Source organism: Phascolarctos cinereus, unplaced genomic scaffold, assembly GCF_003287225.1.
Source record: "Phascolarctos cinereus isolate Bilbo 61053 unplaced genomic scaffold, phaCin_HiC Scaffold_726;HRSCAF=1367, whole genome shotgun sequence".
Classification (NCBI taxonomy): domain Eukaryota; kingdom Metazoa; phylum Chordata; class Mammalia; order Diprotodontia; family Phascolarctidae; genus Phascolarctos; species Phascolarctos cinereus.
Window position 1 is genome coordinate 76956812 of NW_027556098.1, and position 576716 is coordinate 77533527.

Consider the following 576716-nt stretch of genomic DNA (forward strand, 5'->3'; position numbering starts at 1 on the left):
GATGTTGTTGATCTTGTTGAGCTGAAACCTACTTTCCTATAACTTCAACTAAATCATCCTTTTTCTGACTTCTAGGATAAAGCTGAACACCATAAACAGCAACTTTCTATAAGAAAATCTTTCAGATATCAGATTCTTGGACTTGAGTTTGACTACTGGCTCTGCTGCTTATGATAGGTAATTTACTATCACAGTCTGGGAAACAGTACAATCATCTACAAAATGAGTTTATTGAACTAGGTAGCTTCTAAGAAGCCTCCTAACTCTAACTACTGCTCTCCTCTTGAAATGAAGTTTTTCTAAGCCGATTATTCTCAATTCCTTCAGTTGACCTTCATCTGAAAACAATATGCTTTTAAGTTCTCTCACTGCCTAACTTTTTCTCCTCTAGATCATCTCATTTTAACTATACTTCATCACAATGTAATACCCAGGATGGAACATGAGAATTTGCTGTAATCCAATCAGAGTAAAATAATGGAGAATCAATATCTTACTTTTTCTAGATGCTATATATCTATTAGTACACCCTAAGACACCATTAACTGACATCACACCATTGATGTATATTGAATTCTAATTGTTCTAGAACCTCTCCAAGATTTGTGCTATTTTTTATATGAACTCCTTTGTAGCTGTATTTAACCAATTTTATGTATTTTATATATATTTAGCTCTAAACATAGCACTTTGCAATTATCCTTATTACATTTAATCTTATTAGGCTGGACTATCTGTTCCAAGAGTGTCTAAGTCATATAGATCTATGTCTCCTCACTTCTACTTAAGAATATGATAAAGTCTGGGGTAGAGCTAAGATGGCAGAGTAAAAGCAGTAACTTAGTTGAGCTCTCCCCCAAACCCCTCCAAATACCTATAAAAATGCCTCTAAACAAATTATAGAGCAGCAGAACCCACAAAAACACAGAGTAAAACAAATTTGCAGCCCAAGACAGCCAAGATGGTTGATCTGAAAGGTATATCAGGCCAGGCTGGGAGAGGAACACAGTTCAACATAACAATGCAGGCCTCAGAGAACTGAATCATTGGCAGCTGTGGTGGTTTCCTGACTTCTCAATCCACAAAGGCCAAAGACAACTGAGGAGGTCAGTGGGAAAAGTCTGTGTCTGTGGTGTGAGAGAGAAGCATGGAGCCAGACCCAGTACCTGAGCTCAGCCCCTGTGGCAGTGGTTGCTTCAGGAGCTTCTGGCCCGCAGACTCAGGAGGAATCCTGTGGCTGATCAGAGGGGGATTGCAGGGATCTCTCTGCTGGTGTAGGACACTTGGATCTGGGTTACAGTTCTGGATGGTGGTCCATTGGCAAGGAGGAGCTATGGTGTGGTGGAGCTTGAAGTGGCAGTTAAGAGAAAATCCTCCTCACAGTTCCGAGACAGAAAAGAGTACTTGTGGTCACTGATAGACCAGAGCACAGGCCAAGAAAGTAGTAAACACCTTGCCCCTTATCGTACCACCTTGGAAGAACTGAAAATTTACAGGTCCCTAGAAGTATCTCTGAAAACAGCGGCACAAAATCCCCAAAGCTTGGAACAGTACATTCTCCATGCTGGAAGCAGACCCCTACCATAACAAAGAGTTAATATCTGAAGTAATTGACTGGGATCATGAGTAAGCAGGGCGAAAAGAGTCAGACCATGGAATCTTACTTTGGCGACAAAGAAGATCAAAACATAAAACCAGAAGAAGGCAAAAAAAAAAATCAAAGCTCCTACATCCAAAGCCTCCAAGAAAAATATGAATTGGTCCCAGGCCTTGGAAGAGTTCAAAAAGGATTTTGAGAAGCAAGTAAGAGAAGTAGAGGAAAAACTGAGAATGATGCAAGAAATTCATGTAAAACAACTCAACAGCTTACTAAAGGAGACACAAAAAATACTGCACAAAATAATACCTTAAGCCTTACCCAAATGGCAAAAGAGGTCCAAAAAGCCAATGAGGAGAATGCCACAAAAAGAAAAATTGGCCAAATGGAAAAAGAAGTTCAAAAGCTTACTAAAGAAAATACTTCCTTAAAAGTTAGAATGGAGCAATTGGAAGCTAGTGATTTCATGAGAAATCAAAACACTGTAAAACAAATCCAAAAGAATGAAAAAATAGAAAACAATGTGAAATATCTCATTGGAAAAACAACTGACCTGGAAAATAGATCCAGGAGAGAGAATTTAAAAATTATTGGACTATCTGAAAGCCATGATCAAAAATAAAAAAAGAGCCTAGACATCATCTTTCAAGGAATTATCAAGGAAAACTGCTCTGATATTTTAGAACCAGAAAGCAAAATAGAAATTGAACAAATCCACAGATCACCTCCTGAAAGAGATCCCTGAAGGAAAACTCTAGGAATATTATAGCCAATTTCCAGAGTTCCCAGGTCAAGGAGGAACTATTGCAAGTAGCCAGAAAGAAACAATTCAAGTATTGTGGAAACACAATCAGGATAACACAAGATTTAGTAGCTTCCACATTAAGGGACTGCAGGGGATGAAATATAGTAATCCAGAGGGCGAAGGACATAGGATTACAACCAAGAATCACCTACCCAGCAAAATTGAGGATAATCCTTCAGGGCAAAAAATAGTCATTCAGTGAAATAGGGGACTTTCAAGCATTCTTGATGAAAAGACCAGAGCTGAATAGGAAATTCGACTCCCAAATACAAAACTCAAGTGAAACATGAAGAGATAAACTGGAAAGAGAAATCATAGGAGACTTATTAAGGTTGAATTGTTTACATTCCTTCATGGAAAGATGATATTTGTGACTCATGAGACCTTTGTTGGTATTAGGGTACTTGGAGGGAAAAATTATATATATGTAGATAGATACATAGATACATAGAAAGATACATAGATAGATAGAGGGCACAGGCTAAGTTGAAGATGAAGGGGTGATATCTGGGTAACAAAATTAAGGGGTAAGAAAGGATTCTACTGGGGGAAGGAGAAAGGGAGATGTAGAATGGGGTAAATTACCTCTCATGAAACAGACAAGAAAAGGCTTTTACAGTGGAGGGGAAATGGGGAAGGTGAGAGGGAATGAGTGAATCTTATTCTCATAGGATTTGGCTTAAGGAGGGAATACTATACACACTCAATCAGGTATGGAAATCTATCTCACCCTACAGTAAAATGGGGGGGGGGAGAGGAGGGAGGTGGTAAAGGAGAGGGCAGATTGGGGGAGGGGGCAATCAGAAAGACATACTTCTGAGGTGGGACAGGGTCAAAAGACAAAATAGAATAAATGAGTATGGGATGGGATGAAGGGAAATATACTTAGTTTTTCAGAACATGACTACTATGGAAGTGCTTTGCTTGACTACATATGTATAACCTGTATTGAGTTGCCTCCCTTTTCAATGAAGGTGGATGGGGAGGGAGGAAAGGAGAAAATTTGGAACCCAAAGTTTTAAAAACATGTATTAAAAAATGTTTTCACATATAACTGGGAAATAAGAAATACTGCAAATAGAGTATAGAAATCTATCCTGCCATACAGGAAAATAGAAGGGGAAGGAGATAAGAGAATGGTGAAGAGTCAGAAGGGAAGGCAGATTAGAGGAAGAGGTATACAGAATGCATGCCATCTTGGGGTCGGGGGGGGAGGAGATGGGGAGAAAATTTGAAACACAAAATCTTGTGGTAATGAATGTTGCAAACTAAAAATAAATAAATGAATACATAAATAAACAAACAAACAAACAAATAAATAAATAGATAGATGAAAAATAAATAAATGAATGAGTGAATGAATGAATGAATGAATGAATGAATAAAGACTGTGAGTAGAAAGAAAATAGCCCCTTTAGCAGAAAGACAAAAGTTAGAGAAAAGAGGAAAATTTGGTGAACATATAAGTTCATTTGGTTTGAGGTATGTGGAGATTGAAATGCCTATGGCTGACCTGCACGACCTGGCAGTAACTAGGGGCCAATAGTAACAAACAAACAAACAAACAAACAAATAAATAAATGAATGAATAAAAGAATGAATGAATGTATGAATGAATAAATGAATAGATAGATAGATAGATAGATGAATGAATAAATGGATGGATGGATGAATGGATGGATGGATGGATGAATGAATAAATAAATAAATAAATAAGCACACAACACCACACACACACACACACATTACAGTCTTCTCAAGTTTTCATTTATGGTTTTTGACAATACAGTTCCAATTTGCCTTTCTAATCTTATTTCATATCACTCCACTTTATGCATTTTACTGTCTTGCAATAAGAAAACATGAAATATTCCCCAATACCAGTCTGCCACCTCCTGCCTCTGTGTTTTCAAATAGACTATCTCTCATGCCTGAAATATATGACTTCATCAGCTCTATCCTCAAGACTGAAACTGCCTTTTCCATGAAACTTTTCTATACCATTCACAATTCTGAAAAGATAGTTGGCAGAAAGGAATAAGCCCTTCTCTTCCTGATTTTAAGACTTGAGATAATAGGAGAATGTTGCAAGGGATACTGATTAAATGAAATAACATGTAAAGTCCTTTCAAAACCCACAAAGTGGCATGTGTGCATACGTATATGCCAACAATTACTCAAGAATATCCTCAAGAGTAATTATTAAATATACAATTATTAATGTCTATTGACAAGAACAGAGGTGGAAACAGTGATTTTAGTGGTATTCCTAATTCTCAGGTAAAGGAGATAACTTTCTCCACCAGTGCAATTAGGTTCTCTTTCTATAATTCTTAGTCTTAGAATATTGTTGAGATCACTGAGATATTAAGAAATTTGCCTAAGGTTACATAGCAAGTATGTGTCATAGATAATTTTTGAACCCATGTAACCTTAACTTCAAGCCTGGTTTTACAACCAATACAAAATGATGTTTCTCAATGTTTCTTGAATTTAATTGTCCTTCTTGAGAGAATTTTGAATTTAGTTTATTTTTATTATTAAAAATATATTTTCTCTCCTTACTACTCCCTCCATTAGAAAAGGGAAAGATAAGAATATTATTGAAAATAATGTATGTAGAAGCAAAACTAATTCCTGCTTTTCTGCTCTGGTCATGTAATACCCACACACTGACACAAAAGTATGTGTATATATGTATGTATGTAGATTTTATATATATATATATACACACATATTATATATATATATATATATATAATATGTGTGTATATATGTATATATATATGTGTGTGTGTGTGTATATATATATGTATATATATATATATATATATATATATATATATATATATATATATATTTGTTGTTTAGTCATATCTGACTCTTTGTGACACCATTTTAGGTTTTCTTAACAAAGATACTGGAGTGGTTTGTGTTTCTTTCTCTAGCTCATTTTACAGATGAAGAAACTGAGGCAAAGTTAAGTGACTTGCCCAGGGTCACACAGCTAGCAAGGGTCTAAAGTCAGTTTTCAACTCAGTAAGAGTAGTCTACCTGACTCCAGACCCAGCTCTCTATCTATTGCACCTCTCTGTCATGTATGTACACATGCATATATGCATATGTATGCACATATATATATATATATATACATACACACATATCTATCTATCTATATACATATATACACATACATGCACATATAGATATACACATATACATATATATATACATATATATACATACACATATATTCTTCACTCTTAATCCTATTTTGGGAGGTAATAAGAGGTAAGTTTCATGATGGATCCTCTGGAAACATAGTTAATCATCGTGTTAGTCAACTGTCAAGTCCTTCAAGATTATTTGCACTTACAATGTTGTTATTAAGATGTGATTTCTTTAATCTTCATTCTGCTCACTTCACTTCATATCAGCTTATACAAATTTTCTCCATTTTCTCTGAAACCATACCCTCCATTATTTTTATATTATAATAGTATTCCATTACATTCACATACCATAATTTATTTAGTTATTCCTCAATTAATGAGTACCCTCTTAAATTCTACTTGTTTGTCACCATAAAAGAGCTGTCATAAATAAATAAACATCTACACATGGCTCCTTTTTCTCATTCTTTATACACTTTGGTGTGCAGATCTTAGTAATGGGTTTTCTGAGTCAAAGGGTATGCTTAGTTCAATTACTGGGAGTGGGGCATAATTTCAAGTTGTTTTCCAGAATGGCCAGACTAATAACCACTTCCACTATCAATTTGTTATTGTACCTGGTTTCCAACAGCTCTTTCAATGTTTGTCATTTTCCTTCTGGTCTATGAGTTATAGTGTAGCTTGTTGTATTTATTCATGATCATATCACATCATCACACCACTTGAGCTTTATCTGGGACCTATTTTTCCCTAGTAGAAGGCTCCAAGCAGTCTCCTCCTAGCTAGAACTTGTCCCAAGTTTCCAAATGCTTTTGTCTGTCTCCCTCTTCCCTATGCCAATATATGCTGGAGGGGGAGAGGAGTGGAGAGGGGAGATGATTCACTGTGAATTTTCCTTAGCTTGCATGATCAGAAACCAGTATAATGTGTTTTCTAGGCATTTATGGAATAGCTTTTTGGGGGCAACTAAGCTGAATAAAGCATTATTCCACTCTGCCATCTTGGCTAGTCTCAATTATCTTTAGATGTGTGATCATTCTTTTAGCTATTTCCCCACCTCCACTCCAAACATTCACCCCACTGGAGTATGTATTATAGTACATACTCAATTTTATTTTCTTGTTCATTACATATTATTAGGTCACATGATCAATTTCTCCAGATTTTTTTCATTTTTCATTTTAGCTTTTTTTGCTGACAAAAATCAAACTTAGACCATAAGTTCACCTAATTATTTACTTTCTGAATGATGAAATTAACAAGAGCAAGTCAAGTCAATAATTTATCAGTTGTTATTCTTTTAGCCAGTAAGCACTATTAAATATCTGGATAGCTGAAGCTTTCATAATAATATCATTTAATTGTTATATCCCATAATTTTCCAAAATTGTAATCTGTATATAATTATGTTTAATTTGGGAGATTAAAATGATCAGGAATCCTTCATTCATTTTGTCTTTCTGGCCAAGCAGCCTGAAACATACTGTCACTATAATATTATTTATTCTTTCTACTTTCTTTAATTATCAAATAAATCCTTTTTATGCTTTTCCATTCATGCATTTTTACACAGGTGACTATCTCTAAGTACATAATATCCTTCTACTGTCCCAATATCCTGATCTGTTTCTTCTGTTGAAAAGGTATCTGAGATATCTGGAAGCTCAAGACTTTCCTGGCTACATTTCAGCCATAAATTTCATTCCATCATATCTTGATAACATGATAGCATTTAATTTCTCTCCCTAAGATCTAGAGTTCCTTCGCTATCTATGTTCTGTGCATTCCCACATACATATCCAAAGTCACAAGTATTATTTCTATCTTTCTTTCCAGTTATTTTATTCTATGAATTACTGGACATCTCTACTGATATTCTTACTACAACATACCTATATACGTATAACGACAGTGAAGAGCGCATTTTAATGTTTTGAGCTCAAATATAACTTACTAAATCATTTGTGTTGCATTGCCAAAGATGTCATGACTTTGGTATAACATGTGCAGTGGGTTTTATTGTTTATTTCTCATTGCACTTGTGAATGAAGAACATAAGTCCCACTGATTGTTGTTGTTCAGTGTTTTCACTGTAACTATATTTCCTAACCATTTTCAGTTTGTGACTTAGTATGTTATCAAATGATATACACAAACATAGAAGACAACATACATACATACATACATACACACACACACACACACACACACACACATATATATATATATATATTCAATTTTACATCATGATTTAAAGGAAGTGAGTTAAAATGTTGGATATTTCATTTTCTGCTCAATTAGTGAATTCCATCATTAGCAATGCTCTCAAGCCAAGTTGTTTCCATGGGATGTTAATAGAATTGAGGTTACTAATTGGACCTTTGATGAGATGCAGACCATTTTAGATTCCAACAAAAATGGATGTGGTGGGGGAGGGAAATTTCAGGTCAAGAATATAACTCCTAAGGGCAAATAAAAGTCTTCTCACTATTGCGGCATATACAAAACCTTCAAGATACCTTTAGCTATAATGCCACCATTAATAGACCTGCCCTTATGATTTACCTTTACCTATTTGATTTCAAAATTCTACAGCTTCATATTTATTAAAATTTACTGCCAAAGTGAGAATGACAATCTTTTTCCTCCATTCTCAGTGTGTGACCACAGTTTTACGAGACTATTTGCCCTCTGAGCTCAGCACGGAGTATGTTATAATTAGATGGGTATTACCATAGAGATAGTGTTAATGGAATTTTTCAGGAACAGTAAAAAAGAAACCTTCTAGGGTGTCTACATTAGATTTTATGTAAGTGAAACCTGTCTTAGGAGACCACTAAAGAAACCAGCAGGAGTTAGTTGCCTAATAGACATGATATTTAACTGAAGGTCATATAAAATGACACAATAAACCATAGGGGATACTGTTAAAGTAATTGTTTCAAAGAAGGCCTTGCTTATCAGTAGTCTAAGTATATGTTTCTAATATGAAAACAAAGACTGGATTAAGTGAAGATCTATCACTGTAAGAGAAATATATTTTAATTTTAATGTACACTTTTAAACTACATATCAGTAAACACTATGAAAACATACACTTTTCATCTATTTTTTTTAACTAGATATTCACTAAGTGTCTTTCTTTCTTTGTCTGGTTTATAATTTATTTTTTCAACCTTTTAGAAAATTACATAAAAAAGAAATATAACAGGATGCTATTACGGTATAAGAAATATTGAATACAAATAAGTCAGAGCTACTTGGGAATACTTGTACCAACCGATATTGAGTGAAATAAGCAAAACAGAGATCACTTTACAAAGTGATCACAGTTCATATGCAGGAAAACAATGATAAAAGATATCAGAATTCTGATGGATGCCTGGACTAACAGTGAAATATGTATGCCACTGCTTAGTAAAGAGGGCATGGAGAACATATCTTGTAAAAGAAGCATGGAAAGAGGTATACACTCTCTGATGTACCCAATGGGTTGCTTAGTTGAGCATACGTGTTTGTTACAAGGGAAGATTTTATGGTGGTAACAAAGAAGGCATTGGGAGATGTTAGTATAAAATAAAATGTAAAATAAATGCCAATAAATGTAAAATGTAAAATTTACAATGTAAAATGAAATGAATAAACCTTTAATATCAATGTTACAAGATTTGCAAATAAATACATAGTCATCTTTTAAATATTGTGTAGTCCTCTCAAGGACGTTAAAACAAGGATGATAAATTCTATTTTAACTGTGAAGAGTCAGCGTGGAGATAAAGCAACAAGCTCTAGGTTTTAGTCCTGGTTATACTACTTAAATAGCCTCATGATCTTGGATAAATCATTTAACCTTTGAAATTCAGAGGTTATGAAAATGGAGGAAACACAATATGGCCTGGCTAGCTCACAAAGTTGTTGTGAGGATCAAATGAGACTAGGAAAATGGAAATGCTTCATATGCTACAAAGCACTATGTCAGCATATGTCATTATTAATATCATGTTTCTATTTTTTGTCCTTCTGTATTTGATGGGCTTCAGAGAGATATAGTCTAAGGATGAGTTACTATCCTACTATTGTTACTTGTGTTTAGCATACTATTATGCAGGTGAAAAAATTAATTTTTGTTGCTGTTTCTTGAATTGAACTTTCTATGGATTAAGTTTACCTTCTATGACTCATGGGATTTTTAGAATGGTTCCACTAGCAGAGAAGATGATGTGGGTCCTATGTATTCTACCTCTTCCTAGGTGATTTTGATTTACTGTTCTAAATTTCTATATTTTGAGAGTTTTCCCACCCACATAGCTTAGAGGCTAAGAATATATATTAACATGACAAATTAAAATTTCTTCTTTTTTTAATTTTTGGGTGTTGACATTAAATTTGGTTGATTGTAGTGATAATTTTATCTCTGTTAATGTTCCATTTCTAGTACAGTTTATTTGTTGAATTCTCAACTGTACATTTAGGGTTTTTATTGTTTGCATAAGGATTTGGCATCTATTAGCTTATGAATGATACTTAGCATCTGGTATATCATTCTTGCCATCAGATGTTGCCTTTCTAAGTACATGGTAATTTTTACAACCTATGATGATGTATCTGTTTCTGTAAGCAAATCCACTTGATTCAGTCAATTATTCAATATGTGTTTGTCAAAAAAAATTGGTTAAATTAATTTGGATGTCACTAATTAAAGGATTTTGGTTTCTTCTTTATGTATCACCATTTCATTGACTTTGTCCAGAGTAAATAAAAAACTACTACATTTCATAAATGTAGTGGTATATACATGTACCTTATAGTTGTGCTGTGAAGTGGTTACCAATAGAATCATTTTCCTAAGTTTTATAACTTTTGTGTAATTCTAAAACAAGTATTATTATTGTTATTCTACTATTATCTTTTGTTGTTATCATTATCATTCAACATAAAGTAATACACTACAGTTGCAATGATAAAAATAATATTTCTAAAGAAGATGAAGGGAAAGGTAATGTTAAGAATCATCATGAATTTTTTTTTTACTCTCAGACAATTCTCCATATATTGTTATTCTGCACAATTACCCCCTCACTGTATCTAGTCAACTCCAGTATGGTGGGAATAGTGAGAAATCCTTGCTTTGCCTTGTAGTAAATTATTCCACAAAGATGGGACTAACAGAGTTTAGGATCACTCAAAATTTTTCCCATAATTACATTTATCCTAACATTTTTCTCTGAAAAGAGAAATGATATTCATGAGATTTTCCCACAATCTACTAACTTGGTAGTAATGAACAATCTCTGGCAATGTTTCTAGTTTTTCAAAACTATGAAATGAAATTATATGTATGACATCACACAAAGCAGTGTGTGCCTCCATATGCCTGTGGAATTTGAAAGTCAATCATATTGTCCAACCCCTAAACAACACATAAATTTCCTATGAAATATTCATGATAATAATATTTTGATACTACCAACACACAAAATCCAAACCCTATCAATTCTACCTGCATAATATGCTTCATATCTTCCTCTTTTCTCTAATCACAGAACAAATACTTTAATTTAGGCCTTAATCATCTCTTACTTAGGCTGTTCAAACTATCTTTCTTTTGTTCTCTAACTTTTAAGTCTCTTCTCTCTTCAGTCTATTCTCCATACAGCTGTCGAAATAGTATTTTTAAGGTCTGACTATGACAATCCTATGCATACAAATCTACAGTGGTTCTGTCTTACTTCTAGAATAAAATGCAAATTCAATAATCTTCCAAGTATCTGGCCCCAACAATTCTAATGCCTGACAATCCTCATATATGCCCCTTTGTCTCCTCTGACTTTGCAATTACTCTCAAACAGGAGACTTTATGTTTTCACAATAATTTCATGGAAAATTGAAAACGTGTTGGCAGAAAATGTATAGGCAAGCCTATTACACAATTACTGCAATAAATTCCTAATGGGAAAACAACATAAATAAAAATGATAGTTAAGACAATAAACTTTTTACAGAGAAGCAATAACCAAGCATGGGATGTAGCAAAAATTAAAGAATGAAATAATGAAAATTACATATAACTTTTAAAAGTTTTATACAAACTAAATCAATGCAGGTAAAATAAGAAGAAAAATATCTGGATAGAGGAAAAACATTTGCAATTAAATATCTATGATAAAACTCTAAAATCTGAAATATACAAGTAATGGACAAAAATTTTAAGATAAAGAACACCTCATCAATGCAAAAGTTGTCAAAGGTTATGAATGGTTTCCAAAATAAGAAAAATAAACAATCAAATACTCCTTGAAATAGTTTTAAAATCATTAATAATGAGAGAAATGAAAATTAATACATCTATAAAATATCACTTGCAAGGTATCAAATTAGCAAAGATGGTAAGAAATGAAAATATTAAATAATGAAGGGGTGCTAGAAAGAAGGACATACTATTTCAATTAATAGAGTATGAATTACTCCACCCATTCTAAAATTTAGAATTATGTGATCAGTTATAATTTACTAAATTCATCTGATTTGATACATCCATGGGTGTATACTTTATTGAAAGTAAGGACAAAAAATAGCAAGAAAATTCTTCCACATACAAAAAATATTCGTAGGGTCATTATTTATACGTGCTGAAATACAATGATTGTTGATGGCTAAATTTAACAAAGTTTTTTCAGTATCTATCTTTTCTTTCTGCCAACAAGGGATAAACTACAGAAGGAAAAGTTGAAAAGAACTTTCAAGAGCATTGACTCTTTCAGTTAATGTGGCTTAACTGTTCAGGGAATTTTTCTATTGGCAGGGAAGTTTTGTTAGATGTTTATATCGTTGTGTATGCTATACCCAAAAAAGATAGAGACATAGAGATATTGAGTTCTGTAGATATAGAGCTTTCTCTCTCTCTCTCTCTCTCTCTCTCTCTCTCTCTCTCTCTCTCTCTCTCTCTCTTTCTCTCTCTCTCTTTGTATATATATATATATGTATATGTATATATGTGTACATATGTGCATATATGTACACATATATACATATATACATACACATATATATATACATACACACACACATATGTGTGTGTGTGTGTGTGTGTGTGAGTGTGTGTGCGCGCGCGCGTCTGTGTGTGTATGTGTAGAAAATCACCTTTTGTGCTATTTAGGTATTGTTAATTTCTTAGTTTTTTAATCTTTATTGTAAATTCACTTCTTTAATCATCTATTTTTCTCTTTCATTTGGGGATGACAATAATGACAAAGTGTTTAACACAGCACTTTGTTTTTAAGTGACTTAGAAAGTGCTGGATGTTTCTACTTCCAGTACAATTAAATTACTGAGAAATCCCCTTTGGCCAAACTCTTGGGCACCCTTCAACTTGAGTGCATCAGATAAATAATTTCAAATTTGCCAAGAAAAACTGACACTCCTTTGTTCCTAAGGGACCAAGGAAATATGTCACTTCTGGATGTGACACAATGTAAAGAAGGGTACCACTAGATAATAGAGCAGATGCAACTGTCTCAGATATTTGTTTTTCTTGGTCCAAGTAACTAAATTAAATTCAGTTCAATGATATCTAGTGCCTATTTCATATGTAAACATTTGTTTTAAAAATTGGCAGTGATCCAGTTTGCATATCTGATAATTTTCTATAAATGGAAGGTCCCCAAAGGGCAAGATAAAAACTGTTCATTTGGCATCTTACGTTGGCTAATAAATTAAAGGCAATCAACAAATATTTATTTAGCTTTCACTATAGTTTGACAAAGTGCTGGTAACTCTGATATTTTTATTCCTGAAGTTTTACAAAAAGCACTTTACATAATTATTTCCTTGGATCCTTCACAATAGCCCTGTTTGGTAGTAGGATGATAACAAGGATGATTTTATTATGATCATTTTTACAAATGAGGAAACTAAAGCTTAGAAAGATTTAGGGACTGGAATGATATAGTACTAGTGAGTCTTATTAAGTGTCAGGTCTCCTCTGCCGATAAATCTAGCATCTTTTTCACTTTACTACAGTTCTGCAGGTAGTGTGCTAAACACAAATAACTTTTTATTTTCCTTTAAAAAAAAAAAGACCAGGACTCCTTTTCTTGCTCAGTGTGAAAATTCAGCAGTCACTCAAAGACTGGATACCAATAATCATTTTCACAGAAGCTTTGAGATAATCTGTTTGGTAAGTCTCTTAGGTAGCATTGAGGCTCACCAGACTGGTTGCTGGAATTGGTGCTGACATAACCACTTAGCTTTTTAGCCCTACTGCAGCTGACAGTTCCTAAGCTCAAGTGATCCACCAGATCATCCACCCTAATAACCAAGATTACAGGCCTTTTGCCACCATGCCAGAAAAATACAAAGCACTTTAATGAACATTCTCATCCCTTAAGTAGTTTATAATTTAGTAGGCAGTTGCATGTATATTTATGTTTTTGAAAAAATTATTAACTATAAACTTTGGTTCAAGAGCCAAGATGGCAGAGAAAGGAATAAGTCGCTCTCACCCTCCCTTAGTAATCTCCCAAAGCCCAAAAACTATAGTCCCAGGAAAGACTCTGGAATAGCTGAACCAGAAGAAAGATAGGGTGCAGCACTTCAGTAGCCCAGGTAGCTTGAGGGATTAAGAGGAAAGGCCCCTCTTGCCTGGGGGAGAGGGAGCAGTACAGAACTGGAGGCAACCCAGCAAGCTAGCAGAAAGCCCCACCTCAGCATACCAGGAGGAGATCCTAAACCCAGGTGGTGAAGCAGGCAAACACCAACACCTGAACTTCCAAGTGCCTCAGTAAGGGCAGGGAAACTGATGGAAACCAGCTTAGAAAACTAGCAGGTGCCCCAACATTCTACACCAACCAGGTCTCCCTGCGCCTCAAAAAAAACTAAGGGAAGCAATGCTCAAAAAGGCCCCAGGCTGAGAAACATCCTGCAACATCCAACTGAAAGGAACTGAAGAAAGCAAAAGGAAGGAAAGATCCAGGTGAGCAAGAAATTTCCAGGGGCCACACTACCCAATCCTACCCCTAGAGTTCAAGTGTTACTGATTCCAGCCCAACACCAGGTAAGCTGCAAGAACCCTACAACTTCCAACTGCCAACATTGGAGGCCCCAGCACACAAAGCCAGTGACCAGGCCCCAGGCTCCCAACACAAGAAGCTTAGGTCATGGCCCTCTTATCCCTGGTAAAAGAGACCTCAATCTCTTTAAAGGCCAGGAAATAAGAAAACACCATGAGCAGAAAGAAATGTACCATAGATTCATATTATGAGTACAGAAAGGATGAAGGCAGAAATTCAGAAGAGTACAACGTTGTCAACAAACCCACATCTGGAAACTTAAAAGGGAATATGAACTGGTCTAAAGCCCAAAAAGCCTTCTTAGAAGAGTTCAAGAAGGATTTTAAAAGTCAAGTGAAAGAAGTAGAAGAAAAAAAGGGGAAAAGAAATGAGAAGTATGCAAGAGAGAGTCAATAACTTGGAAAAGGAAGGACAAAAATTAGCTGTAGAAAACAAGTCCTTAAAAATACAATTGGCCAACCGAAAAACAAGTACACTGAAGAAAACAAGTCCCTAAAAAATGCAATTGGCCAAATGGGGAAGGAGGTACAAAGTGCAATACAAGAAAACAATTTGTTAAAAATTACAATTGGGAAAATGGAAGCTAGTGACTCTATGAGAGAGCAAGAATCAGTCAAACAAAAACAAAAGAATGAAAAAAAAGATGAAAACTTAAAATACCTCACTGGTAAAACAGCTGACCTGGAAAAACCTATTGCAGCAAAGTGAAAGAAAGGAGGGGCATGAGCATTGTTTGAACCTTATTCTCATCATATTTGGCTAAAGAAGGGAATAACATAATCATTTAGGTATAGAAATCTAACTTGCCCTATAGGCAATAGGAGGGAAAAGGAGAAAGAAAAGGGAGTGGGTAGAGAGGGAGGGGAAAAGTAGTAAGGGTAAAGAGGAAGAGAAGGGAGAGGGCTAATAGAAGGGAGAGATGACTGAGGGACTCAGTGGTCAAAAGGAAAACACTAGTGAGGAGGGAAAAGGAGAAAAGAGAAAGAAAAACATAAAAGGGGGGAAAGCGTGGAGAGAAAGACAGAGGTAGTAATCATAACTGTGAATGTGAATGGGATGAACTCTCCCACAAAATGAAAGCAGATAGCAGAATGTATTAAAAACCATAATTCTACAATATGTTGTTTACAGGAAACACATTTGAAACACAGCATAAAGTTAAAATGCTGGAGCAGAATATATTATGCTTCAGCTGAAGTAAAAAAAAAAAAGCAGGGGTAGCAATCCAGATCTAAGACAAAGCAAAAGCAAAAATAGATCTTACCAAAAGAGATAAGGAAAGAAACTACCTCCTGCTAAAAGGCACCATAGACAATGAAGTAATATCATTACTAAGCATATATGCACCAAATGCTGTATCATCCAAATTCTTAGAGAGAAGTTCAGGGAGTTAAAGAAAGAAATAAGCAGCAAAACTATTCTAGTGGGGGACCTCAACCTCTCCCTCTCTGAACTAGATAAATCTAACCAGAAAATAAACAAGAAAGAAGTTAAGGAGATGAATAGAATATTAGAAAAGTTAGGTATGATAGACCTCTGAAGAAAATTGAATGGAGATAAAAACCAATATACTTTTTTCTCAGTGGTACATGGCACATATACAAAAAATGATCACATACTAGGACAAAAAAAACTCACAATCCAATGCAGAAAGGCAGAAATATTAAATACACCCTTTTCAGATCTTGATGCAATAAAAATTATATGTACTAAAGGGCCATGGAAAGATATACTAAAAATAATTGGAAACTAAATAATCTAATCCTAAAAAAATGATTGGGTCAAACAACAAATCATAAAAACAATCATTAACTTCCATCAAGAGAATAACAATAATGAGACAACATACCAAAATTTATGGGATGAAGCAAAAGCAGTTCTTAGGGGAAGTTTTATATCTCTCAATTTTTACATGAAGAAAATAGAAAAAGAGGAGATCAATGAACTGGGCACACAACTAAAAAAGCTAGAAAAAAAATTAAAAATCATCAATTAAATACCAAATTAGAAATATTGAAAACCAAAGGAGAAATTAATAAAATAGAAATTAAGAAAACTATTGAACTTACAAATAAAACTAAGAGCTGGTTTTATGAAAAAAAGACAATAAAATAGTTAAACCTTTAGTTATTTTAATTTTTAAAAAAAGAAAGCAGAAAACTATATTACCAGTATCAAAAACGAAAAGGGTGAGTACACCAACAAGAAAGAGAAATTTAAAACAATAGTTAGGAACTATTTTGCCCAACTGTATACAATAAATTTGACAATGTGGGTGAAATAGATACATATATACAAAAATACAAATTGCCCAGATTAACAGAATAAGAAGTAAAATACTTAAATAATTTCATCTCAGAAAAATAAATTGAACAAGCCATTGATGAACTCCCTAAGAAAAAAAACTCCAGGGCCAGATGGATTTACATGTGAATTCTATCAAACATGTAAAGGACAATTAATTCCAATACTATATAGACTGTTGGAGAAAATAGGTGAAGTCATTTTTATGACACAAATATTGTGCTGATATCTAAACTGCAAAGAGCCAAAACAGAGAAAGAAAATTATAGACCAATTTCTCTAATGAATATAGATGCAAAAATTTTAAATAAAATATTAGCAAATAGATTACAGCAACTTATCACAAGAAAAATACACTATGACCAGGTTGGATTTATATCAGCAATGTAGGGCTGGTTCAGTATTAGGAAAACTATCAGCACAATTGATCATATCAATACCAAAACTAACAGAACCCACATGATCATCTCAATAGTTACAGAAAAAGCTTTTGACAAAATACAATATTCATTTCTATTAAAAATATTAGAGAGCATAGGAATAAATGGAGTCTTCCTTAAAATAATAAGTAGCATCTACCTAAAACCTTCAGAAAGCATCCTATATAATGGGAACAAGCTAGAAGCATTTCTCATAAGATCGGGGGTGAAACAAGGATGTCCATTATCACCACTGTTGTTAATTATTGTACTGGAAATGTTAGCCTTAGCAATTAGAGAAGAAAAAGAAATTGAAGATATTAGAATAATCAAAAAAGAAACAAAGCTATCACTCTTTTGAGATTACAGGATGATATGCTTAGAGAATCCTAGAGAATCAAATAAAATACTACTTGAAATAATGAACAACTTCAGCAAAGCTGCAAGCTATAAAATAAACCCATATTAATCAGCAGCATTTCTATATGTTTTCAGTAAGGCCCAACAGCAAGAGCTAGAAAAAGAAATTCCATTTAAACTTAATGCAGATGTATTTAGGAGTCTATCTACTGAAACAAACTCAGAAACTATACTAACAGAATTACAAAACACGTTTCACACAAATGAAGTCAGATCTAAATAACTGGAAAAATATCAGTCACTCATGGGTAGGGAGAGCTAATATAATAAAAATGATAATCCTACTTAAGCTAATTTACTTATTCAGTGTCATACCAATAAAACTACCAATAAACTATTTTATAGAGTTAGAAAAAATAATAAGAAGATTCATTTAGAAGAACAAAAAGTTCAGAATATCAAGGGAACTAACGAAAAGAAATGCAGGGGAAGGTGGCCTAGCCATTCCAGATCTTAAATTGTATTTTAAAGAAGAAATAATCAAAACTGCTTAGTATTGGTAGATCAGTGGAATAGATTAAGTATGCAAGACACAGCAGTGCATGACTATATTAATCTATTATTTGATAAACCCAAAGACCCCAGCTTCTGGGATAAGAACTTGCTCTCTGACAAAAACTGCTGAGAGAACTGGAAAAGAGTATGGCGGAAACTAGGCATAGATCAAAATCTCACACCATATGCCAAAATTAAGTCAAAATGCATCCAGTATTTTAAAGGCTGATACTGTAAGCAAACTGGGAGGGCAAGAAATAATTGACCTTTTCGATTTGTGGAGAACAGAAGAATTCATGACCAAATAGGAGCTAGAGAACATTACAAAATGCAAAATGAATGACTTTGATTACATTAAATTGAAAAGTTTTTTGCACAAACAAACCAATGAAACCAAGAGTAGAAGAAAGTAGAAAACTGGGAAAGAATTTTTACAACCAGTGTTTCTAATAAGGGCCTCCTTTCTAAAATATATAGAGAATTAAGTAAAATTTAAAGAATACAAGTCATTCCCCAATTGATAAATGGTCAAAGGGTATAAACAGGCAGTCTTCAGAAGAAGAAATTAAAGCCGTCTATACTCCTATAAAAAAATGCTCTGAATCACTATAGATTAGACAAATACAAATTGAAACAACTCTGAGGTACCACATCACACCTATCAGATCATCCAACATAACAAAACAGGAAAATGATAAATGTTCGAGAAGATGTGAGAAAATTGGTGCTGTTAACTGATTCAACCATTTTGGAGAGCAATTTGTATCTATGCCCAAAAGGCTATAAAAATGTGCATACCCTTTCACCCAGCAATAGCACTTCTAGGGCTATATCACAAAGAGATCATACAAATGGGAAAAGGACCAATGTGTACAAAAATATTTCTAGTAGCTCTTTTTGTGGTGGCAAAGAATTGGAAATTGAGAGGATGCCCATCAATTGATGAATGGCTGAATAAGTTGTGATATATGAATGCAGTGGAATACTATTGTGCTATGAGAAATGAAAAACAGGCAGACTTCAGAAAAACCTGGAAAGACTTGTATGATCTGGTGCTGAGGGAAGTGAGCAGACCCAGGAGAACATTGTACACAGTAACAGCCATGTTGCACAATGATGAATATTGATAAACTTAACTCCTCTCAGCAATATAAGGACCTACGACATCTCCAAAGGCCTCATGGTGGAAAATACTATCCATATCCAAAGAAAGAACTATGGAGTTTGAATGTAGATTGAAGCATCCTAACTGCTTTTTTTTCTGTTATGTTTTGTTTCCTCTTTCTGATGGTTCTTCCTGGTGCTTCTAATTTTTACTTACAACATCACAAATGTGAATATATTTTTATAGGAATGTGTATGTATAGCCTATATCAGATTGCTTGCCATCTTGGGATGGGAGGTGAAGAGAGAGGAGGAGAAAAATTAAAAACTCAAAAACTTACTGAGTTATTGTTGATAATTCAAAATGAATTAATTAAAAAAAAATAAAACAGAACCTGAAAAAAGAGACTAAAAATTTCCTAACAATACCAAATAGTTAATGACTGCTAAAGTAGAAGTTTAGTAGGACAAAAGGACAGTTCCATCAATCTCAAATGTGACAGAATACAGTTGCACCTAGTAATCACATACAGTGGCTAGTATTTTGGGGGAAATATTGTCAGAAACTGCAGAAGTGTATTTCATTCTCTGCTTTTTCAAGCACTGTCCATTAAATGATGTTTAGTAAAGGAAAAGTGCATGGTTTTAGAGAGTGCAACTCAACATTGACAGAAGTTGAGATCTACCCAAAAAAGGCCTTTGGGTTTGATTGAGCTATGTATTTCCACCTCATCCTGAAATTGCCTAAAAAGGGGAGGCAGGGTCCTATAGGCTTCCTAGAAGGGACTTTGAAAGATTATCTACCACAACTCTCAATTATTTATTCACTTATTTACTCATTTATTTATTTGTTTGTTTTGTAGATGAGGACACTGTGACCTAGAGTATTTAAATGATTTTCCCAATGTTAAACTGGTAGAAAGGAGAACACATATTTGAAACTAGATTTTCTCAGTCTAGATCTAGCATTATCTCCATTCTGCCACACTATAAGGTGATTTTTCCAGTGGAAGCATGAGGCTACTCTTGAGCTTTTCCTTAGTAGGATACTAAGGTACACTGTAACACCAAAGATGAGGAGGAAAGAATGGAAGAGAAGTTTCTTCTATGGCATTTGAAGTAATGTCATTTGGAGGAAATAAAAGAACAGCTTTGTAAATAGAAGGAAAGGATCATAGGATCATAAAGATTTAGAGATGGAAGGGACCTTAGAGATCATTAATTCCACATTTTCCTGATGAGGAAACTGGAGCCCAAAAAAGTTAAATGACTTGTCTAGGATCACATAATTACTCAGTGTCTAAAGCTGGATTTACGCTTAGATATTCCTAACTGAAAATGTCACTCAGTTTCCTATACCACTAAGCTACCCTCATCAATATAGTTATATTTGAAAGTTTTGAAGCAAAATAAAGCTCCTTGCCCAGAGGATTAAGTAATCAGAACAAAATAGCAAACAAATTTGATTTACTATTTTTCATGCACTGGGGCTTACAGCAAGAAGAATGGGCTTCTTTCCTCCATTATTCCACTTTCTAGATATTCATGGTATATAGACTAGGGTAATTTGAATATTATGGTCTACCTTTCATGTGAGATTGGGGAACAAAGGAAAAAATGGAGAGAGAATAGGGTATTTCCTCTGATCCTCTGTGGTCCCTAACCCTTCTAGTAAACAAATAGTGACATTACCATGAGTCCATGTGATAAAAAAGAGACCATACATATAATAATAAATCCTGTTGAGACTGCATAGAATTGGAGAAATAAACATACTTGTAAGATATAGGGGGAAATTATTATGATAGACCCTAAGGGTCCTTTTGTCTTTAAAATTTGGTACCAAGAGTAGCATTAAAATAAAGTTTTCTTTGGAGTGAAAGCAGTGACTTGCTTGCGTTCTCCCCCAAACCACTCCAAATACTCATAAAAAATGGCTCTGAACAAATTCTGAAGCAGCAGAACCCATAAAAAGACAGAGTGAAACAAATTCCCAACCCAAGATAACCTGGATGATTGATCAGAAAGGTGTATCACGTAGGGCTGGGAGTGGAGCGTAGCATGGTGTGGGCACGCAGGCCGCAGCAAACCTGAAGCAGGCCTCAGAGTACTGAATCGCAGGCAGCTGTAGCGGCTTCCAGACTTCTCAATCCACAAATGCCAAAGACAACTTAGAAGGTCAGTGGGAAAAGTCTATTTCTGTTGGTCCTGAGAGAGGAAGGCTGGGTCTCAGCTCCATTCCCCAAGAGCTTGGCCCTGGGGGTGGGGGCAGCTGCTTCCCCAGCTTCTGGCCCACAGACTGAGGAGGAATCAGAGAGGGATTGCAGGGATCTCTTTGCCAGTGCTGAGGCAGGAATCTCTTGCCTTGCCCATGCTTAGATCTGGGTAACAGTTCTGGGCAGTGGTGCTGGGGTGCGGAGGAAGGCTAGTGAAGTGGAGCTTGTAGTGGCTGTGTAGAGGAACCCTTCCTCACAGTTACAGGACAGAAAGGAATACTTGTGGTCACAGGTCAAGAAAGGAGTAAACACCTCACCCCTTATCATACCACCTTGGAAGAACTGAAAATTTACAAGTTCTTAAAAGTATCTCTGAAAACAGCTATACAAACCCCTGAAGCTTGGGACAGTACATTCTCCACATTGGAAGCAGACTCTTACCTTAACAAAGAGTTCAAAACTCAAGTAATTGGCCAGGACCATGAGCAAGCAGTGCAAAAAGAGTCAGACCATAGAACCTTTTTTGGTAACAAAGAAGATCAAAATATACAACCAGAAGAAGACAACAAAGTCAAAGCTCCTACATCCAAAGCCTCCAAGAAACATATGAATCAGTCCCAGGCCTTGGAAGAGCTCAAAAGGGATTTTGAGAAGCAAGTAAGGGAAGTAGAGGAAAAACTGGGAAGAGAAATGAGAGTGATGCAAGAAAATCATGAAAAACAAGTCAACAGCTTGCTTAAGGAGACCCAAAAAAATACTGAAGAAAATAACACCTTAAAAAATAGCCTAACCCAAATGACAAAAGGGGCCTAAAAAATCAATGAGGAGAAGAATTCCACAAAAAGAAAAATTGGCCAAATGGAAAAGGAAGTCCAAAAGCTTACTGAAGAAAATGCTTCCTCAAAAATTAGAATAGAGCAATTGGAAGCTAGTGACTTTATGAGAAATCAAGACACTGTAAAACAAATCCACAAGAATGAAAAATTAGAAAACAATATGAAATATCTCATTGGAAAAAAACTGACCTGGAAAATAGAACCAGGAGAGAGAATTTAAAAATTATTGGACTCTCTGAAAGCCATAATCAAAAAAAGAGCCTAGACATCATCTTTCAAGAAATTATCGAGGAAAACTGCCCTGATATATTAGAACCAGAGGGTAAACTAGAAATTGAAAGAATCCACAGATCTCTTCCTGAGATTCCCAGAGGAAAATTCCTAAGAATACTATAGCCAAATTCCAGAGTTCCCAGCTCAAGGAGAAAATACTACAAGCTGCCAGAAACAAACAAACAAAAAATAACAATTCAGGTATTGTGGCAACATAGTCAGGATAACACAAGATTTAGCAGCTTCTGCATTAAAGGACCACAGGGCATGGAATATAATATTCCAGAGGGCAAAGGAGATACGATTACAACCAAGAAGCACCTACCCAGCAGGGGAAAAAATGGTCACTCAGTGATATAGAGGACTTTCAATCATTCCTGATGAAAAGACTAGAGCTGAATAGAAAATTTGACTTTCAAATACAAGACTCAAGTGGAAATGAAGAGGTAAACAGGAAAGAGAAATCATAAAAGACTTATTAAGATTGAACTGTTTACATTCCTGCATGGAAAGTAATATTTATAACTTATGAGACCTTTGTCAATATTAGGGTAGTTGGAGGAAAAAGAATGTATGTATGTATATATAGATAGATAGATAGAGGGCACAGGGTGAGTTGAAGATTAAGGGATCTTATCTGGAGAATAAAATTAAGGGATGAGAGGGGATTATACTTGGACAAGAAGAAAGGGAGAGGTAGAATGGGGTAAATTATCTCACAAAAAAAAAACCAGAAAAGATAAGGCTCTTACAGTGGAGGGGAAATAGGGAAGGGTAAGAGGGAATGAGTGAATCTTATTCTCATAGGATTTGGCTTAAGGAGGGAATAACATACACATTCAATTGGATATGGAAATCTGTCCTATCCTACAAGAAAATAGGGGGAGAAGGGGACAAGAGAGCAGGTGGAAGATAGAGAGGAGGGCAGATTGGGAAAGGGGGTAATCAGAAGGAAATACTTCTGAGGAGGGCCAGGGTCAAAAGAAAGAATAGAATAAATGGGAGGGCAGGATAGGATTAAGGGAAATCGAGTTAGTTTTTCACAACATGTCTACTGTGGAAGCATTTTGCATAACTGCACATGTAAAATCTATATGGAGTTGCTTGCCTTTTCAATGAGGGTGGGTGGGGAGGGAGGAAGAGATAAAATCTGAAACATAAAGTTTTAAAAACACATGTTTAAGAAAAAATGTTTTCACATGCTACTGGGAAATAAGAAATACAGGAAATGGGGTAAAGAATTTTATCCTGCCCTACATGAAAATAGAAGGAGAAGGGGATAAAAGAAGGGGGGGGAAGAGATAGAAGAGGGGACAGACTAGGGGAGGGGATATTCAAAATGCATGCCATCTTGGGGTGGGGGGAGGGTGAGATGGGGTGAAAATTTGGAACTCTAAAACTTGTGGAAGTGAATGTTGAAAACTAAAAATAAATAAATTTATATTAAAACAAATTAATAAAACAGTTAACCTGATTCTAAAAATAAATAAAATTTTCTGAATAATGGAGAGACTCTGTTACTAAGGTAAATTATAAAATTGTAAACACAGCTAGATTTTTTCCCTTAACAAGCTTCAGAATTTGTTTAGAGCTATTTTTTATGAGTATTTGGAAGGGTTTAGGGGAGAGCTCAAGCAAGTCACTGCTTTTCACTCCACCATCTTGGCTCTGTCCCCAGTAGTTAAAATTTATATAGCACTTACTATGTGCCAGGCACTAATATTCAGTGGATCAGCTCACATGGAAGTAAGGAATAAAAAGTAATGTTCAGTTTCCTTGTAACCCAACCAACTGCCCCATCACGATATTTGCATATAGTGACCACTTCCACCTTCTAGAAAGGGAGCAAATATTAAACATTTGTTAGAACCTAGGGGAGGTTATTTATTGTCCATGGAGTGCTTCCTTTATATGAGGGTCATTTACCTGTAACACATGGCAGATAGTAGGAGTTAGCTAGAGGTAACTGGGAAATCCCCAGAACTTCAGAGGGTAGAACGTACATAGTTATGGGATAAAAGGATTCTTCTCAAAGGCAGCCTCAAGTCAGAAAACGTTTTGCATTTTTTAGTTTAAGTACTCCATTAAATGTATTACAAACTTTACAAAGGGGGGGGAAAGCTGCATTTCATAGAGAACCTATGTTTCATATACAATCCTCCTTTTCTGTTCTTTGTATATGGAAATTATTACAGTTGTTGATGTTCATAAAATTCATAATAATGGTGTGTACATAGGCTCAGAGAGTCATCTCAACTCATACTCACTGTAGTGGGTTGAAGTTCCATAGAAAGGCTGTACTGCTGCTGTTCAGAATTTTAGAAGTATTCCTGAGGGGCCATGGGTATCTCTCCAATGCTATGGCTCAGTAACTTTCATTCAGTATGCCCCTCTCATATAGTCCATTAGTTAACTCTCCCCCAATATCACTTAATCAATCCTTAGTGTCCTAATATCATTTTTGACCAGTTGATATCTCCTCAGTATTATTGTTAGGTAATTAATCTCACTTAGGTTTTTACAAAGATACATTAACTGAGAAGACTCTCTTTTAAGGGTAGAACAAATTATCATCCTTAACCCCTACCTCCAAACCTGTCTACACTTTCAGTCCTTTAGGATAATAATATGCATAAAAATATTCATCTCTAGGTTCAAAATAGTCAATAAATGAGCCACTCCCTTGCTTGAATGATGTTGTTTCAGAATCCAAGTCATTGCACTGCTGGGCTGGATGAAGCACGTCACTTCTTAAGGATGGACTTCTTTTGTGTCTGTAGCAGACTTTTCATTGGATTCCTGTCGCAGGAGCTCTGGCTGTTCTTCCAACCTTTCAAAGCTCACAAACTCAAAACATGCTCTGCTCCATCCCATACTCATTTACATATGATAAGGAGAAACTAAAGCACAACAAAACAGTGGTGCCACTTATTCACAGTTACATGGTAAGGGGTGAGAGAAGGCCCAAGGTCCTTCCCACCTAGAAGCTCAGAAGAGTTCTTCTAAATTTTCGCTGAAAAGCTATCAGGAAAGAAGATCAGACAAAACATCACTATACATACACAGACACACATTTCTGTGTGTGTGTGTGTGTGTGTGTGTGTGTCTGTGTGTGCATGTGTGTGTATATGTGTATATGTACATATGTGTGTGTGTGTATATATATGTATATATATACATATACATATATGTATATATGTATGTGTATATGTACATGTGTGTGTATATATGTATATATATACATATACATATATATGTATATATATATGTATGTGTATATATATATGTGCATGTATGTATATGTATATACTTGGGAGCCTGAAGGGAACAAATAAATGAACTGAATTCAAATCAACAGAGGCAGGCATAAAGAATAATACACTTTTTTTTTGGCTCAAAGAGAACTGAGAAATCATTGAGTCTAAGCCTCTTGCCTATGGGGAATTAAACTGAGGTCCATAGAGCTTATGTTCTACCCAAAGACACACAGATGAAATGAGAATCAGAAATCACACCTTCTTCCTCTTAATCTATCAAGTTTGTTTATTTGTTTGTTTGTTTGTTTTTTACCACTTTGTGACACCACAACGAAGCTTCTTTGAAGCAGATTCTGGTATGTTCAAATTTTTATTGTGTTTTGATGCCAAACAAATTTGACAGTAACAGCTCTCTTACATATTGATGTAAATCAATACGGTGGAAAAAAGTTTGATATACAGATATTTGCTTCTCACAGAACCATTCAAGAAAGTATTTATACCATAAAATAAGGTCAAATTACAGTTAAAACCAAAACCAAATGCTCTGAATGTTTTTATATGAGGAAATATAATAACTTGCTGATTTGACTCATGTTTAATCCATAATTATATCTTAAGTAACCTGTGCCTATCCAAAATAAAAGTACATTCTTTATGTATCAAGCAGATGCTGTTGAACCACCTTAAGAGAAAATATGCTTTGAGTTCTTCTTTTATCACTGATATAAGAATCATATTGACTCCCCCCACCCCAATCTTCATTATGATTAATACCACTCATCAATAAGATGACTGGCAGATATTTAGGCTTCAGTCCACACACATGGAATAGAACAACATAATTTATCTGTTTCAGATAAGGACTGATCTTGAAAATCTTTACTCCAGTGAATAAAATCTAACCAACTAGTTAATTGACCACAGACCCTGTAGATAAGTTTTTTTAAAAAATATAAATTAGCAATCCTAATTAAACTGAATTATATCATAATATAATACTATATTATTTGATGGTATTATTGTTACCCCCAAAATGGAAAGCTAGAAATAAATCTCTCTCTCTCTCTCTCTCTCTCTCTCTCTCTCTCTCTCTCTCTCTCTCTGTGTCTCTCTCTCTCTCTTTCTCACTGTCCCCCATATGGTATACTCACATATATTATATGCCTATACACATATATGTGTATATAGTGTGCAAATATATGTGTACATATGTGTAATATAATGTATTGCTCTATATAATGTGTACGCATACATACATGTTTTATATAGATATGTATATATAGGTATATGTATATATGTATACTGTAGCTTCTTTGAATTACTTTTTTCAGGGTTTTTTCCATGTAAAACAATGGAAATATAAAGAATAACTTTTTTAAAGAGAATCCTTTTGATCTTATACCTAGTATGAATCTAAATTGAATATTCACTATACGAATATATTGCAGCAGATGTCCTCATCTACCCAATTCTTTTAGCACAATTTGGCACATACATAATTTTAAAAGATCATGTATCTAGGTGAAACAGTTTATTTCCTACAAATTAATCCCCTTGGAACATTACACTGGTGATTCAAAAAATCTTTTTTTTTTCATAAAAAGGAGATGCTCTAGTAAACAGACAGTGGTATCTCTCCAAATGAAGGAATAGCATCTATTCTGTTCAATTTGGTGCAGGTTTATGTAGTGTTTAGCATTTGCTCTCTTACAGACTGTTTATGACAACATCCTCATCCTTTAATTTCACTCTCTAATCTTGACCCCACTTATTCTCCTATTTGAAGAGATTACTCTGTTTCATATAACTCCAAGAAAGGTAATGATTCTAACTTTTTTAGGTTAATTCATTGCCCCCACAGGCACACCAGCATGTAGGTTCTTATAGAGGGGAAAGAGAGAGATAATAGAATGGTTCATAGAGATGTAAATTTATATTCAGGGTAAGAGAAAGTACTCACTAATATTTGGGAGCAGGAGGGTTGGATCAGGAAAGACATCTTAAAGGGTTTAGTTCCAGAGTCAAATCTTGTAGGGGAATAAAAGCTACAAGATGAGAAAGAAGAACATTCTAGGAGTGATGGTTGCTTTTTGCAAAGACAGAGATAGAAGATGGAACATAATGTTCCTACAATTATATGCTCTCAGCCATCAGTTGATGATATTGTATTTACTGCTTATGAGGATACAGTTATGAAAACTGTAAGGAAACAGATGGGAACCAAGAAGACTCATCAGTCATCCTGCTGCTTGCATTACCAAGTGGACTGTGTACTGTCCTCTAGGTAGAGTGAATAGCATAAAATCTACAAACATAGGTTGAAGTATAGTTTCAGGCTTCATTCTGTGGCTGCTTATTTGATAACACAGGATGAAGACCCAAATATTGTTCTAAAAATCCAGACTATAATGTTCAGCTAAACATTGCATTAACTTCAGATATGAAAGGGTCATCTAGAAAAGCACAAGTTTTTTATGGTTGCACAGGTAATACTGAAGCAAAAAGGGGGATATGAAACAACCTTAGTAAAGCAAATATTTCCTTACTATGTTAGTGGAATTGTCAGAAAAGAAAAAGAAAAGCACAGAAGTAAATGAAGGGTGGCAAACGTCCTTGTGAGTGGCACCATGTTTGCCCTAAATTGCACCCTCTAGAATCAATTCAAACTAAATAAACATTTATTAAGTGTCTACTATGTGCCAGATATTGTGCTAAGTGCTGGGGACATAATTAATAAAAAGAAAAACTGTCTCTGCTCTCAAGAGCTCACGATCTAATGAGGGGGAAACAACACACAAAAAGAAGTAGGAAAGTGGAGGTGTGGTGGGAAGAAAACACCCGGGGATATTTGGTATGGGGCCCTTTTTTTTTTTTCCATGGAATTGAAACCAGGTAGAGCAGCAGATGTAAAGTATAGTTCTAGGGTGAGTAAACCTAGAAGTTGGCTAGGTTTCCAATTCTCCACAGAGGTTACAAAGTGTTCTCTACCACAGAGCTTATGTTTTAGGCTCAATTAGAATTGAGCCAGCCAGGGAAATTTGGTGAATTACAAATTCTAGGAATTTGGTTCAGAACTAACAATCTTTATTCCTGACCAAAAATATATGACGCTAGAAACCAAAGTATTTTTCCAAGGTCCTTTGGTCTGGACACAAATCAGGCTGGATTTCTATGCATGAGGGGGCAGTTGAGGTTGTATAACAAATCTGTAGTGGACCAAGTCAGAATGTCTGCATGATTTTTCTGTGTCTTCATTCAGTAGGAATATGTAGGAATAAAGGCAGCCCCACCCCAATATGGATCTAACTAACTGAAGCTAATTTGTAAAAAAAAAAAAGTAAAGGTTTTGTTTTGTTTTTAATCATTACCTTCTTAATTCTTTTTATTACTTCTATTGTTAATATTGTTATTATTCCATCAATATTTTAGCAAGAGAGATGGTTACAAACAACATAAATACAGTGGTAAACCATTTGCAAGATTAAGCATTACAACTACAAACGGAGGCTTAGAAAATTCATAGCCTGTTGACAGCTTCACAATGCTCCTCATTCAATCTGACTAGTAATTCACCTCTCACTTTATAATTTCGTGGTTACACCTAGGCCTAGCCTCCTCTTGAGCTACTTTTAACTGTAGAGGCCTAAGAGGATTATCTTGGGTAAATATTTTGGGCCTTGTTTTTTTTTTTTTAAGTCAGTGGTGTCCCTGAACATCTTTATATCTCTATCTCTATCTCTCTCTCTCATCCCCACCTGTCTCTTTCTCTCTCACACATACATCTGTGTACATAGATAGATAGATAGATAGATAGATAGATAGATAGATAGATGAGAATAAATGTCTCTATTGAGGGGCAAAACAAGTTGTGACTGTTGACTCAATGAATATGAAGATTAGTAATTTTTCCCCATAATTCCAAGGTATCCAGATAGTTGCACCAGTTCAATGTTTCATTGATCAATGCTTTTTATTTTCCACATTCCTTCCAACTGTGCACATTCCCGACCTGTACTCTTCTTTTCACCATCTTTACTAGGGTAGGATATAAAATATTTGAGTAGTTATAAATTGTATATCTCTTATTGTTGGTTATTTGGAGAACGTTTTCATATGTTAATCAATAGTTCATATTTCTGCTTCTGAAAATGTTCTAATCCTTTCATCACTTATCTAGAGAAGAATGATGGTGTTTTATGTTAGTATCAATTCTCAGTGGATAACGTTGATTTTGTTAATCATCATAGAATCACAGAATTTGAAATTGTGAAGGAATCTAAGAGGCCATCTAATCCAATCCAAACATAAAGGAATGAACACAATAACATATGAAACAAATGGTGATAGAGCATATAATTGAAAGCCTCAAAGGAAAAAGAACCTGGCACCTCTCTAGTTGAGTCAGTCTAATGAGGGGGGCAGTTGAGGTTGTGTAACAAATTTGTAGTGGACCAAGTCAGAATGTCTGCATGATTTTTCTGTGTCTTCATTCAGTAGGAATATGTAGGAATGAAGGCAGCAAACAGTAGGAGTAATCCAAGGCTGAGAATTGGCAGAGCATAATCAAAAACATGATAGGAACAAGAGATTCAAAAGAATAGGATGGTATAGATCTAAACCAGTTAAATAAGGTGTCACAATGAGGAAAAGAGGAGAAAATGGCTAGTTTAGAGAAGAAAACTGGGATAAAACTGAAGAGGTGAGAGTTAGAAGGTATGATGTAGAAGAAGAGCAGAGTGACAAGGGAAGACAGAGGGAGAGGTATAAAGCCAATTGATTATGATCAGATAAGGGAATATTGAAATCCTTGAACATGGAGGTGGTGGATTAGAGGATGAAAGCAAAATTAAGAGTGACATTATCTTTTTGTATGGCTGAGATAGAGTAGAGGAATAAGTAATGAGAAGGGGGTAGGTTGAGGAACTGAGTGCTTAGAGTGAGTTTATAAGAGTGAGTTTGTGTGTGTGTGTGTGCCCCTGTGCATGTTTATGTATAGATAGACACATATACACATACATAAATACATACATACATATATATACATACATATATACACACACACACACACACACATATATATATATATGTATATAAGTACGTATATATGTATGTATCAATCTAGATAGATGGATAGAGATTAGATATCCCCATACATATGGCCCCAAGAATGAGGGGAGGAGTTGGAGAGGAGGGTAAAATTGTGAGTCATGTATTGAACTCATTGTGGAAGGAAAAGGAGAGATATAGAGTTCAATAGAAAACTACATAATTTTGATTGGATACAAATTGGAAACATGATTTTGATTGGTAGATATAAATTGCATGTAGCTCAAAGAGGTCACTGAATGATGGAAGTAGGGGGAGAACCTGTAAATGGCAATGAGGAACAAGAAGTATTACAACTCTCCATTCTCAACCAGTGAGCTGATTGGTATAAGTGAAGGTGCAACCAGCACTGGACAGGTGTCTAGGGAAGCTCTGTCATAAGAATGACAGCCAGATTTCAGTATTATCCAGAATATGGAAGGAGAAAAAGAAGAGATTTGGGGTAAAGGGGAGTTTGTTGCCTATGGGATAAACATTCCATCAGGCATGGTGGAAAGGCATTTGGTTCTAACTTTGGGGTGGGAAAGTTGAGGTGGATAGGAATAAGAAACTGAGTGGTGAAGAATAGGGAATGAAATTTAAATGCTGACCTAAAAGGGTTCAGAATAACTGGGATATGTAAGGTATGATGAGATACATAACTGCTCATCATTGAGTAGTGTCAATGTTACACTTTCCACAGCAGGCTCAAGATTAGATAGGAGAAAATGGAGCATAAGATAGAAAGCATCTAACCATGGAAGTCACTTTCCTTAGAAAGCCGGGGATTCATCAGGAAACTTCACAGCAAGAAAAGGAAGTCCCACTACGCATGGATTCTTCCTAGTTCTTTAAGGGACAGATGCAGTGAGACATGGAAAGCCTAAAGTCAAAGGGCAGGTGGATCCTCTTTTTATTGTAGGTTTTCCAACTACCTGTTGGAGAGATCAATCTGGCAGCTGGTAGCCTTGTACTGGCACGATGGAAGTGACTCTATGGCTTTCTTTAGGGGGCAAATTCTAGGTCTAGCTCTTCTTACCTGAGGCTGTAGAGCAGGCAGAAAGTAGCGTTGGTCCATTCCAATAGTCTACTGGGAGCTCTCTCTACCCTGTCTCTTCCCACTCCAGTCTATCCTTCACTCAGATGTCAAAATTATCTTCCAAAAGTATAGGTCTGACCACATCACACATTACCCCCCTCAAAGAAATTCAATAAATCCCAATTCCTCTCTGTCACCTGTAGAATCAAACATAAATCCTCCGGTTGGTTTTTAAATCACCTTGAAATATGGACCATTTTTACTTTTTCAGTGTTTTTAAACCTTACTCCCCCTGCACATACTTCATGTTCCAGTGAAAGTGGCCTCCCTGCCATTCCTTGTGATGGGGTTATGGGAGCTGGACCCCTAAAAGGAAAAGACCACCTCTCTGAAAGCAACCTAGCCCCTAAACTTTCCCACAATTGCATTTCGCCTGAGGCACCTGGCTCTTCCCAGTCTACCTAGATATTCCACATCCTTTTAAGCTGCCCTTTCACTGTAGCTCTCTGACCACATAATTCCTTTCATTGTTTGCACCTGACCCACCTCAAACTATTTACTGCTCCTCAATCCCATCCAGATCTTCTCACAGTCTTTTTTGTATATAAGCATCAGTCCCATCCTCATCAAATTCACAGATTTACTAGGAATATTGCCTCCCATCCTGGTATTATAATAAAACCTATCTACTTTGACTGAAAGAAGGCCTGAATGGTTCAATTTTTCAAGGCAGATTCATCCTGTATCCTTCCATTGTGGTTCCCAGTACCCCAAAACACGATATTTGCCCATGAAAACTTTTTTATTCTTTGCATTTTTCATTCACTGTCCCCAATGCCTGTAATAGTCTCCTTCTACATTTCTGCCTCTTGGCTTCCCTGACTTTCTTCAGGACTAAGCATAAATATGTAACGCTCTGCAAGAGGACTTTCCATGTCTTCATATTGCACCTCCCACCACCATTTTTACCTGTAATTTATCTTATTTTTTTCTTATATACATGTAGTAATTTCAGTATTGTTTCCTCACCTAGAATGTGAGCAGGGTAGGGACTCTGCTTCATTTTCCTTGTTATCCCCAGAGTTCACACAGTCCCTGGAATGGGGACTCTCTTCTTCTTTAATTGTCTTTTCTTTTCTTTTTTTTCTCTTTCTCTTCTTTTCCAAAGATATCTTGGGGTTTCCAGGCTGGATTTCTTAAGGGTCATGCCTTATTAGGCAATAATAAGTCCTAGGCCAAACCCCAGTTGTTCATTGTTTGGGCCCTATTGACTTAGAGTGAATGTAAATAGGAATTGTTTCTGTTTTGGCCAGAAACCCTGAAGATCTTCCCCTCCCAGTTTGATTTTTTTTTTCTGGACTGAGTTAAAGAGGCCGTTCTTTGCCTCATTTTTTTTAACCTAGCATTAATCAATGAAAGGGGATTGTCTAAGTTCAACAGAGATCTGCTAAAGATCTTAGCTTAAAAAAGCCCAGGTTTTCCACTGCGTTTTGGGCTGTCTCCAGTCATCCTGATGTGTATTTGGCCACTGGACCTGATGGGGATGGTGGAATGATGGGGTTGGGATCCAAACCCCTAAAAGGAAAAGCCCTGGACTTTCCCATGTGGCCCAAGTCCTTTGTGTTTTCCTGGGGAAATTGGCCCTTCCCAGTTAATTAGCTGTCATTTCATTGTGGGCACCTTGCTCCTACCCTAGACCTCCACTCCTTGATCCTATCTAGACCTCACTCTCCCTTGAGGATATGGTTCAGGTCCTTGGTGTTCTATTACCTCACAGTCACCCCAGCTTACTGGCCACTCCCACCCAGATCCTCCCTAGACCCTTTCCCCCATTCACCTCAAACCACTTTGTCACTCCTAGATCCCTCCCAAAGTCTCTCTGTATATAGGATCTATCTTGGCTTCCATTAAGGTGCTCAGATTCTTAAAATCTAGCCAATGGCTGAGATCCACTCTAGCTTGCTTGTCAATATGAGCATCATAAATGTTCAGATTCCTTAAGAGTCTGGCCAATAGGGCAGACCTTTAATAATATTTGTCTTTGGCTGAAAGGCTTGGGTTGAATTTTTTCAGACAGGACTTGAGTGTTGCTATTTCAGGGTCCCAGTACCCCTAAACCTCAACAGACCCAGAGGAGGAAAGAGTCAGGCTGGTGATTTTGCATAGCCCTCCTTCACTTAAATCCAATTCACTTTTGTGTCATGGCACCACCTCCATAAAGTCATGGTCCTCTTCAAGAACAAAGAGAAAACAACTCTTTCTGTTCTTTTCTCTTTACTTTTTTTTCTTTTTTCTTCCTTCCTTTGTTTCTATTTGTATTTTCTCTCTTTGCTTTTTTGACTTTTCTTTCCTTTTTGTCTTCCTTCCTTCCCTTCTTTCTTTCCTCCTCCCCCTTTTTCCTGAATTCTTTCCCTTCCTGCCTTCCTCTCTCCTTCCTTCTTTCTTTCTTTCCATCCTCCCTAGTACTTTCAGCTTGGAAGTTCAGCTGCCACTCATGATCTGAACTCTACTGATGATTCTCAATGAAAGTCTTCTGCTCTCTTTCTGACCTGGGTCAGTTTGCCCCTCCCTGGGAAACCTGGTTTCTTCCTTCTTAATAAATAACAGTGTTTGATAATAAAGAACTTCTGGCTGCCTCATAAACACTTACTCTCCCAACAGAAAACCTCACAAGATCTCATTGTAAAACATGTAGGACAAAAGCAGCATAACAGGAAGTTAAATGACCCTTTTTTTTCACAACTGTCATTGAAGAAACTTTTAATGGTCCTGACCATTACACAAATTCATACAATGACATAATAGATAAAAGTAATTAAATATAATGGTGACGTTTTGGCAAGGAAAATATCCAAAGTTAATAATAATAATGATAATACTATCATAATATTTTATCCACAAAATTATATTTTATTTCTGGTATCTAAAGATATCCTATAATTTAACCACCCTTTTCATCATTCTTTGAATGGGATCAATTAAATGTGATTACTATTCTGTAATTATCTCTGCTTTATTGAAATGTGTATATTGATAGGGAAGATTAACACAGCTTATTTTTACCTGCTTTCTGGCTTTATTAGAGGAAAGAAAATGGCCCTAAATTTAAAAAGAAAAACTTTGCAATTGAGGGATTATTAAGCAATTTCACAGAATATTGAGTTCTAATATAGCATAAAACAGCCTGAAAGAAATATAGTCAATGGACACTATGGCACTAATTACTCTGTTTTAGTCAATCTTAAAGTAAATTTAATGGAATAAAATGACATTCAAGTAAAAGGTCTGAAATTCTTCCTTTTTATCCCCTGAACCATTAAGAACCCTTGCAATAAGAATTCTGACTGCATCAAAGTGAGTTAATTTAATGGACTGGGAAATTAACTCTATCAAATGACCCCCATTTGATAAGCATTTTGGAAAGGCAATAACCTTTATTTTTTACAAGGTTTCCTCATATGAAAACATATGTGACTTCTGGTTTCTTTGGAGATTTCCGAAGTGATAAGCAATGGTTCCTTGTTTTTCTTCATATAATTAATTGAAAGTATTTTCTTTTTTCTTTTTTTTTCTTTAAATCAGAATGTCTAATCTTTTGAGAAAGAGGGAGGAAGAGTGAAATCTTTCTGTTGTGGAAATAACTTGTTTTTCACTTGGGCTGTACAGTCTAACTATCTAGTGATGGGATGAAGAGAAAAAAGGTGACAAGAGAGAACTGGATGAGAAGGGACTGGGGGAAATGAATAGGTTAGAAAATTATTCTAGGAAGAGAGAACAGGGGCAGCTAGATGGTGTACTGGATAGAGCACAGGCCCTAAATTCAGGAGGACCTGCATTCAAATCCAGCCTCTGAAATATAATATTTATTAGCTGTGTAACCCTGGGCAAGTCACTTAACCCAACATTGTCTAACCACATAAAAAAAATGACAGAACACCACTGACAATGCTCACAAAACCAATTATGCAAATGAACCGAAGTGCTCTTGATACTCTGTGATTGATGACCATGATCCAAAGTTTTCAAAACACTGATCTAGGCTGTGCTTTCAGGTCAAACAAAGAGTTAATGATTGCTTTCCATTTCATTTTTCTTACAGTCCAGTGATAGAGTGAAACTGCAATAAACCCTCAAACAGAAAGAAAAAAAAGTGAGAGGAATACATGACCTTCAAGACACCTAATTAACCCAAGGACAACCTACACAATTCAACTTCATGACATTAGTTCATAAAACAATTGTTAGATGGAAATGGTAGATTGATAGGAGAAATAAAATTCATAATTCTTCACTTAAAGTGTTTTAAGTTTATGAATGGCTGATAGTTGTAATGTAGTACTTAAGCTTGTTTGGAATTAATGTGGATATAAAATATATTTAAAAATTCAACTGTAATGTAATTTTTGTTAAATGTGCTTTTTCAAGTGCTAATTATTGGAAGCTATTAGTACCGGATTGCTGAAAATGAAATATTACTTCCTGAGTATCTTTTCCTTCAATTAAGTATTTTACTTTTTCCCATAGGTCTTAATTGACAAAATGAAGCAAAATATTGATTCTGAGTAATAATAATCTGAAGACAAGCTACTGTTAATGACTGAGGAAAAATTGGAATGTAACTCCTCTACCTATAGACTCAGATGCTGACATACAGAAGTAACTACATTGATGGTACTAAGTTTTAGAGCATGGAGAAAACAGTGGAAATTGCCAAGATTATATTTTCACATTTTAAAAAATCAACACAGTTAATCAACAAAGCTGGAACAAACACTGGAAATTCATTGATTTCATTCATTTCCCATGTTTTCCTTCTATCCTTTAATGAGTACTGTTGTTATTGTTGCTATTATTATTATTATTATTATTATTATTATTATATTTCTCCTCTTCATCACAATCAACAATTTGATATACATTGAGTTTTAGCAAGGACTTTTCTTTTTCTTCACTTTCTAGCTTCTGGGAATTGTATGTCTTATTTATACATTTATATACCATTGTCCTTATTAAATTTTAAAATCTATGATAGAGATTAAGTCTTTTTTAAGCCTTTTGCTACTCTTTACCCAGTGCCTAATACTCCAACATAAAAGTTCTTGAACTTTTTGACTTAGGACCCTTTTTATACGTTAACACGCTAATTCCTCATTTCTAATGTTGCGTATCAGACTAGATCATTTCTAAGATCCTTGCTTCTTCTAAAATGTTAAAACTAATTGAAAACAATATGCATTTTAACAATAAAATTCATTAGGCATTTGTTTTATTTAGTTTAGTATGCTAAATAAATGATTTGTGCTTACATGCACATCTAGAAGCACCTAGGTGGTAGGGTGGGTGGAGCACTGGGCCTGGAGTCAGGAACACTGGAGTTCAAATCTGACCTCAGACACTAGCTATGTGGTTCTGTGAAAGTCTTTCACTAGTTTTTTTAGTTGTATGCCCAATTCATTAATCTCCTCTTTTTCTATTTTATTTCTGTAAGCATTTAGAGACATAAAACTTCCCCTAAGAACTGCTTTCGCTGCATCCCATAAGTTTTGGTATGTTGTCTCATTATTGTCATTCTCTTGAATGAAATTATTGATTGTTTCTATGATTTGTTGTTTGACCCAATCATTTTTTAGGATTGCATTACTCAATTTCCAATTATTTTTTAGTCTATCTTTCCATGGCCCTTTATTACATATAATTTTTATTGTGTCATAATCTGAAAAGGCTGCATTTAATATTTCTGCCTTTCTGCATTGGATTGTGAGGTTTTTATGTCCTAGTACATGGTCAATTTTTGTGTATGTGCCATGTACTGCTGAGAAAAAAAGTATATTCCTTTCTATCCCCATTCAGTTTTCTTCAGAGGTCTACCACACCTAACTTTTCCAATGTTCTATTCACCTCCTTAACTTCTTTCTTGTTTATTTTGTGGTTAGACTTATCTAGTGCAGAGAGGGGGAGGTTCAGGTCCCCCACTAGTATAGTTTTGCTGTCTATTTCTTCCTGTAACTCCCTGAACTTCTCCTGTAAGAATTTGGATGCTATACCATTTGGTGCATATATGTTTAGTAATGATATTACTTCATTGTCTATGGTGCCTTTTAGCAGGATGTAGTTTCCTTCCTTATCTCTTTTGATTAGATCTATTTTTGCTTTTGCTTTGTCTGAGATCAGGATTGCTACCCCTGCTTTTTTTACTTCAGCTGAGCATAATATATTCTGCTCCAGCCTTTTACCTTTACCCTGTATGTGTCACTCTTTTTCAAATGTGTTTCCTGTAAACAACATATTGTAGGATTATGGTTTTTAATCCATTCTGCAATCCATTTCCGTTTTATGGGAGAGTTCATCCCATTCACATTCACAGTTATGATTACTATCTGTGTCTTTTTCTCCATCCTTTTCCCCCTATTTATGCTTTTCTTTCTCCTTTTTCCTTTCCCCCTTCACTAGTGTTTTGCTTTTGACCCGCCTCCTTCAGTCCCTCCCCCTTTTATTATCCCTTTCCCTTTTCTTCCCCTTTACTCTTACTGCTTCTTCCCTCCCTTCTTTCCCCCTCCCTTTTCTTTCCCCCCTCCCTTTTCTTTCCCCTTTTCCCTCCTACTGCCTATAGGGCAAGTTAGATTTCTATACCTAACTGATTATGTTATGCCCTTCTTGAGCCAAATCTGATGAGAGTAAGGTTCAAACAATGCTCCCCCTCCCTTCTTTCCCTCTGCTAATAGGATTTTGTGTCTTTTCCTGTAATGTAATTTACCCTTGTCTGCCTCCTCCTTTCTCAGTACATTTTCTAAGATCAGATTGATCCACTTATTTGGATCCATTTAACCCACTTGATTAGATTTTTTTTTATCATTACATCAAAGTCAACTAATATCCACCCTCTTTATGTATACTCCTTTAACATGGTGTAATAACAATACAGTTCTCAAGGGTTGCAAGTGTCATATTCCCTTGTAGGGTTTAAACAGCCCCCTTATTAACAACATATTGTATCTTTCTGTCCCATTTACCTTTTTAGTCCTTCTTGAGTCCTGTACTTGAAGATCAAATTTTTTGTTGAGCTCTGGTCTTTTTATCAGGAAAGTTTGGAAGTCTCCTATTTCATTGAATATCCACTCTCCTCCTTGAAAAATGATGCTCATTTTTGCTGGGTAATTGATCCTTGGCTGCATTCCAAGCTCCTTTGCCTTAGGAATATCATGTTCCACCCTGTGGTCTTTTAATGTAGAAGCTGCAAGGTCCTGTGTAATCCTGACTGTGGTTCCATGATATTTAAATTTTCTTTCTGGCTGCTTGCAGCACCTTCTCTTTCATCTGGTAATTTTGGAATTTTGCTATTATATTCCTTGGCATTGTCAATTTGGGATCTCTTTCAGGTGGTGATTGGTGGATTCTTTCTCTGGTTATTTTCCCTTCTGGTTCTAGGACTTCAGGGCAGTTTTCCTTTATGATTTCCTGAAAGATACTGTCCAGGCTTTTTTTCATCATGATTTTCAGGTAGTCCAATAATTTTTAAATTGTCTCTCCTGATCGATTTTCCAGGTCGGTTGTTTTACTGATGAGGTATTTTACTTTTCATCTATTTTTTCACTTTTTTGTTTCTGTTTGACTGATTCTTGCTCTCTCATAGAGACATTAGTTTCCATTTGTCCAATTCTAGTTTTTAACAGATTGTTTTCTTCTGTTAGTTTTTGTACTTCCTTCTTCAATTTGCCGATTGTGTTTTTATGGAATTTTTTTCTTCAGTGTACTCTTCTGTTAGTTTTTGTCCTTCCTTCTTCAATTGGCCAATTGTGGTTTTTAGGGACTTTTTTCTTCAGTGTATTTTTTTTCCAATTGGCCAATTTATTTTTGAAGGACTCTTTTACCTCTCTCATTTGACTATTAAAATCCTTCTTGAGCTCTTCTAAGAAGGCTTTTTGGGCTTCAGACCAGTTCATATTCCCTTTTGTTGTTGCAGATGTGGGTTTGTTGACAATGTTGTCCTCTTCAGAATTTCTGTCTTGATCTTCACTCTTCTCATAATATGAATCTATGGTATGTTTCTTTTTACTCATGGTGTTTCTTTATTCCCTGGCCTTTAAAGAGATTGAGCTCTCCTGCTGGGGAACAGAGGGCACTGACCCAAGCTTCTTGTGTTGGGAGCCTAGGTCTTGGTCACTGGCTTTGTGTGCTGGGGCCTCTTATGTTGGCAATTGGAGGCTGTAGGTTTCTGGCAGCTTACCTCATGTTGGGCTGGAATCAGCAAGGCTGGAACTTTCAGGCAATTCTAGGTTGCCTGCTTTTCCTTTCCTTTAGCTTTCTTCAGCTCCTTTTAGATGGGTGCTGCAGGGTGTTTATCTGCCTGGGGCCCCTGCAGTGTTGTCTCCCTCATTTCTGCTAATGCACTGGGAGATTCCTTTGTGGTAGAGTGCCAAGGCACCTGGTGGTTTTCTGAGCTGGTTTCCACCAGTTCCCCACCCTCACTGAGGCACTTGGAGGTCCAGGTGTTGGTGTTTGCCTGTTCTACCACCTGGGCTTCAGGATTTCTTCACAATTGGAGGCTGCAGGGCTCTGACAGCTCACCTGGTGTTGGGTTGGAATCAGCAAGGCTGGGGCTTTAGGAAGCCTTTAGGTTGTTTTCTTCACCTCCTTTCTGAATGTAGCAGGGTGCTTATCAGCCTGGGGCCCCTTGTAATTCTCCCTCCCTTTTTTTTGCTGAGGCTCTGGGAGACCCGTTTGCTGGGCTGCTTCACTGCTGCTCCCCATCTTTCTTCTAGTTCAGCTGCTCCAGGGTTTTTTTCTGGGGTGATATTTTCTGGGTTTTTAGAGGTTGATAGGAGAGTGTGAGAGCAGCTACCTTTTCACTCTGCCATCTTGGCTCCCGGAAGTGGAAGTGTCGTGATTCTATGAAAGTCACTTAACCTGTTTGCTTCAATTTCCTCAGTTGTAAAATAGGTAATGTAAATAGGCTTTACCTCACAGGGTTGTTGTGAGACTCAAATGAGATAATATTTGTAAAGTGTTTATTACAATGCATGACACTCAATAGGTGTTAAATAAATGCTTATTTTCTTTTCCTTCTTTTACACAGAAAATGAGCCTTGATGGCCCAAGGAAAGACAAAACAAATATCTCTTCTCAGAAGGAGAACCAAGATTGAAGTTTTCACTTTGTTAATTATGGAAGAATTCTCAAGTATGTGTTTCTGAATGCAAATAGAATAATGGCTCTCATCTATGAAATGCTTTAAGGTTTATAAGCCATGTGATCCTGCATTCAGAAGAGCCTGATGAGCCTGTTTCCAAAAAGACACGATGATATATAATGGAAGTACCCAATTCAAAATTTGAAGCTCGTGAAGACATTCTTTAGCTAGTTCCAGTCTGTTGACCATGTGATGAGGATACAGATTTTTCATTGCCTCAATAGTTAGGCCAAGTACACTCAAAAAGTATTTTGATATAGACTCTTGGTCTCTCTTTTTCCTGTCCCATTACATTTGAATAAGAGAGACAACATTACAAGGAGAAACTCAGTCCCTCCCAGCTGAGGCAGACATATAACCCATGAACCCACTCTCTTTTTTCATCTTTGATTTTATTCTTTTCCCTATTAGGCGACAGAGATTCAAAATGGCTATAACTTCATGCATATTTAAAAGTCCAGAAACCAGAAGCATAAGACCATGCTGAAATTTTCTAGAAACCTAATGGTGAATATTAAAATCACAAGTACCTGAAACAAACCAGTAATAAAAGATAAGAGAATTCATCTAACCAGTGGCCAGGCCCCATCATGAGACAACTTAGTGGAGTACTATGCCATGTGGGAACTGTGTCTGTGCCCACTGTTCCCTGAAATGTAAGGGGTGTAATGGAGTGTGTATTTCCATATGTTTGAGAGAGATGTTTGTGCTTCTGGTCTTGCCATATCTTGAAAGCAAACATCCCTTTGTCAAATGAGACAATGTTTGTAAAGTACTTAGCCCAAAGGAAAGCGAGGTAGCCCTGTGCATAGATTGCTGGGCCTGAAGTCAGGAAGATTCATCTTCCTGAGTTCAAATCTGGCTTCTGACACTTGCTAGCTCTGTGACCCTGGGCAAGTCAAGTAACCCTGTTTGCCTTTGTTCCCTCATCTCGAAAAATGAGCTTGAGAAGGAAATGGCAAACCACTTGAGTATCTTTGCCAAGAAAACTCCAGATAGGATTAGGAGTAGTCAGAAAAGACTGAACTAAGGGCAGATAAATGGTGCAGTGGATAGAGCACTGGCCCTGGAGTCAAGAGGACTTGAGTTCAATTCTGGCCTCAGACACATGATACTCACTAGCTGTATGACCCTGGGCAAGTCACTTAACTCCAATTGCTTCACCAAAAAAAAAAAAATAAGAATAATAATAAGAAGACAACGGAATAACAACCACCACAAAAACTTAATATAGTATTTGGCCCTTAGCAGGCATTTAATAAATACTTGTTCCCCAGCTCCCTTTGTAAATGCTGACTATTTAAGCAATTGGTTAAATGGAATAAGAGTGTTGATTACTGGTAGTGAGCAGTGGAGGTTTGAGGTTCAGTGACACATGAAAATGGGTGCTACACTTGCTAGCATTAGAGAAAGATTTTATGACCTTTTGGAATAGTAGTAGAACCATGAATCATTCTGGCTTTGCTCTGGGAGAGGGAGTCCAGATTGATTGCCAGATTTAATCTGATCTTCACAACAACCCTGTGAGACAGGTGCTATTATTATTCCTGTTGTACAAATGAACATCTGAAAAAGGTTAAGTGACTTGCCCAGGGTCCACAGCTAGTGCCTGAGGCAATATTTCAACACTGATTTTCCTAATAATATACTATATTAAATATATACATATATATTACTGTAATACTGAATTCCTTAAGCCATGATGCCTCTCAGTAAAAAATGGATGTGCATTTCCCCTGCCAGATGAGGATTTCCGAGGAAGACATAAGAAAATCCCAATTTCTTAATATTTTAATCTATCTGATCAGATTGACAATTTTTTTGTAAATTATTCAGTGCTACCTTTAAACATACAAAAAAAGGGTGGGGGGAGCGTCCAAGTAAAGATATTTAACTTTCAAATGCATAGCACAGCTCACTGGGGATATGAAGAGAAAACAGGATTTGCATATTAAAATGTTTTTGTCTGCTGCTGATCATTAAATTCACAATAAAAGAAGAAAATTTAATATAAAAAGAGAGAAAGCAGGACTCTGAGGGAGGCTGCAGAAACTGAGACTGTGAAAGAAATGTTGGTAGAGATAGTGAGAAGATAACTTAACCCTGAATATGTCCATTTCAATTTAGAAGCAGTACAAAGGTAAATTAGTTAATGGGGTTTTAAGTGAAGGCATCCTTTTCATTTTACTGTGTGCAGCTAAAACGAAAACACTCACTCTGCCTTACACTGCTGAAGGAAACAGCAGTTTGAAATAAACCTGGGATATAAATTCCAAATTTTGAGAGTAAAGAGAACTTGGCTCAGCTGAAAGTTCATTTAACATACTAAAAAGACAGACATCTGAGAGACACTGTGGGGAAAAATGCTTGCTGTAGAGCCAGTAAGACATGAGGTCAAGACCTTTATCTGACCTGTACCAGACACGTGAATCTTGACAAATAACTGGATTTCTCAGTGCTCTAAAGCCAATGAAATGTCAAATATAAATACATATGGAAGACATTCAACCATACTTACGTATTCCTGTGGAGTGTGTTTGATTTAGAAAACTATTTATTTACATTATATTATATTTTTATATTCTATTCTAATGTATATACATATGTAAGTGATATATATTGCTGTAATATCTTTGCTAGTATTTTTTTCATCAACATTCATTAGATAAATTAGTCTGTAGATTTCTCTCTCTCTCTCTCTCTCTCTCTCTCTCTCTCTCTCTTTCTCTCTCTCTTTTTCTCTCTTTTTGATCTCCTTGGTTTATATATCAGAGGAATATTTGTGTCATAGAATGAATTTGGTAGGATTCCTTTTTAACCTGTTTTTTAAAAAGCTTACATAACATTAGAATGAATTGTTTTTTTTCAATGTTTCATAGAATTCACTAGTAAATATAGCTGGTCCTGTGCATTTTTATTTTCTTAGAGAGGTGATTAGTGGCTTCTTCAATTTCTTTTTCTAAGATACTTAAGAATTCTATTTCATCTTCTGTTAATCTGTGTGATTCATATTTTTTCATAAATTTTCATCCTTATATTGTCACTATTATTGGAATATAATTGAACAAAATAGCTACTAATAATTAAATTGATTTCCTCTTCAATGGTTGTGTATTCACCTTTTTCATTTTTGATACTGTAAGTTGTGGTTTTTTTTGTTTTCCTTTGTTGCAATCAATTATCTATTTTAATTTTTTCCCTAAACCATTCAATTTTATTTATTAATTTGTTTGGGAATTTAAATTTTATTTATTTATTACTTTTTATTGTATATATTTATTATTTTATTTATATAGTTATATATGTATATAATATGCAATCTGTGTTTATACATAATATATTTATGTATTTATTTATATAATTTATATATTTATTATTTTTTTTAATTTTAATTTTATTCATCTCTCCTTTGATTTCAAACTTTCTATTTGATGTTTAATGGGATATTTTAAATTTGTTCTTTTTCTACTTTTCTTTTCTTTACATTGCATGCTCAATATACTGATCTGCTCTTTCTTTTATTTATGTAAATATTTAGAAATATGTTTTCCCTAAAAATGGCTTTAGCTGCATCCCACAAAAATAAGACATTGTCTTATTTTCTTATTAACTTCAATGAAATTAATGATTGTTTCTATGATTTGTTCTTTGACCTACTCATTCTTTAGGATTAGGTTTAGTATTTAATTATGGTTCTTTGAACCATATATACATATATATATGGTTCAAAGAACCCTTTTTCATTACATTATGATATGAAAAAGGTATGTTAGATATTCTGTTTTCTGGTTTGATTTGTGTATGGTGCGTTAATACATGATCATTTTTTAAAAAATAAAGTTGCATGTGAAACTAAATTTTAAAAAAAGTGCAGTCCTATCTCTTGCCAATTTTCTGTAGAGATCTGCATTTATAACTTTTCTAAATTTCTATTCTTCTCTTTAACTCCTCTCTCATTTATTTTAAAATTAGATTTGTCTAGATCTGAGAGGGATAAATTGACCCACTCATGACCTACCAATATAGTTTTGCAGTCTATTTTCTCTTACTTCACTTAACTTTTCCTTCAAGAATTTGGATACTAGGCCATTTGGTGCATTTACGTTCAGTATTGAAATTACTTCATTGCCTATGGTACTATTTAGCAAAATGTAGTTTTCCTGATTATCTCTTTTAATTATTTCTATTTTTGCTTCTGCTTTGTCTGAGATTATGATTATTATCCCTGCCCTTTTTATTTCAGCTGAAACATAATAGATTCTGCTCTAGCCCCTTATTAAAATTGTGTTTGTGTCTTTGTGTTTCAAATGCTTCTTTTGTGGATATATTGTTGGATTCTGGTTTCTAATGCATTTTGCTACCCTCTTACATTTTATGAATAAGTTCATCACACTCTCATTCACAGTTATTATTGCTAATTGTATATTTCACTCTGTCCTATTCTTTTCTATTTATCCTTCTCTTTTTTACCCTGTCCCCTCTTCAAAAATGTGTTTAGTTTTCTATAACTGCCTCCTTTAATCTACCTTCTACTTTTCACACACCCCTTTCTCTTAGCCCCTTTACCTCTTACTTCCCTGCTGATTAAGATGAATTGCTATAACCAACGGGGAGTGCATATATATTGTTCCGTCTTTGAAAAGTAGGATAAGAGTGAGATTCAAGCATTACTCATTCCTCTCCATTTCCCTCTTTCTTGTAAAAACTCTTTCTTGTGAGCTTATTATGTGAGATAACTTTCCATGTTTTCTTCCTTTCCCTTCTCCCCTCTCCCAGGGCATTCTTCATTCTCACTCTTCATTATTTTTTTTTGAGAGCATCTAAATACAGTAGACTCATACTCATACTCTGTGTGGACTCCTTGTAACTTTTCTAATAATGATGATGTTCTTAGAAATTACATGTATCATCTTCCCATATAAGAATATGAATACTTTCTTATAAGCCCCTTGTGATTTTTCATCCATGTTTCCTTTTTTATGCTTCTCTTGAGTCTTGCATTTCAATGTCATTTTTTTAAATTCAGCTGTATTCTTTTCATTAGATGTTATGGAGGTGGGATCAATCAAATTTAGTGACTGACTGAATATGTGACTTGAAGGAGAAAGGTTAAAGATGATTCAAAAGTTTTAAAACTGTGTCACTGGAAAGATGGTGATAACATCAATACCTAGGAATGTTTGGATTAAAGTTTATAGGTTTCAAGCGGGGGGGAAAGTTCTATTTAGACATGTTGATTTTTCAAATACCTGTAGGAGAGATAACCAGTAATGGAATATGGAGACATTTCCAAAAAGTTGATAATCAAATATATGGACTCTTCTTAGATCATTGAGAAAGCGAGTATAGAGATCAAAAAGAAAAGGATCCTGGGTAGGTCAATCAATACAGAAACATATGGTAAATGCCTAATATGTTCTAGCGACTAACATGAAAAACTGATGATACAAAATATAATAGGAAAAAAAATGCAATTGTTTTCCTTAGGGAGTTTGCTTTTATTATGATGACAACTTACACAAACATGTTTGTATAAGACACATAAAGAGGGTAGAAAGTAATCTTAGATAGACAGGTGCTAGAAACCGGGAATGTGGTAGGGAGTAGCAAATGCCTCCTATGGCATTGATCCAAGTCTTGAAGGAATCCAAAGACTTTCAGAGTCAATGGTGAGGAGGAAGAACATTCTGAATATGGAGGACAATGAGTGCAAAGGTATAGAGATAGAAGATGGGGTGTCAGCACGTAGATCAAAATAACTGGACTGTTGAAGGTGTGGATTAGAGTAATAGACTAGAAAGATAGAAAAGGGTTAGGTTACAAAGAGTTTTAAAAGTCAAAAAGAGGAGATCATGTTTGATCATAGAAATAATAGACATTGGAGTTTATTTACTTGTGTGTTGATGTGTGCAGACTTGTGGTTTAGGAAAAATCACATTTTTTTCTTCTTTTTTTGTTTGGAAGATAGGTTGCAGTGGGGAGAAATGAGGCAAGAAGGCAATCAGAATATTATCACAATTTGTGTAGGCAACAAATGATGAAGGCTTCACTTAGGCTATTGATAGTGTGAGTAGATAGAAAGGGACATTCTCAAAAGATATTGAGGAGAAGAAAATGGCAACATTAGTTAAATGAAAAGATATTTAGGGAGAATAAGAGTAAGGAGTGAAAAATAACAGTTGGTTCATTTCCCATGCTAACTAGAAGAATGGTATTGTCCAGTAATACTAAATGTTGGAATGGAGTAGATTTAGGGGGAAAGATGATGAGTTTCATTTTGGGTATATTAACTTTAACATGCCTACAAGGCAAATTGAAATGCCCGGTAGTCAAGTGGTAATTTGGAACCAGAAGTAAGAAAATAGACTGTTGTTGGATATATAAAGTTAGAAGTCATTTGAAAGAAGATAATCAAAGTCACAGGAGCTGATGAGATCATCAAGTCATAAAATAAAGAGAGAAAAAAAGAAGAGAGTCTGACACTGAACCCCAGAGAATAACTAAAGTTACTGAGCATGAGCCAGATGAAGATCCAGCAAAGGAAACTGAGGAGCATTCAGAGAGGTAGAAAGAGAATCAAGAGACAGTAACATTGCAAAAAGAGAGGGGATGGAATACCCAGGAGTTACAAACAGTATTGCCTGTGATTGGAATAAATAATAATTAATACATAATTAAACTTAATATTTTTAACCACTATGCATCTTGGAGTTTGTCTCATTATTTGTGTTGTTGTTATTGTCATTGTTGTGTGGTTGTTTGTTTTTGTTTTCTTGGGGTTGATCTGTGGATTATTTTTTTCCCCCATTGGTACTTTGTTTTTTATGTTCAGAAGTTTTTGACTGTTGTTTGTATTATTTTTTGCAATAAGGAAATTCAGGTTTTCTGACTTATCATGGCTATTTTTGTTTGTTCGCTTTCTGTGAAACCTGTAATCCTTAATTTTTTTTCCTAGTCATCTGTCTTTCAGGTCAATGCCTTTTGTTTATATAGAGCTCATGTTTTCTTTTAATGTTATTGCTTTCTGCTTCTGGATTTTTTTTTTCACTATTGTGTATTTGAATTATGTTTCTTTAATAGGGATTTTTTTCTAATGTATAAATTTTAATGTGCAAATGTTTATGTTATGTGGGCCATAAATTCTGCTTTCATAGTATGTATTACTTGCTTAACATTTTGAGAATATCATGCTATGGTTTTATGCTCTATTAAGAATCCATAGGATTCTCTGCCTAATCAGCTTTTGATTATTTTTTTCCTTTGTCTTGTAATATTTTTTTCAGAGGTGTTTGGATGCATTTTAATTTCATACATGCCACCTTCACTTCTATTATTTGTATTTTCCCTAAAACTTTATCTGCTTTTGCTCAGAGTCTTGAACTGGGCTTTCCTCTTCTTGACATCTTTGAAAATTTCAGGGTTTTTTCCCCGTATATTTCTCTATCACTCTTTTCCTGACTCTTTCCCCTTTGATAGTGGATCCTCTGAGGGTGAGAATGAAAACCACATTACCCTCCTTGCCCACTAGCAAAGTTACTTTTTACTCAGCTTGGTTCCTGTCAAAATTAATTTCTTGGGGAACAAACCTGGCCACAGGCAGAATTTAGTACCCTTTCATTTATTATTTGAGCCCCTCCCTCCACATAAACACATTTGTAACCTGGCCCACTTCCCTCTATTCTTTACTTGTGTGGGTGAGCACTGATGAAGTGCAGCATGCTGCCAGTCCATAGAGATCAAGCTTCTGCTTTCCTATGCCATTACTCACTCTACACAGTATGTATGCATGTTAGGGAGGACAGCCTGATGAGTAATTTTGGGTTTTGCAATAGGTGGTGTGAAGGCAGTGACAAGGTAGGTGGGGTCTGATAGGGACCTGAGCAGCAACAACAGAACTACATGAAGGATCCTAAGGCAATGGGTTCCCTTGTCTATCCCTGACAGAGTGTGTGGGCTGTTGGAGGAATAGAGTTGAGTAAGTATTTTGGGGAGTAGAGATTAACTTTCTTTGTTGTTGATACCCCAGATTTTTACCTCTTTAAATCTCTTGAAGTCTTAGCTTATAAAGACAGCTGCAATTACATTATCTCTTATGTATACTTCTTATTCTGAAGAGCTTTGAGAGACGATAAGCAGAAAATAGCTAGTATACCATCTTTGTTGGGAAAATGACCCAGACTCTGGAAAACAGTATCAAATGTCTCAGAGTGCTCAAGAAGAATGAGGATTGAGAAAAGATCATTAACTTTTGCCTTTAAAAGATTACTGTAAACTTTTGGTTAGAGTAGTCTTTGTGGATAGCTCCTAGGAGGATAACTATAATCCCATAAAAGATTGAGGAATGGTTACACTGGTATGGAAAAAAAGGACAATATCACAGGTATCAAAGCTGAAAAGACCAGAAAGAGGATATTGTCAATAAAGTCTAAAACTACAGAGACTTCAGAAGGCATGTGGGCTCTCAAAATAATTTGGTTTAGTGGTTAAGAGATTGGTGTAAAACTTGCAGAAAGCAATTTCATTTTGTCGTTTGGGTCAGCTGTAAGAACACAAGAAGAGAAGTAAATCACAAGTGAGGAAATTTAGGCAATGGCTATAGCCAAAATTTTCTGGGAGTTTCATTATGAAAGAAAGACAGTAAAAACTGACATCAGGAAGAAATTTTTTGGGGGTAAATAAATGATATTTTAAAGATGAAGTAGATCCAGGCCTGCTTATAGAGGGTAAGAATCTATTGATAAGGAGGGGTTGAAGATGAGAAATTAAGAAGTGGCAAACTCCTACAAGATATAGGAAAAATAGAATTCAGAGCACAAGTGGAAGGTTTAGCTTTGGCAAGGACAAAGCATATGAGCTTACTTAGAGAGAGAGAATAGGAGAAAAGACAAGGAAATGATGAAATGGGGCTTTTACTTATAGAATAGGGAGGTCATTGTGGCCTCTTTTTATCAGTAAAGAGAAATAATTTAAAACTTTATGGTAATTTGTTTTTGGAATTACTTCATTTGAGAAAACCCAATAATGAGATTGGTAAGGGTGAACATTTACTAACTTCTTGGAATTGTTGATTCATGTTCCTACTGCTCACAGAGTCCTCCATCTTGACATAGATGAGAAAATTATCAAATCTTTAAAAACTGGTTTTCAGTATGCAGTAACCTAACATATACCCTTACTGAACACAAATACCTTTGTTTTTATCTCTTCCTACTCCCTTACTATTCTGTCAGTAATTAGGGTCATAGATTCCAGATACCAAATAGATTTCAAACAAACATGTTAAATTTGAGTTTAGTCAGGTTGGATGAGTCCAAGTAAATGTCAAGATCTAGACAATTTGAGTAACCTTTGTCCCTTTTCTGAAACAAATTTCTATTAAAATAAACTAAATAAACAAAAAAGGGTGAGAAGCCAGAGGCACTACATGTTTCATTTCCTTTAGGTGGTTTGCAGGCTTATTATGTTCATCCTTATTTGGTTTGATTTGATTTTGTATTTCAGAATAGAGATGTATCAGGGCTTTCATTTCATAACATATTCATTTATTAGTTCAGTGTCAACTGTGTTCAAGGCATTGAAAATGCTTACTGGTTTTAAATAAATAAGGATCCATTCTTTACTTACTTAACATTCTTTTTTTTTAATATGCCCAAGAACTATGAAAATATGAAATCTAATGGCAAATACAATTTATTTCCCTGAAAAAAAACTAAATCATTCCCTAAAATCATAGGTATAGAGCTGGAGAAAAATTTAGTGATCACCTAGTCCAATTTCATCATCCTTTCAGCTGAGAAAACTGAGTCCCAAGGAGATTAAATCACTTGCACATGGTCACAGAAGCAGAAGGTAGAAGAGTCAGAATTTTAATATGGGAACTCTAATTGCTAATCCATCATTCCCTCAACAGAAAAGTTTTATGAAGTCATTTTTGTGGGAGATAAAAGTGAAGACAAGTAAAAGGATACTGTTTTAGCAGTTATTTACTGAATAGTAGCCAATTTTCCACATTAGGATAAGCTATATGTTTCATACCCCACATTTTCTGTTCTGTACAAGTTGCATTGCAGGGGCCATTCATATAGGTAAATTATCAGCCCCTGAAAATAAAGCTTAACAATACTAATGATGATGCCACATAACTGTAGTTCATGTGTTCTCATTATTGTGTGTGTGTGTGTGCATGTGCAAACCCTATTAATAACTTCTTTTCCCCTTATGTAAGCTTGTTAAGCTATTTAAAGACCTCAAACATGTATATATCGTAGGTTTGTAGGACCCTTGTGAGACAAACTCTTGTCAGAATAAAATCATCCATTTGGGCTGATTTGATGAAAAGAGAAAAAGCAAATAAGCACCCTGGTCCAGCTGCTTCTCCCCTAAAAGTCATGATTATTTGAGTTTTATAAAGCCAAATCCCAGAGAGAGCTGGAAAAGTGCTTTCAAGAACTGCTGGTAAAAGAATATAGTCCCTGATTTAGCTTCTCCTCCTTAAAAACATCTTCATTTGCATTTTTCTTCTAAAACTCTAACTTAATTCGGTTTATGGGCACACACACACACACACACACACACACACACCCCACACACACACTGGATTTTAAGGCTCTATTTTGCTCCCAGCTTGCAACTAGTTTGAATTAGTCTTTTTCTTCAAAAATGAAATTTATATAATACTGTAGCCTAGTGGATATGATAGAAATTTGAGGACCAAAATTTTCAGAAGGTGATCCCTGGCTCTGTCAGAAGGAATACAAATATCCAGTTTCCTGAGTATCTGTGTGAGAGTTAAATGTGTAATTAAATCATAAGCAAGCTGAATACATGATTTCTTACAATGAGTACTTTTAATACTTCAAGGATCTATGATTCTTTGCCACGTATTGTTGTAGATAGTCTTTAGAACTCTGTTTGTTTGTTTGTGTGTGTGTGTGTAGGCTGGACCTGTGATTTCATTTCATGATTAGCAAACTTCTAGAAAGTGAACTCCCTCTGCTAATGTGTGTAAGCAAACCCTCTATAACTTGTACTTTTTAAATCTTCCTGGGATGTTGAGAAGCTAAGTGATATGTATATGTATTTGTGTGTATCTACATACAACTACAAAATTATAGATATAAATATATAGACATAGATATAAATACAGATAAGTATGGCTATATAGACACATCCATATCTATCTATCTGTAGTAAACACACACAAATATGTACATATATCACTTCTCAACATCCCAGGAACATTTATATGTCTGTATTCCAGTCTGGGCAGCTAGGTGGCACAATGGATAGAGTGCTAGGTCTGGAGTCAGAAAGACTCCTGAGTTCAAATCTAGCCTCAGACACTTACTAGCTGTGTGATCCTGGGCAAACACTTAACTCTATTTGCCTCAGTTCATCATATATAAAATGAACTAGAGAAGAAAATGGCAAATCACTTTAATATCTTTGCCAAGAAAACTCCAAAAAGAGCTCATAGTCAGACATTACTGAAACAACTGAATAATTCACCTAATAATGCATGATGAATGTATGTATGTATATATGTATGTATGTATGTGAATGTATCTGTCTCAGTCTCACTATCTGTCAGTCTTTCTCTCTGTCTCTGTCTCTCTGTCTTGTACTCACTCTCTCTTTCTCTATCCAAGCATCCCATTTTCAGTCTTTCTAGCTTGTTAGGACCTGCCAGAGTTTCTGATGAGCTACTGTCTTTGAAAGTCCAGTGTCACAACCTCATCATAATTTAGCTCTAGTAGAGGTAGCAAAAAAAAATACTGAAATATGTACTACAGATATTCTCTGCTTCCTCAGAGGCCAAGAATAATATCCTGTAAAAATCCCTTCTTGAATGAGCAAATACCTAATTATCTAAATTAATCAGATGGAACCCACAAAATTATGGTCATATTGAGTAATTTCTAGGTTGCTGTCTAGGACCACTTGGGCTAACACCTAAAAGTATTAAGCATGTTGATTATTCTTTTTCAGTATCTTCCAGTCAAACATTTTCCTCCTTCATACTTTTAGAAAAAAACTGATAAAAACTATTTCAAAATTGTTGGAAGATCATTGTATCTTCATTCCAGGGATCTCAGTTCTATTCCCAGTACTACTATAACTAGCTGAGACATTGTACAAATCACAATCTCTTTGAATCTCAGCCTTCTTACCTGTGAAATATGGGGTATTAGATTATGTGATCTTTACAATCCTCCCAACACAAAAATTCCGTGAGTATGATTCTTTGCTATGTTTCACTTAGCTGAAGGGGACATCATTCTTTTATACTGTAGAATTAACGTTTTATGTGAAATTGCTCAGTAAGAAGTCAAGTTATGAAACATTTCCATGCAATCAATCTGGTTTGAAAACCTGTATTTTAAAAATTAAATAGAAAATAAATTATTTCTCCATAGACAGGAGATCAGGGTTATCAACACATGGTGAGCTGTTAATATAGTTCACAGAAGGTTCCTTTAAAACATATTCCAGGTTTGATTTTGTAAAAGAATGACTAAAAGAAAATTAACTTAGTTCTCATATAATTTGCAATCTTGGGGAAATGAAAAATTTTCTATATAGTGCTGTATGGGGAATTTCAATGATTTAGAGAAATCAAGTTACCTTTGACAAGCTCGACTCCAGCTTACTCCATCATCATGTCTGTAGAGTTTATTTGGCAGCTGGTGATTGAGCCTAAATTTAGCTTAGTCCAGCAAGTTCAAGTTTTGCTGTTGTTGTTTTTTTTCCGTGCCCATTAAAAAGGTGCAAAAGAAATTCCTGGACCATAAAATCCAATTAAAACTGCTTTATAATTGAAGTTTGAAAACACAATGCAAAGATAAAATACAACTCCCCTTTTATAGTCACTGAGTCAAGAACTGAAGGAAGTGGCCTGCAAACAGTTGGAGCAAAGGCAACACTTCCCACTCACAGGCTAATCCTATTTAGTTAAAACCACCTGGTGTGTAAAAACATCAGGAAGGAGCTAAATTAATGGGTATGGAAGGGATAAGCTGTGGCCACAATAGTTATCATAGCCCTAAGTGTCACAGGAGTGCCCAAAACACCAAGTTTACATATCCGTTGACAGAGAGGCTAGATCTATTGTACTTTAATTTGAAAAATGGTCTCAAACAATAACCTATACAACCACTGATTTTTTTAAAAAGTATATAAATAATGTCAACTATGAGCTGGTAGCATGGTATTCCAAAACAAGGAAACAAGGCCTGTACTTGAGTTTGAGTTATAGATTTACCATTTGCTAGTTATGTGATCTTGAGAGATGCCTTTAGCCTCTGTAGGCTTCCATTTCCTCTGATTATTATCGTTATTATTATTATTAGGCATTTTCAGCACACATACATTACGGCTAGTAAAATAGGGACAATAGTACCTAACCTGCCCATTTCACAGGGATTCCTTTACCTCATTTTTATTAATATAATTTGTTTTTTGACATCACTTTAATATCTTATTGCATCTTTCTTTCCTTCCATAGCCAGTGAGCCATGCATTCCAATAAAGATTTTAAAAATGTAGAAGAGCTATTTATTCAAACTAACCATGGTATCAGTCATGTCTAACAATATGTACATTATTCCACAGTATAGTTCCCTACTTCTGTAATGAAGAGAAGAAAGTGCAATTTTATCAGTACCTTTCCAGGAACCAACTTGGTCTTTGTAATTACATAACATTCGGTTTTCATTTTTGTTGTCATTGTTCTCACCATCTCAATTGTGACTACTTCTATTTTTAATTTGTATATATTTTTCCTAGTTCTGTTTACTACATTTTCTTCAATTCATATAAGCCTTCCAATGCTACACTGAATTTTCCATCTTCATACTGTTTTATAGTCAGGTATACATATTTATACTCTAAAATTTACTTACCAATTCTCCCAATAGAAATCTACCTTGTTTCTGATTCTTTGCTTTCTAGTCTTTGCTATAAATATTGTGGCATATGACCTTTCTTTCTCAATTTGACCTTCTTGGGTTTTATGCTTAGCAGTACAATCTCTGAATCAAAGACTATAGACATTATAATAATTTTTAGCATAATTTCAAATTGCTTTCCAAAATGGTTGAACTCATTCATAGAATAACAAACAACGAATTACTAAGCCTTTCTTCCAGCAGCCTCTCCAACATTGATTATCTCTATCTTTGTTTTTCATCTTTGTCAATATGTTGGATATGAGATAAGATCTCAAATTGTTTTACATTTTTATTATTAATAGTGATTTGATTCTTTGTTAAGAATTTACAATTCTCCTTGCTAAAATTGTATGTTTGTTTTGAAATAAATGTATATTGAAGGATACCTATTGTTTTGTACATTTCTTTTAATTATTTATATGTCTTTGATATCAGACCTTTATCAGAGACAGTTGATACAAAGATTTTCCTCCTCCTAGTTAAATTAATTTGGTGGCATAAAATCTTTTATACTTAGTAGAATTGAACTTATGTCATTATGTCTATGCTTTGTTAAAAAAAAATTGCTGTAATTGTAGCTATGAAAGGTATCTGGCTTGTTATTTTCTAGTTAGGTTACATATATATTTTGACCTAACTGTGGTATAGGGTAAAGCAGTTTTTCTAGGCAAATTAATTATAGAAACATGGTTGCAAAGGATGTATTTAGCCTACTTAACGCAACTGTCTGCTTTTGTATTTTAGGAGCATACATTTGATTCTAAATAATTCATATGCTGAAAAGAAACTATTTTTTATCCCTTCTTCAAAGCAAGCCTTGAAAATATTTGCATTTGGCAGCTTTGTTAACCTATTTACTGTACAGTATGCACCTAGAACAAATAAAATGTCATTTCTTTTAAATTAGCCCATAATGCATATTTTTGTCTATCCAGACCAGCATTTCATTCAATTCTTCCAAGTTAGTGAATTGTACTCTAATGGCAATTGGTTTTGTTTTTTTGTTTCCCTAGTGACAAGTAGGCACTGACAGTGGAAGAGCTTAATATATGCTAATGAAATGTAATAATGACTGACTTAATGAATGATTACTGTTTAACTGAAAAGATAAAGTAACATTTGTCTTAAACCCTGAATATTTGCTTGAGCACAAGCTTAGATAAAATTGCTTAGGGAGAGCACAAATTTTCACTGACATAGTCTCAGTTAAATGGTATTTTTGGCTTTTGTGGTAAGATTTTCTTAAAGCAATTTCTGTTGTAAGCATCATGCTTAACTTTGCAGCTGAAATGAAGCATATACCACAAACAAAAGAATTTGCATGCTTACTAATGGAAAAAAGTTTCTAACAATGTGTCATGTAATAGAGGATTGGCTTTCAAATTAAGGTGGCAATCTGTGGAAAAAGCCAAGATCATGCCAATTTGCAAATCTTTTCTCTGCCTTTATAAAAGCCATCTCCTATGCCTTGTAGTGAATAATCCAAACTAAACTACTTGACATTTCCACTCAGGCCTAAGAACAAACTGGAAATGCTGAGTTGTCAGTAAAGCTTTGATGTAAATCACTAGTCACAGGAGACCACAAAAGAAGAACATGATATAACAGCACATCAAAGTAAAGCTTTCTTCTCTCTCTCTCTGTATATATAGATATAGATATACATAGGTATAGATATAGTTATAGAGATATAGATATAAATATAGATACATAGACATGTATGCATACATATATATTAAATACGTACATACATGTAACAGACTGCTTGAATTAATTATTTGAACTTATTATTGTATAACACAATTTTCCTTCAAAAAACTTTGAAATGATTAACACTGAAATATGATTGTTTTATTTTATCTTTTATCGTAGGATCATAGACTTAGAAGTGGAAGAGACCCTAGGGTTCATCTGGTCTGAGCTTCTCATTTTACAGATAGGGAAACTGAGGCACAGAGAGAGTTAAGTAACTTGTCCTAGGTCACAGAGGAAGTAAGTGGAAGAACTGTTATTTGAACTTACTTGCTTTGATTTCATGTTAAATGGTTCTTCTAATACAATGTGACTATAAAAATAGCACTAAATAGGAATATATTTTGTATTTCATTAAAATTTGTTGATAATATGACTATTTTTCCATAGAATAAGGAAAATATAGGTAAAAGAAAGGCCAACTATCAAAGCAATTTTCATGAAGCACTTCTTTCTCCAACAAATGGATTATCTACTTAATAAAATAGGCCTTAATGGACACTTATAGACATGAGAACAAACTAATGGTTTGAGAAAGAAAAAAAAAACAACTGCTGTTTATAGATTTTTTTTTAATATTTGCAAAGTACTTTGTAAATATTATCTCATTCTCCTACCCCGACAACCCTGAGAGTTTGATGCTTTTTATACATTTTACATTTTATCCATTTTACAAATGAGGAAAACAAGACAGATGTTAAATGACTTGTCCAGGATCTTGCAGCTAGTAGATGTCTCAGGCTGGATTTATACTCAGGCCTTCCTCACCGCATATCTAGTTCTCTATCCAATGCTCAGTCCAGCTGCCTAAACTTTTATACTTTCATCTTTATACCCAAACAGACTTCTACATTTTAATATTTTTTTTTCTTGCATATAACACTGAGCCTACATTAGGCACTTTAATAAATGCTTGTTTAATTGAATTATATAGAAAATCTTTCTTTTAAATCACTATATCTTGTCAAGTTGATGGGAGTGGGATACAGGTTGGAGGGGGAAGATCCTGGCCAAAGCATTTTCATTCTGTAATGTATACAGTTATCTCTTCTATTTTATGGGGGTTAGAGGCATGGTGCCTTGCAACCTGGAAAATCCAGGTAAAAATTTTTGGCCCTCTCTTCATACCAGAAAAGTCTGAATTTTTCTTTTTCTTTTATGGGGATCTTTATGGTATTATACACATTTTTGTTCATTTCTGTGTTTCTAAACTTTATTTTTTCTGTGTTACCTGCAGGCCTTCATGTGTCATCTGTGGTTTCCCAAAATTCCAAAAAAAATTCCCATTCAATTTCTTATGCTGACCCGTGTGAAACCACAAATGGGAAAGTCACTATGTGAAAGGGATAATTGTATATCCAAAGGAAGTGGTGTAATTTACAGAATGTGAATGTGAAATTTGAAAGGGAAATTAGAGTTCATAATCATTGTAACTCAGATATTAAGCCTTTACTAAGCCCTTTCCTTATAACTCTACCACATAGGTAATAGGTAATGAGAATATTGTACCCACTTTATAGGTTTCAAAACTGATAAGTGAATTCCCCAAGTCATATAACTTGTCATTATATATAACACATTTTATATATATACACATATAAAACACATTATATATATATATATATATACACATATATAACATCTATCCATATCTTTATCTTTCTATATTTATCTATATCTATCTATATGTTTATATACATATGTATATATATATATATATATATATACACACATATATGTATATACACACACACACACACACACACACATATATATATATATATATATATATATATATATATATAAGTTTTGAGACTCATACTCAAATCTTCTGATTGCAAGATTAGTGTTCTTTCTAGGACATTAACCTTCTAGTCTACTTTCTCATAGATTGGAAATTCTTCTTGGCAATATCCTTTGTCCTAACCCTTACTGGTCTTGGGCAAAGGAGTGAAATTGTTGAAGTTTACTGGTGGCAAAGGACACCTTTTCCCATCTAGTGCTAGTTAAGCAAGTGGTACAAAATAGTCTCTGGATCATTTTATGACTTGCTATGGAAAAGATAATACACACAATGCAAATTCTATTTTGAGTGAAATGATAGAGTAATATGGCTGAAAGACACTAAAGTTTCTGAAGAAGACCCCTTTTTACTTCCTAAATGAATTCTAAATTTACAAGTAGCTCACTATTTTTTCTTTTTTTTTTAACCTACCTTAATCATATAGGGAAGCTTTATTGAATCAACCAAGGTCATTTTCTCCATTTGAAAAGTCACCAATCAATTTAGAAAGGGTGGAGGTGAGTGAACAAAAGAGCCCTACTACATAGGAGGGGGATTGTGTGAAGAGATATGTTCATACCCTGTGAGCAACTTATTAAAATATCTAACCATTTCAGAAGTCAGCCTTCCAAGAGCAAACAAAGAGAGAACAATTCCAAACAAAGTTCTGAGTGGAGAATAACTTGGGGACAGAAGAGATAAAAAAAAAACTCTGTCTCTTCCCCATCCTTTGATCAGAGGAAGATACTGCAAACTTTGCAAAGTCTAGTAGATTTGGACTTCTCACTGGCATCCTAGCACTGCTTCTAGAATAGGAACAGATGATGATAGAGTGTACATTGGTAGCCTAGAATAAAATGGACACACTGAGGAAAGAGTTTCAGGACTAATAGAAGGCCTGCAGAAAACATGTATTAGGAGAACTTCATGGAGATCCCACAAAAAGGAGACAAGAATTTCCAACAACCAGGAAGTAAATTAACCTTGTTCCAAGGCTAAGCCCACTTTCCTTCTGGACTCTGCATGTACTCTTTGAAGAACATGTGTCTGGGGGAATTTGCCAACTGTACTAATTATGCTACCTTTATAAATGTTCCTAACTAAAATCCAGTTAACTTTGGCTGGCTAATTGATATTAACTGATAATCATAAGGAGAAGCACATGTGAGGAGGCTCGCTCATAAATCAAAGGAAAAACTCACAATTAGAAAACTATCACCGGCTCTTCAGTTTCTCCTAGAACTTTGAGGGGAGTAGTGGCTACCCTTTGGGGACCCAACCTGCAAATGTTATTAGGAGTGGGATAATAGCTCCAGCTACAGAAGAAAAAGGTTCTTAACAACAATTCTGCAATGCTATCTTTTTTTTTCCCTATGTGGTATAAAGGTTATTTAATTTTAATGTAGGAAGTACATGACCTCATGAAAGATATGTATTCTATGTGGGTTATATAAATATATTGATGCAACTTGTGAGTGGCATACCTTTGAAATCCGGTGTACCAGAGAGGAGTAGAGCCAGAAGACATTCCGTAACTTCCAGTAAGTTTTTTGGGGGTCAGAAAAAGAAGGCAAGCTGAAGAAGCACAAGAGTCTGGTTGTTTCTTCAGACCCTGAGATGGACATTTGGATTATAACTATATAGTATGTGTCCCTCTCCCCTCCCCATACAAGATGAAAGCTGCTATTCTGTTCTCTTTTAGGAGGGTAGCTAGCTTGAATCCTTTTCTCCAATTATTGGTTAATAAAAAGAAGAAAAAAGTAGCCACACAGAACAATTTAGATCATTTCATTGAAACTATTAAGCAGCATTTGAAAATATTCCTTTTTTTAATTAAGAAGTTATTTTGAACACTTCCATAGCTGCTAAACTAAACGTTTTCTTTAATGGATTTTTTTCAGCAAAATGCAGAAAGTAAATAGGAAGTAGACACATTTATTTAAGCAAATGGTAATCAGAGAAGTTATAAACATTAGAATGTACCAAAGAGTGCACAATCATGAATGAATGTTAGCTTTCACACACACACACACACACACACACACACACACACACACACACAATATCTATATATTACCTAATGGACATAACATTTTGAAAAGCTAGCTAGCCTTACATATCTTCAGCTTCTAAAATTTTCCTTTGTGTCCTTCCTAGAGTGCCCTATTTCCCAAAAAGTTTCTGAAATCACGCATCTTTCTCCTAAGATATCCTAGCACCAACTTTGCCCCTCCTGCAGGACCAGTGTTCTGTCAGCATTCTCTTCACTGATTTGGAGTGATATTTTCCTCCACAAAGAGAGCAGCACATAAAATGCCCCTCACTGGGTTGGAAGTCCAATTATATTCATAAGCAATTCAGTTGTACTCAGTCAGAGTAGCATGAGAAGTATTAATAGACAGATGAAAATAACATCAAGGAAGCACTTACAAGAACTTTAGTAAAGCTGTGTAATAATCTGGTTAACAACAGATTGGAGCTGTGAACATAGTAAATTCAAAGCCATCTTACTAAAAACAATTATGAAATACATTTATTTTTATCATATTTTCATTATGTATATTTTAAGGCATTTCTACTAATAGTCAAGTCAATAAAGTTATAATGGATAACACTATTAAAATTTAGCCTATGCTACCATGCCTGTTTTTAAAATGTATTTAACTAGTTTAAGACCATCTAATTTTCCCCATTATTTATATTTATATAGTGTTTTAAGGTTTGCTTAGGACTCTTATAGCTCCTAACTAATTTTATCCTCACAATAATCCTGCTAAGTAGATTTTTATCAACCTAGTTTTACAAATGATGAAACCAAAGCTAAAAATCACACAATTTTTAGCTGGAGATCATTGGAAAATTCAGCTCTTTTAAATCCTATTTCAATGCTCTTTCTTTTATATTATCTTATACTTGAAGATAATATTCTTTCTGTCTTTGAATATTACATGAGATTTGATCCTTCAGCATTTTCACCTTTCAGCCATCGTTTCTGTTTATTTTCCATATTTTGGCTACGGTTTTGGCAGTTCCTAAAAAATATGTTAATATACGTCTGTGCTATAAGGTTGAAGAAGGTGGGCATAACATCTCTGCCCAGGTGGAGTTCTTTACTCAAGTCTCAGAATATTCTTGGCTAATGTACAGAATGCTCAAACATATAAATACATGGAGATTTTATTGTGGTGTCCAGTTTCTTTCTGGGAACACAAGATTGCTTTGTCCAATTTTTAAGCTACTTAGTATGAAGTTTTACTTGTGGTCATGGGCAAGTCAATGTACCTCTCTGGACCTGAGTTTCCTCACCTGTAAAAGGAGGCAATTAGAGTGACAGTTTCTAAGGTTCCTCCTAGCTCTTACCCTGTGATGTACGATAAAATGAATTGTCATTTCCCAAGATTTCTTACAGTATAAAAGTTCTAGAATTAAAATCCAGGTTTCTGACTACATATTCAAGGCTTTTTCAAGGTGAAGTCAGGAAAAAAAAACATACAAAATAAAAAAATAAAATAAGTAGAACCAATTCCAATGAAAAAAAATCAAATTCTATGTGTAGCTTGGCACTTTGTCCTCTCCCAGAATAAGACTAGTTACATATTCCCCTCAGGATATACTTAGGGGTTGAAGTGTCTCTCCTACGGGGTTGAAGTGTCTCTCCTACTATTAGCTGGAGTCCTTTGGTACATGAGTCTTTTTCATTGCTACACCTGGGCTGGATCTCAAAGGTCATTCCTAAATCCTCAGGGTATAAATGCCACAATGGCCTCTGAAGGGCCAAGAAATCTGAGCATCCTCCTGACCTTTCGAACTAATAAGGATAGTAGCGAACTCTCTTAATCAACGTAAACATCAAACTGATCCCACTAACATGGAGAAATGGGTTTATAGCATCATAGATGTATAGCTGAAAGGAACCTCAGAGATCATTTAACTCAACCCCCTGGGGCCAGGCAAGTTAAGTAATTTGTCTGAAGTTGTATAATGAAAAGTTTATAACCTAAGATTTAAGAACTTAACAGAGTACAAAAGGAACCATGAATTCAGATGAAAAAACAATTATATCTTTTTATTTTCAATAATGATGGGTTTGTTTTGTAAGCTTGTATATTTTATTGCATGCATTTAAAAACCATTATTATGAGCAAGGGTTCATAGAGTCACCAGATTGCCAAAGGGTTCTTTCACACCTATACACTGTGGACATGAGCTCTGTAATGACTATACTATATGTTAGAACTTCCCTTCTTAACAGGGGAGCAAGACAATGGAGTTATACAACAACCAGACAATTAAGAGGATTTCCTAGGCACAGTTATTTGACACACCAGTGATCCTTTGCCAAGTGAACTCTAGGTGAACTTGAAGATGGCTGCTGAAGCCAGACTAGCCTTGAACACCTCAAGACAGCCTTGAGCAGCAGCTACAGCAGACTCAGGACTTTGCAAACACCTTATTCCCTGCCTTATTATATCTATAAATGTCTTCTCTCTTAACCCTACTGCCCTCCCAAAACCTCTAAAAACTATATTATATTGCTCCGTTTTCTTCTCTGCTTTGAGCGGCTGAAGAACTATCTACCTCTCATTTTCCTTGTAGGATCTTGTCTGTCCCACAAGTCTTTTTGCAGACAATAAACTAATTTAATTGGTATATTGGACTCTTTCATTTCAGATCTCTTCATGTGCCTTGGGGGTCATATGTTAACAACATTTGACCTGCACTTAGTGTATGACTTCTGTGATGGGTATCAAAGTATAGGCCTAGAGAGACTTAGAGAGACTCATTAACCAAAAAGGTATATCCCCTGGTAATGATTTTCTTTTATCAGTCATAGTATCTCACTACGATGATCACAAACTGTATACTGAGGGTTTAAGTTAGCTACAGTGGTGGAGCTTTTGTTAACCAATCAATAAAGTCAATAAATCAAAAGCATTTATTAATCAGCTACTATGTGCTAGGCACTCAGATAAGTTCTGGAAAAAAATACAGTGCTTACTCTCAAAGAGTTCATCATCTAATAGGGGTAGATAACACACGCACACAAAGATGTAAGAGCACACTATGTAAGCAAACATTTATTATTGTTATCAGGCAATTGTTTCTGTTTTGTCCAACTCTTTATGAGCCCAATTGGGGTTTTCTTGACAAAGATACTGGAGTGGTTTGCCAGTTCCTTCTGCAGTTCATTTTACAGATGAGGAAACAGGATTAAGTGACTTGCCCAGGGTCACATAGCTAGTAAGTGTCTTAGGCCAGATTTGAATTCATAAAGATGAGTCTTTCTGATTCCAAGCCCAACGTTCTATCCATTGTGCCACCAAGCATTTATTACACACCTACTATAAGTCAGATGCTATCCTACATACAGGGTTACAAGCACAGAATTGAAACACTATTTATCCTCAAAAAGTTTACAGTCTTATCAGGAGAGAAAACATTTACATTTGTAAACAAGATCTATATAAAATAAATACTAATTTATTAGGGAGTGACATTAATATCTCAGCTCATCTGGAAAGGTTTCATGTAGAATGAAGCACTTGAGCTGAACATTTAAGAAAACAAAGGATTCTAGGAGGTAACAGGGAGGCCAGAGATCATTCCCGGCCTGGGGCATAGTCGGTATGAAAACAAGGAGATAGTAATGGAACCTCACATGTGAGGAGCCAAAAGCAGTTCAGTATGGTATGGCCAAAGAATCCATGAAGAGAAATAATGTATAATAGGATTTTAAGGGAGAGATGAAACAGATTAATAAAAATTTTTTAAATGCCAAAGCAGAGGGAAAGATTCTTAAAATGCAGAAATTTCTGTCTTTTGTTACAATTTTAATTTTTTTCTAAATCATCAATAGGTTACAGCCTCTGAATAGTTCTAACTTATAAGTTCAGAAATAACTCTAATTGACTGCAGTTGGTTTTCTAAAGATGATCCTTCCTGATGGAAACCATACTGGTTATCTTTAAGCAAACAGTACATTCTGATTATTGGGCCCTTTTTAATAGGGTTCCAGGATTTCCTCAGAATCGATGTCAAATTTGCTGCTCTATGTCTTCCTTATTCATCCACTGACTTTTATTAAAAAAAAATTATCCTTCTCACTTTTCAAGTACTGGAAATATTTTTAGATTTCAGAGTGATTTGTTTTACCCAGTAAGTATAAAAGGGTGTTACTGTAATACTTAGAACTGGATTAAAAAACTATCAGCTTTTAAAATGATCATGAGTCCTTACTGCACATAGAAATGACTTATTGCTCTATAATACACACATATACACACACAGACACATTACATATCCCGTATTCATGGTAATAAGTGCTATGTGGGCATCAGTGCTTCTATGCTTATGTATCTCCTGCATACTTGATGAGCAACATATAGTGAGCAAATATAACACCTCCCAGGAAATCCCATGAAAGCAAATCCAAAAGAAATTTGAGCCAATCTCTTTATTCATGTGGGATATCTGCTGATTTACAAGCATGTTAGGTGGCAAAGCTAACAGGAAGAAAAACTGTGAAACAGACAGATCTTATCTTCAGTGCCTCAAGTTTCTTTGCTGAACAATTTGACAAGCTAGAAAAATGGACTGAATTTAAAAATGAATCTCAATAGGGACAAATGTAAGGTCTTAAACTTAGGTACAAAAATCAGCCTCAGAAATACAACTTGTGGCATAGCACTTTGCCTGAAGGAGGAATTTTGGGGGAAAGGAGATCAGATGTAGATTTGTGATGTAAATATATATATATATATACACACACACACACACATATATATATACACATATATATATATACATATACATACACATTTATGTACATATGTATGTATACATATATACACACATATACATGCAACCAATTTGGCTGTAACACTTATTTTGAAAATGGAAATTTGCTCCAACATTATTGAAGTATTAAGGAACAGTTATATGAGTAGAATATGAATTTCACCTATGCACAATTTCATTAGCTGAGAAACAGAAAACTACACCCAGCACAAAACACATAAACACACACAAACACACACACACACACACACACACACACACACACACACACCTTATACATCTATCAGTTATTTCAGTTCACCATGTGTATTATACTGCAAGGTTGGATAAAACCACTTCACAAATATTCGCAAGCTGCAACCTCTCTGAGGCCCACTTCAACAAGAAAACTTCAGGTATTTTTCAAGGTAAAGTGTTACATTTATTGTACATCTTTATGGTGTAGTAGGAGCAGTCAATGGGAAGAGGACTGGTCTGCACCCAGCTAGTTCACCTTCCATTCCCTACCTGCCAACCTTCTACCACCAGTCCCACTTTCTGAAGTTGTTGCCCACTAAGACTGCCCTCTCAAATGGTATACACAAATAAATGAATAAAGTGAAACCTTTCTAGCTCTTTATACCCTTTGAGAATGTTTAATGACATAGGCATTAGAACTCAGGGTCATGATGAGAAGGGAATAAGGTTTCATTTTAGGACATTAATATCTAAGGTTTTTGTTTTATTTTGTTTTAACAGAAATTAACAACAGAGAGAGATAAGCACACACACAGAGAAAAAGAGAGACAGAGATAGAGACAAGGAGACAGAGACAGAAACAGAGACAGAACAAGACAGACAGAGGTAGACAGAGACAAAGAGAGAGAAATAGAGACAAAAACAGAGGGACAGAGAGACAGACAGAGATAGATAAAGAGAGAGAAATAGAGACAGAGAGACAGGGACAGAGAGAGATAGAGACAGAGAAAACAGTTTTAAGCTAGGAGACTAAAATTCTTCAGGTAAAACAGCATACATCATTATTCATGTCCATTTTCCTTTCTCATTCCTTCCATTTTCTTGCACTCACTAAGTCCATTCTTGATGATACAACATTCCTAAACACCTTTGCAGCCCTGATTGCATTTTCCCTCTTAACTCCACTCCTTCCATTACTGGTCATGATGAGGAAGTTTGAATATTCCTTGCTCCCTATTCTCATTTCCAGATTCTTCCTCTATCACTCTCACTAAGTTATCTCTCCTCTTTGAGGGTTATTCAATTCATATTTGTCACTCAATTAATATTATGGTATCTACAGGATACTCACCTTCCTTCCTCAAGTAATTTGATTGCTGCCTAATAGATTTTTTTTTCTATTTCCCAGTTTCTACCTTCATATTGGGTGACGTCAAAATGCATATTTATACTCCTTCAAACACCCTAACTTCCCAATACCTAAAATTACTCGTTCCCCATGCCCTACTAATCTAAACCAAATCTATTATAATAAAAACATTCATACCCTTCACCTTACCATTTTTCAGAAGGGTGTTCCACTTCCCTGTTCATGAACTCTGAAATTCCTTTACCTGATTATAATATTTTGTTATTCTACTTTTCCCTCTGTCTAATAAGCCATAACCCTTTTTTTTTTCATCCTCACAGTGACCTCTAAGTTTGTTCCCAGGCCGTCTGCTGTTTACTGACTACACTCTCCTCTCTTCTTCATCTTGATCCCTTGGTGAAACAACTCAACTCTGTAGTACTTTCTGTACTGAAGTCCCTAGCTCCCTTATCCTACAACTAATCTTGCCCCCAGCAAGCTCCAAGTTGAATTATTCCTACCATCCACTAATAGTAGTACTCATGTAGTACTGAAAAAAGCTAGAGAAAATAATAAAGTCATGCTGATTGTGTCCTGTAAAAATTTGTCATATAACCTCAACTTGGCCCTCATTATAATATGATAATCTTTTTTTTAATCTTCCTAAGTGATTCAATATACCTCTCACCACAGTAGTCTGACCATTCTCATCCCTCCTCCAACCTCCTTGGTTCCCCATCTTCCCAATCCCTCAACTGAGAACCTTGCCTCCTGTTTCAGTGAAAAAAAATGATCATTGACTGAGAGTTCCCTCTTCTCATCACCATCTCACATCTCACACACTCCTATGATCTCCTAACTTCACCCTTGTTTCCCATGAAAAGATGGCCCTTATCTTTGCCAAGGTTAATCCTCCATATACCCTTGAATCAATTCCATCACATCTTGCAGACTGATTCCACTTTCATCCCTACTTTCTTACTAATTTTCAGCAACTCCCTATGTACTGTCTGCTTTACTGATATATACAAGTATATCTCTGTCTTTTCCATCCTCCAAAAAATCCTTACTTGATCCCTCAGTTCCTGCTAGCTATTATTTGACATGTATCCTCTCTTTTATGGCCAACCTTTTTGAGAAAACCATCTAGATTCAGCCCAATTCCTGTGCTCTCACTCTCCTTTTATCACTCTATGTTCTGACTTCTGACAATATCATTCAATCTTTTCTTCTCCCTCTAAATTTTTTGCTTGGTGGTCTCATCAGCTCTCATGATTTAATTGTCATCTCTATCCTGATGAATCTCAGTTCTATTTATCCTGCCGATCTCCCCACCGTCAATTTCCAGTTCACATCTTCAAATACCTACTGTCCATATTAACTTGGATGTGCCATAGACATTTTAAACTTAGTATGTGGAAAACTGAACTCAATATATTTTACCCCAAAATCTTCTTTGTAACTTTGCCATTACTGTAGAGGTCATCAGGCTTGCAAGTTAAGTGTTACTCTCAACTCTTCAATCTCTGTCAACCCCCTTCCTCCTCTGTTTATAGCTAACTGCCAAGTCTCCTCAATTCTATCTTCTTAGCTTCTACACATGACCCACTCTCTATATGACAATGCATACACCCCAATGTGGACCCTCATCACTTTATACCTGGACTATTATAATATCCTGCTGATTGGCTTCATTAGTTCAAGTGTCTCTTCACTCCAGTCTATCCATCACTGAGTTATCAAAATGGTCTTCCTAAAATACAGTCTGTCTATATCACTCCCTTATTATAAACTCCAGTGGCTCCCTAATCTCCCAGTATCAAATATTAAATCTCCTGTTTAGCTTTTAAAACCCTTCCCTTCTTACCTTTCTAGCTCTTTATACCCTATTCCCTTTCACATACTTCTCACTGATATGACAGGCTTCTTTGCTCTTTGCACAAAGCATATCATGTCTCTACTATATGCATTTTTACCAGCTCCCAGGAAAAGAATTTTTTCTTCACCTCTGCCTCTGTTCTTTCTTCAAATTTAAGCTAAAGTCTCATCTTCTGCATGAAGTTTTTTTTTCAGCCTTCTCTCTGAGAACATCGCTATTTTATATTTACCCAAGCCAACCTTTAAATAGTGAGGTTTTTTTAAAAGACAGGAACTGTTTTTTTGCTTTCTTTGTATGCCTAGTGCTTAACTTAGGCCTTGGAACACTAAAACTCTTATAATAGTAAATTATATAAAATACATGATAAATATATATGAAAAATAATAAAAAGTTTCATAATATCAAAAGTCGTGTTGTTGGTGATGCTGGTGGGAAGTGATATTTTTGGTGTTCTTGGTTTTTTGTTTATTTTTTGTTTTGTTTTGCTTTATTTCATTTTAATTGCATCAGCCCAGAGGTATGGATATTATTTAGGACAGAAAGGTTGGACTTTAACAGGGCTTATAAAGTGATAGCGATATGTTAATCAGGCTCCTGCTCTACCATGATGCCAACCCCACTAGAAGATTTAACAGTGGTTGAAATGAAGTAGAAGATCTAGAAGATTCTGATGGGTGTGCAAAGATTTTTCTGTTTGGAAAAAAAAATTCTCAAGGGGTATGATTCTGAAGGAATACTCTGAATGAAAGGAATCACAAGGAATCTGGCATCAATGGATATGTATGAGTATTAGCACATTGGGAAATCAGATGAAAACTAAATCACAGGTTTGTTCCTGAATCAGTGAAAAAGAGTTCTCAAATTCACACATTATCATTCTGTCAACACTTCAATTCTGAGTATTATATAAATATTAGTTTAATTAAACATCTCTGCCTCTATCAGAGGGGTTACCAAGTAAAAGTGTTGAAAGAACTCGCTCTCTGCTGTGAAATGTAAGAAATTCAAACACAAGTACCTATAATCAGAGCTAACCTTTTAGTTAATAAAAAATGAATTCACTTATAATTAGATAGCAAGAGTAAACAAGTATCTGTCTTCTCTCCACCTCTCTCCTGTCTCTGTTTCTGTCTCTATCCATATCTCTCTCTCTCTCTCTCTCTCTCTCTCTCTCTCTCTCTCTCTCTCTCTCTCTCTCTCTCTCTCTCTCTCCCTACTCCTCTGTTTTTGGCTTTCTAAAGAGTCCAAATTATTTACATTTTTGCAAAGGTATGTAAAAATACTTTATGATGATTATCTTTTCTGACATCAGTCAAGTTGTTCTTTTTTGAAGGGTGTTATGGATATACCAGGGGCACCCTAAAAGAGAAGAAAATTGAGAACAAAACTCTCCATAATCTCTACTAATCTTCTTAATATCCACCCCCAGTGGGTAAATGGAGTACGATGGTTTTGTTACAAAAATTAAGTATGCTGGCACAGTAAGGGAGATTAAAGGGCATCCTTTCCAAATTCTCATATAATATAAAACTTGCCCCTACATTTGTGATAAATAAATGAATACCCAGGCTCTGGTTGAAAATCTTCTGTTAGACCTTTAGCATTTTCATATAGCTAGTTCTTGTGAACTACCCTTACCTTAAATCTAAAAAGAAAGGAGAAGTGTAACAAAGATACAGTAGGTGTGGCTGATTCCATAAGTAAAAAATATGGGCACCACATTAATAAAATGAATTAACCCTGAAAAACTTTACTAGAGATCTCATTCAGAACTCCTGCCACATCCAACTTCATTCACTGTCACAGGTAGTAATGTACATATTTAGACTTATGATAGGAACCCAGACACAGAGATAGCCCATAATTTTAGTAACTCCAACTAATCACTGTATCTATGGGATAAGAACATTGTTTCTGCCCAAACATATGGTAGGAGGAGAGGACCTAGAGGAATTAGTAGGAAAAATATATGACACTTATGGGGCTGCTATCATAGCCATGCACTATAGGAGAACTTCATTCAGCTTGAAGGAAAGGAGCTTGGAAATATCAATTGTGAACAATTTTGTTTCCCTCCCCATTCCACACATCCACCACTCTCTGAGGCTGCTCAGGGAAGGGGCTGAACAAGTGGTGCTTATTTTCTGCAAATAGATGAGGCTGAAGGAGATAATACAGCCCAGTGTTAGAGACAACACAAGAAAAAAATTAATTACCAAAAAAAAAATCTAAAGAGAAAAATATGAATAAGAGACCAGTGCAAAAGTAGATAGACAAACAGAAAGGAACCTAAAAACAGAGGACAAACTTAGTAAAATCTCAAAGAGAATCTGAAACATCTTAAGTAATGATAATAGGGGTAAATGTAAATAGATACTGATGAAATGTTGTGGAGTATCCAGAGAGAAGTTGGGAAACAACAAGTGTCTTCACAATGATTCAAGAGAGTAACATAATTTATTTTAAAAAATAACTTAGGAATGAATTTTGGCCATAAATTAGAACTCTCAGGTCAGAAATTAGTGCTCTGAAAGCAAAATTAAACAACGCATTGAGCAAAAAGAAATTATATATATATATATATATATATATATATATATATATATATATATATATATGTATATATATATACATGTATATATATATACATATATATACATATATATACACACACACATACACATATATATACATATACACATATATTCATATATGAAACAATTATACATTGACATGAGTTTTATACAAATATCTTAATACAGATAAAAAAATAATACCCTGCTGAGAATTTTCTCAAAGGAATAGAAGCTGTTGGTAAGAACAATAGATTTATAATATATATGAATTTTATTCAGTCTGGAAGAAAGAGGAAACTTGGTAATATTTGAGATAAATGAAAAGCCTGAGAGACAGTTTCTGGGTAATTAATAATCAATTGGTTAATTAGGTTGACAAGTAATCAATAAATTCATTCTCTCAGTAAACAAAGACAAAACCTCAGAGATCACTGAATGCTTAAATACCTTTGGCAAAGTGGGTGTCCCTAACAGGCAAGATCAGCCCTAATTGGTGAACAATCAATGAGGGCATGAACATGTTAATAAGCACGTGGGCTAAAAGTCTTCAGCTCCCCCTGCTGACTTCATCAAGAGTATTAACTGCATCCTGTACTTCGAAAAAAATCCATCTGCACCCTGACCTCTCTCAAATTCAACAATTTTGGGGTGAGGTTTCAAGGGTGGGGCCTAATACTTTAAGGAATTTACCTAGATTATATTCTATTTACACTTTAATCAAAAGTAAGCTCTTGGTGAAGTAAGTGGTGCAGTGGATACAGCACCAGCCCTGGAGTCAGGAGGACCTGACTTCAAATCCAGCCTCAGACACATAACACTAGCTGGCTGTGTGACTAGGGGCAAATCACTTAACCCTGATTGCCACATTAAAAAAAAAAAGAAGTAAGCTCCTCTCCTAAATTGAGGTCCCACCCAAGATTGAGGGGAATATTCCTAGAGGATTAAGCCGATCTCATCATCAGCCCTGGCCTTCAGAGAGTGACTGACCTGACAACCACTGGTCCCTGAATAAGGAATAAAAAAGGGGAAAAAAACCCTCAATCCTAAATTGGTTATTAGCATAATAAAAACAATTATTTCTCTCATGCCCCCCTACTATTCCATACAAGTACAATGTTACCTGAAAATTGGAAAGATCTCAGTCTTAAATGTAGCCTTATTTTCTTTATGATATAGTCTTTTATGCAAAGAAATATGACTTCTCATCTCATTCTTCCTCTAAAGTGCCCACAATGCTTGTTGCTTTAAAATATCAATTCACCTCTCTTTCTCAATTCACTTCACTGCATGTCATTATTAGAATATAAGATACTACTCCTTTTTTTCTCTTCATTTTGCATGATGAAAGGGGCAGAAACTAATTATTTATATGAACATGAATGAAATCAGCTTCAAAAGAAATTCTAGAGTTACATCTAGAAAGATGAAAATTGTGTAGTTGCTGCCTAAGTAAACATCTAGGGAATCACCCTGAATTGTCAGCATGGGTACAACATGTAGGGCAAAGCTTCCAGCCCCAACAAAGGGAAAGAGAGAACTTAAAGGGAGTTGGGCATCAATGCATGGAGTATGAGAGGATGTAAAAAATAGGAAGGTATGCTATTACATATTTTTATCAATGATTTGCATTGAGGCATCAATTTCATGCTCGTTAAATAAGCATGTGACATAAAACTGGAAGCAATGCTAACACATTAAATTCAAATTGATTCCAAAACATCTCAACAATTTAGAATCCTGAGCCAAATTTAGCAAGATGGACTTTATTCATGATACATTATATTAAGTGGGCTCAAAAATCAACTTTACCAATACAAGATGGAGGGGGTGGCTTTACAGAGGTTGGTCTAAAAATGTTGAGCGTTTCAGAAGACTTAAAGCTCAACAAGAGGCAACATTGGGTCATGCTTATGAAGAAAGCTAATACAAGCTAGTGTCATCATACTCTACCTAGTTATTCACATCTGTTCTAAATAGTCACATCTGGAAAATTGTGATCAGTTCTGGGAGAAATATTTTTGGAAAGATATCTGTAAGTTAGAGAAGAGCCAGACAAAGCAACTATATGGCGAATGACTTGAAGACTTTGCCATGTAACAACTGGGTGAATGACATTTTGCCACAAGAAGAAAAGAATTGAAGGAATATTATAGTTACGTACCATAAGAAGAGCAATTAATTTTTTTTTCCCTGCTTTTTCTCTCCAAACAATACTAGGAATAATGAAGGCAGAAGCTGTTTTTTTTTTTTTAATATATTTATTTATTTGGAAAATTCAAGCTTGATGTCAGAAAAAAAAATAAACTTCCTAACAGACTTTTGCAAAAGTGGAATGGTCTTCTTTAAGAAATAATGAGTTCCCTGTCATAAGCTTATCTTCTCTTCCTTTTTGTCAAGGTTAGATCATTTTGTCAGATCTCTTATCTGCTAAAAATTAATCTTTGTTCAGTTAGAATTCAACCAGGTTGTCTCTAGGATCTTTTCCAGTTCTAAAATTCTATGATCGTAAAGAGAATTTCTAAATCTATAAGTATTTTTTTTGGACTCACAAGTAAAGTTCTGTGATCCATACCATCTTTAAATTCAGTGAATTGAACTTTATTATTATATTCTAATGTTCCCTTTAGCTTTGATTGATCTTTGCATGAATTAATGACAGGACTTGTCTTAGTGGGTGAGGTAAAAGTGAGTCATAATTGATAGTCATACACGTTACTTTGCCCCATTTCCATCATTGTTGCCCATCTCCATATCAATACTAAAGGGTATTTTTAAAAATTTAACCATTCCTTGGTTAATATAAATTATAATAAATGCTAATATTTCCTTCATCCTGTCCTTGATTAATCTGACTCCCTGAATCACACTATCCTGTAAAATGTAATCACTGATGTAATACTAATAGTCACCCAATAATAAACTCTGTAATCAATGTTACAAAAAAAAATCAGTTTCATAGCTTTGCAAGTTCTATGTTTAAAAAAAGTCAAGGAATAATGTGTCTCTGTGACTATTATATATAATTGGAGATTTATATTGTATTCAGTTCAACAATATTCAATTGAATTATATGTATATTCATTAGATATCCTTATAAATCATATATAACAAAATGTAAACCATATTTTTTTTATTGTTGTCAGAGTGAATGTACCCAGCATATGGATTTGCTACCAAATTGTTCTAAAAGCAGTGTCAATTTTTCAGTCTATAAATATTTATTAAATATTTACAATGTGTTAGGCACTATGATCAGCACTGAAGTACAATGAAATATAAAAACATAGCCCCAGCCCTCAAAGAATTCATATTGAAATGAGGGCAGAGGGAAGAGATTTCCTAAGATATATACATTTTAAGTGGAACATTAGCACTCTGGGTGGTGGAATTTAGTGAGGGAGAGAGAGGGAACTTAAGATCAGGGAAGGCCTTCTAAAGAAGATAGGAATCAGATGACTCTTGAAGAAGGTTAGGAAGTAGAAGTGATCAGAGAGAACAGGCCAGGTATGAGGCACAGCCAATGAAAATACATAGAGTTGGGAGACGAGAGTGTTATATTCAAGGAATAATAGCACAAAGGCCATTGTCTCTGAATTGTAGAGAAATGCAGAACAGATTAAAGAGTAAGAAGACTAGAAAAGAATGAAGGAAGCAGGTTAAGAAGGGTATTAAAATCCAAACAGGATTTTATACTTGATCCTGGAGGATCAATGGAGGTAAGGGAGATCTACTGGAGTTTATTCAGTAAAAAAAGTGACATAGTCAGACCTGTTCTTTATAAAATCACTTTGGCAGCTAAATGGAGGATGGATTGGAATGGGGAGAAACTGGGGATAGGGAAAACTACCAGGAGGCTATTCTGATAGTCCAGGAATTAGGTAATGAAGGCCTGGATATTACGACTGTGTGAATAGAGAAAAATGATTATATAAAAGAGGTAGAAATGCTAAGACTTAGAAATATATTTGATGCATAGGCTGACTAATTGATGACTAGTCAAGAATGACTCTGAGGTTATGGACCTGGGTAACATGACTCAGACAATACTGTTATACTTAGTAGTAATATGGAAGCTCAGAAGAGGGGAGGCTTTTTTTTTAAATGCACATGTAATTTTCACTTTGAATTTTAAAAAGTAAATCCATTATACAGTAGAAAGCATACTGGCCTTCAAGACTGAAGTGCATGGGTTAACATTCTACCTCTAATTCTTACTACCTATGTAATCTTGGTTAAATCACTTTAGCTACCAGAGTCCTAGTTGCTCATCCATAAAATGAAGGAGTTAGACTAGCTGGCCTCTGGGTTACCTTGCAGCTCCAGAAGTATGATTCCTCCAAAATATGCTTTGATGGAATCAATTTTGGCAATGTTTTAAGCTATCTAATTCTATCATATATGCCATTTTTATGACTTCATTCAAGTTATCTTGTCAGACCCCATCATTCCTTGTTCTCCTCATTCAGGCTGAGACTGTTACTTTACAGAATGGCACTACCATTAATGCGACTAGACCTTTGTCACCAAAACCAATATAATAGCCCCGTATATCTGATTTTTTTGTTTTGCTTTGTTTTTATTTTTTTGGTGAGGCAATTGGGGTTAAGTGACTTGCCCTAGGTCACACAGTTAGTAAGTGTTAAGTGTCTGAGGCCGCATTTGCACTCAGGGTTCTCCTGACTTCAAGGCCAGAGCTTTATCCACTGTACCACCTAGCTGCCCTGACATTTAAATTTATTTTATGTATTTTAGAATAATTCAGACTCCCTACCACAAAAAAATTAAAAATTAAAAAGTGATTATCTGATAACAATTAGATTTGCCATCTATTTTCTTTCTACTCCTCATTGACTACTTACCACCTCTGGTGAGAAATCAATGTCTGAATCATTTCCTCCTAGATCTAACCTACTTTCAGTTCACTTGGCTTTAACCTCCTGTGGCTGTGAATCATAAACAGAACTAATTTTACAACCAAGTTTGGTTGGTGTGAGCTACCACTGCCTCACCTTTGTTCTAAATTACATCCCTGAAATGCCTTGTTGAACCACATTTAGCTCCCCCTATGTTGCCTCAGTAGACAATGCCAATGGATCCCTTACCCTTGGTTGAGTCTTGCCAACTCCACTCATTCTGAGTAAATCCTTCTCAGTAGTGTCAAAACAAATGGTATAATCAAGCCACTTTCACTAACTTGGAAACACCAAGATTAAAATCAAATTAACAAACGTTGATTGAATATACATTAATTCAAATGCATTGATAAGCATACAGAGCCTCAGACAAGAGAAACAATAGGCCTGCTATACTCTCATCTGCTCTGACCCTATCTGGAATTCAGTTTGGAGTGCCTCAGATCAGTAAGGATATTAACAAGCTAGCACATGTTCAAGGAACTGATAAGCAAAATGAAGGGGACTCAAAAGCATATCTGCATGTCATATGCAGATCATATGAAGGATGTGAATACCTTGAGAATAGAAGAAAAAGAAAAATAAATGTAATAGCTTTTTTACACTTTTGTGTGGAAGGAGGATTCGAATTATTTTGATTGATCTCAGAGGGTAGAAAATTGACCAATGGGTAGAAGTTATAAAAAGGTGTATTTCAACTTCAATATAAGGAAAATATAACTTAATAAGGAGAGCTTTCCAAAAGAGGAATGGGATAGTATGATTTCTCATTCTAGAAGTCTTCAAATATAAATTGGATGGCCACTTGTCTGGGATATTATAAAGGAACTTCTTCAATAAAGTACCAGTTGGACTCAGGTGTCCTGAGATCTCATCCAGCTGAGACATTCATTTATTCTATTTTTAAGTAAGCATTTTGCCTCTTTTCCTATATTACCACTAACCCAAGGTTTAAATATACATTGAAGAAATGTTGAAGTTCAAAAGATGCCTAAAAAATAAAATAAGATCTATGTGAAAAATAAAAGATCTATATGAAAAGATTAAGGAACAGAAGGAGTAAAGTAATAATAGTCTTCTGGAATCTTACAAAGTCATTATTCTCAATTTTAGCTGACAATAGAATGCAAAATGTGGAATTCAAGAAGAATTTTTAAAAGTTTAATAGTTATTAACCATTAAAAAGCCTCTCCAAATGAATTTGTCAAACTTTTTTCTAATAGGTAATAGTTGCCTCTGTTGGGGAAGATTTAATTGTCTCTACATTACAGTATCTTGTGACAACTGCTGGTTTTAAGAAATTGCAAGAAGTCCAAACCACCAAATCAGGGTTATCCTGTAGATAAATGAACCTGTTGACTGAAAACTGAACATTTCACCTGCTGTGTCAGCTTTATGTAGATTCAGTTATCATGTGGTCCTTCCTAAAGGAGTTAATAACAAATAAATGACCTTCTGAAGTACCTTTATAGTTTTATGAACACAGAAAAATTGGTTCAAGACACAAATGAAGAAAATTATATAAAATAAACTGAATGAGTTTTAAAGTGTTGGAAATCTAGTAGGAGGCTTAAGTAGATCATGGAAGCTGAAGAGATTTATTTTCTGTTGACTAAAACCAGAAGTTGTCATGGCATAATGCAGAGACAATTAAATCATCCCAAAGACAACTCTATCTTATTTTTTAAATATTTGACATATCTATTTGGTAATCTTATTTAACATTTAACCACAGTCACTCTTTGGAATTCCATCTTTATATATAACTGGAATACATTTTTCAGTTTCCTGTTATCCAATTCTCAATTGAATCTGGGAATAAGGACTTAGTAAGATTCCTGGTGCAGGCAACTTTCTAAGACTATCAATTAGAGAGAAATTGTTAATCTGCATCCATAGAAGGAGGCTTGGAGAGGGATTTCCATATACAGATAAGTCCACATTTTTCCCAAAACAAAGCAAAAAAAAAATTTCATTTAGGAGTTTAAATTTTTCTGAGACTTCATTCAAAGACCAAAATGGTATCTGGAAATATTGGCACCCAGAGCACATCAGTATCTGTATGGACTGTATTTTATTTGGTGGTAAAACACCTGTAACAGATATATCTCCCTATTTTATGCTTCATTTGATATTACACAATAATCTTAATTTTAATAGTACTGTTGCACAAATAATCTCTGTTCCTACATATTTCAATGAATTTTAGATGATTTAGGTATATTACAAAGAGTCAGATTGCTGAAGAAGAGTCCTTACAGTAACATTGCGTTCTACCAAATGTTAACAAACAATACTCACTGTGGAATATCATATCCTTTATACCTTTCAGACATGAACCTATAGAAATGTGGCCTGCTGTTAAAAAATAATTTGTAAAATCTATTTCTCAAGCCATTAAAAAAGGCTTTAAAAAACTAAGATTATTTTCAGAAAGATTTTGTAGAGATGAAATATTGGGAATATGGATCAGCAGTTATTGGTATTTTCTTAATTAACATTTTTGGAAATCAAATAAAAATACAACTTCCCCCACACCAAAACCTCTAATATCCTCTCTTTCAAATATCTTGATAATTCCTCAATTTCCTAAAAACTGTATCATCTCTAGTATAGACCTATTCTCTTTTACATAATATAGTCCAACTGTTCTTCCTATACACATTTTATTTATTGCCATTTCTACTCCCATGAAGACTACCAAAATTGTAAAGGATTATTGAATTTATGTGTACCTTTCCCATTAATTAAGAATATATTTGTTACAGGAATCAATGTAGATATTTTCCATTTTTTGTTAAATACTGTGTTGTCTTCTTTACAATTTTATCCTTAAATGCTCTCACTATGATTTGGCTTTAGTGAGTTTACTCATCAAGTCTCCTATAAATGTATTTAAATATCAACTGCTTCTTGCTGTTTTATGATGTAACACTTCTCATAATTTCCAGTATCCTCTTTTAAATATTTTCAGATTATTTTATTGTTGCCTTTTGCTTTTTACGTCACATTAATTTCTGAATGCTTCTTTCTCCCCATGTTATATGCAGTAAACATTTCATTGTACTAAAAATTAAAAAAGAAAGAAAAATCATATTAGCCAATGTAACTAGAATGTTGACCTCATATGAAATATTTCACACTCATATTCCCATATTCATCTCGGTAACGAAAAGAAAAAAATATACTTTTTCAACTTTTCTTCAAACTGTTTCCTTTACTATGCATCATCCCAAACATTCTAGAAATCATCGTTACAGAGATAGATGAGTCTATGAAAGAATGCTTTAAATGAGTAATAAAGGATATAAAAATCAAAATAAACTTGAAGTTTTACTTCACATCCAGTTTCTTGTCAAAGATGGTAACAAATGGAAATATTCAATGTTGGAAGAACTGCTGTAGAAAGTTAGACATAGAATTACATTCTTTCATAGAGTTGTTAACAATTTTTATATTTTCTTTGGATGATTTGTTCATTTTTTTTGACAATTTATCTATTACAGAATGTCCCTTAGTCATACGTTTGTCTTGATCCCATATGTATCTTAGAAACTAAACTCCAATCCATGCTATTTGAGACAAAATTATTTTGTTTTTATGTTTTGTTTTGTTTTCCAATTAAATCCTTTTTATTCTGGTTTCATTGACTTTGTTCATGCCTTTTTTCCAAGTTCATACACACACACACACACACACACACATCTGCTCCTTAACTAGTTTAAACTGGGCCACACTCAACTGAAAACACGAGTTTTGTTTACTCTATAAACAGGACCCAGTTTGAATTAGATCTCTCCCCTCACCGGGGATGAGAATGTGTCCTTGGTCCCTTCATTAGGGTCTGGAGCAGCCTGGCTCATGAAAGAGTAATAAAACCATAGATAACTTGATCAAGGTACTCAAATTGCTAGAGGGGGCTCGAACCTCACGACCATGCTTCATTTTCAGCTGACCTCCTCATCTCAATGTAAAATAATAAGGAGTGGCTAAGGATTCTTAGCTTACCTCCTCATTAAATATCCACCAATCAGTTTCCATTTACTCATCACGGGAGTCAGAAGGGGAAATGGGAGATTTTAGATAACCAGAGACCCTGCCTTTTTGCCTTTGGTTACTGAGAGAAGCCACCATAAATTTTTTGATTCTTGCCTAGGCCAATTAATAAATTCATTTTTAATAGCTGGAAACTTTGTCTCTTAGGAATTTTAGTCATGACAATAACCAGATAGAGTGTTAGAAAAGCATGTACACACTATGATTTATTTGGCATAGAGAAATCCCAATGAAAATTTTTTTTCTAACTGATCCAAATCATATGTTTTTTCTTCATAATTTTTAAAAGTTACTTCTACCTCAAGTTACCTTAGTAGAAGCAAAGTGGTCAGAATGAGAGAGGAAGTAATAATTGCAGTGTGCTCAGTTCTGGTATAGTTCTATCCAAGGAGATATATTTTTTTTCAGCCAAAGACTAGGTTTATTAGAATACCAGTAAAGGTGGTCATGATTCTAAAAATCTGTGCTATCCACCAGGCTCTTTAGGAATCTGAGCACTTTGGTGGAGATAAGATAGATCTTTTATAGAAAAGACTTTGGGAAGGATCTGGGAGTGGCCAAGCAGTCTGGGGTGACTGGGAGGTAACAGAAGAGGACCCAGAAGGGCTGGGTGTCTTAGGTCAGTGTCTGAAGCCTGGCCTATGAGGAAGGTGTCTAGTTGGAATCAAGGGTGAGAAGTAGGCAGGAGCAATCTGGAGGTAACAGACAATGAAGGGCTGGGCTAGGTTAAATGTTACAAAGAATTGAGAGATTGGGCATAGGCCATAAAAAAGGCCCATTGAAAGGAATGCCAGAGACCTGGACATGTGGGATAGCCCAAAGAAAGTTCAGAGGAGGGGGGCTAGTTTCCAGAGCCCATACCTCGTCATTCCCACTTAAGGAGATACATTTTAAGAGGGCCATGGATAAGCTATACTATATTGGCAGGAGCCTAAACAAGATACTTGAGGTACACAAAGCCATACCATATGAGGCTTTCTTTCCTTTGTATGAAGGAAATAGAAATGTTTAATATGGCAGCAAGGAACAATTATTTCCATTTTCAAATATTTATCTTAAAAGTTGCTATAAAGAAGAAAGGAAATATTTGCTTCTGTTGGTCCTTAATGACAGAATTCAGATTGACTCATTAAGATGTCAAAAACTATTGGTGTAGGAGTCCTTTACTCTCTTCTGTGAGGTTCTGAACCATGTTCAAGTTTTGTTGAGACACCAATAATTCAACAGACAAACCTTTGCTCACCTTGGCTGGTTCTTTGATAGGCAAAGTGCCTTGGGTGATGTATCTTCTCTTCACTGGACTAGGCTGATCCTGCAACTGGCTCTACTGATAGCTTTTAATGATTCTAGTTGTTGAGGTTACCTCTGGTATCTCTCACAACTCTTTTAATGTCATAGGTTCATATTGAGCAATTCCATCTTTGGATACTCATTAATATAAAATCATGAGAGAAAATCACAACAGAAACAGAGAGATTAGCCATGTGCACAGAGACATATGGTGGCTGGATTGGATGTAAGGAAACCTTTCCCTCCCCTTACTTTGAAACAATCCTCAATCAAAAGCCAACCCATAAAAGAGTGAGAGATTGCCTACTGATATCTTTTATATGAACACTTATTGCCATCATTTCATCACCATATAGTATACCAGCAAATAAATATTCCATGAATACTCAGAAGTTGCAGTGATAATGTTCTGTTATACATGCCAAGAAGTGGGTGAACCAAACCTCCATGTTCTCATGTTCTCATGTTCTCTCTCTCTCTCTCTCTCTCTCTCTCTCTCTCTCTCTCCTCTCTCTCTCTCTCTCTCTCTCTTTCTCTCTCTTTCATTGGAGATTGACAATGCATATGGTGCTAACAGGCAGGGAAGACATATCTGAAGATGTTCTAAGGACTGGGCTTTCACTCATTATATGCGTAATCAAAATTATCTATTTTATATTTTATAATTCCCTCTATTCTTTGTTTAGCTAAGGATTTACCTTTCAGGCCTATTTGTGAAAGGCAATTGACTTGAATGTTTTCCTAGCAATTTTTTTCAAATAAGTAGTGTCTTCCTAGTTAATTTTGGGGTTTGTGTTCATAAAGGAATTTTTATTGAGTTCAATTATTTTTTTCTTCCTTGTTTTTCATTTTTGTTTTGTTGATCTCTATGACTATTTCTTAATTTAATAATTTTGATGGTTACTGCATTATAATATACAGTTTAATTTCCAGAATTGCTATCCAAATCCTGATCATGTGAATAATGAATCCACTGAAGCAGTTATATGTGTTAAATTTGTACTAGTAGAAGTTATAATTATTTAATATATTGTGATTGATGCTAGCTCAATGGAAATATGCAGTAGGAATTCAAAGATTGGAATTTTTTCAGTTGAGTGTCAATCAGGACCTAGCTAGACTCCTACTTCAAACATAATTTTTTGTCTGTTTATTTTCTATACTAGTTGATGTCTAAAGCCTCTTCTACATCTACATTCTATGAATCAATTTAGAGTATAGGGAGATAGAACCATTTGATCAACCATAGAAGGATCTAACTGGAAAAAAAATCATTTTCTACTTATAATGTCTGTTTTTGTCACATGAAAAGAGAATTTTAGCCCAAATCATTCTTTCTCTGCCTCTACACTCTCTAAATATCAGTTTTATATCATTGGGAAAACTGTATCAAAGTCACCTGTATTAAATATCCAAAGCAAACCACTATTAAAATAGTTTATATATGCATTTAATGGTATATTATGACAGTTTGTATGTTTTTCCTCCAGCTTTTGGCAGAAAACCAAAAGAAATATTTTACATATCAGTAGAACAGTATTTTGTCCTTACTGCTTTTATTATTATTATTACTTTTTTATCTCCTCCTCTCCTTCATCCTCCTCCTCCTCCTCCTTTTCTTCCTCCTCCTCCTACTTCTATTCTTCCTCCTGCTCCTCATCTTCCTCCTCTTCCTTCTCCTCTTCATATTAGTAGCAGAAGTAGTATTTAGCATTATTAGCATTAATAGCATTAGTATTATTTATCATCATCATCATCTCGAGAACAGTAGATTTAGGTTGAGCAAACACTTCTTACTCTCTCTCTCTCTACAACCCACTTCCCATCTTTTCAGACTATTTTTAGAATGAAAAATATCAAGGGGAAAGGGAGAAGGAGATTAAGGGTCATAGAGCAGAGGGGGAAAAAAGTACAGTTATGTTCAGAAATAAAAATTGAAATAGCTTCTTATTGTACCATGTATAAAGAGAAAAATAAAATAAGCAACTCTTTTAAGGCTCATGCACTATGCATATTATTTTTCTGCACAATAGAATTTAGTATAATGAGAGCACATTAAATGGCAATAAAGCTACTAAAATTGTCAACTGTGAGGTATTTTCTCAGGAAAAATAGTATTTCTTTCTGTCAATTATGACACATTTACTTTGGAAATTATTATACAATAAAAATAAATCTGGATTCCTTTACTTGGTCAGCACCTGCCTTGATTAATCAGACTACTGAGATTCTGCTGTGCACTGATCAACACTGATGAAATTTGACCGTATCATATAGTTTCATGACAACAGACATAATTGATGTTTATGGTTGGAATGTAGCCCATCAATCTGATAGGATTTAAGGCAATGATAAAGCCATCTGGCAGCTTTATCTTTTTAACAGTAGAGAGCAGATTTTTGCCCTTTTGTTTTACATAAAATATTTTTTAAATGTATTCTGTAAGGATATAAAAGAACAGAAGCTGGGGTTCACACTACAGATCCAGAAAGGAATGTAAATTAAATTGAAGAATACTTCAGACATGCAACCTACTCTACATAGGCCACAGCTGGCTGATGGAGAAAAAGATACAGGCAATTAGATTGGGAGTAGATGGCTGGGAATATAGCCAAAATACATGGTGTATGAGCAACAAAATATGTTTGATAAATACTTTGCAGGACACAAGAAAACAAAGAAAACAGAATAAAAGTGGATGTCTTAGATGTTTTATGAAAGCAAACATGGATCAAAAAACTTCTTAGTCAATCTTTTCCTTCTGTGATTGATTAATTTGCATTACCTAGGGCTAACTCCACCCTTTGAAGTATTTAGAGAAAATTGTTAAATTGAGTTCATAGGATCAAAGTATTGAGAACTAGAAAGGACCTTAGAAATCATCTTGGCCAGATATTGTTGATGTTTTTTGTGTCACTGACCTGAATAGTAGTGCGATAAAGCCTTTGGACCTCTTCTCAGAATAATATTTAATGACATATTAATCATTGAAGGAAATTATAAGTAAATATAAGAGTATGATTTTGTTTTCTTATCCATGTACACATGCCTCCCAATATTTATCCATGAATCTCTTAAAAGGTCTAAGTAAAGGATCCCTGATCTAGGCCAGCCCCTTCATTTTACAGTAAATTATAACATTTTAATTAAACGTTTTACATTGTTGTAAAGTTGAAATTTTATGGTATTTTTAGCAAAGCATCAATAAAATTCTCAAAATAATCTAAATTATGAATAACTAAAATATTATTTCTGTAAAATATATAAGTAATTAATTGATTTACCCAATGACTAAGGACTGAGTGAAAAGGAATGCTCTCCCAAGCTCACCCTTATATTTAAGAGATATATTACAAAATACAAAATATGAGAGAATAAGGAAAATTCATTTAATTTATCAAAATTTCACTATTTTATACAGATAAATGAAGAGAGAAAATATACATATCAAGGTATAAAAATAAAGAGAAAAGCATTCATTCATTCAGCAGGTATCCCTCTACTGAGAAGAAGTAATAGGCTTACATTTTCCCTAAGGACATATTTGGGTCAGGGATAAAAAAAATTGCAGCTGTCAGTGTGATAAAACACTGAATTGCATGATGAAAAAATACTTTGAGTTTTTGTCCCAGGAGACTTAAGAAAAACACCTGTGTACACTAAATAGTTTGGGCATGGTTGAGAAGAAGGCTGGACCTAGTTTGAAATTCCTTCTAGCATGACACTGTGCTCATATATATATTTGTGTGTTTATGTGTATGTATTTGTATGTATATATGTATATACATATATGTATATGTACACATGTACATACATACATACAAGTGTAATGCTAGAAGGAATTTCAAACTAGGTCCAGCCTTCTTCTCAATATGACTAATCTGTATGACATATACATACATGTAGTAAGCTAGCTAATTTGTCAGGTTCTAAAGTGTTTATAAATTCATGTTTTAAAATTACACTTTTGATAATTGGGAAAGATTTAATTTAATTCACAGGATTTTAAATTTATATCTAAATAGGACCTTAGAGGCCCTAAAGCTGAAACCTTTCATTTTATCAAAGCAGAAGCAACTTTTAGAGAGGTTAAGTGAATTGCCCAAGATTACATAGCTGGTTATTGACTCAATAGTATTTGATTTCAAGTTTTCCTGCCTCCAAGTCCAGTGTTCTAACCACCACACAAACTAGCTATATTCTGAGAGACCTTTCAATCTAGAAAATCCACACAAAATTTTTTGGCCTTCCTTTTGTACCAGAGAAGAAGTCTGAATTTTTTTTTTCTTTTATGGGGTGTTTGCAGTACCTCATTGTAAATTTGTGGTTGACATTATCCAATATTATACATATATTTTATGCATTTCTGAGTTTCTAAACTTTTTCTGTTTCATCTGCTGGCCTTTATGTGTCATCTGTGACTTCCACAAAACTCTCTCAAAATTCCCATTTAATTTCTTATGCTGACCTATGATATATTCAAACTGTGACAGGAAATGTCACAATGTGGAAGGGATGACTGTACTCACAAAAGTAACTAACATGGAAGTTTTATTAGTAAGCAGTTAGGTGTTTCTGTGGAGAAGTTGCCTTTTTTTTGCCTCAGGGTCTATATCTGTAAAATGCAGTTATTAATAAGACCACCTTCTAAGACTGTCATGAGGATAAAATGAGATAATATTTTTAAAGAGATTTGAAAATCTGAAAGTGTTATATAAATGCTTGCTATTATTATTATCATTATCATAGCCCTGCTGATCTCTCTCTTTTCCTTTTCCTAAGAAATAATATCCAAGGTGCACCTAGCCAGTATTTAGCATGTACCTCATGAAAAGTTTGAAGTGTTTGCAATAATACTTTGCCTAGGACTAAAACGTATTGAAATTTAATGGGTGATTTTTTTCATCAGTTAGTCACAAACCTAATCAATTTGATAAAACGTAATCATTTGGTTTGTGTAGGCAAAATAAATAGTTGCTTCACAGGGATGTCCTATTATTGTTGGCCAGTTGTTTTAACCTGTGACTCCTCCGTACTTGGCAGGAATTCATCAGGCATTATAGGCTTTTTTCATTTAAGACCCTCCTCCAACCTAAGAATGTTTTATTCAAGGACAAAGGATAATTCAAAACATGGAGTGCCACAATCATATGCGTAGAAGCTTAAGATTCAGACCTCTAAAAATGAATTTGGAATCCTTGAAGAATTTGACCAGTCATTGTAAGAGATTTGGACATTGCAAATGTTGAAAAGATAAGACTGCCGCATAGAAGTGAAGTCCCCAGAGAGACACCAATAGCATTTGATCTTAGCTAAAACACCAAGAAAAAAAATGATATTTTCTCAAATGAAAATGACAAATCTACAAAAGATTACATATTAATATAGCATCATGCTGACAGTTCTCCTCTATCTTTACTAACAAACTTGTTGAAATTAAACACCTAGAAGACCACTTTGAAAACATCTGTCTTTTGAAAATGCCAAGTGCATACCAGATGAAGGGATGGCTGAAAGCAGATGAAGCCTACTCTATCTCCATGCAAGGACATTTTAGTTACACCCACCAAACCCCAGTCCAATTTTGAAAAAAAAATGGTTTCTCTCTTTACCTCTATCTCAGTATTATTAAACATCTATAATTTATGAAGAATACTGTATAAGAAGTAAATATACTGGTATGTCATGATACTATATTCCTGTGTGTATATTTTGTTTAGTTGCAACATACATTTTCATAGGCACATTATGAAAAGTCAGAAGTATTTGTGGCAGTGAGATTAAATCACATCAGAGTTAATTGCTAATATAGTTACTGTGAGGCTGTTATTTTCAAGTCAAACAGTGTTATTGGTCCCAGGATATCCAGTAAAATACAATATTCTGAGGTCTCTTTTTAACATTGATTTTCCATTAGTCAGTCTATGAATGCTGGACCTGTGTTCTGGTCCTAGCTTCACTAAATATTAGCTGTGTAACCTTAGGCAATTCACTTAATTCTATGTAATTCTAAAGACATTTACCATGTGTCCATTGAGTCAGTACTGTATTGTGGCAAATAAAAATAAAAGCTAATTTGATCATGGGCTTCATTAAGGGAGATATTACTTTTCAGGAACAGGTTGCTGACAGTCCCATTTAGACTCTGACTTTATCAGGTCTCATTTGGAATGTTATACTCAATTCTGCAGGCCACATTTTAAAGACAATGATAAACCAAAGAGGGTAGGGCAACCTGGAAGTGAAGTGCCTTGAGTCCATGTCATAAAAGGACAATGTGGGCACATTTATCATGGAGAGGAGAAAACTCAAAGAGGGACATGAAAACTGCATTCAAGTATTTGAAGGGCTTGTTCCGTTTGACCCCAGAAAACAGAACCATGAGCAATAAATAGACATTACAATGAGGGGAAATAAGCCTCGATGCCAGAGTGAAAAAAATGTCTAATAATTAAACTTTCTAAAAATGAAATGGACTTCCTAGAGAGGTAATGTGTTTTCTCTCCTTGTAGGTCTCCAAGAAGGAGCTGAACTATTATATAATGGGTCAGTTAGAATGGGGATTCATTTTGTACATGGGTTGGACTAGATGGCACCAAAGTTCCTTCTAGCTCTCTAATTCTGTGATTCTTCATACTTTGACTTAAGTTCTGAGCTCAAGCAATGTATGCGTAGGTATGTGTATATATGTACATACACACATATATGCACATATGAACATGTATAATTATATAGCATAATTAAATATTTCCTAATTACATGTCAAAATATTGTTAATACATTTTTTTTTTAAAACTTTTGAGTCTAACCACCCCTCCCATCCACCTGTCTCTCATGTCTCTCTGACAAGGCAAATATTTGATATCAAATATACGTGTTAACTCAAGCAAAATATATTTCCACATTATCCAAGATGCAAAAGAAAACACAAACAAAATAAAACAACAAAAATGAAGATGGTCTAAAAAGCATGCTTCAATCAACATTCAGATTTAATCAGTTCTCTTTCTTAAGGTAAATAGCATCTTTAATCATGGGTCCTTTGGAATTGTCTTGGATCATTGTCTTGATCAGAGTAACTAAATCTTTCACACTTCATCATCTTTATAATATTGCTTCAGCTGTGTACAATGCTATCTTGTTCTGCTCACTTCATTTTGTATGAGTTCATATAAGTCTCTCAAGTTTTTCCAAACCCATTCTTCTCATTATTTCTTATAGCATAAAACTATTCTACCATGATCATAATACCACAACTTGTTCAGCCATTACCCAATCAATGGAAATCCCTTTGATTTCCAATTCTACTCCACCACAAATAAAGCTGCCATAAATATTTTTTGTACAAATAAGTCTTTTTCCTTTTCAGTGATCTCTTTGGGATACAGATCTAATAGTGACAATACTAGATCAAAGGTTATGTGCTGTTTTATGTGTATAGTTCTATATTGTTCACCAAAATTGTTGGACTAATTAACAGCTACACTAACAGTACATTAATGATCCATTTTTTTCACATCCTCTCCAATATTTGTAATTTTCCATTTCTGTCTTGTTAGTCAATCTGATAGGTATGAGGTGGTATCTCTGAGTTGTTTTGATTTGCATTTCTCTAAGTAGTAGTGTTGCAGAGCATTTTTTTAATCTATTGTTAGCTTTGATTTCTTCTATTAAAAAAGTCAGTTCATATCCTTTTACCATTTATCAATTAAGGAATGGTTCTTATTGTTATAATTACAGCTTAGTTTGTACATGTTTGAGAAAAGAGGCCTTTATCAGAGAAAATTGATGAAATTTTTTCCTCCAGTTTCCTGTTTTCCTTAGAATTTCCTCTGCATTAGTTTTATTGGTTCAAAAGCTTTTTAATTTCATCTAAATAAAATTATTTATTTTAATTTTCATAATCCTTTCTACCACTTTCTTGGTCATAAACTCTTCCTTCATCCATAGATCTGAAAGGTATGCTTTTCCATGCACCCCTAATTTACTCATTTTATCATCATTTGTGCACATTGACTGTACCTTAATATACAGTGTGAGGTGTCAGTCTATTCCTAATTTTTGCCAAACTGCTTTCCATTTTCACAGCATTTTTTTCAAATAATGAGTTCTTATGCCAAAAGTTGGATCTTTGGGTTTATCAAACACTAGATTGCTGTGGTCATTTATTACTGTGTCTTGTGTATCTAATCTGTTCCTCTGATCTACCACTCTATTTCTTAGCCAGTACCAGGCTGTCTTCATTATTACCACTTTGTAATATAGCTTTAAATCTGAAACTGTTGGGTGACCTTCCTTAACACTTTATTTCCATTAAATTCCTTGATATTCTTGACACTTTGTTCTTTCAGATGATTTTTACAGGTTTTTCTAGTGCTTTAAAATAATGCCAAGTTTGACTGGTATGCCACTGAATAATTAAATTAAGTAGAATTATCATTTTTTATTATATTGGCTTGGCCTACTGATAAGTAATTAATATTTCTCCACTTGTGTGGATATCTTTTTATTTGTGTGGAAAGTGTTTTGTAATTGTAGTCATCTAATCTCTGAGTTCATGTTGGCAGGTAGGATGCCAACTATTTTATATTGTCTGCATTTATTTTGAATGGATATTTTTTTCTACCTCTTGCTACTGGACTTTGTTGGTAATATATAGAAATGATGATGGCAGAGTCAAAATGGCAGAGGGAAGGCAGGAACTCACCTTAGTTCTCCCCCAAACCCATCCAAAGGCCTTTAAATAATGTCTTAAAATAAATTATGGAGTGGCAAACCCGCAAAAGGATGGGGTGAAACATTTTTCCAGTGCAAGACAACTTAAAATTTTGGCAGGAAAGGTCTGTCACTCTTGGTTAAGAGTAGAGCATAGTTCAGTGCAGGTTGCACAAGCAGAGATCAGGCCCCAGCAAATGAGAAGCAGGCCTTGGGAGTGAATGAATGAGTAGCTGCAGTGGCTGCTTCAGGAACTCTCAACGCACAGACATCAAGGGCATTAAACAACTGGTCAGAAATAGATTAAGGGGGTCTCTTTGCTGGCACTGGGATCAGGACTCTGTTGCTTTGACAATACTCAGATATGGGTGACAGTGCTGAGTGTAAGTCCCAGGGTGAAGAGAAGTACTAGCTCAATAGAACTTGCAGCCACAGTGGAGCAGGGTGCCTTGACACAGCTGTATGGCAGAAAAGAGTGCTTGTGGTCACTTACAGACTAGAGCACAGGCCAGGAGAGTAATAAATATGCCTCTCTTTAGATCATACCATCGTGGGAGAACAGAAAACTTACAGGACCTTAGAAATATCTCTGAAAACAGCTGCACAAAACCACTGAATCTCGGGATAATGTGCCATCCACCCTGGAAGCAGAGCCTTACTTTAACGAAAAGTTAAAAGTCAAGAAATAGGTCAGGAAAATGAGCAAACAACAGATTCTGACCATAGAAAGTTACTATGGTGATAAGGAAAAGCAAAACATACACTCAGAAGAAGACAGGAAAATAAAAGCTACTACATTCAAAGGACCCTCAAAAATATGAATTGGTCTCAGTCCATAGAAGAGTTCAAAAAGAATTTTGATAATCAAGTAAGAGAAGTAGAGGAAAAATTGGGAAGAGAAATGAGAGTGATGCAAGAAAATCATGAAAAATGAGAAAACAGGTTGGTAGGAGAGATATCAAAAAATATTAATTTTTTAACATCTTAAAAATAGAATAGGACAAATGGTAGAAGAGATACAAAAAATCAAGGAAGAGAAAAATGCCTTGAAAAGCATAATTGGACAAATGGAAAAAGAGGTATAAAAATTCATTCAAGAAAAGAACTTATTAAAAAATAAAGTTGACCAAATGGAAAAAAAGAGGTACAAAATCTCATTACAAAAAATAATTTCTTAAAAGTTAGATTCTAATAAGTGGAAACTAATGGCTTTCTAAGAAATCAAGGAACAATAAAGCAAAACCAAAAGAATGAAAAAAAGAAGACAATGTAAAATTATTAGAAAAACAACTGACCTGGAAAACAGATCTAGGAGAGACAATTTTAAAAATATCAGACTTCCTGAAAGCCATGATCAAAAACAGAGCCTAAACATCATTATCAAGAATTATCAAGGAAAACTGCCCTGATATTCCAGACCCAGAGGGTAAAATAAAAATTGAAAGAATCCCTTATCACCTTCTGAATGAGATCACAAAATAAAGACTGTGAGGAATATGACAGTCAAATTCCAGAGCTTCCAGGTCAAGGAAAAAATACTGCAAGCAGCCAGAAAGAAATAATTGAAGTTATCATGGAGCCACAGTCAGGACAACACAAAATTTAGCAGCTTCTACATTAAGGGACTGCAGGGCTTGGAATATGATGTTCCAGAGAGTAAAGGAGATAAGTTTACAAACAAAAATCATCTACCCAGCAAAACTGACTATAATCCTTCAGGGGAAAAAATGGAAATTCAATGAAATAGTGGACTTTTAAGTATTCTTGATAAAAAGACCAGAGCTGAATGGAAAATTTGACTTTCTATCTATCTATCTATCTATCTATCTATCTATCTATCTATCTATAAATAGATAGATGGATGGATAGATAAAAGGCACAAGGTGAGTTGAAGAAGAAGGGTTGTTGTCTACAAAATAAAATTAAGGGTGAGAGAGTATTATACTGGGAGGAGAAAGGGAGAGGTAGAATGGGGTAAACTATCTCACATAAAACAAACAATGAAAAGCTTTTACTGTGGAGGGAAAGTGGGGGAAGGTGAAAGGGAATAAGTGAATCTTATTCTCATCAGACTTCACCTAACGAGGGAATAACATACACACTCAGTTGGTTATGGAAATCTATCTTACCCTACACGAAAATAGGGGGTAAGGAGATAAGAGAGGGGGATGATAGAGGGGAGGGAAGACTGGGGGAGGAGGTAATCATAAGCAAACACTTTTGAGGAAGGACAGAGTCAAAAGAGAGAATAGAATAAACAGGGGGTCAGATAGGATGAAGGGAAATATAGTTAGTTTTTACAACATGACTACTATGGAAGTGTTTTTCATGACTACACGTGTATAACCTGTATTGAGTTGCCTGCCCTCTCAACGAGGGTGGGTGGGGAGGGAGAAAGGGAGAAAATTTGGAACCCAAGGCTTTAAAACAAATGTTAAAAAATTGTTTTTATATGCAACTGGGAAATAAGATATACATACAATGGGGTATAAAAATGTATCCTGCCCTACAGGAAAATAGAAGGGGAAGAGGATAAGAGAAGTGAGGTGGTGATAGATGAGAGGGCAGATTGGGGGAAAATGTATTCAGAATGCATATCATCTTAGGTAAGGGAAGCAGTAAAATGGGGCAAAAATTTGGAACTCAAAAACTTGTGGAAATGAATGTTGAAAACTAAAATAAATAAATCATAAAGAAAAAAAAATTATCAATGAAAAGTCCCTGATATTCCAGAACCAGAGTATAAAATAGAAATTGAAAGAATCCATTTATCATCTCCTGAATTAGATCCCAAAATAAAAACTGAGGAATATGAGAGACAAATTTTAGAGGTGCCAGGTCAAGGAGAAAACATTGCAAGCAGCTAGAAAAACAATTCAAGTATTATGGAGCCATAGTCAGTATTACACAAGATTTAGCAGCTTCTACATTAAAGGTTTGAAAGACTTGGACTATAATATTCTGAATGACAAAATATATTGGATTATAACACTTTTGAAAAAGGATAGGATGAAAGGAGAGAAAGAATAGAATAAATGGGGGGAATAGGATTTAGGGAAATATTGTTAGCAATCATAACTGAAAAAAATTTGAAACAATTTTCTCTGATAAAGGTTTCATCTCTCAAATACAGAGAAATGAGTCAAATTTATAAAAACAAAATTGACTTCAGAAAAACCTAGAAACATTTGTATGGCTGGGTGCTGAGTGAATTGAGCAGAACTAGGAGAATGTTGTACACAGTACCAGTCACATTGTGTGATGACTAACTTTAATAGACTTAGCTCTTCTAAGCCATTCAAGGATCTCAGACATCTCCAAAACCCTTATGATGTAAAATGTTATCCACATTCAGAGAAAAAAAAAACTATGGAGTTGGAATGCAGACCGAAGCATATTATTTGCTCTTTCTTCTTATTTATTGTTTTGTTTCTTCTTTCTTATGTTCCCTCCCATTGTTCAAATTCTTCTTTACAACATGACTAACGTGAAAATATGTTTAATGGGAATGTCTATGTAGAGACTATATCAGATCATATATCCTCTTGGGGAGAGAGGAGGAGAAGGAGGGGGTAATTTTTAAAACTCAAAAGGTTATGGAAGTGAATGTTGAAAACTAAAAATAAATTAATTAATAAAAAATAAAAATGAATGTTGGAATTTTTTTTTACATTTAATAGGGTAAAAAAAGAAATGATGATTCATGTGTGTTTACTTTATACACTGTAACTTAGCTGAAATTTTTAGTTCTTTCAACTATGGTGTTGTTGAGTCTCTAGGGTTTTCTAAGTATATTGTCATATCATTTGCTAATTAGTCATAGTTTCCTTTTCTTACTGCCCATTTTTGTTTCTTTAATTTCTTTTTTTTTTCTTGTTGTATTGGCACAGCTAGCAATTTTAGTACAATGTTGAATAATAGTGATGGTAACAGATATAACTGCTGCATTCCTGATCTTATTGGGAAGGCTTCAAGTTTGTCCCCATCATAGATAAAGCTTGCTCTTGGTTTAGGTATATAGTACATTTAAGAAAGCTCCACTGATTCTTATTCTTTCTTGTGTTTTTAATAAAAGTGGGTGTTGCATTCCATCAAAGTTTTTTTTTCTGTATATATTGAGAAAATCATACGAATTTTCTTATTTTTCTTATTGTTATGGTTAATGATGCTAATAGTTTTTCTAACATAGAACCAATCCTGAATTCTTTAGATAATCCTACCTGGTCATAATACGTGATATTTGTGATATGCTAATCTAACCTCCTTGCTAATATTTTATTAAATTTTTTGTCAATATTCTCTTTTAAAAAGAAATAGTAGTTTTCTTTCTCTATGTTTGCTCTCCCTGGTTTAAGAATCAAAACAATTTTTATGTCATAGAAGGAATTTGGCATAACGCCTTCATTACACATTTTTAAAAATCATTTACATAGAACTAGTATTAATTGTTCCTTGCTTTAATTTCATCTTTATTGGTGGTGTTTTTACTCTTTTAATTGTTGATATTAATTCATTTTCTTTCTTTTCTAAAATCAAACTAACCATTGGTTTATCCCTTTTCTTTTGTTTTTTCATAAAACCAGCCCATAGTTTTATTTTTTAGTTCATTTTTGTGTGTTTTTTTATTTGTTTTACTTTCAGTGTTATTAATCTCTCCTTTGATTTTAAAGATTTCCATTTTGGTGGTAAATTGGGGTGTTAATTTATTATTTTTTAGTTTGTTTTTTTGAAGTTGCATACCTAATTCATTGATCTGCTCTTTTTTATTGATATATACATTAAGACATACAAATTTTTACCTAAATCCTGCTGTGGCTTTATCTTAGAGATTTTAGAATGCTATTTCATTGTTGTTTTCCTGTGTAATTAAATTATTGATTATTTCTATGATTTCTTCTTTCATCCACTCATATTTTAGGGTTAGACTAATTAGGTTCTGATTTTTTTAATCTATAATTTCATGGCCCTTTATTAAAAGTAATTTTTATTGTGTTATGATCTGAAAAGGATATATTTAATACTTTTCTGCATTTGGTTGTTGGGCTTTTATGACTTAATACATGGTCAAGTTTGTGAAGATGCCATGTACAACTGGGAAAAAGCTATCCTATATTTTATTCCATTCAGTTTCATCCAGAGTCCTATCATATACAATTTTTCCAAAATTCTATTCACCTTTTTGATTTGTTTATTATTTATTTTATTGTTAGTTTCATCTCACTTTGAGAGGGTAAAGGTGATGTCTCCCAAACATATAGTTTCACTGGCTATTATTCCTGTAATTCATTTAACTTTTCCTCAAAGAATTTGGATGCTATGCTATTTGGTGCATGTGTACCTAGTATTGCTATCACTTCATTGTCTATGGTTCCTTTTAGTAACAAGTAGTTTCCTTGATTGTGCCATTTAATTAGGTCTTTGTTTTGTTTGGTTTTCCTTTGGCCAAGATCATAATTGCTATTTTTCCATTTTAAATTCTTTTGAAGCAATATAGACTCTGCTCCAGCACCTTATTTTCTCTGGGTATCTCTCAGTTTCACATATGTTTCTTTTTTATTAAATTTTATTAATTTATTTTGATTTATCAATAATCACTTCCACAGGTTTTTGAGTTGAAAATTTTTCTCCCCCTTCCTCCCCTAGACCCTCCCGAAGACTGACACAATCTGTTATAGGCTTTACATTTACATACCCATGATACATATTTTCACATTAGTGAAGTTGTAAGTAAAAATTAAAACCAATAGCAGGAACCATCAGAAAGATGAAACAAAACTGAACAGGAGGTAAAAATAAGTGATAGTGATTCAACTTCCATAGTTCTTTCTTTGGATGTGGACAGCATTTTCCATCCCGAGGCCTCTGGAGATGTCTTAGATGTTTGTAATGCTGAGAAGGGTTCAGTCATTGAATAAATGTGCTGTTATTGTGTACAAAGTCCTCTTGGTTCTGCTCACTTCACTCAGCATCAGACCATATAAGTCTTTCCAGGTTTTTCTGAAGTCAGCCTGTTCATCATTTTTATAGCACAATAGTATTCCATTACATTCATATACCACAACTTGCTCAGCCATTCCCCAATTGATGGGCATCCTCTAAATTTCCAATTCTTTGCCACCACAAAAAGAGCTGCTGAATACATGTGGGTCCTTTTCCCATTTGTTTGATCTCTTTGGGATATAGCCCTAGAAGTGCTATTGCTGGATCAAAGGGTATGCACATTTTTGTAGCCCTTTGGGCATAGTTCCAAATTGTTCTCCAAAATGGTTGGATCATTTCACAACTCCACCAACAATGTATTAGTGTTCCAATTTTCCCACATCTTCTCCAACATTTATCATTTTCCTGTTTTGTCATGTTGGCCAATCTGATAGGTGTGATGTGGTACCTCAGAGTTGTTTTGATTTGCATTTCTCTAATCAATAAGATTTAGAGCATTTTTTCATATGACTATAGATGGCTTTAATTTCTTCATCTGAGAACTGTCTGTTCATATCCTTTGACCATTTATCAATTGGGGAATGGCTTGTGTTCTTATAAATTTGTCTTAATTCTCTATATATTTTAGAAATGAGGCCTTTATCAGAGAGACTGGTTGTAAAAATTCTTTCCCAATTTTCTACCTTCCTTCTAATCTTAGTTGCATTGGCTTTGTTTGTGCAAAAACTTTTCAATTTAATGTAATCAAAATTATCCATTTTGCTTTTCATAATGTTCTCTATCTCCTGTTTGGTCATGAATTCTTCTGTTCTCCATAGATCTGATAGGTAAACTATTCCTTGTTCTCCCAGTTTACTTATGGTATCAGCCTTTATATCTAAGTCATGAACCCATTTTGACTTTATTTTGGTATATATGGTGTGAGATTTGGGTCTATGCCTAGTTTCTGCCATACTCTTTTCCAGTTTTCCCAGCAGTTTTTTTCAAAGAGTGGGTTCTTATCCCAGAAGCTGGGGTCTTTGGGTTTATCAAATAATAGATTACTATAGTCATTGACTACTGTGTCTTGCATATTTAACCTATTCCACTGATCCACCTCCCTATTTCTTAGCCAGTACCAAGCAGTTTTGATGATTGCTGCTTTATAATACAATTTAAGATCTGGAATTGCTAGGCCACCTTCCCCTGCATTTCTTTTCATTAGTTCCTTTGATATTCTGGACCTTTTGTTTTTCCAAATGAATCTTGTTATTATTTTTTCTAACTCTATAAAATAATTTTTTGGTAGTTTGATTGGTATGGCACTGAATAAGTAAATTAGCTTAGGTAGGATTGTCATTTTTATTATATTAGCTCGGCCTACCCATGAGCAACTGATGTTTTTCCAATTATTTAGATCTGATTTTATTTGTGTGAAAAGTGTTTTGTAATTGTGTTCATAGAGTTCCTGGGTTTGTTTCAGGAGGTAGACTCCTAAATATTTTATAATGTCTACAGTAAGTTTAAATGGGATTTCTCTTTCTATCTCTTGCTGTTGGGCTTTGTTGGTAATATATAGAAATGCTGATGATTTATGTGGGTTTATTTTATAGCCTGCAACTTTGCTAAAGTTGTTTATTATTTCAAGTAGTTTTTTACTTGATTCTCTAGGATTCTCTAAGTATATCATCATGTCATCTGCAAAGAGTGGTAGCTTTGTTTCTTCTTTGCCTATTCTAATGCCTTCAATTTCTTTTTCTTCTCTTATTGCTAAAGCTAAGTTTCCAGTACAATATTGAATAACAGTGGTGATAATGGACATCCTTGTTTCACCCCTGATCTTATTGGAAATGCTTCTAGCCTGTCCCCATTACATATAATGCTTGCTGAAGGTTTTAGATAGATGCTATTTATTATTTTAAGGAAGACTCCATTTATACCTATGCTTTCTAGTGTTTTTAATAGGAATGGGTGTTGTATTTTATCAAAAGCTTTTTCTGCATCTATTGAGATGATCATGTGGTTTCTGTTGGTTTTGTTGTTGATATGCTCAATTTGATAGTTTTCCTAATATTGAACCAACCCTGCATTCCTGGTATAAATCCTACCTGGTCATAGTGTATTATTCTTGTGATAAGTTGCTGCAATCTATTTGCTAGTATTTTGTTTAAAATTTTTGCATCTATATTCATTAGAGAAATTGGTCTATAATTTTCTTTCTCTATTTTGACTCTTCCTGGTTTAGGTATCAACACCATATTTGTATCATAAAAAGAATTTGGTAAGACTCCTTCTTCACCTATTTTCCCAAATAGTCTATATAGTATTGGAATTAATTGTTCTTTAAATGTTTGATAGAATTGCATGTAAATCCATCTGGCCCTGGAGATTTTTTCCTAGGGAGTTCATCAATGGCTTGTTCAATTTCTTTTTCTGAGATGGGGTTATTTAAGTATTTTACTTCCTCTTCGATTAATCTGGGCAATTTATATTTTTGTAAATATGTATCCATTTCACTAAGATTGTCAAATTTGTTGGCATATAGTTGGGCAAAATAATTCCTAATTATTGTTTTAATTTCCTCTTCCTTGGTGGTAGCTTTGCCCTTTTCATTCTTGATACTAGTAATTTGGTTTTCTTCTTTCTTTTTTTAATTAAATTAACCAAAGGTTTATCTATTTTTTGTTTTTTTCATAAAACCAGCTCTTAGTTTTATTTATTAGTTCAATAGTTTTCTTAATTTCAATTTTATTAATTTTTCCTTTGGTTTTCAATATTTCTAATTTGGTGTTTAGTTGAGGATTTTTAAGTTGTTCTTTTTCTAGTTTTTTTAGTTGTATGCCCAATTCATTAATCTCCTCTTTTTCTATTTTATTTATGTAAGCATTTAGAGATATAAAACTTCCCCTAAGAACTGCTTTCGCTGCATCCCATAGGTTTTGGTATGTTGTCTCATTATTGTCATTCTCTTGAATGAAATTATTGATTGTTTCTATGATTTGTTGTTTGACCCAATCATTTTTTAGGATTAGATTATTTAGTTTCCAATTATTTTTTAGTCTATCTTTCCATGGCCCTTTATTACATATAATTTTTTGCGTCATGATCTGAAAAGGATACATTTAATATTTCTGCCTTTCTGCATTGGATTGTGAGGTTTTTATGCCCTAGTACATGGTCAATTTTTGTGTATGTGCCATGTACTGCCAGAAAAAAGTATATTCCTTTCTATCCCCATTCAGTTTTCTCCAGAGGTCTATCATGCCTAACTTTTCTAATGTTCTATTCACCTCCTTACTTCTTTCTTGTTTATTTTGTGGTTAGACTTATATAGTGCAAGAGGGGAGGTTCAGGTCCCCCACTAGTATAGTTTTGCTGTCTATTTCTTCCTGTAACTCCCTGAACTTCTCCTGTGAGAATTTGGATGCTATACCATTTGGTACATATATGTTTAGTAATGATATTACTTCATTGTCTATGGTGCCTTTCAGCAGGATATAGTTTCCCTCCTTATCTCTTTTGATTAAATCTATTTTTTCTTTTACTTTGTCTGAGATGAGGATTGCTACCCCTGTTTTCTTTTTTTACTTCAGCTGAGGCATAATATATTCTGCTCCAGCCTTTTACCTTTACCTTGTATGTGTCACTCTTTTTGAAATGTATTTCCTGTAAACAACATATGGTAGGATTATGATTTTTAATCCATTCTGCAATCTGTTTTCATTTTATGGGCGAGTTCATCCCATTCACATTCACAGTTATGATTACTATCTATGTTTTTTCTCCATCCTTTTTCCCTCTATTTGTTCTTTTGTTTCTCCTTTTTCCCCTTCACTCGTGTTTTGCTTTTGACCACCGCCTCCTTCAGTGCCTCTCCCCTTTTATTATCTCTTTTCCTTTTCTTCCCCTTTACTCTTACTGCTTGTTCCCTCCCTTCTTTCCCCCCCTCCCTTTTCTTTCTCCTTTTCCCTCCTACTGCCTTTAGGGCAAGTTAGATTTCTTTACCTAACTGATTATGTTATTCCCTTCTTGAGCCAAATCTGATTAGAGTAATGATAAAAAAAAAATCTAATCAAGTGGGTTAAGTGGATCCAAAAGAGTAGATCAATGGATCTTAGAGAATGTACTGAGAAAGGAGGAGTCAGACAAGGGTAAATTGCATTACAGGAAAACACACAAAATCCTATTACACCAGAGGGAAAGAAGGGAGGGGGTAAGCATTGTTTGAACCTTACTTCTGGAAGATCATATTCTAAACCTTCTGCCCCTTTAAAGTCATACCTGATAGCTCTGCTATGTTCCTGACTACCTCCATGATACATCAATGTTTTTTTTTTCTGGATGTTTGATGTATTTTCTCTTTGACCTGGGAGCTTTGGAATTTGGATATTATATTCCTGGGACTTTTCATTTTGGGCTCTATCAGGTGGAAATTAGTGGATTATTTCCATTTGTATTTTACCCTCGAGCTCCAGATATTCATGCAGTTTTCCTTGACAATTTCTTGAAATGCAATATTAGACTTTTTCTTTGATCATGGATTTCAGGTAATCCAATAATTATTAAATGATCTTTTTTTTATCCAAGTCAGTTATTTTTTCAGTGAGATATTTCATATTTTCTTCTATTTTTCATTCTTTTGATTTTGTTTTTTTGCTTTTAATTTTTTTTATGTCTCATGACATCATTAGCTCTTATTTACACAATTGTAAATGTTAAGGAATCAGTTTCTTCAGTGAGATTTTGTATTTTTCTTTTCATTTGACCAACTCTATTTTTTTTAATTTGCTATTTTATTTTTCTCCAATTACATATATGAACAATTTTAATATTCATTTTAAAAACTTGGAGTTCCAAATTCTCTCCCTTCTTCCCTTCCCAGTCCCTCTTGCTGAGAAGGCAAGCATTTTAATATGGGCTATACAAGTTTAGTCATGCAAAACATTTACATAATAATCATGTTGTGAAAGACTATTTCCCTCTATCCTATTTCAAATCGCCCTTTTATTCTATTCTCTCTCTCCTTTCACCCTGTTCCTCATCAAAAGTCTTTTGTTTCTGGCTATCCCTTCCCCCAATCTGCCCTCCCATCTCTCCCCTTTGCCCTCTACTTTACTTTAGGGCAAGATAGAATTCTTTTTGAGTGAGGCAATCAGGATTAAGTGACTTGTCCAGGGTCACATAGCTAGTAAGTGTCAAGTGTCTGAGGCTGGATTTGAACTCAGATCCTCTGGACTCTAAGGCTGGAGCTGTAACCACTGTGCCGTATAACTGCCCCTGTAAGATAGACTTTTATATCCAATTGCATGTGTATGTTATTCTCTCTTTGAGCCAATTCTGATGACAGTAAGGTTCATTCACTTCCCCTCTTCTTCCGCCTCTTTCCCCTCCACTGTAAAAACTTTTGCTCACCTCTTTTATGTGAGATAATTTACCCCATTCTACCTCCCCTTTTATCTTTCTCTCAGTACATTCCTCTCTCACCTTTTGATTTTATTTTTAGATATCATCCCTTCATATTCAACTCACACCTGTGCCCTCTGTCTATATATATATATATATATATATATATATATATATATATATATTCCATCTAACTGCCCTAATAGTGAAGTTCTTATGAGTTTAATAAGTCCCTTATGATTTCCCTTTCCTGTTTACCTTTTCATGCTTCTCTTGAATCTTGTATTTGAAAGTCAAATTTTCTATTTAGCTCTGTTTTTTTTCCTCAAGAATGCTTGAAATTCCTCTATTACACTGAATACCCATTTTTTCTTTTCATGCATTATACTCAATTTTGCTGGGTAGATGATTCTTGGGTGTAAATCTAGCTCCTTTGCTCTCAGGAATATCATATTACAAGCCCTCTGATTCCTTAATATAGAAGCTGCTAAATCTTATTTTATCTTGAATTTACTTGAATTATTTTTTTTTCTGGTTGCTTTCTGTATTTTCTCCTTGACCTGGCAGTTCTGGAATGCGACTATCATATTCCTGGCAGTTTTCATTTTGGGATTTCATTCAGGAGGTGACAGGTGGATCCTTTTAATTTCTATTTTACCTTCCTGTTCTAACATATCAGGACAGTTTTCCCTGATAATTCTTTTTGTTTGTTTGTTTGTGTTTATGTTTGTGTTTTATATTTTTTTAATTTATACATATATATTCTCACTTTTCAAAATTTACTTCCACAAGATTTTGAGTTCCAGATTTTCACCCCATCTCACCCCTCCCCCTACCCCATTCTGAATATCCCTTCCCCTAGTCTGCCCTCTCTTCTCTCTCTTCCCTCCTTCTCTTATCCCCTTTCCCTTCTATTTTCCTGTAGGACAGGACAGACTTCTGTACCCCATTTCCTGTATTTCTTATTTCCCAGTGGCATGTGAAAATATTTTTTTAAACATATGTTTTTAAAACTTAAGGTTTCAAATCTTCTCCCTTCTTCCCTTCCCACCCACCCTCATTGAAAAGGCAAGCAACTCAATATAGGTTATACATGTGCAGTGACGCAAAACACTTCCATAGTAGACATGTTGTGAAAAACTAACTCTATTTCCCTTAATCCTATCCTGTCCTCCCATTTATTCTATTCTTTCTTTTGACCCTGTCCCTCCTCAGAAGTATTTGTTTCTGATTACCCTCTTTCCCAATCTGCCCTCCTCTCCATCATCCCCCTGCTCTCTTGTCCCCTTCTCCCCCTATTTTCCTGTAGGGTAAGACAGATTTCCATACCCAATTGAATATATATCTTATTTCCTCCTTAAGCCAAATCCTATGAGAATAAGATTCACTCATTCCCTCTCACCTTCCCCCATTTCCCCTCCACTGTAAGAGACTTTTCTTGTCTGTTTTTTTGTGAGATAATTTACCCCATTCTACCTCTCCCTTCTCCCAATATAATGCCCTCTCATCCCTTAATTTTATTCTCTAGATATGACCCCTTAATCTTCAACTCACCCTGTGCCCTTTGTCTATCTACCTATCTATCTATCTATCTATCTGTCTATACATACATATAATTCTTTTTCCTCCAACTACCCTAATACTGACAAAGGTCTCATGAGTTATAAATATCATCTTTCCATGCAGGAATGTAAACAGTTCAGCCTTAATAAGTCTCTTATGATTTCTCTTTCCTGTTTACCTCTTCATGTTCCACTTGAGTCTTGTATTGGAAAGTCAAATTTTCTATTCAGCTCTGGTCTTTTCATCAAGAATGCTTGAAAGTCCTCTATTTCACTGAATAACCATTCTTTCCCCTGAAGGATTATACTCAATTTTGCTGGGTAGGTGGTCTTGGTTGTAATCCTATCTCCTTTGACCTATGGAATGTTATATTCCATGCCCTGTGGTCCTTTAAGGTGAAGCTGCTAAATCTTGTGTTATCCTGATTGTGTTTCCACAATACTTGAATTGTTTCTTTCTGGCAGCTTGTAATATTTTCTCCTTGCCCTGGGGACTCTGGAATTTGGCTATAATATTCCTAGGAGTTTTCTTTGGGGATCTCTTTCAGGAGGAGATCTGTGGATTCTTTCAATTTCTATTTTGCCTTCTGGTTCTACTATATCAGGGCAGTTTTCCTTGATAATTTCTTCAAAGATAATATCTAGGCTCTTTTCTTTTTTGGTCATGCTTTCAGGAAATCCAATAATTTTTAAATTATCTCTTCTGGATCTGTTTTTTAGTCAGTTGTTTTCCCAATAAGATGTTTCACATTGTCTTCTTTCTTTCATTCTTTTGGTTTTATTTTATGATTTCTTGATATCTCATAAAGTCAGTAGTTTCCATTTCCTCCATCCTAATTTTTAAGGAATCATTTTCTTCAGTGAGCTTTTGGGACCTCCTTTCACCAGTCCTGCTTTTTTAAAGCATTATTCTCATCATTGGCTTTCTGGACCTCTTTTACCATTTGGCCTTGTCTGTTTTTTTTTTTTAAGGTGATATATTCCTCCGTATTTTTTGCTGCCTCTCCTACCAATCTGTTGTCTGATTTTTCATGATTTTTTTTTCATCACTCTCATTTCTCTTCCAATTTTTCCTCTATTTCTGTTACTTAATTTTAAAGATCCTTTTAAGGGGCAGCTAGTTGGCACAGTGTATAGAGCAGCAGCCCTGAAGTTAGGAGGACCTGAGTTCAAATCCGGCCTCAGACCAAACACTTGACATGTACTAGCTGTGTGACCTTGGGCAAGTCACTTAACTCCAATTGCCTTACTTTAAAAAAAAAAAGATCCTTTTACAGCTCTTCTATGGTGTGAGACCAATTCATATTTTTTTTCTTGGAGCCTTTGAATTTAGGAGCTTTGATTTTGTTGTCTTCTGAGTGTGTGTTTTGATCTTCCTTGTTACCAAAGTAAGTTTCTGTAGTCAGTTTTTTTCCTATTGTTTCCTCGCTTTCCCAGCCTATCACCTGGCTTTTTAACTCTGTTAAGATAGGGCTCTGCTTCTAGGATGGAAGGTGAACTGTCCCAAGATTCAGGGATTTTGTGCAGCTTTTTTCAGAGATAATTCTAGGTACCTCTAAATTTTCAGTTTTTCTAAGGTGGTATGATCTAAGGAGAGGTGTTTACCACTCTCCTCTCCTGTGCTCTGCTTTGTGAGTGACCACAAGCAATTTTTTTCTGCCCTGGACCTGTGAGGACCCTCCCACCCCACCCCACCCCTTACTCTTGCCACAAGCTCTGCTATGCTAGTGTTTCTCTTCACCCTGGGACTTCCACACAGGATTGTGACTTGGGTCCAAGTATGATAGGCACAGCCAGTAGACCCCTGTAGTCACCTTCTCACCAATTGTTTGATCTCATTACCATTTATGGACTGAGAGTTGTGGAAGTAGTCTCTTCCACTGCTGATTCAGTCACTTCCAAGGCCTGTTCCTGGTTTGCTGAGGCCAGGGCTGTGCTAACGCTGGCTGAACTAGGCTGTATTCCTCTCTCACCCAGGTCCAACAGACTTCACACTTACTTACTAAGTTGTCTTTGGAATCAGTGGGCTGAGAAGTCCAGAAACTACCATTGCTGCCAATGATTCATTTGCCCTGAGGACTGCTGAGTTTGCTTGCTCCTCTCTCACCCTAGTATAACAGACCTTTCCTGTTGACCTTCCATGTTGTCTTGGGCTGGAAATTTATTTTACTCTACCTTTTTGTGGGTTCTGCTGCTCTATAATTCCTTTAGAGTCATTTTTAAAGGTATTTGGTGGAATTTGGGAAAGAATACAATCAAGTCCCTATGTTTACTCCACTATCTTGGTTCTGCCACCCCATCCATTTTTAAGGAGTTATTTTTATTAGTGGATTTTTATATATTTCCCCCTCTTTGATTAGTTATCTCTTTTTCAAGGTGTTCTATTATTCAGTATTTTTTTATTCTCTTACCAAGATGTTAAATGTCTTTTCTATAATTTTCTTTCCTTGCTTTCATTTCTTTGCCCAAATCTTTCCACTACCACTTTTATTTAATTTTTAAAATAATTTTTAGTCTTCCATGAATTTTCATTAGGCTTGTTTCCAATTCATTTTTTTTCCCCTTTGGGAAGCTTTATTCGTAGCTTTTTTTTCCTTCACTGTCTTCTGAGGTTTTTTTTCTTCTTGATCTTCCTGTCACCATAGTAGCTTTTTTATCATCAGGTTCCTTTATTTTTTTTTATTTTCTCATTTTCCACTCTATTTCTTGATTTGGAGCCTTATATTAATGTTGGGCTCTATTTCAGTCATAGGAGGTAAAGGAGCACTGTCTCAAATTTCAGACTTTTTTGAACTTTTTTTAAAAGTGCTTCTAAGATAGTGTTATCTGGGGAGATATGTAGTCACTACTCTCCTACTCTACACTCTGGCCCTTAAACAAGAAGGGCCCCTGATCCCTGCTGATTACAATTGTACTACTCCTCAGGGCCTCTGATCCCTTGGGTCTGAAAGTGATACTACCCCTCAGGGATTCCACTCCCTCTTGTCAAAAAGTGCTTGTCCATGCTCTTGAACTATAACTCAGAATTCAGAATGGGCAATGGAACTATAAAAAAGCATTTGGTTTTACATCCAGTGCTAGCACAAGAGTCTTCAGTATTCTGTATCTAACAAATTGCCAGATCCCCTTAATCACTCTGGCTTGAGAGCTCCTGAAGCTGCTAATATTTCTGTCACCACCACCTAGTCTACCATTGGTGTTTCATTTATGTGGAATCTGAGTCAACCTCCTCCCTCATGTCACGGATCACTTTTTTGAACTCCTAAAGTGTCTTGGGTTGGAAGAATGTCTCACCTTGACCTTTTGTTGACTCTACTACTCCAGAATTCTATTTGAGGCATTATTTTTTAAAAAAATTTGGAAGAGAATTATGGAAGGGCTCAGATGAGCCCTTCTCTACTCTGTCATTTTGTTTCAAGACCTTGAAGTCCAACTAAAGGAAAGTTTATAAAGCATTAGAGGGTTGTGATGACAAATGCTTAACAATGTTGTTCTTTAAAAATAAGTATGGGGGCAGAGCCAAGATGGTGAAGTGAAAACAGTGACTTGCTTGAGCTCTCCCATAAACTCCTCCAAATACTTAAAAAAATGACTCTAAACAAATTCTAAAGCATCAGAACCCACAAAAAGACAGAGTAAAGCAAATTTCCAGCCCAAAACAACCTGGATGGTTGATCAGAAAGATATATCACACAAGACTGGAAGCAGAGCCCAGCGTGGCTTGGGCACCCAGGCCACAGCAAACCTGGAGCAGGCCTCAGAGGATTGAATCTTGGGCAGCTGTGGTGGTTTCCAGACCTCTCAACCCATGAATGCCAAAGGCAACTGAAAAGATCAGTGGGAAAACTCTGTTTCTTTAGTGCTGAGAGAGGAACACAGGGTCTCAGCTCCATTCCCCAAGAGTGTGGCCTTGGGGGGGGAGGGGAGGCGGGGCAGCTGCATCCTGAGCTTCCGGGCCACAGACTGAGGGGGAATCCAGTGGCTTATCAGAGGGGAATTGCAGGGATCTCTTTGCCAGTGCTGAGGCAGGAATCTCTTCCTTTGCATGTGCTTGGATCTGGGTCACAGCTCTGAACGGAAAACTTACAGGTCCCTACAAGTATCTCTGAAAAGAGTGGTATAAATGCCTGAAGCTTGGGACAGTATATTCTCCACATTGCAAGCAGACTCTTACCTTAACAAAGAACTTAAAATTCAAGTAATTGGCTGGGATCATGAGCAAGCAGCACAAAAAGAGTCAGACCATAGAATCTTACTTTGGTGAAAAAGAAGATCAAAATATACAACTAGAAGAAGACAACAAAGTCAAAGCTCCTACATCCAAAGCCTCCAAGAAAAATATGAAGTAGTCCCAGGCCTTGGAAGAGCTCAAAAGGGATTTTGAGAAGCAAGTAAGAGAAGTAGAGGAAAAACTGGGAAGAGAAATGAGAGGGATGCAAGAAAATCATGAAAAACAAGTCAACAGCTTGCTAAAGGAGACCCAAAAAATACTGAAGAAAATAAAACCTTAAAAAATAGCCTAACTCAAATGGCAAAAGAGGTCCACAAAGCCAATGAGGAGAAGAATGCCCTAAAAAGAAAAATTGGCCAAATGGAAAAGGAAGTCCAAAAGATTACTGAAGAAAATACTTCCTTAAAAATTAGAATAGAGCAATTGGAAGCTAGTGACTTTCTGATAAATCAAGACACTGTAAAACAAATTCAAAAGAACGAAAAAAAATACAAGACTATGTGGAATATCTCACTGGAAAAACAACTGACCTGGAAAATAGATCCAGAAGAGAGAATTTAAAAATTATTGGACTCTCTGAAAGACAGGATCAAAAAAGGAGCCTAGACATCATCTTTCAAGAAATTATCAAGGAAAACTGCACTGATATTTTAGAACCAGAAGGCAAAATAGAAATTGAAAGAATCAACCGATCTCCTGAAAGAGATCCCCAAAGGAAAACTCGTAGGAATATTGTAGCCAAATTCCAGAGTTCTCAGCTCAAGGAGAAAATATTACAAGCTGCCAGAAAGAGACAATTCAAGTATTTGGAAACACAATCAGGATAACACAAGATTTAGCAGCTTTCACCTTGAAGGACCACAGGGCATGGAATATAATATTCTGGAGGGCAAAGGAGATAGGATTACAACCAATAACCACCTACCCAGCAAAACTGAATATAATCCTTCAGGGTAAAAAATGGTAATTCAGTGAAATAGAAGACTTTCAAGCATTCTTGATGAAAAGACCAGAGCTGAATAGAAAATTTGATTTTCCAATACAAGACTCAAGAGGAACATGAAGAGGTAAAGAAGAAAGAGAAATCATAAGAGACTTGTTAAGGTTAAACTGTTTACATTCCTGGATGGAAAGGGGATATTTATAACTCATGAGACCTTTGCCAGTATTAGGGTAGTTGGAAAGAAAAAATTATATGTATGTATAGGTAGATAGATATATAGATAGATAGACAGACAGAGGGCACAGAGTGAGTTGAAGATTAAGGGGTCATATCTAGAGAATAAAATTAAGGGATGATAAAGGATTATACTAGGAGAAGAATAAAGGGAGAAGTAGAATGGGGCAAATTATCTCACCAAAAAAAAAAGAAAAGGCTCTTACAGTGAAGGGGAAATGGGGAAGGTGAGAGGGAATGAGTGAATCTTGTTCTCATAGGATTTGGCTTAAGGATGGAATAACATACATATTCAATTGGGTATGGAAATCTGTCTTACCCTATGGCAAAATAAGGGGAGAAGGGGACAAGAGAGCAGGGGGGCAGATTGGGAAAGGGGGGTAATCAAAAGCAAATACTTCTGAGGAGGGACAGGGTCAAAAGAAAGAATAGAATAAATGGGAGGGCAGTATAGGATTAAGGGAAAGAGTTAGTTTTTCACAACATGTCTACTATGGAAGTGTTTTGCATAACTGCACATGTGTAACCTATATTGAGTTGCTTTCCTTTTCAATGAGGGTGGGTAGGGAGGGAGTAAGGGAGAAAATTTGGAACCCAAAGTTTTAAAAATGTATGTTTAAAAAAATGTTTTCACATGCAACTGGGAAATAAGAAATACAGGAAATGTGGTACAGAAGTTTATCCTGCCGTAGAGGAAAATAGAAGGGGAAGGGGATAAGAGAAAGGTGGCAGGGGAGAGAAAGAAGAGAGGGAAGACTAGGGGAAGGGATATTCAGAATGCATGCATCTGGAGCTCTAAATCTTGTGGAAGTAAATGTTGAAAACTAAAAATAAATTTATATTTAAAAAAACAGAAAAAATTAAAAAATTAAAAAATAAAATTAAGTATGGATACACATCAGAGTTTAACCTGTTTTAAAAACAATTTCTTAAGTCTATACATTAAACAAAAACATAAAGCAAGCCTTAATTTTTACTGATTTCTGATTTATAAGACACAAATGCTCACACTGAAATTTTAACATTTAATAATTTAACAAGCTAGCTCTTCAGTCTGAGTTTATTCCAACACACCATTGCCTATATATTCCCTAAATTTGTAAACAACAATTTGGCATGGTAACAGTGAAAAGATCTTTGACCCTTGAGTCAAAGATCTGGGTTCAAATTCCACCTTTAGTATTTAATATCTATGTGACCTTAGGTAACTCATTTAAGTTCCTTTGGCCTCAGCTTCCTCATCTATAAAATAAGGATAGTAATAGCTACCTTGTTTAATGTCATAGAAGGCCCATAATGATTTAATAAGATAATCATTATTGAATTGAATTGAAAATTATATAGCACTGCATTTACATATATACATATATATATAAAATCATTTTTCTTGTTTCATATATACATCAAATTAAAATACATTCCTTATTTAGTAAGAATAATAAGTTAACAATCTGATTTTTGGCTTTGAAGTAAGAGAAAATAAAAGGGAGATGGTTTCAGTGTGTTTAAAAATTGGAGAAACAAAACACTAAGATGGTTCACAATAAAATTTTCAATTGGTAAACCTATTTAAAGATAGCAGGTTGGTTTCAGGCCATTCTGTAAAGAAATGGGAAGAAATCCAATTTATTCTCATCCTACTTCAAATTCTATAAAACTGTGTATTTCTCTCAGCCAGATATTTACCTTAGCATGATAAATTTCATCATCCAAATCCTTACTATCTAATTGTAAAATTGGGTACATTTATTATAGCACCAATTTCTCCTAATAAGTATAATAATGATGCATCAATTGGCATTTACTTTTCAACTAAACTAGTTAGTGTCACCAGAGAGGCTTGAGTCTTCAGGTGATTTATTAGATAGTATAGAAGTTAGGACCTACAAGAAAGGTGAGCTTAATAATATGGTCTTCATTAAACATGATACATCATTTAATATATTGTTTCTTACTTTATAGCTCTACTCATTGAAAGTTATCCACATAACAATATTTTGCAATTATAATTTTATCCTAATAAGTTTACAAAGAAATACAAAATCAATTTCTTATAGAATCAGAACAGGTCTTCTAATTTCTGACATTTTTATAGTACTGTGGCATAGGCAAATCAGAGCTTACCTCAAAGCTTGAAACAAAACAAAATAGCTTGTTTCAAGTCCTGCCTCTGGTAATAATGTTTGTGTGATCCAGGTTAAGTCACTTAACATCTCAGGGCCCACCTAGACAATTTGCTAATACTTTAAGTGGTGGAAAAGTTGCCAACCTGTGTTGATAGCGGGAATTTCCTCACTGGGAAGTTCCTTATGCCAATTAAATCACAGGTCAAGTCCATGTGTTTCTGTATGCTTTATTTAATTTAATCCTCATAATAACATTTAGAGGTAATTATTATAGGTATTATTATCAAATTTTACACATGAAGAAACTAAGACACAAAAAGTAAAATAAATCATTCATGGTCAAGTGTCAGAGGTGATTCAAATTCAGATCTTTTTTTGACTCTGCATCTAAAACTCTTTCTATCAAACAACACTGAACAACTTCTTCCTAAAGCATGAATCATTTCTATGTAAGCGTTAAAATATTTTAGGATAGTGATCATGGTCTTCTAATCTTTTTTCTCCATGATAAATATAATAAGTTTTATTATCTTTAGAGAGATACTTTAAACTTACAGCCTAAGGAAATTGGACCCTGCCATGGGTATCCTTGGGATTGGTAGAATTTCTTGAAATGAGATCACAAGAATATGCTCAAGGACATTGGGGAAAAAAACTGAGCCGAGTTATTTGGGCGTTAGAGTTATTCAAGAAATTCAAAGGAATAATAGTGAGAAAGTAGATTGGGACTTATAGTTAGAAAGAGATAAATTACCTAGTGAGCTCTCTGAATGGAGACATACTAGTGTGCCAATGTGATTCTGCTTCTAGTTCTCTGTTCAACTTATTCAAAAACTGAGCAGACATGTATATGGAAAAGACTGGAATTGAAATTAAGGAGAGAATAGTAAATGAGTAATTTTCTACATTTCCTGTGCCTGCAACTGGCAGGCATTTTCTATGAAAATTCTCAATTTATTTGACTTTTCATAATTTCTCAAATTTGTAGCAATTTAAAAGGTGTCAATCATGACATAAACTTAATATTATCTTTAACTGCTATGTGAAATGCCGTTTTTCTGAATGGTGAATGGGGGAGGAGAGAAGGGGACTGTAAGAGTAAAGGACAGTTATATACTTATGATATATGTAGTGATGAACAGAAAAATATGTGTGGAATGAGTTTTAAAATCATAGGATTGTAATACTAGCTTTAGAGTTCTCCAGTCTCACTAAAGGGGGAATTTCTAGATCTCTCCAGGGAGGTAAGCTAGAAATCAGAGAGATTTTGAAGATCCATCCTTCTCTTATGATCTTTTCTCATATCTTGTTTTTTTCAATTACATGTAAAAATAGTTTTAATTTATTTTCTTTAATTTTGAGTTCCACATTCTCTCCTCCTTTCTTCCCCCTCTCTTTTCCCCTTTCATTAAGAAGGAAGCAATTTTATATAGCTTATACATGTTCACTCATGTGAAACATATTTCCATATTGATCATGTTGCAAAACAAAATATGGAGCAAAAAAATGTTGTTTCCTTTTGTTTTGTTGTTAGTATGTTTCAATCTGCACTCAAACTCCATCAGTTCTTTCTCCAGAGATGGATACCACTTTTCACCATAAGTACTTTGGAATTGTCTTAAATCATATTACTGACAATAGCTAATATCATCATACGATGTTGCTGTTACTGTGTACACTCTTTTCCTGGCTCTGCTCACTTCACTTTGCATCAGTTCACTAACTCCAGGTTTTTCTGAAGACAGCTTGCTCATCATTTCTTATAGTATCATTGTAATCCTTCACAATCATTCACCACGATTTCATCAGCCATTCTCCAGTTATAAGAATCCCCACAATTTTCAATTATTTGCCACCACAAAAAGATTTGCTATAAATATGTTTGTATGCATAAATGCTTCTCCTGTTTTTTAATCTCTTTGAGATACAGCTCTAATAGTGATATTGTTGGGTCAACAGACAGGCACAGTTTTATAGCCCTTTGGGCATAGTTCCAAATTGCTCTCTAAAATTCTTCAATCAGTTCACAACTGTAACAGAGCATCATTGTCCCATATTTTCCCACATCCCCTCCAACATTTGTCATTTTCCTTTTCTGTCATTAGCTAATCAGATAGATAGTACCTCAGAGTTGTTTTAGTTGGAATTTTTCTAATTAATAATTATCTAGATCATTTTTCATATGAGTATAGATAACTGATTTCTGCTTTTGAAAAGCATCTTTCCAAATTCTTGAAAATTAGACACATATGGATTTTTTAATGATGCTTATATATACAGGCTATAGGTAAAGAGAAAAATAGTAACTGGTATATAGAAAACTTAAATTCTTTTAGGTTTTAGGATTGGAGAACCAAATTTAAGAAATTGTACTAGACTGTATTGTTTTGTTATTAATAGATTTTATCAGAATTATTTAGGAACCTCTAAAAGTTATATAGAACTGGAGAAGTAGAATCCCTTTCATAGTTGTCCTGAGAATGAAGCCTAATCAAGAATGTACAAGAGAAGATACCTAGAGACCATGAGACATTTAGGACTCAAAATGTGCTGAAAAAATGGACATTGACAGTGGGTTACTAGGATACAAGGAAACTTAATGTTAGTTTATATTGATAATTATTATTGTACTGCTTTGGTGTTTTGTTTTATGGTATTTATGTTTATGTATATATTTTCTTCACTACCTTGGCGACAGGTAAATCTCCCCTGTCAAAATTCATTATGAGGCCTAGTTAGATCTGCAACTTGATTTATATAATTCTGACTGTGAATATATAAAAAAAACTTTATAGATTTTGCTTATAGATAAGTGATCCAATGGGGGGGATTGGGTTGTGTATTCCTACATAAATAAAAAAGGGGAAGATTGAGGGAATTGGGAGGATTAGGACTGCAAGTAGTTAATTGTGGAATTTGAGTGAACCACACTGACTCCATCTTGTGACTCAATTCTTTAGATAGCTTAGTTTCTGTTCAATTATAGGTCTGGTCCAATGTCTATCTTGTGGGAAAAGTTATTCAGTTGTGGGAATTGGGAGAGAAACTTCCAAAGACCTAAATTATGCTGACCAGAAACTTAGGTCCAAAAATTGATGCAAAGGGTTTTCTTAAAATTATACAAAGCAATAAGTCTTATTTAAAAATTTGCCTAATAATGATCAATCACTTACGTTTCCATGGTCCTTTCATTTTTATATACTTTGGGGAAATGTGAAAGCCTTTTATTTCAGAATTAAAGGAATTGTACCTTTTTCTTTCCCCTTCCAAACTTGAAAAGTCCCTAACCTTTTCTCCAATGAGAAATCAGATTATCTAGTTTTATAGTATATGCTTTCAATTAATTGGATTTATTTTGTTTTTAATGAATAAAAATCTGTCTCCTCCTATATTTGGGTCCAGGCATAAGCTGTGTAGGTCTGGCACTACTTTTTTAGGCAATTGGCATGCATTGCTTAATAATATGATATGCTCAGAATATCAAACTTTTGTTTCCAGAGTCATTTCATTTTTCACCCACCACGCCTATAAACTATACCTAATTGAGTATGTATGTTATTTCTCCCTTCAGTCAATTCTTTTGAGAGTAAAGGTAAAGTGTTTCTTTACCACCACACCCATTTTTCCCTTCATGGTAAAAGCACTTTCATGCCTCTTTCATGTGAGATAATTTTCACATTTTATATCTCCTTTCCCCCTTCTTCCACCATAATTCTCTTTATCACCCCTTAATTTTTTAAGATAATCTCATCATAATTAACTCACACTCCTGCCTTCTGGCAATGTATACTTCTTTTAACTGCCTTAATAATAATAAAGTCTTAGGAGTTACAAGTGTAATCTTCACATGTAGGAATATAAGCAGTTTGACCTTAGTGTATCCCTTTTTATTTCCTTTTCTTGTTTACCTTTTCATGTTTCTCTTGAGTCTTGTATTTGAAATCCAAATTTTCTATTCTACTATGCTCATCAGGAATGCTTAGAAGTCCTCTCTTTAATTGAATCTCCATATTTTCAGCTGAAGGATTATATTAAGCTTCACCAGATAGATTATTTTGTTTTTAATCCTGGCTCCTTTGTCTTTTGGAATATCATATTCCTAGTGTTCTAATCCCTTAATTGAGAAGCTGCTAAATCATGTGTGGTCCTAACTGTGGCTCCATGATATTTTTTTTTCTTTCTTTCTGGCTTCTTACAATACATTCTCCTTGATCTTGAAACTTTGGATTTGGCTATAATAGTATTTGATGCTTTCATTTTGGGATCGCTTTCAGGAGATGGTTGGTAGATTCTTTACATTTCTATTGTACCCTTTGGTACTAGGATATCAGGGAAGTTGACTTTAGGAATTTCTTTGAATATGATATCTAGGCTCCTTTTTAAGTCATTGCTTTTAGGTAGTCCAATAATTCATTTTTTCTAATTAATTTATTTTGATTTATCAACCATCACTTCTATAAGCTTTTGAGTTTCAAATTTTTCTCCCTCTTCTTCCCCACCTCTCACCACAAGACAGCAGGCAATCTGATATAGGATATATACATACATACATATATGTGTGTGTGTGCGTGCATATATATATATATATATATATATATATATATATATATATATATATATATGCACGCACACACACACACACACACACACACACACACACACTCCTATTTAAAAGATTTTAACATTAGTGATGTTGTAAGTAAGAATTAGGACCAATAGGAGGAACCACCAGAAAGAGGAAACAAACAGAAGAAAAAAAATAGCAAATAGTATACTTCCATCTGCATTCAAACTCCATAGTTCTTTCTTTGGATGTGGATAGCATTTTCCATCATGAGGCCTTTGTAGATGTCTTAGATCCTTGTATTGCTGAGAAGGGTTAAATGTATCAATATTAGTCATCACACAATGTGGCTGTTACTGTGTACAGTGCTCTCCTGGTTCTGCTCACTTCACTCAGCATCAGACCATACAAGTCTGTCCAGGTTTTTCTAAAGCCTCCTTGTTCATCATTTCTTATAGCACAATAGTATTCCATTACATTCCTGCACCACAACTTGTTCAGCCATTTCCCAATTGATGGGCATCCTCTCAATTTCCAATTATTTGCCACCATAAAAAGAGTTGCTAGAAATATTTTTGTACATGTGGGTGCTTTCCCTATTTGTATGATGTCTTTGTGATGTAGCCTTAGAAGTTCTATTGCTGGATCAAAGGGCATGCCCTTTGGGCATAGTTCCAAATCGCTCTCCAAAATGGTTGGATTATTTCACAACTCCATCAACAATGTATTGGTGTTCCAATTTTCTCACATCTTCCCCAACATTCATCATTTTCCTGTTTCCTCATGGTAGGGCAATCTGATGGGTATGATTTGATACCTCAGAGTTGTTTTGATTTGCATTTCTGTAATCAATAGTGATTTAGAGCATTTTTTTATATGAGTATAAATGGCTTTAATTTCTTAATCTGAGAACTGCCTGTTCATATCCTTTGACAATTTATCATTGGAGAATGGATTGCATTCTTATAAATTTGATTTAATTCTCTATAAATTTTAGAGATGATGCCCTTATCAGAGACACTGGTTGTAAAAATTCTTTCCTAATTTTCTACTTTTCTTCTAATTTCGATTGCATTGGCTTTGTGCAAAAAACTTTTCAATGTAATGTAATCAAAGTTATCCATTTTTCATTTTGTAATGTTCTCTATCTCCTGTTTGTCACGAATGCTATTCTCCATGAATCTGATAGGTAAACTGTTCTTTGCTGTCCCAGTTTGCTTATAGTAGCAGCCTTTCTATCTAAATCATGGACCCCCATTTTGATTTTATTTTGGTATATGATGTGATATTTTGATCTATGCCTAGTTTCTGCCATACTCTTTTTCAGTTTTCCCAGTAGTATTTTTGTCAAAGAGTGAGTTCTTATCCCAGAAGCTGGGGTCTTTGGGTTTATCAAATAAGAGATTACTGTAGTCATTGACTACTGTGTCTTGCATACTTAATCTATTCCACTGGTCCACCACTCTACTTAGCCAGTACCAAGCAGTTTTGATGATTGCTGCTTTATAATACAATTTAAGATCTGGAATGGCTAGGCCACCTTCACCTGCATTTCTTTAATTAGTTCCCTTGATATTCTGGAACTTTGGTTCTTCCAAATGAATCTTCTTATTATTTTTCTAACTCTAAAAAATAATTTTTAGTAGTTTGATTGGTATGGCACTGAATAAGTAAATTAGCTAAGGTAGAATTGTGATTTTTATTATATTAACTCGGCCTATCCATGAGCAACTGATGTTGTTCCAATTATTTAGATCTGACTTTATTTGTGTGGAAAGTGTTTTGTAATTGTGTTCATATAGTTCCTCGGTTTGTTTTCACAGGTAGACTCTTAAATATTTTATAATGTCTACAATAACTTCAAATGGGATTTCTCTTTCTACCTCTTGCTGTTGGACTTTGTTGGTAACATGTAGAAATACCGGTGATTTATGTGGCTTTATTTTATAGCCTGCAAATTTGCTAAAGTTGTTTATTATTTCAAGTAGTTTTTCACTTGGTTCTCTAGGATTCTCTAAGTATATCATCATGTCATCTGCAAAGAGTGATGGCTTTGTTTCTTCTTTGCCTATTCTAATGCCTTCAATTTTTTTTTTCCTGTCTTATTGCTAATGTTTCCAGTACAATATTGAACAACAGTGGGGATAATGGACATCCTTGTTTCACCCTCCAATCTTGTTGGAAATTCATCTAGCTTGTCCCCATTACATATGATGCTTGATGAAAGGTTTAGGTAGATGCAATTTATTATTTTAAGGAATATTCCATTTATTCCTATGCTCTCTAGTGTGGTTGTTTTTTTTAAAATAGGAATGTGTATCATATTTTTTCAAAAACTTTTTTCTACATCTATTGAGATGATCATGTGGTTTCTGTTAGTTTTGGTATTGATATGATCAATTATGGTGATAGTTTTCCTAATATTAAACCATCCATGCATTCCTGGTATAAATCCTACCTGGTCATAGTATATTATTCTTGTGATAAATTGATGTAATCTATTTGTTAATATTTTATTTAACAATTTTACATCCAAATTCACTAGGAAAATTGGTCTATAATTTTCTTTCTCTGTTTTGACTTTTCCAGGTTTAGGTATCAGCACCATACTTGTATAATAAAAATAATTTCTTCTTCACCTATTTTCCCAAATAGTCTATATAGTATTGGAATTAATTGGTCATTAAATGTTTGATAGAATTTGCTTGTAAATCCATCTGGCCTTGGAGACTTTTTCCTTTGTAGTTCATCAATGGCTTGTTCAATTTCTTTTTCTGAGTTGAGGTTATTTAAATATTTTAAATCCTCTTCTGTTAATCTGGGTATTTCATATTTTTATAAATATTCATCCATCTCATTAAGATTGTCAAATTTATTGACACACAGTTGGGCAAAATAGTTCCTAATTATTGTTTTAATTTCCTCTTCCTTGGTGGTGGACTCACCCTTTTCATTTTTGATACTGGTAACTTGATTTTCTTCTTTGCTTTTTTTAATTAAATTAACCAGAGTTATATCCTTTTTCATAAAACCAGCTCTTAGTTTTTATTTATCAGTTCAATAGTTTTGTTCATTTCTATTTTACTAATTTATCCTTTGCTTTTAAGGTTTTTTTTTCCAATTTGGTGTTTAATTGAGGATTTTCAATTTATTCTTTCTTTAGTTTTTTTTTGTTTTAGTTGTATGCCCAATTCATTGATCTCCTCTTTCTATGTTATTCATGTAAGTACTATGAGATATAAAACTTCCCCTAACAACTGCTTTTGCTACATCCCATAAGTTTTGGTACGTTGTCTCATTATTGTCATTCTCTTGAATGAAGTTATTGATTGTTCCTATGATTTGTTGTTTGACCCAATCATTTTTTTAGGATGAGATTTAGTTTCCAATTATTTTTAGTTTTTCTGTGACCTTTTATTACATATGATTTTTTATTGCATCATGATCTGAAAAGAATGTATTTAACATTTCTGCCTTTCTGCATTGGATTATGAGAATTTTATGCTCTAGCACATGGTCAATTTTTATGTATGTGCCATATACCACTGAGAAAAAAGTATATTCCTTTCTATCCCCATCCAATTTTTTCGGGAGTTCTATCATACCTAACTTTTCTAATATTCTATTCACCTCCTTAACTTCTTTCTTGTTAATTTTGTGGTTAGACTTATCTTGTTCAGAGAGGAAGAGGTTGAGGTCCCCCACTAGCATAGTTTTGCTGTCTATTTCTTCCTGTAACTCCCCAAACTTCTCTTCTAAGAATTTGGATGCTATAGCATTTGGTCCATATATGTTTAGTAATGATATTACTTCATTGTCTATGGTGCTTTTTAGCAGGATGTAGTTTCCTTCCTTATCTCTTTTGATGAGATCTATTTTTCCTTTTGTTTTGTCTCAGTCAGGATTGCTACCCCTGCTTTTTTTTATATAGTTCAGCTGAAGCATGATATATTCTGCTCCAGCCTTATAACTTTACCCTGTGTTACTCTGTTTCAAATGTGTTTCCTAGAAACAACATATTGTAGAATTATGGTTTTTAATCCATTCTGCTATCTGGTTCTGTTTTATGGGACAGTTCATCCCATTCACATTCACACTTGTGATTACTATTTCTGTCTTTCTCTTCATCTTTTTCTCCACATTTAGGCTTTTCTTTCTCTTTTCTCCTTCTCTGTACTTACTAGTGTTTTGCTTTTGAACACCACTTCCCTCAGTCCTCTCTCCCTTCTATTAGCCCCCTTATTTTATAGAGTTAGAAAAAATAATAACAAGATTCATTTGGAAGAACCAAAGGTCCAGAATATCAAGGGAACTAATTAAAGAAATGCAAGGGAAGCTGGCTTAGCCATTCCAGATCTTAAATTGTATTACACAGCAGCAATCCTCAAAACTGCTTGGTTCTGGCTAAGAAATAGAGTGGTGGATCAATGAAGTAGATTAAGTATGCAAGACACAGTAGTCAATGACTAAAGCAATCTATTATTTGATAAACCCAAAGACCCCAGCTTCTGGGATAAGAACTCACTCTTTGATAAAAGCTACTGGACAATGTGGAAAGATCATGCACCTAGTGGCAGTAAAGAGTGCCCTGTAATCTCCTTGTCACCTGTTGTGGGACCTCCTTGGCATCTATTAGTAGAGAGCTCCCAAAGCTGCTGCTACCACTGATGAACTGCCTCCAAGGCCTGTTGCAGTGCCCAGGCAAAACTTCAGCTGTGCAATCTATGCTGGGCTCCAGGTCTGATCCCCACTCCACTAAGTCATACTTTTTGTGTCGATCTTCAAAATTACCTTTGGCAATGAGTCCCTGCCTTTACTCTGTCATCTTCACTCTGCCTTCTCAGTCACTAGAATTCCTTACATAGAACAATCTTTTTTTCTTTTTTTCTTTTTTCTTTTTTTCCATTTCCTTCCTTCCTTCCTTCCTTCCTTCCTTCCTTCCTTCCTTCCTTCCTTCCTTCCTTCCTTCCTTCCTTCCTTCCTTCCTTCCTTCCTTTCTTCCTTATCTTTTTTCTTTCTGTCTTTGCAAGTCAATTGTCCATTCTAGGAATGCACTTCCCTCCTCACCTCCCATCATTCAAATTTTAGCTCAAGTTTCACCTTCTACATGAAGCCCTTCCTAGTCATACCATTGCTAGAGTGTTTCCTCTGAGTTTACCTCCCTTTATGTTGTGTGTAGTTCCTCTACATTAGAATATGAACTCTTTAAGGGCAGAGAGCAAGTTTTTGCCATTCTTTGTAGCCACAGAACTTAGAACGTTGCCAGGCAGTTAATAAATGAGTGATAATTTTATGACAGCAGGTTGTTGCTGATCTCCTTAGCTGTTAATACAACATTGTAATCTCTAATTGTATGGTATTCACTTTATACATATTTTGTATACACATGTAAATGCATACCCCACCTCATAGAATAAAAAACTCCTTCTGGATAAAAACCCCTTGTGGATAGTGACTATTTTTAGTGGGCGTTTTTTTTTTTAATCTTAGTACCTGGCCATGTGCTTGGCACATAATAAAGGATTAATAAATGTTTATTGAACCATCTATTCTTACATTTGTGAAAAATTATTTTTGTCAGTTTTGATCTATGACTTCCTGTATGAAATTAGGTTTTCCCAATATCAGAATATACCCCATTTGAAGTCCTGGTACGACTAGACCACCTGGACTGTCTAGTTCCACCACTAGTGCACATTGATCATATTAACTTGCTTTTCAGAGTATGAAAGCAAAGCCAAATAACATTACTGTATATAATTCAGTTGCCAAAGTATATCATATATAAGAATGGATTTTGTGAATAAGATCTTTGTCAAAAATATATAAATCACAGAGGTTTAATCTTTTCCGTATGTCTATATAGGGCATGCATACACACATTCATGATATGTGCATATAAGCATATGCATATATGTACATGTATATGCACCTTTGTGTACCATATACACATATCCATGTAGATGTGTTTCTGCATACATGTATATATATGTAGATCCTTTAAAAGAGTTTCAGTTCAGAAGTTTCCTTTTCTGAAGAAAAAGTAGTGTGAAAATTATCATTGCAATTCCTTATAACCAAACACTTACCTTTAAGGAATTCTGATAGATTTCAGAAAGAAAACACCTGGCTATTGCCTGATTTAGCCTGAAGGATCTTTTTTTCTATGGAGAATATGGTTTAATTACCTGAAGAAAAGGATAACGGGAACCCAGCATCTAAACAAGAAATGAGCCTGAGCCTATACAAAACGAAACAGTTGGATAAAGAATAGGATGGTCAGTCACCAATTATTTATAAGAATTCAAGTATTGCTATAGTGTACATTTGAAAAAGCTCTTAATTTTCGCTCAGAAATAAGACATTATCAGGTTAAAATATACCGAAAGGGGAAAATTAATGGCATTTCTTTTAAAGATGACAGCTATCAATATCAGTGGATAGTCTGGCATTCTATTAGCCAGAATGGTTAGCTTGCTTTCTATAAACATGCAATATAAGGAAATGATCATTAGAAATACAATCTTAGACTTAAGGCACTGAAAAAGTCTGAATTCTGAATCTTGCTTTTTAGCAGGAATTATGTTCACCATAGCTATTTTTGAAAACTGGTTACTTCTTTGTTAAATGTCTAGTGGCTTAATTAACCAGTTTATCAGTTGAACCAAAATACTCTACCCTCAAACCATAGCACAGAACAAATAAATGTCTCACCTTTTTTTTTTTAGATGCTACTAGTTTCCTTTTGCAATGTAAATATTATCAACTGCTTTCAAGAATTAAAAATTTCTCCCTACAAGTGAAGAATAAAACCATTGTTCTGGCCTTTCATTAATGTCATCAGATAACAAAACCAGGGATTACGAATCTCCAGGTTGGGATGAAGCAAAGCAACCTCATTCCTTTAAGGTTACAGTTTTTGGCATGAGGAAGATTGTTGTACTGAATTGCATCATTTGTTATTCAGTAATTTTGAAATATTTGATAGCATGCAAAGTCCATCAAAGTTATTAATTTGATTTCCTTGAAAACTTAATTACAGTCCCAGAAAATAGTACTTAAGTACTAATCATTAATCTTATTTCTCTGCTAGGTCAAAGGATATGTGTAGGATTCAAAATACTATGTATTAATCAAAGAGCATTAAGCTCCAAAGAACTGAAGTAATAGAATAGGGAGTAAGTGTATATTGTGAGAACTTTGACACATGGAAAAGAAGTGGTTCTAATGAAATAAATCAAAATAAAATACTTATTTAAAAAATAATATGCCACGTCTGACCCCCAAAATGATAATGACAGATAGTGTCTATTACAAAGTGCATACCTTCATATTAGTGCTTATCCCTAAGGCAACACGGTTCACGTATATGGCTTATAAAGCAATTTGAGAAGAAACTATTACTTATGTGCTTGAAATTGACTCCTTAACTCCTTAATGGGAAAGAAAAAACCTGGAACCTGGTAAAATTTTAGATTGGCTTAGTAAAAGAATAGTTAGTGAACATCTGAGAAACAAAGAAAAATATGTAGATTTCAAAAAGATAGTATGGCTTCAACCCCAAATAAAACCAGAGTTAACTAATTCTTTAAAAAAATAATGTTACTGTTAAGAACTGTAGAGCTTATCTAGATTTTATGAAGGGAGAAAAAGTAAAAGTCACTCATGCTATACTTTTATTATAGTATTTCTTCCAATTATATGTAAATATCATTTTTAGCATTAATTTTAAAAAATTAGTTCCAAATTTCCCCCTTCCTTTCCCGTCTTACTAAAATATTAAGCAATTTGATATAGGTTTTATATGTGCAGTCAAGTAAAGCATATTTCCACATTAGACTTGTGAAAGAAAAAGAAGACCAAAGGGGAGGAAAAATAAGAAAACAAAAGTGAAAATAACATTCTTTGATCTGCATTAAGAGTCCATTGTTTATTTCTTTGGATATGGATAGCATTTTCCATCATAAGTCTTTTAGAATTGTCTTGGATCATTGCATTGCTAAGAAGAGGTTAAGTCATTCATAGCTGATCATCACACAATGTTGCTGTTACTATGTGCAGCATTGCATCAGTTCATACAAGTCTTTTTAAGTTTTTTTGTTTCTGTGGGTTTTTTTGTCTGAAATCAGACTGCTTATCATTTCTTATTGCACAATAGTATTCTATTACCTCCATATGCTCCAACTTGTTCAACCATTCCCCAATCTATGGGCAGCCCCTCAATTTCCAATTTTTGCCATCCCAAAAAGAGTTGCTATGAATATGTTTGTACATATAGGTCCTTTCCCCTTTTTTATGACCTTTTCGGTATACAGACTTAGTAGTGGTATTCCTGGATCAAAAGATATGCACAGTTTGGTTGCCCTTTAGACAGACTTCCAAACTGCTTTCCAGAATGGTTAGATCAGTTTGCAACTTCAACAATTGTGCATTAGCATCCCAATTTTCCCACGTCTTCTCCAGCATTTATCATTTTACTTTTTTTCATACTAGCCAATCTAATACATAAAAGGTAGTACTTTAGAGTTGTTTTAATCTGCATTTCTCTGATCAAAAGTGATTTAGAGCACTTCTTCATATGCCTATAGATAGCTTTGATTTCTTTATCTGAAAACTGCTTGTTTGTATCTTTTGGCCATTTTTCATTTGGGGAATGGCTTGCATTCTTACAGTTCTCTATATATTTGAGAAATGAGGCTTTATCAGCAACATTTGTCCTACAGATTGTTTATCAGCTTTTTAAAATTTCCTTTTAATCTTGGATGCATTGGTTTTGTTTCTGCAAATCCTTTTTAGTTTAATATAATCAAAATTCTCTATTTTACATTTTGTAATACTTTTTATATTATGTTTGATCATAAATTCTTCCATTCTTGATAGACATAACAGACTATTTATTGTTCTTTTAATTTGATTAGGGTATCACCCTTTATGTCTAAATCATGTACTCATTTATCTTTTGCCTATGCTATTGTAAAAAAATGGGGAGGTACAGGCTTAACACTTGTATAGTTAAGTGTATTTGGAACTGGTAGAGTAACATGACAAAATGTGCAGTCATTAATTGGTTGATGCCAATAAACAAGGGGGTCTCAAATGGAGTGCTCTAGGTTTTTATGCTTAGCCCTGTGCTATGTAATATATATTATTATTATTATTGCCTTAGGTAGATGTATAGATTTCATGTTTATCAAATTTCAAATAGTAACAAAACTATGAAAGATAACTAACACATTTGATGACTGTTGGGATCCAAAAAAAACTATTTACAGACCATGATATTGTACCAAATCTAATAAAATTAATTTTAGTAAGGAAAAATGTAAATTTTTATATTTGGGTTCAAAAAATCAAATTTATAAGTACAAAATTTTGTAGCACTACATAGCAGTTTATCTGAAAAAATAAACAAAGAAAAAAAAAACCTTAAAAACTAAGAAATAGGATTATGATAGCTAGGAAAGCCAGTGCATCCTTAGACTATTTTAGAAGAACATAATGTCTGAAACTAGGAATGTCATTGTCATAATGCATAATATGGACTATCATATACAATTTTGGTTATAGCAATTTTTAAAGGCCTTTTCAATGAGGGAGGAAGAATGGGACGGAGAGAATTAGGAACTCAAAATTATAAAAATTGAATGTTAAAATTTATTTTTACAGATAATTGGAAAAAATAAAATTTAAATATTTAATTTTAAAAAAGGAATTCTAGTGAGACCATTGTTTGAGACAACTGAGCAATAAACCATGGACAGAACATCATACTTAATTTAATGTCTGAAATTGTCTAAATTTCTTGCCCTTTACCTTCAATAGAATGCGAGCTCCTTAAGGGCAAGGGACTTTTATGTGTATTCCCAGAATTTAGAGCAAAATCTGGCTCATTGAAACAATTTGACTCATTGACATGACACTAATTCAATATTCATTTTTTTCCCCTTAGTCTTTTTTTCTTCTGAGATTTAGGATCTTAAATACTGAGATTTTTGTAGTGTGGCAAAACCAAACCAACACTATTCTGTTTGATGTAAGACCAGGATTCTAATTACTAATCTAGCACCAACTTTCCTGTCTCTTTGGACAAGTTACTTTATTGTCCCTAAATGGATTGCACTTTCTCAGTAAGTATGAGTTCTGCCCCTGGGAGTTTTTCTTGAAGAGTATGTACAATTCTTTGGTAGTGTACTAGGAACAATTTATGTTTCAAGCATGGATTGGACAAAAGAATGCTTTGATTTGCTTGGTCTCAATTTCTTTCTCATACAAATGATGGAGTATACAAGATCTCTTAGGTTTCTTTCAGCCTGGAAATGCTAAAATTGTAACTCTGCTGTGCTTTTGTTGGCATATTTCCCCTGAGGCAAGTGCTTTTTGCTTATGTTACTTCAGTTTTTTGCAAATGAGGAAGGCATTCTGTCTAAAAATTGTTCTGCCTAGAAAACACCAAAATGGACAAATCTTGGATAAGTCATTATCAGAAATGGGACCCCAAACAAGACTGACCTCTCTTTTGCTCTCAGAAAAAAGATCTTGTCTTCCAGTGACTTCATAGAAGAACAAGATGTCACATTACTATCATCTCTCCAAGTAAAGAACCTTCAAAAGGAAATAATTTGTGGTTCTTTTGTGGATAGCATCAGCAAAGGATTATGGAATATGGCAAGTTCATAAAGAGAATGGAAAGGAGATGGCTAGTTATGATTAAAAAGTCAAAGAAGAGACCATAACAAAATATTCAGCATAAGAAAGGCTGATGAAGAACAAAAAATAAAAATGGGCTCCTGAGAGCCTAACTAGGATTTTTTTAATAAATCACAAATGAAAAGAGTTCTACGTTCAATAATTTATGTAGTATTTTTATACGTATCTATTGAACTACATTTTTACAAGTTTCTGTATACTCCTCACTCAAAGTAAATATATATATACACATGTATATATATGTTTGTGTGTATGTGTGTATATTTTTTATGTATGCATGCATACACAAATATATGTATATGTATATATATACATGTGTAAGCATATTTGTATATGTATATGTGTAAATATTTCGGGGGGGAGGGAAATTTTATAGTGCACTAGCCCATAATATGAACTGGGAGTGTTTCATTTTACTAATGTGAAAAAGATTCCTACTATATTTGGACAGTAAAACCTGAGATTTTCAAGTGCTGCTTGAAGAATGGCATTAAATTTAGAGAATGGCAGGTGGCTGAGACCCCATGCAGTATTTAAGAATTTAGATTTAAGTTTCCATTTCCACAAATGGCATTTCATGCTGTGAAAGCAATTTTGTAGAAATACATGCTAATTTCAGTGGGACTTACAACGATATGCCTTACACAGCATCTGTAATAAAAAAGGGTATTACTATGTCATGTTTTGATTATCCATCAAATTGATTATGAGCAGATGTAGTTATCTACGTGCTGCCTACAACTACCCAGGTCAATGAAATCTTGACTTATGGGCAGGTAACACATTTAAAGCTCGGTGCTTGACAACATTGGCTATGTTTCCTCTCCCACAATCCTCTCTTTAGTGTCCTGTGGCCAGAGGGGACAGCATAGAAATGGCTTCCCAAGAGAAATCCAAGACTAGTAGTGGTAACATTTTACAATGAGAAATCAAAAGGTTTCTTTTCTTGGGCCCTAAGCACAACATTTATCATTTTGACTTCCTCAAAGCCACAGACACATAAGAGGGAAAGCACATCTTTCTTTTTTTATTTTTTTTATACTTTTCTACATGGTTTCAATGATTTTTCCCATTTTTATTCATTTTTGTGCATATATATGTATGTGTATATATGTATGTATATATTATACATATGTATGTATTTTGTGTATATATGTACATGTTTATCTATGTATGCATGTGTGTAAGTATATATGTATTTATGTATGGTCTCATGTCTTTCTCATCTTCCCTTATGCCAAATTTTTGAGGGGGTAGTTATGTTTGCCTAGTGACCTGGAGTCATTTGTGGAATTTAGATGGTGCATGTTGGCATCAGGAGAGAACATGGAAGCCCCCCTTCTTCCTTTCCATAATGGCTCAGTTTCACCTTTTGCTAATAAAGGGAGGGGAAGGGAAGGGAATAACATTTATATAGTGCCTTCTATATGCCAGTCACGATGCTAAGCACTTTACAACTATTATCTTATTTGATCCTCACAGCAACCCTGCAATGTAGATGCTGCTATATTAATTTCACGTTGGAGAAAATTGAGGCAAATAGAGATTAAGTTGCTTGACCAAAGCAACACAGTAAGTGTCTGAGGCTCAATTTGAATTCAGGGCTTCCCAACTCTAGGCCCTATCTTCTATACTTCTTAGCTTCCTCTAAGATAGTATCTTCAAGAGGGCAATACAAAAACCAAGGCCAGTCTAAGAGATAGGTTTTTCACAGAAATGAAAGTTTTAAGGGATTTCCATTACTTGCTCATCATAGGCAGCTATGGGGTACAGTGTAGAGAGTGATGCCTTGGAGTGAGGAAGAACTGAGTTCAGTTGCTGCCTCAGACACTTGTTAGCTGTGTGATCCTGGGCAATTTACTTAACCTTCCCTTAATGTCATTTGATAGCTTGATATAGATATGTAGATATAAATACAGATAGATACAGATATTTGTACACATATATGTATGTGTATATGTATGCATGAAGATATTTGAATGTATATTTATATATACTCTACACATGTGCATACATGTATGTATATGCACATGAATGAAGATGTATATATACACATAATGAGAATATACACACATATAGAAGCATAGATAGATAGATAGATAGATAGATAGATAGATAGATAGATAGATAGATAGACAGACAGACAGATAGATTAGCAACTCCCTCCCAGGATTATCTTAAAGATTAAATGAGTTAGCACAAGTAAAGCATTTATAAACCTTAAAGTGCTGCATAAATATTTGTTACCAACATTAATTTAGGCAATACACTTATAACAAAGTATGAAATCTATTCAACAAATGTGTTGGGGTTTTTTTGGTGTAGTTGATAGAGCACTGTATTTGGAATTAAGAATACTTGGGTTCAAATTTCACCTTAAACATGCACTATTTGACCTTGGGCAATTCACTTATCCTCTTCTTCTCTTTTTTTCTCATTTATAAAATAGAAGAAAAAAACTAGAACTCATTTCACAGGGTTTTTATTAGTGTTAAATATCACAGAATGTGCTTAAAGATCTTAGAAAACTTTAAAGTGCTACATTAGTATTATTATTCATCATTTCTAGTTCTTACCTCCTTCTTCTACTAAAGATCTATAAATTAAATGAAGGTGGGGATACTTTGTCTTATTTAAATTTTGAAACCTCTCTTACATCTAACAGCATTCTACACACAGTAGGCACTCAATAAAGGATTGGTCTACTGAAAATCCATGAAAAATTTGTCATCAAAGGATTAATGGTTCTCTGAAATAATGTTATTCAAAGATCCTCATGGGTCACATTAAGAATTAGTACTGAATTGAAGTTTCAGTCATTTGCTGTTGTGAAAAATATATACTATTAATTCTATACTTTGCAATATGAATGAAATTGAAAAGAAACAAATTGGTGATGCAAGGGTCTGACATTAGTTTGACCCTGATTAATATCCTATTTTATGTCTAACACAATAGAAAATCTTTCTTTGTAAATAAGCAGTTTCCTCAGTCTCCTCACCAAAATTACAAAATAGAATAGTACAAGTGTTGTATATTCTGATATTTATTATTGTTGGGTTTTATTTTGTTGTAATTGTTAATTATGATTTATATTACATGATCTTGCTAACTTTTGTCTTTCTTGTGCAAATAAAGACAACTACAAATTTACATGTCTGATCGAGAGGAGTGTCAGTAAGTACCAAGCTTCAAAGACCCAGACTAAGCATTTATAATTGTAAATAAAGCAAAAGAAATTGGCTCAAAACTGAGTACACAACCTTATTGATAAAGGGTCTAATTATTCACTTGTTATTAATGATTACTAATGAACAACAATGGAATAATCAATGTTCAGGCCTAGTACTTTACCAGACGTCATGTTAATTCCAACTGCAGCAGTTTAACACAGTATGGAGATAATTAATGTCATTTATTCAATGCCACCTTACCTTAAAGGAGGAACACCATTTTATTAGGAGTGGGGGCAGAAGGGAGTCAGGTGGGTATGGAAGGATACTCAATGTGACAATCAATATTTCTATTTAGTTCTTGCCTAACAACTACCAATACATCTTGTCTCAAAACATCCATAGAAATGTGAATGAATGTTTTAAATCTGAATTCTTGTAATATAAAGATAGAGACTGGACCTATCATTTCTTTGCTATAGACTAGTAGAAGCTTTTTTTTTTTCAATGCATAGCCTTAGAGAGTTTCCTAGAGCTCTGAGAGGTTATGTCATTTGCCTTGGGTAACTTACCTTCTATATGTGAGAAACATGACTTTCACCCAAGTCCTCTTGGTTTCAAGATTGGCCGTACTATACCATGACTTCCTTCCCTCAGAATAAATGTGTCCCTATCAGAGACAGCATAACACCATTCAATGTAATAGTCAAAAAACATTCATTAAGTAAATTCTGTGTCAAGGACTATGCTAACTACTGGAAATACAAAGAAAAACAAAAACTTGGTTCTAGCCCTAATGGACACATTCTAATGGAGAAGATAACATATAAAAATGTATACATACAAGATATATTCAGTATAAATGGAAGGTAATCTCAGAAGGATAGCACTGAAGGTGATAGATGTGTTGGTGATGAGGAAACTGGTAAAGGCCTCTTTCAGGGCATCAAAAAAAAAGGTGGAACTTGAAGTGATTCTTGATGGAAATCAATGAAGCCAAAGGGTAGAAGGGAGAACTTACTTCTTAAGAATATGGGTCTTCCAGTACAAAGGTATGGAGTTGAGAGATGAAGTATCATGTATTAGGAAATAAAAAGGTCAATGATAATGAATCCTTCCCCCAGGAGGGAAGTAAAGTGAAAAGAAGATGACTGAAAAGGTAGATTAGGACTTCATTGTTGATGACTTTAAAATCCAAATTAAATATTATATTGTTATATTATGTTATATTATATTATAGTATGTTATGTTATATTATATTATATTGTTATGTTATGTTATACACATGTATATATGCATAATATATATTGTATATACATATTATATATATATATATATATATATGTATATATAAAACATAATACACACACACCACACACACACACACACACACACACACACACACACACACACACACATATATATTTAACAAGGTTGAATCACACATTACCAGAGCTAGCTCAGTGTGTTTGGGAGGTTACCAAGTAAAGTGTGGGAAAGAAGAAGTATTAGACTGACTACTAAACTTAAGGTCTACAGAGCCATCACACTGATCTCATTGTCATATGCCTATGAAACCTGAATTGTATACCAGTATCGTGCTAGGAAACTGAATTGCTTCCATTTGAATTGTTTTAGGAAGATTCTGAAGATCACCTGGTAGGGTAAGATACCAGACACTAATGTTCTTTATCTAACTAAACTGCCAAACATTACTGCAGAGGGCACAACTGTAATATGCTGGCCATGTTGTTCAAATGCCAAATGTATGCTTGCCAAAAAGACTATTTTATGGAGAACTCACATAGGACAAGTGCTCACATGGTGGTCATAAAAAAGCAATACAAAGATATTCTCAAGGTCTCTGCTAAGAGCTTTGAGAATTGATTGTATGACATCAGAGACACTGGCACAAGAGCACCCAGCATGGCATGCCCTCATTAGAGAAGATGTTTTTGCTCTATGAGCAAAATAGAATTGAAATAGCTCAAAAGAAATATATATTCTTAGAAAGTACTCTACCAAGGTAAGTGAACTTATCCACAATATTCACAACATCTCCATTTGCTGTAATTGATAATTCCACAGACAGATGGTGTGGTGCCAGCTGGTGGAGCGCTTATGTTTGCTGGGGGCAAATTGTTAGGCCAAAATTAGCACAAGTAGCACAGAATTGGCTCCATACTTTGTTGCATCTCAGCTTCAGAGGCTGAATTGAGTGTACTATCATCTGCAAAAAGAAAATTGTGCACCAGTACTCCCACCACTTTGGTCTTGGCTTATAGTCTTTTCAAGTTGAAGAATTTCCAATTGGTGTGGTAGCTGACCTTCATGCTGTGTTCATCCTCATTGAAGGTGTTTGACAACATGGCTGAAAATATCATTCTAAAAACCATGGGACCGAGCACAGAGGCTTGTTTCATTCCATTGGTGACTGGAAAAGCACAAAAACATTCTCCATTTTTCAGAACCTGAGCAAGGATGCTATTGTGAAATTGACATACAATGCTGATGAACTTCTCCTGGCAACCAAAGTTTGACATAATTTTCCATAAGATCTCGTGACTGACAGTATGAAAGGCCTTGGTCAGATCTGCAAATGTGGTATACAGACCTGCATTCTTCTCCTGTCATTTCTCCTGGAATTGTAGGGCAGCAAACACCATATCAACCATTCTTCTGTCATTTCTGAAGCTACACTGGCTCTCAGGTAGATGGCCATCTTCCAGATGAAGGATCATCCTATTAAGGAGGACTCTGGTAAGAATCTTGCCAGCAATGAATATGAGACAGGACCCCTACCCCGTGATTGTCATAGGACAATCTATTTTCTTTACATATTTTTAGAAATAGCCAATGGAGGCATCCTTGAACTCCTGAGGGATATTCTCCTCTTTCCATATAACCTGGAAAATTTCATTCAGCTTTTGCATGAGCAATGGATTCCCCACCTTGCAAATCTCACCTGGAATAGCATCAGCACCACAGTTTGCCAGATGAAAAGAACCAGATGGCATTCAAAACCTCTTCTTCAGTTGGAACTTGCACTAGGGAAGGATTGACTTCAACCTGAGGTAAACTGAAAATGGCTTCATCACTGATTGATGATGATGTGTTGAGAACACTATGGAAGTGTTGATTCCATCTCTCTAGGATCATGTCCATATCACTAATCAATGTGGCTCCATCAGCATTGGGTAGTTGAGACAAACTATAAGTCTTTGTCCTATAAATAGCCTTTAGAGCATCATAAAAGTGCTTTGGATTGTGGCTATCAGAATAAAACTGAATTTCATCTGCTTTCTTACTGAGCCAAGAAAACATTTTTCTAACCTTTGCTCGTATTTGAGTTTTGATGGAAGTAAATGCTGACTTCTTAGAGATAGATGAACTATCAATTCTGGCAAACCCTGTGGAATTCTCATTTTTCATTTAGCAGCTTCTGAATTTCCCCATCATTTTTTATCAAACCTTCAGCAAACCATGGTGTTTGTGAATATTCTCACCCCGATGAACAAATGCCATTCTGTACACCAAATCTCTAAAAGCTGACCATTTATTTTCTGCTCCACTGCTGCCAACTGTGTATTGGCTCAACTTTCCCTCCAAGTTAAAAACAAATTGTTCCCACTCAGAGAAGAGCCCTAATCTGTTGACATTAATTCTTCTGGTAGCCATTTTGCCTTGGGGCCACCACATTTGTTGAATATGAATATTTAGCTTGGAAATGATAAGTCTATGATTAGTCCAGTACTCAGCACCACACATTGCCTTCATCATTCTCACATGCTATCTCTCTCTTCTCCTTACAATCACATAGTCTACTAAATGCCAATGTTTGCTAAGAGGGTGTATCCACAAATTTTTATTATGTTTAGGAAAATGGAAGACAGTGCTGGTGACAAGAAGGTCATGAGATGCACAAGTCTTCTGTTATCAGTGAACATTATTATTGCTGTTACCAACTCTATTCCTCCCTAGGACTCACTTCCAAGTCTAGTAGTCTGAACATACTCTTGCATTAAAGTCACCCAGAATTATTATCTTGTCCTCTTATGGCACATTGATGAGAAGGATATTGAGGTCTTCATAAAGTTTTCTCATGGACCTCATCAGAGTTCATCATGGTAGGAGCATAGCACTGATGATGGTGATATGGCATTTTCCTACAAGTGAAAGTCACATTGTCATAAGCCTGTCATTCACTCCTTTTGGTAGGCATACAAGCTTGTTGACTAGATTGGTTTTGATTGTAAAACCTATACCAGCTTTGCAGTGTTCCCCTTCACCGTGGCCACTCCAGAATTTATCCAGCTTCTATTTAAGTTAGCTGGCCTTCATTTGCCAGCCTTGCTCTGCTCAGGGCTGCTATTTGGATGTGATACCTGCTGTGTTCTCTCACAGCAAGAGCTATTTATCTTTCAGGTGTATTGGATTTTGTGTTGTCTATAAGTGTGCACATTCCATGTACTGATGGTGAGTGGAATCAGCAGAAGTTTTTGTACTTTTTTGTGTTTTGACCAAGGGATGGAATTCCCCATCTGTCACACTAATCAGTCCAAGGTTGGATAAGCAAACAATTTTTAGGGCAACTTTTCTAACCCCTTCCTCATACCAGGAGATGAGCAGTGCAATCTTTAGAAGGTTGCTCAGACACAGAGGGACCTGCAAAATCCCACTGCTGCTTCCATTGAGAAGACAATGCTGTGGCCTGGGTCACTTGTATGTAGGGTTGTAACTACAGCTCCCAGTGTCTCCACCCCTGCTGCTTCATAACTTGCATATCACCACAGGATTTTGAGATAAGTAAAAATGGCATAAGTGATGTCTTTTGATTTGTGCATTAATTGGATCTAAATTAGGCAGAGTTGCATAAAGTCATTGGCCTCACTCTTCCCTCCAGAGTCATTAGTCCAGTGGTAGGATAGAGTCAAGATGACTGGTGATGGCTTGAAATGCCAGTGGATGACCTTGGCATCTTTGAGGTCTAACCAAGCTTTAAGTATTCCATAGCACCTTCTTCAGCTGCCTTCATAACTGTTGGAACAAATTGTTCTCTTCTGCTCATTCCACCAGGGGAAGTTTTCACATGCTTGGGGTAGACACCCCTTAACCCACCAATGGGTTTGACACCACATGGTTACCCTCAAACCGGTTTGGCCTGTCTGCTGAAATGGTTTACCATAGTGTGGCCCATTGAGCATGCTATAGCTTCTTAGAACCACAGATGAGAGTTAGGTAGAACAGAGGGACACCCAAGGCGGAAAGCAGACCTGAACAGGGTGAGCTCAGTGGCCCTCACACAAGAGGTACTAGTTTTCCCTGAACATACCCTACACCCCATTTGACCCTGAAGGTAATAGAAAACCACTAAAGATTATTGAATAGAGGTAGGGAGAGGAAGATGACAAGTTCAGACCTGCCATTTTGAAATAGCCTTTTGACAAATGAATGGATGATGCATTGGGTTGGGAAAAAGGCAGAGAGACCAAGAGAAGCATTGCAGTAACCTACAGAGTGAAATAGTTGATGAAACGTGGAATATAGGATCAGGAATATACAGGAATATACAGGCTTAATGACTGACTGAAATTCACTAGCTGTGTGACTGCATACAAGTTACTTATCTTCTTGGAATCCCAGGCAATTAGATAGGTTTGAAACGTGATTTGATTGACAGACTTCCCATGCGGAGATACATCTGTTATTAGCAAACAAATACACAAGTACACAATAGAAAATTCTACTGCTTCCTATTTTTAGAAGTTTGTAAATTAAATTCCCTTATTCTTTTGAGAGGTGGTTTGAAAAAGTATTTTGTCTTCAATAAAATGGCATATTTTTATAGTGCTAATTCTATTATGGCATTGCATAATGTAGTAGAAAATTGAAAGACTTTTAATTATGGATGTGCTGCTAGCTGTGTGAACCTGGGCAAGTCAATTAATGCATCTGTGCCTCATTTTCTTCAACATAAAGTAAGAGAATTGGACAATGTGAGCTCCACCATCCTTTTGACCTTCCAAATTTTCTGATTCAAAATACAACTTCCAAGTGCGTTCAGTGAAAAGCACTCTCGATATGGAATCAGAAGAGTTGGGTTCAATCAACTCTACTAACTCTATGACCGTGGGCAAATCACTTCACTTCTCTGGAGCTCACTTTCCTCATCTATAAACTGAAAGGATTGTATCCTAGATGACATGTAATGTTCCTTTCATTTTCTAAATCTGAATCTGTGATATTAAACAAAGCAAAGCAAAAACACATAAGCTGGACTGAAATAAATTGGGGGTTTTGATTATACTACCAATTCTACACTTGTAGAAGGAATAGATTATTATTCCACTTTTAGAGTTTGGAGGACCATTAAAGATAAATATAATCCAGCCCTCTCATTTAATAGATGAGGAAATGAAAAACCCAGAGCAGTAAAATGATTTACCAAGGGCTATAAAACTAATTACTTGCAAATCTGAGATTAAAAGCCTTGTCTTTGGACTCCTGATTTGAAATTCTTACCACTCCATCACAAATTCTTCCTGATTCAATATATGTGTTTTATAATGGAGAAGCATTCTTGGTAAGAATCTCAGACAATAGCTAAAAATTCCAGCTCCTGGTTTTAGTTCTCCCAATGACCTGATGTTTGATCTATGGCAATTGATTCTCTTTTGTATCCTGTGGTTTTTTTTATTAAATAAAATAATAAGGGTAATCATATTTGCTGTTCCTAATTAATCCTAAGTGCACAGTATCTAAGAGTCTTAGTGCATTTCAAGCTATTAGACTTTAAAATTGCACTGAGTTTTAGAATATCCTGAATAGGGATATGAATTAAATTTTCCTGACTGTAAATGTACTGATTAGTATATTATCAGTGCATTCATAGAGTACACAAGGACAGTGATTAGTGTATTATATTTGATTGTTTTATGTTGCATCGTATTCTAATATTGCAAAACTGGGTAAAATTGTAATATCAGTGAAGTTTCTCTTTTCCTTTCTTTCCCCCTACACATCTTATCCCATCTCCATGTACTCATTACACTTACATTTAATATATTGACTACATGACCTTGTACTAGTTAGCCTCCATCATTCATTTTGCAGCTATCACATTTCCTTCCCTATTTAACCACCTTAAAATTCAATTTTACTTATCTCTTTAGGCCCCAAAGAAACAGGCAACAGTTAGTATATTATCTGCTGTATAGCATGTGACTTGATGCAATAATCTAAACTAATGTCACAAGTGAAATACTTTGGTTTTGTAGATATATGGCTCAACTTGGAAAGTTGTAATTGTAGTATTGGGACATGATCTTAAATTCTAGCTCTGCCACTGTTTTGCCTATATGACATATTTCTAGCCCACTAACTTCTATGGATTTCAGTTTCCCCACCTACATAGAACAAGACTGTAAAGGAACCCTTGCTTTGTTAGAATTAAGACACTTTCTGTGGAGTTGGTCTTTTACTTTACTGCTTCCATTGAAATATGTGTATTTTTCTTTTAAATACAGTGAAGTGTTAATTGATTCTTACTATTGGGGAATTGGTTGAAGATGGTAGACCACTGGTGGTAGGGGTGGGTTTTGTACTCCTATTGGAAGAAGTTTTCACCTCAGTAATCTACAAAATGTGCAAGAGAAATATTTCTGATTCTTTTATGGTCATTCTCTTATTGACTCTTCTGATACTTTCTTTCTTTGGAAAATCAGCAAGATTGTAGGTAATGTATTTCTCTTTCTCCTATCCTCTGACAAAATAATATCAGAGCTACAAACACATAGTAGTGGGAAATATGCTTTCCTAGGACAGCCTAAGATTGGACCCTGGATAGACTCTGGGCTGATACTGACCTGGTTTTTTCCTAGAGCAGAGGTCAGAAATTAGCAATCCTGAGAAACAGATGATTCCATGTGTGGAGGCTTCATCTTTTATTGTTGAATTTTTAAGTGGGAAGATGGCTGTCATGTGGGATGTGATTTGTTTAAGCTAAAAGAACTAGCTGTTAAAAAATACTTTGAAAGACCAAGTAAATTTTTGCATCACTTAATGCTTTGGTCCATCTATTAACAGCATAATGTTTCTTTAAAAAAAAATCATCCTGTAATTGAAAGGCTAAAGAAAGTCCATGTCAGAAGAGTTGTTCAGTACTGGCCTTAGTTAAGTATGAAATATAAGCTAATATCAGGTAGGCAGTCCTGCAAAGCTTCTCCGACATCTCAAATATGAGATATTTTATGTTTCCTATATTTTTATACATACACTCATTTGAATCCTTTAATGACTTGTTTTGTAAGGGGGAGGAAATAAATAACAATCATACACACAGACATACACACACACATGTGCATGTGTGTGTGTGTGTGTGTGTGTGTGTGTGTTTCTAGAAAGAATCATATTGCCTACAATTTGAGGAGATGGCAGGTGTGAACCCCACCTAAACCTTATTTAAGAGATTACTCTAGAGTAATTCCAGATTGGGCACAGAGTAAGGATGAAAAAATCTAAGCCTGAGCTTCTGGCCCACAGACTGAGGGGGAATCAAGTAGCTGATCATAGGGAGATTACAGGGATTTCTTTGCCAGTGCTAAGGCAGGAATCTCTTGCTTTGCCCATGCTTGGATCTAGGTCACATCTCTGAGTGGAGATCCTGGGGTGAGGAGGAGTGCTGGCATGGTGGAGCTTGTAGAGGCTGTGAAGAAGAAGCCCTCCTCACAGTTCCAGGACAGAAAGGAGTGTTTGTGGTCACTAATAGACCAGAGCACAAGCCAGGAAAGGAGTAAACACCTTGTCCACCTTGAAAGAACTGAAAATTTACAGGGCCGTAGCAGTATCTCTGAAAATAGCTGTACAAATCCCCGAAGCTTGGGACAGTACATTCTTCACATTGGAAGCAGAACCTTACCTTGACAAAGCATTTAAAACTCAAGTAATTGCCCGAGATCATGAGCAAGCAGCACAAAAAGAGTCAGACTATATTATCTTACTTTGGTGACAAAGAAGATCAAAACATACAACCGGAAGAAGACAACAAAGTCAAACCTCCTACATCCAAAGCCTCCAAGAAAAATATGAATCAGTCCCAGGCCTTGGAAAAGTTCAAGAGAGATTTTGAGAAGCAATTAAGAGAAGTAGAGGAAAAACTGGGAAGAGAAATGAGAGGGATGCAAGAAAATCATGAAAAACAAGTCAACAGCTTACTAAAGGAAACCCCCCCCAAAAAATGAAAAAAATACCTTAAAAAAACCAGCCTAACCCAAACAGCAAAAGAGGGCCAAAAAGCCAATGAGAAGTAAAATGCCCTAAAAAGAAAAATTGGCCAAATGGAAAAGGAAGTCCAAAAGATTACTGAAGAAAACACTTCCTTAAGAAATTGAATAGAGCAATTGGAAGTTAGTGACTTTATGAGAAATCAAGACACTTTAAAACAAATCCAAAAGAACGAAAAAAGTACAAGACGATGTGGAATATCTCATTGGAAAAACAACTGACCTGGAAAATAGATCCAGGAGAGAGAATTTAAAAATTATTGGACTATCTGAAAGCCAGGATCAAAAAAAGAGCCTAGACATCATCTTTCAGGTAATTATCAACGAAAACTGTCTGGATATTTTAGAACCAGAGGGCAAAATAGAAATTGAAAGAATCCACAGATCTCCTCCTGAAAGAGATTCCCAAAGGAAAACTCCTAGGAATACTGTAGCCAAATTCCAGAGTTCCCAGGTCAAGGAGAAAATATTACAAGCTGCCAGAAAGAAACAATTCAAGTATTGTGGAAACAATCAGAATAACACAAGATTTAGCAGCTTCTACATTAAAGGACCACAGGGCATGGAATATAATATTCCATAGGGCAAAGGAGATAGGACTACAACCAAGAATTACCTACCCAGCAAAACTGAATATAATCCTTCAGGGGAAAAAATGGTCACTCAGTAAAATAGAGGACTTTCAAGCATTCTTGATGAAAAGATCAGAGCTGAATAGAAAATTTGACTTTTAAATACAAGACTCAGGTGGAACATGAAGAGGTAAACAGGAAAGAGAAATCATAACAGACTTATTAAGGTTGAACTCTTTACATTCCTGCATGGAAAGATGATATTCATAACTCATGAAACCTTTGTCAGTATCAGGGTAGTTGGAGGGAAAAAATTATATGTATGTAGATAGATCAGTAGATAGAGGGCACAGAGTGAGTTGAATATTAAGGGGTCATATCTGGAGAATAAAATTAAGGGATGGAGAGGTAGAATGGGGTAAATTATCTCACAAAAAAAAAAGACACAAAGGAAAATGCTCTTACGGTGGAGGGGAGATGGGGAAGGTGAGAGGGAAGGAGTGAATCTTATTCTCATGGGATTTGGCTTAAGGAGGGAATAGCATACACATTCGATTGGATATGGAAATCTGTCTTACCCTACAGGAAAATAGGTGGAGCAGGGGACAAAAGAGCAGGGGGTTGATAGAGAGGAGGGCAGTTGGGAAAAGGGGTAATTAGAGGCAAATACTTCTGAGGAGGGACAGGGTCAAAAGAAAGAATAGAATACATGGGGGGGCAGGATAGGATTAAGGGAAATACAGTTAGTTTTTTACAACATGTCTACTATGGAAGTGTTTTGCATAACTGCACCTGTATAACCTAAAAATAAATAAATAAAAATAAAAAATCAAATTAAAATTTTCAAGCTACCAAAAAAAATTAAAAACTGAAACTCAAAATAATAGTTCATGAACTGATGTTAAGAACCCCTGTAAGCTATTTCTTCCAAGTAGCTTCTTCCTGAGCAGAAAAGTTTAGAGAACTGAGGTAGAACCCCAAATCATTAACTTGTCATTGCAGAATGTACTTATATACAAAAATGGCATAAAATGTTAAATTTAAAATTTACCAAATTTATAGTCTCCACTGGTGAACATGTAAAGGACTGCTAACTTTTTTTAAGTTAATGCATTAATCAAAAACTGGACAGTTAATATCTTATTCTGCCTGAGCATGTTCTGATTCAATACATCTGTTAGAGCATTATAATAGCTTTTTTGCGGCCAGTAGAAGTAGTTCACAAATTTAAGATATGGATTTTCTTGAATGAACAGACAATCCCCGAAGGTTATTAGAAATTGTTATGGTCCATGTCCTAGAAGCACATATTTTTGTTTAACATCTCATCTCAGAATATTATATTGTAGTAAAATTATCATGTAAATTCAGGGAAGAAGTGTCATATAATAGATAATGTGCTGAACTGGGCATCAAGAGACTAGTCTCAGTTCAACCACTAATACGCTATCTGAAGACAAATACATCACCATATAGATCTGAACTTCAGTTTCTTCATCTGCAAAATAAGGTGGTTTCAGTACACAATTGTCAAAGTCCCTAGTAACTCTAAATTTCTAATACTTGAAGTTTTTAGGTTGAAAATTAATCAACTAATAAGTATTTATTTGGCATCTACTATAACGAATTATAGACATATTGGATGAGGACATCCTTGATAAAGATGTATTAAGAGAACAAAAATAGCAAGAAAAACAACAATAAAAATAATAAAAAAGAAATTTTAGGACCCTTTCTTTGCCTATCATTCCAAATAATGTATTTAACCTTGGAATTAGTTGGTCTTTAAATGTTTGATAGAATTCACTTGTAAATCCATCTGGTCCTGGCGCTTTGTTTGTAGATCTATTTACATATTTTATTTCCTCTTTTGCTAATCTAAGAAGTTTATATTTTTGGGAACATTCTTACATTTCACTCAAAATGTTAAATTTATTGGATAATTTCAATTACATTAAATTAAATGTGTGATTTTCCCAAATAAAAAAAATATAGGCAAGATTAGAAGGAAAGCAGAAAATTGTGGGAAAGAATTTATAGACAATTTATCAGACAAAGGTCTCCTATCTAAATATATAAAGAACTTTGTCAAATCTGTAAGAATATGAGTCATTCCATAATTGATAAGTGTTCAAAGGTTATGAAAAGGCAGTTTTCCAATGAAGAAATCAAAACAATTCATGGTCATATAAAAATGTTATGAATTATTATTGATTAGAGAAATGCAGATTAAGACAACCTTAATATATCATTTTATACTTACCATATTGCCTAAAATGATAGAAGGGTAAAATGGCAAATGTTGAAAAGGATCTGGAAAAATTGAGACACTAATTTATTGTTGATGGAATTGTAAAATGATGCAGATATTTTGGAGAGGAATCAGGAATTATACCTAAAGAGTTATTTTTTAAATTAATTTATTTTGATTTAGCAACAATTACTTCCATAAGCTTTTGAGTTTCAAATTTTTTCCTCCCCCTTCCCATCTCCTTACCCAAGATAGCACACAATCTGATATAGGCTATGCATACACATTCCTGTTAAACATATTTTCATATTAATGATGTTGTAAGGAAGAATTAGAACCATTAGGAGGAACTACCAGAAAGAGGAAACAAAACACAAAAGAAGAAAAAAAATAGCAAGTAGTATGCTTCAATCTGCATTCAAACTCCATAGTTCTTTCTTTGATGTGGATAGCATTTTCCATTATGAGGTCTTTGGAGATGCCTTAGATCCTTGTATTGCTGAGGAGGGTTAAATATATCAATATTAGTCGTTGCACAACATGGCTGTTATTGTGTACAATGTTCTCCTGGTTCTGCTCACTTCACTCAGCATCAGATAATACAAGTCTTTCCAGGTTTTTCTGAAGTTTGCCTGTTCATCATTTCTTATAGCACAACAGTATTCCATTACATTCATATAGCACAACTTGTTCAGCCATTCCCTAATTGATGGGCATCCTCTCAATTTCCAATACTTTGCCACCACAAAAAGAGCTGCTATAAATATTTTTGTACATGTGGGTCCTTTTTGCATTTGTATGATATCTCTGGGATACAGTCCTAGAAGTTCTATTGCTGGATCAAAGGGTATGCACATTTTTATAGCCCTTTGGGCATAGTTCCAAATTGCTCTCCAAAAAGGTTGGATCATTTCACAAGTTCATCAACAATGCATTAGCGTTCCAATTTTCCCACATTTTCTCCAACATTTATCATTTTCCTATTTTGTCATAGTGGCCAATCTGACAGGTATGATGTATTACCTCAGAGTTGTTTTGATTTGCATTCTAATCAGTAGTGATTTAGAGAATCTTTTCATATGACTATAGGTGGCTTTAATTTCTTCGTCTGAGAACTGCCTGTTCATAACTTTAACCATCTATCAATTGGGGAATGACTTGTATTCTTATAAATTTGACTTAATTCTCTATATATTTTAGAGTTGAGGCCCTTATCAGAGACACTGGTTGTAAAAATTCTTTCCCAGTTTTCTACTTTACTTTAATCTTGGTTGCATTTGTCTTTGTTTGTGCAAAAACTTTTCAATTAGATGTAATAAAAGTTATCCATTTCACTTTCTCCTGTTTGGTCGTGAATTCTGTTCTCCATAAATCTAATAAGTAAACTATTCCTTGCTCTCCCAGGTTGCCTACAGTATCAGCCTTTATATCTAAATTATGAACCCATTTTGACTTTATTTTGGTATATGGTATGAGATTTTGATCAATGACTAGTTTCTGACATATTCTTTTCCAGTTTTCCCAGAAGTTTTTGTCTGTCAAAGTGGGTCATTGGGTTTATCAAATAATAGATTACTGTAGTCATTGACTACTGTGTCTTGCATACTTAACCTATTCCACTGATCCACCACTCTATTTCTTAGCCAATACCAAGCAGTTTTGATGATTTTTGCTTTATAATACAATTTAAGATCTGGAGTGGCTAGGCCACCTTCCTCTGCATTTCTTTTCATTAGTTCCCTCGATATTCTGGACCTTTTGTTCTTCCAAATGAATCTTCTTATTTTTTCTAACTCTATAAAATAATTTTTGGTAGTTTGATTAGTATGGAACTGAATAAATAAATTAGCTTAGGTGTAACTGTCATTTGTTTCATTTATGTGTGTGTGTGTGTGTGTGTGTGTGTGTGTGATATTAAACTACTTATACTCTTTGACCCAGCAATATCTCTCCTAGGTCTTCTCCAAAGGTGATTAGGGAAAAAGGGGAAAAAAACCTATATGTTCTGAAATGTTTATAGCAGCTCTTTTTGTGTTGGAAAACTGGAAATTATAGAAATGCCCATCAGTTGGGAAATGGCACAACAAGTTGTGGCATATGATTTTGATGAAATACTACTGTGTTATAAGAAATTATGAACGATTTTAGAAAAAACATGGGAAGACTTGCATGAAATAATGAAGAGTAAAATGAGCAGAACTAAGAGAATATTGTATATACTAACAGCAGTATTGTTTTAAGAATGACTTTGGGAGAATAAGTTATTTTGTTTATAATAAATACCCAAATTAGCTGTAAAGGACATATGAAGGAAAACTATATTTGCATCCATAAAAAGAACTGATTAGTATAAATATGTGGAGAATAAGTTCACACATACATACAAGTATATATAGATAGGTATAGATATAGATAGATATAGATATAGATATAGATATAGATATAGATATAGATATAGATATAGATATAGATAGATATATACATAGTATCTAATGATAACCATTTTTCTGAAGGGAAGAAAGGAAGAGAAAAGAAATTTATGTGATAATTTTTTTGTATGTTTGAAAAGATTAACAAGTTTTGCATAGTAGATTTGCAGTTTCATGCACAATAATTTTTTTTTATTTTACTACATTATGGAAATGTTTGTTTCATTCCATAAATTAAAAATAAAATAAAATAAATTTATTTGCATAAAATTGGGCAAGATAACTCCTTATAGTTGATTCGATTTTACATTTGTTGGTGATATATTCACTCTTTTAATTTTTAATATTAGTGATTTGCTTTTACTATCTTTTTGTTAATCATTTTGACCAATAGTTTATTTTATTGTTTTTCCCCATAAAACCAAATCTTAACTGTATTTATTAATTAATGGGTTTTATATATTTAATATTTATTGATTTCACCTTTATGTTTTAGAATTTCCAATTTAGTGTTTATTGGGAATTTTATTTTTTTTCTTTATCTATTTTTAATTGCATACTCAATGTATTGGTCTGCTCTTTCTCTGTTTTTATTGATATAAGCCTTCGGAGAAAAAAATTCAGTTCTAATTATTGCTTTTACTGTATCTCACAGGATTTGTTATGTTGTCTCATTATTTTCATTCTCTTTAATGCAATTATTGATTGTTTCAATGATTTGTTCTTTTACCCAATCATTCTTTAAGATTAGGTTGCTTTAATCTTCCATTACTTTTACATCTATGTTTTCTCAGTCACTCATTAAATATGTTTTATTTCATTGTGATCTGAGAGGGATGCTTTTAATATTTATGCCTTTCTGCTTTTAGCTATGAAATTTTTATGCCCTAATATAAGGTCAATCTTTGTAAAGGTACCATGAACTGCTGAGAAAAAGGTGCATTCTTTTCTATTATCATTCATTTTTCTCCAGTTACCTGTCACCTAGCTTGTCTAAAATTCCATTTACTTCTTTGACTTCTTTCTGATTTATTTGTTTCTGTTAGATTTATCTAGTTTTGAGAGAATATTAAAGTGCCCCACTATTATATTACTACTTTCTATTTCCACCTGTAATTCATTTAACTTTTCTTTTAACATTTACATGCTTTAGTACTTGGTTCATATGAGTTTAATATTGATATTCCATCATTGTCTATGGTACCTTTTTTTCCCAAAAAAAATGTAGTTATTCCATTTATCTCTTCTAATTAAATCTATTTTAGCTTTAGCTTTGTCTGAGATCATAACTGCTACCCTTGATTTTTTGTTAATTTTGCATCAGCTGATGCATAATAAATTCTGCTCCAGCATTTTATTTTAACTTTGTGCATATCACTTATTTTTAAATATGTTTCTTCTAAATAACATTTTTGGATTCTGATTTTTAATCCATTATGCTATTCATTTCTGTTTTTAGGGTGCATTCACCTGTTCACACCCAAAGTTATAATTACTATTTGTGTATTTCCCTTCATCCTATTTTTCCTCACTATTGTCCTTCTCAGCCTCTCTTTTTACCCTATCTTTCCTCACACCTCTAGTTTACTTCCCTAATCCACAGACTTTTAAAAAATCCCTTTCTTTTCCTCTCCACCCACCCTCCAAAATCTTAATCAACACTCCCTTCTAAAAGTCCCTCTCTTACCCTGGTCTCTTGTTTTTTTTTTTTTTTATTTCTTTACAAGTTTAGAAGACTTCTATATCTTTTTAGGTGTATATGTTTTTCCCATTTAACCCCAATCCAGTGAGAATAAGGTTCCAGCACGACCAGCCCTCCACTCCCACATGTTTCATCTCTATTAATTCTTCCTTTCATGTCCAATTTGTATGATAATTGCTTCATTTTACCTTTTCTTACCCAATTTTGTTTTTTTTTTTCTAGAATAACTCCATTATACTCAGCTCAGCCCCTACCTTTCTTTCAAAATATCCAAGTTATGATGACAGCCTTTGGAATGTTGATAACATTTTCATACATAAGAAGTAAACAGATCTTAATGAGTCCTTTATAATTGGTCTTCAATGTTTTCCTTATATTTCTTCTGGATTTTATATATGGAATTTTACATTGTGTTCTGGCCTTTTTGTCACAAATACCTGAAAGTCTTTCAGTCTATTAAATTGTTAAAAAAAAAAAAATGTCAGGGCAGCTAGGTGGCACAGTTGGATAGAGCACCAGCCCTGAAGTCAGGAGGACCTTAGTTCAAATGTGGCCTCAGACACATAACATTCACTAGCTGGGTGACTCTGGGCAAGTCATTTAACCCTAATTGCCTCACCAAAAAAAAAAAAAAAAGTCCATTTTTAAAAAATCTGGATTACATTCAGGTTTGCTGAGTAAGTTATTTTTGGTTTCAACCCCAGGTCTTTTGCTGTTTGAAATATAATTTTCCAAGATCTGTGGTCTTTTGGGGTAGAAGTTGCTAGATCTTGTGAATTCCAGATTGTGGCTCCACAGTATTTGATTAATTTTTTTTCCTTTCTGCTTTCAATATTTTCTCCTTAACCTGAGAGCTTTGAAACTTGGCTATGACATTCCTGTAAATTTTCCTCATGGCATCTCTTTCAGCTGGTTAATGGTGGATTTCTTATATATATATATATTTCTACTTTATCTTCTTCTGGGACTTCAGGGCAATCTTTCTTAATGTCTTGTAATATTGTATCAAAATTCTTTTGTGATAGTAACTTTCAGGTAGTCCAACAATTCTTATATTGTCTTTCCTTGATCTGTTTTCAAGATCAGGATTTTTTTTAATGATATTTCATGTTCTTTTCAATTTTTTCATTCCTTTGATTTTGTTTTATTTCTTGATGTTGTATAATGTCATTCACTTCCCCTTGCCCAATTTTAGTTTTCAAGGAGTTATTTTCTTGAGAACAGACATCTTTTTACAAATTACAATTTACAGCAAAACACATTTTTACAGTCACACAGTTGATTAACAGATACAGTGAATACATGTCCCCTACACTGAGCTTAATGTTTGTTAACTCTAAAGGACTACCTTGTTTGATATAGCAAAATGCCACCTCAAGGCTCTCTGCCAATGTGTGTCTCCCATGCACATGTGAAAATAATACAAGGTTCTTTGAATGATCTAAAAAAGTGCTAACATTTTTCAGTATTGTGATCTTGAATATCAGCTGAAGCCTGTTTCATATATAAATTTGCATATTCCCAGAGATGTTTGCCATTCATTTTCTTGGATAATATCCAGTGTAGAATCTAAATGCAAAAGAATTGTATGTAGATAGTGATTTTCTCCAGATATTGCTGTTTGTTGATGATATTATCTTGATTACATCAAAAGCTAACCGAGATATTGAGCTTCCTAAATGAAATCTCTGGTAAAATTATTCATAAGGAACAAATAAAAAAAATACCCACAAGTGAATAAAGAAGGTTATTGTTCAGATTATACTATGTTATTGGAGGAATAATCCATTGAGCTGGCCTATCAATTTATTCTGCATATCTTGTGTAGATAGATAGATAGATAGATATACATATAGATATAGATATGTGTATAGATATAGATATGTGTATAGATATAGATACAGATATATATATATATATATATATATATATATAGAACATTTTCATTGTTCCTTCCCACTCTTTTCCATTTTTGTATAGCTCTAATAATCAGGAATACTTTCCTTACTACTCAAAAAGTGGTATCTCTACAGTTTCAACCCATTGCTACTATTTATGCCCTCTAGGATCAGCAAGTTTAATTCTCTCAATAATAGCTCTTCTAATACTTAAAGAGAGATATTGCGTACTCTTCCTACACACATGTTCATGTACACATATATATGTGTGTATGTGTGTATACACAGACACAATTTTTTTTCTTTTTCTGACCTAAATTAATCAACAATTATTCAAAATATTTATTAAACACCTACTGTGTGCCAGGCATTCTTATAGGTTCTTGAGTTACAAATGCAATAGATGAAATAATTCTTACTTGAAAAAAAATTACATTCTAATAGGGAAGAAAAGGATATACATATGTGAAATCCTTCTTTGTCTGTTCGGAGAAATAAAACTTAAATATAAATTGGTGGTTAAGTCTAGGAGTATTTCTCCAAAATATGCCCTTTGTCCTTCTCCATAATAGGATCCATTCATTTACAGCAAACACTCAGAATATAACAAACATGAACTTATCTTCTTGGAGACAAACTATATTATAAAAATATAGGAAGCTAGTAAACAAGATTTAAGGGTAGTACTCCAGGCCACAGTGAAGCAGAAGGGGAAAAGGAAGTTGACAGAGAAAAAATAATCACCCTCTGTTTCCAGAGTAGTAGTAAACTTTATATAGGTAGATGACTCCTTAAGTCATTCAGTGAACCAAATAAGATTCTAACAATTTATAATGATATTAACTCTGAGGTAGCAGTGTCCCTTCCTAACTATCAGATAATCACTGACACTGATCCATATCTACACATCCCTTGACTTAGAATCTCTCCTATCTTTTTCTTTGAGGTTGTCCAACTCCCTGTGATCCATAATCCTCTTCTTTCAGCTAAGAAAAAAATATATAAATTCTATCAACCCACTTGCCAATATGGGACTTAATAAACTAATACTACAGAATAAATATAAAGAACAATTACAAATAAATACAAAGTTCTTAATTATATGGTGGTATGATAAAGCAAACACTAGCAGTTGAGGACATCAAGACACCATATATACAGTAGTACTTGAACAGTAGCATAAAAACAGCCAACACAAAGGCACAGAAACAGAACACTCTGTGTTATGTATGCAGAACAGAAAGAAGTCCAGTTTGGCTAAATCACACTGTGTAGGAGAGAAGTTATACCTAATGATAGTGGAAAGATGGTGGGAGCAAAGCTATGAAGTGCTTTAAAAGCTAAGTAAAGGAGTTTATTCTGGATTCCAGAGGCAATCACTTTTACAGAAATGTGGAAGATGGACAGAAATGGGAAGATTTTTGGCATAGGAAGTCAACTTGGGAGGCCATTGTGATAATCTTGCCAAGAGGTAATGAAAGCATAAACTAAAGTGGTAGTTATGCGAGGAAATAGAGAAATGGGGTACTAGAGGGGTTTGGAGGAAAAACTACAAGGGTTGTCAGCTACTTAGATGTGCGGAGTGAGGGAATGTGAGGAATCAAGTCTAACTCCAATGCTACATAACTAGGAGAAGATGGTTGTGCCTTTGGCAGAAATGGGCAGCCTTGGGAGTGGGATGGGTTTGAGCAGGAAAGATAATGAGATCTGTTTTGGACGTTTGGGTTGGAGATACCTTAGGGATATCTATTTTGGAATTTCCAATAAACAAAACCACCTTCATTTCTCATATGGCTACTACTCTGGTTTCCTTCCTCTAGATTAATGTGATACACAGGACTGGATATACTTTTCCTAATGTGGTGTAATCAGGGTAGAATATCATCAGGGATAACACTTCTCTAATCTTTATCACTTTACTTATCAATGTAGTCAAACATTACATTTGATTATTTGGCAACAGTATCGCCCTATTGACATCCTCAAAATTCACTAAAATCTCACAAAGTTGTTTTTGTGGTTTTGCTTTTATTTTTAAATGGTCTACTGCTGAATTGTATCTCCCCAAAGCTAATCCTTACATAATTTACTCCTTAATCTATGTGTAATACTTTACATTTTTCCATACAATATTTTATCTATTTTCTCTCATAATGACTTTCCAGTACTATTAATTTCTAAATTCCTAATTACCTGCTCTTCACCACCATCCAGATCAATTCTGAAAGTTCTAAAAGGAGAAACATTAAAACAGGCAGTTTAAGAAGACCAATTGTTAGAGACTGAGAGAGAGAGAGAGAGAGAGAGAGAGAGAGAGAGAGAGAGAGAATACAGAAAGACCATAAGGAGAGGCAGCCAATGGTCATGTGATTTGAAATAGATCAGAAACATGGTCCACTTCTAGATGAGTCATAACAGAAAAAAATCTGCGTTATTGAGGTGTCAATTTGATAAAAGCCTTTTAGGTAAGAAAAAAATGTTTTCTCAATGAAAACTTTGCCTCATTTTTCACTCAGAAAAAATTAGGACACTCACCAAGAGCTCTTTTTCCCTCCTCCTCCTCATCTCAAGGTGAGTCAGATGCCTTCCATTATTATCTCCCCTTTTCTCACATGATGGGGTGGCACTTCTCTTTGTCAAATTGAACTCTCCATGTACAAGTGATTTTTTTCATCCTATTTCCTTTAACAGACACCCTCCCCACATCTGTCATGCCCACATTCTCACTTATTTTATATCTCACTCTATCTAATGGCTCCTTACCTGCTGCCTGTAAACATGTCAATGTCTCCCTTCCCCCTAACTCAAAAAAAAACTCTCAATAGATTCATTCATCTCCAGTATCATTCCGTATCTCTCTTTTTTTTTTTTTTATGGCTAAACTCCTTAAGAAGAAGACTCTTAGTGCCTCTACTTCCTTTTTCTCATTCTCTTCTTAAGTCTCTACAATCTGGCTTCTCACCTCATAGTTCACATGAAAGTATTCTATTCAAATTTATCAGTGATCTCTTAAGTGCCAAATGTAAAGACTTTTTCTCAAACCTTACCTTCCTCTATCTCTCTGAAGGCTTTAACACTATCAAGCTCTTCTCCTTGATACTCTCTTTTCTCTAGGCTTCTGCTTCTTTTCTATCTAAACTATTTCACTTGGTAATCTAATAGATTCAATTTTCATCACTATGTAGATGATTCTCAAGTCTACTCAACAACCCCTAACCTCTCTTCTGACCACTGAACACACTTGTATCTCCAACTGCCTATTTTAGATCTCAAACTAGATGTCCCTTAGGTATCTTAAACTCACATGTACAAAACTGAACTCATTATATCTTACACTGAACCCCCCCCCACTATGTAACTCTCTTATTACTGCCAGGTATACAACCTTCTTCCCAGTCATACAAGTTTCAAACTTAGGTGTCACTCTCAGCAACTTTCTCTCTCTTACCACCACACTAATCCATTTCCAAATCCTGTGAATTTTGCCCAAATAACAGTCCTTTCTATATGCCCCCTTCTTTCTTCTAACATAGTCAGCAGCCTCTTGAAGGCCTTTTTCACCTAGATTATTGCAATTACCCTCTGATTGGTCTTACTGATGCAAGTCTCTGTTCATATTAGCCTATCCTCACATCCACTGTCAATTTCATCTTTCTAAAAGACTTGACTGGCCATGCCATGTAACTATTACCCCCTTCCTATTCAGTAAACTCCAGTGGACCCTTACTCTCTTTTTGGATTAAAAATCCTTCATAACCTATTCTCCTCCTACCTTTCCAGTCTTCTTACATCTTATCCTCTAACACCTTTTCATACCCTATGACCTCTGCTTATCAAATGATACTGCTCTCCTTCCTGTCCGTCACACAAGAAAAATATATATCTTGAATCCATGGATTTTAAAAAGCTATATCCTTTGTCTGGAATTTTCTCCATCATTTTGTCATTTTCCTGGCTTCTTCAAGTCCCATCTTACTCCAGCTACTTCTACAACTAGTATATGGAGAGTCTAGACTGGTGTCTTTCAATTTATGGACAAACAACAGATAGAGAATAATATGAAATACAAAAGGTATAATATTGGTCACACTAAATTAAAAAGATTTTGCACAAAGCCAATGCAACCAAGATTAGAACGAAAGCAGAATGGTGAAAAACAATTTTTATAACCAGTGTATCTGGTAAGGGCCTCATTTCTAAAATATATAGAAACTGAGTTATATTTAGAAGAACACAAGTCATTCCCCAATTGATAAGTGGTCAAAGGAAATGAACAGCCAGTTTTCAGACAGAAATCGAAGCTATTTATAGTCATATGAAAAAATGTCCTAAATCACTATTAATTAGAGAAATGCAAATTTACAGAACTCTTAAATATCACCTCACACCAGACAGATTGGCTAATATGACAGAAAAGGAAAATGATAAATATTGGAGATGTGGGAAAATTGGAACACTAATGCATTGTTGGTGAAGTTGTGAACTGATCCAACCATTGTGGAGAGCAATGTGGAACTATGCCCAAAGGGCAATCAAACTGTGCATACTCTTTGATCCAGCAATACAACTACTGCATCTGTATCCAAAAAATATCATTAAAAAGAGAAAAAGACCCATGTGTATAAAGATATTTATAGCAGCTCTTTTTTGGTGACAAAGAATTGGAAATTGAGAGGATGCCCATTAATTGGAGAATGGCTGAACAAGTTATTGTATATGAATACAATGGAATATTACTGTGCTATAAGAAATGATGAGCAGACAGACTTCAGAAAACCTGAAAAGACTTACATGAACTGATACTGAGTGAAGTAAGTAGAAGCAGGAAAACATTGTACACAACAAAAGCAACATAGTGTAATGATTAACCGTGATAGACTTAGCTCTTCTTTGCAATACAATGATCCAAGGCAATTCCAAAAGTCTTGTGATGGAAAATGTTAACCACATTCAGAGAAAGAACTATGGAGTCTGAATGCAGATTAAAGGATATTATTTTCACTTTTTTGCTTTTTTTTTTTGTTCTCATGATTTTTCCCTTTCGTTCTGATTCTTCTTTCACAATATGGCTAATGTGGAAATAAGTTTAACATGAATGTACATGTTTATATCACATTCCTTGCTGTCTTGGGGAGGGAGGAAGAGGGAAAGAGGGAGAAAGATTTGGGACTCAAAATCTTATAAAAATCAACTTTGAAAACTGTCTTTTCATGTAATTAGAAAAAAAGACTTTGGACAAAAAAAAGCTATTCTTACCATTGTTGATTACCTTCAATGTAGGTTGTATATATCTTATTTGTACACAGCTGTTGTCGTGTTGCTCTCCCATTAGACAGTAAACTCCTTGAGAATAGGGACTATCTTTTGTTTTCTTTGTATAACCAGCACTAAGCAGAGTGTTTAGGACACAGTAGGCACTTAAAATGTGCTTTATTTTTCCCCCTGACTAACTAATAGAAAAAGTCTGTATTTGTTATTTAAATTAAATGCAAAGGCTGATGGACTGAAATAATTAATAGAAAGAATTATTTCTATTTCAAAGGGAATTCACCATTAAAAAGGAAGTCACACTACAAAAGCAGTCACTTAGTTATAAAAATCAAAGTTGCCTTTGCTTCCTGGTTGACCTAAAACTAGAATTAATTTTAGGAGTTCTGAGCCAAGTGGTATTTTGTTCCTCCCAAGTTTCAAGTTTTGTTCTAAACTTAGAAACCTATAATTTTCAAGAGGGTGTTCATGTTGGGGGGAAAAATGATCTCTCTAAGAAGCAATTCTGAAGCAATTTTACTTGAGTAGTACTAGGACACATGATATTTGCAGTTAAGAGGCAAAGCTCAGCATTCTTGTTCCCAAACTAAAATGTTGGATTCCACACTTTTAACAACCAAGGTGATAATTACTACATTCCTTCCTCTTTTTAACAGATTTAATTTGACAGAACACAGTTAAGACAAGATAAACCAAAGTATATTTGAAGAAAAATATGCTGTATTATTTCAAAGCCAGTAGATAACTTTAAAATACCAGATTCCTTTTGCAGCCAATTAGTTTAATGTGGGTCAAAGAATCACGAGTTAGGAGGTCTGGATCTTGGTCCCAAGACTTCTACTTACTGTGACCTCCTATAGGTCACATAACCATTCTAGGACTCATTTACCTTATCTACAAAATGAAGAGGATGAATAGATAATCTCTAAGGACTCTTCTAAATTTAACAATCTAAGTATCTATTTGTGAGCATTTCAAAAAAATTGTCTCTAAATGGTTAATGAAGAAAAGAAAGAAAAAAATGAATTCATAATAAGCATTTAAGTTGTATTGAAAACTGACAAAATAAAGCAAGAAAAGAAAGGTTAATGTGAGATCATTTATTTCATCTGAGGGAGAGAAAGGTGTCAGTGACTTAATAATATCATTAGGTTACTATGAGGCGAATGGTGAATCACAGGATCAAAAAGTTGAAAGTGACCTCACTTGTCATGTGGTTTAATCTTCCACAATATTCAGTAATCTCTAGCTATCCTAACTGCAATATAGTTGTATTCTTAAGCAAAGAAGAGATCCCTGTATACAATTCAGCAGGCTCTTATGAAGTAGGTGGGCACTCTATGTTCTTCCTATGTACCCTGAACTTTGGCTCAGGATATAAAAATAGATATAAAACAGACTGTCAAGGAGCTTATGATCAGATTCCACAAATGACTATGATACAGGAGTCAAATAGGCTCAGAACCTCTCATATTTATCTTGACACTTCACTTAACACTTAACACTTAACACTTCACCTCCTATTTATCATAACACTTCCTTACCCTCCATATTCCTTTCCTTAACAAATGTTGATTCTAGCCTCACAGTAGCTCTCACATCTATCACCTTTTCTCAACTCTCATGGACACCACTCTGGTTCATTAACCTTATCACTTATTCCCTCGGCTATTAAAGTAACCTCCTACTTTTTTCCCTATTTCCAGTCTTTCTCTTTTAATCTATCCTCTACACAGTTGTAAATAAAAAAAAGGCTTGGCAGCTAGGTGGCACAGTCGATAGAGCACTGGCCCTTAAGTCAGGAGGACCTGAGTTCAAATCTGACCTCAGACCAATCACTTGACACATGCTAGCTGTGTGACCTTGGGCAAGTCACTTAACCCCAACTGCCTCACTAAAAAAAAAAAGAAGAAGAAAAAGAAAAAATAAAGCTTCCTAAAGCCTATGCTTAGCTATGTGACTTCCTTGTTCAAGAAACTTCAGTGGCTGCTAGGCACATAGCTCAAAGACATCATTAATAAGATGAAAATTCCCATATGCACTAAAATTTTTATAATAGCATTATAGCAATGAATTAGAATCAGAAAAAAAAATCACTTATTTGTAAAGGGATTAGAAAATTATGTTGTGTGGATATAAAATATTACCATGTTATAAGAAATGACACACACTATGAATACATAGGAGCATGAAAAAACTTATAAACTGCTTTAGAGCTAAATAAGGATTAAAAAAATTGCATTGTAAATGGAAAGAATGACAATTGAAAAAATGAAAACAATTGAAAGTGAATGTTGTAAAATTTTAAAGAATAAACCTGGCACCAAAGAGATAATGTAAGGAGATTCCTCGTTACCTCCCTCACACCTGGAGTTTTGCAATACTCTACTGATAATTCTATCTGCCTCAAGTCTCTTTCCAATCCAATTCATCCACCCTTCAGCCACCACAGTCATTTTCCCAAAGTATAGGTCTGATCATGCTATGCTCCTACTCAACTAATTTCAGTGGCTTCTTAACGCCTCTAGGATCAAATACAAAATGCTCTGTTTGTCATTCAAAGCCCCTCATAAGTTAGCCCCCTCCTATCTTTCCACTATTCTTACACCTTACTCTCCAACATGTACTCTTTGCCAGTGACACTGGCCTTCTGGCTGTTCCATTAATGAGACACTTCATCTTTCAGATCTGGGCACTTTTTCTGGCTATCTCCCATGACTACAGTGGTCTCCATCCTTGGCTCTGACTACTAATCATTTTGGTTTCCTAGAAATCCCAACTAAAATCATACCTTCTACAGGAAGCCTTCCTCTATCCCTCTTAATTCCAGTGACTTCTCTATGTTAATTATTTCCTATTTATCCTATATATAACCTGCCTGGTTTTCATGTTGTCTCTCCCAATATATTGTAAGTTTCTTGAGGGCAGGAATTTTCTTTTGCTTCTTTTTGTACCTGCAGAACTTAGCACAGTGCCTTGCAAATAGGGTGTGCTTAATAAATGTTTATTGGTTTGTTGAAATGTTATCCCCCTCCAAGCATTTTCTGTCTTCTTCCGTGTGTAAGTCATTTACCTATCCTTCCTCAAACTTCACAGAGAACTTAGTTTGAATACCTGTTTTGCACTTACTATAGTCTCTCCTGTATCATAGCCATTTGTGGAATCTGATCATAAGCTCCTTGAGAGTCTGTTTTGTATCTATTTTTATATCCTGAGCCAAAGTTCAGGGTACATAGGAAGAGCATAGAGAGCACACCTACTTCATAAAAGCCTGCTGAATTGTATACAGGGATCTCCTCTGCAACTTCCCTGACAGCTGGTCATACAACTTTTGCTTGAAGACTTATGATAGGGAGTGCCTTATCTCCCAAAGGTCCCCTCACCCCACACAAAGGAATCCACTCTCTCTCTCTTTCTCTCTCTCTCTCTTTCAACATATATATATATATATATATATATATATATATATACATATATATATATGTGTGTGTGTGTGTGTGTGTGTGTGTGTATACATATATGTGTACACACATATAGATAGAAATAGATATGCACACAGATGTATAAATATATGTATATGTGTATACACACACACACACACACGTCATAGATCTATGAGACATATGTTACACCTGTTTTATTACAAGAGAAATGAACATGCATGTGGGATTCCAGGTGCAAGGAGTTCACAATTTAAATAGAAGCTGGCATATTTATGAAATTGCAACAAAGGGCCAAGGAAGAATAAATAAACTTCTCCCAAATGGGAGCAGCATTGAAAGAGGGAAAGAGCAGTACAGGTAAGGAAAGTACTAATTTCCTCCAAAAAGGGAGTTGAAATCATGAATACCTGAGATGGCAGAAGTAGCATTCTTTTCCCTTGGGAACTGGGCAAAAGTACCATTCTTTCCCCTTGGAAATTGCTAGACTAAGAAGATATGATAGTTTGCTTTTCTACAAGGGCACCAGCTTCACAAACACTTTCTCACTCTCATGCAGACTGGCACTTGCCTTGATTCCCAAAGACACCCAGGCAGTCCAACTTGGAGTGCAAGCAACAAATTATGTCAGTGACGGGGAAGGGAAGTCTTCATCCTTGACATATCTAAGGCCTTCTGCATACTCCAGGTCCAGTGTTTCTGGAAAACATTGCAACTCAAGAAGACAAGTCTAAGGGGTGCCTTAACTCTTAACTTTTAAAATTCTATTTTTTTTTTAAGCTGAGATACTGAAATATGACTAGTAGTCTGTCAATCAGATGGAAATGCCCTCTAACCTGTGGGTGGCCAGAGCCAAACAAGCAGGCTAGAGACAGGAGAATCTGGAATCAAACAGAAGTTTAATTTCAAATTGATGGAAATATCTTGCAAGCAAGGACGCATGTGCTAGAGCCCCATCCCTAGTTGGGGGTGGGGGGAGAACGCATTTTAGTGTAGGCAGATCTTAATACTTATACCTATGGCTACACAGTAAGCTGTAGCCATGAAAAGGAGGGGTAACAGCAACAAACCTGTCTAAGTTTGATTCATAGCAGGACTTGATGACCAGAATATGGGTACTTGTCGGTGCTTGTCCGGTGGTTGTCCGAGCACAACGAACATCTGGTGCTGGTCAAAGCAATACAATAATTATGTGATTTTGACAGTGGTGAGGTCATCCTGAGGGTGAGCACAAAGGATTGTTGTTATGCCAAGCTCAGGACACAGCTTGCTTGCTGGGTCACAGCTTTGGAAAACAGGGTGTCTCCTAATATCTTGACAATTCGCTTCTTGACTTTGAAGAATTGTAAGGTAGCACAGCAATTTTTCCCAGGTACCAGACATTTCAACTCCATCCACAAATCCACATAGATCCTTATTCTTACCTATGCCCTATGCCTTAGCATTTGTTCATCCTAAGACCAGAGGGAGGGATTATTTGTGAAATAGATACTAAAGCTATTAATATCCCTATATTACAGATGAGAAAAGATGAAGCTGAAAGGGATCAAATAACTTGCTCAGCTAAGAGTAAGAAGCCTAGTGAACATCAGAGATGACATATGAATGCAAGTTTATATTGACTCCACATCTAGCTTTCTTCCTATTATTTCATGCTGCCTCTCTCTGATACCATGCAGCTCTGTCAAAAGTCATTCCTGATATCGAACCTCAATTTCCTTCTTTATAACTTTCATCCAGTGAACTTATTTCTTCCCTCTGGATACCACAAAATAAATATAATTCTTCCAGATATAAATCTAACATATATAGGATGTTCTGAAAGTCTCAGTGAAGTTTTAAATTAGATTAAAAGTTCACTAAGATTATACCCTGTGTTTGAAGGCAGCAATTACATCCCCTCAAAGTATGAATTTACTAGGTCAATTGCTTCAGTTGCTTTCCTCTCATGTCATCATGTCTAGATCCTTATACCCTTCTCTGGATATACTCTATTTGGCCAATAGTCTTCTAGATTTTTGTTGGGGCAGCTAGGTGGTGTAGTGGATTGAGCCCTGGCCCTGGATTCAGGAGGACCTGAGTTCAAATCGGGCCTGAGAAACATAAGACTTACTAGCTGTGTGATCCTGGACATCATCCCAATTGCCTCACCAGAAAAAAAAAAAAACAATAGATTTTTGTGTCATATCATGGAGGTTCTATAATAACTGGCTGAGGAATTTGGACTTTACAATGCAGGCAACAGGAAGCCACTGAATGTTTTTGAGCTGGAGAGTAATATGATTAAAACTGTCTATTAGTAATATTTTCCCTCTAGGAGCTGTGCAGATTAGGAGAGAGAGAGGAAGCATTCAATCCAGTTCAGTAGGAGGTTGTTATAATCATTCAGACAACATAGTAATGAAGCCTTGAACTCCAGTGGTGAAACTATGAGTGGAGATGTATTTGAGCAATATTATGGAGATAGAATTCAACCCTGGGGTATAATTCAACCAAACCTAGAGACTTGAACCCATTTGAAGCAGATAGGAGATTTCTTATTGCCTCCTGACTTATTTTTGCCTTCAATTCTTAAATATTTTTGTTCTCTGCTTTTTCATGCTGAAGATCAATCTTTTTGACAGAAAAAAAAATGGAAATGAAATGAGTTGAGGGATTCTGATTTCTCTTTGTCACCTGTGAATATTATGCAATTTGCTTCAAACACTGGATTGATATCTTCCTAGTTTTTCTTCTTATTCCAGATGTAGCTTTAAATAGAATCTTTGTATTAGTCTTAGGAATTTTTCACAAGTCCCAAAATCATTCTGGATTTAAGAATTCTTGACATTCTTATACTTTAGTGTACTGTTATGAATTCATTCTTGAATCTACAATTCTACTTACATTATTTTTTTAAACACTCCTTCTGAAGATAGGAATTAACTTGTTGGAGGATATTTACATCCTGAAATAACTTGTAGAGTAAAAAGAATCTAGCAGAAGTTTATTACGATAATCACCACCACTATTACTATGCACTACCATTACGATGACAATGATGATGACTTCAACTACAGCTCCTACCACCACTATGAAGAAGTACAAGAACAAAAAGAACAAGAATCGCAACAAGAAGAAAAACAAGAGCAACAACAAAAGGTGAATTTAAGAGTGCCTTTAAAGAGGAGGACTTCTGGGTCAGGTGATCAATATGATGAAGGTCTAGACATTTTCCCTGGTTCCCATAATCTCTCAAATCTCTTAAAAATAGGAATTATGCACCCAAAATAAATCAGTCCCTTCTCTCTTTGTGGTCTAAAGAACCAAGAACCCAAATTTGAACCTTGTCCCATTACACAGCCGATAGCAAAACTACACAAGTCAGGCTACTGGCTTAAAAAAATGAAAGCAACATGGAACCCCACTCTCATCCCTATTGTCACAAAGATTGAAACTGAACTAATTTGCTCAGACTGATAACCAAATAGCTAGCATTCTGTGTTACAACATAGCTACACAGGAGAGGTCAAGAACAGAGAGGACTGAGTAGACCCATGTCTAGGCTTGTAATAGAGCTCAACCTTTTAAAAATCCTCCTTTTTCCACAGCAGAAATTATTTACTGCATCTATATTTATATCTATATGCTATATATCTACATCTATATTATTTTCTTGTGGTTGGCTCAGAAAAGGCTATCTCTTTGGAGTAAGAAGGGGAGACAAACACATCTCAAAGCAGTAGAAGGCACCCTGGTGCAGTGGAAAGATGCAATCTTGATGACCTGGCTTCAAAGCCAATTTTTCACCACTTCTGACTGGTGATTTACAAATAAATATAAATAGCCAACCATAATAAAATGATTGATAAATGATAGATTTATATTAGATAAATGGCACCTAAATGATACATGAGAGATAAATTTAGATGATGCATAGGTAGAAAGATAGATAGATAGACAGAGGTATAGATATATAGGCATTATTTTATTGTAGTTGGTTCAAAGATGGCTATTATTATTTCTTGGAGGGAGGGGACAAACAAACATTAGGAGGGATTTTGTTGCAGTTGAAAGTTGTGTAGTCTGAGGACCTGAATTTAAATATCATTTCTGACACTTCTTATCTATGTAACCTTGGGCAAATCCTTTAATCTTTTGGAACAATCATTTTTTAATTATGTACTTAATATCTGCTAATTATTATGACTACAAAGAAAGGTAAAGACAATGAGTTTTTATCCTCAAGAATATTTTCAAGGAGTTCATTCTAATGGTGGAGATAACACATAAATATCTAATTACATGCTAGATTTATTTATATACTATACCATCTCTCATGTATCCATGCATCATTTAGTTATCTGCATTTTATTGTGGTTAGCTATGTATCTCTATCTTTTTCACTATTACTATCACACTCTATCTAAATGTATTTCTACATCTATATCATATCTTTTTTATATCTATATGCCATTATACATGTATGTATATTATAATGTTTGTCTAGGTATTCACATAAACACATGTGCATATGTGTGTGTATACATATATATATATATATATATATATATATATATATATATGTATACACACACATATATATATGTATAAATGTATACATGCTTGTGTGTGTGTGTGTCACACTAACCTAACTTTATAATGGTAAAATAGAAAAGCGCATCATTTCCTGGATTGATTCCAAATTGAACATTTTGGAATATCTGGAAAGGGAAAAAATCTTTGAATTTAGCTAAAATTTAATTTAGAAACAAGAAACAAAAATTCATGTTTATTTGTATTTATATATAAATCAGAAACTAATAGCTTATCTTAAAATATGTGTATATTATTTGACATTCTCAGTATAGATATTCTTCTCTGGTCTGAGGTACATAATTTATAGGTTTGGCTTTAATCACTGTATTTTATAAGACACCAGCTGAGTCTAGAGATGAGTCAGCTATGGAGTACCACATTAAAAGGCAATTGTCTAAGAATGAACCAACAAGCTTTCCTGTAATTAAGTTCTTCATTGTTTAGGTAAATGAGAATGGTTTCTGAATGCAAGAAAACATTATTGGGCATATCAGTGTAAGGTCCCATTGAATCTACATTAATACTTAGTGATAATATTATAGAAGCATGAGTACATTTATTGAAATTTTAAAGAATGTAAGCATGATATACCTCTGAGATTCTAAGGTCAGTGAAAGATTTACTTTTGAATGAAAGTTATTTTAAATTTAATTAAAATGTTAAAATTCAATTTTTCCTTTAGACTCTAGATGATTTTGTTTTATTTGATCAATATTAATTATCATTTATTAAATATACTGTGAAATACAAAACAAAACAAAAAAAAAACTTCCTTACCTATGGGTTAAACCCAGTTCAAGACTACCTCTCACAAATTCATAGGAATGAGATAGGGAAATTGTGCCAAACCTCCAGCTTCCAGGAGCCAAGGGGCAGAATAAGAACAACCAAGTCTCCCATGCCTTAGCAAAACTCTGGGAAGTGCTCCAAGGGGAACCAGGCAGAGAAATATCTTGCAACATCCATCTGAAAGGAGCTGAAGAAAGTGAAAGGAAGGAAAGGCCCAGGTGAGCAGGCAACCTCCAGAGGACAGACTACCCAATCCTATCCCTAGAGTTCCAGTGTTGCTGATTCCAGCCCAATACCAGCTGGAACCCTACAGCCTCCAACTGCCAGCATTGGAGGCCTCAGCACACAATGCCAGTGACCAAGTCCTGGGCTCCCAACACAAGAAGCTTGGGTCAGTGCCCCCTGTTACCTAGCAGGAGAGCTCAACGTCTTTAAAGGCTAGGAAATAAGCAAACACCATGAGCAAAAAGAAATGTACTGTATATTCTTATTACGAGAACAGTGAAGATCAAGGCAGAAATTCTGAAGAGGACAACATTGTTAACAAACGCACATCTTGAACCTCAAAAGGCAATATAAACTGATCCGAAGCCCAAAAAGTCTTCTTGGAAGAGCTCAAGAAGGAAATTGTGCCAATGGATGAAATCCCTCAGATTGGAATCCCCTTGGGGTAAAGAATTACGTCTTCTTTAGTTTCTATCTTCCTTGATGTATAGAACTGTACCTATCACATTGAAATGTTTGAAGAATGATTTAAATTTCGAAGAGATAGAAGAATAAAGCATTTACTAAACACTTATTATGTGCTAAGAACTAAATTTCATGCTAGAGATTTAAATAGAAAATTAAGACAGTCCTTGCTCTTAAGCAGCTCACACTTTAATGGTAGATACAAAAAATATAGAAGGTGTCACCTGAAAGTCAGATGGAAAGGTCTCATCATCCTTAGGGTGCTTTGGCAAAACAGATGGAAATATCTCTTTTCTAATCTCATTTCCACTGATACAGTTTCATCAATTTCTGGTGTGGAATGATTTGACAGTGCCAAGAAAGACTTTGGAGGCAAAACCTTTCATTTCTGGACCAGTGCTCAAATATTAAAAACTCATTTTATCCAACAAATTTTTAATGTCCTTTCCTTCTCTTTTGTGCTTGGAATTATAGTCCTGATGACATAAGAAATGGACAAAAGATACAGCAGTGTAAGAGGCAGAAAAGCTGGTAGTTTCCCAAGGACATGTTCAAAGATTACAACAGTATTCAAGAAGAAAATATTCAAACCTAGGAGAACAATATAGTTGTTCATGTTTACCACCCCAATCTGCCTCTGGGATTTTCCTTTCCCTGTCAGTTCCATTGAAGCCTTCCTAGACAGATAGTGCTTCCCTGTGTCAAACTTCAACTTCTCACCCAAGAGTATAGAGAATCTAAAGCCTTCCTGGGAAAAGATGCATTATGAAAAGCTCAAGATTGGTTGGCACAAGGAGTGGCAGCAGGAGGAACAGAAAAGAACAAGAAGTATAACCTATATCAGGGGTGGAGAACCTGCAGCCTCAAGACCACATATGATCCTCTAGGTCTTCAAGTGCGGCCTTTTGACTGAATCCAAACTTCATAGAAAAAATCCTTTATTAAGGAGATTTTTTTCTGTGAAGCTTGGATTCAGTCAAAGGGTTACACTTGAGGACCTAGAGGGCCAGTGTAGCCTCGAGGCCACAGGTTCTCCACCCCTGACCTAGATAGAGGCAAATTGGAAGAACCAGGGTTGCCAGTGGACATTCAGCCCAAGCAGCCATGAACAAAATTCTATTAGATGTGAAATCCTCATTCCAAGATATCCTCAGACCCACTCGATAACTCCAAAGTAGAAGAATATAGCCAATCATCACCAAAAAACCCAGGTTACCTGTTCATCTTGCTACCTACCCTGCCTCTGAACCCTTCTGAATAAAGCAACCCTCCTGGGAACAAGGGACCTAATCTCCAGACAGCGTGCCCCTCAAACTCCATCCTCCATCTAAAGGAAAATAGAAATTTTCTAGAATTAAAACAACAAATACAAAAAAAAATCCTTTACCCCACTGGTTAATGGGATAGAAAAATACAGATCATGATTTAATAAGTGCCATCCTTCCATTTGGATCTGTGGATCTTTATGAGGTATCTTTTGTTGTTGATGTTGCTGTCGTTGTTTTGCAACAATGGTATCCTTCCATTTGGATAAGTATATCTGCATTCAGTATCATTTTATTTTGTTTTTTGCCATGACAATGTAAAACTAAGAATCTAAGTAAAATGAATAAGATCTTTAAATCATTTTAAGAGTTTTAGAAATAATGAAACATTCAATTATATTTCTTTCAATGAAAGTTAGTTTTTTATTGAAAGGAAAAAAGGTTGTTTTACTAACAAAATAAATGTAAATATTTTTAAAATATTTATTCCACCTGCATCTCATTTTTTTTACTTTGCACTTTCGTGTACATTTGAGAATCTATGTAATACATTCAATCAATAAGAATTTGTAAGACACTTTCTAATACATTTACAAGGGGGGAAAGAACTGTGATTTCATTACTATGGGTTATTTCTGGATAAGGAAAATTTCTTTTATCCATGTTAGCATGTTCTCTGAAACTTCTGGTCAGGAAGTTTCCTAAGAATACTGATAAGTTAAGTGACTGGTCCAAGGTCACAGAGTCAGTATGTGTCAGAGATCAAACTTGAACACAAGTATTCCTGGTTCTGAAGCTAGATCTCTATTCATTATTTCATGTTGCTTTTCTGTATATACATATAATTTATAAATAAACAAAAAATATACATACATTGATGATGGCTTTTTTTCATTAGAGGTAATTCAATAACTTTGGAGACTACTGACTTAAGCAATTAGTGTTTTAGTAAATCCATGGAGACATTAATATAAATATTACCTCCAACAGTGTAGATCAAAATTCTTCCAGGTCTTCTGCCATTCTTGTCCATCTTTTCTTAGCAGTTCTCCAAAGAGTATCTACCTATATTGCCAAAGTTCTTCTGCTTGGTTTTAATTTAAGACTTCAGGTTACCTCCCTTCCATATGGGTTGTTCCATTTGTTTTCTCTCATGTTTTCTACATGAACAGCCAGGTCCCTTTCATGATCATAATTTTCTCACATACAAGCTATTTTGATTACATTTTACAACAAGTTGTATCAATCACGCATTTCTTTGGGTTAGTTGTAATTTGAATTTTATTATAATTGTGTGGTTCCATGATTCATAATCATAAAATAATTGCCAGGATAATACTGATGTTATATGCCTCCTTGGAGAAAGGTGACACGTCAATGACTGCTTGAGGTGATGGAGACATAAAGAGGATATTATATACATGTGATATGGGTCATGATTTAACTTGAGATCTAAGAGAGCTTCAGAAAAATACTTAGACACTTTTTTCAAGGTACCAAAATCCAGAAGTCAAGGTAAAAGTAAAAAATGGATTATAGACATGGAGATTAAGTCTGGGAAATTAGATGGCAAAGGAACCATGAAGGAATTGTTTTTGTATGACTCAGTAGTTCTCCCCGAAGTCTCGGTATTTTGTGGTTGCTGCATGCATTCTCTAGCTCTTCAACATATGGATATGTAAGTATATTTACTGGCTGTCTATTAAATCCCCTCCTAACTTATCTGTATCAGTAAAGTCATAGATTAAGGAAGTATGGGATGGGCTTTATGAAAAAATAAATTTGAGAGTTTCAAAAGTACTATTTCATTTTTGAAATGCAATTAAAAAAAAAAAGAAATACAATTGAGCCCAATGTCACCCTAGTACTCTGTTCTGAGCCCTGATCATTGTCCATCTGAAGTACCTTCTCAATTCCCAGAATGATTAAATTGATCAGCCAGGAAGTGGCTCAGTGAATAGAGTCAGGCCTAGATTCAGTAAAACTTGAGTTCTAATTTGACCTCAGGTGCTTCTTAGCTGTTTTACCCTGGGCAAGTCACTTAATCATATTTACCTCAGTCTCTTCATATGCAAAATGAGCTGGAGAAGGAAATGGCAAATCATTCCAGTATCTTTTCTAAGAAAACCCTAATTGGGGTCAGGAAGAGTAGCATATGACCGAAATGACTGAACAACATTTCCATCTGAAGTATGTTCTTAAAATATACCAAATAATTAAATGGGTCTGTCAGGAAAACTCTAATGTCATTTCTGAGCAAAAATTTTTTGCCATTCCCAATATTTTTTTTCCCATTATGGATGGTTACCTCATGGATAAGGAATTTTTCTTTGCTTGGCCTTACACTGGGTATCTTCCATATCACTTTTATGTAATTACTGATCTAGAAATAAAACTATGCCAATGAATATATAGAGAGAGGAGGAAATCAATTTAAACATTTGATCTAACATTTTATATGGTTAAAATAATCCTACAGTCAAAGCATTTTTGACCATACATTTTCATGTATTTTTTGAGAGACAGCATTGTTGTAGATAATAAACCAGGTCAGCTATGTGGCACAGTAGAGTGCTGAGCATGGAGTCAGAAACACTCATCTTCCTGAGTTCAAATGTGACTTCAAACACTTACTAGCTGTGTAACCCTGGGCAATTCCCTTAACCCTATTTGTTTCACCTTCCTCAGCTGTAAGATGCCCAGTATCTTCACCAAGAAAACACCAAAATGGGGTCACAAAGAGTTGTACATGACTGAAAAATAGCCTGACAACAAATGGATCAGTCTTTGAGTCAGAAAGACATGAATTCAAATCCTATCTCTGATGTATACTGTGGGACCAGAGAAGTCATTTAACCTCTTGATGCCCCACACACACTGTGAATTATGGAGGAGATGCATTATAAAGGGAGTTTCCCTACACAAATAATATTTTACATCCAGACTCTTCTCCTCTCAAATTCTGCCCTTAAGTAGAAGTGCAAACATTTCCACAATATACTATGCCAATGAAGAAGCAAGTTTTTAAGAGCCTTTATAGATTTTTAATCTGCTCTGGAGATGGAGGAGGGAAGGGATTTCTATTAATTTTACATAAAGAAGCTATGAATGGATGTATACCACGGAAAAAAGAAAATTACCATTTTCCTACTTCTCTTTTTAAATAAAATCTGTGTTGTGTGATTTTTAGCTAATACATTTTCTAAGTGTGATAATTGTAAATTTTATATTGTTTGATATCATATTTAAAATGATAGGACACTATTATGGAGTCACTTAAGCTAAATGGTCCTAATGCCCATAGAAATATATTGGCAAAAAGATACAGTTTGTACTTTTCCACTGTTAACTATGTGTGAGGTAGATGATGTTTTATGTTTTTGATAGGATGAACTTTTGATCTGCTGCAGGGGCCTTGAGTCATCTTCCTTATCTAGTTTAAAAAGTTAATGTTAGATCCTCTCACCTTTACTGAGATCAGTTTTTGGTTCCCCTTCTCCCCACCCCCCCAAAAAAATGAAACTTCTCCTTATTGGAGCTTATGGCTGATACTAGTGATCCCCTAAGAACTTTGCTACAACATTTTGGTGTGATTAGGAATGTCCACTCCTAAATCAGAGCTAATTATCTTTTCTCAACCAAGCCCATTTTTAGAGTATAAAATCTTGCCATCTGAACCTCAAGTTTGAGTGTATTTCTTCCCTGACATGTCTCCCTCCCCTTCATGCTTGTTGGATGAGTTTCTTGCATCTGTGGGCTGCTTTTATTACTATGTAGTATGTCAGTGTGTCTGTTTACTTGTATGATTTTGTTTGTCCTGCTTGCTGTGTCATATAACAATAGAATCAGTGATTGCAGTATTTTCCTGTGTATCAACTTTCCAGAAATCTCAAACCCAGATATTTCCTTTAACCTGTAATCATGAGGCCAAATAGAGTAATTGAAGATGAGGATGGAATTTGATTTCTAGAAAATGGAAAACAGAATTGAGTTCAAGTATATGGAAAGTATTAGTGGGGTCAAGTATACAAAAAGGAATTAAGAAACTGGGTAATAATATTTGCAATGTCTCTGCTAGTGTTTGGAGAGCCATTGTTAAGTACAGTGTTAGCAGTTCTGTACCTATCTAAGAGAATTTCCTCATCTATCATAGGATATTTTACATGTTGCAAAATGCAAGGCTCCTCAAGTTCTTTTTGAAAGGAAGGTGTGTTGCTTCTTGCCCAGTGTGCAGGTGCTATTTTGTATAGGAAAGCTGCCTGCATTATGCCTAAGTCAAAAAATGAGGAGGGAAAGTGACAAGTTAAGCAAAAGTACAGCTTGTGCTAATTGACTTGGTTACCGCTTCCTTGAAGTAAGAGAGAAACCATTACAGAAGGTTTTTGACCTCCTAACCCTTGGTACAAGCCTGCTAGATCTCTTCTTAAGAAATTAGGCAAAGAAATTCTAGTGCCAACTCCTAAGATTCTTGATGAAGTTGCCTGTGCTATCAAGTGCTATAAATTCCCTAAAAATATCTGTTGGACACTTTTAGCAGCCTCCTGGCACCAAGATAAGCTAAGCTAGAATAGGATTTTAGCGACTTTTTTAAACAGACTACCCTGATGAAATAGACAGTGACCCCATGAGGAAGACACTGCACACTCTCAGAGTCCATCCCAACCCCTCCTGGTGATAACACAGTCATCAATGCAGATGCTGATAGTCATTCTGAACATCAGTAGGAAGTTAAGTCCCTAAAAGTCACTGAACTCCAAACTCTGAGCAAAGTCCTAATGCAGAAGGGTGAAAAGTTATACCAATAGTTACATAAGTTGCTCTTTGCTACAGAAATTAGTAATATTTTTAGCTGTATTATGATAGTGATGATCCCCAAGTAGATGAAAGATGGGCAGGACCTAAAGAAACTGCCCTAGATAATGATGCCCATTCCCTGTTTCTTTGAGGAGCCTCTGAGAAGTATTGTGCCACCCTCCTCCTAATGATGGCTGCAGCTGACACTGTACAAGCTGCTTTCAACTGCCCTGATGTGGTGGAGAGACACAAGAAAGAGCAAGACATTGAGTATACTCCAATGAGGCTTTCGGGGGAAGAAGGAATGAACTTAGGAGAAGATTTAGGCAGAAAGGAACCAGGCATCCTTGGGGCCCAGGAGTGGAAGGCCAGAAGATGGAGCAGGGGAAGGCAGTTGTAATATCAGCCCTTTAGATTGGGGAAGCAAAGATATCCAGTCTACTCTATACTAATACCTCTGACAACTGGGTGTCCTTATCTGGATGATTTTGGGAAAGACAGTGAATAAATTGGCAGGCTTCATGTCAAGATATGAGCAGGAAAGGGACAGGAGCAAAAACATAATCCACCAGAGCAGCCAGGAAAGTGGAAACCAAGATGATGGAAGCTCTGACCCAAGCTCCAGGAATGTCAGGGACCACAGAAGAAAAATATAGCAACACACCTAAGACTTGAGGGCCCTGAGGGTTGATTTCCCCTCCATGGCCCTTATTATTAACAGGTTATCTACTAATAATCAAGAATGCATAGCCCTTTTGGAGACAAGGGCACAGTCTTATTACTGGGAATTCTGACATTCATCACAGAACACCCAAACCCCAGTGGCCACACTGTTGTGGGTAAATGCACTACAGTTAATTTAGAAATGGGTTCTGTCTTGGTTCCCAGGACACAATTGTTATCGTACTTAACATTCGTCTATCTTTTCCCATTATAGGCATGATTATCATGAGCTGAATGTCTCAATCACAGGACAAAGCCCAGGCCCTGACACTGAGAGTTGGGTATGCTCACTACCAACCAGTCCAACTCTCCCTGTGGTTGCAATTACTTTCAAAGACTCACAATCCACATTTACACTTTTGCTCATGGGTTATTTGAACAGTGCTGACCCATGGACTAGTATTTCCAGGACTTGGAAGAAGTCCTGGTAAAAGAGGGCCACTACATAAAGCCCTATGTGGATGACAATCTTATGCATGGTGCCAACGTATATAGACTAACAAAATAGACATGCCATGGTCAGACATCTGACTACCAGAGACGAGGCTATAGACCCCCATAAAATTCAGGGCTCTGTACAGTGGTAAGTTTTTAGGTAACATCTGGACACCCTGAGACAGAGACATACCAGCAGCTCCAGTCCAGGAAAAGTTACTTGCCTTGACAGCTCTGAATCAAAGGTACCTAAAACCTGGTTGGCATGTTTGGATTATCTGAGAATAAAAGTTGCTATTCCCTCCTCTCCCCACATGTAAGATCCTGTCTCAACTGGGCAACACACAGATGGACACTTTTGTCCCATTCTCTACAACTCCAACTTTATTTTATCTGCAAATCCAATATTTATTCTAACACACACATACACACACACACACACACACACACTGTGGACATGAACTGTGTAATGATTATATCATATGTTAGAACTTTCCTTCTTCAAAGGGCACAGGACAATGGAGTGACACAACAACCAGATAATAAAAAAGATTTCTGAATCTCAGAGCTGCTTGACATAGCACTGATTCTTTTCTTCAGTAATTTTTTTTTGGGTCTCCTTTAGCAAGCTGTTGACTTGTTTTTCATGATTTTCTTGCATCAATCTCATTTTTCTTCCCAGTTTTTCCTCTACTTCTCTTACTTGCTTCTCAAAATCCTGTTTGAGCTCTTCCATGGCCTGGGACCAATTCATATTTTTCTTGGAGGTTTTGGAGTTTTGATTTTGTTGCCTTCTTCTGGTTGCATGGTTTGATCTTCTTTGTTACCAATGAAAAATTCTATGGTCTAACTTTTGTTGTGCCTTTGTTCATGATCCCAGCTAATTACTTTAGTTTTAAACTCTTTATTAAGGTAGGGGTCTGTTTCCAGTGTGGAGACTGTACTGTCCCAAGCTTCAGGGATTTTGTGTAGCTGTTTTCAGAGATACTTCTAGGGACCTGTACATTTTCAGTTCTTCCAAGGTGGTACAATTAGGGGTGAGGTGTTTATTCCTTTCCTGGCCTGGAGTCTGGTCTATGAGTGATTACAAGCACTCTTTTCCACCTTGGAACTATGAAGAGGATTTCCACTCCGCACCACTACAAGCTCCACCATGCCAGCACTCCTCCTTGCCTCAAGACTGCCACCCAGAACTGTGACCCAGATCCAAGCACAGGCAAAGCAAGAGAATCTTGCACCAGCAGAGAAATCCCTGCAATCCACCTCTGATCAGCCACTCAATTCCCCCTCAGTCTGTGAGCTGGAAGCTCTGGAGGCAGCCACCACCCCAGGGCCAAGCTCGGGGACAAGGGCTGGGACCATGCTTCTTTCTCACTGCAGTCACAGACTTTTCCCATTGACCTTCTAAGTTGTCTTTGGCATTTGTGGGTTGAGAAGTCTGGAAACTGCCACAGATGCCCATGATTCAGTCCTCTGAAGGCTGCTCCAGGTTTGCTGAGGCCTATTTTACCTGCATGACCACACTGGTCTGCATTCCTCTCCCTGCCTGATGAGACATACCTTTCCAATCAACCATCCAGGTTTTCTTGAGCTGGAAATTTGTTTCATTCTGTCTTTTTGTGAGTTCCACTGCTTTAGAATTTGTTTAGTGCCATTCTTTTCAGGTACCTAGAGGGATTTCAGGGAGAGCTCAAGCAAGTCACTGCTTTTACTCCACCATCTTGGCTCTGCCCCTCCATTGATTCTTTTCAAAGTGAATTCTAGATGAACTTGAAGATGGCTTCATAGGCCAGACTAGTCTTGAATGGCTCAAGGTGGCCTTGAGCAGCAGTTGCAGACATGGGACTTTCCAAATGCCTTACACCCTGGCTTATCGTATCTATAGTTACATTTTTCCTTAAACTCTCCCTCCCCTTCCAAAAGCCTCCAGGAACTACATTATCTCACCTCTTTTCTCTCCTTTTTGAGCAGATGAAGAACTATTTCTACCTCATTGCTCCCTTGTAGGATATTCTCTCCCCTACAAGCCTTTTCTCAGACAAAAATACATTTAATTGGTGTATTAGACTTTGTTTCATTTCAGGTCCCTTTATGGGCCTGAGTTTCACTGGATGTTTATAGCTGAGGTAAATACAAACTGGCTGTGATATTAGGACTCAGGATCTCTTTTGGAACCTTCTTATTATTTCTGGACATAGTTTTGTGTGAATGAGAAAGATAATTAATTACCATGCTCTTCAAAAATAATTCCCGTGTATTTCATGCTGTTTGGGACTGGATTCTTAAACTTCCTAGAGGCCTCAGTGATTTAGTTCTATTTAATTCATTTAAACAATCAAAATAAATACCCTGGGCCAATCACAAAGAAAAAATCAAAACATTCCATACCCTCAAAGTGTTTACATTTTCCTGGGGAAAAAATTGTATTTTACTGGTTCTTGATCTTTATAAGTTCTACCATATCCTTAGTAGCCTGGATAAAATAAAAACAAATTTAAAAAAAATCCAACTGAGCTCCAAAGTCTGTCCTAGTTGTTTATTTGTTTTTTTTACATTTTTAATATTTTATTTTAGTCAAATATATGTAGAAACAATTTTAACATTCACCTTTTAAAATTTTTAATTTTAGGTTCTCTTCCTCCCTCCCTCCCCTCACCTCTCATTAAGAAGGCAAGTAATTTTATATAGGTTATACATGTGTAGTCACTCAGAACATATTTCCATATTAGTCATGTAAAAGACAACACAGACCAAAACGGGGGGGGGGGTAGTTTTAAAAAAATATATACTTCAATCAGAATTCAGACTCCATCAGTTCTTTCTCTGGAGATGGACAGCATTTTTCATCTTAAATTCTTCAGAGCTATCTTAGATCATTGCATTTCTGAGAATGGCGAAGTCATTTACAGCTGATCATTACACAATATTGGTGTTTCTGTGTACATTGTTCTCCTGGCTCTATTCATTTCACTTTGCATCAGTTCATATATGTCTTTCCAGGTTTTTCTAAGAACAGCCTTCTCGTCATTTCTTATAGCATAGTAGTATTCCATTACAATCATATACCACACTTCATCAGCCATTCCTCAATTGATGGGCATCCCTTCTGTTTCCAATTCTTTGCCAATCTAAAACTGTGTTGCTATAAATATTTTTGTACATATATGTCTTTTCCCTTTTTGTTTTTATCTCTTTGGGACACAGACCTAGTAGTGGTATTACTTTGTCAAAGGATATTCTGATTTTATAGACTTTTGGGCACAGTTTCAATCTGCTTTGCAGAATGGTTGGACTAGTTCACAACTCCACCAACAGTGCATTAGTGTCTCGATTTTCCCACATCCACTCCAATATTTGTCATTTTCCTTTTCTGTCATAATAGCCTATCTGATTGGTGTGATGTGGTATTTCAAAGTTGTTTTAATTTGCATTTCTCTAATCAGTAGTGATTTAGAGTATATTTTATATGCTATAGCTACCTTTGATTATTTAGTCTGAAAGCTGCCTGTTCATATACTTTGACAATTTATCAATTGGAGAACAGCTTTTATTTTTATAAATTTGACTCATTTGTCTATATATTTAAGAAGTGAAGTCTTTATCAGAGATACTGGCTGTAATTTTTTTTTCACTTATGAATATTATTTCCTTCCATCTTATTTTCTCCCAATTATCTCACTCTCTTTCTTTTTACCCTGCCCATTCTCAAGTGTTTTGCTTCTGACTCCTGCCTCCCCCAATTTGCTATCATCCACTCCCCCTTATCTTATCTTCTTCTTTTACTTTTCTTGGAGAGTAAGCTAGATTTATATATTCAACTGAGAGTGTATTAGGTTACTCTTCCAGTGCATCGTTTTTGTCATCCCTTAATTTTTTTTGCTTTTTTTTAATTTCTTTTTAAGAGATCATGGCATCATATTCAACTCACACCTATACTCTCTGTCTATATATGCTTCTTTTAACTATCCTATAATGAGAAAGTTCTTAGGATTTATAAGTAGCTTCCTATGTAGGAATGTTAATAGTTTAATCTTATAGAATTCCTTATGATTTCTCTTATGTTTGCCTTTTTATGCTTCTCTTGAGTCTTGTATTTGAAAGTTATTATTATCATTATCATCATCATCATCATCATCATTATTATTATTATTATTATTATTATTATTTGTATTCAGCTCTCCTCTTTTCATCAGGAACACTTGAAAGTTCTCTATTTCATTTAATATCCATTTTTTCCCATAAAGGATTATACTCATTTTTGGTGGGTAGGTGATTCTTGGTTGTAATCTTAGCTCCTTTGTCCTCCAGAATATCATTTTGCAAGCCCTTCAATCCTTTAATGATGAATCTTGCATTATCCTGCCTGTGGCTCCATGGTATTTAAGTTGTTTCTTTCTGGCTGCTTGCAATATTTTCTCCTTGACCTGGGAATTCTGGAATTTGGCTACAATATCTGTGGGAGTTTTTATTTTAAGATCTTCCAAGAGGTGATTGGTGGGTTCTTTCCATTACTATTTTAAACTCTGGTTAAAGAATATCAGGACAGTTTTTCTTGATGATTTCTTCAAAGATAATGTCTTGGATCTTTTTTTTTTCATGATTTTCAATTAGTCAAAACATTCTTAAATTATATCCCCTTGATCTATTTTTCAGGTCAGTTTATTTTCCAATGAAATATTTCATATATTATTCTATTTTTCATTCTTTTTGAAAAAATTTTAATTGCCTCTTGATGTCTTCCTGAGTTGGTAATTTCTATACGCCCAATTGCACTTTCTAAGGAACTATTTTCTTCAATATGCTTTTGTGTCTCTTTTTCTATTTGGTCAATTCTTATTTTTATGGCATTTTTCCATTCATTGGATTGAGCTCTTCCAAAGCCTGGGATTGATTCATATTTTTCTTGGAGGCTTTGGATGTAGGAGTTCTGACTTTGTTGTCTTTTTCTGGTTGTATATTTTGATCTTCTTTGTCACCAAAGTAAGATAATATAGTCTGACTCTTTTTGTATTGCCTGCTCATGATTCTGGCCAATTACTTGAGTTTTAAATTCATTGTTAAGGTAAGAGTCTGCTTCCAATGTGGAGAATGTACTGTCCCAAGCTTCAGGGGTTTATACAGCTGTTTTCAGAGATACTTGTAGGGACCCGTAAATTTTCAGTTCTTGCAAGGTGGTATGATAAGGGGCGAGGTGTTTACTCCTTTCCTGGCCTGTGCTGTGGTCTATTAGTGACTACAAGCACTTCTTTCTCCTGGAACTGTGAGGAAGGTTTCTTGCCCATGCCACTATAAGCTCCACCATGCCAGCTCTCCTCCTTACCCCAGGACCCCATCCAGAACTGTGACCCAGATCCAAGCACAGGCAAAGCAAGAGATTCCTGCCTCACCACCAGCACAGAGATCCCTGCAATCACCCTCTGATCAGCCACTCCATTCTCCCTCAGTCTGTGCGCCAGAAGCTCAGGAAGCAGCTGCCCACCCCAGGGCCAAGCTTTTGGGGAATGGAGCTGAGACCCTGCATTCCTTTCTCAGCACTGACAGAAACAGACTTTTCCCACTGATGTTCTAAGTTTTCTTTTGCGCTCCTGGTTTGAGAAGTCTGGAAACTGCCACAGCTGCCTGCAATTCAGTCCTCTGAGGCCTGTTCCAGGTTTGCTGCTGCCTGCGCCCCCACACTGCACTGTACTCTGCTTCCAGCTTGGGGAGATATACCTTTCTGATCAATCATCCAGGTTGTCTTGGGCTAGAAATTTGTTTCACTCTGTCTTTTTGTGGGTTAAGCTGCCTTAGAATTTGTTTAGAGCCATTTTTACAGGTATTTGGAAAGGTTTGGGGGAGAGCTCAAGCAAGTTGCTTATGTCACTCCACCATCTTGGCTCCACCACCCCAAAACCTAATTTCTAAAGTGTTTTAAAAGGAATTTTCATCTCAATAATCCTGTGTAATACCTGTTTATGATTCTCTTTCCCTCTCCCTCCCCTACCGTAGGAAAAGATAACCACTCCCAACTATACTATTTCATAGAAAGGAATACACTAGATTGTCTATAAACATTCTATCATTGGTAGTAATTTATATGTGAGTTATGTGTTCAGTGACTAATGGACACAGATGGACGAAATGTCAATTGAAACTTAACATTTGTGGTATAAATAAATTGTATCATATAATGGTATACCACATAAATAAATTAAATATAAATTATAAAAATGAATCAATTATAAATAAATAAAAAGAGAGGATAAATGTATGGAACCTTGTCTTGGAAAGGCAAACAAAGAATTTGGTTTTATTATGAAAGCAAATGCAATAAGAAATATCATTAGAGGAGATATTTGGTATTTTTTTTTATTATTGTAGAGCTTATAGGTGGAACAGTGGATAGAGTGCCAGGCCTCGTGTCAGGATGATCAGCTTCAAATTCTGGCTTAGACATTTGCCAGGTGTCTGACTTTGGCCAAGTCCTTCAACCTCTATTTACCTTATTTTCCTAAGTAATAAAATGGGAATAATAATAGCACGTTATTGTGAAGATGAAATGATGGATTAATTGTACAGAGCTTTGCAGAGTCTCTGGCACAAAGCAGGTACTATCTAAATGTTAGATATTATTGTTATTATTATTTTTATTGTAAAAAAGCTAGAGGCAGGATTAAAATAATTAAAAATATTGTATAATCACCCCAAGCTACATAATCAAATAATTAATTAACAGAAACAATATAAAATGGTGGAAGGAAAGGAATTCACATTTAAAAACAAAATTTTCATGCAGAAATTTTATTGATATAAATCAATAATGAAGAAACAAAAATTTGCTACAAACCACATTAGTCATAAAATACTTGACCTGCTTGTCAAGAGGAGAGAAATGTTAGTGAAGGGTTTGTATTATAAACCCATTTACAAAATGTTGCATAAAAGGTGGTAGAAACTTATGAATATATCACACCATAAAACAAGCAGCAAGCTGTGGAAGGAAAACAGCAGCTTAAGAAAGTTTGGCAAATGTTCACAATCGGTAGTTATCCTAAAAATATTAAAGGATGAAATTAGGAAGGATACCGAAAAAAAAAAAGATCAGTAAGTTATGCAGGGATTTTTGTAAGAATTTTTCTCTTAAAATACCAAGGACAAGGGAGAAACTATATTTAGACCACAGTATCACAGCCTTGTTTTAAAAAAAAAATAGGAAATGGAAATAGTACTAATGTGGACAAGAGAAGAATCTCAACTGGACCAAGAATACAAAAAGGAGATCCCTACTGTACGCAAAACAATTTTGAGGGTATTGAGGCATCAATTCTCAAGATACCCGAAAGAGGGTGAATTGTCCTGGGAAAAAATAAGTGACCTGATTATCAGAAAATGGAAACTTTTTTTAAAAGGAACCAAGAGAATGCTAAAATAACTATGGATCCATTTATCTACTTTCCCATTCATACAGAGCAACTTAGGCACACATTAAGTGAACTCTCGGTGAGAATATAACAATGCAGACAATAAGCTTTCACAAGAAATATTCCACAGCAGACCATATCTTTACCATTATACAATTATCTGATATACAAAATAAAAGATTTCACTGTGCACATATTTAATAGTTAACATTAATATAGTGTTGTAAGGTTTTCAATATTCTTATATACATATATGTATCAATTAATAAAACATATTAATATAAATTGTAATAGTATAATACAATGTGTGTACATAAATGTGTATAACATGTCTGTGTGTATGTGTGTGTATGTATGTATGTTTGTATGTGGTGTAGGATGTGTTCAGGGAAGACTAGTAACTCTGATATGAGGGCTGCTGAGCTCTTTTCAGAGCTGCTTTCTATCTTTGGTGTCCACCTGAGTCACTCAGCTCTCACCTGTGGCTCTAAGAAGTTGTAACATGCTCAGTGGCCACACCTTTCAGCAGAAAGGCTAAACCAGGTTGATGGTAATGTAGGGGTCTCAAAATTTTCCATGAATTAAGAGAATGTCTGCTCCAAGCATATGAAGACTTCCCTTGGTAGAACGGACAAATGAGAACAATTTGTTCCAATGGCCACAAAAGTAGCTGAAGCAAGTACTGTGGAGTGCCTAGAGCTTGGTTACACATCAAAGATACCAAGGTCATCCACCACATCCCAACCCATTATTATATATCTTGACTTTGTCTTGCCACTGGACTTTGATTACTCTGGAAGACAGAGTGCAGCCAGCTACTTCACACAACTCTGCCTCACTTAAATCCATTTTATGCATGAATCTAAATAAATTACCCATAGAATTTTACAACTTTCATCAGTCTCAAAGCCCTATAGTGAAATGCTAGTGACAAACAAGCAAGTATAGATATGATGGAAGTTGTAGTCACAATACTGCACATAGGTGGCCCAGATCATAGGGTCATCTTTTCAATGGAAGCAGCAGTGGAATTTGGCAGCCCCCAGGGTGTCTGAGCAGCTTTTTAAAGTAATGTAACTGCTCAGGGTGTGAGGAAAGGCCTAGAAAAGGTGCCCTAAAAATTGTTTGCTTCACCCACTTTGTGATTGAAACACACACAAAAAGTACAAAAATTTTTGTAAAGATGATTCCACTCACCATCAGTACATAGAATATGTGCACACTTAAGGATAACATGAAACCCAGTATATCATAAAGACAAACAGCTCTTTTTGCCAGAGAACTCAGCATTCATCACATCCAAATAGCATCCCTGAGGGGAAAAAATGGGTGGCAAATGAGGGCCAGCTTACTGAGTTGCAGCTGGATACACATTTTTTCTAAAGTGGCAACAGTGGAGGATATTGACATGAAGCTGTTGTAGGTTGTGCAATCAAAACTATTCTAGTCAATAAACTTGTATGCTTACCAAAGGGAATGAATGACAGGCTCATGAAAATGTGTTTGCCACTTGCAGGAAAGCACCATACCACCATCATCAGTGTGTATGCTCTCACCATGACAAACCCTAATGAGATAAGAGAAAAAAAATATGAAGACCTGGAGATCCTCATCATCAATGTGTTGAAAGAGGGCACGCTTATAACTTTGGGTGACTGTAATGCCAGAGTAGGCACAGAATATTAGTAGTGAATCTTTGGGAGGAATTGAGTCAGAAACAGCAGCAGCAGCAGCAATGGTCACTTACTATTAAAGCCTTCTAAAGACTCATGACCTTCTTATCAACAACACTGTCTTTCATTTGCCTAAACATAATAAAACTTCATGCATGAATCCTCACAGCAAACATTAACATTTAATAAGCTATGTCATCATAAGGAAAAGAGACAGGCAGGATGTGAAGGTGATAAAGGCAATGTGTGGTACAGAGTGCTGGACTGATCATAGACTTATCCTTTCCAAGCTAAATATTTGCATTCAACAAAAGCAGTGGCCCCAAAGCAAAATGCCTGCCAGAAGAATTTGTCTACAGATTAGAGCACTTCTCTGAGCAGGAACAATTTGTTGCTAACTTGGAGGGGAAGTTGGGCCAACATATAGTTGGCAACAGTAGAGCAATAAAGGAGTGGGCAGCTTTCAGAGATTTGGTTTACAATGCTGTATTTACTCATCTGGGCCAGAACACTCACAAACATCAAGAATGGTTTGATAAAAAAAAAAAAAGATAGGGAAATTCAGAAGCTCTTAAACGAAAAACAAGAACTCCATAGGGCTTACCAGCAGGGTAGTGTATCAGTCTCTACAAAGGTAGAATTTAACTTCATTAAAAGCAAAGTCCAGGTAAAACCTAGAGAAATGCATGATTCTTGGCTCAGTAAGAAGGTAGATGAAATTCATTTTTATGCTCATAGTGACAATCCAAAGTTCTTTTATGATGTCATGAAGGCTTTTTATGGGCCTAAGACCTATAGTGCATCACAACTACTCAGTGCTGATGAAACTGATGGAATAGTCATAAGGACTTGAACCTAGAGAGATGGGCTGAACTCTTCTATACTGTTCTCATCAGACCATCATCAATCAGTGCTCAAGCCATTGATTGCATATTTAGGTTGAAATCAATCCCTCTCGAGTTGAGTTCTCAACTAAATAAGATGTTTTGAATGTCATTCAGCACCTCTTCTGTGGCAAAGTATCTTGTTCTGATGCTATTCCAGCTGAGATTTACAAGGCAGGAAGTCTACTGCTCATATAAAAACTGACTGAAATGTTTCATGTTATGTGGTAAGAGGACATTATCCCTTAGGAGTTCATGGATGCCTTCATTAACAATCTCTATAAAGCTAGAGGAAATAGATTATCCTGAGACAATCACCAGGGGATCTCTCTCTTAGTCATTGCTGGAAAGATTCTTGCCAGAGTCCTTCTTAATAGGCTGATCCTTCACCTGGAAGATGGTCAGCTACTTGAGAGGCACTGTAGGTTCAGAAAAAAGACAAGGAAGGGTTGATATGATGCTTGCTGCCCAACAACTACTGGAGAAATTTCAGTAGCAGGACAGAGGTCTGTATACAATGTCATACAATGTTCATTGATCTGACCAAGGTCAATCATGACAGCTTATGAAAAATTAGGCCAAAATTTGGTTACCTGGAAAAGTTCATCAATATTGTGCATCAGTTTCATGACAGCATGCTTGCCTGTGTTCTAGATAATGGATGTTGTTTTCACACTTTCCCAATCACTGATGAAGTGAACAAGACAACTTATTCCCATGTTTTCTTTTTCTTAGCATGATACTGTCAGTCACGTTGTCAGAACCTTCAATGAAACGAAAAAGCCATCAAAGTCAGTTACTGCTCTGATGGTAAATTATTTGACTTGAAGAGGGTACAAACCAAGACTAAAGTGGAGGGAGAGTTGATGCAAGATTATTTGTTCACAGATGATTGTGCACTCAATGAAGCCTAGGAAGCAGAGATGCAACAAAGCATGGATTGATACTCTGATGTTTGTGCTAGTTTTGGCCTGACAACACCAAGAAAACACAGCCATCCTTACATGGAACCACTGTTACAGCAAATGGAGGAGTTTTGAACTCAATGGATAAATTCACTTAATTTGGAAGTATACTTTTCATGGATGTCTACATAGATGATTTTTGTTGATGCATGTATTGCTAGACCTAGCTTAGTGTTTGAGAGGCTTCAAAGGAAAGTATAGGAAAGAAGAGGTATTAGACTGCCTACAAAACTGCAGTTCTATAGAGCTGTTGTGCTGACCTCATTGGTGTATACCCATGAAACCTGAAAGCAGAATTGATCAGACAGAAAAGGAAGTCCAAAAACTCATTGAAGAAAATACTTTCTTAAAAATTAGAAGGGAGCAATTGGAAGCCAGTGACTTTATGAGAAATCAAGACATTGTAAAACAAAACCAAAAGAATAAAAAAATAGAAGACAATATGAAATATCTCATAGGAAAAACAACTGACCTGGAAAATAGATTCAGGAGAGAGAATTTAAAAATTATTAGACTATGTGAAAGTCATGATCAAAAAAAGAGCCTAGACATCATCTTTCAAAAAATTATGAAGGAAAACTGCCCTGATATTCTAAAACCAGAGGGTAAAATAGAAATTGAAAGAATCCACTATCACCTCCTGAAAGAGATCCCAAAGGAAAATTCCTAGGAATATTGTAGCCAAATTCCAGAGTTCCCAGGTCAAGGAGAAAATATTACAATCAGTCAAAAAGAACTAATTCCAGTATTGTGGAAACACAATCAGGATAACACAAGATTTAGCAGCTTCTGCATTAAGGGACCACATGGTTTCGAATATAATATTCCAGAGGGCAAAGGAGATAGGATTACAGCCAAGAATCACCTACCCAGCAAAACTGAGTATAGTCCTGGAGGGGGAAAAATGGATATTTAGTGAAATAGAGGACTTACAAGCATCTTGATGAAAAGACCAGAGCTGAATAGAAAATTTCACTTTCAAATACAAGACTCAAGAGAAGCATAAAGAGGTAAACAGGAAAGAGAAATCATAAGAGACTTATTAAGGTTGAACTGTTCACATTCCAGCATGGAAAGGCAATATTGTAACTCATGAGACCTTTGTCAGTATTAGGGTAGTTGGAGGGAAAAAATTATATGTAGATAGATAGATAGATAGATAGATAGATAGATAGATAGATAGATAGATAGATGGCACAAGGTGAGTTGAAGATGAGTGGGCAATATCTGGATAAGAAAAAATTAAAGGGTGAGAGAGGATTATATTGGGAGAAAGAGAAAGGAAGAGGTAGAATGGGGTAAGTTATCTCGCATAAAACAGACAAGAAAAGGCTTTTACAGTGGAGGAGAAGTAGGGGAACATGAGAAGGAATGAGTGAATCTTATTCTCATTGGATTTGGCTTAAGGAGGAAATAACATACACACTCAATTGTATATGAAAGTGATCTTACCCTGCAGTAAAATAGGGGGGAAAGGGATAAGAGAGCAGTGGATGACAGAGGGGAGGGCAGATTGGGGGATGGGGTAATCAGAAGCAAACACTTGTGAAGAGGGACAGGGTCAAAAGAGAGAACAGAATAAATGAGGGGCAGGATAGGATGAAGGAAAATATAATTAGTTTTACACAGCATGACTACTAAGGAAGTGTTTTGCATGACTACACAAGTATAACCTATATCGAATTGCTTTCCTTCTCAATGAGGGTGGGTGGGGAGGGAGGAAGGGAGAAAATTTGGAACCCAAAGTTTTAAAAACAAGTATTAAAATTATTTTCATGTGCAACTGAGAAACAAGATATATAGGCAATGGGGTATAGAAATCTATCATACCCTATAGGAATATAGAAGGGGAATTGGATAAGAGAAGGGAGTAGATAGAAGGGAGGGTAGGTTAGGGGAAGGCATATTCAGAACGCATGCTGTCTTAGGGTGGGAGGAGGGATTAGATGGGGAGAAAATTTGTAACTCAAAATCTTGTGGAAGTGAATGTTGAAAACTAAAAATAAATAAATAAATAAATAAGTAAACACACATATACATATACGTATATATGTGTGTATGTGTATATATATATATGTTATATATATATAGTTTTATATATATTGTTTATATACGTATTGTGTGTATATATATATTTGTTTGTTTGTTTGTTTGTTTGACTACTTTGAATGGTGATCGACACAAATATTTAATAAATGATTCTTGCCTGCCTATTGCCTGAATGACCTCTAAGAGTGTTGAATAGGATAGGATTATTGTTGTTTTTTTATCTGATTGCTATGACACTAAATATTACTAATGTTCATAATTTCATACAAAGATTATATTTACTGCAATTTTTGTTTTAGCTGAAGGCATTTTTAAAATTTTTATTAAAGTTTGTATTACAGAAAAACCACTTGCATCTTCTGTGCAACTAGATTTGGAAAAGAAAACTATTATTTTCCTCATTTTCTTAAAGGAAAGTTTAATTTCCTTTGTTGCTATAATCAGCGATATAAAAAGTTATGGAGCTTGAGATAGGTATAAAATCATAAAGCTGGAAAACACTGGCGTTCACCTGTCTTATCTCCATTTTACAAATGGCACACTGGAGGTTTGGAGCAATTAATAAATGTGTTGCCAAATGTCACGTGGCCAGTGAGTAGCTAGACTGGGTGGATAAATTTGTAATAGGTCTCCCTAATACCTTCTTCTCAAGGGGAGGCTGATTTTGATTAGATAGCACATTGTCAGGATGTCTAGAGAAACCACAGTATTCTCTAGTCTTCTACTTACAACTCAGTCTCATAAAGAAGGATGCTCCTATCCTATCAGCTTATCTGTGGAACCTGCTCTTTTCCTGACATAAATACTCTGGTTGATCCTGAAGACCTACAATTCCACTATAGTGGAGGTTGAGACAATTACAGTCAAACTGTGGAGAGCGGGCAACAACAAAACTGCAACTAGACAAATTTGGACTTTGGTGAGGAGGGCAAGCGCTTTTAGCAGCTGCAGAGAAGAAGCTTGCTTCAAAAATAGAGCTGTCTAACATAGCACCCTGCTTGTGAATGCATGGGTACTGAGATTCACAGCAGCTGCACTGTGGGCACTCAGCTCCCTTTGGGAGCTAATCTTCTAAAGTCTTGATATTATTTTGATTTTTATCTCAGAACTGGCAACAAAGGCCTCTATTGCTGGCCTGGTGAAATACCTGGGGAGGAACGCTCTGCTTCCCTCATGGCCAATTTGGTGCCTGCTGTTTCATTCCTAAGATGTCAAAGCCATTTTTCAACTTTCTCAATCTTTATTCTACTCTACATTGGAACGTTTTCCAATAAAACAAGACATGCAGTGATTTAAATTCATTTGTATCGGGAAAATGAATTTTTCATAACAAGTACCTATGCTTTTATCCATATTAGTGGTTCCTTCATTTCTCTCTCTATAGTACACATAGGTCATTTATTTTGACTTTTTTATTACATTATAGTGCATTTATGGAGGACACTCAATCAAAGTGGCAGGAGAATTTTAATTAGACATTTTTAAAACAAAAAGCACAGTAAACATATTGAATAAAATTTATATGATAATTTTTGCTTAATAATGAACCATAAAGATAGATATACTGAATTAAAATCTATACTTCTGCAACCAGGAAAAAATCATATTATTTCCAAGTTGTATTTTTTAATTTTTAAAATTGTGACCCAAATCCATGTTAACAGGTTATTTTGTTGTTTGTATTTGCTTTGGATGTCGTTGTCATTGTTGTTGTTGCTGTTTGTGATGATGATGGTGATTTGACCTCATAGTCTATATTTCAGTCGAATCAGTCTGCTTATTGTTCTCCATATAACAACCCATCTCCCAAATCCATGCCATTGTGTAACTTTTTAGTATATCTAGAAATCTCTCCTTTTTGAATTCAGGATCTTGGAATTCTTAGTTTTCTTCAAGGTTCTGCTAAATGCCTTTTCCTACATGAGGTATTTCTTGCCTTCTGTCTTCCCAGAAATATTTTGTATTTACTCAGACATGTAAATTATATTTATACAAGAAGATAAGCGATAAAAGGGACAGAGCATGGGACATGGTGTCAGGAAAAACTAACTTCAAAACAAGACTCAGACAAATTACTATCTGTGTGACAAGGGGCAAGTAACCTAACCACATTCTGTTGCAGGTTCCTCATCTATAAAGTGATGGCAATAATTTATTTTTTCTTAAGGTTGATGTGAAGACCAAATGAACCAATTATTACTATTTTAATAGTATTTTATTTTCAATTATGTGCAAAGACAATTTGAACATTATTTTTTTTAAACTTTGAGTTCCAATTTTTCTCCTTCCCTCCCTTCAACCTCTCTAAAAAGGTAAGAATTTTAAATAGTTTGTATAAGTGTGAGCATGTAAAACATGTTTCCATATTATTCATGCTGTGAAAGAAGTAACAGGCCAAAAGGAAAAACAAAGATAAAGAAAGTGAAAATAGTATCTTTTGATCTGCATTCAGACTCTATCAGTTTTTTCTTTGGATGCACATAGAATTTTCTATCATGACTGCTTTAGAATTGTCTCAGATCAATGTATTCTTGAAAAGAACTGAGTTATTTTTTAAATTTTATTAATTTATTTTGATTTATCAACAATCATTTCCATATGCTTTTGAGTTGAAAATTTTTCTCCCCCTTCCTCCCCCTCACCCTCCCCAAGATGGCACACAATCTAATATAGGCTTTACATTTACACTCCTATTAAACACATTTGCACATTAGTGACACTGTGAGTAAAAATTAAAACCAATAGGAGGAATCATCAGAAAGATAAAACAAAACTCAACAGAAGGCAAAAATAAGTGATACCAATTCAACTTCCATAGTTTTTCTTTGGATGTGGACAGCATTTTCCATCCCAAGGCCTCTGGATATGTCTTACATCCTTGTAATGCTGAAAGGGTTCAGTTTAACAATATCAGTCATCACATAAAGTGGCTGTTATTGTGTACAAAGTCCTCTTGGCTCTGCTCACTTCACTCAGCATCAGACCACATAAGTCTTTCCAGGTTTTTCTGAAGGCAGCCTGTTCATCATTTCTTAGAGCACAATGGTATTCCATTACATTCATATACCACAACTTGCTCAGCCATTCCCCAATTGATGGGCATCCTCTCGATTTCCAATTCTTTGCCACCAGAAAAAGAGCTGCTATGAATATTTTTGTATGTGTGGGTCCTTTTCCCATTTGTTTCATCTCTGTGGGATATAGCCCTAGAAGTTCTATTGCTGGATCAAAGGGTATGCACATTTTTGTAGCCATTTGGGCATACTTCCATATTGTTCTCCAAAATGGTTGCATCATTTCACAATTCCACCAACAATGCATTAGTGTTCCAATTTTCCCACATCTTCACCAACATTTATCATTTTCCTGTTTTGTCATGTTGGCCAATCTGATAGGTGTGATGTGGTACCTCAGAGTTGTTTTGATTTGCATTTCTCTAATCAATAATGATTTAGAGCATTTTTCATATGACTATAGATGGCTTTAATTTCTTCATCTGAGAACTGTCTGTTCATATCCTTTGACCATTTATCAATTGGGGAATGGCTTGTGTTCTTATAAATTTGTCTTAATTCTCTATATATTTTAAAATGAGGCCTTTATCAGAGAGACTGTTTGTAAAAATTATTTCCCAATTTTCTACCTTCCTTCTAATTTAGTTGCATTGGCTTTGTTTGTGCAAAAACTTTTCAATTTAATGTAATCAAAATATCCATTTTGCTTTTCATAATGTTCTCTATCTCTGTTTGGTCAAATTCTTCTGTTCTCCATAGATCTGATAGGTAAACTATTCCTTGTTCTCCCAGTTTACTTATGGTATCAGCCTTTATATCTAAGTCATGAACCATTTTGACTTTATTTTGGTATATGGTGTGAGATTTGGGTCTATGCCTAGTTTCTGCCATACTCTTTTCCAGTTTTCCCAGCAGTTTTTTTCAAAGAGTGGGTTCTTATCCCAGAAGCTGGGGTCTTTGGGTTTATCAAATAATAGATTACTATAGTCATTGACTACTGTGTCTTGCATATTTAACCTATTCCACTGATCCACCTCCCTATTTCTTAGCCAGTACCAAGCAGTTTTGATGATTGCTGCTTTATAATACAATTTAAGATCTGGAATTGCTAGGCCACCTTCCCCTGCATTTCTTTTCATTAGTTCCTTTGATATTCTGGACCTTTGTTTTTCCAAATGAATCTTGTTATTATTTTTTCTAACTCTATAAAATAATTTTTGGTAGTTTGATTGGTATGGCACTGAATAAGTAAATTAGCTTAGGTAGGATTGTCATTTTTATTATATTAGCTCGGCCTACCCATGAGCAACTGATGTTTTTCCAATTATTTAGATCTGATTTTATTTGTGTGAAAAGTGTTTTGTAATTGTGTTCATAGAGTTCCTGGGTTTGTTTCAGGAGGTAGACTCCTAAATATTTTATAATGTCTACAGTAAGTTTAAATGGGATTTCTCTTTGTATCTCTTGCTGTTGGGCTTTGTTGGTAATATATAGAAATGCTGATGATTTATGTGGGTTTATTTCATAGCCTGCAACTTTGCTAAAGTTGTTTATTATTTCAAGTAGTTTTTTACATGATTCTCTAGGATTCTCTAAGTATTTCATCATGTCATCTGCAAAGAGTGATAGTTTTGTTCCTTCTTTGCCTATTCTAATGCCTTCACTTTATTTTTCTTCTCTTATTGCTAAAGCTAATGTTTCCAGTACAATATTGAATAACAGTGGTGAAAATGGACACCTTGTTTCACCCCCGATTTTATTGGAAATGCTTCTACTTTGTCCCCATTACATATTATGCTGGCTAAGAGTTTTAAATAGATGCTATTTATTATTTTAAGGAAGACTCCATTTATACCTATGCTTTCTAGTGTTTTTAATAGGAATGGGTGCTGTATTTTATCAAAAAAGCTTTTTCTGCATCTATTGAGATGATCATGTGGTTTCTGTTGGTTTTGGTGTTGATATGCTCAATGATGCTGATAGTTTTCCTAATATTGAACCAACCCTGCATTCCTGGTATAAATCCTACCTGGTCATAGTGTATTATTCTTGTGATAAGTTGCTGCAATCTATTTGCTAGTATTTTGTTTAAAATTTTTGCATCTATATTCATTAGAGAAATTGGTCTATAATTTTCTTTCTCTATTTTGACTCTTCCTGGTTTAGGTATCAACACCATATTTGTATCATAAAAAGAATTTGGTAAGACTCCTTCTTCACCTATTTTCCCAAATAGTCTATATAGTATTGGAATTAATTGTTCTTTAAATGTTTCATAGAATTTGCATGTAAATCCATCTGCCCTGGAGATTTTTCCCTGGGAGTTCATCAATGGCTTGTTCAATTTCTTTTTCTGAGATGGGGTTATTTAAGTATTTTACTTCCTCTTTTGTTAATCTGGGCAATTTATATTTTTTAAATATGTATCCATTTCACTAAGATTGTCAAATTTGTTGGCATATAGTTGGGCAAAATAATTCCTAATTATTGTTTTAATTTCCTTTTCCTTGGTGGTAGCTTTGCCCTTTTCATTCTTGATACTAGTAATTTGGTTTTCTTCTTTTTTTTTAATTAAATTAACCAAAGTTTTATCTATTTTATTGGTTTTTCATAAAACCAGCTCTTAGTTTTATTAGTTCAATAGTTTTCTTAATTTCAATTTTTAATTTTTCCTTTGGTTTTCAATATTTCTAATTTGGTGTTTAGTTGAGGATTTTTAATTTGTTCTTTTTCTAGTTTTTTTAGTTGTATGCCCAATTCATTGATCTCCTCTTTTTCTATTTTATTTATGTAAGCATTTAGAGATATAAAACTTCCCCTAAGAACTGCTTTTGCTGCATCCCATAAGTTTTGGTATGTTGTCTCATTATTGTCATTCTCTTGAATGAAATTATTGATTGTTTCTATGATTTGTTGTTTGACCCAATCATTTTTTAGGATTAGATTATTTAGTTTCCAATTATTTTTTAGTCTATCTTTCCATGGCCCTTTATTACATATAATTTTTATTGCATCATGATCTGAAAAGGATGCATTTAATATTTCTGCCTTTCTGCATTGGATTGTGAGTACATGGTCAATTTTTGTGTATGTGCCATGTACTACTGAGAAAAAAGTATATTCCTTTCTATCCCCATTCAGTTTTCTCCAGAGGTCTATCATACCTAACTTTTCTAATGTTCTATTCACCTCCTTAACTTCTTTCTTGTTTATTTTGTGGTTAGATTATCTAGTGCAGAGAGGGGGAGGTTCAGGTCCCCACTAGTATAGTTTTGCTGTCTATTTCTTCCTGTAACTCCCTGAACTTCTCCTCTAAGAATTTGGATGCTATACCATTTGGTGCATATATGTTTAGTAATGATATTACTTCATTGTCTATGGTGCCTTTTAGCAGGATGTAGTTTCCTTCCTTATCTCTTTTGATTAGATCTATTTTTGCTTTTGCTTTGTCTGAGATCAGGATTGCTACCCCTGCTTTTTTTACTTCAGCTGAAGCATAATATATTCTGCTCCAGCCTTTTACCTTTACCCTGTATGTGTCACTCTTTTTCAAATGTGTTTCCTGTAAACAACATATTGTAGGATTATGGTTTTTAATCCATTCTGCAATCCATTTCTGTTTTATGGGAGAGTTCATCCCATTCACATTCACAGTTATGATTACTATCTGTGTCTTTTCTCCATCCTTTTCCCCCCATTTATGCTTTTCTTTCTCCTTTTCCTTTCCCCCTTCACTAGTGTTTTGCTTTTGACCACTGCCTCCTTCAGTCCTCCTCCCTTTTATTATCCCTTTCCCTTTTCTTCCCCTTTACTCTTACTGCTTCTTCCCTCCCTTCTTTCCCCTCCCTTTTCTTTCCCCTTTTCCCTCCTACTGCCTATAGGGCAAGTTAGATTTCTATACCTAACTGATTATGTTATGCCCTTCTTGAGCCAAATCTGATGAGAGTAAGGTTCAAACAATGCTCCCCCCCCTTCTTTCCCTCTGCTGTAATAGGATTTTGTGTCTTTTCCTGTAATGTAATTTACCCTTGTCTGCCTCCTCCTTTCTCAGTACATTTTCTAAGATCAGATTGATCCACTTATTTGGATCCATTTAACCCACTTGATTAGATTTTTTTTTTATCATTACATCAAAGTCAACTAATATCCACCCTCTTTATGTATACTCCTTTAACATGGTGTAATAACAATACAGTTCTCAAGGGTTGCAAGTCATATTCCCTTGTAGGGGTAAACAGCCCTTATTAACAACATATTGTATTTCTGTCCTTTACCTTTTTATGTCTCTTGAGTCCTGTACTTGAAGATCAAATTTTTGTTGAGCTCTGGTCTTTTTATCAGGAAAGTTTGGAAGTCCCTATTTCATTGAATATCCATCTCCTCCCTTGAAAATGATGCTCATTTTTGCTGGGTAGTTGATCCTTGGCTGCATCCAAGCTCCTTTGCCTTAAGGAATATCATGTTCCACCCTGGTCTTTTAATGTAGAAGCTGCAAGGTCCTGTGTAATCCTGACTGTGGTTCCATGATATTTAAATTGTTTCTTTCTGGCTGCTTGCAGCACCTTCTCTTTCACTGGTAATTTTGGAATTTGCTATATATTCCTTGGTGTTTTCAATTTGGGATCTCTTTCAGGTGGTGATGGATTCTTTCTATGTTATTTTCCTTCTGGTTCTAGGACTCAGGGCAGTTTTCCTTTATGATTTCCTGAAAGATACTGTCCAGGCTCTTTTTTTCATCATGATTTTCAGGTAGTCCAATAATTTTTAAATTGTCTCTCCTGGATTGATTTTCCAGGTCGTTGTTTTACCAATGAGGTATTTTACATTTTCATCTTTTTTTTTCATTTTTTGTTTTGTTTGACTGATTCTTCCATTCTCATAGAGTTATTAGCTTCCATTTGCCCAATTCTAATTTTTAACAAATTGTTTTGTTCTATTTGACTTGGCCAATTGTATTTTTTAAGGACTTGTTTTCTACACTTAATTTTTGTCCTTCATTTTCCAAGCTATTGACTCTCTCTTGTATACCTCTCATTTTTTTCCCATTTTTTCTTCTACCTCTCTCATTTGACTTTTGAAATCCTTCTTGAGCTCTTCTAAGAAGGCTTTTTGGGCTTCAGACCAGTTCATATTCCCTTTTGAGTTTCCACATGTGGGTTTACTGACAATGCTGTCCTTGTCAGAATTTCTGCCTTGATCTTTACTCTTCCCATAATAAGAATCTATTGTACATTTCTTTTTGCTCATGGTGTTTGCTTATTTCTTGGCATCTAAAGACATTGAGCTCTCCTGCTAAGGAGCTTGGGGCACCGACCCAAGCTTCTTGTGTTGCGAGCCTAAGGCCTGGTCATTGGCTTTGTGTGCTGGGGCCTCCAATGCTGGCAGATGGTGTTGGGCTAGAATCAGCAACACTGAAACACTAGGGGTAGGATTGGATAGTGTTGCTCCTGGAGATTTCCTGCTCACTGGGGCCTTTCCTTCCTTTTGCTTTCTTCAGCTCCTTTCAGATGGATGTTGTATGGTGTTTATCTGCCTGGGGCCCCTTGGAGCGCTGCTTCTCTTAGTTTTGCTGATGCACTGGGAGATTCAGTTGCTGTAGAATGCCTAGGTACCTGGTGGTTTTCCAAGCTGATTTCCACTGATTTCCCCTGCCCTCAGTGAGGCACTTTGGGGTCCAGGTGTTGGTGTTTGTCTGCTCCACCACCTGGGCTTTAGGATCTCCTCCTGCTATGCTGAGGTGGGACTTTCTACTAACTTGCTGGTATGCCTCCTGTTCTGTACTGCTCCCCTTTCCCCAGGGTAAGACAGGCCTTTCCCGATAACTCCTCAAGCTACCTGGGCTACTGGACTGCTGCATCCCATCTTTCTTCTGATTCAGCTGTTCCAGGATGGTTTCCTGTGGTGATATTTTCTGGCTTTCAGAGGTTAATAACGGAGGATAAGACCAACTCACCTCTTACTCTGCCATCTTGGTTCCCAGAAGCCCATATATTTATAAGTCTACCAACTCATCATTCTTTACACCACAGTTCAATCTTATTCTGCCTAGTTATTTTAAATAGTCTAAAATAACATTGGTTAATATGGCTGACATATAGTGTAGTTTCCCTGTTTTTCTCCTTTAATTAAATCTATTTTAGCTTTAATTTGGCCTAAGATCATGATTACTACCCCTTCTTTTTTTTTTTCTAATAAATCACACTCCTGATCTTTAACTCTTAGAGTTCTTATTTAATTAAATTAATTTATTTGAGAATTGACTCAATAAATGATTATGTAATTATATGAAATTGAAATCATGTGGGGAGTGACAGGAATAAGTATTTAGTAAGTGCTCACTGTGTGTTAAATATTTTACAATTATTATTTCATTTGATTGTTACAACAACTCTGTGAGGTAGGTGTTATTTTTATCTCTATTTTAGAGATAAAATAGTCTGAGTCAGGTTTAAATGATTTATTCTGGTTCATACAGCTAGTAAGTGTCTGAGGCCACATTTGAACTTAGGTTTTCCTGACTCTAGGTCCAGTACTCTATCCATGGTGCCATCTGGCTACACATATGATTATATCACACAATTTAGCCCTTGATGAAAAGCATGTCCTTTAACTGTTTATTTTATCTCCCAAACCAGATTATAAGTTTCTGGAAGACAGGGCGTATGATTTACATGCATTTGTTTTCCCCAAAGCTTCTACCTGCCACTGTATTGGGCACATTGTAGTTGATATTCTTCACACACTTATTGTAGTATTGAGTCTTCCTTATTTATCATTGTGTGGTATATCTTATTTTTTTTTTTAAAAAAAGCACTTTCTTTGTTTCAGTAACTGCTGATTTATCCATCTAGGAACTTGTCCTCAATCTATTTAGCCTACAACCTGAATATCTGCACAAATTCCCTTACATTGTTCCTTGGACCAGTTTTGGATTCTTCTTCCAAACCTCAGTAACTTTTGGTCACTGACAAGGATGAGCCTTATAAAAATATAGCATTTAGATCAAGATAGGATCTTGTTGGATGATATTTTTCTGAATAATGTTCATATTTCCCTTCTGGTTACTGATAGGTAACCAGGAACTGGCCCATATCTGGGATTTCCCTGGCAGGAGATCTAGACTTCAAGCAGAGCCTGGTTGCAAACTACAGGGGCCAAACTACAATAATAAAATATACATATATTCCTTATTTTCATGTTATAGAGTTTGACTTCCTTGAGGAAAGCATTTACCTTTTTTTCTCTTGTAATAGTGATGGTCTAAAAGGTAAATGAAGAAGCTGAAGATGAATGTACTTCATTTGCTCACTAAGATTGATTTGAGCAGAAAATCTGAATGTAAATACATTTTCCTCCACCTGAAGATGAGAGGCACATAGGTAGTGTTGGGCCTAATGTCAGGAAGATTCATCCTCCTGTGTACAAATCTGGCCTCAGATACTTATTAGCTGTGATCCTGAGCAAGTGACATAACTTTGTTTACCTCAGTTTTCTCATCTGTAAAATGATCTGGAGAAGAAATGGCAAACCACTTCAGGATCATTGTCAAGAATACCCCAAATGGGGTCACAAAATATTGGATGTGACTGAACAACAATAAAATGTCTAAAGGGTGTGTGTGTGTGTGTGTGTGTGTGTGTGTGTGTGTGTGTGTGTGTGTATGGGCGCACACACACACACACACATACCTACGTAAATACATGCGTACACACATATATATGCATATGCATGCATATTGTCTAACACACACAAGTTCAACATAAAAATCTTGGCATTATTTAGTCGAAGAGTATAATCTTCCCTAATTGTGTATGTGAAGCCATCCAACTCCTCAAGAATTGTAATGTGATGCCATGAGCAGGTTGAACTTTGAAAGACTCTTTCACTTACCTTGGGAAGCAAAAAGTGTAAAGTTCACAGAGAAAAGTTTCCTGAAAGAGATTATAATTGACCTGGTGGTTATTTTGTTTATTTGCCTGGATCCTGAACAATGATAGAGGCCTCTTAGGAAGGAAGTGAATGGACATGTTCATCTTGGGCTCAGGACACTTGGTCTTACTGCACATTGCTTTACAATGTGCATTAGCTACTAGTTTTCTGGTATAAACAAGTGAATTGACCTATTAGGGTATACACAGTATACTTCTATATACATTTCTTTTGAAAAAATGCCAGTTGCTTGTCCACAGATTATTATATAATTTTATTTTCCTTCTCAATAATGTGAGCGTTGCTGCTATTGCTATTACTATTGTCATTGTTTGCTAAAAAATCATTCACTCAAATAATGGCTATATTGTTGCTTCTGGATTTTCTCTGCAACAAAAACATATAAAAAGGGATTAAAAAGATTCAGCCCTTTGCAAATGTTGAAGTTTCTGTTGTTAATTTTACTTGTGATGCCTAAAGTCTTACGAATGATTCATAAGACAAGGAGCAAATCAATAACTCTTCAAGGAAGGCTGAGTTTATGGGAAAATTCAGGCTACAGAAATAATGTGTTCTTTCTTAGTTTCCAATTCATTCAAGCAAGAGCATGCCTTCCTGCTACCCTGAATTTCCAAGAAAGATACACGGTTTGAATGATCCTTAACAGAGAGCACTCCGCAATTCGCTTCTCAGCTATAGCAAATCTATTGAAATTCTTCGTGTGTGTGATTAATGTCCAAGTATTTCAGAAGAGCCTCAGTTCCATAGACCATTGTGGCACAATGGATAGCCATTATGAAGTTAATAAGAGAAATCACAAAGAGACAGCCTAATGATAAAGTTTGACATGAAAGAACATCTGTCCTAAAGATATTAGCAATAGCTAAGGCATAGCATTTGTTCTGCCATCAATTTGAGTGAAGAGTGAAGAGGAGGAATGAAGAACTTTTATCATTTCAGAGGATTAAGTTAGCCTTAGTCCTCATACCTTATGCCTGATACCCAATCTGAATGATCTCCAGGCCAGTCAACTCTTCATTGCCCAATTCTTTATACTACATTGGATTTCTTCATCATAGCCATAGGAATCTCATCAATAATCTAAAAGATCAAATCAGCATTGGCACTGACAACTCTTCAGTATCTTCTGCCACTGGGATCCCTCCACATGAAGAGTAGAACAAAGACTTCCTCACAAACCTTCCATTGAAGGAGGGCACCAAGCCCAGTCATCTCTTCGTTTTCTACTTATCTGTTCTTTGGGCTTCTTCATCATGCCCCCATAGTGGTGTACCTTTCTCTCCTCAGCTTCTTTTTGTGTTTTGTCTTCTCACATTAAATTGTAAGCTCTTTAAGGGCAGGGACTTTCTTTTTTCATATTTTTTTTTAATCTCCATGGCTTAGCACAATGCTTGGCATATAGTAGGCACATAATAAATGTTTCTTGACTGACTTATGAAAATTCAACTATACTTGCTGACTCATGGAATATAACATGGTAAAAAAGAAACCTGAAATTCCCACTATTGAAAAAGAGGCTATGTTAGTCAATAGAGATAAAAATCAATTTTACAAAAAATTTTGTTTTGCATCTATCATGTTCTTTGCACAGTGAAAGGTACTGGTGATATGGAAATTAATATGAATATGTCCCTGACTTCAAATAGCTAATATTCTATCAAGAGAGACAATATACATACATATAAGTTTATACAAATTGTATTACATATAATGTGTATTCATAAATGTATATATATATGTATATATATGGCTATCTATCTAGATGACAGATATTCATATTGCCATATTATCATATGACTTCCTATCTATAGTAAATCTATTGAAATCAGAGTACAAATCATAACACAAAGGTCTCCGTGTGAGTATATGTGTATGTATGGGGTATGATTAATGTCTAAAGGTTTCAGAAAGTCATTAGTTCAACGTAAGAGCATTATGACACAGACAATGGGTAGCATCTATAATGTTAGTAATATAAAGCATAGGTAAAATGCTAATCTAGTAATACAGTTTTACATGAAAGATGATAAACTAAAGCTGTTAACAAGAGCTAGAGAACCATCAAAGCTGTCAATAGTTGCAGGAAAAAAAAAGCTTTGAAATACTACTGATTAATGAAATGGAAATTAAAACAGCACTAAAATAAGAGCCATTTACCCCTTGATAAATGGTCAAAGGATATTAAACAGGCATTTTTCAGAAGAACTCAAAGCTATTAATATTCTTATGAGAAAATATTCCAAAGTATTACTGATTAGAGAATGGGAAACTAGAATAACTCTGAGATACGATTTATCAGATTGGCTAACATTACAGAAAAGGAAACTGAAAAATTTTAGAGAGGATGTAGAAAAATTGGGATGTTAATGCACCATTGATGAAGTTGTGAACTAGTGCAACCATTCTGGAAAGCAATTTGGAACTACACCCAAAGTACTATGCAACTGTGCATACCCTTTAAATAAGAAATACCACTACTAAGTAGATATCTCAAAGAACTCATGGAAAAATGAAAAGGAGCCATTTATATACTAAAATATTTATAGCAGGTTTTTTTGTTGTGGTAAAGAATTGTAAATTGACGGATGCCCATCAATTTGGGAATGGCTGAACAAGTTATGGCATATGATTGTGATGGAATACTATCGGAAATGATATAAGAAATGATGAGTAGGGTGGTTTCAGAAAGGAAAATTTACATGAACTGATGTAATGAAATGAGAATGAAAATACATTGTATCCAGTAACATCAATATTGTAAAGATGATTTCCTGTGAACAACTTAGCTAACTTGATCAATTCAATAATCCAAGAAAATTCCAAAGGACCTTTGATGAAAAATGCTATCCAACTCCAGAGAGGGAGAGAACTGATGAACTTTGAGTGAAGATTAAAACATGCTTTTCTCTCTTTCTTTCTTTTTCTTGTTTTTGGGTTTTTTTTCAGTGCATGTTTTCTTTTCTTTTCTTTTCTTTTCTTTTCTTTTCTTTTCTTTTCTTTTCTTTTCTTTTCTTTTCTTTTCTTCTTTGTTTTTCAGGCAATTGGAGTTAAGTAACTTGCCCAGGGTCACACAGCTAGTAAGTGTCAAGTGTTTGATCTGAGGCCGGATTTGATCTCAGGGACTCCTGACTTCAGGGCTGATACTCTATCCACTGTGCCACCTAGCTGCCCCATATATTTTCTTTTGTAACATGGTCAATATAGAAATATATTTTTCATGAAATCACACATAAAATCAATATCATATTGCTTACCTTCTCAATGGGTGGGGGAGGAATAGGAGGGAGGAAGAGAAATTGGAACTCAAATTTAAAAAATATAGTTTATATATAATTTAGAAATATTAAATGAAATAATAATAATTTTAAAACCTTTTTAAAAACCTAGGGAAGGGCACTTGCTTTTGTGTCAATTTGAAGGTGGCAGTGGTGAATCGTATCTAGATATGGATACACAGTGAGACAAAAAGAGGGGGTGAGATGAAAGAGAGAGAGAGAAAAAGAGAGAGAGAAAGGGAGAGAGAGAGAGAGAGAGAAAAAAAAAGAGAGAGAGAGGGAGAGAGAGAGAGAGAGAGAGAGAGAGAGAGAGAGAGAGAGAGAGAGAGAGAGAGAGAGAGAGAGAGATTTTAATGGGCCTAGTAGTGGGGACAGTGGAGAGAAAAGAGGTTGAAAAGTGGCATCATATCAGAGGGGATGTTTGCATTGAGCTTTGAAAGAAATCAGGCATCATAAAAGGCATTTGATTGTGAACTCCTTGAGAACAGGAACTGTCTTTTGCCTTTTTTAGAACCCAAAGGACTTAGCTTAGTGCCTGGCACATAGTAGGCACTTAATAAATGTTTATTGACTGACTGATAGATAGAAATTCCATACGTGGAATTTCTTCAGGTCAGTCATTTTTCAGTCACATCCAACTCTTCATGACCCAATTGGGATTTCCTTGGCAAAGATACTGGAGTAGTTTGCCATTTTCCTTCTCCAGCTCAATTTTATAGATGAGGAACTGAAACAAATGGGATTAAGTGACTTGCCCAGGGTCAAACAGCTAGTATCTGAGGCCAGATTTGAACTCATCAAGATAAATATCCTTGACCCCAGGCCTGAACTCTATCCACTGCACAATATAGCTGTTGCTCCATACTTGGGAACACCCCTGCCAAGCCATGTCAACAGGATGTATGTAAAAAATAATTTGTGAGGAAGAAAAAAAAGGCATGCTTGGTCAAACTGTGCAGTATATAAAATGAAAGGGAGTAATTTATGATAAAGGCTCTAAGATAAAGCTGGAAAGAGATTATGAAAATGCTATATATACTCTATTTGATCCTAGAGACAGTAGAGAACAACTGGGGTTTATTGATCAGGAAAGTTTATTGCTCTTAAGGAAAATTATACTTGTGGCTGCTTTGTGGAGATTGATTAGAGGGTGCTGAAATGTTAAAAACAAAGATTATTTGGAGACTTTTGTAGTTGTCCAAGTGACTATGCCAATATCATAGTATTCAAAATTCTCTCTAACTTCTGCCTGCTACCTCTTCTGTTACTTCATCTTGAAGTATGGTCTAATAATCCTCTTCTCTGCATCCAGTGTCCCTATCCTAGTTCAGTCTCTTTGCATTGGATTATTGAGTTAGTCCCCCTGCTATCAGTATGTTCCTATCAATTCCATTCTCCTTTAAGTTATTGAAGTGATTTTCCTAAGGCATAGGTCTGAAACCATTTCCCCACAATTCACTGAATTTCATTGGTTCTTTTCTATCTCCAGGATCAAATATGAAATCCTTTGTTGGGCATTCAAAGTTTTACAATCTGAGTCCTTCCTACTTTTCTAATCTTCTTATACTTTATTCCTGTTCATATTCTCTAAGATCCAGCTACACTGACTCAATTAATGATCATTACACACAACACTGTGTGGCAGTAGCCTTTTCACTGGCTACGACCATGCCCGAAATGTTTTCCCTACAAGAATCAACTTGAAGATTACCATCTATAGGAGGTTTATTTCCAGGCTCCCTAGCTGCTAAAGCATTCCTTTTTAATATTATACTCCAACTATTCTTTACAAATCTTAATCTGTACCTTTTCTTTTTGTTTTTAACCTATTAGAGTGTGAATTCATTAAGGGCAGGAAATTTTTCTCTTTTTAAAATGTACTTTCATCTCTAGTGTTTAGCATACTGCAGACATATAAGTACTAATAAACTTTTTTTTATTGGTTAATTAAGTAATTTGCTCACTTTTGTCAGAAGTAGGATTGGAAACAAGGCCTTCCTAATTTCAAGTACTCTTCCAAGTCTCACTGCCTCTTCTATTGAGTATATATAGTAGATAAAATATTTTCAGGTTAAAAAAAGTGATAATACTGATAGAGATAAAAGTTGACATAAGTCAATTCAGTTTCATTTGAGTTAATAAACATTTATAAACCTTTTTTTTTTATTCAGAGCTTCTAGGTGATGAGAAACACACGAAATATATGCAAGATGACCTAATATAGCTTATGACCTATTCAGGTATTGGGTCCCCACAATGAGCCAAAATTACTTGTTATACAAAAGCCTTTAAAATTAATATTCACCTAGTGATGTTGTAAGGTTATATATCATGTTATGTCATGGTCTCAGAAGACTGAAAAATTAAAATAATCCAAAGGGCGATGGAGAGATTGATGATGACTGTAATATGATGCATCATATCACTAGTGATGAGAAGTAGTGTGGAGGACATCCATAATGACTTGCATTACTGAGAAAGTAGAAGTGATGCTCATGTAGTTAGGGTGGAATAAAATAGAAAACTAAAGAAGATATAGGAATTTTTATAAACTGTACATAAAGATATATAGGAAAAGAAAGTAAGTAGATTTGCTTGGTACTTATTTAACCACTTATTTGGGAGAGATCATCTATGACTTGTGTGTGTTTTTTGTTTCTTTGTTTGTTTTTAGAATTAATATCATTACTTTCATGAAAGATCTTATAAGAAGATATTTCAGTTCATTTGAGGTCAAACTGCTTTCAGGAAAAAAAAATGAGGATGAGCTTGGTCTGGTTCAATTTCTCTTACATAATTCATTTTTAGTGCCATTTTAACTCATATATCATATTAGGAACAGAGATATACAAGTTCAAATGTTATGGTTGCCCTGTAACCAATAATAAAAGTAGATGCTTTCAAAGATACACAAATTTGATAAAGTGTGTTTTGTTGGAGTTTTTTGTGGTTTTGTTTTTGTTTGTTTTGTTTTGCTTATTCTAAAAAGCCTATGATAGATTTGTGGGCCTAAGGTGCATGACATAGCTCTTATGCTAGAATAAATTTTCACAAGACAATGAGGAAAGTTCTAATTCACTTTCTTTGTAATAGATGGAAAAGCAAAGGGAACAAAGTAATCGATTTCTTTTCATGTAAACACAGTTACAGTACAGCACTTGAAAAATATGTTCCCATAATTCTCAAAGTTTAATGTACTTATGTTTTTGTGTTTGTTTGCTTGTTTTGTTTAGTTTCTGGTTTTGTTTTTGTTGTTGTTTTATTTTGTTTCTTTTGTACACATAGTTTAGCCTGTGTATATCCTGGGTCATTGTTTTATTTTTTTTATTGCATACTAATCATTTTGATGAATTGAATTTTCAAAATCCTCCTTCAAGAACTGTGACAGAAACAATTGAAAAGAAAATGTCAAAACATTTACATTTTTAAGTTTTTTTTTCCTTTTCATATTAATTTATTTATTTTTAGTTTTTAACATTCACTTCCATAACATTTTGAGTTCTGAATTTTCTCCCTACCTTGTCTGAATATCCATTTTTCCCCCTGAAGGATTATGCTCAGTTTTGCTGGGTAGGTGATTCTTGGGCTGGAATATTATATTCTAAGCCCTCCAGTCCCTTAATGTAAAAGCTGCTAAATCTTCTGTTATCTTGATTGTGTTTCCAGAATACATGAATTGCTTCTTTCTGCTTGCTTGCGACCTTGGCATGGGAGGCTACAATATTCCTAACAGTTTTCCTTTGGGGATCTCTTTTTGGAAGTAATTGGTGGATTCTTTCCATTTCTGTTTTACCCTAGGGTTCTAGAATATCAGGGCAGTTTTCTTTGATAATTTCTTGAAAATGATGTTTAAGTTCTTTTTTTGATCATGGCTTTCAGACAGTCCAATAATTTTTAAATTCTCTCTCCTGGATCTATTTTCCAGGTCAGTTGTTTTTCCAATGGGATATTTCACATTGTCTTCTATTTTTCATTCTTTTGGTTTTGTTTTACAATGTCTTCATTTCTCATAAAGTCAATAGCTTCCATTTGCTCCATTCGAATTTTTAAGGAAGTATTTTCTTCAGTAACCTTTTGGACTCCCTTTTCCATCTGGCCAATTCTGCTTTTGAAGGCATGCTTCTCCTCATTGGCTTTTTGAATCTCTTTTGCCATTTAGGTTAGGCTATTTCTTTTCTTTTTTTTTGGGGGGGGTGGTTAGGCAATGGGGTTAAGTGACTTGCCCAGGGTCACACAGCTAGTAAGTGTTATGTGTCTGAGGCCAGATTTGAACACAGGTCTTCCTGAATCCAGGGCCGGTACTCTATCCATTGTGCCACCTAGCTGTTCCCCCTGAAATATAGGCTATTTCTTAAGGTGTTATTTTCTTCAGTATATTTTGGGTCTCCTTTAGCAAGTTCTTGACTTGATTTTCCTGATTTTCTTGCATCACTTTCAGTTCTTTTCCCAGTTTTTCATCTACTTCTCTTACTTGCTTCTCAAAATCCTTTTTGAGGTCTTCCCTGGCCTGAGACCAATTCATATTTCTCTTAGAGGCTTTGGATGTAGGAGCTTTGACTTTGTTGTCTTCTTCTCGTTGTATATTTTGATCTTCTTTGTCACCAAAGGAACATTCTATGATCTGACTTTTTTGCGCAGTTTGCTCATAATCCCAGCCAATTACTTGACTATTAAACTCTTTGTTAAGGGTAGGGTTTGCTTCCATTGTGGAGAATGTGCTTTTAAGTTCTTCCAAGTTCAGTCAAGGTCAAGGTGTTTACTCCTTTCCTGGCTGTGCTCTGGTCTTTGAGTGATCACAAGCTATTATTTATGTATAATTATATATATGTATATGTATATGTATATATATACATATATTTATGTATAATTATATATATATGTATACACACACATATATATATATATACATATGTATATTATGTATGTATGTATATATGTGTGTGTATATACATACAATGCACACAGATATAGATGAGATATATATATATGGGACCCTAGCCCAGATATCTAGTTTATGATATTTCCTTGGACCCCTTTTTATTGGTGATGGTAAGTCTAGTAATTTGTTCCCAAGAATTTGGTGTCCTCTCCTCCTTTCAGTATCTAAAGACTCCCCTCCTTAAAGCCTCCTTCTCCAAATGATGAGTTCTAGTCTTGTACCACTTTTAAGTACCCAGAACATTAATTCTTACTTATTTCCCTGATCAGCTCATGACTCCCTAGACTTTGACATTTCTTTCCTATCCACCTATTTATTCTGGAGATTCCTTAGTTAGAAACTTCCTTCACTATTATTAAGGCCTTGCACAGAATCACCTTCTGAAATTCCCAAGTTATCTCTGGTCTCTTCTTGCCTGTTTCAGCTCCCTATGCTCATCCTCAATTTCTAGTTCACTTTTATGAGTTTCTTATTCACTGGAAATAAACTCCTTAGGGGTAGAAATTATCTGTATTCTTCTATCAGTATTCCCATCACTAGTATAGTCTGTATAGAGTAAGTATTCAATAAATTATCTATCTGTCATAATCAAGATACTGATTTATTTTATTTGACTATGTATATTTGTCCCAAAATGTTTTATTTTTCTATTGAGAGAGGGAGGAGATTGAGAGTGAAAAAAGTTTTATCAATTAAAATTATGTATATATAATTATATATGCTTATGTAATTATATATATATATATGAATATAAGTGTACATACACACATCCAGTCCCTCGATTCCATCCAAATCACATTGCCTCTAGCACAGATCTCTTTTCCTTATATTTGGTTTAGTCCATCTTCTCTTCCTATTTTCATTCTCTTTAATGATATTTTTACTTTCTCATGCAGCATTTTGAAAACTGCTGTGTTAAAACACAAAAGTCATAGTGACATTATCATTTTTGGAGAAAACAATTTGTGACTGACAAATTTGCAGATATTTTCCATTTTTTAAAATCTATTTGTTTTCTTTTTTGCAGTTTTGTTCCTAAATGTACTTTGGATAATTAGGTTTAGTTAGCAGTTCTCTCACCAAGTTTTCTGCAAAGATTTTTTAAGAAACCTTTACTGTTTACAATATCACATCTACCTCTTTAGTCAGAATTTATATTTCTAAGTTGAACTGTTATTTTACTTGTTTGCTATATGTCTTCTCTTAGAGTAGTTTCTAGAATATTTTGATCATCTCATGACAATCAATTTATGTTAGTAAAACTTTTCTTAGTAAAGGGTCTCAGACAATAATTGTTTTATCAATTTCCCATTTTTTGCATCAACAGCTTTAAAAACAGACCATAGTTACTTTAATTGCACCTTATATCTTCTCAGTTTTATTCTCTTTTTCTAGTTTGATATTAATTTAATTAACTAGGGATGTAAATACCAGAGCAAGCCTTTCATTACTCCCAAGAAATAAGATTTTCTAGGGTTAGATAAACTGTTCACAAATAACAAAATGCAAGCTATATGCCCCCCCATGTATTATACAATTCTAAAAGTGGCTAAAAACTGAGGAATCATGAGTTTTTTTGAAGGAGATAGCATGTGATTAAAAAAAGAAATCTGAAAAGGAATAAAGATTTGAAGAGGTCAAGGTAAGGAAAGGGAAGATCTCAGGCATGGGGATCTGGTGGCACAAAAGCCTGAGGGTGGAAAAGGCTATTTTGCATATGGAAAAAGCAGACCAGTTTGGCTAGCACAGAGAAGAATGAGCAGTCAATCAGTCTGGGAAGATTGGCTCAAGTGATAGGAATCATTTGGGTAAGGATCAGTGAAAAAATTTCAAGGAACATTGTAGAATTATGGAAAACACCACTTACATAAATAAGAAAATAAATCATAGGATCCAGAAGCAAATCCCAAAGCTGGCACAGAATCAGAATATATTAGTGATAAGCCAAGAAGAGAGGCTTCATTTTTTTCTGACCTCTGCTTAGAATTCAATCAAAGCCAAAAATTAAGAAGATAAGAAACTTTTGGCTTCTTTGCTTATAATTTCACCCTTCTCAGAATGAGGGGGAAACGATACAGGGAACTGTTACACTGTGCCTGTTTCTAAATAATATAGAGAATGTTTAAAAATAAAATGTTAATAATGACCAAACCATTTTAGAATGCATGATTAATAAAACAAGGACTCTGGGCATAATCCAAGTATCTTAGTTTTTAGAAGAGTGAATTTTAAAGAGATAAGATAGTATATTAGCAAAAAACATAGCATTTAGAATTAGAAGATCTTCTCTGGAATATCAGTCCCATACTTTCCTACCTTTGTGACCACTGGTAAATTTATTTAACTTTTATGAAGCTCAATTACATCATTTATGAAATGAGTGTGTTTTAATAAATGACCTCTAAGTTTCCTTCAAGGTATAAGTCCTATTATCACTTAACTAAAAAGAAAGGATAGTTAGTAAGCCATCTCAGGAATATAAATATCACTGAAGAATAAAATTCTTAGGAGGAAAAACAGATGTTATACTTCTAAGGAAAAACAGTGTGGACTTCATCTACCAAGGAATTTTTTTCTTTTCTTTTTGCTTAAAATAGTATTTTATTTTTTGTTCAATTACATACCAAGAAAAATTTTAGCATTCATCTTATAAGATTTTGAATTCCAAATTTTTCTCCTTCCCTTCCCTCTTCTTTTCTGAAAATGGCAGGCAGTTTGATATAGTTTATACATGCAATATCATATGAATCATATTTCCATATTTGTTACAGTTGTGGAAGAAGAAAAAGATCAAAAGGAAAGAAAAACATGTGAATAAAATATGCTTCACTCTGTAGTCAGAGTCCATCAGTTCTTTATATGGATATGGATAGCATTTTCCTTCATGAGTCTGTTGTACTCATCTTGGATCATTGTGTTACTGAGAAGAGCTGAGTCATTTACGGTTGATCTTCATACAATGTTGCTGATACTGTGTACAATGTTTTCCTGGTTCTGCTGAATTCAGTTTCCATCAATTCATACAAGTCTTTCCACATTTTCTGAAATCTGCCTATTCATCATTTCTTATTTTACAGCAGTATTCCATTACAATCATATACCACAGCTTTTTCAGCCATTCCCCAATTGATGGGCATCCCTCAATTTCCATCATTTTGCCACCACATGAAGGGCTGCTACAAATATTTTTGCACATGTAGGTCCTTTTTTCCTTTATTCATTCATTCATTCCTTCATTCATTTGTTCATTTATTTCTTTATTCATTAAATCATTCATCTGTCTGTTCATTCATTCATTCATTTATTTTTAGTTTTCAACATTCACTTTTATAAGATTTTGAGTTCCAAATTTTTCTCTATTGTCCCCTTCCGCATGACAGCATGCAATCTGATATAAGCTATACATGTACAATCATATTAAACATATTTCCACATTAGTCATGTTGTGAAAGAAGAATCAAAACAAAATGGAAATAATATGAGAAAGAAAAAAAGACAACAAAAAAGAGAAAATAGTGTTCTTTGATCTGCATTCAAACTCTACTCTTTCTCTGGGCATGGATAGCATTTTCCATCATGAATCTTTTGGAATTGTTCAGGGATGGGAACCTGCAGCCTGCAGGTTACATATGGCCCTCTAGGTCCTCAGATGTGACCCATTGACTGAATCCAAACTTCACAGAACAAATGCCCTTAAAAAAAGGATTTATTCCATAAAACTTGAACTCAGCCAAGAGGCCACACCCAAGAACCTAGAAAGCCACATGTGGCCTTTAGGCTGCAGGATCCCCGCATACAGATAATTTTATTCCTGAGAAGAGTTAAATCTATCAAAGTTGCTCATTGCACAATGTTGCTGTTAACGATGTAGAATGTTCCCCGGGTCTGTTTTTCTGAAATCTGCCTGCTCATCATTTCTTATAGAACAATAGTATTCCATTACATTCATATACCACAACTTGTTCAGCCATTCCCCAATTGATTGGCATTTTCTCACTTTCCAATTCTTTGCCACCACAAAAGAGCTGCTAGAAATATTTTCGTACATGTGGGTATTTCCCCTTTTTTTAATGATCTCTTTGGGATGCAGATCTAGTAGTGTTATTGCTGGATCAAAGGATATGCACAGTTTTATAATCATTTGGGCATAGTTCCAAATTGTTCTCCAGAATGGTTGGATCAGTTCACAACTCCACCAACAATACATTAATGTTCCAAATTTCCCACATCTTCTCCAACATTTATCATTGTCCTTTTTTATGATATTAACCAATCTCGCTAATGTGAGGTGGTATTTCAGAGTTGTTTTAAATTGCATTTCTCTAATCAAAAGTGATTTAGAGCACTTCTTCATATCCTATAGATAGCTCTGACTTCTTTATCTGAAAACTTCTTGTTCACATCCTTTGTCCATTTCTCAATTGGGGAATGGCTTGTATTCTCATTAATTTGACTCAGTTCTCTATATATTTGAGAAATGAGGCCTTTATCAGAAACATTTGCTGTAAAATTGTCTCTCAGCTTTCTGCTTTCCTTCTAACTTGGTTGTATTGTATTTGTATTGAATTTGTACAAACCTGTCAATTTAATATGATCAAAATCATCTATTCTACATTTTGTAATGATAGCTACCTCTTCTTGTTTGGTCAGGAATTCTTCCCCTCCCCATACTCCTGACAGGTAGACTATTCCTTGCTCTTTTGATCTGATTGCCTCATTGTCTATGGTACCTTTTTAGCAAGATGTAGTTTCTTTCCTTGTCTCTTTTAATTAGGTCAATTTTTGCTTTTGCTTTGACTAAGATCAGTTTAACTCTATTTAATCCCTCTTGTTTTCTTTTCCCTTTTTACCTGTTCATGCTTCTTTTGGGTCTTCATATTGGAGGTCAAATTTTTGGTTTAGTTCTGATCTTCTCCTTATGAAAGCTTGAAATCTTTCTATTTCATTAAATGATCATTTTTGTTTTTCTCTTTTTGTATTGCCAGGTAAGTGATTTTTGTTTGTAGTCCTAGTCCCTTTGTCCTCTGTAATATTATGTTCCATGATCTCTAATCGTTTAATGTTTCAGTTGCTAGGTCCAGCATGATCCTGATTGTAACTTCCAAATATTTCAATTGTTTTTTTCTGGTCACTTGTAGTGTTTTTTTCCTTGACCTGATACTTCTGAAATTTGGCTATAACATTCCTTGGCATTTTTATTTTGCGATCTCTTTCCTGAGGTGTTCGGTGGATTCTGTCAATTTCTACTTTACCTTCCGTTTCTAGGACATCAAGGCAGTTTTCCTTGACAATTTCTTGCAAGATGCTGTCCTGGTTTGCCTTTAGATTACAGCTCTCATGTAGTCCAATGATTCTGATATAGTCTCTCCTGGATCTATCTTCCAGGTCAGTTGTTTTTCCCATGAGGTATTTTACATTTTCTTCCATTTTTTTTTCATTCTTTAAAATTTATTTGATTGATTCATCATGTGTCATAGACTCATTAGCTTCCACTTGCCCAATTCTAACTTTTCAGGTGTTGTTTTCCTTAATTAGCTTTTGTACTTTTCCATTTTACTTCAGTAGATTTTTGTATCTTCTTCTCCATTTGGCCAATTCTACTATTTAAGCAATTTCCCAGGCTTTTTTTTTCATAATTCTCTTATATCACTCTCATTTCTTTTCCCATTTTTTCTTCTATCTCTCTTGCATAGACACATTAAGCTCTTCTATGAGGTCTTTCTTGCCTTGAGACCACTTCCCATTTTTTTTTGTGGTTTTACTCATAGCTCTTTTGACATTGTTGTCCTCTTCTGAGTTTGTGTCTTGATCTTCTCTGTCACCATAATAACTTTCTATGGTCAGATTCTTTTGTTATTGCTGTTGTTGTTGTTTTGCTTATCTTTTTTATATACCTTTTCCTTTTCTTTTAAATTTGCTCTCTGCTCCCAAGATGGAAGAGGCTCTGTCTCTGGCTTCTTGTGCTAATGGCTGCAGGTCCTGGGTGCTGCTTTGATGTTTCCCTAAGGCCCATGGGGGACACTCTGTCTGGTGATGGGTTAAGGGCTTGGGGTGGGGAGGGAGTGCCTAATGCTTCTGGAGGCCATAGGTATCTGGCAGCTTACCTGGTGCTGAGCTGAAGTCCCAGTGGTGGTATCTGGCATGTGCCAAGTCCTGGTGGGGTGTTTCTACATTTCCCCATGGCTGTATTGAAGCATGTGATGGCCTGTGTAGGCACCTTAAAATCAGTGTCTACCTGTTTGCCTGGGGCTGTGCTGCTGTATATAGAAGTCTGGCCACTGGAGCCTGCCTGTTTACCTGGACTACTCTATAGTAGTGATTCTTGGAACTGGAGTCTGCCAATTTCCCTGCCTATGCTAAGGCACAGGGATAGTCTTGGTGTTGGTGTTTGCCTGCTCTGCCACATTGGAACTCAGGATCGCCAGCTGTTTTGCTGACGTGGGGCTTGCTGCTAGCTTGGTTGGATGCTTCCTGTCCTAGAATGTGCTCCCCTTTCTTCTGAATGAGATGGACCTTTTTTGTTGATCCTTCAAGTTTCTCAGGCTAAGAAACTGTTTTTCCCCCTTCTTTTTGCTTGTTTTGCTATTCCAGGATTTGTTTAAGGGTTCTATTTTATGGTTGTTTGGAGTTAAGTATGGAAAATTTGTAGCGATTTACTGAATACTCCAACATCTTGGCTCCCAGAAGTCCTACCAAGGAAATTTTTAAGGATAAAATATGTTCAGTAGATAGAAACAAGAATGCCTAACTGGGATTAATAAAGGTGAATATGGCCCTTTATAGTAGTTAGGTACTTTGAATTCCAGAATTATTTACCTATTGAAATGAATGGATGCTAAGAACAATACAAAGGCTCTTTAGCTATGTTGGTCACATGAAGAAAATTAATAAGAGGTACTGCTTTATGGGACCTAGATTTTAGCAAAGTCTTTCAGAAAAATTCTCAAATTTATTTCTTCACATACTAACTTTAATAGAGGTTCCATATTGGAAGTATGTAGTTGATTTAAATTTCATCTTTTATTTTTTTCCTCTCTGTGCTCGAGCAGATGTGCTAATGAAAGCTGAAATCTCCCAAAAGCAACTACTCAAAGGCATTAGAAGGTGATGGAAAATGTTAAGGTGCAACCTAGAGAATTTGTCACTAAGTTATTATTTAAGCTATATTCATAAATTCTTTAAGAATAATTTATAAAAAAAAATTTTAAGAAAAAGAGAACAAGGAATTCAATGCTGAGGAATCATTAGCTACATTACATTTTGCATTCATCCCCAGATGAAGCATTTGTACCTAATTATTCCATTGTGTAGAGCCCAAAGCTGGATATGTTTACTGACTCTCCACAATCAGCTATAATGCTGGAATTGAAGAATAATTATTTTGATAATTTCATTGTATGCATAAAATGCATCCATAAAAATTTATTAGCAAATTTTCACAGAGGAGGAGAATTTTTGATATTTTCTAGTAATAATGATCATAAGTTTAAGTGTTGCAAAAGACCTTTGTTGTCATTTTAGAGTCATTCCCTTTTATACATATATTACTACAAGGTAAAATAGAAATTGAAAGAATCCACTTATCATCTCCTGAAAGATATTTCATTTAATTATTTTTTCTCCTGAAAGAGATCCCCAAATGAAAACTCTCAGGAATATTATAGCCAAATTGCAGAGTTCTCAGGTCAAGGAGAAAATATTGCAAGCAGCCAGAAAGTAACAATTCAAGTAGCATAGCATCACAGTTAGGGTAACACATGATTTAGCAGCTTCTATGTTAAATGACTGGAGGCCTGGGAATATGATATTCAGGAGGGCAAAGGAGCTAGGAATCACCTACTGAGCAAAACTAAGTATAATCCTTCAGGGGGGAAAAATGATATAGAGGACTTTCAAGCATTCTTGATGAAAAAAAAAAGGCAGAGCAGAATAGAAATTTTGACTTTCAAATACAAAAATTCAAGAGAAGCATAAAAAGGAAATGGAAATCATAAGAGACTTAATAAGGTTAAACTGTTTGCATTCCTACATGGGAAGATGATACTTGTAACTTTTAAGAACTTTCTCATTAGGGGAGTTAGAAAGAGTATATTTAGACATGGGGCACAGGTGTCAGTTGAATATGAAGGGATGATTATCTAAAAAAAATAAAATAAAGGAGTGATAGATGAATGTACTGGGGGATGAGTAAAGGGAAAGATAGAATAGAGTAAATTATCTCATATAAAAGAAGCAAGAAAAAGCTTTTACAGTGGAGGGGAAGAGAGGGGAATTGAGGGGGAATTCTCATCAGAATTGGCTCAAAGAGGGAATAACATACATGCTCAATTGGGTATAGAAATCTATCTTAACCTAAAGGAAAGTATGAGGAGAAGGGGATAACAGAAGCAGGGAATGATAGAAGGGAGGGCAGATTGGGGGAGGGAGTAGTCAGAAGTAAAGCACATTTTTAGGAGGGACAGGGTAAAAGGAGAGACAGAATAGAATAAATGGTGGGGGGATAGAATGGAGGGAAATACAGGTAGGAATAATTGTGAAAAAAAAATTTGAAACAAGTTTCTCTGATAAAGGCCTCATTTCTCAAATATATAGAGGACTGAGTCAAATTTATAAAAATAAGAATGAAGCATAAATAGCCTGGGGCTATCACTAAGTTCCTAGGTGCTGAGGGAAGTTCCAGGAGTGACATAGAGAACTCTGTTTGTGACACATTTAAACTCATAAGGGAAGAGAGTTGGAATAGCTTCTCTGGATCATAAGGATACAACACAAATTAGAATGTGAAGACACACATTATTTATCCCGCATACTTCTCCTAGTTGGTGCTGGACTCAGTCAATCCTATAGGAAACTGCTGGAAAACATGTATCCTTAGATAAATCTTCATCTCTACCAGAAACCAGTAACAAGGCAGAAACTGATGCTCGAACACTAGTTAGCAGCACTTAGGTTGAAAACTATTAACCGGAACCAGAGAGGGAATGGAACGTTTTTCCAACCTTTGTAGTAGGAGATCTAACAGTAATTCTAGGCTGCACAATCCTGTTCTGGAGTGATAAATATTTTAAGGATTATATGCTCCTGAGGTCATAAGGCCCAAAGCCTCAAGAGATGCTAATTGTTGCAAGGATAGACTGTGAAGCTAAATTTGCTCATGCTTCCACTAAAAGATAGCAGGTTTTGGGTGAATGGGTAAATGGAATGGAATCCCTAGATAAGGGAAGCGTTGCAACTAGAAACCAGTTTTATAATGCTCTATGCCTGTTCCTTCTACAAGGTAAGTTTCCTCAACTTTAAAATGTCAATAATGATAGCATCTACCTCACAACATTGTGGGGATTAAATGAGAAAATGTTTGTAAAATGTTTAGCATAGTGCCTGGCACTTAGCAGGGATATTTAAACATTTATTCCTGTCTACTTTTAAGTACTTAATTGCCTGCAGAATGAGATGAGATGGAGTAGTCCCCTTCACTAACTGCCAAGGATTTACACTAGCCATGAAGGGCCCTCATCTTTATCCATATTTGCCACCTTGCCTTCTTGATTCAATGTGACAAATGAGCTCATTAAGAGTAATATCCCAAGCGCCAAAGAATATGTATACAATATGTACAATGGTTAATGGAGACATCAGTGTATCCCAGTCAAAGACCCTTCTAACATCTCTGTGGGAGTATAGTAGAGTACATTGCATCCATCACAGGTGAGAGAAAACTTGGCATGGTGTTCTTTAATTGTAGACATAATAAATAAATTGTTTCATGAGTCTAACACTCTATACTTCTGTTCAGTGTTGATTTGACTTGCTCAATTGGTAAAATAACATAAAGAATTAATAGCATACTGACATGGACCAACTAATTACATTTCCTCTAATTAGTGGTCATTCTCTAGGACTGATCCTTCTTCATGCCTGGCCATAAAGGAGCATTAAACTCCCAGATGGTAGGTACAAAACCCATAGCTGATTATGACAGAAAATACTGTCAGGGAAAAAAAAGTTTGTGGCCTTCTGGAATACAGAATTGTGTCTGGCAAAAAGTCTGAGAGGGGATAAGAGGTCCCATATGTTCCTACTTTACCTGACTAGGGATAATGGGGCAGCTGTGTCAAGGGACCAGGAACTAAGACTGTCTGTATCAGTAGCACATTCAAGAACAATGAAAATACCCATTTGGGGAATGGATACCATTGGTCCTCCTGAGAAATGAACCAAAGCTGTAATTTCAGGAGTAGTCTTATTCCCATAATCACTTACAGTAATTTCCTTTTCTATAAATTTAGCAAATTCCAGTGAGGAGAGTGATCTCAAACTCACTATTTTAGAGACCACTAATCCATATTCTGAACATGTTTTGAGTTGCTGATAAAGTAGGTGAGGTTGGATAGTGACTTTGATAGTAACGCTCACAATCAAGCTTCAACAGGCACAGTTGGCTCTTTTGTTGCATCATGTAATGACTGTTAATTAAAGTAAGAGATGATTTAAGATTATACATTTTATCTTGTAAAACTGGAACCTTAATTATTGGCTCCCTTGAAACAGAAGTCATCATTGTGAAAATAAAACAAAAAGCACAAAGTCAAATTAGGCTAATGTTTTTATTGTTTTTGCTTTATGATAATTAAGAAAAATTTCCCTTAGTTAATGGTCTTAACTTAATATGGAGACATACCTGATAAGATGATGAAATGGATTTAGAGTTCCCTATCCTGAAACCGGAATGTGTTTTACTTAGCCATTCTCAATGTCTACAAATATTAATTTTATTCCACTTCTCACTGGTTAGAGATCACCCTTTTACATAGCCAATTCCAAACATTCTCATTCAAGTAAGGGGCAATAATGAGATTTTCTTCCCCCACAGAAACTTATTATTAGCTAACTGACTAAATTTGTCCAAGTTCTAATTCTAACTACCTCCTCTCCTTTGTTACTGGTATGTACAAGGGTGTTTGGAGAAGACAAGCATCTTTGGTATGAGGGCTTGTTGAGCCCTTTTCAGGAATATCTTCCAATTTTGGCATCCACCTGTCACTTAACTCTCTCCTGTGGCTCCAAGAAGCTATAGTATGTTCAGTGGCCACACCGAGATAAATCCATCTCTGCAGACAGTCTAACTAGGTTGGAAGTAACTGATGAACCTCAAACTTGTCAGTGAGATAAAGGAATGTCTTCCCCAAGCATTCCTCTGGTGTAATTGGAAGACGAAAATAATCTTTTCCAACAGTCATGAAGACAGCTGAAGCAGCTACTGTGTAGCACATAGAGCTTGGTCAGACATCAAAGATTCCAAGGTCTTTGACTGCATCCCAGGCACTGCCAGTTATCTTGACTTTTGTCTTGGCACTGGACTTCAATGACTCTGGAAGAGAAAGTGAAGCTATTAACTCTGACTAACTCTGCCTCATTTAAGTCTAATTCATGTGCAAATCAGAGCATCATGCATCATGTACTATTTTATTATTTTTACTATTTTATTATTTTACTGTATTACCATTTTACTTACCTTGAAGTCCTGTGAGGATGAGCAAATGAATAAGCAGCTAATGTAGATCCACTGTGGCCTGTAGCTACAACCCTGCACACAGGCAGCCCAGGGTATTGGGTCATCTTCTCACTAGGATGAAGCAGCAGTGGGATTTGGAAGCCCCATGGACATCTGAGCAGCTTTTAAAAAGGACTGCACTGCTTGCCTTCTGGTGTGAGGAAGGGACTAGAAAAAGTACGTTAAAAAATTGTCTGTTTAACCAGCAACACTGGTCGGCTTTCCACAACAGATAGGGATCCCACCCTATGGTAAAAGTACAGAGAAAGAACATTTTTTTCAAAGATGATAACATTCACCATCAGTACACATAGTGTGCACACAGTTATGCATAACATGAAATCCAGTAGAGCTGAAAAATTAATAGCTGTTGTTTGGGGAAAACCTCGAAAGTACTACATCCAAATAGTAGCCCTGAGTGAAACAAGGCTGGCAAATGAAGGACAGATTGCCAAAGTCAGAGCTAGCTGTATGTTTCTGGGTTTTGCTTTTTGTTTTTTTGTTTTCTGGAGTGGTTACTATGATGAGGAGCACTAGTGAAGCAATCAGATCTAATCTAGCCAGCAAAATTGTCTGCCTCCCAAAAAGAGTGAATGACAGAGTCTAGACAATGCCACTTGCAGGAAAGGGTTATACCATCATCATAAGCAAATATGCTTCCAACATGATGAACCTTGATAAGCGCAAATAAAAATGTTATGAAGACCTGGAGACCCTCATCATTAATGTGCCCAAAGAGGACAAGCTTATATTTCTGGGTGACTTTAATGACATAGTAGACACAGAGTACTAGATATTGCAGGCAGTCATTTAGAGGAATGGTGTTGGAAACAGCAACAGAAATGGTCACTTACTACTAAAGACTTGCACATCTCTTGACCTTCTTATCACCAACACTGTCTTCTGCTTATCTACCTGCAACAAAAGGTCATGTATGCACTCTCACAGCAAGCACTGACATTTAATAGACTAAGTCACTGGAAGAAGAAGAGAGAGGTAGTATGTAAGAGTGGTGAAAGTGATGTGTAATGGATATAGCTGAACCAATCATAGACTCATCATTTCCAAGCTAAACATTTGCATTCAATAAAAGCAATGGCCACAAGGCAAGACAACAGTCAGGAGACTCAGTTTCAATAGTTTAGAATACTTCTCTATGTGTAGACAGTTCATTGCTGATCTGGAGGGAAAGTTTAGTTAGTACACAGTGTGCAACAGTGGAGCAGAAAGGGAGTGAGAAACTCAGAAACTTTTTGTACAGCACATTTGCTTATCTGGGCAAGAATAATCATACACATAAGGACTGGTTTGACTAAAAGGATGGGGAAATTCAGAAGGTGCTAAATGAGAACAAGACTGCCACGGAGTTTACCAGCAGGCCAGCTCATTTGTCTCCAAGAAAAGTGTTAAGTTCTATCAAAAGTAAAGTACAAATAAAGTTTAGAAGGATGCAGGAACCTTGGCTCAGTAAGGAAGCTGCTGATATTCAATTTTACACTGACAGAAACAATCCAAAGTGCTTCTGATTCCCTGAAGACTATTTATGGGACAAAGACCTCTGGTGCATCTCAACAACACCGCACTGATTGAACCACACTGCACTGATCAGAGATAAGGACATGATCCTGGAGAGATGGACTGAAAACTGCTGTAGTGTTCTCAACAGACTATCTTAAATGAATGCTGAAGCTATTGACTGTATGCCTCAGGTTGTCTTCAATCCCTCTCTAGTTGACCTTTGAGCTGAAGAGGAGGTATCGAATGTAATCAGACTCTTCTCTAGTCTCAAAGAACCTGGCATTGATTCCATCTCAGTAGAGATCTACAAGTTGGGGAGGTCCATTGGTTATATAAAAGCTGACTGAAATCATCTGGGTTATATGGCAAAAGGAGGTTATTCCCAAGGAGTTCAAGGACACCTCCACTATCCATCTCTATAAAAGAAAGGAAAATAGATTGTCCTGTCACAATCACAGTGTGGTCTCTCTATTAGTCATAGCCAGCAAAATTCTTATCAGAATTCTTCTTAATAGGCTGATCTTTCACTGGCAGATGGTCATCTGCTTAAGAGCCATTGTGGCTTCAGAAAGGATTGAGGAATATTTAATATGGTATTTACTACTCAGCAACACCACAAAAAATGCCAGGAGTAGAAGAGAGGTTTCTACACAACATTCATTGAACTGATCAAGGCCTTTGATATCATCCATCACAAGGGCTTGTAGAATGTCATGGTGAAATTTGATTGTTTGGAGAAGTTCATAGGTATTGTATGCCAATTTCATGATGCCATGTTTGCAAACGTTCTAGATGAAGAAGGATGCTCTCAAATTTTCCCAGTCACCAATGGGGTAAAGCAGGACTGTGTGATTGCTCCTATGCTTTTTAGCATGATGTTTTCAGATGCCTTCAACACAGATGAAAATGGTATCAAAGTCAACTATGGGTCTTGTGGTAAACTATTTGACTTGAAAAGGTTATAAGCTAAGCCCAAAGTGCAGGGAGAGTTGATGCACAATATTTTGTTCACATGACTGTGCACTCAATGCAATCTCTGAGACTGAGATGCAACAGAATGTAGAGTGATTCCTTGATGCTTTTGCTAATTTTGGCCTGAAAATCAATACCAAGAAAACAGAAGTCCTCCACCAGCTAGCACTTCAACATCTATGTGTGAAATCACTGGTCATGGTAAATGGAGAAATTTTGAATGCTGAGGATAAAGTTCACTTGCCTTGTCAGTATACTTTTCAAGGATGTCCTCATAGATTAGTTGGTTGATGCACACATTGCCAGAACTAGCTCAGTGTTTGGGAGGTTCTGAAGGAAAGTGTGGGAGAGAAGAGGTATTAGACTGCCTACTAAACTGAAGACCTACAGAGACACTGTGCTAACTTTGCTGTTGTATGCCTGTGAAACCAGGACAGTTGAGTAGCACTATGCCAGGAAACTGAATTGCTTGAATTGAGGAAGATTCTGGAGATTAGTTGGCAAGATGAGGTACTGGACACTGAGGTCCTCTCTGGAGCTGAACTGCCAAGTACTCAAACTCTACTGAAGAAAGCATAACTCCAATGTGCTGGCCACATAGCATAAATGCCAAATGTACTCTTACTTAAAAGACTATTTTAAGGAGAACTAGTAGAAGGCAAGCACCAATATGGTGGTCAGAAGAAGTGGTACAAGGATACCCTCAAGATCTTTGTGAAGAACTTTGGTATCAATTGTGAGACATGGGATATGCTAGCACAAGACTGCTGAGCATGGTGTGATTGCATCCAAGAATAAGCCATACTCTGTAACACACACACACACACACACACACACACACACACACACACACACACAAAATGAGTTGCACAGATTCAGAACTATCTCCATCAAAAATGTTCTACTGGACTACCCATGCCCAACCTGTGGTAGAGCCTTCTGCGCTCTTATTGAACTGATCAGCCACAGTCAAACACACTGTCCCATGACAACAACATACGTTCTCTTCAAAAATGAAGGATGAACAACAACAAAAACTGACATCACTATGGTGAGGGCCTTCATCAACTTACTCCTGAGCAAATCTAATAGCCTTTCTGGTTGGACTCTGCCTCAAGAATCTTCCCACTTCAGTCCATCCTCCACTCCACTGTCAAATTTATCTTCTTAAAGCAAAGTTCTGACAATATCACTCCTGTATCCAATAAATTCCATGGTAGCAATCCCTTCCATGAAGAAAAGGAGAATTTGTCATTCAAAGCCTCCATAATCTGGCCCCCTCCTACCTTTCCAGTCTTCGGGAAAATCTCTCCCTCTTACCTCTGCCTAATACACTGTGCTGTCCAGTGACACCGATCTTCTTGTTGTTCCTTAAAAAAACAACTCTCTATGTCTCCTCTGTGATTTTTTTTTACTAGCTACCCCTCATTCCTGTAAATGTTCTTCTTACTCATATCTGCCTCCTGCATTCCCTGAATTCCTTTAAACCCCTGCTAAATTCTCCTTTCTATAAGAAACTTTCTTGGTCTCCTTTAATGCTAGTGCATACTTTTCTTTATTGTCTCCAAATAATCTCATACTGGTTTTATTAGTATATAATTTTTGGAAAGTTGTCTTCCTCATTGTACTCTGAACCCCTTGAGATCAGAGATTTTTTTCTGCCTTTCTTTAATACCCAAACACTTGGGCAGCTAACTGGTGTAGTGGATAGTTTGCAGGGCCTAGAATCAGAAAGACCTGAGTTCAAACCCAGTTAATATACTAGTTGTGTGACCCTGGGCAAGCCAATTAATAAATGTCTGTCTTAGTATCCCCTGCTCTAAAATGAGAATGATAATAGCACCTACCTCCCACTAGTGATTGAAGATCAAATGATATAATAATTATAAAGTGCTTAGCGCAGTGCCTAGTATGGAAATTGCTATATAAAAATTAGCTATTATTACTACTTAGCCCAGGGTTTTGTACAAAGAAGGTCATTAATAAGTGTTTGTGAACTGAGTAGAAATTATTCCTAAATTAAAGCTCCTCAGAAAACCCATCAATGGGACGTGAATCCTTGTGTTGAATTCTAGTTGTACTACCAGAGTCCCAATTAGATTTTTCCCTTTGATTTTTAGCAGCCACTGAGAGTCACTTCCAAAAAATCTATTCCTGCTCATACGCCATACAACAATACATAAGAAACTTGGATTATAGCCATGCAAATAAAAATGTCATCAAAAGGTAAAGGGGAGATTTATTTCTGTAGAATCTGGGCTTGTTCTTTTCAGTCCTAGTTGTTGAGATACTACAAAATCACTCCTAACCCTCTGGAATTTTTAAGCATTGATATTGTGTTTCTAGATTCATAGGATTTTTCCTCAATATGAACAGAAAAAAGGAGTAGTTTCTCCCATCTATTTCAGTTCTTATGTTTGGCATAAAATAGTTTTCCAAATGAGTGATTCTGTGGCCAATCAGAATTTATATCAGGGAAGGAAATGAGTGAAAAGACCAACACAAAATTTTGTATCCAAACATGATTCATTAGAGGCTATTCTTTATAATTGACTTTGGTTTCAGGAATAATGTAGCTGGAGTCACAAATCATCCAATATATATTGGGCATAATTCATGAATAGATTTCTTGAGGGAACAAGGTCATTGCAGCTCCAAAAGATGGCTTCCCAGCTTCCTTATTTTGTGCAGTAAAGGACCCACCTCTGTTCAGTTATCCTCCTAGGTTATGTAGATTATATCTAACACACACACACACACACACACACACACACACACACACACACACACACACACACAATTGGAAGATTAGCTCTTTTCAGCAGTACAATTATCCAAGGCAATTCCAAAAGAGTCATGATGGAAAATGCTATACACATCCAGAGAAAGAACTATGGAGTCTGAACGTAGATCAAAACATAGTATTTTCACTGTGTGTTTGTGTGGGGGGGAAATTTTCCTTTTTGTTCTGCTTCTTCTTTCACAACATAGCTAATGTGGAAGTATGTTTACATGATTGCACATGTATAACCTATATCAGATTGCTTGCCATATTGGGGTGAGCGTTTGGGAGGGAGAGAGAAAAAATTTGAAACTCAAAATCTTATTAAAAATGAATGTTGAAAACTGTCTTTAAATGTAATTGGAAAAAAATACAGTACTATTTACCAAAAAATAAAAAAGAATGGAGTGTTCATTTTTCCTATCATTAAAAATATTATGCCAAAATTCTAGGTCCTGTGGGGCCCTTTAACCTGTGAATTTTGAGATCAGGGGAAACTGTGCCTAGTTTATTGGTAAAAAAATAATACATACAATTAAACTATAGAAGTATGCAGTTTATATCTAGAGATCTATATAGATTTTGGTTTTATCTATCTATCTATATATAAATTGTTTGGGCACAAGTATACAAGCTGATTCTATCTCTATACTATTTGATTATCACTCAGAGAATGATCTAGGGAGTATTTTTTTTTAATTTTCTTCATCTATAGGACTATAGGTCTTTGATTAATGACCCTAACTTTCCCTTTGTGATTTTACATATGACTCATAGACAGAGTGATTGGGGAGGGGGTTAGAAGAGGTTCTATAGCTAAGAGGATAAAAGTTTATAGTATACTAGGATCCTAATAATAAGAAACACCTGATTTCAGCTATAAATACAATTGTTTTCAAAGATGTGTATTTATGTATACTTTCTCCAGTAAGCAAACCAGTTATTATATTTTCACATAGGTAGAATGATACTTGTAGTTACAAAAATCCTAAAATTCCAGCTTATACTTATGCATTTTGTATGACAGGGCATAGCAGCCACAAAGCAGATTTAGTTTACCTGTCCTCACTACATTTTCAGTCTTAACTGTAGTTACCTTCAAACTTTTCTTGGGTCAGAACTTTCTGTAGCCACTGCCCCTCAGATCTGAAAGCATGGATTCACGGTTGGTATGGACTACTGGTGGAATTTAGGGCTAGTACTTAGAATAGATACTAAGGTTGGAATGGGGGACATGAAGAATCCTTAACTTTCCAAGTTAGTAACAAAAGCCTTGGATGTTTTTCTCCCCATCTTCAGCTACCTTTAATGTTTGACTCAACAGTTGTTGTAAGGACTGCTAAACTGAACTATCACATGGGACCCTGGGCTGAAACCGGGAGGAGAAAGAGTAAAGTATAATGGCATTTTTCCCCTCGAAATTTCTGTGATGATCAACTTCTGACAATGTCCTTTCCTTTTAATTGTTGTTATTTAACTTCATTTTGTGTATTTCTTACTTTATTTTTTTTAATGGAGCTGAAGATAATTGGGTTTGGCTAGAAATTTTCACTCAGCCATCTTCCTTAGAATCTGTGGAAATAAAAACACACTTTCCATCAATACTTTATTCTCATTCCATCTCAAAGGGAGGCCTCCACTGTCTTAGATTTCTAGCCCACCTAGACATTATTTCTTTCCACCTAGACTGATAAGATGAACTAGAGACTTCAGGGGAAACACCCTCCCCCAAAACAGTTCTGATCTTGGGCAACATCAAGATTACTCCAAAACCAACATATCCCTCCTATCACCTGACATTTTGTCCCTGTTACACAACTTCCTAAATAAGAAAGGTGTCTGAGTAGTTTTACCTGGTGGACCTCTTTTGACAGCTGCCCTAAGGCTACGTAAAACCTTATTCATGCATGTCTCCCAGTCCACTCTGCAGACTTGCTAGCCACCTGAAAATCCCTTTGTCAATTGATATGAATCAAGGTTTTTATGTTCTAACCATGCCTCTTGATTTATTAACATCTAGTCAAATGGACTTACATGGGAGAATTTACTGTCCAGAAAGATCTTAGGATCTTTGGGCAGAGAAATTCCCCCATAGGAAAATAGCTCAAAAAGAATCACCTTATTTTCAGGGCTAGTGGAAAAGTGTCAGTTGGCAACCACTTACATTTATGAATTGTCCTTTAAAATATAGGCAATGTTTCATAAGTGATAGGCTATTGTCATTGATTAGTATAGTTGATTACTGAAATTGAAATATAAATGTGCCAATTGAGTGATCCTTTCATTATTTGCCTTATGCTTAAATGAATATCTCCTCAATGTAACCACCTAAAAGGAAAACATTATGATGTTATTTGTCTGTATTTCATGCATTTTTAAAAACAACAAATGTTATCCAAAGCCAGAGCAACTTATTCAACACCCTTAATAGTGAAATGACCTAAAAGGCACACAGCTGGAAATTTATTTCAACAAAGAACAATTCACTCCTTCTTTACCATGGGGAAAAGACTTGTAAATAACAGCAGAAAATCTATTTAAAGAGAATCTTCTCACTTAGTCATGCTGTTAATTCACTGTTTAGAACCTTTTGACAGAATTTCAGAGGCCATCTTAAATGAAAAGATATTATAACATTTGGGTACACTGTAACCATAACAAAGTATAGTAACTCACAAGGATAATCTCTCTTCTGTGCATATGTATTTTATTTGTATCATACTTTCAACTGCACTAATCTCCTCTACTTCCTGAACAGAGGAACTGAGCAATTTGGTCACTTTCATTGATATTTTTTGTGTTTAAAAACAGATGATATTTTGAAACATCAGTTAATATTTTCCCTTCAGAGCAGGAAAAATATTAAGAAAAATGAAACATGACTCACAAGGTAATCAGTTTCATTGGTCAGGAACAGAAGGGAGGAAATCACAATACTAGCCATACAAGGAAAAATTTGGTTAAGGAAGCTATTCCAGAAAGGAATATACACACACACACACACACACACACACACACACACACACACACATATATATATACACACATACACACACACACACACATATATACACACATATACACACACATATATACACATATATATATACACATGTGTGTGTCTGTATAAATTGTGAGCATATATATGTATATAAAGTGTGAATATATATGGTGTGTGTGTGTATATCTATCTATCTAGACAGATAGATAGATACAGATATATATACACATACATACATAGCATGTGTATATATATATATGCATGTATGGAATGTGAGTGTGTATGTATACATATATATAGAATATATGTGTGATGTGTGTGTGTGTGTGTGTGTGTGTGTGTGTGTATTCCTTTCTGGAATAGCTTCCATACATACACACATATGTTTTTTCCATATACACACACATACACATACACATATACACACATACATAATATTAATAGCAGCAATTTTGTTTGTTTTCACTAAGAACTTCAAACTAAAAGATGTCCATCTAATGAGATATAATTGCACCATAAGCTCTGATGAAGGGATAGATTCAGAGAAACCTGAGAGGCCTTGTGAGAATGGGTAAAACAAAGTGAACAGGACAAAGAGTAGTATTTATAAATTGATTACATTTTAAAGGATAATAAATTGCTAAAACAAGAACTCTAATCAGTACCATGGACTTCAGAGGCCTGATGATTGAGCATGATCATGACAAAAAGGTGATGGACTAGAGATGCATAACAAAACATTCACCTTTAAGTCACAGACATACTCATGTGAATTTGTTTTGCTAGAATATGCTTACTAATCACAAGGAAAGTGTGCCCCCCATGAAGGAGGGAATAAAATTCAACTGAAGATGCAGTTATTGTGATGCAAATATAATTAACAAAAAGAAATAAGAAACATTTTAAAAGCTACTTGAGAAAACAGATGGAAGTAAATATGGAAACATGGGAAAGTAGAGCAACTCTGAAATCAGTATGCTACATTTGTACTATTATTTAAAGATTTTTTTAAAGGACACAACATACATGATGGTGGTTCCTGGTTTTGCATGTCAACTTCTTTTCCTTTTTCCTTTTTATATCTGAAAATGCTCATATTTGTTGGTCTTTGACAAAGATAAAATAGAAAATACATAGTCCCAACAGTACCCTCACTAAGTAGTGGGCCTGTAAATTATTTCTGTGTGTTTTCTGTATTCATCATTTTGATGTCTGTGATTCCACAATAAATGATTTTCCCCTGTTTTCATTATGATCTTATTCCATGTGAAACAACTTGATAAAAATGGGGAGAACACTAGCTCTTGAGTCAGGGGACTCAGATTTAATTGCTGCCTTTGATCTTTATTACTTGTGTGACCTTGGATAAGTCAAGTCAACAAAAAGTATTTAGTAGCAACCTACCATTTGACAGGCATTGGGCCATGTGATGGGGATACAACACACACACACACACACACACACACACACACACACACACACACATACACACCCCTCTGTTCTCAAAGAATGCATAGTTTAATAGGGAAGAGAATGTGAAAACAAGAATATACAGGATTGATATATAGATAGATATCTATATCTATATCTATATCTATCTCTATCTATGTCTATCTATCTATATAGATAAGATATCTATATATAGATAGATAGACATAGATAGATAGATATAGATATAGATATAGATATAGATATAGATATAGATATAGATATAGATATAGATATAGATATAGATATATGATAAATCAGGTATGCCCTCAGAGGAAAGACATTAAGATTAAAGAGGACCAGTAAAGTAACTTAGCTTCCCTGGTTCTCCAATTCCTAATCTGTTAAATGAGGGACTTAATCACATCTAGCAGCTATAGCTCTATAATCATAGAGAACTCAGCTAGAGCCAAATTACTCATAGAATTAGATGACTTGTAGTTGGAAAGGATTTCAGAAGCTATATATCATATCTGTTTCTAAACAGTAATTCCATCTACAACATCCCAATAGTGTCATTCAGACACTAAAGATTTTCAGTGAGGTAGTTAATTCTGTTTATGAATACCCTGATAAATAACAAATCATTCCTTTCATCTAGCCCAATTTTGCCTTTTTGCAACTTCTACCTGTTACTCCTATTTCTGCCTTCTAGGACTAAGGAAGAAAAATCTAATCACTTTTTGACATGATAACCCCTCACATTGTTCTAGACTATTATTTTACCACACTACTTCTTTTCTTCTGCTTAAAAATAGATAGTTCTTTCATATGGCATGATGTCCAGCCATTTACCATCCTAGGACCTTTGTCTGGAGAAACTCCAACTCAAAAAAGTCTTCCCTAAAATCTGACCACCAGAATTTAATACAATACTCCAAATGAGGTCTGGCCAGATAAAAATGCACTTTTTAAAATTTTATTTCTTCTGGGTATTTACAATTCTCTTAATGTAGCCTATGATCATTAATTGCCAAGTCAAAAAATTAAATTATATTTTGTTTTCAGCCTGCTGAAATCCCTATGTAGTTTAAATAAAATATTTAGACCTGGCTCTGCAAACCTGCATTGTCACATTTTTTAAATTTAACACAAGATTGTTTTCTGTGGATAGCATATGTGTGTATTTGTGTTTGTGTATGTCTATATCTTTTTAAATTCTAGGCAGTCTTTTTGAATTCTGACTCTACTCTCCAATGTCATTGCTATCTTCCCAACTTTGTCATTCGAACATTTGATAAACTAGCCATCTATATAGAAAACACATCTTTGCTTCCATTCATTGATAAAAATTTGAATATAACATGTCAAAGACCAATACCTGGGGCTTCTATAGATAACACTTCAGTTATTTCAGTTAAATAAATATTTATTATACATTTAATTATGTAAAAGGCATTGTATTAGGCACTGTGGATCCAATAACATACACAAAATGTATTTTTATTTTAAAGAATATACAATTTAAAAGGAAAGACATGCACATAGCAATGCTATAAAGAATAGTGTATAAGTACAAAGGAGGATTCTAGGTGAAGTTGTTGTTGTTCATTCACTTCAGACATGTTTAACTCTTCATAAACCCAGTCGAGATTTTTTTGGTAAAGATACTAGTTTGATATTTTCTTCTCCAGGTAAATAACTGAGGCACCAAAGTTAAGTGACTTGCCCAGGGTCAAATGGCTAACAAGTGTCTGAGGCCATATTTGAACGCAGGAAAATAAGCCCAACTTCAGACCTGGAACTCTATCCACCATGCCACCTAGCTTCTAGGCAAAGTGCTATGAGAAATTTAAGGAAAGAGATGACTTTTATCTCAATAAAAGAATTAAGGATTAAGGGAGGAAAGAGGTGGCACACAGGTTGTACCCTGAAGGAAAGAAAGCATTTAAACAGGGATGGAATTGGGGGTGGGATGGGAGAGTCTGTTCAGTGTTTGAGAAAAGATATGAGGAAATGTATGGAAATGGAAGGGGGAAAGACAAAGAGAATAAAAAGCAATCTAGTTCATCTCTAATATAGATTAAATGAAGGCCAGAAGTATGAGAAGAAGCCAAGAAGGTAGGCAGAATACTGGGTACCTTATATGACAGAATCAGGAATTTATACTTTATTCCATAGTCGATAGTTACCTAGACAGATAAATAGATACAGATATAGATATGTTGTGTGTTTCTGAAACATGAAACTCAACAGGCTCCAAAGAAGTAAAAATGAATATCACAAGAGGGAAATATCTAGAAGTAAGCATTTACAGTTTGATTAGACTGTAACAGATGATCAAGGGGGGGTGGAGAAAAATTATAATCAGTGGTATTTTAAGAGGAAGAGAAAAAAAATGCCTGGTCATGTAGAAAGGGAAAGAGATGACAGATATGTACTTGAGTACTTCACTAGTATTGTCTCAAACTGAGGAGAAATTGAAGAAGATCTTCATGCCCAAGTGGACCTGCTGTTGCTAACTCCTGGGAATAAGTGCTTAGACATAAGTCACACAGGAGAGAAAGGCATGGATAAGTTTCCATTTGAATTATTGCATAAAATTTAAAAATTGATGAAAACAGATCCGTTTGCATATTTGAGTGATATGATCAATTCCTTGGGAAGGTTATTATGTCACTAGTCATGCGGAATATAAGTTGGAGATGGTATAAACCAGAGGTAGACAGAGGAGCAGAAAGGTTATCATTACAACACAACTAAGAAGTGTGGGAGAAATTAACAAGGACGATTGCAATGGGTCCTCAGAGGAATGTACTAATGTAAATCTGAGAATCGTCTCCATAAAGTTAATAATCAAAACTGTCAGAGTACATGAAAACAACAACAGTGTATAGACAAAGAAGAGAAAAGAACCAAAAGCAAAGCTTTTCTTTTAAGGAAAAGAAGACCATGAGAAGCCAGGCAAAGAAAGGAAAGGTATAGACAGAACCAGTTAAGTGTAAAAGGAGAATGAAATATTACAAAGCTAAGAGAAAAGAAATCATCTTAGTGGAGTACTTTGTCAATAATCTCAAATAGAATGGTCAAAAAAAGTGAAGACAGAAATGTCTCTCCCACACACACACACACACACCACACACACACACACACAAAAAGAAAGAAAATCAAAACAACAAAGCCATTATTGAACTTGGAAAGAACTGGGTCGATTGAATGGTAAAGAAGGACGGGAAGTCATCTGCTCAGAGTGAGTAAAACTAGTGGCTTGAGTAGAAAATGGAAGGTCGGGAGCATCTTGTGTGAAGAATGTGATTCAGACTGAGAATGAAAGGCTAGAGGCAGAAACTGAAGGGAGGTTGACATAACATCCAAAGTGACAAAGGAAAGACATTGCCAATTACAATATGCCTAAAATTCTGTGAAAGCTTCATGTTATTTTTAAAAAAAAGATGCAGGATTTTATTTTATTTTAATTTATGTCTATTGTAAGAATATACAATAACTACTACTATAGCGTTACCTTTCAAAAACCTAGTATATTTTCATTATCAGGGTTAACATTAAGCATCATTAGTTTTCTATGTGATACTTTGCATTCTCTTTTCCTATCCAGTCTATATGCTCCTATCAGCATACTGACCCTTAATTACCATGAAACTTCTGCTTAAAAGCCTACAGGCTCCCTACACTTTTGTTAATTTTGAAACTGGTGGCTTGAGTAGAAAATAGAAGGTCTGGAGCATCTTGTGTGAAGAATGTGATTCAGAGTAAGAATGAAAGGCTAGAGGTGGCATGGTAGATGGAGTTCTGAAGTTGGGATCGGAAAGATCTGTGTACAAAGCTTGCCTTAATTGCTGACTAGCTATGTGACCATTGGGAAAATACAGTCTTTCAGCCTCATCTGTAAAACATAAAATAGAATATATCTCACAAGGTTTTTGTAAAGACCAAATGAGATAGTAAGATATTAAAGCACTCTGCTAACCTTAAACAGCTTTGCAAGTGCTACTGTTTGTTGTTGCTGTTGTTGTTGTTGTTGTTGTTATTTTTAGAATTTCCATGAAGCATTCAGGGCCCTGTTAAGGTTAGCCAACGTAAATCTGCAATGGATCCAGCAAGCATCATTGCACAATTCCCTCCAGAAACACTTGTCATTTTCAGAGTATGAGAAACATTTGATCCATTAAACACTTCTGTTTAGGATCAGAGAACAACTGGACAGCTGGAAGCAACCTTTCTTTTATCATTTTCTGATAAGATGCAACACTCTCATTACCTCTGGAACCTTTAGTCACTGGTACACTGAGGATTTAGCTATTAAAATATATGGATAACTTTCCAGTTAAAACTGCAAATGTAGCCAAATTGTTAGCATACCATATTTTAAAGGAGCAATCAAAGCAAGGTGACATAGCATCAAAGAGGCAGAAACTGAAGGGAGGTTAACATAACATCCAAAGTGACAAAGAGAAGATATTTCCAATTACAATATGCCTAAAATTCCTGTGAAATATTCATATTATTTAAAAAATAGATGTAGGATTTTATTTTATTTTAATTTATGTCTGTTGTAAGAATATACAATAATTACTACTATAATGTTACCTTTCAAAAACAATGACTCACCACTGATAATTTGAATTAAGATATTTTCCTTTTACGGGAACCAAAGTAATAAAGATTTTATTCATATAACCTTGATCACGTTTTAGGTCCAAGCACCTGCTTTGAGAATGCTCAGAAAACTATTGTATGCATTTTTTGTCCTTGACAATGGCTTTTAAAGGATTGTTTTTTTTTTTCCATTTCTATAGTTCCTTTCATTTTCTCCCTGCAAGCTACTCCATATAATTTAACCTAAAAGTGTATTACAACATTCATTATGTTCATTTAGTTCTTGAAACCCACATACATTAGAGAAAGTAATCTAATTGGGAAAAGATACATGTAGACATATATATATGTGTGTGTGTGTGTGTGTGTGTGTGTGTGTATGTATGTATACACACACATTTAAAAGGACAGCTTGTTTAACACTCAATATAGTTGTTTTAAAACAGGTTAATTTCAACAGTTGGTCTTCAGGTTTTTTAATTTTTTTTTAATTTTTCTTACTTAAATTATTTATTTAAATTTTTTAAATTTTTTCAGGTTTAAAATTTTTAATCAATTTTTCTGTCACAAAGATTTAATGATAAGGTGGTAGAAACTGTATATGCAAAACCTCAATTGTTTTTATGTTGTACAGTTAAATAATATGGTCTCCTTTACTGTTCCCTTACTTCCCTCCAACTCAGGACATCCATTTTTAAGGCATAAGTGAATTGATGTACCATATGGAGTTATATGTGGAGAATCTGCCCAGATGAAAATCATAGTGAGTTAGTAATCTACAATAGTACACTTTATAATGTGGTTGTATCACAGTATGAAGAGTACTTCATTTTCCATGAGTAGTTTTTCTTGGCCTAGACCCCAAGGAACACCATGCCCTAACCCAGAAGAATCTCATCACCATGACTCAAGTTTTGATTGACATCAACACATTCTCAACTCACCCTCATTTGCCTCTCCCTTCTGATTGGAGAGTACAGCATTAAATTCCTCCCAAAGCCCAACTTCCATGGAACCTTTTACCTCCTATTGGGCTCCCCACCCCTTCCCCTCAGTTTTTCACCTTCCTTTTGGGTGTAGTCATCCTCCATTAGATTATAAGATCCTTGAGGACAGGAACAGTGTCTTTTTATCTTTTTTGTATCCTTTATATTATCACCATGTCTGGCACATAGTACGCACTTAATAAATACTTATTGAATTGAATTGAAAAGAGGATGTGTGAAATAGTGGAAATACTCCATGATTTGGAGTCAGATAATCTGGGTTCAAATCAGGAGTGTACTTATAAATGTTTAAAATGTTATTGTCTGAAAAAATGTATGCATGACACACTTTTAAGTTTTATCTGAATTGTTAACATTTTCTCCTTTACTTTGTGAGTCTCGACAATCAACAAAACACTAAATCAAATTCTGGTTTATAGTATTTGCAAATTTCTGAGATGTAAATTCTTACACTGAATCTTAGTTTTCTCATCTGTAAAAGCAAAGGAAGTATAACAATGGTAAGAGCTAAGGTTCAGTAAATTAAATGACTTACCCAAGGTCACACTGATAGTATATATCAGAGGCAGGATTTGAATCCAGGTGCTCTGACTCAGAGTCAGTGTTCTTTGTTTTGTTCTACATGGCATTTGCCATAATTCTCATCTTAAGCAAGACGTTTTCCTCCTTGGGCTTCATTTCCTTCATCAGTAAAATGAGATAGATTGGACTAGCTAATACGTAATATCCCTTTCATTTCTCAATCTGTGATCCTGATATTGGCATATCTTCCTCATAAAATTGTTGGGAAGAATGTCCTTTGCAAGCTCTAAATTGCAATATAAGTAGTAGGTATTAAAAAGAGTGGCTAAGATTAAATATTAAAAAAACAGCATGAGATGGGGGAAGAAGACTAGTATGTAAATAAGGAGGCCTAGGTTCTAGCAACACTTCTGTCATTTAATAGCCCTATGGAGGAATTCAGGGGTGAGGATGGAGACAAGAAGTTTACTTTCTTTTGGACATTTAACTCATCTGTGTAATGGGATTAACAACATCTTATCTGCTAATCATAGGGTCAACATGGCATGGTATATAGAAGGCAAACCTTTAGAGTCAAAAAGAATTGGATTCAAATTCAGTCATTGACACTTGGATGTGTCACCATAAGGAAGTCATAGCCTCTTAGTTTCCTAAGCAACTTTCCAAGATTTTAAGTTACAGGGGACTGACTGATTTGACTCAAGGAAGTTTCCACCCTTAGAATTCCCTGTGAAATCTCAGTTCCAAACATCTGTCCCCCCCCCAAAAAAAAAAAGATCTGCTATTGTACATCTGCCTGAAAACAAGGACCAGATAACAGCAAGAATAGAGAGGTTATGTAGTCAACAGAATGGTTCTTAAAGGCAGGTAGATACCCAGTGGCAAACTCAGCAGGTGAAACATACTTTCCCAAGTGTTGAAATCCAGAGCAGGGCACAGAATGGAAATGGTGATAATGGGAGTAGAAACAACAGTAGAGTATAGGAATGCAGAAGGCATTGACTTGGCAATAGTTTAGCAGTGTTTTTCTAGTTAAGCCTTTGATGTTTCATTATAATTTTAGGCCTCACATTTTACATCACACATTATCATTACCAGGGCAAGGCTTCTTTAACTTTCCTGCTGTTCTTTGGATATTTTTTATACAGACTTAGATTCAAGTAACTGTCTGTTAAAAATATGCCTAGCCAACTGTCTGCTTCAATAGTTAGACCACCAAGTAATGTCATTTTGTAAATAGGTTTTGCTGTCACTCAATTATCACTTTAATGTGACTACATACTCATTATGTATTCATTAAGACTCTTACAAATAACTCATAATAATTTAAAAAGATGCTTTCTCTGTCCTTCATCCTGACATCTTTCAAAGGGAAAAAAAAGTCTCACAGATGCATTTTTGATCACTATGGGATACTGAGGATACATTAATTGAACTGAATCCCAAATTAAAAAGAACACGTTTTCTTGTCAACTTATGACAACAATTAGAAGATTTTGTGATATTTCTTTTATCATGTTATTTTGGATTTAACACAGTCACATTATTTCTACCTCATGCCTCATGTCATTTTCCCTTAAATTTCTACTTTCCATATATTAAATAAGGAATGACAAATGCAACCCACTGATATGAAAATAGATGGTTGCAAAATATGACATATTTAAACCCCTCCCCAAATCAAAGGTGAGTAGACACAAATTTTTACTAAGATATCATCAATGGCTAATCAGGTCCTATGTTGGCCTTGTATTATCAAAGTCTATGCAAGGAAATTGTCTTTGGGATTTAACCTTTTGGATTTCCTGTCCACTGTTCAATGGATTTGTGATCTCATGGATATGAACAGTCTCTGTTCTGTTGTTGTTGTCCTTCATTCTTGAAGAATAACATGATATTAAAAAGGTGATGTCATGACTTGCAAGTGAATTGGATTTAAGTGAGGGAGGACTGTACAAAGTCACCAGCCTCACTTTCTCTTCCAGAGCCATCTGGATCCAGTGGCAAGATATAGATCGGGATGACTAAAGATGGCCATGGATGCAAGGGGAGACCTTTGCCTCTATAAGCTAAAAAATTACCACTCAGGTAATACCCATTCAATGATTAAGGCTAGGTAAGAAATAAGGCAGAGAATGGGCTCTTTTACCTAGTCTTTTTGACTAACTGGGAGGGGAAAACACTCAGTGTTTCTGGAAAACAGAAAAACTGGCTACTTCTGGCCAGTCAATGAAAGCCAGAGTGATTTGGATTTAAGGCTTGGTCTTTAAGCAAGAAATCTAGCCTGTAAACTGATAGACAGAGAGAGAAAGGGGGGGAGGGGGGAAGGCAGGAAGGCAAGAAGGCAGGAAGGCAGGAAGAGAGGAAGGAAGGAAAGAAGGAAAGAAGGAAAGAAGGAAAGAAAGAAAGAAAGAAAGAAAGAAAGAAAGAAAGAAAGAAAGAAAGAAAGAAAGAAAGAAAGAAAGAAAGAAAGAAAGAAAGAAAGAAAGAAAGAAAGAAAGAAAGAAAGAAAGAAAGAAAGAAAGAAAGAAAGACAAGAAAGAAAGACAAGAAAAGGAAGGAAGGAAGGAAGGAAGGAAGGAAGGAAGGAAGGAAGGAAGGAAGGAAGGAAGGAAGGAAGGAAGGAGCTGTGTTGCCTAACCAGCATAAATGAATTGGTGCCTCATATGGAGTTATATTTGGAGAAACTTCCTAGATGAAAATCATAATGGGTTAGCAAACTGCAGTATGCTAAATATCATAGATCAATTATTTTCTGTATTGACAAAAGAATGTAACCTCCTTAAGGGCAGGGACTGTTTCATTTTATCCTTATAACCCCATTACTTAGCACATTTTCTAGCACAAAGTATTTTTTTTCATATATCCTTGTTGATTGATTGAGCCAGGAGTAGAGCTCATAGCAATGAGACATTAATGTACATGTTCTTTCCCACTGCCTACAATTGCCCAATTTCTATTTTGTCATCTCTTCCAATATAATGGATGTGAAGTGGAACCTCAGAGTTGTTTTCCTTTGCCTTTTTCTTATTATATCTCATTTGGAACATTCCACACTATCTTACCTGGTTTATTACATATAGTTCCCTTTCAAATACTCAACATTCAAAACAGATTTCCCTACTTGCTGTTCCTCTTACAAAACCTTCTATCTTCTATCTCCGTGCTTTTGAATAGGCTTTTCCCCATGCTTGGAATATGATCCCTCTTCACTTTCTATAGCATCATAGATTTAGAAATGGAAGGGACTTTACATGCCATCAAATCCAATGACCTAATTTTTACAAATGAGGAAATATGTCATAGAGAGGATTAAGTATCCAGAGTCATGCAAGTAGAGTCTCTCTTAGGGTCCATAGCTTCCTTAAAACATCAGTTCAAATGCCTCTTCCCATACCTTCACTAGCCCAATTTGCTATCCCTTTCCCCAAACCAAAATTTTCTTAGTTTTTACTTTGTGTGTACGTGTGTATATATGTGCATATGTATATGTATATGTATATGTATATGTATATGTATATGTATATGTATATGTATGTGTATGTGTATGTGTATGTGTATGTGTATGTGTATGTGTATGTGTATGTGTATGTGTATGTGTATATGTGTATGTGTATATGTATATGTATATGTATACAAAAGTTGATATATATACAAAAGTTTTTTAACTCCAAAAGAACGACAGCTTCTTGAGGGAGGTGACTGATTGTGGTTTTGTCTTTGTATGGTCAGTGCTTACAGAACTACTGACCCACAGCAAATTCTGATTGAAAGAATTAATGAATCTATTTTTTAAATTTTCTTCATTCTTATGCACTTGAACAACTCCCACTAAACCACCACTCTACCCATCCCTATCTTTCTTCTTTATACCCTAAATCACAACATCTTTCTTCTGAGAAGATAGGCAACACAGTTGAATATGACTGCAAAGGAAGCCTCATATGGCCCCTCTTTTCTCGGGGCAAAGGGAAGCCACTATGAATGTAAATGTTCTTTCAGTCTTCCTTAGTAGGAAGGAAAAGTTGAAAAGTTGATTCCCTAATCAATTCTTATTTTTGAAACATTTTTTGCACCACCTGCCAAGTTAAATAGGCCATTTTATGAACTTCAGAGATGCCTATTTGTCTTCCTAGAAGAATCAAATCACATGAGATTTTGGCTGTCAGCATGATTTCATTTTTTAGGCCATAATGTGAGACACCTGGTTCTGGGAAGAATAATAAAAGCATTCATTTGAATACTAACTTCAGCACATTGATATGAAATCCCCAATAATACTTTATATTATGTGTGGGGGGGAAGGGGGGGTGTTATTCTCCTCATCTGTGAATTAGTTGGGTCTCCTCAGTAATACAAGTATTTTGAAGTCAGAGACTTTCTTTATTTTTGTCTTTTTATGCCCTCTTCTAAGCACAGAGTGGGGTAAACAGGATATACTTAATAAATACTCTCTGAAATTGAAGGATATAAAAAGGACAAAATATATTTACAGAGAAGAAAAAAACAAAATTAAAGTAAATCCTAGAAATCACAAATTGTAGGGGGAAAGTTTAAAATTATAATACATACTCTACTTTTACCAAGAATGTCACGTCAAAGAAATCTCTATCTTTTTTTGTTTAAAAATAAATCTATTAGAATACTAGATGAGGGGATCAAGACTATAGACCAATGTATCTGAATTTCACCTAAATAGTTGCCAAAGTTGCATATGATATCCTTGTGGACAAGATGGAGAGATATAAATAGGATACATTACAGTAAGCCATATTCAGAATTGATATTAAAAAAAACCTAAAAAGCATTGATTCCTACATGATAAGCAAATAGGATGTTGATTTGTGCAGAGAGGGAAGCATTGGATGGAAAAGTGGAGAACTTGGACTTAGCATATACCTAGGCTGAATCCCTGATTCTCATGCTTCCTAATTACTAGGCCTTGGGCAAGCCAATTAAATCTAGCTAAGCCTCTATTTCATCCTCTGTAAAATGAGACAATAATACTTGAAATAATTATTTTATAGTAGTGCTGTGAGTAAAATCTTTGCAAACCAAAAAGTACAATGCAAATGTGAGCTGTTTGTATTATTAAACTGGAGTGCTGCAGGACTCTGTCTGCTGTTTATTTGACATTTTTATTAATGACTTATAAAAATGAATAGAAGGCATGCTTCCCAAATTTCTAGATGACACAAAGCCAAGAAGGATTGCTAAGGTATTAGAAGACTGAATCAAAATCCAAAACATTGATACCAAATATAATACAAATCAGGAGAAATTATAAACCACAAAGTGTCATATGTAAACCATAAAATGCTATATGACAATTATAAGCATAATAATAATGACAAAAATAATCTTCATCATCATTAATGAAAAATCCTGCACTTATGTTCAAAATATCAATTGAAAATCTGGCACTTGTTTCCATTCATAGTACTTCTTCCCCAGTTCATGATATGCCGTAGAAAGTGGTGGGTTCTATCACAAGAGATATCTAAACAGCAATCAACTATAAAACCATGAATATCCCAGAAGAGAAATATGAATCAGGCAAAGGGTTGGACTAAATCATTCTAAAAAATAACTGAGTTGTCATTATGCCTGCAAGTGATATATTCCATTATAATGCATGCCAACTCACCCTGGATACATACCATGCTTTTATCTATTTGCAATTTGCAAAAGACAAAAATAAAGGCAGTCCCTGAATTACTGAGGAGACCCAACTTATACATGAGCAGGATAACATACATACACACATATATGCAATATATACAATATTGGGGATTTCATATCAATGTGCTGAAGTTAGTGTTCAAATGAATGCTTTCATTATTGTTCTACAATCCTGATTGCTGGTCTACAGTCCTGATCCCCTGATCTAGTATTCTAATAGATGTATTTTTAAACAAAAAAAAAAAGGAGACTTATTTGATGTGATTTATTTTTAGTGAAAATAAAGTGTGCGTAATAGTGGTCTCAAGACCACCACGACAATTTCCCCTTAAGGGAGGCTGTAGCTTCTAATAACCATTGTGTTTATACACACACACACACACACACACACACACACAATAAAGGATCCAAATAAAAAATTAATTTGGGAAGCAGAAAGAAAATAGTTTGCTTTTAATAATCCTTTGTGTGACTTTCCAAGTTCTTTATGGTTTATCGGTACGCAAACACCAAGACAACCTCTTTGCACAGTTTCCCATTTTCAATCTTAGATATTTCCTTTCTCAAGAGTTGTCTTCACTGGACACTGAAAATAATTACAGGAAAAAAAAGCAAAGTTGCTTTATAAGACTATTTAATTCCTATTGTAACCAAGTATGCATTCTAATCATATGACTCTTTAAGGAAATGTTGAATGTTAGACTGTGAGTCTTCAAATTCATACTTTATTTAATGTTGTGTCATGCTGTCCATATCCAAGAGTAGAAATAAGATACATTAGAATGCTTGCACCATTTTTAGTCATATAGTTCCCAAATGGAGCAAAAATCAAGGTCAGAAATATTCTTCTATCCACCCAGTTCTGTTGATGCTTTGGATTCAGAGTTCTGATTCTTCAAACTCCCTGAGCTCTCCTTGACTCCTTCTTGAAAATATACTTACACAGCCCTTTGCCTCTGGCTCTTCTTTTGAGGTTGTGTTTGACAGTCTGGGCTTTGATCTCAACCTCTTCTCTACAAAACAACTTGACTCTCTTACCTCTTGCCCATCAGACATCTCTCATTACCATACAGGCCTAGGCCTAGCTGTGCTGGTAGCACTCTCACCCAACCCTATACTTCCAGTCACCTTCCCTATACTCACAAGTCTTATACCCCAACTATTCTCAACAGCAGGGCCAGAGGGACCAAGGCAAAAGTCACATGTGATAATCGACCTAATTTAATAGGGAATTGGATATCTTGCATTATACTTCTCTTTAAATCTTCAATATTACTGTGCAACAATGATGTAAACTGTCAAGAACACTGGACCTGGCAGAACACTTTATTTCAATTCATGCGTCACATCTTCTCTGATACTCATTTTAATTATATTTAATTTAATTCAATAACAATTTATTCAACACTTATGTGTCAGACACTGTGTTAGAATTTTCCTTCAAGGAGTTTATGGTTTATTGGGAAAAAACAGATGTACATAGGATCAGAGATGCAGATTTGAAATAGATCTCAGAAAATATATATATAAATTACACATATACATATATATAAAAAACATTTTTAAGATTCTGAAATTAGCCGCAGAAGTGTAGATTGTGATTCTTTTATAGTCATAATAATAATGATGATGACTTGAATATGAATTCTTGAATAAAAGATGGAAAGGAAAAAAAGAGAAGGTAGGAGGGGGCAGAAGGGAATAGGCCTATCTAATGGTCAAGGAAGTGGTGGGGGAGCTCTGAGGCCTGGATGTTTATAAATTAGCAAGAAATGTTTGAGGTACTCATTCTACAATCAGTCAGATGAGCTATGCTCAGAAATTTACATTGCTGTATAGTGGACCATTTGCTCCAGACTGGGGACAGGGGAGCAGGGCACAGCATGATGGGTTAGAAATGTCATTAATTCTAAACAGATGGCCCTTGTGGAGGAAGAGGATTTCAGGAAGGTACATTCAATTTCCCTACACGTAAAATGGGGAAAATATTATTTGCATTACCTACTTCACAGGATTATAATAAAGAAAGGATCTGGGATATAAAATGCAACTCCCAAATTTAAAAGTATCAATCCATCTCCTACTGGAATTTCTAAAACGAGGCTTATTTTTGTATCAGAGCAATGATTTTTTTCCTCATCCTATAATAAATAAAGGTATTTCTTGACATCTGCATGGGAGAACATGCTTGTACCTATTTTAACAGAAACTGATTCATGAAATAATGCTGCAGTTCTCCCCTGCTTACATTTGAAAATATATCTGCAGTCTTAGATTAAAAGAAAAATTTCTTTTTAATTAATTGTTATGTCATTATAATTCCATGGGGTTAGAGCAGAGTATACAGTACAGAACACAAATGTTTTATATGCCTTCCTTATTATGTATGAGGATTGACTATGAAATATATACTGCAATCTTAAATTGTTTTTTTTCAAAATGATTTCAGTTTCTGAACATAAATTATAATATAAAGTGCTTATATAAAATGCCTAGTGTCTGAGGCTGAACTTTAACTCAACGTGCATTATTAGTACAGCTTATGTACCTTGGAGACATATCATGATTTTCACCTAAATTTTTTTCCAGGATTTTTTTTTAATACACACTCTCTTGTGAAGACATGGGGGTAAATGCTTTAAATAATAAAATGAAAATAGACCTGGAACAGGGCAGGTCATTTTTCAGACTATTCCAAATAGTTTAATCGGTAGCCATTTATCATACTTCGCTATTATCACTAGGTTTTTGAACCATAAAGCTAATTAATTAGAAATAAGTGAACCAAATAATATGCCTACACCTGTCCAACCTTTACCGGCATGACTTTATAGTGCACAGTGGTAGCAGAAAGGTTTTAGCTAGGAGGCAGAAGATAAAATATTAATGCTTTTAATATTGAATGCTTTTATGCCTTTGGAGCTATGATTCAATCATATGAGCTAGACCATCGGACTTTCAAAGGTGTTAAGGTCAGACATGAACAGAATAATAGTTCCACAGCCAGTCTCAAACATTCTAAATCAGGAGCCCTGGCTGAAATTTTCATGGTCTTCCTTCAAATATTTAATTAAAACTAGTTGCCATAGTCCATGATGGTCATATGAAATTTAGATGCTGGAAATTGGTACACAGAATAATCATATACCTTGCACATTTGCTGAACAATTAATTGGAAATTATAAATGAAATACAATCAGTCCAAATTATTGTTTTGTGAAATTTTCTCTACAAAACAATCTGGAGATCCAGGCATTTCATAGGACAATATAAGAAAGTCCACAACTAAAAGTCAGAATTTGAATCAGAAGACAGTGATTACAAATCAGGGACCACACATGAACTAAGCCAGGAGGTAGAAAGCCCAGGCCATAACTAGGAAATCCAAAAGGGTTATAAAAAATCAGTTAGGGCACTCCTAGAATCAAGGATTTATGCCCTAAACTTAGGAACTCATTGAATCTGGGTCCCAAACCACAGGTAACACAATAGAGGTTATGAATTATTAAAGCTCAAGACTGAGGAGCAAGTTCATAAAGTGGAAAAGATGGGAGCTGGTATATAGATGGTAGTGGCACAAGCAAGTTATCAAAACATCAAAGGATCATTGTTTTATAGCTGTACAGGATTTGCAGATCACTGAATACAGCTTTCTCATTTTTAGGGATGAAATGGAGGCACCGAAAATTTAAATGACGTGCCTCAGATCAAGTAATCAAGCTGTATTTTTTTGGCAAGGCAATCAGGGTTAAGTGACTTGGCCAGGGTCACACAGTAAATGCCTAGTGTCTGAGGCTGAACTTTAACTCAGATCTTCCTGACTAGTACTCTATCCATTTCTCTATCCCGCTACCACAAGCAAGCTGTAATTTGAACATAGGTCCTCCGATTAAAAATTTGGCATTCCTGTGACTATGCCATGTCAACAGGGATTAGAATACTGGAATAGCACAGGAATATTATTGAATCATCAATGACTTTCTGCATTTGTATCCATCCAGTGGTGGATACAGAGAGTACAAAGGATACAGAATACAGACAGAAAATTTGCAGAAGGGCTGTAGGTCTGATCAAGGATTTATTTTACAAATGCCTTTTATAAAGGTAAAATATCATGAACTATAACAAATGGGTAATCTGCTTATGTCACAGTCCTCTTATACATACTATACTTATTTTGTGCAATCCATCAACATCTTTATAGAGAAGATTGCATCTTCTAAGCATATCTTTGTTGAAATTAGGTTCCATAGAAAAGACATTTGACAAGTAGTTCAATTCAGTAATTTAAAAGCTTAACCAATTCGCTGAAAGTATTAGTAAAACCCTTGGATGAGTGACAGAATATTTTTAACTTTTAAATAACAGTATCCTGATGTCTCTAAATTGTATCATTTCTCTCTTCTCCTCTCAATATTTTGCCCATACTATTTGTGTAAATAATAAAAAGCCTTTTGATTCTGTGACAAGAGATAGTACCTGCCCAGTGGCCAACCACTTGGAAACATGTATCTAAGATACACATTGGAGCTATCAAATATGTGTTGGCATTCCCATTCAGTTTATCTACCGACAATTCATCTCATAGTCAGCAAAATTTATTGAAAGTCTGCTATGTGCAGCTAAACACAATAAAAATGGTGAAAATTTAGAAGGAAATTAGCTATGTTAGTTGATTTCAAGGAATCCTAATGTCAGTATAAATATATGCACCTACAATATAAACATGTAGGTAAGCAACAATCACAGCAGTATAAAAAAGAAATGTTGAATGCCACCTCAAGCTCAACAAAGATATGCTTAGAAGATGCAATCTTCTCTATAAAGATGTTGATGAATTGCACAAAATAACTGTAGTATGTATAAGAGAAGGACTGTGACATAAGCAGATTACCCATTTGTTATAGTTCATGATATTTTACCTTTATAAAAGGCATTTGTAAAATAAATAGCAATTAATATTACTTGGTGAGAAAGATTCTGAGATACTTGTCTTAGAAACTCATCATCTGTTCTAAATTCAACAGCGCTAAAATTACATTGACAAATATTACATTTTCAGTTATGACTTCTTCAATAAAACTATAAGATCTTACAGTGCTATTTTCATTAGTTACAGGCAGATAGGGAAGGGCATAGACATGTTAGGGCATCTTGACATTTGCCAGTTTCTGTGAGTCTTTCCCTATCTGCTATATCATTCTTTTCAACACCAGAGCTCATAACATCCCATTGGTTGAGTTAACCCACTCATCTTTTCAACTATGAGCTAGGATTAAACTTAATTGGTGAAAGGATAAATGTAAACTTACCTGACTATATCTATTTGTGCCCAGACCATCCATGTTCCACTCACCAAAAATATTTGGGGACATCTTGCTCTCATTATATCACTTTTCTCCCTTTCTAATGTCTTTCTCTGGGAATTCCAACCAAATACACATTACCATCATTTCCAGAATTTTAAAATGAATTTCCCTGTGGACCACTGAAAATTTCTATCATTTCCAGTCAAACACTAACTTTCCTGGTCACTCATCCTGTATATATTGTGTTCTTTTTTATGACATAAGACCCCTTAGACCAAGAATCATCTTAATTCATAACCTTAGCACTTATCATAGTGCATGGCACATACTAGAAACAACATTCATAAATGCATTAATGGTGTGCTGGGCTTGTAGTCAAGATCACTACCTATATGTTGTCAGTTGGCCTCTTATGAAAATCTTGAGATCTTATACACTAAGTGATAGATGTATTGTCTCTAAATTGAAGTTCTGGTCTGCTTCTGGGAGCCAAGATAGTGGAGTGAAAAGGTAGTCACTCTCACGTTCCCCTATCAGCCTCTGTAAACCCAGAAAATATCACCACAGGAAAAAAAAAAATCTGGAACAGCTGAACTAGAAGAAAGACAGGGAGCAACAGTGCAGCAGCCCAGCAAACGGGTATCCCAGTGCCTTGGCAAAAATAAAGGAAGCAGCACTAAAAAAAGCCCTAGGCGGATAAGTACCCGGCAGCATTCATCTGAAAAGAACTGAAGAAAGCAACCTAAGACTGAGCCTTGCTGATTCCAGCCCAACACCAGGTAAGCTCTCAGAACCTCCAACTGTCAACCGAGAATAGATCCTGAAGCCCAGGTGGTAGAGCAGGTAAAAACACCAACACCTGGACCTCTGAGTAGCTCAGTGAGGGCAGGGGGAAGTGGTGGAAACCAGCTCAGAAAAACAGGTGCCTCGGCACTCTACCACAAAGGAATCTCCCAGTGTATTAGCAGAAATGAGGGAGACAAAACTGCAGAGGGACCCAGGCAGAAAAACACCCTGCAGCACCCATCTAAAAGTAGCTGAAGAAAGCTAAAGGAAAGGAAAAACAGGCAATATAGAATTGTCTGAAAGTTCCAGCCTTGCTGATTCCTGCCCAACAACAGGCAAGCTGCCACAACCCTACAGCCTCCAATTGCCAGCATAAGAGGCCCCAGCACACAAAGCCAGTGACCAAGACCTGGCTCCCAAAAAAGAAGTGTGGGTCAGTGCCCTCTGTTTCCCAGCAGGAGAGATCAATCTCTTTACAGGCCAGGGAATAAAGAAACACGATGAGTAAAAAAGAAACATACCATAGATTCATATAATGAGAAGAGTGAACATCAAGACAAATTCTGAAGAGGACAACATTGTCAACAAACCCACATCCACAACATCAAAAGGGAATATGAACTGGTCTGAAGCCCAAAAAGCCTTCTTAGAAGAGCTTAAGAAGGATTTTAATAGTCAAATGGGAGAGGTAGAAGAGTCCTTAAAAAATACAATTGACTAACTGGAAAAAAAAAGTACACTGAAGAAAACAAGTCCCTAAAAAACACAATTGGCCAATTGAAGAAGGAAATGCAAAAACTAACAGAAGAGTACACTGAAGAAAACAAGTCCCAAAAAACCACAACTGGTCAACCGAAGAAGGAAGTACAAAAACTAACAGAAGAAAACAATCTGTTTAAAACTAGAATTGGACAAATGGAAACTAATGTCTCTATGAGAAAGCAAGAATCAGTCAAACAGAAACAAAAAAGTGAAAAAATAGATGAAAATGTAAAATACCTCATCAGTAAAACAACCGACCTGGAAAACTGACTGAAGAGAGACAATTTAAAAATTATTGGACTACCTGAAAATCATGACAAAAAAAGATCCTGGACAGTATCTTTCAGGAAATCATAAAGGAAAACTGCCCAGAATTCCTACAACCAGAAGGTAAAATAACCATAGAAAGAATACCCTGCTCAGCACCTGAGAGAAATGCCAAATTGACAACACCAAGGAATATAATAGCAAAATTCCAAAATTACCAGATGAAAGAGAAGGTGCTGCAAGCAGCCAGAAAGAAACAATTTAAATATCATGGAACCACAGTCAGGATTACACAGGACCTTGCAGCTTCTACATTAAAAGACTGCAGGGCATGGAACATGATATTCCATAAGGCAAAGGAGCTTGGATTGCAGCCAAGGATCAACTACCCAGCAAAAATGAGCATCATTTTTCAAGGGAGGAGATGGATATTCAATGAAATAGAGGACTTCCAAACCTTCCTGATAAAAAGACCAGAGCTCAACAAAAAATTTGATCTTCAAGTACAGACTCAAGAAAGATGTAAAAAGGTAAATGGGACAGAAAAACACAATATGTTGTTAATAAGGCTGTTTACATCCCTAGAAAAGAATATGACACTTGCAGCTCTTGAGAACTGTATTGTTATTACACCATGTTAAAGGAGTATACATAAAGAGGGTGGATATTAGTTGACTTTGATGTAATGATAAAAAAAAATCTAATCAAGTGGGTTAAATGGATCCAAATAAGTGGATTAATCTGATCTTAGAAAATGTACTGAGAAAGGAGGAGGCAGACAAGGGTAAATTACATTACAGGAAAAGACACAAAATCCTATTACAGCAGAGGGAAAGAAGGGAGGGGGTGAGCATTGTTTGAACCTTACTCTCATCAGATTTGGCTCAAGAAGGGCATAACATAATCAGTTAGGTATAGAAATCTAACTTGCCCTATAGGCAGTAGGAGGGAAAAGGGGAAAGAAAAGGGACGGGGAAAAGAAGGAAGGGAAGAAGCAGTAAGAGTAAAGGGAAAGAAAAGGAAAAGGGATAATAAAAGAGGAGGGACTGAAGGAGGCGATGGTCAAAAGCAAAACACTAGTGAAGTGGGGGAAAGGAAAAAGGAGAAAGAAAAGCATAAATAGGGGGAAAAAAGGATGGAGAAAAAACACAGATAGTAATCATAACTGTGAATGTAAGTGGGATAAACTTTCCCATAAAACGGAAATGGATAGCAGAATGGATTAAAAACCATAATCCTACAATATGTTGTTTACAGGAAACACATTTGAAAAACAGTGACACATACAGGGTAAAGGTAAAAGGCTGGAGAAGAATATATTATGCTTCAGCTGAAGTAAAAAAAAGCAGGGGTAGCAATCCTGATCTCAGACAAAGCCAAAACAGAAATACATATAATCCAAAGAGATAAGGAAGGAAACTACATCCTGCTAAAAGGCACTATAGACAATGAAGTAACATCATTACTAAACATATAAGCAACAAATGGTATAGAATCCAAATTCTTAGAGGAGAAGTTCAGGGAGTTACAGGAAGAAACAGACAGCAAAAGTATACTGGCAGGGCACCTGAACCTCCCCCTCTCCACACTAGATAAATCTAACCACAAAATAAACAAGAAAGAAGTTAGGTATGATAGAACTCTGGAGAAAATTGAATGGGGATAGAAAGGAATATACTTTTTTCTCAGTAGCGCATGGCACATACACAAAAATTGACCATGTACTAGGGCCTAAAAACCTCACAATCCAATGTAGGAAGGCAAAAATATTAAATGCATCCTTTCAGATCATGATGCAATGAAAATTATATGTAATAAAGGGCCATGGAAAGATAGACTAAAAAATAATTGCAAACTGAATAATCTAATCCTAAAAAATGATTGGGTCAAACAATAAATCATAGAAACAATCAATAATTTCATTCAAGAGAATCACACTAATGAGACAACATACCAAAACCTATGGGATGCAGCAAAAACAGTTCTTAGGGGCAGTTCTATATCTCTAAATACTTACATAAATAAAATAGAAAAAGAGGAGATCAATGAATTAATTAGGCATAAAACTAAAAAAAAAAAAACTAGAAAAAGAACTAATTAAAAATCCTCAATTAAACAGCAAATTAGAAATATTGAGAACCATGGGAAAAATTAAGAAAATTGAAATTAAGAAAACTATTGAACTATTAAATAAAACTAAGAGCTGGTTTTATGAAAAAAAAACAATACAACAGATAAACCTTTGGTTTATTTAATTTAAAAAAAAAAGAAAGAAGAAAACCAAATTACTAGTATCAAGAATGAAAAGGGTGAAGCTACCACCAAAGAAAAGGAAATTAAAACAATAATTAGGAATTATTTTGCCCAACTATATGGCAACAAATTTCACAATCTTAGTGAAATGGATACATATTTACAAAAATATAAATTTCCCAGATTAACCGAAAAGGAAGTAAAATACTTAAATAACCCCATCTCATAAAAAGAAATTGAACAAGCCATTGATGAACTCCCTAGGGAAAAATCTCCAGGGTCAGATGGATTTACACATGAATTCTAAGAAACATTTAAAGAACAATTAATTCCAATACCATACAGACTATTTGGGAAAATAGGTGAAGAAGGAGTCTTACCAAATTCTTTTTATGATACAAATATGGTGCTGATACCCCAACCCAGGAAGAGTCAAAACAGAGAAAGAAAATTATAGACCAATTTCTCTAATGGATATAAATGCAAAAATTTTAAACAAAATACTAGCAAATAGATTACAGGAACTTATCACAAGAATAATACACTATGACCAGGTAGGATTTATACCAGGAATGCAAAGTTGGTTCAGTATTAGGAAAACTATCAGCATCATTGAGCATATCAACACCAAAACCAACAGAAACCACATGAACATCTCAATAGAGGCAGAAAAAGCTTTTGACAAAATACAACACCCATTCCTATTAAAAACACTAGAAAGCATAGGTATAAATGGAGTCTTCCTTAAAATAATAAATAGCATCTACCTAAAACCGTCAGCAAGCATTATATGTAATGGGGACAAGCTAGAAGCATTTCCAATAAGATCAGGGGTGAAACAAGAATGTCCATTATCAGCACTGTTATTCAATATTGTACTGGAAATGTTAGCTTTAGCAGTATGAGAAGAAAAAGAAATTGAAGGTATTAGAATAGGCAAAGAAGAAACAAAGCTATCACTCTTTGCAGATGACATGATGATATACTTAGGGAATCCTAGAGAATCAAGTAAAAAACTACTTGAAATAATAAACAACTTTAGCAAAGTTGCAGGCTATAAAATAAACCTACATAAATCATCAGCACTTCTATATATTACCAGCAAAGCCCAACAGCAAGAGATACAAAGAGAAATTCCATTTAAACTTACTGTAGATGTTATAAAATATTTAGGAGTCTATCTCCTGAAACAAACCCAGGAACTTTATGAACACAATTAAAAAACACTTTTCACACAAATAAAACCAGTTCTAAATAATTGGAAAAACCTCAGCTGCTCATGGCTGGGCTGAGCTAATATAATAAAAATGACAATGCTACCTAAGCTAATTTACTTATTCAGTGCCATAACAATCAAACTACCAAAAATTATTTTATAGAGTTAGAAAAAATAATAACAAGATTAATTTGGAAGAACAAAAGGTCCAGAATATCAAAGGAACTAATGAAAAGAAATTCAGGTGAAGGTGGCCTAGCAATTCCAGATCTTAAATTGCATTATAAAGCAGCAATCATCAAAACTGCTTAGTACTGGCTAAGAAATAGAGCGGTGGATCAGTGGTATAGGTTAAATATGCGAGACACAGTAGTCAATGACTATAGTAATCTATTATTTGATAAACCCAGAGACCCCAGTTTCTGGGACAATAACCCACTCTTTGAAAAAAACTGCTGGGAAAACTAGAAAAGAGTATGGCAGAAACTAGGCATAGACCCAAATCTCACACCATATACCAAAATAAAGTCAAAATGGGTTCATGACTTAGATATAAAGGCTAATACCATAAGTAAACTGAGAGAACAAAGAATAGTTTACCTATCAGATCTATGGAGAACTGAAGAATTCATGACCAAACAGGAGATAGAGAACATTATGAAAAGCAAAAGGGATAATTTTGATTACATGAAATTGAAAAAGTTTTGTCCAAACAAAGCCAATGCAACTAAGATTAGAAGGAAGGTAAAAAATTGGGAAAGAATTTTTTATGAACAGTCTCTCTGATAAGGGCCTCATTTCTAAAATATATAGAGAATTAAGTCAAATGTATAAGACTACAAACCATTCCCCAATTCATAAATGGTCAAAGGATATGGACAGACAGTTCTCAGATGAATAAATTAAAGCCATCTATAGTCATATGAAAAAATGCTCTAAATCATTATTGATTAGAGAAATGCAAATCAAAACAGCTCTCAGGTACCACATCACACCTATCAGATTGGCCAACATGACTAAACAGGAAAATGATAAATGTTGGAGAAGATGTGGGAAAAGTGGAACACTAATGCATTGTTGGTGGACTTGTGAAATGATTCAACCGTTTTGGAGGACAATTTGGAACTATGCCCAAAGGGCTATAAAAATGTGCATACCCTTTGATCTAGCAATAGCATTTCTAGGGCTATATCCCAAAGAGATCAAACAAATGGGAAAAGGACCCACATGTACAGCTCTTTTTGTGGTGGCAAAAAATTGGAAATTGAGAGGACGCCCATTAATTGGGGAATGGCTGAGGAAGTTGTGGTATATGAATGTAATGGAATACTATTGTGCTATAAGAAATGATGAACAGGCTGACTTCAGAAAAACCTGGAAAGACTTGTATGGTCTGATGCTGAGTGAAGTGAGCAGAACCAAGAGAACTTTGTACACAATAACAGCCACGTTATGCGATGATTAATATTGATAAACTTAACCCTTCTCAGCAATACAAGGATCTAAGACATCTCCAGAGGCCTGGTGATGGAAAATGCTATCCACATCCAAAGAAAGAGCTGTGGAAGTTGAATTGCTATCATTTTTTTTTCTCTTCAGTATAGTTTTGTTTCCTTTTTCTAATGCTTCCTCCTATTGATTTTAATTTTTACTTACAACTTCACTAATGTGAAAATATGTTTAAAAGGAAATGTAAATGTATAGCCTATATGAGATTGTGCACCATCTTGAGGAGGGTGGTGGGGAAGAAGGGGGAGAAAAATTTCAACTCAAAAGCCTATGGAAGTGATTGTTGCTAAATCAAAATAAATTAATAAAATTTTAAAAAAATAAATTGAAGTTCTGTTAGCCTTAAAAGAGAGTTGTTGTGCATAGTAAAACATAGATCTATTATTTCATTACTTAACCACTATTCTTCTTAGGTTTGCTAGAAGAATAAAAAGTTTCCTTACAAGTTTTGTATGGGATGAAAAAGACACTAATTCAATGTAAGTATCTGCTAACATGCTAAATGCTTCTCTTCAGATAAGTATTTCAACTAACGTGAACTATAAGCCTGTGAAAATATTGCTTCAACTAACTCTAGAATCAATAATCCTTAAGATTCTATGTATCTTTTTATAAACCTCCATAATCTTTCCAGTGAAGGACACTGCAAACCACATGTTAGGGACTCTTCTTGTATACATGTATTCACTTGCATTAAGGTAGAACTTTCTGGAAATTTAAAATTGTGCCATCTTTTATTGAAAGAAAAACTAAAGAAATCTAACTCTTAAAGGTACCGAAAACCAGATAGGTACTGGGCCAAAAAGTTTTCAGTTGTGGAAGAGCTCTGGCCTTAGAATCATAAAACTTCATTTCAATCCTAAAACTTCTACTTATTATTTGTGTGTGCTTTGGCAGGTCATTTAAAATCTCAGAGACTCACTTTTCTCATCCATAAAAAGGGAATCATAACTATATTTACTTAACAAGGTTATTCTGAAGATCAAAGGAAAGATGATGTAGAAGGTACTCCATGAATATAAAGTGTTAGGGAAATGTAAGGTGGCATAAGGATAGCATTATAATTACTACTGTCATTTCTCCCACAGTTATAGCCACAACATTGAACACCAGCAACAACCCAAAGCACAATTATGAAACAAATATAATGTATCTTTTTCACAAATAGTCTAGTTATTTTCCTTCTTCTTACTAAGATCTTTTAAGTGTCCAGTGTCTCATATTCTCCACTCTTCACTGTCAAAACTACTCTTGTGTTATTTCATTCTTACCTTGGTACAAATAAGATGCCCTCCATGACTAAAAATAATGTTTTGCACAAATAACTTCATTTTCATGGGGCTCAAAGTATTAAACTGAAGAGATGAAGCCAGACTGGGTGGGATAAACTTTCTTTAGGGCTTGATGAAATGCTGGGTAGATGATCATGCCTAAGACATTACTCACCAGGAACATACATAGTCAGAAACTGTTGATTGATAGATCAGTCAAGCTTACTAATATATACATACATACACATACATACATATATATGTATGTGTGTATAAACATACATATATGCACATGTGTATTTATTTACACATACATATTTACATACACATACATACTTATATATATATATTTATATATAATTTTACTGAAAAGTAAAAATGCTCATTACAGGATCAGGCTCTTCTCAGGTCCAGAGTAATATGGAAGTTTCAAACTTAAAGTAAGTGACAGTCCTTTGTCTCTTTCCATTGTTCCATGCTGCCATATCATTTAGTGAAGGGCAGAAGACAAGCAAACTCAAGAGAGTTTCAAAAAAGTTCCTGTACAATCTTCCTAGCTAGTGTAGCTAATGCCTACCTTTGTTAAACTCAGGAGAACAAGGATCCATTCAAATATTCAGTCCTGGATATTTATTGACACGAATCTATTCCTAGGTGATTTTCTTGCCATTTTTCAAGAGAATATAAGAACACATAAACCATTATAACCCAAACAATTAAAGGAGGCACTGATTTTCTCCATGTAGTTTGGAAGTTGTTCTCCATGGTCCTCTGTGCATTTTTTCCAGCTTCTACTCTGATGACATTTTTTAATACAGACTTTGTTAATGCCTTTTATTCTTGCATCATAGTTATGGCCCACTCCTTACCTACAGATTTAATCTGCCCTTGTGACAAAGAAAACAATTAAGTAAAAATATCTGATGTATGGATACTATCTGGTAATGTATATAATCTTCCTTGTTCCAGTCTTCTCTCAAACCTTCCAATGTTGACTTTGTCCATCTTTTTTTTTTAATACTTGCAAATTTACATTGAGTGAGACGAAAACTCATTGTTTGTTTGCTTGTTATTTTTTGTTTGTTTGTTTGTTTTTTATTAGACTTTTCCCTAGCTATTTCCAGGTACAATGGATTAGATTGAAAGTCAGCCTCAGAGCTAGGAAGATGTGGGTACAAGTCCTGCTTCTAACACACAATAGCTATCTGAACATGGGCAAGTAAAAACCTTTCAATGTTCAAGGCAACTCTCTACAACTACAAATTGAAGGAAAAGGACTAAAATGTATTGGTCTTTTGTCAAGAAAACTATACAACCAGTCCCTCTCTTCTCTTACTTTAGATGCTCTCAAGCATGTTTCCATGGGGTCATAATATATTCTGTAAATCTTTTGAGAATTGTTCACATTCTTTGAGCAATTATATACTTTTGTTTTCTCCAGCTTTAGCCATTGTTTTTAAAATATTTGTTTCAATTCCCTATATGTTTTGGAAATGAGGAATATTCAATGCAATTACTTTTTTCTACATTGTAGAACTTCTAATTGTACTGTAAGTTCATTGATTTTGTTCATGCTAAATGATTTTAATTTCTCTGGTAAAAACTGTATATTTTATCAGTTGTGATTTCTTCTTTCCTTTGGTGATTAAGAATTCATCCTTGACATAGTTGTAAAGCATACCTAATCTTTTTTTTTTCTTTTGGTGTGACCTTTTTTCACTTAGATCATATAACCATTTGGAATTTATTGTGACATATGGTGTAAGATACACTAAGCGAATGTTGTTACTAGGTTCTATCTGTTTTTTATCTGAACAGTTCTGCCTAAGTTACTTTTAGTTGTTCATTGTCTTTTATTTCATTAACTTACAAAATAGTTTTATGACAACTGCTTTATACTATAGTTTGGGGTCTCATTGCTATCCCTTCTTCCCTCCCACTTTTTCTTATTGATTCTCTTTTATTTCCCTTGTGATCCTAACATTTTGTTTTCCCAAATGAGCTATGTTTATTTTCCCAAGTTCTAAAAGGATCACCTCTAATTTAATTATTATAGAAATATATTTAGCATTCATTAAACTAGCATGATAATTTGTATTATGTTGAGATGTCTCAACCACAAGCAGATGTATCTCTCCAATTAATTGTCTCCCTTTATTCATTTATTTATTTAGTATTTTTTGCCTTTTGGTGAGACAATCAGGTTAAGTGACTTGCCCAGGGTCCTGCAGCTAGTAAGTGTCAAGTGGTTCAGGCTGGATTTGAACTCAAGTAATCCTGACTCCAAGGCTAGAGTGCTATCCACTGCGCCACCTAGCTGCCCCATGGTATCATTTTATTTTATTAATCATATCAATGAACAGTAAGTTAATTCATATTTTTATGCATTTTGATTATTTTGAATATAATTTCTTTTATCATCACTCTTTATGATTTATGTTAGTATTACATAGATACATTCATGGCATTTTCCTATATTTGTTGTAAGCTCCTAGGGAGCAGGGTTGCCTTTGTATTTGTGTGTCTACTATTTAGCACAGAGCTTGGCATGCATTATGTATTTAATAAGTGGCTTTTCATATATTCTTTCATTCATTCACTTATTCATACATTTGCCTACTTTTGTTGATGTTTATGTATTTTATTCTGTTTTCTTATCTTTTAGAGATAACAGTTCTAGAAATATCTTAGTTATGGGGCTAATAGGAATATCATTGCTTTACTCTTGCTTGTCCTGGAAAATTTATATTATTTATTTCTTATAAACAATGTAAGCCCTTGGTTTTAAATGTTTACTTTTTATTCATATTAAAAATGTATTTTTAGGCTTTTTTTAAGTTTAAAGGATACAGTTTTATCATTTATATTTCTGAATCTTTTGAAATAATTCTGTATCTATTGGCTTTGTTGTTTAGGTTATTAATTATGCTATTTTTTTTCCTTGTGATGATCCATCATTGAATTCCTGCTATAAAAATAATAAAGCATTTTCTGACACATTTCCATAGTTTCCTTCTTGTAGTCTTATTTTTTTCTTCAATTTTCCCTATTTTAAAAATGAGTGAATAAAAAAAATTATTATATATCGATCACTGTGTTAAATACCAGAGATACAGTACTCCATTCCATGAACTTTATGTCTCAGAAACTGGTTTATTTGGTATAGTATATATATATATATATATATATATATATATATATATATATATATATATAGAGAGAGAGAGAGAGAGAGAGAGAGAGAGAGAGAGAGAGAGTACATATATAGACACACATATATACATATACATGTATATATATATAGTACATATATAGACACACATATATACATATACATGTATATACACACATATATGTAATATGTGTGTGTGTGTGTGTGTGTGTATATACACACACACATACCAAATATTATTAAGGACTATATTACATATATCTATATATGTGAATGTATTTGTAAATATATATTCTGTAACAATTGTGTGCCATTTTTAATCTTGGCATTGTTGATTTTCTGAATGTGATAGGTTTTTGTCTTTCTTATTTATTCTGGTGTCATTAACTACCCCCAGTGAATTTCTCACTCTATTCTCCTTCCAGAGAAGGGTAAAAAATATACAGGCAATTCTCAGATGTACTTCAGGTTATGTACTTGTAAAAGTTTCTGTAAGTCACAATGCTATAAATTCAAAATGGATTACCCCATAAATACAGTTTTACAATAGGAGTTTACTTTCTTTGAAGCTCAACTTTTTGTAGAGATCCACAAATTCCACATTTAATCAACTTAAAATGATATACTTGTACACTTTACCACAAAGAGCTTTCCAAAGTGTACATAAATCAAATAATCAGGATACAGCAGTGACCAAGTATATAGAATTATATTAAATAAGATAAAATGTTTCAGGGTATTTTGAAGTTCTTGCTTGGTCATATTGTCTGCCCTATCTGTACTGCAACAAATAAGACTGTGAAGTAATACCTTCTCCAGAATCATAAAATTCATGGGAGTTTATTTAGATATATTTTGAAAGACATATTTTAGGAGACCTTTGAGGAAGATTTAGTATTACTTGATGGATTTTTGAGAACACAGTTCATAGATGTATGTTTGGCACTCCTTTTTATCTCTCTCTCTCTTTTTTTTCGGTAAACATAGCTAGTACAATTCAAGTTATTAGTCTTTCTGCTTTTGAAAATAGGAAGTTTTTCTACTTTCTTAAGTTGACATGAGTGATAGCAGTTTCTTCTTACATGTCAGCATCATGCCAGACATATGTTCTTAAAATTACATAATTCAACACTTACTTTCACTGAATTTTTCATCCTTTGATTCTCGAACATGTTATTGCTTCATAATGCGTAAAAAAAAAAAAAAAACCTTAGTTTTCACTGATAAAATGAAAGGCACACATTGATTTTCATCCAGAAATCAATCATTTTTTTTCCATTTCAACTACTTCATAATAATTAAAGTGTTATTTTAAAGTTAAACTTTAAAATATAAAATGTAATATTAGTTAGTGGCAGTGATTATTAGAATGCTTATTTTTCCCTTTTTAATTAACTAATCTCAAGAATTCCCTATGAAGTGTGACAATAAAATAATGAATTATTTGCCCACCCATATTCACACACACACACACAAACATTTTACAGCAAATTACACAATGGAACCATTGAAGTAGTTACTTGCTCAAAATATTTTGGTATTTTTTCTTTCAGAGTCACTGCCAAAGGCAGATTAAGAGATTGAAAAAAATCATCTTTACTTTATATTCAAAGGATACTTTCTATCAGCTATTTTCTGTTTCCTGCTTTCACTCTTCATCTCTCTGTACTTCACTAAGTTTCACAGCCCTCCCCCTCTCCCACATCAATGTGCAGTCAATGAAATGAAAGGTGACGCATTTTTATATAATTTACAGATATTAAAGTGTTAAAGGGAGAAAATTGTTGTGATAATTAACAGATAACAAAGCTAGTATCTAAAAATATTTCAACAAGGTACAGAACAAATGTAATCAAATGAGATAACATAGGAATAAATGCTAAGTCTTGTACAGGTAAAAAAAATAAAAATACATACAGAGGTATGGCATGGCAACAGTATTGTGAAAAACTCTAGGGAGGGAGAGAAGGCTTAGTGTACTACAAGCTCAATGGGACTCAATACCATGAGAAACAATGTATTTCAGTGGAAATGTACTAAATTCTAGGTAGACTTAGGTTAGAATCCCAGCACTGTCATGGATCATCTTAAGCAACTCACTTCATTGCTTGTCTTTATTTACATCCTCTTTAAAAGGAATAGGATGCATTAGATAACAGTTAGCACTTATGTAGTGCTTTAAAGTTTACAATGTACTTTACAAATATTATCTCATTTTATCTTCACAAATAGCCTGAGAGGTAGGTGCATTATCCCCATTTTATAGATGAAGAAATTGAGACAGATGAATGAAGCATCTTGCTTCATGTACTTGAGGCAGAATTTGGACTAAAGTCTTTTCTGACTCCAGGGCCATCTTTACTGAGTGTCCCACTGCTATCTAGCAAGGCAGACTCTTGGGTTTATTCTAGCTCCAAATTCTTTTCCAATAACATATCAGTTTAAAAAAAAAAGTTAATATGAGTTTTGAATGTCAAGAGAAAAATAGTGTCCAGCCCTAAAGAGGTGATAATGTTATTGCTGTACTTTAGTCTCATTACAACATACCTAGAGTTCTACATTCAGTTTAATTAAATTCCACTTGACAAATATTTACTTCTCATTATTGTGTTATATTATTTTATTAATTGATTATTGTATTGATTATATCTGCTTATCTACAGTCACTTTCTTTCACAGTTTCTACTACTTGGAGAAACAGTTCATCTCTTCAGTATGTTCTACTCTTTCAACTCTTCTTCTGTTGTATTATATCCACTCATTCCTTGACAAATCCCAATGTGGACTACAGTTACCATATATCTCATTAGCTCTTAATCACATGCTGTTGACTGGATCTGAAGAAAGTAACACAAGTGAGATGACTGGACTACAAATGCATATTGTCTACCATTAGTTGGGCCCTTACTACAGCTTGGAACTCCTACCCTACTCTAATGATTTTCTATCTCACTTACCAAAGTGACTGTTCTAAACCTTCTGTTCTCTCCTCAAGCTTTTACTTCATTTCCCTTTTCCATATTCTCAGACTTCATAATTTGGCTTCCAACCTCATCATTCAACTAAAACTACTCGCTCCAAAGTTTCCAACTATCTTTTTAATTGCCAAATCTAACACCCCCATTCTCAGTCTTCATATTCCTTGACCTCTCTGTAGGATTTGATAGTGATGACACCTTCACTTCCTGGACACCTCTTCTTTAGATAGAGATGATACTTCAGACAATGAGATCTCAAAGAGAAGGTATATAAAGTAAATGGAAGAGAGGCTAAAATACAGCTCTAAAAAACTAGTTAGGGACTGCAATGTGTTATCATTAATCTTCAGCTCTCTTAGGATGGGAGAGCTGAAGATTAATGATAATGCATTGGAGTTCCTAACTAAGAAAGAACAGCAATCTGGAGCATATCCAGGGGAAAAATCACAGGTTCACAGATTGAGAGTTGGAAATCTCCTAGTGGAAGGCAGGGAATCTAGTCTAAATCATTTTTTTTTTACAGGTGGGAAGATTGAGGCCCAGATTTTTTAAGAAATTGGTCATACAGTTTATACATGACCAATCCAGAGCTCTTTTCACAATCAAAATGTTGAGATGCCTACAGATCATTACATTTAATGATAAAGGAAATAGGCATATTTAGTCACAATAAAAAAAATGTGGAAACACACAAGGATCATTTCTTAAGGACATTTGTGAAAGAAAGAAAAAAATACATTATATATATACTATTTGTTCTTCAAGATAGAGCTAGAAGCAATGAGTAGAAGTTGAAAAGAGGCATATATTGATTTTATTTAAGGAAAACTTCCCTAACAATTAGAGCTGGACAAGTGTGGAATAGTTAGCCTCAGGATTCTGAGAACTCCCCATCACTGAAAGTCCTAAAACAGGAAGTGAGTGACTGAATATATGGGGTGTTGGAGAAAGGATTGTTTTTTTGTTTGATTGGTTTTTTTTTCTTTTTAGTGAGGCAATCAGGGTTAAATGACTTGCCCAGGGTCACACAACTAGTAAATGTCAAGTACCTGAGGCCTGATTTGAACTCAGGTCCTCCTGACTCCAAGGCCTGAGATCTATCCATCGCACCACCTAGCTGCCCCTTATTTTTCTTTTGTTTTGTTTTGTTTTTTGGGAAAAGGATTCTTTTCCAACTCTAGAGTGTTTTAGAGATCTTCTGGGGTCCTTTTCAAATGTATGATTCTGTAATCTTGGAGAATAGGGGTGAATGAGATGAAGCATTATATAAATTATACTAGGAAACTGACTAAATTAATTTGTACCCTACCTGACTGTCATTAGTAGCATAAGTGAGTATAATTGCCTGAGAGATGCATTTACAAATTACCAGAAGTAGAATCAAAGTCAAGAGCTGCCTCTGATTTTAATAAATAGAAATGACTGCAATAAATCATTTTGTGTTCCAGTTTGGTATAATCAACTAGCAATGCTGAGTAGCATTTTTTTCTTTTCAAACATTTTGCTTCTTATAACTTTTGAAATATAGTGAGATAGATAATGAAAATCTCAAAACTCCTGCTTTCCAATCAACAACCTTTTTTTCTTTTCTTTTCTATTCACATTCTGTAATGAAATACAAAATCTTGTTTTAATTTCCTTTGTTTTCCCTTAGATGACTTAAGAGGTGGGAAGAGGAAATTTATGTTGTCTAATACATAAAAGAAATGGAACAAAGATTTCTTTCACATTTATGGGAATCGAGCTTCCCCCCCAATTAGATGTAGTTCCAATTTTTGATATCTACTTAGATTATTTTGTATTGTTTGATTTTCCCTTATTATCATCATCACCAGCTTTCTGCTCTGGCATTATTTTGTACATCAAATATTAGTGCTGTTTTTCCTCAGCTTATTATCATTATTTTTACTTTCACTATTTTAGTCACATCTAATTTAATACATTGTTGTCCACATTTTTATCTTCATGAATTTTTTATCATACTTCATATAAGACTTTTTCAATGCTAAGAAAATATTGCCTTGATGATTCTAGCTGTTTTTCAATAGACAGAAACTTTACTAATAACCATTGTTGAGCACTCATGAATCTGTAGCTTTACTTTTGCTACAAAATCATAGGTTAAATTTGAAATCATAGATTTGGGGCTAAAAAGGACTTTAGAGGTTAAATGATATTTTCCAACCCCCTTGTTTTATAGATGAGTAAACTGACACCCACAAGAGCTGTAGTAGGTGGCAAAACACAGATTTGAATCCAGATCTCTGTACCAAATCCAGTGAATACTCTTGCTTCTGCATCATGGCAGAATGTCGTTATCATTCAGCCTATTTAGCTATAGCAAGGTATTATTCATTGTGACCAAGTGTGCAAGACATATTATTTAGAGTCATATTAGGCCCTAGGAACTCTGGATCTTGGTTGAATAGCCAATAGATTCTTTTGTTACCTTGTTAGTTAGCATAGGTCGATGGTCTGGAATCCAAATTCCATTTTTGTTTGAAGTTTAAATCCTTAATGTACGTCTTTTGCTTCACATTGTTTTTTCTATCTTATTACATATGAATCTGAACTAACATGCAAAGGGATGTACAATATAATGATTTTGTGGGAGAGAGGGCTGTATGGAACCTATGAGACCGTTGGCATAGATGTAGCTTGTACAGTAGATAGAGCACTGGGCCTGAATTCAGGACTATTTGAGTTCAAATGTTACTATCAGACATTTACTAGTTTTGCCATCTTGGGCAAGTCACTTAACTCCTATTCACCTCATTTCCTCATCTGTGAAATGGGGATAATAATAGCAACCCCACCTGGCAGGGTTGTTAGCAAGATCAAATGAGATGATATTTGAAAAGTATTTAGCACAATGTCTGGCACACATTAGGCACTACGTAAATGATTATCCCTTTCGCCCTCCCACCTTCAAGACTAGCTATCACTCTAATCACTGACTACAGAGATCCCATGGGAAACTACAATACAAATAGCTTTTCTTTTTCTAAATAAGATAAACTTTTCCCCAGGGTACTATTAAAATATTAAGTGTCTATACATAAAGTAAATCAAAGAGAAATATAATACCTTATTCCCCTTTCTATCAGAAGTCCCTAAAACTGTTCCAGTAACGTTTGCCAGATGACCCAGATTTTTTTTTACACCTTTGTTTTTCTACTCTGTCTCTATTTCTACTCTCTGCAAGTGTCAATTTAGCACAAAACTTAAGCTGCTTACTTACTCCTTTGCTAAAGCTGTGAAAGCAGTTTTGTTTCTTATACCATATCATATTCCTTTGAAGAGAAAAGGGACAAATGATTGTTGTTGTTGTTGTCTTAAAAATTCATTTACAGCTGCTATTCTATGTTTTCCATTGGTAGAACTTCCAATTCTCCATATTTACTTCCATTAGTTTATACTATTTGCTTTTCTCTTATCATAATCAACAGCTTTCTGCTCTTCCATTATATTGTATATCAGATATTAGTGTTGTTCATACTGTTTATTATCATCTTTCCAAACTCATCGAAACCTAACACAACATTTGATAGCTATGTAATAGCACCCTTTCCCCAACAGCATCCAAAAGCTCTGCTTCCAAATAGTTACTAGATACTAGAGTGCGGGAATACATTTTCTGCTTTAAATACTTACCATGTTATTCAGGATTAACATATCCTCTTCTCATCTAATAGGAAGACATGGAATAATCCAGTGGCTATTAATGGACTAATGAATGAAAAATCACTTTTGGGAGCTATTGTTACTGTTCAGTTGTTCAGTCATGTCTGACTCTTCATAACTCTATGGACCATGTGTACATCACTGAGCTAAGCAAAGGGATATGAAGTGAAACATTTTCTCCTCTCACAGAGTTTACTTTCAAATCAGAAAATAGTAAGTATAAAGAGTGCTTTGATCTGAAAATGCACAGGATTGATGAGTCACACCATAAGAGAGTAGATTAATAGACACTTCTGTAGCTATAAAATCATTGATTGGATTACAGTACCAGAGTGACACTTGTTGATCATCTGCTAGATATAAGCTAGGCTGTATGCCATTCCTGCTTCTACAGTCCCAAGCTTCACCAAGTTCTCACAAGGTGATTTGTTCTTAAATTTTTGGTAGAATAATATTTCCAAATGGCAAACCTCATTCCCTTTGATTAGATTAAGATGACCTCAATATGAAGTAGCAAGATTCTGAGGTCATTCTCCCAAATTCCTCTTGATTGAATGATCTCACCAATAAATAGATAGATAAATGAATAGATGAATGAGGAATAAATTAACAATAAGAAGAGGAGTCTTCTTTAATCTTTACTAACTTATTAAGTTATCAGAAATGGAATATCCTTAAATATTGTGGGAGTTTTTGTGTTTCATTTTGTTTTCCCCACTTTTTTGGTGTTAACAGTCCTGGCCAAATAGTCTTCCCCCAGTGTTTGTAGAGAATGAACTTGAGCATAAGTGTTTGGGAAGAAGAGGAAATTGCCAAAATGATAGCTTTGCTCTCCATTTTGAAAGTGTACTTACATTTAAACTACATGTTATCCAAATACCTTATTGTCCATCTAGGCAATAACTTTTGTGCTTGTTTTGCTTTGGTTTTGCTTCCTACAGAGCATTGTAATATAACGGTTAAAAAGCTGACCTTGGACCCAGATAGCCTAGGTTCAAATCTAACTTCTAGCATTCTTGGCAAGTGATTTAATCTCTCAGAGACAAAGGCAACTTTTCAAATCTATAATTATTTATTTATAAATCTATAGCTATGTTTCTGGAATTTCCACACCTAGATATCCTCCCCAATCAAATAAATAGTCCTATTGCTCCTTATATGTTTCTTGACATCAGTCTTTACTGTCTTATATTTAAATTGATAGCCAATATGGCATGGGGAACACTTAGCATAACTGTAGAATTATTTATGGTTATTAGTATTCATAAAATACTAAATAAAATTAAAAAATAAGAAAAGGAGAAATAAAACATCAAGATGTACTATAGCCTTTAGTCTCTGTTGAGCACCAATAAGGTGTATCTTCAACCAAAGAATTCTCTCTGTGTATTTCTCTCTCTCCTATTCTTCTTCCTCTTCTTCTTCTTCTCTCTCTTCTTCTTCTTCTCTTTTGTTTTCAAAACTTTGGGTTCCAAATTTTCTCCCTTCCTCACTCCCCACCCACCCTCATTGAGAGGACAAGTGACTCGATACAGGTTATACATATGTAGTCATGCAAAACACTTCCCTAGTAGTCATGTTGTGAGAAACTAAGTATATTTCCCTTAATCTTATCCCACCCCTCATTTATTCTATTCTTTCTTTTGACTGTCCTTTCTTAGAAGTGTTTGCTTCTGATTACCCCCTCTCCCAATCTGCCCTCCCCTCTATCATCTTCCTGTTCCCTTCTCCCCCCCCCCCCATTTTCCTGTTCGGTAAGATAGATTTCCATGGCCAATGGAGTGTTTATGTTATTCTCTCCTTAAGCCAAATCCAATGAGAATAAGATTCCCTCATTCCCTCTTACCTTCCCCCATTTCCCCTGTATTGTAAAAGCCTTTTCTTGTCTGTTTTATGTGAGATAATTTACCCCATTCTACCTCTCCCTTTCTTCTTCTCCCAGTATAATCCTCTCTCACCCCTTAATTTTATTCTCCAGATAACACCCCTTCATCTTCAACTCACCCTGTGCCATCTATCTATCTATCTATCTATCTATCTATCTATCTATCTATCTATCTATCTATCTATCTAATTTTTTCCCTCCAACTACCCTAATACTGACAAAGATCTCATGAGTTACAAATATCATCTTTCCATGCAGGAATGTAAATAGTTCAACCTTAATAAGTCTCTTATGATTTCTCTTTCCTCTTTACCTCTTCATGTTCCACCTGAGTCTTGTATTTGAAAGTCAAATTTTCTATTCAGCTCTGGTCTGCTCATCAAGAATACTTGAAAGTCCCCTATTTCACTGAATGACCATTTTTTCCCTGAAGGATTATACTCAGTTTTGCTAGGTAGGTTATTCTTGGTTGTAATTCCATCCCCTTTGCCCTCTGTAATATTATATTACAAGCCCTGCGGTCCCTTATTGTACAAGCTGATCAGCCACTCCATTCCCCCTCAATGTGAGGGTCAGAAGCTCTGGAGGCAGCCTGGCCTGGGGCTGTACTTAGGGTCTGGGACCTCACCGTGCTTCTCTCTCTCACCTCAGACACAGACTTTTCCCACTGACCTTCTAAGTTGTCTTTGGCGTTCCATGGTTGAGAGTTCTGAAAACCACCACAGCCGCCTGTAATTCAGTCCTCTGAGGCCTGCTCCAGGTCCACTGAAGCTTGCGTGCCCACACCAAACTGTTCTCCTCTCCCAGCCTGGTTTGATAGACCTTTGTGATCAACCAGCCAGGTTGTCTTGGGCTGAAAATTTGTTTCACTGTATATTTTTGTGTGTTCTGCTGCTTCAAAATTTGTTTAGAGGCATTTTTTACAGGTATTTGGAGGGGTTTGGGGGAGAACTCAAGCAAATCACTGTTTTACTCGGCCATTTTGGCTCCACCCCAGAAGCAAACACTTTTAAGGAAGGTCAAAGGAGAGAATAGAATGAATGGCAGCAGGATAGGATGGAGGGAAATATAGTTTAGTCTTTCACAACATGGCTATTATGGAAGTGTTTTGTATGGCTATTCATGTATAACATATATCAAATTGCTTGCCTTGTCAGTAAGAGTGAGTGTGGAGGGAGCAAGGGAGAGAATTTGGAACTCAAAGTTTTAAAAATGAATGTTAAAAATTGTTTTTACATGCAACTAGGAATGAGATATATAGGCAATGGGATATAGAAATCTATCTTACCCTACGGAAAAATATTAGGAGAAAAGGATAAGAGAAGGGGAGGGGTGATAGAAGGGAGGGCAAATTGGGGGTAAGGTGTAATCAGAATGCATGCCATCATGGAGTTGGGGAGTGGAGAGAGGGGGAGAGAATTTGGGACTCAAAATATTGTGAAAGTGAATGTTGAAAACTAAAAGTAAATAAATTTAAAAAAGAAAAGAAAAGCTGAGTCATTCATAGTTGGTCATCACACAATGTTGCTGATACTGTGTACAGTGTTTTCCTGGTTTTGTTCATTTCACTTTGCATCAGTTTGTACAAGTCTTTCCAGGTTTTTCTGAAAATGTGTTTGTTCATCATTTCTTAATGCACAATAGTATTCAATTACATTCATATATCACAGCTTGGTCAGTCATTCTCCAATCGATGGACATCTCAATTTCAAATATTTTCCCACCATGTAAAAGGCTGCTATAAATATTTTTGCACATGAAGGTCATTTTCTCTTTTTTATGATCGCTTAGGGATACAGACCTATTAATGGAATTACTGGATCAAAAATTTGTTTGTTTGGCCTTTGGGCATAGTTCGAAGTGCTCTCCAGAATGGTTGGATCAGTTCACAACTCCCAGTGCATTAGTGTCCCACTTTTCCCATATCTCCTTCAATATTTATCATTTTCTTTTTTTTGTCACATTAGCCAATCTGATTGGTGCGAGGTGCTATGTCAGGGTTGTTTTAATTTTCATTTCTCTAATAAAAAGTGATTTAGAGCACTTCTTCATATGCCTATAGACAACTTTGATTTTTCATCTAAAAACTTCCTGTTCATGTCATTTCACCATTTATAAGTTGGAGAATGGCTCATGTTCTCATTAATTTGACTCAGTTCTCTATGTATTTGAGAAATGAGGCCTTTAGCAGAAACACTTGCTGTAAGTTGCATCCATTCTGTTTGTACGGAAGCTTTCTAATTTAATATGATCAAAATTAGGTATTCTATTCTAGTCTATCTATTCTGTTATGCTCTTTATCTCTTCTTGGTCATGAAGTCTTCCCCTTCCCATAGTTCCAATAGGTAGACCATTCCTTGCTCTTCTATTTTTATTGCTTCATTGTCTATGGTACTTTTTAGCAAGATGTAGCTTCCTTCCTTATATCTTTTAATTAGGTCTATTATTGCTTTTATTTTGGCTAAGATCAGGGTAGTTACCCTTGCTTTTTTTACTTCAGCTGAAGCATAATAAACTCTGCTCCAGCCCCTTACTTTTACCCTGTGTGTGTCTTTCTGCTTCAAGAATGTTTCTTGTAAGCAACATATTGTAGAATTCTGGTTTTTGATCCGCTCTGCCATCTACTTGTGCTTTATTGGAGAGTCATGCTACTGACAGTCACAGTTATGATTACTGCCTGTGTTATTTCCCTCCATCCTAATCGTCCTCCTGTTTGTCCTCTCTTTCCTTTCACCCTTTCATACATCACCAGTGTTTTGCTTCTGTCTACACTTCCCCTGATCTGCCCTACCTTCTGACAGTCCCCATTTCCCTCCTTTACTTCATCTCATCTCCTCCCCTCCCACTCCACTGCTGGGTAAAAGAGATTTCTATATTCATCTGATTGTGTACATTATTCCCTCTTTGAGCCAATTAAGATGACAGTGAGGTTCAAGTGATACCCATCTTCCACCTTCCCATCTTTCCCTCCATTGTAAAAGTCTTACTTGCCTCTTCTTGTGAGATAATTTACCCCATTCTATCTCTCCCTTCCTTCTGTATCCTTTTTATTCTTCTTTGTCATTTCTTAATTTTTTATGTCTTTCCCTCAAATTCACCTTATACCCATACCCTCTATCTATGTATATTCCACTGAGCTGTACTGTCAGTGATACAATTTTTAAGAGTTACAAGTATCATATTCCTGTGAAGGGATATATATGGTTATGCTCCATTGAATGCCTTAGGTTTTCTTTTCCCTTTTTACCTTACTGTTGTTATTTTTGTTATTGTTATTGCTATTTTACCTATTTACCTTGTTATTGTTATCCAATGAAAATCTTGTTATTGGAGGTCAATATTTTGGTTTAGTTCTGGTATTCTTATGAAGGCTTAAAATGCTTCTATGTCATTGAATAACCATTTTTTTCCCTTGGTGCATTATGCTTAATTTTGCTGGATAAATGATTCTTGGTTGTGGTTCTAGCTCCTTTGTCCTCCTGAATATTATGTTCCATGTCCTCTGATCCTTTAATATTGCAGCTGCCAAGTCTTGTGTGATCCTGATTGTGACTCCCTCATATTTGAATTGTTTCTCTCTGGTCTCTTGTAGGATTTTTTCTTTGACCTGCTAGTTCTGAAATTTCAGTATAATGTTTATGGGGGTTTTATTTTGAGATCTCTTTCCTGAGTGATTAATGGATTCTTTCAATGCCTATTTTGCCTTCTGGTTGAAGGACGTGAGGGCAGTTTTCCTGAATAATGTCTTGAAAGATGCTGTCCAGGTCCTCCGTTGACTATGGCTATCAGGTAGTACAATGATTCTGATATTGTCCTTCTTGTATCTATTTTCCAGGTCATTTGTTTTTCCCATGAGGTATTTTACATTTTCTTGTTTTTTTTATTCTTTTAAATTTGCTCAATTAATTCATAATGTCTTATAGAGTCAGTAGCTTCCACTTGCCCAATTCTGACTTTTAAAGTGTTATTTTTAGGGCAGCTAGGTGGTGCAGTGGATAGAGCACCAGCTCTGAAGTCAGGAGTACCTGAGTTGAAATCCAGCCTCAGACCAAACACTTGACACTTACTAGCTGTGTGACCCTGGGCAAGTCACTTAACCCTAATTGCCTAAAAGAAAAAAATCAATAAAGTATTATTTTCAATTAGCTTTTATTTCTTTCCCATTTGGCCAACAGTTCTCTTTACAAAGTTTTCTTCAGTAGATTTTTGTATCTCCTTTTCCATTTGGCCAATTCTATTTTTTAAAGTAGTTTTCCAAGCTATTGAGTCTTTTTTTCATAAGTCTCTTACATCACTCTCATTTCTATTCCCAATTTTTCTTCTGTCTCTCTTATGTGTTTTTTTTAAGATCCTTTTTGAGCTCTTCCATGAGATCCTTCTGGGCTTGAGACCACTTCCCATTTTTCTTTGGGGTTTTGCCCATAGGTTTTTTGACAATGTTGTCCTCTTCTGAGTTTGTGTCGTGGTCTCCTCCATCACAACTTTCTATGGCAGGTTTTTTTGTTTGTTTTTTGCTCATCTCTTTTTTGGCCTTTTTCCTTTCTTTTAACTTTGCTCTTTGCTCCCAGGGTGAAAGGGGCTCTGTCTGAGGCTTCTTCTGCTAGTGGCTGTAGGCCTTGGTACTGCACTGATGTTGCCCTGAACCCACAGGGGACCCTCATGTCTGCTGCTGTAGTGAGTAGGTGGGGTTGTGGGTGTCTGGAGATGTTAGTCTGGAAGCTTACTAGGTGCTAAGCTAGGGTCCTAATGGTGGTTTCTGCCATGTCCTTAGGTCAGGTGGGGTGTTTCTGCATTTCCCTGAGGCTACATCCCCTGGAGGATGCCTGTTTGTCCTGGGCTGTGGTACATTGTGCTTCTCTGAGCTTGAGTCTGTCAGTTCCCCCTAGCTATGCTAAGGTATATGGAAGGTTCTGGTGTTGGCATTTGCATGCTCCCTGAGACTTTGCTCAGGATCTCCCACTGGTATTCTTAGGTGGGGCTTGCTGCTGGCTTGTGGGGATGCTTCCTATCCTGGAATGTGCTACCCTCTTACCTGAGTGAGATAGACGTTTCTTGCCAATCCTCCAAGTCTCAAGAGTTAAAAGACTGCTCCATCCCATCTTTCTTCTGGCTCTGCTGCCCCAGGATTTGTTCTGGGGTGCTATTTTATGGTTGCTCAGAGGTGAATATGGAAGAGTTATAGCTATTTACTGCTTAATCCTCCATCTTGGCTCCCAGAAGTCTTTCTCAATCAGATAAGACTTTTAAAACTTTACATTCCTCATTTCAAATATGTCTTTTATAGACACAGTAGATTCTTGTCACTTACAGTGATTACATTCTAGCAAATTGCTGTGAACACTGAATTTGTGATGTCTAAACCGTTGCACCTAGGGAAAATTCAGGATTAGGTTCCTGCGAGCCTCTGATAACAACACTTACTTCAACACTTTATGTAATGGCCTCAAATACAAATTAGTGAATTTCATCCTCATTTTTCTGGATGTACCATATTGTCAATTCATTAACAATTAACTCATGTGGCCAACAGCACTATAATGTGCCTAAATGAAACTTATCTAACACATGTTTTCTCCATAAAAATATCATAGCCGTCTTGTACTTAGGTTCACTAGTTAGTGCTTCAGCACCATTCCCGGCACCTATTTCAAATAGCAAAATCACAAGAAAAAAGCACAAAAATGGAGGGGAAAAGTGGTAACAAATGAAATGTAAAAAGGGCAATTGTTTATAGCATGAGAGCTAAAACAAAAAGGCAGAGTGTTGTTTGTTCAGTCCCACTTGTAAATATTTACGGTGGGTAACTCAATTTTTTCACCACACTTGTCCACAAATAACCAGGAATGTACCATGAGCTTTGATTTTGGGGGTTAAAAATAAATTTTAGCAAGTAAGATAATTCACAAATACAGAATCCACAAATAAGGAGAAATTATTGTGCTACAGTTGTTGTTTAGCAGCATTTTCAAGACTATAATCTAATGTCATCTGTACATGAGAAAATATTTAAAGAGAAGTTAAAATCAGTAAATGCTTAAGAAATTTTACATTTTTACATGAATTTCTCTAATTAAATCCTGGTTTAATATATACTCTGTGTTGCGACACTACCTAATGGCTATTTTCCATATTCCTTGGTAACTTTCCAACTTGCCAAATCAATTTGCATAAAAATGTATATCAATTCAAATTGAGAGTTTATTTCAAACTATATATGTGACTGGATTTTCACTCTTTCCTGATTAGTATGTTGCTTCTCCTGCTGTGAATAAAGTATAAACACTGTGTGTTTGAAAATAGACCCAGCTGTCAAATAATTGACTTTAATATGACTGGAAAACAAATGATTCCTCTTTAAATTTGTATTTCTTGGGGCAGTCAACATTCAACACTATCTCATTTTCAATTAATTTTTGTTCAGTAAATGTTTACTAAGCATCTATTATGTGCAAAGCATAACATAATAGTTCATCAAAGAAAAATTGACTAGGTAGATATAACATGTACACAATCAATCAATTTAAAATATATACTGAGTAATGCAAGGTAATTTCAAAAGGTAGAGTACTACCTTTACTAAGTAATACTACTAGGAGGATCAGCAAGGATCATATGTAAAAAAATCTTGTAGCTAGGAGTTTAGAAACCTGAGTTTTAGTCTGAGTTTTTCAGCTTGCTCTGTGTCCTTAGTTAAGTCACATAATCTCTCTGATTGTCTGTTTCCACATCTAATATATGAAGAAAATAGTTATTCTCTGCAATTGTACTATTGTGGTAGACACCTTGGCCTTCAAGTCAGAAGACCTGAGTTTGAATCTGGGACCTATTCCTTCAAAATTGTATGAATGACCTTAGATAAATCATTTAACCTCCTCAGGATTGAATTTTCAATTTCAAAAAATCTTTTAAAAAAATAATTGAAAACTCTAGAGTACCACAAATATTTTCTATCAAAAGTTTTTTCCTTTAACACAAATGTTCCATTTCTGAAAAATTAATTTCCATAATTAAAATGTTTAATCATAGATTAAAATATAAATATTACATTCTAATAAAAATTTTAAGCCAAATGGTATCCCAGTGAGTAAAAAAAAAAAATCAAAGTAAATATTGGAATACTGTTTTCTAAATATTCTGACTTCTTCAAGCTACTCCTTTTTCTCAATCCAAATAAAATGTGACAAAGAAGATATGAACTTAAAATTAGTAACTAACACAGGATGATATTTTCAATTTTTAGGGTATATACTTTTAAGAACAGGGACTTTAAAACTTTCTTCTGCTTAATATGTTGCAATTATACTGTTTTATTTATACTACACTTTAACATTTATAAAAGTTTCCATAAAAAAAGCCTGAGAGATAAAAAAATAGATGCATTATGATCATATTTTACAGATGAAGCTTAAAGGGGTTACATCAAATATCCAATGTCTCTTATTACACGGATCCAGGATTATAAAACTCAGACCTTATTTTCAAATTGATGTACTTTAAATACTATAAAGTTTTGTTAGAAACAGAAATTGCTTAGCTTTCTTCAGGCACCTGGGTAGCTAGGATGCATGGTTAATAGAGTACAAGGCCTGGGCTTAGCAAGACCTGAGTTAAAATCTGAACTTAAACATTTTCTAGTTGTGTGACCATGGGAGAGTCATTTAACATGTTTGCCCCCATTTTCTCCACTGTAAAATGGGGATAATAAAAGCACCTATCTTCCAGGATTATTGTAAAGATCAAATGAAATAATCATTAAAAGCACAGTGACTGATACATATCATCATGATAGATTTTCCTTAATTCAGTGAGAAAAACAGTGAGGAAAATTACTCCAGTTATCAACCCAGATATATGCTGTTTGACCCTAGGTGGTTTCTGCCAAGCCTCATCACAGCAATTCTGTGTTAGGATGAGCTTTGTTAAATTTCTGGTATTTTTAGGGTCATGTTATAACTGTAATTAATAATGCTGAGATATTAAAGAAACTGAGTCCTGAGTTATTGCAGCTTTTGTGATATTCCTTTCTTTTGTGGACAAGCCCATCATCAATGATGGCAATTTTCCTTTGATTCTTCTTTTTTTTTTTTTTGTATAGTGATATACTAAGATGAGATGTAGGTTCAAGCATCAGCTTTGTCAATTATGATATGTGGGGCCTTAAGCAAATCATGAACCCCTCTAGGTCTAATTTATAAATCTGTAAAACAACTACATCAATATTTATACTACCTACCTCATTTAGTTGCTATGAAGATTAAATGTAATAAGGAATCTATAAAGGCTTTTGTCAGTCTTTTGTCTTAGGGATCCTCTCTCCTTGGAATAATGAATGGGATGGCATTGTGCCTGGATATGGCAAGCAAGAAGTAAGGTAGGGGAGCAGAGAGTTTTGATAAAATGCACTGGAGGCTCTTAAACAGGGCAGTGACAGTAAGACCCTTTTGGTAGTTGTGTGGAAGATGGATGGGGCAGGGGATGAGATGGGAAACTGGGAGGATAATCAGAAGGCATTTTTATAATGGTCTGGGTAAGACATGTCAGTAAGATGTGAGCTTGAACTAGGGAGATGGCTGTGAGTAGAGACAATTTAGTGTGAAGATAGAATTGATGTTGTAACTGTTTGGATGTATAGGTTGAGAGAAAAATTCAGAATGATCTAGGTTGCAAACCAGAGAGACTAGAAGGATGATGATGCCCTCAACGAAATTAAAGTTTAGAGTAGGCAGTTGAGAAAGAAGTTATGCTGTTGAGTTTGAGGTGTTTACTGACTATCTAACTCTCTGGTGTGAGGGTCTGCTGAGCCTTCTGTAGAGTTGCCCATTCAGTTATAAAGTCTACCTTTTGCCCAACTCTCACCTGTGGCTCTGAGAATCCATAACATAAACAGTGGCCCCAATCCAGTAAAATTCTCTTGGTAGATGGACTAACCTAGGTTGAGGGTAACTAACAGGCCCCAAATCATTGGCCAGTTAGGGAGATGTCTAACCTGAGCAAGTGAAGATTTTTCCCAGTGGAATGGGCAGATGAGAACAATTTGTTCTAACATCCATGAAGGCAGCTGAAACAGGTGCTGTGGAGCACTTAGAGCTTGAGCAGGCAGCAAAGATGCCAAAGCCTTCCACTCTATCTCACACCATTGCCAGTCATCCTCACTTTTGCTTTCCCACTGGGCTTTGATAACTGGAAGAGAGAGTGAGGCTAATGAATTTGTGAAACTATGCCTCACTTAAATCCAATTCATATACTAGTCAAGACATCACCCTGTGATGTCATTGATCTTCAAAAAGGAGAACAAGAACCTTCCCTTTATTACTTTCAGTTTGTCCAGTATAATCTTGTTTGTAAATTCTTGTTTTCATCTTGTCTTCTGTAATTAACTAAGCCTCCAGAGAGCTATTTGCTTCCCTTTTTGTCTCTAGTACTTAGCATAGTGCATGAAACATAATAGGTGCTTAAAACATGTTTATTGACTGACTGACTACTTCCCTTTACACATTCTGCTATCTAGCTACACTGGTCTACTTAATGTTCCTCAAATAAGACACTCCATCATTTGGGTGGTCTCTGGACCTGGGTGTCCCCTATGCCAAAAATGTTCTCTTTCTTCACCCCTAACTCCTGGTTTCCTTAAAGCCTCAGCTCAAATATCACCTTCTATAAGAGAACTTTCATATTTCCACTCCTCCCTCCAGCCTTCTTCCTCTTTAATTCTTTTGTTTTTTACACTCAATATATTTTGTGTGCACATGGTTACATTCACATCCACCCACCACCCCCCCATTAGAATGTGAGCTTCTAGAGGACAAGGACTGTGTTTCTGGCTTTCTTTATAGACTGTGCTACATGCAGTGCCTGGTGCATAGTAAGCATTTAATTGTTCATCCTTTGTTTTGGAAGAGGATCAGCGATATAGGGAGATGTCTTGACTTGTACAGGAATTGGATTTAAGTGAAGCAGAGTTGCAAATTGCACAAAGTCATCAACCTCACTCTCTCTTCCAGAGTCAACAAAGTCCAGAAGTCAACATGATTAGCAATGGAATCAGGAGGACCTAATTTCAAATCCAGCCTCAGACACGTACTATCTGTGTGACTCTGGTCAAGCGTCACTTAACTTTGGTGTCTCAGTTTCTTCCTATGTAAAATGAGCTGGAGAAGGAAATGGCAAACTACTTGAGTATCTTTGTCAAAATAAAAAAACAGAACCAAAACCTAAATAGAGACACAAATAGTCATACACAACTGAAACAACACAACAGAGCATTTATATAAGAATTTAATAAATGGCTGTTAAATGATTGACTCACCTGAATTAGCTTTATAACCTACAACTATATTTTAGCTTTCCTCTAACCTTTTATTTTATTTTTTCTGTCTAACTCTTATGTTCATTTGCTTTCTATTCTCATCTCTTATTCTTCCACTAATGCAATATTTTTGGGGGGATATTGGAAAGTAGGAAGCGTATCCCTTTTACCAACTACCCTCCTCAATCAAGTAACTTCAACCAACTCCCAGAAAATGCCTAAAAGGACTTACATAATCAAATTCCTTTTTTGAATCCCAGTAAGCCCAAACTATACTACATTCTCATCTCTACCACCTGAAATATATTTGCTTGGGTTCTCTAGAAGTATGTCTGGCACAAAGCATTTCTTTGATTATTCAAGTATTCAATTCTGCATTTAATTTATGTATGTGTTCAACAAGTTACACAACTATCTTTTTTTTTTCATTTATGCATATGTAGTTTTGGGCAAGCCATTCTCTCTGAAACATTTTCTCCTCACTTATAATTCAAAAAAAATTGTACTCAATGAGCTGTAAGGTCCTTTCTAGCTTTGATAGTCTATAAATGTGATTATCTATGTGAATATAGCAAGGTATGGTTTAGACACTAAGTTCCCAAGGGATGCTTTGCTAAAGCTAATATTTTTTAATGTAGTGTGTTCTCTGAAACTTAATAAGTACTTTCTGATGATTTTACATTTATTTTGTATCATTGTCAATCCTAAAACCCAATTATTTATCTAATTTAACTAGGCCATCCTTTGCTATATTTTCATTTTAATAAATGATAATGAACTTTTACTTACCTGCTTATAGAAAATTATATCCTTTTTATCAATGTATTGTCTATCCTACAAACTTTTAAAAAGTCAAAATGGTGCATTGAGATGTAATTTCAGCAGCCCAAGACCTATTCATAACTTGAAGAAGCTAAGATGGCATTAAGCCCTGAAGAAAATTTTAAACTTATTTTTTTACAAGAAAGCACAGGAAGGATGTGCATTTCAAACAAATTTGGGTGCTCTAAAATTTAAGTACATGGGAACTTGCCTTTTTTAAGACTGAGTAATCTCAAGCATTAAAGAGACTGTCTTTCCTCTTTGATGTATCATTAAAGTAATTAAGTGTTTGCTCCAACTATATATTTCTCTAGCTTGACTATGTTTGACATGTAAGATAGACTGGGAGGGAAGATTATGAGGAATAGGGAACATAGTTCTCAGTTGTGGTTTAAGTTGCAAGGCTTGAAAGTTGTGAAAATATAAGACAAGACCTTAAAATGCTAGATGTTTGAGTGCAGAGCTTTTAGCTCTTATACATGTTGCCCTTAAGGTAAAGACCTAGATGTTTCTCACATCAGTGGTTTCTTTAAGTGCCTTAGTAGGAATCAAACACTTTTAGTTCTTCAATCTGTTCTCTCAGTAAGAAAGGAAATAGTTTGAAGAGTTCCATAGACTTTTAGTTGTAAGAGGCAATCTCTGAAAGGGTATTAATTTTTTAAGCTCCTAAAACACTATGAAACTGACTTCATTTCATGTGCCTAAAACAAAATCTGAAAGAAAAAAAAAGTAGAGCCAAATGAGCTTCATGGTGAGCTCAGATTTTAAAGAGACATGCACAAAAGATTATGAAGATACAAATAAGAAATGAAAAATGAGAGATGAATCTGAAAGGATTGTATAAGGAAAGGTAAAGCCTTTTTACATAGATTTTTTTAATACTTTAAAAAAACAAACAGAAAAATTATTTTAATGATATGTTTAGAACAAAAAATGAACCAGGAATGAATACAATTTATTTTTAAAAAATGGAATAAAGTGACCGGGTGAATGTATGGAAGACTACTCAACTCATATTTTCCTTCTAATTTGTTATCTTCAAAGTGAAAAAGAACATATTTAAGAGGAAACCAAGAGCCAAGCTGATAGATTTCAGGCAGCAACCTAGCCAAACTCTCCTAACATTCCCTTCAAATAACTTTAAAATAGCAAATCAAACTTTGGAGCAACAGAACCAACAAAAGGTTAGGGTAATACATTTTTTTTTCATCCTAAGACAACTGAAGAGGTCGACAGAGATGACTGTGCATGGGATGGGAGCCAGTTCTGAGAGCATATAGCAACTGCTGCAGGGGATCTTGCAAGTAGCTACAAAATCAGCTACCCAGAGCTGCCCAGAACTGGGAAGGGCTTTGGTTAACTGGTCAAAAAGAGATTATAAGGGACATTTTGGCAGCACTGGGTAAATGTGGTACTCATTGGCAACTCAGTCGCCTATGCACAGGTCTGGGTCACAGTTCTATAGTGAGAGGAGCATTTGTAGTGAGTCACAAGGGAACGGTAGCAGTTTCAGGGCCAAGAGGAGCATTAACACTTGTGGTTACAGGGAATAAGGGGCACTTCTTGAGTGAAGACCAGAGCACAGACCAGTAGAACAATGACCAAATTTCTCCCATGATAATAAAACCTTTGAAGCACCAAAAACTTGCAAACCCTCAGAATTAGTTCTGAAAACAGAAGCATGATAAAATTTAAAGCTTGAGACAGTTCCTCTTCACTTACAGATGAGCAGAGTCCAACTTTAACACAATGTTAAAAAAACAAGAAATAGGCTATAAAAATGGGACAACAAATTTAAAAGAAAAAAATTCTTACCATAAGAAGCTACTATTGTTGCAGGGAAGACCAAGACACAAACTCAGAAGACAACAATGTGAAAACATATACAACCAAAGCCTCAAAGAAAAATGCTAATTAACTGCAAGCCAAAGAAGAATTCCTAGAAGAGGTAAAGAAAGAGATAAGTGATAGAGGGGAAATGGGGTATAGCAAATGAGAGTGATGCAAGAACATTATGAAAAAAGAATTAACAGTTTGGTTTAAAAAAAAGGGGGGGTAACACTTCAAATAACACCTCAAATAGAAGAAAACAACACCTCAAAAAACAGAATTGGTCTAAGGGTAAAAGAGGCACAGAAATTCACTGAAGGAAAAAAATCCTCCTTAAAAAGCAGATTATGCCAAGTGGAAAAGGAGGTACAAAAGTTCACTGAAGAAAATAATTGCTGAAAATTAGAATTGGGAAAGAGGAAACTAATGACTTCATGAGACATTGAAAAACAATAAAACACAGTAGAAAGAATGAAAATTAGAAGAAAATGTGAAATATCTCATCAGAAAAGCAAGTGATCTGGAAAATAAATCAAGAAGAAATAATTTAAGAATTATTGGACTACTTCAAAGCCATGATTTAAAAAAAAAAGAGCCTAAACAGCATCTTTCAAGAAATTGCCAAGGAAAATTGCTCTAACATCTTAGATGAAGTGGGTAAAATAGAAATTGGAAGAAACTACTAATTGTCTCCTGAGAGAGATCCCAAAATGAAAACTCCCAATAATATCACAGCCAAATTCCAGAGATCCTAGGGCAAAGAGAAAATATTTCAAGCAGCCAGAAAGAAAATTTCAAATATCATGAAGCTACAATTTGGATCACACAAGATTTAGTAGCCTTCACATTAAAGAAATGAAAAATTGGAATATGATATTCCAGAAGGCAGCAGAACTAATATTACAACCAAGTATATCTGACCTAGAAGAACTTAGTATAATCCTTCAGAGGAAAAGAATGAATGGTAGAGCAACTTAAGGGAGGGGGAGGTCAGAAGCAAAACAGACTTTTGAGGAGGAACAGGGTAAAAGGAAAGAGAGAAGGATAAAGAGAATAAAAGAGGATGCAAGGAAATACACAGTTATTAATCATAACTGAATAAATGGGATGAGCTTACCCATAAAATAGGAGATAGCAGAATGGATTAGGAACCAGAATCCAACAATATGTTGTTTATAAGAGACATACTTGAAATAGAATAAGAGAGAGAGAGCTAGAGCAGAATGTATTATCAGCTTCAGCTGAAGTAAAAAAAAAAGGCAAAGGTAGCAATCATGATCTCAACCAAAGCAAAAGTAGACCTAATTAAAAGAGATTAATCAGGAAAACTACATTTTGATAAAGACAAAAGCCACAGCTAGGTGGTACAGTGGCTACTGGCCCTGGAATCAGTAGGACCTGAGTTAAAACCCAGCCTCAGGCAATTACTAGCTGTGTGACACTGGGCAAGTCACTTGAACCCAATTGCCTCCAAAAACAAACAAATAGACAAAAAAAGACAATGTATCTGATAATGACCCCTTGTCTCAAATATGTAGAGAATTGAGTCAAATTTACACACAAAAAAATAATAAATTAAAAAGAGCCATTCCCAACTTGATAAGTTGTCAAGGAATATGAACAGGTAGCTTTCAGAAGACATCAAAGAAAAAATACCATTTTTGTTGGTGTTGTTGATTAGTTGTATTCAAATTTTTGTGATACTCATTTGGAGTTTTCTTGGCAAAGGTACTAGAGGGTTTGCCATTTCATCCCTAGCTCAATTTAAAAATTAGTAAACTGAGGCAAATAGGATTAAATGAGTTGCTGAGGGTCACGTAACCAGTAAGTGTACAAGACTGAAAATTAAAACAACTCTGAGGTACTACCTCACACTTACCAGAAATGACAAATGCTAGAAAAGATGAAGAAAAATAGATACACTAATAAACTGTTGGTGGAGTTGTAAACTGGTTCAAACATTCTAGAGAACAATTTCTCTATGACTAAAGAGCTATAAAATTGTGCACAAATACCCTTTGATCCAACAATGCTACTACTAGATCTGTATCCCAAAGAGATCATAAAAAAGGAAAAAAAATGCCTTCATGTACAAAAATATTTATAGCAGTTCTTTTTGTGGTGGCAAAGAATTAGAAATTGAGAAGATGCCCATTAATTGGGGAACAAGTTGTACATATGATTGTGTTGGAGTACTATGTGATATAAGTAACAAGAAGGGAGGTGGTTTCAGAAAAAAAATGGGAAGACCTATATAAACTGATGTAAAGTGTAGTGAGCAGAACCAAGAGATCATTGTACATTGTACGTAGTAACATTATTGCACTATTATAATGCTAATCTATGAAAGACTTAGCTACTCTGATCAATATAATAATCCAAGAAAATTCCAAAGAACTCATAATGAAAAATGTTTCCCACCTCCAGAGAAAGAACTGATGAACTTTGAATGTAAATTAAAGTACAATTTTCTACCTTTATTTTTCTTGCTTCTTGGAGGAGGTAAAATATGGATAATATGGAATATTTTGCATAATTTCACATGTATTATTCATATCATATTGCCTGCCTTCTCAGTAAAGGAGAGGGGGAAAAAAGAAGTGAGAGAATTTGGAACTCAAAAAAAATTTGACTGCTAAAAACATAAATAATATATTTTAAGAAGTAGCCAATGGCTAATGAAATTCAACAACTTTCAAGAAACATTTATTAAGCATATTCTATATACCAGTCCCTATTCTGGGTAGAAATAAAGATAAAACATTTTTTTTTTACCCACAGAGTTTAGAATCTAATGAATGAATATAACATATATACTTACTACATCTATTAGAAGGTTATTGAGAGAGTTCTCTGTGGAGGTGAACTGAGGAATTAAGATAGGTTTCATGGAGCATCTAGCAATTTAAAATGTAGTTTGTATGCTCAGAAAATTTATATGTCATGGTACTGATAGATGTATAATAGAACCACCATAGATAACCATTGATAAGTCATGGAGAAAGAAAAACTAGACAGAAGACTCAAATAAGCAAATGTCATGAAATTTTTTAAAATGAGGGGAAAATAAAGTCTTTTTAAAAAAATTTAATTAATTTATTTTGATTTATCAACAATCAATTCCATATGCTTTTGAGTTTTAAATTTTTCTCCCCCTGCCTCCCCACCTTCCTCCCCAAGATGGCACACAATCTGATATAGGCTATACATATATATTTCTATTAAACATATTTTCACATTAGTGATATTGTAGGTAAGAGTTAGAACCAATAGGAGGAACCACCAGAAAGAGGAAACAAAACACAACAGAAGAAAAAAGTAACAAATAGTATGCTTTTATTTGCATTCAAACTCCATAGTTCTTTCTTTGGACGTGGATAGCATTTACCATCAGGAGGCTTTTGGAGATGTCTTAGAACCTTGTATTGCTGAGAAGGGGTAAGTCTATCAATATTAGTCATTGCATAACGTATATTGTTCTTCTGGTTCTGCTCATTTCACTCAGTACCACACCATACAAGTCTTTCCAGGTTTTTCTGAAGTCAGCCTGTTCATCATTTCTTATAGCACAACAGTGTTCCATTATATTCATATACCACAACTTGTTCAGTCATTCCCTAATTAATGGTCATCCTCTCAATTTCTAATTCCTTGCCACCACAAAACAACTGCTAGAAATATTTTTGTACATGTGGGACTTATTCCCATTTGTATGATCTCTCTGGGATATAGCCCTTGAAGTGCTATTGCTGGGTCAGAGGGTATGCACATTTTTATAGCTTTTTGGGCATAGTTCGAAATTGCTCTCCAAAATGGTTGGATCATTTCACAACTCCATCAATAATGCATTAGTGTTCCAATTTTCCCACATCTTCTCCAACATTTATCATTTTCCTGTTTTGTCACGTTGACCAATCTGATAGGTGTGATGTGATAATTCAGAATTGTTTTGATTTGCATATCTCTAATCAATAGTGATTTAGAGCATTTGGGAAAAAATAGTCTTGGAGTGACTCTAATATTCTGAGTATAAATCACCTCCTTTAATTATATCTTTGAAAGGGAGGAAAAAGTTTATTCACCCACCTCAGATAAATATCACTCTGTATAGGCCACTCTCAAATTTTGTTCAAGTCACATTAAAAAAAAAAACCTATGGACAATATTCAGAACAAAACAATGAATATAAGAAAATTTGAAAGTTGGACACAGATTCTCACAAAATTTGAAAATAAATTATAGTTTCTGAACACAAAGTAAAAAACACACACACACACACACACACAAAGTAATTGATGTTGAGGAACCACCACTGCCTTCACTAATAATATGTCATGTTAAACTAAATAAATCATGCCAAAATAAATCAATTTCCTTTATTTATAGAGTTACTAGAATGGTAGAGAATTGGAATGTTGTATATAGAAATTATCTTTATTTCAGCAAAGATTTAGGTAATGTTTCTCATGTTATCCTTTTGAATTAGGTTGAGAAATGTGAAAGGGTTAATGTCATAATTAATGAAGTTGTGTTGGACTGAACAGTTACGGTATCTAATGGGTACTGATGAATCAGTGATATCAAGGATAGTGATTTCAAGAAGTATTTCCACAAAATCCTCAATTTGAAATGTGTTTTCTTTAATATTTTTATCATGTATTTAATGCTAGTTCTTTCAGTTTTCACACATACACACACACACACACACACACACACACACACACACATCTACTCTCTCCCTAATCCTCTGTTATGTTCCTAACAAGAGAGTAATTTCTAGAAGCATTTTTTAATTATTGGTTGGCTTTCATTTTTGCATTTGGATGAACCAGAAAAATGTCTCAAATACTACATGTATGCTACCACTATTATGCTTATAAAGGGGAAAAAATCTCCACAGCAAACCCAGGGGATCACATCCTCTGGATTTATCCATGCTCACTTCACATTCTAGAACATTCCAAAAAAAAAAAAAGCACAACATACTATTGTTTTCATTGTTTGGTTTTTCTTTGTTTTTGAATATATTCACTGTAACATTTCAAATGGAGAGGACTCAGTTTCCCTTAAAATGATTCTGCTTATTGTCTTAAGGGGTACAATGAAGCAAACTTATTCCCCCAAAGTGAACTTTTTAGCCATTATTTCATTCAATTCCATCTTCCTTATATAATTTCCTTTCCCCTATAACAAAAATATCTATACTGATGTGATTCAGTTTCTACAGTACTGTATTAAATTATTGTTCATTGGCCAAACATGTCATATTTAGAATACCGGTAAATAAATTAACATTTTACCTGATCTAAGAAGTGTCTCACTTTTTTTTTCTCCTTGCCCCCTATCTTTCCACTTTTCTTCTGCTCTTCTCCTCTTATGAAGGCAGAAAGAGGTTATACTGAAGATAATTTCTATTTTTCTCTGTTTTCTATATTGAAATAGCCACATCAATCAAGCATCATTAGTTAGTCATCAGTCTGCTATTCATGGACTTCTATATAGACATGCATACTACTAGACAGCAAATTGCTTTTTTTGTCTTTATAATCATTCCCACATTTTGACCTTGGGATATTACCACTTCAGGCTAAAGATTGGATCAAATCCAAATCTCTTCAGACTAATCTCCTTTGTATCTCAGTTCCCTTCTAGTGCTGACTTGCAGATGAAACTTTCTATGTGTGTTTTGTCCCCTATTAGAATGTGAATTCCTTGAAAGCAAAGATGGTTTTGCCTTTTTGGGGGGATCCCAAATCATCCCAATCCAATCTAATAAAAATGTATTAAATGCCTACAATATGCTATTCATTGTAGTAAGCATTGGGGATATAATTAATTTTAAAAATACAGTCTTGCCCTCAAGGTAGTTACAATCTAATTGGGGGGGCAATACAGAGAGGGAGGCAAGAAAATAGAGAGATCAGGAGGGGAGACCATGTTGGGCTAGCATGAGGCCACTTCTTTCCTTGGTGTTGAAACCAGGAAGAGCATCAGATATAGAGTGGAGTGAGCCAAAAAAATCCAATTTCTTCTGTCAATAAAGGAAGGCATTGGGAGGAGTTTGGTACCTAACCATCCACCTATCTAATCTGAGGGGAGGGGAGGCTTAGGGAGATGGTATCAATCAAGGATGGAGTTAGCAACTAGCAATGTGGTGATGAGATTAGAGTGAAGGACTTAACCTGGGAGGGGTAGCAAATGCACAGTGTAGTGATCTTTGCACATATGAAATGATTAATAAATGATCCATTGATCAACTCATTCTCTACTATAGGGTTACAGTACTACCTCTAATTCAAGACTTAAATGGCTCCTTTCTAGGGAACCATTGACACTCTTCTAAGAAGCTCCTTAGCTTGGGATACCAATCCCTTTGAATATGTAGAAGCACTTTCTCAGGAGACGACCCAGAATCTCTAGTTTTATCAGATATTGACTTCTCATATATTAATCTCTTTGAGTCTTGGAAATCCCTCCTTTTTCAAAGAAGTCTTAAACTTTATTCCTATATCTTCTCAGTGGGAGTGGGTTGGGTATCTAGTGATAAATTTCACAATATCTATCTCTCTAGGAATTTAGGAATGTGACAAGGATAGGTTTCCAGCTACAGATATTATCTTCATATAGTGTTCAATAACTGCCTCACCCACCTACCCAATCCAATTCCCTTGAAGAAAGGAAAGGAGTAAACATGCACATTGTATTTGCTGTGTGCCAGGCATGGTGCTAAGTGCTTTTAAGCAATGTTATCTTACTGTTGGAGGAGCAAAACTGGTAGAGAGAAGCTAGGAAGTTGCCTGACCTCTCCCCAGTTTCCCTCAGAAACAATTCTGGAGCAACAGAATCTACAAAAAGACAAAGTGAAACAATTTTCCAGCCCAAGATACCTTAGTAGGACTTCAGGAAAGGCCTGCCTCACTTGGGAAAATATGAGAAGAGCTCAGCTTAGGTGGTGACTGGGCAAGGCAGTGGGAGGCCCTTAACAGCAACACAGATCAGCAAACAGCAACCAAGGCCCCGCATGCTCAGCAGGTCAACTGTGAGGCCTCCAACCCTGGAACCCAGGGCATAAAAGGCAAGACTAGGCCAGGCCAACCCTGTTGATAGGGATGGGATCTGAAACCCTAAAAGGAAAATACCATGTCTTTGGGATCTGGACCCCAGAAAGGAAAAACCCTGGACTTTCTCACATGGCCAAATCTCTGGATTTCACGTGAGCCATAATCCCATCAACTGGCCTTTCATAATCCTCTACACTCCCAATTCTCTCTTACCCTTAAACTAGCTTAGCCCTCCATTGTCTTGCCCTTCCTACACCACTTCCTATCCTTAATCTGATCTAGACTCATTCTCCCTTTGATTCCTAAGTCTCTCCCACTGTCTTTCTACATATAAGGTCCATCTTATCTCCATTAAGATGTTCATATTCTTAAAAGTCTAGCCAAAGGCTCAGATTTTTACAATCTAGCTAATGGCTCACAAATGTGCAGATTCCTTAAATGTCTAGCCAATATGGTGAATTTTTAATAAACCTTGTCTCTGGCTGAAAGAAGGCTTGGGTTGAATTCTTTCAGGCATGACCCACATGTCTTGTGCTCGATATTTTGGGGCCCCAGCACCCTTAAACCTCTAGACCTCAACACTATTGGAAAGCCACCAGCACCTCAGGCCCCAAAGAAGAAAAACAGTGACTAAGCCCCTGGCACCTAGCCCAAGAAGCTTGGAACAGGGCCCCTCATGCCCTAAAAGCAGGGCTCAACTTTTAAAAATGAGCAACAAACAGAAAAGAGCCCTGACCAGATAAAGCTACCATGGCAACAGAGAAGATAAAAAAACAAACTCAGCAGAGGAAAACAATGTCAAAGTGCCTACATACAAAACCTCAAAGGGGAATAAGAATTTGTCTCAAGACCCAAAATCCTTCTTGAAAGAGCTCAAAAAGGATTTTTAAAATCAAATAGGAGAGTTAGAAGAAAAATTAGGAAAATAAATGAGAGATATGCAAGACAGAGTCAACAGCTTGGGAAAGGAAGTACAAAAATGAGAGACAGAGAGAGAGAGAGAGAGAGAGAGAGAGAGAGAGAGAGAGAGACAGAGAGAGAGACAGAGAGAGAGAGAGAGAGAGACAGAGAGACAGAGACAGAGAGAGAGAGAGAGAGACAGAGAGAGAGACAGAGAGAGAGAGAGAGACAGAGACAGAGAGAGAGACAGAGACAGAAAGAGACAGAGACACTGGACAGCATCTTTCAGATAAAGAAAACCTGCCCTGATATCCTAGAAACATAGGGTAAAATAGTCATTGGTGAAAGAATCCACCAATAACCTCCTGAAGGAGATCCCAAAAAGAAAACTTCAAGCAATATTGTAGCCAAATCTCAGATCTATCAGGTCAAGGAGAACACACTGCAAGCATCCAGAAAGAAACAATGCAAATATCAAGTAGCCATACTCAGGATTACACAGAACCTTGCACATTTTTCATTAAAGGATCAGAGGGCTTGGAATATGATATTCCAGAAGGCAAATAAACTTTGATTACAACCAAGAATCAAGTACCCAGCAAAACTGAGCATAATTTTTCAGGGGGAAAGATGGATATTCAATAAAATAGGGGACTTTCAAACTTTCCTGATGAAAAGACCAGAACTGAATAGAAAATTTGAGCTTCAAATACAAGATTAAAGAGAAGCATATAAAGGTAAACAGGAAAGAAAAAAATGTTATTCAGTAACGTTAAACTATTTACATCCCTACAGGAGAAGATGGTGCTTGTAATTCTTGAGAACTTTATCTCTATTGGGGGAGTTAGAAGGGGTATATATAGACAAAGGGGTGGGTATAAGTTGTCTTTCCTGTGATGATACTAAAAAAAAAAAAGGATATGAAAGAAAGGATTGAACTGGGAGAAAACTAAAGTGGGAGGCAGAATGTGATAATTTGCATCACATGAAAGGGTACAAAAGACCTCTTCAGTAGAGGGAAAGAATGGTGGAGGGTGAGCATTGTTTGAACCTTACTCTTATCAGATTAGGCTCAAAGAGGGAATAATATAAACACTAAATTGAGTATAGAAATTTATCTTGCCCTATAGGGAATTAGGAGGGGAAAGAAAAGTGAGTAGTGGATGGAAGAAAGGACAGAAGTAGGAGGGAAAGGGGGCAAAATGGAGGGGGGGCTGATAGCAGGGAGAGGATATTACAGGAGGCAGTGGTCAGAAGCAAAACACTGGTGATGAGGGATAGGGTGAAAGGGGAGAGAAAAGTATAAACAGAAGGAAAATAGGATGGTGGGAAATACAGTTATTTATCATAATTGTGAATGTGAATAGGATGAACTCTCCCATAAAATGGAACAGGATAGCAGAGTGGATTAAAAGCCAGAATCCTAAATATGGTGTTCACAGGAAACACATTTGAAGCACAGAGATACACACAAAGTAAAAGTAAAAGGCTGGAGCAGGATATTTTATGCTTCAGATGAATTTAAAAAATAATAAAAATAAGGGTAGCAATCCTGTTCTCAGACAAAGCAAAAGCAAAAAATAGATCTAATTAAAAGAGATAAGAAAGGAAACTACAACTTGCTAAAAAGGTACCATAGACCATTAAGTAATGTCAATACTAAACATATATGCACCAAGTAGTGTATCATCCAAATACTAAGAAGTTAAAAAAGTTAAAGGAAATAATGGACAGCACAACTCTATTAGTGGTGGAGCCTCAAACTTTACTTTCAGAAGTAGATAAATCTAACTAAAAAATATAAAAGAAATAAATTAAGCAGGTGAATAGAATTTCAGAAAAGTTAGATATGATAGATCTCTGGAGAACACTGAATGTGGATAGAAAGTAATATACCATTTTCTCAGTGGTACATGACACCTACACAAAAATTGACCATGAATTGAGGCATAAAAAACCCCACATAAATCAAATGCAGGAAGGCAGAAATATTAAGTGCATCCTTTTCAGATCATGATGCAATAAAAACCATGAAAAGATAGGCTAAAATCTAATTGGAAATTAAAAATATTAATCCTAAAGAATGAGTTGGTCAAACAATGAATCATAGAAACAACCAATAATTTTATCAAAGAGAATGAAAATAATGAGTCAACATACCAAAATTTATTGAATACAGCCAAAGCAATACTTATGGGAAATTGTATATCTCTGAATATTTACATCAATAAAATAGAGAAACAGCAGATCAATTAATTAGGCCTGCAACTAAAAAAAAAAAACCAGAAAAATAAGAATTCAAAAATCTCCTATTAAGTACCAAATTAGAAATTTTGAAAATCAAAGGAGAGATTAATAAAATTGAAATTAAGAAAACCATTGAACTAATAAACAAAACTAAGGCCTCATTTTATGGGGGAAAAAATAATGCGAAGTGAAACCTTTGGTTAATTTTATTTTTAAAAAAAGAAGAAAACCAAATTATCAGTATAAAAAAATGAAGAAGAATTTAAAGGAATATTTAGGAATTATTTTGCTCAACTGTAGGCCAATAAATCTGACAATCTAACTGAAATGGAAGAATATTTACAAATTGCCCAGGTTATCAGGAGAGGAAATAAATACTTAAATAACCCCATTTTAGAAAAAGAAATTGCAAAAGCCACCAATAAACTTCATAAGAAAAAAATTCAAAGGGCGAGATGAATATACAAGTGAATTCTATCAAGCAATTAAAGAACAATTAATTTCAATACTATATAAACTATTTGGAAAAATAACTGAAGAAAGAGGTTTACTATATTATTTTTATGACATAAATGTTGTGCTGACACATAAACCAGGGAGAGTCAAAATAGAGAAAGAAAATTATAGACCAATTGTCCTAATGAATACTGATGAAAAAATTTTAAGTATAATATTAGTAAAGAGAATATAGCAATTTATCATCAAGATAACATACTATGAAAAGATGGGATTTTACCAGGAATACAAGCCTGGTTCATTATTAGGAAAACAATTGGCATAATAATCCATGTTAATAATAAAAATTAACAGAAATCATATAATTATCTTGAGACGCAGGAAAAGCTTTTGACAAAATAACACCCATTCCTATTAAAAACACTAGAGAGCATAAGAATAAATGGAGTTTTCCTTAAAATGATGAGTAGTATCTATCTAAAACCATCAGCAAACATTGTCTGTAATGGGGATAAGCTAGAAGCATTCCCAGTAAGATCAGGGGTGAAATAAGTATTCCCATTATCACCACTGTTATTCAACATTGGACTAGAAATATTAGCTTTAGCAATAAAAGAAGGAAAAGAAATAGAAGGAATTAGAATAGATAATAAGGAAACAAAACTATCACTCTTTACAGACAATTTGATGGTATACTTAGAGAATCCTAGAGAACCAACTAAAAACTACTTGAAACAATTAATAACTTTAATAAAGTTGCAGCATATAGAATAAGCCCACATAAATCATCAGTATTTCTATATATTCCCAACAAAGCCCAGCAGCAAGAGATAGGAAAAAAAATCCATTTAAAATAATTGTAGACAATATAAAATATTTGGGAGTTTACCTGCCAAGACAAAGCCAGAAACTATATAAACACAATTACAAATAATTTTTCATATAAATAAAATCAGATCTAAACAATTGGAAAAATATCAATTGGTCAAGGGTAAGCCAAACCAATATAATAAAAATGATGATTCTACCTAAAATAATTTATTTATTCAGTACCATACCAATTAAACTGCCAAAAATCATTTTATAGAGCTAGAAAATATAATTTAAAAATTCATCTGGAAGAACAAAAGTTCCCAAATATCATGGGAATTAATGAAAAGAAATGCAAGGTAAGGTGGCCTAGCTGTGCCAGATCTAAAACTGTCTTATAAAACAGCAATCATTAAAAATACTTGGTACTAGCTAAGAAATGGAGTGGTGGATCAGTGTTAGGTACATAAGACACAGTAGTCAATGATGACAGTAATCTATTGTTTGATAAACCCAAATACTCCAGCTTCTGGGATAAGAACTCACTATTGTACAAAAACTGCTGGGAAAATGGGAGAATTGTATGGCAGAAACTAAGCACAGACAAACATCTTACATTGTATTCCAAGATAAGGTCAAAATGGGTACATGATTTAGACAAAAAGGGTGATATAATAAGCAGATTACGAGAGCAAGGAATAGTTTACCTGTCAGATCTAAGGAGAAGGGAAAAATGTGTGACTAAACAAGAGATAGAGAATATTATGAAATGTAGAATGGATAATTTTTGTTAAATTAAATTAAAAGGGGTTTTGCACAAAAAAAAAGGCAATGCAACCAAGATTAGCTTGGAAATTATTTTTACAGCCAGTGTTTCTGATAAAGGCCTCATTTGTTAAATTTATAGAGAACTTATTCAAATTTATAAGAATAAAAGTTATTCCCCAATTGATAAATGGTCAATGGATACGAACAGGCATTTTTCAGAAGAAGAAATAAAAGCTATCTATAGTCATACGAAAAAAAAAATGCTCTAAGTCATGATTAGTGAAATGCCAATTAAAATAACTCTGAGGTACTGAGATACCACCTTACACCTATCAGATTAGCTGATGTGATACAAAAGGAAAATGATAAATTCTAGTGAAGATGTGGGAAAATTGAAGCATTAATGCATTGTTGGTGGAGTTGTGAACTGATTCAACCACTTTGGAGAGTAATTTGGAACTACGCCCAAAGGTCAACCAAACTGTGTACCCTTTGATCCAGCAATACCACTACTAGATCTGTATCCCAAAGAGATCATAAAAAAAGGGAAATGGACCCACATGCACAAAAATATTTACAGCAGCTATTTTTGTGGTAGCTAAGAATTGCAAATTGAGGGGATGCCCATCAATTGGTGAATGGTTGAACAAGTTGTGGTATATGAATGTAATGGAATACTATTCTGCTATAAGAAATGATGAGCAGGCAGATTTGAGAAAAACTTGAAAAGACTTACATGAACTGACACTGCGTGAAGTGAGCAGAACCAGGAGAACATTGTACACAGTAACAGCAACATTGTGTGATGATCAGTCATGATAATCTTAATTCTTCTCAGCAGTACAATGATCTAAGACCATTCCAAAAGATTTATAATGGAAAATGCTATCCACATCAAGAGAAAGAACTAGAGTCTGAATGCAGATTGAAGCATACTATTTTCAGGGGGTTTTTTTGTTTTGTTTGTTTTTTTCTTTTTTATTCTTTGTCATGGTTTTTCCCTTTTGCTCTGATTCTTCTTTTACAATATGGCTAATATTGTGGACATACAATTAGTACAATTATACATGTATAACACATCAAATTACTTGCTGTCTTGGGGAGGGAGAGGAGAGGGAAGGAGGGAGCAAAATTTTGGAACTCAAAATCTTATAAAAGTGAATGTTGAAAATTATCTTTACATGTAATTGAAAAAATACTATTGGGGGGGAACTTCCTCACAATAACTCTGAAACACAAGTTCTATTATTATTACCATTATACAATTGAGGAAACTGAGACAAATAGATTCAAGTGATTTACTCAGTGTCACAAAGGTAGGTAGCATCGAAGGTTAAATATGAACTCAGGTCCTCTTGCCTACAATGCCAGCACTACATCCACTGCACTACCAGATGCCTCTAATGTCTCTATTCTTTTTTCCCTCACTGCCAGAATGGATTCTTACTAGTAAAAGTTCCTGAGACAGATTCAGTTTTAACACTGGGGATCAACTATCTAAAATTTTTTATCTTTTTGTTTTTCTTAGCTCAAACTGTGATCACAATTGTATGCAGCAATGTTGCAGAAAGACTACTTAAGCACCTACCTATCCATACTTGAGACTATATAATTTTAGCATAAAATCAAAGGTACAATGGAACACAGCTCTGTTCAGGAAGGAGTCCCAGTAGGAACAATTAAAATAATTTAATATTTTTTTTTAAATCCAGCAACCAGAAATCTCTAGGCTGCTCCAAAACCAGAGCCCAAATGATATCTCATGTGGGACACCATAAAAAGTCTATGACCAGGGCTTGATTGTCTTCAGTAATTGGGACTGGGCATAAGATGTGAACCAAATGCTTAGTCAAACCTGCCATGCACAGCACCAAAATCCAGAGAACACTCTGGTGTGATTGGCAAGCTCCTCTGTCTCTCTCAGGGTAAATTACTGGCTGTAATTTATTCATTGGCTCCAAATCTTGTGGGTGCTGTCAAGATTCCTACCTATCTAAATCGAGGGTTGTTTTTACTAACTAGATAATAACATGGCTTTAAGAACACAAAGAAAACTCCCTTCATTCCATTAATATTTCATTTCAGTTTAGATATTTTGCAAAACATTCATATACGTACAGTTTTTAATATCATTGAACCTAAATGCTCATTCACTAGCCTTTGTACTCCTGTTTCAACCCCAGCATTAACCTCCAGCAGCAGGAAGGCCCAAAGCCCAAAAGGATCTGTTACTTCCATTCATTCCCAATTAACTAACCAATAAACATTTATTAAGCACCTACCATGTGCCAGGCACTATGCTAGATGCTGGATATTTGAAGACAAAAGGAAATAGTTCCTGTCCTCACAAGGAGCTTACAAAGGAGTTCTCAGAGATGAGTCAGCAAAGATGATTGTACAAGATTTTTCACTTAGAGCAAAGCAAACCTGGTAGAGCAATCAGTATCCAGTCTGTTGAGGTGATATAGGAACTTATAAGATTCCATTTGCATCTTTGAAAGAAGCCAAACAGTTTCATAAGCTGAGTATCTTCTATTCGCCCCCCTGCTAAAGGTGAACAAAGGTATTCTCCTAGATCTCCAGCTTTCTCAGGTGCATGAATTTAACTTTAATTTCTATCCTTGTTATACTAGTTGGAATCCAAGGGAGTTGTCCTATAGGATCTAAATTGATTGGAGAAGAGAGGAAAGGAGAGGACAGAACAGGACAGGAGAGGAGAGGAGAGGAAAGGTGGGGCACCAAGTCTTATAAGCAAATTATCAATTGCTCTGTCCCAGTACTCACATTCCAACTCATTACTTTTTAAATTCTTATACCCTAGTTTCCTCTGTTATCACACAACTGAACTAATCCCTAAAACATTTTTTGTTGTTGTTGGTAAGGCATAGGTGCTCTATTGTTTCCCAAATGACTAACACAATGGCTTACTTATAGTAGGTGCATAATTACTATTTGTTAAATTTAACCAATTTGTTCCAGATCACACATATGATTACTGATGAGTAATAGGACTAAAACTGAAATCACCTAACTCACATTTCAAGATCCTTTCTATTATATTTCTCTTTTTTCTCCTTCTAACTCTTCTCTTAATTCTTTACAGGGTCCAAATTTGAGGGAAAACAATCAAACAACTTTTCTCATAGGGATGCCAATGAAAATTTGTAAATGATCCATTTAAATTATATTAACATTATGTAATAATTTATTGTACATGAATTATTTGAGCACTGAAACTTGGAAAGTAAACTGTAAGCTTCATCAAAACAGAGAAGTCATGCTTCATAGAAACATTATATCTCCTCTAGCACCTAGCATAGTGTTCTGAGCAAAGTAGGGACTAATTTTTTTCAATAAATAGTAAATCAGGATTCATAAAATCTCTTTTATATCTCTTTTAAGAAGGTTTAAAAACCCATCCCTCTCTCTCTACCCTTAAAAAAAATAACAAATCAGTGACATATGATTAGGGCAGTTTTGATTCAATTTGGCAATTATTTATTAGGTATCTACAATCTGTTACCCAATGACAGGTAGCATCGCATTTCAAATAAAGAACATGCCTCAAGACCAGAGAGGCCTGGGTTCAACACCCACCTGATACATCCTGTCTGTCTCAACCTAAGCAAGTCATTTATCCTCTCAGTACTCTAGGAAACCTTCTAGGAATAAAAGTTTCAGGGAAGGTGCCCAAGTCCCATGATAGCATAGGGATTTTCCTTACCTGGGAGCTCTCATACTAAGGAAACCATAGGTGCAGCTCCTATTCTTATCCCAATATGACAAATGACAAAATAGAAACAGTTCCTTGACTCAAGGAACTCACAGAGTAAATGGGTCAATATATATTCCATACCTAGAATGTGGACGTTTATTGATTGAATATGAATTATTAAAGAAAACACTAATGGAGAAAAGAAGAGAAACATGCCCAGCTTAGCTGTTCAGACAATGATATTCACTTCAGGCTGTAACCCTCCTGGAGTTTTGACAGTGCAGAACTCCTCAGTGGGTGTCACATTCCCCAACAAATGAACAAAGCAGATATTAGTTATCAGTTTAACTATGAGGAAAATAGTGTGCCACAGAAAAAAGTTCTCATTTCACCCCTTCTACTTAGGTGTGTGTCTCACACACACACACACACACACACACACTTTTATTGCCATGTTGCAATGTAAAACTTGATATATATCAGTATCTTCCAGATGTGGCCAAATGGATAAGAGGATCCTATGGAAGAGAAACTATAATTTGGTCCAGGGCCTTGTACCCTGGTGATCTGGGAACATAAAAAAGCTATGACACCTCCTACGATCCCAGTACAGTTATCCCTTTCACATTGCAAGGGATTATGGATGTAGTTCCCCCATGATCTAGAAAATCTGCACAAAAATTTTTGGCCCTTCCTTTGTACCAGATAAGAGGGTTGAATTTTTTTTCTTTTTCTTTTATGAGTGTTTACAGTGCCTTTTTGTAAAATTTGGGTTGATATTATACAATACTATACATGTATTTTATACATTTCTGAGTTTCAAAACTTTTTCTGTGTCATCTGGGGCTTCCTCAACACTCCCAAAATGTCTTATGCAGATCTATGATATATTGAAATTGCTATAGGGAAAGTCATGATGTAGAAATAACTGTATATTGTAGGTTTCTTTGAACCTACTAAGGAACATTTGGTAAGGAAGATTTTTTTTAAGGGTGGAACCAGTTGCCTTAAGTTGGCTATTGGTGGCTATGCTAACTTCATTCCCATAGTAATTATATTCCCAACCATTCAACAAGAATTCACTAAGTGTCCATAATATGCAAGGCATTGAATAATACAGTTAAACACTGGTGCCCCTCAAAACTTCAGAACAACCAAAAAAGCTCTTACCAGATTCTTTATGATGACATTATCAATCCCTCTGACTACATATTATTTCCCAGATAATAGCCCAGCTTATCATCATAGCAGCTCAGCAAAATTGTGCAGAGAGAAGCTTATTCTGGACAGGGATTTGCTGACAGGATTCAATATGGCAAAACTGTCATAGTTCTTTCTAGAGTTTTTTTTCTAGATATTTTTTTTTAAAAAATCTATTTCATGAATATGACCAGAGCAAAGAAAATGATGCATACTGGAGAGCATTTAGAGGAAATCTGTGAATAGATCAGATTCACCACAAACAATTTCTTTTGTCTCTTCTTTCTTATAGCTATAATGATATTATCTTTGAAAATCATCTTTGCAAATCTGATAACAATTGTCTTACTTCTTGTGACTGAGGGCAGATCCCATGCTCTCTTAACAGTAGTGGTACAACATAAGAATCAAAGTTGGAATCCATCATAACAAAGAGGGACATTCGGCACATATGCCAAAGATATATTTTTTCCCATCACAGAAACCCCATGAGGTAGGAGGTGCAAGTGTTTGAGGACCATTTTACAGATAAGTAAATGAAAGCTCAAAGAGGTTAAGAGACTTATTCAGAGTCACACAACTTATTTAGTAGGAGACCAGAGATTTAAGCAGAGGTTATTGGACTTCACATCCAGGACTCTTTCTGCTATTCCACATTGCATCTAATAATGGAGTCTTCACTCTTCATTGTATACTTGGTATACTTGTGGCAGAGACTTTTTATCTTTTGGGTGTCTAAATCCCCATTTAAAAAATATATATTCATTTATTTAACATTTTTTTAAAAATTTGAATTCCAAATTCTCTATCTCCCTCCAGCCTCTGTCCCATGCATTGAGAAGGCAGGCAATATGATACTAATTATACGTGTGAAGTCATGCAAAAACAATTCTATATCAGCCATGTTGTAAAAAAAACAAAGCAAGAAGAGTAAAGAAGGTACACACACATAAACACATGTGCATGCATGCATACATACACACTTCAGTTTGCACTCAGAGTTCATCAGTTCACTCTCTGAAGGTAGATTGCATTTTTCCATCATGAGTCCTTTGGAATTGTCTTGAATCATTTAACTCAGAGTTGTGTAAGTTGTTAAAATTGTTCATTATTACAATTTTGCTATTACTGTGTACAATGATCTCCTTGTTCTGATCATGTCATTCTGCATCAATTTATATGACTTCCCAGATTGTTTTTTTTTTTTGTAAAAACCACCCTCTTCCTCATGACTTATAGCACAAGAGTATTCCATCACAATCATATAACACAACTTGTTCAACCATTTCCCGAGTGCTGGGCATCCTCTCAATTTCTAGTTCTTTGACACCACAAGAAGAACTGCTATACATATATTTGTACATATAGATCCTTTTCCTTCTTCTTTGATCTCTTTGGGATATAGGCCTAGTAGTAGCATTGCTGGGTCAAAGGGTTTAATAGCCTTTTGGGCATAGTTCCAAATGATTCTTCAGAATGGTTAGACCACTTCACAACTCCATAGGTGCATTAGTGTCTCTCTTGTTTCATATTCCCTCCTACATTTGTCATTTTACTTTTGTGTGATCCCATACTTTGTTGTTGCTAAGAGAAAACTAGAGAGAAAAAGCCTGAGAAAGAAATAACAAAAGAGAAAAAAGGCCATCCACCTCCTTGATGCCCAAGTTGCCTTATAAATGATCTCTTTGTTGTTTTATGAGCCATAACACTTTTGAACACTCTATCCTTTCACAGCTTGCTCTTTATATTTATAAGTGGGCTCATAACAATGAAACATTTGACAACACAATGTCTTTTAATGGACCAGCTCCCTGGTGGATCTGTCACTGGGTGCTGCCTAATAAGAAAATTATAATGAGAAAGGTAGAGGCAGAGGGGATAACCTAAATATTCTTACTTAGTAGCCTCGTGAAGATCAAAGTTAAAGATAACTGCTTTGTTTTTTAGAAGGGTTTGAAAGAATCCTGTAGGGGCAAAGAACTCCAAGTAAGTAGGTGGAAGAGAGGAGTGGTCATATTTCCAAAGTGTTGCCAATTCATTTTGATATTATTAAACTTTTCATGGTACTAGTTGATTTTAATTATTGTGTGAATGCATTTTATGTGAGAAAGCTAAGGCACTGTGATGGATATATAGGGGCAACTAGGTGGCATAGTAGAGTGTCAGGCTTGAAATCAGGAAGACTCATTTTCTGGATTCAAATCTGGCCTCAGACACTTACTGGCTGTGTGATCCTGGGCAAGTCACTTAACCCTGTTTACCTCAGTTTTCTCATCTGTAAAATGAGTTGGTAAACCACTCCGATTTCTCTGCCAAGAAAACCCCAAATTGAGTGATGAAGAGTCTGACATTACTGAACAACAATGGATATATAGGGAATACACTGTTTGGGGACATAGTTGTTACGAAATTTGCAACATGCAACAAGTTCCAAAGTGATACCAATACCCCAGGGACTAAAGTCTCAGAATGATGCCTCTTAGTCTATTTTGCTACTCTCTGTTGCTTTCAAAGGAGTTCCCTTTCTTAACCAGGACCCAGAATTACAAGGGCTGGCTAGTAAACCTGAGCCCAGAACCTTAAGCACAGGTGTATTGAGTGTCACAAATCTATAGAAAGTCTTGGCATCACTACCTAGACCATACACATACACACACACACACAAACACACACACACACATACATACATATACATACTCAGGACCAGTTGACTTTTCAATGATAGTCCCAAATCCTTTAGATTCTAAAGAATTTAGATGGCATAGTAGATAGAGCACTGTACCTAGAGTCAAGAAGACCCAAGTTTTAATCTGATCTCAGATCCTGACTGATAATATGACCCTAGGCAAGTCACTTATCCTCTGTCTGCTTCCAAATGAAAGTTCCAGTAAGAATTTGCCAAAGGGAGAAGGAGATTTCAGAAACATAACGAGAAGAAAGCCAAGGCATAGTGGCAGAAAATTACAGTATGAGAAGATGGCCTCTGGAGCAGAGACAAGAAAGTTCATTATTATATAGAATGGTATCTAATCTCATTTCCTTACTAGAGCCTCTCTCTCAACATACTCATGCTGTTCAATGTCTGTTCACAAATGATACACCTAGAATTGGATGTAATATCTATAAATGATCTCCCTAAAGAAGAGTGATGTAGGTCTATTTACTTCTACACTTTAAACTCCATATCTCTCTTTATGTAGCCTACATTAATGCTAGCTTTTTTGGCTTCTAATACTATTATTTAGCAATAAGCTTCCACTTCATGGTTGATAAGGTACAAAAAGGCTAGTATGTCAAAATAATGCTGTTCATATAGTTCAGTTATTTACCAAAGCATTTCACAATATTTCTCATTCTATGCATATCGCCAAGGCCAAGACATATGGGCTACATTATGATATTGTTAAATTAATTTAGAACTAGTTAAAATATCAGACCCAAAGAACTATCTCTTCCCCCCAATAGCTGTCCATTGTCCTATGTTAGTCAATATTATTTTTCAGTGTCTATGATGAAAGCAAAGATACTTACCACATTTGCCAATGACCAAAATATAGAAGGGATAGGCAACACATGGGAAGACAGCATCACAATTTATAATGTTTATGACAAGCCAGTAAATGGGTTAAATGAAATAAATGATAATTTAGGGAAATGCAGGTATTTACATGAGTTCAAAAATAAACTCCATGGGTACAAATTGAGAAAGTTACATATCAGTTCCTATAAAATTAAATAGAGATCTATATATTACAGTATGTAAGCTTAGTATGAGTCAACAATGCTACATGCCAGTTAAAAAGGCTGATTGATACTGCATTAGACTATTAAACATCTAGGTGGCATATTGGATAGAGCACAGAGATTACAATCAAGAAGATTTGAGTTCAAATTTGATCTCAGATACTTATTATTTGTGTAAACCTAAGCAAGTTACTTTGCTTTCCTCAGTTTCCTCACCTGCAAAATTGGGGATCATAATAGCACCTACTTTCCATGGTTGTTATGTGGCTCAAATGAGATAATAATCGTAAAATGCTTAACACAGTGTCTGACACATAGTAAGCACTATTTAAATGCTAGCTATTATTATTATTATTATTATTATTATTATTATTATTATTTATTATTACTATTATTATTATTATTATTATTTCACCAACAATGAGAGGCATCATACTTTCACTGTATTCTATACTGGTCAGACTATGAGGGGAAAACCTTGTTTAGTTTAATACACCACTATTTTGGATACCCTTGGAGTCTCTCTCAAACACTGAGCTAGCTTTGGGAATGTGTGCATCAACCTCATTATCGATATGTGTATCTCTGGAAAGTATACTGGCAAGGTAAATTAACTTATCCACAGTATTCAAAATTTCTCCATTTGCTATAATCAATGGTTCCACCACTGAATGAGTATGAATGATGTGGTGCTGGCTGGTGGAGCACCTATGTTTTCTTAGTATTAATTGTTGGACCAAAATTAGCACAGGCAGCAGAGTATCAATCCACTCTCTGTTGCATCTGAGATTCAGAGGCTTTACTGAGTTCTCAATCATCTGCAAATAAAAATTCATGCACCAATTCTCTCTCCACTTTAGTCTTGGCTTGTAGCATTTTCAAGTGTGGTAGTGGGAGAGAAGTGGTACCAGAGTGACTACCGAACTGAAGGTATACAGAGCCATTGTTGCATGCTGGTGAAACCTGGACAGTCTAATAGTGCTTTGCTAGGAAACTGAATCACTTCCATTTGAATTATCTTTGGAAGATTCTAAATATCACCTCGCATGAGGTACCAGACAATGAAATCCTTTCTTGACTTAAAATTCCAAGCAATCAAACTCTACTGCAGAGTGCAACTACAATGGGCTGGCCATGTTTTTCAAATGCCCAACATACGCTTGTCTAAAAGACTTATGGAGAATTCACACAAGGCAAGTGCTCACATAGTAGTCAGAAAAAGTGATACAAGGACACTCTCTTTTGGCTCATGGTGCTTGCTTATTGCCTGGCCTTTAAAGAGATTGGGCTCTCCTGCTGGGGAGCAGAGGTCACTGACCCAATCTTCTTGTGTTGGGAGCCTAGGGCCTGGTCACTGGCTTTGTGTGCTGGGGCCTCCAATGTTGGCAGTTGGAGGCTGTAGGATTCTGGAAGCTTACCTGGTGTTGAGCAGGAATCAGCAACACTGGAACTCTAGGAGAAGGATTGGGTAGTGTAGCTCCTAGAGATTTCCTGCTCACCCAGGCTTTTCCTTCCTTTTGCTTTCTTCAGCTCCTTTCAGATGGATGCTGTAGGGCATTTATCTACCTGGGGCTCCTTGGAGCACTGCTTCCCTTAGATTTGCTGGGGCATTGGGAGAGCCGGTTGCTGCAGATGCAAGGCCCCTGGTGGTTTTCTGATCTGGTTTCCACCAGTTCCCCTGTCCTCAATGAGGCACTCAGGGATCCAGGTGTTAGTGTTTGCCTGCTCCACCACCTGGGCTTCAGGATCCTAACAAGGACACTCTCAAGGTCATTTTAAGAACCTTAGAATTGATTGTATGACATAGGAGACACTGATGCAGTACTGCCCAGCACAGCATGCCATCATCAAAGAAGGTCCTGTGCTCTATGAGAAAAGCAGAATTGAAGTATCTCAAAAGAAATGTGAGATGTGCAAACATAGAGAATCCATTCCAAATGTTCACATGAACTATTTGTGCCTGACCTCTGGTAGAACATTCTGAACTTATATTGGCCTGATCAGGTCATGTGTGTAAGTTGACTCTAACATAGTGATGTTATTTTGTCCTCTTACAGAAAAAGGGACAAAAACCAACCAACCCTTTTGGATAGCCATAGACAAGTAGAAAAAGGCAAGCATGGTGTTGGAGAGAATATGCCACATAGGACTGGTGTAAGGAACTGTGTATGAGAGCAAAAAGGCTGGGGCATATGATAGCAACCTTCAAACATTTGAAGGGCTAACTTGTCTGCTTGGATCCATACAGAAGAACTAGGAGCAATGTACAAAAATCACAGGGAGGTAAATGTATGTTTTATGCAAGTAAATATTTCTAAATAAAAATTATCAAAAAATGCAAAAAATGTCTTGGAAGATTATAGGTTCTCTTTATTGGTGGTACTGTAGAAAATTTCATAAATACTTGTTGACAATGTTACAAAAGAAATTCTTAGTCAAGATGAGTTTGGGCTTGGAATAGATTTCCAGCTCTTGTTATGTAATTTCCTAATCCCCATCCCTGACCTCTAATATTCTGGGAGATGGCACACACAAAAATGAATATATGTACAGACATTTTAGAGAAAGGAGATTAGTAATAGGAATCAGGATTCCACACAAATTCATGTGTTCGGCCTGTCCCAATATTACCTTGCCCTCTCCCTTTGTCTCTCTAGTTACAGAGTTTATTGCCAATGTTGAAAATATTCCTTCCTCATCTCCATTTATTTATTGAAATCTTTGTCTTCCTACCGAAAACAAACAGTCGTGAATCCTACTTCAGTTTGACCCACAGCTGTCAACCCCTCAACTCTAACCTTAATGAGCTTTTCTGTATTCAGAAAACTCTTCATTTAAGAGAGCTATCAACTGTTGGTGAATTAAGCAGCTATTTTTCCAACTGCTTCAACATTCAACAAATCAATCAACAAATACTGAGTACGTATTAAGTGCCATGCATTTCTGCTGATTGAACAGCTATTACTTGATTTCTCCTAGGTAATGTAAAAAGTCTGATAGATTTAGTGTGTTGATTTTTGTAGACTTTATTTTTTATTTTGTTTTGTTTTTACTCATTAATTCATTAAGTATTTACTACTTTCTATCATGTGAGTTAGGCTTTGCATTTATCAAAATCATATAACATGCACCATAGATATCTATCTGATTGGATAACTTTTGAATTTTTTGCATCTGTTTCACTTTATTATCACTGAAGCAATAATTTTATTCTGTCCATTAGGAGACAAATTCAGTAAAAATCTCAATCAGCCATTTTAACCTATTGGATAACAATATTTAATATATTTTTCCCCTCATAGACATAGGGATTCAAAGCCACTTATTTGCCAGAAAAGGTACATGAACCCAACTTTTCTCAGATTTGTAAGGTATTTCTATGAGGAAATTCTGAAACCCATGCATTCCTAATTCACTAATCTAAAAGGGACATCTTGTATCATAATTATTAAATGTAATGTGAGAATAGAAATTCCACAGAAAACTTGTCCTCCTTTTAAATGTCATGATTATATGAATAAGAAAGTATATACTCAAATGCAATCTGAGATCTTACCCATCTGAGTGAAGCTCTGAGTATCTGCCAGGAAAAAATGATGTGTAAAGAGAATGTTGGATACAGTAACAGCAATATTATTTGAAGAATAACTGAATAACTAAGCTATTATGAGTATTATAAATATTCAGATCAACTACAAAGGACCTATGAAGGAAGATACAATTGACCTCCAGAGAAAGAACACATAGATAGAAGTATGCATAGTATGGTTTTACATACGTACATATATATATATATATATATATATATATATATATATATATATATATATATATATATATATATATATATATGTTTATATGTGTGTCTATGTGTGTGTATGTATATGTGCGTGTGTGTGTGTGAAATGGTGGCCTTTACTAGCATGGTGCGGGAAGGGAAAAAGGGAGAGAAACTGGAATTTAAAATATAACAAATAGGGGGCAGCTAAGTGGTGCAGTGGATAGAGCACTGGCCCTGAAGTCAGGAGGACCTGAGTTTAAATCCGGCCTCAGACATACAACACTCACCAGCTGTGTGACTCTGGGTAAGTTACTTAACCCCCAGTTGCCTCACCAAAAAAATAAATACATAAATACATAAAATTAACATAAAACAAATACAAGGAAACTTGGTTTCTAGAAATAATGTGTGGAGTCTAGCACTTGGAAGTGATTTTTTTTCTTTCTTTTTCCTTACTTTTATTAATCAGAGAACAGCTAGACTTCAGGGCAATCTTTCTGTTGTGTCTATTTATGGAGCTTTAGGACATCATGTCTTCAAGAAATTTAGGATATAGAATCAATACATTTCTTCAAAACATGTATATTATACACAGAAATAAGAGATACACATGTACACGTATGAATAGATAAATAGGTATATGTATGAATAAATATATGAATATACATGTGTACATGCATATATATTTACGCATGTAGTAAAAGGTAACATAAAAGGTAACATAACAACACTGGTAATTAGCTGGACTCAAAGCAGGAGAGACAGGTGTGCAAAGCAACCTCTACCCTGACAAATACTGACTCGGTAACCCAGGGCAAATCTTTTAACTTCTTGGTGCTCTAAGACTGTAAATTGAGAGACTGTCATATGAAAAATACAGATTCTACTTTCTATTTACTTGCATCTGATATGGATTAGTCAGAGTTCCCTTACCTGGAAATGTTTTTATACAAAGAAATCAGAGATCCTGTAAAGATTCATCTATGTATACATCTAATTATATAGCATATATCCATATCTATATCTAAATAATATTTTTAATAATTTTCAAGTCAACTTTTATTTCCCCACTGAGAAGAGTAAGAAAAGGGAGTTCTCTGTGGAAGAACATTACACCTGTGTCATGTTGTATCCACTGCACCACCTGGAAATCCTGGATTCATCACTAAGTAATCTCCTTTAACAAGATTAAGAGCCTTCTCTTTAGGAGGTTTCCAGAGTCTTTCTCTGCTTAACATTATGCCTTCAGTGTCTGAGAGGCTTATACAAACTGAAGGCTGAGCTGCCAAACCTTTGAGCTTGAGGTTGATATATAACTAATCCACGTCTTCTACCCAGCAGGTATCAGAAGATGAGGCTTCATTACCAGGTATGTGATGGAATTATGGCATCTCATTCTTGTTAGCACTAGATGAAATGAAGCACAACCATGCATCCTCCTTCATTAATTTGAAAGCACCCTAGGCCTATTGGCTTTCACACTCCACACATTCCATGTTTTGGAGAAATTGATTCTATGCCCCTAATTTCTTGGAGGCATGGTCCCTTAAAGCTTGGTAAATCAGTTATAACAGATGGGTGGTCCCGAAGTCCAACTGTTCTTTGATTAATAAAACTAAGAAAGGGAATTTAAAAATATAAAGGAAAGAAACAACCCCCCACACACATACTGCTACATTCCCATAAAATTGTACTGTAAATCAAGCTGCTCTGAAAGTTGATCTGACAAACTGGTTTTCACAACAGATATTCAGACTCTAACACAGATGGGAAAGATCCAGTTCACATGTGACTAGATTCACTAGAAAGCTAGATGCACCTAGCTTTCTTTTCCATGTAAGGAGAGCATTCAAAAGGAGGGTTAGTTTTCTGGGGAGTGTTAATTTACACTCTCACATTACTTAATTGAGTTAAGAACTCAGATTCTGGCTGTCCCTTATAGTTTAGACAATCAGCAATACACAAATGGCTTCAGAAGTGCCTCAAAGAAACACTTCAACATTTTTTTAAAATTACTTCAAAAATACAGCTTATCTTGCATAGTAAGGGCTTTTTGCCATAGCTAATGGATTAACAACACTGAGAAAACACATTTTCCATAGGAGTACCTTTTTTGATGTATTCATTTATCCATGCATTCAAAATAAGTGAATTGCCGCTGTACAAGAGACAGTCACAAGAAAAATACAGATTCTACTTTCTATCTACTTGCATTTTGAAATAAAGTAACAGAATAGATCTCTCGTATGTGTTATTCTAGTTGGGGAAATAGAATACTATAGAAAGGTGGGAAAAGGAAAGTGGTATATTACATAATATATAGGTTCGTTGTAGTCTCCCTATTTACATATCCTCTTGTAAAGTAGATGCTGATATTGGCTAAGAACCTTATCATTCAAAAGCAAAACAAAATAAATGTTTACCAAAGGAAAATATTGCCTTAATATATTAAATTTTCAATGGGCTTTTCTTTTATACTTAACTTTTTAAAAAGTTTTACTGATGGTTTTCTCAACTTTTGTCAATCATACTCTCAACACTTGTGAGCACAGGAAAATCACAAGCAGACAAACATCAGAGAATTATTTAAAGAAAAATATGTGTCTATATCATGATAGAAAATGCTAAACACATCCAGAGAAATAATTTAGGAGTCTGAATTCTGATCAAAGCATACTGTTTTATTTTTTGTTTGTTTGTTTGTTTTTCATTTTCTTGTGGGTTTTCCCTTGTGGGGTTTTCTTGGGAAAGATATAGGAATGTTTTGATATTTCCTTCTCCAATTTATTTTACAGATGAGAAAAATGAGGCACATAGGGTGAAATTACTTGCCCAGGGTCACACAGCCAGTAAGTATCTTTGACCAGATTTGAATTCAGGAAGATGAGACTTCGTTACTCCAGGCAGGGCACTCTATCCACTGTGCCATCTAGTTGCCCATCTCTTCTAGGAGTAGAAAGAGACAAATCCCACCAGACCAAGCACAGCTACTCCCACAGAATTGCTCAAAGTGGAGTCTTTCTCTTATCTTCTTTTACCTTGTCTCTCTCCCATTCTTTCTTAGTAAGGAGCTGATTGCCTAAGGGAGCAATCATACATATTCTTCTTCTCTCCCTCTTCTATTCTCTAACTAGTTCGTTTTGAAGATTTTATCAGGCACAATTTATTACAAAAGGCCCATTATTCTACAGGCAAAAGAAAATTTCTAAATTGAGTTTAAAGTTCTGCCTGTTAGGAGGTTTATCTAAATGTATGCATTATTAATAAAATTAATAACAGAACATCATGCTTTAGTTAGACATCCTTTAAGAATTAACCAGAGACTGGAATCTCTTTTCCATATTCAATCCTGTATTCATTTAACGATTGGATCTTCTGTTAACAATTTCCAACCCCTTCAATCCAGTGAGGTACAAATATTCACACTTAGCTTTTATAAGTTTTTTTTCTTAGTTTTTTTCTACTTAGAATAGAAACTAGAACCAGTATAACATAACAACTTAAGGCTGAGTAAATAAATCAGAAGTTCCTGAAAAGTATTTCCCAAATATGAGGAGGGACAGGGGAATTGGAGAAAATAACTTGTTGATTTTCCTCCCCCCCCCCTTTTTTTGGAGATGACAATTCCAATAACAAGAAGTCTGAGTTTTATTTTTATTTTCTGCTCAGCAAAGACTGCCCTAAGACAAAGCAACCACATTCAAATATCTGACCTGAACTGTGCACCATTAGATGTACCTAAAGCGCCAGTTGCCATAGCTCTGTCCCTTAGCACCCCAACTCATGCTGCTACTACTGAAAACTCACTTCTCTTTCTGTTACTAATCAGTTCAAAATTTCTGAGGCTGGCAAAAACCCACTCCCATTTGGTCAAAGTCAAGGGAAGATATCATCTCCTTCTGGGCTAAAAAAAGAGGACAATGAGCCCCAGGAGTCTCAACAAGGATTTAGACTACATCCTCCACTTATAAGGACATTTATTTAATCGAAACCCTTTCAAATATTTATTACATTTTTAAGGAAGATTTAAATAAGAGTTTAACTTCAAAAAGCAGTCTGTTTAAATCATGATTAGTCAGAAAATTCAATTACACACAACACCTCACCCCCTGTATATTCTGTCTAATCACGGTTTGGTCCATACTCCCATATCATGAAAGACAACTCCAAGAATGCATGTATATATAGGTGTGTGTATGTATAAATACACATCTATACACACACATAAATAACTGTATATATATACATACATGTATATATGTGCATTTATATATCAAGTCTCCCAATTGAATATATTTCTTAAAGACAGATACTATCTTTTTCTGGCTTTAATTAATTTTTATTGAAAAATAACTGTCATTTATCTAACACTACAAGCTTTGCACATCTTTTTACTTCCCCCTTTCATTCATTGATTCATTGATTTATTTCTTTTATTTATCTTTGTCATTCATTTTTAAAAAGTTTGAGTTCCAAATTCTCTTTCTCCCACTGAACCCTTCCAAACACATTGAAAAGGCAAGCAATGTGATACCCATTATACATGTGAAATCATGCAGCACATATTTACATATTAGCCATGTTGCAAAATTAAAAAAAAAGAAGAAAAACACATAATTAAAAGAAAAATATGCTTCGGGGGCAGCTAGGTGGCACAGTGGATAGAGCATCAGCCCTGGAGTCAGGAGAATCTGAGTTCAAATCTGGACTCAGACCAAATACTTGACACTTACTAACTATGTGACCCTGGGCAAGTCACTTAACCCTAACTCCCTAAAAATAAAAATTAAAACAAAACAAAACAAAAATATGCTTCAATCTGCATTCAGAGTCCATCAGTTCTCTCTCAGGAGGTGGACAGCATTTTTCATCATGGAACTTTTGGAATTATCTTGGATCATTGCAATGCTCAGAATAGCTAAGTCTTTTACAGTTGGTCATCATTAAAGTATTGCTATTGCTGCATACAATGGTCTCCTTGTTCTACTCTCTTCACTTTGCATCAATTTATATGAGTCTTCCCAGATTTTTTTTCTAAAACCATCTACCTCATCATTTCTTTTTTTTTTACCTCATCATTTCTTATGGCAAAATAGCATTCCATCACAATCGTATATCTACAACTTATTTAGCCATTCCCCAATTGATAGACATTCAAGAGGGCAGAGATTTTAACTTTTTTCTGTCTTTATATTCTCAGAGAACAGTGCCTTACATATAGTAGGTATTTTAAAATATTAATTGATTAATTGATATCTTCTTTGTTTTCAAAGCCAAAATATTTACTTGATATTAATGAAGTTTATTTCTCATTATAAAAATAAATGAATATGTACAGTATATATTTTGCTATCCCACTTAGTCATACTGAACAGTGTTTGTAATTTAATTCTTACCAAAACCTCTATAGGTTACTTCAATTCACTGAACTGTATTAAATACCAGCATTTTAGTGTCAAGGAAGAACCATAGGGATTTTCTAAGTCATTCCTCTCATTTTACAGACAAGAAACAGAGTTGCAGAAAGGTTAAATGCCTTGAGCAATCATACAACTATTTAGTTGAAGAAATGCCACTAGAACCAAAATTTCTTGACTCTTAATCCAGGGCTTTTTCTTCTATATCTCAGTGTTTCTCAGCTATTTATCAAGGTAGAAAATCAACAGTCTTGCATTTAAATGATATTTTATTCCCCTCTAATGATAGTCTTCCCAAACCACCTATTCCATTTCTATTAATACAGAAGGTACAATATGTACTTGTGAGGTAACTAGAAGGGAATGAAGGAATGAATACCTAAATGAATAGGAACAAATAGTCATATTTACCTATTTCAAGGTCTAATACAAAGGAAAAGGACACACACACACGCACGCACACACGTGTGTGTGTGCGTGCGTGTGTGTGTGTGTGTAATCAGTGATGATTAGAAGAAAATAGATGAAATCATGAGTGTTAAAACTTAAAATCAGCTCAACTCAGTTTAACTAACATCTACTAAATGCCTACCACATGTGAGACACTGGGGATAAAAATGACAAAATGTCTTGTAGGCATCTCCAACTCAAAGTGTTCTATGTAAAACATATCTTTTCCCCAAAACCATTTCTTCTTCCAAAATTTCCTATTGGTATCAAAGGAACCACTCTTTTCTCAATCATCCCAACTTTAAACCTCAGTTTCATTTTCAAATCCTTACTCCATTTTGCCTTGAGGATAAAATAGAAACCCCTACATTTGGCAAATTAAGCCTTTAACAACCTACCTCCTTTTTTTCCTTTCTAGTTTTCTTATACTTTATTCCTCTTCATGTATTCTAAGGTACAGTTGTGTTGACCTATTTATTTTCACTTGCAAAACATACTGCACTTCTTCTCCTGGCTCTGGAATCCTAGTCTTGTCTATTTTACATTCCTGGAACATTCTCCCTCATCACTCCTGATGCTTAGCTTTCCTGGCTTCATTCATGATTCAGAAAATTCCATCTTCTGCAGGAAGCCTTCCCTCTGAGATTAAAATTCATCTATTCAATTATTAGCTTTAATGTGCAGTTATTTACCTGTTCTCTCTCCTGTTAGAACGTGAGCTTCTTAAGTGCAAGGGTAATATTTTTGCCATTTTTTATATCCCCAGTGCTTAGCACAATGCCATCTCCAGTCATTCCAATCTGTATCTTCCCACTGGACCCAGATGGTTCTGGAGGAGAAAGTGAGGCTGGTTATTTTGAACAGCTCTCCCTCACTTAAATCCAATTCACTTGCAAGTCATGATATCACCTTCCTGATAACATGGTCCTCTTCAAGAACAGAGGACAAACAACAATGACACACAAGTGCTTAACAAATGTTTATTGATTAAATGACAGACAATCTAATCCAAACTAGAACAACCCCTTAATCCTTTCAAAACATCTATCTTTCACTTGAAGATGTCAGGAAAAAAAAGAGCATAAACACAAATATTTGTGACACTGAACATCATAGAGTAAGTATAGAGAGGTCCAGATGAATTTCTTTGAGAAATTTAGGACTGACAATAATTTTTAGCCTTAAGGATCAGGGAAGATTTCATAGGGTAGGTGACATTTCAGTCAGGCCTTAAAATTAAGGAAATATTTGAGAGAAATGATTTTTTTTTCTCTTATATTAATAACCAATTGTTAAATTAGGATTGAGGTTTTTCCTTTTTATTTCCTCATTCAGGAACAAGCCCCTGTCGGCTAGTCACTCATCCTTTGAAGGACATTACTGGTAGATGAGATTGCCCAAATCCTCCAGGTACATGCTCTGTGACCTTGGATGGGACTCTACCCAACTAAAGGACCTTTTAAACACAATCAAATCTAGATGAATTCTTGCTCTTAGGAAATGATTCCCCATCCTTGGAACCATCCATTAGAATTTAGGGTGACCCAGTTTATGAAGCTGAAAACCAACCAGAGTGGTCTGAGTAGAGATGGATTCTTTTGTCCAGATTTCTGGAAGCAGTTGAGTTTTATGATCAAGTCACATCCTCAGCAGGAGGAGCTGAAGACTTTTGGCCCATTTAATGCCTACCTCCTCATTAATTGTTCACCAATCAGGGTTGATTTTCAGCTGTCAAGGATACCTCCTTTACCAAAGGTATTTAAGCACTCAATGATCTCCATGGCTTTGTCTTTGATCACCAAGGGAGACAACAGACCATCAATTTATTGATTATTTGCTAATTTAATTAATAAATTGATTATGAATTACCCAGAAACTCTGCCTCTCAAGCAAATAGGTGGATGTATCCATTTCAGGTATAAAGAGAGGAAGGCTAGCATAAGCAAAAATACAGAGACAAAAAGAAAGGAAGTCAAGAATGAGAGTTAGTGAACAGTTCAGCTTGGACAAATAGTGTTAAAGAAGGCTGGAAAGGTAGACTAAAGTAAAGTCATGTAAACTATACAAGGATTTATTCAGCACTTGCTATACTATTATATGTCAGGGACTGTGTTGAGTTCTGGGAATAAAAAGAATGGAAAATTAAAAAAAAACACTCAGAGACAGCTAAGTGGTGTAGTGGATAGAGCTCTGGCTTTGGAGTCCAGAGGACTTGAGCTCAAATCCAACCTCAGGCACTTAACACTTACTAGCTGTGTGACCCTGGGCAAGTCACTTAACCCTGAATACCTCACCAAAAAGAAAAAATAAAACACTCAACAATAATCCCTACTCTTTTTTTCCTTTTTTTTTTAGGCAATTTGGATTAAGTGACTTGCCCAGGGTCACACAGCTAGTAAATGTTAAGTGTTTGGTCTGAGGCCAGATTTTGACTTCAGGGCTGGTGCCGTATCCACTGCGTCATCTAGCTGCCCCATAGTCCCTACTTTCAAGGAACATTTAAATGGCAATTAATACCTGCAATTAATACTATTAATATCCATTATTGCTAGTAATAGTAATGGATACTACTAATATCTAATTGCCAATAATGAATAGCAATAAGTACTACTTTGGGGACCCAGCAAAGTTTTTGAGTAGAGAAATGATAAAATCATAGCAATGAAGTAGGAAGATTACTTAGGTGAGGGTTAGAGGTATTATGAGCCCATGTTTGCATAGTGGGATCAAAAACAAGAGTACAGATTTGTGAGATAACAGAGGAAGGAGGGAATTGAGTGGGGAAGGAAGAATAACAAATCATTTGAAGTCTGAAACCTAGCTAACTAGAAGACTTGCAGTACTGTCACCACAAACAATAGATTTTAGAGGATGATAATTTTCTTTTACGACATGTTGAGTATCAGGTAACAGCTAGTGCATAGCATGAGGAAGAACGTGTAGAGAGAACAGAAAAAAAGTACCAGAGACAGGCTATTGTGGGAACATCCATACTTAAGAAATAGGAAACAGCAAAAGAGACAGAGAAGGACCAGCCATAACTAGAAAAAGAAACATATGCTACAGTATCATGGAAGGAAGAGAGGGTAACAAAGAAGGAGTGAGTAATAGAATCAAGCAATGGAGAAACATATGAAGACTGGTAATAGTCCATTGGGTTTATAGACAAACCAATAATTTGAAAGAACAGATTCTCTAAATTGGTGGGGGTAAAAGCCAGAGAGCAGATGAATAAGGAGTACATGTGCAATGAGATACTAGAGGCAAACAAGTATAAATCATTCTTTCAAGAACTTTGGCAGTGAAAGGGAGGAGAATCATGGTATGATAGCTTGAAGAAATAATGGGGTCAAAGAAAGGTTTTTCATTTTGTTTTGTTTTGTTTTAGGGCTTACGGGCATAAAAGAGACCTAAATACATTTGTAGATAAAGGAGAGAGAGCCTGCGGAATGGAAAAGAGTGAAAATGTATGAAAGGGTGGGAGGATGATTAATAGAACAAGAACCTGTAGGTCACAGGAGAGAAGGGGTTCAGAGAACAGATGGAGGACTTAGTTTGGGGAAGGTGAATAACAAAATTCATAGGCAAAAATAAATTTTGTCTCTTTGACTTTGTTAATCCTAGCTTAGATGATCAAGTACACCATAATAAAGTCATTCAAATGATATATGTTTGCATTTTTTCTGGAAACTATATGTTCCATTTTCCCCCCAGAAAAGCCTCAATTTTAAATATCTCCTATTCTACCCTGTTGGTCAGTTTTAGAAATCTTTCTAGCAGGGAGTGACGTCTAGAGATTTGACTACAGGAAAAAAAAATTGTTATGGCATTTTTTTCTCCAACACACATCTAAATGATCTCTATATTCAATATTTAAGCCCATATAACTTAATGAATCAAATAATAATAATAAAAATAAAAATATACATAAATCTCTATAGCCAAGTTGCTGGGGATGGGGAAACTTAAGAATATGTTAATGTTGTATGCTCATGTTACATATCTTGTTATTGTAATCATAGTATCACATGCTTTTCAGGATTCCTGAGGGAGGAGGGCAAGCTGGAAAAGTAACATGTAACTCTAGTTAAGGAAGTAATTTCACATTTAACTGATAGGATTTTGTGGTAAGATTATATCACAGAAGTATCTGAAGACTGATGGCTTGATCTCAATTTCTTATGAATTTGAAAGGAATTATACCAATCAGAAATAACAGAAGGTCTAAAGAAACTGATATAGGTGCACAGGGTTCTCATCAACCAATTCAGCTAGAAAAAAAAATCAAATATAAAATGATAAGAAAAACACACAGTTGAGGATGAACAGAAAAATGTGATGTGATAACATAAGAATGATGTCAGGGCCAATAAAAGCCAGGATGATATAAGACAAAAAATGAATGTTAATTTTTTTAAAGGAGTTTTTAGATATTTGGGGCTAAAAAGACTAAAACTGAATGCTGAGTGGATGAGTTGATAACACATGATGGAGACAAGGTAGAAATAATTATTCTTCAATATATGATTTTTCCCCTTCTTTTTTTTTCTCCCAAGGAAAATGCCTCTAGACTAAAAAGTACAGAATAAATATAGTCAAAGGGGAATTTAAAAGGTAAGTGATAAGATTGATAGAGAACACTCTCGATGAACTGAAGTAATTAAAATCAAACCAAATCCATCACAGGGTCCTAAAGAGACCTTGAATTTATGACTATCAAGTTGTTGTTGGTGATTGATGAAAAATCAACATGAGTAAGAAGTACTGTTGTAAAATTGAAGAAAGTCACCTGTTGCTTTTAATTTCAAAGAGTAGAAGAATATGGATACTTAAAACTACAGGTCAGAGAAATGACAAGTTTATTTATTTTTTCCTATAGCATACAAATTGTGAACTTAATTATCAACAGATACAAACACAAGGTACAAAGGAAGAGGGAGAAGACTATGTAAGATACTGTGGACATCTCTGTAGACTTTTTAAAGGAACATAAACATTGTTCCATAAATACCATCTTCCATTCTTTTTTTATTATCTTCCATGTTTTTTTTTACATAAATGTTTTATTAATACTCTTTTTTAGGCTATCCCTATCCATTCTAAGCCACTTCTCCCCAATGGACCAAAAGAAACCCACCCACCCACCCCCTTTACATATATGTATAGTTAAATAAATTAATCACATTAACAGTGTCTGAGAATGGGGGATATCATTTTGTTCCTCTGTTGAACCCTTGACCCAGATTTCCCACATTTTGTCTCAATCTTCTATTCTAAAAGAAATATTCCTTTTAACCTGAAAACAAAGACTGGTGATGATTTCCATGAAAGTAAAGTTGCATTTTTTTAAAACAAAATCACACTGGAAGAAAAAAAAGGCTCTTTGGCCTCCATCATCTGATCTAAGCAATGTTTTATTTTTTGTTTTGTTTTCTTTCTGGAAATGCCAATACTGCCTTTTCCTCTCCCTTACCATGCCTGGTCTCTGCAAATGTACTAGTCAAAGAAAATGTTCTACACTGATGTGATCTACAGCAAGGAAAACAGCTGATAACCATCATAAATCTCCCAGCATCTGAGAATAGACTCCTAAGTAAAAGCACTATGCCTTCTGACTCACATATATAAATGATGTATTTTCCACCAGAGCTTCAGCTCATCTCCATAATCCACATCACTACTGAGAAGATAAAGTGAGGAAGGCAGTCTTTCCAATGCTTGGGCTAAAACAAAATAAGCTGCAGTTAATCATTTATCGACCTCCCAAAATAATAGGCCTGGAAAGTAAATACCAGCAGTAGTCTGCAACGATCCAGGGAATTTTGTGGGAAGTCTTACATTTACAAGCATAACTGTGAGCAATTTCTATGTCTAAAATATATTAAAAATAAGCTTTTTTTTACATTTGTAGTCTATGTTGTAGTTTTGTTTTTTTTGTTGTTGTTTTTTTTTAATCTCTATAATGTCATCCTCAGGTTAAAATTGGATATCATAATTATATTGGGTTGTTTGGAAATTTCAATGACTAAAATCCTCATATGGTATCCAAGACAGATCTACCTCTTTGCAAAATATTGTTTCATTGTGTTATTATGACATTTTTTATTTTATCTTTGATAACATGAGGCTCTCAACGAAATGAAAAAAAAATACTAAGTCCAGAGTTATTGTGTCAGACCTGTCACCAGATGTTGCAAAATCACTGATGATTTGGGCAGTTCTATTGAGAGGGTTTCTTGTTCATGGAAATGGAAAATATTGCTTAGCCATACTGTGATCCTGTTCTTTATGAACTTTCATTCCCATGCTATGTGCCCCAGGCGTCTTGTCCCTCAGAGTTCACCATATTTTTTTGGTTGTTGTCAGTAGAACTCTAGGTATACATAGCTGTGGGCAGCCCACCTCCCTTCGTAGAGAAGTAGAGAATCTACCCCCCCCCATTCATAAGAGATAGATACCCATCAAACCTTCAATGCCCCACTCTTAAAAAGTGAATGAATGAAACTTTGGTATGACATTTCAGAAAAGTTGTCAAGTCATAGCTTGGGCAGTAATCAAATTATAAAATGAAGTAAAATAAGCTAGTGAAAATCATTTTTTAAAATGTACCAGGCTACAAACATTTTCATCAGCCTTCTCTCCATCAGAATCATTCAAAGTTTATTGAATTTCAGTCTCTGGTATATATTCAATGAGGAAAGACATATTCATTTTCCTTGGAAAAAATTATTCATCCTGCCCTCAGAATCATATAAAGGTGAATGAAGTCTAATATTTCTTCTGGATGGCCAACTCTGTGTTTACCAGCCCTGTGAACTAGTTTAGGGGTTTGGGGCAAAGAATGAGTGCCTGCTTATTTTACAGGTCCAAACTAAATCAATCATTCTGTTTTCACAGTTCTCAAATTTGATGATGTCATGCAAATTGAAGCCACCCAATAAAGAACCACAAGTGCATCTAAACCCTACTGCAGAAACATTATTCATTTCTGAATTTTTTCCAGTACTTCTTACAGAAACTTCCCTAAGCATAAAGACCTGAACTTCAACTTTCCAGAATGTGAGCTAAAAATGGAACACAATATTTAGTTACAATACAAATTATTGGTGCCACCTAATATACAGTTACTCATAGTTAATAGAAATAGTATATATGTCAGACTTGGGCTAAAGAAGATCTGAATTCAAATCCTACCTCTGGCACTTACTGGGGAACATAACTGAGGCATCATGGTAAAAAAGAAAAGAATACTGGATCTGGAGTCAAATCACCTGTATTTAAAGGTTGACTCTGCGATTTACAATCTGTATGATCTTGAGCTAATCACAGTCTCTATGGTTTTCATTTACCTCATCTGCAAAATGAGCCTAGGCAACCTTTATTATCTTATCCATGTCTAAACCCATCATTCTAACAATTCTGTGATTGTTTTTCTTTTTCTGTAAAATAATAATAATGACAATGCTTATGGTAGCTAGCTCATGGGGTTGTTTGAAGGAACCAATGAAACAGTGGATATAATTTTGTAAAATTTAAAATACTTTTTTAATGTCAACTGTGATTATGATGATGACTATGATTATGTAATATATACATGAGAATCAACACGGCGTAGTAAGTAGAACTGGTCTCAAAGTCAAATCAACTTGGATTCAAGTCCTGCTCTCACACATACTAAATATGTGATCCTGGGCAAGTTACTTGTCCCCTCAGAGCCTCCAGTACTTTGATAAAATCAAAAGTTTTAGAACAATTTTAATCGAAATTGGTAGGTAGAATTTCCTTAATTGGAAGGTAAGTATGTGATGTGATGAAATGACTCAAAACCCTCATAAATACATACATACATACATACATACATTATATATAATATATATATATATATATAAATATCCACAGTTAATATTCAATTAATATTCTCTGATTTGAGAACACTTAAAAGTCTGTACTGCATGGTTTATTACTTGTTTATATAACCATCTTGATTTGTTCTCTAGCACAGGGGTTCTTTACATTTTGGGGTGTGTGAACCATTTTGGAAGTCTGATGAAAACTATGGATCTTTTCTCAAAATAATGTTTTTAATTATGTAAAATAAAATACATAGAATTATATTATATTTAACTACATTTTTCAAAATATATACATACTTATGTTCCCAAGCCATAATAAAGCCAACAAGTATTTGTCAAATACTTTGGGCCAAGCATTGTGCTAAGCACTATTAATACAAATCCAAGTAGAAAAACAGGTCAGCCCTCAAGGAGCTTACATTTGAAAGGGGAAAGTTAATGTAAAAAGAAGCTGATTAGGGAGAAGGAAACCAGGATCCCAACACAGGGGTAAGGTGGAGAAAATCAGCAGAGTCCCAAGATGAGTCCAGAGAGGAATAAAACATGACTAGCCTGATCACTTTCCTTAAAATAGAAATTCTGTGAGGAATCAGCCAATTAGAAGAAGGAATCTGAGGGGCAATGTATACTTCCAGTTTGAAAAGGCCAAGGAAACCTGGTTTGAATCCTGTTTCAGATGGTCAATAGCTTTGTGATTCTGCACAAGGAATTAAACTTCTCAGAATGTCATTTGCTCAACTGTATAGAATGTCTCTAAATCTATTCCTTTATCCCACTCACACTATGACCATCTTCGTTACTGCCCTCAAGACCTCCCCTCAGAACAATTGATATAAGCTCCGATTGATTCTTAACACCAATATTGGTAGTTTAGTTCATTTAATTGGGTAGGTGCTGGAGCTTATGGCAATGATGAAGTCAACAAGAAAATAAGCATTTAATTGTGTTAAGAAGCTGTGCTATAATAGGTTCCCATGTAGAAGCCTTTTTTTTCCCTTTCAAAGAGATTATAACATTTCCAAGGACAGAGACTATGTTGTATTCTTCTAATACATTTTACCTACAATGCTTAGACCAGTGCTAGGAAAATAACAGATGCTCATTAAATAAATACTTAACTATGAAAATAATTGCTCAAAAGCAAAAACTCAATCAGATTCAAATGCAGTTGCCCTTATTGAACACTGGTGTGAGCAGCTCTGCTTTTATCTGGTTATAGTTAGGTATCTGTGAAGGTTGTTTGTTCAAAGCAGAGAAAGTTCAGATTTTGAGATGCTACATGAGGAAAGAGCAGATATCTCGGTCCCTCTCCTCTGGCTGTCTCTCATCATTGGATTATAAGCAGAATTAGTCTTGTTGATGTGAATCCACTCATCTTTTCCCTATAGGTGTGGCCTATTATCTTGCCAACATCCTTTCCTCCACTGCCTACAAAGGGATTGCTCTCCACAATGGCAAAGTGACCAGAGCATCTCCAACTTCCCTTCTCCCAACCCCCAGAAAGGCAAGTCTTATTCTTTAAGCTTATAGGGGAGCTAAAAATCCTTTCCCCACTTTAGAAGGTTTTTGAAGATATAAAATAAATGTCAATAAGACTTTCTCTCTTTTTCCTAACTCCTTAACTTCCAAAGAGATCTCTCTGGTAAAATTCAACCCAAGAGCATCCATGTTCTCTGCCCATTTCTCTCCCCATAAAGTTCAACTCCCTACACACAATTGTTGAAGCGCAAAATCTTTCTTTAGTGCCAGCGGAGTGAGATGAATGTAGTAAATATTTAGTGTTTACTAAATAAATGAGTAAAACTAAGAATAAAAATAATCTAAGGCTAAATCTGAGTTTCCTTTCTGCTCCTTCATCTATTCAATTGCCTTTTAACCAGGTTACTAAAATATCCTTAGCTCAATTATACTAACAATTTTTCCTTTCCTCATGGTCAAACACCCCCAATGTTATACTCATTCTGGAACAGAGGTGCTAAAAGTTTGTACAATGTTCTGCCAGCTATCATTCAGTAGGCAAATGAGGGCAAGTGTTAGATGTGACTGAAAACTATTGCTTAAAATATTCTGGAAATCACTTCAGCATTTAATTATGGTAGCAAAAAAATCAATGTCTGTGTATATGCACACACATGCAAACGTGGTAGAACCAAAAGGAAGAAAATCACTTTGTTGCACTACAATACTCCTATTATTCCTATAAAAAAACAAAAAAAATTAAGTTCATTCTTACTATGTTTCTACTGAAAAACTTTGTTTTTCTCATTTGGCCTGCTATAGTGTCAAATCTTTAATGTCTACCCTAAAAACTTAGATCATAATGCTGTGCAGGACTACCTTCTGAATGCTGGGAAAAGATCTAGGAAGAACTATATTTTCTGTTGTGTCTTCCTTTTAGGCCTTATAGTTCAGTCTTTATTTTTTTCCAGAGCACAAATAAATAAACTACTTTATGATTTCTCATTCAATCTATGTAGCTATGCCATACTATCCTAAGCTCTATATTTACATGGATCAGTTGCAATGTGTTCTACTTCTCAAAACCACAACTTTGGTTTGCTTTGCCCTTACCTGGAATTTATCTGGAAGATATCAAGATATTGACCATTTAGCTCTTAGCTATGTCACATCACTTGGAGATGTGAGTAAACAAAATGTTCAAGATCCTGCATAAGCATTCAAGGTAACAATATATCAGGTAGAGGGCAGACTATTTTATCCCAAAGAAAGTATTTTAAAAAATAATAAAGGACTCACAGTAGGCCATACAAATTGACATAATTCTCTTTCTCAGGTAAATTTTATTGTACTTCCAGGATCTATAAATTGTGCAGACTCAATGGATCACATTTCCTACAAAATAAAAATGAACTTGAAGTTTGTAGGGATGTAAACTCCTGCCCTCCTGCCCCATGACATTCTGATAAGTTCAACCTTTGCCTCAGCTATCCATAGTAATCTTACATTATGAAATTTACATGAGGGTGTGGATTATCCCTGGAAGGAAACTTGGGATTGTTAATTGAGCAACACCTGTCCCTAACAGTGAGTGTCACACCTTACCACCCACAGCAAGAGCTCATACAGACATCCCAATCTATTGAGCAAATCTGAGAGCTCAGATAATCCTCCAGAAGGAAAACACTCATTAGATTGTGAGCTCCATGTAAGGAATGCCATTCTTTTCTACACTTGTATCCTCAGTGCTTAGCATGGTGCATGGCATATGCCATGTGCTTAATAACAATTTATTGACTGACTGACTGACTGAATGGGGATGCTTCCCATCAGTATTTCACCATTTTAATACCTCACAGAAATGATAAAAACAAAAGTCCAGGGTTTATTTTTTGGTTGGTTGTTTGCTTTGTTTTGTTTTATTTTTCTTTTTGTTTCCCATAGCATCCTTTTTGTCCCTTGTTGCTCTTTAAGTTTAATGGGAATATAAGCAATATAAGCATAATACTTTTATCAAAATAAAAACACCTCCCCTTCTTTTGCTTGAAAGCTGGATTTCTGGTTTTCTCTCTCTCTCTCTCTCTCTCTCTCTCTCTCTCTCTCTCTCTCTCTCTCTCTCTCTCTCTCTCTCTCTCTCTCTCCCCCCTCACTCTCTCTCTTTCTCTTCAGTGAAATGGGTGAGAGTACATAAAACTTACATATGCCTCTGCTTCAAAGTAAACATTATTGACTCCTGGGTGCTATTGGTGATTAGGAGAGTAGATAGATAAATGGAGCATTTATTAAGCTCTTACTATATACAAAGAACTGTGATAAGTTCTGTGAATGAAAATAAAAGCATATTAAAAAGTCCCTGACTTCAAGCAGACTACTTTCTAATGAGGGAAGATTATGCATTAAGGGATCTAAAATACATGAAGAAGCTTCAGATGTATGGCTGGAGATTTTCAAAAAGTACTGTGGAGGCCTAAAACCTAGCAAAATAAGACCTGGCATAGCAAAGCTTGAGATGAACCAGGGGTGTGTACAGTTCTACAGTTGGGAAAGAGTGGAGATGGTGTCTCAAATGGAGACCAGATGGCTGAATAGGCCCAAGAGTAGGTAGTTCTTTTAGCTGTTCTCTGGAAAGGGGAGAAAAAAGCTCAATTCTATGACTGACTCCCTTTTTTTTTTTCAGCCAAAGAAAAAGTTTGTTGAAACATCTGTCATATTGGGCAGACTCTTAAAGAGTCTGAAAATTGGTAAGCTATTGGCTAGATTATAAGAATCTAAGCAGTAGCTAGATTATAAGAATCCCAGCATCTTAATGGAGATAAGATGGACCTTGCATACAGAAAGCCTGTGGGAGAGATCTAGGAGTGGCCAAGTAGTTTGGGGTGACAGGACGAGGGGCCTAAGGAGGTCTGGATGGGAATGGCCAGTGAGCTGGGGTGAACAGAACTCCTGGGACCTGGACAATGGAGCCTACCTAAGATTAAGTGTGGGAAACGGCCAGGGGCCATAGGCAGGTAAGACAATGGAGGGGAGATTGGGTGTAGCCACAGTGAAAGGCCAGTTGATGGGATTATAGCCTCATACTAATGTCAGAGATTTTGCTATGTGGGAAAGTCCAGGGTTTTTCCTTTATGGGGTCTAGATCCCATCCTCATCATTCCCACCTCAAACAAATGGGTCCCAAATTCTTTTGAAGTAAGGGACGAAGGTCTCAGCTTCTGAAATTGCCTCCTGCTGGCAAGGAACAGCTTGTCCCTGCCTCAAGAGGGTCCCAAAGAGGAGGCTGACTGGAACTAAGCAGAGGCTGTGTCCAGGGAATGATATGGGGACATTGGCTGATACCAGCTGTTTGCTACCAACTGTAGGTGAATGGCCCATAGTCTGGAAGACACAAATCTAACAGAAAAAACTGCAGGGCCCAGATATAAAACAGAGTCTAGATTTAGGGCTCAACTTTGAGAGGATAAAATATTCTTAGCTCTGTTTGGATTCGGATAATTCAATTTTCTAACCATGCAGTATCAAATCCATCTCATAGCCAGACTCAGGAATAGCCAGGTGGGTACCATTCCCTTTCAAAGGAACATAATGGGGAAACTGAGCCAGGAGGATCCCATCTTAGACTGAAGCTAAAATTGTCCTCTCAGCTTTTTCCAATGCTGACTTCCCAGAAATATCACCTTCTCTGAGTAGCTTTTGGCATTTCTCTCAGATGGTGGATTATTAATTATCAGTGGATTATGACCCATCAGACAAAATAAAATCCTAAAAGCTTTTACCTCAAACAGAAAATTTTACTAATCACAACTTTACTTTTACTAATCACAGGATTTATATCTCAAACTTAAATTTGTCCTGGTGTAAAAAGCCAATCATTGAGATTTCTATACACTTGCAAATTTTTAGCAAGCCATACATAACCCAAGCAAGCTTTTCAGCTAGTTTGCACATTAAAACAATAACCAACAATAGCCAAACTGTTTTGGCAGTAACGACATTATGAAAAGTTGCTTGACATAACTGATACAAAAAGTTCACCAATTTGAAAATTGAAACAAACCTATCACCAATCAGGTAACTTCAGTTTTGTTAAATGCACTTCCAAATTACTTTCCACAGAGAATCAGTATCTCATCATTAGCAGTTAAAACTACAAATTTAGAAGAGCACACTTACCCAAGTTTGGAGGCTAGCTTCATTACCTTGAGCAAGATGTGCTGAACCTGGGTGATGCTTCCAGGCAAAGGTTGCCCTAGAGCCCAAGGCCATTGCCAAGGGGGCCCACGGTATAGCTGATACCTCTCCCACCTCCTTCCTTTTCCAGGTGGGGGAGGGTGAAATCAAAGGTGAGGGGTAAAGGGTGAAACTCTCTTCTCACAGATACCCTCTTGACTCAAGGGAAGGGAGTGATCAGGTAGTTCACGTGTTTCAAAACTTCTTAATAATCAATCACAAAACCTCCAGAATATGCCAAGATATTTTCACCTGTTCTAACTTTCCCTGTAACTTCCATGAAGGAGAATTCAGAGGTGCAGAGGGAAGGGAATAAGTAAGCCTCAGGGAACCAAAAAGCAACTGCAGTTTTCCCCAATTCCCTAGTGCCGAGGGAATTAACAGAATTGAGCACACACTTCCCAATAGGGCATCCATCCTTGTCCTCTATGCTGTGGAAGGTGTACCCAGGTCCATCACCTTGAATTGACCCAGTGGACCAAGAGCCTGATAGCGTCAGGCCAAGTGTAAGACAGACTCGTAACTGTCTGCTTCAAAAGCACCTCCAAGCCTTGGTGCTCGGAGAGTGACTCCAACTGCAGAGCAAGAAAGGAGGGGAGGGGGGAGGCTTACATACCTTCCACTCTTGGCTGGAGAAGAACTTGGAGTCAGGCAGTTTCCTTGTATGGGCCCCCAAAATGATGTGGTTTAGGGGCTCAGGGGTCCTGGGACCCTAAAATCACAACACATGGGTTCTGCCTCAAAGAATTCGACCCAAATCTTCCTTCAGCCACAGACAAGAATTATTAGAACATCTGTCATAAGGAGTCTGAACATTGGTAAGCTATTGGCTAGATTATAAGACTCTAAGCAGTGGATAGATTGTAAGAATCTCTGCCCTGACCCCCTTTTGTAGTACTAATATGTAGTAAGTACTCCACATCGTGACAGTCCTAGCCAACCATTTCATTGCATCAGAGACTCATCCTACATAAGGTGCCAAGGGAAATATCCGTTCCATATACTCCCATATGATGTAATCATGATGATGATGATGATGATGAAGATGATGATAATGTTTATCATATCATACCTTACTATATAGGAAGATGAATTGATTAGAGAACCCCTTTCCTCAACTTCCTGCACATATAAAACTTATAGCAAAGGAGTAGTCCATGATCCTCTACCTATTGCCACATCTGAGTTGCCTATTTTTATAATAAATGATATGAATTTGTTTCTTCCTAAAGCTGACATTCAATATACATATATATATATATATATATATATATATATATATATAAACATGCATATAAATATATGTCTATGCATCTATATGTGTCTCTATACATATAAACACACATGTGTACACACACACACATGAGTCCATCCATGACTATTTTACAAACAATTACCATCTCCTATTAAAAAGCCTCCTCCTTTTCATTTTCTGACTGCCTTTAGCTTTTCTTGAAAACACACAGATTGACTTAACATAGCTACTAATGTCTAATTAGACCTTGGTTAACCTACAACTCAGATCCAAAAGGTCACTCCTTGCTATTTGAGAAATCAATGCCAGGATGGCTGCACTACTTGTCATGGACTTAGGCTCCTGGAAGCCTGCTTCTCAGGTAACTCTCAAGTTTCTGGATTATTGTTTTCCTGACCTGTTGAAACTCTCCTAAAACAGGAGGAGGGGGGATGCAGAGGCATGTGACCATGGACTATTTCATAGGGCTACATTTTGTCTTGAGAGTGAAAAGAGACTAAGATGTGTCCCTTTTTAGCATTGTCTCTCGCTGGATGCCATTTTTCAAAGGAATCAAAACAAGAGAGACCAGCCAAAGAAAAATGATCAAATTTAATACCTTTTGAAGACACCACTAGTTCCAATTCCAGAACAGTATAACGTCAAACGTATAAGTTGATTTGGGCTAAGACAACCAATTTTTTTTTTTAGGCAATTGGGGTTAAGTGACTTGCCCAGGGTCACACAGCTAGTAAGTGTCAAGTGTTTGGTCTGAGGCCGGATTTGAACTCAGGTACTCCTGACTTCAGGGCCGGTGTTCTATCCACTGCGCCACCTAGCTGCCCCTAAGACAACCAATCTTTACGTAGAATATATCATCCAGATGTTGCGTATGTTAAACAAAACAAATCACATTATAAAATCCCTTCTAAAACAACTAATAAGCATTCCAGGTATTACTCAACAGACATAATTATTCATGTCAGACAACAGTCTAGCTCAATTGATTTGGAGAGTCATTATATCTGAATTGAAAACATCCTGAATCACTAATGCTAATAATCAAATATTAACTACAATCTTTAATTGTCATAGTTATATATGTTTTTATTTAGAGTCTGGATGTAGGAATTGAATTATCCCATCAGAAATGCAATCTATCACTTGAGTTACAGAAAGGGGAAAAATTGATAATTCTAGAATTTGAATTTGAATGTTTGCTTATACCTTCTCCATGGCTAAAAGTTTCAGTCCATCCCACCTCAATCCTGATCCCCTGGGTTCATTTCCTCAACTTATCTCTTGAACCTTAGCTGTTTGTCATGAAATTTTTGCTGTCCTTATCATACAACATTGTTTACTCTGTGTGTCTATTTGATGTTTTATCCCCCTTTTAGACTGCATATCTCATGAGGATTGTGTTTCATTAAAACTTCGTAATCCTATTGAAACTTACTTTAGCATTGTACAAATAATAGTAAGGTGTAGAAAGAACCAGAAGAAAAATGTGCAAAATGATTACCAAAAAGACAACGAAAATAATATTAAGAAGAAAGCTGAACTCAGACTAATTGCAAAGACCAGTAACAATCATGGAGGACAAAACCTTAAGTTCACTTCTCTCAGCCCTAGAAAGATGAGAAACAATGAATGTGGATTGTTACATATGCAATTAAAGACAATCATTTTGTTGGCCAATTCCACTTAATTGTTTTATTATTATATTATATAGAGAGAGCATATATAGACCAAAATATACATATTATAATATATAAGAGCTTTGTTTCTCTACCTCCCTTCCTGGAGTACAGAGATAGGAATAGAAGGGAGAGAGGGAAAACAGATTTTTGTTAATTGCAAAATAATAATAATAATAATAATAATAATAATAAAATTAAAAGAAAAGGAAAGAAAAAGTATGGCATCATGAGTAACAAAAAAAGTTCAGATTGGTTTGAAAAATAACTTAAAATACAGAATTAGTACAATCATAAAAGAGGCACAAAAATACACTGAAGAAAAGAATTCCATAAAAAAAAAAGTAGAATAGGCCAAAAGGAAGGAGGTACTAAAGCTCAATGAAGAACATTTTTTTAAAAATTAGGTTTCAGTAAGTGCAAGCTAATAACTCCATGAGACATAAAGATGCAATAAAATAAAATCAAAACAATGAAAAATTAGAAGAAACAAGTAAAATATGTCATTAGAAAACAATGTCCCAGATTGAAGTCATAATTTAAGAATTATTAGACTACCTGAAAGCCATGATTAAAAAAAGAGCCTAGAAATTATTTCTCAAGAAATTATGAAGGAACGCTGCCATGATATTCTAGAACCAGAGGGCAAAACAGAAATTGAAAGAAGCTACCAATTACCTCCTGAAAGAGATCCCAAAACAAAAACTCTGCTGAATATCATAACCAAATTCAAGAGCTCTCAGTGAAGGAGAAAATATCACAAGCAGCTAGGAAGAAACAATTCAAATATCATACATCTTCCGTTTCAAATAAGTGGGCTTGGAATATGATATTCCAGAAGGCAAAAGAGCTAGGATTACAACTAATAATAACCTGCCCAGAAAAAGAACTGAATATAATACTTTTAGGGGGAAATGAATATTTAATGAAATAGAACAGTTTCAGGTATTCCTGATGAAAAGACCAGAGCTGAGTAGAACATTTAACATTTAAATATACAACTCAAGAGAAGTATAAAAAGGTAAACATGAATAAAGTTAAGCAGTTTACATTCCTATATGAAAAAATAATATATATAATCCAAGAAACTTTATCATTATTAGGGGAGATAGAAGGGTGCCTACATAGAGAGAAGGTATAGGTGAGAATCAGCTATGTTGGGATGATCTCACAATAAATTAAGGAATGAGAAAGAGGGATATACTGAGAGAAGAGTGAAGGGAGAGGTGGAATGGGCAAAATTATCTCATATAAAGCAGGTGTACAAGGAAGAGCTTTTGTAGTGGCAGGCAATGCTTGAACCTCAGTACATGTATGAAGTGATAAGGACCTACACAATAGTAATAGCAGTCTCAAAAGAGGAAATGAGGCAAACATACAAGATGTTAGGAAGTTAGAAAGGAAAGAACATGACAACTTATTGGATCATGGAGGGTAAGAGAAAGTGAGAAGTAAAGAATGATATCTGGGCTGTGAACCTAGATAGCTAGAAGGACACCAGAAACCTCAACAGTAATAGGGAAAATATGAAGAGAGGAGGGTTTGAGCAGAAACACAATGAGTTCAGTTTTGCACATTTTAAGTTCAGGATATCTATCTGAAACTAGAGATCAGGAAAGAAGTTGTTATGGCTGGTTAAAGAGATATGAGAAAAATCATAGAGATGAAAATTAGATGCATGGGAGCTGATAAGATCAGCAATAAAATAGCATAGAGGAAAAAGAGAAGAAGAGATGGGACAGAACCCTGGGCAACACTTATAGTTAATAGATGTGACCTGAATGAAGATCTGGCAAAGGAGACTGAAAAGGACTGGTCAGGAGGAAAACACAAGGAGAGCAGTGTAATGAAAATGTAGAGAAAAGATTATATCAAGGAGAACAAGGTAACCAAGAGTATCAAGGGCTGTAGAAAGGACAAGAAGGATGAGAACTAGGACGAGGCCATTAGATTTGTAAATTAAGAGATTATTTTATGTCCAGAGTGAGCAATTTCAGTTTACTGATGAAACCAGAAGCCAGAATGCAGAGAATTAGTAAGAAAGTGAGATGAACACAGGTGGAGATAATGATTCTAGACAGCCTTGTTAAGGAGTTTAGTCTATAAGTAAGAAGAGATATGAGATGAAAGCTAACCAGGATGGTAGAATCAAATGGGATTTTTGATGATGGAGAAGATATGAGCATGTGTGTTGGCATATGAAAGTAGCTAGTAGACAAAGAGAGACTGAAGATTAGTGAGAAATTAGGGATGATATTAGGAAAAATCTGATGGAGAAGACAGCATGCAATAGAATCACTTGTGTATATAGAGAGATTTGTCTTAACAAAGAGAAGAGCCAGCTCTTCATAAGATAAGGTTGAAGGAGGTAGTAATGGAAGACAACTGACTGGGGTTAAATGAGTAATAGGGGACAAAAGGAACTCTCAGTAAATGGTCTCAGTTGTTGTCATTGTTTTCAGTAAAATATGATGCAAAGTTCTCTGCTGAGAAAGGTTCTCTGAAAGAGGTAGAATTTTCATTTTCTCCTTTTACAACTTACTTAAAAGGGAAGCTTTTCCTGGATTGGTTGCTAGTCTTTAACACATGCTCTCATTTCCAAGGATCAATCAAAAGTTGTTGCATTATCACAAAGTACAATTCTTTAATCACTGACCATGCAAGCACTTGTCTCTCTAGAAGAGGCCAGAGCACATATTTATCTCCTTAGAAAGCATCCTGGCCTAGCAAATCAGGGAATCTCCCTCAATTACCCCAGCAATGCTCTTTTTATATGATTGAATTTCATTGAAATCAAGTAGAGAAAGGAAGAAAATGGATTTTTTTCAGTGGATTGGAACAAACCCAGAGAATACTGTAATCAACACACACACACACACACACACACACACACACACACATGAAAAGAAAAGAAAGAAAAATACTCTTAGAACAAGAATATTTAACCTGAGAAATCACTAAGAGTTTCTTGGATAAATTTCAAGGGGACCCTGAAAACGGATGAGAAAAAAATATATATGTCTTCAACAACCTTTGGTTTCCTTTGCAATCCTATGCATTTTATTTTAGAGCAGCTAGGTTGTTCAGTAAGTAGAATGCTGGGCCTGGAACCAGAAAGACTTATCTTCCTAAGTTGAAATCTGGTCTCGGACACTTAGTACTTCTGTGAACCTGGGCAAGGCACTTAATTCTGTTTGCCTCAGTTTCTTCATCTGTAAAATGAGTTGAAGAAGGAAATGGCAAACCATTCCAGCATCTTTGCCAAGAAAATCCCAAATGGGATCACAAAGAGTTGGACACAGCTGAACAACAACAAGTATTTTATTTTATACATTTAATAACATTCTGGAAAGGGGTCCATATTCTTCATCAGATTTCCAAAGAGATCCATAACACAAAAAGGGATAAGAATTTCTCAGACTGAAGGGAGGAGTGTTACTACCCACAAAAGGAATATAGCAAGGGAAAAGGGGCAGCCTACTACTGAGAGTCGTAAAGAGGATATTATGCCAGAGTGATCTCTGATATAAGGTGGACCGAAAAGTTGACATAAACGAGTCAATGACTATCAGTACCTAATATGCATTACTGAGGAGGATCAGGGAACTGGACAATAATGTCCTCTGAAATGTGTTTTTGAAGCAGTAGTCATTAAATAAGAAAGGAAAGAAGGAATAAATAAATACTACAGCCTATAAATTAAGTCCTTACATTTTAGGATATTTTCATAGTTACAAAGGTAACTTGTACATAGGTCTTTTTATATTTATTTGTTGAGGAAGTTTTTCTAACACTGAATCTATAATAAGAATTGCTTGCAGAACCATCATTAATGATATCAAGCTCAATAAAATAAAAATTATATAAATGTATTGCAATGACTTTATCACCAAACAAAAATAAATCTATAGAATCACTACATCACAAGAGTTCCCGACAAACATTGGACACTGGTATAAGAGCTTTTGTTCAATTGAGAACCAGAATGAAATAAAATATTCTTACAAGAAATTCAGAGGACAATAGTGAAAGCAAATACATTCATTTGAAATTAAGAACATGGATTAAATATAGTCTCTATAGATAGGAAAAAATCAGTTAATCACTAGAAATAAACAACCATGAATTCTACTCCAAAGAGAACTTATTAATTTAGCTTCTCATGGTATAAAACAAAATCCATGGCAAGTAATCAGTTGCAACTAGGCTCTCTTAAGCCATTAATTTTATCTTTCAATTCAACAATAATGGGAGGACTAATATTTTAATTCATCATTCACAAGGAAAAAATATACATATACAAACACACAGTACATCTCTGTGTGTATGTGTCTGTGTGTGTGTGTATACATACATACACATATATAATACATTGTTATGATGCTGTTATAGTGGACAGGAATAACACTTATAACTATATTATATCGAGCTTTTATTGTAGAGTCATAACACTGATAAGGAACTAACTATATTATACAATACTCTGCATTATAAAAAACATCTTAATAGAGGTAGAGATAATGTAAAGATTTTTAGGACATGAGAAAGAACCACAGCTATGTTACAAAATTATTGTAATGTTAGCTAAATACATAATTCAAATATCAGAGAGTACTGGCAAAGAGAAAGGTGTTAAAGTTAAGAACAAAAGAAAACATCTAAATTGTGCTTAGACAGGGAAGGGTGGAGAATGAGTCTGTAATTGAAATAATGAAGGATTATACTGTACTTACTAGAAAATGTAGGAAAGATTAGAAAATATAATCTAAATCTAAAAAGTAAAGAAGCTAAAGTTACAAAACAAGACAGTATATTCTCCAAGCCTCAACCTAATAAGCACTAAAAAAAAAAATGGAACTTCAACAAAAATATCATTTAAGGTATTATTCTTCCCCCTGAAAAATCTGATAATACTCTGGAAACTAAATTGCCGGTACAATTCTCTCACATTAGTGATTCAAAATCCTTTGTGGGAGAGATTAAAAGATTGGAAAGTATGAAAAAAGAACAGTTTATCTGGGGATACAGTAGGATGTCTTATGCCGCTTTCCTTCTGTTATGATCCATATTATAGTTCTGCAAGTTTGTGGTAAGATTGGCATTGCACATTCCTTTAAACTGCTGCTTCCTATTCAGGTTTGGTTGAATAATGTCATAAGTCCCCTAATGTATTCAACTACAGTTTTCTTTTGATACATGTATGCTCAAAGTGTCTTGCTGGGAAGAGAGCAAGATATGTGTAGATTAAATTTTCATTCATTGGTTTAAGATGACCATTACATTCTAATTCAAAATCTTTACTTTCTAATTTACCTTGGCATATGTCATATTAAGACTTTTATACTTGAATCCAAATGACATAATGGTATGAATCAAGAAATATTCCAGAAAGAGAAGGATTTAGTATATTTGTATGATTTTTTAAAAATTTGTTTTGAGGGGCAGACATATAATTCAATGTCATCCATGTATATCATGTGATAAATAATTATGTCTTGATTCAAATTTCCTCTTTAATTTGGAAGCCACCCCTTAGTTCTATTTGGGAGAAATTATAATTGGAAAAGGATATGAAAAAGTATCAAATTTTCTTATATTCTCATTATATTTAGATATATTTTACATATTTATAACATACAAATAAGCCATAAATGTAGACCCTCTGAGTCAAAGACTTCTCAATATCAATAAAGATTGTGTAAGTGTGATGACACTTCAGATTATATAATTCAATAAGTAACAAATCAATATTCAATTGTTCTTCATGATTCTAATATTTCTTGGCACACTTTTTTTATACTTTGTTTAATATATTATTTTCTTTTAAATGATTATAAATTCTTTCAGTGACCCAAGCTTCAAATGTTTTGAATAAACTAAACAGACATGTAACTGTCCTTTTTTTCTTTGTTTTTTGCAGGATTACTTGCGTATTCATCTTGTGACAATAGATTTGTGTTCAGTTACAAAACCCAATTTGAGAGAAATATAGTAGAACATTTTTCTAGAAATTCAGGAAATGAAGTAGAGCATTTAGGGAAAAATTTATGGACTTTGTCTGGCCCTGTAACTTGTCAGTTTTGCAGGGAAACTAGAATATTAGTTGCCTCTCTTGGAGTAACTGTTCTGTCATTAACTACTCAAGCAGTCTTTTTTTTGTTGCTGCTGTTTCATTTTGGTTTTTGTAACATGCATTTTAATATATGGTAAACCCTCACATTTTCTAACACCTTACTAACCACCTATTTTCTTTTTCATAACTTACAAAGTCAGATAAGTAGAATATTGTTACGATCTTTTTTTCTTTTTTTAACTGGCATGGACACTGAGTCTCAGGGAAGTTAAATGATGCACTCTTAGATTGTGCAAATAGCTGCTGTTAGAACTGGAACTTTGACACACTTTTCATTCAAAATCTAGTGTTCTTTTTATTATGCCATGATTCCTCTCTGAGTGTTAATAGATGAATATATTATCTATCCATATACTATTCATTCATGTCTGCAATTTCTACATCATTTCCCTATCTTGAGTTTCAAAAATCCCTCTGATATGTTGACATTTATACACAATTTACTTGAGATTTAGATTTTCATGAACACTGAATAGAATTTAGTTTATTTCTTTTATCTCCCAAGAAGTAATATCTTGATTTGTAAAGACTGATTTATGTTTTTGAGCACAAAATTTCTTTCATTACCCTTCAGAATAGTAATGAATTATTTAGGCAATCTCTTTGATTTAGAATTAACCCTAGTCACTATACCCTGTTCATTTACTATAAAGGACTAGAATATAGACGATATCACAATGGTCTCAAAATCATTGAAAATGTCACTTATTTATCTCTGAAGTTATTCATAAATGCTCTCATCCTATCATCTTTGGACTATGAGATTGCCTGAAAATTTCAACTTGTCTAATGTATATTGTTTATCATTTCTATAAAGGAAAGGTGTTTAAAACCAGTGTAAAAGGTCAACAATATGTTTTCCCTCGTGATGTTCTTTACGAAATATCCAATCTTCCTTCAGTTTGTAAAGATATTCTGTTGTTGCCCAAAGTTTAAAATATCATTAGTGCCTGCAATTAGAGCACTCAGCCACTACTTGAAGTCATTATGCAGGCTATCACCAAAGGGCTCTCTCAGAGTAATAATTTTTATATGCCTTGAAGCAAACCTGCATTAGGATTTATGATGAGTGATATTACTTTACCATTTGGATGATACATTTTCTGAATTTTAAAGCACTATATGTTGAGTGCTATTACCATTACTAATTTCATCACTTCCAAAGGTGTTTTGGATCTTTTATGAATTATTAAATTACATTTGACAAATATAAAATCAAATTTTAACAATTTGAAGTTAGATTTAATATTTTATGTTAAATCAACATATATAAATATACATATGCCCACACCTATGATTTGGTGATTTCACTGGGCACGGAGTTCCCTCTATCAAAGTAAATTAGTGACTGTTCTCAAAATTTTAGTTATATAGAATCGTTATCCTCAATCTGAAATGAGTTTTCTACCCACCATGCCATGCAGCCTCTCTTAAATAACATGTAAACAAACCTTAATCAACATAGTTCATGGGTATGATTTTTTTTAAATTTTCTGGCAGTATAGTAGGTCTCTACAACATATAGGGACACAATGCTGACATATATTCATTTCTCCAGTCATTTATGGTATTCCCTACTCTCCAAATTCTATGCACCAAATTTGAATCTACCTATCTGCGTGCATAAATCGACCTAGGACAATTATAAGACCTTTAAAGTCAAAGATCATTTGATGGTTTGTTTTTGTCATTTTATTCCCAGTGCCTTGTAAATTCTTAGATTCATTAAGTCCATATGGGCTTAATAAATGCTGGCTGAATTGAATTGAGAGGCATTTAGCAAGCTTAGACTATGGTAATGAAGCTGTGAATGAAGGGGGAAGAATAGTTTCAGCCTATGATCTGGAAATCAGAGCACAGATATGACATTAAGCCCAAAGAATTCAGAAATTCTAGTGGGCTAGACAAAGAGGAATAAAATAATCTGGATTGGCAGGTTTAGAGGTGGAAAAGAGGTCTGACAGATGGTGAGGTCAAGAAAGAGCCATGGAGGAGCAGAAGGTGTCAACTAATTACTGTTTGCCTTACAAAAAGTTTCTGCTCTAAACAAGGTATTTTTATTACAATGGCATGCTATATATCACTCATTTGTGTTCATGCCACTGTGGGTACCAGTACCATCCCACTAAAACACCTCAAACCAAGGCCAGAGTTAGATGAGACTCCTGTGTAGATTCTCGTTTTTTACTATGATGCTTCTTTGATACTAGTATTGCCTTTAGTGGCAGTCCTAGCTGAGTTGTTATCTCCTCTTCAAAGTAGGATCAATGGGCCCAGCCATCCTTTGTTTAGCTTAAAATCCAGAGACTTAAAACCATATTATATATTTGTGGACAGCTATAAGCACCTTAAGCTTGGAATCATCTTATATATGGTGATAGATGGGGCTGCTAATAGTAAAAGAGAGTGTTGAGGAATTGCTTGTCCAGTGAATGGAATGCTGAAATAGTGAAGCCTCCTCAATGGAGTTGACCCCTCCCTACATTTCTCAGAAGCTGCCTCGCTGAGAAAGCAGAGTGTCATGAGATCAGGTGACAGAGCCACATCCTGTTTACTCAGATTCTATCCTTCCTCAGGCCCCCTCCCTAGTTGTTGGCCCTGTTTCAAGCCCTTTTTGTCCTTGGTGCTGGAGAGAAGTTTCTGCCCTTAGACTATGAGCTCCAAAGCCCAGCCAATGGGAAGAAGAGCCAGTGGGTGGGTGGGGGGATTGCGGTTAGGATCTATATAATCTGCTGAGTTGAACACACTTCCTCTCTCTTCAGTCCACACCATCTTTGGGTGCTCTGAGGGAGCCCTTTCTCGAGAAAGCCAATAAACAAACTATTCTTTTTGCTAATATCTCTGAGTCTCCAATTTATTGGCAGGGGGATTACCAATAAATTGCACCCCACACACCAGGAGAAAGCTTTGGCAACCAGGAGTGAAGATATAACCCAGGAGATATTGTTTGTATAAATACTACAAGAGTGAAACTACTGAAATATTGAGTAACTACCATGTAGATGTAGAACAAATGAGCATGGCAGTTTTTGAAAGTAATGTGGGGAATTTATTATATACTTAGAAAAAAAATAAATGGCACCAAATGGAGACTCACAAATTTATGTACTATTTTGTGTTCTGTTATGTATATGGAAATTATCTTTTTGGTGTGTAAGCTTAGAATTAAAAAAAATAAAATTAATTTTTTATAAAAAGGAAGAAATATTCACTCTATAGTGAATTGCTGACTTGCACTGCTGAAGTTAGAGCTCAGTGGTCATGATACTTATCCATGGGGAATGGCAAGAATAAGGAAAGATAGAGAGAAAGAAACGCCACCCAATATCCTATCCTTCCCATCCTTATTCAAAGGGTACATCCTATGAATAGCAGACCAAGAAAGGAACTGTGCTTGAAATTCCTCATAATCTGGACTATCAATAGATAATAATAATGAAGCTAATATTTATATAATGCTTACTGTCTGACAGGCACTAGTACTAGTGCTTTTTAATTATTACCTCATTTGATCCTCTCAACAACCATGGGACGAAGAATTTATGATTATTCCCATTTTTGCAGATGAGAAACTGAGGCAAACTGATGTTAAGTAACTTCCAGGGTCACATATGTACAAAGTGTGTGAGTCCAGATTTGAACTCAAAAGTTCTTGACTCCAGGCCTGGTGCTCAACTGTGCCACCCAGAAGGGATTATGATACAAATATCTTTAAGATGATGTTATATTTTGTTACAATAATCTTTTATTTTTAAAGTTTTATTTTGAATTTATTGAAAAACAAGGATTTCCATAACATAGTACAATTAAAAAGGTGACTGTGAATAAAACTGCAAATCTACTATGCACAATTTGCTATTCCTCTCAAATATACAACAAAATTATCATATAAATTTCTTTTTTTCTTCCCTCCCCACCACCCTAGAGATGGTCATCATCAGACCCAAATCAGCATATATATGTAATATTATTCTGTATATACTTCTATTCATCAGTTCTTTCTCTGGATGCAGATAGCATCTTTCTTCACATGTCTTTTATTCTTAATTGGGGTATTTACACTATTCAAAATAATTTATTCACTCAAAGTCATTCTTAAAACAATCATTCTTGTCTCTGATGATTTAATTCTTCATTTTTTCATGCAAGTCTTCCCATGTTGTTTTCTAAAATCATTGAGGTCATCTTATAACACAGAAATACTCAATCACAATCATATACCACCACTTTTATGCCATTCCCCAATTGATGGGCATCCCTGCAATTTCCAGTTCTTTGCTACCACAAAGAAAGCTGCTACAAACATTTTAGAAGATATAGGTTCTTTTTCTTTTTCCTCTAATTATCTTCAGAAATGGACCAAATAGTGGCATATAATAATTTTAATGGTATAATAATCTTTAAGATTGTATTATATCTTTAAGAATATATATTGCTGTTAAGTCATGACCCCAAATGGGTTTTTCTTGGCAAAGATGCTGGAGTGGTTTGCTATTTCCTTCTCCAGTGGATTAGGTAAACAGAGATAAAGTGACTTGCCCAGGGTCACACAGCTAGTGCGTGTCTAAGTCTGGATTTGAACTAAGGTCTTCCTGAATCCAGGCCCAGCACTCTATCCACCGAGCCATCTAGATATGTGTGTATGTATATATCTTGTATATATACATTTGTATGTATATATGTGTATATATAAATAATATATATGTGTGTGTAAAATTATTCTATATATACTATTTATCAGTTCATTCTCCGGATGCAGAGTATATATACACATACACGTACATACACACACATATATGTACACATACATACAATATATATATATGTATACATGTATACACACATATCATATTCATTTTATGATTTCTATTTTATTTTTCTCGTCAACAAATCCCTCCCATGTTATTTGAATTGCAATGTGGAGTTGGGGTGGGGCAGTTCCTCATCACAGGGTAGTAAATTCTATCCAAATGAGTTCTTTTCTATAGTCATTCATGATGTATGCTACAGAGATGAAAAACATTTCAGTCACAAAATTTATATATCTGAAGCCAAATCTTTTGGGATGCCATCAGCTTGTCCTCTCTTCCAAACATATAAGAGAACAACACATGAAGGTCTACAGAGTGCATAACATTTGGGTAATGTTCTTCTAGGGAATTTAACTTCAGCTCTGCTGCTACTAATCCTGAGCAGCATAAGGGCTAACAGCTGGGATCCTTACAGATTGCAGGATTCCTCAGGTGGAGCTAGGGTCTTTCCTTTTATACCAGAAAGAGAACTAGGAAGTTGTGAACAGTTTTCTCCACTTCCAAGAATTATGCCAAATAGAGGTAAGGAGCTCAAAATTTAATTTTACATATTAGTTCTTGACCCTGGATCTATGAAAATATATTGTTATACACTGTCAGGCCCAGAAAATGAAAAGAAGGGGGAGATATTTTAGACAGGCCCTTAATCTCTCAGTGAGCTGACAGATTTTGGCTAGCAAATGGGTCAGGATGAACAGAAGACCACCAGTATTTTTTAAACAAACAAAAAAATGTAATGTAAAAATTAATATCTCTCTATGCAAAAGTCTTAGTGCAGTTTTAAGCTTTAGTAGGTTTTGGACTTTCACACTACTCTCTCTCTCTCTCTCTCTCTCTCTCTCTCTCTCTATATATATATATATATATATATATATATATATATATATATATATATATGCAGGATTTGAACTATATATATATATATGTTTCCGTATTCAGATAGTCTTTTTTTTTCTGCCAAGACCCATAGAAATCATAAAAATGAATGTACATACAAGAGTCATAAAAGAAATTTATTAACACAATTTAGCAGAAAATCAACTTTCTATAATGGCTAGTAAAACCAATCTCTAAGCAACAAGAGTCACCAGCTTTACTTTGATCCATCTTTTGGTTTGGACAAATATAATACAAAACAAAGAAAAAAGCATTAAGTAAACTAAATAAGCAGAGGGATTATTAGTTTTTAGTTACTTCTTAGGATTATTGTGGCTTGGAGAATGGAGAGAAAAGAATCATTACTCACTCATTGTTTAGCAAATAGATTGAAATGGCATTAGTCAAAGTAAAATTGAAGATAGACATATAGATGGAAAAAAAGATAGTAAATAGAGGCAACATCATTCTTGATGTGTAAAAGTTAGGGTAATGCAAACATGCATTTCAACAAGTATTCTTGTCTGGCCTATTATGGAGAACAAGTGAGTTCAGATTGTCCAGTGAAAATGATCTCTCTTTAATTGTTACCTTTGGGAAAGGACCATTGACAATTACTTTCTTAGCTGAATATCTAGAAAGCAAGAAGGTTATTGTCAATCTCTCCCTCTGATGATTGTCTTAAGCAACTTAAAATATAATATGGAAAAGAAAAGAAAGCCTCATTTTTCCCCACTGCTAATTTTAACAAAGAGCAGGTGGATACAGTATATGAGGGAAGATTATTAGTTTGATAGAAGATCTAATCATCTCCAACTAAAAGCAGAATTACAGGGGAAGCTTTCCTTTACTCATTAGCACAGTATCTATCATTTTTACTTTGGATGAAGATAGCAAGCTCTCTCCAGAGTTCAGAATTCAGAGTCGTATAAAACAAATTACACAAGTCTTATTCTAAAATTTCACAGGTGAAAGTATGAGCTAGATTAGAAGACAAGCTAAAAAGTCCAACAAAAGATTTACTACCACAGTAACGTGGAAGTTAATCTTAATAACATATACATGTTTTCATAGATGGGAAACATGTCAAGAGAATAAGGACTTTCTCCAAAGTATATATGGACCCCTTTTTTTTTATAATGAAAAAGAATCTCATACAAAGGCTATATTTTAAAAGCTTGCCAGAAGTAGCCTATTTGGGCAATCTTTTGCATTTGCAGTAACTAAAATTTTATAATCTCACTTGCAAATACTAAAGGAGGCTATCAGTCCAGTGGGTAGTATAGTATAGCACCTGAATGTGTGTGTGTGTGTGTGTGTGTGTGTATACACATAGTATTATACCTGTTTTATGTGTATATACACATGTACACATATATGTAATATATACATATATAATTTATACATGCATGCATATGCATGTGTATATGTGTGTATATAGGTATGTGCACATATGTATATATGTGTGTTTGTGTGTATGTATTACAATACCTGAGCAAAGGATATAAAGATGAGCCTTCATAAATTGTCTTCTCAATTATTAGACAACAAGTGTTTTCTTACAAATAGAGATCCTCAAAAAACATTTTTGACCTAAGGAAAAACAAATGAATGTATGAACAAATGAATGAATGAAAAAGTATTTATTAAATACTTATTTTGGGTAAAGGTCTGTGCTGAATGCTTGGGATACAAATAGTAAAGTAAAAGAGTCCCTGCATTCAAGTTTGCCCATATTACAATAATTCCAAACTTTATGATGGCACATTTAAAAGGGCTATGAAGACTGTTTTTGAGTCTATAGGAATACATATGACATTGGGCAAGCTGTTTGGGAGTAAGGACAATTAAATTTCTATCCTGTGCCTGTGTAGCCTTTCTGAGTCAGTAAAGCCTTTCAAATATCATACTCTCTACAGCTAGAATCAGAGATGTAGAACTGGAAGGCACCTGAAAAATCATCTGGTCAAACCTGCTCATTTTATAGATTATGAAAATGAGACCCAGAGAGGTTGAGTAACCTACTCAAGATCACATAAAACCCAAACGATAAAGCCATATTCAAACTCAGGTCCTATCATTCCAAGTTTAGAATTACTTCCACTATACCACACCGCTTTCCTAGAAGGACACCCAGGGAAAAGGATCATAAAACCCCATATCACTGACATTGATTGTTTGAAGGGACTGACTCCCTTCCTAGGCCAGAAATGGAAAACTATTAGCAGTGGCAGAAGTATTAGAATGACAGAGTACCCTCCCAGCTAGAAATATGGCCATGTCACAAGAATCACTGGCCATACATTGAAAGAGAAACTGTGTTCCAAGTTGATTCCATATAAGAATTTATATTTGCCCTTAGATGGTGCTGTTCCCCAAGAAGGAGTGAGATGTAAACTCTGGCACAAACTACTGAGATTCCCTAAAAGTCTCTGGTGTTACATACAGAAAAAGAAAATCCCTTCTGGGGAGCTTCAAAGTATCTTCACTTGGTATATCATGTTTGTTCAAAATTAAAAGCACATTGGTTCTAGTTTCCAACTGTTTGAGGGTTCTGTATTTTCACTTATAGGGTAAAAGGAATATTAAAAAAAATACTTTATTACAAGTTGCTAAGTATGACATAAAAGGAGGTGGAACAAGTTTGAAGCTATGCTGAGAGGTTCAAAAAGATATAAAAATGATGAACATTCAGGATCTAAAGGACACAGATCATTTTGGGCTACCTAATGTGCTCAGAGCAATCTTAGATGATGAATTTAATTGTATTGTGGCAAATACAAATATCTGAAAAAACAGGACTGCCTCAAAATTCTTTTTAATTCATAAATAATAATAATGAAAAAAAGATGATCTTCCATAGCAGGAAGATCTAACCCAAGGTTAGATTAACCTTGATTAACCCAAGGTCTATAGGACGCCCCATGATGATTAGTGGAGTTGATGACCCAATGGATCTTTAAAAAAGGACCTTTCCTTTTGTCACTTTCTTTCTTCAAAATCCCTTTTACATTCCCTTATGAGATACGTTAACATTAACTTTTAACTGGAATGCTGTTTTGCAGGCTATTGTTTTGCTACTAGGTTTTGCTTGAGTATTTTTCTTTTTGTTACTAGGAAGGACCTAGTTAACCCAAGAAAGTTATAAGAGGTTAATCCCTTGTTCAATATTTTATATTTACACAGGGACAGAACGAGCATGCTCATAAACATCTTTTTGAAAGAATTAAGGGTATCTCCTAGAGTTGAGTACTTGATGACTTACTCATTGAAGATGAATGATTAAATCCCTATTATTGTTGATCATGTGAAAAATGCTGGTTGTTAGGAAGATACCCTTTATCTAGGTTTATATGAGGAAACCAATAGACCTGTGTGCTCTTTTAAAAGAGATTTAGAAAGAACCAAGTACAGATAAGACACCAGTGTCAGGGCCTACACATCAACATAGATCCACCTTTCAGCCACCTGCAGACATTGCAGATATAGAGAAGTAGTGACAGAATCTATTGGTTATAGAAGCCAGAACAGTGATAGAATACAAAAAAAAGTACAGGTACCTTGATTTCATGTCTTCAGAGTGCCTAGAACATGAATTAGCTTTCTGGGATGGTATAGTTGAGGTGGAAGGTGAAGTGAGTAGGCTCATATTGAAGGAAAGAGTCTTTTCATGATGAGGTGATTATTACAGAGACACTTTCCAGATTATTTTTTGCCATCTTCATCTTCAAACCAGTACTTGACATCATTGTTCAAAGTATTTTCTGGAGTCCATGGGTCAAATAAAAACATCACACATTACCCTAGGGAATATCTCTCTTCTCATTGAAGGTAAGATCTACATCCTGAATAATGAGGGTGAATGCAGCATGATCTTAGCAATAGTTTGCTTACTAAAGTTGCAAAAATATACAGCCTCAATCCCAGTCATGAAACAGGTGCCTCATATCTATAAAAGTTGGCATTCTCACCAGATGAAAGGCAATGCAGAGAACACTGCAATTCCTACCAACTTTATCTTCATATAAATGAGCTCAAGTTACCTTTGGCAATAAAAGCAAAGCTGAATCAATGGGATGTGGATTTAAGACTGCTTTTGAAAAGTATTTTAGTAGGGGGATACTAAGCTAACTGTCCACTAAGGTTAAGCTTTGGCATGTAAGCCTACAAATCTCATGAAATAATTGCTATTTGCCTTTTAACTTATTTCTTTATTATGAGTTTGAATTACCTATTATACCAACCTCTTACAGAAACTGGAAATTGAATTACAGATACGAATAATGATCTAAATTTTATGCATTATACTCTCTAATAAGCCAAAGAATTCAAGTAAATATTGAGAATCATCAAAGCAGTGAGTCAGGGAGCTACCTCAATGAAAGGCAACTTGCAGAACACCAGCATTGTGTCTAAGCCAGCATCACAAATAAGCATTCTCTGAATTGATTTTTGAGGCAAATAAAGCTACCCAGATTAGAAAATGTGAGAGGTATCTGGCCAGCCTTAGGTAAAGCATAAAGCAGACAAAGTATGTCTTCAGCATTCTTCCAGGTGATTTCCCCATCACCACTCACATTTAGAAACTTTTTCCAAACTCCCTTATGTACTCAATCATGTTTTCTTGTCTTCTGTCCATGGAACCACATGGTGGTGCCCAAATAGGTCAGGCACTTCATCCTTTCCTACCTTCCTAATCCCTCCAAATATTATCTGTAGATCCTGTGGCTCTTAGAACAGAGGCTCTGAATATTTCTTGTGTCATGGACCCTTTTGACAGCCTAGTGAAATCTATATACTTATCATAATAATGTTTTAAAATGCATAACATAAAAACTTAGAATTACAAAGACAAATAATTATCTTCAAATATAGTTATCAAAATATGTATTTTTTTAATTCAAAGATACCAGGTTGATGACCACTGTCCTGGAGTTTGCTTATGTTGGTAATAATGGATGTGGGAGGGGTAGTACTAATCTTAAAAAGGAATCTCAACTAATGTTCAGCCAGTAAATCTCTAAACCAGATATGCTAGTCCTTTTTTAAGATTCCATTGCACATGTTTTATACCCTAAGGGATACAGATAGTGACTGAACCCATGATTTCATTAATACAGGTGACCCTATGGTGAAGAAACTCTCTCTACCACTAGTGATTTATAATTTTGCAAACAAGAACACTAAGAGATCATATTACTTATCTCAGGGTCACACAGTCAATATGTGCAAGAGAATGACTGAAACCTACATCTTCTTGGCTCTAAGATCAGTTTTCTAAGCATTGTTCCATGCAGCCACCATCTTAAGCCCTAGTTTACTTAAATACTTAAAGTGTATTGTTTCTTAAGAAAGCCCTGAAGGAGTTACTCTAGTGCCAGGGATTCCTGGTATTGTAGAAAAGAAGAGGCATTTTTGGTATCATGGTTTGGGCATGACTGTTCTTTAAGCTTTCCTGAAGACAAATGAAAATGAAAATGACGTAAAAACATTAGAGTCAAAACAATGGAAGAGAGTACGAATTAGGTCTGATTCTTTGGGATGTATCCATGGAGTCTCTAATGAGGAATTTCAGTCAATATGAATATTTCATGTCCACCTCCATATTCTAAAACACCAGGTTATTTTTTTGATTTTATTTATTTTGATTTATCAATAATCACTTCCATATGCTTTTGAGTTTAAAATTTTTCTTCCCCTTCCTCCCAACACCCTCCCCGAGACAGTGCACGATCTGATATAGGCTATACATTTACATTCCTATTAAGCATATTTTCACATTAGTGGTGTTATAAGTAAAAATAAAACCAATAGGAGGAACCATCAGAAAGAGGAAACATAACTCAACAGAAGAGAAAAGAAAATAACAATTCAACTTCCATAGTTCTTTCTTTGGATGTGGATAGCATTTTCCATCACCAGGCCTCTGGAGATATCTTAGATCCTTGTATTGCTAGGAAGGGTTAAGTTTATCAATATTAGTCATCGCACAATGTGGCTGTTATTATGTACAACATTCTCTTGGTTCTGCTCACTTCACTTGGCATCAGACCATACAAGTCTTTCCAGGTTTTTCTGAAGTCAGCCTGTTCATCATTTCTTACAGCACAATAGTATTCCATTACATTCATATACCACAACTTGCTCAGCCATTCCCCAATTGATGGGCATCCTCTCACTTTCCAATTCTTTGCCACCACACAAAGAGCTGCTCTAAATATTTTTGTACATGTGGGTCCTTTTCCCATTTGTACGATCTCTTTGGGATATAGCCCCAGAAGTGCTATTCTGGAAAAGGATATGCACATTTTTATAGCCCTTTGGGCATAGTTCCAAATTGTTCTCCAAAATGGTTGGATCATTTCACAACTCCACCAACAATGCATTAGTGTTCCAATTTTCCCACATCTTCTCCAACATTTATCATTTTCCTGTTTTGTCATGTTGCCAATCTGATAGGTAGTGATGTGTACCTCAGAGTTGTTTTGATTTGCATTTCTCTAATCAATAATGATTTAGAGCATTTTTTCATATGACTATAGATGGCTTTAATTTCTTCATCTGAGAACTGTCTGTTCATATCCTTTGACCATTTATCAATTGGGGAATGGCTTGTAGTCTTATAAATTTGTCTTAATTCTCTATATATTTTAGAAATGAGGCCCTTATCAGAGAGACTGGTTGTAAAAATTCTTTCCCTTCTAATCTTAGTTGCATTGGCTTTGTTTGTGCAAAAACTTTTCAATTTAATGTAATCAAAATTATCCATTTTGCTTTTCATAATGTTCTCTATCTCCTGTTTGGTCATGAATTCTTCTGTTCTCCATAGATCTGATAGGTAAACTATTCCTTGTTCTCTCAGTTTACTTATGGTATCAGCCTTTATATCTAAGTCATGAACCCATTTTGACTTTATTTTGGTATATGGTGTGAGATGTTGGTCTATGCCTAGTTTCTGCCATACTCTTTTCCAGCTTTCCCAGCAGTTTTTTCAAAGAGTGGGTTCTTATCCCAGAAGCTGGGTCTCTGGGTTTATCAAATTATAGGTTACTATCGTCATTGACTACTGTGTCTTGCATATTTAACCTATTCCAGTGATCCACCACTCTATTTCTTAGTCAGTACCAAGCAGTTTTGATGATTGCTGCTTTACAATACAATTTAAGATCTAGAATTGCTAGGCCATCTTCCCCTGCATTTCTTTTCATTAGTTCCCTTGATATTCTGGACCTTTTGTTTTCCAAATGAATCTTGTTATTATTTTCTAACTCTATAAAATAATTTTGGTAGTTTGATTGGTATGGCACTGAATAAGTAAATTAGCTTAGGTAGAATTGTCATTGTTATTATATTAGCTCAGCCTACCTATGAGCAACTGATGTTTTTCCAATTATTTAGAACTGACTTTATTTGTGTGAAAAGTGTTTTGTAATTGTGTTCGTATAGTTCCTGGGCTTGTTTTGGGAGGTAGACCCCCAAATATTTTATGACATCTACAGTAAATTTAAATGGAATTTCTCTTTCTCTCTCTTGCTGTTGGGCTTTGTTGGTAATATATAGAAATGCTGATGATTTATGTGGGTTTATTTTATAGCCTGCAACTTTGCTAAAGTTGTTTATTATTTCAAGTAGTTTTTTACTTGATTCTCTAGGATTCTCTAAGTATATCATCATGTCATCTGCAAAGAGTGATAGCTTTGTTTCTTCTTTGCCTATTCTAATACCTTCAATTTCTTTTTCTTCTCTTATTGCTAAAGCTAAAGTTTCCAGTATGATATTGATATAAATAGCATCTATCTAAAACCTTCAGCAAGCATAATATGTAATGGGGACAAACTGGAAGCATTTCCAACACCACGTTATTTTGAGATTAGTTGTACTTTGTAAATTCTTTTTGTCATATTTCCATTATTATTAACCTTCATACTTGGTTTTGATATCCATCCATTCTGGAGTCCATAATAGCATGTCTACAGCAGTGCCTATGACCATAAGAAACTCAATCCTATGACTGAATTGAGGATCTTTAGAAACTCTTCCCTGCTATGTGACCATCCAATTAAACCACATAATAAGAAAGAGAAGATATTGGCACCTGCAGTGATAAGGTATCACCATCATTCAAGTCTCCCAGTTTTAAAATCTCAGTATTATGTTTGACTCCTCACTCTCATCCTATATATCCAATCAATTGCTAGACCTTATCATTCCTACATCCACAATGTCTCTTGAATATGGCCCCTTCTCACTACTCACCACTATAATTCAGGCCCTTATTACCTCTCATCTAGACCATTATAATAGCCTTTAAAATGATCTCCTTGCCACAAGTCTCTCCTCACCGTAATCCATTCTTCATGTTGTTGCCTAAGTGACTTTTCAAATTGCAAATCTGATCATGTCACTTCCTTGCCCAATAAACTTAAAGCTTCCTCAGGGATAAAACATGAACTCCTCTATTTGGAGATTAAAAGTTCGTCACAGCCTAGGCCTAACTCTCTTTTTCAGTCTGAGAGATTGCTTCCCTTATTGACTTTATCATCTAACAAAACTGACCTTTCTTGCTGTTCTTCCTACATAGCCTTCCATTTCTAGACTCTGTACCTTTGCATTGTTATCCTATGTGATTGGAAAACCTTCCCTTCTCAGCTCTGCTTTGTATAATTCAGTCTTGTCTTCAAGATGCAGCTCAACCACTTGCTTCTATACATTGTGATCTTCCTGAGAGCCACTACTGTTTTGGGCTTTCTTTTATCCCCGGCACTTATCACAGTGCTAGACTTAATAAATGTTTGTTGACTCCACTTGAGTCACCAACCCAAATGGTTGTGTGTTGTATTCATTTGAGCTTTACAAGATGCATGAATATAAAGAATTCAGAGTAAGGAGCAGGACATTTATTTATAAAAATAAAATACAGGACATCCAAAAACAGTGCAATTTAAAACTGCACTAAAACTTTTGGGACACCCAGTATAGATCCAAAGTTCAGAGAAAGAAAAAGTTAATGAGTTTTAAGACTCACGTACTCATCAAATGTTAATATTAAAATATCTATTACAACTTTTTAATTTTATAGAAAAAGTAACTATGAAAGATGTTAAGTGACTCATATAAGTGACATGATAATTTGAATCCAATTCTATAATGGCTGAAATCTGAAAATAATGAAGAAAACAAAGGTTCTAGCTTCTGAGCATCTAGACCTCCTTAGATTGATGCTGGACCCCAAGTTCAGGAGAAGACAGATTTTTATGAATTAAAAGAAAACAACTAATAGGATATAAACCTGATACAAGATTAGGTAATCTTATCTCTAGGTCGAGGAAAGTTTAGGGACTTTCTGATTTGGGAGGGGTGTGAGTAAATTAAAGGAGCTGGGAAAGGTGGGGGAAGGCAGAGTGAGCAGGTAGACTTTTCTGGATGTGAAGCAGGATGTCACTCAATTTCCACAATTAACAAGCAGGTGTAATTTACAGGAAAATGAAATTTAGATCTCAAAATGGAGTCAGTTTTACAAGATGCAGTCATTTGGTTCATAAAATTCCCACAATTCTCTCAGTTCCTATGGTTGGAAATGCAAGGCTCTTTTGTCATGCTGCCTTCTGTAATGGGCCAATGTGTAACCCAATTTAGCTATGTGCTACATACAGTATGGAGAAAGCAATTATATTAGATGATTTGATGTCAGATTGTAAAGTATTTTTAATGCCAAGCAAAAAAAAAAGTTTCAATTTCATTTGATAGGAGCCACTAGCAAGGACAAAAACAGTCTTAAGAACCAAAGATTAAAGAAGACCATCAAGAATCAGAATAAGAGAGGGAGGAAGAACTGAATTAATATTCTGTGGATTCAATTTGTCATTCCTCTCAAAGGAAATTAGTATGTTTTGTGGAGAGATCGTACAGTATGCAACCTTTTGAGTCAGGAGATGAGATGCAGGAGATGCATCTAACTAAACTCCCACCCAATCTGGAAGTAAGCAGAAAAGTATTGTATTTTTCTCGAATCTCTCAACAGTAGTGCAGGTATATGGGAGAATAGGATAAAAAGAATGGAGAGGAGGAATTAGGATGGGGATATTAGAAGGTGGATCTGAATTAGAAGGGAAAAAAGTTTGGCATCATTAAAGAACAGTCCCAGGATAGGCATATATGTCATGTTGAGACCAGTTTTATCTGGGGAGAATAGCTATAATGAAAACCCCTTCTCTTGTGCAAGAGTTATAAATTCAAAGATTGCTTCCTACCTCAGGAATGAGAATTTATAGGTATGCATTGGTAGCCAGCAGTCAGGATGACATGCAAGAGTAAAGAATCAAAGATAGGATAATTGGCCTTTAGGATTGGTGAATGATTATGGTTTGAGAAAGGGTAGGACCAGGCTTCATGATTTATGATACTAGCATGCAACACTATTTCCATGATGAATTGATATTTCTTAAAGCCCAGAAAAAAAGATAGCCATCGAAAAAAGCAAGAAGGAAAGAAAGAAAAGTACATAAATACACAAAGACAATGGAGAATAACTGTGACCTATACATACAACAATAGCAGAAATAATGGAGAAAAGAACCCAGATTTTGTACACCTAGAAGCTCTGCCTCCACAAAGGACATACATAAAGCATAGAAGCAACAAATAAGATTATGGTCGATGAAGAGAACACAATTCAGAATAGTCTAAAGGTAATGGAATGGGGAGGAGGATGCTAGAGAGTTTATACTGCTTGGTTATCTTGGAAGAAAAAGGTAAATGTAAAAAGGAGGTATGGGATGGAAAACAGATAATAGATAAAAATAAATTGATAATTTAATTAAATCCGAAGAACTTGGGATAGCTATGTTAAGAATCATGGCAATGAAGCACTTGCTTTAAAAAGGGAGGAAAATAATAACAAGGAAATACATTAAAAAAATTCAAACATAAAAATTCTGAACTTACATGTGTAAAAATAATAAAATCCAATAAAATGAAAATGGAAGAATTAATAAAAAATAAATCTCAAAAAATTCCCATGTACAAGAAACAAGCAAAAAATAAAGTTAGAAATTTACTATGTAACAGGTAACTAAAAATCAGAAGATGTATTTATTGTACTAGAAAAAGCAAAGATAAAACTTCAAAATATCAAGAAAACACAACAGGAAAAAGTCAACATTATTCCTAAAGATATCATAGTCAATGGGAAAAAGTTAATATTAATTGTATAGGTGTCAAATGGCAGAACATCTATATTCATAAAAGATAATAGGCATTAGAAAAACAACACTACATAATGCTTTGAAATCTACCTATGCTTACAACTTGAAGAGTAGAACTCATATCATGTATAGAACGCCAGAACTTGACTGCTACTCATGTCATCACTCAGTAGTTAGACACCACTGCCTCTCCAAGCTTGGCCCCAGAGACAAGAAAATGTACATCCTCCCTCTCACCCATTGTTGAAGAAGATAAGGAGATATAGGAGAATGCCTCATATGCTATCAGACATAATGAAAATGTTGCTTGGGTTTGTTGTTCTGTGTTAAGAAAATTATTCATGTTGCTATGTAGGAAGGGGGAGGGTACATAGGAAGCATGAAGCATGATTAGAAAGCTGTTGCTTCTATCCAAATGTGAGGGAATGCATTGCTACAGCAATGGAGAGAGCTGGAGAATGCAAAATATCTTTCACAGCTAGCATTGATTGATTTGACAACTGGCTGGATGTGGCACATGAAAGAGAGTATGGAGTCAAAGATAGCCTTGAAATGAGGTAAATTGATGGATGGCATTTGAAGTAGGGAGGGAAGGTAAGACTAGAAATTAACTGTGGAAAAGTTGAATTCAGTTTTGAATGCTGAATTTGAGATGTCAGCAAGAGATTTGGGTAGATCTTGAGACATTGGAGCAAAATTAAGACTGCAAAATCAAATATTATTGTTGGAAGTCAGAATTCCAATAAGGTTATGGGAGAGAAGAGAGAATAGGAAGCTGAGGACAGAGGACTGGTAAACATGAAATTTAAGGGTCAAAAGTTGTTAATTCAATAATTAAGCATTTGCAATGTGCCAAGTACTGTGCAAGACACAAGGAATATAAAGACAAAACAGAAACAGTGTCTGTATTCAAAAAGTTTAATTCTACTTCAATGATTAAAACTGAATATTAAATGTACAGTTAGATTGCGCAATAAGGTTCAGGGAAAATGAAGAGGGAAAACGTTACAAGATTTAAAGATTTGAGGCACCATGTGTGTGGAAATTTGTTTCAAATATTTAATGAGTGGATAATGAAGGCATTGAGAAAGTTACCTTAATGGAAATGTGTGTGTGTGTGTGTGTGAGGGGGAAGGGGGTGTAATGCTTATTTTCTGGTTTGCTTTTAAGGGAAAGTAGAATAATGTAATCTTGTAGGAAAAAAGGCAGAAGTCAAAGGAAAGAAAAAATAATGAGTGAATGGTACAGATTATTCATGGTGGTATTGTAAGCATCTATCTGTAAGTTATATATGGAAGGAAGAGAAGGGCCATTTCTTAGAAAATCTGAAACTGACCTAGACAGGCCTACAGTTTTTGAGGCAGGAATTGGATTCAAAAAACAGTCATTTCTAGAAACATCTCTGTAATGTAATCAATATCAGGCCAGGAAAAGGCCTGTGATTGTCTTTATTTAAAATATCATTGGGAAAAAAGTGGACCTAGGGTTCTAAACTAGGCACAATAAAGGGGCATTACAAAAATACAGTTATCAGATCAATAAAAGAAAGGCCTTTTTAAAATCCAAAGCTATATCACAATTAGCCAAACTATAGCAAGTGGAAATAAATTTCCAATAACTGGAGGTTTTCAAGCCCAAATCATATGTCCAGCTTTTAGGAATAACATTTTTGACTGACACGAAGAATGGAAAAGGTGACCCTGAAATCCATTTTGTGAATTATTTAAACTTCATACTTGACTCTTCCAGAGATAAACAGTGATCAGTGCCCAACTCAATTTTGCAAACTCGTGTCATTTCTGACAGCAAATCTTTTTTTCTACTATTTGGATGTAGAATAGCTGAATGTGGAATGAAGTAGAATCAATTCAATTTAACAGGTATGTATTGAGCATGTTTTATGTGCAAGGTGTTGGGAGATTCAAAGACAAAAACTAAATTGTTCCTTCCTTCAGAGAGCTTATAGTTTGTTCATAGTACCAGCATATGTACAGGAAAACATAAACAAGATACATACAAAGTAATATTTAGTAGAGAGAAGGAAGGCATTAGTAACTAAGAAGATTAGACTAGGCTTTCTGAATCATCTGTTACTTGATCTGAGTCTATAAGAAAGTTAAGGAAATCTATGAGACAAAAGTGAGGAGAGAGTTCATCCCAAACAGGAGGGATAACTTATGTACAAAGACTGAAAACAGAGTGTCATGCATGGAGAAATATGAGTACACGAGTTTGGGTATAATGTAAGGTGGATGAAAAAGAACAGAATAAAATAAGAATAGAAATGTCCAGGCTTTAAATGATAAGCAGAGGAATTTGTAGTCTATCCTAGAGACAATAAGGAGCTCCCAAGCTTCTTGATCAGGGTGATAACATTGCCATAACTGTGTTTTAGGAAAATAACTTTGTCAATTCTGATAATGGATGGGTGGAGAGGAGAGAGACTGAAGGTGAGGAGGCCAATTATGAATTTATTAAAATAGTCCAGGTGAGATTCTGAATGTTCAAATGAATGGAAGTTGGCTTTGGGAGTGGAGAGAAAAGGAAAGAATGAAACATTTAGTTAGAGCCTAATACATGCCAAACAATATGCTAAGCACTTTATAAAAATATCATTCAATCCTCATAACTATATAAGGTAGGCAATCTAAATATATCATTTGATCCCTCATAACAACTATACAAGATAGGTAATCTTTTTTATCCTCATTTTACAATTGGGGAAATTGAGGCAGACAAAAGGTAAGTGACTTCCCCAGGCTGCCCAAGTGCCCTACTATTAAAATATACAGATAGTAAATGGCTGAGGCTAGATTTGAACTCAGATCTTCCTTACTCCAGGATTAGTGCTTTATTTTGCTGCCTATCTGCCTCTACATTATATTGGGGAAGTAGAATTAACAAGACTTCTCAGTGCTTGGATATAGGAAGTGACAGAGAGGGAAGAGTAGAAAATCATTCTCAGCCTGTAGAACTATGTGACAGGAAGGGTGGTTGTGGCATTAACAGAAATAGAGAAGTTTACAGGAAAAGTCAGTTTAGGAAGGAAGAGAATGAATTCTATTTTGGACACATTGAGTTTGAGATGTCTATGGACCATACCTCTGAAGATATCTAGATCTTCCTTGATCAGATATACTGTCTCTTTACCAATATTTGAGATATTTTTTATTAAATTTTACTAACAACATCTTGCCATACATCTCTGAGTAAATTATGAAGGAACTAGGAGTGTGATTTCTGATATAACAAAAAAAACAAAACCCTGCTATAATTTCTTTGACTTCTGTAATAATAATAATAATAATAATAAACAATGATAACTAGCATTTATATAGCAATTTAAAGCTTTTAATATCCTTTACCTATATCAAAACGCTTGATCCTCAAAATCCACCCTGTAAGGTAGGTGTTATTATTGTCCCCATTTTGCTGATGTGGAAACCAAAGCAGACAGAAGTTAAATGACTTGCTTTAGATCACACAGCTAATAAGTGAATAAGGAGTGATATAAACTAGGATCTTTCTGACTCCAGGCGCAGTGTTGTATCCACTGCACCAGCTAACTGTATCACATACTGTTTGAAGATGGCATTATTAGACTTTTAGAGTGGATCAGCGGCACTTTTGGCATTCTGATGAAGTTCATTCATCCTTACTCAGATTAATGCTTGTTGGCTATAATCACAACAGAAGGAAATACAAAATCTAGCTAGAGGTTAGTGAAAATAAAGATGTAATTTCTCCGTTCAGGATCATGGCTCCTTTTGAAATTATCCATAGACAACAGGGATCCATGGATTCTAGGTTAAAAAGGTTGTTCTCTAGAGATCACAATATTTCTGTCTTATCTATAACTCTCAAGGGAGAATTCTAGCCCTGAACAGTGTCATGTGTTTTAACATCAATTTAATGCCTACTTTATTTCCAAGTTCTATGCTAGAATCATTCTGTTATATCCGAGAAACATAGGACCCTAGGGCAATCACATCATTGCTGCTGTCACAGCAGAAAACAAGTTATGTCAGCCTCATCACTTCTGTGGTCATATTCTAATCATATGGGTATTCAATTAGAACAGCCACAGCTTCCTCATCTAAAAGTGTCCATTTTGGCAGGTCATAAAGATGAAGCAGACATTGTTTGTGAAAGGGAAAACATTATCAGATAAGTACCATTCCTTACTTGTTCCAAGAATCCTGCTGTCATTCAAAAATCTAGTCTGTCTGTTAATGCAGATTGTAACTCCTCCATGCCTTAGTTTATGGTCTCATGCGTTGCTTTACTATAACCAATATAACCCTTTGTAACCTGACAGCCAAGAGTCTGCTAGAGATTCTTTTTGTAGAATGACAGTAATATACAGAAAGTCATCCAACTCCAGGCCCATCTGAAAGCCATTAAAAATTTTGCAGAATCTGCTGCAGTTTGTGCCCTGCTGTTGTCATCTTTGATGATCTACGGTCACCTCTAGCCCATGATGAGGCATCAGAGTAGAATCTTAGTACTATGACAAAACTGCAAGGAATTTGGCAGGACTATTTAGATATAGCTAGCTAGCTAACTAGATAGACAACAGGCAGACTATTGTTAGTAGGTATTACTAGTTGTGATATGACTGTCCCGTAAACATTATTGTCCCTAAGTCTCTCCTCATGTCTATCCTGTTTCTGACATCACCTCTATCTCCACCATCCATGTCAATCTTCTCACCTACTAGAGTCCTATTCATCTTTGGAGGAAAAGAGATAAACAATATTGGGATCATAAGACAGTGCTGAAATGAGAGTAGGAGGCCCTTCTAAAACCTGGGAAAATATTTCCCAATTTCCAAATAATTTATAAGCGATATTAAGAGGAACACAATCATCGGACAAATTGGAAATTGCTAGCGCTATGATTATATGCCACATCATTCCCAACATAATTGTAGACCCAGTAAATACTCATGGAATTTAATTAAACTCATTTGATAATATAACTGGATGAGAGATTAAATAATCAGTGAAAAAGTATTTATTAAATTATTATTGTGTATTAGGTACTATAGGAAGTACTGAAATTTCAAAGAGAAATTAAGAAAAAAAAGTCCCTGCTCCCAAGAAGGTCGCAGTCTAATGAGGGAGGTAACACATAAATAACTATGTGCATTCAAGACATGTACAGAGTAGAAACAAACAACCTTTAAAATCTCAAAATGCAAAAAAAAACTTATTTGATTTAAAAATAAATAACTACCAAATAGTACATTGGATTATTTAAAATGAGTGTCTCATTTTTATTTAAAGACACAAACCTTGAATTTTTTATACAGTACTTCATATTACATAGCTAAAGACCAAATAATAATCTAGAAATAATTTATAATTCTTTTATAACTAAAATAACTGATTAAAGTTTCATAACCTGGTGGCCAAAACAGAATTTCTATTTTTCTCTCAAGACTTATATTTTCATTTCCATAGAGTACTTTCCATGATGAACCTTCTCCCTTCAATGCATATGTGCACCTGCTTTGCAAATTAGTGCATGAAAGGTTTTCCTGACATAGTAAGGGGTTCAATAATTTCTGGAGATTCACAAAACCAATATCTGTCAGCAGCAGGATTTGAACACCAATTTTTCTAATGCCAAAAGCTGAATCTACCTATTATAGGACATCACCTTTTACTTCAAAATCCTACTATCTCCAAGTGGAAAAATATCCACCCAAGATTGTTTAGTTAATTGCCAGTTGTTTTCTAAATAACTGAGTATTTGGTTTAATATGAATAAATCATTCTAAATCACACAGTTACATTATTGAAAGAATTGATTTTTCACATGGATGTTTTTGCATCAGTCAGCAGGTAAGTCATTAGGAATCCATGAATATGACACAGGCCTTCCTATTCCAGTGCTTCACATGGTAGAAATTAACAGTGCTATAACTGAAAACACATAAAGAAAACAACTGGAAGAAGTAGCAAGAGGGTATTAATTTTATGTCAAGAAAAATAAATGAGATCACAAATAGATACACAGTAGAATGAATCAAATGGCTCAAAGCTTATTCTTTTTTGCTGCCATTTCTGTCTAAATATATTTTGTGTTATCATCATGGATGGACTGAAAAAAAAGAAACCTGATATGGGCCACTTTTGTCTTTCATGGATTCCAGTCCCCTTGAGGTACCCTTTCACAACCCAATGTTGGTAGGTCCTTCAGATCTCTTTGTCCTTATGCTACCCCTACGTCTCTCTTTGTTATGAGAATCTGCTCTCCAACATGATCAATTATCAGTTATTTATATCACAGAGTAAATGAGTTTCAATGGGTTACCATTTCCAGGACACACTATCACAAATTTGATGCTTTCAAGCTAGCTGGGAAAAGGGGCTGGGATAGTTGCTGATATTTCCCTAATTATTTAAATTATTCTGTGAAGGGATTCACTTGCACTGCAAAAATTCTAATATGAAAACATATTGCCTTCTCTCATTCTACTATTACCACATAAGATAGAGCAAGGAAAATCAAGCAATAAGAATTGATCAAATGCGTAGTGTGTTTGAGACACTGTGGTAGGCAATGGGGACACAAGTATAAATAATGAAACAATTCCTTCTTACGTGAATCTGACACTTTGATGGGGAGAAAGGAGAATAAAGTGTATTTATAGGAAGTGATGAATTGGAGCCAGCTCATAAAGACTGGGAAGAGCCAATTGTTACATGTTCATTGTGAGCACGCACAACTCAGAAAATGGCAAATGTTACAAATCAGGGCTTGATTGATTGTTTTGTTGATTGTCTGGACTTGAGAAAGTGGTGGACAAAATGTTAATAATGCATCTTAAACTTAAAAGTGTGTCGTGCATTTTCTGCTGGCTGATTTGTAAATATTTTCCAACACACATATATACAAATATAAAGTGAATAATTATAAAGATATACAATGTAGTTAAATACAATGCAGTTTTGAGTAAAGGACCGTGGTAGATCAGGGAGTCAGGAAAGACTGAGCACAAGGTAATGAATGAGCAGCCCACCATGAGAAAAAGTGAGAAACTTTGAGGCACAAGTAAGCAGAGAGTGCATTTTAGGCAGAGGACAACCAATTAAATTTTCTAAGAAATGATGAAATTACTTAGTTTTTTGACTTGGAACCTAAAGGAAAGTAGCATTTCCTTGTAAAGATTATTCTGTCCATTGAAATATCAAGCCATTTTTCTTTTTAAAAGAGGTACTTAATTTTTTTGTATTCTGAAAATTGAGTAGATTCTAAGACATTTTTCCTCTCCTTTTCCAGAATATGCCTACAAAAGTAGCATATGCTCATTAATTTTCCTCTGCTTCTGAGTAACCACAGAATCAGAATAGATAAGACATTTTTGAGGGAAAAATTAATTACAATCACAGTCTAAGATGAATATCCCGTGGGAAAGGAATTATGCTGACTGTGACTTAGATGGGATTTAATTGTCAAAATTTAACAAGGTTTTAAGTCCATGAGATCTGCCAAGTTCACTTGCTACTGTGTATCAGATTAAATATCTTGCTGCAGTTGACATTGAAAGGGCATTATATTTTATAATTACAAAACAAAGCATTATGATATTAAATTAAATTCCCAGGAGTAAAATACTGTAGCAGGTAAGCATTGTTACAACACTGTTACTTTCTCCATATACCAAGCAGGTCTATTTAGAGACAAATGCAGAAGGTGTAAATGAAGAGTGTGTGGGGTCAAGACTTGTTAGACATTTACTTCTACCCAATATTACTAAGATAAATAGTACTATTATTGATCATAAACCTAAAGAAACATTCATTTTAGAGCCAATTCTCATTCTCCACCTAACTTCTTAAGAATATCTAATGACATTAATGTTCCTACATATTTAAAGTGTGATTTTGGTAGGAAAAAATGGTCGGATGTGTTATAGACATTGAGGACACGAAAAGATGAAATAAGTTTAAGGAATAAGGAAGTATAGCTTAATAGTAATAGTGTTATGAAACATTAGAATGATTTTGGAGAGGCACAGCAAAAATAACTTTGCAATTTGCAAATTCTAGCTCCTTCTCATCCCAGAAGTCTGTTACAGAAGCTCCTGGCAATTTATGTTTTTGTTTTCCATTTTTATGTACCTTCTGCAGAGCATTCTGTACCTACTATGATCATCAGTAAATTGTACCTTATTATTTTTGTAAATAGTATCACAAAAGAGTCAAGCTTTCCTTTCATGTTCTTGGGAGATCCCCAAAGAAATGGGCTCAGACAAGCATATTTTTCTTCAAGTTTGTATTAAATTCAGGCAAACTTGAGAATCACAGGAAGCAAGGAAACCTGAGGGAATGAGAGCCTTTCAATCCTGTGACTCAAACCATTGTTTAGTGTCAGTCAGGAGCTTCAGGCTGTCTATGAGCTTGTTTCTACCCTATGTTAGCTAGAGCTCAAAAGAACCCTCAAGCAAATTGGACACTGGGATTGCATCAAACACTGCCCAATGGAACTCCTTCCCTATCTTCAGCTAATATAGTTGTTTAATATATAAACCAGGACTACTCTAAAAATAAAATGGGACAAAATTAATGCTAAGTTCCCCAAAAAGGTCCTTTGTATCAGTTTGTGAGATTCTGCTTTTGATGTTTTAACAATAAACTCAAAACAAGTATAACCCAGCTCATACAATTCAATTCAACATATATTTATTACACAACCACTATATGCATAGCACTGTTCTAGGTTCTGGAGACTTGAAGACAAAAAAAAACTCTCAATGACATTACATTCTATTGAGACAATAAAATATACATAAATAAGTAAATTTAAAGTACATGCAATACAAATAAATTCACGAAGAGGATAGTACAGATAAATGGGGTGTATCTCAAAAGACCTCTTTTAGAAAGTGGTACCTGGGCTGTGTTTTGAAGAAATCTAGGTACTTTACAAGAAAGGCATACATGGCAGACATTAGGAACCACAGACCAGTTTGAAAAAGGAGTATGCATGAAAAGGAGCAATATGAAATAATATTTAAAAAGGGGACCCAGATGATGAAGTATTTTAAATACCAGGATGAGGATTTTGCATTTTACCCTAGAGACAATAGGGAGCTATTAAAAGATTTTATTGGAACGGGTGGTGGGGACAGATTTGTTCTTTTGAATATTACTTTGTCAGCTGTGTGGAAGATAGAATGGAACAGGGAGATAGGGAGGCAGGGAGAATAATTGGGAGGCACTTGCAATAGTTTAAGTGAGAGATAATAAGCCTCTAAATGATGGTACTAACTATATGAGTAGAAAGGAGGAAGAAGAAACATTAACAAGACTTATCAGCTGATTGGGGGAATTTAGGAAAAAGTAAGAGTCAAGATTCATTTTATTTTGAAATCCTTGGTTACTAGAAGGACAATAGGTTTCTCACTTAAAGGGATAAGTTGGAGAAAGGATGGCTTTTGTGGGAAATATATTGAGGTCTGCTTTGTAATATTTAGTTGAATGTGTGTGTGTGTGTGAATACACACAGACAGACAGCTACACACATACACATAGAGCATTCACATCTAAATGTCTGCAAAAGCATTGGTGATGATTACTTACAATTATGTGACTATGACATTCCATCTCCTATCGCTGTGTCTCTGCCCTGGCTATCTCGATGCTTGGGATGCTGTGCCCCACTTTCCTCCATTTCTTAGTTTTAATGATTCCCTTCAAGTCTCACCTAAAATCCCACCTAAGCCCCATTCCCAGCTTCTCTCCTAAACTGGATTATTTTTACTCTAGATATAGCTTGTGTATATCTAGTTATTTGCATAGAGTTTCCTCCAATAGATCATAAGGTTCTAAGGGCAGGGACTCTTTTTTTTTTTTGCTTTTAATTGGATCTCAAACACAGCGCAGTCCCTGGTACAGAGTAAGCATTTAATAAATTGTTGTTGTCTGACTGAAGCAGGACTAGAATTAAGTTGAGCATTTAGGTCTAAATATATAGATTTAGAAGTCATCGGCATAACAATGCTTGAAAACATATAAACTGATGAAATCACCAAAGAGGGGGAAAAAAGTACTTTCCCAAGCTTCTGAAAGACTTTAGAAATGCCATGAAGTATTATCTTGTGTACATTATAAATAATATTTATGTGTGAATTATAAAAATCAACATAAAGTTCATGTTATTTTGTTGGTTTTGGAGATATAATTTTGAAAAAGGATTTTCTGTTCCCTTTGTCGTTAGTGAAAAAGCTAAGCAAATACATTATTTCTTCCCTAGTGACAAATATTGGTAGTGGAGAACAGCTTTCCAAGGCTCTGATTCTCTAAGAATAGTTAACTATGATTTGATTATATAAAGTGACACTTCTGGCATTTAGATAGAGTGGAATAAAGTATAATGGTTAAATAGGTTACTGTTTGTGACGAATACTTATCAGTACCTTGGCTAGGGATTGAAATAAGACTAGGAGAAACACTATGAAGATGTACAATGTATAAGTCCCAAGAAGCTGAGCTGCATTGTTACTATCTTTATGGGTACACAGGAAACAGTGCACAATGGGGAATTTAAGGAGGATAAGAACTAAATGTATCGTAACTAATCAACAAGCAGCTAGGTGGCATAGTAGAAAGAGCACTGGGCTTAAAAATCAGAAGTCTCATGTTCATCAGTTCAAATCCAACCTCAGACACTTAGAAGCTATGTGACCCCAGGGCAAGTCACTTAACCCTGTTTGCCTCAATTTCCTCACCTGTAGAATGAACTGGAGAAGGAAATGGTAAACCACTTCAGTACATTTGCCAAGAAAACCTCAAATGGGGCCATGAACAATCAGACACCACTCAAATGCACAAACAATTAAATGATAGCTGTTCTGTCTTGGAGGGCAGGGAAACTTGACCTGTCTCTATAAAGGTGCCTTTATTTCTGAATTCACATCAGAATACCAGGCATTGGGATCATGTCCCTTATAGAGAAGAGTCAGGTTGGTTTGGTTTTTATTTTTATTTTTGGTTCTGGAGAAAATCACCTGACTGAGACTCTCTGAAAAAGCTTCCTTATCTATCAACTGAAGTAATAGCACCTCCCTCTTAGGATGGTTATGAGGATTAAATGCTATAAGGCATAAGCAGAAACTAATGAACCCCAATATTCTATAAAAACAGTCTTCCAAGAAATAAGGGTCAGACAGTTGTTGAATCATTTTTGACACTTTCTGTCAATGAAATACAAGCTCATCTTACTGATTATTGGTTACCAAATCAGGATAGAGTGAATCACTTAGTGGCAAAGTAGACTTTTTTTCCATTTTAAAGAAATAGAACCATTTTTAACTAATGTTAATTTATTGTTTTAAATGCTATATATATCACATATTTATTCATTCATAAGAAATAATCTGAAAGTAGAAGCAGTGATCACTCAGTTATAATCTATCTTAGTTCAATACTAAAATAATTGTACTTAGGTACTTCATGACCCTAGCTACTACCAGGTTCAGTGTTATGTTCAGAGTAATAATAATTACATAAATATTAATTCACATCCCCCCCCAATACACACACACACACAACACACACACACACACACACACAAACCACTTGCTAGGCTTCTCATTCAGCCCTTGTGGTCATCATTAACAGGAGCAATCCTATATCACCACCAACAACCTTCAACCAGCTTCCCAGAGATAAGCAAGTAAGATAAAGAGTCTTCGGAGCAGCAATCTTCACATTTATCAACTCTGTTTTCTATCTAATGGTTCAATATCAGAGAACAATATACTGTTATTGAAGGAAATGACATTAAAGATGGCATTACCATCTGCTTTCTGACTGTACCACCTTTCCATATGATTTCATACTTATATTGGCTCCTTCTCTTAGAGTATAAGCTTCCTGAGACCAAATTGTCTTGCTTTTCTATTTGCATCTTTAATACTTACCATGAGAAGTTTTTAGTATTTTTAATTCATTGATCATTCACTTTAAGGTTTTAAAAGTATATTAAATATATTACCTCATTTGAGCCTTACAACAACCCTGTGAGGTAGGTGTTAGTATTATTATTATTATCTCCATTTTATAGATAATAAAATTCAGCAAGGGTCACACACATAGAAAGCATCTGAGAAGTTTGATTCTAGTATTTTCCTATTCCAAGTCCTCCACTATATCCACTGTGTTTCACTAGCTCCCAATATATACAAAGAAATAAAATCTATTAAATATTTCCACATCAAGCATAGGTAGAGAACACTCTTCAGATAACTCATGCTCCTAAAGACCACGTGGTCTACCTATCTTGGCTCTGTTTCTGAGCCATTAGCTATTCATCATTGCTGTTCAACATCCCCTCCATAAACACCCTCCCTTGTTGCTCTTCTTCCCCACTGCTAGGCTTCATCATTGAGCTTCTACCTTCTGTTGGATCTATCTTAAGGGGCTGAAACACTTTCTTTCTAAAAGAGAGTTCCATTATTTTTGTTTGTTTAAGTCCAGCTTTTTCATTATTAAGGTTTTTAAAGCCATGCCTGGTTCCCATAAGAAAGAAATCCTTGGAGATATGTTTGTAGGTATACACACATAAATATACACAAACTTATGTACATGTATATGTATGTGTTCCCCCATACTTCCCTAATATTTTGGTGAAAGGGAATAAATTTATTTTAATAACATAATTCTTACTGCTATATCTAGGGCCATGAAAATTATGATAAGCCTTCATCCAGTCTTTTTTTTTTCAAATTTATTTTTAGTTTTCAACATTCGCTTTTATAAAATTTTGAGATCTCAATTCCTCCCCTCCCCCCACCAAATCCTCCCTTCCCAAGACAGCATGCAATCTGATATAAGCTATATATGTGTGATATTAAACATGCTTCCACATTAGTCATGTTGCGAAAGAAGAGTCAGAACAAAAGGGAAAAACCATGGGAAAGGAAAAAAAAAGAGAAAATAGTATACTTCAATTTCTATTCAGATTCCATGATTCTTTCTCTGGATGTGGATAGCATTTTCCATCACGAGTCGTTTAGAATTGTCTTAGATCATTGCATTGCTCAGAAGAGCTAAGTCAATGTCTGCCATCATGCAATCTTGCTATTATAATGTTCTCTTGGTTCTGCCTACTTCACTCAGCATCAGTTCATGCAAGTCTTTCCAGGTTTTTCTGAAGTCTGTTTGTTCATCATTTCTTATGGAACAACAGTATTCCATTATATTCACATACCACAACTTGTTCAGCCATTCCCCAATTGATGGGTATCCCCTCAAATTCTAATTCTTGGCCACCACAAAAAGAGCTGCTATAAATATTTTTGTACTTGTGGGTCCTTTCCCCCTTTCTATGATCTCTTTGGTATACAGATGTAATGGTATTGCTTGATCAAAGGGGATACACAGTTTTATAGTCATTTTGAGCATAGTTCCAACTAGTACCAGAATGATTGAATCAGTTCACAACTCCACCAACAATTCATTAGTGTTCCACTTTTCTCACATCTTCTCCTGTTTTGTCATTTTAGCCAATCTGATAGGTTTGATGCGGTACCTCAGGGTTGGTTTAATTTGCATTTCTCTAATCAATAGTGATTTAGAACATTTTTTCATATGACTATAGATAGCTTTAATTTCTTCATCCAAAAACTTCCTGTTCATATACTTTAACCATTTATCAATTGGGAAATTACTTGTATTTGACTCAGTTCTCTATATATTTTAGAAATGAGGCCTTTGTCAGACACACAGGCTGTAAAAATTGTTTCCCAGCTCTCTGCTCCCCTTCTAATCTTGGTTACGTTAGTCTTGTTTGTGCGACACCCTTAATGTAATAAAAATTATCCAATTTTTATTTCATAATGTTTTCTATCTCTTGTTTGGAAATAAATTTTTCTCTTCTCTGTAGTTCTTACAGTTAACCTATTCCTTGCTCTCCAAATTTGCTTATTGTTTCACTTTTTATGTCTAAATTTAGTACCCATTTTGACCTTATCTTGGATGATGTTAGTCTTTGCCTAGTTTCTACCATACTGTTTTCCAGTTTTCCCAGTAGTTTTTGTCAAATAGTGAGTTTTTATCCTAGAAGCTGGGATAGTTTTTGGGTTTACTAACAGTAGATTACTATAGTCATTAACTATTGTGTTTTGTGTACCTAACATATTCCACTGATCCACCACTCTATTTTTTTTTTAGTCAATACCAAGTAGTTTGTATGATTGCTGCTTTATAATACAGTTTTAGATCTGGTACAGCCAGGCCACCTTCCCTTGCATTTCTTTTCATTAATTCATTTGACATTCTGAATCTTTTGTTCTTCCAGATGAATTTTGTTATTATTTTTTTCTAGCTCTATGAAATAATTTTTGGTAGTTTGATTGGTATGGCACTGAATAAGTAAATTAATTAGGTGGAATTATCATTTTTATTATGTTGGCTCGGCCCACCCATGAGCAAATGATATTTTTTCCAATTATTTAGATCTGACTTTATTTGTATGAAAAACGTTTTGTAATTGTGTTCATATAATTCTTGGATGTGTCTTGGCAGGCAGACTCCTAAATATTTTGTGTTGTTTACACTTACTTTAAATGGAATTTCTCTTTCTCTCTCTTGCTGCTGGGCTTTTGGGGCAATATATAGAAATGCTGTTGATCTGTGTGGGTTTATTCTTTATGCTGAAACTCTGCTAATGTTGTTTATTATTTCAAGTAGTTTTTTAGTTGAGTCTATAGGATTCATTGAGTATACCATCATATCGTTTGCAAAGAGTGCTAGCTTTGTTTCCCCACTGCCTATTCGAATTCCTTCAATTTCTTTTTCTTCTCTTATAGCTAAAGCTAACATTTCTAACACTATATTGAATAACAGTAGTAATAATGGACATCCTTTTTTCACCCCGATCTTATTGGAAATGTTTCTAGCTTATTCCTATTACATATAATGCTTGCTGATGGTTTTAGATAGATGTTACTTATCATTTTAAGGAAGACTCTAATGATTCCCATACTCTCCAGTGTTTTTAATAGGAATGGGTGTTGTATTTTGTCAAATGCTTTTTCTTCATCTATTGAGATAATCATATGATTTCTGTTAATTTTGTTGTTGATATGGTCAATTATGCTGATAGTTTTCCTAATATTGAACCAGTCCTGCATTCCTGGTATAAATGCCACCTAGTCATAGTGTATTATCTGCATGATAAGTTTTTGCAATTTATTGGCCAGTATTTTATTTAAAACTTTTGCATCTATATCCATTAGGGAAATTGATCTATAATTCTCTTTCTCTGTTTTGGCTCTTCCTGGTTTAGGTAGCAACACTATATTTGCATCATAAAAAAAAAATTTGGTAGGCCTCCTTCACCTTTTTTTTCCCCAAAATACTTTATATAGCATTGGAATTAATTGTTCTTTCAGTGTTTGATAAAATTCATTTGTAAATCTATCTGGCCCTGGAGATTTTTTCTTGGGAGTTCATTGATGGGTTGTTCAATTTATTTTTTTTTTCTGAAATGGGGTTATTTAAGTATTTTATTTCCTCTTCTGTTAATCTGGGCAATTTATATTTTTTAAAATATTCATCCATTTCAGTTAGATTGTCAGATTTATTGGCATATAGTTGAACAAAATAGCTCCTAATTATTGTTTTGATATCCTTTTCATTGGTGGTAAAATTACTCTTTTCATTTTTGATACTGGTAATTTGTTTTTTCTCCTTTGCCTTCATCCAGCCTTATGGAGACCTTTGGCACTTAATAACACTCACAAGAATAATTTGACCTAAGATCCTTGGCTATATGTTCTAGCCCCTATATACATATTGCTCACATAATACACTCCTTCTATAAGTTTTTTGTATACATAAAATTGTTTTCCTTTGAATGTCTCATTGGAATCTGTTCTTGATGATTTTAGCCTCCTCCTTTCTTCTAAACAGTCCTACAAAAAAAAATTGTAGCTTGACAACATGTATCACTTAGGTCAACAAAACAGTCCCACTGAAAGTGGGACAAATAACTATTGTAGGTGGTTATAGTCTTTGGTAATTTGAAGAATCCAACTCACAAGATTAAAAAGAATAAATTAGAGTGTACTTAGGGTACTTTTCCTTAAAGAAATGGAGGAATAGGTTAGGAGTCACCTCACCTGAATATATTATTAGTGATGGTGACTTTCAGGTAGTTGAATACATAATAATGGAAGCTACTAGAAAGTCCTCCAAAGATACAGTGAATGTCATTATTCAAATATTAGGTTTGGTGTTTTATGTATGGCCATCAGAGAAGCTCAGAGTTGATGTCCACAAGAAATACATCTGTAAGAAAATATTTTATTAAGGTATTCCAAGTGGATTCCATGAATACAAACCAGAAGAGTATTCTATAAGGGGCCATTCTGAGATTAGAATAGATCTGAAGTCACCAGAGAGAACCCAGTATAAAATGCGCTTTTATATTTTGAATGTAAATATTGCTGAACATAAAATTGTGATTGTATGGAACTTGTGGGGACTCTCGTTTACTAGGAGAATATAAAATAATATTATTTATAGTTTCCATATTATCAAAACTCCATTTTGACATCTTGTGACTAGTAAGCCAACAATTATAAATTTGATGCAATATGGAATTGTATTCAAATAAAGAATTTTCTTCATTCAAGTTGAGAAGTTTGAGACTCCTGCTAGCTAATCTATTGCATACAGGCAGAGATGTCAATATGTACACATTCAATTGTTCAAGAAGAAGGTTTTGAAAAAGGAAACACAAAGAAGTTACGTATCCTTGTCCACCATAGGCTAGCTTTACATTTGGTTTAATATACTATACAATTTCATAAATTAATATATATTCAGAAATAGATGAGACCAAACAAGGGAAAGAATGGATTACAGAAGATAAAATAGATAATTTGTTTACATAAAATATTAAAAGTTATTGCACAAACAAAACTATGCAGTTAAAATTAGAAAGAAAATCAGTTACTCAGAAAAAGGTCTTCGCAGCAAGTTGTTCTGATAAAGGTCTCATTCAAAATATTCAAAAAATATTCAAATGTATAATAATAGCCAATTTCTAAATAGACAAATGGTCAAAGCATATTCGCTGACATTTTCAAAAGATGAAATCTATACCAGCAACCATATGAAGAAGTGTTCTCTACACTACCAATAATCAGAGAAATGTAAATTGAAGGAAAAAAAAAAAACCTCTCATTCTTAGGTTTGACTCGCACAATTCTGATTGGCAGAGTGAACAAATTCTTTTAAAAAGAATTGGAGGGATGTAGGAAAAATAGGGACGCTGATGCATTATTGGTGGAATTCTGTGTTGGTACTACCATTCTGAAAGGCAGTTGGAAACTATGTCCAAAATGTCATCTGTTGACCCAGCAAATACCACAGATGGGCATTTACCCAAAAAATGGTCAAATAAAAGGAAAAGATGAAAACATACAAAAATATTTATAGCAACTATTTTCATAGAAGCAAAAAAGAAATAGAAACTAAAGAGGTGCCCACCTATTGTGGAATGGCTAACTAAATTATGGTCTCTTTATGGGTAGATGATCAATTTAAGATGCAGAAACAGTCATACATTTTTGGATCTGGTTTCTGTGGGAATGTTTTGCTTTGATGGTGTATTTGTCATGAGTCTTTTTTTTCTTTTTTATTATTCAATTGAGGTGGAATGGGAAGAAGAGAAAATGTGTGCTTATTATGGGAAGAATGAAACAAAATTTAAAATTAATCAGAATTTCAAAATAATTTTTATCATTTTCCTGTTTTATAGATGAGGTAACTAGAAGTCCTTGCTGTTAGGAAACTTGGCAAAAGTTACACAGGGAGCTAGTGGTAAGATTTAGGATTGTATACAGTCTATAATTCATGGGACAAGTACTAAGATCAAGGAGATACAATTCTAGATCTGACTGTGCCACTATCATCTGGTGAATTTTGGGCAAGTTACTTTGACTTTTTGGGCTTCAGTTTCCTCATTTGTACAGTGAATTAGATGATTCCAAAAGCCCCTTTCATCTCTAATATTTTATGAACCTTTCTACTATACCATGATGCCCTTTTCTCTTAATCCTCTCTTCCCCCACTCAGAGACCCAGATATGGAGGACAATGACTGACAAGGGAGCAACTCAAGGAGAGGAGAGATCTGTTCTTTTAGTGAAATGGTGGTAAAAACATTGCATTGGAAATATAAACTTCATTTTTCTTTATTGGAAAAGTACCTCTCCAAACTTAAAATAACATCAAAATTAACCCTGGGCTTAATTAGGTACATTTCTCTCTCTCCGTTCTCCCCTTTTCATCTGACAATAGCTCTTACTAATTTCTGATCTTCCATCATTTGATTTAGAACAAATCATTTAAAACAATAAATTACCTTGAGGTTAATATCTAGTTAACAAAGCTTTGAGATAAATACAAATTCCCTAAAACTCTGCCAAGGGTAAATGTTTGCTAATTATATGAAATGCAGGGCCTGTTTTTCATTCCACCTCTGACAAGTACAAATGTGAATTGATAGCTCTATAGTGATTATAGCTGGTAACATTTTTAGAGGGACCATTTCAGGCATTTAAAAGTGCAACACCATTAAATAGCATCATTAAATGTGAATTTCTGAATATTAACTTCTTTTAAGTGTGCATGTATTAAATATCCCCAGAATGACTTGTTAACATATTTATAAGCCGTTATTTATTCTCTTTATTAGCAATTAGGTTTTAAAATTGCTTCTCCTATTATATTCCCCACTATGTAAACTAAATGTCACCCATCAATTTAACTTCAAGAGAATGGCTCACAGAGCAATGGCAATGCAGCAATTCAAATGGCTTGTCATAGCTCATTATTGCTAAAATGTTCAGTGTTCTTTTACTGTCCAAAAATGTAGCTTTATATTCAGCAGGCAAAAATGGGTTCATTAAAATATTCAGCATTAGATTATTAGCAGCGAACTAGCCATGGAACATTCATGATTTGTCTGGGCCAGTTGGCTCAACAGATCAGCTCATGGTACCAGTGAGAGCCTGTTTGCCCATTTAAGCTGTGTATCCGGGGCCAGACTCATGCATGCACACAGAGAGTAAGACATAACTTCCATAGAATAATTTGTTAATTTGAGAGCTACAACAAGCTCATGCACATGCTAAAATAGCACCCCTAACAATTTCCCATGGAGTCAACCTTCTGTCTGACCTGGAAGGGAATTCAAAAAAAATAAAACAATTCATGTTTATTAAATGCAATGGTGCTATCCCTAAAATGCTTGTTTCTTGAAAGTCACACTTGAAAGCATCCTCCTATTAGCACAGAATTTATTAAATCACATAAATGAGGAAACAGTCATTTCATAGGCAAAAATAGAGCACCAACACCAGGAAAGTAGTAGTAGTAGTGATGGTAGTGGTTGTGGTGATGGTGAGAGTGGTGTGGTATTTGCTGCTGATAGATAAAAAGATGGTGATGGGGTAGGGTTTGGAATACAAGTCAGTCAGGTGATCGAGGATAATAACTCCCATGGTTAACATTTATTCTAGGCCAAATGCATTTAAAATTCAAGACTAAGATAATATCAGAAATATAATGGTTTTCATAGTCCAGATTCAAGAAAGCCTGTAAGGTTAATTTGATTGTGTTCTTTTATCTGGTTTTGAAATTATAAGGCTCTGATAAAGCATTAAATGTGAATTGTGAGGGATGTCTAACCTTAAGTTACATAGCTGTGTATAGGGCAATTGATTTCAATTCAGCATTAGAATCAGGTACTTAAAAAGAAGAAGAAGAAGAAGAAGAAGAAGAAGAAGAAGAAGAAAGAAGAAGAAGAAGAAGAAGAAGAAGAAAGAAGAAGAGAAGAAGAAGAAGAAGAAGAAGAAGAAGAAGATGGCTTGATCTTAGGAGAAAATTAGCTTATTTTTGTTTGGAAGCCCTTTAGCTGTGTTTGGTGGCCTCTGGATGGGACTACAGACTTTCACTGTATCTCAGAAGATAAGAGTTGATATTGCTGCTAAGTATCCCCTAGAATCATGAAGGGTGCAAGTTATTGTATCTTGGGAAATGCATAGTAGAAATTCAAACCACAATTTAGTAGTAAAAATAATTTTATTCAAGTGATGGAAAAGAAATTTGAAGTAAAGTTTATGCTTCTAATTCCAGGAGGAAATTACAGTAACATCCCCATAAAGTAGGATGGTTATGTGGAGAGCTTGTAAGATCATGAGGTTGATCTGGGTAGAAGCCACTTTGAGCCAGTCAAGAGCAGGACTTTTTATATGAAATTGAGCTCTTTGTCTGGGAACCAGCTCAGGAATTGGATTCTGCAAAATAGGTGTCACCCAGTGATTTAGCACTTTGATGTTATACAACATATAAAAAGGTTCCAGTGACTGGGGTCAGCCAGAGGTTACTACACGTCTGAAATTGAGAGAGATGTTTTGTTCAAACTGTCTTTCTGTAAATAAATTCTTCAGTAGACTCACTGCTATAACCTCTTAACTTCTAAATTCTATATACTTTGGCCACTGAAAAACACTGCTGTCTGCCTAGATCTAGTTGACTTCTGCTTCTTAGGGAATATGGTGACAGATTTTACATGCCATTGGAAGGAATTCACCTGTCAAGGACAATGAAAGAACAAGCATTAAAAAAAAAAAGGTTGGATAGGAGAGATGAGAGAAAAGAGAGGGCACCGTGGTTAGTGGATGCAAAGGACAAATTTCAGTTTTGCTTAGTGCTAGCCCTGCATACTGAGGCAGCTAGAACGCTCAATGTATAAAGAACTAGGCCTGGAGTCAGGAAGACCTGTGCTAAGAGCTGGCCTCAGACACTCACACACTCCAGCTGTGTGACCCTGGACAAGTCACTTAACCTTTATTTGCCTTAATCCACTAAATAAGGAAATGGCAAAGCACTCTATTATCTTTGCCAAGAAAACCCCATATGGGGCACAAAGGCACAAGACTGAATAACTGAACAACAATTAGCCCTGCATGTCTGACCTAGTTGCATAGCTATATAATGTAATATGTGTATATTTTATAATACATAATGTATAAATATTATATATGTGTGTATACATATACAAACATATTGCCCATCTAAAAATGTTTGACAGAGTAAGTTATGTGTATTTGTATAGTACAACAAAAGAAATATGCTGCCATTCATAGGTAATAATAATAGAGAATCCAACCTGAATTTTTTTTAATAGAAGTGATCGCTATGGGTTGAGCAACATGGATTTCTATTAACTATAAAATACTTTGTGACCAGTAGCATATATCTAATAGATGGTCAGGATGTTTTTAAGGGTGTAGCTTTAAAATTACAAATAGGTCAGGCCTAGTCCTAAGTAAAAATATGAAGTTTGTCTTTTGTATCCCTTAACCTCTCTCTCCCCACTTTCTCCTGTCTAATCATTTCTTTTATGATGGTTCTTTTATTATCCCTGCCAAGTAACTTGTCAAGATACTTGCCAATTGTATGTATAGATATAGATATAGGAATGTAGTTTCTTCAAGTTTTGTTTCTTAGTCAAATGTATAGTATACACACATAAGTATATATATATATGAGTCCCGGTACCATCCTGGGGTAAGAAGCCTTGTACTTAAGGTTTGGTTCTGACACTTCCTAGTTGTGGGACCCATAGAAAGGGATTTAACCTCCTTATAGCTTAGTTTCCTCACTTGTAAAAGGAGATATTCATATTTCAACTACTGATTTCACAGAGTTATTGAGAGAAAAACATTTTTCTCTCAATAAGTGCTTGTAATATATAAAATCATGTAGAAATGTCAGTGAATATAATATTCATTATAGTTATTCAATCTATAGGTGTTTATTCTATACACCAACATGTGCCTGAGGTGTCTGTATCAAATACAGTGGGGATGTAAATTGTATAAAGTAATAGCAATATTGTTTTAAGGATAACTTTGAGCAAATAAGTCATTTTGTCTATTATAAATACCCATATTAACTATAAAGGACATATGAAGAAAGATGCTATCTGCATCCAAAGCAAGAATTGATAAATAGAAGCATGTATAGAATAAGTTTACATATATGTGCCTATTTCAGTCTAATGGTAGCCATCTCAGGGAGAGGGGAGAATAAAGGGGAAAAAAAGAAATTTACATGGTAACTTTATTATATATTTTAAAAGAATAGCAAGTTGTACATAACATTTTCAGTTTTACGCACAATCACTTTTTTAATTATACTGTTATTAAAATCTTTCTTTTATTCCATAAATAAAAAATAAATTAATTCATAAATTAATTTTAAAAAGAATAAGATAGAGTTACTTTGCTCAAAGGGTTTGGAATCATCAATAAAAGACATTGATGAAAACTTAGAGATTAAGTGCAATATATGTACTACTGTCAAACAAATTCAAGAGGATTTCAGAAAGAGTTTAAAAATGTTATGCACTTGACTGAGCAGAAAGGTTTCATTCAGGAGACAGAAATGAATCCAGGTATTAGGGAATGAAGTTTGGCTAGGCAGTAAGAAGGGAGGAGGTCATTCGAGCCAGGGGGATAGTATGGAGGTATAATGGAGGGCACTGTTCATAGGAAGATAGTAAGTAAACAAGGACAGAGATGGGAGAGGAAAGGAAACTAATGTTTGTTAAGCTCTTATTAGGTATCAGTCTCTGTGCTAAACTCTTTACAAATATTATCTCCTTTGATCTTCATAACAACCCTGTGAAATAGGTGCTATTATTGTCCTCAGACTGAGCAAAAGAGAAATGGAAGGATTGAGGAACAGAGGCTAGCCTAGGACTAGATTAGAGAACACCTTATTTCACTTGATGTATTTTACCCTCCCCTTTCACTAAATTGTTCTGCCATCTAGGGATGATACATGGAACATCTTTTGAAAAGACATTATCTAGACAGAAAATAAACCTGTTTATTGCAGGCTCAGAGATGGAGACACACACAAACACACACACCCCTACACAATACCTGAGCAGATGGAGTAATCCATTAAACAACCACAGAGATGAACAGCACAAAAATCCAAAAAAGTCTATCTCAAATTTATCAGCAATCCCTCTAGTCTGGATCCTTAAACCCAACTCTCAATAACTTCTTCCTCTAGCAATTTAATTTCTCTGGTACTTCAGCACAGCTTAGTAACATTTTTATTCACTGTTGTACTAACTCTTTGTTATACATAAGACTTCATTTCCCTATATTCCACTTCATAAAACACTGTACTTGCTTTACCTGAACTACAGTATACCTATCAGGTTATTTGTTTAAAGCTAACTTATAATTGACTTCCATCTTGCCTTCCTATTTCCCAAATGCCAAGGGGAGCTTATGGTTAGCAACTAGCTCTCTTGTTTTGGTAGTCAGGACAGTGCTTGCAACATGGATGATTTTGCCTTTCCCTGTTCCTCCTCTCTCTTTCCTTGTCTCCCTCCACTCTCCCTTCTTCCCTCTCTCCTCTCCTCTCTCTCTATTCCTTTCCCTCCCTCTCTCTTCTTCTCTTTCCTCTATCTTCCTCCCCTTTTTGTCTCCCCCTCTCCTTTTCTCTCTCAGTTCCCTAAACTTAACCAATGGCTAAAGATGCCACCAAACGTAAGAAATTTGGTGCCCACAGCTTTTTGACTCTACAGGTCATTCCTGCCAACCCATCAACCTTAATCATCCAACCAATAAAAATGTATTTATTTATTTGTTGTAATTTCATTTATTTATGCCAAGTACTGAATATTAGAAATATAAAGAAAACAAAACAAAACAAAAATTCTCTCCCCTTCAAGAGCTTGCAATCTAATGGGAGACAACATAAAAATAACTGTACATACAAGAAATGTACAGAGTAGATGAATGGAAAGCTCAGAAGAGAAGACTGGATATATTAAAGGATAAATCATCTGCATAAAGATAATTACTGAACACATGGGAGCTGATGAGATCATCATAGTATCAAACAAAAAGAAAAGAGGACTAAGGACAGAATATTGGAAGATATTCATGTCTTGGGAGATCAGGACAGGAGGCTGCAAAGAGTCAAATCTGAAACGAATCTCGAAAGAAACCAGGGAAACTAAGAGTCAGTAGTGGAAAGGGAATATATTTTATACAGAGGGGATCAATGCAAAGTAAAGACATAGATGATAGAGTGTCATGAATGGGAAATACCAAGTAGTCCAAGAATGCTGTGTTGCCACTTGAATGGAGAAGAGTAAAATGTAAGAATATGAGAAAGATGGGGAGAGGCCATGTTATGAAGAGCAAAATTACCAAATGGGGCATTCTCACTGATCCCTGAAGTAATAATGAGCTACTAGAATTTGAGTGGAGGTTGTGGTAACAGGTCTAGACCTGTAGGAAAGTCATTTAGGCAGCAGAACAAATCACAGACTAGAGTGGAGAGAAATTTGAAGCAGTGATGCCAAAAAAAAAACCAATTATAATAGTTCAAACAAGAGGTAACAAAGGGCTGAAGTAGGGTAGTGGATATGTGAGTGAAGAAAAGTGAAGGTAGAAATGACAATATTTGTCAATGACTTGTTTATGCATAGTGAATGAGCTCAAGGAGTTGGAGATGACACCTATGTTGTGAGCCTGAGTAATTAACTGAAAGGGTCATGGTACCTTCACTGTAGCAGAGAGATTTGGACAAAGAGAGGGTTTGGTGATGCTGAAGTGAGGAGGTAATACTTTCCACTTTGAACATATGGAGTTTGATGAAACTATGTCACAACAAGTTCATGCTATCCAAAAAGAAATTGATGTAACAACAAAACTTGAGAGACACTAGGACTGCATATATTAAAGGTCAGATCATTTGCATAGAGATAGTCACCGAACCCATGAGAGCTGATGAGATCACCACAGTATAAAGCAAAAAGAGAACTAAGGATAGAAACTTGAAATATATCCATAGTTGGAGAAGATGACATAGATGAAGAACCAGCACAGAAGAATGAGGAGTCAGATAGATGTGAAAAGAACTAAGGGAGAGCAGTGTCAGAAAAACCAAGAAGGAAAGGTGTCCTAGATGAAAAGATAATCAATAGTATTAAATGCTTGTGAAAGGTCAGAAGAACAAAGACTGAAAAAAAGTGAATTAGGTATTACAGTCTTCCTCAGAGTGTTCTAATTAATGATTATTTTCAGTAGGAATTTATACCAATCTCTTAGGCCCATTTCATTGGTATTCAGATGGAAGCAAGTTATTGCCAAATTACTGTTCAGAAGAGATCACCTGGCTTCTAGGATGGGGAATACAAGGGTATTTGCACCAGGGTCTGCAAACATACACTTTTGTATGGTGAGAAAACTAATTATAGCATTACACATTGCTACTCAAAAGCTCACCTACCTCCTCTAGTACACAAAAACCCATTATTAGAATTTTATGTGCCTCTTACCTGTGGTACAAATTCAAGTGAGTATTCCATAGGTATCTCAAACACAACAGGTAAATTAGACAAACAAAACTCATTGTCTTCTGACTTAGCCCATTAATTCTCCAAACTTTCCTATTTCTCTTTAGATGACTGAGATTCATACCTTCAGAATCTTGACCTTTTCACCTTTCTCACTAACTCCCACTTCCCTAACCTAATAAATTATTAATTTCATCTCCACGGAATTTCTTGTATTTACCTCCTTTTCTGCACAGACTACTTTACACTTTTACCACCTGTTTCACAGACTATTGAAATGTTCTAATTAAACTTTTGGGTTCCAGTTTTTCCTTCTCTAATCCATCTTCCACAGAGCATCCAGTACTAATTTCCTAAAGTAAAAGTCTCACCATGTCAGTCCCCCAAACAAAAAACTGCAAGGCTCTCTATAGACCAGAACATCAAATATAAACCTGGCATTAAAATCTCTTCACAGTCTGGCTTTAATCTACCTTTTGTGCTTTTTTGTACATCATACCCCTTCCCATATTTTTTTTTCTTATACACTAACACCTTTCTGTCCCCTTGACGTTGTACTCCTCCTTATCTGCAAAGATACAGATTAGGTCAGAGGTCATCCAGGCCAACTCTCTCTTTTCATATATTAGGAAATTGAGGCCAAGGAGATCAAGGTGGCACAGTGAAAAGGATGTTGGCCTTAGAGTCAGGAAAACTTGGCTACAAATCCTGCCTTAGACATTTACTAGCTGTGTGACTTTGGGCAAGTTGTTTAACCTGTCTGTCTCACTTTCTTTATTTGTAAAACAGGGATAATAGCATTTACTTTATAGGGTTGTTGCGCGGATCAAATCAGCTAACATTTATAAAGTGTTTTTGGTGCACTTGGAGGAGCCAGATGTGTTGCACATGTAACCAAAAGTCAACAAATGTGGGTGGGAGGGCAGAGGGAGAGAAGTGTTCATTGAGAATCTATTTTGATAGGCACCCACTTTGTTTCCAGTTCTTTCTATAATAAAAACCCTATTACTAGAAATGTTTTCTTAACATCAGTCTTTTCCTTTGTCTTGGACCTTTTAGGGGCATATTCCTAGTAATAACCACTGAGTTAAAGGGTATTAACTTAGATGATTTTGTGGAATATGCTTTAAAATTATTTTCCCAAAATTTCCCAACCAGAGTCGCTTTAATTGATATTTCTCTTATTATTGGTGATTTGCAATTTTTTTCTTTTTTTTTCTCTTTTTTAGGCAATTGGGGTTAAGTGACTTGCCTAGGGTCACACAGCTAGTTAAGTGTCAAGTGTTTGGTCTGAGGCCAGATTTGAACTCAGGTCCTCCTGACTTCAGGGCCTGTGCTCTATCCACTGCGCCATCTAGCTGCCCCTGCAATTTTTTTTTCAAAGAACTCTGGATAGCTTATGTTTCTTCATTTGGGAACTGCCTTTTCATGGCTGGATTGGATTTAATAACAGCAAACATTTAATTAAATGTCTATAATAGGTTCAGTTTATAGTCATTCCTTCATTTTAAAATAATTTTGTCACTAGGTTATCTTTTGTAAAATGCAATTGCCCCTAAGTGGGATAAATTGTTAGTCATTAATACTTTAGCATGATTTAATCATGTCATCAGATTTTTTTTCCTATTCCTAGAAAAATATATCATTCTGACAATAAGGAAATGACAGTTATACTAAGAGCTTTGTGTAAGGGATGAAGGAAGAAGGCATATTCCTGAGTGTGAGACCATGCCAAGAATAGGTTTTCTTTTTTGTTTTGTTTTGTTTTGTTTTATGTAGTATTCAACAGAGCAAAACACAAATATTGGGATCTGGAAGTTGGGGGGAGAAATGGTCAAAAAATGAGATATAAGAAGGCACCAGAATCAGATCACCTATTTCAAAACTTTACCTACAATCATTTCGGGTTTTAAAATATTTACACAACTCTACTTGTCCCCATACACATAAAGTCACACTTAATGAAGCCCTTCATATAATAAAGTAACTCCACATTTCACTAAGGACTCAGTACAAATTCTATTAAGGAAACTCATCTCAATAGAAATAACTGTTCCAATTTGTAAACAACCTTCTGGAACTTCAGCTGTATTAAAAATGACTCTTCGATGAAACACTATTGTCCGCAACTATAATCAGACATTCTACTGAAATAGCAATATGCTACAGCCAGAGGAGGATAGTGGTTAGGAATCAGACTGACTGACAGTATGCTATGGTGCTATAAACTACATCTTCCATATCCTCAAGCAAATGAACTAAGACCTCCAAAAATTACATCATATTTTGTATATAACACCCCTCAGGGTCTAGTACCAGGTCTGACACACAGCAGGTACTTACTGTCAGTTGAATTGGATTGAAGAAAAATTAGGTAAATTTCTAGTAAGGTTAAAAATTCAATTATAACATTAATGGGGGCAGCTAGGTGGCACAGTGGATAGAACACCAACCCAAGTCAGGAGGACCTGATTTCAAATCTGGCCTCAGACCAAACACTTGACACTAGCTCTGTGACCCTGGGAAAGTCACTTAACCCCAATTGCTTAAAAATAAAAAAAATTAAAAAAAACATTATTGTATTCATATTGAAATAAAACTCTAAGATGAAAAAAGTTACTTGCTTGTCACCCCTTACAGCTCAGGAGAAGGTAAAGAGGAACAGTTATATTGTTAATGTATTGCTTTATAGAATTGAATTTAAGATGTTTTTAAAATCACACATGTAGGTGAAGGAATAAAAACAATTGTTTGTTACACTGAAAATAATTCAGGGCACGTTGGGAGGGGCAGGCAATCATTTTATTTCCACAAATTTTCATAGGCTTTGTAAAGGCAGATTATTTATCTCCTAACTTAATTTAAACTCTTCATTAGGAAAATAACAATGTAGAAACAAAGATCTATAGTTGGACATATAATTATTTCATTATTTTTTCTTTGATTTCCTTTTCTGTGAAGTGGGAACATTTATATGCCTTTTTTTGACTCATGAATAAGAGCAGCTGGAGTGACATTTCCTAGTTGGGAATCTCTCCAAATGATTACTTGGAAAATAGAATAATTATCTCTTCCCACAATCCCATAGGCAACTTTGAGTGTTTTCTTCAGTGACTGCAAAGTCGCATTGTTTTCCCTAAAGTAATTACATAAGAGATCAGATTAAATATTTGTCTTGAAATATGTAGCAACTGAGGCCAAATTCCTTGCATATGCTACACACTCACTAATGGGTTACTATCATGCAGATTGATCAAACAACATCACAGTTATGGCAGGAAATAGTTACTGCATTTTAAGTTATAACGAGAAGATCAACCAACAATTACATGGTGCTTTAAAGTTTGCAAAGCATTTTATAAACATATTTTTTCATTTTGTCCTCACAAAAGCCCTGGAATATAGGTGCTATTATTGTCCCCATTTTACAAATGAGGAAACTGAATCAAACAGAAGTTAAGGGAATTGATCAGGTTTATATAGCTAGCAAGTATCTGAGGTTCGATCTGAACTTAGTTATTCCTCAATGCAGGTCTAATCCTCTATTTACTGAACTTCCTAAATTCTCTGATATGCTAATCTTCCCTCTTCAAGGCATCAGACAATCACAGCTGGATTTGGTACAGGGCGGGTGCTGTCCTTAGAAACTGGAGGATGAAAAAGGAGACTTCTTTGCTTCCAGGACTGTGTGTTACTGGGAGTTCTTTAAGTTTCAATGGGAGACTTGAATTGTGTGTGTGTGTGTGTGTACGTGTGCGTGTGTGTGGGTACACAACTTTCTTTTTTAACTATCTTATGATTTCCTAATATTTTTGCTTGTACGTTAGATTAGGGAATGTTATATTGAATCCAGGGAGGAAATGTGATATTTGTTAGAGAATCTTCAGGACAGATTTACTTTCTTTGTTGTTTTAAATCTCACTAAATGACTAAGCATCTTTCTATAAAATACCATTTTAATTAAAGAACTACCATGAAGTTTATAAACTTTCTACTCATAGTTCCTATCTTGATTACGTAGTAATGAATTAATTAATAGTATATTAGAAACACTACAATTATAGACATTTTTAAAAGATATAAAATCTTTTCTGTACTAATTGAAAATGTTCCATTCAGGAGCAACTGTGCTCCTAGACTTCAACTATTTCATCTACACTCCATGGAATGCCTTGATTAATTGTCTAATTTCTATTGGGCACTTAGAAAGTGGTTAGGCTCTTCTGGATGATGGAATAACAAGTGAGGACACTACCCTTAAATGCATTCACCCTAACATCACATCAGTGAGTTGGGATGTACTTGTAATATCAAAAACACACTGTTATTAATCAAAACACCCCTAATTAACCTGTTTGATGAGCTTGGGTTTTTAAATATCCTTTTATTAAAATGAAGTACACCTGTGGGGTAATCATATACTTTTCCTGAGAAATGAAAACACTTTGCAGAATTCTGTAAGTGATAGAAAACAAATTACATTACACAATCATAGAGGAACATGGCAATTCGTTACCAAAGGAGCAAAAAAAAAAAACCTGACCCCACCATATTATGATATATCCATTATATATCTGTTTCTTTAAAAAACCTTTTCCTCACCTCCTATAGCCAAATAATTACTAAGGTCTCTTAGTACCACCTTTTTTAATGTCCTATTTGCCTATCTCTTCTCGCTTAACGGGTTTTCCCACCTCTACTTTCTTTTGCTTTCAATACATCCTTTGAATCAATTTCAAAATAATATTTATTAGCATAGATCACGTTACTATACTACACAAAATCTCAAATGGCTTCACATTACCTGCCAAGCAAAACTTAGACTCTTTTGACTGAGATTCCTGGTGCTTCACAATCTAGCACCACCCTACCATTCCAGACTCATTTTATAATTTTCCCTTCCATGCACTCTATGTTCTAGCAGACTGAGCTATTATTTGGCATTTCAATAGGCTATGTTCTTATGCCTATAGATTTGTTCATGCTGTTCCTCATACTCTTTCCCTGTTGAATCCACACCCAAAATCTCTAATGAAATGATACCTCCTTGTGAACCTAACAAATAATATGTTCTATTGCAGTCACTTGTGTTTCTCCCCATGCTAGACTGTGAATGCCTTGAGAGGTATCTCAACTCCATAATTCCCCTGTATCTGCACAGTATTTTACATGTAGTAGGCATTTAATAAATATGTTGTTAAAAATCCACTCGTCTTTCAATTATGCAAGTTAATGTAATAATCAGTGGAGGGCTGAAAATGTCTAACAAAGTTTTGGTTTTGTTTTGGTCTTTGTTTTTTTTTTTTTTTTTAGAGAGGGAAAATAAATGTTAAGGAAATTTTAAGTAGTTAAGTTTCAGGCCTGGATAAAAAGAAAAAGGTTGTTCTGACATTGAAATTCCTCTATTTATTGTAACATATTCTGCATAATTTGATATTTTAATGGATCTGGATACTCTCTCAAACAATGCAAATGATGACTCATTCACATCTTCTCTTCCTGCACAACTCCTATCCATGCCAATCTGTAAATCCTCTATAGGATGTGAATTACTAACTACCATGTTCATACATGGATATTTTAATTAATGAAGGTAGAACCAAAAGGGACATTTATGCATTCTAAGAACCTTAGAGAAAATGCCCTTTAGTGAAGGTACTGAGAGGACCTGTTAACTGACATAAAGATAACTGAATCACATTGTATTCCATTATTTCATTTACATACATTTTTTTCAGAGTTTTGAAGAACATGGCTAAAGAAAATATGAAACAAATAATTGTTTGGGGACTATGGGATATAAGGAGTGTTGTTGGGAATCACATTTGATAAAAAAAAATTGGGGTTTTGTTTTTTTTTGTTTTTTTAGTTTCTCATAATAAGGAAGAAATGAATGACTAAACACAGTGAGGCCCTTCTTTGAGGCAGAAAAGTCAGATGCTGTAAGCAGGATAGTTTCAGAAGGAACAGAATAATAAGAATACATAGTAGCCACTTGAAGAGAGAAGTTGATGATAGAGAATATCATTTCCTGCTTGAAAGAAATGGAATGAAGAGAATCAGAAGATAAGAAAAGTTGCTTTTGGCCAAGTCAGCTGAAATTGCTGAATGAAGACCCACAAGGTCAGTAGCTATCAGAAACTCATAGTAGGAAAGCAGAATCCTCTTCCTATTTAAAGAGCTAGATGGATTTTTTGCCCTTTAGGATGATGTCAAACCTAAGAGGTTTCTTTTAGGGGATAGCTTGTATTGTCCTTTACTGCCCTCTATATGTTAAAAAGAAGAAACAGAGGGAAAGACAAGCATTAATTAACATTTTACTGTAAGATGTTATTGAATTAGAACTGTTGCTTTACTGAGAATCAATAAGAGGAAATAGTAATATTAGAAGAGTTGGTTGAAGAAAGACCTCACTGTCCTTTACTGTCTAAGGAAAATATTTTAGGCACTTCTCTGTGTTGCTATTTACTGCCCACTCTGACTTAAGAAAGGGGTATTTCTCATAGCACAAGTAGATCACGCTTCATTAGCTCGACAGATTCCAGACTTAAGAGAACTGCTACTCATTGAAAGAGAGTGCTGTTGTTACTTTACTAAAAGAGCTTACATTGATTTAATAGCCTGAAAAAGGAAGAAAAATAATTTTGTTCATCAGAATAACAAAGGCTCAGAAAAGAAGCAAGTCATTGCCTACTGATACAGATTGATCCTTTAAAGAGATCACTACCATCTAAGCCTACCATGAAGAGTCTTGAGAGTTACCTCAAGCATATGTTTCCCTACCCATGCACCTCAGGTTTCTATAAAGGTGTGCTGCACCCCTCTGTTCTTATGGGTGATTTGTTCGTTGGCAAGAGAGTATGATTTGGGTTTATGGATGAACTACTATATTTTCATTATTCATGTTTTTTGCTTTCTATGGAGTAAATGATAGGATTATTCTTATTTTTACCTTCTTGTTTAGTAAATGTTTCACATTTGATATTTAATAATGTCATTATGATTGTTTTGTATAAATAGGAAACACACTGATAGGGGCTCACAAACTACAGTGAGAGTATATTGCCCGCATCAATACTATCTCCAGGACCACAAGAGAGTGATTATTGATAGCAACATGGCTTCTCTTCTGGGGATATCACCCTAACTCGTCAGCATGGATACAAATTTTAGTGAGCATACTAGCTTCAGTTGAGAAATGGAGACCTTGGAAAAAATTAATGTTGTGTCATGCCTACACTATAGAGGGTCCACCCAATATACTTGGGGACTTCCTCAAGATCTCATGAATTTGTGTGCATACCAATGGAACATATTAGATGTCCTTTGGCTATCTCTTACAATATAAGTAGATCACATCATTTTCAGGCATATTATTACTACTATTTGTTCTGCACAATTCCTCAGTGATATCAAGTTGCAGCTTCTACCTAAGATAAAACTTTCAATGGTCCTTCGGATAACCTGCAATTTTAATTATTTAGTGACTGTTATGTTCTGTGTCTAGCTGATGTACAATATCACATCAATATTATTGAAATGATCATCTTTTATTTTGTCAAATTCGGTATTTTGTTTTCAATATTCTCTATTATGCATGTAGCATCAAGGTTCCATGACCCCTATCAAAGTCATGCCGAGGAAATTAGCTTTTACAAAAGAGATGACGATCACCAAAATTTGGCACAATCATTAGTGAAAAGAAATAAAATCAGTGTTCTTTGGGCTCAGAATCTTAGGCAACTCAGAGAAAAGTCTGGACGCAAGATATCCACAGGGACATGCACAACAGAGAGACACACAGAGAAAGGAACAAAATAAGACCAATTCTGAAGCTACACTACTCTGCCATAAAAGGTTTCATTTTGTTATCTTATTTTTCTCTCCTTCCAGGATATGGGATCACAGGATGATATATTCTTAGTACTTGGAGCTATAAGGGGACATAAGGATCAAATACCTTTCTTTTACATAAGAGAAAAATGAGATTTAGAGAGTTTAAATGAATTTTCCAAGGTCATACAGGTAGGGATTTGCTTAATGTACCTAAATGAAAATGAATACATCTGTCAGTAAGATTTACTTGAAGACTCACTTAATATCATTAATCTCTAAATGTTATACTTTACATTATATATGCATATATATATATATAAAATATGTATTTTTCTTTTTTTCTTTTTCTTTTTTTTAAAGAATATCAATAGCTTATTAAATACCAGTGAGCAAGCCCTCTTTACCAAAAAGGGTTACTTTCCTTTAATCTAGTCCTATGTAAATGAAATTATATTTACAATTTTCATCTGATTTTTCCAATTTATAAATATTAAATTTGCAAGTAGACAAATATGCCTTAATTGTATTTAACAGTGTTTTAAATTTAATGAAAAGATCTAAGATATCTTTTAGGATTTTATCCATAGTATCTATCAGAAACAAGATTGGAATCCATGCCTTCTATCGCCAAATTTTTCCAAGCAGTACTATCACATAGCTTTGACACAGCACTGTAATGATAAGCCTAAAGTAAATACAATGCCTAAGAGATTCTGGTTTTCCTGACATTTATATATACTGCCTATGACAATCTTCAGAATAGGATAGAGGCCGCTGTACTTGTCTGGGATATTGGCATCAACCACTGATTCTTACCCCCATAGCTTGGCTATATTTCTTCCCAAGTTCTGGTAAATGAACATCCTGTCAAATTTCAGAAAGGCTACTCTAATATCTTATAACAATTAAGTCCTAGTGTCTAATAACCTAATAGACTTTACATTTATTTCTGAGCATGTCTACAAATAAAGTAACAAACTGACTTTATTGAAAGTAGAAAAACAATGAACCATTTTCAAGAGTCAAATGATTCATTTTGTAGGTAAAGCTTTCTCTCTTTGCAAGAGTCTTGCCATGTTGGGGTACAAGCTATGAAGGGGCTAAGATAGAAGCCAGGTCTATAGATAGAAGGGTCAGGATCCAAGGAAGGAGAACAAGAAAGAGGACTAGCAAGCAAATTTGAATTCTGATTCTAGAATGAAGATTATTTGTTCTTTGTTCTCTTATCCTGACGATGGTATAGGAAAACCTAAATCTTCGAGTATTAATTACAGCTAGAAGGAGAGCAGAGGTCTATACTTGAATCATTTCCCTGAATGAGTTTGGAGTGGACCCATACAGTAGCCAAAATCTGTAAAAAGGATGCATTTGCCAATACATCATCCTTATTATATATTTATATATTATAATTATATATAATGTAACAATTATATAACACACACACACACATACACACTTAGCTCAATGGCTTTTTATCCTTCTTCAACCTTTGTAGAAGTGTTGTTGTTGTTTTTTAAACACTGTTGAATCCTCTCTCTTCCTGGATAACATCTACTCCATAGACCTCATAATATTGACCCCTCCTAGATGTCTTCCTACCAGTCCTGAAATTTCTTCTCTATCTCTTTGCTAGACTGGTAGGAGAGTAGGGTTCAGTTTTCCCAGTTTCATGTCTAGAGAACTCCTTATCAGCAGCACACCAAATTGCAATCTTCATCCTCCATTATTACCCCATGTCCATACTTATTTATTTGTGTAAATGACATCAAATTGACAGATATGAAAACTTGAAGTCATCTTTAATGGTCCCTTTTCTCATACAGCTGGAAAAAAACAAATAGTCACATCCTACAGCTACATTATCTCTACCCTCATCTCTTTCTCTTTGCTCATACTGTTCCCCCCAACATCCCCCTGAATGCAGGCCTGGATATCAGTGTTCTGTTCCAGGGAGCAGTCTATACTACACATCACCTGTTCAGCTTCTAAACCTCTTCACTCTCCTTCTGAAAGAAGCTATTTATTATTATCTGGCCATTGAAGAAGTATTAAGGTTTTTTTGTAAAGCATTGCCATTTTTTCATTACAACACCATTTCTAATTCTGAAGTAAGTAGCTTTCCGGGTCTGTTCCCTTGGCTGGCTGTTTGAAGTAGTATTATATCAGTGACAAGGAGTTCACTCACACAAAGAACTGCAAAGCTCTAGGGGTCTAGAGAGGTTTTTTTTTTCCCCTTCTCAAGGTATGCATAGTAATGAGGCAATGAAACCTTTCCTTGGCCAACTTCAAGTTGGAGAGGATTCTGTTTTCTCCAGTCACATCTCTTCTTTAATGTGCAAGAAAATTAGATGCTTGTAAGTAGATACTTGTATTCACCCTCAAATTTCTTTGTTCCTTGAAACCACAGAGTCAGTAAAGGTAAATACAAGCAAGGTTATGAAAAATCTCTCAGGCCCTAGATGGCACTAAAGGGGTATAATTTTAAATAGCTTTCTCTTCACCCAAAATACTTCTGCCTCCCTTATGAGGTCTCACTAGGGACAGAGCCTGCTGGGCTTTATTTAGCTCTCTCAGTTAACTCTTCTAAAAAAAAAGTAGTGAGATTAAGTTTATTTTGCACCATTTTCTCTAATATTATTTATTTTTCTAAGTTGCTATTTTTCCCTTCTTCCACTGTCAATCCACTCCTATGCCTCTTCAGTTGCTTTAGTCTTTTTAATATAGCCCTGTTCCCACTGGCTCTTTTCCCCTCACTCTTATGTACCTTCCCAACTGCTACCTCTTTACCTTTGGAGTTCTTTTTAATATGTATATATTTTTTTCTTTCCTTCAGTTACTTGTTATTTAAATCTTCCCCTCTTCTGTCCTCTAGTCAAGACATTCTCCCTTCCTCTCCTTCCCCTTCAACTGCTCCTATTCTTTTGTTGAATTTTTTTTTATTTCAATTTTGTATCCCTTTCCGGAGTGTATTTCTTTCACCCTCTTCATTGTTGATTCTTTTTTCAGTTTTTTCTATACCTCCAGTCTCTGGTTCATGACTGCCATAATTAGGTAGTCCTCTATTTTCTGAAAGGCCTCACGAAAATAAAATTTCCAAGGTAGCTACTCTAGGCTTTCCCATCTAAGAGGTTTCTGCTACTCTTTTATAGAACTTACCCATGGGAGCCAAGATGGCAGAGTAAAAGGTTGTTGCTCTCACCCTCCCCTATCAACCCCTGAAAACCCAGAAAATGTCACCCCAGAAGAAACCCTGGAACAGCTGAACCAGAAGAAAGACAGGGAGCAGCAGTGCAGTAGCCCAGGTAGCTTGGGAGATTAAAGGGAAAGGATCCTCTTACCCTGGGGGAAGGGGAGCAGTACTAAACGGGAGGCATCCTAGCTAGCTAGTGCAAAGCCCCACTTTAGCATACCAGGAGGAGATCCTGGTGCCTCGACATTCTAAAGCAAACAGGTCTCCCAGTGTCTTAGCAAAAATAAGGGAAGCAGCTCTACAAAAGGCCCCAGGAGGATAAACAACCTGCAGCATTCATCTGAAAGGAGCTGAAGAAAGCAACTTAGAGTTGCCCTAAAGTTCCAGTTTCCGGCCCAACACCAGGTAAGCTGTCGCAACCCTACAGCTTCCAACTGCCAACCAGGAGGAGATCCTGAAGCCCAGGTGGTAGAGCAGGCAAATATCAACACCTGGACCTCTGAGTGCCTCAGTGAAGGTGGGAGAATTGGTGGAAACCAGCTCAGAAAACCACCAAGTGCCTCGCACTCAGCAAAGGAATCTCCCAGTGCATTAGCAGAACAAGGGAGCACACTGCAGGGGCCCCAGGCAAATAAACACCCTGCAGCACCCATCTAAAAGGAGCTGAAGAAAGCTAAAGAAAAGGAAAAGCAGGCAACCTAGACTTGCCTGAAAGTTCCAGCCTTGCTGATTCCAGCCCAACACGAGGTAAGCTGCTAGAAACCTACAGCCTCCCATTGCCAGCATAAGAGGCCCCAGCACACAAAGCCAGTGACCAAGACCTAGGCTCCCAACACAAGAATCTTGGGTTAGTGCCCTCTGCTCCCCAGCAGGAGAGCTCAATCTCTTTAAAGGTCAGGGAATAAAAAAACACCACGAGTAAAAAGAAACATACCATAGATTCATATTATGAGAAGAGTGAAGATCAAGACAGAAATTCTGAAGAGGACAACATTGTCAACAAACCCACATCTGCAACAACAAAAGGGAATATAAACTGGTCTGAAACCCAAAAAGCCTTCCTAGAAGAGCTCAAGAAGGATTTTAAAGTCAAATGAGAGAGGTAGAAGAGTCCTTCAAAAATACAATTGGCCAATTGGAAAAAAATACACTGAAGAAAACAAGTCCCTAAAAAACACAATTGGCCAATTGGAAAAAAAAAAGGAGACTGAAGAAAACAAGTCCCTAAAAAACACAATTGGCCATTGAAGAAGGAAGTACAAAAACTAACAGAAAAAACAATCTGTTAAAAATTAAAATTGGAAAAATGGAAACTAATGTCTCTATGAGAGAGCAAGAATCAGTCAAACAGAAACAAAAAAAAAAAAAATAGATGAAAATGTAAAATACCTCATGTAAAACAACTGACCTGGAAAATCGATCAGGAGAGACAATTTAAAAATTATTGGACTACCTGAAAATCATGATGAAAAAAAGAGCCTGGACAGTATCTTTCAGGAAATCATAAAGGAAAACTGCCCTGAAGTCCTAGAACCAGAAGGAAAATAACCATAGAAAGAATCCACCTCACCACCTGAAAGAGATCCCAAATTGAAATGCCAAGGAATATAATAGCAAAATTCCAAAATTACCAGATGAAAGAGAAGGTGCTGCAAGCAGCCAGAAAGAAACAATTTAAATATCATGGAACCACAGTCAGGATTACACAGGACCTTGCAGCTTCTACATTAAAAGACCACAGGGCATGGAACATGATATTCCATAAGGCAAAGGAGCTTGGAATGCAGCCAAGGATCAATTACCCAGCAAAAATGAGCATCTTTTCAAGGGAGGAGTGGATATTCAATGAAATAGGAGACTTCCAAACTTTCCTGATAAAAAGACCAGAGCTCAACAAAAAATTTGATCTTCAAGTACAGACTCAAGAAGACTTAAAAAGGTAAATGGGACAGAAGACAATATGTTGTTAATAAGGGCTGTTTACCCCTACAAGGGAATATGACACTTGCAACTTGAGAACTGTATTGTTATTACACCTTGTTAAAGGAGTATACATAAAGAGGGTGGATATTAGTTGACTTTGATGTAATGATAAAAAAAATCTAATCAAGTGGGTTAAATGGATCCAAATAAGTGGATTATCTGATCTTGAGGAGGAGACAAGGGTAAATTACATTACAGGAAAAGACACAAAATCCTATTACAGCAGAGGGAAAGAAGGGGGGGAGCATTGTTTGAACCTTACTCTCATCAGATTTGGCTCAAGAAGGGCATAACATAATCAGTTAGGTATAGAAATCTAACTTGCCCTATAGGCAGTAGGAGGGAAAAGGGGAAAGAAAAGGGAGGGGGGAAGAAGGGAGGGAAAAGCAGTAAGATAAAGGGGAAGAAAAGGGAAAGGGATAAAAAGGGAGGAGGGACTGAAGGAGGCAGTGGTCAAAAGCAAAACACTAGTGGGGGGAAAGGAAGAGAAAGAAAAGCATAAATGGGGGGAAAAAGGATGGAGAAAAAGACACAGATAGTAATCATAACTGTGAATGTGAATGGGATGAACTCTCCCATAAAACAGAAAGGATTGCAGAATGGATTAAAAACCATAATCCTACAATATGTTGTTTACAGGAAACACATTTGAAAAAGAGTGACACATACAGGGTAAAGGTAAAAGGCTGGAGCAGAATATATTATGCTTCAGCTGAAGTAAAAGAAGCAGGGTAGCAATCCTGATCTCAGACAAAGCCAAAGCAGAAATACATATAATCCAAAGAGATAAGGAAGGAAACTACATCCTGCTAAAAGGCACCATAGACAATGAAGTAATATCATTACTAAAATATATGCACCAAATGGTATAGCATCCAAATTCTTACAGGAGAAGTTCAGGGAGTTACAGGAAGAAATAGACAGCAAAACTATACTAGTGGGGACCTGAACCTCCCCCTCTCTGCACTAGATAATCTAACCACAAAATAAACAAGAAAGAAGTTAAGGAGGTGAATAGAACATTAGAAAAGTTAGGTATGATAGACCTCTGGAGAAAACTGAATGGGGATAGAAAGGAATATACTTTTTTCTCGCAGTACATGGCACATACACAAAAATTGACCATGTACTAGGGCATAAAAACCTCACAATCCAATGCAGAAAGGCAGAAATATTAAATGCATCCTTTTCAGATCATGATGCAATAAAAATTATATGTAATAAAGGGCCATGGAAAGATAGACTAAAAAATAATTGGAAACTAAATAATCTAATCCTAAAAAATGATTGGGTCAAACAACAAATCATAGAAACAATCAATAATTTCATTCAAGAGAATGACAATAATGAGACAACATACCAAAACTATGGGATGCAGTGAAAGCAGTTCTTAGGGGAAGTTTTATATCTCTAAATGCTTACATAAATAAAATAGAAAAAGAGGAGATTAATGAATTGGGCATACAACTAAAAAAACTAGAAAAAGAACAAATTAAAAATCCTCAACTAAACACCAAATTAGAAATATTGAAAACCAAAGGAAAAATTAATAAAATTGAAATTAAGAAAACTATTGAACTAATAAATAAAACTAAGAGCTGGTTTTATAAAAAAACAATAAAATAGATAAACCTTTGGTTAATTTAATTAAAAAAAAGAAAGAAAAAACCAAATTACTAGTATCAAGAATGAAAAGGGTGAAGCTACCACCAAGGAAGAGGAAATTAAAACAATAATTAGGAATTATTTTGCCCAACTATATGCCAACAAATTTGACAATCTTAGTGAAATGGATACATATTTACAAAAATATAAATTGCCCAGATTAACGAAGAGGAAGTAAAATACTTAAATAACCCCATCTCAGAAAAAGAAATTGAACAAGCCATTGATGAACTCCCTAGGAAAAAATCTCCAGGGCCAGATGGATTTACATGCGAATTCTATCAAACATTTAAAGAACAATTAATTCCAATACTATATAGACTATTTGGGAAAATAGGTGAAGAAGGAGTCTTACCAAATTCTTTTTATGATACAAATATGGTGTTGATACCTAAACCAGGAAGAGTCAAAAAGAGAAAGAAAATTATAGACCAATTTCTCTAATGAATATAGATGCAAAAATTTTAAACAAAATACTAGCAATAGATTGCAGCAACTTATCACAAGAATAATACACTATGACCAGGTAGGATTTATACCAGGAATGCAGGGTTGGTTCAATATTAGGAAAACTATCAGCATCATTGAGCATATCAATACCAAAACCAACAGAAACCACATGATCATCTCAATAGATGCAGAAAAAGCTTTTGATAAAATACAACACCCATTCCTATTAAAAACACTAGAAAGCATAGGTATAAATGGAGTCTTCCTTAAAATAATAAATAGCATCTATCTAAAACCTTCAGCAAGCATTATATGTAATGGGGACAGGCTAGAAGCATTTCCAATAAGATGGGGTGAAACAAGGATGTCCATTATCACCACTGTTATTCAATATTGTACTGGAAACATTAGCTTTAGCAATAAGAGAAGAAAAAGAAATTGAAGGCATTAGAATAGGCAAAGAAACAAAGCTATCACTCTTTGCAGATGACATGATGATATACTTAGAGAATCCTAGAGAATCAAGTAAAAAACTACTTGAAATAATAAACAACTTTAGCAAAGTTGCAGGCTATAAAATAAACCCACATAAATCATCAGCATTTCTATATATTACCAACAAAGCCCAACAGCAAGAGATAGAAAGAGAAATCCCATTTAAACTTACTGTAGACATTATAAAATATTTAGGAGTCTACCCCAAACAAACCCAGGAACTCTATGAACACAATTACAAAACACTTTTCACACAAATAAAATCAGATCTAAATAATTGGAAAAACATCAGTTGCTCATGGGTAGGCCGAGCTAATAATAAAAATGACAATCCTACCTAAGCTAATTTACTTATTCAGTGCCATACCAATCAAACTACCAAAAATTATTTTATAGAGTTAGAAAAATAATAACAAGATTCATTTGGAAAACAAAAGGTCCAGAATATCAAAGGAACTAATGAAAAGAAATGCAGGGGAAGGTGGCCTAGCAATTCCAGATCTTAAATTGTATTATAAAGCAGCAATCATCAAAACTGCTTGGCACTGGCTAAGAAATAGAGGTGGATCAGTGGAATAGGTTAAATATGCAAGACACAGTAGTCAATGACTATAGTAATCTATTATTTGATAAACCCAAAGACCCCAGCTTCTGGGATAAGAACCCACTCTTTGAAAAAAACTGCTGGGAAAACTGGAAAAGAGTATGGCAGAAACTAGGCATAGACCCAAATCTCACACCATATACCAAAATAAAGTCAAAATGGGTTCATGACTTAGATATAAAGGCTGATTATAAGTAAACAGAACAAGGAATAGTTTACCTATCAGATCTATGGAGACAGAAGAATTCATGACCAAACAGGAGATAGAGAACATTATGAAAAGCAAAATAGATAATTTTGATTACATTAAATTGAAAAGTTTTTGCACAAACAAAGCCAATGCAACTAAGATTAGAAGGAAGGTAGAAAATTGGGAAAGAATTTTTACAACCAGTTTCTCTAAAGGCCTCATTTCTAAAATATATAGAGAATTAAGAAAAATAAAAAGCCATTCCCCAATTGATAAATGGTCAAAGGATATGAACAGACAGTTCTCAGATGAAGAAATTAAAGCCATCTATAGTCATATGAAAAAATGCTCTAAATCATTATTGATTAGAGAAATGCAAATCAAAACAAATCTGAGGTACCACATCACACCTATCAGATTGGCCAACATGACAAAACAGGAAAATGATAAATGTTGGAGAAGATGTGGGAAAATTGGAACACTAATACATTGTTGGTGGAGTTGTGAAATGATCCAACCATTTTGGAGAACAATTTGGAACTATGCCCAAAGGGCTAAAAATGTGCATACCCTTTGATCCAGCAATAGCACTTCTAGGGCTATATCCCAAAGAGATCAAACAAATGGGAAAAGGACCCACATGTACAAAAATATTCATAGCAGCTCTTTTTGTGGTGGCAAAGAATTGGAAATTGAGAGGATGCCCATCAATTGGGGAATGGCTGAGCAAGTTGTGGTATATGAATAATGGAATACTATTGTGCTATAAGAAATGATGAACAGGCTGACTTCAGAAAAACCTGGAAAGACTTTATGGTCTGATGCTGAGTGAAGTGAGCAAACCAGAACTTTGTACACAATAACAGCCACATGTGATGACTAATATTGATAAACTTAACCCTTCAGCATACAAGGATCTAAGACATCTCCAGAGGCCTCATGATGGAAAATGCTATCCACATCCAAAGAAAGAACAAAAACATTTTTCTTCTGTTGTTTTGTTTCCTCTTTCTGATGGTTCCTCCTATTGGTTTTAATTTTTATTTACAACTTCACTAATGTGAAAATATGTTTAATAGCAATGTAAATGTATAGCCTGTATCAGATTGTGTGCACCTTGGGAGGTGGTGGGGAGAAGGGGGAGAAAAATTTTAAACTCAAATGCTTATGGAAGTGATTGTTGAGAAATCAAAATAAATTAATAAAATTTTAAAAAAAGAAAAAGAAAAAGAAAGAAAAAATAAATATTGCTCAATTACATTATTTTAAAAAAATAACTTACCCCATGGATTCTCTTTTTCCATCATGCCTCAATCCCAAAACAAGGCTAATTCCTGAAGGTTACATGGAAGACATACCATTGGGTATTCATGATAGAACCCCTCCCCTCTCATACTTCTCTGATAATGCAGCCCAGTACTTATTTGTATTCTCCCCATATTTATATTCTTTCCATATTTTCCGCACAATTTTGCCTTCCATTCTCCCTGCTATTAGCTGCCCCAGGAGTTTTCCAACAACCCCCTGCCAAGTGAAGGTGAGTCATCTTTTAGAGTACTAAATCCACCAGGCAACTTCTAGTATAATGTTTCTGTCTCCCTTCACAAAATATCTCTCTTCACCCATATGTTTATTGGAACCCACTCATATCACGAATGAAAAACTTCCCTCCTTCCCTCCTTTTTTTTATCCTTTGCCCAAATCTCCTCACCTACTCTTTGCAGGCTCTTCTTTTCCTGAGAGAATATAGAAATCACATGTCATAATGCAATTATTTTTGCTAGCCCTGGCTTTGACCCAGGCACATTACATACTTCCAACTTATCCCCCTGATTTCCTCCCCCTTTCATGTCCCTCCCATTTTGTGATGCCCCATACACACACACACACACACACACACACACACACACACATACACACACACACTCACACACACACACATGTTAATACATTGATGTTACCAGATTCTGTCCATAATACCTTATGTTCACCACCTGATACGGTTACTGCAACAGGATTTCTGATCTTACCCTTGGTCTTTGTTTTTCATTTACAAAGAAGCCTCTTTCTGGTCTCTCCGTTTTTATTCTGCTGCTGTTGCTGTCCTTAACTGCTGAATTTGTTAAGTTTTTCTTTAATTCTGTTGTCTGGTGTGTTCAAAAAATAAATAATTTCTTCAGGTCTGGTTTTCTTTTTAATCATTTTTCAAATACCTTTTTATTATTGAACATAAATTTTATTTCATTTACTGTTGAACTCAAATTTTCAGGATATCTCACTTTAGTCTTCATCCAGAGTTCCATTGCTTTTCATAACACATTATTGGATCCCCTCCTATACTTTCTGGTGTTAACAGAATTGTCCTGTGTTATTCAAATTTCCTTTCCTTTGTATTTGAAAGATTTTCTCTTGATCACTTGTAGAATTTCTGTTTTCCAAACTGAATAGTTAAATCTCATCACTACATTTCTTGGAGTTTGTAGCTTTGGGCTCTTTTTTTTTTCCTGGAAACAAGTTATGAATACTTTCAAACAGTATTAATTTTGACTGTTCAGAAGTTCTAGGAAATTTTCTTGTATTATTTCTTGCAGTATGGTGCTTAGGTTTTTGTTTTGTTTTGTTTTGTTTTACATATCATGTTCTTCTAGAAAGCCCAAGATCCAAAGGATGTTTCTATGTATCTATTATTAAGATCTACATGTCTTAATTTAATAAAGACCATATAGTTTTTTTTTATGTTACTGGTTTTTTTTCCTTGCCCCTTCTAGATTATAATTCAATTCTCTTTATTAAATTCTTAATCAACTGTTCTTGGTTTTGTTTCTTTGATTTTTTTTTTGTTTCTTTGATGTTACTTTAATGATATTTATTTCTCCATCACAGATATAAGGGGTTTTTTTTATCTCTCCCCCCTTTTTATTTTTGCTGTTCAGGCCATAAATTTGGCTCTCATATTATTCAGATCCCTTTAGAGCCTCTGAAGAGCAGTATGTTGTGGTTCTGTTTTCTCTTTGAATTCCCCAGAGTCATCGTCTCATCACAAGCATTAGATCATTTTCCTTTATTTTGCAATATTTATTCACACAGAAGCCTGAACTTATTTACTAGTCTAGATTCATATTTCCTTTTGTTATTAATGTTTTCCCTGTTGACCTACCTCTTATTTTCATGATCTTTGAATTTTCTTTTTCCTATTATCTTTGGTAATTTCAAGTTGTTGTTTTTTTATTCCCCTTCTTTTCCCTCATTGCTCACTTTCTGACTCCCTCCCCTCTGATTGTGGTTTTCCTGGGAGCTGGAAACGAAAGAATCTCATTTTCCTCCCATAATTATATAACACGCACAGATATACACACACATTTAGCTCAATGGCTTTTTATCCTTCTTCTTTGACCTTTGTAGAACTGGGTTTTTCTTGTTAAAACACTATTGAACACTCTCTCTCCCTGCATAACATCTACTCCATAGACTTCAATAAAATTGACTCCTCCTAGATGTCTTCCCACCAGTCCTGAAATTTCTTCTCAATCTCCTTTGCTAGACTGGTAGGAGAGTAAGGTTCAGTTTCCCAGTTTTATGTCTAGGAGGACTCCTTATCAGCTACACTCACCAAATTGTAATCTTCATTCTCCCTTATAACCCCATGACCATTCTTATTTATTTGTGTAAATGACATCAAATTGACAGCTAGATAATTCATAGTTTACCAGATGAACTTTCTGCCCCAAGTGCCTTTTATAGGGACATGTCTGGCCCAAGCTGGATGCCGAGCCCTTTCCCTCAGGAAATGTAGACTGTTATACCTTCCCCACCCCCTCAAGTGTTAGTCCTCCTCTCTGCCCTAGAACTGTGACCTGGAACTGCATGTGATCAATGCAACAAGGTCCTGTACCCAGTGTCAGCAAAGGGCCCCATTTCTGACCAACTGCTCAATCACCTTACTGTTTCTGAGCTGAGAGCTCTAAAATTCACTCTTGTTGCTGTCATAGCTACCTCCACAGCTCAGTCACTGTTTTGTGAGTAGCAGAGATCTGATCTTTTCTTCAGGAAAGCTTGAAAGACCTCTATTTCATTAAATAAACATTTTCCCTCCTGAAGAATGATAGTTTTGCTGGGTAAGTTATTTTTGGTTGTAATCATGGCAGCTATTCTCTTTGGCTCTTTTTGTTTTATCTCAGTTTAAAAGGCAAGATCTACCTGAATCACAGTACTGATAGCCATTAGCCACATCATAGATATAACTTTTGTTATATAGATGCATTCCTACTTCATTTTGCTTATATAAATCCATGCATGTAATGTACTTTGTAAACATTAAATTGCTATTAGGCTGCCAATTAACATTAGATGAGAAAAATGTCATAAATTTATACATATCACAAGTAGACCCATCATTTTTAATAGTAAACAGTTGTCTCCTAACTGCTTTTAAGAATAGTTGCTAGTGCTTCTAAGATATAAATTTACATAAATTAAAGTTTAGAGTGTAACTGAACTCCCTTATCAGAACCAAGGACCATGGTAATCATTGAGTGATAGGTAATATAAAAATTGCATGGTGATTAAAGAAGTCAGTTTTAATTATGAGAAGTAAATATCAATAGGTTTCCCAAATAACCTGAATTATACAGTATTTGTATAATATGTTTTGGTCAGTCATATGCTTCACAATCCTCTTATCCATATCATAAATCTTTCATGCTTTCCTCCACCTGTCTTCTGAGTTAATTGAGACCAGTAACCTGTTTTTACCTGGTTTCTCAAGAATGCAAAAGTTTAATAGTGTGCAAGGTTGGGGAACCTGAGGCATTGAGGCCACATGTAAACTTTTAGGTCCTTGGGTGTAGCCTTTTGACTGAGTCCAAGTTTTACAGAACAAATTTTTTTATTAAGGGGATTTATTCTGTGAAGTTTGGATTTAGTCAAAGGGCTACACTTGAGGACCTAGAAGGCCATGTGTGACCTTGAGGCCGCAGGTTACCCACCCCTGGTTTAGGGTCATTAACTCCGGACATTAGTTCTAGCATTAGAGAGCACAAATGTTTACACATCATGCACATCCATTTTCCCCATCTTTTTATATCTTAATAGCTTCGAGAACAAGCTTGTGGCTATCTTAAGCAGGTTTTAAAAAGTATGACATTTTAAAAATAGAAAGTTAGATGGACTTAGATGACCTAGGCTTTAATTCTTATTCTGTTACTTGTTAACCATTCAACCTTAGGGATATTACTTACTGTTTCTGGGCTTCTTTTTCCTCACCTAATTTATGAGGAGACTTCAATGTATGATCTCTAAGAGCCTGTAAGTGGATTAGACTAAATTATCTCTAGCATCTCTTGAAACTATAAAACCTAAATACTATGAGCTTTTCAGCTCTAAAAACTTATGAAAAAAGAACTTCCTATAGAATTAACTTGAGATATTTCCATATTATTAGCCTAGGGAAGCAATGCATTACAGAGACATACTTTCTCATGGTATCTCTGCATGTATAATAGTATGATACGGTATCAGACTTTGAAGTCAAAGAATTATGATTTAAATCTTATTCATTTCCCATGTGATATTGAATAAAAAAAGGCCCATATACTAGGCCCCAAATGTCTTATCTATAAAATGAGGGTACTGGACTAGATGATCTGTATGATACCTTCCAACTCTAAATATTTAATGATATTATGCTAGGAACTCAAGACCCAGTCATACCAATGAGCAATATTATGAGTTTTATTCAGCCTGTGGTCTACCTAGAGAAGGGGAAAAAACCAGTCTCAAAATTTCTAGTTGAAAAGAGTTATCATTTTCAATATAAAATAAGAATGCTAAAATGAAGAAGTAGGACTCAAGGCTGCATAAAAATATTATCACTGCTCATTATAACATTCAAAAGATCTTTCTTCCCATATAATCCTCCCTAAAGATTATCTTCACTGACTCTTATGTGTACATCTTTAGAAACAAAAGAAAGTTGGTTGCTAAGTTTCTCTCTATAATTTTGTCCATCCACTCACATCATCTGAAATGAACCTTCGAGGTTTGTCCCAACCTTCACTCCTCCCCACTTCTGTGGTTGCTGATTGTAGCCATCTTCAAAATATATTAGCTTTTTTTTAATTGCCCATCCCTCAAATAAGTAGAAATAGATGAGAAATTAACTTACCTTTTCAATCAATAAAGGTGATTGACATGTTCAGTTATGATGATCCTATGAATAGAATCAACGGAGAATAGCTACATGAGCATCTCCCAAGCAAAGAGGTTTTTGAAAATAAAGGTACTTTTACAAAGATTGGAGATTACTATCATCATTTAGATCCCTCTGTAATGTGACATAATTTTTATGTTGGTTATGAAATATTGCTGTGTACTATAGCCTTCACTATGAAATTAAGCATACTTGTTGGTCAAAGATCAGTCATTTTAAATAACTGATAAATTGTGAAGGATATGACAGACTTGTGGAGTTTTCTTCCCTTTTTAGGATATATTTTGCCAAGACAACATCAGAAAAGATTTAGAGTTAAAACTGGCTGTGTATTTAAATGTGAGGGAGGAAAGTTCAAGGATATTTTGTGTAAACAGTTGGGGAAACTGTTTTGAAGTTCTCTAATTTACTCTCTTACTTAGATTGACTCGCTAAGGCTAAATTGTCAGACCCATGACCTAACCATTATTGCAGCTGAATAAAAATTTGAGCAAAAAATGTTGAGTTTGATTTTCTAAAAATATGTCTATCACAAAAGCCAGAGTGAAATTGCTATGACATATTCACAGAAGAAAGCACTTTTTCTTTTTTTTTCTTTCCCTTTGCTCAGTTTTACCAGTGATTTGGTTAATTAACACTTCATTCCAAGTATTACATCTCTTAGAGATTTAGGAAAGTGTGAAATTGCCCTCTTGGCAAAGACAAGGATGAAGAAATATCTCAGTGTCATTGCTGTTGCTCTACATCAGGATTTAACATTAAATAAAAGTTTTACAGAACAGGATATGTTCTGGAAGTCAGAGAAAAGAGCTCTATTCAAACTCCCACTCCAGGCTGCATATGAATACATTATTTGCTAATCTAAGAAAGTTTAGGTCAAATTCATGGTCAACGCTTTCAACTTTAATTCACTTCTTTTGCATGTTTAACAAAAGAGTTCAAATCTACAGGGTTCTACCACTGTTTTATTTCGTTACACACATTACAGGTATGTTAATCAAGAAATGACTAATTATATTATCAGTTCAAGAAAGGGGGCAGTACAGCTAACCAGCTGTACTACTTGTTTGGTCAAAGGTCTCTGAAAAGACAACTTCTCAGTAGTCTTATTTCTAGATCCTATCAAATTTCTTCAGAGACCTTTTTCTGTCTTTCTGGCTTAGTCTAATTTTTAAACATTCTGTCTGCTTGAATTGTCATTCTTCAGCTCACCTGGCAGCAATCATGTTTATATGTTAGCTCATCCTATCTAACATTGAAAATGATAAAGCAATTATGTAATTATAATGAGACATTGTAATTGATGGTGTGGATCAAATTGGACTCTGGCAAAACGTAGTCCCCAAATGTTAACACTCAAACCCTTGAACATCCTACCTCCTTCAAAGTCCCAAATTCTTACTAATGCTTATTGTCATTTCTTCTTCTGACATGTTTAGCCACTTTATTATCCCACTCATTATTATAACAGATGAACTAAATAAGACAATAAAAATAATGATATTGTTTAATGTATCAAATGAACCAATGGATCTGGTTTTCCTGGAAACTTTGTTTAACTTAGGGTACCAAAATTATCAATGACATGTAAATTGGGATGACAACATCTTAATTTTTTTTCACTTATTTTTTTGTTTTCCTAGAAGGAAGCCTTTATTATATCTTCTGATTCTGAAATTCTGAAATGTTGACCTATGAACAGATAATAACCCCTAAAGTGATAATTATAACTATAATATCACTGATGATTGAATCCAAACTATCTTTCCAGCTTATTATACATCATTCTCTTTATTGTACTCTAAAGTCTTTTTTCTGTTCCTTATTCAGGACACTCCAAATCTTCCAATTTCAGTGCAAATTTGCCTTTGTACTTGTTCTCCCCTAAGCAGGAAATTCATGCTATCTTTACCTCTCCTTATAGAATCTCTCATTCCCCTTAGTATTCAGCTCTAACAGCACATTTGACTTGAAGGTTTAATTTAGTTTAATTTATTTTAATTCCTGATGGACCTCACTGTTAGTATTCTCTCCCCCAAATAAATTTTATATTTATTTTGTATTCAGTCCATGTATATTTCTATATGTATCCACATCTAATGTAAATTCATTTAGAGGAAGGACTATTTTATTTGTAACTCTATCTTTGTAACTCCAGTGCTCAGGCCCACTGTAGGTGTTAATTGATTCCTTTTGATTACATTGGAACCTCAAGTAGTGTAATGCAACTGCACTTAAGCAAAAGAAATAGTTGAAATGGCAGAAGCATTCCTCTGGAGGCAAAATTTGTCATTTTTTTCAGTCATTTCAGTCATGTCAACTCTTCAGACCTCATTTTGGGTTTTCTTGGCAAAGATACTGAAATCATTTGCCATTTCCTTCTCCAGATCATTTTACAGATGAAGAAACTGAGGCAAACAGGGTTAAGTGATTTGTCCAGTTACAATGCTAGCAAGTGTCTGAGGCCAAATGTGAATACGTGAAGATGAGTCTTCCTGACTCCAGGCCCAGCACTTTATCCACTGTGACACACCAGAACATATAAGAAGTACCAATAATCCACCTGCTACAAAGGCTTCAGTGCAGATGGTGTTTACAAAAGTGGACCAACCATAAATAGGCACAAAATGGACTGAAGACATAAAGACTTTCATTACGTATGATTACTATAGCATGGGAAAATTAGAAAAAAGCCTCTACCAGTTAGAGATCAGGCCTCCATACTGCTTTTTTATAAGTGATACCCTTATCTCCAAATCACCAGCAATATAATAGATCATTATATGGCAATGTAAGGAATAACTCCATCGCCTGTAACAAATTAGATAACATGTGAATTGGATTTGAGAGCTGCTAATACCCACAAAGAGGAAAACTTGAAGAAGCTGAAGTCATAAAAATGTTTTATTTGATGCAAATTCAAGAAATTCTACCAAATAATGAAACAGATGACAAAACTATGCCATTTTGAAGGGGATAAACATATTTACATCAGAATTTCCTAAAAGACATTTTTGAATGTAATGGCATAAATCCAACTGACAGACAAACTCTGTCAAAACAGTGTAATTTGAAAATTTTGACATTTGTTCTAATCATCATGAAATAATACTATAATACCATAATATTTAATAGAAAGTTTAAAAATGCCTATGGACCTGAACACATTGGTGGCTATTACCAGTATAGGAATCCTATGAAGAAAGGTGGAAACATAGAGTAACTACTCTAAGAGCAGGTGTCAAATATCAATATGGCAGAAAAGACTTGAGAGAGACATACTGAAGAACTGTTCAAAGATTACATCAGTATATAATTGGTATGGGATTTTGCTGGCCTAGGGGCCTTGTTCTTGCCCAACCCAACCCAGCCCTTGCCAGAAAAAAGATGGCTCACAGAGGGATGGTGGATAACAACCCTAGGGGCCCAGAAAAGTCTTCAACCACAGTACAACAACAACAGCTGCTGTTGACTGAATGCTTACCCTCAGAGCTTGTCACTCAGGACATATTAGATTCATATAAGAATCTTGTTCCTTCAGTAAACTTCCCCAGAATCAAGCAGATTAAAAATATACAAACTGAGATTACATAGAAGACTATGACCTCTTAATACTAAAAAAGGAAATAGCAGATATTCATCCTTTCTTTCTAGCTCAAAAGTGTGAGATTCTGTAAAACATGAATCAGCACTAGAAGACAGTGCTGAAGAAGAAGAGCACCCTCTAATATTAACTGATGAAGACCTTCGGTGAGGAGAACTTGCCTGTTGAAGCCATTTAATACGTGCACGTGGTACAGTTTTTGGAATGGGCAGTGGCTTTCATCGAGAAACTAGAAGCCCATGTTGAAAAAATAAGAAGCATTTCTTCTTTATATTCTAGTGTGAAAATATGCATAAGGCTTTGACAAATATTAATTTACTTATTTAGTGACATAAGAATCAAGCCACCAAAATTATTTTTTGCAAGAATAATTGTTTTTTTTGTTTTTAATTAATTTATTTTGATTTATCAACAATCACTTCCATATGCTTTTGAGTTTAAAGTTTTTCTCCCCTTTCCTCCTCAAGACTGTACACAATCTGATATAGGCTATACATATACATTCCTATTAAACATATTTTCACATTAGTGATGTTGTAAGTAAAAATTAAAACCAATAGGAGGAACCACCAGAAAGAGCAAAAAACAGAAGACCAAAAAAATGGCAAAGGGTATGTTTTTATCTGCATTTGAACTCCATAGTTCTTTCTTTGGATGTGGATCACATTTGCCATCACAAGGCCTTTGGAGATACCTTAGATCCTTATATTGCTGGGAAGGGTTAAGTTTATCAATATTAATCATCACACAACATGGCTGTTATTGTGTACAACATTCTCTTGGTTCTGCTCACCTCACTCAGCATCAGACCATGCAAGTCTACGCAGGTTTTTCTGAAAGTCAACCTGTTCATCATTTCTTATAGAACAATAATATATTCATATACCACAACTTGCTCAGCCATTCCCCAGTTGATGGGGATCCTCTCAATTTCCAGTTCTTTGCCACCACAAAAACAGCTGCTATGAATACTTTTGTACATGCAGGTCCTTTTCCCATTTGTATGATCTCTTTGGGATCTAGCCCTAGAAGTGCTATTGCTGAGTATGCACATTTTTATAGCCCTTTGGATATAGTTCCAAAATGCTCTCCAAAATGGTTGGATCATTTCACAACTCCACCAACAATGTGTTAGTGTTCCAATTTTCCTACATCTTCTCCAACATTTATCATTTTCCTGTTCTGTCATGTTGGCCAATCTGATAGGTGTGATGTGGTACCTCAGAGTTGTTTTGATTTGCATTTTTCTAATCAATAATGATTTAGAGCATTTTTTCATATGACTATAGATGGCTTTAATTTCTGTCTGTTTTTATTAATTTAATTAACTGTCTGTTCATATCCTTTGACCATTTATCAATTGGGGAATGATTTGTATTCTTATAAATTTGACTTAATTCTCTATATATTTTAGAAATGAGACCCTTATCAGAGAGACTGGATGTAAAAATTCTTTCCCAACATTGTGCAATGATCAACTTTGATAGACTTAGCTCTTTTCAGCAATATAATAATCCAAGATGATTCCAAAAGACTCATGATAGGAAATGCTATTGATATACAAAGAAACAGCTGATAGAATTTGAATGAAGACAGAACCATACTATTTTCATTTTCTTAATGTTTTTTATGCTTTTTCCCTTTTGTTCTACCTCTTTCACAACATGACTAATAAGGAAATATATTTTACATGTTGCACATATATAAGCTATATCTAATTACATACTATCTTAGGGAGGAGGGGAGGAAGAAAATTTGGAACTCAAAATTTTATTTTAAAATGAATGTTAAAAATTCCCTTTACATGTAATTGGAAAAAAATATTATTTGAAAGAAAAAAAATCAGTGTCTTTTCAGGAGAGACAGTAACTAGTAGAAAATAGATTGAAGTGGACAGAGCAACAAAAGGAAGTATCTTCTGTCACCAAAACATTTTCCTGAGATCTCTTTTTTTAAAGCATACATCAATTGAGGAATGGCTAAATAAGCTACGGTATATGATTGTAATGGAATATTATTGTGCTGTAAGAAATGACAAGCAGGATGATTTCAGAAAAAACCTAGAAAGACTTACATGAACTGATGCAAAGTTAACTGAAAAGAATTAGGAAAACATTATACACAGTAATAGCAATATTGTTTAATGAAGAACTGTGAATGACATAGCTATTCTCAGCAATACAATGATCCTAGACCATTCTAAAGGTCTATTGATGAAGCACACTATCTGCCTGCAGAAAGAACTGATATTGTTTGAATGCAGACTGATGCATGTTATTTTTCACTTTCATTCTTTTCCTTTTATTTAAGTCTTCTGGTACAAAATGACTTATGTGGAACTGCTTTACATGATTTCACACGTGTAATCTATATCTGATTGTCTACCATCTCAGGAAGGGAGAAAGGTAAAGAAAGATGGAAGGATAAAATTTGGAACACAAAACTTAAAAAAATGTTACAAATTGTTTTAACATATAATTGGGGGGGAAAAATATATATGTAAAAGCATGAAACTCTAACCCCCCCTTCCACACTTCCCGTCAAAAACCCAGGGCCAGCTGATTCTTAATAACAAGTAATAACCATATTTTATCTTGGTTTTCTTATTTGTATTGCTAATATCCATTCATAACTAAAAATAACAAGAGAATTTATAGACTTTCTTGCTAACTATACTTATGAAACCTCTTTTTCTTAATTTTTTTGGTGTTGATCATGAACAAAGCCGATTTTACCTCTTTTTTCATGTGAATGGAATAAGATATATTAACATGAAGAATGATGCATTTGATTCTCAGTAGCTTCATCTGGACATGGCCAGAAAACAATTCCATACATTTATTTAAAAAAGATACCTTACAACACACCATCCAAAACTGTGAAAATCTTTTCAAACACAAAGCTCCAAAATTAGGAAATATACTTGAAACTGACATTGTCTGTACTGATTTTGCCTCTGTCACAAGGGTCATCAGCAACTTCTTAGTCCCTGAGAAGAAAAAAATGAGTAGGTCAATAGTTGGCCCTGACAGGTCTAAAGGGATTGTCACAAAAGAAGAAAGGAACTCAAAAGAAGTGAGTCAAAAGAAAAAAGGAAAAGAAAAAAGTGCAGATGGTAGGAAGTGGCACCAATACTTGTTTCAGACTATATGCAGTCCTAGTAACTATCTTCTAAAGTTTTGGTTCTCTCTTTTACTTAAATAAAAAAAGAAATTGATATGTTTCTGCAGTTCTGGTGTCTACCTTTGTACTTCAGCACTTACTTATCACATGGGCAGAAGATTCTATTTATAAATATGCTAATTTTATGTAGGCTTATAATGACTTCCTTGTAGCAGATGATTTTACTAGACAATGTAAAGCATGAAGTAATTAAGAATTAAACCCAATCACTTTTTTTATATAAATTTATTTATTTTTAGTTTTCAACATTCACTTCCACAAGTTTTTGAGTTCCAAATTTTCACCCCATCTTACCCCTCCCCCCACCCCAAGATGGCATGCATTCTGAATATCCCTTTCCCTAGTCTGTCCTCTCTTCTATCTCTCCCCCCCTTCTCTTATTCCCTTCCCTTTCTCCTGTAGGGCAGGATAGGCTTCTGTACCCCGTTTCCTATATTTCTTATTTCCCAGTAGCATGTGAAAACATTTTTTTTAAACATATGTTTTTAAAACTTTAGGTTTCAAATTTTCTCCCTTCCTCCCTCCCCACCCACCCTCATTAAAAAGGCAAGCAACTCAATATAGATTGTATGGCAGTTATGTAAAACACTTCCATAGTAGACATGTTGTGAAAAACTAACTCTATTTCCCTTAATCCTATCCTGCCCTCCCATTTATTCTGCTTTTTTTTCTTTTGACCCTGTCCCTCCTCAGAAGTATTTACTTCTGATTACCTCCTTTCCCAATCTGCCCTCCTCTCTATCATCCCCCTGCTCTCTTGTCCCCTTTCTCCCCTATTTTCCTGTAGGGTAAGACAGATTTCCATATCCCATTAAATGTGTATGTTATTCCCTCCTTAAGCCAAATCCTATGAGAATAAGATTCACTCATTCCCTTTCACCTTCCCCCATTTCCCCTCCACTGTAAGAGACTTTTCTTCTCTTTTTTTTTTGTGAGATAATTTACCCCATCCTACCTCTCCCTTTCTTCTTCTCCAAGTATAATCCTCCCTCAACCCTTAATTTTATTCTCCAGATATGACCCCTTAATCTTTAACTCACCCTGTGCCTTCTATCTATTTATATATACGTACATATAATTTTTTTCCCTTCAACTACCCTAATACTAACAAAGGTCTCATGAGTTATAAATATCATCTTTCCATGCAGGAATGTAAACAGTTCAATCTTAATAAGTCTCTTATGATTTCTCTTTCCTGTTTACCTCTTCATGTTCCACTTGAGTCCTGTATCTGAAAGTCAAATTTTCTATTCAGCTCTGGTCTTTTCATCAAGAATGCTTGAAAGTCCTCTATTTCACTGAATTACCATTTTTTCCCCTGAAGGATTATATTCAATTTTGCTGGGTAGGTGATTCTTGGTTGTAATCCTATCTCCTTTGCCCTCCGGAATATTATATTCCATGCCCTGCCGTCCTTTAATGTAGAAGCTGCTAAATTTTGTGTTATCCTGATTGTGTTTCCACAGTACTTGAATTGTTTCTTTCTGGCACCTTGTAATATTTTCTCCTTGACCTGGGAACTCTGGAGTGTGGCTACAATATTCCTAGGAGTTTTCCTTTGGGGATCTCTTTCAGGAGGAGATTGGCGGATTCTTTCAATTTCTATTTTGCCCTCTGGTTCTACTATATCAGGGCAGTTTTCCTTGACAATTTCTTGAAAGATGATGTCTAGGCTCTTTTTTTGATCATGGCTTTCAGATAGGCCAATAATTTTTAAATTCTCTCTCCTGGATCTATTTTCCAGGTCATTGTTTTTCCAATGAGATATTTCACATTGTTTTCTAATTTTTCATTCTTTTGGATTTGTTTTACAGTGTCTTGATTTCTCATAAAGTCACTAGCTTCCAATTGTTCTATTCTAATTTTTAAGGAAGTATTTTCTTCAGTAAGCTTTTGGACTTTCTTTTCCATTTGGCCAATTATTCTTTTTAGGGCATTTTTCTCCTCATTGGCTTTTTGGACCTCTTTTGCCATTTGGGTTAGGCTATTTTTTAAGGTGTTATTTTTTTCAGTATTTTTTTGAGTCTCCTTTAGCAAGCTATTGACTTGTTTTTCATGATTTTCTTGCATCACTCTCAGTTCTCTTCCCAGTTTTTCCTCTACTTCCCTTTCTTGCTTCTCCCTTGTGAGCTCTTCCAAGGCCTGGGACTGATTCATATTTTTCTTGGAGGCTTTGATGTAGGAGCTTTGACTTTGTTGTCTTCTTCTCGTTGTATATTTTGATCTTCTTTGTCACCAAAAGAACATTCTATGATCTGACTCTTTTTGTGGTGCTTGCTCATGATCCCGGCCAATTACTTGAGTTTGTTAAGGTAAGAGTCTGCTTCCAGTGTGGATAATGTACTGGTCCAAGCTTCAGGGGTTTGTACAGCTGTTTTTCAGAGATACTTGTAGGGACCTGTAAATTTTCAGTTCTTCCAAGGTGGTATGATAAGGGGCGAGCTGTTTGCTCCTTTCCTGGCCTGTGACCACAAGTACCCTTTCTGTCCTATAACTGTGGTGAGGGGTTCGTCTTTACAGCCATTGCAAGCTCCACCATGCCAGTGCTCCTCCTCACCCCAGCACCGGCACCCAGAACTGTGACCCAGATCCAAACACGGGCAAAGCAAGAGATTCCTGTCTCAGCACTGGCAAAGAGATCCCTGCAATCCTTCTGTGATTAGCCACTGGATTCCCCCTCAGTCTGTGGGCCAGAAGCTTGGGAACCAGCTGCCCCCCGCAGGGCCATGCACTTGGGGAATGGATCTGAGACCCCACCTTCCTCTCTCTGCACTGCAGAAACAGACTTTTCCCACTGACCTTCTAAGTTGTCTTTGGCATTTGTGGATTGAGGATTCTGGAAACCTCCACAGCTGGCAGCAGTTCAGTCCTCTGAGGCCTGTTCCAGGTTTGCTGCGCAGCACCCACACCGAGCTGTGCTCTGCTCCTAGCCCCGTGTGATACACCTTTCTGATCAATCCTCCAGGTTGTCTTGGAATGGAAATTTGTTTTGCTCTGTCTTTTTGTGGGTTCTGCTGCTTTGGAATTTGTTTAGAGCCATTTCTTATGACTATTTGGTGGGGTTTGGGGGAGAGCTCAAGCAAGTCACTGCTTTCACTCTGCCATCTTGGCTCTGCCTCCCCTCAATCACTTTTAAAAAATAATTTTTCCTGGTAAATTAATGATTAGTCACATATTGAAATTTCATGTATTTGATCACGATTGTCTCCACTGGTATTTAGTTTAAAACAAAACCCATGATTTCTAGAAATATGTTAATATCAGTCTGTTTGTCTCAATCCCATTCTATCAGGATTTTTTTCCATGTGATCAAGAATTATTTTGTTAGCTAATTTTGATATCTATCCCTTGCATATCAATTTCTATATCCCTATTCAAATGTTTTATTTTTATTTTTATTATTATGAACTTAAAATCAACAAACATGAACATGTTTCTATACAAAGAACATCAGAAAAGGACTAAATATAAGACTTTAAATCTCTACTCTGTAAAGTTATTGTGAGTTCTCTTCCATAAGATCGTCATCTCCTTTAGTACAGGGTCTTATTTTTGCCTTTCTTTGTACCCTCAAAGCTTAGCAAGCACAGTGCCTGGTGCATATTAAGTACCTAAGAAATGCTTCTTGACTTGACTGTGAAAAAGACGTCTCTGTGTGCATATTTGTGTATCTATGTATGTATATGTATGTGGGGGGGTGTATGGTAAGCAGAACACTATGATTGCAACAGTGCCCAATTAAAAGCAACAGGAAAACATAGAAGAGAAGAAATTTGGAAAAGTATATGAGAAATTCTAAATTACTTTAATTTTAAATTGAAGGTAAGTCACAAGTTAAAGGGATATTAAAAGCCAAACCACTGTAAACAAACAAACAAGAAATCAACATCAATTACAAACTGAACACAGAAGCTGGGGAAACAAAGAAATCAGAGGTTAAAGACAAACCCCAAAAGATGATGTCTGGTCTTCTTTATGGGAGAAAGAAGTCCAAAACAAGGAAAATGCAAGATAGGTCAAATTCAAAATAGAAAGTTCACATACCATTAGCATGATGCATGACAATACATCAAGGAATATGAATGAAAATGTAGCTTCTTTGCAAAACCACTAAGCAGTGAGTCTGGAAAAGACCCATAATTATTGGGCCAGACTTTCACAGAAGTGCATGAATTGTTAGTAATTCACTTTACCAGCTTCCTCTCTGATGTAAATCTACCTCACTTTTCTTAAAGGAAGGCATTGTATACCTCTAATCAAAAAAATGCAGACAAGAGTAACCACTCCAAATATAGGCCATTTGCATGTTTATGTTTAACACAAATGCTAACAACATGTTTGCATGTTTATGTACTTTATACAATGCATTCACTAAAAACAAAAAAATAACATACCAAAAACACAAGAAAATATTCTGAGAAGTAAAATAATTGTTCCCCATACGTCACAGAGATACAAAGAGTAATGCTATATTTTTTATTGGTTATTGACCAAATATTTTAAAGATTTTAATGTTTATGCCATCTTTACTACTTTTTTTCAAAACCTTGAGCCCTATGTTTGATCCCTTTGCATATACTGAAAATATGTAAAATTAACCAGGCATAATGAGAACGCAAAGATATTTTATTTGTACATAGAAAATTGTGCTCTATTTGCAATGTGCCACCAATATAAGAATCTTTGTTGTAAAATGTGACAACTTGCAGTGAGACAATTTAAATCTATTATGTTTTTTCCATGTATTGAACTCATTATCATCTCACTTAAAAGAGAGATGAGTAAGGCTTCTAAGTGAAAGTGATGCCAAAACATCTTATTATTCCCTTGAAGTATGTGGATGACATTGAGCTATATGATTCCATCAAAAAGCATATTAAACAAGTACATCCTACATTATTTTTCTCCAGTGACAAAAAAGATATCATTTGTACTTAATAAATATAGGATTTATATTGTAGTCCAAGGAAAAAGAGAAACCAAAGTGAGGTCAGGCCTAAATCTGGGGGTCACACTGAAGCAAATAAAAAAGGAAGTACTTGAAAACAACTTGGGCAGGACACAGCATGCAAAAGCAGAACAGTATGGTTGTATATATCAAGATTTGATGACACCCTAAAATCAAAGCTAATTGAGAAGAAAGTATTTAAAGCAATTACTATTATGTAACTCCAGGTTTAACATAATTTTTTGAAACCACAAGATGGACCGTAACAGATTTGAAAATATACCAACAAAACTCCACATTTTGTTACAGAAACACAAGACCTAGCACCATAGGGAAGTTATTGAAATTTTAACACTTCAATAACAGAAAGGTAAAGGAAGAGGACTAACAGTAATTCACAGAACAATCTGTCACTTGCAAGTAAGTGAGGCACCTTACGGGAGAGTGAGAAATGAAGAATTATGGACCACGTGGGTCAGTGAAGACTGAGCCATTTATTAATCTGAGGGTCCAGTTTAAATAGTAAAAGCTAACAATCACCCCCCAGGCGTTCCCACCAGTCTTATGTGACTAACCCCAGCCTTAATGCACTACTTTAATTATACACACCTGCTTGTTATCAAGGTTCAAGGATTGTTCAGAGTGTTCTAACACCTCCCTGGCATGGGAGATTGGTGAGCCAAACATTCTGAGCAAGTGAGCCCTTAAGGGTAGGAAAAGGAAAGAGTCAAGCTCTGACCTAAATTCCTTATCCCATATTAAACTCCTCAGCTCTGGCCCTCAACAACAAATGATTAATAATTTCAAAATTTACAGAACTACTTTTGGAATAAGCAGTCATTTCACCAACAGATAGTAAAGGCTGACAATTTGTATGTACTTATGGATTTATCAAATATAACTAAGAGTGGTTTACCTCTGATAAAGTCTAAAAATATCTCAGATCCTAAAGCAGATTCAAAAGACCCTCCAGTGGTAACATTCTACTATTCAACTATATTGAAAAAAAAAAAGCTACACTGTGAAGATTTGTTTATAGAAATAGAGGAGCTAATTAAGGCAATTCAAGACTGAGTATTTTATCGACCAGAAAGTATAGAAAGGTTATCTTTTAAAAGCTCAAACTTCTGAGTTATATCTGATCAATGGATATTTTTTCCAGAAAACAATAGAAACTATAACATATCACCACAAGCTACAAAAATGTACCTTCTACAAAATCCTTCACAGGACAATTTTCATTTCCTGATAGATCATAAATTCAAATGTATTCCCATTTTAGCTATACCCTCAAGGGATAAAGCAATTCAAAAAGAGGAAGCTGGTCTTCTATAAGGATGGGTACCAGATTTCTAAGTTCTTTCCTTGATCAACTGACTTTCAAGGGTGTGAAGAAGAAATAGGAATTATATATAGATACTGACGTATGTATATGTATGTATAATATGATCATATATAGTAATAAATAATATATTAAAATTGAGTCTTATTTCAAATTTTACAAGTTTATTTTAGACTTTTCTTTATAAAATATCATGCATTTATAAGTAATTATTCAATTTATCTACAATTATAAAAATATTTGCATATATAGTCAATCAGCCTGATCTTGTACCTACACATGAACATCTGATTGCAAATAAGAACATTGATTACATTAGAGCAAACAGTAAGTGGTTGAAAACAATTCAAAATAATTATTTGACTATATTCAGCAGCCTGTCCATTTTTATTAAAATGAACTATTAATATATATATTTTTTATTCAATTGTTTGGCAAAGTATTTTCATAAGATATGTCCTGTATGCATAGGATTTGTCTGTCTGCCTTGGAGTCAGCTAGATGGCTCAATGGATAAAGCACTGGGCCTGGAGTTAGGAAAACCTGAGTTAAAATTTGGCCTCAGATATTTACTAGTTATGAGACCCAGGGCAAGTCACTTAACATCAGTTCACTGGAGAGGAAAATGGCAAACCACTCCAATATCTTTGCCAAGAAAACCCTATTGACAATATTAGCATACCATGGTCCATGAGGTCCCAAAGAGTCAGCAAGACTGAACAGCTGAAAAACAACATGTCCTGTAGGTTTGATTCAGGCTGATTCCCTAATAGCTAGGAAATGAAACACCAACAAAATTATTGTTTTGTTAACAACAGTTAACAAAAAAGAGGTTTAGGTAGTCATAGCATATCTAAGATAGTCCCCAAAGACATACTTAGATATTATACACTGAGCACTGCTCCTTCCCTTTAGAACTTTGATAGGGCAGGATGTTATAATTCTTGATGGCTATCAAACATCTGCCCAGTATGAAGGGTCCAAACTCAATGCAGCTAAGCCTTTTACACTCTTAGGTGACTAGGAAGTCTTATCTATAAGACCTGTGACCACCAAGAAGGTGCCTTAGCCACCTGGGTCAATCAAGTTTGGGGGAAAGATTCTTTTTCTCTCAGGGAAAGATCTGGTGTACATACGTATGTATGTATGTATATGTGTATATAGATGTACGTATGTATATATAGGTGTGTGTATATATGTATGTATGTGTGTATGTATGTATATATGTGTATATATGTGATATGTGTGTGTGTGTGTGTGTGTGTGTGTGTGTGTATAGTTGGAGTTCTGTTTAGTGCTTTCAGAATGTAATTTTCTTGGCTACAGAAAAAAATCACTGGAATGATTTAAGTCTAGAAAGGTAATAAAGGTAATGAATGCCTTTGGAAATATACATGAGGCCAAGTATCACCTGGAAAATCACTTTATGTAACTTCATTTTCTACCAAGAGCTAAGTATTTTTAAAGAAAAGTGATATATTTAGCTAAATCTTAAAATTGGCCATCGTTGTTATCACCTCCTTTTACAGAAAACAAACTCTAATGGCAATGAAATGTGTCTTCAAAATTGTTTTTTATAACTAACCTCTTAATGTTAAGCATATTATTATTATTTTTGCTGAATAAGGATGTTACCTGCTGTTATAACTATAATAAAACCCATTCAAATTTTATGAAGCTTTTGAAAAGGAAATGAGACAATGAATGGTTACCCCTCCCAATATTGTCTTGAAAATCACAGCTATTTTAAAGTAGCGGTTGAACCCTATTTTCTGTCTATCACTATAGGAGTTATATAATCGTACCATCCATGCGTTGCTGCTACACTTTCTTACTGAAAATTAAGAATAGCCTGATATTATTTAATTGTACAAAATCATTCTCTGGGTTGTCAGTATATGACCACAAAAATTGTCTCCACTATTAGTTTGAATTAGGAAAATTAAAACCAATTTTCCACTTTATGTCAAGATGCAAACTTTTGTATGTCTACACATTAGAAAATAACTAGTAGATACAGCAAGGAGTCAACTGACTTATTTTGCACTACAGAGATTTAGCAAAACTTCTTTTGTTTGGCCAAGTCCTTCCTTCCTTCTTTTGTCTCTTTCTTTAGCTGTCTTTTTTTTTTCTTTCTCTGTCTGTCATTTACTATCCCTGGGCAAGTTTCAGTCCTTTCACGTCCAAAGCAAATCTCTAAAACTACAAGTTACAGAGAATAGGACAACCTGCACTAGTATAGAATATTTCTTTATTAAGGAGTCCCTATAGCAATGAGTACAGAGTTCTTTTCTCTAATCCTATCTCTTTTATTCTTGTCTCTAGGTCTTTCTTGTCTTCTAGGTTTCTCTAGTTATGTTAGATAATTCAAATATATTGGAATTCAGCAAATATTGAGTAGTTGTTATATGTACAGCATATGCTACTTTGTGGATGAGATGCAAACTATAGATAACATATAGTATAAAATTATTGTGAATGTATAAGTTAAAATCATTCGAGAATAAGTATACACATAAGATAACAAATAATGCACTATGTAATGTCTGAGTGGCAAGATCATTAGCAACAAGGTGATTTGGAGAAGTCTTCCTGAAGGTTAGACTTCCTGAACTTTAAAAGTTATGTAGCAATTCATTAGATGAAGAGACAGAGAAATAACATTTCAGGTAAATGAAATATCGAGCTATAGGGATGTGGTGATGTGATCCATGCTCTGAGAAGAGAGTATTTCAATGTGGCCAGAGCATAGAAAGAAGGAAGCCATGTATGAGATGCTTGGAAGCATTGGCTGGGTCCAAGTTGTAGAACATTTTCAGTGCCAGGAAAGAGAGTTTGTACTTCATCCCACATACAATATGAAACCAGAATGGGGAGGATTCTAGAGTAATAATTATCAAGGATTAATATATCTACTAACAAATTATTAGGTCATGTTAAGAATATAAACAAATGAAGAGAAATTGGAGGAGATGGACTGAGAAATGATTACAAGTCAAGACCAAAGAGTGGATTTCAAGAAAATGAAAAAAATAAGTGAGATAAAAGAATATGGTGTTCAGAGAATGAATTCTCACATGTCACTATGTCACTGAACCAAAGTGAGAAGTGAGGTCATTAGAGTTAAACAAATTGAATATTTGTGTGATTCATTTTTTAGAGTTCTCCACAGTAATATTACAGAGGATAGTGAAGGAAATATAGATTTAAAAGTCATTCATATAGAGTTAAAACACTGAAGCCATGTGAATAAAGAAGACATTTGAGAGAATACAATAAAAGAGGCCTAAGAAGACGTCCTTGGGGAACACTCCCTTGAAAAGTTATTTTTAAGGCTATGATAATCAATCAAAAAGCATTTTTAAGCATAGGACCTCCATTATGTCCAAGAGATAAAAAGTAAAACAATCCCTGTTTTAAAGAAGCTTCCTATCAAGGGGAAACAACATGTATACATTTGTGTATATGTGGGTATGTAGGTATATATTAAATGGATGTAAGGTGAGTTTAGGGGAAAGGCACTGGTAACTGCACACATCAAGAAAAATTTCATTTGTCACTTTCCCCTTTAATGGTTTTAGCCAATCTGATAGGTACAAAATTATATCTGAAGGCTGTTTTGATTTGTATCTCTTTAAGCAGTAATGATTTAGAGTATTTTTTATATGACTACAAATTGTTTTGATTTCTTTATCTAAAAACTGCCTGTGCATATACTTTGACCATTTGTCAATTGGAGAATGCTTCATATTCTTATTGATTTTACAAAATTCCTTATATATTTGAAATATGAGACCTTTATCTAAGAAACTGTCTATAATTCTTTTTTTCCCAATTTTCTGCTTTCCTTCTAATCTTGACTATATCTGTTTTATTTGTACAAAAACTATTAAATTTATGTAATTGAAATTATTCATTTTATAGCTCACTCTGTTCTCTATTCCTTGTTCATTCATAAATTGTTTACCTATGTGTGATAAATAATATGTTCTACGTTCATCAACTTTCATTGTGCTATGTCTATACCTAGGTCATATATCAATTTTGACCTTATCTTGGTAAATGGTATAAGATATTCATCTATGTCCAATTTCTGCCATACTGTTTTCCTGACAATTTTTACCAAATAATGAATTATCATCCCCAAATTGTGTCTTGACACTTGTCAAATACAAGATTACCATATTTATCTTCTCTCAATTGTATGTCTACTCTGTTCCATTGATCTATTTTTTTTCTATTTCTTTGCCAGTACTAGATAGTTTTGGTAATTACTCTTTATAACATAGTTTAAGATCTGGTACTGCTAAATCTTCTTCATGGGTGTATGTATTTGTGTATTCATGAGTTTCATTTATATTCTTGACTTTTTTTTCTTCCAAATATGTAAATTACTTTAGGTAAAATTTTCATTTTTAGTATATTGCTCGTGCCTACCCATGAACAATTAATATTTCTCCAATTATTTAAATCTGATTTTATTTGTATTTTTTATAATTGTATTCATGTTTTTTTGGCTGCTATATTTCCAAATAGTTTATACTGTCTAGAGTTATTTTAAATCGAGTGATATATATATATATATATATATATATATATATATATATATATATATATACATACATACATACATACACATATATACACACACACACACATATATATATGTATGTGTGTATATATATATATATATATATATATATATTTGTTTGTGATACATAGGAATGCTGATGATGGAGCATTGCATTTCCTATTTTTATGCCTTTGAAGTAGCTTTCCCCTATTCCACTAATGAACTCTCTCCTCTACTCTGACTCTTATAATGCCTAGTCTCCTTTAACATCCAACTCAAACAACATCTTCTAAAATAAGATTTCTTTTTTTAAATTTTCCTTTATTTTTAATTTATACAATAAAATAAGCATATCCATAAGAGCATAATTTAAAAAAAAAGATGATTGCATATGAAACTGCAAATCTACTATGTACAACTTGTATTCCTCTTTTCTTTATTTTTGTATTCCTCTTAAATATATAATAAGGCTATCATATAAATTTCTTTTTCTTATTCCCCCCACCCTAGAGATGGCTACCATTAGATACAAATATGTATTGTGTATACATACATATATACATACACACATATACACAAATTTATATGTGTGTGTGTGTTTTGTGTGTGTGAAATTGTTCTATACATGCTTCTATTTATCAGTTCTTTCTCAGGATGCAGATAGCATCTTCCTTCATATGCCTTTTGCAGTTAATTTGTGTACTTACAATAGTCGAAATGACTTATTTGCTCAAAGTTCTCTCAAAACAATATTGTTGTTACCATATACAATGTTATCTTGGTTTTGCTCATTTTGCTCTTTATTATTTCATCTATGTATTTCCATGCTTTTCTAAGATCATCAAGCTCATAATTTCTTATACCACAGTAGTATTCTATCACAATCATATACCACAACTTGTTTAGTCATTCCCCAATTGACAGGTAGTCCCACAGTTTCCAGTTCTTTGCCACCACAAAGAGAATTGCTATAAGAATTTTCGAACATATACACCCTTTTCCTTTTCCCCTAACCATGTTTGGAAATAGACCTAATAGTGGTATTACTGGGTCAATGGTTATAGACAGTTTAATAACTCTTTGGGCGCAATTCCAGATTTTTGTTGTTGGAACACTGAAAAGAAGATATAGTAATGCTAGAAAGATAGGTTGGATCCAGGTTGCAAAGGGCTTTAAGTGTCATATATACATATATATATATATATATATATATATATATATATATATGTATATATATATATATGTATATATATGTGTGTATGTGTGTGTGTGTATATGTGTGTGTGTATATACATATATACATATATGTATATACGTATATATGTATATATTATATATTATATATAATATATACATGTATATGTATATATTATATATAATATATACATGTATATGTATATATTATATATACATATATGTGTGTGTGTGTGTGTGTGTGTGTGTTTTAAAATAGATCTGTTTTAAGCAAACCCCATCTCTTGAAGTTATGCATCAGACAGGAATGTTTCGGTGGTGATGGTCATGGGTGGTGGTAGTAATAGAAGTAGTAATAAAGTAATAACAAATCAGTCATATATATAAAAATATGTGTGTGTGTTTAAGGTTGGCTGCTTTCCCAAAAATAACCCTGCGTGGTATGTAAGAAGGGAAGAGGTAGATTTTAAAAGAGAACCACAAAAGTGTGGCATCTTTGAATCTGTGGTGGATGAGATCACCCAATAGGATAATGTAAAAAAGGTCAAAGAAGATGATAGCTAAACAAAGTTCAATGGGTCTGTCAACTTAAAGATTACTCATGTTTATCTAGAGAACAGTTTCAGTTATGTGCTAGGGACAGAAGCCTGAATGGAAAGGGTTGAAAAGAGAGTGGGTAATGAGGAAATGGAAGCATAAGGGAAACCAGATAGTAGCTGGATGGGCTCAAAGGGTCAATGGGGAGGTTGTTGTTTTAATTTTAGTATTGGGAAAACCTGATTATGTTGATAGGCAGATGGAAAGTACAGAGTGGAAAGAAAGAAATTAAAAATTTACCAGTGAGTAAAAAGGCACAATTAGTAAAGAATGGAGGAAGCAAGAGAGATTGTAGAAAATTGATCAGGAAGCAGCATCAGCCTAAGTGAGAAGTAGAAATATCACTTCATTTGGAGTAAGAGGTAAATATAAAAGACAGTTTGAAAGAAGGAGGAAAGGAGCTGAGAAATCTCGATCTCATCAATGAAATAAGAGGTTAGGTCAATTGCAGCAGGTATGGATGAGTATGGGTACAGTTGATAGCATGAGTAGAAAAATGATTTGAAATAGTTGCTAAGGTAATAAAATAATTAGTCCAGAATTAAGGAGAAATCAACCTAGGTAGACATGGCTATAGAAGCTATTTTAAAAAAAAATTTGAATGAGTTTATAGAATCCTGGTTATCAAGGCATATTAAGATTTTACTCCTTGGACATTTAAAAAATGTATTCTGTGGTATTCATAACTTAAGGATAATTACATATTTGAATCTACAGATGGTTTCAAATGAAGTTTTTTTAAAAGAAAATTCCTACTGCTTTACAAACTAAGATACTTACAGTTTGTTATTACTCATGTCTCCATCATTCAATTACTTAAGTCGCCACTGGCCAATCTGACTACAGAGTATAGTGTATGAGGAAGAATAAAATGAAATCATAAGAAAAGATAGAGTGAATCCATATTGTAAAAATCTTTACATGTTAAACAAAGCAGTTTGTGTTCTGTCATAGAGGAGCTAGGGAGCCATTGAAGCTTCTCGAGTAAGAGAAATAATATCATTAAACTTGTGTGTTAGCAATATCCATTTGGCAGCTTAAAGAAGAGGGACTACAGGCAGCTAGGTGGCTCAGTGGATAGAGTGTTGTGACTGGAATCAGGAAGTTCAAATCCAGCCTCAGATATTTACTAGCTGTGTGTTCATGGACAATTCACTTAACCACTATTTTCCTTAATCCATTGAAGAAGGAATTGACAAACCACTCCATTAGCTTTGCCAAGAAAACCCCATTGACATTATTAGCATGCTGTGGTCCATGGAATCAAAAGAATCAAACATGACTGAACAACTGAACAACAACAACAATAAGACAAACGATTAGAGAGCAGAGAAATTGGAGCCAGAAAGACAAGTTAAGAGAATACTATAATACTACAAGAGAGAGACGATAAAGGATTGAATTAGGATAGTGGCTGTGAGTAAAGATGGATTTGTAGAGCTATTACAGTGGCAGAGTTAAGAAAAAACTCCATAACTGATTATATATGTATTATAGAAACCTATTTTCCAAATGACTTTACATACTACTAGCCTACTTACTCTAAAGGTACTTGGCAGTGGGTGGGAGTTTCTACCCTCCATTCCGAATGTTGCTTCTAAAAGGCACTCCTAGGAAAAAATGATAAACTCCAATAGTTCTGACCCAAAACAACCTTCTAACCCAAAATGTGAATTATTGAAGGCATAAGGGCATAGAGATCTGCTTTGATTTCTAATTATAGACTAGATTTGCAGGAGACATCTGAAATTCTTGATCTAACCAATGAGCCACAAATGCAGGATTAAAAATCATACATTTCTCCATCAAACTCCCTTTTCCATGTAGAGCCTGGCATTTGATTTGGTCATAGTACTCAGATAAGGTGGTCATACTGTAGCAATTAACTAGTGTCAGGTGGTGTGGGAGATAATAGTTGTTGTCCTTTGTTCTTGAAGAGGGCCAAAATAACATCACTACGATAGAGTCAAGTTTCAGTGTTTCCAACTGTGTCTGATCAAACCAATACAAGCTCAGAATGCTCTACCATAGGTCGAGCATAAATAGTTCATGTGCACATTCATTTGTAGATCTGTAGATCTGGGAGAGAAAAGGGGAGATCTGAAATGCCCACAATTTCATCAATGAATAACGTATTCAAAGAGTATGATACTATTTTCATAGAAAGGGTCAGTAAGGATTGATGCGCTGTCCTTTAACATGTAGAAACTGGGTATAAAATTTAGGTCAATGCCGTGTTCTTCCATGGATTACCTTACTGCTCCTCCTTGCCAGGTAGTAAGACAATTTGTCCAGAATTAATTTTCAAAATTATTTAAAAGCATCAGCATTTATATTATCTTTCTAGTGTTGGAGGTAAGAAAGAAATAATGGTATTCAGAGATTTTGAAATAAAAAGTTGTTTGTTTTTTTTCTCCTCACATTCTCAATTTATTCAAATAGTCCATAGACATAGGTTGATGAGTAAAGAAGAGTTTCCAGTAATTCTTCACAAATGGTTAATTTGGATGAGAGGAATTTCTGGTAGTCTTGCAGTAAGGAGGTACTGTGGTATCTTAGGGTGGGGAAAAGGCTGATGTATTATGGGGAGGGGGGAACAATGGGACTCCTTGGGGAAAAAAGATGCCTCTTTCATACTGTAATGCATCTACTCATAAGGGCGCATAGGAAAGTCTTCTGATCAGTGAAGGCAAAGACATTAATACTATTTTTTAAAATTTAATTCCACAAACATTTTACAAGAACCTACTATGTGCAAAACATTAGACTAGGCATTGGGTATACACAGATTAAATGAAATACACACTTTGTCTCAAGATTACAGTATACCGGAGGTGAGGTTCCATCTTCTGCATAGATAGATCCAACCCTTAACATTTTCCATATGAGGAAACTGAGATGAGAAGCATTTTATGACTTGCCCAAGGTGACACAGCTAATAACTCAGAGCTATGACTATAATCTATGCAGCATTAATGACTCCAGTTTTAGTGTTATGATCACCATCAGCAGCTCAGAATAATGGGATCTTTGGAGCTACTCCACTGGCAGAATCCATATTAATATTAACATAACTTGCAAATGTCACTAGACATATGCATATATGGAGACCTACGTACAGAGAATAGACCAAGTTGTCACAATGAACTGATACACTGTATATATCTCGCTATCTAAATGAACCCAAAGATATCCTATGTAGTTCCTGTCACATGCAGGTTAATAACTATTCTGAAATCTATAAATTTAGAGAATTGCCTGGGGCTCTGAGAGGTTAAGTGATTGCCCAGAATCACACTGCCAGAATGTGTCAGGGTGGAATGTGAACCAAATATTTTCAACTCAGAGACTGGCTTCTTTCATTATCCAATTTGACTTCTAGTTAAAAATATGTCCCTTCCTTCTTCCCTCCCTCCCCCCTCTCTTTCTTTCTTTCTTTCTTTCTTTCTTTCTTTCTTTCTTTCTTTCTTTCTTTCTTTCTTTCTTTCTTTCTTTCTTTCTTTCTTTCTTTCTCTTTCTTATCTCTCTGTACATATAAGTATATATAAACATATACACACATCACAATATGTCTTTATACATCTATACATGTATATACAAAATACATACATATATATATGAATGTATATCCACAGGTTTATAAGCATATATGTGACAGTATGTTTCATGCCTTTCAAATAGTATATTACAGGCTATTCCTCAAATACTCAATTAACATCATACACTTCACATAGTTAAGAATGTTCCTTAAAATCCAATTAAAAAAACAGTTTACTAATTTTCTGAAAAATGAAGCAAAGATTTCCTGGACACCTAGGTCAAGTCATATATCATCCTTCTGTGCTACTTTTCATTACTTTTCATTACATTTCATTCTAAAGTTTAGGGGTACAAAAATAATAGTAGAAGTCCTCTTCAAGGAATTCTACAGCAAAAATTCTCCCTGGACATTTAAAAAAGAAGTCACATTCATCATCACATTCCTCATTGCTCAATGTTTCTCTGTGTGCATCTTGGTGAGAGTTATCCTAGAAATTAATGTTTGCTGCTGGGAAGTATTCACTAAGGAGGGGAGAAAAGGGTTGTGAGTTATTCCAGAGGGGGAAAAAAAAACATTTCACAAGATAAGCCTGTGATGCTGCTTAAAAGTTTGGCAAAATGCCCAAGAGGCAGTTTAACAGGGCTTAGTAATGAAAGGTTTATTTTAATACTGCCCATGAGGAAACAATTCCTTTGTGGAAGAGCTTTTAAATTGAATGGGCAAAATATTGTGCTTAACATAGTAAGTTTCTCTTTTCTAGGAAAAAGTGATAATTGCCAGGGAGTGCATGTTGAGAGACAACCCTAGCCTTGATTTCTCAAGAAGGAAAAATGTGTATGTCTTTGTGTAGTCTTGATCTGAAGAAAAGACTTAATAGATTGAGTTATGAAATCATTCATTATTTTTTAGGAATGATTGTCAGGATCTGTGAATAACCTTACACTGTTCAAAGTGTACTCTTCTTGGGGAAGCATGTGGTTTGGGACAAAAAGTCTCCAATCTAATTTCAAAATTTCCATGGTGGTTGTAAATTACCTTAGGTAGAAAAGTAGAAGCAGGCAAAGTTTCTGTAAAAGACATCCTTATGAAATGTCATGTAGGGAATCAATAATAAAGGTTTGAAACATTAGTTCTTTTTTGACAGATACAATAGTGAAGAGAGGCTCTATCCTCTGGCTCTCTGTGGACTTGACTCTTATCCCCACACAAGAAACTCACAGTAAGCGAAGAGAACCCCAGGCTTTAGGAGATCAAAAAATTGTTCCTTTGTCTATTGAAATAGATAGGGCTAGAGAGATTTTGGGATGTGTATTTGAATCAGAGGAACAGCCGATTCAGGATCCATGTGAAACAGGTTAAGCAGGAAATCATACCGGGAAGACTTACAAGTTGGTTTATACTAGAAGTAAGTAATAATTGATGGTAGTCAAGTAGTAATCAATCTTCACCACATTTACTTTTCTTAATATGTGCCAGCCACTGTATTCTGGGAGGTGGATGTATGTGGATATGTATGAATTAACAAATAAGGGGATAAAAAGAGTATATGAAATTGTTGCTACCCATTAAGGACTTAGTACACACAGATATATAGAAATGGGCATGTTAATACTTAATTGGTGCTAGTAGATAAGAGCCACCAAATCATGTAAATTAGTTCTATCTAATGAGCATGATCAATCATTGTCGACATGGAGACCTCTCTCTCTCTCCATACATATAGCTCTACATTATCAAGTTGGTAGACTATACATTTACATAGTTTATCTTATTATCATTTTTTTCAACACAGCAGACATTTCATGATCCTCATTACTCCTTATTTAAGAACCAAATGAAACATTTTCTAAATTTCCAATCCACTGAATAGGTTGTAGCATAAAATATAATCAAATCATTGAGAGAAACAGTTTAAATTAATAGCACATGCTAGAGCTCTCTCCCAAAATTTGGTTCAGCAGTTTATTTTTCTATCCATTTAAAGAGTTTAATCATTATGCTGCAACTAATGGGAAATTAATAGATTTTAAAGTTCTTAAAGCAATGAACATCTTATAACCATGCATTATTCTTAATTATGGAAAGTTATGCTTGAGTTCCTTTGATGTAAATCTATACAACAGGACTAAAATCTTAAATGAATATAAACCTTTTATGAGAACCAAGGAAAAGTTACTTTATTTTAAATTAAATTGAACTGAATTGGATCAATATCTTGCATTTGTAATGTACTTTTGGTTTTCAAATTACTTTTCTCACTCTAAATCTATGAAGGAAGAAGTGAAAATAATGCCATCCCCATTTTAAAAATGAAGAAACCAGAGGATCCTATAAACTAAGTGCTTTATTATAGGCCATAAAACAGAGACAGGATTCACATCCAGGTCTTCTAATGCTAAATCTATACCTTTTCCATAGCTAGCCAAAAAGAAATTCCCTTTCCTAACTTTCAAGAACTTTCACCACTTAGTCCAGCACATCTTTCTAGCTTTATTATATACAACTCTATGACATTATCTTTCTTTTTATGGCACTCCACTTCCCCTCTTCATGGCTGAAATTATAGCTATTCTTTTTTGTTGTGAAAAAGGTACTAGATATGGTATTTCAGGACATGACCTTCCCTTCCCTCACTGATTGGACCATTCCTCCCAGATGCTTAATTCTTCAGAATGATACCCAGAATATCTATGTCTCATTTTTGTATACACACTTCCTCTTGCATGGTCCAAGACAAGGTATCTCCAGTTCTCTCACCTACACTCAGTAGAATGGCTTTCTTGAGGGCAAGGATTTTCTTTATTTCTGCTTGCATTTTTCTTCCCAGTGTTTACCACACAGTAAATGCTTAATAAATGCTTGTCAATAGTTTAACATGTGTCTGAATCCCACTAGTACTACTTATATAACTTTTGTGACCAATGACAATTTACTTAATCTCTATAGGTCTCACTTTCAACACTTCTAAACTGAGGAAAGCATAGAACATAATCTGCAAAGTACTTTGTAGCTCAAAAGTCTATGATTTTATACCCCTTTGTATGTCATATCCAGTTATGGCTCCAAGCTGGGGACTGAGCCAGAGCTTCCTCTCAGATACCAGTCCTACTGGAATATTTTTAGTGTGGTTAAGATAGAAAAGTTGCCCCAATATTATCTATTTGATGGTGTGATTAAATCATTACTGGAGTCCCAGTCTTAACTATTTGTTGACTAAGTTAAAGAAAGCAGCACAACTGGAAATTACTGAAAAATAACTAATATAGAAATTTATCTGGCCCTCTGACTCCTTTGTCTCCAATGCTATTTCTATTTGCTAAAAAAAAAAAAGGTGGAAAATTATCATTCATCCATATCTATTGAATACTGAATACCAATAGCATATGGGATCAATATTCCTTGCCCTTGATAAGTGATCTGAAAGATCAGTTGATAGGACCAGTGAATTTCACTAAATCATAACTTCTGGTGGTATAGAACATATATAAAAGAGTAAATTAATGTAAAACAATTTTCCAACATTGCACGATTTTTACAAATACCAGATTATATTGCAATAGGCTCCCAATGGTCTGCCTGGGAGGTTGTTTGCCACCACCTTGGCTTCCATGGAAGGGACACACACTTTGCCAATAAGTATAAGCAACAGTCATGCAGTGCCAATGGCCAGTAGCCATGTTCATTGGGATGATTCAACGTAGGTAACACATGGCTAAGTCTTCCAAGAATTGATAAAATAAGGTAGAAGTATTCCATGTCAAGTCTTGATGTACAGCCTATAAGGAGCTGGCATATTGTATTTACTACTGATTCAATATTGGAATCAATGTTTCTGAAAACTGTAAAAATCTTGGTCAAGATCCATAATAAATCATTTTCTAGAATGTATGTTTACTACATTTATTTCATTTAATGGCCAAAAGATGAACCCTTTTCTTCCGATTTCAAAGCCTTTATTCCTTTTTAACCAACTACTAAGTTCCTTTTTCCTGTTCTCATCCAGCTCGATTCTGCAGAGGAGACCTCAACACTGTACTGAGTTCAATGGGTAATGAAACTCTTTGTGGCTCAAGGTTTGCCCAATTCTTATTCTTTATTTTGATGATTGCTCACTTACGTGTCATCCCAGGGAAGAAATTGCCAGAATACTACCACTGCGGGTTTTTAAATATTGAAAATTCATATACATTTAAAGTAATTGAATAGAACAGTTATGTGGGTACTTCCTTCAGTGTTATATATTATAATACAATCACACTTTCTCATCTTAAGATATTCTTATTCATATCTATGCATAAAGGTTCCATAAGAGTTTGACTACAGAATTTCCTCTAGGCCTGGCATTCATGAGCATATTTTAACATGTTTTTAATATTCTTGTTTGGGAAATTTAATGCAATATAGTTGTTTTCCTTTGTATTTTATTTTAAGCATTTAAAACATTATCTTAATGAGTCCATAGTCTTCACCATACTATCAGAAGGGCACACACATACAAATTAAGCATAAGTAATAGTGATATATTGCCAAAATCCATGTTGCTTGTACTTATTCAACATGCATATGAATAGCTAAGGGCTCCAAAAATTCTTACAACAGGTCTGGAGTATTTCATAGCCCTCCCATAAATCAAGTCCTAATTTGTGGCCTGGATGGGGTTGGCACATTATAACCACTACTGATTCACTATTAACCCTGGTCTAGGTCATTTAATGTTCCTTTGGTACCAATGCAGCACTCAGACTGATCATCTGTTATTCTGCCTTCTTGCTGCCTGACAGATGCCCCTTCTTTTCTGATCATATATTTTCTGGATTTATTTTATACTACTTATGACCTATAAGTCATTGTAAGCTGCATATATATATATATATCTACAATTTTTATTCCTTGCAGATTAGGATTCATCATGATTTCCAGCCACATGACATCAAGAAGATGTTTGGTTTGTTTGTTTGTTGGTTTGTTTTTGTCTGGTTTTGGTCTGAACCTGATTCAGTGATGTAGGGAATCCTCAGTGAAGAAATCCCCTCTACCAATGTGGGTTAGCTTGTGTTTTGCAGTTTAGAGTCTTAGAAAGTTGCCTGGAGCCCTGAAAGGTTAAGATCAATCAGCTAGCAGAAGTTAAAGATGAGACTTGAACCTGGATGTTCTTGCCCATAAGACTATATATATATGTTGTACCACCGTTGTAAAAAAAAAATGTCAAGAAGTATCTAAGGATATTTAAAAGTTCAATATTGAATTCAATTAAATGAAATTACTTCCCTTTTAAGATATACAACTGCAAAATGTTAATGGAAACATGAAATATATGAATAGTCACAGTATATACAGGTACCCAAGAATAAATATAATGCATAGAATAAAGTCAAGTTGAACTTTATTGGGGATTGTAAAATTACCTCAATTTCACATAGTGGAGGTTGATTCTGCCACCACTTTTAGATATCATAGAAGGAATTTATTAAGATTTCCACAAAGACCATGTGGCCTCCAGGGGAATGCATGTTCTTTTCTATTCACTCACATAGCCACCACCCTAAATCAAACCCTCAACACCTCCTATCTATCCTATTATATTAGCCTGTTAATTGTCTACATGCCTACTGTCTACCTCAGAAGTCTTTCCTTAGCAATTCATCCTCCACACAGTTGCCAAAGTGATATGCCTAAAGCCACAGGTCTTGCCATGTCACTCCAAACCCATTGTCTTTATATTGCGTCTGGTATAAAATACAAACTCCTCTGCTTGGCATAAAAATTCCTTCACAACATGACTGTACATAACATTTCCAGGCATATTACACCCCCTCACACATTCTATGCTCCAGACAACCTTGCTCACTTGTTTTCCATATATATAACATTCCATTTCCCATCTCCATGTCTAGAGTGAACTTAATCTTTCCTGTACCTAACAGATTCCCTAGACTGATGCTCAGCTCAAGCATCACATGATGTCTTTCCTTAACCATCACATGATGTCTTTCCTTAACCCACCAAATGATAACACATCCTCGTCCTAATCACGTAATATTTATTTTCATATAACCTGATTGTACAAATGCATACATTTGTTTTCCCCAATAGAATATAAGCTACAATTCTTCAGAGCAGGTACTATTTAATTTTTGTCTTTGTATCCCTAACAGTGGGGCAGGTAGATGGTATAGTTTATTGAATGTCAGTCCTGAAGTTAGGAAGATCCTTCTTCCTGAGTCACTGAGGGCAAGTTACTTAATCCTGTTTGCCTCAGTTCCTCATCTGTAAATTAACTAGAAAAGAAAATGGAAAATCACTCCATTATCTTTGCCAAGAAAATCCCAAATGCGGCCATGAAAAATCAGATATGACTGAAAGAACTGAACAACAATAATCCCCAGGACATGGCATAGTACCTGACATATAATGGGTTTATTGCTTTATTAGTGAATTGCCATTTCTGAAATTACGAAATGGGCAGTTTGTGTGGTTATTTGGGTGTTCTCTGGGAAAGACCACAATGGTGGTGGGAAGTGAGGCTGCCATCACATTTTAATAAGGCACAGAGGGCGTAGGAGCAAACAGCAGAGAAAAGTATAAAAACAAACAGTTAAAAGGGCACAGAGGCAGATGGGCTGGGGCTGGGAATAGGGTGGTAAAGTAAGGAAGGTATTGTGGGGAAGAGGTTGCGGGTGGGCAGAGATAATCACTCATGTTATCATGGATTAAAATTGAGAACACTTGGATGGGGGATGGGACAAGAGTCTGAGTTCTCATTTTTATAGGGTTTTTGTAGGGGAATGGACTAACTCTTTTCTCTGCCACATTGAGGTTAGTTCATTACTATATCCAGATTACCTCAAAGTTGGCAGTAAAACTTTAAAATTTACATGTCCACATCATCTCAAAATTATCTATACCACTTGGTGTTCTACTGATCTTACTGGAGATGTCTGAAATTTATCAAAGAATTAGACCAGGACCAAAAGGCCCTGAAAGCAAAACCTAAATGGCTTCCCCTGTTTCAGCATATATTACCAAGATGTGATTTTTGCTCAATATTTGATACTGTTTGCAAATTATACTTCTTTTATCTTTAGGACAGTTTGTAGATGGCTTCTAGGTTCTACTTTGCTATCTTATTTCCTACTATTGCTACTCTATACTGGTTACTTATAAACTTGCTATACTAACTGGAGGTGGTGGGTGGTCAGAAGGTCCAGAATAAGTACAATTTTACTACAATTAGTTTTGCAAGCATTATGATACATATTTGCAGTGTAATGTCAGGGTTAGTTTTGCAAATAATACAATATATATTGGCAATATGATGTAGAGATTTATTAAAAGACAGCATCCACTCTGTAGCTACCTCCCCAACACAGTGTAGGTCTCTAGAAGGCCCACTACTACTCCAGTTTAAAGGTAACCTATGGGTCTGAACTTTTAAAACTATAAACCACAAGTCCCTACCAGTGTACTTGCTTTAATAGTCAACTAGTCAGTATAATTAGCTCAAAGAAATGGCATTTATTAGATGACATAATATTAAAATTAGTTACAACATATCCTCCTCCCCCTTAAACTTGGAGTATACTCTCCACCAGATACATAAGATATCAATGGGAAGAATGGGTCTTTATAGAGAGTACTCTAGAAGTGAAAAACATGCAGTCAAGACAAATTATACCTTTGTCACTTCAGATTCCTGATGCGCTTTCCCCTGAGGTTATAAAACTGCTATGCAAATTGCTCAAGTCCTGCAGGCCAAGCCTAATTCTCTCTTGAGCACAAGGCTGGCTGATTTTTCTGTTGTCATACTTTTTGGAGCCAGATCTGCTGGTACCAGCTTTATTCTCTGAGCTTTTGCCCTGTTGGATATACAATCTCCTGCTGAACAAATAGCTCTGCTACAAGTTGCCATGGGCAAAGGGAAATAAGAAAAAAGATTCCCTTCCTCCATTGCTGGCCTGTTGTAGAGATAAAATGGAAAAAAACAAAAAGAGATACCTTCTCAAGGACCAGGCTCTTCACTCATTGTTGGCTTTCTTCTGTGTTTCCAGGGATCACTCTCCAGAAAACTCTCCTATTACCTAAACTAAACCAGAGCTGGCAAAGCTAAAATTTGTACATGTCACTTTGGGAATATTAAACCTTCAGATAGTCATGATAGTACCCTCTGATTCCATCTGGGAAAACTTCATACTTAATGGAGTAAGTCACATCTTTCCATTTCATATAATATATTAACAACTTTTCTTCATAATATTGTTTTTTCTTTCTGTAATATCATTAACTAAGCTGATCCAGATTAAAACTAATTCTGAATAATCCTATCTCCACCACTACAAATTTTGAAGAATTACCTTAAAAATGTCTTTTTATCACAGAGTTCCCCCACCATCTTTGATAATTCATTTAGAGTGTATTCAAATATGTTACTAAGATTAGGTTCTTTAAATTCTTTATTCCTTATTCTGTTTTTCAAGTTATTTTATAATTGTATAAACATTAATTTCAGTTCTACTTTCAGCTTTGTTGGCTCATAACTGAGTGTGAAAGTTTCTTATATTTTTAAAATAAATTATAAATTTTAAATAAACTTAAATTATTTTCCTTTTTGTTTTGGAAATTTCTTGTTACCCTAACCTACTGCTCTTAAAAATGATTTTTAGGGAATAAAAGTCATTCCCCAATTGATAAATGGTCAAAGGATACGAACAGGCAGTTCTCAGATGAAGAAATTAAAGCCATCTATAGCCATATGAAAAAATGCTCTAAATCACTGTTGATTAGAGAAATGCAAATCAAAACTACTCTGAGTTACCACATCATACCTATCAGATTGGCCAACATGAAAAAACAGGAAAATGATAAATGTTAGAGAAGATGTGGAAAATTGGAACACTAATGCATTGTTGGTGGAGTTGTGAAATGATCCAACCATTTTGGAGAATAATTTAGAACTATTCCCAAAGGGCTATAAAAATGTGCATACCCTTTCACCCAGCAATAGCACTTCTAGGGCAATATCTCAGTGAGATCATACAAATGGGAAAAGGATTCACATGTACAAAAATATTCATAGCAGCTCTTTTTGTGGTGGCAAAGAATTGGAAATTGAGAGGATGCCCATCAATTGGGGAATGGCTGAACAAGTTATGGTATATGAATGTAATGAAATACTATTGTGCTATAAGAAATGATGAACAGGTTGATCTTGGAAAAAACTGGAAAGACTTAGGTGAACTGATGCTGAGTGAAGTGAACAGAAGCAGGAGAACATTGTACACATTATCAGCCACATTGTGCAATGACTAATATTGATAGACTTAACCCTTCTCAACTACAAGGATCTAAGACATCTCTAAAGGCCTCATGATGAAAAATTCTATCCACATGCAGAAAAAGAAGTATGGAGTTTGAATGCAGATAGAAGCATACTATTTGCTATTTTTTTCTTCTATTGAGTTTTATTTCCTCTTTCTGGTGGTTCCTCCTAATGGTTCTAATTCTTACTTACAACATGACTAATGTGAAAATATGTTTAAAAAGAATATATGTGTATAGCCTATATCAGATTATGTGCCATCTTGGGGAGGGAGGTGGGAAGGAAGGGGAAAAAAAATTTAAAACTCAAAAGTTTATGGAAGTGATTGGTGAAAATTCAAAATAAATAAATTAAAATTAAAAAAAAGAAATGCAAGGAGCAGAACAGAAAAAAAGATACTTAGGCTTATAATCTCAATAGCTTTTTAATTGTTATTTTCAATTTTTTCTCCTATTTTGTTTTTAGAATTTATATTTTTGTATTTATTTTGGAGATTGTCTATTCATTGTTTTTTTTCTTTTTGTGTGCTTTTTAAAGTTGCATTCTCAATTCATTTTTCTCTTGTTTCTCAATTTTGTTAATATATATTTAGTGATATAAATTCTCCCTAAGACCTCCTTTAATTACATCCCAAAACATGTGGTATATGTTCTCTCATTGTTATTTTCTTTAACAGAATTATTTGATGTTTCTTTGATTTGTTCTTTGATCCACTTGTTCATTAGGATAATTTAATATCCACTTAAATCTGAAGTCTTAAAATTTTATTTAAAATTTTGATTGTGTTGTGATCTATAGGGCATATTTTTAGTATTTCAACTTCTATCTGTTGCTAAGTTCTTTATATACTAGCACATGGTCAGTTTCGATAAAGGTACTGTGCAAAACTGAAATACACACTCATATGTGTATATGCGTATATAAATATATATTATATAAATATGAATATATATTCATATATACACACATAAACACTATATATATGTACACATATATATGTATATGTATACACATAGACATATCCCTTTCAATCCTCATTCAATAATCACTAAAGGTCTATTGCATCTAATTTTTCTAAAATTCTAATTCAGGTTTTTAATTTTTTTGTGTGTATCTTGCTGTTAGATTTGATTAAGTCTGATAGGAACACATTAAATTCTCTCCCTACATTACTATTTCTCCTTGGAGTTAGATTACTTTTTCCTGTAAATACATAAGAGATATTCAATTAAGGATGTGTGTGCATATGTATGGACTTTTTTTTTTCATTACCTAATGGTCCTTTTAAGCACCATATGCTATCCATAATTGTTTTTTAATCATATGACCTTGCCTGAGATCATGCTTAATATCCCTGATTTCTTGAGTGATCTAAACAACAACAGATTATGTTCCAAGCCATCATTTTAATTCTGCAAAAATATTTATAAGTATGTTTCTTTTATTAAATGTTTACTTTTCTTTGCTGTTCTATTCTGTCACTCTTTTCCACTCTATGGTTAGTCTGCAGCATTCTCATTCAAAGTTGTAATTGTTAGGCTTAATTTTTTCCTCCATCATATTCTATTAAAGTATTTCTTCTCTTTGACTTTTCATGTTTAAAAGGACTATCTTTTCAGAAAGGGAGAGAAGGGAAAGCATGAAATCAATGCTACTTATTTGCAATAGTAAGATTCAAATCCTTGCCCTGCCCTGCCCTGAATCTCTGGATTTTTGCTTTAATATCTCATTCTTCATTCTTTTCCACCTCTTCCTCCTTCTCAGTCTTCAGTAGTTTGCCTTTGCTTTCCTCCTAACTATTGCATACCACAACTTTACTATTGAACTCAACTCATCTCTTCTCCGGTTCCAAATCATTTCCCCACTTCTACACTCATTATCTCCCCCAATTGTTTGGCCTACACAACAATGAGATTCATTGCATGAAACTTTTCTGTATTGCCTAATTTATAAGAAATTATAAATTATTCACTTTTCTTAGCTATTTCTCTCCTAAGCACATTTCTTTTTCCCCCTTTTATCCTTCTCTTCCTTAGTATTTTTCTTAAGAAAAAAAATCTGAGATCCTGTGTTGGTTTTCAGTTGTTGCCTCATTAAGCCTTTGATCCTTACAGATCACAGGATCTGAAAGTGAGTTTTTCTACTTCTTTAAGAATGTTAAATATTTGATCATCATGCATTTCTTCCAAGATACCCAAATGTGTTTACCTTTCTATGATTCCATGGCCTCCTGAAATTGAGTTTTAAAGGTCCAACCTAGCTTTAGTTTTTCTCAAAAAGAATATTTTAGTCACCAGTTGTTTTAAATGGCCATTTTTCTCACTTTAATATAAAACTCATTTTAAAAGATATGTTGTTTTGGAATATATATATTTTCATTTTGTTTTGACTTTTGGAATCTGATTTTTTTTCCCTTTCAAATATTTCTTGCGTGATCCTATGTCAATTGAATAGTATTTTTATATGTTCTTTGGGTGCTTACACTAATTTCTCTTGGACCAAGATGTTTGGATTTCTTGAACCAAAGAATGTGGTGTGCATAATTTAGGGTGTCAGACCAAGTTTCTTTCCAATGGAGACAAATGAATTCTATACATATTTTTTTCATTTGGCCCTCTGGTTGTAATCATTCCAGACAGGTTTTCACTATGATTCCATGTAATATAGTATACAGGTCTCTTGTTTTATTATGGAGACCAGTGATTCTTAACAGCCTCTGTTTGTCTAGCTTTTCAGATCAATCATTTTTGATAGTAAACACCTCATTCTTTCCAATTTTCCATCTTTTGACTTAATTGGAAACCTAGTTTTAGCATTGAATGTTTTATTTCTGGTTCTTCCTTCTATTTCTTGTGATATCCTTTACTTTTTATTAAATTTGTGGTTTCTGCCATAGGTTTTGGGGTTTTTTTTCTCTGAAGTATTTCCTCAAATACTCTACTTTCATTACTTATGTCTTTTATTTCATAAGATCAAAGATCTAGAATGGGAAATAGATTTGAGAGGTCATCTAGCCTGAGTATTAGTTATCATCATTATCATCATTATAGTTAGCATTTATTTTGAAACTTTAAGATTTGTAAAACATTTTGCATATATTATCACATTTGATCCTTACAAAACCTGGGAGTTAGGTGCTATTATTATAATACACATTTTAAAAGAAGGAAACTGAGGCTGATAGAAATTGACTGACTTACCCAAGGGATTCAGCTAATACATATCTGAGAAAGGTTTGAATTAATATCTTCTTGACTCCAAATCAAGTGCTCATTACCTAGCTACCTTTCCTTTTCTCTATTTCCTTTCTTATAGCTTTGATCTACTCTTAGGGCTCCTTACGATCAATCCATTCTCTTTTCTGTGAACATATTTGTAATTTTTGCATAATTATTCTCTCTTTTTAGATTTAAACTGGGGTTCTCAATACTTGGCATTTAAAAAATGTATTAAGTACGTTACTTTATTTCTCCAGTCTCTTCACTAGAGTTGTCTTTTAAAGAACCATTCCCTTCCCACCCTTCTCCCTCAAAAATTTCTTATGTTTAAGCAGTTAAGGGGGTTATTAACTCATTAAACCTTCAGTACAAGCCCCAGTGTGGAAATAGAGACCTCAAAGCTGGATAGATTTTAATGGGTATTAATTGTGAATATGGGTTGGACTAGACAGTCTCTGAGGTCACCTCACTAAAGTTCTATACTTATATAATTCTGTGATTCTATCTGTGATACTGCCTAAAAGGAGTTCTCAGTCCCCCACCTAGAATAGGGCAGATGGAAGGCATCTCAACTTGTATTGACATTGGCCAAGTCATTTAAATTCTCTGCCTCAGTTTTTCTATTTGTAATTTGAAGGGCTTGTACAAGAGTTTCCCTGAAGAAGCTTTTAGATCTAGAACAATGATGACATTATCCTATGATCTCTTCTGACTGTTTTTGGATCCTTCTTCAGTCTTGTCCCACAACTAGAAAATGGTCTCTGAGAATTTCTTCTTCATAATCTTTAGGAGAGTGGAAGCTGTCATGGCCTCCTCCTTTTTTTTCTCTCTAGCCCAAATTTGTGGAACATGAACCAAAAAAGTGTTGTGTTCTCTTCTCTTTCCTTGAAATACCTATGTTCTCAAAATTTGCAGAAGTTGAGCCATGGTGAATGTGTCCTTCAGGTCGATATCCTTTCCCCTCAGTTCAGAATGGGTGTCAGTTATGCTCCCAAATGAATCTGGGCTCCCAATCAACCCTACTCCCAAGTCTAGGGCATGGAGGGAACATGTCCATTAAGATTGTGGACTGAGGGGCTTTCTTTTTCCCCTTAGTTATGGATGGGAGAATTTTTATTTTTCAACATTCACTTCCACAAGATTTTAAGTTCCAAATTTTCTCCCCATTTTGTCCCTCCCCCATCCCAAGATGGAATGCATTCTATATATCCCTTGCCCAATCTGCCCTGCCTTCTGTAACCCCTCCTGATCTTATTCCCTTCCCCTTCTATTTTCCTTTAGGGCAGGATAGATTTCTATACCACATTTCCTGTGTATCTTATTTCCCAGTTGCATGTAAAAACAATTTTTTAACATTTGTTTTTAAAACTTTGGGTTCCAAATTATTTCCCATCCTCCCTCCCCACCCACCCTCATTGATAAGGCAAGCAACTCAATACAGGTTATACATGCGTAATCATGCAAAACACTTCCATAATAGTCAGGTTGTGAAAAACTAAGTATATTTCCCTTAATCCTATCCCACCCCCTGTTTATTCTATTCTCACCTTTGACCCTGTCCCTCCTCAGAAGTGTTTGTTTCTGATTACCCCCTCCCCCAATTTGCCCTCCTTCTATCATTCCCCTTCTCTTATCCCCTCCCCCCTATTTTCCTGAAGGTTAAGATAGATTTCCATACCCAATTGAGTGTGTATGTTATTCCCTCCTTATGATAAATCTGGTAAGAGTAAGATTTACTCATTCCCTCTCAACTTCCCCCACTTCCCCTATACTGTAAATGCTTTTTCTTATCAGTTTTATGCGAGATAATTCATTCCATTCTACCTCTCCCTTTCTCCTTCTCCCAGTACACAAACACACACATACACACACACACACACACACACACAAACACACACACACACAGATCATATTAGTAACTCATGAGAACTTTCTCAGTATTAGAGTAATACTAATACTGAGAAAGGTCTCATAAGTTACCAATATCATCTTTTCATGTAGGAATGTAAACAGTTCAACTTTAACAAGTCCCTTATGATTTCTCTTTCCTTTTCACCTTTTCATGATTCTCTTCAGTCTTGTATTTGAAAGTCAAATTTTCTATTCAGCTGTGGTTTTTCATCAAGAAAGCTTGAAAGTCCTCTATTTCACAGAATGTTATTTTTTCCCCTGAAGGATTATACTCAGTTTTGCTGGGTAGGAGATTCTTGGTTGTAATCTTAACTCCTTTCCCCTCCAGAATATCATATTCCAAGCCTGTGGTCCCTTAATGTAGAAGCTGCTAAACCTTGGGTTTCCTAATTGTGTTTCCACAATACTGAATTGTTTCATTCTGGCTGCTTACAATATTTTCTCCTTGACCTGGAAACTCCGGAAATTGGCTTCAATATTCCTAGGAGTTTTCCTTTGGGGATCTCTTTCAGGAGGTGATTGGTGGATTCTTTCAATTTCTATTTTGCTCTCCAGTTTTAAAATATCAGGGCAATTTTCCTTGATAATTTCTTAAAAGATGATTTTTTTTGGCTTTTTTTTGATCATGGTTTTCAGATAGTACAATATTTTTTAAATTATCTCTCCTTGATCTGTTTTCCAGGTCAGTTGTTTTTCCAATGAGATATTTCACATTGTTTTCTACTTTTTTCCATTCTTTTATATTTGTTTTACCATTTCTTGATTTCTCATAAAGTCACTAGCTTCCAATTGCTCCATTCTAATTTTTAAGAAAGTATTTTCTTTAATGAGCTTTTGGACTTCCTTTTCCATTTGGCCAGTTCTGCTTTTGAAGACATTCTTCTCCTCATTGGCTTTTTATACCTCTTTTGCCTTTTGGGTTTGTTTATTTTTTAAGGTATTATTTTCTTCAGTATTTTTTTGGATCTCCTTCAGCAAGCTTTTGACTTGTTTGTTATGATTTTCTTGCATCGCTCATTTCTCTTCCCAGTTTTTCCTCTACTTCTCTTAACTTGCTTCTCAAAATCCTTTTTCAGTTCTTCCATGGCCTAGGACTGATTCATATTTTATTTGGAGCCTTTGGAGGTAGGAGCTTTGATTTTGTTTTCTTCTGGTTGTATGTTTTGATATTCATCACCAAAGAAAGATAATATAGTCTGACTTTTTTGCACAGTATGCACATGATCCCAGACAATTACTTGAGTTATAAACTCTTTGTTAAGGTAGGGGTCTGCTTCTAGTGTGGAGAATGTACTGTCCCAAGCTTTGGGGGTTTTGTGCAGCTGTTTTCAGAGACACTTTTAGGGACCTGTAAATTTTCCATTCTTCCAAGGTGGTATGATAAGGGGCGAGTTCTTTACTCCTTTCCTGGCCTGTGCTCTGGTCTGTGAATGACCACAAGCCCCCTTTTCTGCCTTGTAACTGTGAGTAAGACTACCTCTTCCCTACTACCACAAGCTCTACCATACCAACACTCCTCCTTGCCCTAGGATTACTACCCACAACTACGATCCAGATCTAAGCATGAGCAAAATAAAAGAATCCTGCCTCAGCACCAGCAAAGAGATCCCTGCAATCTCCCTCAGATCTGCCACTCAATCCCTCCATTGTCTATAGGCCAAGAGATCCAGAAACAGCTGCCACCCTGGGGCTGCACCAGGACTAGGGCTTGACCATGATCTTCTCTCACCCAGGTCCAACAAACCTTTTCTGTTGCCCTTCTAAGTTGTCTTTGGCATTTGTGGGTTGAGAAGCCTGGAAACCACTATAGCTACTATAGTAGCTATAGTCCTCTGAGGCCTGCTCCAGGTTCACTGAGTCCAGGTCTTTGCCTACATGGCCCATGCTGAACTGCACTCCTCTCCCACCCTGGCACAACAGGCTTCCCATTAATCATTAAGGTTGTCTTGGGCTGGAAATTTATTTCACTTTGTCTTTTAGCGGGTTCTGCTGTTCTAGAATTTGTTAAGAGCCATTTTTACAGGTATTTGGAGGGTTTGGGGAAGAGCTCAAACAAGTTACTACTTTTACTCTGTCATCTTGGCTCTGCCCCCCCATCTTCTTAAACTATGGTTATATAACTGAATATGGGGGTTGCAAAAAATCTGGCAAGAGAAAAGTTTTCTGAACATGCAATGGCCAAAAAATAATTCAAAATCAAATGTATAATGAATCCTAGGTGTTTCTGGCAGTGCTTGCCTGTGTTGCATCTCACAAGTTCACTGTAGCCTTGGTTCGGAACATACAATGTGCATACTTTGCACTGTACATGCTGTCTCACCATGCAACACCAACAAATGCTGCCAGAAACACCTTGGGTCAGATTTGAGACTATTGTATATCATGAATTATGGTGTTTTTATTCTACATACAAAGTTTTCTGCTATTACAGAAACATACTAGATTAAATACAGAAAATAAAGACTTTTAGTATTTTCCTACCATCATTTCTCTGCATGTAAGTATCAAAAATATCACCAGAGTTAGATTTTGTGCCTCGCAATACTATTAAAATCATTAACTTCATTAAAAGCTGTTGTTTGTTTTCAAACCTTTGGAAAGACTTGGACTCCAATTACAAAAGCTTATTACTACGTGCAGAGTAAGATGACTCTCAACAGGGTGAAGTTTAAACATATTATTAAAACTGAAATATGAAGTTGCTATATTTTAACTGAGCAGAAATCAGATTTTGTTAATTTTTTTCCTAATGACTTATGGCTTTCAAAACTCTTTTATTTGTCAGATATTTTTGAAAAACTCAATGATTTAAACATGTCATGTCAAGGAAAAAATGTAACATATATGTTAAAAGATAAAATTGAAAGTTTACTTTAAAAAGTTAACATATGGAAGAATAGGGTGGAAAATAGTTATTTAGAAATCTTTATAGCTACAGATGATTTTATAATTGAAAATTACCTTTCCAAAGATTTCATTGTAAGAGTTAGAATTGATCATCTGAAGTCCCTGGAGACACAACTTCAGAAATACCTCCCTTCAAATTTTAATTCTAAAAAACTAAGTTGGGTTCATAAACCATACTCAATTGAAATATAGGATGTCAGTCATCTGCCATTAAAAGTTCAGGAAGAATATGCCTAGTGATCAAGTGACACAGGTTTAAAATCTGAGTTTCCTAAAAAGAACTGTTAAATGAATTTTGGCTTGGGATTAGAATAGAATTTCCAACAATTTCTGAAATGGCCCTAAACATACTTCTGCCATTTTGTACTAAGCATTTATGTGAAACAGCATTCTCAGCATTGACAATAATGACATCAAAATATCGATCAACTCTGTAAAATGTTGAAGATGTTCTATGTCCTGCAGTATCAAACATTCCACCAAGATTTGATTCTTTGTGCCAAAATAAATATGCACATCCATCTCATTAGTATGCAAATTTTCTTTCATCTTTAATAAATGGTAAAATTATGTATACATATGTCAAATAATTGTTTTAAAATAAATTTCTTTATGATTTATTATCAGTAAATGTTTGATTTGTATATCTGTTTTTATGCCTATATACCCAGAGTCACATAAAATTTTCTCCAGTGAAAAAGGGTCACAAGTGGGAAAAGTTTAAGGAGCCCTGTCCTAGACCATTGAGGCAGTTAAATTTGATTTATCTTTGGTGCATATCTTTGGTTTTAAGAAATTATGAAGATTGGAGAAAATATCTAACCTTTTAAAATGTTTTTCATTAAGATTGTGAATCCCTACTATAGATGGTAGGGTCCTCTAGACGTTCCTCCATGCATATGATATTATGGGGCTTACATCATTTCTCAGAATGCTAAATCATCTCTTTAATGATCTCCATAGCCACTGAAAATATCTTAGCCAAGTAATCCATTGAAGAAAAACCGAGTAAATGAAAAATGCCTTTTTTCCAGAGCATGAGATACAGTGGGATGGAAAGCGTATGATTTATTCTAGGGGTCCATTAATCATGGTTTTGAACAGATCCTGCAGCTGGACAATGAACTAGGCCAGGAACTGATTGGGGAAAAGACAGTAGGGTGGAAAGCACTTGGGAATTTGTGCAGCACTTATAACAATTCCAAACTTTTTACGGAATCAAAAATCCATCTTTTAAACCCTAATATTCTTTTGGAAATGTGATGTGGTTCAAAGTTTAGGAATACTACAAACTAAGAAAAATCACATTTGTGAGTAATGTAAAGGGAAATGTAGAACTATGTGGTCAACAATATTTTAGTATATTTATCAATAATTTCTTGTTTCCAAGAAAAGCCATGAGAGGCCACCTAGGAAATATATGATTTGGAAAGAAGTAGGCTTTTAATATAACAATAGTGAGGAATACGAAATGGACAGATTTAATACTGCATTGTTACTGAGAAAATGCTAAAAGACCTAGAGAAAGTCTTCACTAATTTGGGTGTCACATTCCTCATGTTTTGTAGGAATACATGTTGATAAGATATGCATGATGAAAAGGTAGGGATGGATTGCAATATGTAAGTTTAAAGTGAGTACAGATATCAAAAGTTAACTGGTTTGTGTCCATCCATAGACCCACTGAAGCACGAGACTACCTACAGAATACCAACACAACCAACTCACATTTTTTTTAAACTTCTTCTCACCTAGTCAGTTGTTTTTCACACACAGTGACAAACAGTTGTCTTGATCAAATGAGATAATATTTGCAAAGTGCCTAGCACAGTTTCTGGCATATAGCAATGTAGAGAGAAAGAAAGAGTGTGTGTGTGTGTGTGTGTGTGTGTGTGTGAGAGAGAGAGAGATAGAGAGAGAGAGAGAGAGAGAGAGAGAAGAAGAGAGAGAGAGAGAGAGAGAGATAGGTAGGGAGGTAAGGTATATATAGAGAGATGTGTGTATGTGTGTACATATGTAGGTATGTATATATGTATATAATCTTATTCCTTTCCTTGATTTTGTTTTTACAAAGTTGACTGAATTCATGATTTTTTTACTATGTAGAAATTTATATAAAATATTTAAAAGACAATTGAAAATGTAGCATTTCATCTTCCATTTTTACAAATTATATGGCAGAAATGATAATTTCTCCAAATAATACGTTTTAAGTATTTGACATAATAATTCAATTCAGCATCTATTAAATGCCTACTTTACATAGAATGCTATGCTAGACACTAAGGGAGAGAGAGGGTTGAGTAACCTGCAGTACTTATGTGGTCTCAAGAATGGCACATTCGTAGACACATTTACTTAAAATGGTGAGCAAATAAAGGATCTATGAGAGTATGGGAAATCCCTTCATACATGTGGAGTCTCACCCAATAACTTATACTCTTTAAAGTTGTCTGAGTTGCAAAGAAGTTACCAGTGCTTACAAAGTTGGTACGTCTCATTTTGGTTTTGTGTTTTAATGAAATGATATTTATAAAAGTATTGTGCTAGAAAAGGCACTGGCCCAAAAGTCTAAAGACTTGATTTTAAGTAATGATTCTGCCTCTTAACGATCACAATCTGTATCACTTTGGGCAAGTCACCATAATGCATTACATGTCATTTTTCCTATCTGTATAATAAAGGGGCTGGACTTGTTCAGTTATTCAGTTGTGTCCAGTTCTTTGTGATCCCAAAGACCATCACATGCTAGGCCTTTCTGTCCTCCAATATCTCCCAAAGTCTGTCCAAATTCTTGTTCATTGTTTCCATGATACTACCTATTCATCTTGTCCTCTGCCGTCCCTTTTTCCTTTTGTCTTCAGTCTTTCCCTACATCGGGATCATTCCCAATGAGCCCCATCTTCTCACTATGTAGCCAAAATATTTAAGCTTTGGCTTCAGTATTTGACCTTCCAGTGAATAGCCTGAATTAATTTCTTTAAATATTGACTGAATTGATTTCCTTCCTGTCCAAAGGACTCTCAAAAGTCTTCTCCAGCACCACAAATTGAAAGTGTTGATTCTATGACACTCAGCTTTCCTTATAGTCCTACTATCACAGTCATATATTACTTCTGGAAAAACCACAGCTTTGACTACATGGACCTTTGTCAGCAAGGTGATATCTCTGCTTTTTAGTAAGCTGTCCAGATTTGCCATAATTTTCCTTCTAAGGAGCCAGTGTCTCTTAATTCCATAGATGTAGTCACTGTCTGCAGTAATCTTTGAGCACAAAAGTATAAAAAATATAAAATATGACATCGCTCTACTTCTCTCCCTTTATTTGCCAGGAAGTGATGGGACCAGTTGCCAAGATCTTAGTTTTTTGTTTGTTTGTTTGTTTGTTTTATGTTAAGCTTCAAGCCAGCTTTTATACTCTCTTTTTTCATCCTCAAGAGGCTTCTTAATTACTCTTCACTTTCTGTCATCAGAGCGGTATCATTTGCATATCTGAGATTGTTGATATTCCCAACCAGCAACCTTAATTCTGGCTTTGATTCATCCAGCCTGGCAATGAGTATGATGTATTCAACATAAAAGTTAAATAAATAAGGTGACACACAGTCTTTTTCAATCTTAAACCAATCAGTTGTTCCATATTAGCTTCTAACTATTGCTTCTTAGACCACATATGGATTTTGAGGGGACAAGAAAGATGATCTGATACTCCTATCTCTTTGAGGACTTGCCACATTTTGTTGTGATCTTCACACGTAAAGGCTCTAGTATAGTAAATAAACCATAAGTAGATGTTTTCTAAAACTCCATTTCTTTCTTCATAATCTGATGAATGTTGGCAATTTTGGTCTCTAGTTCCTCTGCCTCTTTGAAAACTAGCCTGTTCTTCTGGTAGTTCTTGGTTCACACATTGCTAAAGCCTAGCTTGCAGAATACTAAGGATAACTTTGCTGATGTGAAATGAGTACAATTATTCTGTAATTTAAACATTCTTTGGCATTGTCCTTCTTTAATATTGGGACATAAATTGACCTTTTCCAATCCAATGACTGCTTTTGGTTTTCCAAATTTCCTGGCATATTGAGTGTATCACTTTAACAGGATCATCTTTAAGGGTTTTAAATAGCTCAGCTGGAATTCCATAACCTCTACTAACTACTCATAGTTTCATTGAGCTAAGCAAGCACCTCCACTATGACAAGGCAGTGATCCAGGGGGCAGAGTGGGGGAGGCCTGGGATTCATCAGCTCTAACATTCATGGTGGTCTTTAAATGTTCAAAAGGAAGTCCTGGTATGTTAAGAGACATGCAGACATCACCTGAATATTTAAGGAGTGTTTAGTTGTTTCTGAGGGTCCCTAATTCATGTCCTTTTTGTTTCCAATAAAAAAAATCCTTATCTATTCAAATATCATGTCTAACTTGAAATGCATAGATATTGTGTCTTACCCAAGTTCGCTCTAGCCATCAAAGTAGAGTCTACAACCAACTAAACTCTCTCCTGTATGTCATTTTATCTCAAGCACTTGGAGAATATCAAATAAGTTGGTATACATAAAATGTTTGGCAAGTTTTAAATCACTATGAAAATGCTAGTTATTATTGTTGTAATAATTATTATTGTGACCATGCACAAAAATTCCCAATATCCACATAAGATTATACTAAATGTTTTCTTCTGAGGCTTTTGATTTTTAAAGATTAAGTAAATCATAGCCAAATGTTATAATCCAACTAAGATTCCTACCCAGCATATATGAAGCCATTCAAACACAAAGTGGAATTTTCAATGGCATGCACATGATAGAAATCTCAACTTCTAGTTGTAAAATGGATGAGAAGTGCTAAAGATTCATAGAAGACTTGATACAGATATTTTAACAGCCTCCAAAACTTTTTGAGATAGAACCAGTCTTGGGGAAAATAGTGGAGCTATAGTTTGACTCCCTTCTCAATTCAAATGGGAACCCAAAGGAGTCTGTGGAAATAAAAACAAAGGGAATTAATTAATGAGGTTGTTTCATCATATGTTTCCCACAAATTTAATTTAGAAGGCATGGATTCTGTTCCCATATCTCCCACTTGTTATATGACATTCATCTGAATTTTAATAAATGTGGAATGACAGATTTCTAACTTGAAATGTATTCTACATTACAGTATGTTACAATAGTTCTCAGAGTGTGGTCTGAGGATCTCTGGGATTTCTGACTCCCTTTCAGGAAGTCCACAAGGTCAAAACTATTTTCAATAATAATACTAAGATATTACTTACCTATGAAAACAACCCAACCTTTTCCAACAACATGTTTGTGTGAGGGTAGATTTTCTTCACATATTTCAACCAAAAAAAGTCATAGAATATTGAAGGCAGAAGTAGATGTTAGAATTCAGCTGTCTTCTATTAAGCCATATATTAAATAGATTTTTAAAAATATATAAAATAATTCCACTATTCTTATTAAATTATTTTTGCTTTGGAAAATATGGTTATTTTCATAAAATGTTTTATTATTTTATTAAAATATGATCCTTTTTATTTTTTTGAGTTTCTTTTTTTTTACTTTACTTCTTTTTTAATGGATTAAGCATTTTATTTTTTTATAAACAATTTTTTAACGTGTTTTTAAAACTTTGGGTTATAAACTTTCTCCCTTCCCCCTCCCCACCCACCCTCATTGACAAGCCAAGCAACTTGATATGGATTATAGATATATAGTCATGCAAAACAATTCCATAGTAGTCATGTTGTGAAAAACTATTTCCCTTCATCCTATCCTGCCCCCAATTTATTCTATTCTCTCTTTTGACCCTGTCCCTCCTCAGAAGTCTTTGCTTCTGATTATCCCCTTTCCCAATCTGCCCTCGCCTCTACCATCCCCCTGTTCTCTTGTCCCATTCCCCGAGCTTATTTTCCTGTAGGGTAAGATAGTTTTCCATACCCAATTGTGTATGTTATTCCCTCCTTAAGCCAAATCTGATGAGAATAAGATTTACTCATTTGCTCTCACCTTCCCCCATTTCCAGTCCACTGTAAAAGCCTTTTCTTGTCTGTTTCACGTGAAATAATTTACCCCATTCTACTTCTCCCTCACTCCTTCTCCCAGTATAATCCTCTCTCACCCCTTAATTTTATTTTACAGATATCACCTCTTCATCTTCAAGTCACCCTGTGCCCTCTATCTCTCTGTCTGTCTATCTATCTATCTATCTATCTATCTATCTATCTATCTATCTATCTATCCATAACTATAATTTTTCCCCTCCCACTATGCTAATACTGACAAAGGACTCAGGAGTTACAAATATTATCTTTCCATGCAGGAATGTAAACTATTTAATCTTAATAAGACTTTTATGATTTCTCTTTCCTGTTTACCTTTTCATGCTTCTCTTGAGTCTTCTATTTGAAAGTCAAATTTTCTATTCAGCTCTGGTCTTTTCATCAAGAATGCTTGAAAGTCCCCTATTTCACTGAATGACCATTTTCTCCCTGAAGGATTATACTCAGTTTTGCTGGGTAGGTGATTCTGGTTGTAATCCTATCTCCTTTGCCCTCTAAAATATTATAGTCCATGCCCTCTGCTTCCTTAATGTAGAAGCTGATAAATCTTGGGTTATCCTGATTGTGTTTCCACACACTAGAATTGTTTCTTTCTGTCTGCTTGCAATATTTTTTATTTGACCTGGCAATTCTGGAATTTGGCTACAATATTCCTAGGAGTTTTCCTTTGGGGATCTCTTTCAGGAAGTGATTGGTGGATTCTTTCAATTTCTATTTTGCCCTCTGGTTCTAAAATACCAGGGCAGTTTTCCTTGATAATTTCTTGAAAGATGATGCTTAGGCTCTTTTTTTGATCATGGCTTTCAGATAGTCCAATAATTTTTAAATCTCTCTCCTGGATCTATTTTCCAGGTCAGTTGTTTTCCAATGAGATATTTCACATTTTTTCTAATTTTCATTCTTTTGGATTAGTTTTACAGTGTCTTGATTTCTCATAAAGTCACTAGCTTTCAATTGCTCCATTTTAATTTTTAAGGAAGTATTTTCTTCAGTAAGGTTTTGGACTTCCTTTTCATTTGGCCAATTTTGATTCTTGGGTATTCTTCTCCTCATTGGCTTTTTGGACCTCTTTTGCCACTTGGGTTAGGCTATTTTTTAAGGTGTTATTTTCCTCAGTTTTTTTGGGTTTCCTTTAGCAAACTGTTGACTTGTTTTTCATGATTTTCTTGCATCACTCTCAGTTTTTCCTCTACTTCTCTTATTTGCTTCTCAAAATCCTTTTTGAGCTCTTCCATGGCTTGGGACCAATTCATATTTTTCTTGGAGGCTCTGTATGTAGGAGCTTTGGCTTTGTTGTCTTCTTCTGGTTGTATGTTTTGATCTTCTTTGTCACCAAAGTAAGATAATATATTCTGACTCTTTTTGTGCTGCTTGCTCATGATCCCAGTCAGTTACTTGAGTTATAAACTCTTTGTTAAGGTAGGGGTATGTTTCCAGTCTGGAGAATGTACTGTCCCAAGCTTCAGAGGTTTTGCATGGCTGTTTTCAGAGATACTTGTAGGGACCTGTAAATTTTCAGTTCTTCCATGGTGTTATAGGGTAAGGTGTTTACTCCTTTCCTGTCCTGTGCTCTGGTCTATGAATGACCACAGTCACTCTTTTCTGTCTTGGAACTGTGAGGAGGATTATCTCTCCACAGCCAGTACAAGCTCCACCATGCCCATGCTCCTTGTTGCCCCAGGACCACCACCCAAAACTGTGACCCAGATTCAAGCTAGGGCAAAACAAGAGAATCCTGCACCAGCAGAGAGATCCCTGCAATCTCCCTCTGATCAGCCACCCAATTCCCCCTCAGTCTATAGGCAAGAATCTCAGGAGGCACCCGCCACCCCAGGGTCAGCTTTGGGACTGAAGCTGAGACCACTGTGCTTCTCTCTCTCACCACAGACACAGACTTTTCCCACTGACCTTCTAAGTTGTCTTTGATGTTCATGGGTTGAGAAGTCTGGAAACTGCCACAGTCCTCTGAGCCTGCTCCAGGTTTGCTGAGGCCTGCGTGCCCACGCCAAACTGAGCTACTCTCCAGCCAGGTGCAATATACCTTTCTGATCAACCATCCAGGCTGTCTTGGGCTGTAAATTTGTTTCGCTTTGTCTTTTTGTGGATTCTTCTGCTTTATAATTTATTTAGAGCCATTTTTATAAGTATTTGGAGGAGTTTGGGGGAAAGCTCAAGCAAGTCACTGCTTTTACTCTGCCATCTTGGATCAACCCCCCCTTTTTATTTTTTAATGTGGTAAATACTGATCAAAATAACTAATGTAAGCAAAAGCTCTTAGGGTATTTCATAATTTTTAAAAGTATAAAGTGGTAATGAGACAAAAAAAAACTTTGAGAAATACCAAGTTATTGGATATTGTGGTAAACTTGAGATCAGGAATACCTATTTTCAAATCTCACTGGATACTTATTATCTGTGGAGATTCTTGGCAAGTAATCAATTGATCCTTGGCTTCTTCTTCTATAAAATAATGGTGATATGTGAGCTTTTTTGTGATGGCAAGGATTGTGTTTTTGTATCTCCAGAAATTAACATAGTTCCTGGATGATAGTAAATGTTTAATAAATATCTTTTTGACTAACTGCCCTATATCCCAAAATTGTTATGAGGAGAGAGAATACACAAAGCACTTTGAAAAACTTCCAAATTCTATGTAAAAGTTGTTTATAATATTCATGAACTGTTAATTAATTTCTATTTAGAGAAATGGTATGTAAAGTTATTTTAATTCCTTTATCTTTTATTTCCAATGTTTACTCTTTCAACTATTTAATTTTACCTGAAGAAAGCAGTCACCAGAAACAGCAAAGATATACTTGCTCTCTTCAAAAGGGCTTCCACCCCTGGAAAAAAAAAGTTTCAAAACTTCCAAATGGATATGAGACAGAGTGTGTGAAAGCACTGAAAAGCAACACAACTGTGCTCTGACAGCTAACATAAAAAGAGCTATGACAAAAAAAAAAATCAACAAATCTTATGTGGATGGAAACCTTAGTCAAGAGAAAGACATTTCATCAAGAAGATGTTTTTAAAAAACTACTCTGCTGCAGATAGGAAAGAAAGAAGCTTTGTAAACCTCAACTGAAACAAAATGTGTATTACCAAACAACTGAACAAGTGTGCTAGTGGATACCAAGCACAATCAAGTCATTATGGTTTTTTTTTTTAATTCCTAAGGAAGGAATAAGTGAATGTTTACCTTTTTATTAATGTACGGTGGAATAACACAAGTAAAATTCAATACCAATTTGAGTTTGAGTACATTTCTTTGAATTGTATTAGAAAAGAAATTGTAGACACACTGTGAAGAAATATGATAAAGTCCCTCCCTTCAAGATGCTTATAGTCATTGACGAGGTAAGATATGAATACCCATGAAAAGATAACGTTGTATAATTTAAGCGCTAAATAAATAGTTCAGGGATTAAATTCCTTAATGAATTCTGAGTGGAGTTAGATCATTTTCAGTTAGGTGACAAGGGAAGCCTTCACTAAAAAAAAAGGTAGAACTTAAGCTTAACCTTGAAAGCTCTGTTAGTTCAGTCACTAAGGTTTGTTTGTTTATTTGTTTGTTTTTAAATAGGCCAAAAGCATTAAAAGTAAGAACCAGGGTCCACAAATTTTTCCCAATGAGAAGCTATTTTTATTCCCTCTAAGTTTTATGCTTGCTGATGGGATTGGAAGAAGCTGGGGTTTATACCACATAGGAGGAGTCTTTGACTTTAAATAACTAAATGGTAATAAGATAAAATTAGATTAATTTAAAAATATATCAACAAAGTATTTAGAAATGAGACATTCACAAATGTAACAGGTTATAAGCATGCAAAAGCTGATTGACTGGATGTTTCTTCTTTTGGGGTGGCCACATTGTATTGTTTCAGAGGGTAAGTGTGGCCACCAAGCTACAGCTGATACTGAAAAAAGCTGAATGGCTTGGGTGAAAATGATGTGGGACACAGCTGAGTAAATTTCAAGGTGTGGTGATTAAGAAAATAATAATACCTCAAGAAATCCTTCTTTCTCTATGTCTGAACCTTTCCTTGTGTGTACTATACCACTCCAACAACAATGAATAACCTGCAAAGAGCATTTAGAATCCAATAGAATTTAGCCTATGAGAACCTCGTAGTAGGAGCTCTGGTCAGAAGGGAAGATCAAAGGTTTTACAAAGAACAGTGGGTAGAATGGCTCCTAATGGCTATAGCTAATGTGGAAATTTTAACTAAGCACCTAAAATGTGACCTAGATTGGATTTAGGACTTGAATATTGGGAGTTACCTAGACTTGGGAGGACATATTGGTTTAACCATATCAGATGTGGTACTTTTAAAATATTTTGACTTTTTCTTGTTTTATTTTTAATTCTTTAAGGATGATTGGAAATAAATGTACAAGCAAGTTACATTTCTATGATTAATTACAGCAGGCTAAGCTTATATTGAGTTGAAGCTTGAAGAGACAAGAGAAAAGTTTCTTTGGTAAATGGGGGCTGAATCAGACCACAGGCCTAGACTGGGTTGACATTTGCACAGAGAAAAGGGCCACCCAGAACATAAATCTTTGAAAACCATAAAGAACTTGATATTTAACCTGAATGACATATGATCTTAAATGGAATAAATAACACCTGGGGTGAACTTGGGATTTCCTAGGCCTATCCTGAGGTAATTCTTTAATGTAGTGGAGTAACCAGATAGCAACAGCCCCGTGTGAACATATATGTGTACGTATGCATATATATGTATATGTCTGTATATAAATACAAATGCTTATTTGTATATACATATATGTAGAAATAGCCTGCATTTCTCATTAAGAGATGATAATTGATTATATCACATAAATACTAATTGGTGAATTATTTTATGGGAAATTTTGTTCTATGAAATGACATTAGTCATGTATTATATTTGTTTTAATTGCCATAGGAATAAAAAAAATAGAAACCAAGATTAGTAGAATCTCATCAGCTGATCAAGCAACATCAATGCAAGTATAACTAGAAAATGGAAAGTGTTGCTGAGGTGTGAAGATATTAGAGACTTGCATCAAACCTGAGCTAATGATAAGTTGAAGAAAGAGGTTTTCTGGGTGTTTATTCACCTGGAAAATGTATAACATGAAGTATGGAGATGTGTGAAAACTTGTGCCAAAATGTAATGTGTTATCAAAAATGCATAAAAATTAATTAGTAATGGATTTTGGAGACATTTGTTTCAAATCTACATGTTACAATATTCTGTCATGAAAAGAGTTTTCATATGGACAATGAAATCTGTAAATTTCAACCACTATCATCATCTTTATCATCATCATACTAAATATAGCTTACTAAAGTGTATCTGGATAGAATTTGCTATATTGGATAGATAGCTGTATTTAAATATTGCTTCTTATTTTCTCCCTGCAGGCTTTAAAAATATCATCATTTTAATACATTCAGTTCTTTTAAAATATTGAGGTTCAAATTCTTTCCTCCCTTCCAACCTTCACTAACCTATTGTGAAGTCAAGCAATGTGATATCAGTTATATTTGTGAAATCATGGAAAACATACTGGTCACATTAACCATGTTTCCAAAAAAAGAAAAGAAAAAGAAAGTGAAAAATTTATGCTTCAATCCACATTTAGAGTTTATCAATTCTTTTTCTACATTGAATAGAATTTTTCATTGGGCATCCTTTGGAATTGTCTTGAATCATTGCATTGCTCAGAATAGCTATCATTCACAATTGATCATTGTACAATATTTCTACTATTGTGTACAATGTTCTCCTGGTTCTGCTCACTTTGTATCAGTTCACGTAACTCTTTCGAGATTTGTCTGAAAGTATCCTGCTCATCATTTTTTTTTTTTGTATTTCAATCTGTATTGAGATACATGGGATGGATAGCATTTTTCATCATGTCTTTCAAAGTTGTCTTGGATCATTGTGTTGCTGAGAATAGCTAAGTCATTCACAGCTGATCATCTTACAATATTGCTGTTACTTTGTACACAGGACATTTCACTTTTCATGACTTCATGCAAGTCTCTCCAGGTTTTTCTGAGAGCATTGTGTTCATCATTTCTTATGGCATAATATTATTCCATCATAATCACATACCACAATTTGTTCAGCCATTGCATCTCCTCAATTTCCAATTCTTTGCCACCAGAAAAGAGCTGCGATAAATATTTTGTACATATAGGTCCTTTTCCTTTTCCTTTTTTATTTTTTTTTGGGGGGGGGATGCAGACCTAGTAGTGATATTCCTAGGTCAAATGGCATGCATGGTTTTATCTGATCATCATTAATTATAGCACAATAATATTGTGCCACAATCATAACTTGTTCAGCCATTCCCCAAATGATGAGAATCTCCTCAATTTCCACTCCTTCTTTCCCTATTTTCCCAAATGGTTTATTGGAATTAATTATTCTTTAAATGTTTGTTAGAATTAACTTGTGAATCCATATGGTCTTGAGGATTACCTTCTTAGGGACTCATTAATGGCTTGTTAAATTTATTTTTTCTAAGATAGTGTTATTTACATATTTTATTTCTTCTGTTAATCTAGGCAAATTATATTTTTTCTAAATATCTATCCATTTCACTTATATAGTCAGATGTATGGGTATGTTATGGGCAAAATAACTCCTAATAACTTCTTGAATTTCATCTTTATTGCTATTATAGTAACCCTTTTTATTTTTGATACTGGTAATTTTATTTTCTTTCTTTTCAAATCAAATTAATCAATGTTTTATTTTTTTTATTTTTTATAAAGCCAGGTTTTTATTTTATTTATTTGTTCAATGACTTTCTTACTTTCACTTTTATTAATTTATTTTTTGATTTTTAGCATTTCCAAGTTGGTGTTTAATTGGAGATTTTTAATTTGTTCTTTTTCTAGTTTTTGTTATTGTATACCCAATTCACTGATCTGCTGTTTTTTTTCTATTTTACTGATATGAATGTCTAGATATATAAAATTCTATGTACCCTATATAAAATTTTATGTACCCTATGTGCTGCTTTAGCTGCCTAAATAAATTTAGTCATGTTGTCTCATTTTTGTCATTCTTTTTGATAAAATTATTCATCATTTCTATGATTTTTTCTTTGACCCACTCATTCTTAAGGATTAAGTTACTCAGTTTCCAACTAATTTTAATATATGCTCCCAAGGCCCTCTACTGAATGTAATTTTTATTGCATTATGGTTTAAAAGGGGTACATTACATATATGTGTGTGTATGTGTGTATGTGTGTGTGTGTGTGTGTGTTTTCTTTTCTGCATTTGATTGTGAGGTTTTTCCACCATAAGACATGGTTAGTTTTTGTGGTAGTGCTGTGTACTGCTGGGAAAAAGATATACTCTTTTCAATATCAGTTCAGTTTTCTTCAGAGGTCCATCATATCTAACTTTTTCTAAAATTTATTCATTTCCTCAATTACTTCTTTACTTTTTGGTTAGATTTATCTGGTTATGATAGGGGAATGTTGAGGTTCCCCATGAATATAGTTTCACTATTTCTTTCTTTAACTCACATAACATCTCCTTTAAGAATTTGGATACTATACTATTTGGTGTATATATATTTAGTGTTGATATTACTTTACTGTCAATGGTACCTTTTAGCAAAATGTAATTTCCATGCTTATCTCTTTTAATTAGTTCTATTTTTACTTTTTGTCTTAGATCTTGATAACTATTCCTGTTTTTTTTTTCTTTTTTAACCTTGACTAAGGCATAATAGATTTTCCTCCAGTTCCTCATTTTTTTTCACTTTCTGTTTTTCAAGTGTTTTTCTTGTAAGCAACACATTTCTCATCCATTTTGCTATCTGCTTCTGTTTTATGTGTGAGTTCATAATTCATTCACAGTTATAACTACTATGTATTCTCTTTTCACCCTATCTTTCCTCAAAAGTCTGTTTTTCTTCTGATCACTGCCTCCTTTAATCTATCCTCCCTTCTATCAGCCCCTCCCCATTCTCTTATCCACTTATTCTATTACTTTTATGTTGGGCGAGATAGATTTCTGTACCCAATGAGTGTCTGCATTATTTTTCTTTGATCTTATTACATTGAGAATAAGGTTCAAGCATTTCCTACCACTGTCTCCCAGTGCAATCTTCTTTTTCACTTCCCTAATTTTTTAAATCATCTCCTCATAATTAATTCACACCTATGTCTTCTGTCTATATATACTCTTCTTAATGCCTAATAATGATAAAGTCCTTAGAAGTTACAAATATCTGTCCATGTAGAAATGTAAACAGTTTAGCCTTATTGAGTCCCTTATGATTTCTCTTTCATGTTTACCTTTTTATGCTTCTTTTGAGTATTGTTTTTGAAAGTCAGATCTTTTATTCAGCTCTGATCTTTTCATCAGGAATGCTTGAAAATCCTTTATTTTGAAAAAAAATCCTTTATTTCATTAAATATCAATTTTTTCCCTTGAAGAATTATATTCAGTTTTGCTGTATAGGTTATTCTTGGTGGTAATCCTAGTTCCTTTGCCTGCTGAAATGTTATATTGCAAGTGTTCCACTCTTCTATGTTGGAAGTTGCTTAATCATGTTTGATCCTGACTATGGGTCCAGGATATTTATGTTGTTTCTTTCTGGCTGTTTGCCATATTTTCTCCTTGACCTGGGAGCTCTGGAATTTGGCTGTAATATTTCTGGTAGTTTTCATTTGGGGATATCTTTCAAGAGGTGATAAGCGGTTTATTTCAGTTTTTATTTTACCATCTAGTTCTAGGTTATCTGGGCAGTTTTCCTCAATAATTCCTTGAAATGTGATGTCTAGGATTTTTTTTTTTTTACCATGGCTTTTAGGTAGTTCAGTAATTTTTTTTAAGGCAGTTAGGGTTAAGTGACTTGCCCAGGGTCACACAGCTAGCAAGTATCAAGTGTTTGGTTTGGGGCCAGATTTGAACTCAGGTCCTCCTGACTGCAGGGCTAGTGCTCTATCCACTGTGCCAGCTATCTGCCCTTCAGTAATCTTATATTATCTCTCCTATATCTATTTTCCAGGTGTTTTATGGTGTTTTTCAATGACATATTTCACATTTTCTTCTATTTTTTCATGTTTTCAACTTTCATTATTTCTTGATTTCTTATAAAGTCATTAGCTTCCACCTGCCCAATTCTAATTTTTAAGGAATTATTTTCTTCAGTTAGTTTTGGTAACTCTTTTTCCATTTGGATAATTCTGTTTTTTAAGGAGTTCTTTTCTCAAGTGAACTTTTGTGCCCTTTCCCCCATTTGGCCATTTATGTTTTTAAGGTGTTATTTTCTCCACTATTTTTGTGCCTATTTTCCTGTGCTGTTGACTTTCTTTTCATATTTTTTTGCATCACTCATAAATTTTCCCAATTTTTTCTCTACCTCTCTTATTTGATTTTTAAAAACTCTTTTTCAGCTTCTCCAGGACTTTTTGTTAGACTTATATCTGATTCACATTTTTTTTCTTTGAGATTTTGTAGATATTTTGACATCATTATCTTATTTTCAATTTGTTTTGATCTTCCCTGTAACCATAGTAGATTTTTACAGTCAGTTTCTTTTTGTTTATTTGCTCTCTTATCTAGTCTTTTTATTGAATTTTAACTTTATGTTAAATTTGGGCTCTGATCCTTACATGGAGGGGGCATAGTCCCAAGCTTCAGGTTTTTGTGCTGCTGATTTCAGAGCTAGTTCTGAGAGTCTACAAGTTTTTGATGCTTCTAAGGAAGTACAATCTAAAAAATGGTTTGATTACTACTCTCTTGGACTATGCTCTGTTCTTGGCCCAGGAAGGGTCCTCATTCTTCTGTACCTGCAAATACTAGTGTCCCTTGCTTCACACATACTAGCTGTGCGATCCTAGGCAAAGTCCATGTGGGGGAATTTTAGTGTCTTTGATTAGGAAATTTGATTTGAATTAAGAGGCAATAAAAGGGGAGCTGTGACATGATTGAAATCATACTTAAGAAAAGAAAAGCTCATTCATGGCAAAGCAAGAGGGAAAATTCCAAGTGTTTTAAAGGCAATCTCCAAAGAATTTACTTTCTATTTTAAGGCACCCTAACAATTATTTGAGACTGAAGACTTGTACTAAAAGGTAATTGCATCTACAATTGGCCAAGCATTAATGGATATCCTTAGGCTAGTGTGTGCTGACTCAAAGACAGCTAATCTTTAAACACTACAAGCCATTAAATTTGCCTAAAAATACATATTTCCCTGTTAGGGAAAATCTTCCCTTTTTGTATCAAGAAAGCTTCCAAAACAAGTCATTTTGATACATTTATCCATTCTGTAAAGGGATCTATACTGCTTCTAGTGGTACAGACTGCAGCCCATCTATGGCTATCCATTCTGTGTGACTCATGTACTTCCACAAATCTGCCACAGATTTATGAGGGTACAACATGGTAGGGGCCTTCCTCATGTGGTTTTGACATTGTATGGGCACTGATGGAGTACATAGACTATCTAACAGTTAACTTCATGAAACAGGACAAGGTATATTTTTCTATTGTATAAAAAAGTTGTAATAGTTCTTCCTCATTCTTCCTCACACATATTCCCACCTCATATCTGCTCCCTTTTTTTCTCCCAAAGCTCAGTTCAAATAAACCTTTTATATAAGGTCTTTCCTGACCCTCCTCAGTCCTTCCTCATTACCTTTTCATACATGAATATATATATATACATATATATACATATATATATGTATATATATATATACATATATATGTGTGTGTGTGTACATGTATGTATATGTATATGTGTGTGTATGCATATATATGATAAATATGAATCTTATAGAAGTAAATATACATATAAGCAAAATATAGAAAGATAGATACAGATAAACATAGCTATAGATGAAAATGTACATATAGATGTGATGCTCATGTGATCTTCCCATTTTATAGGATGTAACTTCTTGAAGGCAAGAACTCTTTCATCTTTGTCTTTGTGTGTTCAGTATCTGCAGAAAGACAATGTGGTATAGTGAACCTGGGGCCAGAAAGATTAGATTTAACTCCCACCTCTGCCACATACTCTTGATGTGAGCCCCCTCAAGTTACTTATTTTCTTAGTATTCTAGGCAACTCTATAAAATTTTTATTTATCAGAGAAGATGATATCTTACACTGTTAAAAGGAAATGATCAACTAGGAGTTATCTGTAACATTCAAATAAAAAAGGCTAATGTCCTTATACCTAGCATAATACCTGGCATACGGTAAGTGTTTAATAAATATTTTGGAAATTGATTGGCTAATTACATAATAAAGTATATTCTACTAGACAAGAGATTTTCAGGGGGGCAGAGCCAAGATGGCAGAATGAAAGCAGTGACTTGCTTGAGCTCTCGCCCAAACCTCTTCAAATACCTATAAAAAATGGCTCTAACCAAATTCTAAAGCAGCAGAACCCATAAAAAAAGACAGAGTGAAACAAATTTCCAGCCTGAGACAACCTGGATGGTTGATCAGAAAGGTATATCGTGCTAGGCTGGAAGCACAGAACAATGCAGCATGAGTTCTCAGGCCACAGTGAACCTGGAGCAGGCCTCAGAGGACTGAATCGAGGGCAGCTGTGGCAGTTTCCAGACTCCTCAACCCATGAATGTCAAAGACAACTTAGAAAGTCAGGGGGAAAAGTCAGTTTCTGAAGTGCTGACAGAGGAACTCAGGGTCTCAGAGCCAGTTCCCCAACACCGTGTCCGGGGGGGGGGGACAGCTGCCTCCTGAGCTTCTAACCCACAGACTAAGGGGGAATCGAGTGGCCAATCAGAGGGGGATTGCAGGCTGAGGCAAGAATCTTTTGCTTTGCCCGTGCTTGGATCTGGGTCACAGTTATGGGTGGTGGTCCTGGGGGAGGAGGACCGCTGGCATAGTAGAGCTTGTAGTGGCAGTAGAGAGAAAACCTTCCTCACAGTTACAGGATAGAAAGGAGTGCTTGTGGTCACTAATAGACCAGAGCACAGGCCAGGAAAGGAGTAAACACCTCGCCCCTTATCATACCACCTTCCAAGAACTGAAAATTTACAGGTCCCTACAAGTATCTCTGAAAACAGCTGTACAAACCCCTGATGCTTGGGACAGTACATTCTCCACACTGGAAGCAGACTCTTACCTTAACAAAGAGTTTAAAACTCAAGTAATTGGCTGGGATCATGAGCAAGCATCACAAAAAGAGTCAGACTATATTATCTTACTTTGGTGACAAAGAAAATCAAAATATACAACCAGAAGAAGACAACAAAGTCAAAGCTCCTACATCCAAAGCCTCCAAGAAAAATATGAATCAGTCCCAGGCCTTGGAAGAGCTCAAGAGGGATTTTGAGAAGCAAGTAAGAGAAGCAGAGGAAAAACTGGGAAGAGAAATGAGAGTGATGCAAGAAAATCATGAAAAACAAGTCAACAGCTTGATAAAGGAGACCCAAAAAAATACTGAAGAAAATAACACCTTAAAAAAAATAGCCTAACCCAAATGCAAAAGAGGTCCAAAAAGCCAATAAGGAGTAGAATGCCCTAAAAAGAAAAATTGGCCAAATGGAAAAGAAAGTCCAAAAGATTACTGAAGAAAATACTTTCTTAAAAATTAGAGTAGAGCAATTGCAAGCTAGTGACTTTATGAGAAATCAAGGCATTGTAAAACAAATTCAAAAGAATGAAAAAATAGAAGAGAATGTGAAATATCTCATTGGAAAAAGTAACTGACCTGAAAATAGATCCAGAGAGAGAATTTAAAATTATTACTATCTGAAAGCCATGATCAAAAAAGAGCCTAGACATCATCTTTCAAGAAATTATCAGGAAAACTGCCCTGATATATTAGAAGCAGAGGGCAAAATACAAATTGAAAGAATCTGCTAATCTCCTCCTGAAAAGATCCCAAAGGAAAACTCCTAGGAATATTGTAGCCAAATTCCAGAGTTCCCAGGTCAAGGAGAAAATATTACAAGCTGCCAGAAAAAACAATTCAAGTACTGTGGAAACACAATCAGGATAACACAAGATTTAGCAGCTTCTACATAAAGGACCGCAGGGCATGGAATATAATATTCCGGAGGGCAAAGGAGATAGGATTACAACCAAGAATCACCTACCCAGCAAAACTGAGTATAATCCTTCAGGGGAAAAAATGGTCATTCAGTGAAATAGAGGACTTTCAAGCATTCTTGATGAAAAGACCAGAGCTGAATAGAAAATTTGACTTTCAAATACAGACTCAAGTGGAACATGAAGAGGTAAACAGGAAAGAGAAATCATAAGAGACTTATTAAGTTGAACTGTTTACATTCCTGCATGGAAAGATGATATTTATAACTCATGAGACCTTTGTCAGTATTAGGGTAGTTGGAGGAAAAATTATATGTATGTAGATAGATAGATAGATAGATAGATAGATAGATAGATAGATAGATAGAGGGCACAGGGTGAGTTGAAGATTAAGGGGTCATATCTGGAGAATAAAATTAAGGGATGAGAGAGGATTATACTCAGAGAAGAAGAAAGGGAGAGGTAGAATGGGGTAAATTATCTCACAAAAAAAAAGAAAGAAAAGTCTCTTACAGTGGAGGGGAAACGGGGGAAGGTGAGAGGGAATGAGTGAATCTTATTCTCATAGGATTTGGCTTAAGGAGGGAATAACATACATTCAATTGGGTATGGAAATCTGTCTTACCCTACAGGAAAATAGGGGGAGAAGGGGACAAGAGAGCAGGGGATGATAGAGAGGAGGGCAGATTGGGAAAGGGGGTAATCAGAAGCAAATACTTCTGAGGAGGGACAGGGTCAAAAGAAAGAATAGAATAAATGGGAGGGCAGGATAGGATTAAGGGAAATAGAGTTAGTTTTTCACAACATGTCTACTATGGAAGTGTTTTGCATAACTGCACATGTATAACCTATATTGAGTTGCTTGCCTTTTCAATGAGGGTGGGTGGGGAGGGAGGAAGGGAGAAAATTTGAAACCTAAAGTTTTAAAAACATATTTAAAAAAAATGTTTTCACATGCTACTGGGAAATAAGAAACACAGAAAATGGGGTACAGAAGTCTATCTTGCCCTACAGGGAAATAGAAGGGGAAGGGATAAGAGAAGGGGGGAGAGATAGAAGAGAGACAGACTAGGGGAAGGGATATTCAGAATGCATGCCATCTTGGGGTGGGGGGAGGGGTGAGATGGGGTGAAAATTTGGAACTCAAAATCTTGTGGAAGTAAATATTGAAAACTAAAAATAAATAAATTTATATTAAAAATATAAAAAAAGAGAAATGTATCATTCAAAAAGAATTGGGATGTAGTATAGTTGATATAAACAGTCTAAAATCCATTATTGTACTGCTAGTACGACTAATCCTATTAGTCTGAGTTCTGTTGCTGCAGATGTAATGCACAGGCTACTGGTTGGGTCACTTTGTGAGGAAGGTAGCTTTTTGTTGAAGTTTAGAGCATCTTTACTGCCACCAGCTCCAAGACCACCTCATAAAATGAGGATAGTCATGTATACAGTGTACATCTCACAGGGTTATTGTGAAGTTCAAATTAATAAATGGTTTGCAAACTTTTAAAAAAAAGATTTTCAATGGTAATAATTCCCTCAACTATGTCTAAAAAATGCATTAGAATTAAACATAGGAGGGCAGCCAACATTTGTATAAAGCACAATCAGAACTAATTGGATCCTGAATTTTATGTGCCAAAGGCAGCTAAAATTTGAGGAGCCCAATGAATGTAAAGACATATATGTCTCTTGATCCATTTTGACTTCCCAGTAACAAAACATTAAGGAGTCACTGCTACAATCAAGTTACCAGTATTGAAAAAAAGGTTTTTTGTTTTGTTTTGTCATGGATTTTCATTGGTGTGTGACAGTCAAGCAGGAATGTCTTAAGGGTTTTCTCCAGAGGTGGCTATGGCTAAGAATTAGGTCTGCCAGGACTTAAACCCTTCATGTTCAAAAGCACAGAATTCAGTATTGTTAATTCGTGATGTGGGACATAAGTCTTGCAGTCTGCTTTTGAGAGGAGGACAGAATCTATTAGGTTGTTACCCAAATTCCAAGGTTAGGCTAGCAAGTGAATGTGTATGTGATATCTCCAAGGTCATTATCACTACAGGAAAAAAAAAAGCCACTGTTCTCTGAAGGGCAAAAAAACCCACAAACCTTTGATCTGTAGGAAGAGTCAGCATAGATCAAGAAATTGAAGAGAGTTCAGCATTCCTATAACTAGAATGGAAACTCTAGATTGCTAATTGAGTCAGTGTTTACTAAGAAAAGTTTCTGTTAAGATACAACATCAGAATGCCAAAAATGTATTTATATTGAAACTAGTTGATTTTTTCTTTTTTGCTTACTTTTTTTTTGGTTAGGTTGATAATTAAATGAAAGCTGCTTTGAGAGCAAGCATAAATGTTGAAATTCTCTGCTAGCACAACAGAAGTGAGTTCAGTTTTTGGCCTCATGTCATAGGCAGCAATCCAAAAATCATCATAGCATTTAGTTATTTGTCTAAAAGGATCCATCTTAATTAGTTAGATTGAAATGATATTAACATTTTCCCCCATAGTTACTGTCTATCCAAAGATGAGACTATGTTTTAGGGTGTTAATGCTAATCTTGACCTTCTTATCCTGAGGCAGGGCTAGAAAAAAAGGACAGGGGGTGGGGATGGCAAAGGAATCAAAGCATGCATTTTTTTGCTATAAAGTGCTATTTTTTTCCACCTTCATGAAAGCTGACAATTAGGAAAAAAAGCATTCTTTAGGAATCTTTACTCAAATTGGAGGAAAATGAAATCGAGTCTAAAAATTTTTGGCTCATCTTACAGGATTCTGAATCAGATCCACATACACTCATCAAATGGAGGAAAATATTTAAAGTGTTCCATAAGCTCTCATTATGCTATTTTGCTTTTAATTTTCATGGCAATTTTCATGTAAAAGAAAGAGTTCTAGAACTGAAGTCAGAGGGTTCGAATCCCAGCTCTGTCATTTACTACTCTTATAACTTAAGGTAAAATATTGAATCCCTGCAGACCTCAGTTTCTTCAAGAGGAGATAAGACTAGATGAACACTCTAGTCTCTTCATCAACTACTGCTATGATCCTGAAATGTTTATATAAGCAGATATGCTAGTCATTTAATAAACATTTATTAAATGTCTACTATGTTCCAAGAAAGTCTTGCAGCCTATTTTTGATAAGAGAACAGACTGGATTAGGCTATTCTAAATTCTAAATTTTAAAATACTAAAAATGTGAGGTGTACTGGGGATTAAAAAGAAATGTAAAAGACAATTTCTGCTCTCATGAATGTCATAGTCTACTGGAGAAACAACATGAAAACAAATATGTAGAAATAAGCTATATATAGAATATATTTAAGATAATCATCAGAGAGAAGGCACTAGAAATAAGGAGGATCAGGTAAGGTTTCCTGTAGAAAGTCAGATTTTAGCTAGGACTTGAAGGAAGCCAGAAAGTGGAATAAAGAAAGAGAGCATTCCAGTGTTAGGGACAGCCAATAAAAATGATGTTCAACAATTTGGAATTATGCATTTGACTACTACAGCGACTGTATCCTAAAGAGATAAAAGGGAAAAAAAAGGAAAGGGACCTAGGCACACAAAAATATTCATAACTCTTTTGTATGGGGGCAAAGAATTGGAAATTGAGGGGATATCCATCAATTAGGGAATGGCTGAACAAGTTGTGGCTAAACAAGTTGTGATATATGATTGTGATGTAATACTATTTTGCTATAAGAAATTATGAGCAGGATGGTTTAGGCAAAACTTGAGAAGATTTATATGAGTTGATGCAAAGTGAAGTGATCAGAATCAGGAGAACATTATATACAGTAATAGTGATATCAGATGATGATCAATGGTGAATGACCTGGCTATTCTCAACAATTCAATGATTCAAGACAATTCCAAAGGACTTAAGATGAAAAATGCTCTCTACCTCCAGAGGTGGAGTCTGGAGGCAGATCATAGCATACTTTTAAAATTTTTTTTACTTTCTTTAATTTTCTTATTTTTTGCCTATATTTTCTTTCACTATATGGCTAATATGGAAATATGTTTTGCAAGACTGCACATGTATAATCCATATCAAATTGTCTTCCTAAGGAGGAGAGAGAGAAAAGGAAGGAGAGAATCTGGAACTCAAAATTATAAAAAGATGAATTTTTAAAATTTAAATGTAATTGGGAAAAGTAATTTTTTTTTCAGAAAAAATGATGATCAGATTTGGAAATTGTAATGTTTAGTTTGAGGAACAGCAAGGAAGCCATTGTCACTAGATTGTAGTGTATATAGAGCACTGTGAGGGAAAGCTGGGACATAATGTACAAGAAGCCTGGAAAGGTGGAAGGGGGCAGGTTATAGAGGGCTTTAAAAACCAAGATTTTATATTTGATTTCAGAAGTGATAGGCACTTGAGCTTATTGAGTATGGATATGACATGATCAGACCTGCACTTTAAGAAGATCACTTTAACAGCTGAGTGGAGGACAGACTGAAATTGGGAGGAATTTTGGCAAAGAGACCAATCAACAGGCTATTGCAATAATTTAGGAGTGATGTGATAAAGGCCTGCAACAGGGTGCTGGAGCCACCATTATTCTTTTAAAATAAATACCATCTTTAGGGAATATGTAGAAAAAAATGGATATATGAATAAGCAATACTATTCAGTCAGTGATTATAAAGAGAGAAGTGACCTCTATCCCTTCTAGCTTTGCAAAATTTTTTGTATTTAATAGGTACCTGCTAACCCTTTATCTAAATCATGGATAAAGCTGTTATGCTGACAGGAATCATAGTGTAAGGGACAGAGAACTGACTTCAGTGTTAGGAAGACCTGAGTTCAAGCCCTACCTGTGGGAAAAATATATGCATGTGCATGTGCATGTGTGTACACAAACATACATACATGCATGCAGGCATGCATACCATGTGTGTGTGTATAGCGTGCTACATATAGCACAGTGGCTACACACAGGTAAACCACCTTGGCAGATGGGCTAAAACAGAGTTGAGGGTAAGCAATTGACCTCAAGCCCATCAGTGAGTAAGGGGAATGTCTACCCCAAGCATGTGAGGACTTCCCCTGCTGGAATGGGCAGATGAGAACAGTTTGTTCCAATCACCATGAAAGCTGCTGGAACAGGAGCTATGCAGTGATTAGAGCTTGGTCAGACATCAAAGACACCAAAGTCATCCACTAAATCCTGGGCAATTGCCAGTCATCTTGAAGTTTATCTTGCCACTCCACTCTGATAACTCTGGAAGAAAGAGTGAGGTTGATGATTTTGCACAACTGTCTCACTTAAATTCAATTCATGTGTTAGTCAACACATCACTTGTCATGTCTGAAAATGAAGGACAAAAATCAACAACAATTTCATAGTTTGGAAGTGGCTACCTTTTTTCATCTGGAAGATTCTTTCATTTTCAGCCTTTAGTGTTCTGCTTAGTCGCATTCTCTACCTAAAGTCTCCCTTCCTCAACCAGCAGAAAAAAGTAGAAAAATAGATTTGGCCAATTGGCATACCTTCTCTAAATCTTGCCACATATTTTGTATTTAGTGTATTCTCATATCCAACTTTCTGTCATGCCTTTAGCAGCTTTCCTGTGAAAATTTTGCAAAGCTAGAAGGGATAGAGGTGTATTATAGAGTCAGAATCCTAAATGATCTTTACTGCCTAGAAAGTTGGGCCAAATCTGGTAAGATTTAATTATGGCAGCTAGGTGGTACAGTGGATAGGGTGCCAGGCCTGGAGTCAGGAAGATCCATCTTCCTAAGTTGAAATTTGGCATCAGACTCCCACTACCTGTGTGACCCTGGAAAGTCACTTAACTCTGCAGTTTCTTCATCTATAAAATGAGCTGGAGATACAAATGGCAAACCACTCCACTATCTTTGTCAAGAAAACACCAAATGAGGTTGCAGAGTCAGACAGATCTGAAATGCCTGAATAACAATAACATGCCCTATCTGAGTCCCTTCACCAATCTGACTACCCTCTAATTAATTAATGTCCATATTCTAAAATGCAGTACCCAGAACCGGACAGAGTCTACTCAGATTGAAGTTTGGCCAGGATAAACATTAACTTCATAAAATGTAAGAGCAGTGATAATTATAATATTTAATATAAGGCAAAAGGAGAGAGAATCAAAAGGTAACAGTCCATCTATAAACCTGGGTCACAGTTTCCAACCAATATGTGCAATGTTCATGGGGAAAAGTGGAACACAGAAACATAGCAAAGAAGCATGCTAAGTAGAGAAACTCATCTTCCTAGGGCAATTCACAGCTGCTCTCATTAGAGAATAATCTGCACCTTGTACCACACCCTGACCAAAACTGTTTCTCTGCCATCATCTCATCTGGTCCTCACAGTTCTCCTGTGAGGCAAAAATGTTTCTCTACTACTCTTATGCTTCTGGAGCAGTTACAAACTCATATTAGCACACAACCCCCTTTGGCAGGATGCTGAGAAAGTGTTACATTTCTTCAATGACAATTTGCTTGAGCTAGAGATATACCAAAAACTTCTCACTTCATCTAAACTGTAGGGTCCAGAATTACCCTGCACAGAGATATTCACTCTCCTCACCCTCCCACCCCCAAACAGTGGGACAAGTTTTGATACCAAAGGAAGAGTCTGGGGGCTCCATAATGATTATAGATAATAGTTTAATCAATTGGGTTACTTACATCGGGGCAGAATCCCTGCCAAGATCCCTGCCAAGAATTTAATAAGTCATCAGTCTGGAGTGGTGGCCAGACTACAGGTTGGATCCCTGCTTCCAGATCCCAGGAAAGTTCAGTGGTAATTATGGAAAACAGACAAAGAGAGGAGGGACTAAAGAGTACAGCAGTCTTGATTGGTGGATATTTTTTAGTTTCTGCTTAGTAATGAGATCATTTCTGAGCTTGCGTATTAAGCTAATGTTGTTAGGTAAAATGCCCAAACGCAGTTTTGCGTATTGATCACGTACTGGACACAAATGAGTCACTATGTTTGTGTTATGACTGTTAACAGACACATTATCTGAGTTATGACTCAGCGTCTGAACTATTATTTTAACAGGTCACATGTCTGAGCTTCCACCTTTCACAGAGTTTAAGTTATGGCTTTCACTTCTTACTGTGTTTTATGGCTTTTCCACATTAGGGACCCCACATAAGCTGATGAGTTTTCTCCCTCTCAAGCTTTGTAGTGATAAGTCTATGTAGCATTTCTCTAGTGAATTTTTCCAGTAGTAAGGAATTCTGCTTTGTCCAATCAGCTTTCAGCAAAGCCAAGACTCTTCTCTTAGCAAAGCAGATGTAAAGTTTATTTTTATCTTCTTTATCTCTCTCTACAACCAGAGAGGATCACAGAGGGAAACACACAGAGGGAGCGACAGGGCAGCTAGGTGGCACAGTGGATAGAATACCAGGCCTGGAGTCAGGAAGACCAATCTTCCTCAGTTCAAATAAGGCTTCAGATACTTACTAGCTTTTTGACCCTGAGCAAAACATTTAATTCTACATGCCTCGGTTTCCTCATCTTTAAAATGAGCTGGAGAAGAAAATGGCAAGACTATCCAGTATCTTTGCAAAGAAAACCCCAAATAGGGTTACAAAGAGTCAGATGGAACCAAACAACAATATGTAATCTTTTGGGGGCAGCTAGGTGACACAGTTGATAGAGCACTGGGCTTGAAATTATGAAGATTCATCTTCATAAGTTTAATTCCAGACTCAGACACTTACTAGTTCTATGATCCTGGGCAAGTTACTTAACCTTGTTTGCTTCAGTTCCCCATTTGTAAAATGAGCTGGAGAAGGAAATGGCAAACCACTCCAGTATCTTTGCCAAGGAAACCCTAAATGCGATCACGAAGAGTTAGACACAAATGAAAGGACTGAACAGCAACAAAGAGCAATAAGCCCAGAAAACTCTGAAGAGCAGGAGGATTTACTTTTTCTTCTCATGTGCTTCCAGAAACCATCAGGCTCAAATTGGCCCCTGACAGTTGTACTTTCTTCTCTGAACAACTTTTCTCATCACCTCTTGTGCTTTCAGTCCCTGACAATGTTTTCTGTTCTTTACTTCTTTTGTTGTACTCTTCTGCTTACTTCTTCCTTTAAGTTTATTTAGCTTCAAATTAGTGCTTCCCCATAAACAGTGAGCTATGTCTGATTTATGATATGAAATTCAGAAATTCTAACTTTCTGTGATGTCTGACCCCAAAATTCCTTATGTAATCTCCCAGCAGCCCCCAGTTATTTGATTTATAATATCTTAGGTACAACCTTTAAAACTCTGAAAACAGGCACATGCAAACGAGCTGATGAACCACAGCTCTCATTACCTCAGTCAGTTCTCTGACTTTAAGCAAGCCCTTCACCAGATTTATCTGAGAGTTCTCTGTCTTCTCTATCTCTTCTTTGCATTTTATTAGATTGTTTAGTCTCATTGAGTTTTTATTACTTTTTTTTAAACAAATACTCCCCCTTACTTTGATTAAAGTGAGGCAAATTAATGGTGGACCTCAAAGGGGATGGAACATAACCAGAATAAAATACCAGTTCTATTTCATTTAAAAATAACTTCAAGGAATGCCAGACATCTGGGGAATGGCTGAAAAAGTTGTGGTATATGCTTGTGATGGAACAATTTTGTGGTATAAGAAATTACAAGCAGGATGGTTTTAGAAAATCTGAGAAGGCTTATATGAACTCATGCAAAGTGAAGTGAGCAGAAACAGAACACTGTACACAGTTATAGCAGTATTGTAAGGATGATCAGCCATGAAAGACTTAGCTAATCTGATCAAGACAGTGGCCAAGACAATTCAAAAGTACCCATGATGAAAAATACTGTCCATCTCCAGAGAAAGAACTGACAAATTCTGCATTCAGTTTGTAATATATTTTTTAATTTTATTTTTCACCTTTTCTGTGTGTTTTTGCTTTTGCAAAATGGTGAATATGGAAATATCTTTTGCATGATTTCACATGTATAATAAATATCAAACTGCTTTCCTTCTCCAAGAGAGGGGAGGGGCTAGAGGAAGGGAGATATTTTGGAACTGAAAACTTTAAAAAATGTTAAAATTTTACTTTTAATTGAGAAATGTTTAGTAAAATAAAATATTTGTAAAAAGAAAAAAAGAAAACATCAATTATTAAACCTCTAATAAAAGCACTATTGAATTGTTAAGAGAAAAATATTAACTTCAGGAAAACAACTAGAATTTAATCTTCATGCTGAATAGTTAGGCTATTTTAAAAAATATTTTTTCATTCATTAGTTATCTTGCCATTTTTAATATACCTGAGTAGATAATAGATAATAAGGTATAATGCATAGATTGCTGGACTTGGTGTCAGGAACATCTGGCTTCAAATCCTGCCTCTGACATTCACTTGCTGCGTGACTATGCCCAAGGCTTAAACCTTTTCCATACTCAGGGAACTCAGTGATGCTATCTGCTAAGTCATACATAGATTGCAGCATGTAGTAATGGAGGGAGTTCTCACACTGGAGAAATCACTTGGCCTTGAAGCATTGATATGATATAAGAAGAGAATCTTAATAGTAATAACAAAATATAATGTTAATAGAAAAACCATTCAGACTAGTATGTATAATCAATATACATGATTCCATTGTACCTTACTCTTCTTACAATTGTTCCTTATTGCTCTGGGATTATTGAATAATGTTAATGTACCATGATGAAAAAGAGTTGAAACAGCTGGTGTTACATTTCCACCTTATCTCTCAGCTGCTGACAACAAGAAGTAAATGGGAAATCTGAAAAGTCATTCTATTAATCACCATGACAGGAATAGTTTCCATTATGAGTTCTTTCATAGGTGCACACAAAAAGAATTAATGAAAAATTTTTGGCTGTGTGAGTCATCTGGTTTTAGGAGGGATTGAGTTCTAAACATAAAAGCACTTTAAAGTAATCTAAAATAATAAGAAGAGAATACTTCATGTACTCGAATATTGAATCCAAGTTATACGCAATATAGCTGCTAGGGTATAATGCTTTCCAGCTTGATTACCTTTAATTCTATTGCTACAGAAGACTGCCACTGAGGTAATTAAAAAGAAAGGTAATTAATAATTTCCAAGGGGCAGGATAACATTTTTCATTAGGTTAGTAGGAAAGGGGATAGGTTTATAAAATCCAGTAGCTCATTATTACTTCCAGGATCAAATATAAAGTTCTCTATTTGGCATTTAAAGTTCTTCACAGCCTGTCCACTTCCTATCTGTCCAGTCTTTTTTAAACATCTCTCCTCCACACACTTGACAATTAAGCTTCACTGTTCTACTTGTAGTTCCTCAAACAGTCAGTCAATAAGCATTTATTAAATATTTACTCTATGCCAGGTAGTATGCTAAGTGCTGGGGATACAAAAAGAGGCAAAAGGCCATCCTTGCCTCAGAACAATACACTCCAGTGCTCTGTTCCATGCCTTTGTATTGGCTGGTCCCCATGCCAGAAATGATCTACTACCTTGCCTCCTCCTTTTCATTTTCCTTACTTCCTGTAATACCTGGATCAGCCTCTCTTACACACACACACACACACACACACACACACACACACTTCTTATCACAGCACTTACCACAACCTCTGGTATATTACTAAATGCTTTTTAACCAACTGACATCAGAGAAAAGGTTCTGCATAAAAAAAAAAGAACGTTGAACCTCACATCCCACCAGTGAGGGACACCTTCCAGAAAACAAGAAATAATAGTCTTTATGCCATCAGTCCAAATGAAGGGTCATATGATCTTTCTAATGAACAATAATAATAAGATAGTACCAAATTCTTAGAGAATTGTTACTTGTCATTCAATTGATTTTACAATCATTACTTTTTCTTAAACCCTAACAGGGAAACAGCATTTCAGAAAATTTAGACTTCATAGACTCCATGGATTAAATAATATTAAATTATATAATTATATAATAAGATTAAATAATAAAGATACCATTTGAGTTAATTAAATAATGGTAATTAGTTACTTTAAAACCCACTACCCAAAGCCTTGGAATTTTACCTGTATTAAATGCAAAATCATTTTTTTGCAGACTTCAAAAGGGAACTGCCTTCTCACAAAGAAATAGGCTCTAGATGAAAAGAGAACAGGATAAAGCAATATGCAATGTGATTTGCAGCTTATTATAGAAATGAAATATGGATAATGAAGCCTGTTTTCCTTAACTATTTTCTTACCATGCTGACTTCTGTATTTATTTTCTCGTGGTGGTCAACTTTCAGAAAATGGTCACCAGCTCCTCATAAATTTGGCTGCCCTGTGCACCAATACCAGCCTTGGAAAATTCAATTTAAATCAGGCCTAATCATTTCTGCTAGGTGCAAGATGCTTCACAACAGTTTTCATCCTTGAATTGTAACATCACTTTGTACCTCGCTCCTTTCAGATTTGTTCCAATTCTGCTAAAGTCTAATTGGCTGGCGAGGGATTCTGCTGTCACTCAAGTAGCTCCTGCCAGCCTCACTGAGACAATTGGAAGCTCAAATTGACATGTGCTATGGGTCCTGAGGGTCAGTTTTCCCTGGATGAGAAAATGAAGACTGTAAGTAGCCAAAATGCAATGTAAAAGCTAGAGGCTGACACAACTTCTTCCCAGATACATAAGAGATTTTTAGGCAATTTTTATGTCCCTTTTAGTTCTGAAATTCTATGATTATCTTATTTTTATACTACTATTGGATCAGCTCTGTTTAAAAGGTAATTAATAATAATAATAATAATAATAACTGACATTTATATAGCACCTACTATGTTCCAGGCACTGTGCTAAGCACTTTATAGTCATCATCTCATTTGATCATCACAATGGCCCTGGGAGGTATGTGCTATCAGTATCCTCACTTTACAGATGAGGAAACTGAAGGTGGAAATGATGTTGTCTATGGGCTTATCCATGAGAAACAAGTGTGGCATAAGCCTCCTTCCTACCCCCCTTTAACCACCTTCTAGTTTAAGCTTTAAGAAATATTATAATGTGACCCAACTATATTTGATTGCTAGAAAACAGTTAACAAAAATTTTCTCGGGGCAAGAGAAGGAGTTTCAATATGACATTGTATGCTATGATGATTGTGGGTAAAATAAAACAGATTTGAAAGTTTTAGCATCCCCAGAAGAAAGGTTATGAATGACCTCAGGGTAGCAGCTAAGGTGTTTACATAAACAGCTCTAGACAACCCAAGAGGACAATAATCCTGATAAAATGTTGGTAATGAAAAGAAAAATATCAAGTCAATGTCATTTGATCTGCATTTCACTACCTCTGGGCACAATACCTATCATATAAGTTGGCAGAATAAGCTCAAGTTGTCTATGTGATATGATTTCAGGAAAGTTGCCTTAGAAAACAAACAAAAAAACAACAACTAATAACCAAATATCTATCAAGCAAATTTTATTTGCCAGGCACAATGCTTGGCATAACTTTGGAGAGACAGGTTTTGTTTAAATGATTAGATCCAAAACCAGAATGCAGAGAGCTGAAAAGAGAGTGAGGAAAGTGAAAGTGGAGGTACTAGTTGTAGATGGCTTTCTGAGTTTAGAAAGGGAGAAGAGTTATAAGGCTAGAGCCAGAATAGATGATCACATCAAGTGAGGTTATTTTAAAGAAATACCCATGTGCATATTAGTAACAATCAGAAAAGGAGTCAGTTTACAGAGAGAAATTGAAGATTAGAGGTAAGGAAATTATAATGGGGGCAACTGCTGGAGAAGAAGAGAGGGGAAGAGATTAAAGGTTCATGTAGAGGGGGTAGCCTTGGCAAGGAGAAAAGTGAACTCTTCATCTGAGACAGGAATGAAGGAGGAGATTATGGGAGATGATATCTGAATGATATGAGTAAAAGAGGAGGGAAGAAGAGGGAACTCTCCATGAATGGCCTCATTTTTTTTCAGCGAAGTGTGAGGAGTGGTTCTCTGCTGAGAAGGTTGGGGGTAAGAGTTAAATAGATAAGTTGAAGAGGATGGGGGAAAATTAGAAACCACCACTTTCAATACAACAAATCCAAGTTAGAGATTGCTAATAAAGAATGAGGTCCTCCAAACATTCTTTTTGGCAGATAACATTATGATAATTCACCTAGTTTCAAAATATTGCAGGGATACTAAATAACATCCTTAATTCCTCAAAAATTTGGTCCTTCCCTTTCTCCTATTCAAATGGGAAATACTAAATAGATGCAAAATGCTTACTGTTCGATTTATGTTATGTAGTTGGAGACACATCAGGATGTCTATTTTAGGCAGACAATGCCAAAAGTAAAATGGGCCTACAATTAAATAGAAAGAAGGGAATGCATTAAATTAGGCACAATTTAATGTTCTTTTGTGAAACCAATCTCCTTCTGAAAGATCTTTATATTGCATCAATATTCTTCTGCTGATATAATATAACTACAAAAAAATGAACTCTATTCGAATAAGGAATTATACAATATTGTGGTAAAGGGTGATGTCACAGAAATGTGTGATTAAAAAAAAAAGACTGACAATCATGTAGAAATAACAAGGAATATCTGATGGACAATGTCCTACTTTTTCCTTGTGCCACTAAGACAATGGGAAAAATGCTTCTGGCATTGAGTAAAAGCTTTGGAAGGAATTTATGAGATTGTATGGATTCAAGTAACTCAGGTATGAGTGAGTTATAATCTGAAACATTAAAGGGAATAACTACATTAATGAGAGGAAAAACACATGATCATATTTAGTATGGATAAGAATTATTTATAAATGGATAAGAAGTCTACAGGAAGGCTCAGGTCCATAGTGAGACCATCATAAGGCAAGGGAAATGGTCTGAGTAAACATAAATAGAGGGGAAAGTATTTTGGGGTGTAGTCCATGATGACTGCAGATTACATGGAAAGTAGTAGCATGATATAAGGCTGGAAAGATATTATTTTTTTCAACTTATGGAGAGCCTTAAATGTCATTTAGGTCAATGGATTTGAACTTAATGTATTAAGCAATAAAGAGTGACAGAAATCTTTAAGGTGGACAGCTAGGTGGCACTATAGATAGAGTGTTAAGCCTGGAGTCAGGAAAACTCATCTTCCTGAGTTTGAATCCAAACTCAGACACTTATAAGCTGTGTGATCCTGTATACATCATTTAACCTTTTTGCCTCAGTTTCTTCATCTGTAAAATGAGCTAGAGAAGGAAATTGCAAGTCACTCCAATATTTTTGCCAAGAAACTGCCAAAAGGGGTCTCAGAGAATTGAACATGACTGAACAACTAAACAACAAACAAAAAATTATGACCAAGATACATAAAAGGAAGACTCAAATAGTGATGTAAAGGATAAATTGAGGAGCAGAAAGAAGGAAAATGAAGATCTATTAGGTTATACAATGATCCAAATGAGTGGTAATAAAGCCCTCATAGTAGTGGGAGTTGGAAAGAGGGAATAGATACAATGGATATCATGGATATAGATTGGAAATGAAAGTTGTAGGTAATTGAAGAGCCAAAGATAACATCAAGTTTTAAAATAATGGAGATGAAATGAATGGTGGTATCATTGTCAGAAATATTGAAGTAATAAGAAAGAACAAGTTTAAGGGTAAATTTATCAAGCTTAGTTCTGAATATGTTAACTTTGATCTGCTAATGAGTATGTGTAGTAGTGACATTTTGTAGGTAGCTTGAAGGTCTGGAGCTCAGAATTACAGCTAGCAGTCATCTTCAAATTTAAAAAAATCAATTTATTTGAATGAATACATTAGCCCATATAGGATTTAGGGAGAAAAGAAGATTAAGGACAACATTGTGAGGAACAGTTATCTTAAGGGATAAAGAATTGTTAGAGATGTAGGGAGAATCAAGAGAGGGTCACGTTTCTATAGATAATGAGAAAAATAATATGAGTGGAGTAGTAGCCAAAATACTACTACTACTGAGAGTTCAAAGAGGTTACATACACAAAAAATAGCCATTATATTTCATCATTATGAGGTCGTTGATGGCTTCTGAGGAAGCAGTTTTCATGAGGGAGTACCATGAGGAACAAAGCCACATTGCAAAGCAATAAATGACTAAATGAAAAGCATTAATTGAGCCTTTGCTGCATGCCAAGATCTGTGCTAAGTGGTGCAAATTTTAAAAAGAAAAAAGAAAACAAAAAGAAAAAGAGACACCTTACTCTCAAGGAACTTATGTTCTAATTCAGAGAGCCAAAACATATAGGCATTTTCAGCTCCAGGCAAGATGAAAGAGCTTTGTGATCTCAACAGTAGTATGGCAAGGGAGCAAGGCCAAGGGGTCCTGAAGATTCATTGGAAGGTCAGATGGCAATACTTGGAATTCTGGAGGATACTGTAGTAAGGCAGATGGTAAGGGCCGGTGATCCTACATCTTATATGAAGGATTATCATTCACGACAGCCTTTTGATCCAAGCTGTGGGGACAGGTATGTCTTCATGGCAAAAATGAAGGAGGACTTAACCCAAATTTGACTGTAAGGTACTGTAAACAACCCATGAAAGAAAAAGAAAAAAATTAAACTTCTCTACTATGGAGGGCCTAAAAATTTTACATAGATTTTCCAGATCATGGGGGCTCCATGCCCTTAGTCACCGAGATATGGAAGGGGGAATAACTGTACTTATATGTTGAAGTGTTCTATATGTACATTGCCAGTAGGGGTGAAGGGAGGAGAGTCCAATCACAATCCCCATCCTCAAGAAGCTTATAGTATAATTAGGGAAACATAACATACATATATAAACACTATTATAAACTGTCATATAAGTACAGATAAGAAATACAGACACAGTATAGGAATCAAGAGGAGAATACTAGCCCTTTTCTAGGTATTTACCCATCTTGTCAATGCTGGTACTCCAGAGCACAGACAGGAGACAAATGCCCATTCATCTTCTTGGCCTGAGCACTCAGAGGTTTTGAAATAGCTTTGTTCTTGCTCAGCATGTTCTCATAATGCATTGCATTCACAATTATTCATGCAAATGGAGGAAAATTCAGAACAGAGTAATGCTAATTCATAATTCATAATAATGCTTCCAGACTTGCAGACTAAGCCACTAGGCACTACTGCTGTGGTTACATGGCCACACTAGAAGAGGCTTTACAAGCAGCAGATATTTCTCCCTCAATTTAAATTTATTCAGCCAGTGTAGAAATGGCTCCCACCAGTTCTCAATATGTTTATCCTTTTAAAAAGTGCATTAAATTCTTATTTGCTTTGCATTTATACATGACATTTTAGCTTCTTTTTACAGATAAGATTATAGCGTTGTTAAATAGTTGCATATGTTTCTGTTTCTGGGTTGTTCCGAGGTTTTAAAAACCATTGCAATCTGCTGTCTTGTTCACATATTTTGCTTTCATTTACTGTCATTTAATCTCTGTATCTGCTTTCATTCTTTATATTTAGTTCTGGTCAATTAAATTAACTTTGCATTTCTTTCCCCAGTTGTTTCTTAATGTGCTTTTCCCCTTCCCTTTCTCAAAATTACCTTATTTAGAATTATTATATGCTCAACCCTTTTAATTTCGTCAAATAAAATGAAAGGCAAACTACCTTATTAAAAGGCAATGTTTGTTGATGCTCAGAGTAAGAACACTATTAAACGGAACATGAACTTTTCAATGTCCTCCCTTCTGAATTATTATCAGCAAGTTAGCTTCTGCCTATCCTATGAAGACGGTCCCTGGAGAATGCAAAGTGAGAGTGATTTCCATGTCTTTATGTTCATGCTGGTCTCAGACACACAAAAACCCATGCATAAGTGGTTTGAAACTATAAAGTACTGCATAAGTTAAGTGGGCCAATGTTATGGGTAAGGAGAAGAAGGAAAAGCATTTGAACCATATGTTGAAGCCACATTGCAGCAGCATAAAGGTAGTATGTAGCAATTGGAGAACACCTCCATGAGTTTTTAATGATGCACAAGTAACTTAATTCTTATTTTGTGGTGAATGGCCAATCAAGGAATTTAATTTTTTGCCCCTACAGCCAATAGACTCAGAAGGGAAGTGGGAGTCAGAAAACAAAATGACAGGTAAACATAAAGAAGATCCGCCTGTCTAAAGAGATTGAGCCAAAAATAGCCAGGATTAAAGTCAAAATACTGAGGAAGGTGAGAGGCTAAAGTTAGTGGAACTGTGGGAAAAGGAAGAGAAAACAGTGAAAAGAGGAATACCTAAGTTATTCCCTTGGACGGCTGTCATAATTTACTGGTGAAGAAGATTAATAAGGAAGAAGAGGATGAGAAAGAGAATTCTGTATATTGAGTCAAGCTGGAAAAAAAAGTCAAATGAACAAGCATTTATTAAGCTTCTATTATGTGCATCAGAAGGAAGCTAGATGATGCAATGGATAGATTTAACAACAATAAAAACTATTGCCAGGCACCTAACAGACCTTCAATCTCGTGTCTACAACTGCCTATAGGATATCTCAAATTGGATGTACCTTTCACATCTTAAACTCAATGTGTCTAAAATTGAACTCATGACCTTTCACCTCAACTTCTCCTCTCTCCCTAGATTCCCAATTAATGTCAAGAGCACCACCACTTCCCAATCACTTAGGCTTGAAAGCTAGGTATCATCTTTGACTCCTTACTGTCTCCTACTCTCATATCCTATGAGTTACCAAGGTTTTTATTTCATTTCTGCCTTTGTAAAGTCTTCTCTTCTTTTCTATGATACTGCAACCATCCTGGTACAGGCCCTCATCACATTGCTATTGCAATAGACTAATGCAGGGGTAGGGAACCTGTGGCCTCAAGGCCACATGTGGCCCTCTAGGTCCTCAAGTACAGCCCTTTGACTGAATTCAAACTTCATAGAACAAATCTCCTTTAAAAAAAAGGATTTGTTCTGTAAAACTTGGACTCAGTCAAAAGGCTGCACTCAAGGATCTAGAAGGCCAAATGTGTCCTCAGGGCCACAGGTTCACTACCCCTGGACTAATGCCTCAAGTCTGTCCTCACACCAATCCATCTTCCACTCAGCTGTCAAATTTATCTTCCCAAAATGCAGTTCTAACCATATCATTCCCCCTCTCTAATATACTCTAGTGGCCACCTATTACTTTCAGGATCAAATATAAAATCCTCTCTTTGTCTTTATAGTCTTCTTCTATCTTCCCTTCCTCCACATATTTAGCAACCCAGTGATGATGACTAGTGTACCTCCCAGAAGACATTTTACCTCCTTACTCTAAGTGTTTTTACTACTTTCCTCCCTCATCTCTTCTTCCTGACTTCCCTGCCTTTCTTCAGTTCTAAACTAAAGCTCCACCTTCTTTTGGAATCCTTTCCTGGTCCTTAGTTTTAGTACCTTCCCTTTAGTTAATATTGACTATTAACTATTAGTTACCTATTAGATACCTAGTTATCTATTAGCACCTACTACGTGCCAGGCACTGTGCTAAGCACTGGGTATGCAAATATGAAAAAGAAACACTGTTCTTGACCTCCAAGTGATTACAATCTAATGAAACAAGACAAAACACAAAACAAAGCTAAAAAGTGGCGATGGGGAGGAGAAGGTACCCAAAGTGGGAGAGGGGTAGAGGAAGCAATCAGAGAAGTCCCAGTGTCAGAAGCCAGGTCAGAAATGAAAGTCCTGTTCTGAGATCACCCCCACTTGATCCTGGATGTACCCTGTTTGCACATAATTGTTTGCGTGATCTTTCCCCCATTAGACTGAGTTCTTTGAAAGCAAGGACCATTTTTTTTTTGGTTTCTTTTTCTTCTTATGCCCAGTGTTTAACTCTGTTCCTGAAACATTTTTATTGTTCAGTCTTTTCAGTCTTATCTGACTCTTCATGACCCTATTTGGGGTTTCCTTGACAAAGTTACTGGAGTGGTTTGCCATTTCCTTCTCCACCTCATTTTTACAGATAAGGAAGCTGAGGTAAACAGCGCTAAGTGACTTGCCCAGAGTCACACAGCTAGTAAGTATCTGAGGCTGGATTTGAACTCAGATCCTCTTGAGTCCAGCTCTGGCACTCTATCCACTGCACCACCTAGATGCCCCATCCTAACACATAGTAGGTGGTATTTTTTTTAAGTGTTAGTTAAACAAATAACTAATAGACACTCTGCTAAGGGCTGGCAACACAAAGAAGGCAAGAAATAGTTTATGCTCTCAAGAAGCTCATATTCTAATACAAGAGACAGTATATAAACAACCATGTACAATTAAGCTATATACAAACAAGCTAATTACAGATAATAGAAGGAAGGCGCTGGTATTATAGGATCAGTACAGGTTTCTTTTTAAAAAATGGGACTTTAGCTGGGACTTGAAAGAGGCATAGAAATTCAGGAGACACAGATGAGGAGACTGAGAATTCTAGGACTGGGTGACGGTCAGTAAAAATTCTTTGAGTCAAGAGATGGAGTATTTTGTGTTAGGAACAGAAAGAAAGCCAGCATCACTATATCTTGGAATATGTGAATGGGAGTAAGAAGACTGGGAAGGTAGAAGGAGATCAGATTAAAAAGCACTTTATAAGTCAAACAGAGGATATTACATTTGATCTTGGAAGGAATACAGCCATTGGAGATTATTGAATGGAGGTGGTAGCATGCTTTGGTCAGATTTGAGGCAAGGAGATCAACCAGAAAACTTGATAGGCAACTGTGAGGTGATAAGAAACTTCACAAGGGTGGTAGCAGGATTATAGGAGAGAAGGGGGCATATGCAAGAGATGCTACAAAGGTAGAATAAACAACTCTTATCAAGAGATTAGATATTGAAATATACAGCATGATGGAAGAAGTTAAGTATGTCTTAGGAGATCATTTTTATCCATCTTTTGTTTTTTTCCAGTAATGGGTCATCCAAAGCTCTTTTCTTAAAACTTTAAAATTCCTTTACTCTAGAGTCTTGCATCTAATACTTCTAAATAGTTCAAGGATATTACAAGCCAATGATTTGTAAGGATTTCAGTTACTAATGTCAGGTTTGTTTCATTCCCAAAGGTCTCAAAAAGCTGCCACCTTCTGTCACAAACAGATTTCTAAGAGGGGAACCCTGAGGCAATAAGGTAGAAAATGTCAGTTCTTGAAGAAGGGGATTGAGAAGGATAAAAGACAAGAAGTAGCAATCAGAAGGTAATTTGAAGCAAAACAAATGGGCACTGATCAGGACAATATTTTGTGAGAGTTAAGTTTTTGACTGTTTAAGTTTCCTACATATATATCTGTTGTGAGTCTGAAGATGACTTAATTTGCTGCAGTTTAGGCCTTAGGAAGACATTTCTAAAAATAGATATATCAGATTTATATTCTGGTTGATTATTTCATGTCATTCCTGGTGCACACAACTCCAAATGATATGACAGATTGGGAATTCTAAGAAATAGCAGCCGCAAATGGACCATTCACATACTTGTCTTGATTATCTTTTATCTGATGCCCCTTCGCATAGTATCGTCGACCTATTACACACTTAATGAATGCTTATTTGTTGAACCTAGAGGTCAACATGGAGCCACTAATTTGGAAAAAGTATATTTTAAATAAAATAGTATCCAGTGACCAAGAGCAGTTACTGTAAAATTAATGGGAAAAGGCCAGTGAGGCTGTAAATGAAAAGGATATTGGACTGGGTAACACTGGGGTTCTAATCCCTGTCCCATCACTATCCCAATGTGCAACTCCATTCATTTCTCCAAGTCTCAGTTTTATCATCTGCAAAATTAATGGGTCAGATTATAGAATCCCTAAGACTTCTTCCATCTCTCTAAGAGTCTGCTTCTATAATAATCATCACATTTTTGCAGTGTAATAAGGACAGGCTAGCTGCTCATTTAGTTTTATTAGCAATGTCACCAGAGTTACTCCTAAGCAAAGTTGTGAAGCTAACGAATTATAAATATGTGCATGGTCCCTCAATCCTCTTTTTGTATTCATATCTCCATTTTGGAATCTATTACTAGGCATAGTCTTTTCACTTTTCTTTGTACTTCCTTCTTTCAAATGTCTTTAAAAAAATCTATTTTGAGAGGCTTTAAAATTATTTCACCTTGAGTATGGATATATCTTCCTATAAACTGGCTCAAGTACAGCCACTCTTCCAGACTAGTTCAATGTTATTACCATTGTCTTCCTCCTGAGGGTTTGAATCTGAACCTGAAGGGTTCAGTATTATTAATGATGAGTAAAGCTCAGTATAGGAATGCTACTAAGTCTTATCCATTTCAGTACTACTGGTTGTCATGCCATGTTCATCTATAAGCATGATCTGGCAGTTTAATTTTGTGACAAGCTTTCTGGGGGCAGATTTTACTTTCCTCTATTTTCTACTATTTTGCGTAATAAAGAATCATCTGATAATCTACCAATGTCCTGCATAACATTTTGAAAATGACTCTGTGCTATTAATAATATTGCCTTTTGATGCTATGTCTCTGCTCAGAAAGAACTTCTGTTTGCTAACTAAGGTAGTTTCCAGGATTGTTGTGCCCTCCTTTTGATCCTGCTTATGCCATGTACTGACTACGTGATCACGCCAGTTAAGTTCTTAGTGACCTAGACCAGCACTTCTTAAACTGTGGGAAGCCACCACATATGAGGTCTTGAAAAATTTGGCAGTAGTAAAAGGTTTTTGAACTTGCAGTGACCAAAAAAATTAATTCAAAATCAAATGCAATGCATCCAAGGTGCTTCTGGCCACCTTGCCTGTGTTGCCTTGAGCAATTTCACTGCAGCCTTAGTTCAGAACACAAAGCATACACATGAGCACTTTGCACTGCACATGCCCTCAGGCCATGCAAGGCCAATTACACTTCCAAATTGTAAAGGGGTCTGGAATGGAAAAAGTTTAAGAATCCCTGCAGACAACTGTATAAGACTATTAATTGCAGAAAAGATACCACTCTACACTAGCAGAGGACATTTCTCTCTGGCAGCTCCATTTACTTATAAAATCACAGGTCTGGTAAAATATATAAAAATGATTTTACATCCATTAAATGTCTCTGTCAAGCAATAGCCAATAATAATGTCTTTATTTTTAACTGTTCCCCAATTTTCAGAGTCTACAACTTGGTGTGAATGTGTCATATTAGAACTATTTTAATTCTATATAATGCAATGTTGATTCATCTTCATTGTTTTCCTAAATTTATGTCAATTTTGACCTCTGTTCTAACAAGCTCAAGATCTGACTGTACACAAGTTAGTTCTGAAGACTTTCATAACTTTAATTAGTTGTATTCTGTTGACATGTAAAAAAATTCTTTTCATGAATAATTATTTATTTTATGAAATTATGGAATTGTTATCTCATGTCCCACACTTTCACATATATACATATATACACATGTGTGTATATATATATATATATATATATATATATATATGTGTGTGTGTATATTCTTATTCATACTCATAAAATTTATGTGTATTCATAAAGCTTCTGTGTAATATAATAACCTTTTATGCCCTTAATTTCCTGATTCTAAGTATATTTTGTCATTTTCTCCTGTGCCCACCCTCAAATGAAGACACCAAATGTTAAGGTAGATCTTGATTTTCTTAAAGATATCTCATCAAATTCTTCATAGAATTTCCATTTTTGATTATGTTGAACAGTTGTAGACACATAAGTGTAAATGTTGAGGTTGATTAAGTAAATCAATTAAATTACTCCACCTCACCCAAAATAAGTGACAAAATGCTATGTTCTGGTACCCTGTGCCTTAAAAGTGATTTGATTAAAATAAAGTAGAACAAAGATATTTCAAATAAGTATTAATAGTCTTTGATCAATTGAGATATCTCTGATGATCCAATGGATGAAGTAGAAGTGATGTTGCAAAGGAAGAGTGTTTGGACTGAGGAAACCTGAGGGGTCATCTGCAAAATATCAAGTCAGGCCAGATCCAAGACAGATTCAGATTTCAGCAAGCTTCTGGCAATGGAGAGAAAAGAGAGCCTTGGTTCTGGCTTTAGCCTCTTTTCTTTCCATGTTGGTGGGAAAAGGACCTTCTAAACTTTAAAAGTCCAGAGGGCCTTCCATCTTCTCATTGGTGTCCTAGTAGCATCCCAGGAATAGTTGAGGAGAGATAGTAAGAGTTAAGGGAAAACTAGATTCAGATTCACAGTTCTACTAAAGGCACTGCAAAAAAGCTACCATGCCCAATAAGAATATCTTCAGGACTAGCAGTGATTTTTCCAGGAACTATAAATTATTTCCTATGCCATGTATTCTTTCTAAGCCCATTTTTCTTTAGATTCTTTAGATTGTTGGTGAGTGTGTCACAATCCATTTGGGGGTGCAGGGGTGTTTTGTAAGAATTGTTCTCACTCTACTACTTTAGTTACTATCTCATTCTAAAGCTACCTAAGTCTGGATGACTAAATGATAAGAAAAATAATTATTGTATGAAGTCTAATGTTGGAGGCTCCTCCAAGAGGTTTCTCTTTTGTTCATTCCCTCTTTTTGCATACTTGTTGTCAATCTCTCCTAACCTACTGTTCGACTGAAACTGATCTTCCCAGGATTACAACCTCATAATTGCTAAATCCAATGTCCTTTTCTCAGTAATCCTTGTTAGCCCCTCAGAAAAGAGGAGCCAATATAATCAACTTTTTTGTAGTCAACTACCTTTCTTCTTAATAGTTTTCCCTACCTTGGCTTCTGTGATACTTTTCCATCCTTCCTAAGTTATCGCATGCTTCTTTATAGTCTTCTCCATTTTTTTTTTTAATATCATCCATCCCCTACACAATAAACCTGGCTATTCCCCAATGTTCCATATTGGGTTTATTCTCTTGGTTCTCTCCATTCTTCCTTGTTGACTTAATCAAGACTCATGTGCTCCATTGTAATTTCTATGCAGATGACTCATTTATTAATTTATATTTATGTTGTAAATATTATACACAAACATATATCCATTATTAGAATATAAGCAAATTGCTAGCAGGGATCATTTCATTCTTCATACTTGTATCCTTAACATCTAGCACAGTGCCTAGATTGTAGTGAGCACTTTATAAATGCTCACTTATCGTTGATATCTATATCCAACTTTAATCTCTGTCCCAATTCTAATCCCATATCACCATTGTCTTGCTGAACAAAGTTCCATAGATATCCCAGAATTATCTAACATTACACATGGCCAAAACAAAACTTATATTCCTCCCAACACCTTCCATATTTCTTTTGAGCACACTACCATCATTTCAGTTACCCAGATTCATACCTTCAGAGTCATCTATTGCCCTTTCCTCTCCTGCACACCTACAATCAGTTCCCAACTTTATTCTGTCTCCACAATTGCTTTCTCCTTGTCTTTTCTTCTCATCCAAGCCTTAATTGTCTCACACATATATTATTCCAATGTTCTCCTAATTGGTCCCCCTGCTTCCTGCCTCTCCCTATTCTCTAATATAATCTTTCTACAGACGCAGTTCTTACCACATCACTTTCTCTCTTAACAATCTTCATTGGCTCCTATTTTCTGAAGGCTAAAATTACAAACTCCTCAGCTTGGCATTTAAAGGCCTCTGTAAATGGACTCCAACCTTTCTTTCTATCTGCATTTTATATTGCTTTTATTTATGCATTCTAATGTACAACTAAATTGAAACCAGCTGTTCACCTTCAGATTATATCCCCTTTTCCAGGAAGACACCAAACCCTTAACTCTAGTTTTTATGTTATTTTTCTTCCTTCAAGGTTGAGCTCAGGTGCCATTTTCTATGTGATACTTTTCCAAGTTACGTTAGGTTTATCTATATGAATTCAAAGTATATTTTCCAAGTCAAATATAAGTGTCTGGAGTACAATGACTATTTCCTTTTTTGTTTTTTATATGCTCATTTTCTAGCACAGTGCCAGGAGCGTAGTTGAAGCTTAATGAATATTTGTTGAATTGACCTTGTTCACCTCTTAAAGGGCATAATTGCTTTCATTTAGCTACAACCCTTTTATGTCTTTAGGTTTTATTTATACTGCAAATGTCAATCTGCATAATGTTCAATTTCTAAAGTAATATAGCAACTTTCTGATTGTTAGACAAATATCTCACATATCAAGTACCAGCAGCAAAGTAAATACTTATTGGTTGTCAATCAAAGCCAAAGGTGGTAAAAAGCACCTATAATCCCCACTATTTGGAAGTCTGAGGAAGATGCATCACTTAAGCTCGGGAATTCTCAGCTGCTCATCAGGTGTCTACACTGTTTGGCGCCAATATGATGAAGCCCGGAAGAGGGGGCCATTAGGCTTCCTAAGGAGGGACAAATTGGCCTGGATCAGGAATGTGGCAAGCCAATGCTCCCATGCCAATCAGCAGTGGACTCAAGACATGAATGGCTACAGCACTTCCATCCTTCTCAATACAGGGATAACCAATCTTAAAAAAAAAATTGTCATTCAAATAATCAATAATCATTTATTAAATGTCTACTATCTATTCTTCAGGTACTATATACTAGAGATAAAAAGAAAAAATCAAAGTAGCTCTGACTTCTAGAAGCTTATATTCCATTCATGGAAAAAATTAAATAAATATATATAAGCACATACAAAACATTCAAAATAAATAATACACTGATTCTGAGGAAGATGACACTAATAAGTGGAGAAATTGGGAAAGGTTTCACATAGAAGAGGACTCAAGCTGAGTACTGAAGGAACCATGAACTCTGAGAGGCGTTATTAAGTAGGGAGGGCATTTCAGGTAAGAGAGACAACTGGTACAAAAGGAAAAATCTAGGAGATGGAGTGTTCTGTATATCCTCTGCATGAGAAAGAATTAGGCCAATTGGCTGAATCTTAGAGTATATATATTTGAAGGGGTATAAAATGAAATAAAGCTGGGAAGATAGATCGTGACCAAGTTATGAAGGGCTTTCAATGTCAAATAGAGGAATTTACATTTGATCCTAGAGAATGATGGGGGGCCACTAGCTAATGAGTACAGAAATGAGTAGTCATACCTAGTTCTTGAGGAAAATTACTGTGCAGAGAAAAATCTCTGTGTAAAATAATTGGAATACAGAAAGATGAGGCAGAGAGAATAATTAAGGTGCTAGCTTAATGTCAGATGAAAGGTGATGTGGACCTGAATGAGAGGGATGACTTTGTGAATGGAGAAAAGGGCATTTATGCAAGGGACGTTGTAGAGGTAGAAATGACAAACATATAATTCTAAACAGCTTTTTCCCCTATACTGTCTTTATCACTGTGGAAGCACAAGAAAGCCTCATAGGACTGAGAGACATTTTATTTTTATCTTTTTTTTTGTTGTTGTTCTGCTAAACGGTCAATAAACTCATCGTGAGGTGACAAACTTTCTGTTGATGAGCCCCTGTAAACATAACTTGGCTGATTCTCAGGTAGCAAAACTCTCATTGTCACTGCTAGTAGTACAATTAATAGAGTTGGACTAGGAGTCAGGAAGACCTGAGTACAAATTCTGACTTAGGTGCTTACTAGCCATGTGATCCTGGGAAAGTCAGTTAACTTTTTTCAGCTTCAATTTCCTTATCTACTAAATAAAAATAATGGTAGCACATACCTCATAACATATTTGTGAGGATCAAATGAGATAACATGGTTAAAGGGATTTGTAAGCCTTAAAGTGCAGTATAAATGCTAGCTATTATTACTGTATTGAAAGGCTTTCTATTAAGCAGAACCTGCCAAAATCTGTGCTCTTCTGGCATACCTTTCAAAAGCCCAAGGTCACCTCTACCCTATGATGGGGAATCATTTTATGTCTTTTATTTCAGTGCTTAATCACTGAAATATTTGAAATCAGACAAAAAGTAGGCCAGCCTTAATTTTCTCATTCTGAGAGAGGTTACTTCACTTGACACAGAAAGCAGGGAAAAGGAGCACAGAGTGGTTGCACTATATATGAGATAAATAGAGATTACAAATAAAGGAACCAGAACTAATGGAAAAGTCTGCACATCATATTAATTTGTAAAGCACTGTGCATGCAATTTCAAGTCAGAAGCTCTTATATAATTAGCCTCATGCTATTGGTATGGTGTTTAAATGCTAATATCTTGGATAATTCATTAATGGATCTATTACTGGGTATACGTATAGCATACGTATGACTAGTAACATACATCTGAATTTCATGAGTTCTCTCTATGTGTATTACACACATATGTGTATATGTGTATATGCATATGTATATATGTATGCATATAAAGATTAAATATAGATGTGTTGATTATAATCAAATTAAAATCTTATCAGAGAGCACCTGCTGTATTGGCATTCCATGATAGAACTCTGAAATTTTTCTCTCAGAGGAAATGAGGAAAATGTTGAGCATTTGAACTAAATTTTTATCTCTATAAATCTTTCGTTGTATTATTTCAACTATCATTATTCTTTTTAGGGCAGAGCAATAAATGCACCCCATGATTATGATTCAGTTTTCATGTGGGGGAGAGAATTTCTTTATCATTCATGGCCAGAGACTGAATCATTAACCACAATATGCATTCTTGGTTTTGTTGTTGTTGTTTTTTTTTTGCTAGGCAATGGGGTTAAGTGACTCGCCCAGGGTCACATAGCTAGTAAGTGATATGTGTCTAAAGCCAGATTTGAACTCAGGTCCTCCTGAATCCAGGGCCAGTGCTCTATCCACTGTGCCACCTAGCTGCCCCACCACAATATGCGTTCTTAAAAATTTATGATCACAAAGTAAAAAAAAAGCATGATCAAATTAGAGTTGATTGGCACTTTGCCTCCATCACTACCACTTCTTGAAAAGGCATTACTAATATTTACATATTCTGTATTTCAACCAAATTGGTCTACTTGCTCTGCTCCATACATTGTATTTCATCTCCTATTGTTCTTCATTTGTTTCAGTCATGTCTAACTATTCATGACCCCTTTTAGAGTTTTCTTGGCAAAGATCCTGAAGTGCTTTACCTTTTCCTTCTCTAGCTCATTTTATAGATGAGGAACCTAAGACAAACAGGGTTAAGTAACTTGCCCAGGGTCACACAGCTAGTAAGTGTCTGAGGTAAGATATGAACTCATGTCTTCCTGATTCCAGATCCAGAAAGAACTCTATCCACTGTATTACCTAGCTGCCTTTTTTCATCTCTTACCACCACACTTTTGCATAGGCTGTCTCCTATGTCTTCCTTATTTAAGAAAATATTTTTTAGCTAATTTCATTACAAAGGGAAGCCCACCAAAAAATAATTCAAAGGGGAAAATCACTGTAAATGACTATTTTGCCACGAATCTCTTATTAAGAAGGCTTTCAGATATATATATACACACACATACATATACATACATGTACATACATATATACATATATATATACATGTATACATATACATATATACATACACACACACACACACACACACACACACATATACCTTCTAGTCAGACCTATCTGACTAAACCACAATGGGCCAGAATTCACCATTTCCTTTAGACTAGAAATTTTTTTTTTTTACATTTTGATCAGATTTGAGTTTTCCCAGTTGGGTACATCTTGACCAATATTTTATCTTATCATCAGCTCAGTGCTTCAAAGGCTAGCTAGATAGCCTACATGTGCTAATTCCTGAATGGGGAAATGGGAAGGGGATAAAACCTTAGTCCGAATTCAATAACTGGTTGTTAATATGAGAGAAGTAATCATTTCTCTCAGTTACTAAGTAATGAACTCTTTTGCCTGGACAGACAATGAAAGAAAGGAAAATAGAAAACAACTCTTAGTCCTGTTAACCTCTTTCTACTTCTACAATGATCTGTTTGCTGTTGTCCTTCATTCTCAAAAAGGACCGAAATGACATCACTATGCTAGAGTCAAGTTTTAGCATGTCCGACTGTGGCTGATCAGACCAATATGAACTTGGCATGTTTTACCACAGGTCAGGCACAGACAGTCCGTATGAACCTTTGGGGTGGATTCTCTAAGTTTGCGCATGTTGCTTTTCTCTTGAGCTATTTTAATTCTGCTTTATTCATAGAGCACAGCACCTTTTCTGATGTGGGCATACCATGCTAAGTGGTGCTGTGCCAAGGCCTCCCATGTCACACAGTCAATTTCAAAGTTCTTAAGAGGAACCTTGAAAGTTTCTTTGTATCACTTCTTCTGATCACTATGTTAGCACTTGACCTGTGTGAGTTCTCTATAAAATAGTCTTTTTGGCAAGCATATGTTTTGCATTCAAACAACAAGGCCAGCCCATCAGAGTTGTGCTCTATGAAATAGAGTTTGATTGCTTTCAGGATAAGATACCAGATACTGAGGTCCTTTCTCAAACTAAACTGTAACAGTCACGATACCCATGAACAGCATGATTTTTTAAACTAGTCTATGATATGAACAGTTTTCCAATGAAGAAAACAAAACAATTTATACTCATAAAAAAGCTCTAAATCATTATTGATTAGATAAATGCAGATCAAAACAACATTGAGATATTATTTTACATCCATCAGATTGGCTAAAATGATTGAAGGAGAAAGCCACAAATGTTTAAGGGGATGTGGAAAAATTGGGACACTGATTCACTATTTGTGGAACTGTGAACTGATCCAACCATTTTGGAGAGCAATCTGGAATTATGCCCAAAGACTTATTCAACTGCCTATAGCCTTTGACTCATCAATACCACTACTAGGTCTATTTCTAAAGATGGTTAGGGAAAAGGGAAAAGAACCTATATGTTGTAAAATATTCATAGCAGCTCTCTTTGTGGCAGAAAAGAACTGGAAATTATGGAGATGCCCATCAGTTGGGGAATGGCTGAACAAGTTGTGGTATATGAACATGATGCAATGCTATTGTGCTATAAGAAATGATGAGCTCCTTGATTGTAGAAAAACATGGATAGATTTGAATGAAATAATGAAGAATGAAATGAGCAGATCCAAGGGACATTGTATACAGTAACAGCAATATTGTTTTAAGAACAATTTTGAACTAAGTCATTTTGATTATTATAAATATTCAAATTAACTACAAAGGAACTATGAAAGAAGACATATCTGCATCCAGAGAAAGAACTGATAAATAGTAAATAGAAGTATGTATAGAGTCATTTTACATAAATACACACACATTTGTGCCTAAGGATAGCCATCCCTAGGGCAGGGGGAGGGAAGGGAAAAAGAGGAAAGTTACATAGTAATTTTCTTTAAAGGAATACCAAGTTATACATAACAGACTAACAGTTGAACATGCAATCATCTTTTTTATTCTATTATGTTATGAGAATGCTTATGTTATTTCATAAAATAAAAATAAACAGAGAATTTTATACTTCATCTTGAAGGTGATAGGGGGCCACAGGTGACTAAATGCGGGATGTGACATGGTAATACCTCCCTTTAAGAAGATTAATTTGACAATTGAGTTCCTTTTCTGGAATTTCTCTATTCTTTCTACATTTCTCTTATACGGTTACCTCCTCAGCTTCCAAAAATTTAATTATCATGCATATGTTAGTGACTCTCGATAAACAGATAGATAGACAGAGAAAAAGAGAGAGAGATTCTTTCTGAGTCTTTCTTCTGAGTTCCAGTATTGCAACACTAGATGTCAATTTGACATTTCATACTAGATACCTTTTTAGGCATCCAAACTCAATATGCCCAAGACTCAATATGCCCACCAAATACCATCTTTACCAAACTTTCCTCTTATTGTTAAGAGTAATGCCATTTTTCCAGTCACCTGGGTTCACAACCTCAACATTGTCCTCATTCTCCTTCACCCCACATATCTAATCAATTGCTAATGCTATCTTTTTTTTTATTTCTACAAGAAGTCTTACTGTATTCCTTTCTCTCCACTCACACACCCATTCCTATACTAGTTCATACCCTTATCTCCTTTGTGAGATTACTGAAATAGCTGTTTAAGTGGTCTCCTTGCCTTAAGTTTCTCCGCTTTAACAATCCATCCTCAACACAGCTGGCAAAGCAGTTTTCCTAAAGATCAAGTCTGGACATATTACTCCCATACACTATAAACTCCAGTAGCTTTAGAATCAAATAAACACTCCTTTGATATTTAACATTTGTCACATTCTGGCCCTGTCCTAAATTTCTAGCCTTTTTACACAGTACTTCCCTCTCAACCATACTGGTTTATTTTATTTTCCTCATCTGTGACACTCCACCACCTATTTCCATACCTTCATATTTTTTTTCCCTTCCCCATGCCTGAAATGCTTTTTATCCTCACCTCACCTCTTAGAATCCCTGGCTTCTTTCAAGACTCATCCCAAATGGCCTCTTCTGCAAGAGAAATGTATTGGTCTCATAGTTGTCTCCAAAGCTACTTTATTCAAGATCCCTTTGGGTTAATTTCCTGAACTTCCACAACAATGGTTTGGTCTCAATGAGGGCTCTGCTGTTCTTGGGTTTTTGCATATCCTGTGGGTGATTACTCCCAAAATGACTGCTAGCAAATCTCCATCATTATGTTTCTCCTTAACAGTCAAACAGTAAGTACCTTGAAGTCCTAAGGAGGGTATTTATTGAAACAGCCAATAAAAATAGTAGCAACAAAATATTTTCTCCACACCCCCCAATAAATTTGCAACATTTTTCCCCACAAATTCACACAGTACACATGGGAAAGTGAAAAGAGATTGTAATGGCAGGGAAGCATATATGTAGGGAACATACATGTAGAAGGCAAAGCAGAGCTCTTTTATTACATGGCCTTGAAGTAATTTCTTTCTCTTTGGATTCTCATACTGTTCACTCTGGGAACCAAACCTGACTAAGCTGAGTAGCTCAACTGGGTCCCCCAGGTCTGCTCTTCTTTATATTTTCACTCTCAACCTTCAGGTCTAGTTCTATTTTAAATTCATAGTCACCTCTCTTCTCTTCTGGCAGAAGCACTACTCCTTGAACTTGCTTCTTATCTTGAATACTGTTCTGTTCCCATTGAGAATTTGTCTCTCTGCTTCCTGCTGGGTATATCTCAACTGTGCCTGGAACCCTCTTGAACCAAACAATTGTAAAACTGCCTGAATAATGTCTCCTAGCAGACATGGTGTCTAATGCTCAGTGAGTAACTCTAGTTAAAAGTCTCGTGGTTGGGCAGCTAGGTGGTGCAATAGATAGAGCACTGGCCCTGGAGTCAGGAGTACCTGAGTTCAAATCCAGCCTCAGACACTTGACACTTACTAGCTGTGTGACCCTGGGCAAGTCACTTACCCCCCGTTGCCTGGCAAAAAAAAAAATTCTCATGGTTGAGAGAGGGTCAAGGAGAGAAACACTCCCTCCTCAAATTAGTATGAAGTGATCCTTTTGAGTGGCTGGATTCTACCTTGGCTCCTGGCTTTTGTGTGAATCATCAACTCCTCTCTGGCTTGACTGCATATTTGGCAAGTTATATTACTAAGGATGACCAAAGGCATGGCCAGTTCTCAAATATCTAATGGCAGCAGCCCTTTCAGTTCAATCAAGGAAATTGGTATTACGGCATAAAGGGATACAAAACATATAGCCATCTTTATACTTGATTTAAAACCTTAATCTGCCTCTTAATTTCTGTGGTTGCATGTACATAGTTGGCAGGGACAACTCTCTCCCCCTGTTCACTTACATAGTAGAAGTTCATGGTTTCTTATATAATTCTCTCATTCTTTGCATTTGAAATGTCATTTGTTAATAAGTAAGTTCATTGACATATTTTAAATTCAAACAAACACAATATATTAATGCTAGTCTTCATTCCTATGTTGACGATAACCATCTTTTGTCATCTTTGCCATTTTGATAAGGATGAAGTATAAGCTCATATTTATTTCTATTTCTATTTATCTTATCATAGTGATTTGGAGCATCCCCTCATATAGTTAATATTTTCCAAATTTTCTTTTGAGATCTATTTTAATCATTTGGCTACTTATCCATTGGATAATGATTGTTAGGCATATATTTGTATTTATTCCATATTTATCTTGGCTATCATCGAGGGCATAAAAACTGTATGCATGATAGAAATAAGGAAACCAGGAGACTGAGAGGTAAATACGAGTGACATACAGTAATAGAGGAGGAGTAAAGTAAAGCAAATATAATTTTAAGCATCTTCAAAGTTAAATTAGAATATTCATGAGATGAATTGGAGGAAGGGAGAATTCCCTTGATATGATCCATAGATGGATTGGGTCCTATCTGATTACAACATGCCGCCTAGACTTCCAGGCTTGTGAGAGATCCCTAGTGTTACAAGTTGTCTCATTTTGAAAACTTCATAAATATTATAGGTTATTTGGATATTTATAGACCACAGAAAACCTTGACTACTTAAGGATTTGCAACTTTCAGTTCTTAATAATCAAAGTATACCCAGAAGTCACTAAAAGCATGAAGATGTTTTCTTACTGCCATCATATGAAACATTTGTATTCATTATTTACACAATTTCAGTCAGGCAATGAACATTTATTAAGTGCCTACTATGTGTCAGACACTGTGCTAAGTACTGAGAATACCAATAAAAAAAGATAAAAGATAGTTCTTGCCCTCAAGGACCTTACAGACTAATGGGGAAGACAACATGAAAACAGCAATATGCAAACAAGCTATATATAGGATAAATATAAATCATCAACAGAGAGAAGGCACTAGAATTAAGAGGGTTCAGGAAAGCCTTCATGTAGAAGATGAGATTTTAGCTAGCTTTAAAAGAAGCCAAGCAAGGCAGAAGATAGAGATGAGGAGGGAAAAACAAACAGAGAGATTTATATTTGATACCATCGGTGATAGAACACTGGATTTTAATGAGCAGAATATGACACAGTCAGATCTGTTTCAGGAAGATCAATTTATTGAGTGGAGGACAGACTAAAATATAGAAAGGCTTATAGCAGGTATACCTATTGTCAACCTACTGCAATAGGCAAGGCATAAGGTGATGTAGGCCTACACCATGATGGTGGCAGTGTCAGAGGAGTGAAGAGAATGTGTGCAGGAGATATTATGGAGATAAAATTGACACGCCTTAGCAATAGATTGGATTTAGCAGAAGAGAAAGAATGAGAAATTGAGGATAACACCTAGGTTGTGAGTCTGGTTGATTGGGAGCCTTCAATAGTAATAGGGAAATTTGGAAAAGGAGGATTTAGGGAAAGAAAGTGGGCAAAGAAAGAAACCTATAACCAGAAAAAGGAGAAAGGCTAAAAAGGGAACAACAGACCTTTATTATTATAACAGAGGTATACTGACTCACATGAACCTGATTTCTTCAACCAGCAAGCCATTATTCTTAGCTTAGTGAAGTCGCCTACTAATTGCTGAGTCACCATATCTCTACCCAGACATAGGCACCCTGACACCCAAATTTGCCTGTGGAAAACAATCCAGAGTTTTCCTTCTTTTTTTCCTCTGCTCCCTAGAAATAAGGTATTCCCCATCCTTTAAAAAATTGAGGATTTTACTATGGACAGCTTTAGGGAAACATACCAAAGGGAGGGATTTAAAAAAAAAAACAAGGGAGAGGATTACAAATTTATAGTTGATCCTGGTCTTGCACACAGCTGAACAGGAAACTAAATCTTCTTAATGCCCTTGTCTTATCTGACTACACTCTTTCTCACAAATTTCATCTTTTGAGTCAGACAGTCTAATTCTGGCTGAGCTGCCTATTGGGCCAAGTACAATACTCCCTTGTGATTGTACTCCAAGGTGGTCTCCTAGTATATGAAGAATTGCCATATTGGAGGACGGACTAGATTTGTTCCTTTTGGCCAAAGAGGGAAGGACTAGCAACAATAGGTAAAAGTTTCAAAGAGCTAAACTTAGGCTTAATTTCATTCAAAATCCCTTACCATTATAGTTATATGGAATTGGAATGAGATCCCTCTAGAAGTAACAGAATCTCCTTCTTTGGGGGTCTTAAAGTAGAATCTGGATGACCAAGTGGTGGGTATATTATAGGTGGGATTGCTTTCATGAATAGATGAGACTAATTAGATAGCTTTTAAGATTTCTTCCAACACTCCCATTCTATGATTCAGTCTGGCAAAACTTCTCAGTGTTCTAGACCTCCTAGAGGTAAGGTTTCCCTTACCTTACCACTAAGGATGAAAAAGTCCACGTTTTAGGCAGGCACTGCTATTTCTGGTTTCCTAACCATTTGCCCCCTGAACTTCAGACCTCTTAAGGACATGACAGTTGCCTCGCCCATCCTTAGCCTCAATTTCTAAGTACCTTATCATAGGATCATAGAATCATATTTGAGCACAACCTTCTCCTTTTAACAGATGAGGAATGTGAGACTCAAATAGATGAAGTTATTTTTCCCAGGTAATACGGTAGTAATAACTAGCAAAATAAATAATAGAGTGAGGATTTTAAACCAGGTCCTCCTACTCTAAATATAATGCTCTTTTTTTTTCTAAGTCATACTGACATTCTAGTACTATCTTTGCCCCATTAGTTCCTTGGATTAGAAAGATCATTTCCATCCTGGTCTACAATATTCTTCCCTTGGTTTTTCTGACCATCAAAAACTTACCTAATTGTCACCATTTTTTTTTTTACTTCTGGAAATTGCTTGGGTTCAGGCAATGCAAAGTTTCTCTAACCCTTGCCTCATCATTTGTCTCCAAGGTAATTTAAATGCAGCAATTTTACTAGTCAACTATGTTAACTAGTTCTGCCTTTCAAAGTGAAATTGTTTCTTCATTTGGGACCCTCAGCTGATATCTGGAGCCTTTCATTTCTGGGGGCCATATGTTTTAGGTTCAAGAGGTCTTGACTATTATGATTCCCTTCTTTCATCCTAAGACTACCATGCTTTGCACAGCAAAGGTTTCCTGAGATTCTTTTGTAATTAACCTTTTCAACACTTGAATCCCCGGTGGACTTCCCACTACGTTCTCAGGTTCCTGTTATGCAGAGTATATTTGTTAAGCTCACTGAGTGAACTGAGATGACTTGGTTCTCCACCTTTATTTCTTCCCCTTCCTATTTTTGTTGACATACATGACTATTAGAATATGAGAACACCCCCACCCTGCTTTTCTACCTTTTGGGTCTATTTCACTCCCCCAATAAGTGGAAGTACTAGGACTTTAAGGATTGATCTCAAAATCTCCTCATAAAAGAGCCTCATTAACTCTCCCTCACCCCACCCAAAACTATATAATATTACCCTATTTAATAGTGATCAACAGAACATACACTATAAAGCAGAGGATTTTAACTTGAGATCTAGTAACAATTTTTACATTGGTAATTATATCTCAATATAATGGAATACTTTGAAATGCTATAAATATTTTTTTATGCATTTGAAAAGAATTATCCTGAAATGAGGCTTCACTGAAAATAGACTGAAAAAGAAATCCATGACAAAAATAAACAAACAAATATAAGAAATTCTGTGATAGGGGGATTCTTAGCTCAGTAATGAATGTAATAATAATTTTAACTTTCAAGCATATAGGCCATTAGGGGAAACATTAGCTAAACAACATACAAATGTATCAATAATGCCTTCAACACAATAACCACATAATCTTTAACAATAATCTTAAGGAAAGAAGGAACAAATTCTAATTATAAAAAGGCTCGCATTGGGTTACCTCTTTTGCAGGCCAGTTGGATATATGCTGACATGAATTCATATAGGTTTTTCTTGTAAGAAAGAATATGAGTAAAAAGGTGGAGGACAAAAAGATCAAAGCCACAGAGTGGAAGTCACAGGTCTTCTTTCTACCACAGCTAGAAGAAAGGAAAGGTGAGCTTGAAGGAAAACTGGAGCAAAGCCAAGGGGCTTTTCCTTTATTGAAGGAGAGGGGAAACAGTGCACAAGCAGTGACTTTTGATTTAATTACAATCCAGCAGACAAGAGACAAATAGGAAGTTAATTCAATAATAAATTTCCCAAATGACTGCCTACTACTTCTGGTCAAACTAGGCCATACATCTTGGTTTTTTAGTTCTACTTCCTACACTGAAAAAAAGGCTATCAATGTTAATGGAAGTAATGAATTCAGATTGAGGGGAGTCTAATACCCATTAAGTAAATGCAAAGCCACCTTCTCAGTCCAGCTCATGGGATTCTTCAGGGACCCCATTATTGCATTAAGATGGTACTCTCCTTTGTCAATGATAGAAAGGTGTATTCCCTAAACCATTACCCATTGGAGAACATTTATGTAGTTGCAATATTTAAGTGGAAGAAGGTACAGTTCATCTTAAATTCTCCTCCCCAGTCAAATAACTATGAGGTTTCAAACATACTCCTCCCATAAAGGATATAGCTAGTGATATACATTTAAGGTGTCAGTTACTGATATTGATATATTGGGTACATGGGATGCTCAGGGTATTTGTTGGGAGAGGAATCATTGGCAAGTGAGAGAGATGTGGAAAGGGAAAAAAAAAGATGACATCATTAATTATGTATTTAAAAAGGAAAAAGTCCTTGGAAGGGAAGAAAATAAGTTTGATTACCACAGCATAACCTCAAAATGGCTTGTGAGACATATAGTGTAAAAAAATTCTAAATTTAATTTTTGAAGATCCTTAATGTTATTTTAGATCCAAAAAAGAATAAAACAATAACCTCATTTGTCTTATTTGTCTTTAATATCTTTGACAGGTTTCTTTATAGTTATGACCCCCAAAGGCTCTGTTTTGGCCCCTCTTCTGCCCTGTTAGCATATGGTTTGGTGTCCTCAACAATTCTCACACGTCCAATTTTTTACCTGTATATAGCCCCAGGGGTATATGGGTGTTCAGGGAAGACTAGTACCTGTGCTTTGAGGGTTGCTGAGCCCTTCTCAAGGCTACTTGCCATCTTTGGTGTCTACCTACCACTCACTCAACCCTCACCTGTGGCTCCAAGAAGCTACAGCATGCACAGTGGTCACACCCAGGTAAAGAGTTTTGGCAAATGGGATAAACTAGGTTGAGGGTAACCATCAGGCCTCAGACCTATTGGTGAATTAGGAGGATGGTTACCCTAAGCATTCCCTGTGGAATGGGCAGATGAGAACAATTGTTTCAAAGGCCATGAAGGCAGCTGAAGCATGCACTACACTATAGAGTGCTTAGAACTTTAGTTAAACATCAGAGATACCAAGGTCATCCATTGCATCCCAGGCTACCACCAGTCATCCTGAATTTTGTCTTGCCACTGGACTTTGATGGCTATACAAGAAAGAATGAGGCTGATGACTCTGGGTAACTCTGCCTCACTGAAATCCAATTCACGTGCAAGTCAAGACATCACCTGTGATGTCATTAGTCCTCTTCAAAAATGAAAGATAAACAATATCAATTATTGCCTATGAACTTATCAAGGATAGTCAAAAGCTGGGGGCACCCTATAACACTTTCTGAGGGGTAAGTTTATGATCCAAATAATGAGGCTTATAACTGTTCCAATTATAAGAAGTTCTGGATATACCTCATAATAAAATGATACCAGACGTAATTTTCTTATCCTAATTCTGAGTTCTATGCTTACAGAACATTGGCAGACTTTAGAGAGGCATTAGAGAAGCATCAGAAAGATGATTAAAGAGGTAAAGATAGAACCAATAAACATCAATGATATTGTTCTAGCCCAGTCCCTTCCTGAGCACAAGCGGCAATGGTGGGTATTCATCAGAACATTAGGAACTATTAGAAAATACCTTCCAGAAACCCCTCCAAATATCTGTAAAAATGGCTCTAAACAAATTCCAAAGCAGCAGAACACATAAAAAGACAGACTGAAACAAATTTCCAGCCCAAAACAGCCTGGATAGTTGATTGGAAAAGTTTTTCACTCCACGTGGGGAGAGGAGCACACTTTCGTGTGGGCGTGCAGGCAAAGACCAGGCCTCGGTGAACCTAGAGGAGGTCTTAGAGGACTGAATCACCAGCAGCTGTGGCGGTTCCCAGACTTCTCAACCCACTAAGGCCAAAGACAGCTTAACAGGTCAGTGGGAAAGGTCTGTGACTGCAGTGAGAGAGAGAGAAGCCCAGCCCCAGTGCCCAAACGTGGCCCTAAGGCGGCAGCTGCTTCCAGAGCTTCTGGCCCAAAGACTGAGGGGGAATCAGGTGGCTGATCAGAGGGGGATTGCAGGGATCTCTTTGCCAGTGCTGAGGCAGGAATCTCTTGCTTTGCTCTTGCTTGGATCTGGGTCACAGGAGGGCTGGCATGGTTGAGCTTGTAGTGGTAGTAAAGAGAAAATCCTTTACACAGTTCTAAAGCAGTAAAGAGTGCTTGTGGTTACTCATAGACCACAGCACAGGCTAGGAAAGGAGTAAACACCTTGTGCTTGATCATACCACCCTGGAAGAACTGAAAATTTACATGTCCATAGAAGTATCTCCAAAAACAGCTGCACAAAACCCCTGAAGCTTAGGACAGTACATTCTTCACACTTGAAGCAGACCCCTACCTTAACAAAGAGATTATAACTCAAGTAACTGACTGGGATCATGAGCAAACCATGCAAAAAAAAAATAAAGCAGACCATAGTATCTTTCTTTGGTGACAAAGAAGATCAGCACATACAATCAAAAGAAGACAACAAAGTCACAGCACCGATATCCAAAGCCTCTAAGAAAAATATGAATTGGTGCCAGGCCATGGAAGAGTTCAAAAATGATTTTGAGAAGCGAGTAAGAGCAGTAGAGGAAAAACTGGGAAGAGAAACGAGAGTGATGCAAGAAAATCATGAAAACAAGTCAACAGCTTGCTAAAGGAGACTCAAAAAAATACTGAAGAAAATAGCACCTTAAAAAATAGCCTAACCCAAATGGCAAAAGAGGTCCAAAAAGCCAATGAGGAAAAAACATGCCCTAAAAAGAAAAATTGGCCAAATGGAAAAGGAAGTCCAAAAGCTTACTGAAGAAAATACTTCCTTAAAAATTAGAATAGAGCAATTGGAAGCTACTGACTTTATGAGAAATCAAGACACTGTAAAACTAATCCAAAAGAATGAAAAAATAGAAAAGTGAAATATCTCATTGGAAAAACAACTGTCCTGGAAAATAGATCCAGGAGAGGGAATTTAGAAATTATCGGACTATCTGAAAGCCATGATCAAAAAAAGAGCCTAGACATTATCTTTCAAGAAATTAACAAGGAAAATTGCCCTGACACTTTAGAACCAGAGGGCAAAATAGAAATTGAAAGAATCCACTGATCACCTCCTTAATGAGATCCCCAAAGGAAAACTTCTAGGAATACTGTAGCCAAATTCCAGAGTTCCCAGGGCAAAGAAAAAATATTGCAAGCAGCCAGAAAGTAACAATTCAACTATTGTGGAAACATAATCAGGACAACACAAGATTTAGCAGCTTCTACATTAAGGGACCACAGGGCATGGAATACAATATTCTGGAGGTCAAAGGAGATAGGATTACAAAATCACCTATGCAGCAAAACTGAGTATAATCCTTCAGGGGAAAAATTGGTCATTCAGTGAAATAGAGAACTTTTAAGCATTCTTGATGAAAAGACCAGAGCTAGAAAATTTGACTTTCAAATACAAGACTCAAGTGAAACATGAAGAGGTAAACAGGAAAGAGAAATCATAAGGGATTTATTAAGGTTGAACTTTTTATATTCCTGCATGGAAAGATGATATTTGTAACTCATGAGACTTACAGTCAGTATTAGGGTAGTTGGAGGGAAAAAAATTATATATATGTAGATAGATAGATAGATAGATAGATAGATAGATAGATAGTGGGCACAGGGTGAGTTGAAGATAAAGGGGTAATATCTGGAGAATAAAATTAAGGGGTGAGAGAGGATTATAGTGGGAGAAGGAGAAAGAATGGGGTAAATTATCTCACGTGAAACAGACAAGAAAAGGCTTTTACAATGGAGTGGAAATGGGCGAAGGTGAGAGTGAATGAGTGAATCTTATTCTCATCAGATTTGGCTTAAGGAGGGAATAACATACACATTCAGTTGGGTATGGAAATCAATCTTACCCTACAGGAAAACAGGGGGGAAGGGGACAAGAGAGCAGGGAGATGATAGGGGGGAAGGGCAGATTGGGGGAGGGAGTAATTAGAAGCAAACACTTCTGAGGAGGGACAGGGTCAAAAGAGAGAATAGAATAAATGGAGGGTGGAAAGGCTGAAGGGAAATATAGTTAGTTTTCTCACAACATGACCACTATAGAAGTGTTTTGCATAACTACACCTGTATAAGCTATATTGAGTTGCTTGCCTTTTCAATGAAGGTGGGTGGGGAGGGAGGAAGGGATAAAATTTGGAACCCAAAGTTTTAAAAACACATGTTAAAAAATTGTTTTCACATGCAACTGGGAAATAAGAAATACAAGAAATGGGGTAGTGAAATCTATCCTGCCCTACAAGAAAATAGAAGGGGAGGGGGATAAGACAAGGGGGGTGGAGATATAGAAGGGAGGACAGATTAGAGGAAGGGGTAAAAAATAAATAAAGAAAATAACTTATTTCCCACCTAGAATATGAATAATAATCATAATCATATAGGATCATATATCTAGTGTCTGAGGCGAGATTCGAACCCAGACTTTTCTGACTCCAAGTGTATTGCTCTATTCCCTATTCCTCTACTGCCATTTCTACCCAAACTTTAAGGGAAACCTATTACCAAGGATATTTTTATGCCATGTTAATTTTAGTCAGATGTATATATTACCTTCATATTTTTTTTCATTTTTACAGGCAAGGAGATACATTAGTTAAATCATATTTCTATATGGTGAAAGAAATTCTTTATATTTTCCTACTTCTCTACTGAATTCAATAAAAATTTACTAAGTGCCTGTTTTTTCCAAAGCACTTTAGTAGATGCTGGGGGGAGATAAAAAGTTTATATCAACCAATAAAAATGTGTTAAGCATCTACTATGTGCTGAATATTGTACTAAGCCACGGTCATACAAAATGAGGAAAAAGACAGTCCCTGCCTCAAGTAGCTTAGAATATAATGGGGAAGACAATATGCAAATAAATAAATACCATGTGACCTATATACCAGATAAAAAGAAAATAATTGAAAGAAAGAATGTATTAAAATTGAGTGGTGGAATTAAGGAAGGAGAACATTCCACACATGAGGAACAGGCAAAGAAAATGCTCAGAGTGAGAGATCAGAGTGTGTTTTTTGTTTGTTTGTTTGTTTTTGTAGAACAACCAGGAAACCAATGTCACTGAGTCAAATATATGTAATGTTTTGTTGTTGATGATGTCCAACTCTTCATGACCCCATTTGTGGGTTTCTTGGCAAAGATATCAGAGTGGTTTGCCATTTCCTTCTCCAGCTCATTTTATAAATGAGAAACTTAGCAAGTAGGGTTAATTGACTTGCTTATGGTCACACAGCTAGGAAATGTGTGAGGCTAGATTTGAACTCATGAACATGTCTTCCTGACTTCAAGCCCAGTGCTCTATCCACGGTGTCACCTAGCTTATGTGGGATGAGTAAGGTACAAAGAAACTGGAACAGTAGGAGGGGTTAGGTTGTGAATAGCTTTTTGTATTTGATCAGAGCATTTCCTATTTGATCCTCAAGGCTATGGGACCCAACAGTGTTTATTAAGCAGGTTAGTGATGTGTTTGGATCTGTACTATATAAGCCATGGTCCCAATTTCATGGAGTTTATAGTCTATTAGGAAGAGATGTTACATAAATAAATAACTAGAATTCAGATAATAATGTCTAAATCTGGAAAATAGCCAGATCTTATAGTTTTACTGCATTGCAAGCAGAAGTCTACTCATTTCACCTCACTACTCAATGACCTCCAATGCTTCTATATTCTATCAAAGATCACATATAAAGTCCTTTGTTTTGCATTTAAAGTTGTGCACAACCCAATCTTCTTTCTCCTTTTCCAGTCTTCTTAAACTTACTCCAGTGTATGTACTCTGTGTTCTACCTACAGTGACTGACTTGCTGTTTCTCACACACGTGACTTCATTTCCAATCTCTTTGCCTTTGAACTGAATGCCTTCCAAGCCAGAATGTTCTTGCTCTTTAGTGAAATCTTTTTTTTTCTTTTTTGCTAGGCAATGGGGTTAAGTGACTTGCCCAGGGTCACACAGTTAGTAAGTGGTTATGTGTCTCAGGGCAGATTTGAACTCAGGTCCCCCCAAATTCAGGGCAGATGCTCAGTCCACTACACCACCTAGCTGCCCCAATATCTCTTAATTTTCATGGACTTCTTTAAGGTTCAGCTCAACTCTGATTTCCAAAGAAGGCATTTCCCAGTTTCTTAGCTATTAGTGCCTGCCCCTCTACAATTACTTCCTCTATTCCCTCTACATATTTTATATGAATCTAGTTATTTACAATGCTATCTCACTCATTAGAATTTGAGCTTTCTTGGGGCTGTGATTGTTTTTCTCTTCGTAGCCACAGTGTTTAGCACAGTATGCAGCACATAGTAAACATTTAATAAGTATTTTTGATGAATTGATTGGAAAAGAGATAAGAGCATTTTAAATGGGGAAAAAAGAAACATAGTCACAAATCTCACAAAACCTCTTCTAGGTTTCTGTGAACAATTTTAACCTTTAAAATACTTGATGCAGTGTAAATACCTATAATATGTAATATGTGATAACATGCCATTGAATTCTTTCCACACATTTCCTGAAATATTAACTAGCTCATCCTTAGCTACAAAGAATTAACTACAAACTTAAAAAAGAAAAAAAAATATTACATAGTCAAGTACAAATCCAAAACGTAAAGAGAGCAGATGTGTATTCTAGGGGATTTAAAGATCAATCTCAGCCATTGCACCCACTGAAGCAGGAAGAAATCCCTGGTAATGAGTCAAATTATTACCACCAATGAGTTTATTTAGAGGACCTTCAAGTGTAAGCTTGAAGTAAGTGCACTGGAAGAGGAAAATCTGAATGCCTTCCTTTTATTATCATTAAAATGGTGAAACTTTAACATTGTTTTACACACCTCAGGTCTATCGCTTTTCGTTATTGCTCTAATGCACCATTCAACTATCAGAGAGCTCCTGGCACAGAGGTGTGGAGGTGGCTGTCTGTTCGACTGCCCACGCACTGGATTCATGTGGCATAAAAAGAAACAGGAAATAGAAACGATGTCATGTGGATTCCATGCATATGATTAGAAATCTGCTGCCATCAAGAGCATTTTTCCTTCATAGCAGGTCAAAGGCAGCTCTAATTGCGTTTTAGTTGTGCTGAATCTTTGTTAAAGAAATAGCTATACCATCTCTTCCAAAGTGCCATGGAAATCACTAAACACTGTATTATATTCCATCCCATAATTATTAATTAATTTTGGGCACCAAACTGACTCAGAACAAAGATATTATTTATCATTTATTTTGAGATAAATGTTCAAGAGTATTTATAATGTCTAATCAGCTACAACAAAAAGATGATGATAAACTTGCCTTCTCAATTTCCAGACCATAATATTTGCTTAATTATTCTGTTTTGGTAAACAAAACATTTCACATTTAGAACATATCAGCAAGGCTAAGAAGGAAATATCAAAAATAATCTTCTTTTCCTTCTGAATCTGACTTCCTGAATTCTGCTGAAATACATACACATATATACATTTACATACATACATACATACATATTACATATACACATACACATACAAGCAGAAGGAGCAGATGTAGTTGATAAAGAAGCTCCTCCCTTGGAACTTGGAAGTCCTAGATTCAAGTTTGGCTTCAGGTACATACTGGCTGTGCAACCCAAGGCAAGTTATTTAACATTTCAGTGCTCTAGACCAGCTTAAACTGTGGGTCCCGACCCCATATGGGGTTGTGAAAAATTTGGCAACAGTAAAAAGTTTCTGAATGTGCAATGATCAAAAATTAATTAAAAATCAAACACATAATGAATCCAAGGTGTTTGTGGCAGAGCTTGCCAGTGTTGCATCAGGCAACTTTGCTGCAGTCTTGGTTCTGAACACAAAGCATATGTACTTTGCACTGTGCTTGCCCTCTGGCCATGCAATGCCTATAGACTCTGCTGAAATGTGAAAAGAGGTTATGAGTGGAAAAGTTTAAGAAGCCCTGCTCTAGACAGCAACCTGAACTCATTAAGTTCGAGGGAGACCTACAAACCTGCAAACCACATTGATATAGGTTTCATCACTCAGGATTACTCTCTGTCAAGGAAATCATAAATTTAATCCCTATCCCTATAGATCTATTTATAGAGACTTGTATATGTATATATGCATATGTGTGTGTGGAAAGAGAGAGAGAGAGAAAGAGAAAGAAAAACACAGAGAGAGATGTATAAATATATACATATATTTCAATTTCTAAGGTATTGTTAGGAAGGTCTTATGTTTTTAGATTCTCAGGGAATTTTGTTTTTTGTCAGGGAGAGTCTAGAAAATCCAGATTGTTATTCAGTGCCTTCATTTAATGTCTGACAGTTAAATTGCACTTTAAATTTTTCATGATGCTTTACATACCCTACCCCATTTGAGCCTTACAGTGATCTTCTGAAATAGGTGTTAATACTGTGAAGTAAACACATGATTGGCCCACTGATCAAAGCCAGTAAGTATAGAGAAGGGATATGGACCCAGGTCTCTCCTAACTCTAGGTCCAGAACACTTTTTACTATACTATAATACTGTTTCTCATTGGGTTTGACTTGCCATGGTTATGCTTACCTAAGCAAATTACTTCAAAGCTTCCCAAGATGGTCTTGAAATATATCATGGGAGTTTTAGTTAGTATTCAACTACTAACAGGCATTTGCAACACAATACATGCTGTGCCTGTAATCACAAATTATCAAGTACTAGGAGTGTTTAAGGAGGACTAGCACCTCTGGTGTGAGGACTTGCTGCGCACTTTTCAGGGCTGCTCATCCACCTTTAGTAGCTACCTGGCACTCAGCTCTCACCTGAGGCTCCAAGAAGCTGTAGCATGCATGGAGCCACACATCATTAAACTGTTTTGGCAACTGGACTAAACCAGGTTGAAAGTAACTAAAGAGTCTCAGAATCATTGGTGAGTTTGAGGAGTTAGAGTCTACCCCAAGCATGTAAAGACTTCCCTGGGGAAATGGGTAGAGGAGAACAGTTTGTTCCAAAGGCCATGAAGGCAGCCAAAGCAGTTACTATGGAGTGCTTAGAATTTGGTCAAACATCAGAGATAACAAGGTCATCCACTGCATCATAGCCCATTGCCAGTCATCTTGACTTTTGTCTTGCTACTGGACTTTGATGACTCAGCAAGCTAAATCCAATTCACTCTCCAGTCAAGACTGGACAATCACACTGTGATGTCTTTGGTCTTCTTTGAAAAAGGACAAGCAGGAGGCAGCTAGGTAGCTCAGTGGATAGAGTACTGGGCCTGAATTCAGGAAAACCTGAGTTCATATACGACCTCAGACACTTACTTACTAGCTGTGTGACTCTGGGCAAGTCACTTAACCTCTGTTTGCCTTAATCCACTGGATAAGGAAACGGCAAAGTGCTCTAATATCTTTGTCAAGAAAACCTCACAGACCGCATTGGCATGCTATGGTCCATAGGGTCACGAAGAAGTCAGACATGACTGAACAAGGATACACATAGTTGAATTCTTAGTATGGCTGGCAATATTGACTTTAATCTTCAGGGCTTGGGTTGAAGTTAGGCACAAATAATTCTTTGAGATCCTTGATACAGAATGCAGATGACCCAAGTACAAAAACCACACAAACTTGAAAATTTAATTAAAATTTTACTGATAAGCTAGAGGAATTACCAGGGTCTGCTTTGTTACTATCAAGATGACTATAATTTGCACCAGGCTTCTATGTCAGTAAAGAAACTCAATAGCCAGTAATGACCTGGTTAAAAACTATCCAATATGTTGGTTTGGGACAGGTCCCTAAATGATATAATTTGAGGAACACACAAAAGGTCCTGTCTATACAGATATATCCCCTCTTCTGCCTACTATACCTTCCCTTGTCTGAAATATTCACTATTATAACCATGAAAAGTTGAGAATCAAGTTATCATTTGTTATGTGTATATATGTAGATTGTTTGTTTTACAACCTATTCATTGTACTTATTAGAATGATTTAACCATGACTAATATACTCAATGGGAAATACTATTAGCAATTCAAAAATCAGTGTTGAATTCACAACTAAGGTTAAGGGTAATCATGTATTCATTTAATAAAGATCCTAAGACTTCATTATGGGTAGGCCTACTACATCAAGGTATGGACTTTTCCTAGGTTCCTTCACACAAACCTGAAAATTTGGAAATTCAATCATAGAATAGTTGATGAAATTGGAACAGATTTACTCATTGGTAGTAATAGTCTCAATAAAACTTTTTTAAAACTTACTTAAAGATAACAATTAGCTATGATCATAGCAGTGTAAGCAGGATAATAATTCATGATTTTAGTAACTAGTGATGATTATTCTTCTGTAGACATGAGAAATATATTCTCAATCATTGATTAAAGAACAATAAAAAAGGTAAATGAGTGTGTTGGAGATTAGTATCGTTTGAAAAGTAAAGACTTAAAAATTGTAGTATTTTAAGAGAAACATAAAATTGACCAGAGGAAATAAACATGCTTAATCATTAAGAATGAGTCGGAAATGTAAGTGGAACTAGCAATTTTAACATCTTTTAAATAAGAAGTATTTAAAGCAAATTGCTAAATAAATAACAGAGGAAATACTATAATCTAAAAGCAGAACTGTGATACTCTAAAAATACAGAAAATAAAGAACCCCATTATATAAAATTTGTGACCTGAATTATCTCAGGAATTATTTTTACATCCCCAAAATCATGTCCTTTTAGAAAACATACAAAATGTATTTGAGAGGGATTAAAAAAAAAAAGCAGAATGAATCCTTCACATCTGTTCTGAGCTTTACAAAGCCAGCAAACATTTTTTTTCTTTCCTCCATTTCTCCTTCCCACCTTTCCTTCTTTTTTCCTTCCCTTCCTGCCTTCCCTTCTTTTTTTCTCCTGTGTATTTCATTAGCTTTCTCTCAGAAATTATTGTTTAAAGTACCTAGTGAGATTGAGGGGGAGGTGTAGACATCAGCATACCATCAAGAACTATCATTACTCTATGAAAGTTGTTAATGACTGCTTTGAGAGTAGCCCACAACCAGGGGCTCGCTCTATATTTGAGTTGAATTAGAATAACTCTACCATTACACAAGACTGATATTACCTGAGAGGAGCCTTCCTTCCTTTTCTTATTGTTCATTCCCTTTTTTGTGGGAAGATGCAGCTAACCCATTATGCATAATTCTTATGTGTGTCTAGTGTTGTGAACCCAAGACTCCTCACTGTTATAGATATCATTTCACCTGACACATGGTTAGCTCAACTTGCTTTTCAGTTAGTAGTTGACATTCATTCTTCTCCACCTGCAAAATGGCATCAGTCACCAGGGCTCTGATAAAGGTTACAGCTCTACTCTCACTGCAGAGAAGGTAGGAGTCCTAGGATATGGAAATAACTTTTGACTGTTGACTTTATACTTCATGCTCCCTATACCAGTATGGTGTTAGGAATAGAGTACTAAAGTCAGGAAGAGCTGGGTACAAATCCCCACTCTGATCTTCACTAGTTTTGATAATGAACACATCACTTCACTTCCCCAAGCTTGGAAAATGTGAGGCTCAAACCAAATATGCACTGAGGTTCCTTCTAGCTATATATTATACAGATGGAGATAGAGATAGAAATAGATCCAGCTACATATAAACTAGCTTTATAATATATATTAATCTCTATCTTATATCTCTGTATAACTGGATGTGTGTATACATTACATATATATGTATATATACATGTATACACACATAGACATATACATACACACGTGTGTGTTTGTGTGTGTGTGATTAGATAAGGTTTTTCATGAAGCAGAGAAGTTGCATTCATTTTGCAATCCTAATTCCCAAATCTTTATAACACATTGATAATTATGGAACACTTTAAAGCAAACTCTGAGCTAGGTAGTATAGGTTTAAGTATACTCATTTCCTAAAGGATATAGAAAGATACATACATACTAGATGCATACGTGTAGTACACACATATATATATATATATGTATATATACATATATAAAGATATATTTGTAGAGAGAGGTGTTAAGCAAATTGTTCAAGATTAAAAAGCTAATAATTTTGATATCTGAGCTTCAAATACAAGTGTTTCAAATTTATACCTAATGTATTTACATCTTTTAAAAACATGTTTTACACATTCTTTTTTGATCACTATTACTTCTTAATGACCTATCCCCTGAAGAACCTCTTGTGGAAAAAAAAGGGGGGGGGCATGATTTAACAAATAATGTCTGAAAATGCATTTCTCACTCCCAACCTGTAGTCTTCCACATGACTTTGTAAAGTAGGAGTGTGTGTGTTCCATTGTATAACTCCCAAAAACTTGTCACTATAGACAATACTATGCATAGGAAGGGAGTTTTTGGCTTCGTCAACATAGTTGTTCAATCTCATAGAAGGGGAAGGGAGTGGAGAGCACCTTAGTCATGTTTATCATTCTTTATAATACCCTGGAGTAAAGCATCAAGATTTCAGACTCTGATGCACCCATCTTTAAAAAGACAAATAACTGGTGTTAAGGAATCCTTGACATATCTTGACAACTCCATTTTACTAAGAAGATAAATTCCATTCAGCAAATACTTAACTGTGTGCAGAGCACACTATCAAATACTAAATGAGATGCAATGTTTATATAAATTACGATCCCTGCACTTACATAGTTTGCAGGCTAGTAGGATATGACACACATAAAGATAATATGAAATAATAAATAAGGTCATCATAGAAAAAATAGCATGATGTAGAAGATAAAGAAACAGTTTCACAGTGAAGAATACTGGAATTAAAGTCTTGTCTCTGCCACACATTGTAAGTTCCTGAGCAAAGCACTTAATCTCTTACTCCCCTAGACAATTCTTGACAACTAAAAGTTGCAGAACAGTTGTGACTCTGCATTGGTAGAGGGAGCTTCAATACTGGGAAGCTCCAATGAAATTGAAGGACCAGGCCAAAAATTGCATTATGGAGGTGGAAAGTAAAGTGTTATGTGAAGCCCAGGGAGTCATTTCAGTCTTGTCTGACTCTTCATGACCCCATTTAGGGTTTTCTTGTCAAAGGTACTACAGTAGTTTGCCATTTCCTTCTCCAGCTCATTTTACAGATGACGAAACTCAGGCAAATAGGGTTAAGTGACTTGCCAAGGGTCACACAGCTGGTAAGTGTCTGAGGCCTGATTTGAACTCAGGAAGAGTAGTCTTCCTGATTTCAGGGCTAGCCACTCAGCTGCCCTTCACCTCCTTTACATCTTTCTTATCTTTTGGCAAAATTACTTCCCAAACAAAATTACATCATGATATTGATTTGCACTCTCAAATAAACATATGAAGTAGATGTCATGATATATGTGTCCTTTTGGACAACATATCACTATCAACTATTTTCAGTGGACTCACAGCACCACTATAGCAAACAGATACGATTCTTTCAAGACATCTGAGAAACGTGACCGTGTTAGAGTGGTAGCTCTCTATAAATCAAATTGGATAATTTATTTACAGCTTGGAAAGTAATTGACTCTGTAACCTCACTTAAGTGAAAATAATAATGCTATCCCTGAGGTTAAACACCAGAATTCTCTCTGGATTATTTATTTGTAAAATCTTGTAAGCTTTGAAAAAAAATATAATGGAAACACAATCATGAGGAAGATGAGGAGAAGGAGGAGCAGGAGGATAAAGGAGTAGGAAATATATAACAAGGTATGATTTTCTATAACAAACAACATTGATTATCTCATCAAGGTCTATATCCTGTATCAAGCAAAGGCCAATATGTATATGTTGTAACCTCTCTTGGATCTTACTGTTTGTCTAATCTAGAATTGACAACAGAAAAGGATTTCTGTCCTAGCCCATGTGAGTAGCTGGCACCCAGAAGCTCATTATTTGATTATAACCTGTTATGTTTTATTTCACAAAATTTGCATTTTTTTTCTGAAAGTATGATCTTGCTCTCTCTTAACCAAATACGTTTCTGTTAAACGGTCTAAAGCTCATTGGGGTGGGACATTCAGTAAGAAGAAAAACATCACATGTAGCACAGTGCTGCCTCTGGGGACAGAGAGCAGGGGGAATAAATTAGATCATAAATTAAATATCCTGATTGTGAATGCTATCTGTCCAGCTTCCCTGAGTGAGAATGCTTACTCTTCATTGGGAGGGGTTGGGAAAGAAAGTCAGCCTATTACACTGTTACCTTTAGGAGATTATATTTTAACATCATTCTAACTGAAGCTTATGTATTTGTTTCTTCAAAACACAGCCAGCTGGTTACCATGCAGAGCATGAGTCTGATGCCAAATCCTAGAGTACTTGGCACCTGTGGGTGTGATGACCTGCCTGTAGTTATGGGTCACCTATATCTATGAAGCAAGAATTATAATTTGATTTTGATATCTCTTGTTACTAAGGGTAGGCAAAGTTACTATTCCCTCCATCTCCATTTGCTGTAACTGACATGTGCAATCAGGGACTGTCATTTTTATGTCAGTCAATTTTCCCATGTCAGAGACCCTTCAGAACCTATATGTAGCTCCTCTGTACATGGGTGGTACATATTGAGTCCATGATGTTATTTGATTTCATTCTGTAAAATTCACAATGCTTCATGTAAGATGAGAAATAAAATACACATACATAAACTCACACAATCCGAAATTAGCTGATTAAGAATGATTTGTGATGTGACCCTTGAGATACTTCTAGGTTTCTTGGGTGATCAGAGTAACAAATTTTCCACCTGTTTCAAGTTTTCTCCACAGAAATAAATTTTTGTATTTCCACAAATGTGAGAGAAAGGAATAAGTGGACAGAGAAAGCATATCTTGGCAGAGAAGAATGTTATAAGTAATTTAAAGTAAGGGCTCTAGAAATCAAACACTTTTCTGTGGGGAAAAATAAAGGCATCCCTTTCCCCTCCCAGTGACAACTACTCCTGTTCTACTTAACACACTATGTGACATTTAATCATAAATAAATTACAGATTTTCTTTCATCATTATATAATAAATTATTTCATTAAATCCATACAGTACATTGTTAAAGCCTTTGAGTATAGAATGTCAGAACATAGATCAGAGAATGTTGGAGGTTGGAAAGATCCCATAGAAAAATAGAACAGGAAAAACAAATTGATGATCTGGAGACAAATCTCTCTCCCCATGGCAGACACCAATAGATAAAAAAATGTTATATAGGATGATAAAGGAGGTCACCACATTGAATTTTTTTTTGCTAAATTGTCTTTCTTTGATGTATTCAAATATAAACTCCATGACAGTAATGATTGTTTTTTCATTTCTAGCACCTAGAGCAGTGCTTAGAATATATTTGTTGAATCATTGCCATATAAGTTCAGGAGGAATACTCTCAAAATCTCTCAAAAAGGTAGGGTTTTTTTTTAATATCATTTAATCAAATGTTTGCAATGTTTTAATTTCCATTGGAAACAAAAGGGGTAACAGAAAGCTAAGCAATATTTTCATTAATTTCTCCATTCTCTAACCCCAACTATGGCAAATACATAAAGGATTTCTTAGGCATCAGCTTTTTAAATTTTATATGTATATACAAATACATATGATATGTTTAGGGACTAGATCTGTGATTTTACTAATATGGGAATTCCCAGTTGATGGAACTCCCTCTACCAATAAATTTTACCACCTCTACAATTTAAAGAAGTATCTAGAGGACTGAGAATTAAGTGTCTTTCCCAGGGTCACACACATGGAGTAAAGTCAGGACTTGAACAATAAAGACAGAAACTGGAAAGTGCATGAGTTCAAATCCCAGCTCTGCAGTTTAACAGCTGTGTCATTTTAAGCAAACATTTAATCTCTTTAGTTTAACTAGGTCAGACTCAAGGACTTTTCCAATGCTAAATCCAAAATGTGAATATGTATAAATTTATTTGTACATATTTTGGGAAGAATGAAATATCTGTCTAACTAGATTTCCTAGAACAAAAATATTTCACTAAGACACAAAGCAATACATTATTTACCTTTCTTTGTTAAAAAAAATACCTTGTAATCATAACATCCTTTTTTATTACTCCCGCTTTCTCTTTACAACAGTAAAGTAAGACAGTAGTACTTAAGGTAGATACTCTAAGATATCTTCATTTGTTCAGTGTTCTATATTTAGAAATATTTTATTATTGTGATGTGATACTGCTTACTACACTATAATTCAGCTTCTAAACATATGTAACATCTTTATGGCCCTTTGGTAAAGGGAGTGTAGACATTCCTTAAGAAGACTGACACTTCCAATTTCAAAGTATCTTGGAAAACGAGAACTAATCAATAGTATTATCTAATCTATGGGAGAGTTTGTGCTGCCCAACTATCCGCTGCCTTTCTAAATGAGTAGCTCTGTAGCTCTCTTTTTGACAGGCACCTATTCCTTGTTAGAAATGATCCACCACCTTTGGAGTAGGCATCATGCCATTCTGACAGATGGACATCATTGTGATATGAGGCATGCCACAGTATGCATCATGTTAGATTATTACCAGCCAGATTCCCCATCTATGACCACACAGAAGGTAGTCTGTATAAGACTTGGATTCTTTTTAAATGTTGGAGTTTTTGACCATCATTATTCTGACTAGAACTGAGATAAACTAAAATCAAGTTTCTAGAGCAACCTTAGTTGCCATTCTTCATTAGAGTTTAGGTTGACTGGCTGACCTGGGAATGGGAAAGAAAGGTTTTAGGTTTCCTGAAGCCCTGTGGATAACATTCAGTTATGGCAACCACAAGGTTTCATGTACCCAGTGAAGCCTTCTGCCAAAAAGCAGGCCAAAGACTTTCCTTTGTGATTTCTCTCTCCCACAAGCCAGCATCTGCTAAGGAATTGCTAAATGTATTTTACACCATTGTAAACTTGATTAAATCTGCTATACAAACTAAATGGAGATGAAATATCACCTTCTTTGATTATCACTAAATAGTTCACAAATTAACACTGAACTGCAAATGAAGGGATAATGTGTCTTTTTGAGGAAACCAGATGCTTTCTGTTTTAAAGTAGATGCGATAACATGGTGGAATAGTTAATGTACAATGAATGCCATCTGCTGACTAATATAGAGCATTTACAAGGGCAAATACTCAGATAACTCTGATAAGTGACTATAGAACTTAATGCAACAATATTTGGACAACAAATTGGATCAATTCCAAATTTAAAAAAATAATTCCAAAGCCATGCTTTGACATTCAGTCTAATTAGATGAGATTAAAAGGTAACTGCTGTGAGGTTAAATACCATGCTAAGTTTAATATTCAAATGTCTATCAGATGTACATTAAATAAGTAATGAATAAGTCAGAACAAAGCTGCTTCTCCCCTCATCCATGTCGATTAAAAGTATAAAATTATTTTTCACAATCTCCTAGTGGCAAATGTGGATTGCCCAGGCCTCTCCGCTCCGTATGTATGCATTATGGCACTTTACAAATCATTTTGAATTAGATATAAACAACGTGTTTGAAGAAATGTAATTTGGAATGAAATGTCTTTGTTTAGTCACAGCAAGTTACACAGATGATGTTTAAAGAAATTGTGCACAATTTAAATGCAGTGGAAATGGCTCAAAAGAATGATAGAGATTGCATATCTATGTTTTCTTAATTGAATATTGAAGTTCGGGAAATGGAATATGCTAATACGCAAATATAGTTACACAAAATATATTCCCAGGTAATAATGACATGGAAGCAAAAACTTTTCAGATTAAAGAGAAATAAGTTAATAGATGTGATTTTTTCCCTCTACCCCCCAAAAAAAACACCTGCAGTTAGTTGCTACAAATTATTCAGATTGTGATTTATCAAGTGCAAATCTTGCTTTCAAACAGCATTTTGGCATGATCACTTCCTTAATTTAAATAATTCCTTCATTGATAATTGGGGCAGGGGGTAGGGGAATTAATATCACTTCGGCTTAAGTCTTTCACAGATAGATAGGCAGATTATCACTATTTCTGTTTAAAGTTAAGTGGGAGATAAACAGAATGGCTGGGAAAATTATATTTGGAAATAAAAGGCTTGATTGTGTTCCATCTTCACAAATAGAGAAATCATTTGAAATTATTTGAGCCTCAGTTATCTCATCTGTAACATGCAATAATGCCTAAATTTCATGGCTATTGTGAGGATCATATAAGACAATGTATATAAAGTGTACTGTGAATGTAAAGTAGTCTCCTTTGTCTGCTGTCATGACTGAGTTTTCTTTATTCTAAATCAGTGAGCATCATGGCCATGTCACCAAGTTGTAAATAGAATCTGATGGGCTGTATGCTCTGTGTGCACACTAATCAGATTTTTGAAAGAGAAGAGAGATCAGAGCCTTAAGGGTCTCATTTTTTAACTGAATTGATTTTATATATTGTGGTCATTATTGGGATGATAGATTTCTTATATTATATTTAAAATATTCACACCTAAGAATCCAGGAGTGGAGATAAGGTATAGAATTTGTTAAAAGATTCTGAAAGGATGCTACTTACTTCAGATTAATTCCATTCTTTTTTTCTATTTAATGCATTTCAATACATGTTCATGGAGCACCTTCTATGTATATGCCCCCCTGCTTATTGATTTGGGAAATCAAATAGTAAAAGACATGGCCCCTTCTCTTATAGAACATAATAAACATAGATAAGAAAAAATCTACACCCATCAGATTGGCCAAGATGACAAAACAAGAAAATGATAAATGTTGGAGAAGATGTGGGAAAATTGGAACACTAATGCATTGTTGGTGGAGTGGTGAAATGATCCAACCATTTTGGAGAGCAATTTGGAACTATGCCCAAAGGGCTATAAAAATGTGCAAACTCTTTGACCCAGCAATAGTACTTCTAGGACTATATCCCAAAGAGATCATACAAATGGGAAAAGGACTCACATGTACAAAAATATTTAAAGCAGCTCTTTTTGTGGTGGCAAAGAATGGAAATTGAGAGAATACCCATCAATTGGGGAATGGCTGAGCAAGTTGTGGCATACGAATGTAATGGAATACTATTTTGCTATATGAACAGGCTGACTTCAGAAAAATCTGGAAAGACTTGTATGGTCTGATGCTGAGTGAAGTGAGCAGAACCAGGAGAACGTTATACACAGTAACAGCCACATTGTGCAATGATTAATGTTGATAAACCTAACCCTTCCCAGCAATACAAGATCTAAGACATCGCCAAAGCCCTTGTGATAGAAATTTCTATCCACATCCAAAGAAAGAACTATGGAGTTTGAATGCAGATCGAAGCATACTATTTGCTATTTTTTTTCCTTCTGTTGAGTTTTGTTTCCTCTTTCTGGTGGTTCCACCTATTGGTACTGATTCTTCCTTATAACATCACCAATGCAAAAATATGTTTAATAGGAATGTATATGTATAGCCTATATCAGATTGTGCAACATTTTGGAGAGGGTGGTAGGGAGGGAGAGGGGGAAAAATTTTAAACCCCAAAGCGTATGGAAGTTATTGTTGATAAATCAAAATTAATTAATTTTTTTAAAAAAAGAAAAAATCTAATACATGGTGGAAAACTATAAAAACTAATATGGGTAGGGAATCCATGACTTTACATAGACATTACATAATTGAAACATTTTGAGAGCTGTCAAAGAGAAGTGTTAGGTGTTTCTAGATGCTTCAAATTATAAAATTTAAGGGAAAGGTAAATTGCTAGTAGTTGACATTTAAGTCTTATCCTATGAATCTAAAGAGCAAGGGTGTGACTGGTATCCCTAGCATTCCTTTGTGTCCCATCAATTCTCTCATTCTGATGATTTCTGAATGATCTTTATTACTCATGACCTGTGCTGAGTATCTAAAACATAGTGAGAAAAAGCAAAATACTCATAAATGAATTTAGGCATTCATCTCTGTCTGAGGACCACAAAAGAAAACTACCACAGATCACCAATTATATTGAATATTTGATTACTCTTCCCCCTTCCCCCTCTTCATTCTTGTTTCTCATTGCTCATCTTTGCTGAACCCCAGAGTTAGAAGAGATCCCAGAGGTCATTAATGCTGTCTTTTCTGTGATATCCCCAACGAGTGGGCTATTGCTAGAAAATGTAAAGGTCATACCACCTTTTAAGGTAATCCATTGCACTTCTGGATAGCTCCTCATTGCTAAGATTTTTAAAACATTTTCCCAATTACATGCAAAAACAATTTTAACATTATTTTTAAAATCTTGAGTTCTAAATTCTCTTCCTCCTTCTGTCCCTCCCTAAAATGGTAAGCAATTTTATATAGATTATACATGTGCAATCATGCAAAATATATTTGTATATTAGTCATGTTGTGAAAGAAAACACAGACCAAAACACACACACACACACACACACACACACACACACACACACACACACACACACACATACACTAAGGAAAATGAAAAATAGTATGCTTTTATCTGCATTCAAACTTCTTAAGAGGTAAATACTTTTTTTCATCATGAGTCCTTTGGAATTATCATGGATCATTGCATTCTTCAGAATAGCTCAGTCATTCACAATTGATTATTGCCCAATATTGCTGTTACTGTGTGCAATGGTCTCCTGGTTCTGCTCACTTCACTTTTCATCAATTTTTGTCTTTCCAGGTTTTTCTGAATCATCCTGCTCATCATTTCTTATAGCATAATTCTGTTCCATTACAATCATATACTACAACTTGTTTAGCCATTCCCCTCAATTTCCAACCTCCCCCCACCTCCTTCCTTCCCTTCTTTTCCCTCTCTGTCCTTCTGGCATCTCTTATACAGACCTAGTAGTGATATTACTGGATCAAAAGGTATGCAAGGTTTTATAGCCCTTTGGTCATAGTTTTAAGTTGTTCTCCAAAACGGTTGAATCAGTTCAAAACTCCAGCAACAGTGCAATAGTCTCCTTGTTTTCCCACATCCCCTCCAATATTTATCATTTTCCTTTTCTGTTAAGTAGTCAATCTGACAGATATAAGGTTGTACCTCAGAGGTGTTTTAATTGGCATTTCTCTAATCAATAGTGATTCAGAACATTTTTCATATGACTATGGATAGCTATGCCTTCTTTGTCTGAAAACTGCCTTTCATATCCTTTGACCATTTATCAATTGAGGAATGATGTGAATTCTTATAAATTTGACTCAGTTCTTTATACATTTTCTTTATCAGAGACACTTGCTATAAAAATTGTTTCCTGCCTTCATTCTAATCTTGGTTGCATTGGTTTTGTTTGTATGAAATCTTTTTTTTTAATTTAATGTAATTAAAATTATCCATTTTACCTCTCATACTACTCTCAATCTCTTATTTGGTCATACATTATTTCTTTCTCCATAAATTTTACCATTCCTTGCTCTCCTAAATTGTTTATGGTATCACTGTTTATGAATTACCTCATTGACTATGTTACCTTTTAGCAAAATATAGTTTCCTTCCTTATCTCTTTTAATTAGATCTTTTTTTTCCTTTAATTGCCATGTCTACTTTTTTTCTTTACTTCAACCAAAGCATAATAGATTCTCCTCCAGCCTCTTACCTTTACTCTGTGTTTGTCTCTGCTTCAAATGTGTTTCTCATAAACAATATAGTATAGGCTTCTGTTTTTTTTTAATCCATTCTGCCATCAACTTCCATTTCATGGGTGAGTTCATTCCATTCACATTCACAGTTATAATTACCTACTGTGTACTTTCTTTCATATTATTTTCCTATGTTTGCTTTTTTTCCCCTCTCTCCTTTCACCCTGTCCCTCTTCACCAGTGTTTTGCTTCTGACCACCACCTCCCCCAATCCATCCTCTGTTACATCAGCCTCCCCACTTGTATCATTCCCCACATCCCCTACTCCCAAATAGGGTAAGATAGCTTTCTACACCCAACTGAGTGTGTATATTATTCTCTCTTTGAGCCAATTCCAATGACTTAAAATGCATTGCTGATGGAGTAACAAAAATAGAAAGAAATAATGTGGGCTACCTACTATCATATGGTTACTATCTCACATTATTTCCTGATCCTCTTTTTTAGAATGTTTTAACGTTCAGGAAGATTAGGGAGCTTGCATTTCTAAAGTGTTAAATTATTTATATATTCACCTAAGTTCTGAGTATCAGTCTAAAACTCAATGTGAAAGAATGTTTCATATACATATATCTCAGTCATTCAACTTTCATTTGCCTACTTTTAAAATGGCATTTTGTTTACTCATCAAACGCTATTTTTATGCTCCACAAACAAGTCAATGAAATCTTTTATTTTCTACATATTTCAGTTGATTGTTTTATAGTAAAGATAGTGCCTACAGTAAAATATCCTTAAAAAAAACTCCTTGTTACCTATTCATAGTGTCTTTGAAGATACTATCAATGTATGTTCGTAGAATACTCTCATTAAATGTGTATGTGTATGTGTGTGTGTGTGTGTATGTATAGCTATAGATATAGATACAGGTGGTGGGAAAGGCACACAAGTGAGTAGCTACTGATGTTTTCTTGGCACTTTTTAGGTAGTAATTAAGTTCAGAATTATTTCCATGTGTTATGAATCTTTTCTTCCTTCAGATCACTTAAAAATCAATGCTTCAACTCCTTCAAATTTTCCCATCCCCCTCCCAGCATAGAATTTCTCTATGTATACTTGATCTAGTCCAATTGCTTAAAAAAAAATTGTAAGTTCAATTTCTCCTCCCTCTATAAGTGTATCTGGAAGTGTGATATTAGCATCTGAATGTGTTGGCTCAACTGCCACTGAAGGTAAAAAGAGTTAGTTATAAAAATTTGTATAGGTATTTTCATTATTCTGTCTGGTCCTTCATTTTAATTATTCAATACCTTTGAAATTAAGTTGCTTAATTCCTTCAAAGAGCATTCTTTAACATATTTTTCCCTCCATTGCTTCTAATCCCATAAGGCAATACTACTTATAATCTTTTATTACTCTTCACTAGAAAGTTTTACAAAACGTTTGGTAAAACTGGTTTTGTCCTTGACCAGTGTGTGCTAAATTGCCTAACTTCAGAACAAAATGTTAAAAACCTTTAAAAAGAAAAAGGGTTTTAAAAAGTACTGAATGGAGGCTGGACTAGGTGACCACTGAGGTCTATTCCAACTCTACATTTATAATCCATGACTCACTTGGTGACCCTCTGATTAACTCTTCCTGGACTCTACAGAGATAGAAATTAGAAGGACATTAAAATAAGAAGATGCAGAATCTTTACAAACATATTATCAATTATTCCTTTGCTTACTTGCAACTATATAGAGAACTCTCTCACTTCTGAGTTGTAGGCCATTACCTACAGAGCCATTACCATTGTGTGACCAGCATGGATTCGCCCTAAGGCAGGCTTGCACAACCTGCAGCCTACCAAAGGATTTTGGGTGTCCTGCAAAAAATGTAGAGGAAAACATCCTTTACATTTTTCATGGGCCACCTGAAATCCTTTCATGGGCCACTTATGGCCCACAAGTTGCAGATTGTACAAGCCTGCCCTAAGGTCATGACCTACTAGGGAAAACATGAGGGAGCTGCTTTTCCTGGTGGGACTCTTTTGCTGTACAAATTCCCAAGGATGGTCAGTCACTTCCCAAGTCCTGTTACTATAATTCCCTTTTCTTGAGTCCTACCTTTCATACAACTCCCTTGAGGACAGAAACCATACTTTTTCTTCCCGGGACTATCCCTAAGACGGAACTATTGTTGTTGCAAAATCTCCCTACCTTCCCAAAAGGAATTTGTCCCTCTAATGGCACCTGTGGCTTTTGCTCTCAGAAAAGGGTCCCCCTTCTCATCATATCAGAGTCATCCAGCCCAATCCTATCTAGGTTTGTTGTTAGAAAAAAGGATAGCTATTGTAGATTTTGTTTGATAAAGTTGTTATGTGTTTTAACTCTTCAGGAATCTATTTACCCTTAGACCATAGTTTTAGGTATCTAAGTCTAGGCCTACCTTCTTCAGCTGCCACAGACAAGTCATTTTCCTAGAATTCTGTCCTGTAAGGATTTTAGCCTTGCCTCCCTCATCCTAGGCCTTTTGGGCATGGGCTTATCAAAGATCCTTCCTTCTCCAAACTCCCGAAGACTCTTCCACTTGGTGCTTCAGGAGACTTAGAAGTTGAAATAATTTTTATCACCCTCCTATAAACTGCAATAATGTGGCTCCTGTAAATTCCTTCTTCTCTCTCACAATTGGCCCATTTGTTTTTATCAAGGTGTTTTGCCTGAAGTAAATTAGGTAGCTACTTTAACATCATTTGGTGAAATTGACTTTTCAAAATATGTTTCATGACAACTCCTCTAGAACCATGGAATCTTGGCCAACAGGACTACCCACTCTGTGAGTTGATATAACCATCTTGCAACCACCTCTTGATCTCCCTCCAGGCTTCCTCCTCATTCCCACTGACCCCAGCAATTAAAAATTAGATGGCCAAGAAGTATAAAGAATGGTGCTATATGAAGAAGACAGCCAAGAAAAAGACAGACAATAAGTAGCCTCTGTGATAACTTCAGGAGGGTCACCTGGGAATATACTATTTTTTGTACCTCACTCTTTAAATTATTTAAATGATGAAAAGGGAAGGAGGTGGTAGAGGTTAAGTTAGAACCCAGATGTTTTTCTAAAGTAATATTCAAAAGGATGAAAAAGGCAACCTTGCTGGTGGCCATCCCACCATATATTATTTCTTTGGCTCTAAGCTTATTGATAAGTCATTGCTCTAGACCAGACCTAACTCAGACAAATCTAATGGTTCAGGTCTGGGATTGGAATGAAATGATGGACTCATAGAACACCTTTGTTTAACAAAATGAGATTTACTTTAAAATAACATGGAAAGGATATCTGAACATCACTGATTCAGACGGACATATCACCTCTCCTGACACATTAGCCATGGTAATATATATGATGAAAAGTTTGTGTCAATGCTGAGAAGTCCCCATCTGCAACTATAATCTTTCTTTGAATTTAGGTGACCAGGAAGTTATATAAATTAACAATTACTTTTTGAGGGCAGTTCCATTACCTTTTAAGGGAAAAGCCTGTCAACTCTACAAGACACAGACCTCATTAGATAGTGCTCCTGCTGTGGTCATACTAATAATGAAAAAAGTATCCTTGGCTGTTGACAACTGATATCTGTCTCACCCTTCTGTTTACCTCTTTGCTCAGCTTCTTGAGTTATGGCTCACAATTATGGCTCTGATTTGGGGGTAGGTGGGAGAGGGACTGATCAAAGTTTCACAGTGCATAAAGCAAATAAACAAAAAAATTGGCATGCAATTTGTCCACTGATAAGGATGGAGTATGGTATTTAAGCCTATACCTTTCATTTATCATTCAATGTGAACTATCTGGTATAGTTTGTTACATTTGCATATGCAAATGTCATTCAAAAATTGATTGTGAGTTCTTTTAGTGTAAGGATTGTGTTTTAAACCTCTTTATACCCATATTACATGTTTTGCATATAGTAGCAATTAATTAAATATCTATTGATTGATTTGTCCTTTGAGATCTTTCAGGATAGGATTATTGCCTTAAATTTAAAAAGAGGGTCTATATTAATTATATAATAACTAATCATGCATTCAAAGGATCTTTCCACTATCAAGCACAACACCAAGTATCTAACTAATTTCCTCAGAGTTCATGAATAATCCCAGGCTCCATTTCTATATTTAACACAAAAATCTCACCATAGGCTTTGAAGCCATTGGCTTCTCTATTCCCATGATACATTTGCATGGATGCCTTCCAATTAGGCAAATATCAGAAAATTTTAAATTGAATTTATAAAAATTCTGAAAAATATTAGATTTTTAAATAATATTTTATTTTACCAATTATATGTAAAGACAACTTTTGACATTTAATTTTATAAAAATTTCAGTTCCACATTTTCTCTCTTTCTTCCTCCCTGGCCCTTCCTTAAGATGGGAAACAATTTTATTTAAGTTATTGTATATATATATATATATTCAATCATGTAAAACATTTCCATATTAGTCATATTGTGAAATGAAGCAACAAAACAAAAGGAAAAGGCCACACATACACACCAAAAATAATGAAATGAAATGAAAATAGTGTATTTCTATCTGCATTCATATGCTATCACTTCTTTTTCTGGATGTAGATACCATTTGCCATTATGAATCCTTTGGAATTGTCTAGGAACACTGTATTGCTGAGAAGAACTAAATTATCCATAATTCACCATCATACAACATTGCTGTTACTAAGTACAATGTTCTCCTGGTTCAGCTCATTTCACTTAGCATCAATTCATGTAAGTCTTTCCAGGTTTTTCTAAAATCCACCTGACATAATTTCTCATAGCACAATAATATTCCATTACATTCATATACCACAATTGTTCAGCCATTCCCTAATTGATTGGCATCCCCTCAATTTCTAATTCCTTGTCACTGAAAAAAGAGCTGCTGTAAATATTTTTCCCTTTTTTATGATCTCTTTGGGAGATATATAGTAATTATATTGCTGAGTATGCACAGTTTGATTGCCCTTTGGGCATAGTTCCAAATTGCTCTCCAGAATGGTTGGATCAGTTCACAATTTCACCAATAGTCCATTAGCGTCCCAATTTTCCTATATCCTTTCTAACATTTATCATTTTCCTTTTCTGTCTTATATGTTAGCCAATCTGATTGGTGTGAGGTGGCATTTCAGAGCTGTTTTAATTTGCATTTCTCTAATCAAAAGTATTTAGAGTACTTCTTCATATGCCTACAGATTTTTTTTATTTCTTCATCTGAAAACTACCTGTTCTTATTCTTCAACCATTTATCAATTGGGGAAGGTTGTATTCTCATAAATTTGACTGAGGAGAACATTGTACACAGTACACATTGTGATATATGAATATAATGGAATTCTATTGTGCTAAAATAAATGATGAGCATGTGCATTTCAGGAAAATTGATGCTGAGTGATGAAGTACACAGAACCAGGAGAACATTGTACATAGTAACAGTAACACTGTGATGATCAACTGTGATTGATTTAGCTCTTCTCAGAAAAACAATGATCTAAGACAATTCCAAAAGACTCAGGATGGAAAATGCTATCCACATGAAGAGAAAGAACTACAGAAACTGAATGCAGATCAAAGTACATTATTTTCACTTTTTTTGTTTTTTGTGGCTTTTCCCTTTTGTTTTGTTTCTTCTTTCACAACATGATTAATGTAGAAATATGTTTCTATAATTGCACATTCATAACCTATATCAGATTGCTTGCCATCTTAGGGAGGGGGAAGGGAAAGGAGGGAATGAAAGAAAAAGATTTGGAGCTCAAAATTTTATAAAAATGAATGTTGAAAAGTCTCTCTACATATAATTGGGGAAAAAATAAAACACTATCTACAAAAAAACTAGAAAAAAATAAACAGCAAGCAAACAAACTAAAAATAAAATGTATTTCCCAGCTTTCTGCTTTCTTTCTAATCTTGGTTGTAGTATTTTATTTCGGCAAAACCTTTTTAATGTAATCAAAATTATCCATTTTACATCTTGCAATTATTTCTATCTCTTGTTTCATCATAAATTCTTCCCCTCTCCATAGATCTGACAGGTAAACTATTCCTTCCTCTCCTAAATCATGTCCCCACTTTGACCTCATCTTGTTATTTGCTGTAAGAAGTTGATGTATAACTAATTTCTGCCATACTGTTTTCCAAAGTTCTGAGCAGTTTACATCAAACAATGAGTTCTTATCTCAGAAGCTGGGGTCTTTATGTTTATCAAACACTGCATTACTCTGGTCATTTACTACTGTGTCTTGTGTACTTAATCTATTCCACTGATTTACCCCTCTATTTCTAAGCCAGTACCAGATAGATTTGATGATAACTCTTTATAATAACAGTTTTAGATATTGTATGGCTAGGCCACATTCTACTGTAATTTTTTTCATCAATTCCTTTGATTTTCCTGACATTTTGTTCATCTAGATAAATTTTGTTATTATTTTTTTCTAGCTTTAAAGAATACATTTTGGTAGTTTAATTGCTATGGCATGGAACAAGCAAATTAATTTAGGTAGAATTGTCATTTTTATTATATTGGCTTAACCTACTCATGACCAATCAATATTTGTCCAATTGTAAAGATCTGAATTTGTGTGAAAAGTTTTTTGTAATTGTGTTCATATAGTTCCTGGGTTTGTTTTGACAGGTAGACTCCCAAGAATTTTATATTGTCTCTAGTTATTTTAAATGGAATTTCTCTTTCCACCTCTTGCTGCTGGGCTTTGTTGATAGACTATAGAAACGCTGATGATTTATGTTAGTTTATTTTAAATCCTGTAATTTTGCTAAAGTTGTCAACTATTTTAAATAGTATTTTTAGTTGATTCTCTTGGATTATCTAAGTATACCATCAAATCATCTGCAAAGAATGAATAGTTTTGTTTCCTTATTGCCTATGCTTATTTCTTCAATTTGTTTTTCTTCTCTTATTGCTAAAGCTAACATTTCTAGGATAGCATTGAATAACAGTGGTGATAATGGACATCCTTGCTTCACCCCGTTCTTACTGGAAAGGCATCTAGCTTATCCCCATTACGGATAATGCTTGCTGACGATTTTAGATAGATAGTACTTGTCATTTTAAGGAAAGTTCCATTTACCCCTGTGCTCCTAGTGTTTTTAATAGAAATGGATGTTGTATTTTGTCAGAAGCTTTTTCTGCATCTATTGAGATAATAGTATGATTACTGTTATTTTTTTTTCATATAGTCAATCATGCTGATAGTTTTCCTAATATTGAACCAGCCCTGTATTCCTGGTACAAATCCCACCTGGTCATTCTGTATGATCCTGGTGATATATTGCTATAATCTCTTTCCCAGTATTTTATTTAAAATTTTTTCATCAATATTCATTAAGGAAATTGGCCTATAGTTTTCTTTCTCTATTTTGACTCTTCCTGGTTTAAGTATTAGGAATATATTTATGTCATAAAAGGAATTTGGTAGGACTCCATCTATTTTCCCAAAGACTTTATGTAGTATTAGAATTAGTTATTATTTAAATATTATGTAGAATTCACTTGTAAATACATCTGGCCTTGGCCTTTTTCTTAAGGAGTTCATTGACAGCTTTTTAAATTTATTTTTATAAGATGGGATTATTAAAGTTCTATTTCTTCTTCTTTTAATCTGGGCAATTTATATTTTTATAAATATTCATCCATTTCACTTGGATTGTCAGATTTATTGGCATACAGTTGGGCAAAATAGCTCCTAATTATTGCTTAAATTTAATTTTCATTGGTGGTGAATTTACCCATTTCATTTGTGATGCTAGTAATTTTCTTTTTTTTTTAATCAAATAAATCTGGTTTATCTATTTTATTGTTTTTTCATGAAACTAATTCTTAGTTTTTGTCTCTTTTAATTATATTTAATTTTATTTTGCTTTGTCTGAGATCATGATTGCTACCCCTGCTTTTTTTTTTACTTCAGCTGAAACATAAAATATATTCTACTCTAGTCTTTTACCTTTACTCTTTGTGTGTCTCTCAGCTTAAAAATATGTTTCTTGTAAACAACATTTGTAGGATTCTAGTTTTTAATCCACTCTGCTATCTACTTCCATTTTATGGGAGAGTTCGTCCCATTGACATTCACAATTATGATTACCCTCCAACCTATTTTTCCCGTTTATACTTTTTTTTTTGCTCTCTCTCTCCCTTTACATTGTGCTTCCTCATTAATGTTTTGCTTCTGACCACTGTTTCCATAAATCTGCCTTACCTTCTAACATCCCCCCCCTTTTCTTGTCTCCCTCTCCACATACTTCCCTATAAGGTAAGCTAGATTTCTGCACCCAATTAAGTGTGTATGTTATTCCCTTTTTGAGTAAAATCTGATGACAGTAAGATTCAAAGAATGCTAATCCCTCTCCCTTGTTTCCTTTAGCTGTAATAGGTCTTTCACACCTCTTCATGTGATATAATTTACCCCATTCTGCCTCTTCCTTCCCTCTTTTCCCCCATGCAATTCTCTTTATCAATTCTTGTTTTTGAAATCATCTCATCAGTCAATTTATACCTGCACCCACTGTCTGTATATACTGCTTCTAACTGCCCTAATTTAGATACAGTTCTGAAGTGTTGCAAGTATCATCTTCCTATGTAGGGATGTAAACAATTTAACCTTATTTAATACGTTATTTTTTTCTTTCCCATTGACTTTTTTATGCTTCCCTTGAGTCATATTTAAAAATCTAATTTTCTGTTCAGCTTTGGTCTTTTCATCAAGAATGTTCAAAACTCCTTTATTTCATTGAATATCCATATTTTCCCTGAAAGATTATGCTCAGTTTTGCTGGATGGTTGATTCTTGGTTGTAATCCAAGCTTATTTGCCTTCCAAACTATCATATTTCAAGCCCTCTGATCCTTTAATGTAGAAACTGCTAAATCATATGTAATGCTGACAGTGGCTCCTCGATAGTTGAATTGTTTCTTTCTGGCCTCTTGCAGTATTTTCTCCTTGACCTGAGAGCTCTGGAATTTGTCTACAATATTCCTAGGAGTTTTCATTTTGGGATCTCTTTTGGGGGGAGAGGGGTGGTGATCAGTGGATTCTGTCAATTACTCTTTTGCCCTTTTGCTCTAGGATATCAGGGCAGCTTTACTTGATAATTTCTTGATAGATGCTATTCAGGATCTATTTTTGGTCATGGCTTTCAGTTAGTCCAATAAATATTAACTCATCACTCCTGGATCTATTTTCCAGGTCAGATATTTTTCCAATGAAGAGTTTTTAATTTTATTCTTTCTTTTTCATTCTTTTGATTTTGTTTGATTGATTCTTGATGTCACATACACTCATTAGCTTTCACTTGCCCAATTCTACTTTTTAGGCAATATTTTCTTCAGGGATTTTTGTATGTCTTTTTCCACTTTTTATTTTCCTTTGCCAAGCTGTTAACTCCTTTTCATGATTCTCTTTCATAACTCACGTTTCTTTACATTTTTTTTTCTTCTACATCTCATGTTTGATTTTTAAAATCCCTTTTGGACTCTTCCAGGAGGACTTATTTGGCCTGAGACCAATTCATATTTCTCTTTGAGGTCTTACATATAGGTGTTTTGACATGTTGTCTTTTTCTGAGTTGTGTTTTGATCTCCCCTGTTGCCAGATTAGCTTTATATGGTCAAGGTTTTTTCTTTGTTTTGTTTTTTGCTCATTTTTGTAGCCTATTTCATGACTTTCAAAAGTGAGCTCTGCTTCTGAGGTACAGCAGGCACTTTCCTAAGTTTTTTGAGCTATGGGTCAGGGCCTAATCATTAGCTTGCTGAGCTAAGGCCTCTGGGGCTGGCAGCTAGCCTACTGTGCTGGGGCTGAAGCCTCACAGGTGGCCCTCTGTGCAACTGGCCTGCTAAGCCAGGGCTACAGGGCCTCAGTTGTTGATCTGCTAACTTGCCTGGATACCTCCTGCATTGGGCTGTGCTCCCCTTTTATCCAAGTGAAACAGACTTTTCCTGTAGTCTTCTAAATTGCCTTTGGCTAGAAAATTGCTTAACCTTGTCATTTTGTGGATTCTATCACTCCAGAATTCATTTTGAAGCTTATTCAAAGTTTTTTGAGGGAAATTGGGGAGAGCTCAGGCAACTTTCTACCTTTTCTCTGCCATTGTGGCTCTGCCTCCAAAAGAAAATTGTGTTTTGTTATGTTTTGTTTTGTTTTGTTGTGTTTTTATTAAAAGGTACCTATATATTCTGAAAACCATTTGCTTTTTCACACTGCTAAAAGTTTTTTAACTGTTTGATATCTAATGTAAATATATGGTATTTGTGATTTAAAATTTTATTTTTCCCAATTACATGTAAAAACAATTTTAACATTCATTTAAAAATTTAGTTACAAATGTTTTCCTACTCTCCCTCCCCTCCCTTCTTCATTGAAAAGGCAAGCAATTTGATATAGGTTATAAATTGCAGGCATGCAAAACAGAATTCCACATTAGTCATGTTGTGAAAGAAAGATGAGAAAGAAAGCGAAGAAATGTTTCAATCTGAATTCAGACTCCATTAGTTCTTTCTCTGGAGATGGATAGCTTTTTTTCTTTTTCATAATAATTCATTCAAAATTGTATTGCTGAGAATAGCTAAGTCATTCACAGATGACTATCTTACAATGTTGCTGTTACTGTGTACAATGTCCTCCTGGTTCTGATCATTTCACTTTGTATCAATTCTTATAAGTCTTTCCAGGTTTCTTCTGAGAGCATTCTGCTCATCATTTCTTATACCACAGTAGTATTCAATGACCAATCATATATAAGACCTTGCTCAGCCATCCCCCAATCAATGGACATCCCCTCAATTTCCAATTCTTTGCTGTAATTTTTTTAGACATACAGATCTTTTTTTCCCTTTTTATCTCTTTGGGATACAGACCTGGTAGTGGTATCATTTGGTCAAATGATATACATGGTTTTATAGCCTTTTAGACATAATTCCAAATTGTTCTGCAAAATGGCAGAATCAGTATATAACTTCACTAACAGTTCATCAGTGTCTGAATTTTCCCACATCCACTCCAACATTTGTCATTTTCCTTTTCTGTCATATTAGCCATGTTGATAGGTGTCATATAGTAGCTTAGAGTTGTTTTAATTTGAATTTCTTTAATTAATAGTGATTTATATTTTTTTCATATGATTATAGATAGCTTTGATTACTTTGTCTGAAAAATGCCTGTTCATATCCTTTAACCATTAATTAATTGAGGAATAGCTCTTATTTATTTATTTTTTTTGTAAATTTGACTCAGTTCTCCATATATTTGAGAAATAAGGTCTTTATCAGAGGAACTTGTAATTTTTTTTCAGTTATAATCACTGTGTATTTATCTCTACCCTATTTTCCCCATTTATTCTGCTCTCTCTATCCTTTCACCCTTTCCATTCTGAAAAATACTTTCCTTCTGTCTTTTACCTACCTCAATCTGCCCTCCCTTCTATCATACCCCCCCCTTTCTCTTATCCTCTTCTTCTCCTACTTTCTTGTAGGGTAAAATATATTTCTATACCCAACTGAGTGTGCATGTTATTCATCTTTAAGCCAGTTCTGATGAGAGTAAGGTTAACTCATCCTCCCTTCACCCCGCTGCTTCCGCCATTTTTGACTCCATTATGAAAGCTCTTTCACACCTTTTTTAATGTGAGATAATTTATCCCATCCCACTCTACAATTCTCTTTTTCCTTCTCCCAATGCGTTCCTCTTCCTCTTTAATTTTATATTTTAGATAATCATACCATCATATTCAATTCACCCCCATGCCCTCTATCTATGTATACTCCCATGCCCTCTATCTATGTATACTCCTTCTAACTGCCCTAGTAAGGAGAACGTTTTTATGAGTTACAAGTATTATCTTCTCATGTAGTAATGTAAACAGTTTAATCTTATTGAAACCCTTATGATTTCTCTTTCATGTTTATCTTTTTATGCTTCTCTTGAGTCTTATATCTGAAAGTCAAAATTTCTATGCAGCTCTGGTCTTTTATTCAGGAATGCTTGAAAGTTTTCTGTTTCATTCAATGTTTATTTCCCCCCTGAAGGATTATACTCAGTTTTGCTGGGTAGGTGATTCTTGGTTGTAATCCTAACTCCTTTGCCTTCTGGAATATCATATTCCAAGCCTTTGAACCCTTTAGTGTAAAAACTGCTAAATCTCATGTTATTCTGACTGTGGCTCCATGATATTTCCATTATTGCTTTATGGCTGTTTGCAATATTTTCTCCTTGACCTGGGAGATCAAGAATCTGACTATAATATTCCTGGGAGCTTTAATTTTGGGATCTGTTTTAGGAGGTGATCAGTGGGTTCTTAAAATTTATATTTTACTTTCTGGCTCTAAGATATCAAGGCAATTTTCCTTTATAATTTCTTGAAAGATGATGTCTAGACTCCTTTTTTATCATGGCTTTCAGACAGTCCAGTAATTTTTTTTTTAAATTATCTCTCCTGAGTCTATTTTCCAGGTCAGCCATTTTTCCTGTGAGATATTACACATTTTATTCAGTTTGTTTTCAGTCTTTTGATTTTGTTTTATTGTTCCTTAACGTTTCATAAATTCTTTAGATTTTACTTGCCAAATTCTAATTTTTAAGAATTATTTTCTTCAGGAGCTTTTGTATCTCCCTTTGCATTTGGCCAACTGTACTTTTTAAGTTCTTTTCTTCAGTAAATTTTTGTATCTCTTTTCCATTTTTCCAGTTCAATTCCAATTGGCCAATTTCAAGTCATTATTTTTCACCTTGGATTTTTGTATATCTGTTACCATTTGGCCCATTCTGTTTTGTTTTTTTTTTCTGTTTTGTTTTTAAGGTTTTCTTGTCTTCAAAATTTTTTATGACTCCTTTACCAAGCTGATGACTTTTTTTCATGATTTTCTTGCCTCTCTCTCATTTCTTTTCCCAGTTTTTCCTCTCCCTCTCTTGTTTTAGTTTTAATATCCTTTTTGAGCTCTTCCATGGCCTGAGCCCAATTCATATTTTTCTTTTGAATGAAGCAGTTTTGACTTTGTTGTCTTCGGAATGTGTGTTTTGATCTTTCTTGTCACCATAATAACTTTCTATAGTCAAAAATTTTTTCTGCTCTTGTTCATTATTCCAGCCTATTTCTTGACTTTTAACTCTATGCTAAAGTAGGGTTCTGCTTCCAGGGTGAAGGGTACAGTTTCCCAAGCTTCAGAGTTTTTGTGCATCTGTTTTCAAAGCTAGTTCTGGGCATTTGTAAGCTTTCAGTTCTTCCAAGGTGATATGATCTAGGGAGAGGTGTATTTACTACTCTCCTGGCTGGTACTCTGGTCTTTGAGTGACTACAAGTACTCTTTTTCTGTCCTAGAACTGCGAGGAGAGTCCCCCTCCCCTGAATCCACAAGCTGTGGTGTGCTAGTGCTCCTCCATGCCCTGGGACTATCACCCAGGACTGCAACCCAAAACTGAGTACTGGTTGTGCAAGCCTTGCCCTCAGTGCCAGCAAAGGGACCCCTATAATTTCCTTTTGACCAGTTGTATGAGCCCCTTACCATCTGCGGGCTGAGATCTCTGGAAGTAGCTGTTGCCTCTGCTGATTCAGTCATTTCCGAAGTTTGTTTCTGCTTTGTTGGGGCCAGGTCTATGCTGGTGTTGCCGGCACTGGACTGCACTCCTCTTTCACCTGGTGTGATGAACCTTTTCTGCTCACCTTCTAAGTTTCCTTGGCCTGGAAAATTGTGTCACCCCATCCTTTTTGTGGATTCTACTTCTCTAGAGTTTGTTTTGAGGCATTATTTTAAAGGTATTTGGAGGGAAAATTGGGAGAGTTCAGGTGAGCATTTTGATATCAAGATACACCATCTTGGCATACTACTGATCACCTACTGATGCAAATATATGTAAAAGAATAAATATTATTAGAATACAAGCATAGTATTCTAGAGAATTTGGATATGAAAACTGTTCTCTTTCATGTTCTCAATGGAATGGATATTATACAGCAGCATTACTTTTTAAATGATGGCAATAATGAGAAATGGATGTATACTAGAGAAAAGTGAGAGGAACACTTTCATATTAAAGGTCATGAAACATCTGTCACATAGCTGCTTCTACTTCACTTTGTATCCTAGAATGAATCACTTGACATGTACATCCCCAAATAAAAAATAATAAAAAATAATGTTATTTTTCTCCTTCTTTAAAAAGCAGATCAAGGGGTAGCTAGGTGGCACAGAAGATAGAGCACTGGCCCTGAAGTCAAGAGGACCTGAGTTCAAATTAGGTCTCAGATCAAACACTTGACGCTTACTAGTTGTGTGACCCTGGGCAAGTCACTTAACCCCAATTGCCTTAAAAAAAAAAGTAGATCAGGCACCATTTTCTGCTTAAAATCTTTTCTGATTCCCCCAATCATCATTGCCTTCTATCCCAAACTACTTTGTATTTAACTACATTGAATAAATTTGTATTTATTCATTAATATTTATGTTACAGATATTTTATATGTGTTTGTTGTGCCCCATGCCCTTTAGAATGTAAACTCTTTGTAAGTGGGAAAGATTAATTCTTTCTATTTGTATCCCCAGTCCCTATCATGGTGCCTGGGATAAAATAGGGGCTTAATAAATGCTTGTTGATTGATACATTGATTGAAAGGGTGAGTGATGTAATGGGAAAAATGGTACGTAGATTCAGGAGACCTTTTTTTTTCAAAGCCTGACTGTAATACTTACTAACTGCTTGACCTACTTGAGTACCAATTTGTATAGCTAGAAATTGAGCATACTGTTATCCACACAAACTACATCAAAGAGGTGTTGTGAAGCAAATCCTTTGTAAACTGCAAGGCTTTATATAAATATGAGTTATTACGTTCTTTGATTGAACAGGTGGTAACAATTATAAGCAAGGCCTTTTGAGGTTTTTAGACTACAATGCCTAGAAACTATAAGCATTTATAAAGAATGCAAATAGCAGCAAAAGATAATCCAAAGGCTGGCACTCAAAGATACATATATCTTCAAAATGTCATAAAGATTGCATTTAATACAGTGCTTTTCATCTTGAACAAAAAGGAGTTGCTTAAACATCTTATCTTCTGTCAAATACTGGTGGATGATCAAGAAAATAAACTTGAAAATGTAATAATACATAGAATGCAACTAGATTAAAAATGTCAACAAGTCCAAGGAAACATTATCCCTTTTGGTTCTGAATGTCAAGTTTTCATAATATTCAGAGAAGTTTGAATATGTTATGGAATATTGAATTACTTTTCCAACAGAAGCCTTGATAATGCCAGGGTATAAATTTGCAATAAAACATATTAAAGATTATAAGTAAAGTGAGAATCAAATATAAAGGATATAAATTTCATTAATAATAACATTATCATTGTTGCTGAAACAACACAATTTAACGTCTAAAGTGCAAGAATAGTGACATGACAAGGCTACTGGCACTAACCTGACTTGAGGAGAGATTCCTCAAGGCACACTGATTAAGTAAGGAGATCATACCCTATTGAGTTTGAGGGGAAAAACACACAAATTCAGAGTCAAATGCTACTGTATGCATAACAAGTGATGGATACACACAAGAAAACAAAAATTTAGAAAGGTTTGGATGCAGGAGATTCTGCTATGCTGACAGTAAACTAGTACAGAATAATGGTGTTAATTAAAGTGGTCCATGATCAATTTACCAGTTTACCTAGTGAAATTAGAAGGCAGTTGGAGATAACTGAAAGGTATTTACCCAGGGAGTATAAGTTACATTAGCAAGAACATTACCTCTAAAGTCAGAGGACCTCTGACACTTACATTTGTCACCTTACATGATTGATTTTAATTTCCCTATGCCTTAGTTGCCTCATATATACAATAAGAGGGTTGGACTAAATGGCTTCTGAGATCTCTTCTGTGATCCTTCATCCTAAGAGTATAGACATGTTCCCTGATGCCTTGCCTATAGGACATAGGAAGGTCAAGATGGTGGACTGAGGATCAAGAAGATGAACTCTTCTTCAACATGTTGGCCCCTTTGCAATCTATATAAATGAGTTAACAGATCAAAAGTTCTCTCTCTCTCTCTCTCTCTCTCATCACTTTCTTCATTTCTTCATTATCTCTTGAATAATTCTTATCTGAGCAAAGCTGTATTTTCAAGGAGGGCAGAGTGTGCACACACACACACACACACATGCGTGTGTGCGTGTGCACACATAGTCACCAGCTGATGTTACAGTGCAAGCACAAAGAGAAAGAAATGTGCTTGTAGGCAGTCTAATAGGAGAGTTCATAGACAATGTTATGAAACCCAAATTCTTCTATGAGTGGTTGGAATAAGGTTTAATTCCCAAGGCAGCATGATCTTTGAATGTACCTTTCTAGTTGAAGAAGTGAAATTTCCTGAACAGTAGCAGCAACAGAGGCAATTTTGTGGCACAGTGAATAGAGCACAGGTCCAGAAGCCAGGAAAACTGATCTTCCTGAGTTCAAATTTGGCCTCAGGCACTTGCTAGCTATGTAACTTGGGACAATTGAGGCAAACCATGTTTGCCTCAATTTCTTCATCTGTAAAATAAGCTGGATAAGGATATGGCAAATCACTCCAGTATCTTTTCCAAGAAAACCCCAAATGAGATAACAAAGAGTTGGACACAACTGAAACTACTGAACAGGATGATTTAGAAATTGTTTTATAAGTAATCCCAAATTTAAGTTTGGGTATCAGAAAAACTAATTATTGGTATGGCATTCTTTTGGAATTCCAAAAAAAATATTATCTGTATAGTTCATGTATATCATCTGAGATAAACACACTGGAATGGAAATGTTAATTTTTGTTTGTTTATAATAACCTTATTTTAGATCCCTTCAAAAAAGGATCTGTTAGATTGTTTGACTGTTTTAAGTATTTTCTGCCTCTGCTTATAGGATCTAGAGAATTTTTTTCTGAGATTTTCTGAAGAGTAAAATAAGGGCTTTCTTCATGTGGCTTATACAACCTACTTTGAAGGATTATGTGGAAGCTTTGGCCCACTTTTACTCAGATTAGGGGAACACTGGCATAATCTAGACCATGAATGTATTGGGAGATATTCATAGAACAAACACAGTTGGGAAATAATATACTTAAAAGAAAAAGTGTTCCACATGGTTCAAGCCCCCAAAGATCATACATGGTCTCTGGACTTGGGGACCTTGGGTCCTGAGCAATGAAAGAAATCCAAGTAGGTTTAAAAAGGTAGTTCTTTATGATTTTTGAGTTACATATTGGTTGCTTATGGGAGAATCGGGGAGGCCAGTATAGGTGCTTATACTTATTATTTATATATTTTTTCCAATTATATGTAAAAATAACTTTTAAAATGCATTGTTTTTAAATTTTGAGTTCCAAGTTCTCTCCCTCCCTCCTAATCTTCCTCCCTCCTTGAGAAGGCAAGCAATTTGATACATGTTATGCATGTACAATCATGAAAAACATATTTCCATATTAGCCATGTTGTGGGAGAAAAAAAAACAGACCCCCCCCCCAAAAAAAAAAGACAAGAAAAGTAAAGAAAGTACGAAAATTAAGTATTTTTCAATATGCATTCAGATGCCATCAGTTATTTCTCTGGAGGTATATAGAATTTTTCATAAGTCATTTAGAATTATCTTGAATAATTGTATTGCTGAGTATACCTAAGTTATTCACAGTGCATCCACACCTGCTGCTTTGTTATTTGTCCACTGCCACAGGACTTTGACTTAGGTAAAAAATGGTACATTGGTGTGGATGCTGTCTTCTGACTTGTGCATAAATTGGACTTAAGTGAGGCAGAATTGCCCAAAGTCATTGGCCTGACTCTGTCTTCCAGAGTCACTGAAGTCCAGTGGTAAGACAAAAGTCAAGATCACTGGCAATACTTGGGATGCAGTGGATGTGCTTGGCATTTTCAATGTCTAAATATGTTCTAAGCACTAAGTGCTTGCTTCTGCCACCTTCCTGGCCCATTGGAGCAAATTGTTCACACCTGCCCATTCCATAGAAGAAAGTCTTCACATGGCTTATGATAGACATTCTCTTGACTCACCGACAGTTTTGCTACCTCAATTTGGTTTATCCCATCAGCCAAAAACGTTTATCAGAATGTGGCCACTGCACATGCTACAGCTTCTTGAAGCCATGGATGAGAGTTGGGTGGCAAGTGGATACCAAATATGGAAAACAGCCCTGAAAAGGGCTTAGCAACCTTTATGCCAGAGGTACTAGTCTTTCCTGAACACCCATACACTCCTAGGACTGCATCTAGGAATCATCTGGATAGTGGTGATAATTGAATCCATGAGAATTGGTGAGGATACCAAATGATATACTACCAAGGGAGAAGAGGAACCAAATTGAACCTTGGGGGTCACAATTAAATTTAAAAAATCAAAGATATTAAAGACAAATGAGGTTAACTATTTTATTATTTTTGCATCTAAAAGAAATAGCATGAAGGGGTCTTGAAAAACTAAATTGAGAAATGTTTATACTATGTCTTACAAACCATTATACTGTAGTCATCGAAATTGTCTTCTCCTCCAAGGACGTTTTTGTCATTTAAAATATATTATTAATGAAGTTTTCTTTTGTTTTTTCTATATTCCTCTCGCTTGCCAATGACTCCCTTCTCCATAATTGAGAGGATCTCTGGTAACAAATGACAAGCAGGCAAAAAAAAAGGAAAAATAAAATCATCGCATTGGCCATATATAAAAACAAACAACAAAGACATATGCTTGATTTTGCAACCCAGTCCATCAACTCTTGAAAGAAAAGTAGAGCCATGTTTCAACATCAGTCATATTAATTCACAGCCAAACATCACATTTCTTACAGTTCTGATACCTGTTTATTTTTCTTTATATTAATAAAATCATTATATAAATTGTTCTGGTTTGCTTACTTTCCTCTGCACCAGTATATACCTGTCTTCCCAAATTTCCCTGAATTTTATCAAATTTGCCTTAGCTTATGGCACAATAATAACATACTAATTTAATACAATTTAATGTTAATAATAGTTAGCATGTATATAGCACTTTAAGGTTTACAAAGCACTTTACAATTATTCTCTTTTGGTCCTCACAACAACCGTGGAAGTTAAATACTCTTATCATCCCCATTTTACAGATAGGAAAATTAAGGCAAACACAGGTTATGCTAGGATCATATAGGTAATTCATATCTTTAGCAGCATTTGAACTGAGGTCTCACAAATCCAAGTCTAGTGCTCTTACGCACAGAACCATGTACCTGTCTGTTCATCCACTCTACAGTTCATGGACACCTACTTTCCTTCCAGGTCTTTCCTACTAGAAAATACCGTTACAAATATTTTTTGTACATATGGTATCCCTGCCTTTTTCTCCAGCTTCTCTGGAGTATATTTGTAGTTGTGGCATTGCAGTAACTAAGTATCAAGTACCAAGGATTGAAAGCTGAAGGGGACTTTAACCTTAATAATCATCATTTTAGACCCCAACCCCTTCATTTCTACAGAAAAGGAAAGCGACACCCAAAAGGCAACACACAGGCAAAAGTACAGAGCCAAGATCAAAACCCAAGTCTTCTGACTCTACATAATCCAGGCCTCTACACAATATTGGCTCATCAATAATTCAATGATTTCATTGATATAGATTACTCCTACCAATGATGTAGACCAATAGCGTCAAATGCAAACCAAAAGAGGGACCACTAATCTAACCATAAGGATCCCTGTGGGCCACCTCTTGACTTAGTTTTAAAATGTAAATTTTACTGTATTTTTTATTTATTTCTTTAAATATTTCCAAATTATATTTTCATTTGGTTTTGGTGGTGTTTGGCAATGTGTTTGACACCTCTGAAGTAGATCATTTCACCTACGACTACGCCTTGTAAGATGCCATTCTAAATTTTCCATAAAACTTCCTTTTTTATTACAAGGTAGAACGATATTTTCTTTCATTTTTATGTCAGTTTTAATTTTATGAGTAACTTATTTTACATTTTATAACATTAGACCATCCCCAGCCATTTCGATGCTATTTCCCCCGCTCCCTGTCTTCTTTCTGAATGCCTCTTCAGTCTGGTGACCCTGGTTCTTTCTTTGGAAATGCTAACTATCCTCTCCACCTCTGTGACTTGTATTCCTTCACATGTCTCTTACTTTTTTTCCCAGTTTCCCTGGTGAAATTGTCAGACGCTATTTCATGTTTTCAGATATTAAACCTAGTTCATCATTCCAGAGCCTCTCTCATCAAAGCCTTGCAGTGCCACCTGGGGATCAGAGCATAAGACACTACAATAAAACAGATCCAGACTTTTGTACTTGGGCTGCATCTGAGGATGCAGAAATGCCTCTTGGAGAGATCATTATAAGGAAGATGGAACACAAGTCCTTTTGGAAAATGAGAGCAAATCAAACCTCCTTAAGTTAACAAAAAGGTTGCCTGGTAGGCAAGGATAAGGAAAATAACTTTTAAAAATAATCAAATCTGATTTGAACTAAAAAATAGCATGCCAAAGGGACAGAAAAGAAATATTAAACTATGTCTATACTATCCAAATAGGAAATGAAAAATTCAAGATTTAATCAAACTATTTGGTATTACAGAGACTTAAATCTTTTTCAATTCAATTCAACTTTCCTCCACCACATAATTATTGAATGGAGTAAAATTGGTGACTGTGTTTTAGATATAGTCATAAAGGGAGGAAAAAAAAACTCCTGGAACTAAAACTAGAAATTATTATGCCCTATCCAAATACAATTCAACCAGCATATTGATACGTATCCAATATGTGCAAGGCACATAGGGCAGTAAGGGATTTTTTTTAAATTGTAGTTGTTGGCGGAGTTGTTGTTTTAGTGACAGCCTCTAACTTATAGGATTTTATATTCTTCTAGATGTATTAGATATAGATAAGCGTGTTATGATGACAAAGAGTTATAGGCCAAGTATTCAAAGAAAATATGAAGAGGAAGAGATCACTTTCATCTGGAACAGTAAAGTCAGTGGTACAGGCCTGTAAAAAGGAAGTTTTAAATTTCTAATCAAATAGAAAGTTTTAGGTAACTTATCCTGTCTTATGATTAAAAGAATCTGCCCAAATGAATATATTCATAAATAATTTGTTTAGATACTAAAGAATGACATCTACATTGTGAGAAGTAGAGGAATTTATCTAATTGGGTAGTGAGTCATCATTCTATTAACAGCTTATTTTGCCTAGTAACTTTAACAGGTCCCATTTATCAGAATTTTCATTTTCATATCTAGTACAAAAATTTTTAAAAAGTTTGCTAATAAAATTAATAAAATGTAAATAACAGCAAATGAATATGCAAAACTAGAAAATGTTTTCTTAGTCTTCAACCATTCTAAATTTCTAAAATTTCTTGTTACCACCAGGATCATTTTTTTAAAATTTCTTTGATCTCTGTCTGCCTTTGCAAACCCTTAATAACTTGCCCCTCCCTACACTTCTAGTCTTCTTACATACTATTCCCCTCTACATAATCTATGGTCCAGTGGCAGTAGCCTCCTTATTGTTCTTCCCATAAGTTACTCCATCTCCTGACTCTAGGCATTTTCACTGACTGTTCCCCTTATCTGTAATTTTCTCCTTCTTTATCTCCACCTCTTGGTTTTCTTAGCTTTTTTTAAATCCATCTAGGAAGACCCCACTTTATAGAAGAAGGCTTTCCTGCCTCTCCTCTTTTTCTGACTTCTTCTGAAGTTACTTCCAATTTATCCTGTATACACCTTGTATGTGCATAGTTTTTTTTGTTTGTTTGTTTATTTGTTTGGTTTTTTGCATGTTGTCTCTTCCATTAGATTGTGAACTACTTGAAGTCAGGGGTTGTTTTTTTCATATCCCCAGCACAGTGCCTGGTCTCTAGGAGACATGTAAATGCTTATTGGTTTGACTTCGTAATTCCAAAAACATGACCTTTTTCTATGGTGTAAGCACTAACTTTATTGTGAGTTTTGACATAAAATGCTACTATCATCATTTTAAAAGTCTTCTCAGGTTTGCTAATTCATGGCCAAAGACAAATGTCAAGTATTTCCTAAGCACTTACTATGTACAGGTCTCAATCCAAGAATGAAATTTAATTTGCCCTTAACCTCAAGCAAGACATTCACTCGGAGTTATCGCTAAAAAAATCTAGGTCATCAGATCACCTTAAGGAGGGGAGGGGAGAAATAATGGAATAAGCAACTTATATAGTACTTGCTATGTTCCAGGCACAGTACTAAGTGCTTTTACAAATATTATCTTATTTTATATCCACAACAACCCTTCAAGGTAGGTACTGTTATTTGCTCATCTTACAGTTGAGGAAACCGAGGCAAACAGAGGTTAAGTGACTTGCCCAATGAAGGATTCAATTTTCTATGACAAATATTGGATGAAAACAGAATGTCCATCAGAAACAGGGCATTCATTAAAAATAATGTTTTTAGTACTAGTAATATTGACATTTTATTAATACCACATCCCTTTTGGGAAGATCACAGAAAATATACCAGCATCATGTCATCATAGTTTTAGACTTGGAAGAAACCTCATAGGTCATCCAGTCCAATGGTAAACTTCTCTACCACATCCCTGAAAAGTGGCCATCTAATTTTCAGCAGAATATTTTCAGTGATAGGCAATTTGCCTTACAGTTAAGTTTAGTCCCAAAGCAACCCATTTGATAATTTTGATGTGGTGTAGTAGAGAGATAGCCTTGTAACCATAAAGAGTCAAGTTCAAATGCTACTTCTGAAATGTATAATGACTACATAACCCATGGCAAGTTACTTAGCCTCTCAGCCTTCTAGGCAACTCTTTATGTTGCAAAAAAAAAAAAAAAAAGAGTAGATCTGACTTGGTAGAGGGAGTTTCTTCATTCAAGTGTCCCTATAGCAATGAAATTATAGGAGCAATTTTATCCCACCTAGTACATTACTCCTCACCAAGAAAGAGCTTTATCATTTTTTAATGTGCCAAATTTACAGTCATCTAGATTGCTCAGTGTATAGAATACCAGGCCTAGAATCAGGAAGTCTTGAGTTTAACTCCAGCCTTAGACATTTACTAGCAGTATGACCCTGGGTAAGTCATTTAACCTCTTTTTGCCTTGGTTTCCTCAACTATGAAATAAGAATAGAGCACCTGCCACGCAAGTTGTTTGTGTGGTTGAGATAATATCTGTAAAGCTCTACATAACGCTTGGACGTAGTAGGCACTGTATAAATATTCCCTTCTCCCCTCCAGTCTTAGTGCTCTGTCTGATTCTATTGATGTTGTAGGTGGCAAGTGGCTGATATATCACATTATTGACTCATATGAGCTTTCATCACATTAGGAGCCTTTGGTTCTTTTATAAACTATGTTTACTCTATCTTATACTTACATATTTCATGCTTTGAGCCCCAATATGGGACTTTGTCCCTGTAAGTTTTGTAAGTTTCATTGAACATTTACTTAGATCACATTGGATCCTGATTCTGACATTAAATATATTAGTGCCATCTGTAATTCAATGATACAATATTTGAGTCACTGGAAATTTGAATGGAAAACTAGCTCTAAAAACGCATAGGCCTTTATCTGAATCACTAATAAAAATATTAAAATAACCAAGCCAAGAAAGAGTTCCAAGTTCTATTTCTAAGACCATTTCCTCTATCAGAGAGTCAATGTGTTCTACTGGAAAGAGTATTTTATTTAGAGTCAGAAGCAACCTGGATTTAAATTCGGTTGTGTGACCATATCAGCATGAACTATTCTCATCAGGAAATAAGAAATTTCTATGTGAGCAGACTTTAAATAAACTCGTGAGGAGACTCTAGGTCTATCTGGAAAAGGGCCAATTCATTTTTTTCCAAAAAGTACCTTTAGGAAACCTTCATCTCTCAACTTCCCAATGTAGGCCCTATGCCTCTAACATGTATTGGCTATGAGACACTGGGTAAATCACTTAAATTCTATGTGACTTAGTTTTCTCAATTGTAAAATGGGAAATGCAATAGTACCTATAGTATCTGAGTCTCAGAGTTATAAAGAGGATCAAAAGAGGATATATATGTAAGTCACTTTGCAAACTTTAAATGGCATTAGAAATATCAGGTATTGCTTCAACATTTGTCCATGTGGTTCAAAGGGATATCATAAGAGACTTATCAATGACTTGCTGATCTGTGTCAACAGACTGTCCAAGTCTAGGAAGTCTATCAAAACAGGAATTGGGATTATCCTGGCATGAATTAAGCTTAGTGAACACAAATAGATTTTAATATGCAGCTCCTTCTTTTCTATATGTTCCCAAACCATTATTTTAATAATTCATTCTGATAATTTTGTTAAGAATCGAGGTCAAGCTCAGTGACTAACAGTTTGAATGAACACCCAAATTTCTTCTTTTTAATCATTGTGAGTAAGAATACCCTATATTTAGTGCAATATCAACTCTTCTGTACACTATGATTGTACAAACATCACTCAGAAGTGTTCAGTAATCATATTTATTCACTTTCAGTAGTGGGGGATGCAGTTTACCTGGTGATATAAATTCACTGAAAGGTTAGGGTCAATCAATCAACCCACCTGATGAAAACATCACCAGTCACCACTGTCTTTATAAATATATTGCCACACCTTTTTAAAAAATGCATTCTGCTTGAGGGAAAGGACCACCTCACTTTTTAAATTATTATTATCATTTTTGTATCCCCAGCATTTAGTAAGCTATGCTCTTTAGAGCCACATGTGTCAACTTTCCTTTCAAAGTATCATGCAATGAGGTCTTAGTAGAGTTGGAGATTTCTCAGATAATGGAATCCACTTGTGTGCAGCTGCTTCCCCCACTCCTTCCTGGCCCAGAAGAAGAGATGCTCATTGCCTTCATGAGGCAGGGGGTATGGCAGTATGGAGAGATGCAGTTTTCCTAAGTGTGCTCTTGGCAAAAATAAATTGGGCCTTTTCCAAATAGACTTAGCCTTTGCCTATACATTTATTTGAAGTCTGCTCACACATACATTTATTATTCCCTGTTGAGTGTAGAACTTGCTGACATTCAAAGACTTCAAAACAGAAGACAGCCATTGAGTTTCTCCATGGTGTTTGTCTTTTGCTTTGAACTAATAAAGCACATGCACTCTCTGCTTTCAAAACTTTATAACAGCAGTACTAGAGAACCGGAGTTTACCAGTGTGTCTGTGAGGATTGTTTGTATATAGCAGAGTCATTCACCTATTGAGATATTGCTGATGGGTGTGGAATAAAACTCTCACTCCATCTTCTCTAGCATCAACCTTTGCAACTTGAGCATCACAAGTGTTTTTCAGCAACTGCCCTTTCCTCCCACCAGGCCTGACCTAGTTTTTGGCTCCATCAATACAGAGGAATTTCTCTACACACTCCTAGGAGAACAATGGCAAAGGCAGCTTGACCCTAAACACCAGACCCAAGCAAACTGCTATTTTTAGCCCATGTTTCACAAAGCACCAGATCCATTCCCTCAGCCTGCTTCAGAAAGTTTATAAAATATAATAATCGATGATAATCTCTCTAATATGGCTCAGAAACCCGAAGCTGAGATAAAAATTCTGATTATTCAGAGTTTCTGTTCTCTGTCCCTTTCACTATTGTCTATATACTTTCACTGCTTCTGTCTCTTTTGCAGCTCCCTGTTCACAAATAATGAAACCCTCAGATCATTGCTCTTTTAAACTTTATCTAGCAGCTCTCAAATTAGCTAACAGAAATTATTAATGTAATTTTAAAGAACATAAAAGAGCTTTGGAATAAGAACCCACTATCCTTGGAAGGGGAGAGGAGGGGAAGAGAGAGAGGGAAGGGGGAAAGTGTTACAATAACCTTTTTGGGCAAAATTAAGTAGTCACAGTGTACCTTGTCTCAACCACCTTTCATAGCATCCGCATAGTTTTGCAATGATCACACCATTGATGAATGTTCATTACTTCTCTCCCAATGCTTTATCAAATTTATACACACACCTCCTTGACTTAACCTCATCTTCCTGTGCCCACCTGTCTCTCAAGAGAGCCTCTCCTCTAGCACTGCCCTTTTCAGACACAGTCCCTCTTTAGTCTATGAGTCAGAGTAGACTGATAAATATCCATACTTGTCAGCAGATATTTATTGCCAAATGTATATGTCTTTAACAGAGGAGGATAATAGGCATTAAATTAATTAATATCATATATTCATTACTATCTTCTTTCTTACCTTACTTATTATGAGTTGTATTTTTCTGTTGTTTATTTAGTTTTAATTTTTTCCTTATACCTCCATATTTTATCACATCTATCCCTTTCTTTCTATTTAACAATGCACCACCTCTTCATCTCTTGCCTGAACTGTTACAATAACTGCCTGCACCCAGGTTGTCTCCTCTCATGCCATAAGTCACATAGTTAAATACTGGATATTTCTAAAGTACATTCCACCTCAGCCACACTCAAAGATAGCCATATAGCCATACCCTGTAGAGGACAACACCATTCTCTCAGTCCCTTGGGCTCAAAACCTAAGATGCCCTTGACCTTTAACTATCTCTGTATCCCCATATTCAATCTATTGCCAAGGAATGTTGATTTCGACCTGCACAATCTCTTGCCACTGCCACTACTCTAGTACGTGTCTTCCTTACACCATGCCTGGACAAAGCCTATTGGTGGAGCTGCCTGCCTCAAGTCTCTCCTCACTCCAATCCAGCCTTCATTCAGCCACCAAAGTGATCTATCTCTCATGAACTCTCTTATTTTCCCTACCCACACCCCAAAAGCCCTCTACATCTTCTCCCTTCCTTTTTCCTTTTTACTCTTATCACACAGGATGTTATGGCCCTTCATCCCTTCCCCACTTTCCCTCCTCTATCTTCTTCTTTAGAACTACATTGACTCAATTATTCTCTTTCTCTTCCTTATCATGAAACTTTTCCTCCCCCTTGACTCTTTCCTTAGCAAACATAATAACAATATCCATCATCAATAAAAAATAGTTAAATTAATAAATGAAAACAGCAAAGTGAAGCTTCAGTTAATAATACTAATCCCTTGAGATCTCTAACTATATACCTTTTCACTTTCACTGTCAAATTTCTAACAAGAAATGCCTGTACAGCTTCTACCTCCACACCTACTCAGTTCTCAACCTGGAACAATCTAGTTGCTGACATAACCCCTCAACTGAAAATTCTCTCTCCCATGTCACCAATTCTCTCTAAGCTCCTTTATATATATATATATGTGTGTGTGTGTGTGTGTGTGTGTGTGTGTGTGTGTATATATGTGCATATATACATATATATATATACATATATATGCATATATATGTATGTGTGTGTGTATATATGTGTGTATATACATATATATACACACATATATATGCATATATATGTGTGTGTATATATATATGTATGTGTGTGTGTATATATGTGTGTATATACATATATATACATATATATATATATATATATATATATGTTCTTTCATAATTCTCATCCCACTTAAGTTTTTGACACGTTAATCAATCCCTTTTCTTGGATACTCACTCCTATCTTGGTTTCCATATTACTTTTGCTGGTATAATATACTTTCAAGTTTAAACTTTGTTATTTACATTTTCTCCATCACTTTCTTAAGTCCAGACAATCAACAAAATAATAAATCAAGCCCTTATTTGTAGCATTGGAAGATTTCTGAGATGTAAATACAAATACTGATAATTTAATACTGAGCTCCTGGGACTGAACGGGTTCTGGCACACCCCTAGCTAAGGGTTAGGGGTAATTAAGCATATGACCTTGCGTAAGTCACTTATCTTCCCTGCGCCTTAATTTCTTCATCTATAAATAGGTTACACTAGACAAGATCTAAGGTCCATCCAATCTTAACATATGATTCTGTGAGAACAGTATTAAGAAGGTTTAAGAGAATACAGTTTTTAAAATCATAATGATTTCATTGACTCCAAATAACCATGATTAGAGTGAGAAATCAGCTCCTGTCTCTACTCCACATCAACCCCTGCTCTGGCAGGTTAGAGGAAATGTATTCTCTAGTCTCTAGTTTAGAAGGTTGACTTTTCCTAGTCTAATTCTATGCATTACAGTGTAAAGGTTAGTATCTTTGACTATCTTTTGTCTTTGTATCCCCAGAGCTTACCATAGCGCTTGGCATGTGGAAGGCATTTAATAAATGCTAGTTGACTGATGACCTGTTTAGACACTAAAGTTCATAAAGCAACTACAATTTACAAATGACTACATTATTTGTATTGGGGTGGGGCCAAAAGTTTCCTGGGAGTAGACGTCTTCTTAATGAGTACCTTTCTAGCCAAATATGAGGGGCTGACATCTAAAAAATAAAATTAAGGGGTGAGAGAGGAATGTACTGGGAGAAAGAAAAAAAGGAGAGGAAGAATGAGGAAAATTATCTCATATAAAAGAGGCAAGAAAGAGTTTTTACAGTGGAGGAGAAGAGGGAGGGAGATGAGGGGGGAATGAGTGAGTGAACCTCAATCTCATCAGAACTGGGCTCAGAGGGAATAACATACACACACATTTGAGTATATAAATCTATCTTACCCTACAGGAAAGTAGGAGGGAAAACGGATAAGAGAAGGGCATAATAGAAGGGAGGGTAGATTGGAGGAAGGGGTAGTCAGAATCAAAACACTTTTGAAAAGTGACAAGGTGAAAAGAGAGAGAGAATAGAATAAATGAGGGGGTATCGGATGGAGGGAAATACAGTTAGCGATAGTAATGTCAAAAAAAGTTTTTGAAGCAATTTCTCTGATAAAGGCCTTGTTTCTTAAACAGATAGAGAACTGAGTCAAATTTATAAAAATAAGAGTCATTCCCCAATTGATAAATGATCAAAAGGTATGATCAGCTTTCCAATGAAATCATCAAAGCTATCTATAGCCATATGAAAAAATATTCTAATTCACTATTGATTGGAGGAGTGTAAATTAAAACAATTCTAAGGTATTACCTCATACCTATTAAATTGGCTAATAGGACAGAAATAAGTAATTGACAAATTTTGGAGGGGTTTGGGGAAAATGAGACATTAATGAATTGTTGGTGGAGTTGTGAACTGATTCAACCATTCTGCAGAACAATTTGGAACCATGCTCAAAGGCCTATAAAAACCATGCATACCATTTGACATAGCAATACCATTACTAGGTCTGTTTCCCAAAAGATATTTAAAAAAAGGAATAAGGATCTATATGCACAAAAATATTTATAGCAGCTCTTTTCTTGGACAAAGAAATAGAAATTGAAGGGATGTCATCAATTGAGAAATGGCTGAACAAGTTGCGGTATGTGATTATTGTGGAATACTATTACACCATAAGAAATGATGAGCAGAATGCTCTCAGAAAAACTTGGAAAGATTTGCATGGGTTGATGGAAAATGAAATGTACTATATACAAAGTAACAGCAATATTGTAAGATGATTAGCTGTGAATGACAGATATTCTCAGCAATAAAACTATGCAAGACAGCTCTGAAGGACTTATGATGAAAAATGCTATCCATCCTCAGAAAAAGAACTGATGATGTCTGAATACAGATTGAAGCATACTTTTTTCTTTATTTTTCTTTAGTTTTTTTGTCTATGTTTTCTTTCACAATATGACTATTATGTATATGTTTTACATGACTACACTAGCATAACATATATCAAATTGTTTGCCTTCTCAGTGGGGATGGATGTGGGATGGAAGGAGGGGAGAGAATTTGGAACTCAAAGTTTTAAAAACAAATGTTAAAATTATTTTTACATGTAACTGGGGAAAATAAAATGCTAAATAAAAAAAACTTTTTAAAATGTGGATATTTGGTCACTTTAATACACTAAAATAATCCACACGTAAACATCTGTCTCAGTTTCTGTTTCACATTATAAAATTCTCCTTTCCTTTTAAAAAGAACTAGCCTACCTTTTCTTAAGTCTATATTCTGCACCCAGAAAGTACTTCAAGGCACAAATTAATATATTTACCTTTCAAGAATCATTAGTTTGTGCCATGTGAAAAGCCATGTTTTTCTATATCCTCATACCTTTGCTGATATATGTGTATTATATGAAATCCTTTCCCAAGTGAAAGAAGACATTAGAACTATGACAGAAATTTTAAAGATTGATTAGGATTCCATAACCCAGTGCAATGTGTGTAGGAAGCATTTTATTGATATCTAAAATGAAAGAAGGGAAACAAAATGTAAAGCATCCCACTTGAAATACATCATTTTGACTTAAATAACATAAATCCAGGCGTTTTGTTTGTATCCCCTCCTACCCTCTCAATCATGGTTCTTTTGCTTTGTTAAGCTTCTCCAACTTGCTAGCTCACCTGGGAAATACCTAGTTGCATCTCTTTTATCTTGTCCCCTTTTAGCCCTTCTATCTTATTTATTGTTCTCTGGAGTGTCTTTGAATTTGCTTATTGCCTCTATGGAAGAGCAGTGGTAACAATTGAAGACTGTGCAACAGTTAACAGAGACTTTCTTCCTTACTCATCAGCAATTGCCCTTACTAGTGGATGGATCCATAAAAGTGATTCCTGAGAGGATACTGTTAAATCTTATTCATTTTTATCCACAGGAAACTAAGCCAACCTGTAAGCTTTGTTCTCAGGGTCCATTAAAAGGCTGGTTCAAATTTATTCAGCAGGCAAGTAAAGAGGCCAGGTTTTTTCCTCCCTCCTAGTCATGGAATATGCTATTTCCAACACAATATCACTTTATTTTTCAAATTATTAAGAGCTTTCTAATCCTATATGTTTCAATGCATTTGCTGTAATATCAATTAATATTGATTCAATGCCTACTTGACAGCTGGGTGCTATACATCATTCTAAAGGCTGAAATCCTCATTCAGTTCCTATTTGAAAACAACCATATAAGTGAACAAATAGCTTTAGGTTTTTGTATAATCCTTTTATGTCTCCTTTTAGGGAGAAGAGCACCTTTTATTTTTTTGAGCAACATTGCCTATATCTATGTATGTGTTAATTGAATTCATTTAGATGAGAGACATAATGAAAGTAGATTTATGGATGGTCATCTTCAGTAGTAATGGCGGGCCAGAAAAGACTGATAATCATAAGATGGCCTTAACCCTTCATATGTCTTACTTTAATACATTTTTAATCTACAATTTAATTGTTTCTTCCACTGATACCCACTGCAAGCCCTCCAATTCTTTTTATCTTATATATCTCTTATCCGTGTTTCTCCATATCTCTTGCACAGAAACACAACTAATGAGCTGGAGGCTTTCCTTTAGTATTGATTTTAATATTATTTATGTTAATATTGAGAAGCATCATAGTATAGTGAATAGATGACTTAATTTGGAATTATGAGGATGTCAGTTTGAATCCTGCCTCAAATATTTACTAGCTTCATGACCCTGAGAAAGTTTCTTAACCTCATTTATTCTGTTTCCTCTTTGTAAAATGATGATACTAATAGCACCTATCTCATGGGGTTGTTGTGAGGGTCAAGTGAGATAATATAAGCAATATGTTTTATTTAAAAATACTAATACCATATAAATTCAAAACTTTTATTTTTAATCTAAAACATAGGGAGGCCAAGGAGCCACCTAGGTAACTTGAGAAACCCTTATTAGGCTGGCCAGAGAATTGATGATGATGATGATGATTTTGACCACAACAACTCACAAAGACCATTTGATAACGTATAGAGGAGTTCTATTCCATGTTAGTTAACATAAGGCTCATACCAAAACACAACAAAAAATAAATAAATAAAAGCTGCTGGTACTTGAAGTACTGAAATACAGAAATACACAGGACAAAATTCAGTAACAAGGAAATTTTGTATAGACTTCTATCATTGACCACCAAGAAAGAAGATTTAATAACAATCTTTACTATAAGTATAAAGAATAAGACTGGATGAAGGAAAATTAGAAGTAAACAAATCATCAAGCACTGTGACATGACAAAAGACCAGAATCAAAATGTAGTTATGATGCTGGAAGATTATCTAATAGGAGGGGGGATGATTACAGCAACAACTGCTAAATTTTCTGAGCTCTCCAATTGTCCTTATGAGGTAATTAAAAATACGGGGATAGATGGATGTAAGGAAGGAAGGGAGAGAGGGAAACAAGGATTTGTTAAGTGCCTAAGAAGTGTCAAGCATTTTGCAAACTCTTTTTCAAATATTACATCATTTGATCCTTACAAGGACCTTGTGAGATAGGTGCTATTACTATCCCCATCCTACAGTTACCAAAAAGAAAAAAACTTAGACAAAATGAGATTCAGGGACTTGACCAAGGTCACCAAATTAATGACTGAGGTCAGATTTGAACCCAGGTCTTCCGGTGCTTAATTCATTCTAGGTCTTATGCTCAATACCCTAACTTAGCTTTGTTGGAAAGATTCAACTCCTGTCTAGTTATTCCTAGCACCTTGTGGATCAGACACATGGAACTCTGCCAGCTGGATACCAGTAATCAAGGTTACCTTGTGATGATTGATTGGTTGAGTTTCAGGAAAAGAGACTTCTGCTGGAAGAGCTACCAAATTTGTGGTCTGTAGGAGAGACCTATGAAATGATCTCCCCTTTTTTCTTTGCAGTGTATTTCCTCCCTTAAACTTTCAGACTTGAGTACAACACAGGAAAAGAGGATTTCTCTCCCCCCTACCCCTACTCCAAAGAACAGAAAATGTCAACTTATAGATAATGCACATTATGAGCAGTCCATGCTAGCACAGGTGATCCTGAAAAGGGAGTTCTTGGACTTCTAGTTCATTTCTGTTCATTGTTCTGATCATGGGTTAAAAAAAAATAGACTAGTAGTCCTGGCAATGGATATTTCAAATATTTAGATTGCCTCATCCAAGTTCTAGAATTTTTGAATTGCAGAATTATGTACTGTGGATTGGAAAGTAGAGTACCAGTCTTCCAGATGGAGACTTTCTTACAGTGCAATTCTCAGAGTAGGAAAAGACTATTATTCAGCTGAAAGAAGAAGGCCATGCCATAAGCAGACAGGGGACGTGGACCTTGCTAACCATCTGAGAAAAAGCTGTGAAGTTTCTCAGACAATGCAAGTCTGAAGAGAATCTGGAACATTTTTTTTCAGCAGTACCCAAAGGTTGTGTGCTGGGAAGAGTGGTTTGTAGAGCTATTTATTTTATGTTTCTGTATGTGTTCATGGATCCTTGCAAGTTCTTTGCATCTTATGCATTTTTGTAGTGGAAAAAATAAAAATATGTACTCATATTCTACACTGAACACTTATGAGCACATTTGGTATAGCCTAGACATGAATCATACCCAAGTCTTGTTTTAGAGAATTTCCACTAAGTTTACTCTGGGGAGGAAGCATAATGAGCCAAAGAAAGAAACTGATCTCTCTGTGTTAACAGATTCTCTTGAGGATCCCTGGGGCATGTGATATATTTAATCTATATTAGATTAATGGAAATTTCCTCCAATCCTTTCATTTAACAGAGGCAGAAATAAAAGTTTAAGGTCATAACTTGGGCTATCACATGAGGTAATAACACAGATATATAGTACATTAAAACATGTATTATAACTTTTGAACTTCTTACCAATACTGTGAATTAGTCAGTATCAAGAGTATCTTATCCTTATTTTGCATATAAGGAAAGTCAGGTTCAGAAAAATTAAATGGCTTACCCATAGTGATAAGCCTAATGCGTACCAGAGGCAAGATTTGAACCTATGTGTGTATAACTCTTGGCAAATACTCAATCCAATATGCCTTACTACCTAGTTTAACGGGTAGTTATTGTCTGAGAAAGGACTCAAACATAAATTTCCTGGCTGAAAATCTAATGGATGGATGCTATCATGGATACTGTAAATGTTTGAATGGAAAAGTATTTAAAACTTACCAAAGGTGGAAAGAAGAATCTTAAATTAGTGAAGGTGAAATTATTTCAGGAGTATAGATTTGAAATACTTCTGTCAATAAAAAGTTAGATACTGAGGAAGGTTCTGGGGGAAAAGAGTTAAACAGATAACAGATAAGGTACCAGAAAAGAGGGACAGTATACAATCATCTTCCTTGGATATAGTGATAATCTTCATAATGTACATTTTGCTTTGAGATACATAAAGTGCTGGAGAAAGAGAGAGAGAGAGAGAGAAAGAAAGAGAGATGTAAGGGCTATTTTGAGTGCAATGTTACCTAGAGTCATGAACATATAGAAAAGATAACTTAGAAGAATTTTTAAAATACATAATTTAAAACAAATAAGAGTTAGGATGATCCTGTAAAATTTAATTCCAATGAGAAAGCATTTATTGCACAAAAGCAATAAAACAGTAATGCCATAAGATGGTAAAGAAAGGCATATGTCTGACAATAGCACTGAAGAGGTTTTTTTCCTTTTTTTTTGTGGGCAGGTTCTTTCTTTACCATTTGTAAAATAGTACTTGTGGCAATTCTGCATTCCTATATGTGGGCTCTCTAGCAAAATTAATCTAAGTTTAAGGTACTCTTTCATTCCATATCCACTCAAAATGATTCCTAGCAATGTGGTATTTTTCCCCCTCTGGTCATCAAGGAGATATAATTAGCTCAAAGCAAAGATATTAAATGAAATAGTATAGTAAAATTACTTGCAATAAAAACTTGCAATAAAATACTCGCTCCCACAAATACACATATAAACATATACAAACATATGACTACCACCACCAGTAGGGAAAAGGAAAATATATTGGGATCACACATGAGGGCCACACACTCATAATATGTGTGTGGGAACAACAGCTCCCATTCAGGACCCCTGATGTTTTCTGGTAATGCCATTGTGCCTTATTCATTAGGCCTGTTCTTCACCAGATAAAATATGTCTGCTGGGTACATTACTCCACTGAGATTACTGGATCTATTCTTTCCTAAACATGTTGAGCTGCTGCACTCACTTGGCCTCTACCTAGCTGGGTGTATTATTTCTCTGGGTTTTGTTAGTCTCCTGCTCTCCACTGGTAAGCTCATCTCTACAGGGCCAGCTCACTCTTCTCAGTTTGAATCTGCTAGTTTATAATGGTTAAAACCTTGCTCAGATAATCACAGGCTTATAGCTGTTTAGTAATAGTCACCATAACCAACTTAAAAAAAAAAAAGCAAAAACAGAGTGTCCCTAGACTAAGAATAGATCTCTTTTTAATCTCTACGTCTGATCAAAAGATTAAAGCCTCTGGCCCCTACTTCTTAAAGGTCAGGTATATTACATTTTTCCCCAGATTCCCAAGGTTTTCCAATACCCTAAAAGAATTTTTGAGTGTCTACTCTAGTATCTGCCATTGCCCAGCTAATTATATTTCCCCTATTTGAAGGCGTTTCCAGCATCTAGGTTCCATTTAACAGTCAGTCTAATTTTTATAAATAATTATTTACTTCAATGATAGAGTGAGAACAAACACTCAACACACCCCACCCCCGAATCTCTCCTATACCAATTTAGTCTCTGGGAATGGGGGAGAAGGGTAGGAATTAGGTTCTCAGATTAACCCAGTTCCTATTTAGTCTAGTTTCACTAAGTTCCAAGGCCAAAGCAACCACTGAGCTTGTATCATGACACATTGGGTTCTTAGGACTTCACCTCTAGGCAGGCAATAACCTCTGGTCTAAGATACTGATTCCAATAGCTAGTGGCTCCAGCTCCTAGGTCCATGCATTCTGTTGCCTTTACCTAGAACTGAAGAGAACAAATGGAACATACCAAAACTCCAAGTCTAATTTTCTAAATGTCTAAATTTCTAAAAGGGAAGGAAGAGGTGAACCTCTTCTCCCACACCCTGCTTTTGGGTATAAAGATTATACTTCCAGGGAACAAACCTTCCCCTTCTGGACAAATCAGAAAAAGAGGGAGAAATTGTGGTAAAGGTAGCTTTTATTTAACTTATCTAATTTGTTTCAATGTGATATATAAAAGATTAATGTAGGGTAGCTTCAAATGTACCATGTTGGGGATCTGTAAGGGTGTAGAGGGACACAGGCTGTTCCTGAGGTCTCACTGATGGGCGGAGGCCCCTCTCAGGTGACTGATCTATGAGCAAAGGTTGCCTGCCTGGTTCGGTGCTCCATTCTATGGATCTTTAACAATCTTTAACTCCCCTAGTTATTGTATGGTCATTAGCAGTCTGTTCTGGGATTGGAGTCAGATAAGTGCACAGGACTTGCATGCATTGTCCTTAGCACAGCATGAGCTCTACGTCATTGTAACTTGATAAGAAGATCCTGTTACTTTACTACTTAAGGGAATGCTTTGTAAAAAATAAAACAGAGTTGCTTCCATCTTGTCTCCTGCCTCATCAATGCGCATTTGAGATAGAAGGTTAAGCTGGTCTTATCCCTTCAAGGTTAGTATAGGATCCTTGCTCTTGTGGTGAGCTGAGCTAAGACAGTACCATATGCTATCCAATTACTTTATCATGGGTACTCTTTAAAAAAAAATCATTCATTTTTATAGTTTTGAGTTTCAAATTATCTCCCTCTTTTGGGCCCCTGCCCTACCCATTGAGAAGGCAAGCAATATGATATTAATTATACATGTGAAATGATGCACAACATATTTTACATATTAGAAATGTAAAAAAAAGTGAAAAAATACACTTCAATGTACACTGAGTGTTCATCAGTTCTCTCTCTGGAAGTAGGCAGCATTTTTTATCATGAGTACCTTGGAATCGTGTCAGATCATTCTATTGATCAGAGTAGCCAACTCATTCACATTGCTACACTGATCATCAATCAATAACGTTGATCATTATTACAATATTACTGTTACTGTATGTAATGATCTCCTAGTTCCTGCTCACTTCATTTTCATCAGTTCACATAGGTATTCCCAGGTTTTTCTGAGATCATCATGCTCATTATTTCTTTCTTTTATTTTTTTCAACATAAATTTATTTTTTAGTTTTCAACATTCACTTCCACAAGTTTATGAATTCCAAATTTTCACCCCATCTCACCCCTCCCCCTACCCCAAGATGGCATGCATTCTGAATATCCCTTCCCCTAGTCTCTCTCTTCTATCTCTCCCCCCTTCTCTTATCCCCTTCCCCTTCTATTTTCCTGTAGGGCAGGATAGACTTCTATACCCCATTTCCTGTATTTCCATTTCCCAGTAGCATGTGAAAACATTTTTTTTAAACATATCTTTTTAAAACTTTAGGTTTCAAATCTTCTCTCTTCCTCCTTCCCAAACCACCCTCATTGAAAAGGCAAGCAACTCAATATAGGTTGTACGTGTGCAGTTATGCAAAACACTTCCACAGCAGACATGTTGTGAAAAACTAACTCTATTTCCCTTAATCCTATCCTGCCCTCCCATTTATTCTATTCTTTCTTTTGACCCTGTCCCTCCTCAGAAGTATTTCCTTCTGATTACCCCTTTCCCAATCTGCCCTCCTCTCTATCATCCTCCTGCTCTCTTATCCCCTTCCCCTTCTATTTTCCTGTAGGGTAGGATAGACTTCTGTACCCCATTTCCTGTATTTCCATTTCCCAGTAGCATGTGAAAACATTTTTTTTAAACATATGTTTTTAAAACTTTAGGTTTCAAATTTTCTCTTCCTCCCTCCCACCACCCTCATTGAAAAGGCAAGCAACTCAATATAGGTTGTACATGTGCAGTTATGCAAAACACTTCCATAGCAGACATGTTGTGAAAAACTAACTCTATTTCCCTTAATCCTATCCTGCCCTCCCATTTATTCTATTCTTTCTTTTGACCCTGTCCCTCCTCAGAAGTATTTCTTCTGATTACCCCTTTCCCAATCTGCCTCCTCTCTATCATCCCTGCTCTCTTGTCCCCTTCTCCCCTATTTTCCTGTAGGGTAAGACAGATTTCCATACCCAATTGAATGTGTATGTTATTCCTCCTTAAGCCAAATCCTATGAGAATAAGATTCACTCATTCCCTCTCACCTTCCCCTTTCCCCTCCACTGTAAGAGACTTTTCTGTTTTTTTTGTGAGATAATTTACCCCATTCTACCTCTCCCTTTCTTCTTCTCCGAGTATAATCCTCTCATCCCTTAATTTTATTCTCCAGATATGACCCCTTAATCTTCAACTCACCCTGTGCCTCTATCTATCTATCTATCTATCTATCTATCTATCTATCTATCTATCTATATATATTTTTTTCCTCCAACTACCCTAATACTGACAAAGGTCTCATGAGTTATAAATATCATCTTTCCATGCAGGAATGTAAACAGTTCAACTTAATAAGTCTCTTATGATTTCTCTTTCCTGTTTACCTTCATGTTCCACTTGAGTCCTGTATTTGAAAGTCAAATTTTCTATTCAGCTCTGGTCTTTTCATCAAGAATGCTTGAAAGTCCTCTATTTCACTGAATGACCATTTTTTCCCCTGAAGGATTATACTCAGTTTTGCTGGGTAGGTGATTCTTGGTTGTAATCCTATCTCCTTTGCCCTCTGGAATATTATATTCCATGCCCTGCAGTCCTTTAATGTAGAAGCTGCTAAATCTTGTGTTATCCTGATTGTGTTTCCACAGTACTTGAATTGTTTTTTTTTTTTTTTCTGGCAGCTTGTAATATTTTCTCCTTGACCTTGGAACTCTGGAATTTGGCTACAATATTCCTAGGAGTTTTCCTTTGGGGATCTCTTTCAGGAGGAGATCTGTGGATTCTTTCAATTTCTATTTTGCCCTCTGGTTCTAAATATCAGGGCAGTTTTCCTTGATAATTTCTTGAAAGATGATGTCTAGGCTCTTTTTTTGATCATGGCTTTCAGATAGTCCAATAATTTTTAAATTCTCTCTCCTGGATCTATTTTCCAGGTCAGTTGTTTTTCCAATGAGATATTTCACATTCTTTTCTATTTTTTCACTCTTTTGGATTTGTTTTACAGTATCTTGATTTCTCATAAAGTCATTAGCTTCCAATTGCTCTATTCTACTTTTTAAGAAAGTATTTTCTTCAGTAATCTTTTGGACTTCCTTTTCCATTTGGCCAATTTTTCTTTTTAGGGCATTTCTTCATTGGCTTTTTCGACCTCTTTTGCCATTTGAGTTAGGCTATTTTTTAAGGTATTATTTTCTTCAGTATTTTTTTGGGTCTCCTTTAGCAAGCTGTTGACTTGTTTTTCGTGATTTTCTTGCATTACTCTCATTTCTCTTCCCAGCTTTTCCTCTACTTCCCTTACTTGCTTCTCAAAATCCCTTTTGAGCTCTACCAAGGCCTGGGACCGATTCATATTTTTCTTGGAGGCTTTGGATGTAGGAGTTCTGACTTTGTTGTCTTCTTCTGGTTGTACATTTTGATCTTCTTTTTCACCAAAGTAAGATAATGTGTCTGACTCTTTTGTGCTGCTTGCTCATGATCCAGCCAATTACTTGAGTTTTAAACTCTTTGTTAAGGTAGAAGTCTGCTTCCAATGTGGAGAATGTACTGTCCCAAGCATCAGGGGTTTGTACAGCTGTTTTCAGAGATACTTGTAGGGACCTATAAATTTTCAGTTCTTCCAAGGTGGTACAATAAAGGCAAGGTGCTTACTCCTTTCCTGGCCTGTGACCACAAGTACGCCTTTCTGTCCTGTAACTGTGAGGAATGCTTCCTCTCTACAGCCACTACAAGCTGTACCATGCCAGCGCTCCTCCTCACCCCAGCACCGCTGCCCAGAACTGTGACCCAGATCCAAGCAAGGGCAAAGCAAGAGATTTCCTGCCTCAGCACTGGCAAAGAGATCCCTGCAATTCCTCTCTGATCAGCCACTGGATTCCCCCTCAGTCTATGGGCCGGAAGCTTGGGAAGCAGCTGTACCCCCCCCCGTCACCCCCCCAGGGCCATGCTCTTGGTGAATGGAGCTGAGACCCTGCCTTCCTGTCTCAGCACCCCAGAAACAGACTTTTCCCACAGACCTTCTAAGTTGTCTTTGGCATTCGTGGATTGAGGAGTCTGGAAACCTCCACAGCTGCCCAAGATTCAGTCCTCTAAGGCCTGCTCTAGGTTTGCTGTGGCCTGAGCACCTACGCCAGGCTGTGCTGCACTCCCAGCCCTGCGCAACATACCTTTCTAATCAACAATCCAGGTTGTCTTGGGCTGGAAATTTGTTTCACTCTGTCTTTTTGTGGGTTCTACTGCTTCAGAATTTGGTTAGAGCCATTTTTTATCAATATCTGGAGGGGTTTGGGAGAGAACTCAAGCAAGTCACTGCTTTCACTCCACCATCTTGGCTCTGCCCCCCCCCATGCTCATTATTTCTTATGGCACAATAGTAACCCATCTAACCATTTACCACATCTTTGCCACCACAAAAAGGGCTGCTATAAATATTTTTTGTGTATATAGGTCCTTATCCTTCCAGAGGTTCCTGAACTTATTTGGCATACTGTTCCCTTTAAAAGAAAATTATTCAGTGCCCCACTGGGCTTAGGTTAGATTAACCCTCATTTTTATTCAACACCTCCCACTAGCAACCAAGACTGCTACCACCCCCCGGATAGTTCTAGCACCCCTCAAAAGTGGTATTGCTCACTTTAGGAACCTTTGATAGTAGTGATATTTCTGGGTCAAAAGCTACGTATAATTTGATAGCCCTCTGGGCATAGTTCCAAACTGTTCTCCAAAATAGTTCGACCGGTTCACAATTCCACCAACAGCTCATTAGTGTCCTTGCTTTTCCACATCTTCTCCAGCATTTGTCATTTTCCTTTTCTGTCATGTTAGCCAGTCTAATGAGTACGAAGTGGTATCTCAGAGTTACTTTAATTTGTATGTCTCAAATCAATAGTAATCTACAACATTTTTATTGATTTCTTCTCCTAAAAACTATTTGCTCATATCTTTTGACCATAAATCAAGTGGGGAATGGTTCTTATTTTTACAATTTTGCCTCAGTTCCCTATATATTTGAAAAATGAGGCTTTTATCAGAGAAACTTGCTATAAAATTCATTTCCAGTTTCCTGCTTTCTTTCTAATTTTGACAGCATTGGTACTGTTTGTGCAAAACCTTTTCAATTTCATGTAATCAAAATGATCCATTATGCTTTCTATGATCTGCTATGTTTCTTATTTGGTCATAAACTGTTACTTTATCCTTGGTTCTGACAGGTAAAATTCTTGATTCTCTCATAATTTGCTTATGATATCACTATGTATGTCTAAATCATGTAGCTATATCAACCTAAACTTGGTAAATGGTGTGAAATGTTGGTGTCTACCTAGTTTCTACTAAAGTGCTCTTCAGTTTAAAAAAAAATTGTCAAATTGTAAGTTCTTGCCCTGAAAGCTTGAATTTGGGTTTATCAAATACTAGATTATTGTGGTTATTTACTACTGTATTGTGTAACTAATCTATTCCATTAATTGACAAGTCTATATTATCTTATACCAGAATTTTTGATGGTTATTGATTTGTAATACTTTTAAAATCCAATACCAATAAGCCACTCTCCTTCACATTTCTGATTCCCTTGATTTTCTTGAACTTTTGTTCTTTCAGATGAATTGTCTTACTATTTTTAAGCTCTATAATTATTTGTTAGTTTGGTTTGCATGACATTGAATAAGTAAATTAATTTAGGTAGAATTATTGACTTTATTATATTGGCCTATAAGCAATTAATACTTCTATTTAGGTCTGTCTTTGTGTGAAAACTGTCATAATTGTATTTATAGAATACATGGGTTTGTTTTAGCAGGTAGACTCCCAAGTATTTTATATTGCTACAGTTATTTGAAATGGAATTTCTTTTTCTATCTCTTCCTGCTGGAATTTGTTGGTAATATATTGAAAAACGCTGATGTTTTTTGTGGGTTATTTTATATCCTGCAACTTTGCTAAAGTTAATTTGTTCAACTAAAATTTTAGTTGATACTCTAGGGTTCTCTAAGTATACAATCATATCATCTACAAAGAATGACAGATTTGTTTCCTCACTGCCTAATTTTATTCCTTCTATTTCTTTTTTTTTGTCTCATTGTTAACAGTTCAAGAATAATATTGAATAATAGGAGTGATAACAGACATCCTTGCTTCACCTTTAATCTTGTTACAAAGGCTTCTAGTTTATTCCCATTACAGATAATGCTTGTTCTTGGTTTTAAATAGATGATATTTATTATTTTAAGAAAAGCTCTATTGATGCCCATATTTTCTAATGTTTTAAATATGAATGGGCCTTGTATTTTCTCAAAATTTTTTTCAGTATCTATTGACATAATCATATGATTTGTTTGTTATTAATATGGTCAATTAGGCTTATAGATTTCCTATATTGAACAAGCCCTGAATTCCTGGTATAAATCACACTTGGTCATAGTGAAGGATTTTGTGATATATTACTGTAATCTACTTCCTAGTACTTTATTGAAACTTTTGCACCAATATTCACCAGGGAAATTGCTCTATAGTTTTCTTTCTCTGTTTTTGCTCTTCCTGGTTTAATAATGAAAACCATATTTGTGTCATGAAAGGAATTTGTAGAAATCTGTCTTTGCTACTTTTCCAAATAGTTTATATTCTGTCAGCACTAATTGTTTTTAAAATGTATGGTCAAATTAATTTATAAATCCATCTGGGCCATGAGATTTTTTTTCTTAGGAATCTCATTTTTGACTTGTTCCATAATAGGGTTTTTTAAGTATCCTATTTTTTCTTCTGTTAATTTAAGCAATTTTTGTAAATATTTATCTATTTCAATTATATTGTCAATTATATTGGCATAAAATTAGGCAAAATAACTCCTAATAACTGCATTTATTGTGTCTTCACTGATGGTGCAGTCACCCTTTTCGTTTTTGAGATTGGAAATTTGGTTTTGTTCTTTTTTTTTCCAATCAAATGAACTAAAGGTTCATCAATTTTTTCATTTAAAAAGCTTCTAGTTTTATTTATTGGTTCAATGTCTTCTTCCTGTTGTTGTTGCTTTTAGTTTGATTAATCTCTCCCTCTGCTTTTCAGGACTTCTCTTTTGAAGTTTAATTAGGAATTTTTAATTTGTTTTTCCTAGATTTTTTAATTGCATGATCAGTTCACTGATCTACACTTTCTTTTTTATGTTTGTGTGTGTGTGTGTGTGTGTGTGTGTGTGTGTGTTTAGAGATATAAAATTTTCCTTAAGTACTGAATTGGCTGTATCTTTCTCTCTTCCTTTTTACCCTGTTGCTCCTCAAAAGACTGTTTTGCTTCTAATTTTTGCATCTTTCCCTTTTATCACTCCACATTTCTCTTATTCTCTTCCCCTGCTACTTCCATGTCGGTAAGAAATTTCTATATCCAACTGTGGGTGTGTATTATTCCCTCTTTGAGCCAATTTGTGCCAGAGTAACATTCAAGCGTTGCCCATTGTCCTCCATTGTAAAAGCTTGTCCTTGCAAAATCTCTTTTATGCAAGATAATTTTCCCCAATCTTCTTCCCCCTTCTATCAGGGCATACTTTCTTTTCATTCCTTCAATTTTTGGAGACCATCCCAACACAATCAACTCATCCCTATACTCTCTGCCTATGTAGACCCCTTCTAATTGCCTTAATAATGACAAAGTTTTTAGGAGTTACATGTATCATGTTTCCATGCACAGTTTTACAGCCCTTTATCAATTTGGGCATAATCCCTAACTGCTCTCCAGAATGGTTGGATCAGTTCACAACTTCAGCAAAAATACATTAGCGTTCCAATTTTCCCATATCCCCTCCAATATTTATCATTTTCCTTTTCTGGAATATTAGTCAATCTGATAGGTGTAAAGTGGTACCTCAAAGTTGTTCTAATTTGCATTTCTCTACTCAATAGTGATTTAGAGCATTTTTTTTTCATATGACTATAGATAGCTTTAATTTCTTTATCTGAAAACTGCCTGTTCATGTCCTTTGATGATTTATCAATTGGGGGATGACTTGTACTCTTATAAACTTAATTCATTTCTCTAAGTATTTGAGAATAAGGCCTTTATAAGAGATACTTTTTGCAAAAAGAAAAAATCCATTTTCTGCTTCCCTTCTAATTTTGATTGCATTAGTTTCGTTTGAGTGAAAACTTTTTAAATTTATATAATGAAAATTATCTTTTGTACAATTTGTAATGCTCTTTATATCTTATTATACTCAATTTTGCTGGGTAGGTTATTCTTGGTTGTAATCTTAGCTCCTTTACCTTCTGAAATATCATATTCCAAACCCTCCACTCCTTTAACATTGAAGGTGTTAAATCTGTGATCCTGATGATGGCTCCAAGATATTTAAATGTTTTCTTTCTGTATGTTTGCAATATTTTCTCCTTGACAGGGAGCTCTAGAATTTGGCTATACTATTCCTGGGAGTTTTCATTTTGGGAACTCTTTCAAGAAGTGATCAGTAGATTCTTTCAATTTTATTTTATTTTTTAGATCTAAGATATCGGAATAGTTTTCCTTTATAGTCTTCTGAAAAAAAATTCTTGGCTCTTCTTGGATCATAGCTTTCAAAATAGTCCAATTATTCTTACGTTATCTCTCTTCCAACCATTTTCCAGGTTTTTCCTATGAGATATTTTACATTTCCTTTTTTTTCATTCTTTGAATTTGTTCTATTGTGTTTTTTTAAGACTTTCTATTTGTCTTATTATAATTTTTAAGGAATTATTTTCTTCAGTTAGCTTTTGCACTTCTTTTCCCATTTGGCTAATCTATTTTTAAGGTGTTCTTTTCTTTTTTTTTTTTTTAATTAGGCAGTTGGGGTTAAGCGACTTGCCCAGGGTCACACAGCTAGTAAGTGTCAAGTGTTTGGTCTGAGGCCGGATTTGAACTCAGGTCCTCCTGACTGCAGGGCCGGTGCTCTATCCATTGCACCACCTAGCTGCCCCTAAGGTGTTATTTTCTTTGGTATTTTTGTGCTTCTTTTGTCAAGCTATTCATTCTCTTTTAATAATTTTCTTTCATCATTCTCATTATTTTTCCTCTACCACTCTAATCTCTTTATCATGTAAACTTTATTATATAAACTATTTCAATAGCAATTCTTGTTTGACGGGTGTCCAATTCGATTTTTTATTTAAAACTTTGTTTGTTGCTCTTATAATGTTGTCAACTTCTTCTTCTTGATCTTTCTTCCCTGATTTTTATGGTCAAGTTATTTTTTTCTTTGTCCGTTTGGTCATTTTTACAGCCTATTTCTTGACTTTGAACTCTGTGTTAAAGTTGGGCTCTGCTTACCTTGGGATTGGAAGGCACAGTCTCATGCTTCAGGCTTTTTCATGCTGCTGTTTTCATAGCTCATTCTGGATGTCTATCAATTTTCCGTATTTACAAGGTGGTGTTATCCTGGAAGGTGTGTGGTTACTGTTCTCCTGGTCTGCAGTTTGTTCCTTACCCAGGAAAGGTCCCTTTTCTGCTGCAACCACAAGCATTACTGCTCCTCTATTCCTGGAAGTGTGACAAGGGCCCCTGCTCCCTTGTGACTGACCACTCTACCCTAGAACTATGACCAAGTACTGTATATGGGGAATGAAGCTGACAAACAGTGCCAGGTCCTGAGCCCAGTGCCAGCAAAAGGTCTGCTGTAATTTCTTTCTGACCAGTTGTCTGACCACCTTTTCAGTTCTTGCATGAGATCTCTGGATCCTATGCCTGCTGTTGCCATCTCCAAGGCCTACTGCTGCTGTTGCCACCATATGTGCTCTGAGTAGATCCCCACTCTAGTGTCTCAGACCTCTCTTGTGGTCATCCTGAGTTGTCTTAGGCTGCAAAAATATCTTACCTGAACCTTTTGTTAGCTATGCTACTCCAGAATTCAATTTTATGAGTTATTTTAATTTTACATGTTATCTTTGAGGGAGAATGCTAGGAGACCTGGGTTGGGTTGCTGCCTCTACTGTGCCATCTTCCACTGCTAGTTTTAAAGATGCAGCTAATTCTGGTAATACTGGCAATAGAAAGACTGCTTATGACCATCTTACAAAGAAACCTAATGAAACACACTCCCAAGTTTCTCACTGGATTGCCCACAAATTAATTTGAGATAGAAGAAAAAGGAAGCTAAGGAGACATGAACAGTTTATTCTCCCCATCTAGTCCAATCTTTGTTATGTATGTAATAAAGTCTGATCGTTTCATGCTGCATTTGGTCCAATGAAAAGAAGGTTCTCCCCATGGTAACAACTCATAAGTACCATTATTTCATATTATTTTAAAGAGGTTTTAGACAATCTCTTTATGTAAATTTAAATTAAACCAAAGTGATGTAGTAGAATATTTTTAATCCATTTTCCTCAAAAATGTTTCTATAGAACATTAGGAGGCAATGTTTTTCAGCTATCTTCCCAACAGTTGTAAAGATGTGAACCTATACACTATACCCACTCTGCTTCCACCTTAACTCAGAGCCATAGCTACAGCTTTGTCAAAGATTGAAAAAAATTACATGTTGACAGAGAGTATTTGCAATCCTTAATGTCTTGCAGAATAGGGAGATGAAATCGGGGAATGAAAGGAAATTGAGAGGGAATAAGAGAGAGGAGGAAGGAACAAGGGATGGAATAGGTGGAGAGAAGAAAATAGTTTAGCTCCTACTAACAATAATAATTAGTTTAAACCATAATTTACCAGATCACTTTCTCCCTCAGTAGCTGCACTCCAGATGAACTCCCCCACAGTGAAGTCCATCTTGTTTTCCTCTTAGCACGATCTTGAAGTATCCAAAAGAAGTCAATTTGAGGTGTATTTTGTATACAATTTACCTTACGAACAAAAATGCCTAGTTCTTACTTTATTGCACTTGCAAGATGACTGACTGAGGAGTTAGCAGCTTAGCACTGAATAGAAGAAAGTAATTAGTCCATGTTGGAATTAAACCCATGACCTCACATTCATCAGCACATTTTAATAACCAAATGAACTACCCTGCCACAGGGAAAGAATGAACATAGTTCATACTTTATGTTGGAATTATTACCTATTTGTAATAAATGAGAGACCATAATTTATTAAGGTATTCATTTCAATGAACCTTACTATATCATTAAATATAAAAAGGGATCAAAGAGCAATGCTTAGTTCACAAAGCAAATATCCAGAGACCAAAGACAAATTCTATGGTTCAATTTTTTTTTTTCTGTGTTGAAGAATATTAGTGAGACATACCATTTGATTTGGATTCCAGCCCAAATCACAAAAAGCAAGGCTGAAAAAGCAAGGCTTACATAGATGTAGTAGAGAAACACACACATATGTAGTGGAACCATTCCAACAAAGGATATTGTAAAATGTATCTCTAGTCAAAAGAAAAGCCTGCAGCTCTGATTAAAATGTGAATTATGCTCTTCTAAGCTATTCAGAAGGTAGTTTCAACTTGTTGCTTGAAAATTGCCTCAGCGAGAACAATAAAATTTCACCATAGAACAAGACCTGTTTAGTAAATGTGTAGTCACATTATTTTAGTAGCATCAGAGCACACATAAGAATTATATTACTATCTGATTGAGTACATACTATTAAATGAAATATCAATTCAGTGTATCCAAAGGGACAATGATTTAAAAGATAATATATGTCAAAATATTACTACATTCATATGCCATAATTTGCTTAGCTGTTCCCTTAATTGATGGGCATCCCCTCGGGTTTTCAGTTCTTTACAATGACAAAAAAGAATTATGGAAAAATGTTTTATTTTCCTATTTCTTTGGACTCTTTTTTTATGTGACTATTTGAAACAGTATTTTACCATAAGAAATTATGAAAGAGATGGTTTCAGAGACAAAACTGAGAGTTGTATGAACTGATATAGATTTTAGTGAGCAGAACCAGGAAAACAATTAATACAATAACAATATTGGGTGGTAGAGGTGGGAGGAAATAAACTGAGAAATTCTTAAGAAGTCTGATCAATGCAATGACTACCCATGATTCCAGAGTACTAATGATAAATGTCACTCACCTTTTGACAGAGAAGTGTTGGATTCAGTATTCTGAATAAAACATAGACTTCTAGACATGGGCAATGAGGGAATTTGTTTAACTTGTATATATGTTTTATATATATGTATGTATATATATGCATATATGTGTATGTATATATATGCATATATATGTATGTATATATATGATGACAGATTCTTAGAGATAAAAAAGGTTGAAGATCACCTACTTAACCCTTTATATCATATAGAATGCCACTACACAATACCTACCAAGTAGTCACAGAACTTAGAACAGATTTTCAGACATTTAATATCACACTTCTGAATAATAATTAGGAGAAGAATAATGATATGACTTCAAGATGCCCCAAAAGTCTTAATGCCATTTAAAAATGTTAAAGTTAAAACTGCTCTAAGAAGTTTTGGACATCCTGTATCTAGAACTTATTATTGCTAAGTTCAAGAATATGTATGTGTGTGTGTGTGTGTGTGTGTGTGTGTGTGTATGTGTATGTGTATAAAATGCCTTATCGCTTTCTCCACTGTAAGTTGTTGAACTGAACATAAAGAAACAACTAATGAAATTGTTTCAATGGAAAATATCTCCATTAAAAAGCAAAATTGTAAGCAAGTTAACTCAATAGTAAAACCAAATTAGATGCTTATTTCAAAGTAAAAAAAATTTTTAAGTGACTTAAATTATATTCTTCATAATCAAGTTACTTTACAAAAAATGCTCTATTTTAAAACTTAGCAATCACTAAAAGATAATTGTGAAATTGATGGAAGGTGCGTCAGTGTTATAAAATGTAGCAATATTGATTGAAAATATATCTTTCCTACTTTACACTTGGTCATCACAAATTCAACAATATGACTGAAAACACTGTAAACAAGTTAGAGTAAATTTGACAATTTAATCCTTTAATCCTTTATAATTTAAAATTCTTCCATTTTCTTTTCTATTAATTTCTATTAATTCTATAGTATAAATAGGTTACAGCAAAACCCCACAAATATGAGAAAGTCCCATTTGGAATAAGTAAAAAGATAATTCTATAATCACTAGAGATTTTTAAAGTAATATAGTTCAGTCAGACATTTGTTGAACAACTACAATGAAATTTTATTACTTCCAAGCATACTAATAGAAAATATTAACATAGTAACCAAATGCATTGTCAAACAAAGGTTCTTCAGAATGACTTTAGGTGCAATGTGTGCCTGAATCTTCCAGACCATGAGGCCTTGTTCCCTGCCCTATTGTTATAATTATATATATATATATATATATATATATATATATATATATATGTGATTATGTAATACAATTATATCTTCCCCTAACCCCTAGCCTTCTGGTTTCAGAACTGTCATCAAACCAGTATTGCTATTGCCACGAGAAAAGGGTATGCCAATCAATTCCCCTATAGCCCTACTCACTAGCTCTGTGATTTTTTTTTAAGCCAAAGATAGGAGGAAAGGGGAAGGTAATAAGCATTTATATAGAACATACTATGTGCCATGCATTGTGCTAAATGCTTTTACTGATATTATGTCTTTTGATCTTCACAATAACCCTGCAGGGTAAGCGCTATTATTATACTCATTTTACAGTTGGGGAAATCATTTGAGGTGAACTGAGGTCAAGTGACTTGCCCAGGGTAAGACAGCTAGTAAGTGCCTAAGGTCATATTTGAACTCAAATCATACTGACTCCAGGCCCAATGCTCTATCCAATGCAGCACCAAAGCTTTCTTGCCTAGATGCCAATCCTCTCTATGTACTGAATCTTCAACTAGAGCACAAATTTATTAATGGTAGGTATTGCCTGGATTTTGTTTTTGTATCCAGTTCTGCTTAGCACATAGTAAGTGCTTAATCAATGACTGTTTTCATTCAGTCTTATATTCATTCATTCAAACTCTATTTGAGAACCTACAATTTTAGGGCTTTACTTAATAAAAACCACCTATTCCCTCTTGCAATAACTCTTTCATTGGGAAGATCTCCCACATTTTGAGTAAAAATCTACCTTTCCATACTCCCTGTTAACTTTCATCCATTGTACCAGATTCTTCTTCTGGGATGATAGCAATTTTAATCCTCTTCATATAATAAACCTTTAAATATCACATGCCCTCTAAGTTTTCTCTTTTCCTGGCCAAATATTATCAGTCACTTTAACACCTGCTGTTGGTGTTGACTCTACCATCCTGGATTTCCTCCTCTGGATGTGCTAAGCTTGTTAATGTGATGCTCTTTAAAACGTTACACTGAACTTAAGATAATATTCCAGGAGTGTTCTGATCAACAAACACCATAATAAAACTACCACCCATAAAGCAATAGCTCATGTAGGTGACCAGGGCTTTGACGTAGAGCACCAAATTTAGAGGATTCTAAAATTATTAATTTTCTAGCAATGTAGAACAATAGAGTTTATCATCTACTTAGAAAGAAAAATATATATAAAATAGGAACCTATAAGATAATCTTACTTTCTTCAAAATCTGAAATAACCATCCCATGGGAATTTGGCATTAAAAGTTGCTATGTCACTTTGTTCCAAATCTGGGTGGGGTTGATTCAATTTGCTCCAGGGATAGTTTGTATTACTAGCTATGTCTTTAATTATGCTCTCTTTCTGGGCACTATAATTAAAGCAGTATATGAACATTCTAGGTTGTGAGGTTTTTTTCCCAGTTTTTTTTTTTATTAGGAGGATACTATTTTTCTCTGGGTATTTTACCAGAATAACCATGAGAGGTACATTCTTAGTCTTAAATAGTCTAGGCTGGGGCCAGTTTTTCATGGGCTGTCACTAAAACTTGTTCCTCAAATTCATTCTGGTCATCCACAAATAGAACAACCTATCACCACTCCAATTCTGCCAATGGAACAAAGCCAAAATAAGTGAGATGTCCCTAATGTTTCAAAAGAAAATATCGAAGGAAAAGTAACAAACTCAGAAGGACTCATTATGAAAGGAATCCAACTTTAGGAATGGAATTCTTTTGAGTATGAATATCATAGCTAAGAAATTAGGCAGAGATCCCAACATAAATAACATTTTCTTATGTGGAAAGAAGGCCAATTAGATAACCAATATCAAATGATTCTCCAGGGCTGGTCGATAAGGCTCAGGCTAAATCAATAGCAGATATCTCCAGCTGGGTCTTTTGCAAGCTTACGTTCAGGTTCATATACCTTTGAATATGGCTTTTATAAGGCTGAACAGATATTGTTATAAATACATGCTTCAAGAACACCGGGGAGTCATCATCTAACACAAATTAAACTCGTAGTCAACTAAAATCTCACATCTTTTTTTTACATGAATTGCTATTAAAATGTCTTCCACATCCTAAATTTGTCTATTTGTTATTTGAATCAAAGTTCAAGAATTTGTAGGTCTTCTTTCCTATTAAATTTTTTTTTCTCTCTGCCAATGCAGTACTTCAGATACAAAGAAAGTCATTATACACAGTCACTATTCTCGAGGACCTAATATTCAAATTATCATCTAGTCAGTTTATATTTTGAAATGTCCACAAGCATTATAAGCAGAAACTTTTTCCAATGACTTGCTGAAATCCAAATATGAGATTTTGGAGCATTCCCTAAACCTACCAGTTTAGCATGTTTAACCATATATGGTACAGATGTTTCAATCTTAGGGTTTTCTCAATAATTTTTTCTTTTAGACCCACCCCAGCCAATACCAAGGTTTTCCTTTTTGAACATCAATAATTTTCCTTTCTTTTGAAAATTTATAGGTCTCTATACCAAAAGAGAAAAAGCCCTCAATTTCTATTTCAGCATTGAGGCTAACAATACAAAGAATACATGTCAAGATTTCATCTACCCAACAGAAAACACAAATACTTGCAACTGAACCTATAAATAATCAAAGATTCTCTTTTCCTTTCCTGTGAGTGACAGTGAGTCCCCCCCAGTCAGGGACTTTATTCAGTCCTTTAGACACTGTGTTTCCTTAAAGTTGGAGGCTGTGGTTCACCCCTCTAAAAGGGAGAAAACTTTCCATATTTCTAAAGGGAAGTCACTCTCACCAATCTATCCCATTGTAGCTCTCTCTGTCTCTCTTTCTCTGTCTCTGTCTCTCTTTGCCTCTCTGTCTCTCTCTCTCTTTCTCTGTCTCTCTGGATACATACGTATGTATACATGTATGTATACATGTATGTATGTATGCATGTATACATGTATGTATGTATGTATGTGTATCTATGTATGCATACAACCCTACTCTTCAATTATTTTCCTTTTTAGTGACTCAAACCATGGGATCATGCCCACTGCCCTTCATGACTATCATTAACACTAAGATAACATAATCACTCTTTCCAGAGGTTCCCAGTTTCTGATTACTTCCACTTCCACAATCAGATCTCCCTTGTTAACCAGTCTTACCAAAAAGGTAGCTCAATAGATCAGTTTGCAGCATTATTTCCTCTGCCTTTTGAGAGGTAGAAATTGTTGAGGGATTGGTTTTTTAACAGTATGTGATTTGAGTAAGTATGTGAGTCATTAAAGTCATCCACAGCAACTAAATCTTAGTCCTTGCCAGTTCTGTGAACTGTTTCAGAAACTCATCATCAGTTTTCACATCCAGTTGTTACATAGTATAGACCCACAATTCTATCAATTTTTGTCTTTTCTTTTACTCTTGCCCAAATTTTCTCCACTTTGCTTTCACCTCTTTGGAGTTTCATGGACTTCCAAGTAAACATATATCTTTTTGATATACAGTGCTATTTCTCTGCTTCTTTAGAATAAAGTGCATCTTACCATGTCTATATTTTAAGCATAAGTCTCTTCATACCATGTTCAGTGACTCTTTCAGGATCGTATTTACTTTCTGATATTAAAATTCCAAGCACACTGTACTTATTATCAATATTAGAGGTGGTGATAGATAACACTGATGTAAGTTCATGAACGAATGCATGTTAGCATATGTGAATGAGTGAAAAGTCATTTAGGACTCACTTCTGAATTTTATTATAAATTTAAATTTATTCCCAAATAAATTTATAAGTGTATGAAATTTAACTTTTTTAAAGCACTATCTTCTGACCTGAGGATACAAATAGTAAAGCAGGACAGCTCTTACTCTCAACAATCTCACATTCTAATATGAGAACATAACATCTACCCATCTTATTTTTCTATCTACTCTGAATTTTTATTGTCTAGTTCATGAACTCTTAAAATTATCTACTATATCTAGTTTCTATATTCCTCACATCAAAACTTACAAGGTACCCATTCCCAGTTCTCCTACTGCAATTTTCTTCCACTAATAAATCTTACTCCATGGATTCCCTTTTCCATTGTACCTCACTCCCAGAACAATGCCAATTCTTCTAAACGATGTCAAAGAGGATACTGCTCCATGATAGGCTGCCCGACCCCCATCACATCCTTAATTATTCATCCCCCTACTGATCTATACCCTTCCTTGGTCACTTTTTCCCCTATTTGCCTCAAAATCTCCTCTGTGCCTTTTCATGTACCAGTTTTCCCCAGGAGTTCCAATTCTACCCCTCCCATGGTAGGATTAATGGACTTTTCAAGTACCAAATCCCCCAAACGACACTCAGCACAACTCACTTCACAGAATATCTCTCTTGGCCTATAGAAACATTCATCAGTGGAACCCCCTCCCACAACCAAAGCAAGACCTCCTTCATTTCACCCCTTTTCAATGCCTTCCACATCCTCATCAACCACTCCCCTGCAGGCTCTTCTCTTGCTGAGACCACAAAGGTCACATTTCCCTCATTGCTAATGCACATTTTGACACATCATACATTCATCTCCATCTTCCTGCTCCCCTCCTACCTTTTTATTTACTCTTCCGTGTTGTACTTTAGGCTTACAAAGCAACCTTGTTTCACCCTTAGACAAGAAATCAGCAGATTTTGTCCATAAGGTTCTGGGCCTGCCTCTTCACTGTGACCTCCACTGGACTTCCACCTCTGCATAAGTTTCCTTGAGTACACTTAGAAGAAAGTTTCTTGCAGTTTTTTCTGCTGTCATCTTATTGGTATTGCAGTCTTGCATTGCTTGATTTATTTACTCTTTCTATAAGTTTACAAGAAGCAAATCATTTCTTCAGTTCTGGTTTTCTTTCTAAGAAAAAGTTTCAAACACCTCTTTATTATTGAATCTCCCTCTTCTTTCATTTATGTTTAAACTTATATTTGCAGGGTAGGTTATACTGAATTCCATCCTGAGCTCTGTTGCTCTTTGAAACACACTATTCCATTCCCTCCTACATTTTCTGGTAGATTCAGAATAGTCTTGTATTATTTGACTTCCCTCTTTTGAAAGTCATTCTCCTGATTGTATTGCAGAAATTATTTCTGAACTGAATTGTTAAATTTAACCTCTATGTATCTTGGAATTTGCATCCTTGTTTCTTTGTTTTTCTAGAGGGACCATTATTTCTTTCAATTGATATTTCATTTTCTGTGTTCAGATGTTCTGGAAAGTTTGTGTGCATTATTCCTTGCATTCTGGCATTGTTTTTCATCAGGTCATGTTCCTCTGGGAAACCTTAGGTTGTCTCTATGTATGCTGGCTTCCAGATTAGCATGTTTTGCTTGTTTCATGATCATATTTTCTTTTTATGTTATTGTTTTTTACTTCTCTTCTTCTAAATTGACCTTCACTTCTAAATATCTGCATTCTCAATCTACTGTTCTTGCTTTTGTTTCTTTGTGAGACAGCCATCACAGATTTCTAGGTTTGGTAGTTGTGGTTTTGTTTTTTGTTTGTTTGTTTTTATTTTTGTTTTTCTGCCCAATATTTTTTCCTGTACAAGGCATGAATTCTGCTCTCATAATTCTCATATGTCTTTTGCACCACTCAGAAACAATGTGTTTTCAGTCTGTGTTCTCCCCACATTCCATAGGGTCCTCTTTTTTATCATGTTATACCATTTTACTTTGTTTTATAGCATTTATTCATAGATGACTAAATTATTTTATGAGGTCCAGAAGCCTGTTTTCTTTCTATTCTTCATATTTTCACTCGTGATTTTTTACTTATATTCAAGGTCTTTCAATGTTCTTTTTCCTGAGATCATTGGTAACTTCCATCTCCCACCCACTATTCACTTCGTGAATATCTCAGAACTGCTGCTTTATTACTATGTGGTTACCCACCCTGGCACCATCAGTTTGGAGCTTTGCAGCACTGATGGGACAGGGTTGACTGCTGGATGGCTCTGTCACAACCCTTGCAAGATTTTATTCCTGAAGGGCTCCTTCAGAATTAGCTCAAAATTCTGAAGCCTGGAGCTATGATCTCCATGACACTGGAAAGAAGGAGGACTGGGATGTGAGGATGGGTTTTACTAAAAGCCTGTGGTGTGCACAGTATCCTGGGAGGTGGCAGAGGGGGCATTCTGTATATCCCAAACTATGGAGATAGCTGAAGTTGCTTTGTCTTTGGCATATAATTTCTATTTTGGTGAGGTTTGAGGAGTCAGAAGGATTGGGGAAAATATCTAGTAACCCATCGGGTTGTTCACATGACCTTGAAGTGTCTCTATTTAGTTTTTAAAGATCTTTTAAAGACCTGGTACCAGCCTATCTTTCCTCATTAGACTAATTTCCCTCCTATAACCTATAGTCCAGCCTCCTGGCATACTCTCTCTGCTATTCTTAGTATCTCACCTTTTATTTCTATGCTTCTTCACTGTCTGTCCCCCAAGTTGGAGGTGAATTCCCTCATTACCTCTGCTTCAGTGAATCCCTCTTTTTCATTAAGAAAAACCTCAAGAACTATCTTCGGCATGAAGCCTTTCCTAATCCCCCTTACCAACTCTTTGTACTCTCCCTCCTTACCTTGCATTAACCCACACTGTATTTTTATCTTTATTTTGTATATACTTAAATAAACACTTATCTCCCTCATTATAATACAAGCTCCTTGAGAGTAGGGATCATTTCATTCCTTGTGCTTGTATCCTCAGCACTTATCCCAGTTACTGGAACATAGTAGCTATTTGATAAATGTTTATTGATTGATTGCCTAGTCCTCCTTCATTAATTCTTTGGATTCTAGGAAAACAAGAATGTTAGAGATAATCACCTTAAGAATTGTTAATACAGAAGTATTAGAAGCTATTTTTTAAAGTTCTAAGAAAACCTTTCTTTTCTGGTGTTTGGCCTTTAATCATTTCACCTTCCCTTCCTATCTAAGACATTTTTTAACACTGAATTCACATATATATCAGGTCAGAATGAAGTCCTAGAAGCATGAAAATACATTAGATGTTATGAGACTGACCTACAAAGACATCCAGATTAGAGGTGCACGGACTAAACCATATCTCTGTAAAGGACTTGGACCCTTGAATATAAATAAGAGAGCCTTGAGCTTTTCAACTCTTAGTTTTAAAAATCTATGGGAACCACCACTGTCTGACCAATGTGACCATTATTGCCTGGAGAGATTTAGAGAAAATCATGACTGAGGAAGAAGGGATGTGATCGCTATGAAAAATGGGACATATGAACACCTTAAGCACTTACCTTTTGGTAATGAAGAGTCATGATGCCTCTAGGTAGTTGTATATGATGCCTCTTTTATGATTTTGCATCTGAGAAATCATAAGATCTTTGCATTTAAAAGTCTAATTCCTGAGAAACAAGAAAATAGTTTTAGTACACTATAGCAAATATTTTTTTTTAGTAAAAGTTTTTTTTTTTAAAAAAAAGAATGTTAATAAAATATAAATCTATGTGGTTCAGGAGCAAGCTCTGAGAACTTGGGATGTGGAAGAGGCATCTTAATCAATTGCTTTCCGCTTCCAAACATGCACCTGGATAAATTGAGCTGTTCTGAGTCATCAGCTTTGCTGCCAGCCTAGATACCAATGTAGCATCCAGGTGTGGATGGTTGAAGAGGATTAGATTATGCACTCATGAAGCCCTCTCCTCACAGTGAAGAAATGTCACTTAACACAGTAGATATATTTTGAAGCATATAGCACTAACTTTAAGGTATGTTAGGAAACTTTTTTGTAATATTATCTTTCTCACAATTGAGCAGATTTGAAAGCATGGCACTCCTACAGCCTATCCTTCACAGAATATAAATGGAAACAGATGTCAGTGAGCAAACAGTTTTGTTTTGTTTTGTTTTTTTTCCAAGCAGGTTCATTGCAGTGTGTTTGTAAAAGGCCCATTGCCAAGACTAGAAGATTGTTGCTTTTGTACTCATTCACCAGGTGTTCTAAGAGTGAGTTTATTCATGGGGCCCACATTCCTAAAACTTAATCACTTAATCTTCTCCCAGATCCTGAGAAGTCACAAAGTGAATAATGCTTTATAGAAACAACAAGAGGAAAAGCTTGGGAACAGAGAGGGAGAGAAGGAGGTCGGATAAAAGAAAGCGTAGGACCTCACAGTGAAAAAAAAATATTGCTTTTTTTTATATTTTGTCTGAATCTATCAAGAAAACTAATGATATAACTCCCATGAGCTGCATGCAAATCAGAGCATTAATCTCCAGCAAAATGTTTTATGTTATAGAAGTCCACAAACAGATTTGCTTCAACTGTGTAAATCAAATATGGTAGGTAGTTTCCTCTGACTGATGAGTACACATGCCACTGGCAGGAGGGCAGTGACATATGGAAGAGCAATAAATATTTTCTCTGACATTTCAGCAGCCCTTTCACAATGACACTAAAGGAAGATAGAAGACTTCAGGTGAAAATGCAAGCCCAGTCCCTATTAGCTATCTTGTCACTGTCACTACAGCAACAGCACCACTGTTCGGCTGCAGGCTTTGGGTTCAGTCAAACAAACTGCATGTGGACTGAAGAAATTTATCAATAACACTCTAGTTTTCAGTATTTGCATTTACCTCTCCATAAGTTACCTATCTAGCCAGTGTTACTTATAGTCCCCAATTTTCAGCCCTCTGGCAGAACTCCTAAGCCCTTATCTCTGCCTATTGGGCTTAGAGGGTAAAAAAAGGATTCAAATCCCAGTTCTCACACTTAATAGTTGTATGATCATGACACAGTACCTGCCATATAATAGGATCTCAGGTCAAGAGCTACAAGTGACTGGAAAGGCCAACTAGCTACTCTGAAAGCTTTATTTTTATAGATGAGAAAACAGAGCCCCAAGACAGGATAAACAACTTGGTTCCAAAGTCACTTGATGAAGATGAAGTTATCTACCTTTTTTTTTTTTTGGCTAGGCAATGGGGTTAAGGGACTTGCCCAGGGTCACACAGCTAGTTAGTGTTATGTGTCTCAGACCAGATTTGTACTCAGGTCCTCCTGAATCCAGGGCCGGTGCTCCATCCTCTGAGCCACCTAGCTGCCCCAAAGTCATCTAACTTCTTTGAGTCTATTACCTGTTTTGTAACCTAAGAATAATAATGCTTATGCCATGCACCTCAGAGGAAAAATAAAAAGTGCTTTCAAAGTTCTATGAAGAGATAAGCTCTTGTTGTGATTACTGCTCACTACCATGACTTGTTGGTATGGCTTTCCTTGCAGTCCCCCAGCTGTTCCCACTTGGAAGCTTCAGGTATTGCTCTCTGCTGCCCTAAAATGGTGATGCTAAGCATTGCTCCCTGGTGTTCCCAACCAGTGCTCTAGTATAGTTTTCAGCATGTGTTCCACTGAGATCAAATGATCTCTGGGTGTTTTCTGGCTCCCAAAGCACGTCTGTCTTTGTCATAGTCTACAACTGTAAGCAAGGGGGAAGAAAAGACTTAAGATTTCTCTGTTTCCATGTAGTCCCCCAACCAACAAAGCATCTGCAACACCTCTCTCTGACTGTTTCTCCTCACGTTCACACTGATGGGTCAGAGGACAAAAAAGGTTGACTTTTTTTTCCTTCTTTGTTTTTTTTTCCTTCATTGTTCTAGGATAACTTTAAAGAACCAGTTTCTAGGATTGTCTTCTACAGGGATATTTACAAAGATGGCTGTGTAAGAATCTTTGGTACAAAAACATCCCCCTCAAAAGAAAAAATCTGGGCCATACTCTCCCACAAATAAATAAATAAATAAATATTTCATATAGATATAATATATAAATGTATATGTGAATATCCACATGCTTATATGTATATAAGCACATATACACATGTGTAACATAGATATACGGGGGTGTGTGTATAAAAAGCACAGACTCTGGTCCCTGGTGTCCATTTCTCCTTCCTGGAGTATTCATGAAGTTCCCCTTCAGTGGAATGCTCTGTCAGCCTCTGAGAGTAGGTGCCTTCATGGAGTACTGAAGCTACTTTTCCCTCTTGTGCTTATTTTGTCTTCATTACTTCCCTTGGCTCCCCATAGAGACACTACTATCAGCTATTACTCCTCTGAGGATATTGATGGGAAATTCAAATTTTCCAACCTTTTAAACTTTACACATTTATCCTCCAGTCAAGGAGAAGAGGAAGAAAACTCAATCCTCTATCTTCACTTCCCCACACAGAATTTCCTTAACCACTACTATTCTGAGTTATTGTTAGAATGCTCCTTGTGAAATGCTTAATTGAAAACTGGCTTTCTGTTATATAAAGGTCCAGAGATGTGCTGGATTCTTTCAACCAATGTCTATATGTTTTCCTATGGTATCCTCCTGAGTTCATCCAGTGATCAAAGTATTTTACTCTTACCAAATTAAGGACTTATTCACCCTCTTTTACACCTTTGATTGATTGACTCAGTAGAGATGCCAAGGCCTTTTTGTAATTACATTGATTAGTTAGAGTATGGAACATGCATGCCCTCAAGCCCTTAGAATTCTCCTAAATCAGCTCAAAGGAAGATAAGGAATGTAAAATTCTAGCTCAAGCTATAAACAAAAATATACATATATAAAACACATACTAAATTCCAAAGAAGACATTATGTTTCCTAGAAATAATAATCCACCCCAGTGCTTTGAATATAGGATCTGGTTTATTAAAATTTGATGTATATATTCTTTTCCATGTACATGTGTAATGTAAAACAAAATTACAGTAGAAAGCAAAATCTACATAATTTTTAACTACTCATGTCAATTCATTAATCCTTTTAGATACCATGAGAGGTTGAAGAATAAGGACTTCCTTTCTCTAAATACACTGGTGATTAGCATCATGATTTAGTGGCCAGGGAGCCAACTTTTGTCACTTCTCTAATACATACTAGCTATGCGATCCTGGGGAAGTTGCTTAATCTCTTAGTGCCCAGAGACAACATCAAGGTTATAAATTACAAAACAGTTGGCAATCTGCATTAAGAAAAGGAATTTACTAACCTAAGAATTCCCAACGAAATCACAGGTTCAGTCAACACCACCAACAGCAACAGCTCATTAGAAATATGGTGTAACTTAATTTGGTACAAAGTAGAATTCTCTAGATTACACCAAGTTTATCTTGGACCCTTAGACAACTAGGTGGCACAGTGGATATAGCAACAGGACTGGTATGAGGAAGATCTCTGTTCAAATCCTGCCTCAGACACTAGTTGTATGACCCTGGGCAAGTCACTTAACTATTTTTGCTTCATTTCCTCATGTGTAAAATGATCTGGAAAAGGAAATGGCAAACCACTCCATTATCTCCGCCACAAAAACCCCAAAAAGTCAGACATGACTGAAATGACTGAACAACAAATCTTAGACACTATCCCATTTAGTTATTTTAGATTTCATTATTAATGTTACAGGCATAGAATGCTAAAGTTGGAAAGAGTTTGCAAATAATCTAATCTAACCCCTTCATTTTACAGATGAGGTAAATGAGTCTTACGTAAAGAATTCAAATGGCTTACCCAGCTGCCCCCTGCCAAAAGCTGTAATTAGAATTTTTTGCCTAATTCCCATTCTGGAACTTTTTACAAAAAGTAATTATGCACATATTGGTTGTATGCTCAGAATTGTATTAACTTATAGGATTACATGAACAAAAACATTTGAAAACCACTGCTCTATACTATGCTACTTTTCTACCTCCACAGAGGAGAGTTTAGTCATGGAGAAGAAGAAAAATATTATTTTTGTTCTCCAGCATTGTGTCAGGAAGATGTACATATTTTTATATCTTCAAGATGCTTACAGTATTTATCCTGGAGCTTATTTAGGGATTTAAAGGAAACAGCCATTTGGCTTGAGACAGGTTTCTCCCATGGAGACTGATATCTTTAACCATTTTTTGATAAGCAAAGTCATAAAAAGTAAAGCAATATAGTGCTTGAATAGCAGGTTCCCTTAGATCATTCCATTTTCTAGAAAGACCTGCAAACTTAACTGCACTGTCACAGATTTACACCTAGTCCTTAAGATAAGTGAAAGCCAGGGCTAGAAAGCCATAAATTGATGAGTGAAACAGTGCACTCTAAGTATAGGTAAGTACAATATCTTTTCTGAGATTCTCATGTCCTAACTTTAGATTCCATCCTGTGTTACTGCAATTCTACTTACTCTCTTCTCACATATTACACTTATCTAATGTTTCACTCTACCTGGCACTGATGAATGTTGGCATTAAACAGAAGAAAGCAAAATTCTATAGTGGAAAGAACAGCAGTCTGGGAGTCAAGAAAACTGTGTTCCAGTCCTGATTATGCTAGAAACTAACTGTGTGACTTTGAACAATCTACTTCATTTCTCTGACCCTCAGTTTCTTCATGTCAAAATGAATCATGTCAATAATCTCTCCTGATTGTTTGGTTCTAAATTCTGCAGTTAGATTACTTCATCTAAAAATGTCAACTTCTTTCCTCCTACTGCCCCAAAACAATTTATTTTGCTTTTTAAAACTGTTGATACTTTTTTTTTTGGTTTTTCTATTATTCATTTCCCAATTTAACAAAATTCTTAAAGAACTTTTCTTTAAATGATAAAGAAAAAAACTGAGCAAAGCTAACCAACATAGCATCTGTATCTGATAGTTTATACCAGTGATGACAAATAGGAACATCCCTGAGGGCCTCATATTTATTTATAAATATTAATATTATCATAAATAAGTTATAAGTGAAATATTAACCCACAAATTAACATTACCTACGTTCTATCATATTTTTATTGCATTAAATATTTCCCAATTCCATTTTAATTTTTCTCAGGCTGCACTCAGAAGTGTTGTGATTACATGCCCCTACAGTACTGCATGTGTGACACTTCCAGTATATATCATGGTCTATATCCATAGCATCTCCACTTCTCTACTGAGAGAAGAAAGTATGTTTTGTCAGCAGTTTTCAGGGTCCAAGATTGGTTATTACAAATAATCAGAGTTCAGCTGCTTTTTGGTGTTTTTATTATTTTAGTCATTGGGTATATTGTTCTTTTGATTCTCCTTACTTTGCTCCTTCATTATGGGAGTCATACAGATCAGAGGCAACTATATAAATGGTACAGGATTGACTGATATAATAAAACACTTAGTAAACCTTAAGACACAATATAAATGTTAGCTTGACATTATCACTCCCTTGCTTCTCTGAATTCCTCATATTCATTGTTGTATTTTCATGTTTGTTTATTTTTGATGAAACTACAATATCTCATTTTGTTCTTATACCACCATTTGTTTAGACATTCCCTGATTTATGGGCATCCACTTTGCTTCTAGCTTTTTCCTATGAATTGGTCAATGCCAAAAGTGTCTGTCATAGGCATTACTTGTTTCTTTTTTTAGCCCATGACCCTAGTTTTAAAAAAAAAAGTCACAATATTACTGGAAAAATCAGTCTCTAAACATTGTGTGATTTACCTATTTTTCCAACCTCATGCTCTGAAGCTGTCACTATAGTCTTTTGTTTTCTTCTAGATGAGAAGAGGAAAGCTTAATCTTCGAACAAACATCAGAAGTCCTCCTCTGGTAGACAATATGTGATAATACTTGTAGGCTTCCAGGAAAACTTTAGAATGTCTGCTTGTTTCATTCTCCCTTACGCTTTTCTTTTTCTCTGCATGAAAGCTTTTATCCTAGAAGAAAAACTTTTATTAGAGTCCTCTTATATTATTTAAGGTTTGGAAAGATTTTGTTGCTTTAAAAAAAGTAAAACATACTGCCCACAACTCCATTTTTCAGTCTCAGCCATCAGAAGGCAAAAGTGATTTCACTGCCTCCAATGTATATTCTGTTGACTGATGTTCTGTGGGTATACACACATTTGTGTTTCACTAGAAAAAATCTGAGATTTGCTCTTACTTTAGTTCAGACCAGCAAGGATTCCAAAATGTACCCAGTGTTTCCTTACCCACATCAAAGAACTCCAGAGCTGTCAGAGGAGACAATGGGAGCGGTCAAGTGAGAGGATACCCTCTGCTATGGGAGGGAGAGGAGATATGAAAAATTGGGTATTGGGGTTGAGGAGGAACTGAGAGGCACAGCTATCCCTAGGCAAAATTGTGATCTCTTTGTCATTGATTCAGAGTTTTGGATACCTTTGACAACTCATGCTTGTCCCTCCCTCCATGGTACCTATCATGCTGTACAATAACTTTTCAAATCATGGAATGTTAGAATTAGAAAGATTTCAGCAGCCATCTAGTCTAACTAAATCCAAGAATCTTCTCCACAATATCACCAACAGGGGATCATCTAGAGTTTCCTTGGAGTTAAAGGAAACCCATGACATCTGTAACAAGCATTCTTACCCCTTCCCTATGTTGATCATTTCCAATTTCAACTGTATTTAGCTTGTTTGAACTTAGATATTTCCATGTTGTCCCTTCGCATTCATCATTATGTGAAATCTTCAAGAGCAGGGAATTTTTTCTTTTATTTTCTTTGTATCTATAGTGCTTAGCTTAGAGTCTGCCACAAGGTAGGACTATAATAAATATTTTTTTTAAATTTTATTAATTTATTTTGATTTATCAACAATCACTTCCATATGCTTTTGAGTTGAAAATTTTTCTCCCCCTTCCTCCCCCCCACCCTCCCCAAGATGGCACACAATCTGATATAGGCTTTACAAGTACATTCCTATTAAACATATTTTCACATTAGTGAAGTTGTAAGTAAAAATTAAAACCAATAGGAGGAACCATCAGAAAGATGAAACAAAACTCAACAGAAGGTAAAAATAAGTGAGAGTGATTCGACTTCCATAGTTCTTTCTTTAGATGTGGATAGCATTTTCCATCCCGAGGCCTCTGGACATGTCTTAGATCCTCGTAATGCTAAGAAGGGTTCAGTTTAACAATCTTAGTCATTGCATAATGTGTCTGTTATAGTGTACAAAGTCCTCTTGGTTCTGCTCACTTCACTCAGCATCAGACCATATAAGTCTTTCCGGGTTTTTCTGAAGTCAGCCTGTTCATCATTTCTTATAGCACAATAGTATTCCATTACATTCATATACCACAACTTGCTGAGCCATTCCCCAATTGATGGGCATCCTCTCAATTTCCAATTCTTTGCCACCACAAAAAGAGCTGCTATGAATATTTTTGTACATGTGGGTCCTTTTCTATAATAAATATTTTAAGGACTGATAACTTCTTTTAAAAGTATATTTATATAACTACTTCAACATAATTGGTTTCCTTTGTCATCTTATGTTTTATTTTATGCATTTAAAACATGATTAGAAGGGGTCACATACGTTTTGCCAGATTGTCAAAAAAGTCTGATCTAAAAAAAAGTGAAAAACTCCTGATACATTGTTGGAGAGCTCTAATTGTTTAGAAGTTCCATTTTTCTATCCTTCTAAAATATCTCTGGGACTTCCAAGTGTTGCTCCTATTCTGCCCTCCAAGGCCAAGAAAAGTAGGGTATTCTTGATTCCATGCCATAGTGTGAAAAATACTGCAAGGTAGCTAGATGGCTCCCAGAAATATTCTCTTCTGAAGACCAAGCACTCTTAGTTCCTTCAACAAATTTTCATATGTCATGGTTTCAAGCATTTCAGCATTAAACATCTAGATATTCCATAGCACCAACATGGGAAGAGGGACAGGGTAAAGAGATTTGCACTTACAGACTGGAGACCAGGGTTATCACTCTATTCTCCTTTTCCACATGGATTCAGCAAAGCACCAAAGCCCTTTCTGTCCAACAATTCATCTCATTATTCTGATTATCTCAATCATTTCTGGTTCCTGGTTTTTCTTGACTTCTTCCTCATGTATCTCATATCTAATGTTTCTGTCCTTTAGGCCCTGCACTTGGTCAAGACCCTAGTTAGGAAGCATGGTAATCGAATCTGATACTTTTCAGTTGGTATCACCCCATTTTGACAACAGTAAGCACTGAAGCTGCTGTTTTTGATTTAGCCCAGCTGAGGTGCTACTGTCCTCTTAAGGTGTGTGTAACTATTACAAGACCCAGCTTGTTTTTTTTCTATCCTTTGAAGAATCACGTGCCCATAGAGTTACATAGCTACAAGATATCTTAGAAATGAATCATCATCAAGGCCATCACTATAATCAACATTGAACTCCATCATCCATCTTCATACCTTTGTACTGGCTGTCTATCCTGCCTAGAATGTGTTCCCTTATCACAGCTGTCTCTCAGACTCCCTTTTTTTCTTTAAAATTCAACTTAAACACAAGCTTCTACATGAAATCTTTTCCTGATCTCTCCTGCTGCTAGTGCCTTTGTCCCAACATTGCCTAGTACCTGTTATGTGTCCATTTTTATATGCCTGTGTGTGATTATTACCTCAAGCTAGGTTATAAATTCCTTGGGGACAGGGAGTGTTTTCACTTTCATCTTTGTATCTACAACATCTACCACAGTACCTAGCATATGGTAGATACTTAATAAATGCTTACTTCCATAACTTCAGGGATTAACAAAACTCTCTGAGATATAATCATTTCAGTAACAGTTACATAATAAAAAGGCAGAATAACTCAATCAGTATAGGAAGAGATAGAAATAACTTTGGCCCCTTCAAATGTAATAGTCCAAATGTCATTTATAATACACTCCATACACCAGTATCACCTGAATGTTCTCTTATATGGGCCTTTAGCTGCTTATTCTCCTATAAACTCTGGCAAGTATTTCATCAAATAAGAACTACACATTAGGATCATAAAAACAAGTAAAAAAGGGGAGGGGGGAGGGAGAGAGAGAAAGAGAGAGAGGAGAGAGAGAGAGAGAGAGAAGAGAGAGAGAGAGAGAGAGAGAGAGAGAGAGAGAGAGAGAGAGAGAGAGAGAGAGAGAGTGGGAGGCCTAATTTATACTCAGCACACTTGGAAAGTTGTTACCTACTATTCACTTCTAATTATTTTTCTATTCCTAGGGTTAGCTTTTGGGGAGGGCTTTCATTTACTTTTTTATACCAGCTGTGACAATTGTACTCATATATGCAATGCACAGTTTATTCCAGTAGAAAACAATATTAGGAGCTTTGAAGAACAATCTGTGACAGCCTCCTGGGAGAGTTGGAGGGAAAAATAAAATCTCCTGTGTACTGCAGGAGCAAACAGTGATTCATCAATTCATTTTTGACAGTGTCACCATTATTATCATCAGTCAATTGTCTGTTTGGTGTGAAAGTTGAGTAGCTTCTTATCTGACTGATATTTCCAAGGATCCAACCCAGTCTTTAAATATACACTCCTAGAACCAGATAAAGACCTCAGCACCTATTTTCTTTGAGACATCCTCATTATTCTTCTTCATGTTAAGAACAGATTCAAATTGTTTTGCACCATTTTATGCTCTCATCTATTCCCTATGGAAGTGTATGTATTCTAAAACTGCTCAGACAGATTTGGGGGGAGGCAACAGGTTTCAATTGCCAGCAGTAAAAAGTCGCCACTGCAGCTTAGTTGCGGACACTGGAAGCTGCACAGTGGAACGGAAAGTTTTACACTTGGAATCAAGAAATGTGGATTCAATATTTATAAGCGACCTATAGATTTGAAGAAGTCTTTGAACTTCCTTGAAACTCAGCTTCCTAACCTATAAAATTATAATACTTTTCCTGGCTACCTTTTATGATTGTTAAGGAAAATAAAAACAATAACGAATATTTATGTAGCAACAACTACGTGCCAGGCATTGTGATAAATGCTTTATGAATATTATCCCATTCGAACCTCATGACAACCCTATGAGATAGGTGCTATTATTATCCCCATTTTACAGTTGAGGAAACTGAGACAGGTAGAGGTTAAATGACTTGCCCAGATTCACACAGCTAGGATCCAAGACCAGATTTGAATTCAGGTCTTCCTGACTCCAGACCCAGCACTCTACCCACTGGGTCACCTAGTTTTGAAGGAGGTGCTATTGTGAAGCATAAAGCAGTATTATCATTATTGTTATCAAAAATAAAGATTTGAGAGCACTAGTTTCAGCGCCTATAAGACATGTCCTTATCAATAAATCAACAAGTATCTATTAAGCACATGCCATGTCCTAGACATTTTGTTAGGTAGTGAGGATATGAGAGTATAAATGAAACACTCTACCCCACTTGCCAAGGAGTTTACATTCTATAGGGTAAGACAACATATATGTCATACAGGGTGTCCCCAAAAAGTCTTGATAATGTACTTAGCTATTAAAACTTAGATAATATTTAATAACTTAAAACTGCTTTAAGACTTTTGGAACATACTGTATAAGTACATATAAAAGTTCAAGTTCATTTCAGGCAGAAGGCACTAGCAACTCGGGGGAATCAGTGAAAGCCTCATGTAGGAAGGGGTAGTTGAGCTGAGCCTTGCAGGAAACCGGGCATTCCAAGCTACAGAGATAAGGAGGGACTGGAACCCACGAATAATCATCTTGTGCAAAGGCTGGGAGAGTGGTGGGGAACCTGTGGCCTCGAGGTCACATGTGGCCTTCTAGGTCTTTGGGTGCACTCTTCTGACTGGGTCCAAGTTTTACAGAACAAATCCTTTTATTAAGGGGATTTGTTCTTGTGAAGTTTGGATTCAAAGGGCTGCACTTGAGGACTTAGACGGCCAGATGTGGCCTTGAGGCTGCAGGTTCCCCACCCCTGGGCTAGGAGATAGAGTCATGTATAAGGGACAGCAAAGAGACCACT

At 35.3% G+C, this 576716-nt stretch overlaps 1 long non-coding RNA gene across 2 annotated transcripts; it reads right to left on the reverse strand.

Annotated features, from left to right (window-relative positions):
- Nucleotides 1-211981: 211981 nt before the first annotated feature.
- On the reverse strand, nucleotides 211982-456870 carry LOC110210879 (uncharacterized). 2 transcript variants are annotated; one of them, XR_002325199.2, is made up of 4 exons: nucleotides 332884-332979; nucleotides 303796-303932; nucleotides 212937-213143; nucleotides 211982-212792 (listed from the first exon to the last, which is right to left on the reverse strand). It is a non-coding gene; the product is annotated as an uncharacterized LOC110210879 (long non-coding RNA). The 2 variants fall into 2 exon arrangements; XR_013482695.1 differs by lacking the exon at nucleotides 332884-332979 and adding an exon at nucleotides 456774-456870 and having other exon boundaries at nucleotides 211983-212792.
- Between the last annotated feature and the right edge of the window lie 119846 nt (nucleotides 456871-576716).